The sequence below is a fragment of the Ambystoma mexicanum genome, chromosome 3p, assembly GCF_040938575.1.
Source record: "Ambystoma mexicanum isolate Mex_15411 chromosome 3p, UKY_AmexF1_1, whole genome shotgun sequence".
In the NCBI taxonomy this organism is placed as follows: domain Eukaryota; kingdom Metazoa; phylum Chordata; class Amphibia; order Caudata; family Ambystomatidae; genus Ambystoma; species Ambystoma mexicanum.
In genome coordinates, this window is record NC_090925.1 from 304,430,927 (window position 1) to 305,007,642 (window position 576,716).

Sequence of the window (576,716 nt, forward strand, 5' to 3'; positions counted from 1 at the left end):
TGAGTACTGAAGTACATATCCTCGAGTGAAACTGGAATCTTAGAGCTTGGTTCTGGGACTTGTTACGATCATGGGATTGGAAACTCTTTGCAGTCACAATGATATTTCTTGGTGTTCTATTGTTTTGTTGTTGTTGTGTACAATGTCTCCCGGCCATATGTTCGATATTAGGAGGATGTTGTGCACAAACAATAGGTACACTAGGACCTAAGGTACATACGCCCAAGGAAACTGCTCATGTTTTAGTAATGAAGGATATCTCTATCAAAGAACGCACGGCGATCGATATTTCTGGAGAATGTTAATCGGGATGTACGGACATTGAGGCATGGGTTTTGAATAAAGCGAATGTTTGAGTAATGCTCTTGGCTTAGGACAAAAGGAGGGTTTGTTAAACTCTATTCATATAATACCACCTTGTTATGAATATTGGCCTAAACCCATTCACGTTGCACAGAAAACCGCGTTTGAAATGCCACGATTTCTGATCAAACTACACCGCCATTTTAAGAACTATCCGCCATTTTGATTTTAGTTCTTGCTTGTGTCCTAAAATGGTGGACTGTGTTTTCAACTACAGCCAAGCTGAACGACTTATGAGTTTTGTCAACATTATTGCTGATCAAGAGTACACTATTTGTTCTATGCAAAAAACCATGTGACTCATCTGAACTGCAATCCAAGTGTTGTCTGCGCTCACAAGCCTCATCCTCATCTAAACAACAGAACAATGTAGAGCAAACTCAAACTGTGGGCTTTGGTTGTAATATATTGTGTTCTCTCTTGAAACTATGCTTACTATGAGCCGGAGACCCAATACTGCCATTGAATCTTCATGGACAAGCAAACGTGTTAAATCTGTTGAATAACATTGTAATGATTTGTCATGTGAACCTGGCACAGACCCTATCATGTAAATTATTAGTTTGGAGAGGAGCTGGACAATGATTGGAAAACTGTATAAAATAGCTCACATTAAGATGTCCAGCACTCTCATCCCTCACTGTGTCTGCTGGTACACACTGTGAGGTGTTGGGAGCCAGATAGTTATCTGTTTTGCTTTGAATTCTGTACAGAAATAAAGATATTCATATCTTTCGACCCGTGATTGACGTATTTCATTTTGTGGTACTAAGCCTCGATATTTCTTTGGTCTTTCAATATACTACAGCAGTTGCCTCTGTAATATATAACTGAATACTGTGCTTCCACGTGTCCGAAGTGTGGAATATGTTTTCTGTGACCTGGTTCTCCAATCTGCAGATTAGTGGAACAGAGAATAGGTGGAGAGGAAACTGATTTTTGATAAGCCTGTGAGATGTGCAGTGTTAGGCAAGTGTCCGGTGTTTGAAAGCTAGCAATGTGCATGTTCCAATACTTCATAAATAAATACGTTGTGCTGTGCACATATAACATTGTGCTGCATATGTCCTTGGTTCAAAAAGGAAAATTGAAGACCTGAAGCAGTGAAGTGCATGTGCCAGAGCTGATTTTCGATTACTTGCAGCAGCCGATCCTCACACAGGAAAGCGGACAATGTACACAGGTTAACAAGTGAGTAAAGTTGATTAACATAATGGCATATTTGTTGCAATCCTCTTTTGTCCGATCCTCTGTGCACTGATGTATTTGGTTGGAAGTATTACTGTTTTCATTTCCCTCGCTGCCCACACCACCTTCTCATGGGAACTGTTTGTGCTCGCTTTATTCAAACCTTACCATCAAACTTTGCACTCAAGTGCCTGTCAGTGTTTTTTGAAAGTCACTGCAAACCCGCTACTGGTGTAATAAAAATGATGTACCCAGGTCTACCTTCAGCCACTCGATTTATAAGCACTGTGCATGTCCTTCACTGAAGTTCTGTTAAAAACACGCATTGGCACAGCCAACAAATTTCAGCTTGTTTATCAATATCAGGCATTCACCAAGCAGTGCTATTATATGTCCGTAATGCCTAGGTACTCTCACCACCTTGCAGCTGCTAGAATCCAGTTAAGACCACTATGACAGATCCTGGCAAATGCCTTTCCCATACCTATACAAAAGCCAAAACTGTTGGCATTGTCAATGCCCAATTAAATGGGTTGGGGATGCATGTTGCCTGGCACCTTGCTTTCTTTGAGAAACTATGTTTATAGTAATTCCCCATGATTTCATTTCCTGTGGTCACCCTACACACATTACATTGGTCCCACTCCCACACTTGCAGAATTTAGCTCCACAAGTCCTTGGAATAGCCCTGTGTCGAGAGCGAGACACAGAAAATATTTCTGGCAAGCCACTCCCACATAGAACTAAAACACACACACACACACACACACACTGACACAGTGATGATATATGTGATTTAATACATACTGCTATCTTAATTTTGTGAAAAGTCGAGTTCTTTGACTAAAAAACAATAAATAAATAAAAAAAGAAAACTTCCAAGGCGTCCCCTGTCCCCCCCAGATTTCATGGGTCTGCTTCACAACTTTGCGAGAGCGCGCATTCCGGCATTCTGAAAACTGTGTCACTGGAACAACGGAAACACTGTCATAACTCATTTTTTCTGGTGTTTCCGTCACCGAAATTGCCAGTGGCACCATTACTGGCATGCATACTATGGAAACACCAGCAACGTACACACCAAAACTCGCGCCTTGAAACACTTGTGTATAGGCGCGTTACAAATGCCATATCATATCATATCACCATGACCAGAAACAACGTCATCGCAGGAACTGGAAGCTCGCCCTTTGACATCTTAAAAAACAAAATCCATATAAAATCACCCACTTCCTGTTGCCATTCGGTCACTGTAACATCAGCATCATGTCTGCAGCATCGAAGTCACATGTCCCAGTTGTCCGCCAGAGAAAACCACACTTCATAGAGCAGGAATTGTCAATGCTAGCTGACATAATTATGGCCAATGCTGGGGGGCTATTCACAACAGACCACAGGCGGTCAAGCCAACTACGAAAGACTGCAATATGGGAGGAGTTGGCTGTGTGACCCGTCCCCTGCACCTCAAAAGATTGCCACAAGTGGTGGGACAAAATCCACCTGAGAGTCTGTAACCTGCTCTCGGCCCACAGGAGGTAAAGCATGGCAATTGGAGGTGGGTGGGCTCCCCAATCAAGTTGATGGCCTGGGACGAGACATGCAGCACTATGCTGCATCTCGAAGTCATTGAGGGAGTTGGGGAGGTGGAGGCCGGTGCAGGGACACATGCAGATGGCGGTGAGTACAAAATGCAATACCCGAACAATGACTGTGGGCATGCAAATGTATGGTACAACACACAGACACTTGTCCAACTGCAGAACACCAGATGACATCCAACCCATACAGTGGCCAATGCACCTTGCTTCTTGGGCTAGGGAAGACAAACACCCCCCCTTCTATACACATATGCCAACATGAGTATGCGTCCACTATGCCCCACTACCAGTGTCATGCCAGTGTCACTGCCCACCTGCAGACTCCCATCCTGTGCTGCCTCTCCATCCCCTCCCAAACATGATTGCCTGACTGCCAATCATGCAACATGGCCTGCCGACGATCTCTGCCTCAACACCAGCAAGACACAGAAGCCCCTCAAATTGATGGCTGTGTCCTGACACCCACCCACTCCTTGGTCACCCTCCATGGACCCCCTCCCCACACTCCCCTGAGAGGCCACAAACCTTGTTGACACCTTTCACCCATCCGTATACCATAAAGCAGTTATTGCTAACTGGTGCCTCCTTTAGAGCACTCCTAAGGGGTAAATACCCCACTTATATTGAAAGTGTAAATACATTCAAAAAGATAGACTAATAAGTCGAGTGTATAGTCAGTGATGGTGCTTGGGTGATTAGTTAAATGCAATCGATACATATGATCAATTATATGTGTGCTTTGGAACCATATGATCAATTATATGTGTGCTTTGGAACCAGAAAGGTAGACAAGAAACATACACAAGAGTCTGTATTTCAAAGAGAAAATCTATTTACATAAGTTAAAGAAGCATGATGCCCTTCAAATCCAAAAATTGAAATTAAGCATACAAAAATGAATTATGTTACATCACAATAAATGGTTCTGTTCAAAATAAAATGAAGAAACAGTAATGTTGTATTCACATGTACATTTCTAATTCATAAGAAAATTGTTGATACATGGATAAAGTCACATAAGGTTGTATCCCCTAATACACTCAGATGATGGTAACCAGAGTTTGCTGACATGTTTCGGATAATAACAAAATCCTTCTTCAGGGCTTGAGCGTACTCAACTTCCTAGGCTTGATACAACTTGTTTCAGCAATATGTCTACAAGGTAATGTGAAATAATGTACATCAGTATGTTTCTCAACGGTAAGTACTGAACAGTAGATATCGTTAAATGTAATGTTAAATATGGCACTGACCTCTTTGCCATTTCCTAGTGACTCCAGGTCATTCACTGGACCTGTAAAGTACCAAAAATGACTCAATTAAAGATATAACTCCTCTTAAATCCCCGAGGATAGAATATAAGTGTATTCAGATTACATATATAGAGAAGAACTTAGTCAATCAAACAGCACTTACCCGACTGATAGTCAGAGAGTAGAGAATAAGGTCTGCAAGGATGTGGATAGACAGTGCCCTAACCACTCGTCCACCTCACTCCCCCACCTGTGCATCCCTCAGGGCACCATTCAAACCCCATGGCCCCACAACAACTTCCTTGCACCTCTGGCCCACTCGATTAACACCACTGTGCCCCACTACCAATGCCATGCCAGTGTCACTGCCCACCTACAGACTCCCATCCTTTGCTGCCTCTCCACCCCCTCCCAAACATGATTGCCTGACTGCCAATCATGAAACATGGCCTGCTGACGATCCCTGCCTCAACACCAGCAAGACACAGAAGACCCTCACATTGATGGCTGTGTTCTGACACCCACCTACTCCTTGGCCACCCTCCATGGACCCCCTCCCGACACCCCCCTGAGAGGCCACAAACCTTGTTGCACCTTTCACCTATCCCACACCTCGCATCCCCACATCACAAACCATGGCAAGAGGCTCGACACACAGCACCAATACCCCATAGGCACCCTCTTCTACCTCACCGACCGCAGGAGTCCAATGTCTCCAGAGCTCTGGTTCGCACTGGGCATGACAACAGCAACACCCCTCCCACATAGTACCTCTTACCTCCCTTTGCCCTCTAATACAAATCCAGAAAAATTCCATGTGAATCAACCTAGGCCCGAGCCCCGGGACCACTAACCCATCCCTGGAATCCTTCCACTGGCTCCCTCGGACCGCAAGGAACAATACAAAGACCCCCTGCCTCATATACAAGTCCATCCGAGGCCCATTCCCCCATGTGACACACTGATGCCAGCCCGTCCATGACCAGTCACACAAGCATCTCTCAGAGGCACTTGGTAATGGCCACCCTTCCCTGGACACACTGAAATCAGAGTCAGCTTATTCTTTGCACTGTACTGAACTCCCCCCCTTTCACTCCTTGCACCTGCCCCTGTGGCTCCCACCCCAAGCATCACACCCCCTCCCATTACGGTATACTAACCCCCCTCCCATGCCCTGCACTTGTACACTGTATGAACTGCATGTAGCAAGGTCATCAGATGGCACAGAGGTCACTAATTGCATGCCCATTTTACACCCACAGGCAGGTCATCTGAAAGTGATGGCCTGCCCAATAACCATACTGACAGCCACATGGAGGAGGAGAGTGATGCCACGCCACACTACTGCCAAGCCAACAACAGTACCGGTGATGCAAACCCACAGGCCCGGTGAGTCTGCCGCCTACCCCTGCAGCTACTCCTGGTGCCCCTACAGAGGCTCAGCCTGCTGCCCCTGCAGCCTCTCCTGCTGCCCCTACAGAGGCTCTGACTGCTGGCCCTGCAGCTACTCTTGCTGCCCCTACAGAGGCACCACCAGGACATCAATTCCCCCCCACGGCCCGACCTGTACCTGGGAGGTCCATGGATGGTGATGCTGGCCAGGAGGGCGGGCACACGACCGAGGGGACATCAGAGCACACCCCCTACCATCTCCCTTATTTATGGAAGCAGATTAGAACTGTAGATGTTCAGGCAGGGATGGGTGATACATGGGATGCCTTACTATGAGCAGATGGGGAAAGGAATGCTGGTGAAAAACCGCCACAGATGATATTGATGTTGCCAGACAGAATAGTGACTAAATTTAAAACTCTGGTTCCTGAAAAAAGAATTATATGGGATAAGCTCATGGCTTTCATGCAAGGGAATTTTAACAGATTTGAGTAAGTATTTTTGGATTTTAGTGGTCCAGATTTAAGTACAGAGCCAGGAAAGAGGCTATTTGTTGATAAATTTGTGTGTGGAATGTTGCCTGTAATCCAATCACAGCTCATGACTTCTGAGAGTGCGTGGCAAGCGAAATCACAATCTGAAGTGTTACACATGGCGCAGTATTATGAAAATAGGGTTAATACAGAGAAGGAGAAGGTGCAATTATTTATTATTGCAGCAGATAGCTAGAGGAGCCAGAGGTGGGAATACACAGTTCAGAGGCCAAGATACACCACATGGTGGCGCACAACTGGGCCCCGTACACATAAACCAGTGTGCATTTTGTAGACAGGAGGGTCATTGGCGAGCACAATGCCTGATCCTACAGCAGAGATCAAATAGTACATATGGTGCCATGGGTAGGTGATCCAGAGGCCGACCTGGGGTAGGGGGTCCTGGTAGAAATCAGTTTGCACAGAACCAACAGACAACATCACAAGAAATAGGCAACAGAGTGTTAGTAGTGGGAATATTTTTGATAATCCTTCAAATGTCTATTTTTCTGAGGATTTTGCATCTGATGATATACTATTCCGTTAGGACAGGATCAAAAAGGGCCCTATGTTGAAATGAAGAAGGGGAATAGGGAGAATCTCTTTTTGATTGATACAGGAGCACAAAAGTGTTCTATTGACCATTCACGGGTTACAGATATTCCACTGTCAGGGCAGAACAACATTTCTGTAGGGTTCTCTGGTACGCCAGTGGTTAGTCCAGTCTCTCGGCCGGTACCAATTTCACTGGGACCATTCACTGATTCTTGTCCATTTCTATTGATGATAAATTGTGGTGAAAACTTGTTGCGATTCAATTTATTAAAGAAATGGAATGCTGTGATTTACTGTTCTCCAGATGGATTGTACTTAACGATTTAGCCCCAACAAACTTCCGTTCCACAATTTTTGTCTATGCCTTTACCAACTGAATTGAATAAGGTTACATCATGTTTATGGGCAGTTAATGACAATGATCTTAGAATTTTACAGGTTGAGCTAGTTAAAATTGTGTTTAAACCAGGTGTAAAATTGCCACGTATTCCGCAGTATAATATTTCGGTCTAACTTGAACAGGCTTTGAAAAGTATTATCTCTGATTTTGTACACCGAGGTGTAATTGAAGAAATTGTCAGGATTGTGTCTAATAGCCGGATTTTACCAGTCTATAAGAAAGGGGACAATGCGATTCCTTTTCATTTTATTATTGATTTGCGTGCAATTAATAAGGTGGTTACTCCACAGTTTCTGATTGTACCTGATGTCACCACAATTCTGACTATCATTCACACTCCACATTTTATTGTTGTGGATTTGAAAAATGCTTTCTTTAGTATTCCTGTGTATGTTGATAGCAGATATTTCTTCACGTTCACCCTAGGTTGACGCTCTTTCACATTTACTCGTGTGACGCAAGGGTACACTGAGAGTCCTAGCATCTACAGTAGAGCATTGAAAGAGCAGCTTGATACACTCAAGTTGCTTCCACATGCATGTTGTTTCAATATGTTGATGATCTACTTATAGCTGCTGATTCTGCAGATGCCTGCAAAGAGGGCACTGTTTTGCTGCTAATTAATTTAGCAGAACATGGGCATAAGGCTTCATTGAAGAAGTTTCAGTATTGTCGACAGGAGGGAAGAAGACTGACACCTAAGCGGATAGAAAGCATCGCTGATATGTTTGTTCCAAATACACAGAAAGAGGTCAGAGCTTTAATAGGCATGGCCTCATATTGTAGACAGTGGATACCGACTTTTTCGTTGTTGATAAAACCTATGTTGGCACTGACAAAGAAGGACATTTCTTTGCCTTTATCATGGAACATGGATTGCCAGAACGCTTTTGATTTGCTTAAGGCTGCGCAGTGTTCAGCACCAGTTTTGGGCACACCAAATTACGGAAAAAGGCTTTGTTTTGTATGTGCATCAACGTGCGGCTATTTTTCCTCCATGTTAGACCCTGTTGCATGTGCTTTGCGAGCTGTAGCTGTTGCTGCTGCATCCGTGAAACAAAGTAAGGGTATGGTTTTAGGTCACTCTTTAACTGTGATGGTACCCCACTCTGTAGACGTTCTATTAAAAAGAACGCAGACGCAACATCTCACATCAGCTCGACTAACAAGGTACGAGCTGATTCTATTTGCTCCCCATACTCAAATTAAGAGATTTTGTTCGTTGAATCCGGCTGAACTACTGCCTTCTCCACAAGAGAAGGATTGCAGTGACAAAATGTCACATGATTGCCTCTTTATTACAGAAAAAGAAACAAAGGGCAGAATTGATTTAATTGATACACCTTTAAGGAATCACAAGGGGAGCTATTCTATGATGGCTCCTGTTTTAAACTGGCAGATGGTACATCTACCGCTGCTTATGCAATCATCACATTAAGCACTGTTGTGGAGAGTAAACAAATTCTGCATAATTCTACGCAGGCTGCAGAGATTTTTGTATTAACCTGAACTTGTGAAATTTCTGAAGGACTTAGTGTAAATATATATACAGATAGCCAATATGCATTTGGGGTGGTTCATAATTTTGGCCGACTATGGGCTGAGAGAGGATTCTTGACCACACATGGAACAAAAATTCAACATGGCACTCTGATAGTCTGGTTGCTATCAACACTTGCGCTTCCTACACAACTAGCAATAATGAAGTGCGCCGCACACCAGAAGGTGACGGACGATGTAGGAAAAGAAAATGCTTTTGCTGACAGAATAGCCAAACAGACTGCTACTGATTTGCCCTAAAAAATGTATATGTTCGATTCAGCAAGATGGGTTACTGATACTTTTATGATGGACGAAGGGGTTAGCAGTGTAAAATAAATTCAGGCTGAAGCTACTCCAGAAGAAATAAAACAGTGGGCTGAGGGTCCAACAGGTCTAGATGCGTATGATTGTTAGGTGGATAATGAGAAGCAAAGATGGATGCTACCCAATGCCTATGTCACTGCTATGGTCACCATGGCTCATGGCCCAACACACATATGTGCTAAAAAGATTTGTCTTGAATTGAGATGGAATGTTGCCAAAACTAGCCAAAACTATAAATATGTCTTAGTTGTGATTTGGCAAATGGGTTGAGGCTTTCCCACTAAAAGACGCCACAGCAATCTGAAATGGCCTGATGCTTTTCCAATAGCCTTACTATCAATGAGGATGACGGCACAGTCAACGACAGGGCTCTCTCCCTATGATATTGTCATGGGGAGACCAGCCAATGTATGGAATGCACAGAGGCCCAAACGGTTGAAAGATATTGAGTATCCGCTTTTGTCTGATTATTGTGACCAGTTGGCTCAAAACTTGTGTTTGATTAACCAACAGGTACGAGCAGCCCTTCCTGTAAAATACGAGGGTCCAGGTCATTGACTCCGACTTGGTCAGTGGGTCTTGGTGAAAAATGTCCAGAGGGGCACCTGCCTTGCACCTCGTAGGAAGGGACCCCATCAGATCCTTTTGGCTACAGAAGCTGCAGTACGAGTGACCGGAAATAAACACTGGATCCACGTGACACATGTGAAGAGGATTCCTTTTCCTCTGCCCTGTGACGAAGGAGAGGAGAAGGGAATTGATGATCCTTACGCTCATTACAAGCCTGCTTTGAGCCACATCAAGGATGCCACGAAAATTCTTACTGAGCCTGTGAGGCCTGGGGAGATTGTTGTTTCTTCTTTGAAAGTCCTTCCTGAGCACGTGGGGCCTAGGGAGATTGCTTCTTTTTCAATTTCTTCTTCACCATTGATTGATCTTGTTTCTGCTTCCTCATCTTCTCAGGAAACAACAACGCTTTGTTCCCTGATCATTCTGTACCTGGAGTTTTAAGGTACAATCTGTGACCACAGAACAGGATTTAGATTTAGGGCCTGCTGACATTACATTAATGTAAATAGAATAGGAAAAGGCAGCTAGGATTCTGTACTCACAAGAAACCCACAACAAACCAATGTTGAGCCAGTTTCTTGTCATTTCTCTGCTGCATATGATAAGAGGCAGGGACCGGCAATGTTACCTTCAATCAAGATAGGCCATGTGGTCAAGTGCCACCCACGGATGAACTAAAAGAGCCTAACAGTGAGGCTTCTTAACGGACACTGAGAAACTATGTCTGTGTTTGGGGCCACTCGTTCGAAAAAGGATACTGATCGATTTGCTGATAATGAGTCCGCCCATCTAGGGCCATGGTCCCCTACGGCCAAATGGATACTGATCACAATAACAGCTTGTATTGTAATTACATTGACACTCATATTTTGATATCTGGACAGTGTACATCTGCTTGATATTTTATTGTGTAAGACACATAGGCCGGGAAAAATTATTAATGCCTTTGTAATGCACGGCATCACCATAAAGGAATTAGTGGTGATCAATGTTTTTGAAGATAATGATTCAGGATACTCTGAGGATAATATGTGGTTTTCGGATCATGCTAATGTTTGAGTAATGCTCTTGGCTAACGCCAAAAGGAGGTTTTGTAAAAGTATATTTTGACCATATTTTGACCACCTGATAGTAAACATTGGTCTAAGCACATTCACATCGCGCTATAAATTGCATTGAATGGACATGAAACAGGCTGACTGCGCCGCCATTTTGAGTTATCTGCCATTTTGATTGCCTCTTGCTTACTTTCCCATGTTTTGAATTGTGTTTTTGGCTCCAGCAGAGAAAAATGAACTTTGTACTGTTTCCATGATGTCAACGTAATAAGAATGTTGAAGCTGCTAAAGTGGATTGTTTGTCCTACACTAAGAAACCTTGGAGTTAAACAAAAGCCATACTAATCAGTAATTTAGATACCATCTGTGCCAACAGTGCCTTCTCCGTTCAAACAGCAAAGTAAAATAACAAATAGTTGAACATGCTTTTCTGCAGAAATCTTTGTTTTCGTTCCTTGAAACTAAGTTGACTTTAAACTGGAGAACACATGATAGACACATATAAGCGGGCAAAATAAGGAATGTTACCTTTGTGTCTTATATTTGGAAAACATGTGAAATGTTTGAAGGAAAACAACAAACTATTCAAAGATGTTTAAGCATGATTCAGTTATGTGGATAGGCCATGAACCCTAGGTAAATGTATGACACAAAGAGGGGCTGGACGATGTGTCCGGGATTCTGGAAAATCTGTATAAATGTATGTCTGTTTGAAATGTCCAGCACTCTCTCATCTCACAGTGTCCGCTTGCACACAATGCGGGATGTTGAGAGTCACTCAGCTGCCTGTTAATAAGTGTACATGGTACCTTTCGACTCGTGACTGACGTATTTCTATTATGTGGTATTAAGCCTTGATATTTTTTATCTTTCAAGTGGATACACAAAAGGACAAAGTATTATCTTGGCTGGATAACAATGTTGGACCCTGGATTATCAGGCATTTAGTCCTATATCCCCAAAGGAAGTGGATATATTAATGAAACTGTGTAAACAGTCAGGCGCTCACTTAGATGTATGTCCTTCTAAAATGCTGATATTGATGTCAGAAACCATAAGCCCTGCTTTGACATGTATGATAGATGCTTCTCTTTCATCAAGTCAGTTGGTTGCCAGTGAGCTAAATAAAGCAGTGATTACACCATTAATGAAAAAATCAAACTCAGACTCACTCGAGGAACCTGGTCAATTTAGACTGATTTCTCTTCTTTCGTTTTTGGCAAAGACATGGGCATGAGTCGTGACTGAACAACTTCAACCCTTCCTTCCTGTTCTTTTACATGAAAATCAGGAAGGTGTTCAGCCAAGAATGGGCACTGAAATGCAATAACCAACTTTATGGCGTATTTGAGATTGACAGAGGATAAGGACGACATTGGTGCAGTGATTGTGTTAGATCTGTCACTTTTGGATCATCCTAAAAAGCAACTTAAGGGTTTGCAGTGAGGACAGAAAGCAGATGTCAAGTCGCTGTTGGTCCTCTCTTCTCGAGATCATATCTCAGCAGCCGTAACATCTCTTCACTGGCCGACTTTAGAGAACCTAATTAAATACAAATCCCTTTGTATCATTGTTAAACTTCTAACTGTGAAACCACCATTGTTTTGTGCCAAAAAGATTGGTGGCTATAACCCTATGCATTCGCTATGCGCTTGCGAAACCAACCAGCTTCTCTTGGAGCCAGAGCCTTACAGCTGTGGAACACATTACCCACAAAACACAGAGCTTCCCTGGATCTGCTATCCTTTAGGAACGCATTGAAAACTGGGCTATTGTCCTTTCATTTCTACAGTTGGCATGTATTTTTTTTTTTCTTGCACATTTGGGACACTTTTCAGTGGCTAAATATAAGTATGTTTATTTTTTGCACCTTACAAATAAAAATAAATAAGACATAGACATAGACTCAATAGATTAGATTTTACAATCCTATACAGGACCCAGGCAGATCATTGGTGATCACAAAAGGACAGAGAATGCAGTTTTGTGGGGTGCAGTGAAAGAAGTCTCCACCCAATACCTGAGGTGCAGCAATACCTGAAGTGCAGCAAAATGAAATCTCACATTTGAAGATTGTGGTGGAATAAACGTGCGCAGGGATTGCAGAGTAGAAAACATGATGTAAATAAATGTGTGATGTGTGTCCCATTAAATGCTCGCATAGCCATGTTACCCTTTGTTCTTTTCTTATTATCCCCCCACTCTTTCCAAGTGCTGAAATAAACGTTTCAGTTTGTTAAATTATCACACCTGCTCTCAATCTGCATACACTAAAGGTGGAGAGCCAAACTGTGTTTTAATAACATATTTCCAAACTTTCAAACGTTTGTCGCGCCTTGAAACACTTGTGTATAGGCGCGTTACAAATGCCATAACATATCATATCATACCTAGAAGGGTTGCCACAATGTCGCGCAGAGATTGAGTGTCAGAAGTTCCTGTAGAAACTGAATACCAGATTATGCAGAGAGGAGAATGTCTGCCATCATTTTATGAGAGTCACTTCCAAAAAGGTTCCACGTAGATTGAGGTCCTGAGTGCTTTACAAAGAGACAGAGCGTTCCAATATCTTCTATAGACAGCACGCAGCACTCTCCTGCCACAAACAGTGACTGTTGAAATTTCCAGAGGGTGTGTCTGAGTGACCAAGAGAAAGCAAGCACTTGAGTACATGCAAGGAGTGATTCCTTCCATTTTCCCACAGGGATCGAGGAGCCGAGCACCATGCAGACAGAATGAATGTTCCACAGAGAGTGTGTGCTACAATGTACCATAGGCCTGGATGTAGTTCTCCAGATCAGTGCTTGCTAATTCTCAGCGTGTCAACCATAACTGCTGGACCCATATGCAGGCACACTTACATTTGTTGTGTTGGGATGTGGGTGTCATGTCCTGCAGATCACTTCCCTCCCCATGAAATATTACACCATAACATTTGGTCAAGTGTTGGCAATAAAAGGCCGTAGGTTTTTATTGTTACAGATATGGTTATGGAAACATAAACAATAATTGCACATCATAATAATATAGTACTTTTGGGCACTGGGTCCTGAGGTTATCCCCTCTGGCCCGTGCCGCCACACACAGGCAGGTTATCGGCTGCCTGTGTTCCCCCAAAACATAGGTTATTTGCAGCCTCTGGTAGCTAAGGTACTGGAGATTTCTCTATAAAATTGTTCCATGCCATGCCCCGATAGATGGGTGCCGTCCTTAGGAAACAGATCAGGGTCGCCCAGTGTTATGGCTGGGTATTTTCTAAAACCCAACCCCCTGGCTATGCAGAATTTATCAAGCCCTCTGTTCAACTTTCTCCTGGAGTTGTCTACTGATTTATAACAGGTGTCCCCCTGCCATATTTTTCTATGCAGGATTGCTGAGAAATAAATGTCTGTGTCCCTCCAATTGTGGGAAATGCCTAAAAGTGAGGTGCATATTTCTTCATATAACATTTTTCTCCCCATGCTTACCAGATAATTTCCCCCTAAATGGATTATCAAAAATTCTGGCAGGTCTCTGTATGCGACTAGGTCGGCTAGCTTGTCATGAATGTCTGTCCAGTGGAGGCCTCTGGAGCCCCACCATGATGCAATCGTGTTCCTGAAAGCTGGGCTGTCTTAAGTTTCTTCGGCCCAACGCCCTGTCGTGAATACAAAAGAGTGCCCGACTATCCAGGCTGATCTTACGGGTGCGTCCCGCTCAGCTGTTTTTTCTGGAGAGAAAAATGGGGGGGTGGGCTTAAAGAAAACTATATTAATTCTGGTCAGATATATCTCTTATAACAATCCGACTTCCACTCCCCTATTTTCTTTACTTGGTGGGCGCCTAGACCTCCTTGCCATGCTCAGTGTTGCTGCCCCAGTTAAATGAGTGGGTGCCAAACTCCTTTGGATTCCACCCTGCTTTGCTGATTGCTTTCATCAGCACCCCTTTGAATTGGTAGTGATTTAATGCTGAGGTATTTCTGTGGATTAGGAATCTCCCTCCCACTTTGGGCCGTTGTGTGCAATAGAGGTTGGTGATGCACACGGGGCAGTTTGGTGCATCGACAATTCAGCAAATGTTAATGACCCTTTTTGCTCCTGTTTTTGATTGCTGAATTTCGTTGTTGACGCTGTCGATTGTTTCCATCATGCCTAAGCCATTGTTGGCTTTAGTGCTGTAAGCTATGAGCTCTCCCACTCAAAAGTTCCCAAAGTATGCAAAAAACGCTGTTTTAAATAATAATGCTTCATATGGGTGTGAGCATATTCTATCTAATAGGCTTGTTATTTTTACTAGTTTATCAAAATCTAGTGGGCGGCGGGTATCTACTTGAGGTCCCTCCATCTTACCCCAGCCCTTCATTGCATATGAAATTAATGTGCTTTCTGTGGGGTCTGAGTCACCCCGTAATTTTGAAAAATAAGTTATTGCTACCAGATGTCTTTTTTCCCAATCTTTTTTAAAACCCTGATCGTGAGCCCATTTTAAAAAGATTTCTATATCTTTTAGTGTTATTAACTCCACATGGTTTAAACCTGTTGTTCTAAAAACGGTTTGCAAGCACTTACTGTACTGGCTGTAGTGCTGCTTGCCAATGCTTTCTCCGCCATCTCTACTAGCAATGCTGTGGGAGGGTTTACGTTTTCTGTGGGTAGTATGCTGCCGAAACCCGTTTTTGAGGTGCCTGGTTGTTGATGTGCATCCCAGCCTTGGCCTTCGAGCGCAATTTTCTCTAGCTTCCCATTATCGCCCAGCAGTCCGCTGGGATTGATGTCATCTTTTCCTGGGCATGTTGCGCCAGCTCCTGAAATCTTGTCCACTGAAAGCGAGATAAAGCATCTGCAATGTTATCTGCTCCAGCGATGTGTTTCGCTTTGACAAAAATGTTTTCATGCAATTTGACCGTTGTGATGGCTCGTAGTACTCTGAGCACCAAATGGCATTTGGTAGTTCTTTTGTTTATAACTCCTACCACTGCCATGTTCTCACACCATACCATGAGTTCTGTGTTAGCTAGCTGCCTGCCCCATATGCGTATGGTTAGCCAGATGGGAAATATTTCTAACAGGGTGATGTTTTTTGTCCATCCTGCTGTGTGCCATGACCTGGGCCATTGTCCAGCCACCCATTCTGTGTGTAGCATGGCCCCAACAACTTTGCTCCCTGCTGCATATGTAAAGAGGACCCTTTTTGCCCTTGTGTTCAATGGCGTGTGCCAAAGTGTAGTCCCGTTGAACTTTGGGAAGAAATTCCCCCATACCTTCAGATCTACCATTACTTCTATGCCTAGCCTGATGTGCAGGTGGGGTTTGTTGCATGTTTTGGTTTTAAACTCTAGGCTCCTGGAAAATACTTTTCCTTGTGGAATGATCCTAGCCGCAAAATTGAAGCTGCCTGCCAGTGATTTAATTCCATCACTGTGCCCTTGATTTTTGTGCTTAGCTCTTGGATTTTTTCTAAAAGTTCTGTTACTTTTGTTTTTTGGGATTCTGCATACGCCGTCTGTTGTGTCTATCTCTATCCCTAAAAAGATAATGTTTGTGTTGGCTTGGTCATCTTCTCAGCTGCCAGTGGGATGCCCCATTGTGCAGCCATCCTTTCCAATTGGGCCCATCACCATAAAATTGTCCGGGTAATGCACTACTCTGGACCCCTGGTACTTGCTTCTGAAATGCCGATTGGAGAAAAGAGCTGAGTTGTTCAAATAGGGTGCAGGATACTGCGCACACAATGGGGAGGCATCTGTCCACATAACATTTCTTTTATCCAAAGTAAAGCCTAGCCATTGCTGCAAACTTGGGTGGACTGGTAGTACCCTGAAAGCAGATTCAATGTCCAGTTTTACCAAAAGGGCTTTTCTGACACAGTCCTGTATTAATCTTAACGTCTCCTGGAAATGTGTGTAGTGACCGCAGATTCAGTGTACTGGATGCCTTCATTGAGGGAGTGGGCCCTGGGATATGACAAGTGGTTTATTAGCCTCATTTTACCGGGTTTAGGTACCAGACTTAGTGGTGACACTAGATAGTTTGGAAATGGCATTTTTTCCCAAACGGCCTCCTATCCTGCTGAGCTGTAATTCTTTTTCTATTTTTTCTCTCACCGCCTTTGGGTTGTCCCTTGCTGAGACCAAATTATTTGGGATTTTCTTTGACCCTTCTCCTTTAAAAGGAATAATGAAACCTTCCTCGAAACCCTGCTTGATTGCTGAGCTGACTTCCTTGTCGGGATAACTAATGAATGCTTCACAAAACATTTTTGGATTGATAGGGGTTCTGCCTGGTTTCAACAACAGCAAACCTATTTCTTTACTGATCTTCCTTTTTGGGTATTTTGGAGGGTAATTTGTTGCAGTTGCTTGCCGGGTGTTCCCCATTGCAGTTGGAGCAGTTGTGCTTATACCAGCACTCCTTCCCCCATGTGCACTGATTTTTTCCATAATTCCTGCATGTAATCGTGGATTTTGTGGTGTTGTGGACTTTGCTCTGCCTGCTGGTATTTGACCTAGCCACCCATGGCTGATTTTTACGAAAGGGCTGCTCTCCCTTCCTATGTTTTTCATATTCTGCACTTCTATTTTCCCCTTGTGGGTTTTTATTTGTCTCACCGTTTGCCTGAGCAACCTCCTCCTCTGATGGAGGCTCCCCGTTCATTAGATATAAATCGTTCTGAACTTCATCCCATTCTATGGCTGGTCTTTCTGACATATTCCTTCTGAATCTTATGTCGTATACTAGCCAACCTTTCCCCTTGTGAGCGTATTTTACCTCTTTACCTTTACCGTATTTTATCCGCATATGCCCATAGCTTTATCCCATCCCCTGGGAATTTTTCCTGGAAAATTGTTGCTAAAATGGCAAAAGATTTTAACCACTTGTCCCAGTTCTGTTCTACGTGTGCGTTCCTGCGTATGGCCTTTTCCTCAATCTTTTTGGGATCCCTGAAAGCATCCCTCCCCTTGCGTTGTGCCTCGATGTGTGAGAATATTTCAATGAATTATTTACAACTTATGGCTTCTTTTATTGATATATCGATGTTCCATGCAAGGGATTTTTTGTACCTGTTAAGTATTTCGGTTTGAAAAGATCTCAGTTTTAGTTGGGCACTACTGAATATCATAATATCTGTAGTGATGCTAGTGTTTGTGTCTATTGGCTCTGTGTTGTTTAATGTGGGCATCGCCCATGCTTTCAGAGGCCCTACTGGTTCTGGCCGTGTTAGTGCAGCCACTGGTGTTGGTGGTAGTATGGGTGTAGCACTGGTGTTGGTGGCACTATGGGGGTCACAGTATCCATAGTTATTGTGGGTTCCAAAGGTATGCTCTGACTTGTTGCCCCTTCTGTCTCTTTGGGGGCCTGTTGCTTGTCCCTAATTTCCAGCATCATCTGTTGCATCTCTTTCCTATTCTCACATAATTTTGACAATATTCTGTTTTTGTTACCTTTGCAAGGGCATTCTGATGCCTTGCTTTTATTTGCTGGGGTGGGGGCTATCTTCATCCCCTTCTGGTAGTGGCAACCCCACCTTTGGTAGGCCGTATAAATGCTCTCTGACCCAGTCCCACCTATAATGCTCAGCTGCCTCAATTGCAGCTTGCAGATTTAGTTTTTTGTGGCACGTTTTTGGGCTCTTGCGGCTTTCTTTTGGGCGCCATGCTTCTTCCTGTTTAGAATATAAATAAAAACTTTGTTACCTATTATCGGTAAACCTTGTGGTGTGTACCGTTATAGGGTACTTTAAAACATGATGGTGTTTAACAATTGCATGTCCCTCATGGCAGGTGATCGTGCACAAATTAAAACTCTTTGTTGTCACCCGTATTAGGTAACTGCTGTGTTGTTTCCCTGACAGTATACTGCTATGGGCAGGGTGTCTTTAAACAGGCTTGATTAAAACGTCCACTGTTTATTGTGTGGTGCATTCACAAATCGTGTGCCTGGCTTAAAACGATTGTGTATAACAACTGCTCATTAGCCTGTAATTATTTATATAGCGCTTCATGTCCTGGAGTAGATGTCTAAGCGTTTTAGTAGGCACAATCGTTATTACCCTAGAAATGCATTAATTACTGCTTGATCGTAGATTTGTGCCCTCATTTTTTCTGTATTGCCACTCTGTGGAGTGTAACTGCAATCGTGTTCAAAACAAACAGAAGCTGTGACCTGGGTAAACAAAAACCCCCTTTGTACTGTCCTGCTGGCCTGTTGCAGAGGTTTATTTATTTTTGGGTAAATCGAAAAATGCTTAACGGTCCGTTATAAAACCCCCCCGTTTTGTAGTTGAGATTGTTTTCTCTCCCCGCTTCCTTAATGTGGTATCGCTGGTAGCCCCTGGGTCCTTGTTGTGCATCTGTGGGGGCTGTGGGGCCAGCCCCCAGGCCGGCATGCAGCTGACTGTCTGAGACCATGGGGGGGGGGACATTTCTTTATTGTTCCCCTGCCAGGCTGACCTTGCTTCCCCTGGGTGCTCAGCACCCATTTGTCATTGTGGAAGGGTCAGGTGTTCTTTCACACCTCACCCTTCCTGCACTGTGTAGCGCTGAAACTGCGTGTCTCTCTGTGCGTTGGGGGAGAGGGGAGGTGGGCCTTGGGGAGGGCTGCTGCCCCTCTCCTGGGCCTGCTTCCATGGGGCAGCAGTTACCTGGCCTCGCTTGTGGCATCCCAGCAGCGTTGCCCAGCATGTGTAATTCAGCGTGAGTAACTGGATATCCTAGAAAATGTGGCCTTGAATGAAGTATAGATTGTGTCAGAATGCCCTCCAGCGTGATGGCCTGCATCTAGTATAGAGGAAGTGTGCTTCAATGTTCCTACAGAGTCAGGAACTAAGTGTACTCACAATGGTGGGTCATTGAATGGCCTACATAGTGACAACCTGAATCTACTATTTATGCTAATTGCCCACTTCACCTAAAGAGCAATGGCCTGAATGCAGTGTAAATGGGGATTCATTGAATATCCTGTAATTGCAGGCCTGGGAATATCATGATTACCCCCATGTTCTGAGGCATAGAGGGTCGGCAACAGTCCACCAGACCGAGCCTAAGGTTACCACTCCCGTTTGCCCCTGAAGAAGGAATGATCGCAATTCACAATACTTTTTTTGACAAAGGTTGGCATGGGAAATAGAAAAAAGCAGCAAGTCCTTTTACTATTCCTATGACAGCAGTGAAGACGGCAAGGGAACGTGGTAACTGGAAGAGGCCTGAGGCAGCAGGTAAGCCACGTGGGGTGAGTAGGGTGTGTGGGATGCTGTGAGGGGAGGTGGTAGTGGGCCAAGAAACACTGAGATTAATATGAATGGGCACGACCCCGGTGTGGCGCTCGTGTGGCTGGGAGAATGTGGGAAGTCACTGGCAGGTTCTGTCTGCAGTCCCAGAGACCTGATTGGCCAAGCACAATTCCCTGGCTGCAAATGTACTGTAGAGAGTGAGTGTCAGAATGCCCTTCAGTGTGGAGGCCTGCATGCACTGTAGGAAGTGAGTTCCAGATGGCCTTCAGCGTGAATGCCTGAAAGCACTGTAGAAGGTGAGTTTCAGAATGGCCTTCAGCGTGATGGCCTGAATGCACTTAAGAAGGTGAGTCCCTAAATGGCCTTCAGTGTGATGTCCTGAATGCACTGTAGAAGATGAGTCCCTGAATGGCCTTCAGTGTGATGACTTAAATGCACTGTAGAAGGTGAGTTCCAGAATGGCCTTCTGCGTGAATGCCTGAAAGCACTGTTGCAAGTGAGTTCAAGAATGGCCTTCAGCGTGATGGCCTGAATGCACTGTAGAATATGAGTCCCTGAATGGCCTTCAGTGTGATGGCCTGAATGCACTATAGAAGGTGAGTTCCAGAATGGCCTTCAGCCTGATGGCCTGAATGCACTGTCGAAGGTGAGTACCAGAATGGCCTTCAGTGTGATGGCCTGAATGCACTGTAGAAGGTGAGTCCCAGAATGGCGGTCAGCATGATGGGCTGAATGTACTATAGAGGGCAAGTGCCTGAAAGTCTGCCAGAGCCATGGACTCGCAGCCCTAACAAGGCTGAGTGCCCCAATGCCCCAACATTTCCTGAATGCACTATCGAGGCTTTCTGCATGAATGTCGTAGAGAGTCAGGCCTTAATATCTTATAGCGGGGCTGCCCGATCTATTATATGGGTTGAGTGCCAGAATGTTGTCGAGTCGTCTATAGAGGGTGAGTGGCAGAATGTCCTACAGTGCAAGGCCCTGAATGCGCTATGGAGTCTGAGGTCCCCAATGTCCTAGAGTGTGACACCCTGAATGTACTATACAGGGTGAGTGTCTCAATGCCCTACTGATCCATGACCTGAAAGTATTATAGAGGGTGAGTGCCTTAATGTAGCCCAATGCCCCTTTCCGTAGAGGGTGATTGCCTATACTTCCTACAGTGGGCCTAATCTAACCACCCTTCGTCACTAACCATGTTGGCCACAAAGTAATCTTGCAAAAGGAATTTACCATGTATTGCATGTTCCGTGTTCCTTGCAGTGAGCATATATTTGGGTGCCTCTTTATATCTGCCCCCTTCTGATACGCTACTTAGATACCAGTCGTAGACCAGAGAAAAAAAGTGTTTCTGGATATCTCGTGTCACTAATGCTAACCACATCCATTCATGAATCACAAACGGCACAGGCGGCGCAGTTACACAATGCCCACATCCACACTCACAACACCTTCAATCCGACTTTTGGCTCATGAAGGTGCGAGGCTGCACTGTCTGCAATGGACAGTTACCCTCTCATGCTCTCTGCTGCACAGTATGCCAGTCATGTGGTGTGCCCATACCACAGAAGAGAAATGTCCTCAAGGGCACCCAGGAACATGATGATGCCATTGTATCTCCCTAGTTTGACAGCCTTGCAGGCAGAGTGACCAGGTAACATGCCATTGATAAAGTCTATGGCTCAATATCAATACCCAGAAGATAAGAATGATTAGACTCCATGTCCTGATGCCTTGTAAACATTAAACCGAACTCACCTACAGTCTCTCCTGTCCTCCACTTTCCTCCAAAAACACACTGATGGCTGATCATTTCTCCCACTGCCCTAATGAAAAGCACCCTTAAGAAAAACCCAAATTCCCATCTCTCCTATGCGATTCCAACGCTTTTGAAACACGTGAAATGCCAACCATAACCCTCTAGCAAGTTTCTTGGAAGATGGAAGTGGCAGCACTACGGGCAACCAGTACTTGATGTTGTGATGTCATTAGCTCACCCATGTCACGTGGGAAGGGACACGGGCGGTGGGAAGGGGAGGGACAGGGACTACTTATGGAACGTCAGTTCCTGTTATGTGAAGAGCATTAAAAGACGTGTTTCACAACGCACCCGGTCTCTGTCTCCTTTCATGATCCAGTGATGTTGAGGGCCTGCATGACTGAGTGTCTGTGAATTCACCTCAGACACCACAGATGTCAATGTTGGATTTGGTGTTACAGCCCCACAAAAGGCAGGTTTTGATACCGTTTATTGAAATAACTGAGAATATGATACACCGATGGATCAATGCATTTGATTTCAAAGATCCATAGACTTAATCATGTAGCATAGAGTAAAATGATTGGAAAAGAAATTACCATTAGCGAAGCAAAAATAAAACCGCATTTTGAGCTTAAACTCATTTGGGTGAAAGAATGGTCAGCATGGAATGCAGGTCTGCAGACACTGCTAGATGCCAGCAATACCACGACTGCAATACCACGATGCCAGGAATACCACGACTGCAATACCACAATGCCCAGAATACCATGACTGCAATACCATGATGCCAGGAATACAACCACTGAAATACCAGGATACCAGGAATGCCATGACTACAATACCACGATGCCAGGAATACCACAACTGCAATACCACGATGCCAGGAATACCATGACTGCTTTCAGTAAAACAGTCCAGATTTATAGCCGATAGCTGCATTTTTAGAAAACAAACCATAATCACAGTTAAGTGTTGAATATAAGATGCCCTCGAAGTTAGACACAGGCAGTCTTAAAGTGGGTCCAGTATTTTTGTTTTAAACTACTAATGTTCTTTTAGAAACATGTTGAAGTGAAAGATTTAAAAGCACACACTTGAAAAGTAGGGCATGATTTGATTTTCCCTCACATAGAATCTAAAAGTGTGCTTTACAGCCTTTTTGTAGTGTTGGAAAGTAGTTTTTTCAGTGCAGATGCTAACATGTATTGGCTGGTATGGAATGTGACACTACAAAATATGTTCGCAAGGTTACGCTGGAGCAGTCCCGCACTTTGACCTCAGTATGCCTCAAGCTCTATAATGGCTTCCAGACTGGCAAACAATGTGGCAAATACAAAATGAATTGCCCATGTTTGTTTGAGTGATGCATGCCCACTGTTATCTCAATGTGCTGAGTTTAGACACCCAAGATCTCGCCGTTAGAGGTCCGGAACAATAGTGTCCAACAACAGTTGGTGGGAGGTGCTATTGGAGGTTTGTCTTCTGGCTTTGATGCTGTACAGGCGGCTTACCGGCAATCTCGGTTTACCGTTTCCTCCACCCAATATCCTGCTATTACAGGCGGCAGAGTAACGGTAAATTCCCATTCCCTTGGAGCCCCGTAGGACTCCATGTGATGGGTATCGGTGGAGTACTGGCACTGTTTTTAAAGGTGCTGGTGCTTCAGTGAATTATCTGCCACTAGGGGCCTAAACTACAAGCAGGTCAGGCCTGCCGGTAGTTCAATGCCCCTACCATCAGACTCAGAGTCTACGCTCTGTAAAAGGTGCCGGTACATATTGTTACAGGCACCTTATTTTCAGACCAACATACTTCTTATGACGCCGATAGAGTTGATATTGACCTTTTATAATGTGCTTTTTTATTTCTTTTCTTTAAATGTTTTCCCAGAATTAGCCCTAACAAGCTGAATGAGCATGCCTGAACCACCCCGGGATGTTTGAGGCAGTTCTCCCCCCGAATTTCATAAAGATTGTATGACAATCCATATAATTTACACTCCACGGATGCTAGATCACTAACAGTACACAGTAGTATCTGGCAGCACATTTTCCTGCAGTTTTTTGTTATATTTTTAATATGCTCATTCATGCAAAGATGGCACTAGCCAGGTTCTTATGTCTTCCTCCTTTATTTTACCTCAGGCTAACTGCCAACCATCACTCTGGCCCGCCCCTTCCTCCCTCCACCCTTCAGTCCTGCCCTCACCTTGTCCAGTTGTACTTTCTTAAAGGGGCTGCGTCTTCTCAGACACAACACCCCCCCTTACTTATCATAGGAGTTCACATTTTACATCTGTTCAATAAGACATGCAGGTTTGCGGATGATTCTCTGAGGGTCACCCGTTGCACTATGAGTTTTCCATTGGGTGGTCGTGGCGGAGGATCCTCAGGCGGCGTGACACTGTGCCTCATTACGAGTTGCCCGATAAATCCGGGTTCATTACCGGCAAGCCGGTATGAGCGGGTCTGTGCTCCTATGAACCCGCTAATAGCAGGTGATTACGAGTGCGCAAGCACGCACGTTCCACCATGCTGGTAGTGGCAAAACCGCCATGCCGCTAAAGGGCCTCCAACTCCCCTATACCGGCATCGCAGGACCCACCCATAGCGGTACCGCCTCATACCAACCCCTAAATACCGGCACGGTAATACCGTCACAGTGTTACCGTGTTCGCAAAAAACGGACCCGGAAATTACGTCATCGCGCAGGAACGGGAAATGGGCCGGCGGCCATCTTTAAAAACACAATCCATTGCCATCCTCCATAACCACCACTTCACTCGTGTTGTTGTGTGCCACAACAGAAGCAGGATGTCAAAGGCTACCAAGAAGTCCTCCCAAAGGAAGAGAAAGCAGCGTTTTTCAGACGCAGAACTCACCATGCTTGCCAACACCCTTGCACAGCATGCAGATACGATCAGGAGCAATGACCTCAAGCATGCGGCCCAAACCAAAAAAAAGAGGTCTGGCAGGAGGTCGCACAGAGGGTGTCGGCAGTGGGGAGGACCCCAAGGAGTGTGCGTGACTGCCGGAAGCGGTGGGACGACCTCCGCCTCCGGGTGAGGAAGATCCTGGCGGAGAACAGGAGGACCACAATGGCGACAGGCGGGGGCCCACACTCCCCTGTGAAGTTGACGGCATGGGAGGAGACCGCAAGTTCCTTCATCGACCCAGAATCAATTGAGGGAATTGAAGACCAGGAGGTTGGTGCTGCAACTACCACAGAGGAAGGTGAGTGAACCATCACATCCATGTAGACTAAACCATGATGTGGCACAAGTGATGTGGAAGTGAGACTAGGCAAGGTAATGCATGTCCCAAGGCTACATCAACATATCCATTGAAGAATGAGTGCCACACCCTGCACCACACGCATGCTGAGTGCCAATCCCAATCCCAACAGAGGTGCAACTGGACCCAACCATGCCCATGGAACTCACCACACAGACACCAAACCAATGCCATGCCACCAGCCATGCATTGATTGCCCACATGCCCCCTCAGAACACCAAATGCCACACCCCAGAAATGAAATGATGCCTGAATGTATGAACATATCACACCACAATACATCATAGCTGCCATTTGACAACATCACTGATGACCTGCATCTCTTTTATCCCCCAGGCACCGATGAGGAAGATGGAATGCAAGACAGGGGTGCAAGTACATCCACTGCACGCAAAGGGACCAGTGCCACCGCCACCCCCCAGCCCAAGAAAATGCCTACAGCAACAGCCAGTGTGCCACGCAAGGCAGTAACCCCGCAGGGGACACCTGCAGCCACAGAACAGCAGCAGGCACCCACAAGAGTGGGAGCCGTTTCCATTGATACTCTGCCAGCCACCACGGACGTTGTATCTACAGAGGTGGATAATGAGGCAGAGATCATGTCCGGCACACCCACCCCAAGCCCCATCACCAGCCCCCCCTATAGAGCCTGAGGACATGTACGATCCGTGCCTCCATGACTCCCACCACCCTGCCAGCCAACACCCTGCCAGCCACCACCCTGCCAGTAACCACCCTGCCAGCCACCACCCTGGCCACCGGTACTCCTGCAGCCGACAACTCTTTCGAGGCTCGCCTGGCAAGGGTTGAGGCCCGACAAGAGTCCATGCTGGAACTCATGCGGCAACAGGTGAACACTGGGAATGAGGCCATGAGGGCCATTGCCACGGCCATTGCAGCCAATACTGCTGCTGTAGAGGCATCGACGTGTGCCTTCAGGGAGTGTATGGGGTCACTCACACAGGCCCTTCTTGCAAATCTCCCACAAATGCAGCGCCCACACCTTGGGCAAGCCATGGGACTGACCATTAACACCTCCACTGCAACAACCCCTTCCACCTCGGCCCAATCGAGCCCTGTGCAGTTAACGAGGAGCAGTGCACGGCGCTTGACCATGGCACCCGCAGACCCAAAAATTGCCAAGAAATAACAGGACAGGCAATGACATTTAGAAAAAGTACTTTGGTGAAGGGACCACTGTTTGTTGGACATATGTGGACATTTGGGATCTGTGGGGTGGGTGAGGGCGTTTACTGGGGTATTTTCTGAGGTTTGTGGTGTGGGTGAGGGAGTTTACTGGGGTATTTTCTGGGGTTTGTGGGGTGGGTGAGGGAGTTTACTGGGGGTTGTGAGGGGATTATGTTCACCATATCACGTCTGCTGAAAATACACCGAAAAATACACCGTTGTGTGCAAGCAAATCATTGGCTGGACATCGTTCTTTTTGTACATGTACATTTATTGTGTGATGGTGTACAGTGGGGCAATTCGAACAAAAAAACTGTGCATGTCCAGATTCAGTGTGTCTCGGGCACATTACTTACATTGTCCATGCATTTCAAAGGTATTAATCAATTAGTGCTTGGTGTACAGCATGGCCATCCCGTGCATCATGAACTGGCAGGGGGGCTCCTTCGCCTCCGTCACCATCCCCTTCATCCTCACCCAACCCATGCATGTCAATGTCAGGTGGCAGTGGTACATTCCTTCGGATGCACATGTTGTGCAGCATGACACAGGCCATGGTGATCTTTGCCACCTTCTCGGGCCTATATAGAAGTGCCCCACCAGACCTGCTTAGGCAGCGGAACCACGCCTTCAGCAGGCCAAATGTCTGCTCAATCACAACACGGGTACGAGTGTGCACACGATTGTATGCCTCTTCATGGCTGTTCTGCGGGTTCCGCACAGGGGTAAGTAGCCACGGCCTCAAGGGATATCCCCCATCACCTGCAAGCAGATACAAATAGGTGTGTGTCACACAGAACTGCCACCTTCAAGGAGCACAGTCATGGCAGCAGCTACTTGGTGTGGGCATGCACATGTCCCTGTACGTGTACAAAATAGTCACCTAGATGCAATGTATACTGTAATGAGATGTGGTACACTGGATGGGGTTCAATAGATGATGCTGGGTGTAATCATGCATGCACTGGCAGATGTGCCTTGGTAGTGCACAAATGTTTGGCCTCCAAATCATGCTGTATATTCTTCAATATGTATGGTCACACTCGCCGCATTGCCACAGTTGCCATCCTATTCATTCATGCATTGCTTGCAATAACGATGGTGCCCTGGTTGTGCTTCTTACTTGTTGTCATCCATCTGCAATATTTGTGATAAGTGGCCCAGTGATGTGTTGTGTTCTGTTTTTCTGGTTTAGGGGAGGAGTGTTCAGCTCTGCATGCATTCTCCACTCACTGGCTAGTGCAACCCAGGTGCAATATTTCCCCCCCTTTCCCACCCAGGTGCTGTAGCCCCCCACCCTTCTGCATCCGCACACATCAGTACCCCACAGCATGGACATGGCCCTGTTGTGCAACTCACCGAGCAGCCAGGCACGTGGTCCAGCATGTCGCTCCATGTGACGGGGTAGCGTTGAGTTGCGCAGTACCATGGCATCATGTGTGTATCCAGGAAATCGGGCTCAGCAATGGGTGATGATCTTGCTGGAGTCACATACCATTTGCACATTGATGGAGTGGTATTGCTTGCGATTGCGGTACACCGCCTCTATGGCATGGGGGACTACCAATTCCACATGGGTGCTGTCGATGGCACCAACACAATTGGGCATGCCTGCCAGTGCATGGAAGCCTACTTTGGTTTTGGCTATCTCCTGGGCAGTCCATGGTAGGGATATATGGGTGCTTGCATGCTTCAGGAGGGCATCCAGCACTTGGTTCAGCATGCCTGAGAATAGTGGTTGTGAAATGCCATGCAGCTGTCCCACTGTGTGTTGGTAGGTGCCTGTGGCCAGGAAGTGTAGCACAGACACCACCTTTAGTAGTGGGGGGATGGCAGTGCGTATTTCTATTTGGCTGGCAATGCCGTTCTGTATCATGTCCACTATGGTGGTGATGGTGTCACGGTCCAACTGGTACAGGGCGTGGATCTGCTCAGGGGTTAGGTTGAATGGGCTGGGTCTGGTGCGAGGGATTGGTGGCTGCCTACGAGGCACAGCTGCCTGCGCTGGTGGTAATTGCTGGGCCTGTTTCACCCTCCTTCTCCTCCTGCGTCTCCTCTGTGCTGCCTGTTCTTGATGCTGTAGTTGTTGTTGTTGTTGCTGTTGTTGCTGTAGTTGTAGCAGTATAGGCATGTCCTCCAGCGCCTTGATTGCAACTGCTAGTGGTAGCATTTTGGTGTAGGAAGGGGTGTGGTGTGTAGGTGTGCTCCTTTTGTACTGGGCCACTCTGAATTGCATACACCTCTGGGGGGGGGGGGTTGTGGTGTGTGGGTGTGCTCAGTTTATACTCCATTGGCTCCACTTGTGGGATTGTGTGCACCTGTGGCAGCTGCCTTGTATCCTGCTTGCTGTTTGCGGGTGGCCCGCGATGCCTGTATGGCCGGCATCTTGCAGCCCGTGATTACCGGCTTCACAATGCCGTGGGCCAGTATTTGCATGTATGTGTGAGTTGGAATTACCCCCTATTACCGGCATGCTGGTATTTGCTCCCTGAAGGGGTGCATGTACGCGCCTATGCCGCTATTAGCGGCACCGTTGTTTAGTATGCCGCTAATACCGGGTTTCCAGGTTGGAATGCTACGGAACGGTAAACGATGCCGGTATTACCATACCGGCATTGTTTTTCCCTTACCGGCATACCTCGTAATGAGGCCCACTGTGTTCTTCTTCCTCGACATGTGTTTCTTCTTCCGGGTCCTCTTGAAACATCTTGCGAAAGAATGAGGCGTTCCTGGTTATTACTTCATCGTCACCCAGAGCCATAATCATTGGTCCTTTGACCTCTGTGACCACTAGTGGTTCTGGCTTGTATCTGGGGTCCATCTTCCTGCATTGTTTCTGTTGAACCAGTACAGTCTCACCCACTGGTATTTGGTGTTCTTCAGCTTTCCTCTTGCGATCTGTCCATTGTTTGGCTTTCCTTCTTTTCTCGCCTTCCCTTTCTCTAATCTCTTCATCTTCAAATGGGTGTAATCTTCCATCTGTGGAAGTCGGGTTCTCGGTTTGTATTGTATCATCATTTCAATTGGAGTGTTTCCAGTCACTTCATGCAGTGTATTCCGGTAACTTCTCAACATTTGGGAGATGGCTTGTGTCATTGGCATGAGATGTGTGGCTGCCTTCAGGCGTGTTCATTTTATTGTGGCCATGAAACGCTCCACCATGCCTTAAAGGTGTAATCTTTTGGTGATGGAAACCCAAATGTGCTGCAAACTTCTTGAACTCTTGTCCTTGGAAAGGTGGGCCATTATCTGTTTTGACGATGTTAGGGACACTCCATTCACTGAATAATACATCTATCACCATCACCACATGATGGAACGCTGTGGACATGACATGTTTGATTATTGGAAACCGGGAATATTCATCTATGGTTGCAAGCAGCTGACCACCTTCTTCAAGTGGCCCATAAAAGTCCATTGCCACTCTTTGCTTGTTCCATCAAGCATTGGGACTATTTGGAGTAGGCATGGGGGCGTGTTTGATGCAATCACTTTACAGGCCACACAGTGTTTCAATTGAATCCTCCACTATTGTGTCCATGTGTGGAAACCACACCTGGTTGCTTAGAATTAGTTTTTTATTTGTGATTCCCCTATGTCCTTCATGCGCTATTATGACAAGGGCTTTCCTCAGGCTCTTTGGCACCACCAGACGATTTCCGCTTAGCGGTATCCCGTGACCTGTCGTGGCCAGTTCACTTTGTATCCTTGCTAATCTCTGTAAGTCTCTCCTGTCTACCTCCCCATTTTCAAAGTGTTCCATGGCCAGGTGTCACCACCTATTGGCGTTGGTGAGTTGGATGGCTGCTTGAATGGTGGGGTCAGCTTTGCTCCTTTCAGCAAATAGTTCCCTTGTTATGGCCGGGGGAAAAGCATTTAGAGAGAGATATGTGATGTATGCTTCTGCCTCCAGATGCATCGCACTCTCAGGTGTCCCATCAGGGTGTCGTGAGAGATAGTCTGCAGGGTTAGCCTCTCCCCCCGGTTTGTGAACTATGGTGTAATTGTATTCTTGTAGGCGGACACCCCACCACTCTATGTGAGGAGGCATCTTAATTCTGGGAGTTTCAAAGAGGGACAGGAGAGCTTGGTGATCCGTAATGAGTACAAATGTTCTTCCAATGACAAAGTGGTAAAATTTCCCACATGCCCAGACCGCCGCAAGACTTTCCAGTTCAGCCTGTGAATATGCTTGCTCAACAACAGTAAGAGCTCTCCTGGCATACACTACAATGTGCCTGTCGCACTTCCCTTATGGATCCATTTGAGTCAGGATGGCTCCCAGCCCTACTGGACTGGCCTCCACTGTGACTTCAGTGTCCCAGTTGGGGTTAAAATACACGAGTTGGTGATCACTGGCCAGATCGCTCTTGATCGCATAAAAGGCTGTTTGACAGGTTGTATCCCACATGAACACAGAATCTTTTTTGAGCAGTTGTCTGAGTGGGCTAGTTAGCGTCACATAGTTTGGCAGCTAACGGAATGACCGCAGTTCTATGACATCTTGCGGGGCCTTTAGATTGACAATGGCATTGACCTTTTCAGGATCCCCTCTTATCCTTTTGTTGGAAAATTTGTGTCCACAGAAACACAAACTGTGCCTGTTGATAGCACATGTTGGTCCATTGAGTGTGAGACCACTGTTTTGTAGAATGGTGCAGACTTGCCATATTGCTTCATCATGTTGTTTTTGTGTGATGCCAAATATCAAGATGTCATCGCTGTAGTTAAAAGCATTTGTGACTGGTGCAGTGAGCCGTCTTATTGTCTCCTGAAATATTTCAGCAGCGGAGGATATGCCGAAATTAAGGCATTTATAATGAAGCAGGCCCTCATGCGTATTGAAGGTGGTGATGGGCCTGGATGTGGGATCAATCACTAGTTGATGATATCCTTGGTTCAAATCCAACTTTGAGAATCAGGTGGCTTGATTGAGTCTAACTATCATATCCTCAATGTTGGGTGCAGGGTGTCTTTCCCTCTGAATCGCCGTGTTAGGGATCCACATATCTACGCAGAGGCAAAGGTGTCCATCTGATTTGGGCACTACCACGAGAGGGGATACCCACGGAGTGGGTCCGTCAACTCATTTGATGATGTCATTTTCAAGCAATAGTTGTAGCTCATGGTACACTCTGTCTTGTAGATGAAACCCTATTCGCCTAGTATGTTGTGGCACAGGACGTACTGTGGGATCAATATGCAGCTGTATGACTGTATCCTTTAGCATGCCGACACCTTGGAACAGCTTTGGAAATGCATCTTTCAGTTCATCACTGTCTAATTCCTTTTGTGATAGGGCCTGCAGAATGTGAGTTTGCCTAGGAAGTCCTTGGTCTTCATTACGAGTACGGCAGTAGGGGGTTAACCGTACCGGTAAAGATGCCGGTGCCATTAACCCCCTACCGCCACATTCATAGGTCCCTTAGCGGGTGCCACTAAGGTCGGCTGCTTTTACCAGCCGCCCTTAGCGGCACCCGCTAAGGAACCGGGGAGCTAATAACGGGCCCGCTATTTGCGGGCCCGTTATTAGCTCCTTCCCCATTCCCATTGAGCCTTATGGGGGCTTGAATGGGAATGGGGAATGGTTTTCAGAATGGGGACTTACCGGGTCATCCAAGGTGGAATGACCCGTTAAGTCCCCATTCTGACTACCCGGACATGGGTTTGGAGGCAGCCATGGCGTTAATAGCGCCATGGCTGCCTCCAAACTCGCAATGGCCCCCCTTGTATTGTTTCAGATTGATCGTAATGAATATCAATGAGTTGTAGCACAGTGGCAGTTTACTGCTGAGAAGGCAACTTCCTGCTGCTGGACTGTTTATGACATGCATTGTGACCGCAATGCGTTTTCCTCTGTGGACCAAATCACAACAGAATTGTCCTTTGGATTGCAAGGACCGAGTTGCGCCCCCCTGGAAGATCCATTCTTGTGAAGGATGCAGGGGATATGTGCTTGCTATTGCACCATAGGTCTTCTCATTCATTAAATTTACAGTAGCTCCTGTGTCTATCAGGAATGGGGTATGCTGTCCTCCAATGTGCACTGTCACCCTTGGAGCAGCGCTGTCATCAGAAGTGTCATGAATGAGTCTGGAATACTCTCGACTGTATCTATCATATTCATAGTATTGTTCTGTATTTGAGTATTCATCTTCAACCAGAGGGTTCTCATTAGGGTCTTTCATGGGTATGTCTCTCTTTTGTCCTTGATCCTCTCCTAGATATGACTGTATATTGAGATCACATTCTGGTAATTCCGATGGTCCACCAGTTGTGTCAATATGCATGTTTTCTATTGATCTGATGAATCCTGGCTGTGTCTGGTACATTGTTGTATTCCTGTTGAGGTTGCATCTTGTACCATCTCTCTCTTGATATGGCCTTGCATTAGAAGGTCTAGGTATGTCATATCTTCTATTGACTAACAACTGCGGATTGGATTGGTATGCAGGTAGTAATGGAGCCTTTTCTCTGCACATGATCTGAAAATGGTTCTCTTGACCACACCGCATGCACATTTGACCAAGAGCTGGGCATTGGCCCTTATGCGGCAATTCAAACCCACTTCGATAACACTGTCTCGTAGGAGGGTTTCTGCGATTGCTTCTCCTCCTGGGGGCAACCAGACGTGGACTCCCTGCTCACTGTGCTCAGAGAGACAAAGCTTCACCTCACTGATGAGGCCCAACAAGGCTGAAACACGTGTATGGGGTTGCTTTTGGTACTCTTGTTCAGAGAAGAATTGCCATAGCATTTCGGTGCTGGACTGCCCATCTGGGCCGGACAAAGACTGATATGCAAATGGATATTTCCCATCTGTGAATGGTACAGTGAGCAAAAAGCATGTGCTGCAAACTCTCATTTCAGAACAGGTTATCATGCTGTCGGGGGGAAATTCTCCTGGGGTCGGCTGGGCCGTCCGCGGACCTCCGGGCAGGGAGGCCCCAACTCCTCCCGTATATCCCAAAAGAGATAGAGTATGAGACACACGCAAGAAGCAAGGTGATTCTGCTGTTTATTAAACAAAACGGCAGGGATGGGTCAAGGATCGTACGCGTCCGTCCTGACACTCTCTTCAACATCGTGGGGCTCGCAGGCCCTTTTTACCTTAGCATGACGCGCTACTTGCGTCGCCTGAGAAAGTTAGCAAAAAACCTATCGCCACTCTGGATTGGGTCCCCGAGTGGTAGGGTTAGTATAGCATACGTATAGAGAACGTTGTTATTGGTTAAGGGTCAGTCAGGTGGTATACTTGGGTTGTCCCTTCAGTTTGATACATAAAAATTGTTACATGAAGACCCCTGAGGATTGGTCAATGTTAATGGCGTCAGTGATAAGGGCCCCATGTTCTGATTGGTTCACCCGTGAGCCCCCCCAGTCTGGGACCATCGCTGTTCCCAGCTCGCGGTGCACCTGTCATTTGCAACAATGTATCACTATGGGTATGTGCAGACAATGTGAGGATTTATTCATAAGCAGGAAGGCCGACTACTCCCACCGCCGCAGATGTCCATTGAGTCGCTTAATTGTATCTGCCTGTGTCTTGAGACGGGGGATCCAGGCGCCTTCTTCCTCCTGGGCTTGGCACCCTATCAGGTTCGGCTTGGTCACGTGAGGTGGGACCGTGGTTGAGGCAGAATTCTGCACAATTAATATTGCATTTCTCACTGTGTGCCTGGCTTATCTTGCAGGTGTGACCTTGGCGTCGGCTTGCGGTACGAGAGTTTGCAACGTTGTGCCCTTGACTGTCTGCTTTCGCTGGGCTCCTTCTGCAGGGTCAGCAACCGAACTCTTGCTCATTCAACGTTCATGGAGGCTTTTGCTTGCGGCCTACTTGGGCCTGGCGCATAGGTGGAACCGTTTGATACAGAGCGCTTTAGGTTATGGTATCATATTGCTCTATCCCCAGTATCGTGTCTTCGTTATATTTCTCATTATGGTACATGGGTTTAGAAGAAGCGTGAGCAAGCCTTTTTAGATGAGTTCATTATGCGTCTTGCGTTTCTGCATTTTGAAAAGCCTATGTGGAAAATAATAAAGATGCACATCCGTGGGTGTGTCCGTCGCCTATGTCTTAGCACTGAGTATGTTCTTCGTGTGGATTGGTGTGGGAGTGTCCGGTGTGTATGTTTGCACGAGTGTGCTGACCGTTGGCTAGGTCGTCATGGCATCTCTAACGATGTGTTGATTTGGTGCTGGATGATTCAGTCGAGTCCATCCATGCCGCAGGTGTCGGCATGTGCAGGGCAGGCTGGTGGGCAGGTGGGTGGGCACGCGAGTGGGCACATCCGTATGTTCTTGTACCAGGGTACTTGGTCGTCTGGGAGATGGGCAAACTCCTCTCGTGGCGGGTGTCTGGGCCGTGATCCTCTAGGCCAGGGTTGAGAGGGGATTGGTGGGAGCCTTTTGTTCACTTTTCCCACTTTAGTCCCCCCTCTGGTCGACTTGTCGACCACAAACATATCCTTTTCCTTATCTCCTCTCACTCTCCATATTTTAGTTACTCCTCCCAAATGTCCATAGTGGTTAACATGGTCTTCAAATGACCAGTACATATATACACAGGTTCCTCCAGGTGTGCAGTATACCCATTTCCCTATGTAGCTCCTTGGGTTTCTTGGGTTTTCGAGCTCCACAGATGGTGGGTCCAGGTGGTTAGTGATGATCTGGTTGCGCAACCTCTCTCTCTCTTTTATTATTGTGCCTGTGTGTTGGCCGTCATCTGCTGGCATCAAGGGGTGCATACCGACCATTTCGATCATCTCGTCTGTGGTGCGTGCCTTCCGGGCCTTCCAAAATCTTATTATGATAAGTGCAGCTCCAGCCAAAATAATGCATCCAACTATGATCTTCAGTCCATCTGACAGCCAAGATGGCATCCATGACCATAGCGTCGAAAACCAGCTCTCATCCTTTTTTACACCTTTACTTTCATCCATCATTTTGGAGTGCATCTGGGCCAATTGTGATACTGCTTCTGTCAGTGTACCATTGTCAGCATCGTTAGCAGGAATGAATGTGCAGCATGATTGTCCTATCTTTGCGCAAACTCCTCCTTCCATTGCTGTGAGGAGGTCCAGTACATATCTGTTCTGTAGTGCTACCATCCTCACTGCTCGCAATTCCTCTTTTATTGCGTTGAATCCATTTACTGTAGAGTTAATTGTCATAATTAGTTCCCATCTAGTTATCTGGAGCCATTTTGTGTTTGCGTAGGCCTGTAGTTCAGGATGTATTATTGAGGAGAAGAACATTGCTGCTCTGCTGAATAGTCTGTGTTCTGGCGGAATTGAAGTGAGTGCTGTTTCCGACCTTCCCCACAGGTAATTTCCTGTCAGAGGTTCTCCTTGTCTTTTCTTTCTATTCAGGACAGTTTTGTTGCCGTTGTTTCGGTTCTCTGGCCCCTTCTGAAGCTGTGCAGATCTCTTCTTCCTCTTGTTTCCTTCATCCATTTTGGGGAAGTTTGCCACATTCACATGTTTCTGGGGCACCACTAGTGATGGTACATTAACGCGTACTATTGTGCATACACCATTCCACAGAGGGGGCAGTGTGTGGTATGCCTTGTCTACACAGGCCCAGTAATGGTCCATTACTACTGCTGTTCCTGCTCCCCCCTCAGGTAGCTCTGTCAGGCTTGCACAGTTGGTGTTGTATCCTACGTCCACTTCTCCTTTGTGTTGGTAGCATACCTTAGGTGCAGTCATCGGCAGTATTGTTATTGGGTCTTCATCCTTCTCTATCCACGTTAGCATGGGTACGTACTTGACCCAAGTCATCCAACATCTGTTGTTGTGTTCAGCAATAGTTGTAGTATCTTCTCTCATTACCATGTTGCTACCAACCACTCCTGTGTCCCATTTGTCACCCAGGTACACCTTCCCTGTTATTATTATCAGTGGTCTTTCCCAACATCCTTGTTTACCAGGAACTTCAGTGGCGTACCAATCACATGGTAGGTACTGTAGTGTAACTTTCTTTGTTTCTCCTTTTTCAGGGCCACTTGTTATGTATCTGAATGCTTCAGCATGTAAACTGGCCTTGTGGTAACTCAAATAACTCTTAAGGAAGTTATTTTCGTACGGGTATGTGTCTCGTGATTTCCATACCAGGTGCACCGTGTTCCCTTGAAATCTCCCTTTCGTTTGGAACAGTGCCAGGTATATTATACACCGTGCTGATTTTTCATCTATTTCCGTGGCAACGAAAGTTCGGGAAGCACTCATGGCGTATGGGATCAATGAGCAGACGTAGCAGCTGTCTTCTGTTGTCTGTTTACCTATTTGAGTCATGTGTTGGTACCACATGTTGTTTGAGACGTGTGCTGAATTTTGTATGTAGTTGTCAATATCTTTATTGTTTGAGTATGTGCTGCGTTTAACTCTATTTCCCTTGTGTGGAATTTTGCTAGTACTACCTGACGTAACACCTGTTGCAGCTGGGGGTGGGGGTATATTAGGTTTCGGTACAGCAAAAATATTGATAGCATAACTGTTCCACCATACAGAGGCAGCCACAAACCCAGTGATCATCAAAATCCCTATCATCTCTATTACAGAGGCTAGTCTCACCGGAATTTTACTCTTACCTTGCTGCAGTCCGGCAGCTAATTCTTGCAACGTTAAAGTTGCCCGCCTGAAAATTCTCAATATGCTTGTTATTAGTGTTAGTTGTTGTTTTCAAGCTCTCCCTATCAAGTAGTCGTTCAGTGCCCAGGCGAAGAGCTGTTCCCACGCCAATCTAAGCGATCTATCTCTTAGGACAGGCAAGTATGGGTGGAGGTGGGGCATTGATTGTTCTATGGCCAAGAGAAGTGCTGTGTAGTAGACACGTACCCTCCTCCTTTTCAGGTACTTTGGCCTTTTTATGTAATAGACAAATTGGTGCGATAATTCTTCAGGGTAGTTATTGTCTGAGGGTATCATCTACTCCTGGGCAGTGAACTTTGTTAGTTATCTGTTTTCTTAGCAGTACAATAATACACCGTACCTGCATGTGCGAGAGAAAAAAGAGAGAACATTCAAGTGTTTACATGTGTATGTGCAAAACAATGTCCTTCATTTGGGTTATTACTGCAGTGGGTAGGGGGTCAATGGGCAGAGGGTTTGGGGCTCAACTGGTAGAGGTTTCTTTACTCTTTGATTGTGTGACCATGGGGTGGGCGGTATGGTAATTACCCCTCTCTATTTCAGTAGTTGTCTCTGGGGAATCAGGGGGGTGGCAGGGTATGGGGACACTTTGGCCGTTAGTTTCAGTAGAAGTCCCTTCCTCCGTTGACGACGCTGTTGCTGTTCTTCCAATGGCCCTGTCGGTGACGCTAGGGCGGGTCTGGAGTTTGCAGATCTTTACGTCGTGTAGGTGATTCCAGGCACGTTTGTCCTGTAGCTTTACTGCTCTCGTTGATACTTCCTCTACCAGGTGGGGGCCAGTGAAGCGTGGGCTGTTCCACTTTCTGTTGAAATTGCGGGGTAGTACGTGGTCACCTTTGGCAATTTTGCACAGTTTTCCCTTTTCCAATTCTTCATCCGCGTCTTCTTGTTGATCACTCTTAGACCCGCCCTGCGTGCGCTCGAGCTGTTGAGACACAAACACTACACTAGTAATCAAAGAAGACATATATTGGTACATTTCATCACCAAGGACAGTTGCAGTACTCTCATGGTCGGTGAATGCTCTTGATGTTGGCGTCAGAGGAAGGCGCATTTGGCGTCCGGTCACCACCTCGTGAGGGGTGAGGTGGTGGTCGGAGCCTGGTCTATTCCTTAGCTCAAATAGGGCTAGTGGAAGGCAATACAGCCAACTCTTCTTTGTTGTTTGCTGTATTTTTGCAATTGCCTCTTTTAATAGACCATTCAGGCGTTCGCATATACCGTTGGCCTGCGGGTGATATGCACATGCAAATTTATGCTTGATGTTCAGTAAGGATGTGATATGCTGGAACATTTCATTGGCGAAATGCGGCCCATTGTCTGACCGCAGTATTTCGCACACTCCCCACCTGGGGAAGACCTCCCTCACTAGGAATTTAGCTACTCGGAATGCATCTGGGTGTGAGCAGGGCCCTGCCTCAATCCACCTCGAGAATGGGCACACAACTACAATCATATACCTATTTCCTTGACATACGTTGATCATATCAACATAGTCAATATGGATGTGTCGGAAGGGTCCCTCTGGCCGGGGTATAGTACCTTTTATCACCTTCAGCGTGTGACCGGCCGTGAACTACTGACATGTGAGACAATTGCTGATAAAATTTGACACATGGGAATTTAACTCGGGGCAGAACCAATCTTCCCTAATTCGTGCTGCGATGACTTCCTTGCCTGTGTGGGCTGGGTGGTGTAGTTGGCTCAGGGCGGTGTTCAATTATGCCAGTGGCATTACCATCTTTCCAGTGCTACCCTGGCACCATAGTGCGTCATTTGGCGACATTGTACATCCTCTTTTTACCCATATTTCTTTTTCTGCCATTGGTGCAGCCGCTTGTAGCTCCATTATCTGTGTGGCTGGGAGATGGGTGTACCCTTCTCTTATTAACATCTCCTTAGCTATTCCCCTCCCTCTCCCTCTCTCTGACTCTGGGGGGTTCCATATCTCGCCAAAATATGCAGCATACTTCGCGTGTGCGTCTGCTGCTGCATTCCCTTTTGAAATATCGTCTTCTCCATTAGTGTGTGCGGTGCATTTGACCAAGGCTAATTCTTGGGGGTCATTTATTACTTCAATTAATTCAGCCAATAAGAGGGCATGTTGCACTGGGGTGCCGTCAGCTCTCCTAAACCCTCTTCTCCTCCACTTGGACAACCCTGAGTGGACAGTAGATGTGACATATGCACTGTCGGAATATATGGTCACTCGTTTGTCAAAGCTTTCCTTCAACGCCAAGATCAGTGTAACTAATTCCGCTGCTTGGGCAGAGTAATGCTGTGGTAATTGTACGCATTTCATCGCCACACACACCGGTACCTCCGTCATTTTTACCACTGCTGCCCCAGTTCTCCTAATCCCGTCACTTTGGTCAATTGTTGATGACCCATCAATGAACAAGAGCTCACCTCCGTCTAGTGCATTCTCTTCAACCCTTCGAGTGCATGAATACATTTCAGTAGTCTTTGTACAATCGCGTGCATAGTCTCCTTCCTCAATTGCATCTGCTATAAACCTTGCAGGGTTGACCGTGCTGCATCTAACAATTGATAGTTCAGCTCTAGATAATATTATCTCATAACCTGACGCCCTCTGCGTTGTTAGTGTGGACTTAGGCTTGTTCAATATTGCAAATAGTGCATGTTTCACAAATAGTGTGGTTCGGCACCCCATGGTGATTGCTGATGCTTTCTCTACCGCAAAGGCAGCTGCGGCGAGACCTTGTTCGCAAGGGAAATGACCTAGCATCACAGGATCCAAGTGGCCGCTGTAAAACGCTACTGGTTTGTAGCCCATGCTTGTTTTTTGAGCCAACACTGCTTTCATTACTGTTGAGTCGCAATGTGAAAATATAAAAAATTGTCGTTCATAATCTGGGGTGGCCAGTACCGGAGCGGTTGATATTGCATCTTTCAGTTCATCAAAAGCCTCTTTCATTTCCATTGTCCACCCCAACTTTTTCTCCCCTTTGTTAGCTTCTTTTAACCCCTCAAGTAGGGGTCCTATGTATGAGCTGTAATCAAATACCCATGCTCTGCAGTAGTTGCACAGGCCCAGGAACTGCTGTAATTCTCTCACTGTTTGTGGCAATGGCGTTTTTGAAATGGCCTGTGCTCTTTGTGGTGCAATCTGTCTTCCATATTGGGATATGAGCTGTCCAATGTAAAGTACTTGTTCCTGACAGTATTGTAACTTTTCCTTGTCTACCTTGTAACCTTTTTCAGCCAATATTGTCAGCATCTTTAATGAGTTCTCTCTGCATCTTTTTTCGTTTGTTCTGCAAATTATTATGTCGTCAACATACTGTAACACTGTGCTTTCTACTTCAATGTTACCCAAATCCATCTGTATTACTCTGTTGAATATTGAGGGTGACTCGCAGTACCCTTGTGGCAATCTGGTGTGTTTCCACTTTGTGTTTCTGTAAGTGAAGCTTGTCAGATCTTGTGAGTCTGGGTGCAGTGGTATTGAGAAAAAGGCATTTTTAAGGTCGATCACTGTAAACCGTGATGCTTCTGCTGGAATGCCGCACAATATTGTGGCCGGGTTTGCTGCTATGGGGTATTCTGCTTCCACTATGTTGTTCAAAGGTCTGAGGTCCTGTATGAAGCGCCAAGATCCACCTTTAGCCTTGCGCACTGTATATACAGCTGTGTTGCATGGAGATTCTGATGGGACCAATATGCCATTATTTATAAGGGCCGTTATTGTTTCATATATGCCCTCATCTGCCTCTTTTGATAGTGGGTACTGTTTCACTCTGGGGAGTATTGCACCCTTTTTCAATTTTATTCTTACTCCCCCTATGCTTTTTATGCACCCCACGTCATAGGGGCTAGTAGTCCATAATGATGTGGGTACTTCTGCCATATCCTCCTCAAAAAAGGGAACTGGGGTGGACGTGGGTGCCTCAAGTGCCATTGCAATTTTCTGTGCCACTTGTTTGTACGCCACCCTTAGCCATATTTCCACACTCATCATAAATACCATTTCACCTTCTTCCTTTTCTCCTGAGAAGAGCTCCTCATCTGACACCTGGGTGAGTCTACATCCCTCTGCTAGTGCTATCACTGCCCTCCATGCTCTTCCTTCTCTGTCTTGGGCATGCACTGCAATGTAATCAGCGGTTGCTATAATGCTCTCTATGTCCACTGAAATCACCTCTCCTTCTGGTTCGTTGGCTGGTGTTTCTGGTCTAAACAAGTAGGCTGCCTGCCTCCTCCAGATCTTTCCCTCTATCCCTGGCATCCATGCAAATGCCATGTCCGTCCCGTACTGGAACAGTTCACCATCTACTGGCTCAGCCCTAATCACTGTCTGTCCACAGTATGCCTGCATAATCTGTCGTGCAGTGAGCATGTTAATTCCTGGAGTGGAGCAAATTATGCCGTCCTCCGTAAAGGAGATCGTCATATTCAACCTGCTCATTATGTCTCTCCCCATTATATTTACTGGTGAGGCCCTAGAATATAAAAGTGGGACTGACATGTCATAATCCCCTATTGATAAGGGAATGTTATCAGTAAAGGGAACCAACCCCCTAGCCCCAGAGAATCCTTGGGTGTTCATGGCTTCACCTGACATCTTAAATTTACCTTCCCTTATGCAAGACCGGGTCGCCCCGGTGTCAACAAGGAATGATAATTTTTTGTCACCTATCGTTACCTCTATGCGTGGTTCCTCCGCACTATTAGGTGTTACCGACAGGATGGGACACACCAAGGTCGTCTGTGGGCTGTCCTATTGGGGGTATAATGATTGACCACTTCCCGTGTAAGGGTTGTGTCCCAGGACTGTCACCCTACCCAGTTGTGTTTGCTGTAGTTGGGTATTGGTTGAGGTTATGTTATGGTCTTGGACTTGTGCGGGTGGCTGTACTTGCTGTGCTTGGGGTTGTTGTGTAATCGCTACCTGTTGTTGAGGCGGTGGATATGTCCGTGGCTGTTGTTGTGTTACTAGTTGTTGCTGTCCATTTCCCTGTTGCAATGTCTGTTGTTGCTGGAGGCCCTGCTGTTCCTGTGTGAGCTCTTGTTGTCCCTGTTCACTCCACAACGGTGTGCCTGGTCTCACTCTACACGTACGTGACATGTGTCCTACCAATCCACAAATCCAACACACCAGTGGTTCCCTGTTCTGCCATGGAAAGCTTCCTGTGTTGTCCTGGTATACTGGGTGCCCCGTGGGGTAGGAATTTCTAAGTCCCCCCACATGTTGTTGTGTGTTATATCCGTATCCTCTCCCTCTCATTATTCCTCCCCTTCCCCGTTTGTAATTATAATACCCAGCTCCTGGCGTTGAGTATCCTCCTCCCATGTTAGTCGTGTATGGTTGGAGTGGCGGCATCTGTTGTGTTACAGTCTGCGATGATTGTATTTGGGAGGGGTCTTGTGCAGCCACTACTTGTGTGGGGCTTTGAGTTATTGTGGCAGGTGTAGTTATTAGTGTGCCTTCCATCGTGTATTTAATGAGTTTCTTCTGTTCTAGTTTAGCCTCTTCCGTTTTCCTATCCTCTTCCTTTTTTTTCATTTTTTCTTGCCATGTCCTGCAATGATGTACTATAGTCAGTTGTATTTCTGGCCATGCTTTTGCTTCCATCCCCACTACTTTCTTCAGTTGTTTCTGGACTGCTTCTGGGAGCCCCTGTACTAGTATATGATAGAATATTGCTGGTGTTTTGTCCCATTGTTCTCTAGTTTCCATACGCCACTTCTCTTGAATTTCCTGGATATAATCAACAGGATCTTCGTTCTCACGCATCTTGCGCGAGGTAATTGCTCCTATGTCTGATGTGTCTGGATACTGTACCCTCAGTGCCTGCCATAATGCATGTCTGCAGTTTGCGAATGGTGCCCCATCGTGAGATGTGTTTGTTATTGTGACCCCGGGGAAGCCCGCTCTCTTCCAGATGTCATCCGCAGCATCCCCTAATATTGATATTAGAAGGCCCTTTACATCTCCCACTGCCAATTTCTGTCCTGCGGTGTGTTTTTCCACTTCATATATCCATTTACCCGCACCTCCACTTAATGATGGGAGTCTGCACTTTATATTTTCCTTGTCTGCATGCTTCCAAGGGACGTATTGTGGTCTAACCCCTCCCCTCTCTAGAAGAGGCATTAAGTTGTGTCCCGTTTTACCCCCTGGGTTCCACAAAATCGAGTCCTCACACCCCTCCTCTTCTTCCGTCTCTTCTACATCGTCAGTTTCGTCCATATTTCTCCTGGTCTTGACTCTTTCTCCTCCACCACTTCCCCTTCTTTCATCATTTCCTTTATTTATTGTGGGCGTGTGTATTCGTTCTCCCTGCCAGCGTCCAGGGAGGTCTCTAAGCCTTCCTGCATAGGGTGTCAGTTCGTTTGTGAAGGGCGCAAGTTTATATGGGCATGTTGCGCGTAATGAGCGTGAGGTGGTGGAGCATGTAGGACGGGACGGTGACGGCGTGGCTTCACGTGTCTGCCTTTCCGCTATTCCTTGCTCTTCCTCCTCACTTCTCTGCAGTTCTTCCTTTCTCCTGCAGATCCATGGTGAGTCTCTATTTGTCCGGGTGGTGTATAGTTTATCTAGGCTTTCCCTTTCACTATTTCTTCCTTCCTTCTCCATTCCTTCTTCTTCCTCACTACAAAAGTCATTCATAAATGGCAACCCCCAAACTGTCTTTTTCCCCCCAATTGTTACTGTTCTTAAGTCTATTAGGTCCGTTCCTCCCTTTTCTTCTTTACTAATCGCTCCCCTTTGTGCCGATGTTGTTGCTACTTCTGTACCTCTATATACATGCCTCCTTACTTCACTCTCCCCCTCCTATCTTCTCTTTCCCCTTTATTTCTCTCCGCTGTTTCTCTACCAATTTCCTCTCTTTTCTTTTTTAATTCTTCCATTACTTCACAACTCATTTTTTCCAATATTTTTTCATCTTCTTACTTCCTTTCCCATCTCTCCCTCTCCCTTTCTAATATACTCTCTATCATCCTCCCTTCTTCATATTTCCTTGTCGTTTCTGACAGTAATCTCTTCTTCCATATTGCCATTTCTTTTTCTTTCTCCTCTTCCTCTTTTTTCCTGTCGCGCAGTGCTGCTCTTGATACCCTTTCTGCTGCTGCCTTTAACCTTTCGGCTTCTCTCCTTTGCTCCTCAGTTCCTTCCCTCATTTTTTCCAACTCATTCTTACCTTCTTTCCTTTCCCATGCTCTCTCTCTTTCCCCCCTCTCGAGCTGCTTGATCAGTGCATTCTGCTCATCCCTCAATTCTGCTAATCGTTCCTCCAAAGTATCTTCCTTTTGTCTTAACAGCTCTTCCCCCTTTCCTTTCCCCTCTTCCCCTTCCATTTCACTCTCCCTGGTATTATCCTCTTCCATTTTCCTTACCACCTCCTTCTCTTCTCCTGTTAATGAACCTCGTAATTTTAATAGTATCTGCGCAGCTACCCACTCATCATTTGCTACGTCCGTAGTCTGCTCTTCTTCAGTCCTCCCCTCCCCTGATAGCATCTTCCTATGGGCTGATCCCGTTGTACTAGTTCGCTCCCCTCCCGTGTGGCCTCCTGTAGCTGTATATGGAGGCGGGCTGTATGCCGGGTTCGAGTACCCCTCAGCCGCCGTTAATTGTTCTCTTGCTATTTCTCCTAGTTCTCTTAAAGGATACAACCCCCCTCCCTCTGTTTTCACTACCTTCGCTAGAGGTATATCGTCGCTCTGTTCCTTTTTTATTTCATTTTCGGTTGAGTTGTCACTCTTTTCTCCTCCCTCTTGTCCTTTCCCCGTGTTCTGTGTGCCTTCACTCTCCTTTTCCCCATTCTCTCCCTCCTCCTTAATCTCCTTATCTCCCGTTTTTTCCCCTACAATGAACATTCCGTTTGGTCCTGGTCGGGACCCTTTGAACATCCTCCATAAGTTGAACACCTCCACGTGGTGCGTCAACTTCTTCCCCTTGTATGTATTGTGCAGATGGTTTAATAGTGAGTGTTGGGTATATGGATCGAAGCTACCATTAGGCGGGCATGGTGTCGTCATTTTGTTGTCCGTCCCCTGTGTCCATTCTATGCTGAACTTGATCAATTTCTCCCTATGGGGTGATAGTGTTTTACATATGTGTTGCAGCGGGGTAGTGAGGGTGTTCCCCCATCCCCCCGATCCTGTCCCGTATGACATAGTAGCGCTCCACTTGTTACCCTTCCCCTATTTGGTAGCGGTTATCTTACTAGCAGTTTACAATATACAGCCTTATATCTTTACCTGGCCCCGTAAGTTTGGGGACTTGCGATAGTCCGCTAAGGAAAAATTACTAAAATATAGTATTTACATTTGTATTTTCTTTTCTTTTGTTTCTTCCTTTATACAACACCCTTACGGCCCCCTGCGGCCGAGGCGCACGTAGCCCCCTGCGGCTGCGTACCCCTTGTTACGTTCTTATACTGCCGTCCTATTTTCACTTGCTCCTCCTCCCTCTTCTACACCTGCCGTGGCCAGCGTTCTCCGTGCGCAGCCACGTCCCCCTTTTCGCCTTCCCCCGATCAACTCATTACCGTGTACCTCCGTTTCCACGCCCTTAACACAGCTCTCCTCCCCGCCACTCAAAAATAAAGATGCCTGGTTCTCGAGATGTCTTATGTAAGCCCTGCTGGTGACGTCACCGATCTCTTCGAACTACTGGTAAGTTCTTCATATATTCTTTAAGTCCAAAATACACTTGCAATAAACCCCCGTTAACCCCACAGCTGTCTTCCTGTCACTCCTGGAACAAGGTAATCAATAATATAACCGGACTGCGCACGCTGCGTCACCTCGCGTGTGATACGCCCCTCGACAGGAGGGCTTAACCAGCCAATTATCTTCCGTATTGGGCAACTAGCTAGCTACCGCCTACAGGGAAACGTCATCTATCTATCGAGTTTCCTGCTCGATCAATAGGGATCCTCATCTACTCATTGATCAATAATTGCCAAATCGTAGGAAACCACGCACACACACACACCCTTACACATGGTCGCGACCTAGGCCAATCAGTGTCTATGAGCGGCCGCACGTGATGTTTTCGTGCTCCGCCCCCTTCTCTCCCGTAATGTAGCGGACTGCTCTCGCACTCGTCCAGCTACCATTCATTTTATTGCCAACACTAAATTATCAAACCTTCGCCGCGCACCTGTGTAATACCTCCCGTATTCAATTCCTCCCCCTCCCTCACAATTTCACATTGCTTGTTGTGTGTGGCATACTCACCAAGTTCTCTTGATGCGGGGCCGCTCGACTGCGTGCACCCCTCCAAGCGGCTCGCCACCTCCCCTCGTCTGGACTACGTCTGGACACTCGCCAACCGCGGGCGGGATACTTCTCAACCGGCTCCCGAGGGCCAATATCCGGATTGCGCTGTCCGGTCTTCTCGCAGTTCCGCGATGGTCCTGTAGTCCTCAAAAGGGGGCAGCGGCAGAGGGGGCCGTGCCGCCGGGCCTCCTCGCAACGGGAGTACTTGGAAAAATAAAAATAAAAGCGGACCTTAAACAGATCTCAGCAGTGCCTCCAACTTGTCGGGGGGAAATTCTCCCGGGGTCGGCTGGGCCGTCCGCGGACCTCCGGGCAGGGAGGCCCCAACTCCTCCCGTATATCCCAAAAGAGATAGAGTATGAGACACACGCAAGAAGCAAGGTGATTCTGCTGTTTATTAAACAAAACGGCAGGGATGGGTCAAGGATCGTACGCGTCCGTCCTGACACTCTCTTCAACATCGTGGGGCTCGCAGGCCCTTTTTACCTTAGCATGACGCGCTACTTGCGTCGCCTGAGAAAGTTAGCAAAAAACCTATCTCCACTCTGGATTGGTTCCCCGAGTGGTAGGGTTAGTATAGCATACGTATAGAGAACGTTGTTATTGGTTAAGGGTCAGTCAGGTGGTATACGTGGGTTGTCCCTTCAGTTTGATACATAAAAATTGTTACATGAAGACCCCTGAGGATTGGTCAATGTTAATGGCGTCAGTGATAAGGGCCCCATGTTCTGATTGGTTCACCCGCGAGCCCCCCCAGTCTGGGACCATCGCTGTTCCCAGCTCGCGGTGCACCTGTCATTTGCAACAATGTTTCACTATGGGTATGTGCAGACAATGTGAGGATTTATTCATAAGCAGGAAGGCCGACTACTCCCACCGCCGCAGATGTCCATTGAGTCGCTTAATTGTATCTGCCTGTGTCTTGAGACGGGGGATCCAGGCGCCTTCTTCCTCCTGGGCTTGGCACCCTATCAGGTTCGGCTTGGTCACGTGAGGTGGGACCGTGGTTGAGGCAGAATTCTGCACAATTAATATTGCATTTCTCACTGTGTGCCTGGCTTATCTTGCAGGTGTGACCTTGGCGTCGGCTTGCGGTACGAGAGTTTGCAACGTTGTGCCCTTGACTGTCTGCTTTCGCTGGGCTCCTTCTGCAGGGTCAGCAACCGAACTCTTGCTCATTCAACGTTCATGGAGGCTTTTGCTTGCGGCCTACTTGGGCCTGGTGCATAGGTGGAACCGTTTGATACAGAGCGCTTTAGGTTATGGTATCATATTTCTCTATCCCCAGTATCGTGTCTTTGTTATATTTCTCATTATGGTACATGGGTTTAGAAGAAGCGTGAGCAAGCCTTTTTAGATGAGTTCATTATGCGTCTTGCGTTTCTGCATTTTGAAAAGCCTATGTGGAAAATAATAAAGATGCACGTCCGTGGGTGTGTCCGTCGCCTATGTCATAGCACTGAGTATGTTCTTCGTGTGGATTGGTGTGGGAGTGTCCGGTGTGTATGTTTGCACGAGTGTGCTGACCGTTGGCTAGGTCGTCATGGCATCTCTAACGATGTGTTGATTTGGTGCTGGATGGTTCAGTCGAGTCCATCCATGCCGCAGGTGTCGGCATGTGCAGGGCAGGCTGGTGGGCAGGCGGGTGGGCACGCGAGTGGGCACATCCGTATGTTCTTGTACCAGGGTACTTGGTCGTCTGGGAGATGGGCAAACTCCTCTTGTGGCGGGTGTCTGGGCCGTGATCCTCTAGGCCAGGGTTGAGAGGGGATTGGTGGGAGCCTTTTGTTCACTTTTCCCACTTCAATGCCATGTTCTTTCTGGAGAGGAGCGCCTGCTACCTTTTATGAAATATTTGAAAGGAACTTGGGGTTGGTCACCCTGAGTTACCTGGGGGCAACCAGACGTGGACACCCTGCTCACTGTGCTCAGAGAGACAAAGCTTCACCTCACTGATGAGGCCCAACAAGGCTGAAACACGTGTATGGGGTTGCTTTTGGTACTCTTGCTTAGAGAGGAATTGCCATACCATTTCGGTGCTGGACTGCCCATGTGGGCGGGACAAAGACTGATATGCAAATGGATATTTCCCATCTGTGAAAGGTACAGTGAGCAAAAAGCGTGTGCTGCAAACTCTCATCTCAGAACAGGTTATCATGCCATGTTCTTTCTGGAGAGGAGCGCCTGCTACCTTTTTTGAAATGCTTCTCCATGTGTCTTGACGGGTTGGCATGCTTGTGTACCATGACTGCCCTTGTATGTTTGGTCACACAATGGCTATTGTGTCTAACTTCTTTTGATTTTCAATATTAGTTGCCTGTGTATCAACCCTTTCATATATCCTTGCTAACTTCAGGACTTCTTTCAGAGGGAGAGATTTTTTTAGGAGGTGTTTCGAAATAGCGACAAAATGCACCCATCAATCACTCTTAATCTAATTGATACCTCATCATTAAAACTTGCAAATTCACAGTATTTAATCTTCCTTTGTAATCATAAAACAAATTGGGCAATAGTTTCATGGGGTGCCTGTGTTCATTGGTTAAATATATAACGCTCGTAGTTCCGATTGGGAAGGACTACCAGTCGTTCATTGATGGCAGTGGTCACGAGTTGATACATTGTTCTTTCTTGAGTTGGAGGTGTTTCGAAATAGCAACAAAATGCACCCAACAATCACTCTTAATCTAATTGATACCTGATCATTAAAAGTTGCAAATTCACAGTATTTAATCTTCTTTGTAAGCGTAAAACAAATTGGGCAATAGTTTCATGGGGTGCCTGCGTACATTGGTTAAATATATAACGCTCGTAGTTCTGATTGGGAAGGACTACCAGTCGTTCATTGATGGCAGTGGTTACGAGTTGATACATTGTTCTTTCTTGAGTTGGAGGTGTTTCGAAATAGCAACAAAATGCACCCATCAATCACTCTTAATCTAATTGATACCTCATCATTAAAAGTTGCAAATTCACAGTATTTAATCTTCTTTGTAAGCGTAAAACAAATTGGGCAATAGTTTCATGGGGTGCCTGCGTGCATTGGTTAAATATATAACGCTCGTAGTTCCGATTGGGAAGGACTACCAGTCGTTCATTGATGGCAGTGGTTACGAGTTGATACATTGTTCTTTCTTGAGTTGGAGGTGTTTCGAAATAGCAACAAAATGCACCCATCAATCACTCTTAATCTAATTGATACCTCATCATTGAAAGTTGCAAATTCACAGTATTTAATCTTCTTTGTAAGCATAAAACAAATTGGGCAATAGTTTCATGGGGTGCCTGCGTGCATTGGTTAAATATATAACGCTCGTAGTTCCGATTGGGAAGGACTACCAGTCGTTCATTGATGGCAGTGGTTACGAGTTGATACATTGTTCTTTCTTGAGTTGGAGGTGTTTCGAAATAGCAACAAAATGCACCCATCAATCACTCTTAATCTAATTGATACCTCATCATTGAAAGTTGCAAATTCACAGTATTTAATCTTCTTTGTAAGCATAAAACAAATTGGGCAATAGTTTCATGGGGTGCCTGCGTGCATTGGTTAAATATATAACGCTCGTAGTTCCGATTGGGAAGGACTACCAGTCGTTCATTGATGGCAGTGGTTATGAGTTGATACATTGTTCTTTCTTGAGTTGGAATGGTTTTAATGACACTTTTCATCTCTTTCCCCACTATATCTGTGAATATGTCGCGCTTGTTTGGTGCATCTTGGTTCCCTACTGCTCTCAATAATTCTTCAAATTCTTCCATCCATTATTGCCATCTCTGCCCTTGATCCTCTTGTGGTTCAAGAATAAATGGGTTTGGGTGGCGTAGATAATTAACTGGGTTGGTAGGACCTGCCCCCGCCACATTTTGAACTGGCATAGCATCTCCTCCTACGCCACCAAGAGACATGGTTGCTTGTCCCTGTGTTATAAAGAGTTCACCCTTCTTTTCTGCATTTATTTTTTTTAGATGTATGTGTGTCCCACTGTCAGTTCATACGTGAACCAAGCCCTGTTGTTTCAAGATTGATGCTTCACTAACTTTCACTTTCTTTCTCTGCCAGGTGTGTAGACGGTGTGCATCCACCCGTCTTACATGTGCAGTATTCACCAGGTTTATGCACTTTTATGTCTCCTTCACCTGGCTGTGCACGTTTATTTTGCACGTGCTGTGATGACAGGTAAGCGTTATGGTATTACAGTATGATCCTCGCTTTCAAGTGGGAAGCTGAAGTTTTCTTACTATGCACAGCATGTCATTGAAGGGATATACAGTACGAGTATGATTAGTATCATTCCACGTTTCCAAGTGGGAATACAGTCCTCGTTTTCAAGTGAGAATAAATTCCTCTTTTTGAAGTGGGAATTAATTCCTCGTTTTCAAGTGAGAATAAATTGCTCTTTTTGAAGTGGAAATTCATTCCTCGTTTTCAAGTGCGCTTGTGTAGTTTCCTTAATACGCGCTGCATTTCATTAGTGAGGCTTGTGCAGCGCTTCTTACCACGTAAGTGAGGCTGTTCCTCTCCCTTGGGTGGCAGCACTTGCACTCCCCGTTACGTTACCTCACTTTACAGCCATCTTCTTCAGATGATTCATCAGCTGGTGGCTTCTTCCCACGGCTTCCTCCTCCTCACTCTTGTTTGTGCTCTCTCACCGGCAGCAGTCCTCCTCACCACTTTCCCGATTCTTCACGAGAACCTCCTCCGCGGGTCGCTCCCTCTTTTCCTGTCATTTGCAGCTCTCCCTCTCCACTTCTATTTGCATCGGCCGCCTCCTCGAGCTGCGCCTTCTCTGACCCTCTCCGCGGGTCACTAATTCTCTCGTGACCACCTCCACAGGCCAAAACTTTCCCGTCACCCCGAGCAGTTGTGTGCTACTCGTGGGCCGGTCAATTTTTCTCCTTTGGCTGTGTCTTCTCTTCCACAGGACCTCAGGTGTGGACCATTTCCCCGTCGCCAGATGTTATATTTTGAATATGCTCATTCATGAAAAGATGACATAAGGTGGGTTCGTATGTCTGCCTCCTTTATTTTACCTCAGGCTAACTGCCAACCGTCCCTCTGGCCCCGCCCCTTCCTCCCTCCAGCCTTCAGTCCCACCATCGCCTTGTCCAGTTCTACAGGGCCGCATCTTCTCAGCCACAACACTTTTGCCCAAAGAAAACCATGAGGCTTGCTCCAAATGCGCTGAGCAAGAAGTAGGAAGTTCCACATCTCCCCTTTCTTCCTCCTTACTGGCTGCAGCCTCCAAGTGGCACAATGTGCAGAAACAGGGGGCAGGGAGGGACTTTGGGCAAAAGTGAAATGATGAACAAGCAAGGATTCGGTAAGGAAGATAGTTGAAGACATGCCAGCAGGTCAGGAAATTAAGGAAATTAAGAAAACAAAGAGTAAGTGAAAGGGAGAGAGGTGTCATGTGATATGACAGAAGGGCTTTTTCAGAAAATTAATGATAATAGCTTACTTGAAAGAGACAACAATTTGCAGTCGACAGCGGGAGGTTCAAGAGGCTCTAAATGAGAGAACAGTACATGATAAATTAGGCAGAGTGATAAAGGGGTCGGGAGAATATTGAATGGTTGTGTGACTCTATATAGAGTCAAAAGGATGTCTGAGTGATAAGCAGGAAAGAGGAAAACAGGGGCCGTGGGAGAATTAGAGGTCACTGAGAGAGCAGTGGGGATAAAGGCAGAAGTAAAATGGTCAATTATAAAAATGAAATAATTATCAATGTTAAAAAAAGTCACAGTAAAATATTTGAATGATCAAGTGGAAGGCAGAGCTCAGATGGCCAAAAATAGTGGATATGCTTTTGAAATAAAGATATTTGGCGTACTACAAAATTCCATCATAGTAGAAGAGTAAGGTTTAGAGGGTCTCTCCATCAGTGGAGGAGTGAGTCTTTTCTCATCCACCTTCGGCTTTACACAGCAGGCAGTATAATAATACGTTCACTGCTCTGCAGGAGCACAGGGATGCGTAGTGGTTCCTAAACTCCTATTCAGCCTCACACCGCTACTGCACCACAATATCCCCGTTATAAAGGTGGAACAGACCCAGCCTGATGGGTGTAGCTCTCAAGCATCTTGTGGTAATGTGTGCCGAGGGCAGGCCAGACTCCGCAGGAGAGATGTGAGTTAGCATGGAAAGATCAAAACACATTTGTACTTGTACTGCGTTACCAAAATAAAAGAATGTCCAATCAAAGTTCTCACCAAATGGAGGCTTAAATAAAAATAAACATACATAAACATGACTAAACACACTAATAACCCACACCTGCAAAGGAAGACTATGCAGGGGTGTGCAGTGTATGAGTATGCAGAATCATTTGGAGAAAAGCAGCCCCCTGCGGCTGATGGTAGATTTGGAAAGGCAATAGTCTCTACAGCAATGTTCAGGTTCAAAGTGTTATGTTCTTTAGAAAGGTATGGAGTGGACTTCTAAGTGTTACTACTAGGGCACTAGGAACCAAGCAAGGTAACCACTACAGATACCTTTCACTCTTGTTATTTGTGCACAGCAATGTTGATGTGGGAGTCAGAGGTGGTGATTTGGTGTCAGGTTAGTGGTAAGCCCGCACCTCCAAGACACTAACCACTTCTAAGGTATTTTTGTTTAACTTTCATCTTTATATATTTTATTTTCACCAATAAAGTTTGCAATACAATCAGAAATAAACAGGCTACATAAAAGTACAAACATGGTCACACGATTGAGTCCAAAAGAGAAGAAAAAGAAGAAAAAACCCATCTGATAATGCATAACACAACATAAATAAGAAGAAAAGGTAGAACAAGAAAGGAAATTGAAAAGAGACCAGAAAAGGATAAGAGAAAGAAACAGAAGAAAATCTAACTGAAAAGTTTATGGACATATGGGGGATCTTTCTCAATGTGTATGGTTAACGTCTCATGGTGACTCAATATGCTGGTGTGTTTTGTCCAAATTCACTATTACCCTGAAATGTATTCTGATTTGCTCTAATGCTAGCCAAGACCATGCCATGTTATGTGGGGATGTGTTTTGTGATTATTTATAATTTGTACTTCTAAGGTAATTTCATAGCCAGACACGCTTTGTCATTAGTTGGATTTAAAACGTTATCCTTCTATAAGTTTCCCCTGGGGGGCACAACAGCAACTTACCTTGACCCCCATTGTCTATTCCTAGATAGTGACCAGCAGTGCCTAATTTTCCAGACCCAAACCAAGCAGGATGGCTCCTCCAGCCGGCCCTTAAGAGCCTACGGGTGCCTCTACCTTATACAGAGTCACAGGAAGCCTCTCCGACTCTAACTTCATTGCTAATTCATCAACACACAGAAGGGAGCTTCATTAGAGGTCAGTGGACATCAGGCCACCACGAGGCCGCTTGTCTGACCGTTCCCCTCCTTTTGTGTCGTCACTTGCTACAGAACGCACCATAAATAATTAACTGCCCACCTTTCCCATTTGCAGGGACACCCAATCCAGTCCATAAGAAGGCATCAGAAGTATATTTTCCTGCCGAAACGTCTCCATAACGGACCAGTACTAATGGCATCTGGTGCGGCACTCCATCCACAACTAAACACTAATGACATCGACTAAAGCATTGGTCCACCAAACATACAGTTTGATTAGACTCAGGCCGTATGGAAATAGGATAGACGTAGAGGCTCAAAACAAACTGAGTAGCTTTTCAGTATCTTTTATCATTTGTTTGTTAATGAAATGCGATGATGAACTTTTTCTATGTATGTATTGTTAATACACATGTGGTCCACTTTTGCACCCTTTATGTATGAGAATTATATTGTGTTTTTCTGAAAAAAAAGTACTTTAAAAAAACAAAAATTTAGGGAGCAATGAGGAATGACAAATATTAGGCTCTGACCGCTCGCGCCATTAAAAAAAATATATTATAAATGCTACGGGCAATGAGAAATTCCCTACTCAATTATGTGTAATAAATTGTTTTTGCAAACGAATTGGAAGTGACACAAACTATGAACACCACGTAAGGGTGATCAAAATTATAGAGAATCAAAATAGTCTCAGAAACTAACTAGTAGGACACCTCTTGTTATAATAGTATTTCTTTGCGCTAAGTCCTGGCACTATAGGGTTCCCTCATGTTAAATATAGTTTGTGAACGAGTCGACTCTGCACAACACATGCCACAGAACTTGGCACAAAGACGCTTGGGACAGGCAGATGATGTCCAGGTCATCATGGCTCACAAGCGGATCGAAGCAATAAAGAGAGCGCAGAGCTATTTATATCTTCCTAGGTTGCTGTTAGAATCAGACCAGGGTCTACAAGGATAAGGCGGGTACTATATATACCCTTCCCAAATGGGAAAGCTGCCAGACACCACTTTCAGGGTCTTCCACTTCCAACAAGTAAAGTCCTGTTAACCAGGGTTCGAGCAGACAGACATTGTCCAAACAACAGGAGATGAAAATTGTCCTATTGGATAGGTGAGGGGAGGGTCTTGCTCCATACTCAGTGTCATTATCATCACCTCAATGGCACAGGACTTTGGGCAGATTACACTCCAATACGATTTCATATAATTCTGATGTCAAAAGATGGTTCAATTAAGGAGGCAAGGGTTTATCCTCTTTTATAGTCAATCTGACATAGAGCTTTGATCCATTCCAAGCCTTTTGTAAGGTTCCTATCTTGACTGCTGTGGTAAGACTCATTGCATGGTGATGCCAACCCCAAAGTGCGTTGTCTGCAGGAAGTGGGCAGGAGGCACATGCATTCTGGTTAGCATTTGACATCTGAAGATGGTAAAAGCAATCTCTTGGCTGCAAAGTCTCTCAGGGATAAGATAACTCCTCGCTCTGCTCTGTCTGCCTAACATGTAAAAGATTCCAGCAATGACCACCCTGACATAACCACTCCATTGTCCTGGGAGAGCTTACCTTTGAAGTACTGGCTCTCAGCTTAATCGCTTGGGGTATATCCTGTCCTCTTGGGAAGGTGATAAGCCTTACTAGAGAGAACAATGGGACTTCAAAGACTGATATTTCACATTTCACTGAAACGTAGCCTCAGACAGGGGTTCACGGTACCCAAAACCTCCAGCAGCTGAACCAGTCAATAGAAACCAGGCTGATGAAATAAAGACATGATAAGAGTTTTGTCCAGCATACTTGTATATTCCCATAGGCCACAATATCAACCGAAATATGCCTTACATGTATTTATCAATGAAGCTACCACCCGGCCTGGGGGATGTACGCTTTTGTATGAAAACTGCTTTACTACTTTCAAAGGTATTCCCATGTTTATTCCCACACAAGGCCAATATGAATTCTTATAATATCTTTGCTTTTATAGATGCCAGTAAGAAATCCTTTGAAATGTACCTTTCTGAGGTAGCCATGAATGTGGTCTCTAATTGGTAGATTGCTATCTCCTTAGTGGCAGATTTGGAAATCAAAATTAGGTTTACACGGTTTTGTGAACGAATCGACTGGAGCTCCTTGGAACCTGTCCCCCAGGTGCTGCTAAGTAGGGAATTCGTTTTGGCAGACTGTTTGCCAGCAACATGTATATTACTCGTTTCCAAACATGCCAGTGGCTGATTTGTCAGTATATAAGAGTCCAACAAAAACAACACATGTGTACTATTCTTTTTGTCATGGACCATTTATGAAAGCGAGGTCTGTTAAGCAGATCTCACTTACTGCGATTTCCTTATCAGCATCATTGTGTATGAACAATCAAACAAGCTCAGCCTAGTACACTCTCACAGGTGGCATTCTGTCACAGGCAGCATGCAGAAAGGACTGGAGGGAGGGGGCTATGGTGGAGTGGCTTTAAGGGGGAGGGAGGAGTGAAGTTGGTCTAGTTATGATCTACCAGTATCCTTAAATGGAGTAAATGCATGGTGTGGATTAATGTCTCCGTGCAGAATAGGAGAGATCGTGTTCGAAGAAAAAGTGGATACTGGAGTTTCATTATTGTTTGGCTCTCATGACTCATCCGTAGAAGGGGCAGCAGGAAGAAAAGAAGACTAGGTAAAGTGATAGGGAATTGTGTCAAATAAGCCATCATAAGTATGTAACTGACAGAAGTCACTGAGTGCAATACATGGTAGAAGATAAGTTGACAGTGGAACAAGACTTATTGGAAGGTGGATCAGAGAATGGGACCAGATGAAATGAACCCAAATTAAGAAGAAAGGGGAAGTGTACATGAAAAGTAGAATGATGGAAGTCAAAGTCAAATAGGAGAAGAAAATGGCATAGTTAAGGGAAGAAGAGAGGTAATACGGCAGTCAAGCGCTTCAGAAAACTGTGCAAGAATACCATGTGGGCATTGGATAGTTAAGAATGCAATCAGGTGATGATAAGAAAATGAGACACATTGATATTTAAAATAGTACTCTTTGGCAAAAATCGGGGAAGCAGTCATGAGCGTCCAGGATGATTGGTTAGGGCCCCGCCTTAGCTCGTCCTGGGCAGGAGGGGGGAAATTAGTATTTATTTTATGTATTTCAAAGACATGGGGCCTCATTACGAGACTCGCGGTAAAAACACTCATTACCGGCATGGTGTTATTAGCACGTCCGTGTACGATCGACACCGCAAATAGCGGCTGATTACGAGAGCACGCGCGAATGCCCATGCCGGTAATGGCTGCACCACCATGCCGCTAAAGATCCCCCAACCCCATGATAGCGGCATCATGGAACCCGCTGACACCGCCTCCGCCCAGAGCAACCCCTTAATAACGGACCCGGTAATACCATCATGTACATACCAGGTTTGTAAGACTGGACCAGGAAGTAACGTCATCGCGCCGGAACGGGAAATGCACCGGCGGCCATCTTAAAAAACACAATCCATTGCAATCCTTCGAACACAGCACTGATACTGAGTGGAGAGAAGGCAGAATCAGGAAAGAAGGTTGAAGGCCACTAGGAAGTACACCCGCCGCCTGCGCAAGAAGAGTTTCTCGGACGAGGAGCTCAATATGTTAGCGGACCCGCTGGTGGCCCATGCTGATGAGGTCTTTGCTAATGACCTAAAGTGCGCAGCCCAACTGCGCAAAAAAGAAATATGGGAGGAGGTGGCGAGGAAGGTAGCTGCGGTTGGCACCACCACCCGCACCATGAAGTATGTGAAAAAGAGGTGGGACGATCTACGTCTCTGCGTACGGAACATCCTTTCTGATAACTGCAGGGAGGCCATGGCAACAGGCTGCAGCGACCACTCTCCCACCAAACTGTCAAGATGGGAGGAGACATGTAGCACCACAATCAATATGGAGTTGATTGATGGATTCAGAGACATGGAGGCGGGTGCGGCGTCATCGGCAGATGGAGGTGAGTGTCCCCACAAACCACAGAGAACCAAAGCATGACGTAGCACAACAGATGTGAAAGTGAACTAAGTCAATGCATGGCCCATCATACACACATATACAGATCCATGTCCAGATGGTGGGCCAAACCCTGGCACAATGATATACATGCTGCGTGCCAATTCCATTACCAACAGACACCCAACACACAGGAAAAAACCACATGTCACACATCACGCAAACCTCAATACAATGGTATTCCACATAGTACACATCAGTCCAGAAAGGAGAGTCCACGACGTATGCCAATATGGCCCTCCCATTGCAAGTACCCTGTGCGTCACACCTACAAGAATGCAATGCATGAAACATGACATACTGAACAACACCAATGTATGCATCTTGCACGTACCACCATCACTGATGCCTTGCATCTCTTGTTCCACCACAGGCACAGATGCAAACAGTGAAGGCCAGGAGCCTACCGCACAGGCCATGACATCCTCCAAACGATTCAAGGCCAGCTGAAAAGGCACAGAACCATCCACCTCCAGGGCTACACCAATGCCCACACTGCCACAAAGGTCAGTACCAGCAGTACAGGGCAGGCCACTGGAGAAGGAAATTCCAAGTGAGACACCACCCGACGACACTGCCACAGTAGAGTCATCCACTGTTGTAGAGGCAGAAGGTGATGGCACACAGTCTGCTGCCACCAATGCTATTGGGGATTTAGCTGCCTCGGCCACCCACAGCGATGTGGAGGGCCACGTGGAAGAACATTTTGACATGGACGACAACCTCCATGTGGTATGTCCTCATACCCCTGTAGTCTGAGACCCCCGGCAGGCCCATAGAGCCATGGTTTGCTCAGAAGTACTTTAAGACAAGATAGCTGCACCCTTGAAATGGATGGGGTGCAGATGTATTACTCCAACACCAATCAATAAGGACAACTCAATGGTTTGGCAAAGGGAGTTTGTTTAATGACAAGTGCAAAAAACGTGGAGTCATGGAAATCAGCAGTGATGCAATCGTCCTTCTCGCTTCAACTCCAATGACTTTCATACAAGTTGCAACATTTATGCTCAAAACTCATCATAATTGATGTTTAACACTCAAAAGTTAACATGCAATTCTATTGGTTAGGAAAAGGTACCTTTAATATAGGTACTATATCTGTGTATGGTAACGGGGTGAGGGGATTGGGTAAACACCGTCCGATGGCCATCTAACCCCCATTTTCAGAAATGACTACTGAAAATGTCACTAAAAGTACAACATCTCATTGGTTCTACTAACTATAGGACCGTAGATTATTTGGTCTGTTGTGATTGGGTTGGTACCAACCCCATGCATATTCTTCCAATTCGCTTAGCAGCACGCAGAATGGTCGGCCAAGTGCGGGGTGCCACTTAGTTTCCCGGCCTTTCTCCAATTATGGTTAAAATCAATCATCGCTTCAGCAACTATGCGTCAATTATTTCACTGTGGTTGGCCTCGAAACTGCATCTTCTGTCTGGAAAAGTTCTGATATCTCTGCCTGGCTGGATGCCAAGCGTAGGTGTGAACCCGTGCTTCTTCTCGCTCGGCTGGTCACGTGCTTCCCACACCGTGAATTTGTTTAGTTTCTCTCAATTTGTGCATTTGATTCTTATTTAGCTTGCCACCTGCCTACGCCTCCTTATCTTGACCTTTCGGAGGCAGGATATTCTGTTCTTAAGTTTCAATTATATGTAGCTACTGTTTGCCTCGTCTATTGGTATGACCTTGGCTTCCCTGGCACGAGTTGCTACTGCTGAGTTTTGATTCAGCCGTCTCTTCCTCGTTTTGTTAAATTTGAATCTCTGCTCATTCGGCCTTTACTAACCTGGGTTGATTCTGCTTTGTTTGCAAAGTGGAATATTCTTATGCTAAAGTACTTTGTGTGAGGTAGATTTATGTATAATGATGCTTGCCACACTATTCTTCTACTTAGCATAGCAAGCTGCACTGTTTTCTTAGCTTTCTTGGAATCCATGCATATGTACAGGTGTAAACTGATCGACTGTGTTCATTTTGCTTACAGCTTAACTCTCTTACATTTTGGACCATATTCCTTTGTCTAAGCCCGCAATAGCCTTACTCATGGCGTTTCGTCCCTTTGTGTCTTTCTCGGGTCATCATTTCTTCTATCTGTGAGTCTGCCCGGGTTCCTCGTGACATCACCATTCGTCTTCCATTAAGACCTTTTTGGTTTCTTCCGGGACTGTACTTAGGCACTCTTCATTTTGTCTCATTTTCTAGTAGGGTTTTCTTAATGGATACCGTGCTGTGCATGGTTTTGTGGGTATTAGTACTTCAATAGGTATTGCTCTTCTGATAGGTACTGGGCAGAGCCCTACTGCAGGTCTCTTTTGGTTTATTTGCTCATCATATGTCACATATTTTGATGTGAACGTTCCTGGTACTTCAAAATGGGGGACTGGAGTGCAAACTTTATTTAGGACCTCCTCTACACTCCCCCCTCTGGGCGATTCATCGACCACTTTCACCTCCGTCTTTGGATTCATCTTACTCGATTCTTCTGTATTTATCTTCACTCCATCGCCTGGGTTCATTCCTTCTTCATCTTCTGGGTCTATACATGATGGTTTCAAGAAGTGTCTTTTTGGAGTCCATATGTTTATTACTCCTTTCAGGCTTCCTACTGTCCTTACATGTTCATCTTTATTCCATGTCACTAGTTGACATTGTCCATTTGGGCTACAGTAAATCCATCTTCCCACATACTTTATGTGCTTCCTAAGATAGAGAAACTGTGTTCCTTCTGGTGTTTGAATGCTGGCCTTCATAAAGTCTCTTATTTCTTCATCAGTCAGGTTTTTGGGCTTCCATCCTGGCTTGACATATATCATGATCTTCATCCTCATGGCTTTTTTCGCAGTCTTTTGGCATTGAGAAATTATTATCTTGATAACACAAAATCCTAGTAAAAGCATAACTAGCAGGGCTCCCAGGAACTTGAATATGTCTGCCATCCATTGTGGGACCCACAAGAATAGTGATCCAAACCAGCTGTCATCATCAACTTCATCAGTTTCATCGATCATCTGGTTCTGCAGGTTTGTCAGCTTACCCATGGCTTCCATTAAGGTTCCATTCTCCTCATCGTGAGAAGGTATAAATGTGCAACATGATTCTCCAATTTTTGCACAAACTCCTCCATCCATAGCTGTGATCATGTCAAGGACATATCTGTTCTGGAGAGTCATCAGTCAGATGTCTCTTAACTCTTCCTTGATTGCATTGAATCCTGTTATGGTCGTATTGATGGTCTGCAGTAACTCCTAACTAGTTATCTGCAACCATTTAGTATTCACTCCAACTTGGATTCTTGCATGAAGATCGTCGTGAACACTGATGAGGTGAGGCTGACCAGTCTGTGTTCATATGGGATTGCATGAAACACTTCTTCTGATTTAGAAGAGAAGTAATTCTGTCTCTTCATTTAAGTTATCAGTTCCACAGATCTCTTCTTCCTCAGCTGAGCATCTGCTTTCGGGAAACTGTCAATATTCAGGTCACTTTTCAGGATCATCAATGCTGGAACGTGGATGTTCACTATTGTTCATATACCTCCCCAGTCTCTTGGTAGTCTGATGCATGCTTTTGATCTGCCTGCCCAATAATGATCCATAATTACTGCAGTTCCGTGAACCATTCCTGGAGCATCAAAAACTTGTCCACAGTTCTGATTCTCTCCCATCTTTCTTGTGCTGTTATTTCTGAAGCAGAACTTTGGGCTCTCCAGCGGCACTATCTGTAAGGGTCCCCCTCTGTCTTCGACCCATGTCAGTAGTTTTGCAAGTCTTGGCCATAATGGCTTGCATCCATTCTGCACGATGTCAACAGTTTCTTTGTAGAGTCCAGTGATTACACAGGCTCTGCAAATCACCACTCCTTTCTCCCATCCATCTGGTGGAAGCACTGTTCCCCAAATCTGCATTTGGGCTCTGTTCTTCCACTTTCGAGCCTCCTGTGGAGTTATTCCTTGGACATATAGTCTCTGGTTCACTTCCGATTTTATTTCTGCTCCTTTAACTCCAGGCTTCTCGTACCTGATCACATGATTCCTAGTATGAGCTCTGTTTCTCGTCTTAATGTCTTTAACATAATCATCTTCATCGGTATAGGCTGTTTCAGTTGCCCATATTAGGGAATCGTAACTTCCCATAAATTGGCCTCTAGTTTTGCACATGGCTACGTGTGAAAGACAGTGTGCTGTCTGGACCTAAATTTCTACAGCTACGAAGATCTTGGATTTCCCCATGCTGTATGGTAGGAGGGCACAAACAAAGCATTCCCCTTCTGAACTTCATCTTCCAACTTCCTTCATGTGCTGGTACCAAATGTTGTTTCCCAGATGTGCTGTGCTATCCAGGTAGTCGTTTTGTTCATTGTCATCTTCATGCATGCTTCTCTTGATTCTTAGTGTTTTCTTGTAGTTGGCTATGACTACAACCCTGAATGCATCTGTATGGCTTTTTCTTTCTGGAGAATTCTCAGGTATCTCTGTCCATGGTGCAGGCTTCCTCATCTGCGCCATTTGAGTTGACAAGAGTTTGGCAGCTCTTTCCCTCTCCTCATACATCTTTCTCGTGCTGATTACAAATGCCCATACCAACCAGCCTGACATTGGTCCGGTACATGGCTGCATTGTAGAACTTGTTCTGGTCACTTGTGTTGGAACATATATGCTTGGCAATACAGTCTCTGCAGTTTTATTCTTCAGTTCCTCTTGTCTTTGCCTTGCTTTGGCTATGAACGGCCAAAATGAGTCTACTATCAGTTGTGTTCGTGCAGAGAGCTTCTCTGAGTTGGCTCTTGTTTTCTTAAGAGTTTTGGATGTGGCTGCTTCTGTTGGCTTTCTTCCCAACTCTCCTTGTCTTTCCACAACCTCTTCTGTGGAGTTTCTTATGGCAGACAGTCTCTTCTTTACTTTTTTGGCTTGTGGTTCTGTAGTCATTGACACTAGGCCTGTTCCATGTGCATTCAGTGTTTGCATGCGTGTGGTTGTCAGTAACCTTTCTTCATTCATTCCTTGCCGACCATGTCTCTGTCTTTTCTGTTTCTTTGTTACCACAAGTGTGTGTGTGTCATTGCTAATCACATCCATTTCGAGTTCATTCATTCCACCATCAGATCTTCTAGGGACTGGAATAAATATGTAAGGTCGGGGTGCCTTTGTTGGTTTCTGGCGTGCATCATTAGGTGGGTGCACTGGAATTGGAACGCTTTGTGCACCAAAAAAAAAATGCAGTTCTTATCATTAATGACAGTAAAACAATGATGAATATGATACATAAATACATTATGCCCCTGTATGTCAGGCAGCAGCATTTGCTTCCAGAGAAACGTGGATGTCTCTCCTCCTGCGGGAGGACCAGATTGCTGCTCTGCATCCCCATCTCGATCATTCGCCAAATGTCAATTTGTATTGTACTCCTTGAAACAATAGTGTCTTTCTGGTTCTATGTTTAAGAGTGTCAGGTGCTCCACAAATGCCCCCCCTCTTGCAGGGGATGTATTGGCTGTCATTTTAGGATACAGTTCCTTTGCTAAACTATGGAAAAAATTAAATCAAATAACACTTTGGCAGGTCCCTTTACTGTGCATGTTGAAAGTAGGTCAACTCCCAGTCCACGCTTTGGATTTGCTTCAGTCCTGAAGACATGTTGTGTCATGGTCAGTGTGAAGAACAAAGGCTAAATAATAACAATAGTAAAATCCTTGACACTGCTTCCTCGATCTGTCCCTGGACAGAAAGCATTTAGAATCTCCTCAGATAGTTCTATTGGTGGTTATAGAGTTCTACTTGTAGTATGATTCCATGCAAGAGCATGCCTATCTGTGCAACATAAGCTGGATCTCTGATGAATGTGAGGACGTCAACATCGGTCGTTCTCCCCACTAGCTCTGGAAAGTCAGTGACTAGGCGAAAGAGGACGTTGTGGACCAACCTGCTGTCTTCTGGTGACAGGGACATCCGTTCTGTCTTGCTGAGTTTCAGGATTGTATGCTTTCTCCTTAATGTAAACAATGGGGGTCATTACGACCCAAGCGTTAACCATGGCGCTGTTAGCGCCATGGTTGACACCGGTATTTTAACGATTGCGCCATGGTGGATGGCTGAATTACCGCCCCATTCCAAGTCTGGCGGGGCGGTAATTCCCCATTCACCATTGGCCCTTCCCCATTCCCATTTTTGCCCCCATAGGGCTCAATGGGAATGGGGAAGGCGGTAATTACGGTACCGCAACTTGCGGTACCGTAATTACCTCCAAGGTCCCTTTGCGGGTCCAATCCTAAGGTAGGGACCCGCAAAGGGACCTCGTAATTAGGCGGTAAGGGGTTAAGGGTGCCGCAGTCTTTTACGGCGCCGTTAACCCCTTACCGCCTGGGTCGTAATGAGGTCCAATGTCTGCACATTCCGTTTGCGTGAAGTGCAACTAAGATCACAATTTTATTTAGGAGTTGGCTTAAGTGTTCTGTATTTGCTTAATCTCGAAGAAACATGAGTGTGTCTGTTGTTCTTCCGAGAAGATTTAGACAGTCTTCGATTATGCGAAAGAAGAATGTGTTGATCAGCTCATTTATTTCCGTCTGTGTTTGAGACATTTGGTTCTTTCTCACTGTAAGAGGAATTGTTCGGCAATAACGGTAAGCAATCTCTTTATTATCTTTTCGTTTTCAGGATCTTGAAGAAAGTCATTGAAAGTCAGAGCCTTCCCACCAATGAAGGGTATGATCTTAGCACTAGATTGAAATAAGTTATCACGTCTTTTGTGATGTCACTACTGTGGGACACCATAAGTGACTCCGAATAGGGTCTCAGTGTGGAATGAGTCAGGATACTGTATTTGCTTCCAATGTAAGTGTCCTCGGTCAAAATGTGGCATATTCTTTTCTCATCAAGGCTTAAGTGTGCCTCAGTCCAAATTTCAAAGTCCAACAGATTATGTTGTGGCCTATACGTGCAATTTTCTTCTTCACCCTGCAACTAAGATGCACAGAGTGTCCGTTTTTGTGTCCTTATCCCCTTTTCTGCTTAGAGGAAGTGTCCAATTTAAGCCACAATTTGCAAATGTTCTTTGTCTTTGTCTGGCTGGTCATGCATCCTGCTCCCTCGTCAAGGATCTCATCTGCACATGCTGTGGTTCGTCCCCGTCGCTCGTCGACTCCTCTCATTGGATTACAGACAGGGGGCCTTCTCCGATGTAGGGTTTGATATCGCCCAGAAAAATCCAAGCTCTCCTGCCTTGTAGTTTCACTGTGGATGCAGTGCAGTCTTCCACTGTGAAGGGACCATTAAATCTTGGCTCGTTCCACTTTTTCCTTGTATGGTTCCTTACAAGGTCGGTGTCTCCAGGGAAGATGGTTGGTATACAAAGTCCTGAGCTGCGTCTGTAGTAGTATCTCCTTCTGTGTTCCGTGCTGCCCTGCACCGCTTTTGTCATCGCTGCAGCGGGTCTGAAATTACAGTAAGGCAAGATTTCATGCAGTTCAGGTAGTTTTGCATTTCAGACCCTAAAATTTCTCCTGTTGATTAGGCCTCACATATAGCTCTATCTTGGTGTGTCAGGGGGTTTCGCATTCTTCTTCCTGTGGTTCGTGTGGCGTAAGATGATGGTCAGAACCGGGTTGGTTCCTAGGTGCATATAGTGCCAAAGGAAGGCAGTGCAACCATCCCTTTCTTAGAGTCAGCTTCAGCTTGGCTATCCTTTCCTTTAACAAGCCAATGAGCTTCTCACAAAAAAATCTGTTACCTTGAGGATGATATGCCGACGAGAACTTTATACCAAGCAGCAAGCTAATCTATTTGAATATCTTGTTTACAAAGTGGGCTCCGTTATCTGATCTCATGACTTCACACACCCCCCACCTGGGGAACAACTCTCTCACTAAAAATGTGGCCGCACAGGTAGAGTGTGGGTGTGTACAGGGACCTGCCTCAATCCATCTAGAGAATGGACACACCACAACAATGAAGTACTGTACCCGTTACATACTTGAATCATGTCGACGTAATCGAAATGCAAGTGCTGAAAAGGCCCATTTGGCCTTGGGATGACTCCTCTCATTACTTTTAATGTGTGCCCAGCTGTGAATTGTTGGCATATTATACAATTTACTATAAAACATGAAACGTGCTCTGCTAAATTCGGTATGAAGCAGTCTTCTGCTAGTGTTGCTCCTACATTTTTTTTTGTCATGTGCGCTGGATAATGTAACTGCTCCAGGGCTATTATTAATAGGGCTACAGCCATTACTGGTTTACCAATGCTGTCTTGTCACCACAAGCTGTCAGAGGGGTTTAAAGAACACCCTTGTCGTTTCCAAATATTCTTTTCTTCCTGTGGTGCCTCCCCTTGAAGTTCCATTTGCTGTGTTTGCCCCAAATTACTGTAACTTTCAGGTGTAATCCGTGCAACCATCATTCGCTCATTGGCATGGATAACTTCAACTTCCATGATCATCTCCTTTTTGAATGCCATATGCTTGGCTTCCACGGCATCTGTGTCTGCTGCGTGATTTCTGCGTGATATCAAATCTGTCCACTTTGTGTGGGCAGTGCATTTCACGACCACTATGCTCACTGGGAGCTGTAGTGCCTTACTCAGCCTGTCCAATAAGGCTGCGTGCTGCACTGAGATGCCGTCTGCTCGGAGGTAGCCCCTCCTCTTCCAGCATGCTAAGCATGTGTGCCCTTTGACGTCACATAGGCAGAGTCACTGTACACCGTTACTTCTGGTCTGCAGAATTCTCAATAGCAAGTATCAAAGCCAATAATTCTGCAGCCTGTGCTGAATAATGAGATCATATTCGCGAACTAACAAGTACTCAAAATTCTCCATTAGCTGTGTGCTTCATCACAGCAACACCTGTATTTCTCTGTCCGTATTTTTTGATTGATTCTCGAAGAACTGTCAATAAAGACGCATTCTCCTTCTGCCAAGACATTTTTCTTTACCCTGGGAATTTCATCATAGAATTCCTCATAATTTGCACAGTCATGTATTGGCTCTCCTTCAGTGACTGGCTCCGCTATAAACGTAGCTGGGTTCACTAGCTTACATCGGACTACCTGAATCGATGGATTTGATATGATCACTTCATAAGCAGAAGCTCTCTGAGATGTCAATGTGCCCTTTGGTTTCTCTAGAATGGCAAATAGTGAGTGCTCGATGTACAACGTCATGGAGCATCCCATCACAATGGTTGTAGCCTTCTCTATGGCAAATGCTGCGGCAGCTAAACCTGGTTCACACGGGAAATGTCCTCTCATAAATGGGTCAAAATTTCCACTATAGTATGCCAGGGGCTTGTAAACCAATGTGGTTCTCTGTGTGAGCACTGCCGTCATACCGCTGGCATTTGTGCGTGAAAACAGGTAAAATTCCTCTGCATAATTGGGAATCCCTAGAACTGGTGCTGTGCAAATGGCTTGTTTGAGTTCAGAAAATCCTTTCTCCATGGTCTCAGGCCATTCAATCTTTTTTTTTGTCACTTGGGCCTCCTTTAGGGCCTGAAGTAAAGGCTTAATGTAAGAGCTATAGTTGAAGACCCATGCTCTGACATGGTTGCATAGGCCTAAAAAGCTTTGACCCATGCTCTGACATAGTTGCATAGGCCTAAAAAGCTTTGCATCTGTTTTATCGTATGTGGCTTAGGCGCGTTCAGCATGGCTTCAGCCCTTTCTCGGGTCACTCCCTTTCCCTCATGTGAGATCAGCTGGCCTATGTACAGCACTTCCTGTTGACAATATTGTAGCTTCTCCTTGTCAACCTTATATCATTTCTCAGCCAGTATAGTCAGTAGCTGAACAGAATCGTGCCTGCATTGCTCTTCTGTTGTGCTGCAAATTAAGATGTCATCCACAAATTGCAGGACAACACTTTTTATATGGAGACTCGCAATACCCCTGGGGTAGACTTGTGCTTTTCAGATGTATCTGTCTGAATGTGAATGACGTCAGATCTTGTGAGTCACGGTGCAACAGGATTGAGAAAAATGCATTTTCAAGACAATCACTGAGAAATATTTTGCTTCAACGGATATATTACATAGAATTGTAGCCGGGTTAGGGATTAAAGGGAACCCAGCCTCAACAATATCATTTATTGGCCTCAGATCTTGGATTAAACGGCAAGACCTTCCCTTTGATTTTTTGATTGGATAAACCGTGATATTGCATGACGACTCTGTCGTCACTAAGATGCCCTGCTCCATCATTGCAGAAATTGTCTTAAAAATCCCCTCATCTGTCTCTCTGGACGTGGAATATTGTCGGGCTTTTGGTAGAATTGCTCCTGGTTTTAGTTTAATTTTCACTCCTCCAACCCCTTTCAAGAGGCCTACGTCATAGGGGCCTGTGGTCCATACTGAGACAGGCACATGTGCCATGTCATCATCAAAATATTCAGAACAGTTTTGTGCAAACATCATTCTCTGAGGCACTTCTCTTTTGATCATTTTCACCCAAAAGGTGAGACTCACTTCCACCATTGTCTCTCCCATATCTACTTGCTCTTCAAACAGGTCGTCATCGGTGACGTCAGTCAATCGATATCCGTCTTCAATGGCGATTACTGCGCACCATTGTCTGCCCTCATCATCATAACCATCAATCAAGGCCATTCTCCCTCGTACAGCAGCTGTGTGTATCATCAAGGGAAATATTTGTCCCTTTTCCTTGTGCATCGGTATTCTTGGTCTAAATAAGAACTCATCTGGGGTTTTCATGATTCTGTCTGCAAGGCCTGGCAGTCCTGCCATTAGCACACGCATACCATTTGCAAATATTTCTGGCTCTAATGGTACAGCCCTCATGGCTGTGTGTCCCGCGTATGCTCTGATTATTTCGCATAAATTTGAATAGTGCATGCCTGGAGTAGAGCATACTATTACGTCCCCCATGTTTAACTTTGTCATTAAATCTCGACCCAAAATATTTACTGGGGTCTGACGTGAATATCGTAAAGGCACATTCATTTCACATTCACCTATGGAGACTGAAAGTGCATTTGTGAAGGGAACACGACTTGTAGCTCCTGTGAAACTCTGAGTATTTGTGGCCTCGCTGGACAAGGAAAACGTGCCTTTACGTATGCATGAGGGTGTTGCACCTATGTCAACTAGGAAGGAATATTCTTTATCCCCTATACCGACATCCACCCTAGGATCGCTGTGAGGGTCTGGTGTCACTGATAGGATGATAGGATAGAACACATCAGGGTTCCAAGTGAGCTGTCCTAGTCCATATACAAATTTGGCCCACTGTGTGCTGGTGGATTTCCCCCATTCCCATTGTTACTTCCCATTCCAGGGTTCGTGGTCTGCCCTGTGTTCATCGTCTGTGATAGTTGCATCAGTGTCTGTTGGGATTGTCCTTGTGGATAATTTCCCATGTTCTGAGGTTGCAGGACTTGTTGTGCTCCTGGCACTTGTTGTTGCACCATGTGATTTTGTGCAACACCCTGCTATAAAGCTGCAAGTGGATTCGCCATGCCTGCTCCTGTCCCTGGGCCTTTCTGCATCATGCCTTGGTTTTGCATGTGCACGCTAAGTGCCCTGTCATTCCACACAACCAACATATTGGCAGTGGTTGGATCATATGCCCATTTGACATATCTTGATTGCCATTTTACATATTCTGGAAACCTCTTTGGTTATTCTGAAAGCCTCCCTGATTGCTCTGCCATCCTCTTCCTCTGAATCCTCTTCCCCTAGGATAAAACCCAGTACTGCCCTGATTAGTCTGCTGGAGATTATTGACCTGCTGCATGCTCAATTCACTGCGCAAGTTATCATGGCTCCTTCAAGCGCATACTTTGATAGTTTATTCTGCACCAATTTCGCTTCCTCACCCTTTCATGCAGCTTCCTTTTTGTGATTCTTTTCTGGTAGCAGTCTGCAATAGTGTGTGATGGTCAACTGTATTTCTGCCCAAGGTTTAGCCTCAATTCCTACCAATTTCTTGAGCTGTTTCTGTACCGGCTCTGGCAGCTCTTGGCACAATATATGGTAGAACACAGGTATAGATTTCGTCCAAGATTCATGAGTCTCGATCACCCATGTGTCTTGAAAATTCTGTATATAAATGAACGGGTCCTCAGTCTCCTTCATTTTTTGTGTCATTATAGCTCCCATATCGGAAGTGTCTGGGTAAAGCACTCATAGCGCTTTCCATACTGCAGCTCTGCAGTTGTTAAATGGAGCTCCATCATGTGCAGTACTAATTGTGGTCACACCCGAGTAACCTGCCTGTGTCCACACATCATCTGCTCTCTCACCAAGTATGGTAATTAGAAGACCTTTGATGTCCCCTATAGGTAGCGTGTTCCCTCCTGTTATTTTTTCTAACTCATGTATCCATTTTCCGGCTCCCGATGTCAGCATTGGAAGCTTGTTTTTCAAATGTTCTCGATCCATGTGTGGCCATAGAATATATGTAGTCTAACTCCCCTCGAGTTAACGGAAATTGGGATGTATAGCACTCTTTCTCTTCCCTCATGGTTCTTCTATCTATGGCAGGGGTAATATTCCTGCATCATCGTCTGCCTGGTAGGGAACTAAGTCTTTCCACGTAGGGCGGTGAAGACACCCCCTCTGACCGTGAGATACTTCGACATGTCGGTCTGACTGCGTGGCTAACTCTGATGCTCTTGGTGCAGACTCACTAGTGTCTGACCATCTTACTCCCTTTTCCCTTGGGAGTCTTCTTTGGCTCTGTCTCTCTTCCTCATTGTCCTCGCTCTCTTCCCTCTCTGTATCGGACATTGTCTGTTCCCAATTCGTGCAACTTCTTGTATCTTCATTGTTCCTACTTATTTCTAATCTATCCAGGGATAGTTCCTTATTCCCATTACTTTGGGAGACATCCTCCGTGTCGTAAAGCTGTGTGCTCTCCAGGCGCTCGTCTTCCCCGTCCCCTTGGGGTGTTTGTTCCAGCCCCATTTCATCATATATTTTATCGATCATTTCTCTGATGCTTCTGGTGTTGAAGTCATCTTCCATATTTGCCCTAGACGTGCCTGGTACTGAATTGTGTGCAGGAAATAATTCTTCTATGTCTTTCCAATCTACTACTGGAGCAGGTTTTATAACTTCTCTCCCCAGATATTCAAGATCGCGTGCTCTCTGTCTTTGCTTACGTTCTACATCATCATCAAATTCTTTGCACTTCCTCGCCTCTTCTCTAACCCTATCTTCTTCCCTTTTCTTTTCATTCCTATGTTCATCTGCCCTTTGGATTTCCTCATCCCATTGTCTCTTTATTCTTTTTTCTCGTATTCTTTTATCTTCCTCTGACCTTAGCTGCTTCTGACGGTCGTGATCATTAGCTGCTCTTTGCAATCAAGCTGTCTTTCTTGCTTTTCGCGATATAGCTGTTCTTGCCTTTGTCTGACTTTCTTTCTTATTCTTTTGTCTCCTAACTCCTTCTCTTTCCCCTTTCTCTGTACATCATCTAACCTCTCCTTTCCTTTTGTGTCATCAATGCCTTTGCAATCAAGTTTAAATCAAATTTGCCCTCCCATCCATTTGTTTTTTGCAAATGCTATCTCATTAGTTCTATCTTTGTTTCCCTTCCATCTTTTCCCTTCTCTCTCTTTGTCGAGAGATGCACTTGTCTGTGCTTGATCCCTTCTTTCGTCATCGCGTCTTTCCTTGTCCTTTGGGACTGTGGAGGTAATATCTTTATCCTTATCTTTCCCTTGATTTTCATCACTACTTTGCATAGGTGACTCATATGCAGGGTTGCAATACCCTATAGCTGCTTTAAGTTCTCGCAGCGGGTATAATCCCTCATCTTTACTTTCTTCAACTATTGGTTTGTATGGGCCTGGGGGCGCATACATTAAGTATCCAATCTACTGGTGGCTCCTCCCCCTTCTCTTGTTCATACATTTTCCAAAGTTCTAAAATAGCTACGCGTTTGTCTAACATTTTGCCCGTGTAGGTGGCGTGCAAATATGTTGTCATATGTTACAAGACAGCTTTAGATAAGGACCCACCTTGTGGCCATGGCATAAACATTTTGTGGATGGTTCCTTTAACCCACTCTTTACTATATTTCTTCCGTTTGGGTGGGTGTTTCGGCAACTGTTTGCATAAGTGTGTTAATGGAGTTGTTTCCATGCTTAAATCTGTTCCCTTTTCCCCTTATATAACACTTGTCAACACTTTCACGTGACTTAAACAGTTCCAACAATATGAGCGAGCACCAAACACTGCAAGCTCCAATCCTGATTTTTCACAAAATGTTATACCTTCTATTTTACTCAAAAAACATCAATTTGTATGCGATATTATCTCGGCTATTCAATCGCGTAAAATTTAAATCAGTTTTCTCAAGAAGAATTTTTCGATGTATGATGTCACAGCAAAAAACATGTAAGACAGAAGCTTAACAGACTAGACGAACACCAGCTGGTCACAGGTATCTCTGCTTCTAATCATTACTCCTTCATGGAGTTTAAACGTACCCCTTTCACGGCATCTTTAATCGCTGTGGTAGTCTATTTGTTCCCCTTTCTTTGGGACTATGGGTACACGTTTCTTCTAGCCGCTTGTATTAAAAGCATAGGAATAAAGCGAATCCTCTCACTTCTCGGGTGTCTTCCCCGGTAACCTCTCTCTTCTCAGGTGTCCTCCCCAGTAACCTTTATTTACTTAATTATTCTCGAGTCATTATTCCCTTATATATATACATTCTTCTCTACTTCTAACTATATTTTGTTTTCCCACCTCTCTCCATTACCTTTTCCCTTTACTTGTTCTAAAGCATGCACTTTTGCCAAAACACTCAATCTTTTTTACTCACCATTCTCATATTTCCTCTCTGGACCCTTGGGATCACCGCCTTTGTTACCACCTTCTTCGGTTTTTCACCCGCTCAGCTGCCCGTAGGAATGGGAAGGGATAATGTGGGGAACAAGGGTCCCTTCAGACAGTGGTGTACAGTGCTTTCTTACACTACCACTGTCTACGGGGAGCTTCACGGTCTACTCGGCCGAATGGCAAAGGACTTGTGATATTGCAGAAGACCTAGAGTTACTTTATGTCGACGGTCAATGGGTGTCTTATTCTAATCAATAATTGATAATTCATAACCATCAATCTCTACTACCAAGTGTACTCTGAGATCCCCCGGCCAGCCATAGAGCCGAGGTTTGCTCAGAAGTACTTTAAAACGAGAGAGTTGCACCCTTGAGCTGGGTGCAGAGTTATTACTCCAACAGCAGTCAATAAGGACAACTCAATGGTTTGGCAAAGTGAGTCCGTTTAATGACAAGTGCAAAAAACAGGGAGTCATGGAAATCAGCAGTGATGCAATCGTCCTTCTCGCTTCAACTCCAACAAACGTCATACAAGTTGCAACATTTATACTCAAAAGTCATCATAATTGACGTTTAACACTCAAAATTTAACATGCAATTCTATTGGTTAGGAAAAGGTAACTTTAATATAGTTACTATATCTGTATATGGTAACGGAGTGAGGGGATTGGGTAAACACTGTCAGGTGGGCATCTAAGCCCCACCTTCAAAATGACTACTGAAAACGTCACTAAAAGTACAACGTCTCATGGTTCTACTAACTATAGGACCCTAGATTATTTGGTCCATTGTGTGTGAGTTGGCACCAACCCCATGAATATTTTTCCACTTTGCTTAGCAGCACACAAAATGGTCAGCCAGGTGCAGGGTGCCCCTTAGTTACCCAGTCTTTCTCCAATTATGGTTACAATCAATCATCGCTTCAGCAACTATGTGTCAATTATTTCACTGTGGTTGGCCTCGAAACTGCATCTTCTTTCTGGAAAAGTTCTGATATCTCTGCCTGGACGGATGGCAAGCGTAGGTGTGAACCCGTGCTTCTTCTCGCTTGGCTGGTCACGTGCTTCCCACACCGTGAATTTGTCTAGTTTCTCTCAATTTGTGTATTTGATTCTTATTTAGCTTGCCACCTGCCTACGCGTCCTTATCTTGACCTTTCGGAGACAGAATATTCTGTTCTTAAGTTTCAATTATATGTAGCTACTGTTCACCTCTTCTATTGGTATGACCTTGGCTTCCCTGGCACGAGTTGCTTCTGCTGAGTTTCGATTCAGCCATCTCTTCCTCGTTTTGTTAAATCTGAATCTCTGCTCATTGTCTTTAGTAACCTGGGTTGATTCTGCTTAGTTTGCAAAGTGGAATATACTTATACTAAAGTACTTTGTTTGAGTTAGATTTATGTACAATGGCGCTTGCCACACTATTCTTCTACTTAGTATAGCAAGCCACACTGTTTTCTTAGCTTTCTTGTGGTTCCAAGCATATGTACAGGTGTAAACTGATCAACTGTGTTAATTTTGCTTACAGCTTAACTCTCTTACTTTTTGGACCTTATTCCTTAGTCTAAGTCCGCAATAGCCTTACTCGTGGCGTTTTTGTCTCTTTGTGTCTTTCTCGGGTCATCATCTCTTCTATCTGTGAGTCTATCTGGATTCCTTGTGACGTCACCATTCGTCTTCCATTAAGACCTTTTTGGTTTCTTCCGGGACTGTACTAAGGCACTCTTCATTTCGTCTCATTTGCTGGTAGGTTTTTCTTATTGGATAACTTGCGGTCGATGATTTTCTGGATATTGGTACTTCAATAGGTATTGCTCTTCTGATAGGTACTAGGCAGAGCCCTACTGCGGCTCTCTGCTGGTTTATTTGCTCATCATAAGTCACATATTTTGGTGTGAATGTTCCTGGTACTTCAAAATGGCCGACTGGAGAGCAGGCTTTATTTGGGACTTCCTCTACATCCCGAGCATCCAGCCCACCCCCCTGCACTCAAAACATGGGCACACCAGTCAGCCCCATGCAAGAACATGCTGGAGTCCTGGGGAGTCCACATCTTTCGTCCCCATCAGAAGGCAGACCAGCATTAGCCCTCCCTGCCACTGCACCGTCCTCCTCCACAGCCACCACTAACATGGGGGGCCGCTTGATGAGGGTTGAGGCCTGCCAGGATAGCATGATCCAGCTGGTCCAGCAGTATGTGCCAGAGGGGGAACTGACCCGCCGTGAGATACGTGAAGCAAATGCAACTAGCATCACAGCCATGAACACTAACACCATGGTCATCCGTGACAGTTTAGCTGCAGTAACCCAGGTCCTTGGCAGGATTGTTGAACAATTGCAGCATCAATGACCTCCACCGATGGTTGCACAGGCATCCCCCTCCACCCCATCCACCACACCTGCCAGCTTGGCTCCCACAGCCCTGTGTGCCTGGCCAGGCGCAGCACACGCCACATGGACATACTGCCCCTAAACCCAAAGAGAGGCCGCAACTAGCAGGGCCACCCTGAATGTGCTAACTGCATCCTGGGGAAAACCATGATTGGCACATCATGTGTGGGATGGCAATGGGTGATGGGGGAGGTGGTGTTGGGGGTGTTGGGGAGAGATGGGGGTGGTCTTGGGGGTATTGGGAGGAGGGGGATTGGGGAGGGTGTGTGTGAGGTGGAGGGTTCAAGCACAATAATGTTAAATATCCAATACACCCGTTGTGCTCAAAATCATATCATGGCTGGACATTGTTCATTTTGTGTTTATTCAATCCATGACAGCACAAAGTGCCCAACTCCCCACACACCCTGTGTCCATATGCACACGATCCCAGTGCCCAGTGTAGTACTAACACAGAACCATCAGCATCCCAGTGGTTCAGAAGAAATCGTCAATCAGTGATTGGCGCACAGCACGGCCATCTTGTGCATCGCGAAATGGGAGGGGTGCTGCATCTCCTCCATCATCATCATCATCCTCACCCGGTGCATGCAGGTCAATGTCAGGGGGCAGTGGTACGTTTCACCAGATGCACATGCTGTGCAGCATGGCACAGACCATGGTGATCTTTCCCACCTTCTGAGGCCGGTAAAGGAGTGCTCCACCAGACCTGCTGAGGCAGCGGAACCGTGCCTTCAACAGGCCAAAGGTCTGCTCGATCAAAACACTGGTACGGGTATGAACCCGATTGTACTCCTCTTCGTGCCTGTTCTGTGTTTCCCGTACAGGGATAAGTAGCCACAGCTTCAAGGGATAGCCACCATCACCTGCATGGGAGCACAATGAGGTATGTGTGAGTCAATATCTGACCTGACATCTTTAGAAATCGCTGCCATGGCTGCAGCTATTTGGTGTTGACATGCACATGTCCCTGGATGTATGCACACAGGTTAATTTGACACAGTGTGTGCTGTACTATGGTCTGCAGGTTTGGATTGCGTTGTCCAGATGAAGCAGGGTGTTCACTTGCATGCTGATGCAGATGAACTGTGGATGCGGAACAATGTTTTTGCATCCATATTGGTGATGTATAGTACTCTGTATGTATTCCCACTAGAGGCATTGCAACACGTGTAATAATGTTTTGTCATCCATTGCTTGATATTCTCATGGTGGTGTGCTGTATGACTGTGGTAGTGGGCCAGTGACAATCCGTCTATACTGTTGGTGGAATTTCTGTGTCACCACTCAAGGTTGCATGTCCTGTGTTGTGCTGTGCTGAAGTCATGTCCGTTATGTGGAATGTTCTAACACACTTGGCTCTGCCCCGCAACATCACTGTGTGCTGCTTTCATCAAAAACAATAGAATGGGCGCCAAAAAGCCCTATGTACTAAAAAATCTCTGAGAAGTGCGCAGAGAAACCTGAAAAATAGGCCACCAAATCCATTTTTGCCTATGTCAGTGGTAAAACAGGAGACCACACTGCCAAAACCCATCATTGGGCTGCCCACACAGTGAAATGAAACTACTTGAAAAGGCAGTGCTACATTCCAAGGAAAACCCAGAAGTGCTTTAAAATCCATTTTTCCTTGGCTGTTGAAAGTGCAAAATCATGTTTCCCAAACAGCAGAGAAGATCCAACATCCTTGTGGGGTGTTCACCATCACCTTATTTAAGGAATCCCCATAAGCACAATGTCAGGAGAAGCCCCTTTCATCATAAAAAATCCACATTCAAAAGGTGCTTGTCTTGGAGAAATATGTCAGATATGTGTGCAGTACAAATTGTGGAAAAGAAGAGACTTGCCATCCAAAGCCACATAGGTTGTTACAATTCAATTTCTATGTTTTAAAAAGACTGGAATGAAGAGACCTGTGTGTATTATTGTTGAAAATGTTAAATTTATTTTAGAAAAGACCATTTTAAACAGTGTTTTAAAAGTGAACTAATGTCAGCCACACTGGACTTCAAAGACATTCCACAGCTTCTCCCAAACAAAGGAATCTTCCTCCTGCTCTCTGCTCGGGAATTGGCATTGAGTTGTTAATGGAGGTAGGAGGAGATTTTGACCTGTTGCTCTGAGTGGAGACAAAAGACTCCCTTGACTGAAAGGAAATGTAAATTTGGGTGTCAACAGAAACCAACTGCCAAAGCAAGAGAGGCCTGAGAGTGCTCTGGCCCAGCCAAACCTTGGAGGTGGGGCTAGACAGATATGTGTATCTTAAGCTCCAAGGAAATATCTTTTTGGAAAAAGACTCATAGAAAACTGTGTAAAACTTGGAAAAATCTGTATTTTATAGGTTGTTAATATGAAAATTCTGCTCACAGTTTGAAACTACTCTGAACCCTGTGCGATATTCAGAGACCGGACTACAAAAATGTTGATGTTGTAACAATGGTGATAATGCTAGGAATATGAACATTTACAGGATTATGCCCAGATGTCATGCGCATGTGTGTAGAAAAATGTGTACAGATCTGACATTGGGTAATCAACCGAAAGCACGAAAAACTGTCAATTTTGAACCAAAGCTCTCAAGAAGATGGGACTCAGACAGATACATGCTCTATTAAATCTGTGATGTGAATATGTATTATTAGCAAGTTGGTGATATTGTAAATATGCTTTATATGAAAAATAGATTTTCTGGGTAGAAACAAAGGGGATGTTTTTCCTTGGATTTTAAATTGTAGCATTACTATGACACTAGATTTCCTTCTCAAATCAGGAGAGGGGAAATACTTTTCTGTCCAATCGGATTCCTAAAGGGTGGGCTTAGCATAATCAGCCTACACACCCCTTTGGGAAATGCATAAATAGGGACAGTTGAGGACTTAGAGAGACACAGACAATTCACCCATCAACTGATTTACTGGCGAAGCTCTCTGCAGAAGGAATCCAGATTCAAGACTCCAGAACTTTGAAAAGCAGAGAAGGCCCAATTCCAACGCTGAACCTTTCTCAGCTTGGCTTTCAACATCTTGCAACCTGATTTTAACCCCAGCCTTCCAAGGGGAACCCCACAAATTGAACAGCCTGGCTGTGCTGTTTCTGCTTCTTGCCAAGAACTCTTGCCAGAACCCAGAGATCCAAACCAGTAGAGCAGAGCTGTAACCAGATAGCTATAACTCCAGAACCAACCCGTCAGATCCAGTTTGGATGCCGTGCAGAAACCAGAGTGCCGTGCTGAGTGCAGAACCGGGTGCCTGAATCCTGTCCGGTGGGCTAGCAGAATCCCAGTCCAGAACCCTTTGACCAGATCCTGACGGGCCTATTCCAAACCCATAGTTGTGAGTATCTAGCATAGAATTGTCCATAGCCAATCTCTTAGCTTTAAGTAATCCAATCCAAAACCATTCTAGCATATCCATAACTGCATTGTAGAATCTCTTTTGTTTTTTTTAATCTTTCCCTCACCCATATAGTCCTTTGATAATTGTAGTGATAATATCACCTTTGCGCTAATATTTTTGCTGAAGAAAGGCATGTGTCTTGGTGGGCAAAAGTCAGAGCAGAGGCGCCGCTGTTCTGGTGGCTGTTCCCTTGGATATCTTGCATCTTCATAGCCTCCCTTAGTGTTTGTAATTCAAAAGTGCCTTTGTCATTTGAAAATCTTGACTCTTTTTGAGAAAAATCAACCTTTACTAAAACCTTCATAACTTCTGAACCTAAAGAAACAAAATGTAAGTGTCAAGTTGAAGCTAGCATCCTCAGCTTTCAAACAAACCTAAAACTGCATTCCAACTCCTTATAGTTTTTCTGTAATCGTGTTTCTCGCACGCTGAAAAGTTTGCCACGATTCTGCATTTGGCTCAATTTCATCACATGTAAAATAGCTAATCTTTGCATCCAACTTCAGAATTCAGTTTCCAATCCGCTAGTTATTCAATCATCATTGCTAGTGTTTACCTGAACCTATCCAAAGCGGCTGCCACTAGTTTTGAATCCAATTTATAGAAGTAAATCCATTTTCAGTGTTTTTCCCATTCATTACAAGCCACAATCAAAAGCATTTGACCTGTTTTGAAATCATTCCTGTTTCTCTCTGCTTGCTGGGGGAAATTGGGATTGAAACTGCATTTGTTGAGTGTGTATATTCCTGAAACCTGTTTTTTCTCCTTCCATCTCTATATTGCATATTAGGGGGGATTGAGGAGCATAAGGGGGGAAGAGTGATCACATTGCATTTGATTGAACACACAAAAGTATCATTTATGTGCTGCATTAATTTCCTATCATTGCATTTGACTGAACCCACACAAAGTTTTATTCTATGCTACATTATTATTCTCTTCCATACTCCTACTGATTAAAGAGATTATTGATTGTGACATCACCCATTGGTGATCATTGTATAAATATTGATAGTGTGATATCTAGATATTGTTCAAATTCATAAAACTGTGACATATATCTTGTTCAAATTCATAAAATAAATCTTTTAACTTTGCAAAACAACCGACTTCTTGGTTCAGTGAGACCGGGGGGGATTCAAAGAGAGGGGCATGATATAAGGGTACATCATTCAGAAATAAAAGAACTTAGAGACACAAATATATAATTAAGGGTTCCAGCTGTGCATCACACGCTAGGCATTGACTTAGGTGGATTGCCGGGTTGAAATCACTTACAGTTATGCATACTCACTGCATGTTGCTGGATTGTGTCGCAGAGGGTATGCTAATAAGATGTGCAGTCGACGCGTTGAGGGATGTGGCCTGCTTGTACGTCTGGCATATTGTCATTGTTATGCAGCATTGGTCTTATGTATGGCATTGATGTGTCCTGTTCAGGTTGGGATGTTCAGTGCCACAGTGTTTAGCTGTATGTGCATTGTCCACTCAACACCCAATCTCACCCAGGTGGCGTATGCATTCCCCCCAATATCACCCAGGTGGAGTATGCATCCCCCCCAATCTCACCGAGATGGTGTATGCACCCCCCCAATCTCACTCATGTGGAGTATGCATCCCCCATCTCACCCAGGTGGAGTATGCATCCCCCAATCTCACCCAGGTGGAGTATGCATCCCCCCCACTGCACTGCCATGGGCCTGTCAGCCAACTTATCGAGCAGCCAGGCATGTCGTCCAGCATGTCGCTCCATGTAACGGGGTAGCGAGGAGTTACGCAGCACCATGGCATCATGTGTGGATCCGGGATATTCGGCACAGCAATGTGTGATCTGCACATTGATGGAGTGGTATTGCTTACAATTGCGGTACACCACCTCAATGACATGAGGGACCACCAATTCTACATGGGTGCAGTCGAGGGCACCGATGCAATTGGGCATGCCTGCCAGTTCATGGAAGGCAACTTTAGTGTCAGCGAGCTCCTGGCCAGTCCATGATAGGGATATGTGGATGCCTGCATGCTTCAGGAGGGCATCCAGCACTTGGGTCAACATGCGTGAAAAGAGCCGTTGTGATATGCCATGCAGCTGGCCCACTGTGTGCTGGTAGGTGCCTGTGGCCAGGAAGTGGAGCACAGACACTACCTTCAGTAGTGGAGGGAGGGCAGTGCGGATTTCTATCAGGCTGACAATGTCATTGTGTATCATGTCCACTATGGTGGTGGTGGTGTCCCGATCCAACCGGTACAGGGTGTGGAGCTGCACAGGGGTAAGGTTGAATGGACTGGCTCTGAAGCGAGGGATTGGTGGCTGCCTACGTGGTACCACTGGCTGCACTGGTGGGACTTGCTGGGCCTCTCTCACCCTCCTTCTTCTCCTGCGTCTCCTCTGTGCTGCCTGTTGTTGTTGTAGTTGTTGCTGTTGCTGGTGTGGCAGTACAGTCATGTCCTCCAGCCAAAGGATTGCAACAGCAAGTGGGATCATTTTGGTGTAGGAAAGGGTGTAGTGTGTGGGTGTGCTCTTTTTTGTGCTGGGACAGGCTCCATTGCCTCCACCTGTGGTGATTCTGTGTACCTGTGGCAGTTGGGTTCAAAGCAGGTTGCTATTTACGGGTGATCCGCGATGTCTGTAGTACCGCCATCGTCCAGGCCCTATTTACTGCCTTCAGGATGCCGGTAGGTGCATGCCCACATTACTTGTGATGTCCTCTTGTTAGCGGCATCGCCGTATTGCCACCACGAAGGGCTCGTGGACGCGCACCTGCCGGTAAAAAGGGGCACAGTACAGGTGGTGGCGGTAATGCCGGGTTTTACGGTTCATAATGGCCCGGACCGGTACTCGATGCCGGTATTACCATTCCGCCTTCCTTTTTTGATTATCTGCGTGCTCGTAATGAGGCCCATGGTGTTTCGACAACAAACATGTACATACACACATTCAGCAGAGATTTCCGCAGAACAGCTCTCAAGTGCCGTACAGTAAATTGTTTGGAAATCGATAATGTTCATTTGAACATGGGGGCAGATCGTAAGAGGAAATGGGGCATTAGAGTGGGCAGGGGACAGAGAGGAGTGTGCACAAGGGGTATTCATTGCATATACTTCATGGGTGGTGGTGAGAGCTCAGGGGAGATAATGTGCTGCGATAGTGCAGGAGCCCATGGAGAGAGAGGAGATGGAGCTTCAAGCTAGACTCGAATACATGATTTCTGCTGTTTTTATTTTATGTTTACTTCTGGGGTACAGCACGCCAGTGGTGGAGAAAAAGAAGGAGAAGGAGTGGAATTGAGAGGATGCGCAGGTGGTAGAATAGCAGTAAGACTGAGAAGTGTGCTAGAGTGGTGGGGGAGAGCTGGTGGATAGCCAGAGAGAGAGGTAGTCAAAAAATCTATTGCACTACCTGAAATTAAACGCCATCCTAGGAAAAAGACAATCAGGCTTCTGCAAAGGCCATGGCACATAAACCACCCTCTTAGACTTGAAGAACCAAATCCCCAAGATAATAGACAAGGGCAAACTAGCCCTCCTGCTTCTCCTAGATCTCTCCTCTGCATTTGATCTTGTCGATAACAACATCTTGACCTTCCATCTATCCAACACAGCCCACTTCTCAAAACCACCACTTCATGGATAACCTCTTTCCTAGAGGGCAGAGCCATGAAAGTCTACTCCGATCAGGCTAAAGCAGCTCCCACCACCATCCACTGTGGATTGCCCGAGGGATCTTGTACTGCACCTAGCCTATACAACCTATTTACGAAACCACTCTTTGACAAACTGGATTCGTTCGGCATAGCATACCCAAACTATGCCGACGACACGCAAGTACTCCTCCCTCTCACTGGCTCATACGACCAAGACACAACAGCCCTCCTTGAAATCTACACTACCATCCAAACATGAATGGCAGCCAATGGGCTCTGCTTAAATGGGAAAAAAACGAGATCATCCTCCTAGACCCCAAGGAAATACTGTCCAAACTTGACCAAAAATATGATAACTTCATCATCGACAACACCACCATATCGGTCTCCACCTCTGTTAAGACTCTTGGAGTCTACTTAGACTCGACCCTCTCGATGACTCGACAGGTCAGAGCCATTGCCTCTGCCCACACCACCAAACAGATAAATGCCATTAAACCTTTCTAACCACCCAAAACTGCCTTTCCATCGCCCGTGCCACAGTAGGAGAAAAATTAGATTACTGTAATACTCTCCTTGCAGGCACCTCGGCTAAAAATCTTAACAGGCTCCAAATTGTACAAAACAATGCACTCCGCGCAGCCCTCAGCATCCTCAAAAGAGACCACATCACACAGGCTAGGCAAGCTGCCCACTTGCTCCCAGTCAAGGAAAGGGTCAATTTCAAGACCCTCACCCTAACGCACAAATACATAAATCTCTCTACCCCATCCTACTTAGCAGACACCATTACTAAAGACACTTCGACAAGCCCCAAAATAAGTCACGATGCCAACCAGCTCCGCGTTCCCCCTATCTAAAGAGCTAACGCTGGAGGTATAGGTTTTCCTCACATAGCACCCAAACTATGGAATGCTCTACCCAACACACTGAGATGTGAATCCTCCCTATCCACCTTTTGCAAAACCCTCAAAACCACTCTATTCAACTAGCTCAATATACTTCCCGACCCACTCCCTCCCTTCCCCATCCACCCACCACTCTCCGTCTCAGGAGTGTCTCTACCCACTCGACTACTCAGTATCTCATGTATCTCAGTTGTCTGCACCCAATGTAGCAAAAAAGGGGGGGACAGGTCGACTACCTCTTTCTTTAGTCTCTGAGACTCAACAGATCAGAAAAAGCCAATCTGATTCGATCAAAGATTGTTACAACCACTATTCATACAGCATATTTGTTTATTTTAATACAAATTTAACCATAGCAAAACTAAAAAGAGGCCTCCAATCAAAGGTCCTATATATTCATCGTAAAAAGACTTGTTTAAACCTGTGCAAAACCACTTACTTTCTTCAAAGTGACAATACAGTGTACCATATAGTGAAATAATCACAAAAAACATAAAACATAAAACAAGGGAAAAACAGTCTCAAAATACTGTTAGTTTATATAATTGGTTTTCAAGTTAAAGGAAGGATCTGGCATCCAGGGGCGTGGTCATTCCTGCATGAATGAGTGCAACAATTTATTCAAAGAGAAGACTATATTTACTTAAATATTTATGGTTCATAGTGATAATGTAAAAAAAAAATGTCGACTTACAAAAATGTCGAAAAAAAATGTCGAAAACAATAATGTCGAAATCCTATACATATAATGAAAAGAGTCAATTTTTAGAAAAAAAAATGTCGAAAAAAAATGTCATTTAGCACTATCAATAAATACATAAACAAGAAGAGTCCCCCCAACCCCCTTCACCCAACACCCCCCTGCCACCCCCTCCACCACCCTCTCACCCCTCATACTCAACACATTTTAATTATATATATATATATTTTTTTTTTTTATTTATTCAATAAATAAATAAACAAGAAGAGTATCATTTACTAGGGGGGGTTCCCCCCCAACCCACCTCACCCAACACCCCCCTGCCACCCCCCCACCCCCCACCACCCTCTCACCCCTCATACTCAACACATTTTAATTATATATGTATGTATTTATTTATTCAATAAATAAATAAACAAGGAAAATATAATTTACTAGGGGGGGTCCCCCCTAACCCCCCTCAACAAACACCCCCCTGCCACCCCCCCCCACCACCCTCTCACCCCTCATACTCAACACATTTTAATTCTATATTTATTTATTCAATAAATAAATAAACAAGGAAAATATAATTTACTAGGGGGGGTGCCCCCAACCCCCCTCACCAAACACCCCCCTGCCACCCCCCACTACCCTCTCACCCCTCATATTCAACACATTTTAATTATTTATTTATTTTTTTCTAAAAATTCGAAAAAATGTAGAAAAAAATTCGACATTATTGCTTTTCTACATAATTTTTTTCAACATTCTTTTTCGACATTTTGACTGTCGACATTATTGGATTCGACATTATCACTGACCACCAATATTTATATACAGTCTCTCTGTTCTACTAGACAAGATTGTTTGAGAGATGTAAATAGAGTTGTAAATTCACAAAAACACCTCTGTAGCGCTTAATTTGGATTGAGAAGGAGAAAAAACAGTTATTAACAGTTTCCTCGGTTATAGTCGACATATGTTTCGGCCATGTTGACACATACAGTTCACCCTCACAGTGCTGTTGGTCTTATTAGTTAAAGCCTTCTTCAGTACAAACATCTTTGATTTTGTCGTGTAGTTTGTACTTCCCCAGTGTTCAAACTTCCTTATTACACATTCTAAAAAAATAAGAATTTAAAAAACTTGTTTTAAAACATATTAGAGTGTTCTTTGGTGGTTCTATGCTTCAAAATAGTGGAAGAGGAATCTCTTTGTATTCCACTTCAATTACTGACCTGTATCTTTCTCAGACTTCTTTGAGACTAGTAGAACAATTCGAAAAATGTCTTAGTGCCGTCTGGCTGCTTATGGGTGTTCAGTGCCAAATGGTCACCATACCTACAGGTATATATACTTCAGTTAGTATTGGTCATATTCGGTTGAGATATATTGCTTATTTCTGTTCAACAAAGGTTCACCATCATTATATATCATATAGGTACCTTCCAGGTGTGTGCAGAACAGCTTGATGTTATATTGTTGCCGTCCTGTAGTTGATGGTAAATATCTTGCACGGTCTTTGCCGCTTTTTCACACTGCACTTAATTTGCAGGTGTCACCCGCCGTCTGTAACAGAGCAGAACAGAGAATAAAAGTCAGCTATTACGCTACTAATTTCTTGTGGCATGTTTTTATAATATGCCCATGCAGTAGTCACTATGTTCTTACTTCAGTCATCTATGACTAAGACATTTGAAGAAAATGTGTCCAATTATGTCTTTTTGCTAAAAATGCACGTAGAGGAAGTTTATTGTAGTAAAAGGTAGTAAGAAATTGACCTTTTATGGGACAAACCAATACATTAGGGGAACGATGAGGGAACAGCGTTAGGATTGGAGCAGCACCAGGTTGTGTGAAGGAGAGCACATGGCGATGGGTCTGGAGACACCACAGGAAGAGGAGATGTCATTTTGAGAAATAGAGTCAGAATACATAGGAATGCAATATAACACGCGGTGGGTCCACCCAGATGGGTGTGTTTAGTGACGGCAGGCCCTGTTTGTTTCTCCAGGTCTGAACAGCAGCCAGCATTAGCTAATGAAGCTTTGTGTGTGACGCTTCTTTGCCAATGTAGGCTCCACAAACACAGATGGGTGGGGGCAAGCGGAAATGTAGACAGGCCTTGGGGCACATTACAGAAACTTTGCGCCAATGCAAGGGCAAAGTTGCACGGTATTAGCACTAGGGCAAAGTTTGCCCTATTTTTAAAAACACTGGCACACACTAGAAAACTACTGCAGCATGACAAGGGCAGTTTGGCATATTAAAGGCACCAGGGCAAAAATTGCCCTAATGCAAAAAAGATGCATTTCTACTGCATTTTTGCACCAGGGCAAAGTTTGCCCTAGTGCCAATACGGAATGGTATTAGCACTAGGGCAAACTTTGCGCTGATGCAAAAATGCATAAAAAATGTATCTTTTTTGCACTAGGGCAAATTTTGCCCTGATGATTTTAATATATTAAACTGCACTTGTCATGGTGCAATAGTTTTCTAATGTGTCCCAGTGTATTTAAAAATAGGGCAAACTTTGCCCTAGTGCTAATACCGTGCAATTTTGCATTTGCACTCGTGCTAAGTTTCTGTAATCTGGCCCCTGGTGTTGTTACTAGCCAGAGACTGGTAGCAGCCGTGGCAGTTTCACACAGAGGAAGGAAGGCATGAAGAGCAAAGCGGTGCGTCATCGTTAAAGGAGTGGCGCCCGAGCCTCTCACTCCTTCTTGAAGTTCCACTGTGTGTTAGCAGTGCCTCACTGCTTCACCTGGTCATAGTGCACATGCACTAATGTGGGGGTGGGGGTTGAGGTCAAGCAAGCATCCTGGGCCCTTCTGCATTGTTGGTCCGCTGTACGCATAATGTTTCTCCTACTTTACCTACTTTGAAAAGCACCTCTGCCATTAGAATGCAGCTGTACAACACCATACCATTCGGCCTAGCTGCACACATACTAGCTTTCTCTCAAATTACCTCTCTACACCCACCCAATTGCCTGCCCAACATGGGTGACTAGCAGGGACCTGGCCACTCCTACCTACCTTCATAATGGCTAAAATGCAGACAGGCATTCTATAAGTCTGACACATTTCCCATACCTGGACTTGGGTCCCCCTAGGGTGATCAACCTACAGGGAGGTGAGGCCATACCAGTGGTCAAAGGTGCTATACAAACACTCGTTACATTATGTAACACTGTTAAATAGCCAGTAAGACAATCCTCACCCAAGCAAGAATGCCTACAATTTAATGGGACTTTATTGTGAACATTATATAAAAACGAATTATTTTGCTGATCCAACAAGGCCATTCTGAAAAGGTTCGACCTTGAGCACTACAAGCCACTGCCAGCTCAATCCCCATCCATAAACCTTTCTTGGACACCCCTTGCAGCCATCTCCTACTCGTAGGCCAAGGTCTGCACCAAGGTCATTCTAGGTGACTCCCTTGGGTGACACTGGCAAGTGGACACCAGAGGGTTCCTGAAAAAATGCAAACTCTTACCCAAATGAAAGTGGGTGGGGAGGTAGGTCATGCATCAAAATATTCCTCGGCCTGAGGTGACACAAAACCATGCATGTCACATATGTTATGGGTTAACTACACACAAAGCAATGTCACAATGATGTGCTCTGTTTGCACAGCACTGCACACCAACCTGGCAACACCGTTCCCCCGGTGTGTGATGTACTAATCATGCACCAGGCAAAGTAGCTGTGCAAAAGAGCTACTTCTTGAACAGTGTTAAAAATGCCTTTGAATGAGGGCCTCGTGATCCACAGAGAACAATCCAGGGCGGGAGACCTAGAAAGGATGTCAGGCACCTGCGCGGTTGCATTCTGAGTGCTGACTTGGGTGGCAATGCCTAAAAGTCACATTCTGAAGAGGAATTTAAGGTTACGGACAGGTGCCATTCATAAATGCCACCTGTAACCCCAAGCCAAGTCTCTGTTCCATGCAGCGTGGGAGTTATCCCTCATCGACTGCTTCCAATGACACTTGTCCAAAGGTGATCCAGGAGTAATTTAGAGAACACCTGCTGCACCTATGCTCATGATTAGCTAAGGTTAGGTAATGCTGAGCATCACAGAGAGCCTGTATAGCTTGTATGATCTCTCCTATTGGACTCTCCCTCCCAAGAGTGGAGAGCTGGCATAGGACAGCAATGCAACACATACTGGCCCAGCCAACATCAGAAGACGCACACTTGCCAATCTTATAGACTTTGGTTTGTAGAATACTGACATGTAAGTAGCCCTAACATCCACCGGTGTTAATATCAGATCCCACTGCTTTCACTGCAAATACAAACTTAACTCACATCTCGTTTCATTTGCACTCCAAGGTCGGGAATGGTTAAAATCTGAGACAACCGACAGACTTATTCATGACCCCGAAAAGCACACAGGATGCACGAAGAGAGGCCCAGAAAGGTTCAGAAATATAAACAATGTGTTAGGGGAATTTCTTGTCATCGGCAGAGCCGTACCCGGCATCCGTGGACCTCCAGCTCTCGGACGGCCCTAACTACTTCCGCGTCCCAAAGAAGTAGAGGGTCCACACAAGTGCAATTAGTTACTTGTGTTTATTACAAGAAACAAGCAGGGACACATTTTTGAAACATAGGTTCCAGGCAACTTCTCATCCTAGTTGGGCTGGCAGGCCTGTTTTCTACCTGTGTGACGTAACAATTTGCGTCACTTGAGAAAGTTCGTCCCCAAACCTATTGCTACTCCTAGTTGGTTCCCCGACTGGTAGGTTCGGTATAGGACCATATGGAGAAATGTGTTATTGGTGGATTAGAGCTCAAGTGATATTCTTGGTTCATTCCCAAAATTTGCTACACCAAAAGTGATAAATAAAGAAGGTTAGTGATTGGTTATGCGGTATTGTCATCAGTGGTTAGCGCCCCCATGTCCTGATTGGTCCATCAGCGAGCCCCAAGCCTGGGACTATCTTTTTTCCCAGCCCGCGATGTACCTGGTGCTGGCAACAATGTATGACTATGTGTCAGTGAGAAACAATGGACAGGTTCTGCTGATGCTGTGAGAGTGCTCCTTTCCCAGCACTGCCTGTGTATGGGTTGTTACAACTTTGTTGCAAGTATGGTCCCAGACGTGGGACACCAGTGCTCATTCAGTCTCCGGGGATTGGCACTGTGTCAGTTCGGCCAGGTCATGTGTTGAGAGACCGTTACTGAGGCAGAATTACGATGGTTTGATTTGTATTTTGCTTAGGATAGTCATGACAGTGGCAGGTGTTACCGTGGCTTGGCGAGTGCGGAATGTGGATTGCAACATTGCGACCTTGGCTGAGGTGGCTCCGACCAGGGGTTGTTCTGTGCTCTCAGTATCTTGTAGCTCCGAGGTCTCTGTGGGCCATCTCTGGCCTGTTGGTTCTGTTTTGAGGCCTACTTCAGCCTGGGTTGTGCACCCAAACTAGCGTCCGAAGGGTAAAAGTGGGGAGAGGGTGGTACTTAGTGTGCTCCCTTGTGCTTCCACCTGTCCATAGGGTCCTGTCCGTGGGGTTAGTAGCATGAAGCATCTGCAAGCATATACACAAACTCTTCCGGCGTCTTGCGTTTTTGCGATGCAATTGCTGGCCTATGTGGAAATTAATAAAGATGCATGTGTGTGTGTGTGTACAGTCCGCTAACTGATATCACTGGACATGTTCATCTTGTAGATTGGTGTGTGAGTGTTTGAGGTGCAAGGGACTGTATGTTTTCTATCTGGTGTGGCTATGTCATCATGTCATCTCTAACGATGGCAGCTTTAGCTTGCGTGGCGGTTAGTCGAGCTGGCCCATGTAATCGTTTCCAGCTCCGTCTTAGTTCCCATCGTGTATCTTGGGGGGGGGTGCTGCCTGGTTTTGCAGGTGGAGCCTGGTCGCGATGTGCGTTGGTATCCGGGGCAGTGGACTGAGGTGCAGCCTCGCATGGCCAGTGTTTTTTTAGCCGTGACGTCATCTTACAAAGATGAGGCATGGCCTGAGGGAAGGGACACTCCCATTTCTCCTCTTCAGTCCCCCCTCTGGTCGACCTGTCTACCACAAAATTATCTATTCTCTTGTTGTCTCGTTAGGTGCCACAATTTCGTTATGCTTGCCAGATGGCCATAGTGGTTAACATGATCTTCAAATGACCAATACATATACACACATCCCCCACCGGGTTTACAGTACACCCATTTCCCAACATAGATCTTCGGATTCCGTGGATTTTCTAGTTTTATTGATGGCTGGTACAAGTCTGCTTCCATCAGCTATTGGTGCAGTCTTTCTTGTTTTTTCATGATCATGTCTGTGTGTAATTCGTCATCTGCAGGCATGAGGACATGCATTCCGATCATTTCTTCCGCTATCTGTTTTGATCTTGCCATACATACTCTAATTCCCAACAGTGATGCCAGTCCCAGCATTATACACCCTGCTAACAGTTTAAGGCAGTGTACTAGCCATGATGGCATCCATGACCAGAGGTACGAGAACTAGCTTCCATCCTTTTTGGTTGCTTTAGCTTCTTCCTCCATCTGCGCATGCATCTTCGCCAGTTGTGATACCGCTTCTGATAGTGTCCCATTATCTTCATCATTCAGGGGGAAGACAGTGCATCAAGAACTTTCAATCTTTGTGCAAACTCCTCATTCCATTGCAGTGAGGAGGTCCAGTACATATCTGTTCTATAAGGACACCATTCATATAGCTCTAAGATCTTTTATGGTGTTGAATCCATTCACCGTGGAGTTTATTGTCATCATCAGCTCCCATCTTGTTATCTGCAGCCATTTCGCATTCGCATATGCTTGTATCCCTGGATGTAGTATCGATGAGAAGAACATCCCCTCTCTTGAACAGTCTGTTAGGGGCTGGTATTTTGCTGAGGGCAGCTTCTGATGTGCCCCAGAGGTAGTTTCCGGTGAGTGAGTCTCCTTCTCTTTTCACTCTTGTCAGTGCCTTGTATGTGGTGGTGTCAGCTTGGGGGTGGGGGGGAATTTGTCCCAGGGACCTTCTCTTTCTTCTGTTTCCTTTGTCCATTTTGAGGAAGTTGTCCAGTTTGATGTGTTTCTGTGGTACTACCAGTGAAGGTACGTTGACATGTTCCATGGTACACACTCCTCTCCAATTTTGTGGGCTGTGATATGCTTTTGGCCCGCAGGCCCAATGGTGGTCCATTAGTACTGCTGTCCCTGCACCCCCCTCTGTCTCTCCCTCATGTTGGTAGCATAGCGTGGGGGATGACAGGGGAATTATTGTTAATGGTTCCTCTTCTTTATCCAACCAAGTAAGTAGGCTTCCGCTTTTTGCCCATTCCTTGTAGAACTTGTCATGTTCTTCTTGCACTTTCACCACTGCAGCTTTCGCCAACGTCAGTATCTTGCTCCCTACCACTCCATCCACCCATCCATCCTTCGTGTACACCTTGCCAAAAATCAGTTTCAGCGGTCTTTCCCAACATCCAGGTTCTCCTCCTATCTCTCTTGCGCTCCATTGGCATGGCAGATAGTTCAGAGTCACTTTCTTCTCTCCCCCTTGCCCGGTCCGTCTGTGGCAACAAATGTTCGGGAGGCACTCATGGCATAAGGAATCAATGAACAAACGTAGCAGTTGTCCTTCATTGTATCTTTGCCAATTGTATGCATGTGTTTATACCACATGTTGTTTGAAACATGCAGACAAAAAAGAGGAGTGAGGCGCACACTCTAGTTCCCAACTTTGTGCATCTTCTGCAGTTCAGTTGCTCTTCTCCTCCAAGCGCTTTCATGCCTCTTGCAATCTTCAGGGAGGCAGTCTAGGAGGAAGGAAAGACAGCATTATGGCTCTCCGAAGTGGGGCATTGGTCACCCCGGTGCTGCGCCTCTGGAGTCCAGGACTCCCAAATCAATAGTTAGAAAAAAGAGGGGATGAGGAGCGTACTCTAGTTCCCAGCTTTGTGTACCTTCTGCAGTTCATGTGCTGTTTCTGTGAGATATGTGTCGACACCGTTTCTGTTTACATCAGTAGAAACACTACGTCTACCACTTCTTACCTTTTGGTCTGAGCTGTCTGTACCACCCGACACAGTGCTCCTGGTAGCTTGGACAGGGGAAATATTAGTATTGGGAGTTGCAGATACATGCAAAGCACAGTAGTAGGTCTGCCAGACAACGGCAGTTATCTGTCCAGTGGTCAAGATTGCCCATAACATTTTAATTACAATGACAATTTTTATGACCACTGGCATGCTGCCCTTACCTATGCTGCCGTCCGGCAGCTGTTGAGTATGGATGACAAAGGTGCCCGCCTGAAATTGTCTAAAATTTTGAGTTATTACTGTTAGTATTTGTCAGTTTATTTAAGCCCTGTGTATCAGGTAGTCGGTCAATGCCCATGCAAAACGTTCCTCCCATGCCCTCCTCACTGGCCTGTTTCACAGAGCAGGTAGGGCCTCGTGAAGGTGTGGGTCTGACTGTACTATAAACTGAACAAAGGCATTATAAAAAATGTATGGCGGTCTAGGTCTGGAATGGGTTGGTCTTTCTAGCTTGTATATGAACTGGTGTGACAGCGCTTCTGGGTGGTCGATGGGAGGTAACCTTTAAGCCTGGGCAGTGATTAGCATGCTTTTATCATTTATTCACATATAATATCACAATGTGCAAAACCTGCATGGGCGAGACAAGAAGAGAAGAGAACATGCATGTGTTACATAGTGTGGTGTGTATTGCTGACAACCCTGTAAACATGTTTTGTTTATTAATGATTTTCTGTCACTTATTTTGTTGCACACTGTGTTATTTCAAGAGCAGCTTCATATCAAAAGTCAATCAGTTGTGCAGTGGGAACAGTTTGTGTCTGTGATCTCCTGAGCATGGGGTGTGCTACGAGCTGTGACTCGCTTGTGTCCTTAGGGGTAACTAATGCTTGTGAAGTGATGTTTTCGTTGTCTGTCATCACAGTTGCTGATGCATTGGCCCTGTTGCAGCAGTGGTGGGGCGAGGTCGGTGCTTTGTAGGGCTTGATGTCGTGGATATGGTGCCAAACATCTTTACCTACTAGTTTAACAGCCCAGGGTGCCACTCTTTCAATTACATGTGGCCCAGTAAACCGGGGGGTATTCCATCTGTGGTTAAAACTTCTCAATAACACACTATCCCCCTCTTTTACCGTACACCGTCCGGGTTGATCCTCGCTGTCAGTGGTTTCTTGTTGATTGTTCTCTGACCCGCCCTTTGTCCGTTGGATCTGTTGAGAAATAAAGGAAGCACTAGTAACCAGGGAAGTAGCATATTCAAATATTTCTCTTCCGAATACATCATTAGCTCCTTCACAGTCGTACATGGCCCTTTAATGGGAGGTGCATTTGGCGCCCGGTCACCACCTTGTGGGGTGTGAGATGGTGGTCCGATCTGGGCTTGTTTTGCAGCTCGAACAATGGTAGAGGAAGGCAGTAGAGCCAATTCTTTTTAGTAGCCTGTTGTGTTTTTGCTATGGATTCATTTAGGAGGCCATTGAGGAGTTTGCAGATGCCATTTGGGTGATATGCACAGGCAAACGTATGTTTTATCCCTAGCAATGCAGTGATGTGCTGGAAAAGTTCATTTGCAAAGTGGGGGCCGTTGTCTGATCTTAGACCCTCGCAAACCCCCCACCTCGGGAACACCTCCCTCAACATGAATTTTGCTGCCTGAAGTGTGTCAGCATGGGAGCATGTGCCTGCCTCAATCCACCTTGAGAAGGGGCACATTACCACAATCATGTATCGTTAGCCTTGGCATACATTGATCATATCGACGTAGTTGATATGGAGGTGCAGGAAGGGTCCGTCAGGCCATGGTATTGTACCTTTGATCAATTCTAACGTGTGACCGGATGTAATTGTTGGCAAGTGAGACAATTGCTAAGGAAGTTTGCTACGTGCGCATTTAATTGGGGGCAGAACCCTGACTCTTTTATTCATGCTGCAATGACTTCCTTTCCGGTATGAGTAGGGTGGTGCAGTTGGACTAAGGCTGTGTTTAGCAGGGCCAGGGGCATAACAACTTTTCCTGTGTTATTTTATCTCCATAGTGCATCTGTTGGGGACATTGTGCATCCTCTTTTCATCCACAATTCTTTCTCTGCCATTGTTGCTGCTTCCTATATTTCCATAAGCTGTGTTTCTGGGAGGTGGGTGTAGCCTTCTTTCATTATCATCTGTCTTGCCCTCCCCCTCTCTTTTTGTTTTTCTTGGAGGTTCCACATCTCCCCAAAATATGCAGCATGCTTGGCATGAGAGTCTGCTGCCTCATTATCTCTAGATATTGGATCCTCACCATTTGTATGTGCCTGACATTTCACCAGTGCTAGTTCATGTGGGTATGTTGTAACTTTTATTAGTACACCCAGTAGGAGAGCATGTTGCACCGGAGGGCCATCTGCTCTCCTAAATCCCCTTCGTAGCCATATTATTAACCCTGAGTGTACTGTTGACGTGACATAGGCACTATCTGAATAGATTGTTACTCTCTTGCCTTTGCTTTCTTCCAGTGCCAATATCAGGGCCACTAGTTCTGCTGCTTGCGCTGAGTATTGTGGGGGTTATTTAACGCATCTCAATGGCTCGCTTGTCCAGTCCTCCCTCAATCACACTACAGCTTCTCCCATTCTTCTTATGCCATCACTCTGATCAATAGTTGATGACGTGTCAATGTACAGAACATCACCCCCCTCTAGGGTTTCTTCCTCTACCTTACGAGTGGATGAGTAGTACTCAATGGCATGTGTACAATCGCGAGCGTGTTGCCCCTCTTTTACTTCTTCTGCTATGAAATGTGTTGGGTTAACATTGTTGCATCTCACTATTTTCAGTTGATAGTATGATCTCATATCCTGTCGCTCTCTGGGTAGTGAGTGTACTTTTTGGCTTATGCAGAATTGCAAAAAGGGCATGCTCCAGTGTTGCTGAGCATCCAATAGTTATGGATGATGATTTTTCTGCAGCGAATGCTGCAGCAGCCAGGTGTTGTTCACACAGGAAGTGTCCCATCTGTACAGGGTCTAGGTACCTGCTGTAAAATGCAAGAGCTTTGTGTCCCAGGCGTGTCTTTTGTGTAAGCACAACTTTCATTACTGCACTATCGCAGTGCAAAAAGATGTAGAATTCTCATTTATAATTGGGGGTGCCCAGGACTGGTGCAGTTGATATGGCTTTTTTAATTCATTAAATGCCTTGGTCATTTTTCTTGTCCAGCCCAACTTTCTCCCCCCTCTGTGCTTCTTTGAGAGCTGTTATTAGGGGTCCTAGGTATGTGCTGTAGTCGAACACCTATGCTCTGCATTAATTGCACAGGCTGAGGAACTGCTGTAATTCTTGCACCGATTGTGGCTGTGGTGTGTTCATTATCGTTTCTGCTCTTTGTGGTGCTATGTTCCTCCCTTTTTGAGATATTATCTGACCTATGTACAGAACCTGTTCCTGGCAGTATTGTAGTTTTGCTTTGTCAACCTTGTATCCTTTCTCGGCCAGCGTTGTGAGCATCTTCACAGAGTCCTTCTTGCATCCCTCTTCGGTAGTGCTGCAGATGAGAATGTCATCTACATACTGCAATATTGTGCTCTCTAGCTCCACATTCCCTAGGTCCATCTGCATTACCCTGTTAAAAATGGATGGTGATTCGCTGTATCCGTGGGGTAACCTAGTATGTTTCCATTTTGTGTTGCGGTATGTGAAACATGTCAGATCTTGTGATTCCGGGTGCAGGGGTATTGAAAAGAAGGCATTCTTGAGGTCAATCACAGTGAATCGTGAGGACTCTGCTGGTATCCCGCATAATATCGTGGCCAGGTTAGCTGCCACGAGGTATTGTGCCTCTAAAATGTTGTTGAGAGGTCTCAAATTTTGTATGAAATGCCAATACCCTCTGTTTGCCTTGCGTACAGGGTACACTGCAGTATTACATGGTGACTCTGATGGTACCAAGATACCCCTTTCTATTAAGGCACTTATAGTCTCATAAATCCCTTCATCAGCTTCCTTTGACAGTGGGTATTGTCTAACTCTGGGTAGTATTGCTGTCTTTTTTAATTTTATCTTCACACCTCCAATGCTTTGTATGCACCCTACATCATAGGGACTAGTCCATAGTGAGTCTGGTACAGTAGCAACATCTTCCTCGCAAATATTGTGTGGTGCAGGGAGGGGTGTCTCCAGTGCCGTTGCCATTTTCTGTGTTACCTTTTTGTATGTTAATTTTAACCAGACGTGGATGCTCATTTCAAACACCATCTCGCCATCTTCTCTCTCTTCTGAGAACAGTTCCTCATCTTATACCTACATCGACCTACACCCCTCTGCCAGTGCTATCACTGCTCTCCATGCCTTTCCCTCCCCATCCATAGCATGTACGGCTATCCAGTCCTGCCTTGCCACTATCCCTTCGATATCCACTGATATTATGCTCATGATGTCACGTCTGAGTATGTTTATTGGTGCTTGTTTTGAGTATAACAATAGCAGAGATAAATTGTGATCTCCGACAGATAAGGAGATGTTATCAGTAAATGGAACCACTCCCCAAACCCAGAAAATCCTTGAGTGTGCATGGCATCGCCTGACAATTTAAAATTGACTTCCCTTATGCATGATCTAGTGGCCCCTGTGTCTACTAGGAAGGAGAATGTCTTGTCACCTATTGCCACCTTAATGCGTGGTTCCTCCGCAGGCTTAGGTGATACCGACAGGATGGGACACAACAAGGTACTCTGTGGGCCGTCCTATTGGGGGTATAATGATTGTCCGTTACCCATATAGGGGTTATGTCCCAGGATCGTCACTCCTCCCATTTGGGTAATTGGTGCTGTTGTGTCCATGGGTTGTTGTGAAATGTCTTGTAGTTGTGTTAGTTGCTACACTGTCTGGATATGTTGTTGTTGTGCCATCACCATTTTCTGCTGTGCCTGTTGTTAGGCAGGTTGGTGTTGTTGCACCTGTTGTGCATTAGGCATTGCCTGTATGTGCTGTTGTGGCTGTGGCATGTTATATTGCTGTCCCATTCACATGCCATACCATACCTGGCAAGTCTGTTGGGCGTCATGCTGGTAGTATCCACTTGGCCCCCCTTGGTAGCCCTGTTGTCCTTGTTCACCCCACCCTAGTTGTACCAGCCTTGACCTGCTTGTGTCTGATATGTGTCCTACCAGCCCACATGTCCAGCATGTGGGCGGCTCCCGTGCCCACCATGGAAATGCATCTTTACCGTCCCTGTATCCCTGTGGCCCTTGTTGGGGGTAACCTCGGAACCCTCCTCCCGGGTGGTGTGCCAGTGGCCGAAATCCTCTAGCTCTGTTTGACCCTCCTCTCCCTCTATAGTTGTTTGTGTAGCCATTGTCCATAGTCATGTAATCTCCTCCCATGTGTTGTGTATATTGTTGCTCTGCTGTATATGGGGGCCGTTATGATAGTTGTTGGGACATGGGCTGTGTTGGTTGTTGCGAAATGGCTGTGTGCACCTGTGGGGTGGGGCTTGTTATGAGTGCTCCTTCTAGGGCGTATTTTGATAGATTCTTCTGAACTAGTTCTGCCTCATCTGCCTTCCTGTCTTCCTATTTCTGTTTCATCTTTTCTTTCCATAGTCTACAATGGTGTACTATAGTCAGTTGTATCTCTGACCACACCTTCGCTTCCATCCCCACCAATTTTTTTAATTGTCGATAAACAGGTTCTGGAAGTCCCCGTACCAATATATGATAAAAAAAATAGCTAAGGTTTTGTCCCACGGCTCCTGCGTTTCCAGGCGCCACTTCTCCTGAATTTCTTGGATGTAATTAACCGGATCCTCATTGTCTTGCATCTTGCGTGACGTAATTGACATAATCTGACATGTCGGGGTATTGTACCCTTAAGGCCTGCCATACTGTGTGTCTACAGTTGCAAAGGGCGACCCGTCATGCGATATGTTGTTAATAGCCACGCCAGGGAATCCCGCCCTCTTCCAGATGTCATCTGCCGCATCACCCAAAATTGAAATCAAGAGCCCCTTTATGTCACCCACTGCTAGCCTGTGCCCTGCGGTCAATTTTTCCATTTCACATATCCATTTCCCCACCTCTCCACTCAGGGAGTGCAGTCTGCACTTGATGTTCTTTCTGTCGGCATGCTTCCAAGGTACATTTTGTGGCCTTGTCCCTCCCCCTTCCAATAAGGGCATCTGTGTGTATTCTGCTATCTCCTCCGGTGTGTGTTTAGGCTACACAGCTAAGTATGTGTTCTGTGTCATCCTCCATATTGGACAACCTGTCGGGGAGGTCTATGCTGTTGTGTGCATAAGACATGTCTCCTGTTCCTCTATGCCCCCCGCGTTGGCATGAATGTCCCTTGTTGTGCACTATTGTTGACCCCTTCCTTCTGCACCATCGGAGATCTCTGAGTCTGTTGACATATGGAGTATGTGTGGCCGACAATGTTATTGTCTGCAGTGCATCTTCCCTCTGCGCGTCTGTACTCCGCTGTCTTGTCACTTTCCCGTCATGTGTTCTGCATTCCCATGACTTCCCTGTGCTTGTACGTGTGATGTAGAGTTTGCTGAGGCCCTCTCCGTTTACATCGCCTGGTCGCCTGCACATTTCTTCCTCATCCTCATCACTGCAGAACCCTCCTGAGAATGTAAGCTTTGTGTGCGGCTGTGAGCCTTGTATTGTTACTGTTTCCAAATCTATGGCCCACATTCCGAGTTTGGAGGTAGCCATGGCGCTCTTTGCGGCATGGCTGCCTCCAAACCCGGGTCCGTGTCCGGTCTGGGTGAATGAGGACTTACCGGGACATTCCAACCTGTGTGGAGCCGGTAAGTCCCCATTCACCCGACCATTCCACATTCCCTTTTGAGCCCCCATAGGGTTCAATGGGAATGGGGAATGTGCTAATTACGGGCCTGCTAATAGCACACTGGTCCCTTAGCAGGACCCGTAAAGAACGTGTGGTCTGACCACACGTCTTTGCGGTTCCCGCTAAGGGACCTCGGAATTGGGCGGTAAGGGATTACCGGCACCGGTCTCCTTACCGGTGCCCGGTATCCCTTACCGCCCAACTCAGAATGAGAGCCTATGTCTGCGAACGTACCCGTGTCTTCTGTATCTGTCCCTACCCTGTTTGCTGCCACTAATTTAGTAATGCAGGTACACACCGTACTGCCATGTCCCTTCTTCCTTTCGTGCCCGTTCACCTGGCTGCTCGTCCTGTCGTTCCGCAAATGCCTTGACCCTTCTTAGCTCCCTCATTATTGCATCACTCACTTCGCTTAGGGCCTTCGAATCCTGATCCCTCATACTCTGGTCTCCACTACCCCTTGCTAGTATGATGTCTATTATTTGGCCCACTTTGTACTTACGTGCGCTCTCTGATATGATCTTTTTCTTCCATATTGCCATTTCTCTGTCAGCCGCCTCCCTCTCTTCCTCCCTTCTCCTATTCTCCCGCTGTTCCATGCACGCTGCCCGTTCTGTGATGCCCCGTACAAGTGCCTCCTCCCACTCTCTGTCTTCCTTCTCCTTTTGTTCCAGTTCTATGCTCTTTCCTCTTTCCCGCTCTAGTTGCACCTGTCTCTCTTTAGCTCAAGCTGTTTAATGAGTATATTTCTTCTTTCCTTTATTTCTGCTTTTTTTGCTTCCAATCTCACTTCCTCCTCCTTCGTTGAGTTCCCTTCCTCTCTGTTGTTCACCTCTTTCTCCCTTTATGCTTGTTTTGCGTCCAATCTTTCTATTGCCTTGGTTGCCTCCTCCTCCTTTCCCATGGTTGTTCCCTGTAGCTTTAATAGTACCTGTGCTGCTTTCCATTCTTCTGTCCCTACCCCTGCAAACTCAAGCTGTGTTTTTGTTATGCTGCCATAATCCACCTATGTCCCTTCCATACGTACCGTGCCCTCGTTAGGCGACGTGTTCCCATAATGCTCTCCCGGGGCATACGGTGGTGGGTTGTACGTAGTGTTTGAATATCCCTCCGGCGCTGTCAACTCTCGGGGCTCGGCTGCTTCCTTTAATTCTCTCATTGGGTACAATCACTCGTCCTACTCCTCCTCACTCTCCTCAGCATTGTCTGGGACACCGCTGGAAGGGGCATGAGGCGGAGCGCACCACTCTCCTTCACCATCCTTTACTTCTCGTACACTCATCATCCCTGGGCCATATCCCTGAAACATTTTCCAAAGTTGGAAAATTTCGAAATGGTTTGTCAACTTCTTCCCCTTGTACGTGTTGTGTAAGTACGCTAGCAATGAATGTTGAGTTTCCTTGCAAAAACTACCAATGGGCGGCCAAGCAATTCTTATTCTTTCATCTGTACCTTTAGTCCACTCTACACTATACTTTACTATCCTATCTCTGTAGGTGGGCAGAGTTATACAAATGGATTGGAGTGGTGTTGTCAATGTGTGACACCCATGCTGGGTCCCCTCCCCATAGCACGTCATTTTCAATACGTATCACCTTTACCTGGCCCCTAATTGGGGACTTCTGACTGTCCACTGTCAGCGGGAAGGAACAAATTTGCGTTAAAATCCTGTTAATTTCTTCAGTGTCTATCTTTCTGTTGTCAGGTTCTGCTGTCCTCTGACACACCTCTCTGAGCTTCTAGGGTCCCCTTTGGCTTGTGGCATGTGTGGTCCACTGCAACCCCATGCCTGGTGTGGCGTGCTCCTGGGCCAAGCCACCCTTTCCAGGTAGCCGCTGCTCGGCACTCCCGTGTTACTGTTCGAACCTCTCCTCTGTTTTGCTCCCTCACAGCCTGCACTGCATAGTCTTGTACCATCCGGCCCACACGGGTTGCACCACCACACGGCACACTCCCCCTGGAGGATGTGCCGGCATTCTCTGTGCGCGGCCGCCAGCTCACTTGCACCCCGTCACAGCCGTTGGCCGTGGCTCCACTCTTAAAAAAACGCTATGTCCTATGCAATACTTTATGGGTGACGTCACCAGTTAACCACAAAAAAGTACTTACAAACAGGTTATGCACAATAATTTCCCTGTAATACAATCCCACAATCCCCACAGCTGTCTTCCCACTACACCTGGAGTGAAGTATACGTAATCAATCACTTTTCTTAATATAGTTGACTCAGCACCCGTGCATCACCTCGCTTGTGATACTTTCCCTCACTGAGGGAACTTAACCAGTCATCTATCTTCCGCAATCTGAGAGAGACTCTAACTACCTCCTGCGGGACTCCATCATCTATTCAGTGAGCTAAAACACTCAATTAATAGGAAATCCTCCCCTACTCATCTAACTACAACGCCGACTGATAGGAAAACCAGATCCCCATACATGTGTTCACTATCCAGACCAATCAGCGCGGCACTCTGTCCAACACATGGGAACTTGTTACCCCACCCAATATGCTCATCAACACAGAAGAGACTACCTTCGCACTTTTCCCTACTCCAACTCACGTTCTGATCACCACCAATACACCAAATTTTGTGACAATGTAAAACCACCCACCACCCTATTTACAATTCCTCCCCCCACCCGTACAACACAATATTGCTTGTTGTGTGGTCCATACTCACATTAGGCTCACGTCTGCCGGTGCCGCTCGGCTGCAGACAGCCCTCCCAATCGGCTCACCACTTCCCATTTTCTGGACCACGTCTGGACACTGGCCAACCGCGGGTGGGATAATTTTTGAAATCGGCTTCCGATTATCTATCTCCGGCTGTGCTGTCCGTTTGTATCGGAGTTCTGCGATGGTCCTGCAGTCCTCCAAGGGGGAAACATCGGAAGGGGCGTGTTGCCGGGCCACCTTATCACAGAGGATCTCGCTAGGGCCTCCAACGTGTTAGGGGAATTTCTGGTGGTCGGCAGAGCCGTACCCAGTGTAGGCAGACCTTCAACTCTCAGAAGGCCCCAGCTCCTTCCGCATCCAAAAGAAGTAGAGGGTTCACACAAGAGCAATGAGTTACTGCTGTTTATTAGAAGAAACAAGCAGGGACAAATTTATGGAGCATAGGTTCCAGGCAACTTCTCATCCGAGTCGTGCTCGCAGGCCCGTATTCTACCTTTGTGATGTAACAATTTGCATCACCTGAGAAAGTTCGTCCCCAAATTTATCACCATTCCTGGTTGGTTCCCCGAGTGGTAGGTTTGGTATAGGACCATATGGAGAAAGGTGTTATTGGTGGATCAGAGGTCAGGTGGTACGCTTGGTTCATCCCCAAAAATTGCTACACCGAAAGTAATACATAAAGAAGGTTAGTGATTGGTTATGTGGTATTCTCGTCAGTGGTTAGCCCCCAGTCCTGATTGGTGGTCCATCAGCGAGCCCCCAAGCCTGGGACCATCTTTGTTCCCAGTCCGCGATGTATCTGGTGCTAGCAACAATGTATGACTATGTGTCAGTGAGAAACAATGTTCAGGTTCTGCTAATGCCGTGAGAGTGCTCTTTTCTAGCGCTGCCTGTGTATGGGTTGTTACAACTCTGTTACAAGCATGGTCCCAGACGTGGGACACTAGTGCTCCATCAGTCTCCTAGGATTGGCACTATGTCAGTTCGGCCAGGTCACGTATTGAGAGACCATTGCTGAGGCAGAATTTCAACGGTTTGATTTGTATTTTGCTTAGGATAGTCATGGCGGTGGCGGGTGTTACCTTGGCTTGGCGAGTGCGGAATGTGGATTGCAACATTGCGACCTTGGCTGAAGTGGCTGCGGCTAGGGGTTGTTCTGTGCTCACAGCATCTTGTAGCTCCGAGGTCTCTGTGGGCCATCTCTGGCCTGTCGGTTCTGTTTTGAGGCCTACTTCGGCTTGGGTTGTGCACCCAACCTAGCGTCCGAAGGGCAAAAGGGGCCAGGGGGTGTGGTACTTAGTGTGGTCCCTTGTGCTTCCGCCTGTCCATAGGGTCCTGTCCACAGGGTTAGTGGCATGAAGAGTCTGCAAGCATATACACTAACTCTTCCGGCGTCTTTCGTTTCTGAGATCCGATTGCTGGCCTATGTGGAAAATAATAAAGATGCACGTGGGTGTGTGTGTGCAGTCCGCTAACTGATAGCACTGGACATGTTCTTCGTGTAGATTGGTGTGTGAGTGATTGAGGTGCGATGGCCCGTATGTTTTCTGTCTGATGTGGCTATGTCTTCATGTCATCTCTAACGATGGCAGCTTTAGCTTGCGCAGCGATTAGTCGAGCTGGTCCATATAATTGTTTCCAGCTCCGTCTTGGTTCCCGTCGCGTATCTTGGGTGGGATGCGGCCCTGTTTCGCAGGTGGAGCCTGGTCGCGGTGTGCGTCGGCGTTCGGGGCAGTGGGCAGAGGTGCAGCCTCGCGTGGCCGGTGGTTCTTTAGCCGTGATGTCATCTTCCAAATAGGAGGCATGGCCTGAGGGAAGGGACAGTCCCATTTCTCCTCTTCAAATGGAGGCCAGCATAGTGAAGTAATGTCATGACTTGTGACCCAGGAAAGTGGGCAATAGCTGAACTATTGGTCTAGAAAAGGGCAGAAGTGGCAGGAATGGTGACCTTTGAGAGTGTGTCAGTGAACCAATAATAGAAACTGGGATCCTTGATAGTACAAACAGTGGAAGAACTGCTGACCAATGACAGTGCAGCAATGGCAGTACTAGTTCAAAGAAAGCATTCAGAGAAAGCACAACAACAGCAGGGCCTGGGACTCATCTAACACAGCAATGACCATATATGTCCTTTCTTATTTGCTTTAATGAGTAAGCAGGAACATTCACTAATATTCATTGATCAGTAGTGCCCTGGGCATCGCAAAACATCCCGCACTCAGACATTACAAATTCACAAAGAAACTGTGTGTCGTGGAATGGATTGAGGAGGTGTCAAGCTCGCCAAAATGGAACAAGGCACATGGTCAGCAACAGAAAAGGAAGCATTCTTCAATACTGTAACAAAGTGACTTCCTTAGGCTGCAGGTAAGTTCCATTAAGCTTTAATACATCTTTTTATGGTAACATCAGGTTAGCTTAGCATGGAACAGTTACAAGGAATAGACCCTGGCTACCATCCCAAGGAAGGGCTCTCCAAATAGCTGGTTTTAGAACCCTCACCGCAAACATTCTCTCATTCACACCATAACATTCCCCTTTACATCACATGCTTCTGCATACACTTGCAAGCATATCATAATACATCTCCCTTTCTTCCTGAATCACAACATGCACACAAAGTGCATCATAAAACAAAACATGCACACAGGACATCACAGCACATCTCCCTTTCTTCCAGAATCACAACATACACACAAAGCACATCACACATTCTCAGGCTAAACATGCTACCAACACACATACGCATACGCAGTGTGCCTTATTTAGAGAGAGGGGCAACTCTGAAAGGATAACTATGGGAGGCACCACTCACCTTCTTAAATGCTGAATCCGGAATGTGGAAGGCAGCCCCTCTCTACACGTGCTAGCATTTCATGCAAGCACTCTTATCTCATGGTGCAATGCAATGACACCCCTATCAACCCAAGATGGTGAGAAATTGCACACCCACTCACTTTTGTACGGATTCACTCCCACTTATACTGCGGGAGGCATGACCCCCTGTTAGGGAGAATTGTCCAGAATGGCCAATTTCCCTTACCTACTGAGTTCCTCAGCAGCTTTGCTGGATTTCTAGGATTTATTCTTTTCACCTGGCAAGAGTGTGAGCCTTTTTCCCCACTCTTCCATGTGTTTTACTGTGTGTGTTTAACATTTTCTTGTGTTCATAGACTGTGGAGCCTCATCTACTCCACAGGCATCCTCTTTTTAATGTGTGTTACACAGCACCTTCAGTGCAGTGACACAGGGTTGTCTTTTAGACTTCCCAACTCTGACTCCATTTTCTGGGACTGACTACTGTCTCCCAGAACATGTTAAGTTGCCATTGACTTTATTAGTCTCTTTAGAAATCCACAGACCCAGTACAAACTATCTTACATAGAGTAATGGAAATGGTTAATACTTATCCCTTTTTGTCTGTTTCTCTTGGAGCATTGTTTCGCTCCCTTTTCATTGAGACTTGGCTGGTGGCAGTGGTAACTACCCTATTTTTCCTACTGCGGTTATTTTAGATAACCTTGATATTGATTTAGGCTAGCCTCGAACTTAAACCCCCTAGACCATATACATTTTAATGCGGTTCCGGCTGGGTTTATTCACCATTTCTTTTTGAAAATGTCTTTCTCGTGTTTTAATCTGAGCGCCAAACCAGGTTAGGTTCCTTTGTTCACCGTCCTTTCATGGGCTTCTACACAGAAACCCTCCTTAGGTGCCGCTATGTCTGGGGGGACAGGATGTGAGGGAGGGGTTTAGGAATCCCTGCACAGGGTCTCCTTGGAGAACCGTGTCACACCCTGATCTGATTGGTTGCGGTGACTGTCCCGGCAGGACAGCCACCCTGCTGTGTGATTGACAGCCAGGCTGTGTGAATGGGAGAAAACTGCATAAAAAGCAGGTCTCTTGGGCTGGAAACCCTGAGTCGCCACTGGAACGAAAGAAGCAAAGAGGAGCTGAGAGAAGAGGACCCCTACAATGACTGAACCGCCCAGTGAAGCCCTGCTGCAGGTCAGAATCTTCATACTCCAACAACAGGGAAGATCTTCAAGGAATCTTGTCCCCTTGAGCTGGCGGGACCAACCAGTTCACCCAAACTCCAAGCCACGTCTCCCTCCTCTGGTCGAATTTGCTGTGCAGAGCCACACTGACCCAGATAGCCAGGAGGAATGGACCCTGCTTGCGAGTTAAGGAACGCACCTTTTATTTGTTGCTTTGCTCTGCTGCTGGTTTCTTCCCTGGGCAGTGCAGGACCCTCCAGTCGCCCTACTTTGTGTCAGTTCGACAGTCGCTTCAGGAACCGTGAGCCTGCAGGACCTGCAAGGAACGTCCAGCTCAGCTACAGCTGCTTCTCCATTTTAAGGTACTGTTCGAATCCAGTTGTTCATTTCGTCCAGCCGCGGTGAAGGTGTGTGGAACCTTTCACCAATCCGGGGGCTTGTCCTTCTCTACTCTTTAAACTAACTTTTCTGCCGGCCAACCCCGTCCAGAACTCTTGGCAAAGACTTAACCGCAAACTACCCTGAACTGTGTGATCTTGAGAAAAAGACTTTTGTCCTATTGACTGGCCCTAAGCATTTTTGATTTTATTCCATCACTGTAGTTCCTCTTTCTAGATTGCCCTACTTACTTACCTGTTGGTGCTGCTCAATTTTTGTCTAACTCTGTCTTTCAATCCCTTTTAAATTATTGGTATCCCATTTTGCTCATACTTCATTTGTTGAGCTTAATATGTCCAGAATATATTGGGAGTGGTGTGGTAGAGTGTGATTGTTCAAATGCTTTACTTCAGTGAAATGTTTAACAACTGATTTGTAAATAAATGTATATTCTTTACTCAGAAACCTTGTGTCAGTGTTTGTCTGAATCATAGCAATTGCTGTCCTTTGTGTAACTATTGATACTGCTCACTTTACTCTTGAGATAAGTCTGACTGCTCAGCCATCGCTTCCACTTTACTGTGTAATACAGGCTTGTACCAACGGTGAATTATTACTGTCACTTGGAGTCTTAATTGTGTGTGATGTTCCCAGAGGGTACTGCATATAATTCTGCCTAACACTAGTGTACAGCGATGAGGATCAAGTATAGTAATTACACTTAGATTGCTGCTATTACCTTGGATCAACTAACCACAAGGCTAAACATCACTAAAAAGCTATATTAATCATGTCTGATATGGAAAGCTACAGTCAAGAGACCCTCCTTAGTTACACTGTGGATTACTTGAAAAATCTGTGTAGAGAAAGGAATCTCTACGTTAAAGGCAAAAAGTCTGAATTGATTGAAAGGTTGTTAGAGAAAAAAAAGTCTGGAGTGTGGGTCTGAAATACCTGACCCCTCAGTAAATGTGGAAAATGATGAGGATGATAATGTGTCTATTATGGATGAGTTAGACAAGGCAGAGGTGTCTCATAATGTAGGCCTCACTGTTCCCTTACCTGCTCAGCAACCGCAACCTTTGTCCACTGGGACCCCACCAAGTCCTACACTCAGTCCTGAATTCATTGCTCTAGAAAGGATGAGACTTGAATTGGAATTTAAACATTTAAATGCTCAAACTGAACAAAAGCATCAAGAACCTAAGCTCAGAGAAATGGAGTTGAATTGTGAACTAGAAATGAAAAAGTTATCTCTTGAGAATGCTTCTCTCCCAGAGTCTTCTAGGTCTTCCAGTCCCAAGAGACCCCATATGCCTAAAGAAATTGTGGGTATGTATGAGGTTACGCTTGATATTTTGTATTGGTTGGCAATGTTTGAATATAACCATGGGATTCAAGGTCTTACAGGGAATCAGTTGCTTCCCTGGCTCTTCTCTAGATGTTGTGATGCAGTTGTGGGAGGGGAATATGATGGATTGTGGGAGTGTGAAGCTAGCTTTAATTGCTAGATTTGGGAAGACCCCTTCCCAGTACCTTAAGAGGTTTAGGACCCTCAAAAGCATGATGGTACCTCTTGGTCTACCTGGGTATGTGACTGTTTGAAAAACTTAGATGGTTGGGCTAAGGGTTACAGAGTAATCTTGTTATGTTGGAGTCATTTTATGATGCCTGCTCTCCTGAGCTCAGAGAGCACATGGCTTATTCTAAGGAGATAGATCCAAAGATGTTAGCTAAGGCTGCTGACTTGTGGATTGCCCAAAGGGCTACTCACAATGATTCTGGCGCAACTCAGAAGAAGGATGAGGGAAAGCAGCCAAAAAAAGATAGCAAGGAGAATTTTAATACCTCCCATCCAAAAGAGGGCCACAAACAACAACATAAGGGTAAACCACCAGCGAAACCGAATCAGGCTAGTATACCATCTGGACCCAAACCAGAGGGAGGTCAGAAGAAACCTCCATTCATAAAGACATTTGGGAAATAGTATGTTTGTGGGTTAACTGACCATGTGAAAGGGATACCAGATGTAAGGGTAAACCTTCAGAGGTCCACAATGTCTCCTTAGCCTTCACCCCAGAGGAAGAAGTACCTATGGCAAGTGGAAACTTTCACCTACTGGCTGATGAACCCATGAGAATCTCAGCTATTGTTTCTTTGGTGTCCCTGGGCTTGTGGGAACAACAGAATTTAGATGTCTATAATTCCATCCCAGATAATACTAAAGAGTATTATAAAGATAGTGTTTGTGTGAATGGCCAGGAGACTCCTGCCATTAGAGACACTGGAGCCAGCATTACTGTGGTGGATGAATCATTTTTCAAGGTGGAGGATGTTGCTAAGGCAACCAAATGCCTCATCAAGTTATCTGGAGGCCCTGTGCAAATGCTTCCCCAGTTACCATCTCTCATCCACTGTAATGATATGACTGTCAACATACCTGTTAGCGTGCAGAGTGAAGTGCCTGGGAGATTCCTGTTGGGTAATGACCTGAAAACTCTCGGAGTTGTGTCAAGTAGCCCTAGGCCTCCCACTAAGAGGAGACAGGAGCTCACTAGGCCTACAAGGGAGAGGACCTTAAGAGGCTCTCCAGAAGAGTTGATAGAAGAAACTATCACTCCCACTCCACAGGAGTTGCTCACTGTTATGTCTGTAACGAAAGAGCCAAAGGGGAAACCCGACCTCAAGGAAAAAGTCAGACAGCACCCCTGTGCTACCAAGAAGGACATCCCTAAAATTGTCCAAGGGCACACCTGTGACCCCTCCACCTGCAGAGGCAGAGTGTGAGGTACAACCATGTGTGGTTAAGCCAGTTTCTGAAGAGTCAGATCTGGAAGAAGACACTCTTTTGGTTGGAGATCTTAACCCTGTTGACCCTCCTCAGCTGCAGTCTTTACTGGCAGAAGGTGGACCCAACAGGGCAGTCCTCAGCAGAGGACAAAGAGAGTTTCCTACTCTTGAGGGTCTTCGGCAACAGGCTGCTAACCAACTTGATGGGCAGGAAGTTGAAAAGCATAGGTTAAGCCGGGAAGATGGCCTCTTCTACAGTGAACCGACTGAGTCAATCCTTGGGGACTGCAAAATAATTGTAGTGCCCCTTGCCAACAGACTCCAGTTCCTAAAGTTGGCCCATGAGATACCTTTGGCTGGTCGTTTGATCTTCAAAAAGACCAAGGAAAGGTGTTCCTTATTCTTCTACTGGCTTAAAATGGGTTCAGAAGTTGACAAATTCTGTAGGATCTGTCACACTTGCCAAACCTCTGCCAAGAGTGGAGCCAAGAATGTGGCACCCCTGGTGCCTCTCCTAGTGGTGGGAGTTCCTTTTGAGAGGGTGGGCATCGTCATTGTTGGTCCCCTTGACCCTCCGACATCTTCAGGGAACAGGTTTATCCTGGTTGTAGTAGACCATGCTACAAGATACCCAGAAGCAATACCTACAAGGACTGTTACAGCTCAGGCTGTGGCTAAGGCTCTACTTGGTATTTTTACCAGAGTAGGGTTTCCTAAGAAAGTGATATCTGACAGGAAATCCAATTTTATGTCCCACTACATGCAAGCCATGTGGAAAAACTGTGGTGTCACTTACAAGTTCTCTACAGCCTACCATCCACAGACAAACGGACTGGTAGAGATGTTTAATTGTACTATGAAGAGCATAATAGGTGCTTTGGAGGAACCCCTTAAAAGAACGTGGGACCTTCTACTGCCATGTCTTCTCTTTGCTTATAGAGAAGTCCCTCAGGAGGGAGTTGGATACAGTCCCTTTGGACTTCTCTAAGGCCATCCAGTCAGAGGTCCATTGGCCCTGATTAAGGAGGGGTTGGAGAGTGCTCCTTCCCCCAAGCCAGACAGAGTGACTGACTATGTGATAGGTCTCCGAAGGAGAATGCCACATATGATGGCAGAACCTAGTGATAACTTAAAAGCAGGTCAGGCTCTCGTCAAACATTGGCATGACCAGAAGGCCAGCATGCTTGAGTTTACTCAAGACCAGTTTGTATTAGTTATGATGCCAACAAGGCAGAGGACCTTGCAGGACAAATGGATAGGACCCTTCAAGGTTGTGGGAAAACTTGGAGAGGTGAACCATCTGGTGGACCTGGGCAGACCTCAGGAGGCTCCCAGAGTCTTTCACACCAACTGTTTGAATGCATATGTCTCGAGACCAGAAGTGGGAGCTTTGCTTCTAGCTTTAACTCAAGAGAAAGAGGAGAGTGAACCTCTACCTGACCTCCTCAGGGGCCAAGCTTTAGATGAGAAAATAGAAGGAGTCAATCTCTCTTCTCAACTGACTTCTGAACAACAGGAGGAGAGCAAAGTTCTGTTAAATCAGTTTTTCTCCCTGTTTTCACTATCACCAGGCCTGGCCCCTTGGGGCCAGCATGATAGTCTCACTGGTGACTGTCTACCTGTGAAAATCAGAGGTTACAGAATGTCAGAACATGTGAGATCCCACATAAAAGGAGAGGTCAACAAGATGCTTGATCTTGGGGTTATACAGCCCTCTACCAGTCCATGTTGTAGTCCAGTTGTTCTAGTATCAAAGGCAGGATCCAAGGAGTTGAGATTCAGTGTGGACTATAGAGCTCTAAATGCAGTCACAAAAACTGATGTCCATCCTTTGCCCCAGAGAGGTGAACTGGTGGATAGACTTGATTCAGCCAAGTACCTCAGTACATTTGATCTGTCCTCAGGCTATTGGCAAATATCCCTGTCAGACCATGCCAAGGAGAAAACTGCATTTTCAACCCCAGCAGGCCTCTACCAGTTTAAGGTTATGTCTTTTGGATTAAAGAATGCACCTTCTACATTCCAATGGATGGTCAATCAAGTTCTGAATGGGACTGAGGACCTCTGCATGGCATACTTGGATGACATTGCAGTGTTCAGCCCTACATGGAAAGAACATATTGACCACTAAGGATATGTTTTGCAGGCTCTTGAGCAGGCCCATCTGACCATAAAGGCCAGCAAATGCCAAATTTGTCAGAGCAAAGTGGTCTATTCAGCAAAGAAAAAAGCCACACTGCTGTGGCTGTGGTTGTGCCCATGGGCTAACGTACCAGTGAGAGGGCAAAGGAAACTAATATTAACACAAGGTACTGGTACGTGTGTAGGTTGGCCTACAGGAAGGTGTAAATGAATTAAAGTCCTACCACTGGTCCAAACCTTTGTGCCCCATTTGGGGTAATTACATTTACATATAATTGGTAACCATCATAATGCAAAACATCAAGGAAAGTCATACAAGTTTATATAAATTAGAGACAAGACTTTATGTGCAAAGTTCCATGCAAAAAGTGAAATCAACGCCCTAAACCATGAGGGCAGATACAATCAATAAAACATTTTTAGTTATATACATATAAAATTCCTTCTAAACATATATTGAAAAATCAGAATGCAGAAATGCTAAACAGAAATTATGAATTATAGTTAAAAAAGGAAAGGAGGAAAATGGAAAAATCAATGAAGCATAATGAGAAATAAAGAAAGTATTTCTCACAATGTAGTAACATAAACACAGGAAAAAGGTAACAAATACTTTTTTCAATATTGTATGGTCATGTTAAGTACCAATGAAACCCCAATGTGAATATTTGTTAATACAACAATGGGGTGGTGTCTGCCAACACATGAGGGGGAAAAGAAAACAATGCTAATGTTAAGAAATAAACAAATCAATAGACAGTGATCTCAGGAAACCAACTGAGTTACTGAACAAAGGTTTTTGTAAATCCTGGCTAACTGAAGAATCAACGAAGCATGTGTTACTATAGATGAGAGGTCCAATGTTGATCAGATATTATTCTGAGGGACCTCCAATCCCCTCTAGACAATGTTGCGTTTCGGCGGTACCAGCTCTGCCTTCATCAGGGCAGTGATAGCAAGACCTGTGGGGAACAACAGAGGGAAGGAGGCAGAAATGTTTTAGTAAAAGGAAAGAACTGAATTCGAAGGAAAAAAGGAAAAAAGGAACATAGGTTGAAAATGATGGAGAGAATGATCTGTATGGAACAAAATTATGTAGAAGAGATGCTGGAATCAAAAAACTGCAAAGTGCATGATCCTAGTCATGTTTGCAATTCACATCATGCCAAAGTCTAAATCTCTAACGTATTGGGATCACCTGGTAACATGCTAGTGCGACCCCCCCTGGAGAACAAAAGGACCTGGCCAGAAACCCCTTCTGAGAACAAAAAAGCAAGGGACTTGGAACACACCAAACGGATCCCGCCCCCCCGCGGGGTGAGGGTGAAAGGGCGGAAAGAGAGTGAAATTGAACCCAATTCGGGCATAAGTGGATAGTCAAAGCAAGAAAATGCCAGGAAGATCGTGAAGATGACTTACCAAAGTTGATGGTTACAAAAATGGAAAAACCATGGCATGTAATAAACAGTTCATGCATCCAAAGAGTGCACGTAGTGCCTCTATGGAGAACTGGGAAAAATTCCAGTTTCCCAAAAAGAACCTTGCAGTCAGTTGCGTCAGGCCGTGTTCCCAGTATCTGTGAATCTAGAGAAAAAAAGAATTGTGGGGTGTAAGCATATGTGTAAGCTTGGCCCATATATGGAAAAATAGATGAAAAAGTGGTCTACCTTGGTCATGAGGTAGGAGGAGGTGAAATAAGGCCATTGCATAGCAAAGTACAAGCTCTACAAAACTGGGCCACCCCTACTACTCAAACCCAAGTGAGAGCTTTCCTAGGTCTCACTGGGTACTACAGGAATTTCATAGAGAACTATGGGACAATAGCTCCTCCCTTGAATGTGATATCCTCTCCAAAATTCCTTAAAAAGGATAGATGGAATGAGGAGTGCACTCAAGCCTTTGAAAACCTGAAGAAAGACCTTTGTCAAGTCCAGTCCTAAGAGCTCCTGATTATCAGCAACCCTTCATTTTGCAGACAGATGCATCCAATACAGGTGTAGGTGCAGTCCTTAGTCAACTGGATGAGAAAGGTAGGGAGCACCCCATTTGCTTCATCAGTAGGAAACTGAAGGAACCAGAAACAAGGTGGGCAACCATAGAGCGTGAATGTTTTTCCATTGTGTGGTCTCTGAAGCAGTTTAGACCATACTTGTATGGATCTACTTTTGTGATTCAGACAGACGACCAACCCTTGAGATGTTTAATGCAAATGAAAGGGGAAAACCCCAAACTTCTGAGATGGTCAATCTGCCTGCAAGGGTTTGATTTCACCATTGAGCACAGCGCAGGATGTCACCACCAAAATGTTGATGGTCTCTCTAGGATGTTTTTAACCGAATAGAAGTAGAGATTCATCCAGGAGCGGATTAAATCCTCCTGTCCCATAGTCTGTAGGTGGGGGGGGGGGGGCGAGTGTTAGGGAGAATTCTCCAGAATGGCTAATTTCCCTTACCTACTGAGTCCATCAGCAGCTTTGCTGGATTTCTAGGATTTATTTTTTTCACCTGGCAAGAGTGTGAGCCTTTTTCCCCACACTTGCATGTGTTTTACAGTGTGTGGTTAAAATTTTCTTGTGTTCATAGACTGTGGAGCCTAACCTACTCCACAGGCATCATCTTTTTATTGTGTTTTACACAGAACCTTCAGTGCCTGAAAGTCTGAAAGACACAGGGTTGTCTTTTAGACTTCCCAACTCTGACTCCATTTTCTGGGACTGACTACTGTCTCCCAGAACATGTAAAGTTGCCATTGACTTTATTAGTCTCTTTCAAATCCACAGACCCAGTGCAAACTATCTTACATAGAGTACTGGAAAGGGTTAATACTTATACCTTTTTGTCTGTTTCTCTTGGAGCATTGTTTCGCTCCCTTATCATTAAGAATTGGCTGGTGGCAGTGGTAACTACCCTATTTTTCCTACCGCGGTTATCTTAGATAATCTTGTTATTGTTTTAGGCTATCTTGGTAGCCTCGAACTTAAACCCGCTAGACCATATATGTTTATATGCGGTTCCGGCTGGGTTTATTCGTCATTTCTTTTTAAAAATGTATTTCTTGTGTTTTACTCTGTGCGCCAAACCAAGTTTGGTTCCTTTGTTCGCAGGCCTCTACACAGAAGCCCTCCTTAGGCACATGTATGTCTGGGGGGACAGGATGTGAGGGAGGGGTGTAGTAGGACTCCCTGCACAGGGTCTCTTTGGAGACCCATGTCACACTCTGATCTGATTGGTTGTGGTTGTGGTGACTGTCCCGGCGGAACAGCCACCCTGCTGTGTGATTGACAGCCAAGCTGTGTGAATGGGGGAAAACTGCATAAAAAGAAGGTCTCTGGGGCTGGAATGGCAGAGTCATCACTGGAATGCAAGAACCGAAGAGGAGCTGACAGAAGAGGACCCCTACAACAACTGAACCGCCCGGTGAAGCCCTGCTGCAGGTCCAAATCTTCATACTCCAACGACAGGGAAGATCTTCAAGGAATCTTCTCCCCTTGTGCTGGTGGGACCAAACAGTTCACTCAAACTCCAAGCCAGACCTCCCTCCTCTGGTTGAATTTGCTGTGCAGAGCCACAGTGACCCAGATAGCCAGGAGCAACGGACCCTGCTTGCGTTTTAAGCAACACACCTTTTATTTGTTGCTCTGCTGTGCTGCTGGTTTCTTCCCTGGGCAGTGCAGGACCCTCCAGTCTTCCTACTTTGTGTCAGTCCGACAGTTACTTCAGGAACCGTGAGCCTGCACGACCTGCCAGGAACACCCGCCTCGGCTACAGCTGCTTCTCCATATTAAGGTACTGTTTGAATCTGGTTGTTTGTTTGTCCAGCCGCAGTGAAGGTGTGTGAAACCTTTCGCCAATCCGAGAGCTTGTCCTTCTCTACTCTTTAAACTAACTTTTCTGCCAACCAACCCCATCCGGAACTCTTGGCAAAGACTTAACTGTGAACTACCCTGAACTGTGTGATCTTGAGCAAAAGACTTTTGTCCTATTGGCTTTGGCCCTTAGCCTTTTTGATTTGATTCCATCACTGTAGATCCTCTTTCTAGATTGCCCTGCTTCCTTACCTGTTGGTTGTTGCTCAATTTTTGTCTAACTTTGTCTTTCCCTCCCATTTAAATTATTGGAGTGCCATTTTGTGCATACTTCATTTGTTGAGCTTAACTTGTCCAGAATCTATTGGGAGTGGTGTGGTGTATTAAGAGTGTGATTTTTCAACTGCTTTACTTTAGTGAAATTTTTTACAACTGATGTGTAAATAAATGTATATTGTTTTATCCAGAAACCTTGAGTCAGTGTTTGTTTGAATCATAGTAATTGCTGTCCTTTGTGTAACTATGGATACTGCTCACTTTACTCTTGAGATAAGTCTGGCTGCTCAGCCATCACTACCACCTTACTGTGTAATACAGGCTTGTACCTACAGGCTTGTACCAAAGGTTAATTTGTATTGTCACTTGTAGTCTTAATTGTGTGTGGTGTTCACAAAGGGTACTGCATATAATTCTGCCTAACACCCCCCTATCGGCCCTGGTGGGAAACTCACAGTTCCCATCCACACATATTGCGGAAGGCATGACCCTCCTATCTTCAACTTCACATACACACACACAGCAGGAGGCATGAGCCTGATATCTACAACTTCACTCTGGTTCACCATGTCAGTACTAGACCCATTAAAGTTTGTGGATACTACTCAGCTCTACACAACCTGACATAAAAATGTACATCGCACCTCTAAGAATCCACTAAGAATCCATTTTACTGTGTATTTTACTCAAATGACTGTGTTTTATATATAATCCAAAATGTGCACACAGAAAACATACAAAAAGCAAAGCACAGCAATTGCAGTCCGGGGGCACAGAAAATCTCGACAGTGAAAGGCAATGGAACCCAAGAAGCTTCATTAAGGCGACTCAGTAATGCACAGCAGCAGGGGTGTTGGTTGGTTTGGGGCTTTTGCTAATATTTTTACTTTCCAACGGCTTCTGTACTTCATAGATGAGCATTGCTTGTTCAATGACCCAGTCTAGTGATCTTTTCTCATGAAAGTCCCTCACTAGCTGGGTCATAATGTATTTAGGGAGAGGATGAAAGAAGGTGTTCACAAATGTCTTACTGTCAGTGTGCACCCTTCTACTGATCTGCGCAAATGCGCGTTTCATTTCCTGAACAAATTCTTGTGGGGCCTGGTCTTCCCCACATTGTAAGTTGTAGGCTGCCTTGTGGGCCTCTTGAGGGTTGTTATGAATAGAAAAAAAGTTTCAGGATGGCCGCCCTATAGGTGGACCATCTGGAATGGTTCTGATCCTCCAGCCCTGCAAATAAGGTGGAGTACTCAGGGGAAAATGTCCACTTTCCGCACTGAATACAGCTTTGGCTGTCCTTCAGGTAGAAAGTCTCCATCATCTTCTCAAATAATTCAAGGTGCTCCCAAACCAAATATTTGGCATTTTTGTGGTAGGGCATGATGACGCACCTAATAGCTTTTATTTGCTTCAGGGGATCCTTGAGTAAAGCCCTCATAACTTCGTTAGCCTTTTTAGTTCTGTTCACCCTGGTCCACTCATCCTCTGACTCAGAGGCACTGCTACCAGAGGAGGCTGTCTGATCTTCTAGACTCTCCTGGATTCTGTGAGCTTGGGAATGGCTGGCAGAATGTGGGGGCCTAGTCTCTTGGGAGCTGTGGCGGTCAGAATTGTCTTCTGACTCTTCCTTGCTCCCAGGATTGGTTGAGTACCCCCCCCCCCCCACACTGTCCTGGCAGGGAAGATGTTTTTAGTATGCTCTTAGTGGGCCTAATCTCATGGAATTCCTCACCAAATGTTACTGCATGATCTCTTGGTAAGTTATATTCCTGAGGATCCAGTTCTCTGATTCTCCCCTCACTGGAGTATCTCTGATCAGAGAATATGGCCCTAGCACTTGGGAACCTGTACATAGATGCCCGGCCATCCATTTCTGGGAGGTGCTGACCTATCAGCCCCATATTTCCCATTTGGTTGAAGTCTACCATCCCCGTGGCCCTTGTTTCATGTGAGCCAGTGGACATGGGGTTGGCAGAGTCCATGGAACTGAAGTGATTAAAGTCTCTGGCGAGAACAGGGTTCCTGAGGTTATGCTCAGGGGTTTCTCTCTCCCATCTGACCTCATCTCTCTCAGCCGCTACTCCCTGATGGCATGCAAGAATCTGACCCTTTTGTTCTTCTATTAATGCCTTACTGGTCTCTATTAGTTGTTCCTGCATGGCTATCTGTCTATGGAGCCTGTCATTCTTTTCACAGAGAGCCTCATTGTCTCTCTGTGCTTCCTGTCTGAATTGGGAGTATTGGGCCAATTTTTGCTGCAGGAGACTCACCTCCTGAGTTTGGTCCTTACTGGCCTGGTCATTCTTTGCCAGAGCATCTTCCACCCTCCTGGTATGCTCTAACAGCTTTTCATAGTCCATTTTGAGTTCACCCAGTCCCTGAAGGGCCGGGTGATTTTCTTCTAACTTGGTTTTTAAATGGCTGACTTCCTGTCCTAAGACGTCCCTTTCCTGAGTTAGAGTGCCCCTTTGTGCAGCCAGGTCATCCCTCTGTTTTTTGAATGCACAAAATTTCTGGCGCTCTTCATCAAACTCTGTTTGTGAGTCTAGGTCTTTGATAATCAATTTATTATTTTCCTCTTTTAAGGATTCTAGGTGGTTTTGAAGGGTGACTATCTGCTCTGCACAGACTCTATTATAGTTCAATTGCTGCTCCAGATTTAGTTGGCTCTGTTTTAAGGAGTCCAACCTTTCTTGACACTCTTTTTGCAGTGTCTGTATCTGGGCATCTTGCTCTACATTCTTTTGCAATAAGAGTTTCAGTTCTTCTTGCAGCTAGGCGGTATACTGCCTAGCCTCTGTTTCAACTTCTTGGCCTTTGCTCTGCAGAGTCCAGATTAGTCTGGATTTTCTCTAGGGATTGTACTTGCCTCCTTGCCAGATCTAGGTTTTCGCCATATTTTTCCTGTATTACTCCAATGTCGAGGTACAGGTAAGCAGCTATTTTGGCAATTTTACATTCCTCTTCTTTTACTTTTGGGGCCATATACAGTTCACTAAGTGCCTGGTGTAATGGACCCTGGTCCTGCCATGTATCTAATTCTGTCATTTTTGCGGATCATCAAATCGATCAGAACAGATGAACCTAACTTACTACTGTTCACCATGGATGTTAGCAGTTTATATACATCAATTCCACACAACCAAGGCATCAAAGCTTTAGAATGTTTTTTACTTTAAAAACATAAAACTTTTGCCATAGAACTCATCAATCTCATTTTGTACAATAACTATTTCCGCTTCAACAACCAATACTATCTTCAGAAATCAGGGACTTCTATGGGCTCGTCTATAGCCCCTTCATATGCAAATATTTTCATGTACAAATTTGAACGGACATTCGTTTTGGACAATCCTATTTGGAAGGATAAAATCAAGAGTTGGTTACGATATATCAACGATATATTCCGTATTTGGATCGGTACAGAATCAGAACTCATACTCTTTTGGAAATATCTCAACCAATGTGACAACAGGATTCAATTCACTATCGAAATTGGAAAACCATCAATAAACTTCCTAGACATGACAATCGAAATCACCAATCAGGGATTCAACACAAGGATTTACAAAAAACCCACAGATGTGAACAGCTCGCTGCACTTCCACAGTTTTCACCCCAAACATCTTAAGAACAATGTACCTTATAGTCAATTGGTTAGACTTAAAAGAATAACCTCTGATGCTGAAAAACTGCAGGACGAATACGCCTCCCTCAAAAACAGATTTATGGACAGGGGCTTTCCAGAAGAGTTATTAGACAAAGCAATTCGAAGAACAGATGTACAAAGCCGAGAAGAACTTTTGACTCAAAAGACCAAACAAGTCAAAACAAATCTAATACACACCCTGAGATATTCCAGCCAAAGCATTCAAATGAAGCGGATAATTCATAAAAATTGGGATCTAATCAAAACAGATCCTCAATTGAATTTCCTTTTTCCAGACCCACCAATACTAGCATTTAAAAGAGGCAGCAACTTTAGAGACTAACTTATCAAAGCGGAGACACAAAAAAAACCCACTCAAACATTCTTAAGAAAACCTAAACAAGGAACCTTCCCATGTCTCAACTGCCAATGACGTTATAAATAGTAAACAAATGCCGTAAATAATCAAGTTCCAGCGTGATGGCGTCTGCTACCACGTCTTGTTCCAAACATTGTTTGAAAACGCTTTTCAAGTAAGTTTTTATGGGCATACGCTCATTTAGCCATGTATCTAACTTAGAGCACTTTATTACAATGATACTCTGCTCGATTTCTTCACAGTTACGAGGTGTTCTCCCCGAGATATTACAATTAACGTTGGTCTGTCTGCAACCAATCTACTTCTACTTCCTGATTGGCACCTCTATGTACTCCTACAAGGTTAGCTTCTCTTATGCATGCTTATATTTTCTTTAGAAAATAATATATATCCAATTCATTTGATATATACATATGCTCATTTAAAACAACCATAAGCTTCCTTCGAATTCACTATCCTTGTAATAGACAACTACATGTTAAGCATTTTTACGCATTCCTGTATTTTTGCTCAGAAAAGTACTAAAACCTTGTTAGCTCCTAATTATTGTATACACATTTATACTACTCATAAACCACCCTATGCTATTTTTTAATTTATGATCCTTGTTATAGGCAACCATGTGTAATTGCTGAACCCGTATTCCTTAACCAAACTCCCTGGATGTTATCGTCCTTCTTGAGACAAGACCTCCAGAGGACCCCTTTTTATACTTCACACAAGGTTAGCAAGCCTAATTTTGTTCATTTGTGATTCTTAAAATGCTGGATTTTTTTTGAAAAATGCAGAAAATGGCATTTATAAAACTGCAACCATAACTATTATGCCATATCAATACTTTGTTATTCCCTGGAATTGTTGTTATGAAACTGTATGATGATGAGTTCACAAAAATAAGGATTTTTGCCACAGCCGTCATCAAAAGTTTATGCTCTGAAATTTGAACTGATTGTCCGTTGCTAACTAATTCGCACTTATATAATTCTGTTAAAATTGATATTATTTCTTTGTTTTAATAGAAACTATGAAAATTCTCGATGTATGTACCCCTGATGAAGAGAGAAATCTCGAAACGCGCTGGGTGATCACATTATGGATTAAAATCAAGTTCTTGTGTTAAAAACTTGTTACTGTTTTTCATTTATATCTAGCTTTGACTGAAATTTGTTGGTCAATTTGACTCACGGTAGATTAAGACTATATAAATGTACCTAAAATATATGAAGCTCATTGGGTGACTCTATAGGACAGTCTTACAACACATTGCCTTATAAGAGTACATCGCACTGCCAAATTATTTTTCTGTATATACAGATTATAGATAGTGTGCAGGGGACGGGAGTTCCCCATTTTGGGAACATCCACCCTCTTTTTTGTTCTAGTACCAACCCAGATACCAAGGTTGAGATTATCTCCCCTGCACCTCAAATCTCCTCAATCTAATAACCAAAGACACCTAGATTACCTTAAATCTTGATATAACAAATATTTCGAATTGAGGTGTGCATATTGTTGAACACTTGGTTCTATGTATCTAATTCTGTGGCAGTGACTTGTTTGATTTCCTGCAGCCAGACATTGTCATCCTGTATTACCCATTCAACCCTGAGAAACAATTTGTGCAGTAGGTGTTCTTTTGCAATATTGATTTCCACTGGGGTCGCCATCCCGGAAATATTAATTTCCTTCTGACTTATCTCAGGGTTACTTTACTTTTGGAAAACAGGCCCAATTCCTTTGAGTATTTCTTTTGAATGGTGTTTTTACAGTGTAGCACAGTATGGTAGCACAACAAGGTGTATGTACCCCGTCCGTTAGCACGCTGGTTAGACTGTCACACACCCAAGTCAATGCCTAGCATGTAATGCACAACTGAAATCCTTATTTATTTTTGTCTAAAAGTTTTTTTATTCTGAACGATATACCACTCATATCACCCCCTTCGCCTGGAACCCCCCCGGTCACACTGAACCAGGAATCAGGCTGGTTTGCAAAGGTAAATACTTGTTTATGTATTTAAAATGTAATCACAATATGTTTTAATAGGTACACACCAATCACCAATGGGGTGAGGTAACACTGAATAATCTCTTTAATACACAATGAGTAAGTATTGAGCAAAACAATTTAGTACAGAAAATAATACTTTTGTGTGGGTGCAGATCAGATGGCACTGTGGTTATAGGTTGTCCCTGCACACCCCTCAACCCGCAATAGGTAATGTAAAGAGCTAGGAGGAGAGAACAGGTTTTCAGGAATGGCAGAATTCAAACAGAATATCAATCCCACTGTCCCCTTTTCAAACACAAGAGAAAACAGAATTGACAGTCAAGCTGTCAGAATGGCTTTTAAAGTTATCTTTAGAATGGATTGGGCAAAAACACCAAATGTGATTACAATTGCTGAAATTGTGATACATTTGTTTGGAAGCCACTTGGGATAATTGCACACAAACACAAGCAATGATTTAATCCCAAAAAAACATTTGCAACCTTAAAATTCAAGTCGGAAGCAATTAAAAGCTGTTTTACATGTGTAAGAATTTCCCAAAACGAAAATCGCGGAAATCTTTTCACTGCGTGATAATGGGAGAACTGTATGGAATGCAGTTGCAGGTGTGATTGAAAGCTGTGGATGTTAGCTACAAGCAGAAGCTGTACTTTTGTTTCTAGCTCAAAAATGGAGGGAGTTATATGTGTTTTAGTAGAGGTCATTTTTTCGAGATAGGAGTGAGAAGGGAAAACAGGAATGTACTTTGAAAATGACAAATGGGTTTTCTTAAACTAGAGGATGACTATGAACAAAACGAATACCACACAGGAACACAGTCACTTGATCAGGGTGACTGCCTGCTAAGGAAAATCACCTTATTCAGTTGAGAAAAGATCAGCACAGAGATAGTTTTACAATATTGGTTATGGAGGACGCATAGGGTGGGTTGGAAAAGAGGGTTCAGACAATGCAAAGTACTCTTAACAATACAAACTATGCAAAGTACAGATGCTAGTGACACAAATCTTCCTATATATACTCACTAAATATGTCAATTCTGGTCAGGGGATGGGATCTGGATTAGGAAAGGCGGCTGGGCACATTGGACAGGCAACGTCAGCAAGGTGCTCTGGTCACAGAACGGCACAGGACTGGACTGGATCTGCAATGCACACTGGTCAAAGCACGGCACAGGACTAGATTGGATCGGTCCTTCTTGGTTTTGAGGATATTGATTTTCAGCAGGCAAGCAGTAACAGCACAGCCCGGCTGTATGATGAAGCTTCCTCTTTGTTTGTGGGGTTCTTGTTCTGGAATTTGAGCCCTATCTGAGAATGGTTCAGCTATGCAGTGGGCCTTTTTTTTCTTTGCCAAGTTTCTGGAGTCTGGAGCAAGGAAGATGGAGAGTTCAGCAGCAGGGTGCTCCACCAGCATACTGATAGTGAGTGAATCTGTCTGTCTTTTTTTGTGTGGTGTGATGTGTCTATTTATGCTATGAACAGGCATCATAAAGGGGGTGTGTGGGCTGGTTTAGCCTAAGCTTGCCCCTTTTGACAGGTGATTGTGTCAGAGTCTACTCTCTGCCTTGATAGGAGGAGACAAACAGAGTGTCACCTTTATAGTGTGATTTTATGAGGCTGAGAATCTCCCATCGCCCCTGGAACACAAAATCTACTTTTGGCACACTACCTATTTACTCATGTGCAACCACTATAACAATCACATATACTGATTACCTATTTTACATAGCAGATACTCCTCAAAACCCCGTAGCTGTGGGATCTTGTCTCCGCTTTCACAAAATGTTGCCCTTTTCATCAGGAAGTCAATGTCCAATTTTTAGACACATTTCTACAAGTGTGCGTGTTTAATATAGGCATAAGTGTATGAAGTTTCATAATTCTAGCGGAAATACATTTTGCGTAAAATCACATTTCTTGCCGTCTCTTTCCAGAACATATCATACGATTTTGCCACCTCTTGAAATATGCAGCCAAAATTTAGATTCAGAAATATGTTACTTTTATATTTTTCACAATTTTAACTGGCAAGTTATAAGTCTTCAAAAAAGATGTTCTTTGTTAACTGTCATGAGCTTGGGTCATGCCCCTAGATTAGCCTCTAAGAATTTGTGGACCATGGCTTATCATGCTTGGTCCGTAACACGGAAAGAACCATGTTAAGGCTACGGGGGGAAAGACACTTCCTCATCACCTAAGATGGCGGCTTAAGGGGTTCTATGGAAAGTAACCGTCATGGTCTAGTGCTTCACACTCACAGCATATATAAGCCCCTCCTCTCACCTGCTCCGCGCTTCGCGTCGTCTGCTTTGCAGTGTACGCTTACCGCGGCTCCAGTTCTCGTCACAGTTTTCCTCAGCCCACTCTTATGATATCCTGTCATGGTTCCATAGTTTTTTCCCTCTGTAGTTAGTGTACATTTCCCGTCACTTCCACAGTATTTCCCAGGTGTCTGATTTTAGGCAGCATTCTCGCAAGTTGCCTTCACGGTTACCTCAATACAATTGCCGCGCTCATTCCTGTCAGCGGAACATTTGCAATTTCCCTCAGCAGTTTGAAGCCTGTTGCTTCGTCAAGCGGCAGTTACCGCAAGTATTGGCTGTTTATGTTGTTGCACCCTTGTTTTTAGCGTGCCTTTTCAGTCAGCGGAGTTTCATGGTTTTTGTAACAACAGTAATACGTTGTTCCCCTGTCAGTCAGCCTTTCCACACATGCTAGGTAGTATTACAAGTCGGTGACAAGGTTGTGAGTCGTCAATTCTGCTTCCAGTCAGTAAAACTACTAGAGTCATGTTATTGGTTGGGGAAAGTCTTCTTCACGAGTTAGCATACACCACACGTTTAATGTGAAAAAGAATTATACTTTATCTCTGCAGTTAACCTTTTTTTTTGGCCAATTGTTCACACGCATATTGAGTTGCTCCTCATAGTTGGGTTGGATGAGACTTGGTGTTCATGCACGACAATATAATGGAACAGCTTATCAATAGTATCTAACTCGTTATCTATTCCTATCACCCCATTCTTTTCATGTCACGCACACCTGCCATCCTTCCTTCCCACAGAAAACCGCATTTCATTTCCCTTCTTCAGAACAAGCGCCCCTGCGTAGAAGCAGGATGGAGAGCTCCCAAAAAACAAACTACAGGTAACGCCTTCCGAAGGGTATGAGAGATAATTCCTGAACGGGTGCATTAGACTAGTATACTAAGGATCACTGAATGTTTCTTGTAGATCACCAGACTGCATAAATTAACTACGCACACAAAGAATAGCACCAAACAGATTTTCCAGAGAAGTGCTCCTGCAGAGTTTCTGAGGTAAGCGTTACAGAACGCGAAGCCGTGCTGAAATTACACTCTGTCTGAGCATTCATGGAAAATACAGAAATGGATCAGTTAACTCAACTTCTGGGGGAATTACGAGCTGAAGTCCACGCAGCTCGGTCAGAAACCAATGCCCTGAGAAGAGAGCTGGTGGTGAACAAGGATCGAACAGAAGAATTGGCTCGTCAGCTGTTACAGACTCAAGCAGGTCAGGTACCGCTACCATTAAATAATTCCCAGGCTTCTGCATCTACGGTGCCCCAGGCTCCAGTCCAAGTGGTCATTCCTGGAAATGTTCCGTTAGCTCCTCCTGAGCGCTTCACCGGAGATCCAAAGAAATTTGCTGTGTTCTTAAATCAATGCAGACTACATTTTTTGTGCAGACCGGGTGTGTTCCCCACAGACCAATCAAAGGTGGCCTTCGTGTTATCTTATTTGGGCGGCTATGCGGCCGACTGGTCCATACCCCTGGTGAATAGGGATGATCCGGTGTTGCAAAACTTCCAGGATTTTCAGAAAGAATTGGAAAGACTTTTTGCTCGACACACTCAAGGGCATGCATTGGATGGTGAGTTGTTGTCATTGAAGCAAGGCAATCAAGAATTGCTGGCCTATGTGGCCACATTTAATAGGTTAGTGGCAGAAACCAATTGGCCTACAGAAAAAAGAACGACTTTATTTTATCGAGGTCTGCGCAGTGAATTAAAGGACATTTTGGCACAAGTGGTGAACCCTCCGGAGGATGTCAATGACTTCATTGATCTGACTATTCAGTTAGACCACAGGCTACAAGATCGTAGAACTGATCGCGCTGGCCTAGACAGTCGAGCGTATGTGGTTCGCCCTAGAGAATCAATTGCAAGATCAGGCCCAGAAACTCACTCCGAACCCATGCAATTGGGGGGAATTCGAGGCCCAATTTCCCAAACGGAGAGAGAGAGAAGACGTCAACAGAAGTTATGTCTATATTGTGGTAAGGCGGGTCACTTTTTAAAGGACTGCCCAGTAAAACCGGCACGAAAACCTTTGGGAGGTGTGGGGCAAGATCAGAAGGACCAGAATTCGGAAAACTCCAGTGCCCGGCAAGTTTAGAGGTCAGCTTGTCGAGCGTGAATAAGGTTTCAATGACCTCCCACTTTGTGTTTCCAATCATCCTATTCAGTCCTGAGTTTCCCACAATCAGACATGAGTTGACTGCATATATTGACTGTGGATCTGTGGGCAATTATATGGATCTTCACCTGGCTAGCAAATTGGGATTTCTCTTAACGGATAAGTTAAAGGCAGAAAATGTATCCGGGGTCGACGGCACTCCCTTAGTGTCAGGTCCGGTTACACAATGCATTAACAATCTTATTATGCTCTGCCAGGAGGAACACAGAGAGAGGATCTCTTTTGACCTGATTCGAGCTCCCCAGTTCCAGATTATCTTGGGAATGCCGTGGTTAGAAAAGCATGACCCATTGATCAATTGGCGAACACGAACCTTGACCTTTGCTCTTGACTGCCAAAACTCTTGCAATTCCATGGAAAGTTCAGTGAAGATGATGCCACAGGAGGGATCCACAGAAATTACCTTTGGTCTTATAGGCTCCTTGCCCCCTGAAGACCGGAAATTTCAAGATGTATTCCAAGAGGAAAAACAAGCCGAAGTATTGCCCCCTCACAGACCTTACGACTGTCAAATTGATTTAATTCCAGGATCCCAGCTTCCGTGCAGTCGAATTTATGCTTTGACAGAAAAGGAAAATGTCCATTTGAAAACCTATTTGGATCAATATCTGGCTAATGGATTTATCAGACCATCTAAGTCCCCGGCAGCATCGCCCCCATTTTTTGTCCCCAAAAAAGAAGGAGAATTGAGAACGTGTATAGACTACCGAGCTCTAAATCAAATCACTGTAAAGAATCGCTACCCTCTTCCACTCATTTCTACATTGTTGGACCAAGTAAAACAGGCGCAAATCTTCACCAAGCTAGACCTCCGAGGGGCATATCATCTAATTCGCATAAAGGAGGGAGATGAGTGGAAAACTGCTTTTCGAACCAGATACGGGCTTTTTGAATACATGGTGATGCCTTTCGGGCTGTGCAACGCTCCAGCAGCCTTTCAATCCTTTATGAATGACATTTTCAGAGATATGTTGGATATTTTTGTGGTGGTTTATGTGGACGACATTCTAATTTTTTCTGATGAACCTCTTGAACATGTCAAGCATGTGACTGCTGTTCTCCAACGACTCAAGGAGAACTCTCTATATGTTAAACTGGAAAAATGTCACTTCCACGTTCCAGAAGTTGAGTTCTTGGGGTTCATTTTGTCGGCGCTAGGAGTCAAGATGGACAACCGAAAAGTTGATGCAATTCTCACCTGGCCTGCACCCACGTCAGTTAAAGGAATTCAAAGTTTTCTAGGGTTTGCAAATTTTTATCGACGGTTTGTGTCCGATTTCTCACGATTGGTTCATCCCATTACGTCCTTACTCAAGAAGAACAAAAAATTTGATTGGACTACAGAGGCAGATGAGGCCTTTAAAAAATTAAAGGAAAGATTTACCGCAGCCCCTGTCCTCCAGCATCCACGGCCGGACCTTCCGTTTGTGGTGGAAACAGACGCTTTAAATGTGGCCATGGGAGCAGTGTTATCACAGCGAAATCCGGACTCCCACGAATTGCATCCTGTGGCCTTTTGGTCTAAAAAATTCTCCTCTACAGAGCTCAACTATACAATTACTGATAAGGAATTGTTGGCCATCAAGTGTGCCCTTAAGGAATGGAGACATCACCTACTTGGGGCAAGACATACCGTTACCATTTTTACGGATCACCGCAACCTGCAGTATCTCCGTTTGGCTAAGGCACAATCCTCCCGTCAACTACGTTGGGCCCTCTTTTTTGCCGAATACGACTTCGTCATCACATTCAGGCCGGGGGTACGAAATGGAAAGGCGGATGCCCTATCTCGTATTGGAAAAGGTGAAGAAGCTTATGTGCCTCCCACTCCTGTGGAAATTATTCCTGGGGAAAAGGTGCTTGGAGTTGTGGGTACAACAGATTCGTCTTGGGAGAAACTGAGAGAGGAAATCAAAATCAGCATGAACACTGACGAACTGCAGAAATGGGAGGCAAAGGGTGAAAATTTCAGTGTTCTGGATGGTTTGCCATTCTATCGGAATCGCCTGTATTTGCCCACGCACAGGCTGCAAGTTCAAGTAATTTCCGATTATCATGGAGCATTGCTGGAGGGTCATCCTGGAATTGCCAAAACCCTGGAGAAAGTGAAAAGATCTTATTGGTGGCCCACATGGCGAAAAGATGTAGTTCAATTCTTGAACACTTGCGGAAATTGTGCTCAAAACAAGAATCAAAAGAGTAAACCTGCTGGTCTTCTTCAACCGCTGAGTGTGCCACCTGCTCCCTGGCATACTATCTCTATGGACTTCATCACAGATCTACCCATGTGCGAGGGGTATGATACCATTTTGGTGGTGGTAGACCTTTTTTCAAAAATGGCGCATTTTGTAGCCTTGAAAGGGTTACCTACAGCATCGGCTCTGGCTAAAACCTTCTTGGAGAATGTAGTAAGACTCCATGGTTTTCCGTCAATAGTAGTGTCTGATCGAGGAAGCCAGTTTGTTTCTAAATTCTGGAAAAAATGCTGCGAACTGGCCAAGGTGGAGATTCGCTTGTCCACCAGTCATCATCCCCAAACGGACGGACAAACCGAGAGAACTAATCAAACCTTGGAACAATACCTCCGATGTATGTTGCATCAGACTGAAGACACCTGGTTTAATATCTTGTGGGTAGCTGAATACGCTTACAACAACTCTGTGCACGCCTCTACAGGTTTAAGTCCATTTTTTACCTTACATGGCCGGCACCCTCGGACATCTGCCTATGATCCTCCTGAATCCTTAGAAATGCCAGCTGTGAAAACTCTGCATGAAAAAATTGCCACCGCACTGGTCAAGGCATGAGAGCATTTGTTAGTTGCCAAAGAGGCCCAGAAGAAATTTGCAGATCTCAAAAGAAAAGACCCTCCCGATTACAAGGTTGGAGATTTAGTGTGGTTGTCTACCAAAAACTTAACATTGAATGGGTCACGAAAATTCCTTCCAAGATTTCTGGGACCATTTGCAATCGAAAAAGTGATTAATCCTGTGGCCTTGAAGTTGACCCTTCCCAAAAACTTGAAAATCCATCCAGTGTTTCATGTTTCCCTATTGAAGCCAGTCAGCCCGAATACCAGAATTCATGAAGTTCCAGCCGCAATGGAAGTTGAGACTGACCAGCCAGAGTATGAAGTCAAGGCTATTCTGGATTCCAAGGTGGTGCGCAAGAAGTTGTTCTATTTGGTGGACTGGAAGGGGTATGGTCCTCAGGATAGAACATGGGAACCCCAAGAGAATATACATGCGCCTAGATTGTTGAGAGCCTTTCATAGAAATAACCCGTGCAAGCCCACCAAGGGGAATGCTGGCTTAGGATGGGTTTTGGGGGGGAGTACTGTCATGAGCTTGGGTCATGCCCCTAGATTAGCCTCTAAGAATTCGTGGACCATGGCTTATCATGCTTGGTCCGTAACACGGAAAGAACCATGTTTAGGCTACGGGGGGAAAGACACTTCCTCATCACCTAAGATGGCGGCTTAAGGGGTTCTATGGAAAGTAACCGTCATGGTCTAGTGCTTCACACTCACAGCATATATAAGCCCCTCCTCTCACCTGCTCCGCGCTTCGCCGTGTCTGCTTTGCAGTGTACGCTTACCGCGGCTCCAGTTCTCGTCACAGTTTTCCTCAGCCCACTCTTATGATATCCTGTCATGGTTCCATAGTTTTTTCCCTCTGTAGTTAGTGTATATTTCCCGTCACTTCCACAGTATTTCCCAGGTGTCTGATTTTAGGCAGCATTCTCGCAAGTTGCCTTCAGGGTTACCTCAATACAATTGCCGCGCTCATTCCTGTCAGCGGAACATTTGCAATTTCCCTCAGCAGTTTGAAGCCTGTTGCTTCGTCAAGCGGCAGTTACCGCAAGTATTGGCTGTTTATGTTGTTGCGCCCTTGTTTTTAGCGTGCCTTTTCAGTCAGCGGAGTTTCATGGTTTTTGTAACAACAGTAATACGTTGTTCCCCTGTCAGTCAGCCTTTCCACACATGCTAGGTAGTATTACAAGTCGGTGACAAGGTTGTGAGTCGTCAATTCTGCTTCCAGTCAGTAAAACTACTAGAGTCATGTTATTGGTTGGGGAAAGTCTTCTTCACGAGTTAGCATACACCACACGTTTAATGTGAAAAAGAATTATACTTTATCTCTGCAGTTAACCTTTTTTTTGGCCAATTGTTCACACGCATATTGAGTTGCTCCTCATAGTTGGGTTGGATGAGACTAGGTGTTCATGCACGACAATATAATGGAACAGCTTATCAATAGTATCTAACTCCTTATCTATTCCTATCACCCCATTCTTTTCATGTCACGCACACCTGCCATCCTTCCTTCCCTCAGAAAACCGCATTTCATTTCCCTTCTTCAGAACATGCGCCCCTGCGTAGAAGCAGGATGGAGAGCTCCCAAAAAACAAACTACAGGTAACGCCTTCCGAAGGCTATGAGAGATAATTCCTGAACGGGTGCATTAGACTAGTATACTAAGGATTACTGAATGTTTCTTGTAGATCACCAGACTGCATAGATTAACTACGCACACAAAGAATAGCACCAAACAGATTTTCCAGAGAAGTGCTCCCGCAGAGTTTCTGAGGTAAGCGTTACATTAATGTTCAGCCACAGACGGTTGTTTGAGTCCGCCTCTTCTTGTCTCCCTGCAGTCCAGGATCAGTCTCCTCCCTGTTTGCTCCTGGCAGAGGCCATTTACGACTGTCTTCACGCCTTGCATTCCCTTAGTTGCAACTGGTCATTGTTCCTCATGCCTCTGTACACCAGGTTCTTTCCTACCCCTAATTAACGCTTCTGTGTGATTTCCTGCTGGGGGGAGAGACCTTCCTTCTGTGAGAAAACCTGTTATTCCAGTTTGGTAGCTTCAACCAGGTCTAAGTTTAATTGTTAACTCTGTTGAATTTTTCTTAGCTTAGAACAAACTACTTGTATCAAATCACAGCTAAAATACTTATTCAAGATTTTAAACCATGGGATCAAACTTATTACAACATGGGTTATTATCAGTAACAGGCCTCTTAGATTGCAAACATTTGATTTCAGTTTATACATTTCAAAGTCTAATCAGGCAGGCTCCTGACAGCTGTCATTCAGGCGGCCCAGGGTACTGCACCCAGAGATTTTTGACAGATCCACAGACAGGCCACTTTTGCTGTGGAAATTTCTTTATGCTCTCAGCTTTTCAGGACTTTGTAAGTTCACAATGATTTCTTAAACAAACTGAATTGTAGCACCCAGCAAGAATTTTGGATGTTTGCGGGTGTTCTGTACCAGCATTCTGCAGTTTCAGCAACAAAGAAAAAGGGATTTAAACAAGATTATGGGTTTCACTTAGCAAAGCACTGCTTTTTCCTTCTGTACTCCATTTTAAATTGTTGTGGAGCCCAGTGACATATTTCAGTAGTGAGAGCTCTGTTCCACCACTGACAACATGCATGCCGGATTGGCAGCCATCTTTTTGTGCATTGAAAATTGCAATTGTCAGAGGTTTTGGCGTGCACAAGCATTTTGTGGCCATTTCGCTATTTCTGGCACCATCATAACACAGTGATGCAGCAAAGCAGAGCAAACGTGGCTCAAAACATTCCACACAATAACACATTTACAAATGGTGGAGGAATTCCCACGAACAGTGCCTGCACAATAGGTCAAAGGTGGTGAGCGAGTTTATGTTTTTACGAGTTTCAGAGTTTATGGGGGTGTAAAAAAGTGGGACATATACCAGGGACAAAACAAAACAAACACAAAAATGCTATTTAAATATACAAAATTACATTATTGTCACCTGAGGCAATGGTTGGGTCAGGTAGGGAGCAGGGGGGAGAGGGCAGTGGGAGCTCCCTCTTTAGCATGTAAGTGAAGTTTATTTTGAAGAGATCCAGAATTGGGCTGGCTTTGATTGTTATGGGAAGTGGGTTCTGATGCAGCGGGGCTAGAATGGAGAAAGAGCAGAAGCGAAAAAATTCACAAGGAGCATCAGGGATGTCATTTGGGGGTCGCCAGGGGTCTTACCTGAAACCCCTGAGGTCTCCCTTGATACCCCTAAATTTATTTTAGAAAAAACACGATTTTTTCTTTTTTTTTCTCCTGGGCTGTGGCCAGTGCCATGTGGCTCTTTCTTTCTCGGGTGGCTGGCTTTCTTGTTCAGGCTTCTTTAAAAAAAAACAGGGGGGTCCACAAATGTAGCACTATGAGCAGTGACCCTAAGTAAGAAAGAATAGGAATAATGTGTCTTTCTGGAATTATACACTAATTCAAGGTTTATTTCAGGCACACTTCAGGGGATGAGTCACTGATGTAGTTTGTTCTTAAACACCTCAAATTCACAATGCAGACAAAAACTCCAAAAAGCATTTAGGGTAGAATAAGCATCCATTTTGGAGTATCTATTTTGCTTTTCACAAGTTGCAGTTATAGAATGTTTTTTTCTGCCGTTTCTTTTACGATTATCACAAGACATTTCATCTCGGTGTCCTCAGTCACTTGACACAATCTTTGTGCCTAATGCTTGTATACAGTGTATACATTTTTTACCATAGCACATAAAGTGGCCCTTGATTTCATTGTGCCACAATTAATGCTTTGTTGTAATGTGTCTATCTTTCCTATCTCCATTGCATTCTGTTCAGGACGTATGTTTGCATGTGGGAGGTAACGATTGCTCGGAGTACGGGAATGATGTGTGAGTGCACTGCTTTTCCTGCGCTACTCTAAATTCTTTAATACACAGTTATGAACCCTCCCAATGAGAGGTATTTTGCCAACCTCTGAAGCCTGAAAAGTAGATCCTCGCAGGCTTGACATTTGGCCAACTTTGCACCAGACCTGCAGATGAACTGGCCTTTTGTTAAATCTCGGTTACCATTTTAATGGTATGCATTAGAGAGTGTCATTTGCTTTCTGAATTGCTCATTTTACTATAGCGGGTAAGATAGCTCTAGCCAGTAAGATACCTCAGGGGGTTGAGCGCCAGCTGCTGTTATGTGTTTGTGATCTGCAGGGTGCTGGTTTGAATCCTAGCAAAGTCAACTCAGCCCATCATTCTTCTTAGGTTGCTAAATGAGTACCAACAAAGTTTGGGTGATATTGTATGCATATTTGTTCTATATAAAGCACTAAGCGTAAGTGCTATATAATAACACATCATTATCATTTGGTCTTGGACATCTGCTTGCATTCATATTAATTTGGTAATATGGGCCTATACACACTGATAGTAACGACCCATATGGTGATCCATTTCTGCATGAAATGTATATCACCTTACAGTGATGTTGTAACCATATTTTCTGTAGTGTACTTAGGAACAATGCTATGTGATGCCACTTCCTGTTTTGTCAAGGAGTGGAAGGTGGTGTTCTATCACTTTCCGTGATGTCACTTTGGGGTGGAGTCAAATTACATCACTTCCTGTGATGTCATCGGAGGTCAAGGGCCGTGTGATGTCACCTCCGCTACCGCTGGCATTTTGGTGCAATGACGTTCCTGGGGAGGGTATGGGACAGTTAGGTTGACTGCAGGAGAGGATCGAAGTGTACGATATTGTGAGTAAACTGAGATACAATCAGACAAGTACTGAGCAGCAATACCATTGATGGCTTTATAAACTAGGAGAATGAACTTTAGAATAGAGCAGTTGTGCATGTAGTGTGTGCCGGTAGCAAAGTGAATGACTTTTTCTAGAGGGAGGAAGGAGCAGAGAGGATGTCCATGGAGTAGGCTTGAGCAGTAGTCAAGTTTGCTGAACGCAAGCGTGGATATTATGGTTTTTGAGGAGGGGTTAGTTAGAAAAGGACACATCGTCCCATTGTTGAGGAGGTTAATATGAGCAGCAGATGCGGTCATAATGATACATTTTTGCAGTCGTAGGTCACTATCAAATAGACCTCAAGATCGCCAGTATTGGATAAGGGAGTAAGAAGGTCAGGCAAGAAGGAGATAGGAGGGGGAAGGCTGGACATGGCATTGGAAGTTGGGAGAAAGATTGCTTCTGTTTCCTGAGGCAGCAGAGATCCATCAGTGGTTAATTGCATGAGACAGTTCGTAATCCATTCCGAGATGGATAGGGTGAAGGAGGGAAAGGAGAAACATATTTGAGTGTCATCAGCAAAAGGTGATAGTGAAAGCCAAATAATTCTTCCTAGTGCTGAGGTATAGAGGTTTCAAAACAGAGGTCCAAGGGTTTATCCTTCGGGGATGTCGACAGAGGGAGGGATGGGGTCAGATTTATGTGAGTTCCAAAAGATTTAACGGATTGACCTTCCAGGTAGAAGGTGATCCATGCAAGAGCAGATTTGCAAAACCCAATGTCCAGGAGAGTGAGGAGGGGAGAGGAGCAGTCAACAGTGTCAAACATGGAAAAAGGGCTCAAAACAATGAGTATAGAATAAAGTATGAAGTGGTGAGCATTAGAGAAAAAGTTGGAGACATGCAGGAGTGCAGTATTGGTGGAGTGTTTACTATGGAAGCCCGATTGATGTGGATCTTCAAGGACACTATATTTAAGGGCCTTAGTGATCTGGTCAAAGACCACCTGCTCAAGGACTTTTGAATATTGGGGAAGGAGAAGAAATGGGCAGTGGTTTTCTAGGATGTTTGGGTCAGCAGAATGTTTCTTCAATGGGGGTAAGACAGTTGGAGATTTGAAGGAGGCAGGGAAGAGTCCAGTGGAGACAGAAATATAAAGGGCCAATAGCAGCACAAGATGGGTTTGCACTGAGAAGGATGGGTGTTAGGTAGCAGAGAAGTAGTTGAGAGTAAAAGAGGTGGGGGGAGGTGGTGGGCAGTAGATGGATTGGGGAGGGGCGAGAAGAGGGCTGTGCGAGTGTAAAACATTTTAGAGATTTCAAAGGAAAAGTAGCGATCAAAGTCATTAGAAAAGCAGGAGGTGATGAATATTAGATTGGAATGTATGAGGGTGGAGAGAAAAAGAAAGTTTGCAGGGGTGATTACAATTTTGAAGTAGTAGGATTTGGCAGAGTCCATCCAGTACAGAAGTCATGGCAGCCAGGGAACTTGTCTTGGATAGGAGTAGGGTTAGTGTCCTTAATTTGCACCAGGGTCATCTTTGATGGCACATATTCGTTTTCAGGGTCTGAATTTTAAAGGTGATCCATGGATGAGACCAGGGATGTGAAGGTGTTGTCAGGCTCCAAGCTTCCAGGCGCAGAAGTGGTAGTAACCAACCACCCCATTGTTGGCTTGGCACATGCAAGACTAGGCTTACACAGGCCTCCGCAATCCCAGTAGGGAAGCAGGGTTAGGGACACGATGGTTGGATAGGTACGGGTGATGAGGGTAACCAGAATGAGGGATAGGAAATGGTAGTGGATGGGTAGGGGAGATAGGGTAAGCTTAGCAACTGTACAACATGGTCATGCACCCACATGCATACAATCCCGCAACACACATATAACACAGTTTAATCAGTAAGGCACTTAGCTCTGGTTCTGAGTGCTGGACTCCTGCCTGCGCACACTCTGGTCCAGTATCTGGAGCAGTTCTAATGCTGCAAAGAGAGCTTGTATTAGTGATTGCACGATATGCGCGCGTGGCTCACAACAGTACATGCATCTGTTCATGCAGCTATGATTAGTAACCCGCCCATGGTAGGGTTCATGCAAAACGGGGGTCTGAGGCCATCTATTTGCACACATGCAAGGTTCTAACATTAGCCACATGTGGCTTTCTACATGCGGGTCTCCATTAGGCTGCACATGGCTGTTTACAAACAGCAATTAGGGCTCAGCCACATGTGGCTAAACGTATGCAGTTTCTAGATTGGCCGCACGTGGCTACAGGCATTCAGTTCATTAAGAGTTATGGGCGTGTGTTTACAAGCATGCGGTTTCTAAGATTGGCAGCACGTGACTACAGGCATGCGGTTCATTAAGAGTTAACCGCGCATGCTTAGGCGTTCAATGCAGCACAATGTGTTAGCCACCCTTGGCTTTAATGCATCTGGGTCACCCAGGAATAATCCTGTATGTGGGACAATGATTGCAGCATTCTGTGACAGTCTAATGGGTTGCCGCTGTGTGCCTCATGCTGGGAGAGGGTTCGCTGCTGGCATTAAGTTGCGTGCCACACTTAGCTTTAGAGAGAGTAGGGGGACGTTTCTGTCTGGGCTGTGCCCCCTGTGCTTGCTCCCCAGGTGCTCCGCTTTCCCTCCTCAGTGTCAGCACTACTTATCTTTAGTATATGAGGGGCCAGATCGAGCATTCCTTGGGATGTAGCCCCTCGCGCTGGTCCCTGTGGCTGGAGATCCTTCATATACAACTACTCTGGTCGAGTTCTTAAACACAAGCTCTGTGCTTTTGCTTTCCCGCATGTGTCAGTCCCAGCGTGGCTTGGAATCTGTATTTCCTGCCCCAGAGGTATAGACAGTGGGACGACCCTATTTTTTATGGGGGAGAACCTTCCTGGGTCGAGAACATGCAAGGAAAAGAGAACTATGAAAGGTAATTACCCCGGTTCTCACACTCAAATTTTGCTGGAAGAGTGTATAGCCTTTGAACTTGCAAAATCACAGTGAATATACTAAGATAAGCACAATATTTAGAAAAATTCCCCAAAATCCAAGATCTAGAAAAATATAATTTTATTTAAACATCTGAAAAGCTGGAGCTTAAAAAGATATCTATAACGGATATCTATAAAGCAAAACAAGTCCAAAAAACATATAAAAAAACATAAACACACAAATACCACACAGACAAATGAATGTAGTACGATTTCAAAAACAAATGAAGTGGGGTTAGTACGTGTTGATCGTGCAGCACTAATTGCAGCAGCAAACCATAGGGTAAGGGCAAAGATAGTACAGTTTGTCAAGACTCTGTCAACAGAATAGGCTTATCAATGTGTTTAGCCAATGTGATAGCCGACATATGTTTCGCTGTTATGCAAAGGATCAGACACTATCACTTGTGTCAGTCTTTAGCTGGTATAGCCGTCTTCAGGACATTAGAAATTATGGTTTCAGAAACATTAGTATCCTTTACTTTCATCAAGGTTTTGCATCAGAGAATTTTTGAAAATCAGGCTACAAATGAAATGTTTTTTAAATCATAATCACTAAACTTTAAAAACATAGTGTAAGACAAGCAGCTTAATTGGATTATAACATCATATAGACAATGTTCAAAGGATGTACACCAACCTGAAAATATTTTTCGAAAAAATCGAGGTGGACCACCTTTGTAGTAATCAAGGAAAATGAACGCGGTTTCAGGAGTCTTAACCCAAACGTTTTTGGGAGCATATAAATCACTCAGATGGTTTAGCTACAGAAAATGTGCATTGGTTATTCTAAAGATGCTTGAATTATTTTAACAAATAAAGTAAGAAACAAAGAGTTTTGAATATACTCAAAGATGTTTCTCTAATGTGTCTTATTTGAAATTTTTGGTGAGTGTATCGTAGACTCAACTGAAAAAATCTGGCTTAGGTGGATACGATGTAATACTTCGTTTAATATCAGAGGCATCCATGCAAACATGGAGCCTATCGCGGCACTGTGTTGCATCGACACATTGGTCAAAATAGAGAGAGGTAGCATCAACAAATAAGCCTAAAGGTGGTGGCAAACAAATAATAGTGTTGACTAAGTCTGTTGAATGTATTCCCTGAAGTAGGGCAAACAATGATACAAGTCTGTTTAAGTTGATAACAGATAGCAACTAGTATCGGACTTTGCTGTAAAGTAAAAGTCACGTACTGGTGGTGTTGAGGACACTTTATGTGGCAAGCGGAACCTGGGGCTATGGTAGGAGGGCGTGTAATTGCGCGCTCTCGAAATGTCAATCGCTGTTGGATTTGTTTCACTTGTGTAACACTTGCATTCTATATAATGACTCATCGAAATAATGTGTGCTGAGTCAGAACGAAAGGGAGCCAAAAAAATAAAAGAGAAAGACAAAGATTAACTCTCTCTTGAGCCAAATCTAGAACATAGATTCACAATTGGTTGACTGTTAACATGAGGAAAGCCATCTGATCACGCATCTTGTTGTTTGCCTTACCTTTTATTGGGCGAAAGGATTAGTCTTTCCAGCGGCGGTATGGAAACCGTTCCGAAAAAACGCAGCCGCGTTTAGCCAGACTGAATTTGAACGTCTGAATCAGAGGCTTGGAAACAGCGTAGATATTAAGTTGGGGGCCAGATGTGAACAGTTGATCTTGTAGAAGCGGCGGACATCCTGTATGTGCCGCCATGTTGGGTGTAGAAATTGTCCAGCTGCTTAATGCTAATTGCACTATGGATGCTGATATTTTTAGTCAGTCCATGTTTTACAATCCTCAGTAAGCAGATTATAAATGGTCTATAAAGAGCATATGGTCCCAAGGGATACAAAAAAAAACGGTTGTTTGCAAAAAGATTTGCTTGTATTGGTAAAAAATTATATATCTTTGTAAAAAGGGAGAGACCAATAGCTAATCATGCTGAGGCAGTCGTACACCTGTTATTAGAAGAAAAGGGCCCATTCAATTGCTGAATTTAAACCTTCCTTCACAGTTTTAAGATTAAAAATCAATATTTGTTTGCATTTCCTCAAGAGTTGATCTCTTTCACCTCCTCTCTGTGGCCGTGGTATGGTTTGAATAATAAACCAAAACAGATCAGAAGGTAGATGTTGTTTGAGAACAATGTGGGCAACAAGAGGCTTGTTGTCGACATTGTTCTTAATACAGTATCTGTGTTCACAGATTCTCTGTTTGATGGAACATTTAGTTTAGAAAAGGTTTTGAATTTCCATAATCGAGATCTATCATTTTAATGTTCTTGGTTAATGCACAAACTGAACATGTCCCGCATTTGTAGTGGCCTTCTACTGGTGGGAGGCCCCAAAATGTACTTTGGTTGGTTGATTTTTCTGATTTTTTAGGAGGGTCTGAAACAGTTTATCTCGTAGATTTGACTGCCTTTCAAATGCAAATCTAGGGGTGCAGTTTTGAATTCTGGTGTCCTAACCATATGCCAGTTTTTAAAAAATGATTTTTCTTAGATTGTTACTGATAGGAGTGAAAGTGGAGATACATGTGATTTTATTTTGATTTGTTTTTTTGGCCAGATTTAATGCTACAGTTCTGTCAGTGTGTTTAGCTCTTCTGTAGGCTCTCTGTGTTATTTTAGTGGGATAACCTCTATCGTGGAGGTGCAATTTTAAAATCTTCCGATGAAATTCATACTCGGGCAGCTCTATGCAATTGCATCTGATCCTCAGGAATTGTCCTATCGGTAGATTTTCTTTTAGACTCAAAGGGTGGAAGCTTACACACTGAGGTGTCCATTTGATCCTTTTTTTAATTTTCAGATCAATAAAAGGAATCTTTTCAACATTATAGGCACTTGTAAACTGTATATGTTGGTTTTGGCTATTAAGCCATTCAACAAATAACATTAGTTCAGTTACAGATCCTTTCCAGGTTTAAAAATGGCATAAAAGTAACAATGCCAACTTTTGATGTTGTTTTTATAGGGGTTATTTGGATGGTAAATGGTAAATGGAATCCCTTTCAAGATGATCCATGAAGAGGTTGGCCAAATCTGGTGCAAATGTAGCGCTCATGCTGGTACCATGTCTTTGATTACAAAATTGCCCATCATATAGGAAAACGTTCTCTCTTAACGCAATACTCATGCACTCTAGGTGGAAAGCCTTGGCTACTAGATGTAAGATAGTAGTGCGTTGGTTTAAGTACTCTTCAATGACTTTGATACAATCAAGCTGTGGGATGCTTGTGTATAAGGAAGTAACGTCGAGGGTGACTAGGAGGTCATCACTCTCGATGTGAAGATTGGCCAGGATATGGATCATGCTGGTGGTGTCTTTAATATATGACTGCATATTTAAGACAAAGGGATGTAAGAACCAATTGACATAGATTGAGAGGGGCTCTAGCATCAAATTAATCGCAGAGACTATTGGTCTCCCAGGAGGGAGAGTAGGGTATTTATGTATTTTTAGGAGGAGGTAGAACGCAGGGATAATCAGATTTTTTGCATTAAGGAAACGTCATTCGTCTTTGCTAATCCAGCCTTCTAAATTAGCATGGTACATTAGGCTGGTGGTTTCCTCTATCAATCGTGTACTAGGGTCCTGATCCAACATACCATAAAAAAGTTGTATCTTCTAGTTGTTTTTTGACTTTGGTGTTGTACGCCAGATGACTATCCCACCACCCTTATCTGCTGGTTTAATCACCAATTTGTTGTTGTTTTGCAATGTACAAAGAGCCTCTTTCTCAGTTTTGGATAGATTATCTGTCTGATGGTTTTTGGTTTTTAACAGTGATTCGCTTTTGTTGATGATTCTGTTTTTCGAAAGCTAAAATTGCTGGACTGACCATATAGTTGGTAGGAATAAATGTTGAGGGAGGTTTACGACCCGTTATATTATCTGTATTCACTTCAGTGTTCGAATTTCTGAAGAAATATTTAAGTCGTAAGATCCTAAAAAATGTTTGCAGTTCTAGAGCTGTTTGAAAAGAATTGGCTTTAGTGGTAGGGACAAAACTCAGGCCTCTATTCAAAATATCTTTTTCAGAGTTTGATAGTATGTAGCTGGTTAAATTGAAGACTGGAACTACCAGCTTTGAGGAGGGCCCTGACATTTTTGGGTTTGCATCCGCGGGGGACCTTGCGGTCGATTGCGTCCTCCTTTGCCCCATCCTTCAAATAACGGTTGATTTTGAGGACCCTGACCTCGTGAGGAACTTGCTGTATTGCTTGTGTCAGGGTCACTACTAGTACTACTATTACTGGTGTTCGAGAAGGAAACAAAACATTTTTTGAGGTAATCTGTGTTTTTGGAACAGCTTTGATGTAGCTTATTTTGATCATCATAGTATGTTTTAATTAGATCTGGATAGGTGTTGGTCTCTTTGTATAAATGTATATCTTTTTTAAGTTTCCAAATCTTCTTATCCAAAGTATATTTTTTAAACTTGATGAGTTCTTCTTGTATTTTTTCCAGTTTAGTTTTAATGTCTTTGATGATGTTGTCAGTGTTCCTGCCCCAAAGGCTGCTGGGAAACATAGTTTACAGTGCTTTTCTTCTGCAATTAGGGCAAAGAAGCCTTTTATAAGCCAAAATGTTTTCTTGGCTTTTGTTTTGTCTGGTTTTTTGGCTTTTTTTTATCTGGGGCCTTTGTGGTTGTCCCTTGAACCCACCCCCACACCCAACCCACACATGGAAGGACATGTCTTTGGGTTTTCGGGGTGGTTGTTGTGGAATGCTTAAATCAATCTTGGGGCATGGACGTTATGCGCTGGTTCCCAGGACCGGTCTCCTGGACTGTAACCTACCCAGCCCAGTCTAAGAGATACTAAAGTCCATCTTTACTTTGTTGGGAATTTAAGATGGCCTGTACTTCATACTCAGGATGACCTTCAACCAATATAGGTGGCGGCTCAACATTGTGGATAGAGGCTCGAGCTGGCTTCAACAATGATACATGAAAGGTGGGATGATTTTTTATTTGGCTGGGCTGGACTAACCTTACAGCCACTGGGTTTATTACATCTGTTATGGTGAACAGGCCCAAATAGCTTGGCTGCATTTTACGGGGTCATTGCATTCTAATATTCTGGGTGGATAACCAAACCTGATCTCTGTGTTTGTACTATGGATGGTCTCACCACTTCTTATCTGCGTATTGCTTTTGCAAGGTTTAGATTAGTTTGAATGTCTGTCCAAATTTGTTGCATGTGAGCATCACTCCCTCTACTACTTGCTCAACCTCTGCCCCTTCTGCAGCCACCTCTCCTCCCTCCTTCTCTGCCTTTCCCTGTTCACTGCAGTCGAGGTTTCTAGACAAGTCCGATCTATGAAAGTCTCGTCAAAACAGGTTTACCCCTGTTCTTCCAAAACCATCAAGGACCACATTGACTCCCTGGCTCCTGACCTGGCTGACTTCTGAAACCACTCCTTCACCACTGGAGTCTTCCCATCCCCCCTGAAGAACTCCCTTGTGCACCCTCTTCTTAGGAAACCCTCTGCCGATCCCTCCTGCCCGGCTAACTATCGCCCACTCTCCTGGGCAAGCTCTGTGAACAACTGGCCATCTCCCAGCTTAATCTCCACACTGAATCTGTAGGTTGTCTTCATGACCTTCAGTCTGGCTTCAGAGCTGCCAGAAGCACAGAAACTGTTGAAAATCCGTGAAGACCTGCTCTCCAACCTTGACTCTAACACCCCCTGTGTCCTCATCTTGCTTGATCTCTCTTCTGCCTTTGACACTGTCAACCATGCCATCCTGCTCACTCGTCTCTGTGATAACCTGGTTATCACCGGTCAGGCCCTGGCATGGCTGACTTCCTTCCTCTCTGACCGACCCTCCCATGTCCAACTTGGGTCATTCCTCTCTGCTATCTTTTTCTCTACCTATGGTGTCCCCCATGGGTCTAACCGCTCTCCTGGCTGTTCAACCAATACCTGCCTCTCCTTGCCCACTGCATTGCTGCTCTCTGCCCCAACTTTCAGTGCTATGCGGATGACACTCAGCTCATTTTCAGGCTACCTTCGACCACCTCTTCATTGTCCCTCATCTCTGACTGTCTGTCTGCTATCCAAGAATGGTGTGCCGCCAATGACCTCTGCCTTAATGCCAGTAAGACTGAGATTCTCCTCATCGGCACACCCACTCCCTCCGTTCCTGCAGCTCTCTGGCTGGCCTTTCTTGGCCCTCTTCCTGCTCCCACCTGCAAAGCTAAAGCCCTATCGGTCATCTTCGACTCCACACTCTCTTTCTCTCCTCACATCTCTGACGTCTCTAAGAAGTCACAATACCAGCTGCATCTCTTCAGAGGCATTCTTCCTTTCCTTTCCTTCCCCCAGAAGCTCACTGTCTCTAGAGTTCTGGTTCTCTCTAGGCTGGACTACTGCAACAACCTCTTTCTAAATCAGCCTGCTTCCATCCTCCGCCCTCTGCAACTCATCCAGAACAGGACTGCAAGACTTGTCCTTGGCATCAAACCCAGGGATCATATCTCTCCAGGAATAAAATCTCTGCACTGGCTCCCAGTGGCTGCGAGGATTAAGTACAAAACCCTCTGCATTGTCCACATTCTGGGGCTTGGGGCCTCAATACCTGCAACTCTTTCTTCCTAAATACCTTCCTTCCCGAGCTCTTCGCTCATCCGCCTCCAACTCCCTCAGGGTCAGTCGCTTTTCCAATCAACGAGTTATTGGTAGATCTCTGTCTTCAGCTGGTTCCTCTCAATGGAACAGCCTCCCTGCCTCCCTGAAACTTGAGGAGAACCATCTCTGGTTCCGGAAGCACCTCAAAACCTTTCTCTTTGCTTCTGCCTTTTCTCCTCCTCTCCCCTGCTGACCTCCTGGCTGAATTGCACTCGTTACCTGGCCACCTGCTGACCTCTGGCCCAGGTCCCCTCCCCTGCCAGTCGCACACCTGCACTGCCTTCCTGGCAACCCCTGCACTTGGGGTATTTTTTTGTAACCATACAGTCCCATGACCAGCACTTGACTCCTGATGCCTGCACTTACCCACTTACCTTACTTTACTTATTGTTTTTTATTCAATCATCCCATGTACTGCACTGTCCCCCCCACTCCCCTGCACCTTTCCCCTTACCCCTTCCCATGCACTTGCACAATCTGAATGACACCTGACCTAGTAGGATCGTTGTCTGTCTTCTCTCTTTTCCCCCTCCCTTGCCTCATCATTCCTTGAAATATTTGTGTATAGGTGCATCATACATGCCATTTCATATCATATCATATCATACTGTCCTACCAATGTGGGTAAGTCTGTTTGAGGGGTGGCTGGCGTTGTGGGCAAAACCTGTGGATGGAACCCATGCAATCCAAAAACAGAGTATGTTTTGTAGAGCTATGCACAGTGTTATTATAAGCTATCTCTGCTAACCAGATATACTGGACCCACGACATCTCCGCATTAGTCGTGTAGTACCATAAATATTGCTCAAGCACTTGGTTAACTTTTTCAGTTTGCCCATCAGTTTCTGGATGGTATCCAGATGACAGACTAACTTCCACACCAATCAATTTGCAGAATGCTTGCCAATACTGGAATGTCAATTGTGGCCCTCTGTCACAGATAACACGTGTTGGTAGACCGTGTAGCTGTACCACATTATGTAAGAACAGCTCTGCCACTTCTCCTGACGTGGGGACTCCAACACACGGAACGAAGTGGCTCATTTTATTGAGTGAATCGGCAATGACCAATATCGAGGTGTACGTTTGCATCAGTGGTAGATCGACAATCAAATACATAGTGACTGTATGCCATGGGGCTGGTGGTGTGGGCAGTGGCAGAAGTAGCCCTGCAGGCTTTTAATGACTGGCCTTTTGCCTACCACAGGTGTCACAACCAGCCACGCACATTCTCACATCCCAGAGCAAAGTGGGCCACCAGAAATGTGGAGGCACATGTTTCTGAGTTTTAGAGATGCCCGGGTGCCCAGCTAGTGAGGCATCATGGCACCATTGCATGACCTTCATTCTTAATGCAACTGTGGGCAGGTACAGGGCATTGGCATAATACGGGACAACAAATAATAGCGCCCATCGCAGCTGACGAGGACTGAGTGTTTTTGTAGTTTTAATAAACTGTAAATTCTGGTGATCGATCATGACCGTGACCTTGTGATGAGCTCGTGGGAGATAGAGCCTCCATTCATCAAATACAGATTTCACCGCTAGCAATCAATGATCCACTACAGTGTAGTTAGCTTCTGCTGGTAGCAGTATGCGGGAATGATAGGCCACTGGGTGTAATTAGGCATTCTTAGGATATTGCTGAGAGAAACACACTCTTAACGAGTAACTTGATGCATCTGTCTCAACCATGAAGGGCTGGGCTAGGCATGGGTCTCTGAGCACTGGCGCTGAAGGAAACGCCAACTTCAGTTGCTCGAAACCACAATCTGCAGAATCGTCCCACACCAACGCTCATCCTTTTCTGAGTAAAATAGTTATTGGGGTTACCAATTTAGAAAAATTCTTAATGATGCGTCTGTAAAAGTTAGCAAACCCTAAAACGTTCTGTACCTCCTTAACTGAAGTGGTGGGTGCCGGCCACACCAAGACCACTTGCACTTCCTCTCGTCCATCTGTACCCCAGAGGGAGTCAAAAAGTACCCGAGAAACTCCACTGTGGTACGGTGAAACTCGCATTTCTCTATCTTAGCAAACAGGTTATGTTCTTTGAGACGTTGGAGCACCGCCTTTACGTGTTTTACGTGCTCTTGCATGTTGCAGGAATATATTAGTATATCATCAATAAACACGGCAAACATGTATAGGTATTCGTGGAAAAATTAATTGAGGAAATGTTGGAAGACCACGGTGCATTGCAAAGGCCAAATGGCATAACCTGGTACTCGTAGAGCCCGAATCCAGTTCAAAATGCCATTTTCCACTTAACTCTGGCCTGCACTCGTACCAGGTGGTACGCAACCCTGAGGTCTAGCTTGGTGTAAATAGCTGTGTGACATACCTGATCCAACAGAACCAGGATCAAGGGCAATGGGTATCAGTTCTTTACTGTGATGTGGTTAATACTGCAGTAGTCAATGCAAGTTCTCAAGTCACCAGTCTTCTTAGGCAAAAAGAAGAGTGGTGACAAGACGGGAGAGTTGGAATGCCTGGTGAACCCACTACGTAAGTTCGCCTTACTAAGGGCATAGATATGACTACAAGCTAGTACTGCTCCCGGCTCCAAATCAATGCGGCAATAGAATGACCAATGAGGTGGTAATGTTTCTGCACCTTGTTTACAGAATACATCCCTGTACTCTAGATACTCCGACGGCAAATCACCCAGTTCGGGTGTTTCCACCAACATAATGGATAGCTCGGGAAATACCCTTTGGACTGTACACAAGGAGTGTTTTGTATGTACACAATGCTTTAAACAATACAGTGAGGACAAAGTAACCATGCCCTCAGACCAGATCACTTGAGGGTATGTTTGCAAAATCAGGGAAAACCCAAAATAATGCCAAACTATAGCACTGCTATGAGGTCAAACTGTACCTCCTGGTGATGGTTTTCTGGGCAACGTAGAGTCAGAACTTGGGTACTCTGGTTTATGAGCCCAGAACATAGGGACTTGCCATCAACCGCCCCACAGCTTCTGGGGACTTTTTTGAGCACAAGAGTACACCCAACTTGGCAGCATATGCGATGGTCATGAAGTTTCCTGTGGCTCCGGAATCTAGGGGCAAGGTAACCCGGACTTCTTGACCTATTAAGTGATCCCGACAATGTGATATGTGGGGCATAATTGACAAAACCTATAACTTCCTGGCTCGACTGTTCGACCCCTACAACTGCCGAGCTCGGGGGGCGCGGCCTGAGCCCATGGAGTAGAAAGGTGTTTGAATGGAGCTCCCCTCATGATCCTGTAGCAGATCCTCTAAACTACCCATATATGGTGATATACCTTAAGCCAAACAAACCTGCTGATATGTGAAGCGATTCCCCAGCCCTGCGAAGCAACAGCGATCAAAATCAGATCCAAATGACTGTGGAAACTGCTTTTGTGAAAATACCTTGGAGGGCCCAGGATGGCTGCTAATTCCGTGGTGAGGTGGGAGAGGGGCTGAGACTCACAGAGAGCTCTCACATCTGAAGCAGCGGGAGACAAGCATTGCCGCTCCTGCTTTGGAGATCGCTAACTGTACTGCAGAGGAGTGAGTAACACAGACTCACACTGACGCTGTTGGGGCAGCACGCCAGGTCGGAGACTGGTGCCAACTGTGGGACCCTTGTCCGAGTGAAGTGGGATACCCTGAGCCCTGTGGCGGACCAGGAGAGGTAGGTACTGCACCCAGAGAGGCCTGATTGGAGCAGAGTGGGCAGCTTCTACTGCTGAGTGGACGATGGTGCTGGGTGCAAGCCAGACTAAGGCAAGGCAAGAAGCAAACAGCACAACTGATGACCCCTGAGAAAGGAGTGCTTTCCGAACTGGCAAGGCAAACATCCAGCTGGAACCACGCACACCGTGGGATCTGGGGCGCTGTTACTTCGGCGGTGGTGCCTGGGCAGAACGAGCCGTGTATGGATGATTACAATGAATAAGGGGATGAGAGCCGCATATGGGAATACAGATCAGTGAGCCAGCGTTTAATGCTGCAAATCGAATCCCTCGCAAGGTTCCCAAGACTGTAATAGAAGTCGACGAGGCGACACGGATACATAATGTTGCCTCATTTTTATACTTAAGGTTTAGATACTGTGGTGCAAGCCACTCCTGGGCCGGTAATACGTTCCACTCTGGACACATGAAGGGCAGAATCTAAAATGGATTCACCAAGGCAAACCTTACAGAACTTGAGAGAGGAGCACATGAGCACATAGAATAATAAGGTCACACACCCAGCATGGGGTACGAGACTATCAATACAGTGTATACTGAGGCACAAAGAAGAGGTTTTGGCACTGAGCAAGAAGGCCTTATCGTGCACACAACTGGCTTAACACAGCCCCACTTCCAGAAGGGAAAGGCACACAATAACAGCGCTGTTGGGTCCACTACAAAATCAGGGCACGCTGGTGCAACACATGCACGCTGTAAAACCAAAAGCAGCAGCACCACTAATAGGCAGATCTCTGGTAACAAGGCAAATCTGACAGGGGTGCTTATGACACTGCGGCAGGCGTTCTCCATGTGTGGCCCGCAATATGGGAGACACCCTTGCAAGCTGGTACATGAAACCACAGCTGAAGGCAAAACCGAATAGCCAAGAAGAAGCGAACAGCAATACTGGCAGGACATTCTTCATTTCAACCTACACTGCAAGACTTACAGGAGGGGGACCACTGAACCTTTACTTGGCATGGACTACCCACTAACCACGTGGTGGAGGAAGCCTCACAAAGACCAAAAGTAGCACAGTGCTCAACCACCTATGAGCTACCCCGGGTCTCTGGCCAGGGTGGACCCTGATGAGTGACACTGCATACCCTCAGGCTAAAACTGAAGGTGCCTCTGCCTTCAACGGAACTAGAGCTGTGCCAAACTACAAAACAACCCGCCCACGGACACATAGGGCCTGGTTGAGAGCTGCCAAGACTGGGACCTATCTCCCGCACATCAAGAAGTGTGATCACGCATTGACAAGAAGAATCAGCAACAGACTACATACAGTAGCCTACTCTGATACGAACAGACAGGGGCATGTCCCCATCCAAAGGGAAAGGGAAGGCTACAATCATGGACTCCTTTGCTGTGGTCAAATCTCGCAAACCTGCGCACAGCAATGCTGGAGCACGGAGCGGCAGGACCCCCCCAGAAGATGGCAACAAAGAAGGCCAAGTGCTGGAGGCTATAGCGGCAATGCCATCCTTTATAGACACAAATATCGGCGAGGTAAAGACTGATATGCAGCTAATGCAGCAAGACATTCACAATCTGGTGGAAAGAGTGGCAACCACAGAGACTGGACTGAAAGAAATGACATAGAAGATTTTAAATTAAGAGTGCAAGAACTTGAAAGGAGAACAGCAACACTAGAAGCAAGATTAGAGGATGCAGAAGGCCAGGCCTGGCACACTAATGTGCGCTTGCTTGGAGATCCTGAGGGGATGGAAGGCCTGAACCCTACAGAATTCATGGAAACCCTATTACTTCAAGAGATTGGGGCCGGCCAGCTTTCACAGGGATTTGTGGTTGAGAGGGCTCATAGAACCCTACAAAAAATGCCACCGCCAGGATTGCATCCTCGCCCAATAATAGCAAAGATCCTGAACTTCTGGGACAGAGAAATTATATTGAAATTCTCAAGAGAAGGCGGGGAGATTAGCCGAGACCATTCCAAAATCGCTATATATAACTGCAGTCCAAAGTGCGAGAAATGCTTTTGTACCAATTAAAGCCAGGCTTACACAGTTAAACCTCAAATACCTGTTAATGTACCCATCCCGGCTGAAGGTGATATATAAGGGAAGGGCTGTCTTCTTGGGAACTCCAGCAGCAGCCAACATGTAGCTCGAGCACAACAACTTGGCTGGTGGAGAGGAAGCTGTTACATGAGCTGCACTCAGTCCAGAGGAGATGACGGAGGCTGGGACGCATGTCAGATCTCCTAACACTTATGGTCTGGGGTTAACTGGAAAATGCCTAATGTTTATTGTAGACATGTTAAGTAACTAAAATTGACGGGCGGTCCGTTGGACTGCCGGACAAGGGCTTATTCGTCTAACCCATGAGGCGATTAGTGTCGGCCTGTTGCCGATGCGACACAACTCGCACACAAAGACCCGGACGGGCCATAGCAGTGCGGAAACACCCAAACGCTGTGTGAACACAGTGGCAGCTGGGTGTAGTTGTTTCCTTATGTTTGTTGTTTGGAATTTTATATGTACTTCCATGAAGTGACAGAAGTGTGGGAATGGTCATTTATGAGAGTGATGAGCGAAAGATGTCTCAGCTTGCTGAGATGGGGTAGAATGACAGTTGTGTGTTACTGGGGAAGACAGCAAATGGATAAGGGGAAGCATGGGGAAGCAACACTACAGGAATTTGGCTACAAACAATAAGGTACTAATATGGAACATCAGGGGGATGGGCTCATACTTGCGCAGAAACTGGGTCAAATCCTTTCTGAACCGGAAAAAAAGTGTTGATTGCGTTACTGCAAGAGACACATCTCATGAAGGACACCATGACCAAGGTGATAGAATATTGGCGGGGGTACAAGGATACGGATCCACATGTTCCAAATATGCCTGAGGCGTCTTTACCTGGATAAATGCTTCTGTACCCTTCCGGTTGCTGGGGATGGAGGCAGATTCGGAGGGCAGGTACCTGGTATTCAGAGCATGCATTGAACAAACGGACATATGCATAGCAAGCTCCTACCTCCCCAATCATGGGATCCCATCACATCTTAACACATTGTATGCTAAAATAACTCCATACGGGAATGTTTCTTAATTTGGGGCGGGGGGGTAATTGTGTTAAGGATCTAGATATTGATTATGTATTTATAAGCAAATCCCATCTGACACAAATAGAATTGGCCCAATATCTTGGAAGGTCGATATCTGACCACTCACCGCTCCTTTTAGATTGGAAGATGCAGGGACCTAGACCCCTCATTCAACAATGGTGCATGCCTCCAGATGTGCCTACAGACCAGGCATTCAGAGAAGATCTTAAAAACAAATTAGATGAATACATTTAAAGGAATGTAGGTAGTGCCAAGACCTGGAACACAGTGTGGGAAACATTGAAGGTAGTGGTGAGGGGGGAGGTTATGGCTAGCACAAGTGGTATTAGAAAAACATTGAGGGCATACCTGGAGCAGTGGGAGAAGGAGATCCAACAAATGGAGGATAGCACCCATGGAACCAGAGAAGAGGAATTGATATTAGCAGAAACTAGGCACAGCTGCCAAGATACCTGGGGGAGATTGTCAAAATTTGATTACGTTGCAAAAACCATCAAAGCGCATGCGGAGAGAGATAGACCGGGCAGACGATTGTCGTGGGTGCGCAGGAGGGAGCACCAGAGATATTTAACAATGGCACTCAAGGATGCCACATGTACAATTCATAGAACACAACAGGCAATTAATGAAGCCTTCATGGAATTCTATTCTCGTCTGTACAGCCATGACGTTTTGGCTCCACAGGAGGATATATTGGAAATAACTGCTGAGGATGTGAGTGAGGCGATTAAATCACTGGCCACCAGTAAGACTCCTGGTAATGACAGACTACCCCCGGAGTTCTATAAGACATATGCACAGACCCTGACCCCAGTCTTACTCGAGGTGTTTAAGGAAGCATATGATAAGGGGGTACTACCGGAAAGCGTGAGGGAAACATTAGTGATCCAATCGTCAAACAAGGAAAAGCAACTGACGAGAGAGACTCGTACCGCCCACTGGCAATGCTCAACTACGATGTTAAGATATTAACTATCATACTGGCAAAGCGACTGTCGAGGGTTGTCAGAGACATAGTGCACAAGGACCAAAATGGTTTTGTACCAGGTCGCAGCACGACCGAAAACTTGCAGAGATTACAGCATTTTATGGCACAAACAGCAGACTCACAGGCACATTATGCAATAATCACATTAGACGCAATAAAGGCATTTGATTCGATATACCGGGAATGGCTACTTGCAGTGCTCAAGGAATTTGGGTTTGGAGAATACTTTATTAGGTGGATAAAGATACTATACACTGCACCAATGGCGAGGGTTAAGTTAGGAAGGGTAGTGTCACTGTGTTGGGATATCCAACGGGGAACGAGACAAGGATGCCCGCTATCACCCATCCTATATGTGCTGGGACTGGAACCAATAGCAGTTTACTTTAGGAAGCAGTTTGTTGAGGCGGGAATTTGGGTCGGAGAAACTAGCCACTTGATTTCCTTATATGCGGATGACATACTACTGTAATTGAAAGACACGCATCTCAATGTGCCGGTAATACTAAACGTATTGGATAACTACTCAAAAGTGTCAGGAATCTGCTTCAGTAGAGAGAAATCTTGCATATTCCCGCTAGTAGGACTGAGGGGAAAGGGTGTGGAAGACCTACCGAGGGTGGGACTAAAGTGGCAACTAGAATTGTTTAAATACCTGGTAGTGAACATTCGACACACGCCAGAGTTGATGCATGAAAGCAATACCGCAGCTTTGGTGAAAGGTGTGTGGAAATCCATGAAGTTCTGGACCAAACTGCCACTGTCAATAATGGGCAGGGCGGCCATCACCAAGATGATTATATTGCTGTGTTTTCCATATTACTTTCACAATTTGTACTGTTATATCAAAGCCTCAATCTTTCAACTACTAGAAGTGCTACTGCGGGAGTTCATGTGGGGCACCACACGTCACATACTATCACTGACTACACTGACTCTTCCTTACAGGGAGGGAGGGATGCAGTTACCGGACTTGGAGAAATATTATCTATCAGCACACCTCAGCTTTGTGACTAGATGGCTCTCAGATGAACCCACATCGGAGACTGCACTACTACGGCAACTAGTGGCTCCAGTACAGTTAAAAGAAGCATTGTGGGTGCCACTAGACTGCTTGGTGAGTGCCCCTATGATAGTTATATTGGAAAGGCAAGTATAGAATAGAGCCAAGGCGCTAATGCAGCTCAGGCAACCCTACTCGCCTGAGACCCCAATTGTTGCTGATGTTTGTAAAATTGACACAGATTTAGCAGTGGTAAGGCACTGGGAAAGGTGTGGTAGCTACACTTGGGGAGATGTGTATGAGGATGGTGGGTTCAGAGTGTTAGAATCACTGTGGAAAAAAGAGAGGTTGCCTCGGGGGCAGTTCCTATGGTACCAAAAGATTGGACAGGTGGCTAAAAAGAGATGGGAGAAATGGCCGGAAGAACCGGAAGCGAACCCCTTGCTGACCCTAATGTACAGTCTGAGTGACGACTGGAGACCAGTGTCTAGAATATGCAGTCATTTGGCAGATAGACCCAACCCCAAGAGCATGACCTTGAAAGCTTAATGGGAGACTGATCTGGGTGGAGATATAACCGGGAAGAAATGGGAGAGAGCTCTGATGTACCCTCATGAAGTGTCCAAAAACACTAGATTTCGATGGATTCAACTTAACATTTTGTACCGTACATATATGGCACCTCTCAGGCTGGCCCAATTTAATAGCACCGCTCATCCACTATGTCCCTGGTGCAGGGCAGAAACAGCAGGGATAATGCACATGTTCTGGGAATGCGGACAGGTGCAACAGCTCTGGGGTCGAATAGAACAGGCCTGCAGAAGAGCCGGGATAATGCGATACAAGTACACACCGAAGGAATGTTTACTAGGCATCTACCCCAGAATGAGCAAAATTAAACATGTGGTAAAATTAATGGATATGGTGTTAATACTGGCGAAAAGATCTATTGCCATGGCATGGAAGTCTGCTGGTGGCCCACACTACGTGGGATGGCACAAAGAGTTTGAACAGTGCGCTGAGGCAGAGTCCACGATATGGGGGGAGGGTGTCTCCAGGTCCGATGACAGCACGAGTGTGGCTTATGAAGCCTGGAAAACTTTAATATGGGATATGTTCCACCCGTCTGATGACAAGCCCCCCTTGAACGCACACATGAGCCACATGAGGAATTTATCAGGCACTGTGGAAACAATAGATGAACTGTGCTCCCCTGGAAGCTACCGCCAACCTGGAAATGGAGATTGTTGTCCATCATACCCCAAGTAACTGAGACAGGTGGGACACTGAATGTGACCCACTGTCCACATGTGAAGTCTGTTCTTTGGTTGTTGATGTGTTGTTCAGTTATTGCAAACAGTTAAGGCTAACATGACAAACAGAGACAATGTGGTTGTAACACAGTATCTGTTATATAAATGCAATACATGCATAGCCCTTCTTTTCACTGATGCTCTTTTTCCTCTTTGGTGAGCGGGCCATGGGTCGAACCAATCTGCATACGCTCTTCCCCAACTGCTCTTTTAGTTAGTCGTGTAGTCCAAGACTGATAGAGTCTGGCAATTGGACGTGAATCTCCTTGCTTTTTGTCCCCCCGCCTTTCTGCCTGCCGATGATCAAGACGCAATGCAAGGTTGATCATTGCAAGACAATCAGGAGGCTATGGGTCTACCTGTGCTATTAGATCTTTTAGCTCGTCCCACAAACCTTGGTAAAAGAAGGATATTCTTTTTTCTCTCGGCCACTCGGCCTCTAATTGGTTGAACTCAGTGACATACATTATGAGTTCCTTGCTACCCTGTCGTAGGGTTCATAGCTCCCTGTCCTTGCACATAGCAGCAGCTCTACATTTGAAGATTTTCCCAAACACCCCCAGGACTTCATCCAATTCATACAGTATCTCTTTGCACTAGGGTGTTTGCCCAAGCAGCCGCATCCCTGCTCAGGTAAGAAATAAGGAAAGCTGTTCTAGCTTGGGTAGGCCAAAATGCTGCAGGCTTGGTGAGGAAGTGAAGGCGACACTGGGGCAAGGATGCCTGACATTTCTGGGGATCCCCCATGTACCTTTCAGGTGGGGCTAAAGGGACTACGGTCTCTGGTGTTACCTGTACCTGGTCCGGGACGGTAGTGGAAGAAGCTCATCCATGGTGGTCTGCGCAGTTAAGCTGAGCACCTGAGTTACCAATGTGGCATAGTCCTGCCTAGTGGCAGCAAGCTTGGCCTGCAGGTCCTGTAGGACCTTAGTAAGATGATCCATAACCAGGCCAGGTCGTGCCACTGGGCTGCCTGATATATGTGGGCTTGTGCTTCTGTCAGGCTCCACGCTTCCATGTGCAGGAGTGGTAGAACCAACCACCCCCGACTGCAAGACTAGGCTTACACAGGCCTCTGTGACCCCAGTAGTGGAAGAGGGTAGGGACATGTTGGTTGGATAGGTACGGGTGATGAGGGTAACTGGAATGAGGGTCAGGAAAAGGTAGTGGATGGGCAGGGGGACATACGGTAAGCTTAGCAACTGTACAACATGGTCATACACCCACATGCATACAATCCCCCAACACACATAAAACAGAGTTTAATCAGTAAGGCACTTAGCTCTGGTTGTGAGTGCTGGCCTCCTGCCTGTGCACTCTCTGGTCCGGTATCTGGAGCAGTTCAAATGCTGCAACGAGAGCTTGCATTAGTGATTGCACAATATGCCGCATGTGGCTCACAACAGTACATGCAGCTATGACTGGTAACCCACCCATGGTAGGGTTCATACAAAGCGGGGGTCTGAGGCCATCTATTTGCACATGTGCAAGGTTCTAACATTAGCTGCACATGGCTTTATACATGCAGGTCTCCTTCAGGCTGCATGTGGCTGTTTACAAGCAGCAATCAGGGCACAGTCGCACATGGCTAAATGCATGCGGTTTCTAGATTGGCCGCATGTGGCTGAAGGCATGTGGTTCATTAAGAGTTAACAGCACATGCATTTGAGCATGCCGGTTGTGTTGAGTTAGGTGTTCAATGCAGAGTGATGTGTTGGCCACCCGCAGCTTTAATGCATCCGGGTCACCAAGGACTAATCCTGCATGCGGGACAATGCTCACGACATTCTGTGACAGTCTAGTGGGTTGCTGTGCGCCTCATGCAGGGAGAGGTGTCGCTGCTGGCATTAAGTTGTGTGCCACACTTAACTTTAGAGAGAACTGGGGGGCATTTCTGTTTGGGCTGTGCCCCCTGCACTTGCACCCCAGGTGCTCCGCTTTCCCCGTCAGTGTCAACGCTGCTAATCTTTAGAATTTGAGGGGCCAGAAAGAGGATTCCTTGGGGCGTGGCCCCTCGCGCTGATCCCTGTGGCTGGAGCTCCTTCAGATGCGACTGCTCTAGTCAAGTTCTTAAGCACAAGCTCTGTGCTTTTGGTTTTGAGCATGTGCCACTCCCAGCATGGCTCGAAATCTGTAGTTCCTGGCCCAGAGGCTGCTCGGAAACGCAGTTTGCAGTGCCTTCCTCTGGCAATGAGGGCAAAAAAACCTTTTATAAGGATGGAAGGTTTTTCTTGGCTTTTGTTTTGTCTGCTTTCTTGGCTTCTCTTGTCTGGGGCCTTTGTGGTTGTCCCTTGAACCCACCCCACACCCAACCCACACACACTCACACTCAGTGCCCTGACAGGTGTGAATTTGCGAGCAAGATATTTTTGGTCAAATGGAGTCAGAAATGCATAGTGAAAATCAGAAAGCATGGTTAGTGGAAGTGGCATGAATACAGGTAAGAGACAGGAGAGAGGGTTTCATATTATCAAGGTAATGGTCAAGAGAGTCATGCTTGAATTTCTTCATAGTCATTGAAGAGGTGAGATGAGGAGTAGCAGGTGGAGGGACCACTGTGTCAAAGTGAACAATGGAGTGATCAGATGTGGAAGTATCAATGGAGATGCCATAGGAGGAGAGCAAATTAGAGCAAAAGACCTGGTCAAGAAAGTTTTAACTAGAGTGGGCAGGCTGGTCATGAAGGGAGTATCCGAGTGGTTTGAAAGGAGGGAGTTAGGTTCAAGACACAACATCAGACAGAATGAGGTGCGTTGAAGCTACTATAATATTTAAATTGATAAAAGATGATAAAATACTTGGACCAAATATCCCAAAACAAAAACAGAGATGTAATAAGGTCAAGAGGTAAGGTGCCTTGGAATCCTGCCTTGCTAAAAAGCCTCTGCCCATAGAGATCAAGAATAAAGTCTCGTTCGCACAGCAAGAAGAGGTAGTTGAAGGGGATTGCTGTAACGAGATATGGGACGAGGGGGACTGGGATGAAACTATGAGCACAAAAATAGGTGACCTGGAAAGATTGGCCCATGACAATAAAGGAAGAAGAGAAAAGTCCCTGAAGGATATAATCATACACGCAAAAATGAATACATATATTATTAAGATCCTAGATAAGTATGCTACTACATGTAGCGCATTCTTAAATAGGAAACTCACATTGGAACTAATCCATCAAATGTCCAACCTAAAAGTTATAACAACTAAAGATATTATTTGAGTGGAGAGTTCGCGATTGGCACAAGAAGCGAATTGGGCAATTATACATTTGGTTTCTCCTCTTGTTGTGGAACTCATATTGTCATATGGGAAGGGATTTGTAGATATGGGATGTGAGTTTATGAAAGTCTTTCCACAGGTAAAGGACAGGGACTGGAAGAAGAATAAGAACATTAATAAAAACATGGTTGGTGATGAGATATCAAACATTGATATTTTGTTTCAGTGTATCTCGAGTCCGCCTCTTAGAGAACAGTGGTGGGGAAGTTGATTGACAGGATGTCGACAACAAAGATCAAATAAATATCCTGTCATGGAAAACAGGTGGGTACCACTCATTTTTGACCAACCAAATTGGTTTAGGTCATATACTTAGCGTAAACATTATCGCATTGTAGGAAACCTGTTTGATGAAAGACATCACTTTGGATGGGTATTGATGGGTATTGTATCATCCAAAAAAAAGCTATAAGAAACCAGAGCGGTAGACCATATGGGGGACTGGCCTTTGGTGCAAAAAATTACCTAAAGTAAATGGCCCAAGAGCTTCTGTAAAGCTCCCCCTATATTTTGACTGGGTTATTGGGAGTGAAGAAAGCGGGAAAAGAGCAGAAGCTACTCATAATGAATATGTATAACCCACCCAACAATGCAGCCACTTTGGAAGTTATTGCGGGGCTTGAAAAAATATTAGAGCAATGGACTGAGGATAAACCAGATGCTCCTTCTTTTAATAATAGGATATCGACATTTTCAATGATTAAAAAAAAATACCTAACTGGCTGACCAATTTTACCTGGTCCATGAATGAATTGGGCATTAAGATCAATCATTGTGTTGATGAGACTAGCATAAATTAATGAAGATTGGCCAGCCTTCATTGACAGCAATGGCCTATTGCAGCTATACAGTAATGAGAGTGCTCTAATCAGTATACATGGAGTAACAACATCTTGGATTGATTACATTGTGTTTCCCATCTCAATTTTCTATGTAGTAGGCGAATTGTTGATAATACCTACAACACTTAGTGACCATGTGATAAAACAAGCTAGTCTGACCTTTTCCTGAGATATGAAGGGGCAGCTAAAGTTAATAGCTCAGGTAACAGGATATATTGGACGGTAAATAAAATGAATTAATTAGGACCAAATTCTACATAACCGAATAACAGCCGCTAAATTTGATTTAATCTCCAAAATGGCAAAACAATACATACACAAAACTGAAAGAGAGCTGGGCAAAACTTCCCTTATAGGGATAATACATGATAGAATAATAGCTAATGAAAAAAGGTGCCATTATAAAGAGCTAAAATGCCTGAAAAGAGATCATTGTCATAATGTCACATAGTTCTAGAAAATGAGCAACCTTAAAACAAAATATGGAAACTCTGTTAAGAGACACAAAGATTCCATATTTGCAAAAAATGGTTTGTGGTGTTTAATACGTTAAGAAACATTGACTACCGTCAATTCTGGAACCTGTACAAAAAGCATGCACTCACTATCTCTCTGGCAGTGGAAAAGAGATTAATTGTATCCCGGAGCACTCTTGGAAAACTTACATTGAGCAACTTTACTAAGAAGTAGAGATTGTCCCTGAGCAGATGGACTATTACACCATCAATAATAAACCCTAGTATCGGAAGACGAGGACTTAAAAGGAATAATTAAGAAATTAAAACCCCCGAGAGCACTGGGCCCTGATGGGATCCCGAATATATTATATGAGCACGATCCAGCTTGGTGACCTGGAATTTTGGGAAACATCTTTACCACTATAACAGAAACGGGTATCATATCCACCAGCTAAAAAGCTTCTTTATTAATACAGATATTTAAAAAGGGAGCCAGGGACAACCCAGCAAAATATAGATTATTGGCAATGACTGATGTGTGCTTCGAGATATTCTCAAAACTACTGCTGGCCGAGATAAATGTGTCGATACAAGGAAATAATCTACTATCAATCCAGCAGTCAGGACTCAGAAAAGGGATAGGTGCCACTACAAACCCTTGAGCTCTGTCCTATTTAATACGGGATACATGGAGAAAAAGAGGGCACACTATATATATGCTTTATCGATTTTAATGGTGCATTCAATACTTTCATCCACAATTTAGAGGTGGATATGTTTTCCAGGATATTTCATTCAAACAGGATATTTGATATCAAGCAAGATACTGGCTGATTCACTATTATCAACGTTGTTTTTTTTAAAGAGTGGGGCACTGCTTAATGGGTCAGGTGCAGAGCCTACATTTACCGATGCAAAGCCAAAGGTTGTCATTGTCATAGCTGGAATGATTTCCTGATACTTAATCAGAATATTTGGACATGGGCATATTTGAGTGGAGAAGGCTTTCAGGCTTTTCACTCTTTGAGCAGCATGTTTTAAGAAAATAAACCAAATGTGGAGAAGGAGGAGGTTGAAAGCAGGCCTAAAAAATGACCCCTGAGTGAGAAATCTTGAAAGATGCTATAACACTGGATGGTTCTTAATTTGCTGCTTAAGAATACATAGTATCATCGTCCATCTTTTGGTATGGGGGAATGTTGTTTTTGACCTGTTTGCATTTGGTTGTCTTCTTGTAGATTATGTAGTTCTTGCCAAAATTGTTGCTTGCCTCATAGATGCTGTCTTTTAAGTTCTTGCTCTACCTGCACTAAATTGCTTTCTCATTGCGTTTGAGGTAGGGTGGCCTCCCCAGTTTGTCTTTCTTAGTCTTGATCTTTCCCAGAGAACTTAGGTTTTCCATCCCACCTCTTTAAAATGGGGAATTTGCAGGTTAGCTATTTGTTGGCTGCTTTTAAGAGTTGCTTGTATCTCTTGAGGCCCGAAAGAGTGAGTAGGTTTAGGTTATAGGTGATGTCAAGGAGATGGTTTGCTGTGCATGAGAAGGCTGAGGGCAAGGGTGGTGAAGGTCACCTCTGAGGTCTTATCTCTGACCTTCCTAAGTGATCTACATGTTGTAGCTACTGATCAGTGCAAACATTTTCAGAAGAATTAATTCTACAGCTTTGATGTGCACTGAGAAAATCAATTCCAGGTATGACCCACCGTAAGAGGAGGCCTGTCCGACTGAGTGGGATTCATCGTTGAGCATGAGATAAAATAAGATCAAAATAAGTAACGTACTGTTTTCCAAATAGGGATTCAGTAGTGGAGAATAGGTGGGACAAATGTGGATACATTTTCTTCAAAGAATGTGAGAGTGAGGAAAACTAAATAAGTGCTTGGGCTATTCATCTGGATCTGTGCCAGTACCTCTCAGGATCATCCCCCTTGAGTAAAGATCAACCAGAGTGTGTTATCAGAATAGGTGGCAAAGTTCGTAATACCAAGTCACTCATGGTTCCTGGGGGCCTGGGTTCAGCTCATTTATTTACAGGGACTTTGTTTCCAGATAGCATTGTTAAATAACAGACTATTCCAACTCAGTAAAATACAAGTTTTTGGCACTGACTCGCTCTCCTTGACCATGGAACCACAGTTGCTGCTGTCAGGCTTCTTCTTCCCCATTTGTCATGGGCCCATTTTAAGCCATCCGCATCATAGCTTTCCATCAAGGGCAGTCTCTCATGCTTCCAATTACTAGCATGGGGCTTCTACCACTTTCCCCATTTTGATTTCTTCTAGCAGGAGCCTCCCACAAGCTCAACTCCTCCTAAGGCTTTCAAGCCCGGGCTAACAGGTTCAGGTAAACTCCACAGTGAGTCTTTGTTTAAGCAGTAGTTGGCTCTGGACTTCTAGTTAAATGTTCCCAAGGCTTGCCAATCCCACTGGATCCGGAGTTTGGCTCCCGGTAAACTGATGTATCCCAGATTTTTTATTGGAGGGCGAGAGTTATTTAGTGTTGTTGGTGATCGTGCCAATTTCAGAGGATCCGGATTATGGGTCCTGGTTAGCTTCTCATGTCTGGCCCACTTTCATTCTTGGTCTCAGTCAGGCTTTTTTGGCCCCAGGACTTTTAGGCATGTAACTATATCTTCTCTGTCAGCAGGGTCTCTCTACAGCCTAGGCACCACTAGCAACACTTTCTGACTTGGTTCCCCCTCTAGCTGTTGGCCCTTTTGGGTGGGCCAATGCTAGGAGTCTTCTCCAGACCGTATGGTTCACCACCTCCTCTTGCCCATCTCTGACTGATGGCATTCTCTCATCTTTCCTCCTCTAAATCTTCTCAAACCTCCTGCTTTCCTTCCACCTTTCTCATTCTGTTCTCTCCCTTCTCTGGCACCTTCCTTCCTTAGCATTTCTTCTCTCTTCTCCCTCCAGGTTATTTTCCATCTCCCCCTGGTTTGTTTTCTCCATCTTTCCACCATCCTCCTGATCGTTCCCTCCTAAAACAACTTTCTCTCGCTTCTCTCTACTCTTTCCTCCAAATTTCTTATCTCCTTCCTCTGCTCTGCACTCTTTGAAATTATACAAATTCACATACCTGATGCAAAGCCCACCTGCCTTTATAACCTGAGCCACAGACAAATGAAATGATGATGGGGCAACAGCTTATTGGGCACGTTTGGGAATTAGTCCACTGTGTATGGCCCCACCCCACCCCTGATGCAGCAGATAGATCATTACTGTCTGACACAGTGGAGGAGGCAGCAGAGATAGAGACCTGGGCTAGTCAGTCTCCTCCAGCTTTTCAAGTGTTCCCTCTGTTATTCTTCCCTGATCTACATTAAATAGGATCTATACACCTTCCTCCTCTGCCAAGGAGATGCTGATAGAAACTGAAGGTGAACTCTCCTTTGTCAGTCTCTGTGCATGTTCACTGTCATGATGCATGACTGTGAGGTGGATAATTCCCGTATTGACCATGTGCAATTCCAGCCTTCCTGTGCACACAGCCAGTGCTTCTTCAGGAGTGAAAAGAGCATGAGCACCTTGCCTCTTGCTTGTTAGAGTGAAGACATGGTACTCCAAACGTGTCCAACTGTGTGTCAACCACCTGACTGAATTTTTGCTGCTCTCTCCCAGGTAAAGCAGGGTTCATGACTATCCCTCAAGTTGCTATCATAAATTCCCAGGTCACCTCTCACATCCTCCAAGGTGTCACTCAATGCCACGTGTCCCACCACTCACGCATAGAGTCGGACACTGACTGTTAACCGGTCTGCTTGAATCTCTGATGCTCCCTCCCAGGTCAATTAGGTGAGCGTGAATCATCCACAAGCTGACACAGGCATTTCTGGCTCCTCCTAATCCTCCTTTCATGTGTCACGCAATGGTATGCATCTCACTCAATTGCACTAAGAGACAACCACTGACTGGTGTGTAGCCTGCCTCCACAAATCACCAGGGAGGGCATGTGTGCTGTTCACCCACTGCAATTCAGTAAACGTGTTGCTCAGTAATGAAGACCACCCTTAAATCTCACTCTCTGACTGGGTCTCAGTCATTCATTACCTCACAATATCCTTCTCCCTACAACTTCGCAAAATAGCTCTAACAACAACCTCCTGCCTCTCTGTAAGCTGCTTGAGACTGAATGGGAGATCCAGCCATGAGTCTGCCATTAAACCATGTGGGCAAACTTCAGATGAACTTTTCAAAAACAGTACATCCTTTTTTCGTCCTTGATGAATCACCCACATTTTGGATGATTCAGGCTTCTTGAGGGAAATTTTGTTCAAGCCTAATAATCATGACCCCAACACTTGTAGATAAACCATTCCACACTTGGAGAAATAAGCTGGTTCAATCTACTTCCCAAGTTGTCTATTTCCTAGCATTATAGAGTAAAGGTGGGTCATCACACAGCTAGACATCCATGAGCTCAAGTTGTCATCCTTCATTCAGGCTTTATTGGAACGTCCACAGACTGCCGAGAACACTCGGTCATAACTGAGTTTGATGTTCATCTAATACACTGAAGAACAAATGTCAAACAACCTTTCTGTTTATCTGGTCAGCAGATCAAGTGTGAGCAGTTAATGAATGTAATCCCCTGCAGCTATATCTGGGGACCTTTGTCTAACACTACCCACTGTCATGATCATCATCATTTGACAATTATGCAGTGTCTATTGGGAATGCTCATTCATCTCATGGGTCAGGTACACTTGATTTATGATAAGTGCAGGCCTCAAGTCAAGGATACAGGCGGTTACGTCCTGTGATTTCACTACCTGGTGCCTATGTTAAAGCATCCCCCACTTTATTTCAGGACTGGTGAAATGCCCTCTTCTGAACCTTCAACACAACGAGAAAATAAATTTAATCCATCAAACAGAGAAGATTTGTTTTGTCATGATATGATTTCTGCTAAATGCTATAATTTCTCTTTAATGAAACAGTTAATTAAAATATCTGTTTTCATTTATTTTTTATTTTTTATTTGTATAGTGCACAAAGAACCCACAGGCATCGTCGTGTTGTTACAGAGGTAAGTAGGCTCCTTAGTTACAGTGGTACATACAGAGAGTATTGAAGATATAACAATTGTAGGTGAATTGGTTCCAGAAGTACAACAATTAGTTGGAGAGGTGTGTGACATGGCTCATTAGGTGTACACAGATCAATTGGTAGTACACAGGCATGATGCACAGAGCGTGGATGGAGGCAGAGGTTAGTTAAACAACCAGCTTTTGAGTGCTTTGCGGAATGCAGGGTGTGAAGGTTAATTTCTAAGGGTGAGTGGCAGGGAGTTCCATTGTCTGGCAGCAATGAAAGGGAAGCTAGCACCACCTGGTTTGGCTCGTTTGACTCTAGGGATTTTGAGTCAGGGGGAGTATTGTGTTCTTGTGTGTCTGGAAGAGCCTGTTCTCACTACTTTCGAGGAAACGTGGGGGGGCTGTGTGAGTGATGCACTTGTGAGTGATGGAGTTCTTTGATGGGGAGCCAATGGGTTTTGGGTCTGGCGGCAGCTATGGGTTCTCTTTTGGGAATGTTGAGAGCAGCTCAAAGTGTGTTGTTTTGTATTATTTGGAATTGCATTCAGGTTTTTTGATGTAGTGCCAGAAAAGACAACGTTGCAGTAATCCAGTCTTGAGCCTATTATGGCTCTGACGATGGAGAGGAAGTTCTCAGTGGATGAAAATGGTTTGGTTGCGTTAATCAATTCGGTGTAGTAGGCAGCTGAGGAAGCAATGGCGCTGACTGCATGTGATATGGAGAGGGTGGCATCAAGGTGGACTCCTAAGGTTTATACCTATGGGGAGACAGGGATCTGTATGTTGTCGATTGTGAAAGCAGTGTATTGGTTGGTAAGTTTACTCAGGGTTTCCTGAGAAACTACTAGGAAGATTCCAGTCTTATCACTATTGAGGCAGAGACAGTTGGCTGATATCCACGCCTGAATAGTGGAGTAGGCTGTATTGAGGGCCTTGGGGTCAGTTTCATAGTTACCAGAGAGTGGGAGTACAACTTGGGTGCCATCAGCATAGTTAGTGCAAGCTATGCCAATGGAGTCTAGGATGTCAGACAGAGGCTTAGTGAAAATGTTGTAGAGAGTGGTAGGGATACATGATCCCTGAGGGACTCCTCAGTGGATGGTGGCAGGAGCTACACAGGCATGATCTTAGCACACTTTCATGGCTCTTGCTTGCAGGAATGAGCTGATCCAGGCTGTGCCATTGGGTGACAAGTCTGCAGAGGAAGTGAGGTGATGACATAGAAAGTTGTTGTCCACTAGCTCAAATGTGTCTTATAAGTCCAAGAGGAGGAGTAGGGTAGGCTTGCCTGCAACCTTTATATCATCAGGTTGGTTTTTCAGGTCAAGCAGGGCTAATTCTGTGCCATGACCGGGGAGAAAGCCAGATTCCCATGGGCCCAGGATCTGGTTTGTTTTGAGGAAGGGTTGGACCTAAGTGTAGGCTGCTTTGTCGAGGATTTTCAAAAGGAAATGGACTGTAGTTATGGGTCTGTATTTGTTGGGAGAGGCCAGGTCCAGTCACAGCTTTTTTAGAAGTGGTTGTACCAAGGTTTCCTTAAGGCTAGGAGGGACCAGTCCTGAGGCAAAGGAGGTGTTGATAAATGATATTAGAAATGGGGCGAATGTGGTAGCACAGTCTTTAAAGATCGTGGTTGGACAGTCATCCCCTTTGCAGTTTGATGGTTTGAGGTGTTTCAGGATGGTGAAAACTTCGATTTATGTGACATCATTGAAGGTGAAGAAGGGAAAGCCCTGGACAGGGGGGTGAGCTGTGGGTGTGGCTGAGGACAGTGTGTTCTGGTTGGTTAGGATTCTGCTCTGCAGAAGGTCAAGTTTGTTGAGCATGGCAGTTTGGATGTTAGAACATGCAATTCATTTTTAGAAATGACCTGCGTGGAAGGAGCTGGTGATTCTAGTTCTCTGAAGATGGAGAAAATCTCCTTCGTTCCAGACTTTGCATTGGTAATCCTAGTGTAGAAGGAGGCAGATTTGGCTGAGATGATTGCCTTTTTGTATTGGGTCGCTGTCTTGTTGAATTCAAGTTTTGTGGATTCAAGTGGGTTCATTTGCCAAGTGGAGAGGGCGGTGCATTTCCTGGAGTGGCGTTCCAGTAGCTCTGGGGTGAACCAGGCGTTTGCATGTCTGACAGTTTTGGCTTTCCTTGCTGAAAGTGGAGCTATGGCATTGACTGCATTCTTTAGTGCAGAGTTGTATAGATCAGCTAGAATGGTGGGGTTGTTGGAGAAAGGAAGTCTGAAATCAGGAGTTTCTAAATAGGGCAGTAGCCTATCTTTGGTTTGTTTCCTTGAACTGCGAGCTGGGCGGGCGGTATTGACGTGGTGAGAGGTTTTTGCTTCGTAGGCATGGGGATGGAAAAGTGGATGATGTGGTGGTCTGTCCAGCGGCATGGGGCATTTGAACAGATGGATGGGGAGCAATTGTGGTTGGCTATCCAATCCAAGATGCAGCCTTCTGAGAGGACAGGGTTGGTGATCGATTGACTGAACCCCATGGTGTCTAGAGCTTTGGCGAGTGATTTGGCTTGTGAATCCTCAGGGTCATTGAATCCGAGGTTCAGGTCTCCTAGTAGAATTGACTTACAGGAGATCTTTAGGTTGTCAGATAGTAAATGTATGAGATTCTCATGAAAGTCAGCCATGGGGGCGGTAGTCAGTGTGTATTCTGATGGTGCAGTTGGGGGAGGTGATAATTTTGAGGGACAAAACATCACTGTTACCTTGAAAGGAGTTGGTGACCTGTTTTAGGAGAAGGGATTCCTTGGCAATGAAGGCAACTCAATTGTTGTTGGTGTATAGGTGGTTCTGACGGTAGATGTTGTAGCCTTGGGGTAGGGCTAAGGATAAGGCGGGGGCCATAGGCTTCATGTAGCCACGTTTCTGAGATGGCTAAGTGGTCCAGGTTGTGTGCAGTGAGCAGGCCACAGATTTCCAGAGTGTGTGCTGGGAGCAGCCGGCAGTAATGAGGGCACAGTGGAATGAGGCAAGTGGTTTAGGGGTATGCATGGGGAGGCTTCTAATTACACCAGAGGTGGTGGTGGTGGCAAGGGGGCTGACTGAGTGAGCTGAACTTAACTTGGATCCAGCTTGGGTGGATGTATTGATGCTAGGCTTCGGCATAACAGGTAACAGGTTAGTGCTGGCCTTAGTGTGCAGAGGATGTATGAGAGTAACATGCATGAGAGATGGGGCTGAAATTGGATTCACCAGGTTAGGAGTCAGATCATAATTAGTGAGCATGAGGTCAGCAGAGGGTATATCTGAATTGGTGTGTACAGTTACATTTGTGTATGGAAGGCAAGCATGATAGGCAGTCGGATACACTAGTGATCTAGTGAAGTGACCAGAGGAGGTGGTGGTTTGAAGAGTGGAAGTGAGGAGGCTTGTGCCTTTTTTGGGTGGTCTGGCTATAGCAGGTGCAGCACAGGGTAGTTGACTAGAGATGACAGTGAATGTTAATGTGGGGCTGCCTGGGTTCATAAGTGTGGTGTAATCTTTCCTTGGTGTAGGCAGGGAGACAATTCTTTTTATGCAAGAGGGGCGGTGAGTGGGTAATGTGCAGGCACACAACATTGTTAGTTTGCGGTTGCACAGTGTCTCTGTAGGGAGGGGGAATACATAGATGGCTGTGTGGGTAGCTAAGGGTGTGATGGTGGGGTGGAGGGTGAGTTGGCAAGTGCAGAGGTATCAAGCTTTAAGGGTTTTGAGGGCACTAAGGTGCAGGGTGTTTTGTACAAGGCTGGCTGTGTGGGCGAGAGGATGAGTGGGTATAAAGGATGAGCATTGTTTTTTGGGATGGTGTGGGAGGGTTGTTGTGGATCCTGAGACGTAGGGTTAATCAAGTGTGTAGGATGGGGAGTGGGTAGGAGGGCAGGGAGCAGATCAGTGATGGAGGTTGCATTGTTAGCCTGGGAGGAGGGTAGGAACCAAGTAGATGGGGGGTAGCAGGGTCTAGATTGGAATGCAGTATGACATACAGATTATTAATCTTGGACGGCAGGCAGGAACCGTGCATCTTGGCAGGCTCCTTATCTCTGAGGGCTGCAGCGGTGAACAGCGTGGAGCAGCAGAGAGCTGTTGTGCTCGTCGCTACACCTCCTACGGGACCGGATAACCAACTGGTGTATTCGTGAGTTTGGGTTGGGCGCATACATGTAGGGGCTAAGGCTATATGGGCTCAGGTGTGAGGACAAGGGTATGTCAGAGGGCCTGAGATTGTGTGTTTGAGTAAGTCTAGAGTTGTGTTATAGTTTGGATGTGATGGTGGATGCGGTCTGTGAGGGCAAATCAAGATAAATTGGGATGAGCACAGCTAGACTCGATTTAAAAACACACACCTAGAATATATTTAACAACACACAGCTAGAATCAAGTTAAAGCACAGCTAGAATCAATTTAAAAACACACATCTAGAAACAATTTAAAAACACACACCTAGAGTCAAGTTAAAGCACAGCTAGAAGTAATTTAAAAACACACACCTAGAATATATTTAACAACACAAAGATAGAATCAAGCTAAAGCACAGCTAGAATCAATTTGAAAACACACAGCTAGAATTAATTTAAAAACACACACCTAGAAGCAATGTATTTAAAACACAGTTAGAATCAAATTAAGAACACACGGCTAGAATCAATTTAAAAACACACACCTAGAATCAATTTAAAACACAGATAGAATCAAATGAAAAACATACAGCTAGAATCAAGTTAAAAACACACACCTAGAATCAAATTAAAGCCCCCCTAGAATCTAGTTAAAGCACACACAGAATCAAGTTAAAACACAGTTAGAATCAAATTAAACCACACCTTGAATCAAGTTAAAAAACAAGCCTAGAATCAAATTAAGGCACACCTGGAATTAACTAGCACGTCCACCAGCCCATCAAAAAAGTCTGACAAAAGATCAGTTTATGTGCTCTGGACTATAGATATTTGTATATCCATGAATTGCAGTATCAACATGACATGGGGTATGTCAGAGGGCCTGGGATCGTGTGTTTGAGTAAGTCTAGAGTTGTGTTTGAGGTTGAGTGTGCAGGTGGATGCGGTTTGTGAGGGCAAATCAAGATAACATGGGATGAGCACAGCTAGAATCAATTTAAAACACACAGAACTAGAATCAATTTAAAACACACAGCTAGAATCAAGTTTAAGCACAGCTAGAATCAAATTTGAAACACACACCTAGAAGCAATTTCAAACACAGAATCAAATTAAAAACAAACAGCTAGAATTAAGTTAAAAACGCACACCTAGGATCAATTTAAAACACGGCTAGAATCAAATGAAAGCACAGCTAGAATCAATTTAAAAACACACACCTACAATACAATTAAAGCACACATAGAATCAAGATAAAGCACAACTAGAATCAAGATAAAGCACACCTAGAATCAAGTTAAAACACGAAATGAAAATTAAAAACACACAACTAGAATCAAGTTAAAAACACACACCCAGAATCAAGATAAAGCACACCTAGAATCAAGATAAAGCACACCTAGAATCAAGTTAAAACACGAAATGAAAATTAAAAACACACAACTAGAATCAAGTTAAAAACACACACCTAGAATCAAGATAAAGCACACCTAGAATCAAGATAAAGCACACCTAGAATCAAGTTAAAACACGAAATGAAAATTAAAAACACACAACTAGAATCAAGTTAAAAACACACACCTAGAATCAAGATAAAGCACACCTAGAATCAAGATAAAGCACACCTAGAATCAAGTTAAAACACGAAATGAAAATTAAAAACACACAACTAGAATCAAGTTAAAAACACACACCTAGAATCAAGATAAAGCACACCTAGAATCAAGATAAAGCACACCTAGAATCAAGTTAAAACACGAAATGAAAATTAAAAACACACAACTAGAATCAAGTTAAAAACACACACCTAGAATCAAGATAAAGCACACCTAGAATCAAGATAAAGCACACCTAGAATCAAGTTAAAACACGAAATGAAAATTAAAAACACACAACTAGAATCAAGTTAAAAACACACACCTAGAATCAAGATAAAGCACACCTAGAATCAAGATAAAGCACACCTAGAATCAAGTTAAAACACGAAATGAAAATTAAAAACACACAACTAGAATCAAGTTAAAAACACACACCTATAATCAAATTAAAGCACACCTCGAATTAACTAGCACGTCCACCAGCCAATCAAAAACGTCTGACAAAGATCAGTATATGTGCTCTGGACTATAGATATGTGCATATCCATGAATTGCAGTATCAACATGACATATATTGCTCTTCACATTGAGTTGAATACAAAAATATATTCAGGATCAGGCAAAGATAGTAAGGACATGTTATCAAAAGCACAGGGGAAAACATGAAACAATGAGGGGAACAGAGTCAAGACTTGATATGGCCTCGTAGAGCTGGAGATGCAGAAGGCAAGACTCGGATAGTTGCCCTCTAACATTAAGCTCATCTAAAAGATCGTAAATAAACAATAAACAGAAATGGCAAAAGGGCTGTTCTAGAGTTAGACCTGGCGTTAAGGCCTTACAACCATTGCATTATAAAGGGGCCACCACACCTTGGGAGTGGACACCTGCGACCCTGTCAAATGAAGCTGTATTGCTTCATAAAGTACCTGCCTTTATTCGTTCTGCCATGCAGAGGCCAATGTGCCTGTCCCGTGGCAATCTGCAGCTGCCCCCTGCCCCACCCTTCATTGCTTCATGTAGTATGTTGTCAAAGCATGAAGCTAGAAGGTGAGACTGATTGCATATGGCAGGAAGGATCATTCTTCAAAAACTAAAAGTGTGCACTTGCTTGCCACAGACAGACCTCCTTAAAAGGTGATAACTTAATACGAACATGCTGTACCTTGGTCTGAGACAATGGATATATTTGGACATTGATAGCCCTCAATGCAGGTTTCATTTTAGGCAACCTCAATGATAAAACCAGTGAAATCACCTCCATGCAAACACAGCATGCTTAGAGGAGTTTCCTAGCTGCAAGCAAAAGCGTGGGGCAGGTGGAGGGGAAACATAACTTGAAATGGGGCGCCATGAGCTCCCACGCATCATCAGTGGGCCCTGACTGGAGTAACAGTGCACAGATAGTCAACTGTCCATTTGAGGTCAGATCCACGGTCATCTCCCTACAGTGGTGAGTGAATTACATCCAGGCAGAGGCTCACCCCCCATTTACGTTAGAAGCGCGCAGTGCAATTTCATGAGCTCTGCCGGGGTTCCATTTTGAAAGTTAGTGCACAGCTCTTAGTGCGCGAGCACAGCGGGTGAGTTAATGGAATGGAACAGAGGGAGGTGTTAGAATGGACGGAGACATTCACGAGATTACTGCCTCCTTCCGATCCCATTATGGTACGAATGTTCCTGCCTGTGCCTCCTGTGCCAACAGGTAACCAATTTTGAGACCGCTGCGCCGAGAGTAAGTGGCAGTCGCCCCCTCGAAATACGGTCCCCCCCGCCCCCACACACACATATTGTGGTTTACATCATCCATCATTCCACTAAAAGCATCTTCGCTGTAAACAACAGGAGCTTCAAACGTCTCCCCTGGGAGAGAATGTGCATCCATGCTGACAGTAGAGAGAGAAGGAGGGGGTGAGAAAGGTCACGAGGGGGCAGAGAAAGGGACTGTCTGAACCTGAGTGAGGGGAGGTGATGGGGAGATGAGAGCAGGAAGCAGAAGAGGAAGAACTAGTGAGAAGTGGAGTGGTAGAGAACATGAGGGCGAGAAGAGGAAGGTTGTGCACAAGGGCATGTATATGTATTATCTTTATTTGGTATATGGGCATTTTTCAAAAAATAATCAATTTTTAAAAATGTTATAGTATAGTTTATATTCTTTCGAAAGTGCATTTCAGTCGCTCCATTTTTTCTCCTTGTGTTGCCACCTATTTTAGGATTTTTGAGGAATGTGTGTGTATGAAGCCACCCTGTGAGTAAAAATAGGCAATAATGAAATGTATTTTATGACATTCTTTCACACACTTTTTCTTGTTTTTCTTTCTGTAAATATGTGATGATGACTATTTTAACTTTCGATGTGTTTAGCTGTATCTGATTGTAAACATTTCGTATGTAAACCATATACAAAAAAAAGAGGGTGCCAGGAGACAGACAGATGAGGAGAATGGAAGGTGGCAAAAGGAAACAAGAATGTGAAAGTAGGTAGAAGAAGGAGGTCAGAGGAATAGAATGATGTGTGTGATGAGCAGAGGAGTAAGAGAAGCGTCTGTAGGGGAGGAGAACATGACAAGGGGAGGTGAGAGGACAACAGGATGAGGGGAAAAGAGATAATAAGAGGATGAGGGGAAACAATGAGAAGCAAGTGGGTCGGTGGTAGTATCCTAGTGTGAGGTGATCAATATGTGGCGAGTAGAAATGTTTAGCCCCTTGTTTACTCACCCTAATGGTGTAACCGGCTCCATTGTGTAAACCTTTGTTTGAGTGGTGTGTAACGGTTTATTGAGAAACCACCCTTAACACAGGGAGTTCCTTCCCTCCCCACTCAAGGTGTGACACAACAAACTGTGTAATGGATTACTTTGTTCAGCCCTAAATGGAGTGTTGTGCGATTTTGATTTTCCTGCAGCCTTTAAAAAAAGCTATCAGTAGGGTTTCAAGATTGGGAAAAATACATATGGAAATTATGAATTCACCCACACCTTTGGTTTAAAATAAACAAAGGTTGATTTAGCAGTTTGTTTTTCAGACCCTCTCCTACTTTGGCCTATGTTAGAGAAGTCCAACAGAAAAATGGGAATGATTTGGGGAATTGTGGATTTCAGATCTCCCTTCAGTGAAAGGCCTGTGTTGGGGAAGCTGGATGGTAAAACGTGGACTAATTTAAGAAAAAGACACCCCTCTTCACCAACGAAGTTAGGGTCAACAGGACAAAAATAATTATACAATTAAATGATAGGCTATAGTTTTCAGCACACTCTGGGAAGTGAGATTTGTTCATTTTGAATTTTCACAAAATCACCCCATAGTGTTCCACTAAATGGGGAATTAGTTACATTAATCTTTTTAGCTAAATAGGCTAAGGATCTACACAGTGTCCCCCCCACCTCCTATAAAGGGAAAGGATTTAGGGCAAGCAGACGCCCCAACCTTTTGGTTTCCCAGGGCTCAGTTCTACTTACATAGAAAGTCTCTGTTTAATGTTCAGGACAGCCAGCTGCATGTCCGGACCGATAAGGGAGGGGTCTGGTCACTCCACTCACAAGGATAGCCTCCCGGTCTCCACCATCTCCACCATTGGACCCAGTCTGTGTGTAGGCCTTCCTAGCAATAGACAGATCCACCCAGATGCACTTTCATCAATCTCCTCTGGTCTTTCTTTGCAGCTGTCAGATTGTAAGTTGCAGCAGCACTCTTTTGATGATACATTTCAGCAGCGCTGTCCCTCCTTCCTAGTGCATTCCCCTGTTTATAGCAGGGATGACACCACCAATTTTACAATCTTGGGGTAGTAACCTGCCAGAGTTATCTCTCCTCCCAAATCCAGCCTATCTCAACAGATTGCTTAAAGAGTCTGGATCAGAGATATGGAAGCCCCATTTATTCTCCTGTCAAATCTTTGGCAAAAACTAGTTATGTAGCAAAACTTCATAGTTTTACTAGCAAATGCTGCAACATACATATTTTACTATTCAGTTAATCATGGGGACTTAAATAAGACAGCAGCTAAGTCCTCACCTTTTTGCATGGCTGTGTGGCAATTTTCAGTTGTTTTCAAAGAAAGAATAACAGTTATGAACATGTAATTGTCTACCCATATTCATAATTTTACCCTTCACCAGTTCACCAACTCTTACATTCGGGACATTTTCAGATCAGCTAGGAACCCAGTTTATTTTGCCATTACAGTTCCCTGAATTGCAGGTGGATGAATTCTATATCTCCAAAATCTCCTGGAAATTTCCTAACAATTGGTACAAAAATAAGTTGTATAGTCCTTTTAAATTAATTGTAAATCTGTATGTTCAGAAAATGGGAGATCTGCTTCATCCAGCCATCTGTTTCCCTGGGCCAGCCTGTGACCACAGTTTTTATGAGTCTCTTTGAAGTTGGTTGTATGCTCTTTGAAGTTGTAGCCCCCATTTTCACACATTTTGATCATGCTCCAGCCAAGTGGAACTGTCCTGCTAGCACTGCCTTCTGAGACAGCAAGTCTGGGGAACACTTGGGGGCCGATTCATGGAACAAACGTGCGCCGAAAATCTTGGCGCAAGCAGGCGCAAGCGCAAAAAAACAGGCGCACGCGCACGCGTGCGATTCATGGAAGTCCCTGCGCGTGTTTACCTCGGGATGTGCGCCAAACTCGCGCATGGCGCACAAGTCACTGCAACATCCCGAAAGGCGTGCGCGACACGTACAGTGAAAGCGCACAACCTCGGCGCATACACCAGAAAGTGGGCGGAACACGGGGCGTAACGCGCGGAATGGGGAACAACGCGCGAAAATAAGGGCGTAACTGGGGATGTACTGCAGGGAAGCAGACGGAACGCCCACACGCACTCGAACCACACATATTCATGGAATCGAATAGGGCAAAGCCACGCACAGCCAAAGACACGCACAAGCCGCAACACGTCCGCCACACGAAGGCAGGCAGTAGCGTCCCTGCGCATTACAAAAGTGGCAACATACAGCAATTGGCCCTGTGCGAGCGGGGCACGTGTATATCGGGGGTGCGCGGGAAGTTACACACGCGATTGAGCGGGGCACGTGTATATCGGGGGTGCGCAGGAAGTTACACACGCGATTGAGCGGGGTACGTGTATTTCGGGGGTGCGCAGGAAGTTACACACGCCATTGAGCAGGGTACGTGTATTTCGGGGGTGCGCGGGAAGTTACACATGCGATTGATCGGGCTACGTGTATTTCAGGGGTTCGCGTGAACTTTTTCACGAGATCGGGCCTGGGGGAGCGGGCTACATGTATTTCAGGGGTTTGCGTGAACTTTTTCACGAGATCGGGCCTGGGGGAGTGGGGTACCACTCACCGTCTGCCTTGCGTGTAGAAGAACGTGTAGCCAACACCCGCTGTGAAGTAATAGCGTGTGAACCCCAAAGGATGGAAAACACACGCACCGCACGAAAAGCACGTACAGAGCAGTGTAAAGGCACGCGGGATCTCCAAGCCCTGCCAGGGCAACGCCCGTGCGCTTAACGTCACAGACGCGCTTACGCTGTAAGGGCCTTTGGTCCAATGAAATCGCGTAAGTGTGCTGACGCGCTTACGCGCTAAGGGCCTTTCCTCGAATTTCACGCTGACGTGCAGGATTTTCACGTGCCAAATCACTCCGTATCAAGCTGGCCACGCGAAAACACATGGAAGACCTCGCTCCTGCCCAGAAGGCCGAATTACTGCCCCCCAGTGCCCCGAGCAGCCTCCCACGTGCCATCTGCTGCTGCCTGCCTGCCTGCCTGCCGCCACCGTGCCCTGCCATTTGGTGCCTGCACATCAGCCATCTGCAGGGGTCCAGTTGCTGTGTCCAGCCCTGCTGGAACAGAAGACTCCCGACTCGGATAACATCGCTCCACAGCCCAGCCCCAGGACCCAGTTGCCCACCCACTCCTGCCCCTGGGGTTGCCATGTCGGGCACATCAACATCTGGCACCAGTGGCAACCCCCGGCCAGAGGGGCAGAGGGGCACCAGCTTCACTGCCACCGAAGTTGGTGTCCTGGTGGAGCAAGTCCTGGGGCAGTATGATGCCCTCTTCGGATCGTCCCGCGCCAACAAGGAAGGACGGGAGAGGATCTGGGCCGACTGTGTGGTTGCCATCAACGCGGAGGGTGTGGCAACCCGCACCATCCAGAAGGTCAAGAAGCGCTGGGAGGACTTGAGGTCCAGGACCCTCATAAAGGCCCGGCGCCTCGTGGAGGGGGGCCGGGGTCGCATGAGTTCCATCCAGATGAGGGTCCTGGAACGCGTACACCCAGTGCTCCACGCCCAGGTCCTTGAGAGGGAGACCCGTCTGGAGTTGAGTGGTAAGTGGCCAAGCATTGCTGAGTGAGACAGGGCATGTTGCAGTGTGCTGGTTGTCTGATACTTGCCTGTATGTGTGACATAGGCCATGTATGCATGTATGTGTGCAGGGACATCATGGCAATGCATGTGCGACCAGTAATGTGTGAACCGCACGGTTGTTGAATGTGTTTAAATGCGACATGGGGAGCCCTATGCAGATTGTACACATGAGAGCATGGCAGTCTCTGTTCCTGGACATGGGTGGGGGTGAGGGATGGGTGCTGATGCCAGGTACATATATGGTATCCATGTCTGCGTGTCTGTGACTTGTGAATGCCGTGGATGCATGACACATGTGTGTGACAATGTACAGATTCACTGATGCAGCCTAGTCATCCTTGTATCCACTGTGATTGGGGTGTACGGGGCCAGATGGATGTGACTGAGGTGAAGTGTGTGCATGTGATAGGCATGACCCATGATGCATGTGAGTTCCATTACATTGTATGTTTCGAGAGTCCATTGGACATGTATGGAAATGTCCATGGTATGCACCATGACTGTCACTGTGTGTGTTTTGCCTGGACTGACACATGTGTTGTGGAGGGACATGATGGAAGTGTACTTTGACAGTGGCACTCATCTGCTATTGCTTCCTGTCTAGGGGACCATTGTACAGTACCCTGGTCCTTGTTCTATGTCTCCCTCTATGCAGCGGCTAGTGAAGAAGAGGGCAGAGACGGCGCTGTGGAGCAAGGCGTCGGGGATGCCCCACGGCTGCAGCGGAAGGGGTGGGTGAGTCCCCACAGGGGCCTGCTACGGCGGAAGACGGTGAGGAGCCATCCAGGTTGGTGGTTTCCACAGAGGAGGAGGAGGACGCCACTGAGGCACACATTGCGCCTAGTGGGGGCATCCCTGCTGGTGCAAGTGGTGCAGTCCAGGGGCAGGGGCAGGAGGCAGCACAGGTCACCGTGGAGGGGCCTGTGCATGTCGCTGTCCCTGACCCTGTGGGTGCACCACCATGCACCAGCAGGGATGCCCCGTCCCAGGCCCGTCCGCAGGTAGAGGGGATGTCCATGTCATCTGACTCCCCTCCACCTGCGGACAAGGGGACCCCTGGCCGTATGGAGAAGGTCCTGATTGGGGTCGCGATGCGCATGGCTGTGATTCGTGATGCCGTGCGTGCTTCCCAGGAGGAGCATGCACGTCATCACGAAGAACACTGTGCCGACGTGGCAAAATTGGGATCGTCCATGTTCGGGGGTTTCCTGCATGTGTCGGCCAAACTGGCGGCCCTCTCCTCCTCTGTGGAGACTATACGCCAGTCGTTCTCCTTGCCGTCTTCTGGCCCAGATGCCACCAGGGCCCCCTGTGGACCTGCCCTGACCAATGCAGCCAGCTCGGTGGGGATCCCATCCCTGCCACAGTCGGGAGTCAGAGGTCCAGCAGGGGTGGACACCACAGCAACTGTACCCCAGCAGATGGAGGATGTGCCGGCATCATCAGGCAGGGCACGTGCACGACGGCGTCGGTGGATTCCATCAACCTGGATGCCGTCGTGCTGGCAGAGGCAGTGGCGTCGGAGGCGGCAGCGGAGTCAACGTGGGAGGCATCATGGCTCGGAGCCATCAACATCGGAGGGGCAGGCATCGGCCGGAGGGCAGGAGGACCCAGGACGGGAAGTGTCTTCCGTGTGGCAGCAGTTGGGCCGGCAGATAGGTGCGGAGCGGCGGCGGGCAGAAGAGGCGCGGCTCACAATGGTCAGGGCGGAGAACTCCATGCGGAGGGCCCTGAGGCGGGCCGAGTGCCTCGAGGCAATCTGCAGGGGGTTGGAGGAGGAGATGGCGTCGTCCCTGCGGACCCTCGGGGACATGGAACAGGACCGCCTCCGGGACATCGAACAGGAGTTCGATGATGCCCTGGCCCCGAACACCACAGAGTGAGCTGCTGGACTTGGCCGCCGCCTTTGTACATAGTTATATAGTTAGTGTTAGGTTTCCTTTATTCTTTTTTTTTATTTGGTTGCGATTGGACAATGCGCCACATTTTTGTATGTAGTTCAGTTATTAGTTAGTTGTCATAGTTAGGTTTCATTTGGTTGGGCTCATGGACCCTGGATTATCTTGTAAATAGTTCTTCAATGGATTTTTTTTTTTTGTTGGATTTTTTTCATCGCCATGAAGCAATGGTTTTTGTTTATCATTTACACTTGGATTACTTTTCTGACTGTGACTTTGGACACCATTTATTTTGATTGTGCTGTGTGTTTTTGATTTTTTTCATGGACATTCATCTTCTTTTGGTTGTTTTGCTTTGTGGTTTTTCTCATTTCATTTCCATTCAAGTTGATTTTAAATACATTTTTATTTTCATCCTTCAATGTGTCGTAACATCTCATTGCTTTCATGCATGTCATGTTGGGTGTTTTAACATTCACTTGCAGCCATTGTGTGTGACAGACATGTGTTCATTTGCATTATTTACATTGGGTGTGTAACATGTAATTGCCTTTGATATGTGGGTGGATGTGATAGTTGGTTGGGCCTTTTGTCAGGGGAGGATGGCCATTACGGACATGATCGGGGATTGGTGGGACCCAGGTGCAGGGGGGCATGGATGGGACATGGGTGAGGGCCTGGTGGAGGGTGCCCCATGACTGCTGGGGGGTGGGGGTGGTGGGAGACATGTATGGGGGCCTGCTGGCAGGTGCCCCACAGTGCTGGGGGGTGGGGGTGGTGGGGAACATGAGTTGGACATGGGTGGGGGCCTGCTGGCAGGTGCCCCACAGTGCTGGGGGGTGGGGGTGGTGGGGAACATGAGTTGGACATGGGTGGGGGCCTGCTGGCAGGTGCCCCACAGTGCTGGGGGGTGGGAGTGGTGGGGAACATGAGTTGGACATGGATGGGGGCCTGCTGGCAGGTGCCCCATGACTGCTGGGGGGTGGGGGGGTGGTCGACATTGGTGGGGGCCTGCTGGCAGGTGCCCCACAGTGCTGGGGGGTGGGGGGTGGGGAACATGAGTTGGACATGGGTGGGGGCCTGCTGGCAGGTGCCCCACAGTGCTGGGGGGTGGGGGGTGGGGAACATGAGTTGGACATGGGTGGGGGCCTGCTGGCAGGTGCCCCACAGTGCTGGGGGGTGGGGGTGGTGGGGAACATGAGTTGGACATGGGTGGGGGCCTGCTGGCAGGTGCCCCAGAGTGCTGGGGGGTGGGGGTGGTGGGGAACATGAGTTGGACATGGGTGGGGGCCTGCTGGCAGGTGCCCCATGACTGCTGGGGGTGGTGGGGTGGGAGACATGGGTGGGGGCCTGCTGGCAGGTGCCCCACAGTGCTGGGGGGTGGGGGTGGTGGGAGACATGAGTTGGACATGGGTGGGGGCCTGCTGGCAGGTGTCCCACAGTGCTGGGGGGTGGGGGAGGTGGGATACATGGGTGGGGGCCTGGTGGAGGGTGCCCCTGCACTGCTGGGGGGTGGTGGGAGACATGGGTGGAGGGTTCCCCTGGTGGCTGGCGGTGCAGGGGGACATGCGTTGGTGGGCAGTAGTGCAAGTTGACATGTGGGTTGGCTGGGGGGCATGGCCATGGTGGATGGGGTGCCTGCAGGACATGTGCAGTGTAGGCCCCTGTGGTGTGAGCCACCTGCAGGGGCCGTGGAGGGTGTAGAGGGAACACCTGGGAGGACCCACACGTGCAATTCACGTGTGGTGCTCCCCGCGCACCCCTGTAATACACGTACCCTGATGGAATCGCGTGTGGAACTTCCCACGCACCCCTGAAATACGCGTACCCTGCTCGCACGGGCCCAATCGCATGTGGAAATTCCCGCGTACCCCTGAAATACACGTACCCTGATGGAATCGCATGTGGAACTTCCTGTGCACCCCTGAAATACGCGTACCATGCTCGCACGGGCCCAATCGCGTCTGGAAATTCTCGCGCACCCCTGAAATACACTGGTACCCTGATGGAATCGCGTGTGGAACTTCCCGCGCACCCCTGGAATACACGTAACCTGCTGATGTTGCGTGTGAAACTTCCCCAGCACCCCGAAATACACGTACCATGATGAAATCGCGTGTGGAAATTGCCGCGCACCCCTGAAATACACGTACCCTGCTGCAATCGCATGTAGAACTTCCCGCGCACCCCTGAGATACGCGTACCGTGCTCGCACGGGCCCAATCACGTTGTGGAACTTCCCGCGCACCCCTGAAATACACGTACCCTGCGGAAATCGCGTGTGGAACTTCCCGCGCACCCCTGAAATACGCGTACCCTGCTCGCACGGGGCCAATCGCGTGAGGTACTTCCCGCGCACCCCAGTGATACACGTAGCCCGCTTGCCGTGCTGGTACAGGGTTAGCGCAGCCCTTTGCGCTGGATTGGGTATATTGATGGCTTTTCCCTGCGCGAGAGGCGTTCTTGGGGGCGTAACTGGCGCTGCTGCAGGGTTGCTGCGCCCCTGTGCGCCCCGGCTGGTTTTGGTGGCTGGAATCCATGAATACGCTGTGCGCGGAAATGGATTTTAGCGCTCCGGCTGGCGCAGGGATTCGCACGCGCACACTGTGCGCCAGCCGCGTGCGCCACTTGTGGGCTGAATTCTATGAATTACCCCCTTGGTGTTCCACACCTTTAGAAGGACACACTTTATTGCAGTCGTAATTGGATGAGGGATGTAACATCCAGAATTGCGGTAGAGGTGATTTATTTGTGAAGTTTGCCCACCCACAAGCCAAAAGTGTTTGCCTTGGGATGGCAGGAACTTTATTTTATGGAAACAAACTGGGCTTTTCTTTTCAAATGCTAGCATGGGTACACTTATCACCTTTAAACTGCAAACCCCCATGCAAATCCATTTTTGTGTCAGTGTTTTAAAATCCTGTGTTTCATGTGAAAGGGACCTTCGATTCTTTCTCTTCTTTTATGGATTAAAATGCTGTGTTTTCTTTGGTAGTGGTAGATAGGCCTTTTCCACATGGCTCTTCAATTGTATTTGAAAAACACACGGGCAAAGCTGTGTTTAGGTCAGTGTTTAAATTCCTGTTTTTCAGGTGAAAGGGAGCTTCAGTTTGCGGCGTTTGAATGCACCCACATGCCCCTCCCTCTGTTATTCCATAACATTTTTGGTGGCGAAGTGCAGGGCAGACAAGGGTTTCACCATGTGCAATTTCCTTCATTAGTGAGTGGGCACTCCAGCCTCCTCTTCCCTCTTTGGGTTGGAGGGTGTGGCATGGCACCCCCTTTCTTCCTTCTTTCCGGGGTCCCTGGGGTTCTCACTGGACTCCCCTCTTTCCTTCAGGCTGGGAATTAAGGAGGTTAGTTCTCTAATAATAGAAAGTAAAGAGATCAGTATTTTTTAGACACCTACTTTCCTGGAGGATTTACATAGTATTGACAACAACAACAGCATACAAGTATAAAAAGAAATGTACACCATTGCACAAAACACATTTTATTTATATGTTCACCGTGAGCTCCAAGTAAATTTGTTCCTGATATATATATATATTTTTTTCAACGGTAGTGGCCATGTAGTAATGTTTCCATAGGAAGAGCACTTTTTGGGCGGCTTATAACTTCGCTCTCCCTGGACGAATCCTCACCAAACTTTTCAAAAAATGTATTTGGGTCACTCTGTATTACTTAGCAAAGTTTGTTGAGGATTCGTCCAGGGGTTATAGGGGGGGTCTCAAAACTTTTTTTTTTCCCATAGACTGAATGGGAAAAAAAATGTGCTCGCGTCTACAGCCCAAATCGCTGGACGGATTTTCACCAAATTTGGACCAGGAGCAGCGACTTGGCCCCGAAAGCGTGCTTTTGCAAATTTGGTGAAAATCCGTCCAGTAGTTTTTAAAAAAATGACCAAAAAGGTAGATAAAAAAAAATTAGTGATATCTGTGTCTGCTTTGTGGAGACTCTTCCCTGTTCGGTCTGCGGACACTGTCCTGATTGATCCATTGATTTGCGTGTTGTCCGCAGACATGCGATGTGTTCGCTGATTGGACGGTGTGGAGCGTGAAGCGCATCAGATTTTCGGTAGCTCCCGCCATCTTGGATTCACGGATGTCCGCGGACAGCGCGGTGAAACTTTGTTCAAAATGTTTATTTAGTAGAGTGTGTTGGTGTGTAGGAGTGTTTGGGGAGGGTGGGAGTGTATGAGATAGGATGAAATGTGTGTTTTTGTATGTGTTAGATGTTCTTTTTGTGTTCGATTTGTCTGCGGACATCACAGTGTTCTGAAATGTTCTAAATAAACTGAATGGGGGGTGTTCTGAGGACTCAATATGTGTCCGTTTTGTTCGCAAGCAAGCTGAAACTGTTCTAAGAACACTGGCAGTGTCCTGAAATGTTCGCAAATACACAAAATGGAGGTATTCTGAAGACGTTGTCGAACACTCGCTGTGTCCTGAAATGTTTGCAAATATGAATGGGGGGTTGTGGCTGGCAAGTTGAATGTGTTCTAAGAACACTCACGGTGTCCTGAAATGTTCGCAAATACACAAAATGGGGGTGTTCTGAAGACGTTGTCGAACACTCGCTGTGTCCTGAAATGTTCGCAAATATGAATGGGGGGTTATGGCTGGCAAGTTGAGTGTGTTCTAAGAACACTTGCGGTGTCCTGAAATGTTCGCAAATAAACAAGATGGTGGTGTTCTGAAGACGCTTCTAAGAACACTCACGGTGTCCTGAAATGTTCACAAATACACAAAATGGAGGTGTACTGAAGACGTTGTCGAACACTCGCTGTGTCCTGAAATGTTCGCAAATATGAATGGGGGGTTGTGGCTGGCAAGTTGAATGTGTTTTAAGAACACTCAAGGTGTCCTGAAATGCTCGCAAATAAACAAAACGGGGGTGTTCTGAAGACGTTTCTAAGAACACTTGCGGTGTCCGGGGAATGTTCGTAGGGGGTGTCCTGAGGACGCTGTCCATATTGTTCTCTGTCAAGTTGAATGTGTTCTAAGAACACTTGCGGTGTCCTGAAATGTTCGCAAATACACAAAATGGGGGTGTACTGAAGACGTTGTCGAACACTCGCTGTGTCCTGAAATGTTCGCAAATATGAATGGGGGTTGTGGCTGGCAAGTTGAATGTGTTCTAAGAACACTTGCGGTGTCCTGAAATGCTCACAAATAAACAAAATGGGAGTGTTCTGAAGATGTTTCTAAGAACACATGCGGTGTCCGGGGAATGTTTGTAGGGGGTGTCCTGAGGACGCTGTCCGTATTGTTCTCTTGTCAAGTTGAATGTGTTCTAAGAACACTCGTGGTGTCCTGAAATGTTCGCAAATAAACAAGATGGTGGTGTTCTGAAGACGCTTCTAAGAACACTCGCGGTGTCCTTAAATGTTTGCAAATAAACAAAATGGGGGTGTCCTGAGGACGCTGTCCGTATTGTTCTCTGTCAAGTTGAATGTGTTCTAAGAACACTCGCGGTGTCCTGAAATGTTCGCAAATAAACAAGATGGTGGTGTTCTGAAGACGCTTCTAAGAACACTCACGGTGTCCTGAAATGTTCACAAATAAACAAAATGGGGGTGTCCTGATGACACTGTCCGTATTGCTCTCTGTCAAGTTGAATGTGTTCTAAGAACACTCGCGATGTCCTGAAATGTTCGCAAATAAACAAAATGGGGGTGTTCTCAAGACGTTTCTAAGAACACTTGCGGTGTCCTGGAATGTTGGTAGGGGGTGTCCTGAAGGCATAGTCCATATTGTTTGCTGGCAAGTTGAATGTGTTCTAAGAACACTCGCAGTGTCCTGAAATGTTCAAAAATAAACAAAATGGGGGTGCCCTGAGGACACTGTCTGTATTGTTCTCTGTCAAGTTGAATGTGTTCTAAGAACTATCGCGTTGTTCTGAAATGTTCGAAGGGGGTGTCCATAAGATGCTGTTCGTATTGTTCAATGGCAAGTTGAATGTGTTCTTAGAAAACTCGCAGTGTCCTGAAATGTTCGCAAATAAACAAAATGGGTGTGTTCTGAGGACACTGTCAGTATTGTTCGTTGTCAAGTTGAAAGTGTTCTAAGAACTATTGCGTTGTTCTGAAATGTTCGTAGGGGGTGTCCTGAAAACGCTGTCCATATTGTTTGCTGGCAAGTTGATAGTGTTCTAAGAACACTCATAATGTCCGCGGATATTAAAAGTTTCCATAGACCATAGTTGAAATGTTTGACTCTATGGATGTGATATGCTGCGGTGGTTGTGGCCAGGGCATAGAGTCTTGGCCAAGACTCTATGCCCTGGCCACAACTACCGCAGCATATCACATTCATATTTGCTTATAACTTTGGGTGAAAAACAAATGTATAAGGAACAAAGGTATTAGATACTATGGATGTGACATGCTGCGATGGTTCTCTTTATTATTGTATACTTAGTGTTTGGTCTAGTAACCGGAGTACATGTATTTCTTGTTAATTTCTGTGATAAAAGAAAATAGCATGTTAATGTTAGTATTAGTATTTTGTAATGACTTATTACATTGTATAATCAACATACTTTTTTTTTGAACCCTCATATTTAGTAGATTACAAATCAGAGTACTGTGCAATTTGCTCAGTTTCTGTATTTGTTGCTAAAATCGTTGGGTCTGTGGGAGAAAATAAAATCCATGTTGGATTAAAAAAAAAAAAATTCTGTTATGCTACAGTTTATTTGTTTGTTTGTTTTCAGTGTTCACTTGTTGTTTCTGGATAATGCTTTATACTTTGCATTTTTTTGGAGCAGTAACATTATTTATTTGTTTGTATAGTATAAAATTTTGGAGCAGTTAGATACCAATTGGCGTATTCTAACGGTCTATTTTTTTGATATATTTTAGTGGTATTGATTTATCTATTTGGATATTGTTAAATTTTGGGACAGTTAGATAACAATTGGCATATTCTAACTGTGTATTGTTTGGTCTGGTCTAATTTAGTGGTATTCATTTATCTGATTAGTTGTTGTAGAATCTTTGAGCAGTTAGATAGCTTTTGGAGTATTCTAACAGTTTATATTTTTTTAACACAAGTTTACTTAGGGTTTAAATACAGTTTAGTTATCAAATTTTGGTTTTAAGAACATCAAATAAGCGTTTGTAAGATTTGCTGGTAATCTCTGCTTTAGAGTAATGGTACTATCATTATATTCAAACCATCCACATTTCTTTTTTATATATGCAGTGTAGTGCCCTGAATTGTTTGTGGCTCCTGCGTGGTAGATTATACCTATTGTTGTGAAGGTTTTCTTACCAAGTGATATTTGACCATGCGTGAATCCAATCAGCTTGCAGCTGTTTTTTGGTACCATCTGCATTGTAACGTAGAAGCATTAGTATTATGTATTTACTATGTGTTTGTACTGCTAACGTGGAGAGATTATCTGAATTGCAGGTAGAGCATAATCTACCATGATTTGCATTTTGTACAAGTCGCTGAAATGGAATGGATTCACAATTTGGTATTGATATATATATGAAGCATTCATTGGGGATTTCTTCTTGTGTCACATTGTTGCAGAGAGTGCATGTATGTTTCCACATGTATGAAATCTGAAAGATTTCATTTATAGGTATGTTTTTGTTTTCCAGTACTTGTAGTAAGTACATTAGAAATTCTTGTGGATCTTCCTGTGAGTTTATAGTGAATTTCACCATTCCAGCACAGTAGTCCAATAGTTGTCTTATTCCATAAACTCTATACGTGTTGTCAGAATTGTTTGCTGCATTTCTGTGAAGTACTAACATTTGCAAACACAATGGGTCTGTACTGTGTGAGTAAATGTTGTCAACAATTGGTGGTAATTGAAATAGAATATTCATTGCTACATTTGCGTAGCAACTTACACCAACTATATTTGAGAATTTAAATGATCCAGGTAGTTCTGTATCTAATTGCTTTTTTTGGAGTTTGTCTTCCTCCTTTAAAGAAGTACCTGGTTTACTTTCCCTACCTGATTCTTTTTTGCTTGTGGTACTTGATGAAGTATTAGTTTCTTTTACTCTCTTTGGAGGATTTGCAGTGACATCCTGTTGCATTTCTGTTTGATTTATTTTTCTTTTATGACGTTTTACTTTTTGTGGAACAGAATATGTGTGTATGTGTGAGCGAAGTCTATTGTATTCTAAAATGCAAGGAATATCAGCGTTTATTTTACTTGCATCAAAGTTGATTAGAAATAGACCGTCAAGTGTACGTAAGAGTGATAGTGCTACGTAGCTCATGCCTTCTTTAAAGACTGTGTTACCAATATCTATCATTGCTTTGTCTAGGGTAAGAACTTGTGATTTATGAATCGTGACTGCGTATGCAAGAGTTAGAGAAAATTGTTCTCTGCGTACATACATATCTTTGAAGAGAAGGAATCTAGCTGTTGAGCGTCCTATCCTTTTTACTTCTGAAAGTTTGTCAGAGAGTGTATTGACAAACTGAATTTTGTTGTCGCGTGGGTATGTTTGAAAGCCAACAACTGTACCCAGTGCTCCATTAACTAGTCCTTGGTCCACGTCAAGGTTACGTTTAAGCATTACTCTGCAATTTAAGGATAATTTTAATATCTTTTCTAAGCCTGCTGTGTTTGAGATTGATTTTTCTAAACTATTTAGTCTTGTTGTGGCTTGGTCACACATGGGTAGTGTCATACCATGTACATCTAGTTTGTCTATGGCGCTAATTTCCATGATTGGTTGCATTTCTTTACTTAGCATGATTTCATCGAATTTGAAACAGCTTGCAAGAGTTGGCATTAAGGCCATACAATGGACATTTTTGTGGGCTAATTGTTCCATAACATCTGTAGCACATGCATTATCGCCATAATGTGCCGGGTTTTCAATATTGCTTCTGCTTCTTTAGAAAGTATACCAACTCTGATACTTAAAATGTTGGCATAAGTGAGATCTGCAGATTGCCGCATGTTTTTCTGTTAATTCTCTGTATTGGAAATGTTGCCAAAGGTTGACATTTCCAATGCTGCCAACAGTTTTACGGCAGAGTTTGTGTCCTAATGTTTTAAAAATAGGCTCACCTTTTACTGGTGTTAATTGAAGCAGATCTCCAAAAACAATAATGTGTTTTCCTGCAAAGAGCTCTTCATAGTCTGTTTTGAGGACATCTTGTAATCTGAGGTGAATCAAAGCTAACATCAGGTTGGAGACCATGCTCACTTCATCTATTAGTAGCATTTTCATTTGTTTCAATACTCTCCGTAGTTCCATTGCAGCTTCTGCAGAAAGTTTGTAATAGTCTAATTTGTTCTGGTGTTCTACTAGTAATAGTAGTAATCGGTGTAATGTAACACCACCTATGTTGTAGGCAGCTAAACCTGTGGGGGCAGTGACAACAGCTGACAGTTTGTTGTTTGTCAGTTGTTGAAGGAACTTACTAATGATTTTGATTAGGAATGTTTTGCCAGAACCAGCTTCACCACTGACGTACAGTAGTATAGGTTTATAATTATGGCAGGAACATTCTTTATTTTCATGTTTTACACCATGTGCAATTTGTTGTGTTACTTCTTGAAAAATGCTACCTTGCTCATTGTTTAGTTTTGATTGTAGTATAGTTAAGTCTTCTTTATCTTCATACTGACACATGGTGTTTTCTACTTCTATCATAGCTAATTCTGCCTCATTTATTATTAGTGGTTCTCCCAGTGGTTCTTGGCTTCCTGTTACAGATGGTTGACCAATGTCAGGAGTGTCTTTATCTAGTTGGGCTTGGAGTTCTTCTTTGTGTTGCTGTTCATTGTGCAACATTGTTTTGTACTGTGTAAAGTTTACATCAGTTATAGTTCTTTCATTTGCTTTGAAAGCATCCTCATATGAGTCATAGTTATCTAGTATTTGTTGTTCTTTTCTCCATGGTTTGAAGAGTTGTAGCAGGGACAGTAATATACTTCTTTATGTTGATGAGTCTTTAATGACAATTTGATATGATTAATTACATTTGGTTAAGTGAGTTTAACTAAGCTGCCTTCACAGTTTGTCACTCTATATTTACCGTTTTTTTCATCAGGTTTCATATTATTTTTGTATGTATAGTTTTGGGCTATGTGGTATAGACACATGTTTTCCAAAGTATTACTTCTGTTTGGGTAGTATGTGTCCAATAAATTGTTTTTTAAAATGTCTTGGCTGTTGGGATCACGTTTGGCTATTGTTTCTATATCTTCATATGATTTTAGAACTCTTTTTCTAGATTTAGCTGAACCAAGACTTAGCCATACTATATTTTCAGATTTACCATACAATGCAGTACCAGTTAAACGATCAGCTGCTTCATATGATCCACATTCTCTATGGGTGAGCATTTTTATGCCCAAGCTGTATAATTTATGAGACACTGTTTTATCTGATGACAGGTCATTCCAGAGGTCTTGGAGCTCTGTCTTTTCTGCTTTAGTTAAGTATGCTGTGACATATCGTGGAACTGCAGTAGAATTGTCTGCAATGTACTGCACATCTATGTTTGCATTCCATAAGTGGGCAATGATTGCCTTATAATCATTGATATATTTTTCTTCTTCTTTTCTTTTTATGTAATATGTATTTTTAGGTGACTTACCTTTAACACTATGTCTAACTGAAGACATGAGGTTGTTCACTTGACCTGTATTTGTAACTGGTCTAGGGAAACCACATCGGCATTTGGTGTAGTATTTCCCTTTGTTTTTGTATTGTTTTTGAATTTGCGGTGACATTATTTTCCACATTTGTTTCTTTGAAATTGTAAAATTTGTGCATGAAGATCACTATTTGTGGCTTCTGATGGAATTTCACAAGTGACATAAACTGTAAAATAGTGGCATCACTGTCTTGACCAAATTTAGCAGCATCTTTAATCCATAAAAGCATGTGGATATGTGGTGCTCCTCTGGCTTGGTATTCTTTTCCCCAAAAGAAGTGTTGCACTTCTCAAAGGGAAGGAACAGTTTTATGACAAATAAAATGTAGCATAGCAATGAAGCGATGGTGAACATATCTTGAAACATTAACAGGATCCAAAGAACAAAGTTCTCCAGGTGTTAGTATATCTATGTTTGTTTTGTTTTTATTTGATATGCGTAGGAAATCATGTAAATCTTCCCATGCATATTCTACACAACTTAATGTAACAAACCAAGTGGGTGGGCCAAGGTTTCTGATCATATAACGTACATCTCCATGACGTCGAAACCAGTACTCTTTAGTACCACGCATATTTGCCAATAGATTTGTAATATTTGATTGTAAAACCTCATCCTTTTGTTGCACTTTTTCTAATAATTGTGTAGCTGTCATATTTTGAAAGTGTGATCCTGATTTTAATATGTGTGCAACTCCGTAACATAAAGTTGCTAGTTCACTTTCAAAGAGTAGGTGGAATATGTATTATACATTTTGTCTAAATCTGGGATCTTCAGAATACATCCGTAATGAGCGGTATTCTGAAGCTGATATTTGAATAGGTCTATCATCATACCTTCCTCCTTTACCAGTAGGAAAGAGTAGAGGAAAAGCATGTGCTTCTATACTTTTTTACCATATGCTGATTGGCGATCCTTTTGTTTGACGCATTTGGTACGTTTCCAGTACATCTTCTATGGTGTCATTAGAGTGCAAAGGATGAATTGTATAATGGTCTAAAGTATTTGATATTGTAGTAGGATCTAGTAGCTCAAATTGACCAGCTTCTTGTGTTTCTTGAATTATTTCAATTGTATCTTTCAAGTTTTCTTCAATATTAATTTCTTTGTAATATTCATTATTCTCTTTAAGATATTGGAAGGCTTGTCTAACTTTATGTAAATCTACCAACTGTTGCCATATTTCTTTGTCCTTTGTAGGTACTCCATTTACTAAGATAATTAAAGATTGCTGCATTGGACTTTGCACTCCTAGAGTATGCTCATTTTCTTTTAGATCTAATGGTAAATAAACTACTTTTCCACAAATGCCTTTTACCCATTCAGAGGGAGGTAATTTTGCTGTTTTTGGTTGAAGGCGTATTATTGCTTGAAATGGGTGTACTGTTTGAATTATGATGCTCTCATATAAATTAAGTTGTTGTAGGGGTTTTGGCACAGGGTATAATTCCAAATTATTTGTGATAGCACGCGAAGGAGTTTGGTTGTTGTCAAGTTTTGTAGTGCAGTAACTGCAAAGTATTAAAGGGTCAGTTATTTCGTATTTGTTTTCTGCTACAAGGTAGAGAGCTAATTCAAACCATTTAGAATTGTCATTGTCTTCTATTTTGTATGATAGGTCTACAGTTTTTGTGTTACTTTTATAAAAAGATCTACGGCAACATACACATACATGGTTTGGTACTTCAGCTGATGTACTTTTAAATTTAGTATTTCTTTTTTGTATGTTTTTAGCAAAAGGTTGCCATTTGTAGAATTGTTGCTTAATTGGTTTAAAGCTATTTTATTCAGTAAATGGCTTTCACTTCTAAAATATTTTTTCTGGATATAGTCAATTTCTTCAAGTAGGTCTTTTGCTGTGCCATGTAGAAGGATGTTATTTAAATTTGCTAGTGCTAAAGCAGGACTTTTAGCATAGTACAGTTTATAGACTACATTTCTTATAGTTGAATGATGTGTTGATATCCTTTTGATATCATGGAAAATTGTTTTACATGTAGGTCCTGTAATGCAGGCCAATGAATGTCCTTGTAGTCCAGTGTACTTGCGCACTGGACAGGTATCCATATTTTGCAGTAATTTAATTTTGATTTTGTCTTTGCTTTTTACATATTTATTGAGGAATTGGTGTAAAGATTTGAAACATCGTTTGGGAATGTTACACATTGACGTGCATGGCCATTTGTACACTAGACGTTCTGATTCAGTTGAATGGAGGGGTAATTCTAAGTTTTCAGGGCATATTTTTGTAAGGAGTACTTCTTGTTCCATTATGGTATTATTCACTTTTTCATAACCTCGACCACTGCTATGTATGGCAATTGTATTTGTTTGCTTTTGCTTTTGTTTGTACGCTTCATCATTAAAATATGGCTCTGTGCTCGTAGTGTGATTCCATTCACCTCCTCAGGTTCTTTCTGTTGACATTTTGCTTATTGAGAAGTCTTTTTTGTAATTTAGTTATTAGTTTTGTTAGTGGTTTCATTTTGTTTAACAGTAAAATAAATAACTTTCTTTTGAGAAGAATCGCACTGTCCGTCAACGCTTCTAAGATTAATTTCCTACGATAGGTTTTAAGCATTGAACCTGATTTCTCTCCTGTTTTTATAAGATTTTGAAGGACTTTGTGACGGTACATTTTGGCTAAAATACTTTTCTTGGTATGCTTACTTTGCACTATATTAAAATTTAAAGAAGTAGTTTTATCTGTAATGATAGCTGATTTTCTGTAGATTGATTTTTGGTTTGTTTTACATTTTGATAGAGGAGGCAAAGTTTTTGTACTTGAAACTTCTTGTGTTTCACTAAATGACTGTATTAGCTGTTTTGATTGAACTTTTTTTTACAAATTCTGCTAGATATTGGATGCTTATGTTGGACACTTTTATTTTCATTTGCTCTACTTCTGCGTTGCTTTCTACGGACTTGACTTTTGGTAGGCATTCTGTAGGATCTGTTGAAAAAAATAAAGAAGGTATGGGTTGGGGTGTTCTGCAATGTATGTGTGCTCTGTGCATTAGTGTTTGAGTAAGATGATAAAGATGTATGTAATGGTGTGTGATTGTGCATTGGGAACTACAACTAGTAGGGATAGGTATTCTTGAATTTATGTGTTACTAAACTGGGGTTCAGATGACAAAAAAAAGTATGCTAGTGGTGTGGAAAATTAGAAATCGTAAATCTAATATATACAATTAAAACAGTTGTTTGTTCTATAATATGAAAATTGTAGCAGTTCAGTTGGGTAATTTGTGTGTCCAAAAATAGGAATTTGTGGGCCATTCTGGCTGTAAATCGCTGTTTAAGACACAGAGATTTTTGGACAAAATGGTACACAATCTCTATTTTAAGGCAAAAAAATAGCCTGTATTAACTTTACAGTATGTTTGAGTAATAATACAAATATTATGGTGATATTCTACTTACTTTTTTTCTTAAATTAACAGGTAACTTCGAATTCGGCTGCTTCTTTTCAGGAGACTGGTCTTCACTGCAATTGTAAAAGATTCAAATTAGTAATTTTGTTTGTATATAGCGCTGTTTATAATTTAGATATTGATGTTTTTTAATTGAAATCCTCAGCGCCTTCTTCAAAACCATTAAACTCATTTATTTACATAAGATACATTGCATCAGTTCAGTACATATGATATGTTCTTATTGAACAAATTGTATTGAATGACTAACTGTAGCAAAAAGAAATATCTTTACTATGTCTTGTGAAATGTATAATATGCCAGTGAATACCACTATTTCTGTAACTAAGCTGTTCTAGGTAATAGCGCCTCAATGTCATGTCTAAATTAAAGTAATTAAGTAAATAAATAAATAAAAACAAAAAAATATGAAATTGCATAAGTATTTTTTTTAAAGATTTTAACATAGATTGTGCTTGCATGCAATTTTGTTTGAATATATGTAGTTACATATTTCATTTAAAAAATGTTAGTTTAACATGATTTGAGTCTGTGTGTATAAAGAAAGTAAATAGTATAAAGGTTTATAAGTGATAGTTGATTTTAGGAAATTGAAAAAAATACAGTAAATTCATTTTACAGATTACACAAGCTAAAAGTCTGTTTGAAAATGTGTTCATCTACTGTACAGATAACATGCATACCTGAAGTTTGTGTTCATGCATATGGATATGCATGGAGCTGCAATTAGAAATCTTGGAGACTTGTGCAGTATTTCTGGTAGATGATGCTTGCCAATGATATGACACTTGTACTCAGAGAGATTCACAGTACATTTGCAGTGCTGATCTATGATGATGCAGTTAGATGTAGAGGTCTTGAATGTGATTGGTGCATAGTCATGTGACTTCTTAGCTACATCCAATGAGGGAATGGCAGAGAAATTGAAGTGGAAATGGTAGAAGGGCTGTTCATGTTACGATATGTCCGCAGACATGGCGGTAGTTCGCGGACATCAGGAGTTACATCCGGGGATTTTTGGGTTCAGAAGTCATGCAAATGAGAATGAGTACTGAAAGGGATTGGTCAGGAAAGTTTAGTGGGTGTGTTGTTCCAGAAGAGAGTTTCTCATATACTGTTTTTGCTGAGAGAACAACAGATAGCTATGTCTGTGTGTTTTAGGAAAATGATTGTATGGATTTTGGGAGATTCATGGATATATTGTTTGAAGGTGCATGCAGAAAGCTGTGGAGTAGCTTTAGATCTTGGATTCCCACATGTGGAAGAACACTGGCATGGAGTACTTGGAATGAAGTGGTTGGACTTGCTACCTCTCTGTGCTACTTTGGAGACAGAGCAACATCCAGACATAATTGTAATTCATTGTGGAGGGAACAGTTTAGGACATGTGACTGGAATTATTTTGCAATTTGCCATGAAAGAAGGACTTGGGAAGGTTATGGACATGTTTCCTAATTCTCAAGTGATATTTTCACGAATTGCGCAGAGACAAATGTGGCTTTGTTCTTCATTTGGTCCACAAATGGAAAAAGCAAGGTGTAATGTTAATAAAGCTGTTTGTGCCTTTCTAAAAGATTTTGGCATGTCTTCTTTTCACAATGAAAATATTCTGTTTCGTAGTACAAACATTTTTCGCAGAGATGGAGTCCATCTTACTTATGGTGGCAATCAGATTTTTCTAAGAAAGTACAAAATGCATTGCGACCTTTTTTGGAATTACAACATCCATTTTGAAGTAGGTGTTAAGCATTTATAATTTTTGACTTACAAACACCTCCCAAAGGCTCTTTTCAGAGCCACCACTCCCTCCCAGAGAAAATTGCAATGTTTGTGATAGGGTAGCAACCCAATTTTTTAAATATTCGTGAACTGTCCGCGGACTTCTAAAAAATACAAAGCTCCCTGCTTCATTTATTTTCACTTCTATTTTTTAACTGTGAAAGGCGGCTCTGAAAAGAGCCTTATTTTTTTTTGATTTTTGTTATTTTGTATTTTTTTTGTATTTTTATACATGACACACTAGGAGAGGGGGGAAAGGAAGGTAAAGGGGGGGACACCAACCACAGGGATAAGAAAGGACGAGCTGAGAGAGGAAGATGTAGAGTGGGTTTTATTTGGGTAGTGAGCAGATCTTCTCGTGCTCTGAGACGATAGTCTCAAAAGCACTACGAAGTCGCTCCCCCCTGCAGAGTACTGTGTCACAGTACATACATACAACTGTGACCCTCGAAAGGTAAGGGTCATCAGCATTCTGTATGGCCTGTGAGGCAGCTTGAGGAAGACGCTGTCCCACAGAGGTGGCCCTTGTGGTGACAGGATCAGAAACAGAGGATGAAGTAGAGGAAATCAACCTGTTACGTTCTTAGCAGGGTCAACCCTGCGGATAGCCCCAGAGTGAAATGACCTCAGGTGTCGCTTCATAGTAATGGTCCCAAAGCTGTACTTTCGTACTTTACGCTACTGAGTATCATTTTGCACTCATTGCAGGTAACACGGTTCGCACGAGCCTTAGGACCATTCCCATGAATGGTAAATAACCGCCACACCCAAGACTCACGCCTAGTGCGGGTAGTAGGGATTTCCTCTACCTCATTCTCATCATCCTCTTCTTCCTCCTCTGCATCCTCACTCCTGTTCCCCTCTTCAGGCCCTTGGGGAGGTGGTGGTGGTGGAGGGGGTGGGGGTGGTGCTGAAGCAGGTGCAGCACCAGGTGGCAGTAGTTCAGCCATGGATGCCATCTCGATGATGGTGTAATCTGCAGGCGGCAGCAAAAATTGCTGTGTTCTGAAAAATAGCCAGAAACACAATGAGAATAAGCTCTAGGGCATGGTCTTTTATTGGGGTGCTTGTGCGCGGTCCGCAGACATGCGCGCTGTCCGCGGACAGATCGAACACAAAAAAAAGTTCAAAAAGTTTCAAAAGGTATGTAGAAACTCAGGATTACTATGTGGGACTTGTGCCATGGTGAGATTTTATTGAAAAATATTATAGACTAATTGAAAATGTACTTTTAAATTGTTCAGGGACACGAAAAGTGTCCGCATTCAGAACACGCGATCAGCGTGGGCGTGGTCATATGATCCGTTCACGAACAAGTCCGCGAAGGAAGCGCATGTCCGCAGGACACCAACTGCACAGAGATTGGTTAGCGCATGCTCGTTGATGTTCTACGGACACTGTTCGGGTCCTGAAGTAATTAAAAATGTGTCACATGTGAAACGAACATTTCAGGACACTGTGTGTGTTCTTAGAACAGTTTAAACTTGCTAGCGAATAGTAAGGACAGATATAGTGTTCTTCAGGACACGTCCAATTTCGTTTATGTACGAACATTTCAGGACACCAATTGTGTTCTTAGAACAGTTTCAACTTGCTAGCGAACAGTACGGACAGGAATAGTGTTCTTTAAGACACCTCCATTTTCGTTTAATTACGAACAATTCAGGACACCGCATGTGTTCTTACAACAGTTTGAACTTGCTAGCGAACACTACAAACAGGTATAGTGTTCTTCAGGACACCTCCATTTTCGTTTACGTACAAACATTTCAGGACACCAATTGTGTTCTTAGAACAGTTTAAACTTGATAGCGAACACTACGGACAGATATAGTGTTCTTTAGGACACTTTAATTTATTTTTTTTTACGAACATTTCAGGACACTGCGTGTGTTCTTAGAATAGTTTTATCTTGCTAGCGAACACTACGAACAGGTGTAGTGTTCTTCAGGACACCTCCATTTTCGTTTATTTACGAACATTTCAGAACACCTGCACTGTCCGCGGACACCTACATTGTTTTAAAAAAAAAAAACTAAACTATTTACAACACAATAAAAAAATTAAACTTTATTTAACATATATTAATAATTTATGACTGAGAAGGTGAGGCAGAAACAGAAACAAAAACAGGAGAATTAGGGGTTTCAACATGATTGTTATTAGGTGAAGAAGAGATGGAAGTCTCATCAAAACGTTTTGGGTTATGGAGAGGGTTTGGGGATAATTGACTGGGATATGGTGAGGAGGGACAAGTACATGTGGGGCAATGGTACGAGGTTTTTGGTTCAAAATGATCTTCCACAAAAGATTTCAATTTATTAAAATTAGTCAAAAATAAATCCATTTTTTCTTCTATACTGTGAAAAGTGTTATCCATAACAGGTTTTTCTGAAGTATTTTCTATTTTGGTATGCTCTGTACAAAAAAAAATACATGTATGTTAAATGTATATAAAATAATAATAATTAAATGGTTTATATTATAAAGTGTTTGCCATTAGTTTCACTATCTTGTGACAATTCTTCATGTGGGAAATGCTTCTCTAGCCATTCCAGAGTACTAGACATTTCTGTGAGAAAAAAAAAAGATAATATATTTTTTTTTATCTAATACAGAAAGTTTATAAATATATGAATAAAATTAAGTACACTTACTATTTCAGGTAAGATATGCCCTATGTACTCAGTGGGTCTGCTCTTGTTCTCAGTTCTGTCGTGTTTGTGAGGTAATTATGTTGGAAGCCAATTTATCTTCTTGTGGTATATTCCATTTTAGAACATAGTGCATTTAAATGAATGGTTAGTGTGTTTTATATATGGGTTACATTTCTTATGTATTAGTACATATAATGTGTTTGTGTGCTCCTTTTTGAATTAATTTGTTAAATGTTCCTATGTTATGATATAACAATCAAACATACCCCCCAGAATTTTTAGCTAGTGGTACTGTTCTTCGAACATGTCCGCGAACATTAAATGAGTTTGCGGACATCAAGTACAGTAGAAGAGATTCAGTCAGTTCCATATGACATGTATATAAAGTCAAAGTCATTATTGTTAAGTTGCACTACTAAAAACCTATGAAATTCAGTGAAAAAACTTTGTTAAAGGGATGTTATGGTACCAAGTAAAACCAAAAAACCGTTGAAATTCGCCAGTTATGGTAAGCTAAGCAACCATAACTCGTGCCACCACCGTGCACTGCTAAGCCTAACACCCAGGACATCAAATATGACATCACAAATGTCATTGATGACATCACTGATGACATCACATGTCTGACTCACCCTTTTTTCCTTTCCTGACATATCTAGGCCACATGATTTTCTTCTGTAACAGTCAGGAACTAAAAATCGTAAATGTACTATATTTGTAGACTTATCCTTCAAGTATGTTCTTACAATAATTCCCTTATGGTCCAGTCATATCATATGAAACATATACATAGGGGAAGACACAACCTTGAAAGACAGCAATCCTTTTTGTGCATTAAAATTATCAGTAGATTTATCAGCACTTTCTGTTAGTTTTGATGTTTTTTTATTACTGTACTTTCCCTGTATATACTCATATTTTTATATGTTGTCCAGACACATCATGTGATATATATAGATAGGGTACGTAACAGCTTTGAAACAGAGCAATCATTTCTCTGCATAAAGGTAATCAGTTAGGTTATGAACACTTTCTGCTACTATTGCTGGGTTTTTTTCTTACTTCAATTCCCTTGTATATATTCATATTTGTATGTGGTGTTGTCTCTTTGTTATTTGTCTATAAAAATGCAATTATGTAGTAAGTGGGTTTTATTGCCTACTTATCACAAGTTTTACTGTACGCAAAACTGTAATATGAAAACAGTTATCATTTCACTATTCAACATGGCAAGCTTATGAATATTGCACCTCCATCGTGTATGCTGCACACAATGCCTATGTTTCTACATGAGTACCTTAGTATACTGGATGGAACTTCATAATAGAATGCTATTTATATCAATGCATTGCTTAATACACTGATTTGCACTTGATATTTATTCCAATAATCTTTGACACTTTTTTTATTAACATTACACTAAGAATCCCTTGTACAGACTTTTCATGAAAGATAAATGCACATGTGATGTCATCAGTGATGTCATCAATTACATTTGTGATGTCATCTTTGATGTCCTGGGTGTTATGCTTAGCAGTGCACGGTGGTGGCGCGAGTTATGGTTGCTTAGCTTACCATAACTGGCGAATTTCAAGGGTTTTTTGGTTTTACTTGGAACCATAACATCCCTTTAACAAAGTTTTTTCTCTGAATATATATATATATATATATATATATATATATATATATATATATATATATATCTCACTACAAAAAACTTTGTTGAGGGGACATTTTTGGTTAAGTTGCCCTACCAAAAACTTATGTACTTCATTAAAAAAAAAAATTCTGCCTCCCCATTATAGTTCAATTAAAACCGAAAAACCCCTGAAATTCGCCAGTTATAGTAAACTAATCCCCCATACCTGCCATCACCACTGTGCACAGCTAACACTGACACCTAGAACATGAAAGATGGCATCACAAATGTTATTGATGACATCACTGACGACATCACATGTTTGCCACCTCTGTTTTTGTTCCCTGCCACATATATGTATGTACATTCAGTAAAAAAAATGTATCAGAGGGATGTTATACTTCACAGTGAAACCAAAAAACTCTGCACATTCCCCCATTATGGTAAGCTCAGCAACCATAACTTGCAGCATCTACGTGAATTGCTAAGACTAACACCAGGACATTAAATATGACATCACAAATGTCATTGATAACATTGTGTGTTTGGAATGTTTTTGTATAGTAGTTGTAGTTATAGAGTTTTGTGGAAAACCATTTTTTAAAAAAGTCTTAAAATGTCCGCGCCTGTTCAACCTATCCGCAAGGAATGGAATGTGAGTGTTGTAAAGGCAGTACACCTGTCCTTGCTAATGTCAAGCAAGATGGAGTTGATGTTCAAGTTGTGGGCACATAAACATAAAGGGGCGTTCTAAGGACATTATACCTGGCCGTGCCGCTTAGAAACGAGATGAAACATGTTCGTAGAACACACCAGGTGTCCGGGATGGTTGTAAATGAGCAAAATGGGAGTGTGTTATGGACAGTATACCTGTCCGTATGGTCCGCAGCCAAAATTGTGGTGTTCGTAGAACAGGCGCGGTGGCCGGCAAGTTCGTAGTCAAACAAAATGGAGTTGTCCTAAGGGCACTGGACCTTTGCGAACAGTGAGCATATCATGTATGCACATGCACAGTACAACTGTAAGTATAGCGAACAGCGCGCCTGTCCCTAACTGTCCGTCTCACTTGTGTCGCACTTTGAATTACTTTGAGAACCCGAACACTGTCCGCAGGACACTTGCGCACATGCACAAGTTTGTTACTCTGCATTTGCTGTCCAGCGGACTCCCATTACTGTCACGGATGTGTTCAGGACGTCATCATGTGACCGCACCCACGCTGAGCGTGTGGACTAATTTGCGCAGTTTGTGTGCTTCCGCAGCAGTACAAAAGAACGTGTAGACACAAGGCAAAATGTTGTAGAGTGTAAAAATATAATTTCACATATCCCAGACAATAGCTTACCTGAGGACTTGTTGTGTAAAAGTTTGGTACCGCTTTGGAGGGATGAAGATGGTCACGAGGCACAACCCTACACCCCTATAAATATACACAAACCCTGAGCGCATCTTCATTGTCCTTCTAGCTGTAGCAGATTGAGGTGTATGGCATTTACTGCTGTAGTGACCAATAGGAAATTAATCGGCATGGCTTCCTTGGCTGCTGTTGCTTCATTAGCCTCTGCACCACCCCCAAACCCGCCACCACCACCACCTCCCACAGGGCCTGCACAGAGATATACGGGTGAGGATGTAGAGAGCGAGGAAGAAGAGGAGGAAGAGAATGAAGTGGAGGAACTCCGCACTAGGAGCACTCACCGGGAGCCGTGGGTGTGGCAGTTGTTTTCCGTTTATGGGAACGTAAGAAAAGCACATGCAAACCTGGTGAGGTGTAACCAGTGCGAGGTGGTGCTGAGTCGCGGGAGACCTGGTGCGTACAGCTTTGGTACGTCAACCATGAAGCAACACCTCACTTCGTTCCACACTGCGGACATTCACAAGGTGGTGCCATGTGAAGAGTGTAGTCGATTGAGTTCCTCCACGACATCCTCCGAGTCCGATCCTCCCACCACAAGAGACACTCCTGTGGGGGAGCGCCTCCCTCCAGCTGCCTCACAAGCCATTCGCAATACTGTTGGCCCTTACCTTTCAAAGGTGACAATAGTGTGTATGTATTGTGACATAGTACTCTGCAGGGGGGAGAGTTTTCAAAGTGCTTTTGAGGCTACGGTCACAGAGTACCAGAAGATCTGCTCCTTGCCTAAGTGAAGCTCACCCTATATCTTTCTCTGTCCACTTGCCCTTTCTTATCCCCATGGCTGGTGTCCCTTTCTTACCCTCCTTTGGCCTCCTCTCCTAGTGTGTCGTGTGCTGAGAACCAATAAACATGAAAACAACAAAAATTGCAGAAAAGGCTCTTTTCAGAGCCGCCTTTCTCAGTTTAACAATAAAACTATGAAGTTATGGTTGTAGACCCCTGGCGAAGTTGTGGAAAAATTCACAGACAGTCGTAGGAAAAAAAAAAGGAGGGTGCAAGAGGAGCAAGCACAACGAAGTGTACGCTGAGAGTAAGTGCTGGCTCTGAAAAGAGCCTTTCAGTGGTGTGTTGTGTGGGTCAAAAACTGTGGATTGGAGAAAAGGGAGGTTGCAATGCATTTTGTACATTGCGAAGAAAAATCTGATTGCCATCATATGCGAGATGGACTCCATCTCTGCGGAAAATGAAAGGGCTGCGAAACTGAATGTTTTCATTGTGGAATGAGGACATGCCAACATCTCTTAAAAAGGCACAAACAGCCTTATTCACATTGCTTCTCGCTTTCTCCATGTGTGGACCAAAAGTAGAAGAACGCAGCCATATTTGTCTTTGTGCAATACAGGAAAAAGTATTTGACAATGTGGCAACATGTCCATGAGCTTCACAAGTCCTTCCTTCATGGCAAATTGCAAAGAAATTCCAGAGACATGGCCTAAACTGTTTCCTCCGCAATGAATGATAAGTATATCTGGAGGATGCTCTGTCAGTAAATTAACACAGAGAGGTACCAAGTCCAGCCACCTCATGCCACGCACGCCATGCCAGTGCACTTCCACATGAGGAAATCCGAGATCTGCAGATAAACTGCAACTTTCTGCATGCACCTTCAACCAATGTATCCATGAGTCTCCCAAAATCCAAATAATCTGCTTGCGAGCATGCAAAGCCATGGCTGTGTGGTCTCCTGTCAGGGAGAAGACGATCTTGCTAAATCTCGCCATTCAGAACACACCCACTCAACTTTATGGACCAATCCCCAGGTATTCTCATTTTCATTTGCATGCGTCTCCACCCCAGAATTCCCATTGGTGATATGCGCTGGCTGCAAACTACCGCCATGTCCACGGACATGTATAGGATCAGAGCGTGACAACGGTACATTAAAGTATTATTCCCCTTTTTCCCCTTTAAGGTGGGCTCTGAAAAGAGCCGTTTTGTTTTTTTTGTTTTTTGGGCAGATACCTTACAGACATCTGTTAATTTGTTTATTTTTTTGTATTTTTTGTCCTTACTTTACTCTTACAACCATTACAAAACATTCTCTAAAGCAAGCCTTACGTTCCAAAAGTACATCGCATTTCCCAAAGAAGATAGAGCAACACCATCTGCTTCAAAATAATCCGTATTACTTGGAACAATGTTTTCGTGGTTGCAAAAAAACATACCAGTGCGTAACATAAACGCACGCATGCCGCGATTAATGATACACCTCCCAATACTTTGATCTGGGCAGAAAAAATAATTGTTGTTCCATTGTACTCTAGGGAGTAAACCAGAAAAAATTACTTTCACAGTTGGAAAGATGTTCATGAGTGCTTTAACCAACTGTCCCAAATCTGCCATCAAAGTATGTGCAGTCACGTAGCCCAAATGGCAAGCACCGTAGTGCAACATTACCACATGAGGAGAGGTCATCGTACATATGTGTCTGCAAACTTGCAGAATTCCCGCAACATTGGCATCAGTCTCAGCGTTCCACACCACCTCCACTCCTCTCACATCGAAATGGTGTGCCACATGCCTACTCTCTGCATAATGTTGTAAGCCATGGAGAAAAATCTGCGCACCAAAACCCTGACCCTCTCCACCTCTGCCATCTTCAGTGTATGCACCGTCTTTCGACACAAAAGAGTAATATGAACATCTGATTGGCTGATGCCTACAGTTCCCTTTCTATGCAGGATTTGCTGTAGAAACCCATATCTGACATGCCCTACCCACGGACAAGCGTTGCCTACGTGCGGCACACAACTCTTACCCATACCTTTCACTCTTTATACAGCGGTATCAAATCCAGTGCCTCATTGGATTTCCCTAAGCAGTCACAAAACTATCCACTAAACACATTGGAAATCGTTAAATGTAACTCCGTCATCAACATTGCGCACTTCAAAATTACTGACGATAATTCTGAATTGAAGTTGCATATCATTGCAAAGCACCTACTTCAGAAGCTACTGTGCAAGTGTTGCAAATTTCTACGTACAGCTCCATGCATGAGTATAGAGTACAGGTATGTATATTTCAATCAGAGAACATGTGCAAACTTTATGATTTAATTTAAAACAAATGAATGCTACTGAATGTGCATATGCAATACATACCAACGCTCCCCCTTTTAAGTGCAAGATGTCCGATTTATCATTCACAAACCGCACAATTTCTTACTGTCTTCCGCATAACCTATACAAACGTTGCAAGGATGCCTATTTATGGCAAAACACGATTTTGTATTAGAAAATGTCAGCGTTTTATACTGTGTATGGCCCACAGTAATGCTACTTGCAATGTAAAGGTATGCCAAAAGTAAGCGCTCCCGATTGCTGTGGTAACATCTCCCTCTGAGGGTCTCCCGATTTTTCGGCATCGTGCTTTTTGCAAGTAGAACATTTTTTTCCTATCTACTACTATGCCCTATTGATTGTGAAGGACATGCAAGTAACATATTCCAAATACCATGAAAAGCCTGCACAGAGTGAAGTGAAATGCGCACATGCACTGGGTTCAAATATAAAAGGAGAATGCTCCGACGAACGATGAACAATGAATGTGTGCAGTATCAGCACTGCTATCAACACACAAAGTAATTAATTTTGTTTTCATGAATCGCAGTGAAGACTACTCTCCTAAGAATCAACAGCATCTACACTGCAGACGACATATCCAAAGAAACCTGGTTATTTTGCATATTGTAACTACTCCTCAAAGAGGCTGCATGGTTTATTTGTTTAATTTGGGCACCAAAGCAAACATTGATTTCTGAACCATTCTACCTACAAATATCCATTTATTGAACAAAGAATAACAGGCAGAATGGCTCACAAATCCCTGTGTGTTTGGAACTCAAATAACGTACATAATCCTTAGAAGATTAGATTCAGAAAAGTAGTTGCTGTTGCAAGTTTATGGCATTTCTTTTATTAATTATGCTTCTCGTCACCACTAGCCCACTTTGTACTCTCATCTGAAGCACATTGTACTAGTATACAAACAGTAAAATCGACTTCCCAAATCATTGCAAGAGTCCAATGCACATTCACATACCATAACAAAGAGCTTTCCGGGGGGGCGTGGCCTGGAGCTCATGGTAGACAGAGGCTGAGGCGCCGAGCTCCGGCCGAGACGCCGCATCTTGATCCTTTTTCACCGTAAGCTGGCATACCTCCGGGGCCACATCGGACCACGGTGGTGCGGAAACCGATCCTCATCAAGAAGCAGTGCCTCCGATAAGAAATCGAGATGCAGAACGTCCACAATCCCGCCCGTTCTGCCCTACCTCTCCGTCCCCGCCGGCACCTAAGATGGCGGCCGTTCCATGACGCCGCTCCAACTCGAGACCAGGCAGTCAGCTATTCCCGCCGCAGCGCCCGCAGGAGGAGAGAGGCTCCAAGACACGCACTGAAGACCGCTGCACTTTACCGCCCCTTACAACACGAAACGCACCTAGCATCGGACGACCGGACACAGCTCTTTCCCCGAGTCCGACCGCAGAAGCCCGAAAACGCGAGACGTGAGGGGGAAACCGCGAGGAGACATAGCACCGGCTCCCTGCCATCAATGAGACCACTACGTTGCCGAGTCCCGTGGAGAGCGGAGCCAAAGTCACTGAGGTGAGGAGACCTGGGGGGCAGGCCACCAGACTAAGGGGGCTATTCGAATCACCAGCCATAATCAGGGCCATAAGCAAGAACTGAGGCACAAATCTCACCAGACAGGCCCAGCGCTAAAGCGCCAAGACTTTAACATGTCCTCCAGGAGCAAGCCGAAACCCTCCACAAGGGACACGTACGTCACCACCAAGTCAAAAAACTCAGCCACCCCACACCTCCACACTCCAGAACCCGCACAATCAAAGGGTGCTGATTCTGCCGAAAATCAAACCCAAGTACTAGAAGCCATAGCATCGCTGCGCACAATCATCGATTCCAGAATAGACAAATTCAGATCAGACATTGAACTGATGCGCCAGGATGCTAGAAATTTAACAGAAGGGGTGACAAACTCTGAATCGCCCATAAAAGAGATGACGGAAGAAACAGTCGAACTGAAATCCAAAGTCGCAGACCTTGAAAGGCAGGTCGCCATCCTCGAAGCCAGAGCCGAGGAAGCCGAGGGACGTGCCAGACGGGGCAACATCAGGATACTGCGAGTGCCAGAAGGCGACGAAGGCCCGAACCCAACAGCTTACGTAGAGGCCTTCCTACAACAAGAAGTAGGCGCAGGAAAACTCACACAAGGCTTTGCAGTTGAAAGGGCACACAGGTCCCTCCAGAAGAAACCCCCCCCAGGATCCCACCCTCGCCCGATAATCTAAAATACTTAATTTCCAAGACCGAGAAACCAGGGAAGAGGGCCCCATTGAACGTGGCTACGCTAAAATCTCTGTCTACCGAGACTATACCCCAAAGGTGCAAAGGGAGAGAAACTCATTCGTACCTATCAAGGCCAGACTCCGGCAACTGAACCTAAAATATATGTTACTCTATCCATCGAGACTAAAGGTCATCCACAAGGGCAGTGCGATCTTCCTAGAGTCCCCAGCAGCCGCCAATATGTGGATGGAAGACAACAATCTAGCAACACCTATCCCAAAAGCAAATGAGGAAATCCACTTATCTACGCACTTGACACATAAGCGCATACCGCATCACTACCCTACGAAAACCAAGGAGGTAACCTACACCACTATTTATCAAATAGATGCGGCCCTCGCTTGGCCTCACACCAGGCACAGGACCTAGCCCCCACGAACAGACCAGGACAGGCCAGTTGCCTGCCCGACCCCGCTCGAGCCTGATACCCGGATGGGACCTGATGGCGCGAGAGAGCGCCTGAGAACCGGGAGAAAAACGCAGTCGCTGGGCGCACCAGTTCCAGTTTTGTTAAATGTTATTCTAGTTACACAGTCTTCACACTAGCGCAACCAACAAGGCAGAGGGCAAGACCACCGCAGATCACAAGCAAAACCAGAACTAAGAACCGAGATCTGGGAACCACCGAGGACGATCAACAACCGATCAGAACCACAGGAAAGGGCAGACACACGGAATCCAACACTCCATCCCAATGGCGACACAATTGAAAGTGATAACTTGGAATGTACGTGGTATGGGATCATACTTGAGAAGGAATAGGATCCAATCCTATCTCTGCAGAAAGAAGGTATCCATTGCACTACTCCAAGAGACCCACCTGTCGAAGGAGTCCTCGTCCAAGTTAGCTGAGCAGTGGGGAGCCACCGCGAATTGAGCACCCTACTCTAGCTATGCTCGAGGAGTTTTCACGTGGGTGAACCCGAACGTGCCATTCTGCATACTGGGCTCGGAAGCATACCCTGAAGGCAGGTATCTAATAATATGGGGAACCATTGAACATACAGCGGTCTGTATAGTGAACTCCTACTTTCCACAACACGGAATTCCCTCACACCTTAAAATTCTCTGTGCCAAAATGACGCATCACAGGGAAGGCACTTTCATATGGGCTGGCGACTTTAACTGCTACAGAAACGGAAACATGGATAGATCCACACACCCCCAGCAACCGAGAAACGCCGCCACTCAAGCACTCAATGATGCGCTGGATCACCTCAACTTGGTTGACATTTGGAGTGAACAACACCCCAACGAAAGAAGCTACTCATATTACTCAGCCCCTCACAAGATTAACACAAGGATCGATTATCTGTTCATCAACAGAGAACAAACCTCAATGGTAGACGCAACAACATACCTAGGCAGATCGATCTCCGATCATTCACCATTAATTATGGAATGGAAATTAAGGGGACCCAGACCACCGATCCCGACATGGAAAATGCCCACCGCAGCCCTCACGGATCAAGAATTCAGGGAAGCCCTCGGCAACAAACTTGAGGACTACATAGACAATGATAAAGGTTCCGTATCAACCTGGAGCATGCTTTGGGAGGCGATGAAGGTAGTGGTAAGAGGAGAGGTGATAGCGGGCGGTGGAGGCATCCGGAAACACCTGACGGCAGCCCTAGAAGAACGAGAAGCTGAAATAACACGCCTCGAGGCATGCACTCTCGCCACCCCGGAAATGGAAAAGACCTTACAAGAAATTTGCGAAGAATGTCGCACAACCTGGGACAGGCTAGCCAAATTTGACTTTGTAACAAACAGCGCCAAAACCCACAAAGAAGCCAATAAACCAGTCAGAATACTAGTCTGGTTATGCAAACTAGAACAACCAAGACACACTCCTACAGAGATCATAACTGAGAACGGGACAACATGCAGGACCCAACAAGATATCAACAACACCTTTGCAGAGTTCTACTGTAAACTATACTCCCACAACTGACCACCCTGGAAGAGATTGAGCTACCAAGACTATCCGAGATTCCGAGAGGCACTAGGCAAGGATGCCCGCTATCACCGATGCTAAACATTTTAGGCTTGGAACCAATTGGCATCTATTTTAGACAACAGTTCTTCGACGCAGGCATTAAACTGGGCAACTGACACTCCATAATATCCCTATACGCCGATGATATAATCTTGTATCTGAAAGACCCACCAATAAATGCACAAGTCATACTAGACATCCTCGACAACTACGCACTTTACTCAGGAATCAAGTTTAGCAGATCGAAATCCTGTGCATTCCCGCTGGCAAGACTCAGAGGCCTAGCAAAAACTGATTTACCAGTAGTGGGGATAAAATGGCAACCTGAAGCATTCTGATACCTGGGAATAAACATCCATCACACCCCAGAACTCACACACGACCACAACACCGAAAAGGCGCTGAAAGGACTCCGCAACTCTATGAAATTCTGGTCAAAACTGCCACTTGCAATGATGGGTCGGGCGGCCATTACAAAAATGATAATTCTCCCCCGCTTCCTATACTTCTTCATTAACATTTGTTACTATATCCGCCCCACCTTCTTCAAGACACTTGCAATATTAATCTGGGACTTCCTATGGGGCCCTTCCAGACACAAACTACCCCTCTCATTCCTCACGCCATGACACAAAGAAGGCGGAATACAACTCCACGACTTTCAGATGTACTACTTAGCTGCACAGCTCAGCCACGTGACAAGGTGGCTTCAAGACGAACAAAACAATGAATCTGCGCTGCTAAGGCAAATAGCCTCCAATCTCTTCCCCAAGGAAGTACTCTGGAACCCACTCAAGCAGACACAGAATGCCCCCATGATTGCGTAATTAGGCAAACAGATCTGGACCAGAAAACGCTCCATCCTACAATTGTGCCATCCATATTCACCCAATATTCAAGCAGATGCATGCAAACCCACGACGGATCTGAAGGTAGCAAGAAGCTGGGAGAGTGCCGGGATCTTTGTATGGGGGGACATGTTCGAAGAGGACAAATTCAGAGAGTTTGAATCGATGCAGGAGGTTGAAGGACTCTCCAGCGGCCAATTTCTATGGTATCACCGACTCAAACAGATCGTCAGAAGCAAATGGGACAGCTGGCCCGAGGAACCCACTCCGGACCCGTTATTACAGGAGATGTACGAGCTAGCGGATGGATGGAAACTGGTAACCCGGCTCTACAGCCGATTGATGGACAAACCTAACCCCAAAGGCATAGCACTCAAGGAGAGATGGGACATGGACCTGGGCATCACACTTACTGACAAAGAATGGGAAAGAATTTTATTGTACCCAAAAGAGGTTTCCCGCAACGCCAGGTTCAGGCAGATACAACTGAATACCCTATAGAGGACGTACATGACCCCACAGCGAGTGGCTAAATTCAACAAGAAAGTCTCACCGAATTGCCCCTGGTGCGGCAGCGACACAGCCGACATGATCCACATGTTTTGGACCTGCAATAGGGTAAAGACACTCTGGTCCAGAGTTAGGCAGACCTGCACAACTGCTGGCATAACCAGATATGAGTGGGACCCGAAGGTCTGCTTATTAGGAGCTCACCCCAAAATAAGCAAATACAGACACGTAGTCAAACTGATGGACCTATCTTGCATCCTTGCGAAAAGAACTATAGCTATGGCCTGGAAGTCCCCAGGGGGCCCGAGATATGAACATTGGATTAAGGAACTGGAAAGGTGGTCCGAGGCAGAGACCAGAGCATGGCAGGAAGGGGCCAACTATGGAACAGACGAAGCAAACAACACCCTTGAATCATGGAAGGCCCTCCGAAGAGATGTGCCCTTTACTGCAGACCACAAACCCCCCTGAAGGGAACCCCAGAAACAACATAATGCCAGGAAGAGGTTCACCTAAACTTCCAAAGACGCCCGACTTGCCCCAACCTCGGCACCCGAACTCACGAATTCACCTACCTCTGCCCTTGTATAGACACTGAAGATACCACAACTCCTAATGAAGACTGTTTTGTTTGTTTGTTTAACACCTCATTTTTTGTTAAATGTTAACTATATTTAAATGCTAATAAAATATGTTTAAAAAAAAATAAAAATAAAGAGCTTCCCCATCAGACACACACAGCACACATACATTATACAACAGACCAAAGTATGCCTTCTTTTTTTCAACAGACACTAAAGAATGCCTACAAAAAGCAACCAGAAAGGAACGCAGAAGTAGAGCAAATAAAAATAAAAGTACCCAATCTAAGCATCCATCTGTTGCAGAGTTTGTAGAGAATGTTGGAAGAAACCAGCTAATGCAGTCGGTTAGCAAAACAAAAGAAGCTTCAACTACCAAAACTTTACGTCCTCCATCAAAATTTGTCACAAAACACAAAAATGTTGGCAAAGAATCGGCTACCAGTACAGCTAACAATCCTCCAACTAATCCTGATAGTGTAACAAGAACCCATAGTAAAAAAAGTATTTTATCAAAAATGTTTTGTCACAGAGTCCTTTAGAATCTACTAAGAAGAGGACCGAAATCATCCTCACCCCTTAAAACCTACCGTAGAAAGTTAATCCTACAAGCTCTCGTGGACAGTGCAATCCTTCTGAAAAGGAAGTTGTCTATATTAGTGTTAAATAGGATGAAAGCACTAACAAAACTAAGTACCAAACTACAAGGGAAACTCAGCAATAAACGGAATGTGAACAAAAATAATGTTTTAAATGTTGGTGGTGGTGAATGGAGTCACACAACAACCACAGAACCATATTTTAATGAAGAAGCCTACAAACAAAATCAAACAAACACAATTGCCATCCATAGAAGTGGAAGAGGGTACGAGAAAATCAATACTACCATCATGGAACAAGAAACACTGCTTACAAAAGTATCCTCTGTGAACTCAGAATTACCTCTCGATTCAGCAGAACTACACCGTCCAGTATACAAATGGCCGTGCACATCAATGTGTGCCATTCCAAACAAAGCTTTCAAATCTTTACGTTAGTTCCTCAATCAGTATGTAAAAGGTAAAGACAAAAGTAAAATGAAAATTCTGCAAAATATGGATATTTGTCCAGTGCGCAAATACACAGAATAACAAGGACATTCATTAGCCTGCATTTCTGGGACTGTTTGCAAAAGCACCTTCCATGATATCAAAAGGATATCAATACATCATTCAAGTGTAAGAAATCTAGTGTACAAAATATACTATGCATAAATTCCAGCTTCAGAATTAGGCAATTTAAATAACACTTTTCTGCATGGTACACCCAAACACTTAAAAGAAGAAATTGACTTGAGAGAAAGTATTTTGGAAGTGAAAGCCACTTACAAAATGAAATAGTTTTAGAACATAGTAGCAACAATTCTGCACATAGCAACCTTCTATTACACACATGCAGAAAAGAAATAGTAACATTTAAAAGGTCATCGGCTGAAGTGCCAAACCATGTATGCGTGTGTTGCCGCAGAATGTTTTACAAAAGGAACACAAAAAATGTAGACATAGCAAACAGAATAGAAGACAATGAACACTCTAAATGGTTTGAATTATCTCTCTACCTTTTAGCAGAAAACAAATATGAACTAACTGAACGCCTAACATGTTGCAGTTGCTGTACTACAAAATTAGACAACAACCACACTCCTTCACGTGCTATTACAAAAAATCCTGCAACAACTCAATTTGTATGACAGCATAATAATTCAAACAGTTCACCCATTGCAAGCAATTACACGCCTTCATCCAAAAACAGCAAAATTACCTTCCTCTGTATTGGTGAAAGGCATTTGTGGCAAAGTAGTTTATTTGCCATTAGATCTAACGGAAAATGGACACACTCTAGGAGTGCAACGGTCAAAAGAGCATTCTTTAATAGTCTTGGTAAATGGTGTACCAACAAAGGACAAAAAAAATTGGCAACAACTGGTGGACTTACATAAAGTTAGACAAGCATTGAAATATCTAAAAGACAATAACGAGTACAACAAGGAAATAAATATTGATGAAAGCTTAAGGGAAACAACTGAAATAATCCAAGAGCCATCAGAAACTGGACAATTCGAACTTCTGCATCCTGCTACAGTATTCACTCTTTTGGACCATTACACAATTCATCCTTTGCGCGACAAATCACCAATGAGTATATGGGAAAAAAGTATAGAAACACAGGCTTTTCCACTGTTATTTCCTACTGGCAAAGGTGAAAGATACGATGATAGACCCACTCAGATTAGGGCATCAGAATACCACTCTTTACGAATGTATTCGCAAGATCCCAGATTTAGACAAAATGTGGAATACATATTCCACCTACTCTATGAAAGTGAATTAGCAACACTATGTTACAGAGTTGCCCACATTTAGAAATCTGGAACCCACTTTCAAAATATGTCAGATACGCAGTTAATACAAAAAGTACAGGAAAAAGATGAGGTTTTACAATCAAGTATAACAAATTTGTTTGCAAACATGCGTGGTACAAAGGAATACTGGTTCCGACGGCACAGAGATGTGTGTTGTATGATCAGAAACCTTGGACCACCGACTTGGTTTGTTACGCTAAGTTGTGCAGAATATGCATGGGAAGATTTACATGAGTTCCTACGCATAGCGAACAGCAACAAAAACAACATAGATATATTAACACCTGGGTAACTTTGCTCTCTAGATCCAGTTAATGTGTCAGGATATTTCCATCATCGTTTCATTGCCATGCTACACTTTATTTGCAATAAAACTGTTCCTCCCCTTGGAGAAGTACAACACTTCTTTTGGAGAAAAGAATATCAAGCGAAAGGAGCACCACATATTCACATGCTGTTATGGATCAAAGGTACACCAAAATTTGGTCACGACAGTGATAGCAGTGTTTTGCAGTTTATCCAAAAATATGTCACTTGTGAAATCCCTTCACAACAGACACATAGTGAGCTGCATGGGCAGATTTAACAATTAGAAAAAAGATACAAATGTGGCAAATATTGTCGCCGTAAATACAAAAACAAAGGTAAATACTACACCAAATGCCGCTTTGGTTTCCCTAGACCAGTTACAGAAACAGGTGAAGTAAGCAACTTCATGTCTTCAGTTCAACATAGTGTTAAAGGTAAATCACCTAAGAACACGTATTACATATAAAGAAGGGAGAATCAAAATATATCAATGATTACAATGCAATCATTGCCCTCTTATGGAATGCAAACATAGATGTGCAGTACATTGCAGATAATTCAACTGCTGTTGCACGATATGTTACAGCCTACTTAACAAAAGCAGAAAAAAGAGAGCTTCAAGACCTCTGGGATGACATAGTATCAGACAAAACATTATCAGAGAAATTGTACAGCCTAGGCATAAAATGCTCTCTCATAGAGAATGTGGTGCCTATGAAGCAGCAGATCGTTTAACTGGTACTGCTCTGTATGGTAAATCAGACAAAATAGTATGGCTAAATCTTGGTCCTCCAAAATCTAGAAAAAGAGTGCTGAAATCATATGAGGACATAGAAACAATTTCCAGAAATGATCCCAACAGCCAAGATATTCTAAAAAACAATTTACTGGACACATACTATCCGAACAGGAGTAGCACTTTGGAGAGCATGTGTCTATAACACATAGCACAAAACTTTGCATACAAAAATAATGTAAAACCCGATGAAAGCAAACATAGATATAGAGTGACCGATTATGAAGGGAGCTTAGTGAAACTTACCAAACAAAGCTTAATTAATCATGTAAAATTGTCATTAAAAACTCCTCAACAGAAATAACTATATTACATGTCTGTTACAACTTTTCAAACCATGGAGAAAAGAGGAAGAAATACTAGAAAACTATGACTGCTATGAAGATGCTTTCAAAGCAAATGAAAGCGCTATCACCGATGTGAACTTTACGCAGTACAAAACAATGTTACACAATGAGCAGCAACAGGAAGATGACCTTCAGGACCAAACTAGATAAGGACTCTTCTGACAGTAGTCAACCTTCTGTAACAGGAAGTCAAGAACCACTAGGACAACCACTAATAGCAAATGAGGCTGAAGTAACTATGGCAGAAGCAGAAAACATCATGTATCAGTATCAAGCCGGTCAAGTGGCAGAGCGAGTAGAGCGCTAGATTTGACATCCATGCAGAGCCTGCTAATGCAGGTTCGAATCCCGGTGGGGCCAAACTCAGCCTTTCATCCTTCCGAGGTCGATAAATGAGCACCACACACCGTGGGTAATAATAAGCAGCACTCAGATACCTGAGGGTTCGTAGCGCTATATAAGTGCCAAATTATTATTATTATCAAGAAGATACAGAAGACTCAAATGTATAACAAGCAAAACTTAACAAAGATCAGCGCACCATTTTTGAAGACATAACAAAACAAATTGTACATGGTGTACAACACGAAAATAAAGAATGTACCTGCCAAAATTACAAACCTATACTGCTGTATGTGAGTGGTGAAGCTGGATCAGGGAACACATTCTTAATCAAAATCATCAGCAAGTTCCTTCAACAATTGACAAACACAAACTGTCAGCTGTTGTAACGGCCCCCACAGGTTTAGCTGCCTACAACATAGGCGGTGTCACTTTACACCGATTACTACTGCTTCCAGTAGAGCATCAAAATAAATTAGACTATTACAAACTTTCTGCAGCAGCTGCAATGGAATTACGCAGAGTATTAAAACAAATGAAAATGCTACTAATAGATGAAGTGAGCATGGTCTCCAACCTAATGTTGGCTTTGATTCACTTCAGATTGCAAGAAGTACTTAAATGTAACATCGAAGAACTCTTTGCATGGAAACACATTATCATTTTCGGAGATCTTCTACAATTAACACCAGTGAAAGGTGAACCTATTTTTAAAACCTTAGGCCACAAACTCTGCTGGAGAACTGTTCATAGCATAGGCAATGTCAACCTTTGGCAACATTTCCAATACAGAGAATTAAGTGAGAACATGCATCAATCTGCAGATCTCACTTATGCCAACATTTTAACAAGTATTAGAGTTGGTGTACTATCACAAGAAGCACTAGTTGTATTGAAAAACCGGCACATTCATGCACTTTATGGCGATAATGCATGTGCAACTGATGTTATGGAACAAACAGGGCACAAAAATGTCAATTGTATGGCCTTAATGCCAACTATTGCAAGCTGTTTCAAATTCAATGAAACAATGTTAAATAAAGAAATGCAACCAATAGTGGAAATTAGCGCCACAGATAAACTAGACGTACATGGTATGACACTACCCATGTGTGAACAAGCGCAACAAGACTAAATAGTTTAGAAAATTCAATCTCCAACACAACTGGGTTGGAAAAAATATTAAAATTTTCCTTAAATTGTAGAGTAATTCTTAAACATAACCTTGACGTTGAGCAAGGGCTACTTAATGGAGCACTAGGTGCAGTTGTTGGCTTTCAATCATACCCACGTGACAGCAACATTCAGTTTGTCAATATTCGATTTGATAAAGTTTCAGAAGTGAAAAGGATAGGGTGCTCAATTGCTCGATTCCTTCTCTTCAAAGACATGTATGTACGTAGAGAGCAATTTTCTCTAACTCTTGCATATGCAGTTAGCATTCATAAATCCCAAGGTCTTACCCTAGACAAAGCATTGATAGATATAGGAAACACAGTCTTTTCAGGAAGGCATGAGCTATGTAGCATTGTCATGCTTACGTACACTTGATGTTCTATTGCCAATGAACTTTGATACAAGTAAAGTGAAAGCTGATATTCCTTGCATTCTAGAATACAATAGACTGTGTTCACTGTACACCCCTCATCTGAAACAATATGCTGTTCCAGATAAAGTTAAACGTGGTAAAAGAAAAGTAAATGAAACAGAAATGCAACAGAATCCAACAGCAGATTCCTCAAAGAAAAGAAAAGAAGCTAAAGTTTCAGCAATTACCACAAACAAAGAAGAACCTATTAGGGAATGTAAACCAGGGCCGTCGGCAAAGAAGGAACAGAAATTCTGAAAAATGCACTCAGATACAGAACTAGCTGGTCCATTCAAATTTGCAAATGAAAGTGGGGTAAGTTGCTATGCAAATGTAGCAATGAATATTCTATTTCAATTGCCACCAATTGTTAACAATATTTACTTGTACAGTACAGAACAATTGTGTTTGCAAATGTTAGTGCTTCATAGAAATGCAACAAGCAATCCTGACAACACATACAGTGTTCATGGAATACGGCAAGAATTGGACGACTGTGCTGGAATGGTGAGATTCACTCAGAACTCACAAGCAGATCCACAAGAATTTCTAATGTACTTACTATTAGTATTGGAAAACAAAAGCATACCTGCAAATTAAATCTTCCAGATTTCGTACATGTGGAAACATACATGCACTCTCTGTAGCAATGTGATACAAGAAGAAATCCCAAATGAGCTATTGTGTATGTTTCCATACCAAATTGTGAGAGCATTCCATTTCAGCAACTTGTACAGAATGCAAACCATGGCAGATTATGTACTATTTGCAATTCAGACAATCGCTCCACCTTACTGATACAATCACATAGTGCATATATAATACTTATGCTTCTACGTTATAATGCAGATGGTACCAAAAACAACTGCAAACTGACTGGATTCACACACGGTCAAGTGTCACTTGGAAAGAAAACCTTTACAACAATAGGTATAATCTACCATGCAGGAACTACAACCAATGCAGGTCACTACACTGCATAAATTAAAAATAAATGTGGATGATTTGAATGTAATGATAACACCATTACTCTAAAGCAAAGATTGCCAGCTAATCTTACAAATGCGTATTTAATCTTTTTAAAGCCATAATTTAACAAATAATCTGTACTTCAAGATTGCCAAGAAATTATGCAAAAGACAGCAAACAGTTTGAATACGCCAATAGGTATCTAACTGCCCAAGAGGATATAACAATGACACAAATAAATGGATATCACAGATTTGTAGGAACAAATGCCCAGTTAGAATACGCCTTCAGGTATGAAACAGTTGTTAAAAATCGTCAGGAAGGCAACAAACATATCATTAATCAGAAAGATGAAGGAAACACTCAAAGGAAACAAGGATGTAGTTAGTACCATAGGAAAAGAAGGTTTTTTTTAATCCGACAAGGATTTTTTTCCCCAGATCCAAGGATAAGAAAAGCAAACACAGAAACTGAGCACAATGCACAGTAAACTAAATATGAGGTTAAAAAAAAAAGGTAAACTGTCCATTATGCAATGTAGTAAGTTTTCATAAAATGCAAAGACTAACATACCTTTTTTTATCACAGAAATTAAAAAAGGGATACTTCCCCCAAGTACGAAAAGCACATGCGAATGTACACGTCCAATCTATGGTAGTAGTATGCTGCAGTGGCTGGAGGCTGGCCCTTGCATCTTCAGTGTCTAACCTACAACCCACGCCTTACGACCAAAGTACAAAGAGTATACTTCCTAGCGACAACCATTGCTGCATATCCAAACCATGTTCCTTGTAAATTAGCTACTTGATATGACTTGAGTCTTGGGTACATGGCCTTTGGGCATGCAGTCAAGACTCTGGGTCCTGGCCAGAAACACCACAGCATATCGGAACCATTGTGCCTTGTTATTTCACTATATACAAAGTTGGTTTTGGGAGCATGGCCTTTGGCCATGCTCCCATAATGCTACGCCCTCCCCACAATCATCTTAATGATGTTGCATAGTTCAAGTGCACCAATAGCTGTGACATGTTCTGGCCAGAGGCTTCACTCCTTGCTGTATGTCCATAGATATTACATGGGATGGGTGTGCAGTGCCTTGCACGTCCAGTACTTACAACTTTGTTGTTGGGTGCATGGCATTCGGCCATGCATCCAAGACTGCACACACTCCCCAAAACTTAGCAATCGATACACAATAGTACGGGTGTATCCATGGGTGTGACATTCTGCGGTGGTTGTGGCCAGGGCCTACAGTCTTGGAAGTAAGGCCTTCGGCCTTCGGCTGTAGCATGTCACACCCATGGTGATGTTCTAATGAATATATTAATACCCATAGGAAAAACTATTGCAATTATGGCATGTTGTCAATTGCAATGTTTGCTACCACTACGCGTCTCCTTACAACAGTAAAAAGTTTCTTGTGCACTGCATGGACTGAAATGCTACCGTTATTACACCACTCAATTTTTGTGCGTACAAGCTGGCCATAGAAAATACATTGTGAAGGCCGACCCCCAGAACAAATGCATTGATCACCCATGTCTTACTGTCTGAACCTGTCCGAACGCTCTGTGACCAGCAAAAGAGTTTTGCATCTGGGATTCAGCCCTGTTATTATTTTTTGAACTGTGTTGGGATTCAACCCTGTTATTGCTTACATCAGGATTAAATGACTTGGAACCAGAGTGTGCGCCTGACCTTCTTTTTCTACTTAATGTTACAGGAGACCCGGGCTCCAGAGGCAGCAGCACCGGGGCTATTATGTCCCCACTTTGGAGAGCCATATTCATGGTTTTCCCCCCTCCCCCAATTGTGGGTAAGATTTGTGTTTGGAGGGGAGTTGGTTCCTGGTCTCCTGAATGAAACACTTGTGCCATCACTACAATAACCAGAATCCTTTGAGACTGAAATTGAAAAAAGTAATTAGCAACACCTGAAAAGGAACACAGCTAACACAGCCTCCCTGATGAGAGTTTGAGACTTGAAAGTACTTGGAGGAGTAGAACTAACTATTGTGTTTTGGAACTGTAGCAGTTGGGATTTAACCCTGGTAATTTTCTAACATTGTTGGGACTATTTGCATCTGGGATTCAGCACTGTTATTATTTTTTGAACTGTGTTGGGATTCAACCCTGTTATTACTTACATCAGGATTAATTGACTTGGAACCAGAGTGCACGCCTAACCTTCTTCTTTTTCTACTTAACGTATATATATATATATACGTTAAGTAGAAAAAGAATATATATATATATATATATATATATATATATATATATATATATATATATGTATATATATATAGTACAGGGAGAGTGGAAGGCACTCCAGGAAGCAGTTTTGCTGGCAGGAATTGCGGCAAAACACTGAGGCAACAAACCATTGAGTCAGCCAAAAACTTTTACTTTAATTAAGCATATGTCCAGGACAAAAGAGAAAATGACACGAAAAACGACGTGTTTCGCGGTAACAAACCGATTGTTCACATTTGATATATGATATATATATATATATTCGTCTTAGTTTCTATACGATTTCTCATCCTTCCTTTTCATTCTTCAGAGGGTTCCTCTGATCAAGTTTCATTTGGCTAATGAACCAGTCATAAAGCGTGCTTGGACCACGTCTTTCAACTGATGTACCCATTTTTCTTCTGTCTGTTCTCCTTTTAGGAATGTGGATCTTGTAGGCAACAGGTGATATTTTATCTACAATTTCAAAGGCACCACGCCAAGATGGGAGGACAATCCACTCCTTGGCCCGATTCCTTTGAATATTGTACAGGTAAACCTTGTCCCCTAACTCATATTCTTTCTTGGTGGTCTTAGGTTATAATAGGTCTTTATTCGTTCAGCTGACATTTCTAAATTGGGCTGACAATAAACAAAAGCATGCTGGAGGAGCGTTCTTAAATTGTCAATCTACTCATGAGTAGTGGACACATTTATCAGTGTCTGTTTCTGAGTCCTATAGAGCAGATGCTACGGAAACACCATGTTTCATTCGGTCATGAGCTCAAATGGAGACACCTTTGTTGCAGAAAATGGAAAATGGAAAAGCAGTAATTGGATGTCCCAACTGGGTCCAGAGTCTGCCACAAACGTCTTTAAGATACTCACAATTGTTTTGTTGTATCTCTCTACCCCTGCTTGAGGCCAGGTGGTAGGCAATGTGGAGTTTTCTTTTTACCCCTACAATCTTTCTCATTTTCAACATCACCTCACTGGTAAAATGGCTTCCTTTGAAGAGAAGATGTGGTTGATCATTAGTGCAGAAGCTGTCTCTGCCTTACAAATCAGGGCTGGAAGTATTTGTACCCACTTTGTGAACAAGCATGCTGCAGACAACATGTACTTGTTTCCTCTAGATGAGCGAATCACTGGCACAATGAAATTGACTTGCAAATATGACCAAGGCAGTGTCATTCCCATTTTCTGTAGGGGAGCTCTATGTGTGTGAGTGTACTGGGATGGAATTGAGGACACATACGACACCCCTTTAGGTAAGTGCAGAGGTCCTGGCCCATGTGCAAGATTTTTAAAGTCATGTGAAACCCTCTATAACCATCAGTGGCCATACCATTTGTGTTCAACATCAGGCTTCAGAATGACATAGGTACTACCCACTGGTCACTGACAGATAGGGCTCTACATACAAACAAACTGTCTTGTATCCGGAACATCTTGGAAAATTACATCAACACCTGGAGATCCTCTTTACAGGTATTATCCAATTCTTTTAAAGGAAAGCTCACAGGGTCTTCAATGTGTCAATAACATTCCCCAATGATTGGCGTGACTTTCTGAGCAGATATCAAATCTGATTTAGGGGTATCTTTGCTCCACTTGGCAGTCAAGAGTTTGCTGTTTGCACAAGTTTGTGTACTGGTGACAGTGGCAATTTGGATCTCCCCCAGCAGGGATTCTGTTTCTATAAAATACCCCAGCAGAGCTCCAGTTTTAGCCAGCTTGTCAGCCAGGTCATTCCCAGAATGATCTGGCCCCTCTATCTTGGAATTACCTCTTATCTTCTTTCAAATAGATGGTAATCTCATTGGAGATCAGCAGATCGTCAGTTTGGCATGTTTTAGGGGTGTGTTGTTGGCACAGAGCATGCCTCAATTCTTCAGTTCATCAGGTGCTCCACAAACCCATTACTGACATAATCACAGTCTGCAATTATGACCAGTTAATTGAGTTAGTGGTGCACTGCTTTGAGGATAACTTGATGAACGGCCATCAACTCTGCAACCTGACTACTTTGGGATCCTATTTTATAACCAGCAGGGGGTTCCGGGGTATCATTCACCCAGATATTCCCAATACCAGCCACCAGTTCTTTTTCCCTGTTGTTATCAACATAGTAGGAGCACCCATCAACATAATCTGTGGGTTTCCCCTGACAAGTGTCTTCTTCATAGACCTTGTGTGGGGAAGTTAAGTACACCTCCATGCTGTTGTTGGTCATTATTGGGACAGATTTCTTTAGTGCAATCATGCAAGTCTTGCACTAGGGGACTCTTCTTGTTTTGGCCATATCTGACCTCCATAGAAACGCCTTGCATGGACAGAATCCAGGAAGTAATTCTGGAATTCCTAACGTTCCCCACCCAGATTCTGTCACTTTATAGATATTGCAAGCGTTGATGAGGAGTCTGGACAATGATGTGCTGCCCTGGATGAATGGGTGATCATTTTTCAACTGCCATATTGTTGCCAGGATTTCCTTCTTGCAGTCATTGAATTGTTCCTCCACAAGACTTTGTTGACCTTGTTGTGCTTTTGATACAACACCACTGTTTAGCAAGTTTGTGAGAACCCTGTCTCCAACAACACCTCCTTGTCCTTTATGTGGTAAGCCAAAAATGAAGCCTTGGAAAGGCTTATTTTCGGTTGTTTAACTGCCTCGCATTGTTCTGGACCACACTCTCACTTGACTCTAGCCTTTAATAAATGGACCAAGGGTCGGGTGACCCCTGCATAGTCTTCAATGAACTTCCGACTATAGTTAGTGCATCCAAGAAAATTTCTTAATTCTCACAGAGCAGTAGGGTCTTTAAATTTCAATAAGGTTTCCACTTTCTTTGCCTGGGGATTAAGACCCTGAGGCATGATCTTGTACCCTAAGAAGTTCACTCAGATCTTAAACCAGTGAGCCTTCTGAAAGGACAGTTTTGTTCCAGCCTTCTGCAAATGGGATAGAACATAGCCTGCTATATTTTCCTCCACAGTTGAGCTCTTGATCAAAACATTAACCACATAGGCCACGTATCCCCTTTCACCCAAATTGGGCATTGCCTTATGTAGGAAGATGTAGAACTCATTGTCAGAGTTGTTGTACACAAAGGGTTTAGGGTCCATATGTACTGCTGCCTCCTGAAGGCAAAGACAAGCTTAAATGCTTGTACTGGTTTTCCCTAATCACAGGCACTGTCCCGTAACCATTGGTCAGGTCAATGGCAGTGTACACCTTTGACCCTTGGATCTCAGCCAGTCCCTGATCAATGTAGGGAAGGGGCCATCTTGACATGTGGATACGTTTGTTTAACTCCCTCAGGTCTGCACATAGTCTCCATTGCCCGTTTGGTTTGAGTATCCCCAGTACCGGGTTGTTGAAGGTACTGTGGATCGGACAAATTATCCCACGGGATTCTAAGTTCTTAATACTCTATGTAAGTGATTTCATGGAACCGAGAGGTAACAAGTATTGTTTCACAATTACTGGAGACATCCGGGATCTGTGGGAAAGATGGTTGAATGAAGAGATGTGTGTCCACAGTCGTATGAGTCCACTGAAAAGATATCTTGGAATTCCAGGAAGACCTGTTTTAGCTTTTGTCTTGGCCCCTCAGTTTCACAGCCATCAGGATAATTGATCCTTTCCTCGACCATCTGCTTGAAACTTGGAAAGACCTTGGACTTGGCAATTTCAGCAGTATCCTCCAGTTGGGTAGAGAGATCTCTTTTGATAGTGTTGACCTGGACATGGGATTCAAGCTACTAGTCTGAGCTGAAGTCCCTTGGACGTGCATTTATAATGGATGGGATTACACCGGAATAATTCTGAGTCCAAATATCCGGACAAACTCAAGAAGATGGCAAGTTACTGTTTATTAACAATTATCGAAAACAGGGAGGCAACAATGAACATCAACGGACAGACGCTCAGTCTCTCAAGGATTTCCACAGAAAATACACTTCATATACTCCATTATGCATGAGAGTGGTGTTATACTATGTGGCAATAGTGAAAAACCTCTTAAGGGTCGGGAATTCGTTAAGGGAAACATCTAGATCTACAACAAAACATCTAGATATACAACCATTTAGGAGCTAGGATTGTTAAGTGTCAAGTGTCCTTGACTCTTAACACTACCTCCTCCCTCCTAATGCCACAGGTCACCTGTTCAACACTGTAATGGTAGGAAGAGTATACCATTCTTAAATTCTCAGAATTACAGAATTCTTTGAAATCGCTTGAGGGATCGATTTGGAGGAAAATATAAAAATTGCAAAATAATATCCCAATGGTCGCAATTCAATTTGATTTGAACTTGGCCTATTGACCCTGAAAGTGAGGTCTCAATGGTGAATGCTGGCTTTATTTAGCAGTTTATTACATCCCATAAGTGAAACCCTCTATGAAGAATTAGGCAAATTGATCCTTACTCTGGGACATTCACTAAGGAGTCAATATCTGATCTCGCTTCGGGACTCCTGTGACCAGATTCTGCATGATTTGGCTACAGATAGGGAGACACTTGTAATTAATCCAACGAAAGTTAAAAAAAAACTACTGTATGAAAGGGATTGGATTAACATGATAGAGAAATTCCATAGTTATCCCTCTTTCTCTGACCTAAAACATGAACATAAAAAGTGGGGGTCGATCTCCTTTGTCATGACACAGTTCCCTAATCGATATTACCGCTCTATCCTTCTCAGATTAAGATGGAATATTTTGCTAAGAAGAGAGGTATTGAGGAGAAGGAAGATGGTGGATGACACAAATGTCCTCTGTAGATTTTGTCATAAAATAGGGGTAATAGAAACCACTAAACATCTCCTGCTTTCATGCCCTGAGCTTAAGGCGAAAAGAATAATATATGTGGACAGATTTGCTGAATGGGGTATTTTAGGTGAAGATGAATACATTTGGTCTAGATGTATATCAATTGAGAATAATGTGGAGGGACTGGCAGTGGCTGGCTTCATCAAATCTGTGGACCTTTATACTGATTCCGCTCCGGTTATGGGGAAACTTGGAAATTGCTGCTACTAAAGAGATTACATCAGGCACATTCCTATTTTGTGATGGAGTTCAGGGGAATTCATCAGGTGCCTATAACCCGGATATATGTATTATCTTTAGTTGGTATATGGGCATTAAATAATAGTCAATTTTTAAAAATGTGATAGTATAGTTTATATTCTGTCTAAAGTGCATTTCAGTCCCTCCATTTTTCCTCCTTGTGTTGCCACCTATTTTAGGATATTTGAGGAATTTGAGTGTATGAAGGCACCCTGTGAGTAAAAATAGGCAATAATGAAATGTATTTTATGACATTTTTCTCACACCTTTTCTCTTTTTTCTTTCTGTAAATATGTGATGATGACTGTATTTTAACTTTTGATGTATTTAGTTGTATCTGATTGTAAACATGTGTAAGCAAACCATATACAAATAAAAAAAGAGGGTGCCAGGAGACAGTGAGATGAGGAGAAAGGGAGGTGGCAAGAGGAAAAAAGAATGGGAAAGTAGGTAGAAGAAGGAGGTCAGAGGAATAGAATGTGTGTGATGAGCAGAGGAGTAAGGGAAGCATCCATAGGGGAGGAGAACATGACAAGGGGAGGTGAGAGGACAACAGGATGAAGGGAAGAGAGATAATAAGTGGATGAGGGGAAACAATGAGAAGGAAGTGGGATGGTGGTAGTATCCTAGCATGAGGTGATCAATATGTGAGGAGTAGAAATGTTTAGACCCGTGTTTACTCATCCTAATGGTGTAACCAGCTCCATTGTGTAAACCTTTGTTTGAGTGGTGTGTAACGGTTTATTGAGAAACCACCCTTAACACAGGGAGTTCCTTCCCTCCCCACTCAAGGTATGACACAACAAACTGTCTGATGGATTATTTTGTTCAGCCCTAAGTGGATTGTTGTGCAATTTTGATTTTCCTGTAGCCTTTAAAAAAAGCTGTCAGTAGGGTTTGAAGATTTGCAGAAATATATATGGCAATTATGAATTCACCCACACCTTTGGTTTAAAAGAAACACAGGTTGATTTAGCAGTTTGTTTTTTCAGACCCCCTCCTACTTTGGCCTGTGTTAGAGAAGTCAGACAGAAAAATGGGAATGATTTGGGGAATTATGGATTTCAGATCCCCTTTCAGAGAAAGGCTTGTGTTGGGGAAACTGGATGGTAACACGTGAACTGATTTAAGAACAAAGACACCCCTCTTCCGTAAAGAAGTGAGGGTAAACAGGAGAAAAAGAACTATACAATTAAATTATAGGCTATAGTTCTCAGCACACCCTGGGAAGTGAAATGTGTTCATTTTGAATTTTCACAAAATCACCCCGTAGTGTTCCACTAAATGGGGAATTAGTTACATTAATCTTTTTAGCTAAATAGGCTAACGATCTACACAGTGTTCTCCCCCCAACCCCTACTTTAAAGGGAAAGGATTTAGGGCAGTTCTACTTACATAGAAGGCCTCTGTTTAAAGTTCAGGACAGCCAGCTGCATGTCCGGACCCTCTGGAAATATAAGGGAGGGGTCTGGTCACTCCACTCACAAGGATGGCCTCCCGGTCTCCACCATAGAACCAAGTCTGCATGTAGGTCCTCCTAGCAATAGACGGCTCCACCCAGATGCAATCTCAGCAATCTCCTCTGGTCTTTCCTTGCAGCTGTCAGATTGTACGTTGCAGCAGCACTCTTTTGATGATACATTTCAGCAGCTCTGTCCCTCCTTCCGAGTGCATTCCCCTTTCTATAGCAGAGATGACACCACCAATTTTACAGTCTTGGGGTAGTAACCTGCCAGAGTTCTCTCTCCTCCCAAATCCATACTATCGCAACAGATTGCTTAAAGAGTCTGGATCAGAGATATGGCAGACCCATTTATTCTCCTGTTAAATCTTTGGCAAAAACTAGTTATGTAGCAAAACTTCATAGTTTTACTAGCAACTGGTGCAACATATATATTTTACTATTCATTTAATCATGGGTACTTAAATAAGACAACAGCCAAGTCCTCACCTTTTTGAATAGCCCTGTGGCAATTTTCCTTTGTTTTCACAGAAAGAATAACAGTTATGAGCATGTAATTGTCGACCCATATTCATAATTTTACCCTTCACCAGTTCACCAACTCTTACATTCGGGACATTTTCAGATCAGCTAGGAACCCAGTTTATTTGGCCGTTACAGTTGCCTAAGTCACAGGTGGATGAATTCTATATCTCCAAAATCTCCTGGAAATTTCCTAACAATTGGTACAAAAATAAGTTGTATAGTCCTTTTAAATTAATTGTAAATCTCTATGTTCAGCAAATGGGAGATCTGCTTCATCCAGCCATCTCTTTCCCAGGATCAGCCTGTGACCACAGTTTTTATGAGTCTCTTTGAAGTTGGTTGTTTGCTCTTTGAAGTTGTAGCCCCCATTTTCACACATTTTGGTCCTGCTCCAGCCAATGGGAACTGTCGTGCTACAACTGCTTTCAGAGCCAGCAAGTCTGGGGAACACTTGGTGTTCGACACCTTTAGCAGGACACACTTTATTACAGTCGAATTTAGATGAGGGTTCTAAAATCCGGACTTGCAGTGGAGGTGATTTTTTTGTGAAGTTTGCCCACCCACAAGCCAAAAGCGTTTGCCTTGGGCTGGCAGGAACTTTATTTTATGGAAACAATCTGGGCTTTTCTTTTCAAATGTTAGCATGGGTACATGTATCACCTTTAAACTGAAACCCTCATGCAAAGCCATTTTTGTGTCAGTGTTTAAAAATCCTGTGTCTCATGTGAAAAGGACCTTGCATTCCTTCTTCTTCTTTTATGGATTAAAATGCTGTGTTTCCTTTGCTAGTGATAGATGGGTCTTTTCCACTGGCTCTTCAATTGTATTTGAAAAACACACAGGCAAAGCTGTGTTTAGGTCAGTGTTTAAATTCCTGTTTTTCATGTGATAGGGAGCTTCAGTTTGGGGCCTTTCAATGCACCCTACATGCCCCTCACCCTGTTATTCCATGACTCTTTGATGTGGAAGAGCAGGGCAGACCAGGGTTTCACCACATGCAATTTCCTTCATTAGGGAGTGGGGAAGAGCAGGGCAGAGAACGATTTCACCATGTGCAATTTCCTTCATTAGTGAGTGGGCACTCCAGCCTCCGCTTCCCTCTTTGGGTTGGAGGGTGTGGCGCAGCACCCCAATTCTTCCTTCTTTCCGGGTTCACTGGGGTTCTCACTGGACTCCCCTCTTGCCTTCAGGCTGGAAATTAAGGAGGTTAGTTCTCTAATAATAGAAAGTTAAAGAGATTCAGTACTTGTTAGACACCTATTTTCCTGGAGGTGTTACATAGTATTGACAACAACAACAGAATACAAGTATAAAAAGAAATGTACACCATTGCACAAAACAATGTGTTTTTGTATGTTCACCGTGAGAACCAAGTCAATAAGTTCCCGTTTTATATAACAAACAAGACGAACATTTGAAGAGCATCCTAGGTCCAAATGTTAACATCACATTTAGATGCTCAACTTCATTGAAGGATAAACTTGTATCCAGTTATATGAGTCCGAAAACCCCACAAAGTACCTCGAGCAGGTTAAATGCCAACCTAAGAGGCTTCCAAAACTGTACAAAATGCAAAGCCTGTAAATTTGCCAGAAACATCAAAAACTACCTACATCCAGTTTTACAAAAAAATGTGCCTATAAAATCCAGGATCACATGTGAAACAGAATATGTTGTGTATGTGCTTACATGCTCATGTGACCAATGGTATGTGGGGAGTACAATCGGCAAATTGAAACTTCGAATATTGCAACACATAAGAGCTATCAAAAACGTCGACCCCACATACCCTATGGCTTTGCATTTCCAAGAGAAGCATGGAGGCAGATTGGAAGGCTTTGAATATTTCGGCATACACACAGTTCCTAAAACAGCCAGAGGTGGTAATCGAGAACTCTCCCTCAGACAATCTGAAACGAAATACATCTTAGACCTCGAAACTAAGAAACCTAAAGGCCATAACCTAGATAAAGAATTGTACACCTTTCTAGACACATAATAATAACAATTTTTTCAAAAAGGATCGCAAATTTTGGGTAGCCTTGCTCTTCAACAAGAATCTAAGAATGATAATTATTACAGTATGACTAATTCTTCCTCTTCCTTTCTTTCCTTTCCTCTTCCTTCTGCTTTTCTCTATATATAGATACGTTTTGTTTAACAAATATAAGTTTACATGTGGTTGTCACTGAGAGATGTTTTTTCACTAGCATTAAGGACAAAAGGTCTATTAACCTAAGAAACTGTTTCATACCACATAAAAGCTTTGAATGAATTTCAGACCTACCTTTCTCTATTTCTATTTACTTTTTGCTATCTCAATTTTAACATCTTTTTATACCTTTTTTCTTTTTCTTGTTCCTTAATGGGTAAACACAGAATAGCTAACAGTCGATATTTCTGTCTTGTTCCTCTAAGATATGTTTTTAGTATTGTGTTCTTAAAGTTAAAATGCCATTTTAATTAGCGAGCATGAATTATGACAGAAATGTAAAGCACAAATCACTTTATTGATCTTTGTATTGGGAGGCTTACTTTTGAAGTTGCTAAAGCACATTGCACTTTACTTATAAAGTGTTGATTTAGTGGACTGTTAAAAGGCACTGGCACTTTATTAACAGCAGCTAAAATATTGCGTATTTGCACAGTTACTCATTACGTTGCACTAGCACCTTAGCAGATGCACTAAGCATTCTATCTCAACACTTGAGTATACTCATACAGTGGACTGTTAAAGGGCACTGGCACTTTATTAACAGCAGCTAAAATATTGCGTATTTGCACAGTTACTCATTACGTTTGCACTAGCACCTTAGCAGATGCACTAAGCATTTTATCTTAACACCTTAGTATATTTATACAAAAACCAAAAATCCTAATTAAAAATTAGAGATTTACATATAATAGAGGTCAGAAACTTTATTGATCTTTATATTGGGAGGTTTACTTTTGTACTTGCTAAAGCACATTGCACTTTACCCACAATAGGTTGGTTCAGTGGACTGTTAAAAGACATTGCCACTCTATTAATAGCTGCTAACCTTTGCGTAATCCTAATCAGAGATTCATATACACCAAAGGTCAACAATTGGTTAAATTGAAAACGGACATAAATTGAAAATGAGCATTTACTATAAATTACTACATAAATGCGGGACATTCGCAAATGTATTAGCATGGAAATTTTGTTTTTACAGTAATCTTGGTAAAACAGTTAAGTCTTAGATGCCACATTAGTTCGCCGTATATAAAAATAAGTAATTGCAGTCCGAGCAATGTACATACTCTTTTCACTCTCTCTTAACTTTTTTTCCACTCTATGTTCAAAATGTAATGAATGGTAGAGGTAAATGCATTTTCAAATATGGCCGCCGTTTTTGACTGGGAGATCGTGTGTTATGTATTACTACTGTCTATCCTGAAACCATAGTGTGACTGTTAGACTTATAGTCCATTTTCTGTGTTCCTTACCCCTAACGTGAACAAGCGGTTTGTTGCCGCGAAACGCGTCGTTGTTTTCGTGTTTTTTTCTCTCTCTGGACATTATTATTATTAAAGCTATTTTGTGCCTGCAAACATCGTGACTTCCTGACTCTGGGTTTGGAAAGGACTCTTCAAATCCAAACCTTTTCCCGGAGTGCCATCCACTTTTCCTGCATCTTGGTACGGGGATTTTTTTTCTGATATATATATATATATATAACCTTATTAATATATATATATATTACACAGCCACGGTAGTGGCTGTGTAGTTATGGTTACGTTGCTGTTTCCATAGGAAGAGCACTTTTTGGGTGGCCTATAACTCCGCTCCCCCTGGCCGAATTCTCTCCAAACTTTGCAAATAAAGTATATGGGCCACTCTGGTTCGTTTTACAAAGTTTGGTGATGTTTGGTCCAGGGAGGGAAAAGTTATAGGGGGTCCTAAAACGTCTTTTTTTCCCATAGACTGAATGGGGGAAAAACTTTGTGCACGCCTACAGGCCAAACCGCTGGACGGATTTTCAGCAAATTTGCGACAGGGGCAGGGGCTTGGTCCCGAAAGCATGCTTTTGTAAATTTGGTAACAATCCGTCCAGTAGTTTCCTTTAAAACGACCAAAAAGTAGGTCTAAAAAAATGAGTGATATCTATGTCCGCTCCGCGGTCACACTTCCCTGTACGCTCCGCGGACAAGAAATCGATTGGCTAATCCGTAGCGCCATGTCCGCAGACATGTGGCACTTTCACAGATTCGTTGTGGAACAGCGTGAAGTGCGTCAGATTTCTTCGCTGCCCCAGCCATCTTTTGTTCATGTTTTGGTGTACACGGACATCGCCGGTAACACATACAAAACAAGACACCACTGCACTTGTTATAATTATGAAATACAGTTTCCGAAGGTGAGCTTTAATTAGGTTGGGATGGAATGTTGAAGCGGAAACTCAAAAAGTGGTATTTTCTTGCCACCAAATTCATATGGTAAAGTGGAAGTTTGTGCTCAATGTACGGCAACCAATGCCTGTGTCTGTGTTACAATGTTTTCAGATTAATATTGAAGTTGGACTGGTGTCCTACTTTTTTAAATCTGAGGCTGCCACATGGAGTGTTTGATGGCAACAGTGGTTCTGGAGGAGTCTGGGATTAGCGGTTCTCATGATTGGATGCTCATATGTTGTTACATAGTGAGAATGTATTTGCCTTCTGAGTGAAGGTCAGTTGATTTGGTTTTTTGGTTGCGAGCTCAGTAGGCCCACGCATCCAAGTCAATCCATAAGGGGCAATTGTTTTTTGATCTTGAGCGCAAGGGAAACTTCAAAAGCTGTGCAAGGAATGAAAGCTTCGAAAAAAATACCATTTGATAAGGTTATGTTTTATAAACGTTTGTAAGGAACATGACATATTATTTCACAAAGATTCTTTGGTGCGAACACATTGCTGTCTGACTTGGCCAAAAACAATGGAGGCTGTCAACATCATGTAAGTTTAATTTTGACGACTCTACACCGACCCACGTTTTAATTTTATATTACCAAAACACTAATTGTGACAATGTAACTGAAGTATTATCTTTTTGCACAGTTGTCTTTTTCCTCCAATAACAGAGAGTGCAGATTGTCCGCGTTTGCAGGCTATGACTAGACTCATCCTTGTTGACCGTTATTTCTTCTTCTTTGAATTGTTCTGCTTGCCCACATAGCTTTGTGTATCAGTTTGCACGTTCTTTTGGTCTTGTGTTAAATCAAGACATGTAATTTTTTCTTGCTTGTCCATTCCCTTTGGCTTCATAACTGATTTACCATCTCACTGTGCAGTTGCCCTTTTATTAAACCTTACAGCGAGTGCTGATTATCGGCGTTTGTAGGCTGTCACTATATGTATCCATGGTAAACGCTAATATTTCCTTGAAATGTCATGTTTGTCCACTTCGATTTGTGTACTACTTTCCACAATCTTTGTGTCTTTTTTGGAATTTTTTCCTAAAGGTTGGGTAATGACACAGATTTTCTCTTACGTTTTCCACCTAGCTACATCTTGCCGTACTGTGCGTGCCATGGTTTCCAGATGCCGAGTGACGGCTTCTTTCAATGTCAGATGCAACTGCTGGTGACCAGCTGCCTGTCCATTACAGTGTTGTGGGATGACCGGCAAGGCCCCCTTTGTCCCTATGCTGACCTCGCCATTAGGAGTAACATAACATCATTTATGGTGTTGTATGGCAAAGGTCATGGCACCGTCTTGGAAATACCTGTGCAAAAAAAGCGGGTGCTCTAACAGACGCGCATAGTTTTTGTATGGGAAAATAACTAAGTGTGTCTCACCATGAACATTTTCAATGACGCCCTTAGAAAAATTGTTACAATTTAATAGAAAATGGGGTTAGTCCGATGGTCTCTGACAGGTGTTTGTTAAATAAAACTACTTTACAAATTCTAAAATGTTAACGTTTTCTATCCAGTGTATCATTTCAAAATGTAAGGTAGCACATTGTACGTCGCTGTATGTTTATTTACAGGTTCTGCGTCACGGCACATACTTTTGCTTTTAGGAGGCTGTCATGCAAAGTGAAGAGGGGCAATGTATTGAACAACCCTGTTCCCTTTCTATGGTGGCCATCTTGAAAAAGGATTTTGTTTTGTAATCGCTGTATGTTTATGTACAGGTTCTGCATCTCGGAACGTACTTTTGATTTTTTCTGGCTGCCATGGAAAGCGAAGAGGGGCTATGTATGGAACAACTGCCTTCCCTTTCGATGGTGGCCATCTGGAAAAAGGATTTTGTTATGTACATTTGTGATGTCATCTTTCATGTCCTGGGTGTTAGTGTTAGCAGTGCACAGTGGTGCGGCCAGTTATGGTTGCTTAGCCTACCATAACTGGCAAATTTCAGGGGTTTTTCGGTTTTACTTGGATCCATAATGTCACGTTTATAAAGTTTTTTTTGTGAATTTCACAGGTTTCTAGTAGCGCAATTTAACCATAACGTCCCCTTATATATTCACTATATATATATAATTATTCGTCTTAGTTTCCATTCGATTTCTCATCCTTCCTTTTCATTCTTCAGAGGGTTCCTCTGCTCAAGTTTCATTTGGCTAATGAATCAGTCATAAAGCGTGTCTGGGATGACAGTCTTTCAACTGATGTAGACCCATTTTTCTTTTGTCTGTTCTCCTTTTAGGAATGCGGATCTTGTAGGCAACAGTTGATATTTTATCTACAATTTCAAAGGCACCACGCCAAGATGGGAGGAATTTCCGCTCCTTGGCCCAATTATTGTACAGGTAAACTTTGTCCCCTAAATCATATTCTTTCTTGGTGGTGTTTGGGTTATAATAGGTCTTCATTCCTTCAGCTGACTATTCTAAATTGGGCTGACATAAAACAAAAGCATGCTGGAGGTGCGTTCTTAAATTGTCAATCTACTCATCAGTAGTGGACACATTTATCAGTGTCTGTTCCTGAGTCCTATAGAGCAGATGCTACGGAAACACCATTTTTCATTCGGTCATGAGCTCAAATGGAGACACTTTTGTTGCAGAAAATGGTGTAGACCTAATAGCCATCAGGGCAAGCAGTAATTGGATGTCCCAGCTGCGTACAGAGTCTGCCACAAGCGTCTTTAAGATACTCACAATTGTTTTGTTGTATTTATCTACCCCTGCTTAAGGCCGGGTGGTAGGCAATGTGCAGTTTTCTTTTTACCCCTACAATCTTTTTCATCTTCAACATCACCTCACTGGTAAAATGGCTTCCTTGGTCTGACTCAATCCTTGGCGGGAGGCCAAAATGAGAGAAGATGTGGTTGAACATTAGTGCAGCAGCTGTCTCCGCCTTACAATTCAGGGCTGGAAGAATTTCTACCCACTTTGTGAACAAGTATGCTGCAGACAACATCTACTTGTTTCCTCTAGAGGAGCGAATCACTGGCACAATGACATTGACTTGCAAATATGACCAAAGCAGTGTCATTCCCATTTTTTGTAGGGGAGCTCTATGTATGTGAGTGTACTAGGATGGAATTGAGCACACACAAGACACCCCTTTAGGTAAGTGCAGAGGTCCTGACATATGTGCAAGATGTTTAATGTCATGTGAAACCCTATATAACCATCAGTGGCCATGCCATGTGTTTGGTTCAACTTCAGGCTTCAGAATGACGTAGATACTACTCACTGGTCACAGCCCGATAGGGCTCTACATACAAACAAACCATCTTGTATCTAGAACATCTTGGAAAATTTCATCAACACCTGGAGATCCTCTTTACCAGTATTATACGACTCTTTAAAAGGAAAGCTCACAGGGTTTTCAGGGTCTTCAATTTGTCGGTAACATATCCCAATGCTTGGGTTGTCTTTCTGAGCAGTGATCAAATCTGCTTTAGGGGTATCTTTACTCCACTGGGAAGTCAAGAGTTTGCTGTTTGCACAAGTTTGAGGACTGGTGACAGTGGCAATTTGGATCTCCCCCACCAGGGATTATGTTTCTATAAAATACCCCTGCAGAGCTCCAGTTTTAGCCAGCTGTTCAGCCAGGTCATTCCCAGTCTTATGTGTCCCCTCTATATTGGAATTACCTCTTATCCTCTTCCAAATAGATGGTATTCTCATTGGAGGTCAGCAGGTTGTCAGTTTGGCGTGTTTTAGGGGTGGGTTTTGGCACACAGCATGCCTCAGTTCTTCAGTTCATCAGGTGCTCCACAAACCCATTCCTGACATAATCACAGTCTGCGATTATGACCAGCTAATAGAGTTAGTGGTGCACTGCATTGAGGATAGCTTGATGACCGGCCATCAACTCTGCAACCTGACTACTTTGGGATCCTATTTTATAACCAGCAGAGGGTTCCGGGGTATCATTCATCCAGACATTCCCAATGCCAGCCATCAGTTATTTTTCCCTGTTCTTATCAACATAGTAGGAGCACCCATCAACATAATCTGTGGGTATCCCCTGACAAGTGTGTTCTTCATAGACCTTGTGTGGGGAAGTTAAGTACACCTCCATGCTGTTGTTGGTTATTAGACTTTCATCCTTGGGACAGTTTTCTTTAGTGCAATCATGGAAGTCTGCCAACTTTTGCACTAGTGGACTCTTCTTGTTTTGGCCATTTCTGACCTCCATAGAAAAGCCTTGCCTGGACAGAATCCAGGCAGTAATTCTGGAATTCCAAACCTTCCCCACCCAGATTCTGTCACTTTGTAGATATTGCAAGAGTTGATGAGTCTGGACAATGATGTGCTCCCCTGGATGAATGGGTGATCATTTTTCAACTGCCATATAGTTGCCAAGAGTTCCTTCTTGTAGTCATTGAATTGTTCCTTCACAGCGGACAAGTCTTTCTCGCGTACGCAAGACTTTGTTGACCTTGTCGTGCTTTTGATAGAACACCGCTCTTTAGCAAGTATGTGAGAACCCTGTCTCCAAGAACACCTCCTTGTCCTTTATGGGGTAAGCCAAAAAAAGAAGCCTTAGAAAGGCTTCTTTTCGGTTGTTTAATTGTCTCGGATTGTTCTGGACCGCACTCCCACTTAACTCCAGCCCTTAAAAAATGGACCAATGGTCGGGTGACCTCTGCACAGTCTTCAATGAACTTCTGACTATAGTTAGTGCGTCAAAGAAGGCTTCTTAATTCTTACAGAGTAATAGGGTCTTTTAATTTCAATAAGGTTTCCACCTTCTTTGCCTGGGGATTAAGTCCCTGAGATCTTAAACCAGTGAGCCTTCTGAAAGGAGAGTTTTGTTCCAGCCTTCTGCAAATGGGATAGAACATAGCCTGCTATATTTTCCTCCACAGTTGAGCGCTTGATCAAAACATCATCCACATAGGCCACGTATCCCCTTTCACCCAAATTGGGCATTGCCTTATGTAGGAAGATGTAGAACTCATTGTCAGAGTTTATGTATACAAAGGGGGTTAGGGACCACATGTACTGCTGTCCCCTGAAGGCAAAGACAAGCTTACATGCTTGTACTGGTCTTCCCTACTCACAGGTATGGTCCCGTAACCATTGGTCAGGTCAATGGCAGTGTACATCTTTGACCCATGGATCTCGGCCAGTCCCTGATCAATGTTGGGAAGGGGCCATTGTGACATGTGGATACGTTTGTTTAACTCCCTCAGGTCTGCACATAGTCTCCATTGCCCTTTTGGTTTGAGTATCCCCAGTATTGGTTGTTGAAGGTACTGTGGATCAGACGAATTATCCCACGGGATTCTAAATTCTTAATAATCTCTTTGAATGATTCCATGGAACTGAGAGGTAACCGGTATTGTTTCACAAATGCTGGAGCCATCCAGGGCCTGTGGGATTGGTGGTTGAATGAAGAGATGTGTGTCCACAGTCGTATGAGTCCACTGAAAAGATATCTTGGAATTCCATGAAGACCTGTTTTAGCTTTTGTCTTGGCCCCTCAGTCTCACAGCCATCAGGATAATTGATCCTTTCCTCGACCACCTGTTTGAAACATGGAAAGACCTTGGGCTTGGCAATTTCAGCAATATCCGCCAGTTGTGTAGAGAGATCTCTTTTGATAGTGTTGACCTGGACATGGGATTCAAGGTAATGGTCTGAGCTGAAGACCCTTGGACGTGCATTTATAATGGATGGATTACACCAGAATAATTCTGGGTCCAAATATCCGGACAAACTCAAGAAGATGGCAAGTTACTGTTTTATTAACAATTTTCTAAAACAGGGAGGCAACAATGAACATCAAGGGAAGGACTTTCAGTCTCTCAAGTATTTCCACAGAAAATACACTTCATATACTCCATTATGCAACAGAGTGGTCTCATACTATGTGGCAATAGTGAAAATCCTATTAACGTTTGGGATTGGTTAAGGAAAACATCTAGATATACAACCATATAGGAGCTAGGATTGTTATTGGCTGCCCTTTATCAGGTTGACAACGTATGCCTACCTATTGTAAGATGTAATTTGAGAAAAATAGTTACACTGTGTTTCATTGGTCTTTTAAACTAGTACTAATAGAATTGGTTGGCACACTTGTGCCATGTCTGGAACATTCATTTCACTTAGTAGCACATAAACCCAGACCCAGGTGCAGGGAGATAGGACAAGAAGCTGCCTCACCACCCAATTAGCCCAACATCTCTCCTCAGCCATGCCTTCTGCCATGAAATTTTCTTTGTAATTGGCATTGCAGAGTATTCTCATCATGGGAATGCACAGGAGTGAGGGTACTCACTATTGTGTCTGGAAGTACAAGTTCAAACTCTATTTCCATCCTTGGCTCAGATCACAAGAAAACACGACTTGGTCCATTTTACAGCTTTTTACTTCCTTTATATTAATTAAAACTTGGTATCCTTTGTGTTATTTCTTGCACCTTAACATGAGAGGATTCATCCTCTGCACACATGTTCTTCTTCGGAGTAGATAGCTGCACTCGATTCCTAGGATCTTGACTTCTGGCCAGACAGCCTCGCTCAACAGTTTCAGCAACTTTATTTTTCTACCCCGACACAGCTTTTCATTCCCGTTTCATGGTTTCCGGCTTATTTATTTCATGATATCAATGTCCAGTTTCTATACAATGGTGGTTTTGCCTGCATTATATTCACTTCTAATAACTAGCCTATATGATGACTTGATCTAGCTTGCCTTTCAGCCTCTGTACATTCATTGAACTTCTGTTTTCTGCAGCACTTTGTTAATGTGTAATCGACTTTCCACTTTGCTAATGTATTCAATTCTTTACTTCGTCATTTGTCCTCTACGATCCGTGCACTATCTTTATTCATTCACTCGGGATGTCATGCAGACTTTCTTAAGACATCATCAGTTCATTTTCTGAGCTCTTCCTCATATTCCTTCAGGGAGTTCCACCTGTAGGTTATCATCAACTCGAGGGTACATTCAATAGGGTTGTCTCAATGGATATCTTCTTCCAAATGCTTGCTGTGAAATTGGCAAGACAGATGATCTCACGTCTCCAATCTAAATGAGGTAGGGGGCGGGATCACCTGAGAATGTATACATCTGCTCCTCTACAGATCCTTGACTCTTAACACTACCTCCTCCCTCATAATGTCACAGGTCACCTCTTCAACACTGTAATTGTAGGAAGATTACACCATGAAATTCCCCCCATGCCGAGTAAACATCTTTTCTGCAGGAATATCATTGCTGAGGTTGAAACAGTTGTTTGGGATTGGCCCCATGATTTCATTACCTTAATCAATAGAATAATGGTGGGCATCAACCGCCATTCCAATAAAGGTGTCTGCGCCCAAAGTGATATTTCAAGAGTCAATGTTATCCAAGAATATTTGCATGGTGTCATGGTCTAGGTCTACTAGAGGAGTCACATTTAAATACAAACCTAGTTGTTGGAGATGGGAATTTAAATTTATATAGGTTTCCTCATGTTTGAGGTTCTGTTCTCGCTTAATTTTGATGGGGAGGGTAAATTGTTGCACCTTCTCGCACTTGAACTTCAACCACATAAGGCAGAATTTGAGCCGGCTGCAATGCTTTTTCAGTGCTGTCAAAGCCAATGGGGGTTATCCCCAGATCTGGACCAGGCTTTATTATTAATTAGGTGCAAATTGATTGCAAATCGTTTGAGAATGTCACTTCCCAGATGAAAGGTGGAAGGGACCTCTCTCACAATGCAACAATTATGTTCTATGCTTTTGTTCCCAATGGACATATTTAACATACACCTAGAACAGGCAGGAGATGTTTGGAATTTTGAGTTTTCAGAACTACTTTCCATTTGTCATTCAATTTAAATATGGGAATGATCTGATCTTTTGGGATTTTCCTGAATATTTCTTTGCTGATGAAACTCCTTGCATTATTCAGACATACTCTGGCGAGCACCTTCTCCTCCCCCTCATTTATCTGCGGAAAAACAACTGCTTGCCCTTTTTCTGTATGTCATTCAGACTTTGAGTGGATACTTCCTTGTCTGGTTTCACTTGATTCAATGTTTCTTATGATTTTGGACTGGTGTACAAATGTAGGGTGTTCACTTCCAGTGTGGATTGCCACTTACAACTGGGAGGAAGGTTGATTTTCAAGAATGGAGAAGGGTTACCCATCACCACTTTGTTCTCCTACAGAGATGACAGTGATGGCTGGGACTTGGTTATTCTTGAAATGGAACTCTACATTCTCAGAGCCTTGATCAATTATGTGCGAGGTACCATTCATACTTACATAGTTGGTACTCATTTTGAATTTTATAGGGCTCTTAGTCTGAGTCCAGAGGGCCTTGTTTACACAGTCAATTGGAGTGATAACCTCCTCAAAAGATTGTTCCCTAGTAAACAAGGTGTGCCCTCTAGTGTCACAACTATCACCAGATATGTCAGCCAATGCCTTCCACTTTTTATTTCCAGATCTGCAGTCGCTTCGACAGAAATATAGTACCTGTAAAAATGTTGGGGTTGTCCAGGAAGTGGGGTGAGTGGAATTTAGTGGCCCTCCCCCGTCCTGAGTTTAGTTGGTCAAAGGACTTTTTGGAAGGAGGGCAGCTTGGGATCCAGTATGCACCAGAGATGATAATTCACACTGACCCAGGACCTTGAAGAGTGCACACAATTGGCCTTCTTTCTCCTTCAAGGTGCAAAGAAAGTGTGAGTTATTTGACAGCCTGTTGGTCATTTTCTTAATATTGAACTACAACATTGTGTGATTCTGGACAATTTTCCGTGTCATAGTTTGGGAATCAGCCTTTCCCCGGCTCCTTGGCTGTCCCTCGTTACCTGGTAACAGTTTCTAGAACATGTTTAGAGAAAGGACACCCCCTCGGTTTCAATTGTGTCTGGGTCACATGTTTGGGGTTGAATATTTTCTGGTTCTGAGTCCATAGTTACTTACTCTGTCACACTCGTGGTCTTTTAGGATCCATTTTTGTTTTGGAGGGATCTCCTTGTTTTTGAAAGAGAAGGTCTGCTTATCTGAATCTTCCAGGGATTCTTCTCTTTCAAAGGGGATAATCTGGAGTTCCTCCACAAAGTGGGTTCTTCTTTGGCCTCTCCTGCTTACCCTTTGCTCTTTGGGCTCTAACATTTTGGGGGTAGAAGAGACTTCTTCAGGCTGAGAAGTTTTTAGGGGTTCTGTTTGGGTGAGAAAGGAAGCTTCCTCTAGGGCTTGTCATCTCCCGTTTACTTGGGCCTACTCCTCAGGAACATGTGGTTTGTCGGAGGTTTCCTCCTCTAATTTCCCTCTGGGGCATCAGACCTGAGTGTTGGGGAATTTTGGGAAGGAACGTTAGGGTGAGAGTTGAACTGAGCCCTCAGGATGCACCCCAGATCATCGGTCAGTTGCTGGACCTGTCTCTCCAATTGCGAGACCTTGGGCCTCATCACGAGTTTGGCGGTAACCCTTAAATGCGGCAGTAGCGCTATTACCGCTGCATTTAAGGGTCTGCCAAATCATGGGTTTGGCAGATTTCCCCCCAGCTCTGAGTTGGGGGGAAATCCGCCGAAATTTCACGCTATTACCGCCTGCGGGAAATCCGCCGGTGGTAAGAGCGTGAAAATTCCCCATTGAGCCCAATGGGGAATGAGGAATTCCCGAATGGGCTCAGTGGGGAATGGGCAATACCCGTTCCGCCAAACCCGTGATCCCGCGCTATTAGCGCTGGGGGGTTTGGCGGTAGGGTTATTAACGCTGGCGCTAATAGCGCCGGCGTTACCGCCCAACTCGTGATGAGGCCCCTTGTCTGGGTGGTAGGGAAGTCTCAAGTCATACCTCTCCTGCTCCTGAAAAGGGTAACTGTCCTGGGAGTAGCTTGGGTACAGGGAATTTTCCCCATAATTTTCCATCCTGAATCTCCCTTCTCTCAGCTTCAAGGATATATTTTCCTGGAACCAAGGAGAGAGAGGAGGATTATTTTGGATGTTCTGATTCGGGGGATATCTGGGGAAAAATTTCAGATTGGGAGGGGGAGTGATACTTCTCTCCTGAGGGATGTTTGGAAGGGAAGTTTCCCAGGGCAGTAATTACCTGATTGGTTACCCCCTGAGCCGGGGGAGTGTATACATACCGCAGGTTTGGTTTAGTCTCCTTGTAACTAGAGCATATGTGGTTTTGAGCCCCTGCCTGACTATGATTCAGTTAGGCAAGGTGGGGGGGTCCCTTCGGCCTACCATTTTGCTTGTTGACAGAAGAGTTTCTTTTAGTCCCATCCGTCTCCTGATCCAATGGAGGGGTACATTTTACCTCCACCACCTTTGTAGCGGGAGGGGTGTTAGATGGTTTGTGGGGTTTTTACAGTATTTTTACTCTCAACAGGCTTTTGGACCTCATAGATTCTGATGGCCTGTTCAATCACCCAATCCAGGGTAACATGCTTGTGATAATTAAGCACCAAATGAGTCATTATGTATTTGGGGAGCGCCTTGAAATATGTAGTTATAAACTCCCTACTATTGGTGTTCACCCGCTGGAAGTTTGAGAAAATGCCTGCTTCAACTCCTGTACAAACTCCCTATGCGCTTGATCTTCCCCACACTGCAAGTTATATGCAGCCTTCCAAGCCTCTTGTGGGTTCCTATGTGTTGATATTTTTTTTCAAAATGTCCACCTTATAGGTGGACCATTTATATTGATCCTGGTCCTCCAGTCCCGCAAAGAAACTGGAGTACTCAGGTGAGAAAGTCCATTTTGCAAATGCTATACAATTCACATCATTCATGATCTGGGATGATGCCATCATCTGCTCATAAATTGCCAGGTGTTGTCATACCGAATACTTGCCATTCTTATGGTATGGGGCCAGGAAGCTCTTTATGGCCTTGGTTTTCCTTTTTGGGTCTTTCACAAATCCCTTGCTCTGTTTCCCTGTCTTTTTCTTATTCTGCAAAATGTTAGAGTCCATTCACCTTCTGACTCAGAACTGCTGTGACACTCCTTTCCCTGACTTCTAGGCGCTTCCTATCTCTATGATTCTGGGAATATCTCCCGGAACAACAGGTTCTGGACTCCTCTTGCCTGGACCAAAGTGAATTCTCAGGGTCACTCTCCCTGGAGTTCCTTTTAGGCCCAGGATAGAACCAGTTTCCTCACCCTTCCTACCAGGGAGTCTTGGGAATTCCCCCCTACCCTGAATATAAAGAGGTTTTTAGGATACCCTTCTTAGTCTGAGGATCTTGCTTTTCTCCTTCAGCAAAGCAGACTAGGTGGTCTCTTTGTATTCATATCTTCAGACAATCTAACTCCCTGACCTTCTCCTCATAAGAGTTTTCATGGTTTTATTATTATTCCTTCCATCCCAGGACACACTGGTCTGAGCGTTTCCCTTCTGTGTGGTATAGATGAATATTCATCCTTATCAGATAAGGACTGGCCTTTTGGATCAGTCGGGCTAAACCTGGGTAAATCCAACTGCCTCATGTTCCCCTGTTCTTTGTCCAAAGCATATATGAGGCCAGTTCCCATTTGTAGCTGGAAGGTTGTAAATGATGGACTTAAGGCCCCTGATTGGATGAAAACCTTACCTTGATCAGTGGGCCTTGTCCCATATCCTGATTGGTCAGAGTGCCTCAAAGCCTGTATGTCATTCTCAATTTTGTTTGTGAGACTCTCACCCCTGCTTCTCTCCGTCCTTATTTCCTGCTGGTATACAGAGAGCTGGCTTTTTAATTCTGACACTCTCATCACGTGTTTGGCGGTAACCCTTAAATCCGGCGGTAGCGCTATTCCAGCCGGATTTAAGGGTCCGCCAAGGGTCCGACAGCTCTGAGCTGGGGGGAAATCTGCCGAAAATTCGCGCTCATACCGCCGGCGGGAAATCCGCCGGCGGTATGAGCGTGAAATGTCCCCATTGAGCCTAATGGGGAATGGGGCATTCCCGAATGGGCTCAATGGGCAATTCCAAATCTGCCAAACCCGTGATCCGGCGCTAATAGCGCTGGTGGGTTTGGCGGTAGGGCAGGTAGCGCCAGTGCTATTAGCGCCGGCGTTACCACCCAACTCTTGATGAGGCCCTAAATCTTGATTAAGATCATGCACTCTGCTCGGAGCTACCAACCAATCTTGTTCATTATCCCTCTCTGAGCCCTGTATGCTGCGTGCATATTCAAGGTGGTTTTCCTTCAGGAGACTAATCTCTTTCTCTTGCTCATCCCTACAGTTAACTGCCTCTGATAGTTCAGCTTCTGTGTGTCTCACATGCCTTTCTAGCTCCTTTCTTTCTTCTCTAATTCCTGAGACCCTTTTTTCCTTTTCTACCTCCATTTCCATTTGATTTACCCTCTGTAATAGGACATTGTTATCCTGATTCAAGAGGTCTTTTTCCTGAATCAGCTGTGTCCTCTGTTGTTTCAGAGTACTTATACCTTGGTGCATTTCATCAAACTCCTTTTGTGAGTCAATTTCTTCAATGATGAACTGACTATCTTCCCTTTCTAATGTCTCGATTTGTTGCTTGAGGGCCACAATGTCACCTAGCAAACCTCTATTATGACCAATTTGGTCTTTCAATTGGCCATGAAGGTGGCTTACGATATCTGCGCTCTCAGTGCATGCATTATGCAGTGCAGTGAACTCTATCACTCTCAATGCGCTGGCTTGTTTTGTTTTCAGCTCACATTTGAGTTGTTGAACAGGATCCTGGGCCTATAACAGATCCTTCACTCACCGTATTGCCAATGCTCTTCCACTAACAGAAAATGAAAAAATAACTGAGCAGTTAGCTGAGCTATTTATATCTGTTCTTCACAAGCATACTGGGTAATGTAAAAGCCCTCTAGTGCTTTGTGCAATATTCCACCTTCAAGCCAAATAACATTGCTTGCTGAGGTAACCTCCCGCAGCCTCACCCTCAACCCATTCTCATTTAAGAAATAATTCAGCTGGCAGATGCTCCCAGGCTTCAGCAACAAGTACAGTTTTGATTTTCACAATGGCTTTTTGCACCTTATTAAAACATTCTTTATGCAGTAGCAAAATCACCCCGTTCTGCTTGATTTCCTCACACAAATCAATTCTTACACAATCTTAATTTTTCACCTATACCCCTCCATGGAACTCAGGAGTCAAATCTTTGCAGAAAACACAAATGGCTTTCCCTCCACCTTAATGCAAATGCATCAAAATTAACAGTCTGTCACAATGCATTTTGTCATGAGTCGGAAATAGCTAGCTAAATCCTCGCCACGAGCCCTCACTTTGTAACAGTTTATTGAGAAGCCACCCTCAACACAGGGAGTTACTTTCCTCCACTTTCAAGGTGTGATGCAACACACTGTTTAAATGATTATTTTACTTAGCCCTACTTCAGACACATATCATACCCTTGGATCCTTCCCCCCCTGAGTTAACAATAAGCCAAGAACCAGGCCAGTGTACAGGAAATATATATATATATATGTATTTATTTAAATTAAAAGTAATACAAATTTGCACGAAAATGTCAAACACCACTTCATCCGTGGCACACACAATACACTTCTCTCAGCATAAATAAATCACCAAAGTGAGTTGAAAAGAACACAAATCACAATTCTTTACTTTCTACAATTTCACTTCAAGAAATAATTATCCTTAGCAATAACCAAAACATGTTATAAATATAGTGTTGTGTGATTTTGATTTTCCTGTGGGCTTAAAAGAAAGCTATAAGTAGCGTTTCAAGATTGGTACAAGTACATATGGCAATTATGACTTCACTGACAATTTGGTTTACAATAAACAATAAACACAAACTGATTTAGCGGTTGTTTTTCAAACCCCCCCGCCCCTACTTTGGCCTGTGTTGGGGAAGTTAGACAGAAAACTGGGAATGATTTGGGGAATTTTGGATTTCACTGAAAGGCCTGGGTTGGGAAAGCTGGATGGTAAAAATTTGACTTATTTAAGAAAAAAGACACCCCTCCTCCTTAAAGAAGTTGGTGTCAACAGGACAAAGGGGATTACCCAATTTAATGTTAGCCTATAGTTCTCAGCGTACACTGGAAAGTGAGCTTTGTTAATTTCAAATTTTAACAAAATCAACCTGTAGTGTTCAACCAAATGGGAAATTAATTAAATTGATCTTTTTAGCAAAATAGGCTAGGATCAGCACAGTTTCTCCCCCCCGCCCCACCCCACTATAAAGTGAAACGATTTAGGGCAAGCAGAATACCCCACCTTTTTCTTTCCCAGGGCTCAGGTCTACTTACATAGAAATCCTCTGTCTAAAGTTCAGGACAGCCAGCTGCATGTCAGGACCCTCTGGAAAGATAGGGCAGGGGTCTGATCACTCCACTCTCAAGGATGGCCTCCCGCTCTCCACCATAGGACCCAGCCAGTGTTTAGGCCTTCCTACAAATAGACAGCCCCACCCAGATGCACTCTCAGCAGTCTCCGCTGGTGTTTCAGTGCAGCAGTCAGTTTGTAAGTTGCAGCAGTCTTCTATTGATGGTAAATGCCAGCAGCTATGTCCCTTCCTCTTGGTGTAGTCCCCCTTATATAACAGCAATAACACCACCAATTTTACAATCTTAGGTAAGTAACCTGGCAGAGTTCTAGCAACTAGGATTGCAGTTACCCTTCACTTTCCTCCCAAATATAGTTCAAAACAATGGATTGGTTAAAGAGTCTGCATCAGATATATGGCAGCCCCATTTGCAATCCCCATTTGTTTTCCTGTTAAATTCTTCGCAAAAGCTAGTTATGTAACAAAACTTCATTATTTTACTAGCAACTGCCATAACATATATATGCTCCTTTCCAGTTACCCACAGGGAATTAAATAGTAGAACAGTCAATTCTGCACCATTTTGCATGGCTGTGTAGCAATTTTCCATTGTTTTCACAGAATGCATAATAGGTAGGAACATGTAATTTTCTACCCATATTCCTAAATTAACCCTTTACTAGTTTGCCAAATCTTACATTCGGGGCCTTTTCAGATCAGCCAGGAACCCAGTTTAACTGGCAATTACAGTTCCCTAAGTCGCAGGTGGATGAATTTTATTTCTCCAAAATCACCTGGAAATTACCTAAAACATTGGTACATACATTAAGAACATCCACATTATGGTTGTGTGGAAAAAGACCTAAGTTATAATAGTCTTTTAAATTAATTGTAAATCTGTATGTTCGGCAAATGAGAGATCTGATTTATCCAGCCAGCTGTCTCCATGGGCCAGCCTGTGACCAGAGTTTGTATGAGTCTCTTTAAAGTAGGTTGTTTGCTCTTTGAAGTTGCAGCCCCATTGTCACACATTGTGGTCATGTTCCAGCCAAGGGGAATTGTCCAGCTATCACTTCCTTCAGAGTCAGAAAGTCTGGGGAACACTGGGTTTTTCCACACCTTTAGCAGGACACACTTTATTGCAGTTGTAATTAGACAGGGATGTAACATCCAGACTTGCAGTGGGGGATTTATTTGTGAAGTGTCCCCACCCACAACCCAAAAGGGTTTGCCTTCGGCTGACTAGAACGTTTTCATGGAAACAAAGTGGGCTTTTCTTTTGAAATGTTAGTATGGGTACAGTTTAACATTTAAACTGCAAACACCCACACAAAGCCGTTTTTGTGTCAGTGTTTAAAAATCCTGTTTTTCATTTGAAAGGGACTTTTGATTCCTTCTTATTTTGCAGATTAAAATGCTGCATTTCCTTTGGTAGTGACATTTAGGCCTTTTCCACATGGCTCTTCAATTTTACTTGAAAAACACACATGCAAAGCCGTTTTTGGGTCAGTGTTTAAAATCCTGCGTTTTTTGTGCGTGAAAGGGACCTTCTGTTTGGGGCCTTTGAATGAACCCCAAAGGTGTGTGGTGTAGGATGGGCACTGTGGTTAAGGTGATGATGGCAGCACACAGGAGAGCCTGAAGTGAATCTGAAGATGGAGGCAAGCAGAAATAGTCAGGATATTAACTTCTGACACCTATAACAGTAAAACCAGTAAGTATTGTATTGTATTGTATTCTATTGTATTGTACAGATACTTGATAAAGCGCGAACAAGACCGGTAAAGGTACCAAGGCGCTAGTGGGAGAACTTGTAGTGGAAACCGGATATGTGAGGCACAGCCCCCATGTAGTGAGCACCGTGTGTATTTTGGTACCTTGTGGAGTTGTGCAGATGCAACACCTGATGGAAAGCCCTCTACAGAAATGAATGCCTGCACATGGAGGCGGCCGAGCAAACTCTAGAAAACAGTCAGTGTGCAATATACACTATGAAATGGCAGAATAAATAGCCGTATACAAGGGATTCAGTGTTACCTCTCTGGGCACTCCTCTATATTCTAAAACAAGCAGACACTATAACTTCGAATCCCCTGTTTTTCGAGATTGGATGTTGTGCTGTGTACCTCTGTATGTATATATTTTGTTTGTTTATTTATTGTGCACGCCGGACCCAGAGGTATCAGGGCGCAAGTGAAAAGAGAGCTTACAGCTTAGTTACAGATGTTACAGAACAAGGTAAAAACAGTTTCCTCGACTTTACATTGTGGACAACATTTTATAATTAATAGAATTTACATATTGGCAGATCTATACATAGCAAAGGACCGAAAACCTTACCCAAATAAATAGGCCAATGTGAGTGCAATCATTGATCACGCAGATTTGATCATAAATATTATCATAAATACCTCGCCCCGTTTACAAACATACACTTCTGTTTTCCTGCGATTTAAAGGTTCCAATGAGCTCTAGTCCACTCTACACAAACGTCGAGTTCTGCTCTCTCTCTCTTGTTTCCTTTTTTTGCGACCAAGAAATCAAACGTCTCACATTACCAGGCAATCAGTGTTTAACAATATGACATGTGAACAACCTCAGCAAAAAACAAATGAACTAGCTGCAGCCTGATGTGGTTGAAACAAAAAATGGGGTCCCAAATAAAAATCTCCAGCTTTCATTATTATAAACGATGGCTGCCTGGTGCTGGTTCGGCCCATCCCTTTACTGTACAGGCTGGGTGCATGACATGAAGGCATGCTGTGAACACCTGTGATAGACAGTGGAGCACTGATAAGGACGGGGCCTCAGGCTCCCATTAAGGAAGTCCTCTTTCTTTCTTTACTCCCTGCAGGCCTCAGGAGCTGCATGGAGTTACAGTGGGCCTTTTGTGTTTTTCATTCCTCCTACAATGAAACACGGAGTCAAAGACTGAAAAATCAAAGCTTATTCGGGGCAAGGAGAGAAGAAGGTGACTGGCCATAGAGGAGTAGAGCAGCTGAACAGGAATAACTGCCACCAAACATTAGACCCTGAAAGTTATACTAGAGAAGCCCATGCAAGGAGTGCGTGACCCAAAAAGGTAAGTATGCAAAACACAATAGACTGATGTTCCACAGAGCCATAATGTGAATGCAAGGCGTAAAAGCTATGCGTAAAGCTTTTACTCATGTTTTGTATGTCATGTCCCATTTCCATTCATTTGTATCGCGGCGAGGAGCGGTGGAACGGAAACTTGCGTTTCCACCACTCCCTTCCTCTCCGTCATAGAAATGCTCCAGCATTTGTGCCGGCATGGATTTTCATGTCGGGGCTAATGCTGGCATTCCCTATGTGGTTTCCCTATAAAACAGGCGGACCCCATAGAGATCCATTGTACAGGCTCCCTGCCATGGCAGGGATCATGTCATGTACAATTAAACCCTCTAGACATGATCGCATGTCGATGAGGGCTTAATTTCAATTGAGTAAACAGTGATTCCAAATTATATTAAACCCCCCCCCAAATATTTCAGGATTGATTTGATTGTAATTGTGAGTTCCAAGCAGCGCTCATAATTAAAAGTGAATGCTGGCTGACATGCAAGCATGTGAGGAAGCATTTATTCACTGCACGGTGAAGTGGACAACAGCAGGGCAAAAGGCAGAGTACACATGTATATGCTGCCTTTTGCCCTGCACTTGTGCACCCCGCTGTACAAATGTGGTTACACATTTACGGAACATGAGCTCCAACATATCTTCCCTCATAGAGGAGAAATAAAGGAACTTTGGAAACAGGGAAGGAAAACAAAGGAGGAAAAACTAGCATAGCATAGAAGCTGTCTAGAGCTGCCATAATGCAGGTTATCAATGTAGGTTTGGTAACACCTGTAGGAAGATGCACTTGGGATTAAAGGCAGAGTATGCACGTTGACCATCCTCTTCAGAGATGTCATGCTGTGTTGGTTCCCTCCTGACAAGGTCCATCTGTAGTCCTCTGGCCTCGTTGTCACTGGCAAATGCAGGCCTCAGGCACACAAATGCTCGCCCCTTATTCCACTCGATTGGCTTATTGATTTGTTATTTATTATGCGCCTATACACAAGTGTTTCAAGGCACAATCAAGCAAGGCAGGGGGAATCAGGAAGACAAGAAAAACAATCTTACTAGGCCTATTATCATATAGATTGTGCAAGTGGGCAACAAGAAGTGCAGGGTAGAGGGTAAGGGGGAAATACACCCAGAGCAGCTGGACTCTGAGTTAAGTGCAAGGAAGGCTGGGGCTACAGGGAGCAACACAGCCAGGTAGTGAAAGTAAGCCAGGCGGCAGTGCAAGGTGGGCCAGGCGGGGGATTTATTTGTGAAGTGTCCCCACCCACAACCCAAAAGGGTTTGCCTTCGGCTGACTAGAACGTTTTCATGGAAACAAAGTGGGCTTTTCTTTTGAAATGTTAGTATGGGTACAGTTTCACATTTAAACTGCAAACACCCACACAAAGCCGTTTTTGTGTCAGTGTTTAAAAATCCTGTTTTTCATTTGAAAGGGACTTTTGATTCCTTCTTCTTTTGCAGATTAAAATGCTGCATTTCCTTTGGTAGTGACATTTAGGCCTTTTCCACATGGCTCTTCAATTTTACTTGAAAAACACACATGCAAAGCCGTTTTTGGGTCAGTGTTTAAAATCCTGCGTTTTTTGTGTGTGAAAGGGACCTTCTGTTTGGGGCCTTTGAATGAACCCCAAAGGTGTGTGGTGTAGGATGGGCACTGTGGTTAAGGTGATGATGGCAGCACACAGGAGAGCCTGAAGTGAATCTGAAGATGGAGGCAAGCAGAAATAGTCAGGATATTAACTTCTGACACCTATAACAGTAAAACCAGTAAGTATTGTATTGTATTGTATTCTATTGTATTGTACAGATACTTGATAAAGCGCGAACAAGACCGGTAAAGGTACCAAGGCGCTAGTGGGAGAACTTGTAGTGGAAACCGGATATGTGAGGCACAGCCCCCATGTAGTGAGCACCGTGTGTATTTTGGTACCTTGTGGAGTTGTGCAGATGCAACACCTGATGGAAAGCCCTCTACAGAAATGAATGCCTGCACATGGAGGCGGCCGAGCAAACTCTAGAAAACAGTCAGTGTGCAATATACACTATGAAATGGCAGAATAAATAGCCGTATACAAGGGATTCAGTGTTACCTCTCTGGGCACTCCTCTATATTCTAAAACAAGCAGACACTATAACTTCGAATCCCCTGTTTTTCGAGATTGGATGTTGTGCTGTGTACCTCTGTATGTATATATTTTGTTTGTTTATTTATTGTGCACGCCGGACCCAGAGGTATCAGGGCGCAAGTGAAAAGAGAGCTTACAGCTTAGTTACAGATGTTACAGAACAAGGTAAAAACAGTTTCCTCGACTTTACATTGTGGACAACATTTTATAATTAATAGAATTTACATATTGGCAGATCTATACATAGCAAAGGACCGAAAACCTTACCCAAATAAATAGGCCAATGTGAGTGCAATCATTGATCACGCAGATTTGATCATAAATATTATCATAAATACCTCGCCCCGTTTACAAACATACACTTCTGTTTTCCTGCGATTTAAAGGTTCCAATGAGCTCTAGTCCACTCTACACAAACGTCGAGTTCTGCTCTCTCTCTCTTGTTTCCTTTTTTTGCGACCAAGAAATCAAACGTCTCACATTACCAGGCAATCAGTGTTTAACAATATGACATGTGAACAACCTCAGCAAAAAACAAATGAACTAGCTGCAGCCTGATGTGGTTGAAACAAAAAATGGGGTCCCAAATAAAAATCTCCAGCTTTCATTATTATAAACGATGGCTGCCTGGTGCTGGTTCGGCCCATCCCTTTACTGTACAGGCTGGGTGCATGACATGAAGGCATGCTGTGAACACCTGTGATAGACAGTGGAGCACTGATAAGGACGGGGCCTCAGGCTCCCATTAAGGAAGTCCTCTTTCTTTCTTTACTCCCTGCAGGCCTCAGGAGCTGCATGGAGTTACAGTGGGCCTTTTGTGTTTTTCATTCCTCCTACAATGAAACACGGAGTCAAAGACTGAAAAATCAAAGCTTATTCAGGGCAAGGAGAGAAGAAGGTGACTGGCCATAGAGGAGTAGAGCAGCTGAACAGGAATTACTGCCACCAAACATTAGACCCTGAAAGTTATACTAGAGAAGCCCATGCAAGGAGTGCGTGACCCAAAAAGGTAAGTATGCAAAACACAATAGACTGATGTTCCACAGAGCCATAATGTGAATGCAAGGCGTAAAAGCTATGCGTAAAGCTTTTACTCATGTTTTGTATGTCATGTCCCATTTCCATTCATTTGTATCCCGGCGAGGAGCGGTGGAACGGAAACTTGCGTTTCCACCACTCCCTTCCTCTCCGTCATACAAATACTCCAGCATTTGTGCCGGCATGGATTTTCATGTCGGGGCTAATGCTGGCGTCCCCTATGTGGTTCCCCTATAAAACAGGCGGACCCCATAGAGATCCATTGTACAGGCTCCCTGCCATGGCAGGGATCATGTCATGTACAATTAAACCCTCTAGACATGATCGCATGTCGATGGGGGCTTAATTTCAATTGAGTAAACAGTGATTCCAAATTATATTAAACCCTCCCCAAATATTTCAGGATTGATTTGATTGTAATTGTGAGTTCCAAGCAGCGCTCATAATTAAAAGTGAATGCTGGCTGACATGCAAGCATGTGAGGAAGCATTTATTCACTGCACGGTGAAGTGGACAACAGCAGGGCAAAAGGCAGAGTACACATGTATATGCTGCCTTTTGCCCTGCACTTGTGCACCCCGGTGTACAAATGTGGTTACACATTTACGGAACATGAGCTCCAACATATCTTCCCTCATAGAGGAGAAATAAAGGAACTTTGGAAACAGGGAAGGAAAACAAAGGAGGAAAAACTAGCATAGCATAGAAGCTGTCTAGAGCTGCCATAATGCAGGTTATCAATGTAGGTTTGGTAACACCTGTAGGAAGGTGCACTTGGGATTAAAGGCAGAGTACGCACGTTGACCATCCTCTTCAGAGATGTCATGCTGTGTTGGTTCCCTCCTGACAAGGTCCATCTGTAGTCCTCTGGCCTCGTTGTCACTGGCAAATGCAGGCCTCAGGCACACAAATGCTCGCCCCTTATTCCACTCGATTGGCTTATTGATTTGTTATTTATTATGCGCCTATACACAAGTGTTTCAAGGCACAATCAAGCAAGGGAGGGGGAATCAGGAAGACAAGAAAAACAATCTTACTAGGCCTATTATCATATAGATTGTGCAAGTGGGCAACAAGAAGTGCAGGGGGAAGTACACCCAGAGCAGCGGGACTCTGAGTTAAGTGCAAGGAAGGCTGGGGCTTGTAGGGTATTTTGTGGAGATTTGGGGCCTGACGGTATTTTCTTACCGCCGAAATATAACTTAGCAACAATCACTCCTTGTATTCAGATTGGGCCATGTACAACAATAATACAGTGAACATGCATTATTTCAGCACCCAGGCATGCATATTTGCTATGCGTGGGTGGTAGGCGCGGTTGGTGGTATTTTGGTGAGCATAATTCCCTTGTTTTATTTGTGGCCCCAATGTCCAAAATCCCTTATCTTTGCTTAGATTTTTCGTGTAATCCCTAGAGAGACCTCAGACCTACATTTTAGGAAAACCACATTTTTCAGTGATAGTGTGCCACCATGGGCGATCTCACTGACTTATTTACGACAGAGAGCTATATATGGTAATCTTGTGGTAATTTCCACTACCTTATATACGGTAGGGAGCTATGTTCTGAGAGTCTGTCTTCCCGTTGGCTCATGTACCTCCAACGAGCTATGCTACAATCACTCACAACTGTTCATACTGAATCTGACATGCACACATCTGTCTTAAAATGACCATTGCACTGTTTAAAAATCTCCCCCACTTCATCGGCATTGTAATGGTAAATATTAAATACACCACCCGTCTGTTTTCAAATATTTTTCTGTATTATAAAAGTTGCATTTAAACACGATCTCACTCTTTACAGAAATAAATAAAATGGTACAGTAAAAGCATTGTCTATGACACACTGCAAAGAGAGTGGCGGAGAACAGAACTCAAATTGCAACATTAGCATTTGATTAAGGCATGCACAGGAATCCTACACTGACTGCATATTACCGTACACACTCAGCTCCCACACTTCTCATTACCTTATCTTTTTAGTTGTTCTCTTTGGCTGTTCTCTTTGTGAATGTGGCTCCCTTGGATTAACTAGAAAAAGAGGAAATGGAGTCAAAAGGCTACCCTGACCCAAGACGGGAAAGGAGGTCACAACATTTGCAGCGAAGCTAGGTAATGGCTAGCTTATTAAGACAAACACCATTAAAGACGGCGAGAGTATCAAGAAAAAACAAGTTTATTTAACACTAACACGATAAACATATTTTCAGAAAACGAGACATATTTTCAAAAAGGGTGCTATTGCATTCAGGAAGTGCAACCGTGAGCACATAAAATTCTGCTATTTCGTGGGTTAGTAGGCAGAGTGAAAACTTAGTACATGTATTGCTTGGAATCACAATACGATCGTTTTGTCGACACAAAGACTGGTGTTTCTGGTTCGGTGTATTCATTGGTGTTGTTGCAGTGGCTGTACCAGGTGGAGCCGCGCTGCTTGGATGTACCGAACGGTCTTCAGGACTTATACGTTGTGGTTGGAGTCATGATGGTGAAGTGTGTCCATCGTGGTCGGATAATTATACGTCTGGGTTGAGGTCCAAATTAATTGGCAGGCATCTGTGAAAACGATCGTTTTCCGGAGGAGCACAGCTCATTACCCACAGAACAACTGGACCGAGCGCAGGAGGCAACACAGCTCCACAGTCGACTATCACCAGCTCCTGACATCTGACGTTACCGCAGATGCCTGCTAATTAATTTGGACCTCAACCCAGACGTATAATTATCCGACCACGATGGACACACTTCACCATCATGACTCCAACCACAACGTATAAGTCCTGAAGACCGTTCGGTACATCCAAGCAGCGCGGCTCCACCTGGTACAGCCACTGCAACAACACCAATGAATACACCGAACCAGAAACACCAGTCTTTGTGTCGACAAAACAATCGTATTGTGATTCCAAGCAATACATGTAGTAAGTTTTCACTCTGCCTACTAACCCACGAAATAGCAGAATTTTATGTGCTCACGGTTGCACATCCTGAATGCAATAGCACCCTTTTTGAAAATATGTCTCGTTTTCTGAAAATATGTTTATCGTGTTAGTGTTAAATAAACTTGTTTTTTCTTGATACTCTCGCCGTCTTTAATGGTGTTTGTCTTAATAAGCTAGCCATTACCTAGCTTCGCTGCAAATGTTGTGACCTCCTTTCCCGTCTTGGGTCAGGGTAGCCTTTTGACTCCATTTCCTCTTTTTCTAGTATACCCACCCTCAGGAGTCAGGCCCCCTTCACAAAAAAGAGGGTTCCGCCCAATTTTTCTCTCATCCCTTGGATTAACTCCAGCAAAAAGGAACGCTTGCCTTCTCAAACCGGGTTCATTGCCTGGAATTCTCAGCTTTTGCAGATAGGAATGCCTCAGCCAGTGGAAAGGTCCTTCTTTCAGCTCTCCCCAATCTCGACTGCACAATCTTTACTGTAGCAGGACTCAGGGATCTGCATTCCGTCAGGAGTCCCACAGCCAGGTCCTCTCCCCAGTAGTGCAGAAAAATGTCTGCCTGTCTTTTTCCCCGATACTGCCCACTAAAACTTTCATCTCAGCCCTCTGTATGACGTGTCCCAATGAAATCCATCATCTCTCATCCTCCTACTCTCAACAATAGCTTCGCTTATACATTTGCAATTGTTGCAAATCTGACTTCCTTCTTCCTGCAGTTACTGTGCACAAAAACACGGAGAAGCAGACAAAGAAAAGAAGAAAAAAATCTGCACACACATTTAAATGGTTTTCAGAGTATGCCTAATTCTGCAGTGGAGAACACATTTCATTAGTGGGTTATGTTAAATAAGGTTTTATTAGTCAGGTTAATGGTTAATAGGTTAGCTGTTAATTTTCAAATGTGTCTCTCGCACCATAGGCATTTCAGGTGAAAAATAGTGTGCATTTTTAAATGAGCACGTGTGCTTTTAACTGTAAAAATAGATTTGCATCTTATATGTTAAAATCGTTTTTGACTGAATAGCCTGTCTTTCCTTGTTAATCTGGTAACCCATATAGCAATGCACCGCACCCTTGTGGTGATGCTGCAAAAAAAATGTGCTACTTGTGCAGTAGTGCTGTACTCTGTGCTGTTTGCTACCTGTGTAGTAGTGCTGTACTCTGTGCTGTTTGCTACCTGTGCAGTAGTGCTGTACTCTGTACTGTAACACGCCAAATATCCTTACAGGCTCCAGGGAGCAACACAGCCAGGTAGTGAAAGTAAGCCAGGCGGCAGTGCAAGGTGGGCCAGGCGGCCAGTGCAATGGGACTGGCCAGGGGGGGGCTGGTTGAGGATCAAGGGTACGTTAGCAGGAGAGAGGGAGTGAGAAAGCAGAGGAGAAAAGGCACGTCTTGAGGAGCTTCCATGACTTAAGGAGATCCGGCTCAAGGTGGAGAGAGTAAGGCAGGCCATTCCAAAGGGAGGCATCTGCTGTAGAGAGAGATGTTGCCTAACACCCCCCCATTCTATGCTTAGAGAAATGACTGGCCCACGGATAAAATGAAGGTATTAAGGAAGAGATAGTTGAAGATAGTGAGGGCCACAGTCCCAGAAAGACTTGTTGATGATGCAGAGGATATTGTGCTTGATTCTTGCAGCCACAGGTAGCCAATGGTCCAATTTCAGGGCCGGAGAGATGGAGCCCCCAGGCTTTAGGCCAAGGATAAGTCTTGTGGTCCTGTTCTGAATCAGTTGAAGAGGGCGAAGAGTAGCAGTTGTCCAGCCTAGAAAGAACCAGAGCTCTGGAGACAGTGAGCTTCTGGGGAAAGGCGAGAAAAGGGAGAATACCTCTGAGGAGGTGCCGATGGAAATGGGCCTTCACTGCAAGGTCTGTGATATGGGAGAGTGGAGTCAAAGATGACCCCCAAGGTTTTTTGAGGCCCCAGGTGGGAGGCCAGAGAGACGGAGGAAAAGCAGGAGCAGGGGTCCCAATGAGAAGGATCTCAGTCTTACTGGCATTAAGGTAGAGATCGTTAAAGGTGCACCATGCCTAAATAGTGCATAAACAGATAGGAATGTGCGAGGAGGAGGAGGCTGAGGGCAGCGTGAAAGAGAGCTGTGTGTCATCCACATAAAACTGAAAGTTAGAGGAAAAGGTAGAGATCAGGAGGGACAAAGGGGCCAGATAGACATTGAAGAGCCAGGCTGAGAGGATAGAGCCGTGGGGGACACCACATGTGGATAGAGAGGTGGTGCAGAGAAGGGATGCAAGCTGAACCTGGGAGGGTCGGTCCAAGAGAAAGGAGGTCAGCCACACCAGGGCCTGATCCATGATGCCACTATTGCAGAGACGATCAATCAGGATGGCGTGGTTGACCATGTCGAATACAGAAGAAAGGTCAAGAAGAATGAGGACACGGGGGGGGCTGTAGTCAAGATTAGATAGCAGGTCTTCACGGGTATTCAGGAGAGCAGTTTCCGTGCCTCTGGCTGCTCTGAAGCCACACTGATTGTCATGGAGGCAACCAACTGAGTGAGTGTGGAGGGCTAGCTGCAAGATTTCCAACTTCTCCTTAAATTTGCTCAAGAAAGGGGTGATGGAGATCGGGCAATAATTTTTTCTGGAATGGAGGGATTGGCAGAAGGCTTTTTTATTAGAGGGTGCACAAAGGAGTGCTTGAGAAGAGAGAGGAAGGAACCAGTGGTGACGGCTGAAGCAAGAGAGACAATGTTGTCATTAATGGTTCTGAAGGAGCAGGGGGTCACATGTTTGGATCAGACTTTTATAGACCGGACTTGTCTCGAAACATCATCAGGTGTTACAGTAGAGAGGGAGGAGAAAAGGAGGGGAGGGAGAGCTGCTAAGGAGGCCTGAAAGAGGAAGTTAGGGAGAGAGGAAAAGAAGAGGGGAGTGCAGACAGGATGTCCTGGGTTTTAGTGGTGCAATGAGAACCCAGAGCTTCTAAAAGCTTCTCATTTATCAAGTTTGAATGAATTACTACTGTGCCACCCAACCCAGCGAACTAGAAAATCTGTGGTGCCCATTGGTCAGCCTACTTGGTATCTTGACAGAAACCCATTCTTCGTCAATAACACGTTTACCTTTGCTACTCCATTTGGTGTCAATATAGATGTTGATGGATTGTTCTTTCTCTTCAACCCTAACTCTCTTCTGCTACTCTTTATCACTGTTCCAGTGAAAGGACTGTCCCCAGGACACATTTCAGTGCAGGTAACCTGCACCAGTGCAGGACCTCCAAGGGTTTGGTCGCTTTTGTGTGTGTGTGGAAGAGGAAGGAAGGAAGGAAGGAAGGAAGGAAGGAAGGAAGGAAGGAAGGAAGGAAGGAAGGAAGGAAGGAAAGAAGGAAGGAAGGAAGGAAGGAGAAAGGAAGGAAGGAAGGAAGGAAGGAAGGAAGGAAGGAAGGAAGGAAGGAAGGAAGGAAGGAAGGAAGGAAGGAAGGAAGGAAGGAAGGAAGGAAGGAAGGAAGGAAGGAAGGAAGGAAGGAAGGAAGGAAGGAAGGAAGGAAGGAAGGAAGGAAGGAAGGAAGGAAGGAAGGAAGGAAGGAAGGAAGGAAGGAAGGAAGGAAGGAAGGAAGGAAGGAAGGAAGGAAGGAAGGAAGGAAGGAAGGAAGGAAGGAAGGAAGGAAGGAACCTCGTCATTAAAGATCCATTTGTTTAGTACATATATTAGGACCATATTTTCCAGATTACAATTAAATCTATCAACTCTGCCTCACTATTGCTCATGCCAGGAACATTTTTGACATGGAAATGGAACTGTGTCAATTCCACCACCAGTCTCAGAAATCTGAATGACAGCTCCCTCCCACTGCCAGGTCAAAGCACCTTCACCAAGAGTTTGTAATCATGATGCATGAGCTATGATGCATGAATGCCTTGCTTCACAGCTTCATTTTTACAGCTGCCAGTCTGCAAAGTGCATACCCGAAAATACAGGTCACAAAAGCTGATGAAACAAAGCATGACGTGCTATGCCCCGGGCTTCCAGGTACATGCCCTGCTGAGCGCTGAAGGAACTGGGAAATCGGCAGCTGGAGGCCAGAGCTCTGAGGAGGTAAGTGGGTGAGGGGGCGGGAGTGGGAGGATATGGATGGAGGATGCTGAATAATTGGCAGGGATTCAGGGGAGCGCCCCGACAAGGAAGGGGAGAGAGCTGCACACAAAAGGTGTGACATAGAACCGGTTTTACATGTTCCAAAGCCCACGTGCACACCAGAGCTTCCCTTTCAATTATAGATTAGTTTCACTCACTCAAGTTAAGGTCCTTGAGGCATAAGTCACCAATGTCAGCCTGCTTGCTATTCACTAACTCCAACCCACAGGCATGTGTATCCATACTGAACGTTCATGCTTTGCCCATTACAAGGCCATTCAGGGACAGGAGTCTGTAATATGCTACTTGATTTCTCAAAAACACTGCTATTTTCATCAGACTTTACACACTTTGCATACAATGCAGCTAAGTACAGGAAAGAGCTCAATTTTTTGATATCACCAGGGCTGGGTGCTCCTGCTATGGCCTCAACCAGATTGGCTTTTGGCCTAGTACCTGCCCTGGATATAGTGTACCTTATGCATTATACTTTGTGGACATCCACCTTATGCTTAAGTCTCACTGTCATTCAACAGTTTAAATGCAAGTCCAAGGCTGAATCAGCATATCTGCTTGACAACTAACTGCACCACATATGGCGTTAAAGAGATTGAACATGAGAGTCTGTAAAACTGAGGCTGCACTAGCTATAACAAAAAAAAAGACTATTAAGCCTGCAAAGACTGTCTGGCATAATGAATGCTTCTAGGTACATCGATGAATCATGTGGACATACCACTAGTCGTGTCCAATGAACTGAAGACACTGGCCTTCCCTAGCAAGGTCAGAAGTGCCTGCAAATTGCGTAGGGGGTGACAATCGACCACAGTATACTTATTAACTCTTCACAAATCTGTGCATATCTTCAGCTTACCATCACCTTTCTGTGCTAATATCATAGGAGACACCAGCTTGCACTTTCTGTTGGCACAATCACTTCACGGCTGACCATGACACAGTGCAAATCTGAGTGCTCTTCCATGATAATCAGCACTCCGTGATCCTTACTTCCTGAGGGGATTGCAACCCTTTTTAAGACAATTTTGTATCCAAATCCTACATGGACTCCTATCCCTTCCTTATACATTTGCGGTATCTGGCGGTATCTGGCTTTCATGTGAGGCCTGGAATCCTCCCTCACACTCAGCACCTATACATCCCCTCTGCGGTGTAGTTTCAATTCAAGTTGACCCTGGTGGATCCACTCTAAAATGAGAGCTCATTTAATAGCTGCATATACTTTGGCCACTGTATTACAATTCCTGAAACCAGGGCACATAACACACAATCTCAATCTTGCCACTGCTACACCCCCGGCAGCAATGTCAGGTTAACACATGCTGCATTTGCCAAACCCTTCCTTAAAATCCTCCAACCCTTGTATAATATATTTAGAAGAATATTGCCAGACCCTTAAAAGATACAAGGCACCAGTATTTGTCATGCCCATAACCACGCCTTGGCTCTCATACTATCAACACATAGTAATCTGTCATAGATGTGCATTATGCCACATCAACACACAGCAAATGTATTCTACCACGGTTATGAACATGGCACACCATTGAAAAATGACCACGTCTTTTAGGAATTGAACACACTTTGTCCATGGAAGATATCCTTGCTATGTTTTCCAGATGATTGGAGCTCACACATCTAAAACAACCCCAATGAGCATAAAGAGTCCTTGTAGCCACTCTCTGATGTGTTTATGCTACCTTATGAAACATAATTTCTCAAGGCTATCTCTACTGCTGCATATGTCAGGATATGTTCCTGTCCATAGTTGCTCCATTATGTTCCTATTGCAGGCATAGATGGCCGTCTGATCCCTCAGAACTGGCTCTGGCGTTATGTGTTCAAAGTCTCACATAGAAGGCAATAGCCATCAACCCGTTCATGTGGCTGCTGTTTCCTCAAATAAATTGTGAATCTGTCCATCACAATTTTAACCTTGTGTGCAAATCTTTCCTCTTTTCTATGTGTTTGAACAACATAAGTATAATTTCCCTCATTGTTACCCACATGACACGTACAGCCTCCACCCCAAACATTTCTTTAGCATCGATAATTTGCTGGACTAAAAAAAAACAGCATCCTGGATGTCAGGGTGGGCTTTAAATAGCTCTTCCTTGAAGTCCCACTTCAATCTGGGCACCTGCATTTGCCAATAAAGATGGGGAGTGGTATCACAGTCACTGTGGAAACTTGCTTTTGACTCACTTCTTTACCCTCCCAATCCTCCAGGGTGTATTACAGAGGTGCACACCATTGAAATGAACGACGGTGTCTTCTCAGGGTGCAGGAGGGGTGCAGCCATGAATTAAAATTACTGATGGAAAGAAGAGGCTGGCTTCACCTCACTAAGGAGGCCCAATAAGGCCGAAACATGTGCCTGGGGTTACTGATGGTACTCTTGTTCAGGGGAGAATGTCCTAGCATTTCAGTGTTGGACTGCTCTTGTGGGTGGGACAAAGACTGATATGCAAATAGATATGTCTATAGAACAAGGTATTTGACCCATGTTCATTCTCAGTAGAGGGTCTCCCACACTTCTGTTCAGAAAAAAAGCGGATGATTCAAGCATTTCAGAGCAAGGCACACTGACAATGCCACTTGAGCCAGCATTACCAGTTAAAAGGTAAAATAATGGAGACATGTTTAAAATGCTACAGCAAAACCCCTGAGGGTAGAAGTATGTGGTCTGAAAAAAATATAAAGTCAGAGTACCCCAACACTTGGATATCAAATTGCATTTCCTCATTCTAAATAGCAAGTGCACTATGGAAGAAGTTAAGCTTTCCTCCTACACTGTAAATCTTGAAAAAACACAGTAGCAGCAGAAAAGCACACAAAGTACCCAGCGCTGGCCCACTCACCTCCCACCTCACTTTCCTTACCCGTGCAGCATAGCAGCAACCCGCAGCTGTGATTCAGATGAAGATGTCAATTTACCAGAATGCACATACCTCCCCCACCACTATCCTTACTAAAACCTTCATCATTTCTACAAATGAACTGCTCAACTTCCAAATAAAACACACAGGTACCCCGAGCACAGCACAAACTGGAAATCACACAGCATATGGCAAGTTCCTCTGTAATATCAATCAACCTAACACACTAAGTCTCCTGCACTATGCCACTGACACACAGCACAATCCCATATTGCCCCAAACACTAAAGCAGCAACTAACTGTACCATCTAGAAGCAAACCAAACACACAGTGACCATTTATTTCTGAACTAAAACTACCAGCAGCACCACACAAAAGTCTATTCAATAGCCCTCTGCCTCCCACTGATGAACCCTTTCCATACCTCCTTCCTTTTCAGATCCCACTGAGCACATGGAGATCATGAAAATGGAAGCAGTGTACATTATAAATCTCAATAACATACCAGAAGAGATGTCGTTGGAACTCCACCACTTGACACATTAGAATGGACATTCTTTGTAAGGCACTGTGCTCCTCAAACACCATGTCTGATTGGAGGGCAACGCTTACGTGAATCCAGAAGAACCTGCAGGCTTGTACATTGATAGCTGAAATGATGAATAAGCTGCCGAAGTTTTGTCAGAGGAGGGTAAAGACTTTGGGAGGAGTGCTGGACATCTCAAAATGGATGACTTGAAGACCTTGCTTTTTGGAATGTGTGTTCTCTGTGTAATACATCTCATTCTGTTCAAGATATCTTCATTTCTTATGTATTACTGAGACCTGGCTTTCCCAATCTAATACAAATATTCCTGGGCTATTTTCTACTTTAAGTACATCTTTTTTACATACTCCTCATCCCATACTCCTCCTCCTTTCTCCATCATTCTTCTTTTATTCCTGCTCCTTCGTCTCTTACTTATTTTTCTACATTTGAGTATTCTTATATCACCTTTGTGAAACCTCACTCTCTGACGTTTTTGCTTGTCTATCACACTCGTGGTCCAATTAGTACCTTGTGTGATGATCTTGATTCATTGTTATCAGCAATCTTACCGTCTTCTGCACCACTTATTCTCTTGGGGTACTTTAATCCTTTAATCTTCATCTCTGTTCTGTTCATACTTCAATTTATTTTCTCTCTTTTCTTGATTCTTCTCATCTTTCTCCTGTTTCTACCACTCTTTCTCATGTTTCTAGCTCTTCCCTTGATCTTATTTTTTCTTCGCCACTACCTACTTTATCTGAATCTACTCGTCCGGTCTATTTATCTGACCACCTCCTTCTATTTTTCTCTATTCTTCCTTCTCCTTTTTCCTCACTTATCTCATCTGAATCTTCCTCTTGTCCGACTTACACTTGGCGAGATCTTTGTGCTTTCAATACCCCCTTGTTTTTTCCATCTGTATTTATTGTCTTCATTCTCACCAATCATTTGCAGTTCTTCCTGCAGATCAAGCTGCTTCCTTAGTTTCTTCTCTCTTTTTTGCTCGATTCTTTGTATCCTGTTTCTTCTTTTCTACCTTTTCGTAAGCTATCAAAACCTTGGCTTGTGCCACAGCTTCATACAATGTGGCGGTATCTTCGTTGTTTGGAGTGTCGTTGATGTGAATTCCATTCTGATTCTGACTTTCTTCTCTTTCTTCTCTTTCTTACTTTCACTTATTTTATGATGAAGCTCTTCACTTCGCAAAGCGTTCATTCTATTCTGATCTTCTTTACTCTCAATTGCCTCATTCTATGTGCCTTTATCAGAGGGCCTCATCACGACTTTGGCGGTAACCCTTAAAATCGGCGGTAACGCTATTAGCGCCGATTTTAAGGGTCCGTCGGATCATGAGTCCAAATACCGCCGGCGCCATTACAGCCGGCGCGAGTAGTGCCAGTAACCATTCGTGCAAAAACATCAGCAATCACGAGTCCGGCGTAGGCGCAATTAGCGCCAGAAAAGCGGCGGATAATCCGCCGAAAATACCTCTAGGAAATAACTGAAGGTAACAGAACACAAGCCGCAGCAATAAGGGCACAGGTGAAACCAATGCAATTCAGAGGCCTACAATGGACCCACCCATGCACAACACACCCTCCCCAACACCATAACACCAGCAGGAGCAAGGAGGAGACAGCAATAAGGGCCCAGGTGAAACCAATGCAATTCAGAGGCCTACAATGGACCCACCCATGCACAACACACCCTCCCCAACACCATAACACCAGCAGGAGCAAGGAGGAGACAGCAATAAGGGCCCAGGTGAAACCAATGCAATTCAGAGGCCAACAAAGAACCCACCGATGCACAACACACCCTCCCAACACCATAACACCAGCAGTAGCAGGGAGGAGACAGCAATAAGGGCCCAGGTGAAACCAATGCAATTCCGAGGCCTACAAAGGACCCACCCATGCACAACACACCCTCCCCAACACCAAGCTGCCATTTGGAGCCGGGAGCCTTCATGTTGACTTCTACCTGCTGCGCCTGGAGCTGCAGAGGCCAGCCAACCAGGCCAGGACCCTGGGAGTGCAGGGGGTAGTGGGGATGAGGAGAAGGAGGAGGAGAGCAGCACCAGCAAGCCGGCTAGCCATCCCCAGGGTCAGGCCAACACCCTGGGCCCTGACTGATGGCCAGTTGGTGACAGAATATCGGCTGGACAGGGCAACCATCACCCAGTTGCTGGACACAATCCAGGGTGACATTGGCAGCCGCATAGCCACCCACCAGCACGGCAGTACCTCCCCTAGTGAAGCTCATGTCTGTGCTTCAATTCCTTGGTACTGGCAGCTACCAACATACCGTTGCCATGATGCATTCAATGGCCCAGTCCACATTCAGTGCCATGCGGGGACAGGTGCTTGATGCACTGTTGAATCATGTGAACGAGCACATAGCATTGCCAGCCACACAGGCACAGGTGCACCAGCTGAAGGGTCAATTCTATGCCATTGCCCAAGTTCCGAATGTAATAGCAGCCCTGGACTGCACACATGTGGCACTCGTACCACCCCAGGCACATGAGGCAGCCGACAGAAACCGGAAACAGTACCATTCCGTCAACGTGCAGATGACATGTGGTCCTGACCTCACCTTCAGCCACTGCTGTGCCCGCTACCCAGGATCCACCCACGACTCCATGGTCCTGCGCAACAGTACCCTTCCGGCGTACATGGAAAGGCACCGCAGCCAAAACACATGGCTATTGGGTGAGTACAAATGTATACCATAATGCATGTCAATCCACATCTGATGGTGCCTATCACGGAATCCATTATTCCCAATAGGTAGCACCATTACTGCAGCATTCACATTCAAGCACCTTGCACGATAAACCTTGGACATGTCCAACACAGCAAAAAACACCCATGCAGGATGTGAGACATGTGGCGGCACAGTAACATATGCAAGGCCCAGCACAATAAAGCATCCTGTGTGAGTAGAACCATGGCTCCCAACACTGACACAGTACAGAAATCCCACCCTGGCCACCCGACAGTAATGACATTCTAAACCATAAGCTGGCACATCCACAAATGCACCACACATAAGTAGGCTAAGTAATGGCAATGTACATCCCACGAACATTGTCCCCAGAATGGCCAAGCACATGCATGGAGAACATTACAGAATAGTGACAACCAGCAAAAGCAACTGCAGCCAAATGTATTTGCAACGACTAATGAAGCAGCCACTTCTGTCATGCAGAAGTAGATGGAAGGGCCCCCTTAACCAGCGACAAGTGAATGAGTACTGTTACATCCAGAAACATAGGGGTACCAAGTTGAGAGTACCTCATTGATTCAATCGTGCCCGTAGAACAGCACACTCCACAATGTTCTAGATCAAATGACAAATATGGCAAAATCACACTGATGACAGAGCTCTGTACACCCACGGGATTTACTTTGTCCCCATACCGGCTTTCTCTCCCCTGCAGGTGATTCTGGATATCCCCAGTACACGTGGCTCATGACCCTTGTGCGTCATCCACACACGGCGGTGGAGCGGGCATACAACCTTGCCCATGCTCGTACACGGATCTGCGTGGAGAGGGCATTTGGACTGCTGAAGGCACACTTCTGGTGCCTCGACCGCACAGGAGGGGCAATGATGTATGCACCAGAAAAAGTTAGCAAAATTGTACTGACATGTGCCATGCTGCATAACTCTGCTGTCGCTGAAATGTGCCACTGCCCCTGATGCTCATGTGCTGCCACCTGAGGATGGGAGTGAGGGTGATGAAGTGCCAGAAGGTGTTGCACATGCACAAAGGTTTGGGCTGAGGGAGGGGAGGTTGGCCAGACAGGGTTTGATTGATGGATTTTTTTAGAAATGGGTAATGGGTAAATTGGAAATATGTCACGTCAACATTAAATTGTATTTGTAACAATCACTACTGTCCATGCATTGTGATATTTCAAACGTGATTTATTTTCAGTCCAACAAACCCCCCACCCCCCCAGTTAACACTCAGCACACAATCCCCCTTCCCCCCAGTGAACACCGAGCACACAATCCCTTCTCCCCCCAGTGAACACCCAGCACACAATCCCCCCTCCCCCAGTGAACACCCAGCACACAATCCCACCTCCCCCCAGTGAACACCCAGCACACAACCCCCCCCAGTGAACACCCAGCACACAATCCTCCCTCCCCCCAGTGAACACCCAGCACACAATCCTACCTCTCCCCAGTGAACTACCCTCAACTGTGCAGATAGGCACATGCGTCATATCAGGGCACCAACAACGATGCCATGCAACACTAGGATGGTCGTGGGCGCTTTCCTTTTCCGGGCCCCTCTGGTGTGCGTGCCCTCAGGTGGCGCATAGACTGGCGTCTAGGAGATGGCTCAAGGGAACCCTCTGTGGGTGTGGTGGATGTCAAAGGGACTGAAGCGGCGGCCAGCATGTGCTGTCGAAGAGGTTGTTTCCCTCCCTTGTTTGCTCAGCAAGTGCTGAGACTGCCTTGGTCAACTCCCTCACTCGTTGTCCGAACACTCTCAGGGCAGCAGTACATTGTTCGACGAATCTGTGTGTGCACGCATTGTCAACCGCTATGTATTTGCATCCATGCCGTATAGATGCACTGACGGCCTTGATGTGACAACTCTGCACCTTGGCCGTTGATTCAACCCTGGCCTGTTTGGCCTCAATAATGTCGAGTTGGCCCATCACTGCTGCCCCTGTGATGAAGGGCACCCCTGGTGTGTCATGTGCTGGCCTGCGACTTGTGCGCTGTCGGGTGGGGGGATGCATGGGGACATGGCACTGGCTTGGATTGGGCTGCCAGGCTCTGAGTGCCGGTCTACTGGGCTGCCATATGATGGCGTATCGTCGTCCGGCTATGGTGTGCGGACACGACGCACAGGCAGATGTGGGCTTTGTGCAAGCTGTGTGCATGGCCTTGGGCTCCCCTGGGTGTGACCATCCCTTCGGCTTCACTTCTTCTGGGAGAGTGCTGTCCTCCTGCCTGATGAGCACGTGGAGTTGTTCCTCCCAAGTCGGGCTCTGATCCACTGCTCAGTCCCTCAGCATCGGGGCTGTGACTGGTGGCTTCCCTGCGGCCATGTGCGTGCTGCTGCTGTCTGGTTGGGCTGCGTTGGGGTGTAGTGGGGGTTGGCCTGGTTCATTTCCCTTCCGTGTGGCCTCTTTGTGGGGTGGTGGTGCTGGTGGAGGGGCGCTGCAGTGTGCGCTTTGATGGTGTGGCCTCCTCCCCATCATCTTCATCCCGTTGGGATCGATGTGTTCCTGTGGGGTACATAATAGGGTGTGGTTTGAGTTCAATGCTACATATATTTGTGTGATGCAGTTCATGCCAACAAGTGGAAATGAAGACAGTATCACTCACGCATTCTCCTTGCATTCTGTTCTGTCGCCATGGGGTGCTTGTTGTGAGTGGGTATGGAGGTAGACTGCATGGGAATGTCAGAGTGACAAGATTGCATGGGGGTGTATTCATGCACACTTCAACTCTACGTAGCTGTCCTATGGCTATGGATATCTATCCCCTGCCCCTGTCATTCATGCACTGCACATGCAGGGTCGTCTAGGCAGCACTACGGTTGAATGGATGTAGGTCTCACTTATGGGTGAATGCAGTTCCTCACACACATTTCCTCCCATTCATTCACTTGGGTTCTGCATGTGTGGTTCTTTCAGGTGCATGCATTTGGGGGTGGGACTCACCTGCAGTCGGATCGATGCCAGTGCCTGCCTCCGCTCCACCAATGCCCTCGATGGTGCCAACATCTATCAGGGCACTTATTTTCTCCTCCCATGGTGTGAGTTCGGGTGGGGGTGGTGGTGGCCCTCCTCCAGTGCCCCTGCTTGCACTCCTGTGCTGTGACAGGATGCCACGGACTGGCATGCAGAGGTCGTTCAGGCGCTTGCGGCAATCCTCCCCATCCCGGGGCACGCGGCCCACAGCAGTGACCCTCTGGCTGACGTTGCACCAGATTTGTGCTCTGCGCTGGCCACTTGTTTTGCGCTGCTTCAGATCCTCATGGTGTGTCTCGGCCTCCTCCACCAGTACAGCTAGCTCCTGGTCACGGAATTTGGGCTTTCTCACCCTTTCCAGGTCAGTCTTGCTCTAGTGCGCTCATGAGACATGTTTTGGGGTTGGATTGCGTGGATGGCTTCGAGGGGCTGTGATATCCGACAGATTGTGATTTCCAAGATGGCCACCGCTTTGTTTCCCGTTCCGGCGGAGATGCGTTTCCCGCACGCTAAAAGCGCATGCTGATAGCGTGCGCTCATAGCGCGCACTATGAGCGCACGATATGGCAGTATCGCACGGTGCGCCGGATTTAAAGGTTTGCGCTATTTGCGGTTACGCCATGGACCGGGGCGCGTGCACGATAAGTCGTGATTTGGCGGATTGTCCGCCGGGGACCTTGGCGTGAGAGCTATTTACGTCTGGAGGGAAAACCGCCGCATTACCGCCAAAGTCGTGATCAGGTCTTGTCAACTCTCTCCACTTCCCAAGATCTAACTCTTAATTCTTCTCTTTCTTCTTTTAACTTTGCTTCTTATTTTTCTACAAACGTATGCACTATCTGCGCTGCTATTGTTCCTTCTTCCTCCTCCCCCTTCTTCGTTTGTTCTTCTTCTTCTTCTCATTCTTCTGTTTTGAAATCTTTCATTCCAATCTCTATATCTGATGCTACACTTTTGCATGTGTGTGCACACCATGGTGATGCTCCATCTGATTCAATTCCTTCTTCTCTTATACCCATGGCCTATCCTTCTCAATAGGTCTAAATTCTATCTTATCTTACTTCATTTTTAATATTTCTCTTCTTTCTTCTACCTTTCCTTCATCCTTCAGTCATGCTTCTATTCTTCTTTAAACCATTCTATCCTTTTTAATTGTAGACCTATTTCTCTTCTTCCTCATCTTTCTAAGCTCCTACCGCATCTTTTGACTCCCAAGTCTCTTCTTTTATTTGTGACAACTATATTCTTCCTTGTTTTCAATCTGGTTTCCGTATGATCCACTCCCCTGAAACTGCTCTTCTCTCAGGTTGTGATTCCCTTTTTGTCAGCACGCTACTATAAACATTCTTCTCTTTTAGTTTAACTTGATTTATCTGCTGCTTTTGACACTGTGGATAATGTTTACTTTTGTCATTCCATCGTCTTTTGGGTTCTCCGGCTCTATTCTATCCTGATTTTGTTCTTTTGTAACTCTACTGATTAAGTTTCTTGGGCTGGGAAATCTTCTGACACTGATCCTCTTCTACATAGTGTTCCTTGAGGCTCTGTTCCGGGACCTTTTCTTATTTTTCTTTATAATTCTGCACTTGCTTCTATAAAGTATTCATTTGGAATGTCTCATAATTTTTATGCTGATGAAACTAAAAAGCTTTTTTTCTTTCTTTCTCTTCTTTCACTCCTTCCATCGACGACACTTTGACATGTTGTCTTCTTGCTATTAAATCCTGGACGGCTGAATATATTCTTGTCTTTAATTCTGCTAAGACAGAATTTCTCTTTTGTCCTGCTGCTGAACTTTCTTTTACTCTACTTTTACACTCTTGTTGGTTTAATCTCTTTAACCTTTGTAAGGCTATGCCTTTTTTTTTACCTTCGGAGCAGCAAAGCCCTTAATTTCATCTCTTATTTTCTCCCATTTGTTTTACTGTTCTTGTATTCTTTTTTTTACTTCCTGTTTCATGCGTGGCTCCTCCCATGTCTATTTTCAACTCCTCTGTTTGTCTATTATTTTCTCTTTCACCTCATGATTCTATTTCTTCATCCCTTGTTTCGCTTGAGGGTTGTCTTTTCACTCTCGTCTTAAGTTTAATTTTCTCTGTATGTTTTTTAAATCTCTTCATGGTCTTCCTCCTTCCTATATTTCATCTCTGGTATCTTTTTTATCTCCCACCACAATCTCTTCATTTGCAATCTATTTTTCTTTCAACTTTTCCTCGTTCTCCTTATGCTCAGTCTAACGTCTGTTCTTTTTCTTTACTTGCTCCCTTAAAGAGGAAAATCCTTCCTCTTTCTCTTCTTTCTTTGCCTTCTTACTCAATGTTTCATTCTGCTCTCAACAATCATCTACTTCACTCTTGATTCTATAAAATTGTACTGATTTTAACTGGACTGTGAAGTGATAACTGTACAGCGCTTTGGCGTAAAAATTACCCCCTTCAACAGGCTTTTTTCCAAATTCAATACAATTTAAATCCTAAAGGATTGGGTCTACCTTGGGATTCTCTTACCAAGATAAAACAACTTGGGTATGGATCCCAGACACAGAGAACACCTAGTATGCTCTGCTGCCTGGTTTGCCAATACAGATTCATTACACAATTTGGGTGCAGGTCCGAAACTCACAAAAAAACACCTGGTACACTTTGTATACAGTGATATTTACAAATTCAGAATAATAGATTACATTTTTGGGTAAACGTATATATGGGGGGGTTAAGGGATTAAAAAGGGAGGGTGGGAGGTTGGGATGGCATAATAACACCATAGTAAAAGGGGTTTGGGTGTAAACTGCCAAATAGAAAAACTAAAACAAATTTGATATGTTTTCATTGTTTTTAATTCACTAAAAATGTTTTCATTATTTTTGGATTTGTTATTATCAAATGTAACCGGTATACTCTCCTGACAGGTTCTTTTGTACAACTCCTTATGGGTGGAATCTGTTACTGTTACACATCGCGGCAAGTGGTCTTTATGGGCACGGACCCGCTTGTGCGATGTCCTGATTCCTAACATTTCTAAGATGGAAGCTGGTGAATTTTCCCGACCTGCTGGCAGCGGTCTAGTGGTTGCACGCTCCCTTGACGTGCGGACGACCGATCACGTGATCCTTTATCCGGAAACGAAGCGACCAGTGCTTCGCGTCGCTTCTGCCTTTGACGCTCCGTGAGTTCGCTTCTGAAACCTTTCTCTTCATGCTCTCATTTCTCTCTGTTGATTGCGGCTCCTACTTACCCTGTGTTACTTTCTCTTGTCAGATCCTCCTCTCAGCCTTTGCTGGTTTCCTTCTCCACCGGCTTCGCAAATCCATCTTATTTGTCTCCCATTCCGGTCAGATCTCCATCTGAGTAAGTTCCCTTTCTCTAGGATTCCCTTGAATATTCTACCAGGTCCTCATCTTCTGTTATCCTTCCAGACTCTCCCGACTCGCCCGGAGCTGTCCTTTTCAGCCAGGTTCCAGATCCGAATTTTCCTCCAGTCCTTTTTGGGTGAGAGTGTTCCCATTGATATTTCTTTCCTTTCCCTTCTATGCACCCTCCTCTAACCTGCTCCCTATTTCTTCACTTCTCATTCTTGCAGACACGGTGTCTTGTGTGATTCCCGGGGGTTCCTGTCAGAGACGTCCAACCTTCCATCATAAAACCTGATCTACACGAGCTGGGATTTCGTCCAGGGTTTTCTTCCCATTGAGGGTTTCCCTGGGAGTCCTGCCCGCTCTCCTGGGTTACATTACCCTGGGCTGAGTGGCCAGGGCTGTCACTGGGAAATCTTCACAGCTGCTTCAACCCTCCCAGTTGGAGTCATCGATTGCCAAGGTGAGCTGTTTGTGAGCTATTACCTGATTTAATTCTACAACAGCTTGCTCAGATTTACACAGTTTCCTAATAGTATTAACAGTAAGCGACGCCCGAAAGAATATTGGCAATCGTAATTCCAAATGGAACAGCAAATGCAGCAGCTAATGACGGCCATGCAGGCCATGTCATTAGAGGTACAGTCCTTGAAACAGGATAATGCTCAACTACGACATCACGTAGCTAGAGATTTTTCAGACTCTTCCCCGTCGTCCTTACATTCCATTATTTACGACGGTGATCCCTACAGACTAAAATAATTCCTTGACAGTTGTACCGTCCAATTTACATTCAAACCTCGCTTCTTCCCTACCGATAAAGATAAGGTAGGCTATATTATTTCCCACCTTTCTGGGCCTGCGTTAGCTTGGGCGACTCCTTTAGTAACCTCCAACAATGTTATTCTCGATTCTTACACCGCCTTCACTAACAGCCTAAAAACCATGTTTGGAAGAAAGGAGATTTCGGTTGCCACACAAGAGAGACTTCTCGATTTAAAACAAGGAAACAAGGAATTACTTTGGTATATAACTCAGTTTAAACAACTATCCTCTGAACTAGGCTGGCCAGATGAAGGTCTCCTCACTCTTTTTCGGAGAGGTCTCACAGATGAACTAAAAGACGAGGGGCCTCATTACAACTCAGGCGTTAAGGGTTAACGCCACCGTTAACCCTTAACGCCTGATTCTGATTTTAACACCTGCTTTTAGCAGGCGTTAAAATCCATGGCGCTAACCTGCCATGGTGCTAATTACGCCGCCGTAATTTACGGCGGCGTAATTAGCGCCTTCCCCACTCCCATTATGCCCTATGGGGCAAAAATGGGAATGGGGAAGGGAAAATGGGAAATGGGGATTTACCGCCCCACTCACCTTGGAATGGGGCGGTAAATCCGCCATCCACCATGGTGTAAACGGAGTTTACACCATGGTGGTAAAGTTGGTGCACTTAGCACCAAGGTTGTAATGAGGCCCGAGGTCTCTAAAGTCCCTCGTCCCGCTAATCTAGCTGATATGATCACTTTAACCATGCAGATTGATTACCGAATGCATGAAAGGACATGCGAAAAGAAAAAGGGGAAAGGAACACGACCACAGTGGGATCATTCCTCAACCCCTCAGAAACCTCTGTCTCCTACCGAAGAACCCATGCAAGTTGGGACCATTAGAGGACCGATTTCAGCTACTGAAAGGGATAGGAGAAGATCTTTGAAACTATGTATGTACTGTGGGTCCTCTACTCATGTTTTGAAAGACTGTCACTTAGTTCCTCCTCGTCGCTCTCCGATTCCCAAGTCGGGAAACTTCAAAGCCTTACCGTGGGGGGAAGACCGGTAAGTGCCCAGCACCATTCTTCCCCGTATCAGACCAGTATGTCACTTGACAACTCTCTCAGCAACCAGGTCATGGTTGTAGTTTCTCTTTCCATCCTGCTACCAGAAAATGTCATCCCAGGTATTCCGGCCTTAATAGACTGTGGAGTGGCTGGTAACTTTGTGGATGTGGAGTGGGCAAAATTACACGGTATCTCTCAGGTACCAAAGACTTTGGTTACTCCTATTCAGGGAGTAGACGGTACACCTCTGAGTTCGGGCCCCATTAAAGAGCAAACCATTCCACTCACTTGTAAAATATCTAGCCATAAAGAAACCCTGGTTTTTGATGTAATCAGAACTGCCCATTATCCAATTACCCTAGGACTTCCTTGGCTGAGATTACATAACCCATTCATAAACTGGGCTGCTGGAACCCTTTTTCTACGGTCAGAATATTGTGTCCATCATTGTCTTTCTCAAGAATCAGTGGGGATCCGTATACCTTCAGATGAGACACTCAAACCAACTGTATCTTCCATCAGTCAACTTGAGATTCCTGACTGTCATGAGCCTTACCGATCAGTGTTTGAAAACCCTGAATTTCCTAATCTCCCTCCTTATCGAACAGATGACTGTCACATAGACCTGCTTCCCGATCAGCCCATTCCCTTTGGCCGCATGTATGTTCTTTCGCAAAAAGAAAAATCGGCATTAAAAGAATACCTTCAAACCCATTTACGGAATGGTCTCATTTCTGAGTCGGTGTCTCCTGCAGGAGCATCATTATTCTTTATCCCCAAAAAGGACTCTGATGAGCTCCGTCCCTGTATTGATTATCGGGGTCTCAACAAGATAACCACTACTGACAAATATCCCATGCCTCTCATCACGGACATTGTGGAAGCGGTTCGAGAGGCGTCTTGTTGGACCTTCGTGGTGGATACCATCTTATTCGTATTGCACCCGGAGACGAATGGAAGACTGCATTTCGGACTCCTTTTGGACATTATGAATATCACGTTATGCCATTCGGCTTAGTTAATGCTCCTGCGATATTTCAGAGATTCATGGACCATCTATTTGCCGACATATTATTCCGGTTCGTCATCATCTATCTCGACGATATCCTTGTTTACTCCAACAACCAAGAGGAACATATTCATCATGTTAACACCGTACTAGAACGCCTGCAATCCAACCATCTCTACTGCAAAGCATCCAAATGTGAATTCCATCAGAGACAAGTTACCTACCTAGGATTTGTCCTATCCTCCCGGGGCATTTCCATGGACCCTAAGAAGATATCCGCAGTTGTGGATTGGCCTATTCCAACAGGAATAAAGGACATACAGAGGTTTTTGGGGTTCGCAAATTTTTATTGTAAATTTATTCCTTCCTTCTCAGAAATCATACTCCCCTTGACTCGACTTCTTAAGAAAGGGGTATCATTTGTTTGGAATGAATCAGCTCAGAAAGCATTCGATATTTTGAAGGAAATGTTTACTTCCTCAACAATTTTGATCAACCCTGACCAATCCAAACAATTCATTGTCGAGACAGACGCTTCTCAGAATGCATTAGGAGCTGTGTTGTTACAGTCATCAGAACAAGGTGAAGAAAGACCGGTGGCATACTTATCCAAGACCTTTAATTCTGCTGAGATAAATTATTCAGTACTTGAAAAGGAACTGATGGCTATCAAACGCGCCTTCGAGGAATGGAGACATTTGCTTTTGGGCTCACCCTTTCCTGTCTTGGTGCGTACTGATCACCAAAATCTCAAGGTTCTCCAAAATGCTTATACCACTAACAGCAGACAAGCACGTTGGGCTTACTTCTTTTTACCTTTTCGGATAGAATGTATATACTGGCCTGGCAAACAGAATTTAAGAGCAGATGCTTTATCCCGTAAGGATCCTCCAAATTCCTTGTTTTGCCCAGAAAAGATGTTCCCAAATGCTCGGTTTATTGCTGTACTCACTGATTGCCTGCAAGAGGTACGAACAGCCACCGCTCGTAATAAGAACTTTTGTGAAGACCTGGCATCTACTTATCTTCTCTCCAAGGAAACAGAATACTACTTTCATGGTACTCAAGTTTTTATTCCCGTTCCTTCTTTACAACTGGAGGTGTTAAAAATCTGCCATGACTCACGAGCTGCAGGACATAGGGGAGTACTTCCTACATTGGAACTCATCCAACGACATTTCTGGTGGCCTTCCATGAGATATGATATCCGGGACTATGTAGCCGCCTGTAAGATCTGTGCTATTGCTAAGTCATCTCGCTCACCACCATTAGGGTTATTAGCAAGAATGCCCATACCAGACCGTCCTTGGCAAATCATTTCCACTGATTTCATATCTGACCTACCGCCATCAGCGAATATGACTACTATCATGGTAACGATCGATTACTTCACCAAGTTAGCACACTTTACCCCTCTGCGAAGAGTACCAAATGCTCCTTCCATGGCCAACATTTTTCTCTCTGAGGTATTTTCTCGCCATGGTCTACCAGACATAATTGTGTCGGACAGAGGTCCCCAGTACACCTCTCTCTTTTGGCAACAGGCCTGTCGCATTCTGGGTATTAAACGTGCCCTCTCTTCTGGATATCATCCTCAGACGAACGGCCAAACTGAGCGATTGAACCAAACCCTCGAGGGATATTTAAGGTGCTTTATTTCAGCGGCCCAAGACAATTGGGTGGAACTGCTCCCACTAGCAGAATGTGCGTACAACAATTCTTTACATTCTGCTCTCCAGTCCACTCCCTTCTTTTGTATCTATGGTTATCACCCTTCCTTTGCTCCGAGTGTGTCTCCCTCCGATTCTGGCTGTCCGGGTGTGGATTCTCTGATTGCGGACATCCATGAGGGACAGAGACTGGCTAAGCAGTCCTTGCAGAAAGCTCAGGATCGAGCAAAGAAGTATGCTGATCATCATCGTCGAGACTTTAAGGAACTGACCATCGGGGATTCGGTCTGGTTGGCTTCCAGATTTCTTCCTCGTCATTTGGTCCCATCTAAGCTATCTCCCAGATACTTTGGTCCCTTTCTAGTTCTCTCCAAGATTGGGGCAGCCGCTGTCCGACTTGCCTTACCTGCTTCCTGGTCTCGGATTCACCCGGTTTTCCACCTGTCTCAGATTAAGCCAGTGGTGCGGGATCGTTTTTCTCGCAATAGTGGTTCTCTTCCTCCTCCGATTCTCACTGGCAGTGGTCCTGAATTTGAGGTAGCTGCTATTTGTGACTCACGATTCCATCGTGGTCGATTGCAGTTTCTGATTGACTGGAAGGGTTATTCTCTTGCTGAAAGAACTTGGGAGCCAGCTTCTGGGGTTCATGCACCCCGTCTCGTGAGGTGTTTTTTCCTGCTTCATCCGGGTAAACCAGGGGCGCCCTCCCGGAGGAGAGGGCATACTGTTACACATCGCGGCAAGTGGTCTTTATGGGCACGGACCCGCTTGTGCGGTGTCCTGATTCCTAACATTTCTAAGATGGAAGCTGGTGAATTTCCCCGACCTGCTGGCAGCGGTCTAGTGGTTGCACGCTCCCTTGACGTGCGGACGACCGATCACATGATCCTATATCCGGAAACGAAGCGACCAGTGCTTCGCGTCGCTTCTGCCTTTGACCCTCCGTGAGTTCGCTTCTGAAACCTTTCTCTTCATGCTCTCATTTCTCTCTGTTGATTGCGGCTCCTACTTACCCTGTGTTACTTTCTCTTGTCAGATCCTCCTCTCAGCCTTTGCTGGTTTCCTTCTCCACCGGCTTCGCGAATCCATCTTATTTGTCTCCCATTCCGGTCAGATCTCCATCTGAGTAAGTTCGCATTCTCTAGGATTCCCTTGAATATTCTACCAGGTCCTCATCTTCTGTTATCCTTCCAGACTCTCCCGACTCGCCCGGAGCTGTCCTTTTCAGCCAGGTTCCAGATCCGAATTTTCCCCCAGTCCTTTTTGGGTGAGAGTGTTCCCATTGATATTTCTTTCCTTTCCCTTCTATGCACCCTCCTCTAACCTGCTCCCTATTTCTTCACTTCTCATTCTTGCAGACACGGTGTCTTGTGTGATTCCCGGGGGTTCCTGTCAGAGACGTCCAACCTTCCATCATAAAACCTGATCTACACGAGCTGGGATTTCGTCCAGGGTTTTCTTCCCATTGAGGGTTTCCCTGGGAGTCCTGCCCGCTCTCCTGGGTTACATTACCCTGGGCTGAGTGGCCAGGGCTGTCACTGGGAAATCTTCACAGCTGCTTCAACCCTCCCAGTTGGAGTCATCGATTGCCAAGGTGAGCTGTTTGTGAGCTATTACCTGATTTAATTCTACAACAGCTTGCTCAGATTTACACAGTTTCCTAATAGTATTAACAGTTATGCTCATCTGGTATCCACGGGGCGCCACACGATACTGGACGGAGGTCTAAGCACTATCCCGGACTCCTCTCTGCTTGGTTATGTGCCAGACGTTGGGTAGTGCTTATAACAGGAGAATGGAGGGTTAAGATACTGGTTCTGTGATCGGTGGACTCCCACCTCCCTCTGGTCCAAATCCCTGCCCTTGGGGTTATTGCTCACCTTAGTTTTTTGTGCGTTGAACTCTCCGTCCTGCGTCTCTGTGCAGGGGCGCGTGGTTGGTGCGGGTGTTCCGTGGAGGTATTTGCTTCACTGGTCCGTGTGCCCTTATGTCGGGTCCAGACTGGCTGTGACTCCGACTCTGCTTGCTGTCTTCCAGGTGAGTTCTAATGTCTTTTCTGTCTTTATTCTGTCTCTTTCTTTCCCTCCGTTTTCTCTGTCTTCTCGGCGTCTTGCTCCACTACGCTGTTCCCTAACAATGTCTCTTTTTGTTTTCACAGGGATGGTTGCGAACTCAGAGTTGCTGCGCTGATGGAGAAGACCCTGATTAGTTATTGATGCGCAGAGCGCTGTGCTGTTTATTGGTGTTAATTACTAACCTGTGTTCTCTTCTCTTTATACCGGTTGCAGTGATGTTCCTGGGTGATGAGCGATCGAAGCGCTGCTTGCCCAGGTAAGTGTTTTGTTAATGCTGACCTTGTTCCTTCTCCCTTGCAGGTTGCGGTAAAACCCAGAGATGGGTGGGGTAAGAGAAGCACAGGGTGCTGCCAGGACTCGCTGCTTGCCCAGGTGAGAATTGTTATTAATGCTGTCCTTGTTTCTTTACCTTTGCAGGTTGCGGCGAACTCCGGAGAAGGGCGAGGTAAGCGAAGAACAGGATGGATTCAAGACTGGTTACTTCACAGGTAAGTGTTCTTGCTCGCTAATGCTGTTCTTGTTTTTCCAGGTTATTGATGGAATCTGGATATAGAGCTTCAGGATCGGGCCGCCGGAGAAGCAGATGAGCAGGAGCTGGACACGGTGAGCATTATGCTGCAGGAGTGCAGAATAATGCAAAGCTCGTTCTGCTGTTTGGGTGTGGTTTAAATAGCCCAGGTAAAGAGTAGTTCCAGGCCAAGTAGTTCCAGGCCCAGCCACACCCAAAACACTAGGCAGCATGGCTTGGTTCTAAAGAACTGAGCTGTGTAATAGTCCTGCAGGTTGGATTAAGGTCCAAAAGTGGTATGGCTTTATTCCTAATAATGAGCCTGGCGCCAAAGGCACCAGGACCGACTCCATGTATGTTTCTGATGGAGTTTTAAGGGCCTTGGGGCCAGTGTGAAGGGATTTAGCCCCACATCTGCCAGGGGGCTGTTATACCTGAGGAGGTCAGGGGCATGGATCGTGACAGCACTCCCCCCTAAGGCCCTTCTCAAGATATTTCCTCCGTTCGGCCCTGGTTTGGTCGGATGGTTCCAATGAAATTGTCTTACCAGGCGTGGAGCATGGACGTGCTCGCTAGGCTCTCATGTCCTGTCCTGAGGGCCGTATCCCTTCTAGTCCACTAAGTAATATAACTTGGACCTGGTGAGTTTATAATCTAGGATGTCCATGACTCCAGATTTGGGTTCTCCGTTAACCAGTACCGGATTTGGTGGTGTTTTTACCCGAGTTCCAGGCTGAACAGGTTTCAAGAGTGACATGTGGAAAACGGGATGGATCTGCATATTTGGTGGTAAAGCTAGTTTTACTGCCACAGGATTTATAATAGCCTTGATGGTATAGGGCCCTAGATATGTTCGAGTTCCTCTTATGGGCATGTGCCGAGACGCCAACCAGACTTCATCTCCGACTTGGTAGTCTGGGTCTTTTCTTCAGTGTTGATCAGAGAATCCTTTCTGTCTTTCTTTGTCTTGGATCAAGTGTTCTGCTGACTTTTTGAAGGCTTGAGTGATGGTCTTATGTAAAGTCTTCACAGCGGGCATTTCCAAGGCCATGGGGGTATCTAATTCGGAAGTACGTGGGTGCCTTCCATATACGGTATAGAATGGACTCTGTCCGGTACTGGTGTGTAGCGAGTTGTAGGCATATTCAGATACCCACAGCACATCCTTCCAGCTGTCTTCCACTTGATGTAACATATAGCGAACGAACTGAAAGCATTATTGAATACCATACAGAATTAAACCAACATGAAAGTATGATTATACAAGTATTTCTAAATGACGCAGAGAGATAAAGTAAACAAAGAGAAAGTGTTGAATGGAACAAAAGCAACATGGTGCAAGTGGCAAATACCACACAGCAAGTTGAATGAAACACAAGTGTTGGCAAAGTAAGTAAAATCCCAAGAAGAGTGTGAACAGCAACCAAAAAGGGGTTATTGGTTGCATGACCTGTGATGGGTGGACCGTGTGGTCCATCAACTGCGCCTAGATTGAGGGCCCTGCATGGAAGGCAAATGAAAAGAGGAATCAAGAGTGTAACATGCACCGTAGGTATTGCTCTAGTGTCTGATTTGTCCGCTCTGCTTGGCCATCAGTTTGGGGATGGTGACTAGTGGACAGACGACTATCGATTTGGGAAATTGCACAACTCTTCCTCCAGAGGTTAGACACAAACTGACTCCCTCGGTCAGAAATAAGGATGGAGGGGAAACCATGTAATCGTACGATTTGCTCTAAAAACACTTTTGCCAGACTGGGTGCATTTGGTAGACCCTTAAGTGGAATGAAATGGGCCATTTTAGAGAATAGGTCAACAACCACTAGAATAGTCTTGAACCCTTGACGGGGAGGCAGATCTGTGATGTAATCGAGGGAGAGTGTGTGCCAAGGTGCAGGTGAAATTTCCAGGGGTTGAAGAAGGCCCGCAGGTCTTTGTTTCTGGGATTTATTCTGTGCACAAATGCCACATGACAAAATGAACTGCTTGATGTCCTTTCGCCAGGTCAACCACCAATAATTTTCTTTCACCTTGGCAAGGGTCTTGGCAATTCCTGGATGTCCTTCGATCAAGGGGTTGTGATAACCAGAAATTACTTGTTATTACAGTGCCTTATTCGGTAGATTTAAAGGCCCTCTGAAATACAGGAGTTCGTTCTTTGTTGGGTAGTGTTCACCTTGAGTTGTCCAGTCTTGTAGAGACTAGGTGTTCATTAGGAGCCGAATTTCCTTCTGGAGTTCGTCCAGAGATAATGTTGTTGTAAGTCCTAGTAGTTTGCCACCTAGAATAATGGCCACTGGGTCTGGGGTTGAATATGCGGTCTCATCAATACTCATGCGGGATAGGGCATTGGCTTTTCCGTTCTGGACTCCAGGTCGGTACATGATTATGTAATCATATTCTGCGAAGAATAAAGCCCATCCGAGTTTACTGGATGATTGAGCCTTTGCCGTCTTGAGGTATTGTAGGTTGCGATGGTCGGTGATTACTCTGATGGTATGTCTGGTGCCTAGGAGGTAATGCCGCCAAGCCTTAAAGGCTGCCTTGATCGCTAGGAGTTCCTTGTCTGTTATTGCATAGTTAAGTTCAGGTGTAGTACATTTTCGCAACCAAAAGGCCACGGGAAGTAACTGGCCTGTTTCGGGATCCCTTCGGGAAAGAACAGCCCCAATTGCCATGCTGGAGGCATCTGTTTCCACTACATATGGGAGATCTGGGTGGAGGTGTCGTAGCACCGGGGCTGAGGTAAATCTTTTCTTGAGTTCCTGGAAGGCCTGCTCCACCTCTTCTGTCCATTGGAACAGTTTGTTGTTTTTTCGTAATAAAGAAGTGATCGGGTGCAAAATCTGGGAGAAACCCAGTATGAATTGGCGATAAAAGTTCACAAAGCCGAGCATACTTTGGGCACCTTTCACTGAAGACGGTGATGGCCAGCTAAGGATAGCCTCTACTTTGTGCATATCCATCCGAAAGCCTCTGGGAGGGAGGACAAAACCAAGGAACTCGACTTCGGTGATGTGGAAGGAGCATTTTTCAAGTTTGGTGTATAGCTGGTGCTGTCGGAGTTTTGCAAGGATGGAGCAGACGTGCTTGACATGGTCCTGTTGGGAAGAGGGCGAAGACCCCGGTTAGTTATTGATGCGTGGAGCGCTGCGCTGTTTATTGGTGTTAATTGCTAGCCTGTGTTCTCTTCTCTTTGTACAGGTTGCGGTGATGTTCCGGGGTGATGAGCGTTCGAAGCGCTGCTTGCCCAGGTAAGTTCTTTGTTAATGCTGACCTTGTTCCTTCTCCCTTGCAGGTTGCAGTGAAACCCGGAGATGGGCGTGGTAAGAGAAGCGCACGGTGCTGCCAGGACTCGCTGCTTGCCCAGGTGAGAATTGCTATTAATGCTGTCCTTGTTTCTTTACCTTTGCAGGTTGCGGCGAACTCCGGAGAGGGTCGAGGTAAGTAAAGCGTAGGATGGATTTGAGACCAGTTACTTCAAAGGTAAGTGTCTTGCTCACTAATGCTGTTCTTGTTCTTCCAGGTTATTGATGGAATCCGGATCTAGGGCTTCAGGATCGGGCCGCCAGAGAAGCAGATGAGCAGGAGCTGGACACGGTAAGCGTTATGCTGCAGGAGTGCAGAATAACGCAAAGCATGTTCTGCTGTTTGGGTGTGGTTTAAATAGCCCAGGTAAGCCCTGGCCAAGTAGTTCCAGGCCCAACCACACCCAAAACACTAGACCGCATGGCTTGGTTCTAAAGGACTGAGCTGTCTAATAGGCCTCCATGTTGGATTAAGGTCCAAAACTTTTATTACTTTATTCCTGTTAATGAGCCTGGCGCCAAAGGCGCCGGGACAGATCCATGTATGTTTCTGATGGAGTTTTAAGGCTCTTGGGGCCAGTGTGAAGGGCTTTAGCCCCACTTCTGCCAGGGGGCTGTTATACCTGAGGGGGTCAGGGGCATGGATTGTGACTGAATCCCAGATCCGCAGTTTGCCTGGTATACTCTCCTGCCAGGACTTTTTGTTGAAATCTCACTTTCTCATTCAATGGAAGGGGCATGGATCTTCCCCAAGCTACTTCAAAGCAAAGTACTGTGACTATGAAGATGAAAATGATTCCAATGAGTTTTGCTCTCTCCTTCTACTCTCGGCATTCAGTTCATTTGTTAAGGGTCTCTTTGCCTCAATTTTGGCATCCCTGTCTTCCCTCTGGGTTCACCGGCAATATATTGTCATGATGCCTACCTCCAAGGAGCCAGGTCCGACCCAGCAACCCCAGAGGCAGGCATCATTTCCCCCAGGGAAGTGCCAGTGGGCCCAAGCTGGGGCCCTTTGGACACAGTCCTAGCGCCTTAGGCGCCAGGCTCATGTTGGCCCCCTGTCCTGGCGCCTTAGGTGCCAGGCTCATAAAGCTAGACATGTGTTCAAGTGTTTTAAGGTGCACTTACCTGATGCAGACCATGCTGCTACATCCAGGCCTTCTTGAGGCCTGAATGGAACTACTTTACCTGTGGAACTACTTTCCCCTGGCTGTTGTCGGGGAAGGATACATACCTGATCGTTGGAAGGATACCTGGAACTTCTTCCAAAGCTATTTAAACCATGCCCTATCAGCAACTCACGCTTCGCGTTGTTCTGCTCCTCGCAGCTGGACGCTCACCGTGTCAGCTCCTGCATCTGGACTTCAGCCACGCCTGTCAGCATCCTGGGTCACCTGCTAAGAGAGAATTGGAGAGAAAGAAGACCTTACCTGCTAAAGCTGCATCACGGAGACTTCACACCGACGATCCTGAAAGGGAAGACTTCATTTTAAAAGCATTTCGCTTCGATCGCTGCAGCGCTGCATTTCACTCACCTTTCCTGGGCACCTCCATCTTCAGCAGCGATCGTCCGGATCCGCAGCCACTTCCCAGAGCCTAGAGAGAAAAAGACAAGAACACAAGGTGAGAGAAGGAAGGGAATAGGAAAAGCTCAGTTTCCTTCTAAGACTTACCTGTTGGGTCATTCCCATTTCATTTCGGGTCCTGCCGCTTCCTGGCATTCCGGACCCCGGCCCCTATGGGGAAAAAAGACAAAGACATTGAATGAGCGAATGCAAAGACATTACCCGAACGCTCATCCAGAACTTACCTGTCATTTCCTGGAACTGCACGTTTCACTTCGGGTCGGCGCCATATCTCCGGCATTCCGAACCCCGGCCCCTAAGGGGAAAAAGACATAAACGTTAGCGCTTGCTGCAATAAGACAATGAACATTATTATTAAGCTTGAACTTTTGAACTTGCTACAGAACTCTTACAGCGCCTTACCTGAATAGTCAAGCTTATTTGAACTCCCATCAAACCTCAATCCAGTGAAGTAACTGGGTTTCAATGCGCCCCTGCATCAGAAGCAGGATGGAGAACTCATCCTTCCAGACCCTAAGGTGAGACTTCACGGGGAATCAAGGAAGGGTATCGTGGAGGGTTGGAAGGGAGTGGGAGGCTTGAGCATTATTCCGTCAGTAGGTAATACTCCCTTTTCACGCACAGGGGAATATTCCTGAGAGCCAGTGAGTCCATCTTCAGAGTCCTGCGCTTCACCATAGAAGAAGCATCAGCACCTGCGCCTCCGTGGGAATCAGGTGAGCGTGACATATATACATTCTTTTACTCCACTTGTACGTATTCGGGTACTTGCCTCAGTATTTTCTTGACTCAAGCGGCTTTCCCCAGTCAACAGCACAGGGCATTCTTTCAACTTGCATCAGAACGAAGCATTTCCTGGCTTCCACCTCCTGCCACGACTTCCTTCTTCACCAGCTGGCGATTCTGCTGTCAACAAGCACGACTTCTCTACACGGCCGGTCTGGAGCTCGCCTCTGCACTTCTCTTCTCGCCGGCAATGGTCTGTGGCCATGGATGTTAGTCCCTTCTGCTTCCTGATCTGCCGGACCAGCAAGGAGTGTTTGGGGCAGCACACTCTCTCGCCGCCTCCACCAGCCTGCCTTCACGGTTCGCTCCTGGATTGGGACGCCATCACTTACGCACCGCAGCTTACGTCTCCCCTCGGTTTTCAAGTCGATGTTTAGATATGGAAGCTCTTGCCATATTTCAGTGGCTGCTGGATTAAATACTTACCTCCTGGCGGGGAAATGTCTTGGACCAATCACCTTCTTCACAACACTAGACAACGCATTATGGTTCACACTCTTTCTCATGGCATTCCTCTTCCTCGCCTCAACACATGCTGGTTTACTAGATGTAAAATGTTCACTTGTTTTGTCAGCAGCTTTTGATGGTTGTTGAATTGGGTTCTCACAATATGCGATTAAGGCTTTGGGAATAGAGAGGCTATCCATAAAAGGAAAGCGGGATACCATGTCTCAGCTGATGATGCCTGTCCATCCCTCTGAGGGTCGCCTCCCCTCATGTGATTCTCCCTTGCATAGACACCCCCAGGGTCAGGATCAGGTAGCGGCTGCATCCCCTGGTCACACGAGGAGAGGCTACAACCAGGAAAGGAGTGGTGACGTCATTAGATTCATCACACAAGGTAATCCCTTAAGTAAGATACAACTGAAGTAACTGTCCCAATAGTCCTGTGAGGATCCCACAGATAGTGACCATCCCACTCCCCAACATTCCACATATTATATCACTCAAGCTGACATCAGACTCACACCACATATCCTTCTTCTTTATCAACACAAACAAGCAAGGACTCCCCCTTATCTCTTACCTTAGCAGCAGCCATTCTCAATTCGCCAAACATTCACTACGCAGAGTGAATCTACACTGGCAATCAGGACCATCCACCACACCTCAACAAATGCATACAGATCTTATACAACTTGAATAAACCCCTCAGACACTCTTATCAACACACATTCTGGCCTGAGAGTTTGCATAGTGCCCAACACAATCAACACTCCTTTTTGCGTGAATGCCTTTAACACTCAACCTGTGCAACACACACTGTTGCTGGACTACCAATAACTCCATCCAGCCCCAGCTTCTACAGTATCTTTAACTGCTTCTCAACATCATATTGTGCAAACATCACATTGATTTAGTCCACACTGCAAAACTCCCTATAGCCATTATACCTGTATCGCCTAACACACTAATCACTCCTTGTTTGTGAGACACCACTAACATGCTAACCATACCCTATCTCACAGTTAGGAATAACATATGAAACTTTCATACTGTAAACATCATATAATTTCTTCTGCAAAAATCATGTCAACTTATTTCCAGTTGCAGCACACACTGTTGACAGAACATTAATAACACCAATTTTGCAAAAACACCACTCAACACCACTAGCTGCTGGGATCTCCCATCTATGTTTTCTTTGTACATACTGGGATAAAAACTAATGGCATTCTCTTCCTGCAACTATATTCAACGGGCAGCAGAAATGTGGTTGGGGGGTGTCTACTTGAACACAGCTGCCAATTACTTATGCATAATCTTCTCTCGATTACTCAGAGGTGTTGCTTCAGATGTAAGCAAGGCACTTACCTTATAGTAATCCGTCATGAAGTAGCCTCTACTTCATGAAGTGCACCTTGATTAGCAGAGTAATCCCACTCCTTTTACCGGCTGGCTTCGCCCCCATTTGTGGAACTGGATCTGTGCTCTCACAGTGCTCTCTTACCACATCCCTGTAAACCTTTGGCTGATTAGACCTCCCCAAACCTGACCACCCTGGGTGGTGGGACTTGCCTGGTGGCAGTGGGTCCTGAAGCCGGATGATCCCCCACCACAGATACCTTGGAACAATTTCCAGGCAAATCAGGACCACATTGTCACCAGATTGTAGTGTACAGGTACTCATGAAGCAGTCTGGAGTCTCAGGTAAGTCCAAGCTATGCCCATTAATAAGGTATAACTTGTAGGTAATCACATATCACATGCAGTATCCAGTGATACCCACAACCCAGGCAACTGTCCCAACAGTTGTGATTGGTTCAACTCCCACACATTGCACATATGACACCACTCACTATGACATCATATCCACAGGCATACATGTACACATGAGGGAAGGGAGGAAACCAGATACTGCAGCAGAGTTACATTGTGATGTGGGCAAATAATGTAATGGCTTTATGTGGAAAGTTAGGAATGTGGGAGGAATGAAAACACGAGAACAGGATGAGAGAGTGGGGAGGAAAAAACACATGAGGGGTGATAGTTAGGGAGATACCTGGTGGGCGAAGGAAAGTGTGTTCCAGTGATCAATTCCTACTGTAAAATACAAAAAAAGACACCCTCTTGGCTTTACCCACACAGATTGGAATGGTCCACTTGGCTGGGAGCTAATCAGTGATAACTAAAGTATGAAGAACGTCAAACAACACCTTTCATTTTGTATTGAATGAAAAGCTACATGGAGCTCAAGAACAAGCCCCAAATAGCATCCTAGCTATGTCAAAAGGACCTAAACATGACAAGAGTAACAATTTAACAATGTGAGTTCCAATAGAAAGATCAATAGCAGAAAGGCAAACCCATAAGATAGAGACTAGTGAAACAGTCACCAGACTTGGCTTGGACAGGGTGGTTTCCTTGATAATCATTCTGGAGTTCAATGATGGATGATTCAGAATCAGTCCCCACATCCCCCCAGTCTTCATTTGGATCTCGTGGGACCCATTTTTCTTTGGGAGGAGTCCCCCCTTCCCTGAAGGAGAAGATCTTTATTTCTCCTACCCACCCTCTGTTCCTTGGGTGGCAGGTTTTTGGGGGCAGGAGATTTTGGTTCCGGTTCCTGGGTGTCCAGGGACTTTTCACAGGTGAGGAAGGAAGCTTCCTCCAGGGCTCTACGTCACGACCCGTGACGCAGAACCCCACTAGCATGGTCACATGCCAGGTAGGGTTAGGGTTCGGGGGTTCATTTGGGGCCCCAAGGGCCTTGCATTGTCACCGTAGTACTACTTTTCATATGGAGGCCTGCATCCAACATGCAGGCACCCACACAGTCTAGTCCCTAAGAACCAGACTGTGCGGTGCAGTGTTTTAGGGTGTGGTAGCCCGGACTACTTTACCTGGACTACTTTACAGGGTAGGCTATATAAACCACACCCAAGCTAAAGAACGTGCTTCGCGTTATTCTGCAGCCAGCAGCGTAATGCTCACCCTGTTCAGAGACCAGCACCCAGTGTTCCTGGAATCGCGGACCTACAGAGGAGACAAAAGAACATTATTAGCTGTTCCAGCTTATCTGCAGTCTTCCATCCTTCGATCGCAGCTGCTCGCGGTCTTCCATCCCGCTGGCAGCATCTTCAGGACATCGCGCTCGCACCGGAACGAAGCACCTCGGGAGGAGAGAAAAAGGGACAACGTTAAACAGGTTACTCACGGCAAGCTCAGCAGTAATCAAAATCTCCTCACCTGGCTGGTCATATCTTGGCCGGTTCCGCTCTGGAAATCACCGCACGCCCAGAAAGACCATCGTAACCTGAAAAGGAATGAAAAATACAGCTTAGCCCAAAAAGACATTAGCGCGCCGCACTTCGCGCTGAACCTACCTTTCTTCATACGCTCCACGTCCATAAATCCCGGCAGGAGCCAAACCCAAGCAGCGCACCCAGTGAACCTCCACATACCTAAGGGGGAAACAATCAGGGAAAGACATTAATAGCCCGCAAAAAAGCAAAGGCCCTCAAAGACTACTATAATCGAACTTACCTCTTTAAAGACACTTGAATGGGTTGGCATCAGTGAAGTTAACTCGGTTGCTTCAACCCGCAGAAACTATGCTCCCCTTCGCAGAAAGCAGGATTGAGAGCACGCCAGACATAATAACAAGGTGAGGAGGGGGGCCTTCAGGTCGATTCCAAAGGGCTGGTCGGAGGAAACGAAATCTGAACCTAAGCCCAGTCCTCCTGTGTTTTCAGGCCCACCTGCCATAGAAGACATCATACCGAATTGAGTACATCTGGGGGAGATCCGGCAACCAGGGCATACAGGCGTCCCTGTGGATATCAGATGAGCGTAACAGAACGCGAAGCCTCATAACAACATCCACCTGGGCGCCATGGAGACCTCAGAAATGGACCAACTTGCCCAGTTATTGGGGCAATTACGTGCCAAGTGCATTCGGCTAGGCAAGAGACTAATGCCCTGCGAAGGGATCTTGTTGTCACCAAGGATCGCACTGAAGAACTCAGTAGGCAACTATTGCAATCACAGGCCAGGCAAGCCCCATTACCAGAAACAACTACACTGGCACAGGCAACCACGTCGTCTACCGCTTCAGTGCAAATACATTTACCCGGAACAATACCCTTAGCATCGCCAGAAAGGTTTTCACAAGATCCAAGAAAATATGCAGCATTCCTGAATCAATGTTGCCTTCATTTCCTCTGCAGACCGGCTGCATTCCCTAACGATCAAGCACGTGTATCATTTATTTGATCATATCTAAGTGGTAGTGCAGCAGACTGGTCAGTGCCACTTGTGAGCTATGATGATCTGTTACTATGTGACCTTGGGGGCTTCCAAAGGGAAATGGAAAAACTCTTTGCCCGACACACCCATGAACAAGCTGTAGACAATGAACTCTTGTCACTCCGGCAGGGGAATCAGGACTTGCTAACATACAAAGAAATCTTCAATAGGTTGGTGGCCAAAACCAGGTGGCCTGAAGACAAGAGAACCACATTATTTCACCGAGGCCTTCGAGGGGAATTAAAGGACGTCTTGGCTCAGGTAGTTGATCCACCTAGAGACTGTGGTGAATTCATCAATCTGGTGGTGCAATTAGATCATAGATTACAAGATCGGAAAGCAGATCAGTCCAAATCCGACACACGGGCCGTGTATCTATGAACCAAAGATGCTACTCCGCGCACATCAGAGAATACCACAGAGCCAATGCAAATTGGAGGCATACGACCACCATTAACAAAAGCCGAAAGAGACAAGAGAAGGCAACAGCAGTTATGTTTGTACTGGGGACAATCGGGGCACTTCCTAAAAGACTGTCCAATAAAACCTCCCAAGCGAATTGTAGGAGCTACAGAAAAGGATGAGAGTAAGGAGTCGGAAAACTGCCTAGCTCGTCAAAAGTAGAGGTCAGTTTGTCGAGTGAGAAGAATGAGCAACCAACCTCACATTTTGCAATACCAGTAATCCTAATCAATCACCAAGAACCTTCAAGGATGCATTTTGTTGAATCTTACATAGACAGCGGGGCAGTTGGGAATTATATTGACCAAGATCTCGCCGCATGGATGGGACTTCCCTTAAGTTTTAAGCCAAACACAGAAAACGTGACCACTGTAGAAGGGACTGAAATTGCTTCTGGACCAGTAACCCGATGTACGGCAGGAATAACCCTGCTGTGCCAGGATGGACACCGGGAATCAATTTCCTTCGATCTCATCAAGGAACCTCAGTTTCAGCTAATTTTAGGGGTGCCATGGTTAGTTGCTCTTAACCCTCGGATAGATTGGCGTGCAAGAAAACTGACTTTTCCTCATGATTGCACATCCACATGCTATCTCCAAGAAAACAAGTCCGGTTTCAAGATTTCTATGAGTCCAAGAGTTGGTATAGATACACTTGGCGCAACCAGTACTCTCCCTGAAGAATATCTAGATTTCCAGGATGTGTTCCAGAAGGAACAAGCTAATACGCTACCACTGCACAGGTCCTACGACTGTCAGATTGACCTCATTTATTTTAAAATGTTTTTATTGGCATTTGGCATTCGCTGTTATATTTCCAACCAGTACAATCGTGGTTTATGTCTATGCATGAATTACAAATCTCTTATGTCTTACAAGGCATGGGTGTTATTAAACAACAAACAAAACAAACAAAGAGAGAACGAGAAAGAAAGAAAACAGAACAAGTAACTGTGACTGTCCTTTGAACTCTGTGTGGTTATAGTCCTCATTTCAGTAGATGAACCCCAGTCTCCACTCCATTGGGCTCTGGCCGGTGCCCATGGCACATAGGGGGGGAAGTGGGTGTAGAATGGATGCTACTGTGCGTGGGTTAGGCCGTTTTGCCGGTTGTGGAGGGTTGATTCAGGGAGGTTTATAGCTCGTCGAGAAGATCATGTCTCTCAGAAGGGTCTTCCAGGCCTCCAGTGTGGTGCTCAGGTCTTCGCCACCCCGATTGTTCCCTTCCTCCCATGCTCTGGTTTCTGCTGCCGTCCATCTTTCCATCTCCCTGATCCAAGGTTCGTACCTGGGGCCTGCTGAGGATTTCCAGGCCATTGCGACCGTTCTCTTTATAAGCACACATGCTATGTCCATCAGCTTCACCAAGTGTTTGATTTTGCCCAGTCTCGGGTAGGTGCCTAGGAGGCACTCTTTCGGAGTCCATTCATATACGTCAAGGCCAGCTTTCCTGCAGGTCTGTTCGGCTGCGAACCATAGTTTCTGAGAGTTAGGGCAAGTCCAAAACATGTGGATCATGTCAGCATGGTCAGAGGAGCACCATGGGCATGCCGGGTTGACTCTGTCATTGAAGGTAGATACTCTATGTGGGGACATGTAGGTCCTATAGAGGACATTGAGTTGTATTAGCCTGAATCTTGCGTTCCTAGATATCTCCTTCGGGTATGCTAGGGCTCTCGACCATTCTCCCTCCGTAATTTCGGTCCCTAAGTCGGATTCCCATCTCTCTTTCAAACGTGTGCTTCTTGGGTTAGGCCTATCGTTTATTTGGGCGTATAGCCTTGATGTTGGTTTCCAACCATCGCTTACTCCGTACATCTCCTGGATCAGGGCGTGTGTTTCAGGCTCCTCGGGCCATACATCCCATTTCTCCTTGGCGATAAATTTCACCTTTTGGTACCATAAGTAGTGGCTCAGGGTGATCCCCTCGTTCTCTTGCAGTGATTCGAAGTCCCTGAATTGCCCTTCCTCAAACATATCTCCCCACGTGTAGATGCCGAAGTTTTCCCATCTCCTCATTGTTGGTAGGTCGCCGGGGACTTTACACATGTCTGCTAGGATGGGGGTTTCGGGTGAGTACGAGTGTTGCAGCCCCAGCATAGAGTTAACCTTTTTCCACACCTGTCGACCCACCTGTACTATCATGGGCGGGTCGGGAGGCCCCATTTTGTTGTTCCATATCAGTTCTTTAGGGTGTAGGGGTGAGGTTAGTTGGCAGAGGAGGTTTGTCTCAGCTGAGGGCTCGTCGCTCAGCCATTTGGCGACATGTGTTAGTTGGGCCGCTAGGTAGTATCTTCTGAAGTCCGGTAGTTGGATACCGCCTGCGGAGTAGGGAAGTGTGAGGATGTTCAGTGCAAGCCTGTGCCTGGATCGACCCCAAAGAAAATCTTTGATCAGGGATTCCAGTTTCCTGAAGAAGGATGGGGGAATGTAAAATGTTATATTGGTGAAGTAATAGAGGAATCTGGGCAATATTATCATCTTGGATATTGCGGCTCTGCCCATCACCGAAAGCGGAAGTTTCGACCAAAATTTGGCGGATCTCCGTACCCCCGATAATGCGGCTTCAGTGTTGCTTTCGTGAGTGGAGATTGGTGTGTGCTTGATGGTGATGCCCAGGTAGCGGAAGGACTCTGTTTGCCACTGGATTCCAATCTCGGGGAGTTCTTCTGTGCTCCTTCCCCTGAGGCCAGCCAGAGGGAAGGCGGATGATTTCTGCCGGCTGAACTTTATGCCTGAGTATTTCGAGAAGTTATCTAAGATATCTAGAGCTATCGGGGCATTCATCTGTGGGTCACGAAGATATAAAAGAACATCGTCGGCGTACAGGGAGATGATGTTGTCTGCACCGGCGATGCTTATGCCCGCGTCGAATAGCTGTTTCCTGAAATAAATTGCTACTGGTTCCAGACCTAGGATATATAGCATTGGTGAGAGCGGGCATCCCTGTCTGGTCCCCCTTTGGATAGCCCAGGCCCCTGACACCATGCCCCCTGTTTTGACTCTTGCCATCGGGTTATTATAGAGTACTTTGACCCATCGGATAAAGTGTTCGCCCATTTCAAACTCTCTCAAGGTTTCGATTAGCCACTCCCAGAAGATCGAGTCAAAAGCCTTAATGGCATCAAGCGAGAGTACCGCTAGGTCTTCTTTGCTTTCCTCTGTTTGTGCCATTATGTGCTGGAGCCTTCTTAGGTTGGCTGTAGTGTTGCGTCCAGGGACAAAGCCGCATTGGTCTACGTGAACCAGGGAACCTATCACCTTTGAGAGCCTCTTGGCCAGTATGGTCGTAAGTATTTTGCTATCGTAGTTTAGAAGTGCGAGTGGGCGATATGAGTCACATTTTTCGGGTGGTTTGCCAGGTTTGAGCATTGGCACTATGAGGGTTTCTCTCATGGTGCCTGGTAGTGTGCCCGTCTCAAATGCCTCCGCATAGACTTCATGCAGTATGGGGGACAGGATCTCTTTGTATGCCTTGTAAAACTCGGGGGTAAGGCCGTCGGTTCCAGGGGTCTTGCATGTGGAGAGGGATCTAATCGCTTCAGTAATGTCTTCGATAGTAATGTCCTCTCCTAGCATTTTTCTTTGCTCCTGGTTCAGTTTTGGTAGGCCGACTTCTTCCAGGGTGTCTCTTATGTCTGCTTCGGGAATTTGGTCACTGTGGGCATACAGTTCTGCATAGAAGTCGGTGAAGACCTCATTTATTGCTTGCTGTGTTCTGTGGACTGTGCCATTATCGTCCCTGATCGCTGTAAGGGCCCGCTTCGGATGTTCCTTCCGGCACAGCCAAGCTAGTATCTTGCCTGGTTTATCTGCCTCTTTGTGAGCTCTCATGGTGCGAGTGGAGAAGTCAAATTTCGAGAGCCTTTCCCATGCGGTTCTGCATTCCTCCCTGATCTCCCTCAGCTTGCTCTCTGTCTCAATTGTGGGAGGGGAATTGTTTTCAAGGTGCATGATCTTTTCCTCCTTGGCTTCTAATTCCTTTCTTAGTTGCTTCCTGATTCCACCCGCCTCAGCTATTACCTCTCCTCTTGTCACCACCTTCAATGCTTCCCAGAGAGTACTCCATTTTTCGACTGATCCCTTATTGATTTCCACATACTCTTCTAGTTTCTCGGCCAGGTGCTCCCTGAATGCGGGGTCAGTTAGTGTCTCCACTGGCATACGCCACGTTGGGATAGGAGGTAGGGGGGGCGCAGGCGGAGTTGTATTATTAGAGGGGAGTGATCCGAAATTGATCTGCCCAGGTACTCCGCAGACTCGACCCGAGGGGTCAGCTCGTCATTTATAAAGAGGTAGTCTATCCTGGTGTGCAGGTTGTGAGGGGCCGAGTAGAATGAATAGGATCTATCCGTGGGGTGAAGGTCCCGCCAGGTGTCAACCAAGTGCAAGTCCTCGATTGTTCCGTGGAGGGCCCGAGCAGGGAGGTAATTGTGCGATTGTGGGGTGGTGGATCTGTCCATTTCCGCATTCATGACGCAATTGAAATCGCCTCCCCACAGCAGAGTGTGGTCCCTGTGAAGCATGACTTTGGCGCACAGCCCCTTGAGGTAGGAAGGTATGCCATGTTGGGGGAAGTATGAGTTCATTATGCATATTCGATTGCCCTCCAGCATGCCCCATACCAGCAGGTATCTGCCTTCCTTATCCGACTCTACCCCCAGCTGTTGGAATGGTGTGTCCGGGCTCACCCATGTGTATACTCCTCTTGCATACTTCGAGTAGGATGAACCATTACCTTGTCCCCCCCAGTAATTTGTTAGCTTATCTGCAGAGTCGGCAGTGAGGTGCGTTTCTTGTAAGAGGGCAACTGATACCTTCTTCCTCTTCAGGTAAGAATGTATTCGATTTCTCCGGAGATAGGACCCCATCCCCCTTACGTTCCATGTGATTACCCTAAGTTTTGGCGCCATTGCTTGATTGCATTAATTGTCGGGGAGAGGTATATGTCCTCTCTGGGGCTTGTTCGCTTGTTATTGTGAGCCATGGTTGGTTCTGGTCTCGTGGAGTGGTTAACTCTGTTGGTTAGTTTTGGGTTCGATTCCATTTGGTCAAAGGTCCTCAGAGTCAAGGCAGTTAAAACAGTACTAACTTGTGTGGAACAATTATAACTGGTGCACCCAGCGACTGACACAACGGTGGAGTGCTCGGGTGCTCTCGCGCCGCCTGTCCCAATCCGGGTGTCTGGCGCGAGTAGGTGAGTGCTGGCAACTGGCCTGCACTGATCTTTCGTGGGGTCGTGGTCTGTGTTCATGTGTGGTAGATCGGGTGAGCCCCGCAGTCATTTAGCTTCTCACATTATAGTTTTGCTTCCAAGGTTGGGGTCTCCTGATCTCTCAGGTGTTTGTGGGAGGGTGCAAGCACCTGTGTCGGGGCGTATTGCCCTCATCCTTGGGCACCCCCATTGTGTTTCCCATGCGGGGATTCGACAGGAACCTCGGCCAGGTTATTATGTTCCATCCACATGTTGGCCGCGGCTGGTGTCTCGAGAAATATTGCTTTTCCTTTATAGATTACCTTCAACCTGGAGGGATAGAGCAGCATGTATTTTAGGTTTAGTTTCCTCAGCCTGGCCTTGATTGGGACGAAGGAGTTCCTCGCTCTTTGTACCGACTGAGTATAATCGGGGTATATCGTGATTCTTGAGTTGCCTCGCTCTATCTCTCCTCCCTCCCTCGAGAACTTCAGGATCACCTCCCGGTCTCGGAAGTTAAGGACCTTCGCTATGATGGGGCGAGGGTAGGAGCCTGGGGGGGGTTTCTTCTGGAGCGATCTGTGAGCTCTCTCTATGGCGAAGCCCTGTGAGAGATTTGCCACCCCGATCTCTTGTTGGATTAGGGATTCAACGAAGGCCGTCGGATCAGCAGTCTCCGTCCCCTCCGGTACGCCCAGTATCCTAATGTTACTGCGTCTAGCGCGGCCCTCCGCTTCCTCGGACCTCGCCTCCAGCAGGGCTACCTTATGTTGAAGGTCTGCGAGTTCTGTTTTCATGGCTGCCGATTCAGTTGCCATATCCTCCTGAGAGGACTCCACAATGGTGACGCGTTCCGTTAGGTTGCGGGCATCTTGCCTTATCAGTTGGATGTCGGCTTTTACTTCACCGATCTTCGTGTCTATAAATGATTTTAGGGCCTCAATCGCCCCCAGCAGCTGATTGTGTCTGGTGTCCGGGCTATCCCGTGTTGCTGGGTCGTCCGATGTGGTCTGGGTGGTGGGGTTAGATTTCGCCGTGACAAAATGATCTAGGGTGGCATTTTTGGCTTTGTTTCTTGCTGTGGCCATTGTGGATTGTCTCGGGCCTGGTTGAGGAAGGCGGACTCTCTCGTTTTTTTTCCCGGGTTGATTTTGGTGCGTAGTGGTGCAGGGATATTAGGCTTTACTTGATCCGGGGTCTGGGTGCCCAACGGGTGTGGTCGCCCTGCTTTAGTGGGACAGGAGACAGTGGGGCCCGGGTCGTTCAGGGCTGCAACGTTGCTCGCATTGTGGGTCCGGTCCCTTGGTGTGGTAAGGTTGGTTGGGGGGGATGCAGGAGCCTGGAGTTCAGTGGGAGCTCCGCGGTGTGGGCTCTCAGTATTGCTCGGGGTGAGCCGGCGGGGTCCCGCAACCCGTTGAGTAGGTGGTCGGGCCTAGCTAGGTATGACCCAACCCGGACACTGTGGCGAGGTCTGATCCCAAGGAGGGAAAGGTCTCACCTGTGAGCGTTATAGTCCGGGTAGATCTGGAGACAGCCGTCGGCCCAGGTCGAGGCATGCAGGTCTGCGCAGGCCGGGGGGCTCCGCTCGCCGGGAAGTTGAAATTCGGGGTCGCGGTAGATGGTCCTGAGGATCCGGTGGTCTTGCCCCAGTCGCACTTCAGCTACGTCGTTGCGGGCACCAGCACCGGGCGCCCAGTCTTGGCCCCCAGCCAGCGTATCGATAGGGCCCAGCAGCACTCCGCACCTCTGGGCGGTGGGGGGTAATGGGAGAGGCGTCTGGGGGGCCGGGATCAGGTCGCTTCGGGGTGCGCGCTCCTCATCCGCTCAAGTCGCCACGGCCGCCATCTTGGGAGTCCCTCATGGAGTGCAGGGGGTGCCAGACCGGAGCGTCCCAGCGGGCCCCGGAGCTCCGATTTTTGTTGGGTCAAATCGTCGGGTGTAGTCAATCGCCTGATGTACGGCTACACCGAAGGCTGGGTGCTGCAGGCAGCCCACACCACCCAAATCGAGGAGTGATTGCGCGGCTCGCTGTTCCCGCGCGCCTCCCTCAGGGGATAGGGGGGGCCGGGCCGAAGCGTCGGGAATGCTCCCTGTTCCCCGATTTCCGTCGGGAGAAGTCGTAGGTTGCAGCTAATCGCCTGATGTACAGCTGCTCCAAAGGATGGACTGTATTGCTGGATTTTTGGTGCCCAAATCAGGATCGGACTGCGCGGCTCGGCCGGAGCTCAAGGGAACCGCGTCCTCACACCCTGAGCATCAGGCCACGCCCCCCCAGATTGACCTCATACCTGGTGCACAGATCCCTTGCGGTAGAATTTACGCGCTCACTGAATCAGAAAACCAGCATCTAAAGTCCTATCTGGACCAGTACTTGGCAAATGGGTTCATTCGCCCATCAAAATCTCCGGCAGCCAGTCCACTGTTCTTCGTACCATAAAAGGAAGGGGACTCAAGAACCTGTATTGACTATCGCGCCCTGAACCAGATCACCGTGAAAAACCGTTACCCACTGTCCCTTATTCCCGAGATGCTAGATCAAGTCAAAGATACCCAGATTTATACGAAGTTAGACCTCCGAGGAGCGTACCACCTGGTCCGAGTCAAAAAGGGAGATGAATGGAAAACGGCCTTTCGTACTAAATATGGGTTGTTTGAGTACCAGGTAATGCCTTTCGGGCTGTGCAATGCCCCGGCGGTGTTCCAATATTTTATGAACGACGTCCTAAGGGAGCTGATCGATGTTTGCGCCCTGGTCTACATAGATGACATCCTAGTGTATTCAACCTCAGAACAAGACCACGTTAAGCATGTCCGTGCTGTCCTTGCTAAACTGCGCCAACATCGACTATACGCAAAACTTGAAAAATGTTCTTTCCATGTAACCGAAGTTGAATTTCTTGGTTTTGTTCTTACTCCGAAGGACATTCGGAAGGATGCACACATTCAGGATGCCATTCTAAAATGGCCCTCCCCGACCTCAGTAAAAGGGATCCAGAGTATGCTGGGTTTTGCAAATTTCTACCGTCGATTCATCCTAGACTTTTCTCAGATTGTGCATCCAATAACGTTACTTCTACGAAAAAACAATAAAAAACTCATATGGACAGAAGATGCTGAAAAGGCCTTCCAAAATCTAAATGAAAAATTCACCTCAGCCCCGATCCTACGACATCCTTCTCCAGATTTACCTTACATCGTGGAAACAGATGCTTCCATTATGGCGATGGGGGCGGTTCTTTCTCAAAAAGAGCCTAAAACTTGCCAATTGCAACCTGTGGCCTTCTGGTCATGAAAATGTACACCTCCCGAACTCAATTATGCCATTACCGATAAGGAACTGCTTGCTATAAAATCTGCCTTCAAGGCATGGCGGCATTATCTCTTAGGGGCCAGGCACACTGTCACTGTAATTACGGACCATCGGAACTTACAATATTTCAAAACAGCAAAGGCGCAATCCTCATGCCAATTATGATGGACCCTTTTCTTTGCCGAATATGACTATATAATCACTTATTGGCCAGGTGTAAGAAATGGGAAAAGCTGACGCAATATCTTGCATTGGCATCGTTAAAAACGAATATGCAACTCCAGATTCAGTGTCCATTATACCCGAGGACAAGCTTTAAGCCTCAACGCAGCTTTAACACAAACTGAACTTAGAAATACGATCCAACAGGAAATAACCCCAAGTGAGTTACTGGAATGGCATACCAAAGGAAAACAATACGTTGTCAAAAATCAACTGCCATATTTTGGCGAACGCCTGTACGTGCCTAAGACCGAGCTACAACAACAAATCATTTCAGAATATCATGACTCTTTGATGGAAGGTCATCCCGGAATCGCCAAAACCTTAGCCAAAGTAAAATGCAATTATCGGTGGCCCACTTGGCATCAAGACTTCATCCGATACGTTCAGTCATGTGGAGTGTGTGCACAAAACAAGTCATTGAAGCAAAGACCAGCTGGCCTCCTGCTACCATTAGAAATACCTCCGGCACCATGGCACACACTCTCTCTCGATTTCATTACTGATTTACCTCCCAGCCAAGAGTTCAATACCATTTTAGTTGTAGTGGACCTATTTTCTAAAATGGCACACTTTATCCCTTTCAAAGGACTTCCAGATGCTTCCCAGCTAGCAAAGGTGTTTTTAGAAAACATAATCAAACTGCATGGGGCGTGGCCTGCACGCATGGAGTGAAGTCAGCAACCCGCCGTGCTCCTGCCCATGATCCTACAACGGCCGATATAACGGCGTCTGAACTAAAAGATCCGAGACACAAATCAACGTGCTCGCAGGAGAACCCTTTTGCCACACTTGACCGTGTCGCTGGAAAAAATCGGCACCAGCAACGCAGTAAACGGAGCATCGAAAAGGCACCCCGGTGGCACCCAAGATGGCGGCTCCCAGCACGGAGGCTGACGGAGTGCCGCGACAGTGAGACGGACTAGAGTGCCGGCGAGCTGGCTAGATGTGGCTGTTGTCTCGGGCCCCTCTGCGAGCAGCCGAAACGAAGCACGACTAACACCGGCACGAGCGTTGTGACCTCGGTGCATACACGACGTACCGAACGCGAGAGGAGATCCCAGTTGGCTGATAAGCACAGGAGGTGGCGGGGAATCCCAGCGGTGCACTGAAGCAGGGACGGAGCGGACCGCTCGGTGCCCACCCCTACCGGCACCCGTTAAGAGGATCGCCGAGCCGTCTGGTCGAGAGACCGCGAGTGCTATCAACGGATAACTCCTCGCAACACGGTCCCATCGGTTGGAGGCCGAAGGTGAACCGCACCGGTTGTCGTAACCGGTAGAAGGTACCATAAAGCACCCACAATACGGAGGATTCACAGAAGGTAATTCTATACCTGAAATTTGGCGGGCTGAGTAATACGCCAGGCGAGCCTCTGGACTAGGCGGCTGGGGTCGGACGCAGCATCATCATCCGGGAACCCACAACAGTCTGTTACACTGCTCCCTACTAACCCAAATACCGCCCCACAGTGCCACAGATCTCACCAGGGCAAAGTACAGACTGAACCGCCGGAGGCATCTAACGGTTGGGGAGAAGTGAATAATCACACGTGTGCCCAAGAGGTAGGGCTCCCACCCCGCCTGCCGAAAACTAGAGGCCAAACACAGCTCATGAAGCCCGGCGGGTTAGATATTGGATCCGCACTGGACCTGAAACCATAATCCGCCCGAACAAGGGCCACCCGAAACAAACCTCTGGTCACAAGATAAAGCTTATAGCGTGGAATACAAGTCTGGCTCCCCCAAACCGGGCCATGTCGCCTCCGAAGAACAGATCAAAAACTGTGACGATGGACGCCTTCACAACGACTTTGCAAAGGCAGCAACCAACGCAGGAGATCACTCCCCCGACAGAGACACCCACTCCGGTGGCGGACCCCCGAGACACTCAAATCCTGCAGGCTATTGCGGCCCTACGAACTTCCATGGAAGATAAGATAGGAGAAATCAGGTCAGACATACAGCTAATGAGGCAAGATGCCCGCAACCTGACGGAAAGGGTGACCAAAACTGAAGCCTCCCTACAAGAAACCAGTGAGGACACATGTGAACTGAAGGCGAAAGTCCAAGAACTGGAATCAATAGTGGCTAGACTGGAATCTCGCTCCGAGGACGCGGAGGGACGGGCCCGCCGCAATAATGTTCGAATTCTCGGGATTCCGGAAGACATGGAGGGCCTGAACCCCACTGAGTTCATCGAATCGCTGCTACTTCAGGAAATTGGAGCAGGCAATCTCACCCAGGGATTCTCTGTGGAGCGGGCCCACAGGTCTCTCCAGAAAAGGCCGCCACCTGGTTCACACCCACGCCCAATAATAGCTAAAATCTTAAACTTCCGAGATAGAGAGGTAATATTGCGGTTCTCAAGAGAAGGCGGAGAGATCAGAAGGAACGATTCTCTAATAGTCATATACCCTGATTACACCCCCACGGTGCAACGAGCGCGGAACTCCTTCGTACCGATAAAAGCTAAATTACGGGAACTCAATCTGAAATATATGCTGCTGTACCCAGCCAGACTCAAAATACTGTACAAAGGGAAGGCAATCTTCCTTGAAACTCCGGCGGCTGCAAATATGTGGCTTGAACACAACAACCTCGCCGATGACACGGAAAAACTCGAAAAAGGAAACAAGCGATAAAGGAACGATTGGAACTGCCTGAGAAAAGGATCACGACACTAAGCAATCACGACATTGTCTGTGGAGCCTGAATTAACGCTGCAACGAACAGAAGTCTTAATTGGGCAGGAGCACGAGGGCCCAAGTGCAGGAGCACCAGCGACCCGCCCCACCCAATACAGTGTTGGCCGAATGCCTACACACCACCCGTACCGAAAGGCCTGGAGAGGCCCCGGAGGCTCGGGAGCCCCCGAGCGTTGTGAGTTTGAAACAACTGCTGGGGGCAGTTATTTGTTGTTCCCTTTGGTTAACACATCCTTTGAGATGAAAGTTGAGAAAGTTGGTAAGTCTCCGAACGTCAAAATGAGGATAAGGGATGAGAGGGTGGAAATAGAGGTCTTGATGGGTTTGAACCTACAACTAGGGGAACTTCGTGGGGACTCAGCCAAGTTAACAGATGACCCCTATGAGTGGTGGATTGACCCCGGACCCCTTCTGAAACCATTATGGCTGGTCAATTCAGGATAATGACATGGAATGTGCGGGGCCTGGGCACCTATCTCCGCAGAAATAGGATTAAATCCTACCTGCATAGGAAAAAAGTGGATATAGCTCTGCTACAAGAGACGCACTGCACTGCCGAGTCAGAGGCGAAGATCAGGGAACATTGGGTGGGACAGGGCTTTGGGGCCTCCTACTCCAGATTTGCAAGAGGGGTTTACACCTGGATCAACCCCCAGGTACCGTTCCGACTCACCAAGATGGAAAAAGACCCAGAAGGCAGATATGTGGTAATATGGGGGACCTTTGAGCAGATGGAAATATGTATTGTGAATTCGTACTTCCCCAATCACAATATCCCTACGCACTTGAGGGAGCTGAGTACCAAAATGCTACAATATAGGAATGGCTTCTTTATATGGGGGGGTGATTTCAATTGTGTCCACAACCCAACGCTGGATAGGTCCTGGCCTCCAACAAAGGGGCCCTCCACTGCCACCACGTCCCTGAAAGCTATGACTGATGAACTAGATCTGGCAGATGTTTGGCGGGAAATACACCCAGAGGAAAGAGGTTATTCGTACTTCTCGTCTCCACATGCCCTTCATACTAGATTAGATTATTTCTTTGTGGGTAGAGAGCACTTACCTCAGATAGGGGATGCGCAATATCTGGGAAGGACCATCTCAGACCATTCTCCACTCCTAATGGAATGGAATCACATTGGCCCAAAACCTCCCATCCCCATGTGGAGAATGCCGGTGGAAGCCCTGAAAGATCTGGCATTTAAAGAAGAGCTACATGAGTCCATAGACAATTTCATATCAGAAAATACTGGGAGCGTAGACCACGTCAGTACTCTATGGGATGCCCTAAAAGTAGTAACGCGAGGAGAAGTCATTGCCAAGGCGGGTGGCATCAGGAAACTATTGCGCAGCGAATTAAGCAGGAAGGAACAAGAAATAGTGAATCTGGAAGCTGCCCCCATAGACACCCCGAAGAGGGAAGAAGAACTTAGTACGCTTAGAGAGAATTGCGCTGAAGCATGGAGCAGATTAGCTAAATTTGACTTTGTCGCTAGAACAAACAAAGCACATGCAGAAGCAGACAAACCTGGCCGGTTACTAGCTTGGCTCTGCAAGAAAGAACACCCCAGACACATAACCACCACACTGCGGGATGAATTTGATGAAACTCACAACACTCAACAGGGTGTTAATGATACTTTTACGAGTTTCTACATGCAATTATATTCTCACACTGATCGAGTCCCCCAAGACCAAATACTAGATACTCTTGATGAGATCGGCCTGCCTAAACTAACTCCCACACAATCTGAGACCTTAGACATGGACATCACACCCGAGGACATAACTGAGGCAATTAGATCCCTGGCTACATGTAAAGCCCCGGGCAGCGATGGGCTGCCCCCGGAATTTTACAAGGCATATGAACCCTCCTTAACACCGCTATTACATGAAGTCTTCTTGGAATCTTATGAAAGGGGGACCCTACCGGACAGCATGAGGGAAACTCTGGTCGTCCCAATGCTCAAGCCTAATAAACCCGCAGATAGGTGCGACTCTTACCGCCCCCTTGCTATGCTTAATTATGACGTTAAAATACTTACATCAATTCTAGCTAAGAGGCTATCCAGAGTAATTGGAGACATAATACATACGGACCAGAACGGCTTTGTGCCTGGTCGTAACACGACCATGAATCTGCGCAGGCTCCAGCACATAATAGCTCAAACCGACACAAGCCAGGAATGCTATGCACTACTGTCCTTAGACGCCATTAAGGCATTCGATTCTATTTATTGGGAGTGGCTGGTGGCAGTACTGGAAGGATTCGGCTTTGGCCAGGGGTTCATTAGGTGGATTAAGATCCTGTATAATAAACCGAGAGCACGACTAAAATCTGGGAGATATGTATCAGAGGCCTGGGACATCTGTAGGGGAACTAGGCAGGGCTGCCCTCTCTCACCCATGCTTTATATCTTAGGTCTGGAGCCCATAGCTATTTACTTTAGAAAGCAGTTTTTTGACGCAGGCATAAGGATAGGCGGGGTAGACCACATTGTTTCTTTATATGCCGATGATGTGCTTATATATGTCAACAACCCTCTTCTTAATGTGCCAACAATGCTGGAAGTCCTAGATAATTATGCGAAGGTCTCGGGCATACAATTCAGCAAAACCAAGTCCTGCTTGTTTCCGCTAGCGGGACTAAAGGGTCGGCCTGCTGAAGAACTACCTTCGGTAGGCATAAATTGGCAAACCACTTCATTCCGTTACCTCGGGATCCAGATAATGCACACCCCAGAGCTAATGCATGAATGTAACACGAGGGCTGCACTCCCGGGACTACGTAAATCCATGGGTTTCTGGGCTAAGCTACCTCTATCAATGATGGGTAGGGCCTCTATAGTTAAAATGATTGTTCTTCCTAGATTCTTATACGGGTTCCAAAATGTGCACTTCTACATCACTAAACCCTTCTTTCTATTACTTGATGCAATAATCCGGGACTTTTTATGGGGAAGTGGTAGACACCGGGTAGCCCTATCCACATTGGTTCTACCATACAAGCAAGGGGGAATTCAACTACCGAATCTAGAGAAATATTACCTTGCTGCCCAGCTGGGCTTTGTAACTAAATGGCTAGCAGACGAGATCACGTCTGAAACTCCCCTGCTACAGGACATGATATCTCCGGTAAGACTGAAAGAACTGATTTGGGCCCCCCAAAACCTGCTACGCAAAGCACCCTTTTTGGTGACCCTGGGTAGGAAAATTTGGCATAGAACCGAGTCGGTCATGCAACTAAAGCAGCCATACTCCCCGGAAATGCCATTAATCTCGGGGCAGGACAAGGCCGATACCGATCTGCATAATATCAGACTTTGGGAAAGGAAAGGGGTATACACTTGGGGAGATCTATACGCTGAGGGAACCTTCCGGGAATTCCCCATGTTGCAAGCAGAAGATGGTATCCCCTCTGGCCAATACCTTTGGTACCAGAAGATTCGAAAAATAGCACGAATAAAATGGGCAACCTGGCCAGAGGAACCGGAAATGGACCCCTTCATAACACTACTATACAATCTCGGAGAAGGCGGGAGGGTGGTGTCCCAAATATACGGTCACCTAATCGACACTCCTAACCCCCGGAGTGCAGTACTTAGGTCTAAGTGGGAAACGGACATGGGACTGGAGATGTCAGATAAGGAATGGGATAGGGCACTGGCGTTCCCTAGGGAGGTCTCTAGAAACCACAGATTTCGACTGATCCAGATAAATGTATTATACCGCACCTACCTAACCCCAAGCAAATTGGCTATATTCAGCAATTCTACACAACCGAACTGCACCTGGTGCGGGTCGGATAATGCAAACCTGATCCATATGCTCTGGAACTGCACCAAAACTCAGACCCTCTGGTCAAAAATAAAGCACACGTGTGAAAAGGCGGGTCTGACCAGGTACACATGGACTCCGCAAGAATGCCTATTGGGAACCTACCCCAGACTAGCCAAATTCAAGCACTCAGTTAAACTAATGGACTTAGTGTGCATATTGGCAAAAAGAACTATGGCCATGTCATGGAAAAAGCCCACAGGTCCGATCTTCACGGTATGGCATAAAGAACTTGAGAAATGGGCGAACGCCGAAACAAGGGCCTGGGAGGAGAGTGTAGCCAGATCTTCCGAAGACTCGAGCATGGCACTAACTGCATGGAAAGACACCATGGTAAAACTGTTCCACTCTCCAGACGACAAACCTCCTTGAATAACTCGCCAGGGCGAATAGCAGATCCATGCGGCCAACTAAGTTGCTTGGAACTAAATCACCACGGCCCAAGAAGGCTCCTGAACTGGTTTTGCCCCCCCCCCATAACCCAAACATCCACCCTGTCGGAGACCAGCAGAACATTGTTCAAGACGACTAAGGAGACGGTTAAAGTTAATTTGTTGTTTGTAGTTACTGTTTAAGATGCTGCTGTACTATGTGGAAATTTGCTCATTGGATATTGACAAATGCACCCGCTGATGGTGTTGTTTTGTAACCCGAACTAAATGCCAATAAACAAATTTCAAAATAAAAATAAATAATCAAACTGCATGGATTCCCTTCAGTCCTGGTCTCTGATCGAGGGAGCCAATTTGTATCAAACTTCTGGAAAAAGTGCTGCGCTATAGCTCACATCGGCATACGGCTATCCACCAGCCATCACCCCAAACGGATGGTCAAACAGAGAGGACTAACCAGACTCTCGAACAATACCTGCAATGCATGCTGCATCAAGTTGAGGGAACCTGGAGAGATCTATTATGGATAGCCGAATGTGCTTGTAACAATTCTGTACATTCCAGTACTGGACAAACACCCTTTTTCACCCTCTACGGCAGACATCCACATACTTCCGAACTTGACAGCCCTCCCATCCTCGAAATGCCGGCTGTAAAGACACTTCATGCAAACATCACTCAGGCCTTTAAAAGGGCAACAGAACAATGAATCCAAGCCAAAAGTAAGCAAAAAAGGTTTGCAGACCAACATCGAAAAAAGGCTCCTGACTATCAGATAGGAGACAAAGTTTGGCTAGCAACAAAGTACATACCACTAAAGGGAACCCAAACGTTTCATCCTCGCTATTTGGGGCCATATTCTGTTCAAGCCACGATCAGCCCGGCAGCAGTTAAACTAACATTGCCAGCTAACATGCAAATTCATCCAGTGTTCCACGTCTCACTGCTAAAACCAGTACAACCCGGTACACGAGTTAAACCACCACCTGAACCCATCATGATCGATGGAGAACCCGAATACGAAGTGAAAGAAATCCTAGACTCCAAATATACCAGATCCAAACTATAATATCTAGTTGATTGGAAGGGTTATGGCCCTCAAGACAGATCATGGGAACCTAGTGAGAACATTTATGCACCACGTCTAATTAGAACATTTCATCTAAACTTTCCAGACAAGCCTGGACCAGGCAGGAGAATCACCTTAGAAGGGGCCTTGGGGGGGGAGTGCTGTCACGACCAGTGACTCAGAACCCCACTGGCATGGTCACATGCCAGGTAGAGTTAGGGCTCGGGGTTCATTTGGGGCCCAAAGGGCCTTGCATTGTCACCGGAGACTCTCCTGGAGTCAGTCCTGGCGCCTTTCGTGCCAGGCTCATATTTGGAATGGGACTTGAAGAAACTACTTTTCATATGGAGGCCTGCAGCCAACATAGAGGCATCCACACAGTCTAGTCCCTATGTGCAGTGTTTTAGGGTGTGGTAGCCCGGACTACTTTACCTGAACTACTTTACAGGGTAGGCTATATAAACCACACCCAAGTTAAAGAACGTGTTTCACATTATTCTGCAGCCAGCAGCGTAATGCTCACCCCGTTCAAAGACCAGCACCCAGCGTTCCTGGAATCGCGGACCTGCCGAGGAGACAAAAGAACATTATTAGCAGTTCCAGCTTACCTGCAGTCTTCCATCCTTCGATCCCAGCTGCTCGCGGTCTTCCATCCCGCTGGCAGCATCTTCAGGACATTGTGCTCATACCAGAATGAAGCACCTGGGGAGGAGAGAAAAAGGGACAACGTTAAACAGGTTACTCACGGCAAGCTCAGCAGTAATCAAAATCTCCTCACCTGGCTGAGCATATCTTGCCCGGTTCTGCTCTGGAAATCACTGCATGCCCAGAAAGACGTTCGTAACCTGAAAAGGAAGAAAGGATACAGGTTAGCCCAAAAAGACAGTAGCGTGCCACACTTTGCGCTAAACGTACCTATCTTCATACGCTCCGCGTCCATAAATCCCGGCAGGAGTCAAACCCAAGCAGCGCACCCAGCGAACCTCTGCATACCTAAGGGAGAAACAATCAGGAAAAGACATTAATAGCCTGCAAGAAAGCAAAGGCCCTCAAAGACTACTTTAATCGAACTTACCTCTTTAAAGACACTTGAATGGGTTGGCATCAGTGAAGTTAACTCAGTTGCTTCAACCCGCAGAAACTACGGGCCCCTACGCAGAAAGCAGGACGGAGAGCACGCCAGACATCATAACAAGGTGAGGAGGGGAGGCCTTCAGGTCGAGTCCAAGGGGCTGGTGGGAGGAAACGAAATCTGAACCTAAGCCCAGTCCTCCTGTGTTTTCAGGCCCTCCTGCAATAGAAGACATCATCCCGAAATTGAGTATATCTGGGGGAAATCTGGCAACCAGGGCATACGGGCATGCCCTGGATATCAGGTGAGCTTAACACTCTACACCTCCCTTTCCCCCATGCCTCCTCCTCTAGAACAGGTGAGTTGTCGGGGTGCTCCCCCGTCATTGTTCTGGAGTATCAGACCCTTGGTTGGTGGGGTTCTGAGCAGCCATGTTTATATGAGGGTTCTGTTGAGCCCTAAACATGCGACCCAGGTCCTGGGATAGGTTCTGGACCTGGCGCTCCAGTTTTGACACCCATTCCAGGGGTCTCTGGTCAACCCTAGGTGAGACAGGGGAAGGGTAACTATCCCTTCTCCCATAGTATCCTGGGTATTGAGAATTTTGGTAACCCTTCACCCTTTGCCTCTCCTCTGCCGGATTGGGCTGCCTGGGCTCCTGAAAGCGGGGAAAGAAAGGAGGGTTGTCCTGCAGGTTGGGGTTTTGTGGGTACCGGGGAAATAAACGCAACCGAGCATTTGGGGGATTACTGCCCTCCTGGGGGAAGTTAGGAGGGAAGTTTCCTGGGACCTACTTTGTTGTATCCCCCCCTGGGCTGGGGGAGTCCATACATACCCCAGGATTGGTCTTTTACCCTTGTATCAGGGGCTGATGTAATCAGGGGAGTTAGGGGTCCCATTGGTGTGATTACCTCCCTGACTACCACCTGTCTAGGATTGGCCCAAGGGCCTTTTGGGTCTTTGATTGGGTTGATTTGGTACAGGTATATTTTTAGGCCCCCCCATCTCCAGATCTAAAACAGGGCCAACCTTCACCTATGCCGCCTTAGCAGCAGCGGGTTCTTGGCTGGTTTGGAGTTTTTGTTTGGATTTTTGTTATCTGCAGGATTTTGGACCTCATAAATGCGGATCACCTGCTCTATGACCCAGTCCAGCAATCTTTTCTCATAAAAGTCCCTCACCAGCTGGGTCATTATATATTTTGGGAGGTGGACATCTGAAATGGTTCTGGTCCTCCAGTCCAGCAAAGAAACTGGAGTATTCAGGGGAGAAGGTCCATTTTACATATTCTATGCAATTCTGGCTGTCCTTCATATCAAAAGTATCCATCATTTGCTCATATAGTTCTAAGTGTTCCCAAACAGAATACTTCACATTTTTATGATATGGAGTTATGACACTCCTAATGGCCTTAATCTGCCTAATGGGATCTTTGGTCATAGCTCTCTTAAGTTTATTTTCCTTCTTTGTTTTAGTCACCCAAATCCACTTGCCCTCAGCCTCAGAGGCGCTGCTACTTGAGGTCCCCTCTTGATCCTCTAGGCACTCCCTGATTCCGCGAGCTTGAAAAGGGCTTGCAGAATGTTGGGGCCTAGTTTCCCTACTCCTGTGGTTCTCAGAAGAGTCTTCTGACTCTTACTCCCAGGGTTGATGGAGTATCACCCCCACTGCCCTAACTGGGTAGGGGTCTTCAGGATGCTCTTTTTGGGCCTTATTTCCTTTAGTCCCCCATCAAATTAAACCAACTGGTCCCTTGGAAGGTGTTATTTCAGTGGATCTGATTCCCTGACCCTCCCCTCATAGGAGTCTTCCTTGTCAGACATATCAGCCCTAATATTTGGGTATTTGTACAGCGACGCCTATCCATCAATTTCTGGGGGGTGCTGAACTATCAGTCCCATTTTACCAAACCTTTTGAATTCTGCCAGCCCCATGTGAGCCAGTAGACATGAAGTTGGCAGTGTTCATGGTATTGAATGGGTTTGAGTCCCTGAGTACAGAGGTCCTTATGCTATGATCAGGGGGTGCCCTGTCCCTCTCTACCTGTTAATGGTACCTCCAGTTAGGATTTAGTCTAGCACCCTCTTTCTCCAACCTTGCTAGCTTTTCTTTTTCAGCCCCTATTTCTTGGTAATAAGCAAAGATCTGAGCCTTTTGTTCATCTATCAAGGTCTTACTGGTCTCAATGATCCCCTCTTGCGCTGCCACTTGCTGGTGGAGCCCATTATTCTTTTCACAGAGAGCCTCATTGTCTCTCTGTGCTTGCTGTATGGTCTGGGAATACTGGGAGAATGTCTGCTGCAGGAAACTCACCTCCTGAGTATTAGCATCTTTGGCCTGGTGTTCTTTTCCAGAGCACCATTTACCCCTCTTGTAAAACCTGATATTATGGATAAGCCTGGTTTGTTATCATTATGGAATCATTACCCATTATTAGAGAATCATTACCCATTTAGGGATTAGTTATCCATCATACATTCTGATTAGTACTGATTAGCAGTGACATGAAATAATGACAATATTAGACTATCCACATTATTCTGCCACTTTTTATGCTTTTGTCATTTATTATAGAATGAGACCTTTTATATTTGAAGTACCTTGTACAGACACATGTTATATTTGTAGACATTTGTAGAGATATGTTGTTATGCATTATGTATGCATGTAGAGAGACAAGCATTGAGTATGCACTTAGAATATGCATTCGGGCATTATAGATAGCGCTTGGTTTGAGTGAGTGAATGTGCTAAGCACTATAGAAAATGCATTTAGCTGGCATTGTGAAGCCATTCCAATGAGACACACAGAAGCACTGCAGAGTGCGGGAAGTTGTTATGAGTTACAGTGTACAGGAATGCGTCAACAGTTTGGTTGATAAGAGGTTGCTTTTGCCTTAGTAGAGACACAGAGAAGGAGGCTTTATCAGCCTGGGCTGGTGCTTCGCAGACAGAGAAAAGGTGGGGGTAGGTAGCGCCATGGAGAGGGGGAGCTTTGCACAGAGAGACAGGCAGTGGGAGAGAGGAATTTGAATGGAGAAATATGAGAAGATGGACCGCAGACAGACAGAAGATAGATATGGTATAGATATGTAGAAAATGTTACGTTGACCAGAACACGCAGTGATTGAAAAGTGCAAGACATGCATCACAGACATTTAGGCACTGCTCATATTTAGAAATGCTGACAGATAGAAAGAGAGGCATTTTGGCTTAGAGAACGAGTGTAATCATGAATATGTAAACGTCATTGAACAGTATAATGAGAGGTGATACTCTGAGATTTGAGGTAGTTGCTGCTCTCTGATGGTCTGCTCTATGGGATGTAGTTGGAGATGTAGGTCTGAGATTGAGGGAGCTGACACTGAGATGGAAGAGAGATGTTTGGCGGTAGCATAGGAGAGACATTTGGATGACTTAGAGAGAGAGGAATCATTGGGGAAGCATTCTGAGCAGAGCTGATGGGATCTGGCAGGGATCTGGCAGAGAGAGGCCTGGCCCTGACTGACTGGCTGGTTGCAGAGTTAGAAGGAGAGGAGAGACAGAGCAAAACAAGAAAAGAAGGGGAGTATTGCTGAATAAGACATGTGCATGGGGAAATAGAACAGACTATCACACAGAGCTTTGGCTGACATGTTAGGTGGGGTAATCAGACTGGGTTTGTCTTAGAGATAGAGTGTGAAGTATGGTGTGGAATGGAGAAGAATGGTGTGGCTATTAGATCGCTTGCATTAGAAGCCTGTAAGGCTTACGGTCATTGCATTGCTGGTAGATTTGCACCAAAAGCATAAGGGGTGCAAATTCAAGATTTGCATTATAGTAGTGTTTGCATCATGCATTGCTATGTGTGAATAAAAGTGTTTCTATTGTTGAATCAATTCATGTGTTTTCTGTCTGTCGTATGTTAATGTGTCCATTGGTGTAAGATAGGAGTAATATAGGAGTAACACAGTGCACAAAGGCCCTGAGATACAAGAGCAGGGGGGGCATAGTGATCCACACTTCCATAGGAGATTGTCTAAGACTGATACATGGTCGCCCACTAGGGGCTATGCCATAGGTAGATTTGTTGCACTTTCTCACAGTCTGGCATGCCCCAGAAGCTTCCCATACTCTATTTTTAGTTCATTGAGCTCCTGGAGGGCTAACTCTCTTCCCTCTAACTCAGTTTTTAATTTGCCTATTTCCTGGCCTAGGTCGTCTTTCTCTTGATTTAGGGTGCCCCTCTGTTCAGCCAGGTCATCCCTTTGTTTTTTGTTGGCCTTGGATTTCAGCGCTCTTCATCAAATTCTGTTTGAGAGCTGAGATCTCTCAAGATTAACTTATGATTTTCCTCTTTCAATTTCTTTATCTGATCTTGTAGATTAACTATCTGCTCTGTGTAGACCCTATTATATTTCATCTGTTGATTTAACTTCTGGTGACTTTCTTGCAAAGAGTAAACCTTTTCCCTAAACTCCTCTTTCAATGCCTTGTCTTGGGTCTCTTGATCTTCATTATTCTGCTGTTGGCACGCTAAATCCTCTTTTAATTTTATGATGTAGTTTACAGATTCTACCTCCAACTCTTGGCTCTTTTGTAAAGTTTGTTCCGCTAAACTTAAATCCATCTTGATTTTATTTAACAGTTCAGATTGATTCTGTGCTAACATTACATTTTCCTCCTGCCTTTCCTGCATCACTCCCGTGTGGAGATACAGGTTCGCCGTGATTCTGGAAATTTTTCTTTGCTCCTCTTAAATTTTTGGAGTCATATATAGTTCTCTCAGAGCTTGGTTTAATAGGCCACCGTCCTGCCATGTATCCAGATCCATGGCAATGACCTGTTGGGTTATGTCTTATAGACAGACTTTCTCATCCTGCTCTGGCCACTCACCTTTGACAAATAGCTTGTGCAGAAGGTGCTCCCTAGCCATATTGATCTCTACTGGAACAGCCATTTTCTAAATGTTCTTTCTTTATTAATTATTTCGTGTTGATTTAATTTTACTTTTATAGACAGGCCTGGTGATTAGAGTATTTGTTTTGGGAGGCGCTTGTACAGTGTAACACAGTATTCCCACAACACAACGTATTACTACCTTCAAGGTTAGTCTGCTGTGTTAAACTGTCACGGGTGGTAAGCAAACTCAATCCCCGGACTCGAGCCCCCAAATTTGTTAAGGATTTCAATCAGGCGATCCTCGGCCCAGTATGCAGCACGCAATTGAAATGCTTATGTTTTATTGTTAGATTCAATATTGAGATGGTACACCACGCATATCACACCCCCTTTTCAAATACCCCGGGTCACAATGGACCATGAACCAGGCTGATTGATAAAATGTAATATTTATTTATTTATTTGAAAATTCAAAAGAAATCATACAATTTTTTTATATGGGGCAACAATCACCAATGGGGTGATAAGAACAATAGGAATGTAAGCAATGCACTTAGTTTAAACTTCTATTGACACAACTACAAAACACCAGCTAATAGGAGCATTTTTTTTTGATTGTAGGTAAAATAGCACTTGAGTTAGAATTTCCCCCTGCAATGTTCCCTCAACCCACAAATAATCAATTCTAAGTGGATAAAAAGAAGCAGCAGGTAATCAGGAATGACACATGGAAAACAATATTAAAATCTAACTTTCCCTCCCCAAACAAGAGAGAAAAACAGATTTTAACCCTGGCAATGCCAAAAATGACACTCGGAAATGGATGAATAAATGAATGAATGTGTATAAAACTCTTGAAAAAAACAATTTATAATCAAAATGGCACGTTGAAAATTTAGCAAACGTTTGCAATTCCTGCCTGAATTTACCAAAACGGTTTTTAATAAAAATGGGTGAAATATTTTAAATGCAAAATGTTTTTGTGTTGGGCGTAGCTATGGTTCATAGGTACAATATGGAAGTGACATGAGGTCTCTAGCTGGTAAATTGAGCGAGTTATTGAAGATCTAGTGAGGTGCATTTTTGAGAAAATGAAGGCGCAAAAAAAGGAAAAGAAATCAGTTTTGACAAGAACAGTTTTACTCTACACTTGAGCATTCAGGCTAGACTACCAGATTGAGACACAGTAAACTGCAGGGTTGACTCGCGAGTTCACCCCTAGCACCTCCGGGCCCGCCATGGCGGAACCAGTCCAATCACTCGGAAGAGGACTAAGGACTAAGGGCTTGGATTTCACAAGACAAAATAATTAAAGAAGTTGGCGCTAGCACAAGAAATCAAAGGCAGGGTTTCGAGAATGATTTTCGACAATATTATGAGTTATCAGGATAAGGATAGGGTGACTTAGAGAGTGGAACTAAGGACAAGGCAAGGCAAGGTATACTATGATTTTCTATGGTTCCTATTGATACTCACAGTACACTTTTTAGTTTGGATTTTGGACAGTCAGTGTTCTTGTCACCACATGGATCTGGCCTTACAAAGGATAGCCGGACAAAATTGGCAGGACAGGAACAGCTGGGCAGGGACTGGATACCAAAGTATAGTTCTTCTGGACTGGCAATTCTGGTTACTGGATACTATAGCTCATCAGGGTAGCAAGATGGCAGCAGCATGCAGTGAGTGGCAGCAAGCCAAGCTGGATTAGGATGCCAAAAGTACCACAGTTTCTCCTGGTTACTGGGAGATTACTGGGTTTTAATAGTGTTGGGTAGGCCTTGCTGGAGCAGAATCAGTAATGTGTGGGTTTTGAATGGACCCTGAAATAGGATCAGCAATAATTGGCCTTGTAGTTGGAGTCTGGAGTCTGAAAGATGAAACAATAACAGGAATGCAGCGCAGGAAATCAGGAAGAGTGTGTGTGTTTATAATGAAAAATGACATTATCCAGTTAGAGGCAGGGCAGGGTTAACTATGCCTGCCCCTAAACTACTTGGATTGGGCAGGGGAGCTAGTCTCCGACTCGCTCTCAGTTGGTTGGACTTCCAAGGGAATGATGTCAGATTTATGAGGTGAGGTTTACAATGTATAAATACTCGCACATTTACTTTACTTAAAATCTGATTTTGCCAAAAACATACATTTCTTTACTTGTAATCTCTTGGCAAATTATACACACAGGTTACATATTATGTGCATCACATTTCAGTCCAATCCTCAGGTCTGTGCAACCTTGTTTCTCCTTTCTGATACATTTTACACATTAAAGATTTGGCCTAAAATTCTACAATTTTATACACAAATGTGAATTGTCATATTTCATAACTTCTGTTTCCCATGCAGCAATGAGTTCTATCAAGTTTTAAAAGACAGCCCCCAAAATTAGATTTGAAACTGTGAAATTTTAAATTTCTGCTAATTCTTGCTAAAGAAATAAAAGTATTTAAAGTTTCTTTATAACATAGTCTCTGGCACCAAAAGGCAATCTATGTGTTACTAGATCCCGTTTTTTTTTCTTCCTCCAACTGCAAGCAGCTGTCATTTCCTTCCAGGCAAGATAGGTTTCCAGTCTTAATTGAAGGTTTTATTGCCCCTTCACATTTGACAGGTGAGTGTCCCAGGACTGCTATTGTCCAAGCCTGGAGCACAGACACATGTCTGATGAGCTTGTGAACTTTCATTGTCCTATCCCATACAATGTTTTTCAAGCTGTCACTTCACACCCAAGTGTCCTGGATTCCTTGTGTATCTCCCTTCCTTTGAGGAGTTTCATGGCTGGCAACTGGAATAACAGGTTTTTCTGAGATCTTGCAACTCCATAGTATGTGTTTTAAACTGTTTAATTTCTTACTTTGGGCCTTGAATTAAACAATCCTATAACAGAAGATATCCTATGTGTGTATTATTAACACTAACATATTTCCTTTACATTGCTATGTAAACAGGCTTTCATTAACAATTTAGTTTTAAACTGGCCATTTTATTCTCTTCAGTCATCACAGCCCATTTATCCACATGTGTTAAAAACTGCTAGCATTTCTTTCTTTAATTTGGTTTCCAGCTCCTCATATTGCCACTGTCTTTGCAGCTCTAGTCATTTTCCTTGCAGCAGGACTCTTATCAAAAGTATAGATACATTTATTCTTGACCTGGCTCAGAGAGTAAAAAGTCTCTTTGTACTGCTGTGCCTGGATACATTTTGGCAAGAAATAAACGCGTGTTCCAATGCGGGTGAAAAGAAAGTTGCTTGTTGATTTCTTTCACATCTACTTTGACAGGACTTGTCATTCACGAATTATGCCAGGTTTTTCTGAAGCACAATAACTTATCCTGGGACTGGCAGGGCCGTTAACATCACAGTGGTTTCAGAATGCACAGATGGGGATCCAAGATGGCGGCCGTGCCGGGCAGACGTGTGTGAGCGGAGCTCCGTCCCCCGGCTCGGGCCACAACAGCAAAGAAATACAAATAAGCAGTCCTTTGTTCCTCCGGAGCATGTCTCCAATGAAGAGATAATTGTGGGAGGTGAAAACCGAGGTGGAGGACCCAGCGCTATGAAAACAGGAAAGAAGGGGACCTGCAAACCGCCGGAGCGTAAGAGTGGCCACGAGGCCCATATCAAGCAGACCCCGCAGGCAGAGAGAACCTGAGAAGACCGAACAAAAAAGGTGCCACAAGAACCAAGGTCCGAGAGCCAGCTGGCGGGAAAGCCAGCATCAGAGACATTCAGCAAACATGGAGTACAGAAGCTAACGCCAGGATAACAGGCAAGTCCCTGAAACAGGACGGGCAGAAAAAGCAGGCGGCTAGAAGAACATAATGAAAGTCCCTGGAGCCCCAGACGGAACATCCAGCAGTGCATCGTGTAATCTGCAATTAGAGACCCGCAGCAAGGGGAGTAGGTGGATTACTAACCTCTGGGACAGCGGAACTGCAGGGCGAGGAGGAGGAGGAGTTCCCTGACGAACGAGTGGAGAGACCAGCGGTGCAGACCGGGCAGTGACTGCAGTATCCACTGCACACACATGGGGCACCAGAGGGGAGAGCAGCAACAGGACTCAGGACCGGCATTGCAGGGGGGAGGAGCCCGAACAAAGGAATGGACAGTAAGCTCCAGGGACTGTTGGGAAACCGGATAGTCCAGCCACAGGACAAATAACCCCCCCAACCCCTGTGAAAAAATATGAAGGGACCCAGGGCCTAGGGAATAGGCAACAAAAGAAGACCCTTCTATTAAGGGGACACAGTCAATAGCACGGGGCACAGTACGGGTCAGCGGCAGCAGAGCAGGCTCCTACTGGGTGAAAGAGTGCAGTAGGGCACCTGCACCCCATACCCCACAAGCATAAACAGCTAAGGCAACCCCATAGTCCACAGAGCAAGGAGGACCAAAACGCACGCCACCGGGGTAACAACCAATGGAAGAGGGGCGACAGCCATAGATCCGAATTAAGCAAAGCTAAGAACAAGATAAAGTTGTCGGGTGGGGCCAAGTAATACCAGCCAAGCAGATACCTAGCGGCGGATTCCGAGATGCCTCCAGGGACACCATGGGGGAATTGACAAGAAGTAAGAAAAAAGGGAGGTACACACATGTCAAAATCAAGGAACCGTCAAGCGCAACAGTCCCACAACAGCAAGGCGAAACAAGATCAGGACCTGGTCCAACTCTGGGGAGCAGACAAAGGAATGACTCTAAAAGCAAATACACAAAAGGACAAGGAAAAGATCACACCAGAACAGACAGGAGGCGCAGAAATGGCCATGAAAGATGACATGAAAACCCCTGGTTTAAAGAATTTCAGGAACAATTTAAATCCTCCCTGCATGCACATTTTGTAAACATGAAAGGGGAAATTAAACAAGCAGTCCAGGAATTGAAAACGGACATAGGAAACCTGGAAGAGTGAATGGACAAATTAGAGAGAACGGTCCAGAACATAGATGAGGAAACATTGCAATATGCGGAAGCACAAGAACGACTGGCTAGACTGGCCCAAGAACTAGAAACCCAATATGAAGACTTAGAAAACCGATCCCGAAGGTCAATGATTAGAATAAAAAACAAGGCTGAATCGGTCGAGGATAAAGACCTCCGCACGGCAATACAACAGGTGTTTCAAGACATACCCACAGACGGCACAGGAGAGGAAATTCAGATAAACAGAATACACAGAGTTAGCCCCCGCAGACCGGGAGAACCAGGGGCCCGCCCAAGAGATGTCCTGGTAGCAATGGCACAATACACACAAAAAGAACACATTTTGAGGAAAGCCAGGACCATAGACCACATAAGAATGAACGGCAAAGAAATTCTGCTCTTCCAGGATCTAGCGCAATCCATTCTCAGGAAATGTAGAGAGATGGCTCCGATAACAAAATGCCTGACAGAGAAACAGGTACACTACAAATGAACCTTCCAATTTGGCCTTCTATTTACGTGGGAGGTGAAGCAACATCGAATCACCACATGCGAGGAGGGACTCAGGATACTGGACATGCAAGAGCAAGAGAAAGATCCAACAGAGGACAGAGAAGCACACCGAGGACAACGGGCTCCAAGGGGATGGCAGAGAATAAACGATCCAGATACCAAACCCGGAACCCAGAACACAAATAACAGCATCTCAAAGAACAGAGGAAACATGCCTCCACAAAAGGGAAAGAGACCTTGCATACGAAGATGGGAAAATGAAAAGGACCAAAGGCCGCATGAGGATGCGGCAGGGCCACAGGACAACCTTAGAATCCACAAAACATACTAGTGGGGTTTAGGACTCCCCACGAAAGAGTTAAACCTGAGTTATTATAGGACATGGAGTGAAGGCACCATGCCCGAGCAACCATAGGGCCCATTGCCCTCCTCAGGGAAAAAGTTGGGGGGGAATCAGAAGGGGAAAATGGGGGGAAGTTGGGGGATTGTTACAAGAGGGGAAAGGGGTAAACACCGGCATTCACGGACACAGCAGCAAAACACCCCAAAAGAGACATGGGAAATTAGAGACTCAAGGGGAAGATGGGGCTGAAAATACAAACATACAATATCAGAGGGGTGAATTCCACGGTAAAAAGGAAGCAAACTGAACACTTTTTAGACAAAGAGAAGTATGATATAATAATGCTCAAAGAGACACATATAGAGGAGAAGAGAAAAGGACAAACCCGCTTAAAAGGCTACAACCAAATACTACAAGCTAATGACGAAGAGAAGAAAAAAGGGGGTCATGATAGCATTTGCAAGCCCACTCAACGTACGCATATGAGAAACGATCGCATACGATAAACAAGGACGGTACCTATTTGCGAAAGTACAAATCGAAAATCGCCCACAGACAATTGCAACGATATATGCCCCAAACATGGGCCAGGACGGTTTCATAAAAGACACCCTGAGCAAATTAGAAAATTGTGCAGAAGGGGAAATAATATTGGCAGGAGACTTCAACCTAGCGTGGAACCCCAGCGAAGACCGCTCAAACCCCAAGCTCTCGCAACAAGGGACCCCGACACAATCGCTAAAACACGCGATGAAAAAGATGGCCCTGGAAGATGTATGGCAGAGAATCAGAGGCACAACCCCGGGATATACATACCACTCAGATGTGCACGGCACAAGCTCGAGAATCGATTATATCAGGGCCATGGTGAGATTACTAGCGGAGATCCTGAACATAGAAAAAAGGCCCCATATCTTTATCAGACCATGCCCCTCTGTCGATATCACTTCCCAAGATCCGCAAACGATCATGTCTATGGCGTTGGACATTGCCAAGAGAAATTATACAAGACCCGGTACTGAGAGAAACAATCAGAGAGAAAATAACAGAATACTTTGAACAATAAAATACACCGGAAGTGTTGAAAATCACAATATGGGAAGCTGTCAAAGCGGTGATGCAGGGACAAATAATCACGCTTAAAGCACAGAAAGACAAGCAATCCAGAAAATGGGAAAGCAAATTAGAAAACAAATTCGAGGAGATAAGAGAAGAGATGGTTGGTAACCGTTCACTGAAATTGAAGAGAGGCTACCGACACGTCCAGAGTCAGCTAGAAGCAATCAGAACCAAAAGAGCAGAAAGTCAACTCCTGCACTTGAAACATTGGTATGCGATAAAATCAAATAAAGCGGACAAATTGCTAGCAAGACAATTAAAAGGGAAACAACAAAACCAAACAGTAAAAGCACTGAAAGACAAAGACAGACAAACGAAAACACAATCAAAAGATATAAAAGAAATATTTAGAGACTACTACCAGAAACTATACACATCGGGCAAACCGAAAGAGGAGGAACAGGCAGCCTACCTGAGAGGGATAACTCTACCAACCATCACATCAGATGAAAAAACATCACTTGACGAACCAATAGCAACAGCGGAGGTAACAAGAACAATCAGAGATCTACCCAAAAATAAAGCCCCAGGACCGGATGGCTATACGGCCGTATTCTATAAAACCTATGCAGGATCCCTATCCCCCAGCCTAACTGACCTCTTCAACACCTTTAAAGATACGGCCAACATTGCTTCGTCGATGAATGGAGCTAAAATACTGGTCTTCCACAAGAAAGGAAAGGATCCAGAGAACCCAAGCTCATATCGCCCCATAGCACTAATAAATATAGATGCCAAACTGTACACAGAAATCCTAGCTAACAGACTTTTACCGCTGCTCCCCAAACTGATACATCAAGACCAATCAGGATTCATCCCCAATAGTAAAACTCACGACAATATCAGACGAATCGCACATCTGATAGAGAATGTGGGGATTACCAATACCCCTGCAGCAATCCTAGCGGTAGATGCGGAAAAGGCATTCAATCGAGTTCAGTGGTCCATGCTCTTTTTAGTATTGGGGAAAATGGGCATGGGCAGTTCCTATATAAATATGATACGGGCCAACTATAATTCACCCTCAGCCAGGATCGTGGTAAATGGAGAACTCTCAGACACGATCAGAATAGGGAGAGTCACTAAACAGGGCTGCCCATTATCCCCCCTCCTATACGCAATCATCCTCGAACCACTATTGGCAAGAATCAGAGCAGCATCCAACATTAAGGGCATTGAAATGGGGGGATGACACATAAAACAGCGGCATATGCAGACTACATGATGATGACCCTGACCGAAGTGTTAAAATCATTACCTCTCCTCATACAAGAAATAGATAAATATGGATCTATATCAGGCCTGAAGATAAATAGGCAAAAGTTATTAGTAATGGTCCTAGCCGGAGACAAACAAGAAATACACAGGAGAGCGGAAGAACTACACCTACTAACTGCGGAAGAAGGGGTAAGATATCTCGGTGTCACGTTAACCAACACGATAAAAGACCTCTGTGCAGGTAACTACACAAAATTTATAGAGCAAGTGAAAAGGGACCTGGAAAGATGGAACCCACTCTCAATAGCATGGTGAGGGAGAATAACGGTCATAAAAATGACAATATTGCCCAGACTGCTGTACTACTTCGAAGCCCTCCCCATTTGTAAACCTCCCTCATTCTTCAAGACACTCACCAAAAAAGTAACCAAATATATCTGGCAGAACAAAACTCTGAGACTCTCTGACCTAGCACTCAAAAGTCATAAGGAGGAATGGCACTCCCTCATTTTCAGAAGTATTATGAGGCAGCCCAGCTGTGGGTTTTGAAGGAATGGATCCCGAACAAATCAGAAAAATATGGGAGGCACAGAACTGAGTAGTGGCAAGAGCAAGTATGTGCCACCTACTCTGGATCAGACCCGAGCACAGGCATCAGAATGTCCGAATAAGCGAGATCATGAGCGCAACCTTGGGAATATGGGACATAGCAACCAAGAAAGAAACGCTGACAATAGACCCAGGCTCCTTTATGCCAATACTCGAGGACCCGGAATTTCAGCTGGGCACGGAGAAATGAGCATTTCAGAAATGGGTGGAAGCAGACTGCACGGAATTGGGAGACATGTATGATGGCCAACAGATCAGAATTTACATAGAATGCTGGGATCTACTTGGCTTCACGGAAAAGGACAGATTTAAATATGAACAACTCCATCACTGGCTATCCACCCTGAGAATAACACAAGCGACTACAAGAACCCTGACTCTATTCAAGACATATATCATGACACAGTCAAGGCGAAAAAGAAATTGTTTCCACCATGTACAAATTCATAAACGCCCAGACAGAGGAAACAAAATGGCATTACATGAAGAAATGGGAAACGGCATTAGGGAAAGAAATCACGAGGGAACAATGGACCTACGTCTGGCAAATAATCCCCAAATGGACACGGGGGATCCAAACAAGAGAAGCACTATACCTCAGAAAGACTCCACAGAATGTTCAACATATCACAAGATAAATGCTGGAGGGGTTGTGAGGCAGTGGGCAACTGGAGACACATATGGTGGGGCTGCCCGGAAATGCAAAACTTCTGGACAGAGGTAAAGTCCCAAATGCAAGAAATGTTTAAAGGTGCAAAAGGCCTAGGAGAAGAGGTGTGGATGTGTGGCATATGGGATCCCTGAGATATGTCAATGACATAAACACAAAAGAGAAACTTCATGGGATTCCACACAGCAGCCTGGCTAGCAATAGCCCAAAAATGGAAACAGAAGGCACCCCCATCCAATCTGCAGTGGCTACAGAGAATATGGGCATTTGTGGCGATGAAGAGAATCGCATACAACATACAAGGAGCCCACCAAAATGTCATATCCGACTGGGGAGAGGCGATAGTATATCTACAAAGTGACTATATGTCACAGTGGTGCCCACAGAGAATCCGCATTCTGTACATGTTTACAGGATGTGACAGAGATACTAAGAGTGAAACTTTGAGAATATGGAAGGATAGAATAGCCGGTGTGGGGGGAAGGTTGAAACAGGACTTTGTTGAAAGTCCCGATGTTCATGTTTAAAGAAATGCAAAACATTTTTTTTTAAAAAAGAATGCACAGATGGAAATAGCATAACAACGCATTTTGAAAGGGTGACAAAAGGTTTCATTTTGAAGGTGAATTTTTGGCTTTTGCAGCAATGCAGTGCTGTCGGTTCACTTGATTCCATATATTTGTCTCAGAACACAATGGCATACTTTTTCAGTGTGTCTCTTTGTTCCATCTTGCCTGAAGTGTACTAGGCCGGATGGTGCAGCCATCTTTTGTTGCTGCCAAACCACAGTTTTGAACTTCTGGTGTGCACAGGAGCCAGCGCAGCCAGGTTGCTGTTTCTTGCACAACTGCATCTTAGTGATGTGAGGCAATGCTGTTGAGTGGGTCAATATATCCCACACATCCCCCCCGACTTCTCCTGGGCTTCCAAGTCGAGGGGGAGTCTGTCAAGTGGGATTTCTCCATGGGCTTCCAACAGGATCAGGCAGGTATGTGTCCCTCTTCCATCAGAGAACGGCGCGTCCTGCTCCTCTTTTTGTCTCTGGTCGGAACGTGGAACGACACTCCCTGCTTTCTCTGGGATCTTCCTTTGATGGTGTGAAGTGACACTCCCGGATCTCCTTTGGTTTCTCCCTTCCAGGCTGCCAGGGTGGTCCTCCTTGGTTCTTAGATAGGCGCAAACAGTATGAATCTATGACAGAGAACACAAACCGGTTACAACAATTTCCCACTAACTGCCCACCAATTGGGTTGACAGCAGTGGGATACATAGGCATTTAATAATAACAATTGATAATGAAGAAAATACTCCCTGTGGCATAATCATATCTATAAATCCTATTGGCTCCCATCTGGTTCTTCTTTTCCTCATTCTCATGTTTCCGATTTCTCATCTGTTTGATTCTCTCTGTGCTCCTCAATTTGTAGCAAAGTGTGCCTAGGGTGACAGCTCTTTAGTTGATTAATATGGACCCATTTCTCTTCTGTCAATTCACCTTTGGGGATGCAGAGTCTGTAGGTGACAGGTGAGATTTTGTCGACAATTTCAAAAGGTCCTCGCCAGCTAGGCAAAAATGTGCGCTCTTTGGTCTGGTTCCTTTGAAAATTGTACAGGTGGACCCTGTCTCCTACTTGGTATTCTTGCACAACTGCAGCTTAGTGATGTGAGGCAATGCTGTTGTTTGGGTCAATATATCCCACAACTCTTTACACTTCACTGATGAGGGAGCACATCGCACCCTGGCGGCCAGCACTAAGCCAGGATCCCCAACCAGATCAATCATCGTCCATATTCTAATAGATAGGGATCCTGATCTGCTGTTGAAATGCTGCAGAGAAACAGTGAAACTGGGTTATGAATCCAGCAGAGACCACTTGTACCAGGATTTCTCCTTTGTAGCTCAGAATGAGCGGAGGTCCTTTGTGAGTGTGAAGAGACTGTTTCAGAAGTATTGCATCATCTATTCCATGCTGTTTCCAGTGAACCTTCGTTTTTAGTTTAAGGACAAGGTGTTTTTCTTCACAGTGCCAGAGGAGGCCACCAAGTTCATAGAGAGCAATATCTTGATTCCAGTTGAACGAGGGGGCATGGCTGGATTGGTCACATGAACTACTGCTAGACTAGACTCTGGAGTGGGCAACTAAATGTTCATTTTAGATATTACTGCACTGCCTCATAAGGGACCTAATTAGTGTTGGTGTAAGTAGGGGCTCTGTCAGTGACCCCTGTTTGCAAGTTCCCACACAACCAATATAAAGCTGTTCAAAGTTTGTGGTCTACACTACAAAAGTTGGGGATGCAGTGAAGGTGGGAGGTGGTCCAAAGAAGGGGTTAAATGTTAAAAAAAAAACTTGACACAAAGTACTGAACATGATTGTTACTGGTCATTACAGAGATGCATTGCCTATACAGTTGATATCAAGGGGGACAAGCTGAGATGGTTGACAGCGAACCTGTGAATCCGTTAGAGGTTAAACTGGTTATGTTGGAATGTGAGGGGGCTGAATAACCCCATAAAATCGAGGATGGATCTTTCGTATGTTGACCAACATGGTGCTAAAATTCTGCTGCTGCAGGAAACACATGCTAGCAAGGTGCTGCATGAGATATTTGCCAGCAAGTTGTGACACTAAAGATTGTACACTGATTCCACATCCCACTCGAGGGGGGTGGTCACTTTAATATACAAGATATTGCATTTTCAATGTATATCTTCCAGATGATCTCTTGGGGAGGTGTGTTATTCTGCATGGGGTGATCAATGGGTCCCTGCTCCCGATTATAAATATATGTGGCCCCAATATAGATGATGCAGGCATTTATCGACAGGTAATCCAGATGCCTGATGGCATACCTGATGTGCCGGTGATATGGAGTGCTGGATGTGTGCCTGGATTGTACTGGTATGGACAGTCATTACCTGCCGAGCACTGCACAGAGATACTAGAGATACTAGATAGTATGGCAGACAGGGGCTGGGTGGATGTCTGGAGATGGTTGCATCAGACCAGAAGAGAGGATATGTTCTTCTCTTCGGTCCATAATGGGTTATGTACTGTGGCGTGATTGGGCAGGTGAGGAGCAGGACTCAAGTCGAGGGTACACGCGGGGGGACGGAGTCCACCCACTTTTTTCAGAGGGTGAACTCAGTCCGCCACAGCTAAAATGGAGAACATTGAATGTCCTCTTTGAATTTATGCATTAAAGTTGACCATGGGGTTTGAATCACAGTCGTCAGGTTAAAAGACTGGACACTTCACCACTGCACTATATAAGCTGATGAAAAATAGTGAACAGCTAAAGATAAATTGTCCCATTGCGGTACTGCATGTCCCAGGGAAAACATTTGTATTGGCTCTTGGACTTTAAAACATGCACACCTTTTACCGTTTTCAAAAACACCATTAGAAGAAAATATCCTCTCTTGGATTTATGTGCGTGCTGTTTTTATGATAGGCAATTTATGATGCCATTCGTCCTGTTCAATTTTTATGGTTATGCAAAGCCAATGGCATGAAATGTGCATATTTCACATTGATGTGCTAATTTCTGGTGACGCCACATCCCACTGTATTTGCTGATGTGTCCCCCCACTTGAATTTTTAGGACTTGACCCCTGGTGAGGAGATGCATCATTACCAATGCAACACCCTCAAATCATTCACCGCTGCTTTAGGGGATTGACTTGGGGAAGTGGGCCCAGGGCAAACCCCCCGGTGGCTCAAGCCGCTTGCAGTATTGGACATCGCAAATGGAGCAGACACACGGGACCACATAGACATCTTCAACACAAACATTGGGCTGGTTCCCACTGTTGGTTCCCTGTTGCAGACATTTAAGGTGTACATCCAGGGTGTGGCCATGAGAAGCGAGTTTCTGATACTTCATAATAAAGGCAGGGATCTAGCAAAGTCTGAGGGGAAGCTTAGAAAATTAGAACTGGTGCACAGTATAACACAGGGCGCTATTAAGATGCTAGAGATTAGAGAGGAACTGGAATGGCTTCACGAGTTTGTGGACAGTGAAACTAGATCGTTTTTGGTACCAGCGATGGCATGGAGGTACGGTGAAGCTGATGGGCCATGTAAGCCCCAATGTGAGGCTAATCAGGAGTCAGACGGCGTGGTAGGGGTTGTAGCGGCACACAATAATTCAGGTGAGCTATGTAACAATCATGAAGATATACATGCTGCCTTCCAAAGCTTCTATGAAGTGTTATATGATGAGAGCCCAGGAAAATCCAGAATTCCTTAGCTCGCTACGGACATCGGAGCTATCGTTGGAAGTAGCAGCTAGGTTAGATGAGCCATTTATAATGGAAGAGATGCAATTGGCACTAGAAATGCTCTCTAATTGCAAGGCCGCAGGCACTAACAGACTTTGTACAGAATTTGATAAGAAGTACAATCAGTTATTACGGCCATATATGTTGAAATTGTGCAAGTTTTCCATGGAGACAGGCCTTCTACCAGCAGCCCTGAGATAAGCATTGATTACGCTCTTACTGAAACCTGGTAAACTCCCGGAAGAGCATGGCCCTCATTACGACCCTGGCGGAGAACCATGGTGCAATTTGCACCATGGTCCATGGCGCTAAGCTGCCAACTCCGCCATGGTGGTTGGTGGACTTACCGCCCCATTCCGACCTTGGTGGGGCGGTAAGTCCCCAATCCCCATTTACCCTTCCCCATTCCCATTTTTGCCCCATAGGGTATAATGGGAGTGGGGAAGGCGTTAATTACGCCACCGTAAATTACGGTGGCGTAATTAACAACAAGTCCCGTAGCGCCATGGATTTTTCCGCCTGCAAAAAGCAGGCGTAAAAATCACCATGGCGCTACGGGAACTCGTACTCAGGCGGAAAGGGGCGCCATGGTTTACGCCGGCGTAAACCCCTTTCCGCCAGGGTCGTAATGAGGGCCCATGGGTTTTATCATCCGCTGTCACTGATGAAAGTAGATAGGAAAATATTTGCAGGAGTACTTGCTACACGCCTGCAGCCTGTAATGACATACCTGATACACCTGGACCAGTCCTGGTTCATTCCCGGACGATCCACAGCATTGAACCTAACTGTCTCTTCAACATTACAGCTCAGATCAGCCCAGAGCTGTCCGCAGTTGCAGTCACACTAGATGCTGAGAAAGCATTCGATTCTGTGTCATGGCGATTTTTATTTGATATATTGGAACACTATGGGGCCGATTCATGGAACAAACGTGCGCCGAAAATCCCTGCGCAAGCAGGCGCAAGGGAGCGCAAGCGTGAGAAATGCAGCGCACGCGCACGCGTGCGATTCAAGGAAGACGCTGTGCGTGTTTCCCGCTGTCCGTGCGCCCAATCCAGCCATGGCGCACGCAGGCATACACGGCGTGCGCTACGCACACAGCAAAAGCGCACATAGCGCGGCGCACACAACCAAAGTGGGCGGAACAGTGGGCGTAACACGCGGAATGGGGAACAACGCGTGAAAAAGAAGGCGTAACTGGGGAAGTACTGCAGGGAACTACACGGAACGCCAACACGCACGCGAACTACCCGTATTCATGGATCCGAATACGGGAAACCCGCGCACGGCAAAAGACGCACACAGGCGTCAACGCGTCCGCCACACGAAGGCAGGCGGAAGCGTCCCCACGCACAGTAAAAAAGTGCGCGCAAACAACAAACACGTATATACAGCTACGATGAATGCCCCATTTGTCGCAGCACTGATCGTGGGACACCACAGGAGGAGGAGAATAGCCAGGGCACGCATTTTCGCACCACGGACAAGCCTTTTTGGGATGCCTGACGACCAGGTCTATGGCAGGTATAGGTTTCGACCCCACATCATCCTAGACCTGGTCAGGCCACTGGGTCATTTCAGTGGACTACTGCCATAGTGGGGGGGGTCTCACAGGCCACGCAGTCACGCTGCCTACACCAGGTACTGGCAATCATGACAGCGCGCCCCTCAGTCCGCAGGCACATATACATGCCCAGAACACCCGCAGAAAGGCAGGCCGTTGTCCTGGATTTTTTCAGGGTGGCACACTTCCCCAAAGTGCTCGGTGCCATAGATTGCACCCATGTGGCCCTACGTCCAGCTAGGACCACTGAGCACATCTACCGAAACCGCAAGCACTGGCATTCCATCAATGTACAGGTGGTATGCGATGCAAAGGGAATCATCACCTCTGTCTATGCAAACTACCCTGGCTCCACCCATGACAGTTTCATATACAGAATGTCCGCCCTGAGCCGGGCCCTGGAAGCTGGGCAGTATGGCGACACATGGCTCCTAGGTGAGTACAAATGCCCTTGCACATGCATGCAAGTCACACACAGACAAATACCCAAACCCTAACAATATCAACTATTATCACCTCCCCAGGGGACAGTGCCTACCCTCTGAGCAACCACATGATGACGCCAATCCGGAACCCCACCACATCACCCCAGGTAAGATACAACGCCGCCCATATTGCAACCAGGGCCATAGTGGAGCGCACATTCGGAGTGCTCAAGTCACGTTTCCGCTCCCTTGACTGCTCTGGCGGGCAACTACTCTATGCACCACCAGTAGTGTGCAGGATCATTGTGGCAACAATTGTCCTGCACAATGTTGCAACACAGCAGGGCGTACCGGTGGACATGGTGGTGCCCCCACATCCCCAACCACAGGCACAGGCGCTGCCCATGGGAGGGGACAGGCACGTGGCGAGGAAGCCCGGACCCAGCTTGTGGCCACATTTTTCACCTAAACTCCAACCCCTGCGGAGTGCACACAGGCCTGGCACATACCAGGTGACAATCGATGATGACAAAGAGACAGTCAACTGTCACAACCCTACCACCCTGAGATAGTTGCCATGGAAGTGCCACATCGTCTGCATCCCTAGCTACTTAAACACAAGCTATCCTGTGTGACCAAAAGGCACACATATGACATATGACATGATGTGGCCTATACACAAGTATTACAAGGTTCTATGAGGCAGGGAGGGGGGAACAAGGGAAGACAGACAATGGTACAACTAGGCCAGGTGTCATTCAGATTGTGCAAGTGCAGGGGTGGGGGAAGGGAAAAGTGCAAGGGGAAGGGAGGGGGGGGGAGTGCAGTGCAGGGGAAGTAGACCAAAAAACAAATACACAGGTCAGCTGGTGGCAACTGCAAAGGTAAGTGCAGACAAGTGCTGGGAAGGGGGGGCTGTAGGGATAGAAAGACAGTACCGCAGTGCAGGGGTTGCCAGGGAGCCAGTGCAAGTGGAGAGTGGCTGGGCCAGGGACCGAGGTCGGTGAGAGTGGCCCAGTTGCAGATCCAGTGCAGTTCCAGTGAAGAATTCCGCAAGGGAGAGGCAGAGAGAAAGCAGAAGTAAAGAGGAAGGTCTTGAGGTGCTTCCCGAACCGGAGATGGTTCCCCTCAAGTTCAAGTGAGGCAGGAAGGCTGTTCCAGAGGGAGGGCCCTGCCGCGGAGAGAGATCTACCCCCAGCTAGTTGTCCTGAGAAGCGGATGACCCTGACATGCAAGGTGTGCATCACACACACCTGCACAACAGGCCATGGCCATCACTGTTATGTCACTCAAACCCTCCCAAACCACAACATGACATGGCAAGCAATACCCATACACCAACACAGCAACAATAAGGTACACATTGCCATGTCCAAAATGTACAGTGGCATCAGACAATGATGCCTGACATGGAATTAGATGAAATGACAGACCAACAACCTCCCACCCAAAATAAGTCATTTCCAAATGCATTACAAGAGTTGTAGACGTAACATAACAATGAATGCCTGTCTACATGCACATTGTGCATTGCAAAATCAACACTGCAGCTTCTGTGTGCTGTGTCCTACTCCTGTAACACACTGCTCAGCGCACAGCACAGTGAACAGCCATTGGGCCTCATTAGGACCCAGGCGGATTTCGCGGTGCTAAATGCACCGCGAAGCACGGCGGAAAGCCGTCGATAGCGCCATGGGGGTTGGCGGATTTACCGCCCCATTCCGACCTCGGCGGAGCGGTAAATCCCCAATCCCCATTCTGCCCTTCCCCATTCCCATTCTTGCCCCATAGGGTATAATGGGAGTGGGGAAGGAGTTAATTACGCCACCGTAAAATACGGTGGCGTAATTAACAACGAGGTCCCGTAGCGCCATGGTTTTCTCCGCCTGGTAAAACCAGGCGGAGAAAACCTCCATGGCGCTAAGGGAACTCGTAGTACGGCGGACGGGTCCGCCGCGATTAGCGCTGGCGGAAACCCACTCCGCCTGGGTCCTAATGAGGCCCATTGTGTGTGATGCACACCCTGAGCATCACATCTTAGCAACAGACCACATCAAAAAGCAAATTAGGCATGTACAGGATCCATAATTGGTCACGAAACATATGCTGCAGGGACACAGTGGCCACCAGAAGGCAAACAGTGTACATGTGGATCCAAGGCATAAAAACGAACCCGAACACCCTCCAGTAGATGACTTGACGTAGCAGTACCTCACAAAGGCCAAGTACTACCACAATGATGCAACAACCAAGGTAGCACAGTAAAACAATGTCACAACAGGATGTGAACCATGTGTGGTACATAACATAGGATGATGCATCATGAACGGATGTGTATTGTCACAGGTCCCGTGTACAGGCGCGGGAGTGTCACGAAACAACCACCCCCACCGTGTCCCGGGTGCCTGCAAGGTCAAACTCACACAGGCCCCTGAGACCCTGGTGGGGAAGGAGGTTCAGGGATATGCAGTCGGGACAGGTGTTGGCACACTGGATAACTGGAATGAGTGGCAGGAGAGGGGAGGAAGAATGACACATGAAAGTAGGGAATGCAGGAAAATGTACTACCTGCATGAACACATACACAATCAAAACAAACTTGGACATCATTGTCATGGCCTTCTGTAGTCCAGGCTTAGGAGTGGTACGAACCAACCACCCCCTCTAGAGTTTTGGCGCCTGCAAGTTCGGGGCTTACACAGGCATCCGCAACCCCAGCGGGGAAAGAGGGTTAGGGAACGTTGCTTGGATAGGTACGGGAAGCAGGAACACCGGGTAGAGGGAACAGGGTTCAAAATTGCATAGGATTCCGGGTGATTAGGGGGAAAAAAACATACCAAATTGAATCACACATACATCCATGCATTAGTGCACCCCCCAGCAAGCCTATGCAGAGCAGTTTGAAAGAAAAACAACAAGACACTTAGCTCTGGTTTTGAGTGCTGGCCTCCTGCCTGCGCACTCTCAGGTCCGGTTACAGGAGCACTGCAATGCTGCAAAGAGAGCCACAATCAACAACCTGTACGTGCCAATTACACAAAAACACACCACCAAACATGCCCCATAGCAACAAACTACTCTACAAACAGACAATCTGGTGTAGATGCTTCGTACCCATATATAACATTACCCCTGTGACGGGTCATACACAGTCAATGCAGTAAGTCATCCGCCAGTGGGTGCGTGGCAAATGGAACACCAATGTGTCACAATTCACACAACATGCAATGTTCCCTGGGTAAGCAGACAGACCCATATAGCAAGCCATGACTTCAGAGCAAGTTGCGTACCACCATGACCGAAACAAAGTTTGCAGTGCATTTATCATAAAGTACATGGAAATGAAATGCACTGCACCCGAGTATGTCGCTTGCTGTATGTCCCTGTGAGCTGCACATTTCCATGTCTCGGAAGGCTACATGGTTGATACAAGTGCCTCAATGGACCTTGGTGTACCGGAGGGCATGTGCCACTGCCCTTGCAGGTGTCCCAGACAACCTTACAATCAACAGCCATCAGTCCACCAACACATCTGAGCTGCATTGTGTGCTTCAACACCAATATTCGTCCAAGCTCACCCTCAGTGCTGTGACTAAGCCTGCATGTGCAACTCGCCTGGTGCAAGCTTTGCTGTGTTGTGGCCCCCCTGAGCTGCTCACCTTGCCTGGAGTTCCTTGGAACACGTCAGCAGTTCTAGGATGTAGGTCTGCAATCCCTGTGCCTCTGCTTGTGCACACATTTGCATGTGGGCACCAACAAACGTGTCCAGAATTCTGTCATCCAATGGGCCATGTCTCCTGGCTAAGGTGCTCTGGAGGCTCATATCCCTGCAGAAAGGGCATGAAACACATGATTAATGCTTCAAAGTCATCTGTGTGTGTCTCGTCAGGCATCTCATTACTTGACCATGTCAGAGAGTCACAGCATAAATCACACCATCAGTCCGTCTTTCACATCCAAAGTGTGTAACACTATCTACAGCATGAATTGCAACAAGCACGTGTACAGTAAAGATAAGAAACATACTACACAATGCATAGCAATGAATGTACACATTAATCATGAAACACCCCATCTAGCAAAAGCTGAACAGTGGACAATAACACCAAAATCATCCCCACTAGGGGTGTAAACACAAGTTACACAGCACCAGACATGCCACAGATATGACAGTCCAAGGCCCTTGTGTAAAAGTCTGCGACACCGAACCATCCTTGCGAGCCCATGGATAAGGGAGGCAGGAGTGGCATATGTGAGTCAAGGACCCCAAGCAGCAAACACATACACAAGACAAGCCTGAAGGGCCCAGCTGGAACAGACAGTGGATGCCTTTAAAAGCCACAAAGCACCGCACTGTCACATGAAAGCACAATAGACGGGCAATTTTAAACTATAGTAACTATTAACTAATTACACTAACTATGGAAAACCTACATTACCTAATTAAACTAACTATCAAACAGAAACTTAACTAACTAAACTAAAAGAAAAATCAAAAATGGCTACATACGACCCGGGGGGCAGGGGAGGCACCCAGGAGGGGGGAGGTACAGGGTGCTGCTCAACATCCACATGCGATGATGCTGAGCCAAAAAAAAAACCTCCATGGGCTCAACGCCTGCACAGCCCGACCTATGTGGGAGATAGATGGTCGTCTGAGTCTGGCTCATCCTGGAAAGGAGGACGTGGCACAGTAGCCTGGCCACGCCTAGTCGCAGCTTGCCCCTCGTCGGCAGCAAGTCTGCTGGATGGGTGAGCCTGGTTCTGTGTGGCGATGTGACGTAGGTCTGCATGCAGAACCTCACGTGATACACGTGCTTCCTCTTGCAAGGTAGCACGTGTAACACGGAGTTCCTCCTGCAAGGCCTGGCTGGACAAACGCTGCACCTCCCGGCAAGCCTGTAGCTCAGCCGAGATGGTACGCTCAAGCTGTGCAAACCTCTACTCTGACTGCTGCCTCTGGGACATCATAAGGACACCCAGAGTGGATCTGAGGGAAGCATACTCCTCCCTCAGGGCATCCATGTGCGCCTCTGCGTGAGCAGCAATTGCTTGACGCAGAGACGACATTTCAGCCTGGCGTGCCCTGTCTGAGGCCGCCATGCCCAGCCTGAGCGAGCGGGCCGTGGACCGTGCCGCCTGCTGCTGGAGAAGCACCTGCCTAGCAGGGGGGAGCACAGATCGGGCCACACGCTCCATGCTCTCAGCGATGTTCTCCATTGCTGCCCCCTGCCGTTCTGAATTGGCAGTCATGTCTTGCTCCTACTCAGTATACTGCGGTTGCACGCGGCGACCGCGTTGCTGGGCTTGAACCCTGCGGGACCCAAGGACCGGGGGTCCTCGCTGTGATGGCACCGCCCACGGCTGCACGACTACATGCCCCCGTCGATGTGATGTCCCAGGCACATCAGTGACTGGTGTGGAGGGTGACCCTGCGTCCTGATCCGCCACGGGCAGAGGAACCAAGACTGTCTGATCCCTCAGTGCAGGTGTCGCAGACAGAGGAGTGTCCACATCAGAATCACTCACCCCTGACACATGGACTTGATGCTTATCCAACTCAACATGGACGTCAGAGTCGTCATCAAGGCTGGACTCATAGGCAGCCAGAGACAAGATGGACTTTAGCACTTGGGGGTTTTCGTGGCCTACCACCCCACGACCCCCACTAGTGCCGGGTTGATGTAGCGGTACCAACCCTGTGTCTGGCATGACAACACCATCCTCTGCCTCCATTCCGTCATCACCTGAAAAATAGAGAGAAAAAAGGTCACTACACATGTCAGAAGCACACAACACACACACACACACCGACAGCAAAAGCATCAGGCAGACATGTGACACACAACATATAACCTGCCATGCATGCTGGGTCAACTTTGAATTGCTTCTGTGATCAGACCTGTTGAAAGGTGGCAGTTTCCATGGAAGTGGGTCTATGCAGTGCAGAAAATGTGTACGCCATTCACTACCTACATGTAATGTACAAGGACTCCATGGTGTGTGCCAGGAAATGTGAAGGCAGTGCAATGTCAAATTCAGACATCACGTGCATTGTGCATTCAATGTGTACCATATCTAGAAGCCAAGCACCCCTCCACCCCAGTACCAAAGCAGGGATGCCTAGCATGGTATCAAAAGGCTGACCATACACCTGTGTATTGACAGGCAGTGTTGACTGGCATCAACAGCTGAATGTGATTCAAGTGACAACACTGCAAATGATGCAGGGACAGTAAGCAGGACACATGATGAAAACTCTGGATTCCGCCCATGTGTGAAGAAGACACAACAACAGTTGGACAGAGTCATTGGCCATTGAACAGGCTGAGGCCTGTGAGCCACACAGACTGTCAGGCCCTAAACATGTGTGCAACGCAGGACTGAGCCACCGTTGACATGGGAAGGCTGATGAGATGGCAGGCAATGTATGTAACCAAGGACTTGTATTACAGTGATCATCCAGTCAAGGACACATAGGGGCATGCGTGCAATGCACATGGAGCATGAATGGGCACTCATGTCCCTGCGGGAGATCGGACCTATGCACAGTACACGTGAGATAACCTGCATCAAGTACTAAGGCTGTACTACACGGCATATGTTTGGCAGATTGTACGCTGGAAGTTAACATCTACACAGGACGCATGAACAAGAAAGTACACATTGGCAAGATTGAAGAACACCAGTGCAAAGGTGGAACTGAGGTGCAGAGTGGCGGAGGAGGGGCAAGGGAGCATGCCTACATGGAGTCCCCGCATGCAGGCAGAGGAGACATGCATAACGGAAGCATTGCAATACTTACACATCAGAACCATGTACACGTCACATGTAGCGGAAATCATGCACAACACATCCCACAAGTGAAACACACACGTCCTCAACAAACACGCATCAACACTCACTGGACTGTGCATCAAAGTCCAGCATCTCTCCCACTCCTTCGACCAATTCAGGTGGTATGAACTCCGCCACGAGTGCCTCATGTGGAGTGTGCACTTCCTCCTCTGGTGCAGGCCCACCGCCAGTCACCAGAGTCAAGTTGTAATTAGAGGCACGCTTAACCTTAGTGCTGCGTTTGATGTCATTCCAACGCTTTTTGCACTCTTGCGCCGTGTGCACCTCATGGCCGAATGAACTGACATGTTCCGCAACATACTTCCAGTGGGTGTCACGTTGGGCAGCCGTAGTCTGACTATTGGCACCCACTAGCATGTCACGGCTGTGGCCCCGCACGTAGTCCACGAGGAAGTCCAGTTCCTGCTTACAGAAAGGCTTCTTCCTCGACGTGCAGGAGGTCATGGCTGTGTGTGGGGTCCCAGCCTGTGCTGCAGGTGCAACCCTCCTCCTCTTGGACTGTGGCGCAGACCCTGGCTGGCTAATGCCGCCCTGACCAGTATGGCCAGTGGGTTCGGTGGATTGAGCCAAGGGAGTGGCAGGTGGAGGGATGACCAAAGGCCTGACTTGTGTCAGTGGAAGCTGGGTGCCCACTAATGGACCCTGCGCAGCAATACCAGCTGTGGCAGGGTCATTGACCGCAACGGTCCTGGTTGGCAGACTCACAACCGGGGTGCTGTTGGGTGCATCTACCCCTGCACTTGCCAACACCTGGCTGTTCGGGGCAGCAGATGACATGACTGCCCCAGGGACACGTGTCTTGGTCTGACCAGCCCAGCCTGCCCCTATGGTTTCCCCCCTGGCCTGTTGGAGATCTACCAAGGGCCCTTCAAGTGCCAATGCAGACTGCGCTGGCAGACCCCGAGCCTGGGTGGCGGTGTCCACAGCTGCACCTGCAGCTACCACTACCCTTCGGCCCATGGCAGTCGATGGAACGGACTGCCGGGTCACACGGGCGCCAGTGCAGATGTAGAAGCTGCATCCCCCAGAACCACAGGGGGTGGTGGCATGACTGCACCGACACATGGCACAACATTGTGCTCAAGTGGCGCACCCCTGCCTCTTCCCCCTCTGTGGCCGCCCTGGACACCCTGGAGTCCCCCCACTCCCTGGTCACCACGGCCACGTCCCCGACCACACCCGCCACGAGGAGGACACCCAGCTGAGGCGCCCCTCACCTTTGGTGTCCTCCCAACCATGGCACAGATGTAGTAGTGCCGGCACAGATGGAGTGGTGCCAATGGGAGGTGTACACCACAATTGACCTGGGCAATTGGGGTGAAGGGGTGGGAAGCAAGATGTTAACAGCCCCCCTGCACCTGCAAGGCTGTATGTGACCCCGGTGATGTAGTGACGGGTCACGCAATGCTCAGGCACCCCAAAATTGCAGTAAAACCGTGCACGCAAACCTGCAGCCTACATAGTGGATTCAACCTTCCGCAGTACGCGGTGGCACCCAGTAACACGAATAACGTGTACGCGTGGGACACGCAGGCTACTATGACATCGAAAATTGGTGCGATACGCAGGGGCACCCGCAGTGGGAAAAAGAGCATGTGCGACTCACCGTCTGACTAGCGCGATGCAGAAAAACACGCGTAGCCAATACCCCCGCCAAAAGAAGAGATACGTCCTTGATAGCTGTGAAGTTGTGATGGCGCGCGAAACAACAGGAAGCAGCAACACACGTCGGTCTCCACGAAAGGCACGTACAGCAAACTGCTGGGCCCGCTCACCTTTAACCCGTGCTGAGGGAAACGCACGCGCGCATCACGTCACTTACGCGCATGGGCCCTTTCCTCGTATTACACGCGGACGTGCAGCTTTCCACACGTGCTGAAATGCCCATGCATGCCTGTGCGCGTCACGACACAGGGGCGCTTGCGCTTGAGGGGCCTTCTGTCCAATGAAATTGCGTATGCGTGCAGACGCGCTTACGCGCTAAGGGCCTTTCCTCGAATTACACGCTGACATGCCGAATTTTCACGTGCCAAATCACCCCGTATCAAGCTGGCCACGCATAAGCACATGGAAGACCATGCTCCTGCCCAGAAGGCCTCACTACTGCCCCCCAGAGCCCTGAGCACGCTCCCACCTGCCATCTGCTGCTGCCTGACTGCCTGCTGCCCACGTGCCCTGCCATTTGCTGCCTGCACATCAGCCAGGGGTGCTGTTGCTGTGACCACCCCTGCTGGAACCGAAGACTCCCGACTGGGATTCCATCGCTCCACAGCCCAGCCCCAGGACCCAGTTGCCCACCCACTCCTGCCTCTGGGGTTGTCATGTCGGGCACTGCAACATCTGGCACCACTGACAACCCCGGGCCAGAGAGGCAGAGGGGCACCAGCTTCAGTGCCACCGAAGTTGGTGTCCTGGTGGAGCAGGTCCTGGGGCAGTATGATGCCCTCTTCGGAAGTTACCGCGCCGACAAGGAAGGACGGACTCGGATCTGGACTGACATCGTGACTGCCATCAACGCGGAGGGGGTGGCAGTCCGCGACTTCCAACATGTCAAGAAGCGCTGGGAGGACTTCAGGTCCAGGACCCTGAACAAGGCCCGGCGCCTCTTGAAGGCAGCGGATGCCAAGGGGCGCCGGGGCCACTTGTCAGAAGAGCAGAGGAGGGTCCTGGAACGCATATCCCCAGCGCTCCACGTCCAGGTCCTTGAGAGGCAGACCCGTCTGGAGTCGAGCGGTAAGTGTACATGCATCCTGATTGTGAGCTGTGCATGTGGTGATGTTTCAGTAGTGTGCAGGTTGCACATCTGTTTGTATGGGGTCGAGTATGGGTGGGGGTGTACAGGGCTGTGGGGATAACACATGCGAGGGCTGTAATGTGTGAGACATGGATGGTGCTTGTGTGTGTGTAGGCTTGCATGCCAAATGCAGTTGTGTGGGCACACATGTTTGGATGAATGTGTATGTAAGTAGACATGTCCGTGATGTCACGCATGTATGTTATTTTCAGCTGCATGTATCAGCACTGTGTACATGTGCATTTGTGTGTATTTGACAAGGGTGCAACAGTGATGCAACATGGATGCATGTGACAGCGGGATGTGGAAGCCTGATTGGCAGATGTGACATGGATGCCCATCTGAACACTGCGACACTTGGCAGAGGTGTACACATGCATGCAAGTGTGGTGGTGTGTGTACATGTGTGGTGCACTTCCTGTGTTGCATGTGATGTCTGGCTCAGCTTTGCCTGCTCATGCTGTTGTATGTGTATGGATGGTGCTGGCAGTTGCGATATGTCTGTGGTATGGCTCATGTGTGCGAGTTGATATGACGTATGTTGGGGATTGTGATGGCATGTCTGAGGTTTGCCAATGCCACTCATGTACAACTTTCATGTGTGTATGTGTCCATTGTACAGTGCCCTGATGCCTGTGTTCTATTTCTCCCTGTCTGCAGCGTCAACTGATGAAGAGGGCGGAGAAGGTGCTGTGGAGCACAGCGGCGGGGATCCCACCACCAGCCGGAGACGCAAGGCCCGGCTCCCCTCCTATGTTGTCATCTCGTCGGGGAGTGAGGAGTCCGGTGCCGCGTCCCAGGCCGCAGCTGCCAGGGGGAGGTCCAAGAGGCGGAGGTTGGAGTTGGACTCCTCGGCAGCAGAAGGGGCAGCTGGGACCCCACAGGGCCCAACGGGGGAAGATGGCACGGAGTCATCCAGGTTGGTGGGGGGTTTGGTGGAGGAGGAGGCCGTGCAAGCAACAGAGACGGGGTCTGGAGTTGGGGATTCCACTGGTGCTAGTGGTGCAGTGCAGGACCAGGGACAGGAGGCAGCACAGGCCGTTGCGGAGGTGCCTGTGTGCAATCCTGTCCCTGATCCTGTCCCTGCATCATCTTGCACCAGCAGGGATGCCTACGTCCAGACCCGTTTTCAGGCAGGGGATGAGCAAACCACAACTGGCCTTCCTCTGCCTGTGGACGTGGCTATCTGGGTCCGGGTTGAGCCTGTCCTGACTGGTGTGGCGTTGCGTCAACGGGCCATGCGAGGTGACCTGCAGTCTTTTCATGAGGAGACTGCACGTCATCTCGAATGGCTTGTTGACCACGTCAGCCTGCTGGGACAGGTCACCCAGGCCGGATTCCTCCGTTTGATGGGGCTTGCTACGACCCCCTCCTCAACTGAACCCCCTACGCGCCAGTCGTCCTCCGTGCCATCTTCCCACCCATCAGTCACCTGGGTGCCTTGTGGAGCTGCCTCTGACGGTGCGGCCAGGCTGGTGGAGGAGGCATCCCTGCCACAGTCGGGAGTCGGACGTGCAGCAGGGGTGGCCAAATCAACGACTGCACCCCAGCCAGCGGAGGATGTGCAGGCAGCAGGAGGCAGTGCACGGGCAGAGGCACAGCAGCAGCAGCAACGTGGTGGGAGCCATGAAGGCTCGGGGCCTTCAACATCAGAGGGGCAGGCATCGGCCGGAGGGCAGGGGGACCCAGGACAGAGAGTGTCTTTCGTGTGGCAGCGGTTGGGCCATGCCATAGATGTGGAGCGGCAGCGGGCAGAAGAGGCACGGCTCACAATGGTCAGGGCGGAGAACTCCATGCGGAGGGCCCTGAGGCGGGCCGAGTGACTCGAGGCAATCCGCAGGGGGTTGGAGGTGGACACGTCGACGGCCCTGCGGACCCTCTGGGACATGGAGGAGGACCGCCTCCGGGACATTGAGCAGGAGTTTGATGATGCCCTGGCCCGGGACATCCAAAAGTGAGCTGTCAGACTAGCCCTCTGCCCTTGTACATAGTTATGTAGGTAGTGTTAGGTTTCCTTTTTTTTTTATTTATTTTGGACCTTTTGGACATTGGCCACATTTTTTATATAGTTCATTTTATTAGTTAGCGTTGTTAGATAGGTTTCATTTCTTTTGTTGGGATAATGGACCCTGGCTTGTTCGTCTGTACATAGTTCACTGTTGGATTTTATTTTTCTTTCACAATTTACCCATGGAGCAATGGCTTTCTATTATTATTTCCCATTGGATTTTCTTTTGTGGACAGTGACTTTGGACACCATTACTTTGGATTATGATTTTTGGTTTTGCTTTTTTTCACGGACATGCTTCTTTTCATTTTTGTAAATTCACATTTCTGTTTCTTTATTATTGAATCTATTTATGTTTCCTTTAATACATATTTTTTTTTCGAACTTCAATGTGTAGTATCATCTCATTGGTTTCATGCATATCATGATATGGGTTTTGAGATTCACTGACACCCATTGGGTGTATGTGAGGGACATTTGTTTGTTTCGAAACTTGCAATTGGTGTTCTGTCATGTAATTGCCATTTCTGAGTGGGTGGATGCAATACTCGTGTGGTTGTTTTGCATTTGGAGGCTGACCATAGGGACCAGGGATCTAGATTGTGATGACATGTTGGCTGGGGAACATGAGTTGGGGCCTGCTGGCAGGTGCCCCACAGTGCTGGGGGGTGGGGGTGGTGGGGACATGAGTTGGACATGGGTGGGAGCCTGCTGCCAGGTGCCCCACAGTGCTGGGGGGGTGGGGGTGGTGGGGAACATGAGTTGGACATGGGTGGGGGCCTGCTGGAATGTGCCCCACAGTGCTGGGGGGTGAGGGTGGTGGGGACATGAGTTGGACATGGGTGGGGCCTGCTGGCAGGTGCCCCACAGTGCTGGTGGGTGGGGTTGGTGGGGAACATGAGTTGGACATGGGTGGGGGCCTGCTGGCAGGTGCCGCACAGTGCTGGGGGGTGGGGGTGGTAGGGACATGAGTTGGACATGGGTGGGGGCCTGCTGGCAGGTGCCCCACAGTGCTGGTGGGTGGGGGTGGTGGGGAACATGAGTTGGACAAGGGTGGGGGCCTGCTGGCAGGTGCCCCACAGTGCTGGGGGGTGGGGGTGGTGGGGACATGAGTTGGACATGGGTGGGGGCCTGCTGGCAGGTGCCCCACAGTGCTGGGGGGTGGGGGTGGTGGGAGACATGGGTGGGGGCCTGGTGGAGGCTGCCCCTGCACGGCTGGGGGGTGGGGGTGGTGGGAGACATGGGTGGGTGCCTGGTGGAGGCAGCCCTTGCACTGCTGTGGGGTGGGGGTGATGGGAGACATGGGTGGGGGCCTGGTGGAGGCTGCCCCTGCACTGCTGGGGGGTGGGGGTGGTGGGAGACATGGGTGGGGGCCTGGTGGAGGGTGCCCCTGCACTGCTGGGGGGTGGGGGTGGTGGGGACATGAGTTGGACATGGGTGGGGGCCTGCTGGCAGGTGCCCCACAGTGCTGGGGGGTGGGGGTGGTGGGGAACAGGAGATGGACATGGGTGGGGGCCTGCTGGCAGGTGCCCCCACAGTGCTGGGGGGTGGGGGTGGTGGGGAACATGAGTTGGACATGGGTGGGGGCCTGCTGGCAGGTGCCCCACAGTGCTGGGGGGTGCGTGTGGCGGGGAACATGAGTTGGACATGGGTGGGGGCCTGCTGGCAGATGCCCCACAGTGCTGGGGGGTGGGGGTGGTGAGGAACATGAGTTGGACATGGGTGGGGGCCTGCTGGCAGGTGCCCCACAGTGCTGGGGGGTGGGGGTGGTGGGAGACATGGGTGGGGGCCTGGTGGAGGCTGCCCCTGCACTGCTGGGGGTGGGGGTGGTGGGAGACATGGGTGGGGGCCTGGTGGAGGGTGGCCCTGCACTGCTGGGGGGTGGGGGTGGTGGGAGACATGGGTGGGGGCCTGGTGAAGGGTGCCCCTCCACTGCTGGGGGGTGGGGGTGTTGGGGACATGAGTTGGACATGGGTGGGGGCCTGCCGGCAGGTGCCCCACAGTGCTGGGGGCTGGGGGTGGTGGGGAACATGAGTTGGACATGGGTGGGGGCCTGCTGGCAGGTGCCCCGCAGTGCTGGGGGTTGGGGGTGGTGGGGAACATGAGTTGGACATGGGTGGGGGTCTGCTGGCAGGTGCCCCACAGTGCTGGGGTGGGGGTGGTGGGGACATGAGTTGGACATGGGTGGGGGCCTGCTGGCAGGTGCCCCACAGTGCTGGGGGGTGGGGGTGGTGGGGCACATGAGTTGGACATGGGTGGGGGCCTGCTGGCAGGTGCCCCACAGTGCTGGGGGGTGGGTGTGGTGGGAGACATGGGTGGGGGCCTGGTGGAGGCTGCCCCTGCACTGCTGGGGGGTGGGGGTGGTGGGAGACATGGGTGGGGGCCTGGTGGAGGCTGCCCCTGCACTGCTGGGGGGTGGGGGTGGTGGGAGACATGGGTGGGGGCCTGGTGGAGGGTGCCCCTGCACTGCTGCGGGGTGGGGGTGGTGGGAGACATGGGTGGGGGCCTGGTGGAGGCTGCCCCTGCACTGCTGGGGGGTGGGGGTGGTAGGAGACATGGGTGGGGGCCTGGTGGAGGCTGCCCCTGCACTGCTGGGGGTTGGGGGTGGTGGGAGACATGGGTGGGGGCCTGGTGGAGGCTGCCCCTGCACTGCTGGGGGGTGGGGGTGGTGGGAGACATGGGTGGGGGCCTGGTGGAAGGTGCCCCTGCACTGCTGAGTTGGTGGGCAGTTGTGCAAGTTGACATGTGGGTTGGCTGGGGGGCATGGCCATGGTTAATGGGGTGCCTGCAGGACATTTGCAGGGTAGGCGCCTGTGGTGTGAGCCACCTGCAGGGGCCGTGGAGGGTGTAGAGGGAACACCTGAGAGGACCCACACGTGCAATTCATGTGTGGTGCTCCCGCGCACCCCTGTAATACACTTACCCTGATGGAATCGTGTGTGATACTTTCCGCGCACCCCTGACATGCACGTAGCCTGCTGACTTCGCTTGTGTGACTTCCCACGCACCCCTGGAATACACGTACCCTGCTGATATCGGGTGTGAAACTTTCCCCGCACCCTGAAATACACGTAGCCAGGACATTCGCGTGTGGAACTTCCCGCGCACCCCTGATATACACGTACCCTGCTGATTTCACGTGTGAAAATTCCCGCGCACCCCTGATGTACATGTACCCTGATGGAACCGCGTGTGGAAGTTCAAGCGCACCCCTGTAATACACGTACCCTGATGGAATCGCATGTGATACTTTCCGCGCACCCCTGACATGCACGTACCCTGCTGACTTTGCGTGTGTGACTTCCCATGCACCCCTGGAATACACGTACCCTGCTGATATCGCGTGTGAAACTTTCCGCGCACCCCGAAATACACGTAGCCAGGACATTCGCGTGTGGAACTTCCCGCGCACCCCTGATATACACGTACCCTGCTGATTTCGCGTGTGTGACTTCCCACGCACCCCTGGAATACACGTACCCTGCTGATATCGCGTGTGTGACTTCCCACGCACCCCTGGAATACATGTACCCTGCTGATATCGCGTGTGAAACTTTCCGCGCACACCGAAATACACGTAGCCAGGACATTCGTGTGTGGAACTTCCCGCGCACCCCTGATATACACGTACCCTGCTGATTTCACGTGTGAAAATTCCCGCGCACCCCTGATGTACACGTACCCTGATGGAATCGCGTGTGGAAGTTCAGGCGCACCCCTGGAATACATGTACTCTGCTGAAATCGCGTGTGGAACTTCCCGCGCACCCCGAAATACACGTAGCCTGGACATTCGCGTGTGGAAATTCCCGCGCACCCCTGGAATACACGTACCCTGCTGATATCGCGTGTGAAACTTCCCGCGCACCCCGAAATACACGTAGCCTGGACATTCGCGTGTGGAAATTCCCGCGCACCCCTGGAATACACGTACCCTGCTGAATTCACGTGTGAAAATTCCCACGCACCCCGAAATACACGTAGCCTGGACATTCGTGTGTGGAACTTCACGCGCACACCTGTAATACACGTACCCTGCTGAAATTGCGTGTGGAACTTCCCACGCACCCCTGAAATACACGTACCCTGATGGAATCGCGTGTGAAACTTCCCGCGCATCCCTGAAATGCACGTACCCAGCTGAAATGACGTGAGGTACTTCCCGCGGACCCCAGTGATACACGTAGCCCGCTTGCCGTGCTGGTACAGGGTTAGCGCAGCCCTTTGCGCTGGATTGGGGATTTTGATGGCTTTTCCCTGCGCGAGAGGCGTTCTTGGGGGCGTAACTGGCGCTGCTGCAGGGTCGCTGCGCCACGGCTGGTTTTGGTAGCTGGAATCCATGAATACGCTGTGCGCGGAAATTGGTTTTGGCGCACGCGGCTGGCGCAAGGATTTGCATGCGCACACTGTGCGCCAGCCGCGTGCGCCACTTGTGTGCTGAATTCTATGAATTACCCCCTATAAGTTTGGCCATACCTAATGTCATGTTTTAGGCTGCTATAAACCCAGCCGGTGGCCAGAGTCAAGGTTGGGCAGTGTCATTTGCAGTTGTTTCCATATGATAGGGTTACTAGAAGGAGTGCCCCTATCCCCCTCCACTTTGCCCTAGGTATGGAGCCACTGGGTGATTTATTGTGTGTCAAATATAAGCTGGGGGGCAGGCTGGGGCCCTTTGGAAATAGTCTCCTTATACACGAATGATGTGATGCTCTTCTTGAGTGACGCGGCTGGGTTAGGCTGCTGCATCTGGGGGATCTTTTACAGGATGGGGAACTTCTTACATTGCAAGAAAACCAGGGGCAGCTTGGATCTGGGGTTGCCACAGTATTTCAGTACCTGCAGGCGAGGCCGGCACTGCGAGATTAGTGGCCAGTGTTTCCTCATGAACCTGAGATTCAGGAATGTGGTGATTTCTTGTACTCATACCTCCCATGCTGCTTCTTCATATCCACCTCCTACAATCTGATACAATCTGATCCACTCCTGTCACCACAAGAGACACTCCTGTGGGAGAGCGCATCCCTCCAGCTGCCTTCCAGGCCATTCATGATGCTGTTTACCCTTACCTTTCGAGGGTCACAATATTGTGCATGTACTGCAACGCAGTACTCTGCAGGGGGGACAACCTTCGGAGTGCTTTCGAGACTGCGGTCAAGGAGCATGAGAAGGTCTGCTACCTACCACAATAAGACCCACCCAACATCTTCTTCTCTCCATATGCCCTTTCTTATCCCTGTGGTTGGTTTCCCTTCCTTACGTCCTTTCCCCTCCTTTCATTGTGTGTCATATTTAAAAAAACAAAAAAAATAAGACAACAAAAAGCAAAAAAAGGCTCTTTTTAGAGCTGTCTTTCGCAGTTTAAAAATAGAAGTGACAAATAAATAGTGCAGGGCCCTGTGCATTTTTTAGAAGTCCGAGGACAGTCCACGGACATTTACTTTTTTTAGGGGTGCTGCCCTATCAGAACCATTGCACTTTTCTATGGGAGGAAGTGGTGGCTCTGAAAAGAGCCTTTTTGTAGTGTTTTATTGTGTTTCAAAAACTTTAAATGGTCAACACCTACTGCAAAAGGGATTGCTGTAATTCCAAAAAAGTATTTTGTATATTTCGCAGAAAAATCTGATTGCCGGCATAAGTAAGATGTACTCCATCTGTGCGAAAAATGTGTGTACTACAAAACATGACATACCAACATCTCTCAAAAAGGCACAAACAGCCTTGTTAACATAGCGCCTTGCTTTCTCCATTTGTGAACCAAATGAAAAAGAACACAGCCACATTTGTCTCTGCGCAATATGGGGAAAAAATTACTCTGGAGTTTGGATGCATGTCTATGACTTTCCCAAGTCCTTCTTTCATTGCAAATTGCAAAGAGATTCCAGAAACATGTCCTAAACTGTGCCCTTCACAATGAATAATAATAATGTCTTGATGACGCTGTGTCACCAAAGTAGCACTGAGAGGTACCAAATCCAGCCACTTCATTCCACGCACTCCATGCCAGTGCACTTCCACATGAGAGAATCCAAGATGTGCAGCCACTCCACAGCGATCTGCATGCACCTCGAACCAATTTATCCACAAATCTCCCAAACTCCAAACAATCTGTTTTCTGAAACACACAGCCACAGCTACCTGCTCTTCTCTCAGGAAAAAGACCTACTGACAAACTCTCTCCTTACACAACACACCCAGTAATCCTTATTAACCAATCCCTTGCTCTGCTCAGTCTCATTTGCATGCCTCTCAACCCCAAAATCCCTGTATGTAATATGCACTGTCCGCGGACAACCACGGTGTCCGCGGACAAATCAAAAATCTAAACATGAGGAATGAAGATTTAAAATAGTGCGCCCAATTTCCCCTTTGAGGTTGGTTCTGAAAAGTTTTTTTTTTTTCATTTTTTTGCAGATGTTTGAGAAACACCTTTTATTTTGTATTATTGTTTTTTTTTCTTAGTTTCCTCCAGAAATCTACACATTAGCTTCTCCAAAGCAACCCTTATATTCCAGCACAGCATGGCATGTCCCATAAAAGATAAAGACACACCATCTTCTTTAAAATAAACAACATCACCAGAATCAATGTTCTCATTATTACAAAAGAACACACCAGCTCTAAGCATGAAAGCAAACATGCCTCGGTTGATTGCACACCTAGCAATATTTTGCTGACGACAAAAAACAAAACTATTGTCCCATATTGCCCTAGGTACTAAACCAGAAAAAATAACATTGGCATTTGAAAGTATTTTCATTACTGCCTGAACCAAGTGTTCCAAATCTGCCAACAGAGTAGGGGCATTGACATACCCCAAATGCAAAGCACCACAGTGCAAAACAACTACATGTGGACTGTTCACCCTGCCCATATCTCCACACACTTATACAATTCCCTGCACATAGAAACTAGGCACAGTGCTCCACACCACCTCCACTCCTTTAACATCAAAATTGTTTGCCACATTCCTGCATTTAGCATACTGCTCCAAACCATGCACAAACATATCTCCAACCACCAACACCCTGACTTTCTCTACCTCTGCCATCTTCACTACACACAGCATCTTTCAACACAAACCACAACCTCAACATCTGATTAGCTGATCCCTACAGTTCCCTTTCCATGCTGGATTTGCAGCCGCGGTGTCCACCGAACGCGGAGCACTGGGGCAGCCCTTCTACCATTTCCACTTCAATCTCTGCACCATTTCCTCATTGGCTTCAGATAAGCAGTCACACAATCATCCACCAATCACATCCAATAACTCTACATCTAACTCTATCATCACAGATCAGTATTTTAGATGTACTTATGATCACTCGCAGTACAATTGGGCTCTGACTGCAAAGGACCTACAGCAACAACTACTATAAAACCCAAGATTTCTACTTGCAGATTCATGCACATCCACATGCATGAACACAGACTACAGGTATGAATATTTACTACACAGTACATGTGCAGCTCTTCTAGGAATACATATAAACAGAGTAACTGCCACTTACCCTGTATAAAACTGTAAAATGAACTTACTGTAATTTCTCCCATCTACCATGATTAAGTGTCAATTGCAAACCTGTCTGCTCTCCAAAATGTTGTTTAGACACACAACTATCTAAAAAATGTTGTTTCATATTAAAAGATGGGAGAAATAACAGTATAATTATGAAAAAGGTTGTCCAGTGTGTTATAAAATTACACGCAGCCAGGATGAGTACATGCATCTTCATTCAAGCACACACACAGACAATATCATTAGAAAGGCTCCCAGCTGAAACACCACTGCCTCTATTTGAAATCCTTCTGCTTTATTTCCCACACCTTCACAAATGCATGCATTGTATGCTTTTCTGTACAATCTCTGCCATTTACCCTGTAAAAATAGCAACAAATGCACATGATTATTTCTTATCTATTAACATCCAATAACATAACATTAAAAAAACAAGTGTGCTCTATACGTTTACTATTATACTCATTTGTAAAACATATTCAACTAACAGATTCTAAATAAAATATACAAGATGCACATAGGCAAAGGGAAGTGCATTTGCATACTATGCTCAGTTATAAGAAAACACTACTACAAAAACAAAAAAACAATGTCTACATTAACAAAAGTGCTATAAACACAAATATTCACTATCTTCTTTCTTTTACAATTGCAGTGAAGACCGCTCTCCTGCAAAGCAGCATCATCTGAAGTACGAACAACAACTTAGAAGAAACCTACTCTTTCCATGCAAAAAAGTAAGTACAATACTAACATAATATTCCAACTGTTACTCAAACACACTAACATTTTAGTATTGTAGAACAAACAAGTGTATTAACCCTTTACCATTAGATGTAGCATTAGTGCTTCCCCTTACCAGCTGTATACTTTATATTGTCATCTGAAGCCCAGTATAGTAACACACAAATACAAGAATAGCGTCCCCAACTTGATGTAGCCTCCCATTGTACAATCACACACCCCCACAATCATCCATACTCAGACACTCATGCACAAAGCATGCATACACTGCACAACAGCCCAACCCACACTTTCTTTTTTTCCCCAACGGAACCCCAAGAATGCCTAACAAAATCAACTCTGTAGTAAGCAATGCAGAAGTAGAGCAAATCAAAATAAAAGTGTCCAAAATAAGCATCCATCTCTAGCAGATTTTGTACAAAAAGTTCAAACAAAACCGCTAATACAGTCATTAAGCGAAACAAAACAAGCTTCCAGTAGAGAAACTTTGCCTCCTCTATCAAAATGTAAAACGAAACAGAAAGTGATTAACAAGACTTCAGCTACCACTACTGCTAACACTGCACCTATAAATCTTGATGTATTGGCAAATAACCATACCAAAAATCATCCACAACCCTTAAAACCTATCATAGAAAATGAATCCTAGAAGCTTTCATAGACAGGTCAATCCTTCTCAAAAGGAAGTTATTTATTTTATTTTTAAACAGAATGAAACCACTAACAAAACTAACTACTAAACTGCAAAAAAGACTTCTCAATAAATGGAATATCAACAAAAATAGCTTCTTAAACATCTGTGGAGGTGAATGGAGTCACACCACAAGCACAGAACCATATTTTAATGAAGAAGCATATAAACAAAAGCAAACAAACCCAATTGCTATAAATAGCAGTGGACGAGGATATGAAAAACTTAATAACACCATTATGGAACAGGAAACTCAGCTCACAAAAATATCCCCATAAAACTCAGTATCACCTCTCCATTCTACAGAAACAAAACATCCAGTCTACAAATGGCTGTGCACATCAATGTGCAACATTGCCAGAAAATCTTTCAAATCTTTACGCCAGTTCCTCAATCAGTATGTAAAAAGCACAGACAAATTTAAAAGGAAACTACTACAAATTATGGATGCCTGTCCAGTGTGCAAATACACAGGACTACAAGGACATTCATTGACCTACATTTCAGGACCTATTTGCAAAAGCACCTTCCATCATATCAGAACGATATCAACACATCATTCAACTATAAGAAATCTGGTCCATAAACTCTACTATGCTAAATGTCTTGCTTTAGCACTAGCCAATTTAAATAACAATCTTCTACATGGTACAGCCAAACAACTACTTGAAGAAATAGAGCATAGCCAGAGAAAATATTTTGGAAGTGAAAGCCACTTACAAAATGCAATAGCTTTACAACAAACTAGCAACTACTGTACAAATAGGAACCTTCTATTAAACACATACAAAAAATAAATACTAAAGTTTAAAAGTACCTCCTCTGAAGTACCAAACTATGTGCGTGTGTGTTGCCACAGGACTTTTTTATAAAAGTAGCACAAAACCTGTAGACATAACATATAAAATAGAAGACAATGAAGATTCCAAATGGTTCCAATTAGTTATCTACCTTATATCAGAAAACAAATACGAAATTACTGACCACTTAATACTTTGCAATTACTGTACTGCAAAACTGGACAACAACCAACCACCTTCACGTGCTATCACAAATAACTTGGAATTATTCCCACTACCAAAACCCCTGCAACAACGAAATTTATATGAGAGCATCATAATTCATACAGTGCACCAATTTAAAGCAATAATACGCCTTCAACCAAAAACAGCAAAATTACCTCCCTCTGAATTAGTGAAAGGCATTCGTGGCAAAGTAGTTTATTTGCCATTAGATCTCAAAGAAAATATACACACTCTAGGGGTGCAACAGCCAATAGGTCAATCTTTAATTATCTTAGTAAATGGCGTACCTACAAAAGACAAAAAATGTGGCAACAACTCGTGGACTTACATAAAGTTAGACAAGCCCTGCAATGTCTAAAAGACAACAATGAATACTACAAAGAAATTAATATTGAAGAAAACCTGAGAAAAACCATTGAAATAATTCAAGAGTCACAAGAAACTGGTCAATTTCAACTTCTAAATCCTGCTACAGAATCCAAAATTTTAGGCCATTATACAATTCATCCTTTACACTCTAAAGACACTATAGATGATGCACTGGAAACGTATCAAATGCGACTACCCAAAGGATCTCCAATCAGCATATGGGAAACAAGTATAGAAGCACAGGCCTTTCCTCTTCTCTTTCCTATTGGAAAAGGAGGAAGGTACGATGATAGACCCACACAGATAACAGCATCAGAATATCCCTCTATACGAATGTATTCTGACGACCCCAGATTCAGACAAAACGTGGAATACATATTCCACCTTCTCTTTGAAAGTGAACTAGCAACTCTATGCTACGGAGTTGCACACACATAAAAATCAGGTACCCATTTTCAAAATATGTCAGCTATGCAATTATTACAAAAAGTGCAACAAAAACATGAGGTTTTACAGTTAAGTATTACAAATCTTTTAGCAAACATGCGTGGTACAAAAGAATATTGGTTCTGACGTCACAGAGATGTACGCTGTATGATAAGAAACCTTGGCCCACCCACTTGGTTTGCTACATTAAGTTGTGCAGAATATGCATGGGAAGATTTACACAATTTCCTACGCATATCAAACAAAAACAAAACAAACATAGATATAAAAACACCAGGAGAACTCTGCTCTAAATGTATCAAGATATTTCCATCATCGCTTCATTGCTATGCTACACTATATTTGTAATAAGACTGTTCTCCTCTCGGAGAAGTACAACACGTCTTTTGGAGAAAAGAATACCAAGCCAGTGGAGCACCACACATCCACATGCTATTATGGATTAAAGATGCTCCTAAATTTGGTCAAGACAGTGATGCAACTGTTTTGCAATTCATTCAAAAATATGTCACTTGTGAAATCCCTTCACAAACAACACATAGTGACCTCCATGCACAAATCTTAAAATTTCAAAGACACAAATATGGGAAATATTGTTGTCGCAAATAAAAAAAGGAAATACTACACCAAATGCCACTTTAGTTTGCCTAGACCAGTTTCAGCAACAGCTCAAGTAAACAACGTCATGTCTTCAGTTAGACATAGTGTCAAAGGTAAATCACCTAAGAACACATATTACATAAAAAGAACAGAATAATCAAAATACATCAATGATTACAATGCAGCTTTGTGAAACTTACCAAACGGAGCTTCATTAATCATATCAAATTGTCATTAAAAACTCTGCAACATAAAGAATGGTATTACATGTCCCTGCTACAACTTTTAAAACCATGGAGAAAAGAAGAAGAGTTACTGGATACATATGACTCCTATGAAAACGCTTTCAAAGCAAATGGAAGCACTATAACAGACGCAAACTTTACACAGTACCAAATAATGTTGCACAATGAACAGCAACACGGAGAAGAACTCCAGGCCGAACTAGAAGTGGACACTCCCGACAGTAGTCAACCTTCTGTAACAGGAAGCCAAGAACCACTTTGACAGCCACTAACAGCAAAAGAGGCAGAATTAGCCATGACAGAAGTAGAAAACACCATGCGGCCTCATTACGAGTCTGCGGACCCGGACTTAATGCCACCGGTAATACCATACCGGCATCGTTTCAGTGACCGTGCAATTACAACCGACGGATCCGTAAAAACCACCACCACAAACCGCCGCCGCGGAGTTAAGGGATCCGTAGAATGCGACGGCGGCGAAACCACCCAGTTACTGGCAACCCGAAACGCCATGGGCATCACGAGTACCACAGACATGGAAACACCGCCACAAAAATGGCGGAAAAACCATGGCCACGGAGGCGGTATCGACGCCACCGCGAACATGATGTTAGACAGTACCAGGTGAGGTGAATCAGGCCACAGGTGCCCCAAATGAGGCCAGCCGGACCCAGCAGGTCACTGGGAGGCTACAAAAGGGCCACACCCACACCCGGGCCAACTCCAAACACAAAAATGCAGGCAGCAGCAGCAGCATTGGGACTGGGACTATTGATCCTAAAGGCAGCAGTGCACATGGTGGCAGCAATGGTGCAGAGGAGGATGAGGCCGATGCGGAGGAGGCGCAGGCGTCAGTTAGCAAACCCTACACCCATGCCAAACCTAATTGCGCAGCTGGCATGACCCCGCAGGCAGCCTGAAATACCCCACATCAGGGCCTCACCCTGGAACCTGAACCCAGGACAGATCCACACATTATACCGGCTGGACCGTCCAACAACCATGTACATCACCGCCATGATTGAGGACGACATCAGCAGCCACATTGCCACCTCGACTGCAATCCCCCCCTCCTGAAGGTGGTGTCAGTACTGCATTTCCTAGGCACTATAACTTATCAGCACACAGTTGGTGAGCTGCATGGGCTCTCACAACCCTGTTTTTTAAAAATATTGGGACAGGTACTGGACGCTCTGCTGCACCATGTGTCGGAACACATCGCCCTACCCCGTACACTTGCAGAGGTAATTGCAACCAAGTTGGCATTCCATGCCATTGCAGCCATGCCAAATTGCATAGGTGCATTAGACTGCACCCACATAGAGCTGACAGTACCACGTGCAATGGAGATAGTGTACCACAATAGTAAACAGTACCACTCACTGAATGTACAGATGGTATGTGATGCCGGACTGCTGATTACACATTGCTGCACACGTTTTCCGGGGTCAACACATGACTCAATGGTCCTGCGGAATTCCACATTGCCACGCTACATGGAACGCTACGCTGGACAAAGCACATGGCTATTGGGTGAGTACAATGACCTGTGTAAGTGGGCTGCTACAACTGCACATGCATCACCCCCTGGCCTATGTAATGGACGGTCAGCATAGCCCAAACATCACATATCTACACATGACAGGTTGCCACAGTACACACCCTGCCTAAGGAGACATATGACCAAAGCTACCAACAGGCCATACAAGTTGATCCACTCAATCCAGCCACCCAAACTTAGGACCACTTCCCCCTAAAGCACATGACGGCTGCACATGAGACATCCTGCAACAGCCAAATCATCACAGGCCATGGAATGACTCCCCCATGTCTGCTTGTCATTGCACAGTGCCTTACTTACCAACCACTATCGTGTATAAGGTCCACTTCATATGCACAGCAAGTAATAGCGCAATGTCCAAATGCCACCATCCATAACAACTACTCATGGATGGCAATCACCCGCCCTTCCGACCACAGCTAGGCCCATATGGATGAATGTATGATGACATAATATTGCATTGCATCAGATCGTGAGATGAACTACAAACACTGACATGTCCAACACATTTACATCCCTTGTAGGTGATGCTGGATATGCACTCACGCCATGGCTGATGACACCTGTACGGAGACCAAGGAACAGGCATGAGGAGGCGTACAACAGGGCACACGTCCGCACACGTGGCATGATTCTGAGGACATTTGGCCTACTGAAGGCCAGGTTCCGCTGCTTGAGCAGATCTGCAGGATCACTGCTCTACAACCCAGTGAAGACGGGTAAAAGTGTGCTTGTGTGTGCCATGCTGCACAAACTGTGCTTGCGCAGGAACATTCCGCTGTCTCCAGACGTAGAAATGAAGATGGGGATGAAGATGGGGATGGCCATGGAGATGGGGATGGGGTAGCAGCACAACCTCCCAGTGGTGCGCAAGATGGCCAACAAGCACGGGATGCACTCATTCGCATTTACTTTTGAGAGACTGCACATTGACAGCAAAGCATGGACATGACGATGCCAGTGAATAAATGATTTTTGTCTGCTAATGAAATGACAGATGTCCACTCATTGTGGTAGTTTTCAAAGGTGTGGTATTATTAATTAAACAGGGAAGAAAGTGCATTGGGTAGGGAAGCTGTACAGAACTGCGAGACTTGTCCTTGGCCTCAAGCCCAGGGACCGTATCTCTCCAGGACTGAAATCTCTTCACTGGCTCCCAGTGGCTGCGAGGATCAAGTTCAAAACCCTCTGCATTGTCCACAAGGCCTTCTGGGGCCTGGGACCAAAATACCTCCAACTCTCTCTTCCTAAATATCTTCCTTCACGAGCCCTTCGCTCATCCGTCTCCAACTCCCTCATGGTCAGCCGCTTCTCGAAGCAACGAGCTGGGGGTAGATCTCTCTCCGCAGCAGGGGCCTCCCTCTGGAACAGCCTTCCTGCCTCCCTGAAACTTGAGGAGAACCATCTCCGGTTCCGGAAGCACCTCAAAACCTTCCTCTTCGCTTCTGCCTTCTCTCTCCCTCTCCCCTGCTAATCCTGCTTAACTCCCCACTGAACTCAGCTCAAACCTGCATCTGGGCCACTCTCAGCAACCTCGGTCCAGGGCCCAGCCACTCTCCACCTGCACTGCCTCCCCGGCTCCCCCTGCACTGTGGGACTGTCACTGTATCCCTACAGCCCCTTTCCCAGCACTTGCTCTGCACTTACCTCGCACTTGCCACCAGCTGGCCCTTTCTATTTATTATTTATTATTATTTTATTTTTTTTACGCTACTTACCTTGTACTGCACTTCCCCCCCACCTCCTCCCCCCTGCACTTCCTCCTTTTCCCCTTACCTCTGCACTTGCGCGATCTGAATGACACCTGGCCTAGTAGGATCGTTTGTCTGTTTTCCCCCTGTTTCCCTCCCTCCCTGCCTCGTCGCGCCTTGAAACACTTGTGTATAGGCGCGTTACAAATACCATATCAAAATATCAAATACCCATGCCCACCCACCACCCAAACGTTCCCACCCCCAACCAGGCCCCTAACAACTAACCACCTAATGGGCAACCCCCACCACCCAAACGTTCCCAACCCTCCAACACCCATGGTGTCCCCAAATGTCATGTTGACTGGCATCCCCACATGCCACTATTTGTGGGGGTGCTTGTGCGCAGGTGTGTCCTTGCTGGCGGATCCAGTCAACCGACTTGAACGCCTCCGTGGGCTGCCAGTGGCAGAGCTGGATGGGGTGGTGCTGGCTGAGGTGACTGTCGGTGTAACTATGGGCAAGCATCCTTGAAACGCCTGCTGGGCTACCAACATTGACTCAGCAATGCTGGACTGCACACTGTTCCCTTCCCTGACATGGCGTGCCAGGGTGAGAATTGTGGCTGCAAATTGGTCAATCGACCTGGTGAGCCGACGCACCGACGTGGCATTGCTCTCCCGCTGCAGCCTGGCCTCCTCCCACTGCAGCCTGGCCTCCTCCCGCTGCAGCCTGGCCTCCTCCCGCTGTTGCATGGCCTCCTCACGCTGCAGCCTGGCCTCCTCCAGTTGTCTTTCCACCAGCTGCATCAGGGTGGCCTGTTGTTGCTCGATGTGCTGCAATCGTGTACAGAGCCCGGCCATGGATGGAGTTGGGGAGTGCATGGGGCTGTGCAGTTCTGGGGGGCGAACTGTAGGCCATGGATGGGTGACAGGCCATCCATGTTGTCCCCCTCACCCTGTTGTACTGCTTCGGTCTGCATGGCCGGGGCACTCTCATCACTTGATGCAGCCTCCTCAGCTGTGCAGATGGGTTGCAAATCATCATCCGGGGCCAGGGTTGGTGGCTGCATGAGGCTGGTGTCGTCTGCTGGTGTGCCTGCTGCAGCCGGTGTGCCTGATGTTGCCGGTGTGCCTGGCTCTGCCAGTGCCTGTGTGCCAGAGCAGCTTGCATCATCCTCCTGGACATGAGTGCTGCGTTGTGAGCCTGCAGGTGGCCGCTGCGTAGCCTCTTGTCCATCGTCGCTGTAACTTGTCACGACTGTGGGGATTCAGAGAGCATGCGGTTAGTTGTGTGGTGTTACGTAATGTGTCCATCACACGTATCAAACATTACAATCAATGTCCACTTGCAATTCAACACTTTTGACTATTGATACACACAGGTGTGTGTCTCTGCTTCCAGTCAGGCACACACTGTGTGAATTTCGAGGGGTCATGCTTTAGGGATGTGATACTCGTCGTTTGGCCAGTCAGTGGGTCCATTGGGTCACTCCTGCCCTGTTTGGGGGGGGCATTGGGAGTGGGTCCATTGGGTCACTCCTGCCCTGTTTGGGGGAGCATTGGGAGTGGGTCCATTGGGTCACTCCTGCCCTGTTGGGGGGGCATTGGGAGTGGGTCCATTGGGTCACTCCTGCCCTGTTTGGGGGGGCATTGGGAGTGGGTCCATTGGGTCACTCCTGCCCTGATTGGGTGGTGGCATTGGGAGTGTGTCCATTCGGTCACTCCTGCCCTGTTTGGGGGGGGCATTGGGAGTAGGTGCATTGGGTCACTCCTGCCCTGTTTGGGGGGCATTGGGAGTGGGTCCATTGTGTCACTCCTGCCCTGTTTGGGGGGGGGCATTGGGAGTGGGTCCATTGGGTCACTCCTGCCCTGTTTGGGGGGCATTGGGAGTGGGTCCATTGGGTCATTCCTGCCCTGTTTGGGGGGGGCATTGGGAGTGGATCCATTGGGTCACTCCTGCCCTGTTTTGGGGGGGGGTATTGGGAGTGGGTCCATTGGGTCACTCCCAATCACACGTATGGCTTTGTACTCTGTACACTTACCAGCATCTGCAGGTGGGCTCACTCCTGCCTCTGCCTCTCCTATGCCGTGGATGCCTTCGAGGTGCATGACACTGCTGCAGTGCTCCTCCCACGATTGCAGCTTCAGAGGGATGCAGGGCCTCCACCAGTACCAGTGCTGTGTTGGCGGTGTGCTGTGATGAGGTTGCGCACCCGGAGCCTGAGGTCATCCCACCTCTTGTGGCACTCCACTGAGCGTGTGGTCACGCCAACTGCTGTGCACTTGCATGCTGCCTCTGCCCACACCTCCTTGCGGCGTTGCTGAGTAGCGCGCTGCTGATTTGCACTAAGGAGCATTTCAGCATGCTCAACAATGTGCTCCACCAGTACTGTGAGCTCAGTCTCACTGAAGCGCTGCTTTCTCTGTCTGCGTGCTGGTATCCTGGATGCCATGATGGTGTTGGATGGTTTGTCAGTCTCAGGGAGGTGATCTGACCTGTGGTGTCTGAGGATGGCAGTGGATTGTGCTTTATATAATGGCCGCCTCTCTGTTTCTGTTTTTTTCCCTGCGGTCATGGTATTTCCGCTTCCGGTGTTTCCGTGTCGGCGTGGGCGGACACGGTTCTAGCACCATTTTCTGTGGCGCTAAATCCACGCAGGTAGGTGTTTACGTGATGGCGGTGACTCCGTTTCCGCCTCGGTGTGTTGCGCGCGACCCACGTGCCGTAATCGGCCCTTCTTTCCGCAACCTTGCAGTCGCGGAAGCGGAGTCACCAGCGACACGGAATCACCGCATTCAGGCAAAGTGGACTCGTAATGAGGCCCCATGTGTCAGTATGAACAAGCTACAGAAGACTTTGCTGTACTGAAATCACAACTGAACAATGAGCAGCATAGCATTTTCTAAGAAATAACAAAACAAATTGATCATGTGTGCAACATGAAAATAAAAACTGTAACTTCCAAGACTACAAACCTGTACTGCTATACGTGAGTGGTCAAGTTGGTTCAGGCAAAACATTCTTAATCAAAATCATCAGTAAGTTCCTCCAACAATCGACAAACTGTCAGCTGTTGTAACTTAGCTACCTACAACATAGGCAGTGTCACTTTAGACCAATTATTACTCCTTCCATTAGAACACAAAAACAAATCAGACTATTACAAACTTTCCACAGAAGCTGCAATGGAACTACGCAGAGTTTTCAAACAAATGAATATGCTGCTCATAGATGGGGTGAGCATGGTCTCCAACCTAATGTTGGCTTTGATTCACCTCAGATTACAAGAGGTCCTCAAAACAGACTACGAAGAGCTCTTTGGAGGAAAACACATTATAGTTTTCGGAGATCTTCAATTGACACCAGTAAAAGGTGAACCTATTTTTAAAACCTTAGGGCACAACCTGTGCCGTAAAACTTTTGGCAACATTTCCAATACAGAGAATTAGCAGAAAACATGCGCCAGTCTGCAGACCTCACATATGCCAACATTTTTAAAAGTATTAGAGTTGGTGTACTATGTCAAGAAGCACAATCAATATATTAAAACCAGGCACATCCATGCACTCTATGGCCATAACTCATGTGCTACTGATGTCATGGAACAATTAGCATACACAAATGTCAATTGTATGTCCTTGATGCCAACTCTTGCAAGCTGTTCAAAATTCAATGAAACAATGTTGAAAAAAGAAATGCAACCAATAATTGAAATTTGCTCCACAGATAAACTGGACGTACATGGTTTGACACTACTCATGTGTCAACAAGCCACAACAAGACTAAATACCTTAGAAATCTCTATCTCCAACACAGCTGGGTTGGAGAAAATATTAAAATTATCTTTGAACTGTAGAGGAATGCTTAAACGTAACCTTGACGTGGAGCAAGGACTAGTTAATGGAGCACTTGGTACAGTTGTTGGCTTTTAAACATACCCACATGACAACAACATTCAATTTGTCAATATTCTCTTTGAGAAACTATCAGAAGTTAAAAGGATAGGACGCTCAACAGCCCGCTTCCTTCTTTTCAAAGACATGTATGTACGCAGAGAACAATTTTCACTAACTCTAGCATACGCAGTTACCATCCACAAATCACAGGTTCTTACCCTAGATAAAGCATTGATAGATATTGGTAGCACAGTCTGTAAAGAAGGCATAAGCTATGTAGCACTATCAGACTTACGTACACTTGACAGGCTATTTCTAACCAACTTTGATGCAAGTAAAGTAAATGCTGATATTCCTTGCATTCTAGAATACAATAGACTGCGTTCACACTACACCCCATCTGAAAACCTATCCTGTTCTGCAAAAATCAAAACGTTGTAAAAGAAAACTACTTCAAACTGAAACAATACACAATCTCACTGAAATTCCTCCAAAGAAAAAAAAAGAAACTAATACTTCATCAAGTACCACAACCAAAGAAGAATCTACTGGTCAAAGTAACTCAACTACTGTTTCAAAGAGGGCAAAGAGTGCAGTCAGGAAAGGCCACTAAGAGATCCAGCGCTGGTGCCTGAATTCAAGGTTGTAACAACCGGCAGCGTTCAACTGTTAGGTTGTGGGTGCCTTGTCCAAGTCCCCACAGAGAAAGTAATTAAGTGAAGTTAACACAGTGAAACTGCACCAAGTTACAAAAAATACATCAGATACAATTGTAGTGTATTTTAATTGGGTTCCAAACAGCCTGACACGTGTTTCGAGCAAAGCTCTTCCTCTGAGGCTGTACAATTATAATTTATTACAATTGTATAATACATTAGAAATTACATCAACAATCACAAGGTGACGTCCAGACCAAGTGGTCAAAAGGGGTAATGCCAATTATGTAATACATAGTGCATGTACACAACAAAAGAATTAATGCATGTTGGCATAATAATTAATTGAGAACATTCATTTCGGAGAATGTAATTAAGCAATTACCATATCAGTAGTGGCATCAAAGTAGTCCCAGGGTCAGGAAAAACAAAATAACAAAAAACAACAGCAATAATTAATATAGTAAAGCTGATAAACAACCGTGTACAGAAATACGGTAATGGCTCAATTAGCCTATGATGAATGGTAAATATAATTAAGAAGAATAGATAAATCGCCATAATTATCAGGAAATCCTTGTCCATATGAGTACTCTGCGCAAATAGATAGTCATAAACAAAATACATAATGGGTATATACCAGTCGAAAATGAGGAGCCAATTGCAGATATGCACTCTCCAATTCCTTGAAATATGGAGAATTGTAAAGTTACTACCGAATTCCAGGGCATAAACAAAACAAAATAATATGTAGCTATATATTGCATATACTATATTAGCGTCTGGAAAGAACTAAAATTATTTAAGAAAGTTTACCTGAATTACAGATGCGATTGCAAATGCTCAATATAATTAACTGCATCAATTCTCAGAAATTCCGCCATAATTGAGAAAAATGGGAGTCAGCCAATATAGATGAAATCCGCAAAATTAAACCAATCCATCACAACAATTGGGCGCGTGAAATAGGAAAAAAGAGATCACAAAACAAGCCTCAATTAGACAAAGTACCAATTAACCAAAGTAACACTCATAGCGTGTAGGCAGGCACTGTGTAAAAATGTTCAAACAGCTTGCTTACCAGCCTCCGGCAAACAGATGATTCTAGGGAGAGCACAAGTGTGTTGTCCCATAGTTTATAAGCAACACTGAAGCGTGAACCGTGCGAGACGCTACAGTCTCCTAACGGCCGCCATCTTGAATGAGGAAGTCATCGTGAAGCCGCCAAAGGGCATTTATACAATAATTGTATACATCAAAGCGAACCAGCTATATTCACCATATTGATGATATGTATCTCAGCCCGCTATTAGGCGTTACTGAATAACAAGACAAATGACGCTTTAAGTGTAGAAATATTATGCATGTAACCAATTGATTGCCATTAATAAATACAGCTACAGCAAATGTTTACATAAATGAATCCAATTCTGGGTAATTAATTTACGAAAAGAAAATACTGTAGGGCGCAAAATAAAATAGAATAACTGGCCATGGTTGTTTATCCGCCCACAACAGTTATGCAAATAATATCATGAGTCCCTTCAAGTACAGGGGAATGTTCACCGCCCAGGTCACGGGAGAATAGTGTCACTCCATCCAAAAATCCTTGGCAGTTCAAATTATAGCAATACAGCAAGTAAGCGAAAAAATTGGCGGACATGGCATCATTTAAACTGCTTGTATTATGTGTACTAATGGAACAACAGTGATAATTATGATGAATTTGTAATGCGTGAACTATCAAAAAATATACCAAACACTAAAGTCCACAAATCGATTCATAAAAATACATGAAATTCATGATCCGAGTTTAAACTTTGGGTGACCAGTTTATGTTTACATATAAGTCTTGCTTCTAATTGCCTAAGACTAAGTTCCATATTGCCACCTCTCTTGGATGGAAATATCTGAGCTACTCCAATAAAGCGGATGCCCTTAGTATTATCAAGTTGGTGACACGTCTGCCAGTGCAATGCTAATGGATATTTAGAATCTTGTTTAGGCAGTGTTGAAAAATGTTCTCGAATTCGAATCTTGAGGGTCCTAATTGTACTGCCTATGTAAAAAAAAACACAAGTACAGATGATACAGTACACTACAAATTTAGTATTGCAGTTAATGAATGAATTAATGACATGTTTTCCCGTTATACCAAAATCAACCGATTCTGACTCAAATGTATGCGAACAGATGTTACAACTCCCACACTTGTGAAAGCCCCCTCCCCTGAGCTAGCCATGTATCGCCACAGGGTGATGGGGACATGAAGGATGGACAGAGAATGTTTTTCAATGTCGGTGCTCTACTGAAAGCTATTGAAGGATTGGGGTCAAGCCATTTTGCCAAGTCATGATCAAGATGTAATAGGTGCCAATGGCGTTTGAGGATAGCATAGACACTATTACTGTCCCTATTATACCGTGTAATAAGTCTGATTTTACTTTGTCGCTCATTAGCAAAGGCTGATCTAGTCTTTGATTTAAGTAAATCTGCTCTCTTCATACTAGACACATCACGTTCAACTTTAGTCAATAATCTGGACTTATAACCTCGTGTTGCAAATTGGCCATGTATAAAGGCCTTTTCCGCCACGAAATCAGCATCAAGCGAGCAGTTCCTTTTTGCTCTAATGTACTCGCCTTTCGGGATGTTATTAATCACAGAACTTTTGTGAGAGCTGGACGAATGTACCACGGCATTTACAGAGGTAGGTTTACGGTAAGTTTTTGTTATGAAACCATTAGCACACACAGAGATATTTAGATAAAGAAAATCAATAGAGCAAGTGCTAGATTGGTATGTGAATTGTAATCCCCAGTTATTTTCATTAAGAAAGGTAACAAATTGACGTACACCAACTTCATTGCCAGTCCAGAGCATGATAACATCATCAATATATCTTTTCCAGAGGTATATTGATGATGAAAAGGCAGTATTTGAAAACACATATTGTTGCTCAAATTGGTGCATGAATATATTGGCTACTGAGGGAGCAAAGCTAGCCCCCATTGTGATCCCGATAAGTTGTTTGTAGTATGTGTTGTTAAACAAAAAAACATTGTTTTGCAAAGTACTTTTTCAAAAGAAGCAACACACACGCCGAACAAATGACTTCGACACACAACTGTCAGGTCCATTCACATTTTCAAATACAACTAGTGTAAATTTCTACGCAAATGTAGCAATAAATATTCTCTTTCAATTGCCACCAATTATTGACAACATTTACTTACAGAGTACAGACCAATTGTGTTTGCAAATGTTAGTCCTTCATAGAAATGCAACCAACAATCCTGACAAAATTAAAGTGTTCATGGAATAAGACAAGAATTGGACTACTGTGATGGAATGGTCAAATTCACTATAAACTCACTAGAAGATCCACAAGAATTTCTAATGTACTTACTACAAGTACTGGAAAATAAAAACATACCTATAAATGAAATCCTCCAGATTTCATACTTGTGGAAACATACATGCACTCTCTGCAGCCATGTGGCACAGGAACAAGTCCCTAATGAACACTTTGTGTATGTATCCATACCTAACTGTGAATCCATTCCATTTCACCAACTTGTACAGAATGCAAACCATAGCAAATTATGTACTACCTGCAATTCCTATAATCCCTCCACCTTACAAATACAGACACATAGTAAATACGTAATAGTAATGCTTTTTCGTTACAATGCAGATTGCACCAAAAACAACTGTAAACTGACTGGATTAATACATGGTCAAGTATCACTTGGTAAGAAAACCTTCACAACAATAGGTATAATCTACCACCGAGGAGTTACAACCAATGCAGGTCACTACACTGCATATATAAAAAAGAATTGTGGATGGTTCGAATGCAATGATAGTACCATTACTCTAAAGCAGAGATTACCAGCAAATCTTGTAAATGCTTACTTAATATTCTTAAAACCAAAATTTAATATGTAATCTGTGTATGAACATAAGCAAAACTTCAACTTCAAAACTATGCACAATTAGAATACGCCAACATGTATCTAACTGCCCCAAGATTCTGCAACAAGCAAACTGATGAATAAATACCACTAAAATGTAACAAGAAATAAACAGTTAGAATATGCCAACAGGTATCTAACTGCCCCAAGATTCAGCAACATTCAAACAGATAAATAAATAGCACTAAAATCAAACAAGAAATATACAGTTCGAACAGCCAACAGGTATCTAACTGCCCCAAAAAATCTGCAAGAACCAAACAGATAGATGAATAGCATAAAGGTAGAAATAAACAATTAGAATATGCCAACAGGCATCTAATTGCCCCTCATTAACCCACGTGTCAAGTAAAGACGTAACGCAGTACGCTGTGGCACCCAGCAACACAAAACATTGCATACGTGAAGGACATGTAGGGTAGTATGACCTTGAAAATGGGGGTGGGGGTACACGAGACACGGGGGCACCCACAGTATGCAACATGCATACGCGACTCATCATCAGCCTCAAAAAGAAAAATCTTAATGCACGTGCATGTGCGCGGAGGCAAGTCCCCCACCAAAAGAAAAAGCTTGCAATCTCGCTGTAGGGTAGAGATCGTGTGGAAAGGCAGGAATTGCAGAAGTACACATGTCCATCCGCTATCACTGGCACAAGCGTGTGATGATCTCCTTTGCACTGATTTGACTGTATGCTAATGCCCACGCCCAGCATCCAGCACGTGTCACGTAACTTACGCGCATAGGCCCTTTCTCTAAATCTATGCTAACGTGCTGGTTTCGCACATCCAGAGTCATTCTGTTTCCGGCTGGCCACAAGAATAACACGGAAGACCCACGCTCCTGCCTACCAGCCAATTTACCTGTCTCTAAGTGCCCCATGCTGCCTCCTACAAGCCATCTGCTTTTGCCTGCCCACTCTGTATGCCTGCTGCCCATGTGCCCTGCAATTTGGTGCCTGCTGTACAGCCATTGCCAGTGCTCCTGTCGTTGGACCTGTGACCATATCTGCTGATCCAGAAGACTCCCGACGTGCCATACCGGCCCTCCAAAGCCCAGGCCCAGGACCACCTTCCCCACCCACACCTGCCTCGGGGGCTGCCATGTCTGACCCAACACCATCTGAGGCAAGTGGCAACCCCCCGGCAGCGAGGCAGAGGACTGTCAGCTTCTCAGCCAGGGAAGTTGACATCCTGGTGGAGCAAGTACTGGGGCATTATAATGCCCTCTTCTACGGACCATCGCAAGTCGGCAAGGAAGGACGGAGGAAGATCTGGGCGGACATCGTGGGTGCCATCAATGCATAGGGGTGGGCACCCCGCGACTACATCCATGTGCACAAGCACTGGGAGGACTTCAAGGCCAGGACACACAACAAGGCCCAGCGCTTCCTCAAGGCTGGTGAGAACCAAGGGAGGCACCGGGGTTGGTTGACCACCGACAACTATCGGGCTTTGGAGCGGTTCTACCCAGCGCTGCACGCCCAGGTCATGGATTTGGAGCTCTGTCTGGAGTTGACTGGTAAGTGTCCATGTGTTCTTGTCCACCATGGTGCATGTGCATGTTGATGTATGGTTGGAGTGTGCGCCTTGGCCTTATGTTTGGCATGCTTCTTGTAAAGATGTCTGTGTACATGTCCCAGACAGTGCTGCATGTGAGTCCATTCAAAGATGTGTGACAGCAATGGTTTTTGGGTTGCAATGCGTGATGCCTGCAAGCATTTAACGACCTGCACATGTTTGCATACATGTGTCTGTACTGGGGCATGTGAGAGGTGTGACACATCTGGGCTTTCGGCAACATCATGGACATGCATGGTGTACATGTGCATGTGTCAGAGAAGTGAGTGTGTGACTGGCCAACACTCATGGATGTATGACACATGAGCATTTCAAGGTGTGATTGACTCATGCTGCCAAGTTGTTCTCAAGTGCACTCTGATGTGATAGCTCCATGGCCATGTCAGGTGATGTGTGTGAATGAGATATGTATGTCCCATGATGAATGTGAAGTGGATCCACAATTTTGATGTGCTGACAGTGCCTTGTACATGGATGTGAATGTCTGTTGCGCATGACATACATGATTGTGCATGTGTGTGAATCGTACTTCCCGGTGTGTAGTGGATGGTGATGATGGTTGTGACCTTTGACCGTACCACTAATGTACATTTGTAATGTGCCAAACAAACATATGTTCAGTCCCCTGATGTTTGTGTTCTTTGTTTCCCTATCCACAGCGACAATGGAAGAAGAGGGCGAAGAAGGCGCTGTGGAGCAAGGCAGCAGGGATGCCTCCACCAGGCACAGATGCAAGGCCCGTTGTCCTCCCATTTACTGTAATCTTCTGGGAGCAAAGAGGCTGGTGCTGCGTCGGAGTCAACGGCCGCAGCTGCTGAGGGTAGGTCCAAGACGGCGAAGGTGGTGGAGGACTCCTCAGCAGTGGAAGGGACAGGTGAGCTAGCACAGGGACAAGGCACTGTGGAAGACGGTGGGGAGGCATCCACGTTGGTGGGGGAGGAGGAGGCCACATCAGCCCAGTCAAATGGGGCCCGGCAGGGATGATGATGTAAGTGTGACTGGTGCAGTCCAGACCGTGGAGGTGTCTGTGCTTATTCCTGCCCCTGGGACTGTGACTACATCAGTATACACCTGTGGGAATGCCTCAGGCCGGACACATCCGCAGGTGGCAGATGTTTCCACCCCAACGGAAACACCAATACCTGCGGATGCCGCCATTTGAGAAAGGGTGGAACCTGTGCTAGCCGGTATCATGAGGCATACATGCACCATTTGTAATGAGGTGCAGGTTTCCAATCGGGGGCTTGCACGTCATCACGATGAGGTCTGTCGTCTCTTGAACTGGCTAGCACATTTCTTGGTCTCGCTACTTATGTGCCCCCTCCTCGTATTCCTCCTCTATGCACCAGTCGTCTTCTCTGCCATCTTCAAGCCCAGGTACCACCAAGGCCCACTGTGTACCTCTCTCAACCCCGGCAGCCAGTCTGGTGGAGATCCCATCCCTGCCAGAGTCAGAAGTCGAAGTTGAATCAGCAGATGTGGTCACCACACTGATCCAGCTGGCGACAGGAGCTGTGGCAATGGGGGAAGAGCAGGCACCAAGGAGCAGGGCAAGTGCACGACAGCCCCAGGGGTTGTCATCATCCCAGAGGCTGTCCTTAAAGTGCAGGCACAGGGCAATTTGGCAGCAGCAGGCTCAGAGTAGGAGGCTACAAGACTTGGGGCTTTCAACAGCAGAGGAGCAGGTATCGGCCATCCGGCAGGAGGTAAACGTGGACCTTACAACAAGGATTTCTTCCGTGTTGGAGTTTTTGGCCCAGCGGATCGGGGCAGAGCGGCAGCGGGCACAGGAGGCAATACCCACCATGGCCAGGGCGGAGATTTCACTGCATTGGGCAGAGAGGCGGGTTCTTGAGGAGACTTGCAGGGAGTTTGAGAGGAGCATGTTGGAGTCCCTGCTGCCCTCGAGAGGGAAGCAGAGGCCTGTCTAGGGGAAGTGGACGCAGTGTTCTATGATGCCCTGGTGGAGACTATGAGGGAGCATGGTGAGGAGAAGGACTAGCCTGCTGCCTTTGTATATAGTTATTTAGGAGTAGGATTCATTTGTTTTTCCCTTTTTTGGAGTTTTTGGACTATGCTCCACTTTTTGTATATAGGTGGCTTTTGAGAAGTCATTTGATGGAGTGTTTTTATAAGGTTTTTTCAACACATTTGGGACAAAGGACCTATACTCATTGTACATTGTACAGTCAATGAGCAGATGATTGAGAATCAAAAGCGGCCTCTGCGATCCTTTGGTGATTGGAAGCATACGAACGTACGAGGTACGGCTTGATTCCTGCTGGAGTGCAGTCTGCGACGCTGCATGCTGGTGTGGGCGTTTGTGAGGTCCTTTCCTCGAACCAGTGTAGCAGATCACTGTGCTCATTGTGCCGGCTGCGGGACGTGCGGCACCGCCGAGGAATACACCCAGGGTGTTAGGAGACCCGCTAAACTGGAGCCCTCTACTACTGACCAGGAGCCCTCTACTAGTGGGCACCAGCGGTGGCAGATGGCAGATACACGGGTGCCGACATGTGCAGCGGTACCCTGTCACCCTGAGCTCCTGAAGCAGGGAGCTGGGTGGCCAGGAGTGATGGGTAAGATAGTTGTGTTTGCCCTGCATCCTGAGTCCTGCGCTCTGTCTGACAGTGTCAGAATTGAAACAATATTATGCCTCCTATCGCAGCAATTGTATGTGTATTGGCCTACGCCAAGTTGTCTAAACATCATATGCGAACAAACTCTGCAGCAAGGTTTTGACCTTAGAGAAAGTAATGTAAGTCGCCATCTTGGATTAAGCCGCCATTTTGGGTTCTCTTGTAATGTGGAAGTCACCCTGAACATCAAAATGGAGGCCGAATGACATTCTGAGTAAGATTCTGGCCGTTGTGACCTCCGTACACACGAATAATTAATATGCCTGCAGGCCACTTGTCGGGGTCGCGAACTGAGACCTTGTCCTATTATTGACCTATGTGTAAATGTACAACTATATCAGCGAAACTAATCAAAATGCATATATTATAGGATTTACCTGGCTAGGAACCCATAGGCCCGATCCCTAGAATGGTTAACCCGCGAGGGGGTTGGCCAAGGGCTGAATAAAGAGTTTGGAAAGCCCAAGTATTCCAATGTACGGTCTCTCTTACTAATGAATCGAACCTTCATTGAAGTTCGTTATGTTACTCTGAGAGCCGAATACCTATCCGTTTGTCAATTGACTTTGGTAACTGTTGTAGCTTTTAAATAAAGCACTTGTATGTTCTTTGTAACCTGTGTTGGTGTGTTTCTTTTTGGGCTTCCCAGCCTCATATTATTTTTATGTTTTCACAGTTGGCGCCCGAATAGGGACCCTCAAGATTGATGCCGGATCATTGAAGGTTGACGCAGACTATCGAACTGGGATCGGACGGTGTGATACTGCGGGTGCGACCGAACGAGACGCGATACCTCGGCAGCGCTGCACGATCCGATCCTTGGACGATAGTCGTGTGGTCTGACACGGCATCTTGACGAGGGTCCATTTTTGAGGCAGGCAGATTTGTCGAAACCACCAAACACAAGGTAAAATTTGTTAGGTAAGTTCTTTGTTAAACCGTACGGTCCTCATTAGGTTTGGTCAGGTGCAGTCGTGACCCGGCTCTTAATTTAACCCTGACAATTTGAATTTGGCGTATTGTATCTGAAGACACAATTACTGGCCAGGTAACACCATTTTTTTGTGAAATGCCTGGGAAATTGTCTAGCTGCTTTAGGGCTCTGTTCCGCAGCGATCGACAATCTTTGGAATTTAGCCACCCGGCACCACAGGAGGGGTCGCCGGCATGTACTATGTACTGTAAATATGGCATTGGAAGTATAGTATTTAATGATATTTGGCACAGACAAACCAGACATGCCTCCGAATTTCAGTGGCCAATCAATGGTAGTTTCGAGATCCCCCGTATTGAATACCTAGAATCGGTCTTGCTAAAAACGAAGGCCAGACCTGCAGCATTTGATGTTTTGCACAATTGGAAAAAAGAAGCGTTGCAGCAGCTTAAAAGTAGGGATAAACATGCACGCCGTCATAAAACAAATGCCGAAAAGGCATTGTTATATGATAAGGAAAAACATTCGGAGTCAGTCAAAAATATGGATAGGGCTTTCTCACTAGGTATGCAGAAAATGTATCCCTCTAAAGATTTCCATGTTTCTGAAGAATTTATTGAAAAATTGTTAAACAAACGCAGGCCTGGTGCCTCTGCGCCACCTCCGTATGATCCTCTCCCGGGTGCTCTGCCCATTCCTGCTGTTGTTCCTGCTGTTATTTCTGTTCCCCCTGTACAACCTATTGTTCCTATTCCTCTAGTTTTTGTTCCTCCACCTATTCCGCCACCCCTTCCTCTTGCGCCGATAGATGCACCCTCATTGAATTTGCCCACACCTCCGCTCCCGAGTGGTTCTGTATTGACTGAAGTTGATCAAGGTGCGGGGTGAAAGATTGTCACTCGTAATACTGTTTCTGCAGACAAGAAACAGGAATTATTTGCATGGGCTAAGCACTGTATGGAGAAAGGTGATCAAGTTAACATTTTTTCCACATTATCAAATATGGACAATTTTCCCGAGAAAAATGTTTTTATCGAAGGTTTGGGGACTCATTTATGTGTGATGTGGGGTAGATTACGAAATTCGGATCTCCCCCAAGGGGTGAGGGATCTAAATGCTTTAGCACCTTCGAGCGACACAGAGGAGAATGTACATGGTCATGTTGAGAGATTGTTTGAGTATAGGAGGGACTTTGAGAAATCACGAGATGAGGATGATGAAGACGACAGTATGTATGTGCAGAAACGGTTCCTTCCGTGTCGTAGATCGGCACCTGAGGAAGTACAAATTTGTACCAAAGATGCGATTCGATGGGTCTCGGATTCATCAATACCGCCAGATGAAGTATATGACACGTATAGTCAGTGTACAGTAGAAATGCAGAGGAAGGTGATTCAGGTAATGGTACAGTACCTGCAGGAAGAATGTGTAAGGAAGAAGGTTAGTTGTCCTATAGAGTTATTGGGAATTTGTAAAAGGGCTTTTTCGCCCGACACTTCTTCGACTGCCCTAGCGCTCGACCTGGCTCTGTTGCTTAGTAAGCGGTCGGAATTGCCTATATCTCAGTTGCCTATGAGAGAGGTTCCTCCGACATTTGTCCCAAAGGTTGAGATTCCCGCTAACGCTGGGACTGGTGCACCCGCTGTGGATATCCCTGCACATTATGTATCACAATTTGTTCACGTCCCGTTTTCACGATAGGAAGTGAACACTATTAGACAATCAATTCCCGATATCAGGAAAAACCCGACAGGATTCTACAAAGAGATAGAGTCTGTTTTGCAGTCCTCTGTGTTCACTTTAAGTGACATTGACTTGCTATTCCCTGTACTCCTGCCCGTAGATTTATGGAAGCAGGTTCGAACAATAGACGATGTGACAGGATTAGGAGATACGTGGGCTAACATAACTAGGTTTGATGGGGAAAGACCAGCTGGTGAGAAACCACCTCAGGTAATACTTACTTTGCCTGATAGAATTGTCGCAAAATTGAAAACCATAATTCCTGAGAAAAGAATTATTTGGGACAATCTTACGGCCTGTGTTCAAGGAAAAACTGAAGGTGCCACCGAGTTCTTTAATAGATTCGAACAGGTATTCTCTGATTTCAGTGGACAGGACTTGGGCACAGAGTCTGGGAAAAGGTTGTTTGTGGACAAATTTGTACGTGGGTTGTTGCCCGACATCCAGTCACAGATTATGTCCTCTGAGAGCGCTTGGCAGGCGAAATCCCAATCTGAAGTTTTGCACATGGCTCAGTATTATGAGAACCGCATGAATAATGAAAAAGAGAAAATAGAGATGAGGAAAGGAGAATGGAAGACAAAAGTATTGTTACAACAAATTGTTAGAAATCCCAGAGGAGGTACGTCACAGATCAGAGGTCAGTATGTCCCAAAAGGAAACGCTCCTTTGGGTCCTGTGAATGTTAATCAATGTGCCTATTGCAGCCAGGAAGGTCATTGGCGAGCACAGTGCCCTGTCCTTCTACAAAGGTCAAACAATGTGTTTGGGAGTATGGGTAGACGACCTAGAGGTCGCCCTGGAGCAGGGGGCCCTGATAGACGTCAGTTTTCACAAGATCCTCAGCAACCTTTTTCACGAGAAAATCAGACTTCAAGTGTGGACGCAAGAAACATATTTGTTCACCCTTCTGCTGCCTACCTTTCTGAAGAGCTTCCTTCCGATAACATTTTGTTTCGTTAGGACTGCCCGAAGCAGGGTTTGGAAACGTCACCTATTCCCGTTAATCAAAAAGGTCCCTACGTTGATTTGTTAGTGGGGAATAGAAAACATCAGTTTTTGATAGACACTGGAGCACAGAAGTGCTCCATTGATCATTCCCGGGTTCCAAACATTCCACTGTCAGGGCAAACAAATGTTTCTGTAGGGTTTTCTGGTATACCAATTGTTTGTCCGGTTTCTTCGCCGGTGTCTGTTTCTTTGGGTCCCTTTACGGACCATTGTCCCTTCCTTCTGACTTCGAACTGTGGAGAGAATTTGCTGGGGTTAAATCTGTTGAAGAAATTGAATGCAGTAATTCATTGTTCCTCTGATGGAGTACGACTGACGGTTTCACCACAGCAACTTCCCAATTCTCAGTTTTTGACTCGACCATTGCCTCCTGAGTTTAGTGTTGTTCCAGAATGTTTATGGGCGGTTGACAACAATGATGTCGGGGTGCTACAGATTGAGCCTGTTAAAATAGTTTTGAAGCATGGAGTTAAACTACCACGCATTCCGCAATATAAAATATCAGTTGAGGGCGAGCGTGCTTTCAAGTGCATTGTCTCTGATTTTGTGCATCGAGGGGTGATTGAAGAGATTGCAGGTAGTTTATGTAAATGCCCAATTTTGCCTGTATACAAGAAAGGCGACAATGCAATCCCATACCGTTTTATAATTGATCTTCGTGCTATTAACAAAGTTGTCGCCCCACAATTTCCAATTGTGCCTGATGTAACAACGATACTAACAATGATCCCTGCTACAGCTACGCACTTTAGTGTTGTGGATTTAAAGAATGCTTTCTTTAGCATTCCTATACACAAGGAGAGTACATATTTGTTCGCGTTCACCTTGGGAGGACGTTCATTTAGATTTACTCGGGCACCTCAAGGGTATACTGAAAGTCCAAGCATTTATAGTAGAGCTTTGAAAGAGCAGCTCGACACCCTTGAATTGCCACCTACTTGTACACTACTTCAGTATGTCGATGATTTGCTTTTGGCTGCAGATTCTGAAAGTGCTTGTAAAGAGGGCACTGTATTGTTACTTATTCATCTGGCCGAAAACAGTCATAAAGCTTCGCTCAAGAAATTTCAATATTGTTGTCAGGAGGTCGCCTATTTAGGCTACCTCCTGTCAAAGGAGGAGAGAAGATTGACACCTGAAAGAATAAAACTCATTTCTGGCATGTCTGTTCCAAGTACACAGAAGGAAGTCAGGGCCTTAATAGGTATGGCTTCTTACTGTAGGTTGTGGATCCCGAACTTTTCACTAGTGATAAAACCGATGTTGGCTTTGACGAAGAAGGGCATTTCTCTGCCGCTGCCATGGAAATCGGAACAACAACGATCATTTGAGCTTCTCGAAACCGCGTTATGCTCTGCACCGGTTCTGGGTACTCCAAATTATGACAAGGCCTTTGTGTTATTTGTGCATGAATGTGATGGATGTGCTTTGGCTGTGTTAACACAGGAACACGGAGGGAAGAATAGGACGTGCGGCTACTACTCCTCCGCCCTTGATCCTGTCGCATGCGCTTTGCCAAGATGTTTGCGAGCTGTCGCTGCTGCTGCCGCGTCTGTAAAACAGAGTGAAGGAATGGTCCTAGGCCATGATTTAATTTTGATGGTACCTCATTCTGTAGATGTCTTATTGAATAAAACCCAAAGGCAACACCTCACTTCTGCACAGTTGACAAGGTATGAATTAATTCTGTTTGCCCCTCACATTCAAATTAAAAGGTGTTGTGTTCTTAATCCGGCTGAACTTCTACCTTTCCCGCAAAATACTGTTTGCGGTGATGAAGAATTACATGACTGCCTGTATACCACTGAACAGGAAACGAAGGGCAGGATAGATCTTATAGATACTCCTTTAGGTAATGCAGAAGGGGAGCTGTTTTGTGATGGCTCCTGCTTCAAACTCCCAGATGGTACATCTACAGCTGCCTATCCAGTTACTACGCTGAGTGCGGTTGTTGAAACTAAGAGAATTCCGCATAACTGCGCGCAGGCCGCAGAGATTATAGCGTTGACCCGAGCTTGTGAACTCTCCGAAGGGCATACAGTAAACATATATGCTGATAGCCGGTACGCCTTTGGGGTGGCTCACAACTTTGGGAAGCTCTGGTCGGAAAGAGGGTTCCTAACCTCACATGGGACCAAGATCCAGCATGGGCCCCTGATAGTGCAATTGCTCTCGGCACTCTCACTCCCTAGGCAGTTAGCGATCATGAAATGTGCAGCACATCGTAAGGTCATAGATGATGTGGGAAAAGGGAACGCTTTTGCTGACCAGATAGCCAGGCAAACGGCTACAGACCTTAGCGCAGACATGTATGCTCTAAGGGAAACAAAAGATGCCTATGTAATGGATGAGGATATCGGGTCTGTGCGAGATATTCAAACTGATGCCACAATAGAAGAGTCTAAAAGGTGGGCCGAAGGAATGGGGAAACTGGATGATGATGGGTGTTGGGTGGATACATCTGAAGGAAAATGGTTGCTCCCTGATTCATATGTGCTGGCAATGGTTACAATGGCACACGGTCCTACGCATGTGTGTGCTCAGCAGATCACGAAAATGTTAGAACAAGTATGGGCGAATGATAAAATTTCGAAGATTGCACAGCGCCATGTTCAGAATTGTATGATTTGCTTACAGCACAATGTGGGGAAGGGGACAGTAACTCCAAGGGGAAGCTTTGGGCCCCCTTCTGTTCCCTTCGAGGTCATCCACTTTGATTCTATTGAGATGGAACTGTGTAACAATCTAAAATATGTTCTTGTGATTATTTGTGCTTTTAGTAAATGAGTCGAGGCTTTCCCCGTTAAAGATGCTACTGCCATGACCACTACAGTACCTGCAGGAAGAATGTGTAAGGAAGAAGGTTAGTTGTCCTATAGAGTTATTGGGAATTTGTAAAAGGGCTTTTTCGCCCGACACTTCTTCGACTGCCCTAGCGCTCGACCTGGCTCTGTTGCTTAGTAAGCGGTCGGAATTGCCTATATCTCAGTTGCCTATGAGAGAGGTTCCTCCGACATTTGTCCCAAAGGTTGAGATTCCCGCTAACGCTGGGACTGGTGCACCCGCTGTGGATATCCCTGCACATTATGTATCACAATTTGTTCACGTCCCGTTTTCACGATAGGAAGTGAACACTATTAGACAATCAATTCCTGATATCAGGAAAAACCCGACAGGATTCTACAAAGAGATAGAGTCTGTTTTGCAGTCCTCTGTGTTCACTTTAAGTGACATTGACTTGCTATTCCCTGTACTCCTGCCCGTAGATTTATGGAAGCAGGTTCGAACAATAGACGATGTGACAGGATTAGGAGATACGTGGGCTAACATGACTAGGTTTGATGGGGAAAGACCAGCTGGTGAGAAACCACCTCAGGTAATACTTACTTTGCCTGATAGAATTGTCGCAAAATTGAAAACCATAATTCCTGAGAAAAGAATTATTTGGGACAATCTTACGGCCTGTGTTCAAGGAAAAACTGAAGGTGCCACCGAGTTCTTTAATAGATTCGAACAGGTATTCTCTGATTTCAGTGGACAGGACTTGGGCACAGAGTCTGGGAAAAGGTTGTTTGTGGACAAATTTGTACGTGGGTTGTTGCCCGACATCCAGTCACAGATTATGTCCTCTGAGAGCGCTTGGCAGGCGAAATCCCAATCTGAAGTTTTGCACATGGCTCAGTATTATGAGAACCGCCTGAATAATGAAAAAGAGAAAATAGAGAAGAGGAAAGGAGAATGGAAGACAAAAGTATTGTTACAACAAATTGTTAGAAATCCCAGAGGAGGTACGTCACAGATCAGAGGTCAGTATGTCCCAAAAGGAAACGCTCCTTTGGGTCCTGTGAATGTTAATCAATGTGCCTATTGCAGCCAGGAAGGTCATTGGCGAGCACAGTGCCCCGTCCTTCTACAAAGGTCAAACAATGTGTTTGGGAGTATGGGTAGACGACCTAGAGGTCGCCCTGGAGCAGGGGGCCCTAATAGAGGTCAGTTTTCACAAGATCCTCAGCAACCTTTTTCACGAGAAAATCAGACTTCAAGTGTGGACGCAAGAAACATATTTGTTCACCCTTCTGCTGCCTACCTTTCTGAAGAGCTTCCGTCCGATAACATTTTGTTTCGTTAGGACTGCCCGAAGCAGGGTTTGGAAACGTCACCTATTCCCGTTAATCAAAAAGGTCCCTACGTTGATTTGTTAGTGGGGAATAGGAAACATCAGTTTTTGATAGACACTGGAGCACAGAAGTGCTCCATTGATCATTCCCGGGTTCCAAACATTCCACTGTCAGGGCAAACAAATGTTTCTGTAGGGTTTTCTGGTATACCAATTGTTTGTCCGGTTTCTTCGCCGGTGTCTGTTTCTTTGGGTCCCTTTACGGACCATTGTCCCTTCCTTCTGACTTCGAACTGTGGAGAGAATTTGCTGGGGTTAAATCTGTTGAAGAAATTGAATGCAGTAATTCATTGTTCCTCTGATGGAGTACGACTGACGGTTTCACCACAGCAACTTCCCAATTCTCAGTTTTTGACTCGACCATTGCCTCCTGAGTTTAGTGTTGTTCCAGAATGTTTATGGGCGGTTGACAACAATGATGTCGGGGTGCTACAGATTGAGCCTGTTAAAATAGTTTTGAAGCATGGAGTTAAACTACCACGCATTCCGCAATATAAAATATCAGTTGAGGGCGAGCGTGCTTTGAAGTGCATTGTCTCTGATTTTGTGCATCGAGGGGTGATTGAAGAGATTGCAGGTAGTTTATGTAACAGCCCAATTTTGCCTGTATACAAGAAAGGCGACAATGCAATCCCATACCGTTTTATAATTGATCTTCGTGCTATTAACAAAGTTGTCGCCCCACAATTTCCAATTGTGCCTGATGTAACAACGATACTAACAATGATCCCTGCTACAGCTACGCACTTTAGTGTTGTGGATTTAAAGAATGCTTTCTTTAGCATTCCTATACACAAGGAGAGTACATATTTGTTCGCGTTCACCTTGGGAGGACGTTCATTTACATTTACTCGGGCACCTCAAGGGTATACTGAAAGTCCAAGCATTTATAGTAGAGCTTTGAAAGAGCAGCTCGACACCCTTGAATTGCCACCTACTTGTACACTACTTCAGTATGTCGATGATTTGCTTTTGGCTGCAGATTCTGAAAGTGCTTGTAAAGAGGGCACTGTATTGTTACTTATTCATCTGGCCGAAAACGGTCATAAAGCTTTGCTCAAGAAATTTCAATATTGTTGTCAGGAGGTCGCCTATTTAGGCTACCTCCTGTCAAAGGAGGAGAGAAGATTGACACCTGAAAGAATAAAACTCATTTCTGGCATGTCTGTTCCAAGTACACAGAAGGAAGTCAGGGCCTTAATAGGTATGGCTTCTTGCTGTAGGTTGTGGATCCCGAACTTTTCACTAGTGATAAAACCGATGTTGGCTTTGACGAAGAAGGGCATTTCTCTGCCGCTGCCATGGAAATCGGAACAACAACGATCATTTGAGCTTCTCAAAACCGCGTTATGCTCTGCACCGGTTCTGGGTACTCCAAATTATGACAAGGCCTTTGTGTTATTTGTGCATGAATGTGATGGATGTGCTTTGGCTGTGTTAACACAGGAACACGGAGGGAAGAATAGGCCGTGCGGCTACTACTCCTCCGCCCTTGATCCTGTCGCATGCGCTTTGCCAAGATGTTTGCGAGCTGTCGCTACTGCTGCCGCGTCTGTAAAACAGAGTGAAGGAATGGTCCTAGGCCATGATTTAATTTTGATGGTACCTCATTCTGTAGATGTCTTATTGAATAAAACCCAAAGGCAACACCTCACTTCTGCACGGTTGACAAGGTGTGAATTAATTCTGTTTGCCCCTCACATTCAAATTAAAAGGTGTTGTGTTCTTAATCCGGCTGAACTTCTACCTTTCCCGCAAAATACTGTTTGCGGTGATGAAGAATTACATGACTGCCTGTATACCACTGAACAGGAAACGAAGGGCAGGATAGATCTTATAGATACTCCTTTAGGTAATGCAGAAGGGGAGCTGTTTTGTGATGGCTCCTGCTTCAAACTCCCAGATGGTACATCTACAGCTGCCTATCCAGTTACTACGCTGAGTGCGGTTGTTGAAACTAAGAGAATTCCGCATAACTCCGCGCAGGCCGCAGAGATTATAGCGTTGACCCGAGCTTGTGAACTCTCCGAAGGGCATACAGTAAACATATATGCTGATAGCCGGTACGCCTTTGGGGTGGCTCACAACTTTGGGAAGCTCTGGTCGGAAAGAGGGTTCCTAACCTCACATGGGACCAAGATCCAGCATGGTCCCCTGATAGTGCAATTGCTCTCGGCAATCTCACTCCCTAGGCAGTTAGCGATCATGAAATGTGCAGCACATCGTAAGGTCATAGATGATGTGGGAAAAGGGAACGCTTTTGCTGACCAGATAGCCAGGCAAACGGCTACAGACCTTAGCGCAGACATGTATGCTCTAAGGGAAACAAAAGATGCCTATGTAATGGATGAGGATATCGGGTCTGTGCGAGATATTCAAACTGATGCCACAATAGAAGAGTCTAAAAGGTGGGCCGAAGGAATGGGGAAACTGGATGATGATGGGTGTTGGGTGGATACATCTGAAGGAAAATGGTTGCTCCCTGATTCATATGTGCTGGCAATGGTTACAATGGCACACGGTCCTACGCATGTGTGTGCTCAGCAGATCACGAAAATGTTAGAACAAGTATGGGTGAATGATAAAATTTCGAAGATTGCACAGCGCCATGTTCAGAATTGTATGATTTGCTTACAGCACAATGTGGGGAAGGGGACAGTAACTCCAAGGGGAAGCTTTGGGCCCCCTTCTGTTCCCTTCGAGGTCATCCACTTTGATTCTATTGAGATGGAACTGTGTAACAATCTAAAATATGTTCTTGTGATTATTTGTGCTTTTAGTAAATGAGTCGAGGCTTTCCCCGTTAAAGATGCTACTGCCATGACCACTACAGTACCTGCAGGAAGAATGTGTAAGGAAGAAGGTTAGTTGTCCTATAGAGTTATTGGGAATTTGTAAAAGGGCTTTTTCGCCCGACACTTCTTCGACTGCCCTAGCGCTCGACCTGGCTCTGTTGCTTAGTAAGCGGTCGGAATTGCCTATATCTCAGTTGCCTATGAGAGAGGTTCCTCCGACATTTGTCCCAAAGGTTGAGATTCCCGCTAACGCTGGGACTGGTGCACCCGCTGTGGATATCCCTGCACATTATGTATCACAATTTGTTCACGTCCCGTTTTCACGATAGGAAGTGAACACTATTAGACAATCAATTCCTGATATCAGGAAAAACCCGACAGGATTCTACAAAGAGATAGAGTCTGTTTTGCAGTCCTCTGTGTTCACTTTAAGTGACATTGACTTGCTATTCCCTGTACTCCTGCCCGTAGATTTATGGAAGCAGGTTCGAACAATAGACGATGTGACAGGATTAGGAGATACGTGGGCTAACATGACTAGGTTTGATGGGGAAAGACCAGCTGGTGAGAAACCACCTCAGGTAATACTTACTTTGCCTGATAGAATTGTCGCAAAATTGAAAACCATAATTCCTGAGAAAAGAATTATTTGGGACAATCTTACGGCCTGTGTTCAAGGAAAAACTGAAGGTGCCACCGAGTTCTTTAATAGATTCGAACAGGTATTCTCTGATTTCAGTGGACAGGACTTGGGCACAGAGTCTGGGAAAAGGTTGTTTGTGGACAAATTTGTACGTGGGTTGTTGCCCGACATCCAGTCACAGATTATGTCCTCTGAGAGCGCTTGGCAGGCGAAATCCCAATCTGAAGTTTTGCACATGGCTCAGTATTATGAGAACCGCCTGAATAATGAAAAAGAGAAAATAGAGAAGAGGAAAGGAGAATGGAAGACAAAAGTATTGTTACAACAAATTGTTAGAAATCCCAGAGGAGGTACGTCACAGATCAGAGGTCAGTATGTCCCAAAAGGAAACGCTCCTTTGGGTCCTGTGAATGTTAATCAATGTGCCTATTGCAGCCAGGAAGGTCATTGGCGAGCACAGTGCCCCGTCCTTCTACAAAGTTCAAACAATGTGTTTGGGAGTATGGGTAGACGACCTAGAGGTCGCCCTGGAGCAGGGGGCCCTAATAGAGGTCAGTTTTCACAAGATCCTCAGCAACCTTTTTCACGAGAAAATCAGACTTTAAGTGTGGACGCAAGAAACATATTTGTTCACCCTTCTGCTGCCTACCTTTCTGAAGAGCTTCCGTCCGATAACATTTTGTTTCGTTAGGACTGCCCGAAGCAGGGTTTGGAAACGTCACCTATTCCCGTTAATCAAAAAGGTCCCTACGTTGATTTGTTAGTGGGGAATAGGAAACATCAGTTTTTGATAGACACTGGAGCACAGAAGTGCTCCATTGATCATTCCCGGGTTCCAAACATTCCACTGTCAGGGCAAACAAATGTTTCTGTAGGGTTTTCTGGTATACCAATTGTTTGTCCGGTTTCTTCGCCGGTGTCTGTTTCTTTGGGTCCCTTTACGGACCATTGTCCCTTCCTTCTGACTTCGAACTGTGGAGAGAATTTGCTGGGGTTAAATCTGTTGAAGAAATTGAATGCAGTAATTCATTGTTCCTCTGATGGAGTACGACTGACGGTTTCACCACAGCAACTTCCCAATTCTCAGTTTTTGACTCGACCATTGCCTCCTGAGTTTAGTGTTGTTCCAGAATGTTTATGGGCGGTTGACAACAATGATGTCGGGGTGCTACAGATTGAGCCTGTTAAAATAGTTTTGAAGCATGGAGTTAAACTACCACGCATTCCGCAATATAAAATATCAGTTGAGGGCGAGCGTGCTTTGAAGTGCATTGTCTCTGATTTTGTGCATCGAGGGGTGATTGAAGAGATTGCAGGTAGTTTATGTAACAGCCCAATTTTGCCTGTATACAAGAAAGGCGACAATGCAATCCCATACCGTTTTATAATTGATCTTCGTGCTATTAACAAAGTTGTCGCCCCACAATTTCCAATTGTGCCTGATGTAACAACGATACTAACAATGATCCCTGCTACAGCTACGCACTTTAGTGTTGTGGATTTAAAGAATGCTTTCTTTAGCATTCCTATACACAAGGAGAGTACATATTTGTTCGCGTTCACCTTGGGAGGACGTTCATTTACATTTACTCGGGCACCTCAAGGGTATACTGAAAGTCCAAGCATTTATAGTAGAGCTTTGAAAGAGCAGCTCGACACCCTTGAATTGCCACCTACTTGTACACTACTTCAGTATGTCGATGATTTGCTTTTGGCTGCAGATTCTGAAAGTGCTTGTAAAGAGGGCACTGTATTGTTACTTATTCATCTGGCCGAAAACGGTCATAAAGCTTCGCTCAAGAAATTTCAATATTGTTGTCAGGAGGTCGCCTATTTAGGCTACCTCCTGTCAAAGGAGGAGAGAAGATTGACACCTGAAAGAATAAAACTCATTTCTGGCATGTCTGTTCCAAGTACACAGAAGGAAGTCAGGGCCTTAATAGGTATGGCTTCTTGCTGTAGGTTGTGGATCCCGAACTTTTCACTAGTGATAAAACCGATGTTGGCTTTGACGAAGAAGGGCATTTCTCTGCCGCTGCCATGGAAATCGGAACAACAACGATCATTTGAGCTTCTCAAAACCGCGTTATGCTCTGCACCGGTTCTGGGTACTCCAAATTATGACAAGGCCTTTGTGTTATTTGTGCATGAATGTGATGGATGTGCTTTGGCTGTGTTAACACAGGAACACGGAGGGAAGAATAGGCCGTGCGGCTACTACTCCTCCGCCCTTGATCCTGTCGCATGCGCTTTGCCAAGATGTTTGCGAGCTGTCGCTACTGCTGCCGCGTCTGTAAAACAGAGTGAAGGAATGGTCCTAGGCCATGATTTAATTTTGATGGTACCTCATTCTGTAGATGTCTTATTGAATAAAACCCAAAGGCAACACCTCACTTCTGCACGGTTGACAAGGTGTGAATTAATTCTGTTTGCCCCTCACATTCAAATTAAAAGGTGTTGTGTTCTTAATCCGGCTGAACTTCTACCTTTCCCGCAAAATACTGTTTGCGGTGATGAAGAATTACATGACTGCCTGTATACCACTGAACAGGAAACGAAGGGCAGGATAGATCTTATAGATACTCCTTTAGGTAATGCAGAAGGGGAGCTGTTTTGTGATGGCTCCTGCTTCAAACTCCCAGATGGTACATCTACAGCTGCCTATCCAGTTACTACGCTGAGTGCGGTTGTTGAAACTAAGAGAATTCCGCATAACTCCGCGCAGGCCGCAGAGATTATAGCGTTGACCCGAGCTTGTGAACTCTCCGAAGGGCATACAGTAAACATATATGCTGATAGCCGGTACGCCTTTGGGGTGGCTCACAACTTTGGGAAGCTCTGGTCGGAAAGAGGGTTCCTAACCTCACATGGGACCAAGATCCAGCATGGTCCCCTGATAGTGCAATTGCTCTCGGCAATCTCACTCCCTAGGCAGTTAGCGATCATGAAATGTGCAGCACATCGTAAGGTCATAGATGATGTGGGAAAAGGGAACGCTTTTGCTGACCAGATAGCCAGGCAAACGGCTACAGACCTTAGCGCAGACATGTATGCTCTAAGGGAAACAAAAGATGCCTATGTAATGGATGAGGATATCGGGTCTGTGCGAGATATTCAAACTGATGCCACAATAGAAGAGTCTAAAAGGTGGGCCGAAGGAATGGGGAAACTGGATGATGATGGGTGTTGGGTGGATACATCTGAAGGAAAATGGTTGCTCCCTGATTCATATGTGCTGGCAATGGTTACAATGGCACACGGTCCTACGCATGTGTGTGCTCAGCAGATCACGAAAATGTTAGAACAAGTATGGGTGAATGATAAAATTTCGAAGATTGCACAGCGCCATGTTCAGAATTGTATGATTTGCTTACAGCACAATGTGGGGAAGGGGACAGTAACTCCAAGGGGAAGCTTTGGGCCCCCTTCTGTTCCCTTCGAGGTCATCCACTTTGATTCTATTGAGATGGAACTGTGTAACAATCTAAAATATGTTCTTGTGATTATTTGTGCTTTTAGTAAATGAGTCGAGGCTTTCCCCGTTAAAGATGCTACTGCCATGACCACTGCAAAGACTATGGTAAAATAATTCTTTCCACGATTTGGGCTTCCAATGGTAATTTGGTCGGACAATGGTCCCCATTTTGTTTCAGCAGTAATTTTGCAGATATGCACAGCGTTACACATTGAAAAACGATTTCACTCGGCTAGACATCCTCAAAGTGCTGGGTTGGTAGAGAGACATAACAGCATTCTAAAGAATAAGCTTGCAAAAACATGTGCCGACACCAAACTGAAATGGCCAGATGCCTTACCTATTGTATTGTTAGCCATGCGTACCACACCTCAAACTAAGAATGGGCTCTCCCCATTTGAGGTAGTGATGGGGAGACCTGCTAACATTTGGGGCCTTCCGAAGACCAGAACCTTAAGGGAGGTAGAAATTGTATTGCATGTAGACTACTGTAACCAGTTGACTAAAAATCTGTATCTCATTTATCATCAGGTCCAATCAGCGTTACCTGTACTGTTTACGGGCCCAGGACACGATATTCAGCCTGGAAGTTGGGTCCTAGTGAAGGCCTACGAAAGGTCTTCCTGTATCGCTCCTCGCTGGAGGGGACCCTACCAGGTGCTGTTGGTCACCCAGACAGCAGTGCGGGTGGCTGGGAAAAAACATTGGATCCACGCGACGCATGTCAAGAAACTTCCTCACCCGACGCCACACATTACAGAAGAAGCAGAACCCCTCGCTGATGCTACAATCTCTGATCCTGGAGTAGCAAACAGCACTGTGAGTGCGTCAGAGAATTTCCCTCAGCCCGTGGAGCTTGGGGAACAATCCATTTCGTCTCTGCACTCTTTGAAAAAGTCATTTCCGGAAAACATTGTTTCAAGTTCTGCGACTTCCGTCGCCTCCGATACGTCGCTTCCCTCAGGAAGTGACGTTACCTTGTTTCCGGATCAAACAGTTTTGGGTACCACCAGGTACGACCTTCGATGAAGAAAATAGAACTACCGCACAGATTTTTCCTTGCATTTGGAGAGAAGAAGTGATTGAAAATTTTCTCTTGTAAAAGAAAGTTCCTTTCGTACAAAAGGAAAAAAAAAGGGATTCTGCTGGCTAGGGTTGGGAAGGACTAAGAAGTCGCGCGACCGTAGTGTCGCCAGCAACGAACATTGGGGTCGTCGATTGAGAAACTATGATGCCTCCCACCTCCACCGCTGCTCCCCGCACTGGACTTATAAATAAGGGGGTGACCAACTCGGACAACAAACAATGTGCCTGGGCCCCGAAAACGTATTGCTGTGTTGTGTTAATAATAATTGGAATTTGTGTAATTACCGCTGTAGGACTTTGGTACTTCGAAGATATTTACCCCCTAAAACCTCTACTGTCAATTGAGATTGTACCTACTGCCTTGACTCCCTCTGTACACCTTCACACCTTGTCACCTAGAGACTCCCAGCATAGACGAAAGTATCATAATAACACTTTAATGATAGTAATGAATGCAACGCATGCCATTTTTAATAAGAGTAATTGCTGGATTTGCACTATTTACCGCAACATGGGAACAAGGGGCTAGGATGGTATATTCACCCTTTACCTTTAACAACTGCTTGCTATGCCTCTCTTAGAGCACTATTCTTTGGCCGTTGGAATGATAGCGTCTCAGGGAACTTTGATGGAACTAATTTAAATGATTTTGAGAAACGTGAATTGACTCCCCTGGGATGCTCGCTTTTTGCAAATAGAAGTAGACCAAATGACGCTTCTATTAGGCCATCTGATAAACTATCTCTTCCTTTCCAAACTCTAATTTCCTTTAAAATGGCTCCGATAGGCAATAAGGACGCTGTGCCCCCTTCCGACTCTATTAATCATAGCCCCGATTCAGTCCCCTTTTGTGTACAAAGAAATGGCACTCGGCCAATGGGAGATTTTGAAGGTTGCGTAAACATTGTAAATTTGACTGGGGAGAACAGGCCTCTGTATGTAGGGGGGCCTGTTTATTTCGTTTGTGGTAGTTCAGCATGTCCCTGGTTGCCCAAAGATTGGCAGGGAACCTGTTATTTAGGAATCCTGTTACCTGGGGTATTTATAGATAGTACATTGGAAGTTTCTAAGGCTCGCCCACGGCGGGACGAGGATGGAGATACCCCTGGGCAAGTATTGGGAGATATAGCGAAATCAGTTGTGCCATTTTGGGGACAGATAGCAAACTCTGAAAATATTAGGGGACTAGCAAGAGTACTGGAGAGAACCATCAACCGGACCACGGATATACTCTACAATATGACACTAGAACAAAAGGCAATAAGATTGGTAGCACTCCAAAATTGGATGGCATTAGATGTCATTCTGGCAGAACGTGGTGGAGTATGCAAATTAGTGGGGTCCGCTTGCTGTGTTTTCGAACCAGATTCCTCACCGACAATTTTCAAAGCAATACAGAACTTGCACATCCTTAGTTCTGAGGTGCATGTTCCGGTGGGAGATTGGAATATTAGCGCCTGGTTCTGGGATTCTCTACGATCCTGGGGTTGGAAGGTGCTTTCTGTTATCCTGGTTATTTTGGGAATCCTGCTATTCCTTTGTTGCTGTTTCCAATGTCTACCTAGTATAGGTGCAATGTTAGGGGGATGTTGTGCTCAGGCAGTGAGCACAATAGGGCACAAAATGTACGCCCCAGATACAGCATCTAAAGAGTTTGTGTTACAAGAGGTTCTGATGAACAACCTAATGGCTATAGACATTACAGATAATGATTCAGGATGTAAGGACGACAATGCATGGAGTTATTTACAAAAGTATTAGAAATGATATTAGCAGTTGGCATAGGCCAAAAGGAGGGTTTGTCGGAATTGAAACAATATTATGCCTCCTATTGCAGCAATTGTATGTGTATTGGCCTACGCCAAGTTGTCTAAACATCATATGCAAACAAACTCTGCGGCAAGGTTTTGACCTTAGAGAAAGTAATGTAAGTCGCCATCTTGGATTAAGCCGCCATTTTAGGTTCTCTTGTAATGTGGAAGTCACCCTGAACATCAAAATGGAGGCCGAATGACATTCTGAGTAAGATTCTGGCCATTGTGACCTCCATACACACGAATAATTAATATGCCTGCAGGCCACTTGTCGGGTCGCGAACTGAGACCTTGTCCTATTATTGACCTATGTGTAAATGTACAACTATATCAGCAAAACTAATCAAAATGCATATATTATAGGATTGACCTGGCTAGGAACCCATAGGTCCGATCCCTAGAATGGTTAACCCGCGAGGGGGTTGGCCAAGGGCTGAATAAAGAGTATAAAAAGCCCAAGTATTCCAATGTACAGTCTCTCTTACTAATGCATCGAACCTTCGTTGAAGTTCGTTATGTTACTCTGAGAGCCGAATAGCTATCCGTTTGTCAATTGACTTTGGTAACTGTTGTAGCTTTTAAATAAAGCACTTGTATGTTCTTTGTAACCTGTGTTGGTGTGTTTCTTTTTGGCCTTCCCGGCCTCATATTATTTTTATGTTTTCACAACAGGCGACTGCAAGTCTATTGTGTTGGGCTTGGGGTGTCTGCTGCTCTATGGGCACAAGCACCGCATTACTGGCGCTCACTAACTACGACCAGTGGGAGGCGTTGACAAAATCTGGGTGGCACTGAAGCCTAGAGCCCACTAGTGCACTTATATCTGCTGAGGTGGGAAGTCTATACCTACAACATACAGAGAGATTGGGCACACTGTAGCTTTTTTATGTGGTCACCAGGAGGCCATTGTCTCATCTCTTGGTATTGAGGGGAAATTATACAGAAGCTGTAGTGTGACCTCCTATAAAGGGCCCATTTCGGATACCTGTGGAGATGGAATTCCCCCATAGGGAATTACCCCATAGTAAGGTAGGGCCTCGAGGGGGCTCAGAGTCATACACGCGACCCAGCCAGCAGCATCAGCAGTCCAAAATCACCCTTGTAGCTCCATATCATCACTATCTGCCCGACGCTCCTCATATAAAAATCAGAAGCTCACTCTCCTGCCTGCTTGCGTACAGTACCTCGGAATTCACCCACTCCAAACCGAAAGTCAAACCGAACTTATCCCCAGACTATGGGCCTCATTACGACCTTGGCGGTAGCCATGCCGCTATTGGCATGGCTACTGCCAAGTTATAAGCTTAGTGGGTAGGCCGATGAGGAGGCTGTAGAGTTTACTTGTTTAGAAAGAGACAAAGTGGAGTCGAGATAGACCCCTAAGGTTTTGGCATTGTTGGAAACCTTAATGACATTTCCATCTATATTGAAGGAGTTGTATTGGGGGTTAAGTTTGTTGAGGCGTTGTCTGGATCCAATGAGTAGAATCTCTGTTTTGTCATCGTTAAGACACAAGCCATGCTTGGCCATCCAGTCTTGTATTTTGCTTTAGATTTCATTGAGGCGTGAAGAGTCGGTCTCGTATGTGCCAGAGAGAGTGATGAGGATATGAGTATCGTCAGCGTAGTTGGTGTAAGGTACATTCATGTCATCTAGAAGGTCGAATAACATCTTGGTAAAGGTGTTATAGAGAGTAGGGGAGACACAGGAGCCTTGGAGAACTCTGCACGTTATGAGCGAGGTGTCTGCTGATGCATTGTCTGAAAATACCCTCATGGAACTTTCAGAAAGGAAAGATTGGATCCATTTGGCTGCGTTCGGGGAGAAGGAAGCCAATGAAATTAGGTGCGAGGTTAAGATGCTGTAGTCAACTAAGTCTAAGGCCATGGAGAGGTCCAGGAGTAGGAGTAGGGACAGGTGGCCTTTGTCTTTTGCCTCATCCATTTGGATCTTCAGATCAAGCAGGGCAATCTCAGTGCCATGTCTTGGTCTGAAGCCCGACTGAGCATCCCCAAATTCAGACTCCAAAAGTCAGGAGGAACTGGCTTCCATTTTCTAGAAGCAAAAACATGGAACTCCCTGCCCCCGGCGCTCAGAGACGAACCTTCCTTCCTAGCATTCTGATTCAAAGTGAAATCCTGGCTACTCTTTCTGACAACCAATCCCTATCTTACAACCACTATGCCTACTTATCGCTGTAAATTTGTAAATGTTATACCACTGAACCTATTGTTTTGTGCGACATGTAAACCTTAGCGCTCATCTGATTCTTACTATTTATTGTATACCGCCTTTTTCACTACTGTACCTCTTTATGTACCTACTCATGTATAACATGTCTGTAACTTTTCTGTAACACTCCTTCTAAGCCAAGCGCCTAGCTACCTCACGGTTCAGCACGCTATACAAGCAAATAAATCACATCAAATCAAATCAAACATGAGGAGACTGTGGGCCATGTGCCTTTGATCCTGTTGGGGGGAGCAAAAACCCCAGAGGTACCAAGAGGTACTGAGCGACTGCGACAACTCCTAGGGTAGAGTGTCCTATAGGGCGACTGTGGGATCCTTGATTTAGTCCTCTAATCCTAAGAGGGGCACCATTTGGGTGGGATAAATGCCTTCCGGGAAAAGACCCGCACAACCCAAGTACAACCTAAGAAGAACACAGTGAATGGCGAAAGCCAGGAACTCACCAAGCAAGGAAGTTGAGATGGAGAAACCCAAAAAGAAAGTCAAGAACACTATTCCAGCGGATCAAGGTGTGATCACTGAGTTATTTCCACAAAATCCGCCCCCGGAAATAAACTCTACCACAATCGAGGAAATAATTGCCTCAGGTGCATGTGATATTGGCCCATTGAGCCCTTCGAACTATGATGATATCGACAATAACTCATTATTGGAACTATGTTTGAACATCCAAAGAAATATGACCCCTCAACCAGGTGTAATGCCAGTTAACAAAAATTAAATACAAGAAAATCGGCAGACAAATATACCTTATGGGACACCCACACTTGTGAAGGGAATGGGTAGACTGTCAGTCTCACCAGATCTGGTTATGTCCTTTATGGAAGAAGTTCCAGACGAGGAAATGGACGGCATTGGCTGTCCCTACCCAGGGGTAGCCGAGATTGCAGAGATTCAGTCATCAGTAGCATCCTTGCAATTTGCCCTCAAAAATGTATTATAGATGTCTGGGAGGATATTGGCCAATACTAACGCTCTAAGACTGGACAAGAACAGACGGGAGAAAGCCTGTGAAACAGCTGAATCCAATCTCTCAGAAGCTATACAGTTTGCTGAAGAGATTGAAAAGACTGAAGAACAGCAAAATCAGGAGGCTGATCTAAACCAGGAGAGTGTTGAATCATTCTTCTCACTTAAGCAGCGAAGAATGGCTAGGAGGGCCGAAAATAATAAAAGATCTAATGATATGGTCTCACCTAGGTCCAATGCTGGACCCTAAGGGTTGCCTTCTAAGAAAGCTAAGAAGAGAGCAGCAATAGCTAAGAAAAAGAAGACAACTGGAGAGGGTCACCTGACTAGTTGACTGATACCTGACCAAGCGAAGATGAACGAACTGGAAAAAGAGGCAGACATCTTAGAGGAGGACAAAGTGCGTGAAGAAGGCGCGATAATTGAGGATGAGTCGCCCTGCCTACAGTTCCAGCAACTAAAAAAGTGTCATCGACCGAAGTCAAAGGAATGACTGAAGGAAACCACATCTGCTTGATAAAGAATCTATATATGAGTGGGGAACAGAAATGGCTATCACGCTCAGAATTTCTAACTAGATTGAACTGTGTGCCACAATTGCGGGTCCCCAAATCTGATGATTTTCAATTTGTGGAACCTCTGAAATGCTCTCCAGGTTTTAGCGCTTCATTGTAAGTTTGTGTCAACAGCACAATTGATAAGAAACTATAAGGACAAATTGAAAGCAGTAGATGTGGAGGTGGACGCTGATCTGAACGAAATAGATCTAAGCTGCGTGGTCAGAGAGGTAGAAACTCCTGTGGATGTCACAGATTGTCCAAGTTTGCCAAAAGGGAAGAAGGTGGAACTATTGGATTTTCAACAAGTACTAAAATGGTTGGTGGATTCGCTACCTGAGGTACTCTTAAAACAATCAGATCTCACAATTTTGACATGGAACTGCCGTGGTTTTGCACATCTCCTATCAGCAGAGGGTTCAACTAAATTGCTAGATGAGCATAGTTGCATTTGCCTCCAAGAAACATGGGCATTGGACCCTCTGATACTAGGCAGATATGTTATTTATCAAACTGCAGCAAAGAAAGGTGAAAAAGGTAGACCATATGGAGGCCTAATTACGGGGGTGGTTAATACACTTGGTGTGAGGCAAATTGGGTCCCAACTAGTAAATAATATGATTGCTGTAGAAGTGACCTATGAAAATAGGGGGGCAAAGGAAACATTTATCCTAGTGAGTCTATACAACCCCTGGAGCAATAATAAGAGAAAAACTGCAGGAGGCTCTTCATGACCTATTGGCAACATGGGTAGTAAAATCTGGGAATACTGGGGTAATAGTTGTTGGTGATTTCAACAGTCATATGGCCAGGAGTGGGGGAAAGTCTCATAATCCTAAACTGAGAGCGAAAAGTTCTATGCAACACACTAAAAAGGATCCGGAAGGACAAGGGTGGGAACATCTATTTGAGTCCTGGGACATAGAAATGATCAATGGCAGAACTACTAGTGATCACCCAGGTCACCATACATGGTCAAATGGAAACTCCTGCAGTACTCTGGACTATATACTTGTCTGTCTCAGGATGTACTCAAAGGTTGAAGATATGTGAATGAGTGGAGTGATCATGCTGCCTTGGTATGTGAACTTAACATTGCTTATAGGGATATTCCTATGAGTAACATGGGTAATATAAAGGTAAACAAAGCAGGCACAAGGATCAGTTGGTCGGACAAAAACAAAACACAGGCCCTGGAAGTGCTGGCTATAGACATAACTAATCACCTTCTGAATTTTATGGAGATGATGATTAATTCCATTGAGGACTGGATCTATACAATTCCTGGCAAGCATGCTGCGGTTCCCATAAGGACTGGGGACAAAAAACATCCTTTCAATAAGGTGATTAGAGATGCCAAAAGAGACCTTAGAGCAGAGCTCCGACATGCCAAGAAACAGGCTCTCATCCTAAATACATATCATACTAACTAGAGGAGTTTTAAAAATAGATACAGAGCTACGATTAAAGCCAAAAGAAAGGCAGACAAGATCCAGTCCTGGCAAAGACTGGTGAAGACAATCTGCGAAGGAAAGACCCGTAATATCTTGTCACCTCTGGGTGAAGCACGGGGTGCTGCGAAAGGTCCATTAGCTAACTCTATTGTGGCTTCAGTAAGGATAACATTTTTGGAAAATCGGAATGCTCTGGTAGATAAGGAGGAATCCAGATCACTGGGCAGTCCCCCATTAATCCCACCCATTAATACATCATATGAAGAGGTGGTGAATAAGATTAAGGAGCTGAAATCCTCCCGGGCACCTGGCCTGAATGGACTGGCCAATATTGTCCTGAAATCCCACCCTGAATTTTGGGCTACCCTATTAGTCATCCTATTTAATAAGATCTTAAAAGAAGGGAAAATACCACGATCCTGGCAAACGGCGGTCCTTATTCCCATCTTCAAAAAGGGGAATCATTCAGACCCTAGTAATTACAGGCTGTTAGACTCTACAGGGAAAATATTTGCCTCACTATTATTAAATGAACTACAGCTCTGGGTGGAGCAATCAAGTATCTTACGCAAATTCCAAAGTGGGTTCCGACAGGGATACTCTACGGCTCATAAAATCATGGTAATGGACTTATTATGGACCAGAGCAAGGACAGGGGGGCAGCCTCCCTTATTTGCCCTATATATAGATTTTTTGGCAGCATTTGATTCTATTCCTAGAGGTTGTCTGTGGCAGAAACTAAAATGAATGGGCTACCCTGAGGGCCTTATATACTATCTCAGACTGTTACATGAGGATACTTCAGTAAAATTAAAATTAGATCAGGAAGGCCATACTACAAGAAATGTATTCCAAAATAGGGGAGTCAAACAAGGTTGTGTTACGGCACCTTTAATATACAACCTGTATGTCCATGATATCCCTGCGCCCATAAGTGCCGCAATAAACTGTCCCCCTAAAATAGGTGAATCCCGTTGCCCCATATTAGCCTATGCGAACAACCTGGTAATTTTGGATCATACCATCAGTGGGTTACGAAGGTCATCTGCAGCCCTCTGGGAATGCGTGGAGGAAAATGGCCTTAAGATTTATCTGGCAAAAACGAAGGTCATGAGTTATACCAAGAGGAATACTTCCCGTGTAAAGCTTAGGGTAGGCATAGATGATATTGCTTACACTACACAATACCGATACCTGGGAATTGAGTTTGAGATCACCAGTGACGATATAACATGCAAACAGACACATGCTATTAGAGCAGCACAACTGACTGCCCTGTTCCATAAATTTGCCATCAGTCAGGGGGGTTTTACTACATGGGGTACACGTCAACTGTACATGCAATTCCTGTCCCCGATGATAACTTATGGTTTAGAAGCTCTCCTTGACATAGATCTGCAATGGTTACAGGTGATAGAAGGGAAATCTGGCAAACCATCTTGGGTCTACCGCCTGGTATACTTATGGAGATAATACGTGTGGAACTTGGACTGATTTCCTTAAAAGCTGTAGTATTGAAGAAGCGTGCTACATTATATCTGAAAATGATTAGTAGCACAAGGAATGGTCTATTAATAGCAGCCCACCAGGAGATGTCAAAGGAACACTCTCTGTGTATAGCTAAGAAACAGATGACCAAATTATTTGCCGATATTGGTTGGCAAACGACAGTGGGAAGCGACCCAGATTAGGCACAGAGGGCATTGGGAAAAAGTATAGAGCTCTGGGACTGGCTGGAAAACTATGATCACCTCCTAGAGCTAAAAAGAGACCAGTTTGTGCAGCATAGATTGTATAACTTGAAAAAATCCCAAAGATATCTGAACCTGTGCCCAGCAGTAAGACTCAGACATTTCATACTATTTCTTAGATTGGAGCAACTACCTTCATCAATGGTTACTGGGAGAAGGGACAAGATTGCAAAGGAACTACAGCTATGTCGCCTATGTAAAGAACAAGATCAGTTGGAGACAGCTAAACACTTGCTGACAGAATGCCATGAAATGACAATGTAATTAACCTCCTCTTGGGTAAACATGTACATAGTTACGAATACATTAAGTAGGATCTATTCTGGCTCCACTGTATTAACTCTAATAGTATGAGTTTACTGATGGCATTGTATAACATCTGATTGAAGGTTGAAATAAGCCTGGGTATAACGATATAAGGAGCTGATGAAGACAATGGAGGTCATTATGACCTTGGCAGTAGGGGGTTAATGGGGCCTTTAGAGCTGCCGGCCCCGTTAACCCCCTACCGCCACATTACGAGGTTTGTTTGCGGGACCCGGTAAGGATGCAAATAGGGGTATGGCTACCTCCAAGGTCGTAATGACCTCCAATAAATTCAACCAAAGCTGTTGGTATTAAAGTGAACAATATATGCGACCTGGGAATATTGTCATATATGGTAAACGATATGTCATTGTAAGCTGCTAATGTTCCTTTGATTAAAGGACTTGATGTGCACTCCGTGTTGCATACCACGGGTGGATAAAAGAAGATAGGTGTTAGTCCAATGTTTTTCCTTGGTAGGCTCCATAGCTCTGATTGAGAAAATACTGAACTGCCTAAATGTAAGTTATTAGTATCATTGTTTGGCCATGAAACTTTGTTTTTTTATTGTAGATTTGGATTTAAATATGTTCTTGTACACTAAAAATGTTCCTTTTATAAATGTTTGTGTAAAATTTCAATGTAAACTAAATCACAATAAACATTATTATTGTTAATTGTACATAGTTGGATTTGTTTTTTGTTCTGTTTGTGTTACCCAATGACGTAATGGATTTGTTTTTATTTGTGATGTTCGTTTGGATATTCATTTAGGACATGGACCGCATTTTCGATTTTGCCCTTTTTTTATGCGAACACAGATTTTTCTTTTTGAGAACATTACTATGTTTTCGACATTGAGGATTCATTACTCTGTTATGTGTTCATTATGATGACCTATGTTGTTCATGTGTGTGCACACGTGCCGGCATATGTCATGTTTGACATTCATTTGCATGGGGCATGGTCTGGTGTGAATAACCAGAGAATGACCAGTGTATGTGTGTTTGGGTGTGGTTCGGTTGTGCACCATGTGTTGGGATTTCATTTCACATGTGCAGCATGAATGTGTATTGGGCCTCTGTGTATTTGTGAGGGTGGTAGGTTGGGTGAGTTATGTGAGTGTGATATGTTTGTTATTTTGTCACCGAATTCGGTTGACGCAGTGGTGCTTTGAGCTTCACCAGCATGTGAAATCAGTTGTGTGTTTAGGGGGTTATTGATTTAGGTGATGTGTGTTCATTGATGCTCATGCCATGACACGCCATTGCAATGTCTGTTTTCGTGACACATAGCTAGGGTGCTTTGTGCTCTGCCACAATGTATTTGTACATGTGGATTATTGACATTATTTTGTCACATCGCATGCTGATCCTCACTTTGACATACACTTTTGTGATGTGAATGTTGGGATATGGTTGTAGTATGCAATTGCGTGTGATCAGATGGGACACAGAAGCGTGTGTGCCACATGTGTGTTTTTTTGTTATTTGCTGAATATTTGCTGAAGAGGAGGTTAGGGTGGGGTCACTGCACAGCAAGCAGTTTCATGCACACACCATCATTGGAGTGGACCTGTGTCACTATGTCTATGTCAACATACATCATGCGGGTGGTCTGCCTGCAGGTTGCCGTCACAGGTGATGGGGGGACCATGAGGCGGGGCCTTCCTGCAGGTTGCCATCACAGGTGATGGGGGTCCATGAGGCGGGGCCTGCCTGTAGGTTGCCATCACAGGTGATGGGTGGGGGGACCATGAGGTGGGGCCTGTCTGAAGGTTGCCATCACAGGTGATGGGGGGACATGAGGTGGGGCATGCCTGCAGGTTGCCGTCACAGGTGATGGGGGACCATGTGGTGTGGGCTGCCTGCGGGATGTGGTCACGGCTGATTGGGGGATTCCATGTTGTGTGGGCTGATGGGGGGTCCCATGTGGTGTGGGCTGCCTGAAGGGTGGGGTCATGGCTGATGGGGGATCCCATATGGTGTTGGCTGCCTGCGGGGAGGGGTCATGGGTCATAAGGGGTCCCATGTGGTGAGGGCAGCCTGCAGGGTGTGGTCACGGGTGATGGGGGCTGGGGTGTGGCTGTCCCGTGAACCGGGGTCAGCTTCGAGTGGATTTTTGTATGTACGTGTGGGACTTCCCACAAAATTTGGCTGGGGTGCAGATGGAGTAATCGTGTGAGAAGTCAGCCCATGCCCCGGATGCACCCCAGCCAAATCGCATGGAAAGTCGGCACATACCCTGGACGCACCCAAGCCAATTTGTGTGGAAACTTGGAATGTACCCCGGACGCACCCCAGCCAAATAACGTGGAAACTCAGTGTGTACCCCGGACGCACCCCAACCAAATCACGTGGAAACCCAGTGTGTACCCCAGACACACCACAGCCAAATCACATGGAAACTCAGTGCATACCCCAGATGCACCCCCAGCCAAATCGCATGGAAAATCTGCGCATACCCCAGATGCCCCCCAGCCAAATCATGTGGAAACTCAGTGCATACTCCGGACGCACCCCAGCCAAATCACATGGAAACTCAGCATGTACCCCTGACGCAATCCAGCCAAATCACATGGGTACTCATCGCGTACCCTGTCCGCACAGAGTTTTTGCACAATTTAGTTGGGGGGGCTGTATGCTGGACCAGGGATGGCACAGGGTCTTGCACTGTGTTAGGCATTTTGCTGGCTTTTTACTGCATGCAGGGGCTTGTTAGGGGCATTACTGGCGCTTCTTGATGTTCCTTGCACCACGGCTAGTGATGACTAGGGTAATCGATGTATACGCGTGCTGCGCAATTGTTTCTTCGTCTCAGCATGTGGCGACTGCACCTTTTCAGCGCTGGATTCCATGAATTGGGCCCAAAATGTCAAATGCATTTTCCACCTCCTATTCGAAAGTGAAATAGCAATTATTTGTTTGGATTTGCAGACACATTAACAACAGGCTCTCATTTTTCAAACATGTCTGCTACCCAACTGCTTCAAAAGAAGAAAGAAAAAGATGAAGATTTGCAGTCAAGTATCACAAACCTCTTGGTAAACATGCATGGTACAAAAGGATAGTGGTTCCAAAGTCACACTGTTGTATGTTGTATGCCCACCCACATGGTTTTTTAATTTAAGTTTTGCAGAGTATGCATGGTATGACTTGCATGACTTCTTATGGACTATAAACCAAAATAAAGATGAAACAGATATAAAAACACCAGGATAACTCTGTTTTCTTGACCCTGTAAATGTATCAAGGTACTTTCACCATTGCTTCATTGCCATGCTGCACTTCATCTGCAATAAAACTGCCCCTGTGCTCGGAGAAGTGCAACACTTCTTTATCAATCCAGAGGAGCACCACACATCCACATGCTTTTGTGGATAAAAGATGCTCCCAAATTTGGCCATGACAGTGATGACACTGTGTTACAGTTAATTGAAAAATATATTACCTGCGACATCCCTTCAGAAACCACACACAGTGACCTACGTACACAAATTGTATGCTTCCAAAAACATAAGTGTGGCAAATACTGACGACGTAGATATAAAAACAAATGTAAATACTATACCAACTATTGCTTTGTCTTCCCTAGACCAGTCTGCGCAAAAGGAGAAGTAAATAGCTTGATGTTTTCTGTTAGACACAGTGTAGTCCCGAAAGAGAGTACTAATATCCTACCAAGAGATAGAAACAGTATCCACAAATGATCCCAACAACCAAGACATTTTAAATACACAATTTAATTGACACATACTACCCAAACAGAAGTACTTCCTTGGAAAACATGTGCCTGTACCACCTAGCCCAAAAGTATTCCTAAAAAAACAATGTCACACCAAATGAGATAACTGGCAAATATTGAGCCTCAACTTTTGAATGAGGCCTGGGAAATCTTATGCCTAATTAATCATATCAAGTTATTATTTAAATCTCTGCAACATAGATAACTTTATTACATGGCCCTACTGCAACTTTTTAAACCTTGGAGAAAAGAAGAAGAGTTATTAGGTGGCCATGAATCATTTGAAGCTGCATTCAAAGCAAATGAAAGCACAATGGCAAATGGCAATTTCAAACAATACAAACAAATGTTGGACAATGAATACCAACAAGAGGAAGAAATTGAAGCTCTACTAGATAAAGAAACTCCTGAGGGCAGTCAACCTTCTCTTACAGGAAGCCAAGAACCACTTGGTGAACTACTCATTCTAAATGATGCAGAAATAGCCATGACTGAGGCAGAAAATACCATGTATCAATCTAAACAATCTGAAGAAGACTTGTCAGTGCTCAAATCACTCACCATTTATCTAGAATTCACTGGAGAAATTGAACATGGTTTTAAGCATGACACTAAAACCCGTAGCTGTACACATTATAACCCTCTGCTCCTGTATGTAAGTGGTGAAGCTGGTTCTGGTAAATTGTTCATAATTAAAATAATCAGCAAATTTCTACAAAACATTTAAAAAAATCATCTGTTGTAACAGCCCCCTCAGATTTAGCTGCCTGCGACATAGGATTTGCATTCTGCAGAAGCTGGTGAAATGGAATGGATTCACAATGTGTTATGGCTTCATATACAAATCCTTCATAGGGGTGTGCCCTTGTGAATCCTGGTTGCAGAGAGTGCATGTATGGTTCCACATGTATGTGATCTGGAAGAATGTGTTTATAGGGTTGTTTTTGGTGTCCAGTACTTGTAGTAAGTACATTAGGAATTCTTGTGGATCCTCCTGTGTGTTTATGGTAAAAGTTACCATTCATGTACAATAGTCCAATTCTTCCCTCATACCTGAGACACAGTAAGTGCTGTCAGGATTCTTTGTGGCATTTCTATGAAGGACAAGCATTTCCAAGCACAACTGGTAAATGTTGTGAACAATTTGTTTGGGCAAAAGTAACATTTGGTTGAAAGTTTGTTGGGGAAGTTTTTCTATAAGGGTTTCTTTTGCCATAATGGTGTCTCCTATCATTTAATTCCTTCGGCCATTATTGCCTATGGCAATTGTTTTGTTGTCCTTGTTTGTACGCATCTTAATTGAAATATGGTTCTGTGCTGCTTGTTTGAATCCATTCAACTTCACAGAACTTTGAAAAGCTATCTATATTGACATGTTTAGAAGTACATTTTGAAATGTATTGATTAATGCAGTTAGTTTCATGCTGGTTAATATTAATATAAACGTTCTCTTTAGTAGCAATGCACTGTCAATTAGACCTCTGAGGGTTTGTTTTCTGCTATGGTTTTTAAGGGTAGCTTGTGACTTTTAAACTGTCTTTATACAATTGTAATAAACTCTACGGTGGAAAAATGTTTGTAAAATACATTTTTGAATTGCTTTACTGTGGCTATATTAACATTGGTAGATATAGTGTTAAGTTCATTAGTAGGTCTGCTTTTGTTTGTACATCTTTTGTTACTTTTAGACTTTGTAAGGATTGAAAATATATCTATGTATCATGCATGTGCAGCATGAATGTGCATATTACATGCAAACTGTACACAGAGCCTATGAGGTTTACAGTTTGTATATTGCACAATTAACAGTTCATATGTTACACAATTAACATTAAAACAAACTCACATTACAGGCATGTCTCAGTTCACTTTGATGTCAGTTTAAAGGTCAGGGAATACATGTACACTTTTTCTATAAACTGTAAATAGAGCGTGTTTTTTTTACATTTCATACATAACACAATAAACATCTAAAGACTCACATGAAATATATCTAAAAACTGACATAAAATGCAAGTGACGGCTGCCCTTGATGTCAGTTTTAAAGTGATGGAAAAAATGTGCACTTTTAATGGAATACAGTGCATGAACAGAATGGAGGTACATTTTAAATTGAAATCCTAAATGTACATTTGTGGTATTAATATTGTCTATATAAACACTATTAGTGTGCTCCTACGGCATGTGCACCTAATAAGCACATGCTTACTACACATAACATGCTGACAAAGGAAAAGTGCTCACACATGCACCCAGGACACATGCACATATGACACATGCAACTATGGCACGTGCACATATAACACATAGTCCTCTGACACATGCTCCCATGATACATGCAGCTGTGACAAACGCTCCTACAACACTCATGCTTATGACACATACCAAAGACTCCTAGAACATGTGCTCTTACAACATGCACTGCTATATAATGCACTCCAACAACATGCACTCCTATAATACAAGTTCCAATGACAATCACACCTACTACACACATGCCTACTACATATAACATGTGGCTGTACATGCTCTTATGACACATGTTCTAACCACACACACTCTTACAATGCACAATTTCCACACATTCTTACAACATGCATTGCTGCAACATGCACTCCAACATGTGCTCCTGTAACACATGCAGCTCCTACACATGCTCCTACTCCCGCACGCATGATCCTACAACATGCTCTCATACGATATGCACTCCTACAACACATGGTGCTACAACACACATTATTACAACACATACTCCTACCACACAGGTGCCAACACCATGTGCTGTAATCAAGTTGAGAGGGGCCTCTACGGGTCCCTTATGTCTATGGAAACAAGGCGAGTCACCACACATGATAGATACGCCAGACACGAGGTTGTATTCCCAAAGTTAGGGCTTATTGCAAAGCAAAAAGTCTCAGTTGCCAACTCGGTCTCACGCCCCGCGACGTGTATCTCTAGACCTCGAGGGACGCAAGAGAGTGAATTACGTACATCAGTTACATATATACAAAATGCATATCAAACAATCTGCTGTGACATGTTTAACACCCCCCTTTATTGGGTTTCTTTGAACTCGGTGTGATGATGGACACTTTCGACAATTATGACACCTTCAAATATCTATTCTAGTAACAATATGCAATTTGTAAGTGCGAAGGCATCTTTCAGTTGTTGAACAGAACACAGTGCTTCTTTTCTTGGAAGCGAGTTACATACGGGGGGAAGAGTCGCATTCCAGACCTTGCTATCTATGAGGTGCTATTTGTGTCCTGGGAGCCGACACGCTCTAACAGGGCTCTAACAGGGCTCAGTAAAGGGGGGCCGTAAGAAGAGCATGATTCAAGCCTTTAGCTACTTTATTCTAAACATATTCTACCATATGACGAGACTGGCTGGCAGCTGCCAAATGATTAAATGCCCTGCAGCTCTTCTTCAAGGCTACATTCGGGAGGGAGCCGGGCATTCTTCCTGGCGCTGCCTACGTTGTGTTTCAACAAACTCTTGTTATCCTCGCGGCCCTCCGGCCTTGTCCTTTTACGTGCAGACAACAATGTTTTACAGTCGAGCAGTGTAAGCAGAAAATGTACCGCGAAGCAATAAGAACAGAAAGCAATGAGCAATGGTTAGAAAACAAAATGCCGATTCTTGTTACATCAAAATGGCCGTTCATTGGCAAACTCGGAAACCTATATGTCTGTCATATCGTGCATGAGACGGTTGGCCCATGGCCATCAAAATACGTTTTCCGTTACATATGAGAGGTATCCATTGTTCTAGACTGACAAACCCTCCTTTGGTCGTATGCCAAACGTCTCATTCATTTATTGTATCCTCCCCTAATGACGATAAGTCTGAAGTACTTGGGGGGGGGTGCTGTTGAGCAGCCAGCAAGATGGCCGCATAGCTTTAACGCTCCGTGGCCCGAGCGCTGCATATCCGCCTCAATCAGCGCTTTCCCGGACACACTGAGGCCGAGACCCCTCGCATCCTGCTGCCCATTGCCCCCGCTTCAACCTGCCCTGTGTTGGGGAGAATCCAGACTTCGAGAGGGCCGCCTGCCGGCTGAGGCCTCCGGGCCGTGCGGCTCCTTGGCGGCCTGTCCCCGCCATCCCCCTGCGGCGCATTGCTGTGCGGAGACGACTGGCTGCCCGCCCTCTGGGGTTGCTGCCGGAGCGGGCGGCCGCCTCGGGCGCGGAGACACTTCCTCACTGGCCCCTCGCCCCGGACGTCGTGGCCAGCACCGCTGGGGGTCACGGCCATCCGCCCCCCACGCTTCCCCTGGGGACGAGGCTACACCCTGCTGGTTCCCTCTTGCCGGCCCGCTCCGCCTCATGCGCTTCTTCTCTGCGCTGACGGGAGACATCACGCTGGAACTCGGTGGGGGCTGCCTGAGCGGCCCCCACACTGATATCAGCCCGGCGCCCTTCCCGGGCCACCTCTCGTGCTGCAGCGACGGAGCCGGCCCCTTGACAGAGGGCAGCACTCCTGCGGCGGGGACTGCTGGAGCGGCCCCCGCACCGATTCCGCCCAGCACTCCTCCTTCTACGTGGCGGCCCCTGGTCGAGAGGCATCACTCAGGAGAGCGGCGGGGGCTGCCGGAGCACCCCCCCGCATGGACAGCAGCTGCTACGGACATCTGCCCTGCACTTCTCCCTGGCGCTGCGGTGACGGCGCCGCCCCCTGACGGGAGACATCATGCTGGAACTCGGCGGGGGCTGCCGGAGCGGCCCCCGCACTGATATCAGCCCGGCACCTTCCCTCGCGGCTCTGCTGCTGACTCCACGGGTCCCATGAGATGGCCGTGACGGGCGGCCGTGCTGGGGCCTCCTGGCTCCGGGATCCTGCTGGTGCCTTGAGCCCCGCTCTGGCCTGGATCCCCTGCTGCTGATTGGAGACCTGCTATTATTCTAACTGCTACACATACTTCGCTTCGCGGAGTCCCGAGGTGAGGAGGTTGGGGGAGCTGGGTGCCACACAATCAGCCTATCTTGTCTGCCGTGTCCTCGGGCTGTCCCTGCTCCACTCTACACAGGATAGCGAACCCCCGAACCACTCACCCGGTGCTGGTGCCACCGTGGTCATCTACTATTCTCCTCTCCCTAGCCAGCGCACCTTCTTGCTACACCCCGTAAGCATCATGCACCCCTGACAGCGCTGCCCTCCAACACTGGCCATCTCTGCCTAGACCCTCTTGGCACAGAGGTGGGCGCCACAAGATACTGTCCCCCCCGAACTGCACTGCCCCTGGGACTCCTTGCTTGCCCCTCGGAGCGGGCTTACCGCCCTATAACACGCCTGTTGGTGGGGTTTCTACCACCTTCCCACTGGGCGGATGCCGCCCCACCGTTGATTTGGACCTAGTTCCTCCATAAACGACCTGGTTCCTGCTTCTGTGTTTCAACGATACACCCTCTACTGTTCTTAAAGCCCCCCCCAAAATGTCCGGCAAAGCACGTGGGGCCAACAAGGCTGGAGCAATGGACAAGTTTGCCAAATCGCTTGCCAAGCAAGACCAGGCTGGGGCTGCCCTTATTCAAGACGACCCGGATTTATCCCCATGCTCTCCTCAGTCAATCATGGAATCCATGGCCAAAAACTTTGCGTCATTTCATGAAAAATTAGATGACATAAATGCAAATGTTGCCTCACTACGCACCAAATTGGATCAGCATGGCACTAGGCTGGTGGAGGCCGAGACCAGAATTGGGGCCACTGAGGACGAGGTACACACGCTCCAGGATACGGTCTCTGAATTGGTGCGAGACATGAAGCAGATCAGGGCGAAGTGCGATGATTTGGAGTCCAGATCTCGTAGGAATAATATCCGCATAGTGGGGGTTCCTGAGACAGCCCTCAAAGGCAAAATGGAGCTGGCAGTCGAGACCCTTCTTAGAGACCTCCTAGGTGAACCTCAACTCTCTTCTTTTTTCACTATTGAGCGCGCCCATCGGTCACTGGCCCACGCCCCAAGCCGGGCGATTTTCCCAGACCAATTATAGCTAAGGTTCTCAGCTTCAGAGATAGAGACCACATCCTACGGCTTGCCCGGGAGAAGGGGGAACTTAGACTTGAGTCCTAAACTATCCGCATCTTTCCTGACTTCTCTGTCAACGTCCAAATGGAGCGCAGACAATTCAATGGCGTAAAAAAAATGCTCCGGGAGAGGAAGGGGGAATATGCCATGTTGTTCCCCGCAAGGCTGAAGCTCACCCATCGTAACAAACTGTACTTTTTCACTGTCCCTGAGGAAGCGGTGAAGTTCATCGAGTCACATATTCCTGTCCCAGGCCCTGAAGGAGACCCCGTGGATGAGGGTTGAGCCGACTTGCCTTGCACGCGCTCCTTGAATTATTGTGTTACTAATACCACACCTGTCATTTGCATCTTCCCTATAATCCCATGTATTCTTCCCCTTATGCTCTCTCTTATTGTTGTAACTCATTGAAATTTCATGAATCATAACATGGGTCACGGCTGTATGGTTGACGGTATATTGCACTTGTACTGGGATCCTCTATTCCTATAGCCCATGCTAACTGTGCCCTACTGTGTTGTCTCCTCTAAAGTTTAACTACGCCGCCGCTGTATGGTATTTGGTGTATTTCACCGTTATACAATCTTAATCGGGCTCACGGCAGCAGCAACCTCGCTGCAGTTGCAACTCCGAGTTTGGCTTGTTTAGTTCATTGGTTGCTCCCATGTTTGTTTTGGGGGCTGGCCCAGCCCCGTTGGGCTTGGCACAATGGACGTGAGACTTTGGGTGGGTTTTTGAGCACTGCTATGTTGGGGGTGGCAGTGAGGGAGGGGGGTGGGGTTGTTGGGGAATGGTTTAACAATAAAAATGGTCAGACACTGGTAGCAGTTTGACAAAATATGACGCACATTACTGGGATCCCCCCTAAATTACTACTGAATGGCTATTAGGCTGATGTCTTGGAATGTCAGAAGGCTCAGCAACTTTACGAAGGCACGCAGGATCACGGCCTACGCCCAGAGGCACGGGGTCAAAATACTTCTCTTACAGGAAACTCACACCCTCGCACAACTATCGGCTTCTCTTGCCCCCGTCATGGGGCCCCAGCAGATATTATACTGTGTTCTCATCACAATCCAGAGGGGTCCTCACTTTGATTCACAAATCCTTGCAGTTCTCCCTTCGCACCAGCCATATAGACGCCCAGGGTAGATATGTGATCCTTCACTGTTTCCTCGCTAATACAGAATGCCTCCTGGTCAACACATATGCCCCATGCATAGATGTACCTGAATTTTTCGAACACATCCTTGACATTCTACTTGGCTATGTTGGGGTCCCCATCATCTGGGGGGGGGACATGAATCTCATCCTCGACTATGACTTGGACAGATCCGGTGTTGCACCTAGAACACTCAGTCAGACGCACTACACGATATAGTCTTCAAAGCTGACATCCTTGCAGATATCACCTTGTTTTTCGATAACAACCAACGCCACGATACAACGGATGGGGTGAGGTGGGAGGCCTTTAAGGTTTTCATCAGGGGCATGTGTATCTCCAGGGAGGCTGGGGTCCTGAAGGACATTAGAAACTCTCTGCGCCGCTCTGAGTCCAGACTCCGAGAGCTAGAGTGCGAATATGCGGCCACCCCCTCTCCGCCCAAGCTAGCTCAGATCAGAAAGGAACTAGACACATTCGAGTCCTTCGCCCACAGCGAAATAAGATATCTCGCCCGTCCCATTGCAGCCCGTAAATATGGTGAAGGAGAGAGGCCTGGCCGTACTCTTGCCCGCCTCGCTCGGGCCCAGGGAGGCAGGGCTCGAGTTGATAGCGTCATCGATAGTGGTGGAGAGAGACATTGGTCCAACCAGCCCATTTTTGAGACCTTTGCAGACTTCTATACAACCCTTTATGCCCAGCAACCAGAGCACAGCCCGTGAGATCTTGATGACCTCCTGGACCACATCCCAATGTCCCTTATATCTTTAGCCACCAAAGAACAACTTGATGTTCCCTTCACCCTTGAGGAGATTACCGCTGTCATTTCGGCCCTGCCTAAGGGTAAAGCCCCTGGTCCAGATGGCCTGACCGCCGAGTTCTATCAGGAACATGTTGCTCTTCTTGCCCCGCGCCTGCACGAGGTCTGGGAGGAGTCGCTGCGTCTTACTACCCTCCCCTGTTCCTTGCGCGAGGCCATTATTACGGTGCTTCCCAAACCGGGTAAACCTCTAGATGAGTGTGGCTCTTATAGACCCCTCTCCCTCATAAATACTGATACCAAAATTTTCGCCAAAATCATAGCAAATAGGTTCCTCCCCATCATGAAATATTTGATCTACCCAGACCAGAGCGGTTTTGTCCCTGCCCGTTCCACTGCCTTAAACATTCGACGTTTTTTTAACGTAATCTCTAGAATCGACCCCCGAGCCAATGAGGTGGCCGTGACGCTGGACGCTCAAAAAGCGTTCAACATGGTCTTGTGGCAATACTTATGGGCGGTACTGGAGAAGATGGGGATTGGCCCTTATATGATGTCCTGCATTAAATTGTTATACACTAACCCTGTAGCCAGAGTCCTAGTCAACTCTAACCTGTCGGCCCCCTTCTCCCTACATAGGGGGACGCGACAGGGCTGCCCATTCTCTCCATTGTTATTCGCGATGGCCATCGAGCCCATGGCTGACAGTGTACGTAACAACCACATACGCAGGGGGATTCGGTTGCGGGATTCTCCCGAAATCATTTCACTTTACGCCGATGACGTGCTGTTATATATTAGAGACCCTTCAATTCACCTCGACCCGATCATACGTGAAATTATCAAGATTGGCACATTCTCAGGCTTCACTATTAATTACTCTAAATCAGAGATATTACCCCTCACCCTTGCAACCCCCCAACCTGCATGCAAGTTCCCTCTCAAATGGGCACCTGAAGGCATCAAATACCTAGGGGTCCAAGTGGCCCTCTCTAGACCCTCTTTATTGTCTGAGAACTATGGGGCTGCCGCACATTATGCTCACACCAAGATGGAAAGATGGCGAAACCTCCCCCTTTCACTCTCGGGAAGAATGTCTCTAATAAAAATGATAATAGTCCCAAAACTCTTGTACATATTCGCTAACGTTCCACTTTGGCCCGGAAAACAATACTTTGTGGACCTGCATGCGGGGTGCGCCCGCTTCCTCTGGCACTCAGGAGCCGTGCGCAGAAAGTGGCAGCATATGACCCTGCCTTACGAGAAAGGCGGCTTCAGTGCACCTGATCTCGTCCAGTATTGGATAGCCGCCCAGGCTCAATACGCTACGTACTGGTACCAGCACCAGGAACCCCCCCCCCGCATGTTAAACTCGAAATCCTGGCCGCCGAGGAGGTGAATGTCATGTCATTGATCCTCTTCCACTCGTATCGATCGCAGGCCCCTGCGGACCCGGTGGCCTCCACTATAAGGGCTTGGCGGCAGATTCTGGCGCCTGTCTCCGGCTCACCCCTGTATTACAAATGGCTTCCCCTCTGGTCCTTCCCTGGCCTCACCCCCACACATGATAAGCTTCTCATGCGTCACTGGTCAGACCTGGGATACAGATCATTCTCCGACCTGTTCCCTGATGGGAAATTCATCACCCCAGACACATGGAAGCCTGGGCACTCCAGGTCCCCACTGGAGCTGCTGCAATACTTCCGTATTAGGGCGGCAATCCAAGACATGTGGCCTTCACACCCGGACGAACCCCCCGAGTCCTCCGAGGTCAGCTATATAGCCAATTCCGCTGGTGGTAGGGGCATCATATCCTCCTTGTATAAAATGTTGATGGCACGCGTGGCCGAACCCGCCCGCTCGGTTCGGGATGCCTGGAGCCGGGATCTGGGATTAGACATTACTGATGCTATGTGGTCCAAAATGTGGATTCATACTCACAAGGTTTCTCTCAACTCCTGAGCTAGATGTATTCAATACAAACTCCTCAATCGCCTATACTACACTCCCTTCGCGATTGAGAAATTTGCCCTGGATCAATCCCACCCCTGTCCAAGATGTAGATCCACTGAAGCGGACCACGCACACATGTTCTGGTTTTGTGGGGCACTGGCCCCGTTCTGGAATGCGGTGCTTGGAAACCTCTCCGAGGTAGTGGGGTTCTGTGTGCGCCCGGAACCTCTGTCTCTTCTGTTTGGGTTGTGGGAGTGGCCGGAAGCGAAACGGGAAGCCAGGTTTCTGAATGTGGCGGCTATTGTGGCTAAGAAATGCATTCTGCAATGTTGGAAGCGCAGATCCCCCCTTCCCTAGAAATGTGGCTGAAGGCCCTCACCTGGACACAATCCTGTGAAGAGGACTATGTTAACTTGCTGCCTAGCAATGCTCGCCCTAAAAACATATGGACTGAGTTCTGTAGCTACTTGAACCGCAAGGTGGACCTTGTGCTATTGTCATCCCCTCCCTCTCCTGATCAGGGGGCGGACCGCTCTACTTGATACATGCCGATATTGTAACGGACTGTTGTTAGACTGCATGTGACCTTCTGTAGAATCTCCGTTTTGTCATTCACGCTTCAATATGTATTGTGTATCATGCGTGCAAATTGTGCTATGCCGGTTGCTACTTCTCGCCAATAAAGAAAAGTTAAAAAAAAAAAAAGTCTGAAGCACTTATGTCAGAATTTTGCATGTTATTGTAAGCATCATCATCTTCATTAATATCTATAGCCATCAATTCTTTTACTGTTTTCATCTCATTTGTGTCTTGGTCTTGTTCTTTTTGTCATCATATGCACACATCCCTTCGTACATCCCTCAGTTACCTCAGCGCAAACTATTGGTAGGCAGTGTATGCAACAACAGCACGTTATGAATATTCGAAACACCACTACTAATATCGAAATCAACTTCCATCCCCAAGAACGCAGTATTCCCCAAAACCAGGACTCTATTCCCCAGCCTCCTTCTCCAGTGGGGAGGTTGGAACTTAGGACATGCATTTTTTTTATTGCTTCAAAGATTGTAGGGGAATAGTCATCTACAAATACACAACACGCTGATCCCACTATGTTGCAAATTCCCCCATGATCAAGCAGGATCACATCGAGAGCCATTCTATTTTGCAGCGTCATTAACCTGATTCCTTTTTCTTCCAACGTCATGTTAAATAATATATCTGTCGTTGTGTTTATGGTATTTGTTAGTATTCTGGACAGCTGCCTTATATTATAGGAGTTCACTATCTGGGAGAAGAATGGAATGAATAATTTTGCTATGTCGGTCGCTATCAAAACACCATCGCTACTTCTTTTGACTCTAGATCTGGATAGTCTGGCCATGTCTGCTGTTTCTAAGAGGAACACTCCTCGGAACAGTAGACCTAGGTAACATGTACCTCCCCAGTTTCTGGGCAACCAAGGATATGCTTTCTCTCTGCATATCAAATAAACTGGATCTCCCACATATACTGGTTCTATTTCCCATTTCAATATCACTGTATTCATGCACCCAGTAAATGTTCCGACTGAAAAGGAGCCTTTCTTTTTTAGACAAAAAGGGACAGTTCTTGGGTTATAATTCACCGGGTAAGAAGGGAGAACTGCATCTTTGTCCCCGTCTGTTCTTACACGAAACGTCATCACAGATGTTTTAACTGGCGGGGACCATCTATCTTGTCTATTTTGTCGGGTTATCTTTCGCGTACTTTTCCTCGTAGGCTCTGGGGTCATTACTTGTGCTTTATGGAATATAGAACAACCCAGAGGCCTCATTATTATTTCCTCAAACTCATTCATGTTGGTTCTGTCTAATTGACCCGTACTACTCTTGTGTATAGGCGAGTTATAAATACCATATCATATCATATCATACTCTCATTCCATTTCCCATAGAACATTGCACTTAAAGATTCACTACATGCAGAACTTAATGGTAATGGCTGTACATACCAACCTATTCCCTTCCCAGCATGCTGTGGTAAATGGGCACATACCCAACAATTTATTTTCTTCAGAATTGCATGTGTCACATTCATAATTAATAAAAACGTGTTGTTACCAAACCCTTCCCTGTGTCTTTCTTCCATTGGGGACAGGGTATAAGTAATCACCTGAAGCGGGCTTTCAGTAGTGGATATATTAACTATTGGTAAAAACATTCCCAATGGGTGTATCGATTCCACATACCATAATACTAGGGCTATCGTTATTGGTGCTACCACGCTCATAAAGCACATAATTATTGTCAGTGCCAGCATACAATTCTTTTTACCATGCGTTTTTCTTAAGCTTACAGTCTCCACAATTAGACTCATTGTCAGCAGTGGTGAACGAGGAGACTGGAACCGGTCTCGACATGTTTCTCATCGTCCTTCTTCTCCCTTATTACAGTTTGTTGTGGATATCTCTCTTCGTTGCACTTGCTCTGATGTCAATAAGTTCAACGGAAATTGTCACAGTTCAGTTCTGCCAGTCCTTTATAGCCTGGATTTGCTTATTTATTTTTAGGCAAGATCACTTGTCCTTTCTCATACTGCTCAGAGGACTTTTGATCAGTTATCTTATTGCCTTAGTACCATGTGCGCCTAGCTTGTCCACTCTAGTTCAGGACACATGTACTTTTTATGATCGCACCGAGGAGCCGCGAGTCTTGAATTGTCCGACTTGCACAATTCTCAGGCTTCTCTCCTCTACACCTCTAGTTCCTTCTCTGTCCATGAGCAGAACCAGAGGTTGACATAACCACCAAAGAACTGTGGATCACTTTGTCTTTCAAGGCTGCAAATTGTATCGCCTTACTCCTGGTATTGTGTGATCCGTGAACAGTGCCGGTGCACTTCCAGATTCAGGCTCAAAGTCAGCCTGTGGCGCTACTGCAGGTGCTGGTATGTGCCGTGCCAGTGATGCAGATTTGGTCTTTGGCGTGCTGGCAAGTGCTGGTGGGCGCCAAAGGGGTCCACGTTTAGTTTCTGCTGGTATTTGTAAGGCAGATTTCATGTCGGTCCAACAGTGATGTTGATTCTGCTGGGCAACGTTGGGGCGCTCTTTGCCCTTACCCCTTTTTGGCAATCGTCTTAGGCTTTGTTTCGAGTTTTACTTCTCGCTTGGGCAGATTTGGTGGCGGCTTACTGGCAACAGTTTCTTCCGTTTCTGGGACCGCTGTCTCTTTCCGGTCGTCTGGGTCAGGCAAGTCTTTCAGTGAAGTTGGAATCTTTTTGGCATGGGTGGCATGGATCCACGACTTCCGTCCGTCCACCCGTATCGCCCTCTGCGTTGCCAAGAGTACTTGAGAGAGGCCACACCACCTGGGTGCTAACGATGACTTTCTTTCAAAATTTTTAAGCAGCACCCAGTCTCCTGGCTCCAGAGTGTGACCCGGACCGGTGTATCTCACTGGTAATGCCTCCTGCACCTGCTGATGAATCAAACGCAATTTCTGCATTAAAAGGCCACAATAAGTACTAAGCACAGGATGTTCTACCTCTCTAAGTCGTTTTGGCTGAGGTGCGCACCAAACATTTGCCGGCCTCCCCATTGCGATTTTATATGGGGAGAGCCCAGTTTTAGCCTGTACAGACGTACGCATGCATAATAGCACTTTTGGAAATGCATCCACCCAACTCAACTTGCTTCCTGCACATATTTTGTTGATTTTTGACTTGAGAATCCCATTGTGCCTCTCCAAAAGACCAGCCGAACTCGGATGTCTTGAACTATGGAATCTCTTATCAATCTGAAGACCTGCACATATCTGTAACACCATGGCACCCACAAAATGCGGGCCATTATCTGACCATAAGACAGGGGGCAAGCCAAAACGGGAAAAATATTCTTTAAGCATTACTTTTGCCGTGCTCATTGCTGCGCAGTCTTTTAAGGGATATGCCTCCACCCAATTACTGAATGCACAGATCACCACTAAGACATATTTCAAATTTTGGCATCTCTCCATCTCTATGAAATCAATATGGATCACCTCAAAAGGCATAGAGGGCGGGCCAAAACTGCCTATTGGAGTCACTGTTCCCTTTCCTACATTGTTTTGTAAACACGTGATACAGTTCTGCACCAACCTCTCTGCATTCTTCTTTATGTTTACATTCTGCCATACTGTAGATAGGTGCTGTATTATCTTTTTCGCACAGATGTAAGTAGGGCTGTGGGCCATTGTGACCATTGCAGTCACATATGAATTTGGCAACATCCAGTTTCTGGTTTCTTTGTCCACCCAACAACCCTCCAGAACAAACTCAGCAGAGCCCTCTGCCCACCCTTGTATTTCATCGGCCGTAGCTTCGGCCTGCATTTCTTTGACAGTGGCAGCTCCATTTTCTATCATACAGGGTACTTCCTCAGTCTGAACCGTCATCATTTTGGTATTTAAATCAGTGGCAGTTTGTTTCGCAATTCTGTCTGCAAACGCGTTTCCCTCTCCTACTTTGCATGTTACCTTTTTGTGTGCCTCGCATTTCACTATTGTTAGGCGCTTTGGAAACGTGAGTGCAGACAGCAATCGTACAATCAAAGGGCCATGTTCAATTCTGGCACCATGTGATGTCAAAAACCTTCTCTCAGCCCAGAGTCGACCAAAGTTATGAACCACCCCAAAAGCATACTGACTATCAGTATATATATTCACATTAAAATTTTCAGAAATCTCGCAGGCTCTGGTCAATGCTATTATCTCTACGGCTTGTGCCGAGTTGTAGGGGATTCTTTTGCTTTCTACAACACTCTCTAGGGTAGTGATAACATGCGCGGCAGTTGTCGCACCGTCAGGTAATTTAAAACATGAGCCGTCACAAAATAACTCTCCATCTGGCTCTTTCTGTGGGGTATCACTTAAATCAACTCTCCCCTTGGTTTCTTCCTCAGTGACCATTAAGCAATCATGGGGGGGGGGTTGATTCATTCTCCCCAATTTCTTTTATGGGTAGTGGCATTAATTCTGCAGGATTCAAAGCGCTCCACCTCATAATTTGGATATGGGGCGCGAACAAGATATTCTCATATCTTGTCAATCTAGCAGAGGTGAGGTGTTAGGTCTGTGTTCAATTTAATAGAACGTCTTTGGCATGTGGCACCATCATAATTAAAGTATGCCCCAATACCATCCCTTCCGTTTGTTTCACTGGCGCAGCAGCCGCCGCGACAGATCTCAAACATCATGGTAGTGCGCGCGCTACAAGGTCCAGTGCAGAAGAAAAATAGCTGCATGGTCTATTTCTTCCACCTTGTTCCTGTGTCAAAACCATCAATGCACATCCTTCACTTTCACACACAGTCTAAAAACCTTCTCATAATTCGGCGTGCCCAAAACTGGAGCAGAACATAATGCAGTTTTCAATTGATCAAATGCTTTCTGACATTCCTCATCCCACTCTAAAGGCATAAGTGCATCCTTTCTAGTCAAATTCACCATCGGTTTCACAATTAACGCAAAATTACCAATCCATTGTCGGCAATATGAAGCCATGCTTATTATGGCTCTGACTCCTTTCTGTGTCTTTGGAATAGGCATACAAGAAATACTTTCTATGCCTTCTGGCGTTAGCCTGCTCCCTTCTTTCGAAAGTAGGTAGCCCAAATAGGCCACCTCCTTTCAATTATATTGAAATGTCTTCAAACTAGCTTTATGGCCATGTGCCGCTAGGTGTGACAGTAGTAATACAGTGCTTTCTTTACAAATCTCCTCTGTGTCAGCAGCTAATAATAGATTGTTTATGTATTGCAAGAGTACGCAACCCACTGGTAAGTCTAGCATGTCTAGCTGCTCTTTCAATGCTCTACTGTAAATACTCGGACTTTCCGTGTAACCTTGCGGAATCCGCGTGAATGTAAATGATCGCACTCCTAATTTGAACGCGAACAAATATCTGCTGTCCTTGTCCACCGGAATGCTAAAGAACGCATTTTTTAGATCAATTACACTAAAGTATTCGGCTGAAACAGGTAACATTGTCAATATTGTAGTGACATCTGGCACTAAAGGAAATTGTGGATCTACTACTTTGTTTAGCGCGCGCAAATCAATTATAAAACGGTATGGTACTTCATTGCCTCCTTTTTTATAAACTGGAAGAATCGGCTGTTGCATGTACTGCCTGTAATTTCTTTAATTACCCCTAATTTCACCAAATCTGTAACGATACTCTTCAATCCTTTCTCACCTTCAGCCGAAATTCTGTATTGGGGAATTCGCGGTAGGGTAGCACCCTCTTTCAAAATGATATTTACTGGCTCTATTTTCAAGCATCCTACATCGTTGTCATGCATTGCCCATATACAGGTTGGCACTTTACTTAGTTCTCCTGGTAAAGTTTCAGACATGAATTCTGACACTGGGGCATCTTGTGGCCAAATCGTTAGGAACACCCCGTCTGCCGTGCAGTGTATGACGGAACCTAATTTTTTCAACAAATTTAATCCCAACAAGTTCTCCCGACAATTTTCTGTTAAAAAGAAAGGACAATATTCAGTGAATGGTCCTATAGTAACTGGGACTGGTTGGGACACTGGGTTTATGACTGGTGTACGTGCGAACCCTACGGAAACATTCTTGTGCCCTGACAGTGGTTTATCTGGAACCAAGTGATGGTCTATTGAAAACTTTTGCGCTCCTGTATCTACAAGAAAGCGGTGCTACTCATTCCCGACTCTCATTTCTACGTAGGGTCCTCTCTGATTCACGGGAATAGACACTGGTTCCGACCCTTGTCCTGGGCTGTCCTATTGGGGAAATAACACATCATCCGATGTGTAATCATTACTGTTACTGTAATATGTGTTTGGCTGTGTATCGAAAACGTTCCCACTCTTCCCTTTATTTCCCCCACTCTGGTTTCCATACTGTTGGTTTTGCTGTCCCTGACTCTGGTTAGGGGCACTTTTGTTTTAGGCTTGGTTTTGATTACCTCCATTGTTGTGGTGCTGCTGCATACTACTCCTATTTGGTCCATTCGCTCCTTGGTGTCCTCTATGCTGTCACCCATTTCTATTCTGCAGATGCGGACATTGAGCTCATCAGTGTCCTTCCTCCTTACAATACGCACACTGATTTGGTCTCACTGTTCCCCCATGCATATTCCAATTACTCCTTATTTGTGCATTCCCTCTCCCTCTATTGTGTCCTACTACTTGCTGCAGTAGTACCTGCGTTTTCAGTAGGCATGCTTTCAAGTCTGCCCCATCTGTTTTAACAACGATAATTCGTCCACCATTTCCTTCTGCCCCGGTGAAGGTAACTGCTGCCGTTCATTATGTGACCCCTGCATTCACTTCTGATGTCTCCCGATATCCCTACTCCTGTACCCAGGTGTAGTAAACATTTCGGCATAATCATTATCTAATTCATCTTTAAGTTCAAAAAGTCCATATACATGTTCTCTCACTTCTTCATCCCTCTCCCTACAGCGTGCTAATGCATTCAAATCTAACAATCGCTGTGGTGGTAATTTCCCAATTAACTGTTTCCATTTCTCCACCAAATATTCACCCATGCATTCCAACACTACCTGTCTTTCGTTGCTTCTTCGGAAGTCATACATCGAAGCCAATGCTGCCGTCCCATCATACCCGTCTATATACATCTCTGCCTGTTGCTGCAATTCCACCTTCCTTTCTTTGCTGATCGCACTGCGAGTTATCCTCGTGCATTCACGTTGTTCAGTCCCGCCTCTTGCCCCCGTGGTTTCAACTTAAACCCCGGGAGGAACGGACGGTACCGGGTCTGTGTCCAAGGCGGGAGGTGCGGATGGGACAATGGGAACAGGGAGTGTCTGTTGTGGGCCTGGTTGGCTAATAGGAAGTGTTACATGCATTGTCTGTGGCTGTGGGAGGGCTTGAGCTACTGGAGGGAGAGTTTGGGCTACGGGCGGGGTTTGGGCACTAGTTACTTACGTGTTTGGTCTCACTTCTGATCTTGGGCCTTGTTTTGTATGGGTCAATATGTTTTCTATCAATTCATCTGCTATGTGTAATTCACGTTGTGGGTATATTTTTTCTATATTCAACTGGTCGCGTCTACCTGACCTCCTTAGACTCTCAGTCCACTCCTCCTCTTCTTTCTCTTCCGCTACTTCACCTTTCGATTTATGCCTGCGCGCATGCTTCTCTCTACTTCTAAATCGGAGCATTGCTTCCCTTCTCCAGTCTTTAACAATGTCAAATGCTGCAGGACGTGCTTTCTTTCTTATCAACACCCTTTCCAAGTTATCTATTCTCGCTATCTCAAAACTACCATTAATCGGCCACTGATGGTCTTGTTGCTTTCTGGTTTGCCTATGCCAAGTCTCACAGAATATCATCGCACCCACTCCATACTTCACATACATCTTATACGCCGGCGTTCCCCCAGGTGGTGCAATTTGGCCATCTTCCAAAGATTGTCTACCACAGCGGAAAAACCCTGCTAGGGTGGACAATACCCCAGGCATGTTTCAACCTTCCCCTTGGTTAATCAACCTTACCTAGGGCATTTGATTTTGCAAAGTCAACTCTCAACCAATATCAGGATTACTTTGAATCGGGGAATGACTCACCTGATAAATCAATTTGTCCTTTCGGACACAAGTCGTCTGTATACTGATGCACCCAATGACGTTGTGTCTGCGTTTCTTGGCTTCCGCTTTGTCTCGGGACCCTCGCCTCCTTGTTCTCTAGCCAGGCATGTCGATCAGGGATCAGATGTGTGCAGATCTGCAAAGGAGTCTCTCATCACTTCTACAGGGCGCCCCGAACACCTCTTGATCCCGGCTTGATCGTCCCGTCCTCGCCGTTCTCCGCCTTACTCAATTACAACGTATGCGATGGAACAAGTGGGGGAGGGTCCCTATTCGGGCGCCATCTTGAAAGGGGCCCCTAATGGTCCCTTACGTCTATGGAAACAAGGCGAGTCACAACACACGATAGATACGCCAGACACGAGGTTGTATTCCCAAAGCTAGGGTTTATTGCAAAGCAAAAAGTCTCAGTTGGCCAACTCCATCTCACGCCCGCGACGTGTATCTCTAGACCTCGAGGGACGCAAGAGAGTGAATTACATACATCAGTTACATATATACAAAATGCATATCAAACTATCCGCTATGGCATGTTTAACACCTCCCTTTATTGGGTGTCTTTGAACTCGGTGTGATGATAGACACTTTCGACAATTATGACACCTTCAAATATCTATTCTAGTAACAATATGCAATTTGTAAGTGCGGAGGCATCTTTCAGTTGTTGAACTGAACAAGTGCTTCTGTTGTTGGAAGCGAGTTACATACGGGGTAATAGTCGCATTCCAGACCTTGCTATCTATGAGGTGCTATTCATGTCCTGGGAGCCGACACGCTCTAACAGGGCTCAGTAAAGGGAGGCCATAAGAAGAGCATAATTCAAGCCTTCAGCTGCTTTATTCTAAACATATTCTACCATATGACGAGACTGGCTGGCAGCTGCGAAATGATTAAATGCCCTGCAGCTCTGCTTCAAGGCTACATTCGGGAGGGATCCGGGCATTCTTCCTGGTGCTGCCTACGTTGTGTTTCAACAAACTCTTGTTATCCTCGCGGCCCTGCGGCCTTGTCCTTTTATGTGCAGACAACAATGTTTTATTGTCTAGCAGTGTAAGCAGAAAATGTACTACGAAGCAATAAGAACAGAAAGCAATGAGCAATGGTTAGAAAACAAAATGGCGATTCTTGTTACATCAAAATGGCCGTTCATTGGCAAACTCGTAAACCTATATGTCTGTCATATCGTGCATGAGACGGTTGGCCCACGGCCATCAAAATACGTTTGCCGTTATATATGAGAGGTATCCATTTTTCTAGACTGACAAAGTATGCAGAGCATATGGGTTGTCCAGAATGCACATTACAAAATTGACATCACCTGAAAACGCACACCAAAGGCAAGTCTTACAACTGTACACAGAGAATATGAGTTTTTTATTTTTTTATTTTTTATTGGCTAAACATTGTCCAACCTTAACTATATTACAGCATATAAAATTACAATACAATTTACAAACAACAATTAAAAAGTATATCAAAATACCCCATACAAATTTAAAAGCCGTAAAATACAATGTTTATACCACATTAAAAAAGAAAAATAAAGAATTTAAGGAGAAAACAATTCACCTCATGCAAAATAAATACAATTATTATCAACATTCATTCTCGTCCTAAAACAGTATTTTCTATATATTCAAATCCACATTCTTTTGAACCCTGTCACTGAAACCCAGGGAGTTTACCAAACCCAGACAGCTAAGCAAGTGAAACTTGTATGCTACTCAAGCAGCTTTCCAAAATGATTTATGATCATCTGTCCACTTTTTCTCCAAAAATTTGGCAAAGAAAGCCAAGCTTTTAGATCTTAAATTTTCACTGTGCATAATCAAGTGCTCCAACATTTCAATTATCCCATCGGCTCCACAAATATGACTGGCAAGATCAGGGTCAATTGTCTTGTGTCTCCTAATGACCTCACAAGGTCTACATTGATTCCAACTGAATCTTGTGAAACTCTGTCTAAATCTAGGACAAGGAAACAACCTCCAATGTAGAATGAGAGAACCGCAAGTATTAGTGTTCACGTAATAGATGTTGCATACTCTTCTGACTGTGAAACCTGTCTGTTGTAAAACACCAATCAAATTGAAAAAAATGTTGTCTTTACCCTAATTGGTCCACTCCCCAATTCTTCCCTGGAGAGACCAATATATTTAAGACTAAACTACAAGAAACTCCAAAATCATTCATTATTCTTTCCCGTATCACTGATGAAATGTGATTCAGTTCTGAATACATCGAGTTTGGGCACGGCGCCAGCAGCTTATAAAATGAAACAATACCGTCCACCTGGCTGAAGATGTAATATTACTACTAAGGCCAATATCAAATAAAATTGCTGCCTCTGGCATGGAATTGGAGATTTCCAAGACCTTACTCCATATTCTCCTTTCCATTATTTCTAAAATTTGAAAGACGTGTGCTGGGTAAATTTCAATCCCGTAGGTAAATTTTGGAAGGACAGTGCTGACATAATACTTAATAAGTGGAATCAGGGAATACTTACAAAATCATTTTTTAGTATAAATCATGTGGGAAATCAATGGATCACTGAAATGGATTAGATAGCTTATTGTTCTCACGTTGTTCGGGGCACCAGACTTATAAAAACTCAGCGACTTTCTCCAAGGGTACGCCACCAGTCACCCAGTTTCTTCTAACTGTAATTCTTTTTGCAGGCCAATACATCTGTTTTACTAAATTGATATTTTTTTCAAAAATTCAAATTTGCATAGCCTTCAAAAGCAGTCTGCAGGCTTTGCAGTCCTGCTGCCGTACAGGCCAACATCAGAAAGTCATCTGCACAAGCCAGCAAATTTGTCCTTAAATTACCTATTTTAGGTGGAATACACGCAGCATTCTCAGTTTCTGATACATACTTATTAAATAGACCGGTGGATAAAATGCACCTCTGTCTTAACATATTCTCAACAGGAATCTTATGTGACATAATATGAGTATTAGTTAACCTAACCTGCACTACGGTTAAGTTATGTAACCATATAATGAGCTTCAAAACCCCCACTTGGGATACCCCAGTTATACAGCTTCACCATAGAACTTTTCTACACACTACATCAAATGCGGAACTGAGATCAATTGTTGCTAGACGGAATGGATTTGTAGCATCCACCATTACCAAGTGTTACGCTCACCTGGTGTCTGCGGAGGCAATGGGGCATGGTTGCAGCCCTCCCAGGGGGTGAGGTCGCTCGGGTCTGACTTTCCCTATGTGCTTATGTGGTGACTGGTGGTAATAGTTGATGCTGCTTGGGACTGCTCCTGAGTGGAGAATAAGGGGGGTGAGTATGCCAGCTTGTGCGTCCGATCCCCTTCCAGACCCCTTCTCCCAAACCGTGGTACCCATGGGATGCGCTGTCCCTGGAAAGCTCACCTGTTGATTAGTTTTGGCGAGCACTCCGTCCTGCTTCTTCTGGCAGGGGTGCTTGTATGATCTGGACTGAATTCCTTCACTGGTCCCTTGCATGTGGTAGTCCAGTCCTGCTGCGACTAAGCCACTATACTTCAGGTAAGTGTTCCTGTTTGCCTTTGTCTTTCCTTGTCTTTTTTTGTTGTATTGTAAAGTTTGTTATCTTGTATTGATGTCTGTTCCACTTTTGATGTTTACTCTTTCGCTTTCTTCCCTTGCGAGTGATGTTGCTGGCCCAGCAGAAGCTGCGGAGCTCGAGGCGGCAGCCGGAGGGAATGAGGAACAAAGCTGCAGCGGTACAGTAGCTGGTAAATTGTTTACTAGGGGGCGCGCGGGGTTCAAATGCGGCACAGCCCTAGGACGGATGTTCTAACCTTGTCTTTCTTCTTCTTCACATGGTCCGAGTTCGTGGATGCGGAGTGCGGTGATGAGGCGTTGGGATCAAGATCACTGGATATCAGGAGATGAGTCTGCAGATGAAGTGATGAAGCACCAGTTTCCTGTCGGTGAGTATGCAGGAGAATACCTGGTTTCAAAGGTAAGTAAACTGATCCAAGCAGCAGTGAGCGTCACGTTGCATGCAAGTGCACAGTAATGCGAAGCACCGGCCTTAAGGATGGAGCAGCTTATATAGCTGAGCTTTTGAAGCCACGCCCACCAGGTTCAGTCTGCCTGCCACACCCTGCCACACCCGATGAGTCGGCACATGAAGACCAGGCCTAGGGAGCCACATCCAATGAGTCAGCACTTGAGGATGTGCTCTGGAATAAAGGCTTTCAGCTCCTGGAAAGTTCTTGTAAAATAAAAGGACTCCTCCACTGAAATAAAGTAGAGCACTCCTGCACTGAAATAAGGTGTCCCTATTCACATCTCTATATGAGCCTGGCGCAGGTGCCAGAACTGAGTCCAGCCAGGGCCCCTGTGTTTATGGGTCCCAAAGGGACATAAGTGAGTCAAGTGACCCATTGCCCCCATCACTAGATGGTGTGGTTTTTATGTTCTGGGACCTGTGGCCATGACACCAAGGTTACAACACTTTTGTATGAAGCCATTGAGGGTAACCGTTTGATATTTCCTAAACCCAGATTGCAGTTTGCTCAGATGGGCAACCTTCACCGCCTTCACCGCCAAAGACATTAGGTGTTTAAGAGGACCGTATGAGTTTAACATTTCAAACATTACACAATGCACATCTAAAAACGCAAATTAAAGGCAATTGACAGCTGACTTTGATGGGATAACATGCTAATACATGGGCTCCTACAACAAACATTCAGATAATACATGTTCCGATGACCAGCACACCTACTACAAACACACCTACTACACATTACATGTGGATGTAAGACACATACTCTTCCACACACACTGTTATGATGGGTTTTACAGTTTATGCATTACACAATGAACATCTAACAACTCACATTTGTATTTTGTATTTATTTTAATGTGCCTCAGACAGAATAACTGCATCTAGGTGCAGATCTTACTCTTATGATATGATATATGATATGGCATTTGTAACGCACCTATAAACAAGTAACTCATCAGTGCCTGTATAAGTAACACTCATAGCCAGGGGGAGAGGAAAATGGGACAGGAAGACTTTGTAAACAAATATGTCTTTAAAGCTTTCCAAAATACAACAGTTGAGGTGATTATTTGGATACCCAATTGCAGGGAATGCATTATCTGGGTCGATATGATGAGAGACGTATATCACCCCTATGGATGAATCTGGTAGGTTGAACCACTAGTATGTGTTTATCAGTCGATCTTAACAGGCACTTGGGTTTATAGTAGATCAACCTGCTGGACAGACAGCTTGGGGCTAGTTATTTAGGTACTTAAATACCAAACTGAGGATTTTTGAAACGATGCTATGAAAATCAACCAGACGGCTGCATTGTGTGCCCTCTGGAGTTGATTAATTTGTTTTTCTCAGGAATACCAGCACGAGTGCCATTCCCATTATCCAGCTGAGAATTGACTACTGCTCCTACAACAACTGCATGGTCCTTCTGGTGGACAAAACGGAGAGCATGCCGTAGCTGATGTAGAGAGTGAAACACTGATTGAACCACACTAAAGGAAAGCCACAGCTGACATTGATGTCAGTTTTAAAGTAATTAAATAAATATACACCTTTCATGTGAAACTGTACACTTTTCATACAGAAATGTACGATTTAGGAAGCATGCATTTTATGAGCAGAAATGTCAGTTTTAAAGTAATGGAATAAATGTGCACTTTCAGTATGAAAATGTACACTTTTCATAAGAAAATGTACACTTCAGGAGGCATACAATTCATAAGCAGAATGGAACCCTACAAGTACATTTGTGATATTAACATTGTGTATATTAACAGTAATAACATGTTCGTATGACATGCACACCTAATGCACGCACATTTACAACACATAACATGTACACATATCACAAGTGCTCTCACATGCACCTAAGACACATGCACCTACAACACATGCACCAAAGACATGTGCACCTATGACACATGTGCCTACAACACATGCTCTTACTACAAATGCTCCTATGACACATGCTCCTATAGCACATATTCCTACACATAAGGTCCTACCACACACACTCTTAGGACATACACTTACCAAACACTATTATGATCCACACACTCTTATGAAACACACTCTAATTGGCATGATTTCAAACAACATGTGCATGCGCTCTACAACACACACTCCTATAGTACATGTTCCAATGACAAGCACTCCTACTACACACACGTCTACTGCACATAACATGTGGATGGACAATGGGTGCTCTTATGACACGTGTTGCTACCACATACACTCTTATGGTGCATGCTTACCATACAGCCTTACAACACACACTCCCACAACACACGCTCCTACAACACATGCTCCTATGACATGTGCAGCTACTACACAGGCTCCTATAACACACACTCTAAGGACACACACCACAGACTCTTATGATACAAACTCTGACACTCACTCCTACAGCACATGCTCCTACAGCACGTGCTGCTATAACATGCACACTTACAACACACACTCCTATAATACATTATGACACATGTTCCAACCATACACACCCTTATGGTGCACACTTACCACACACTTTTATGACACACTCCTACAACAGGTGTCTACAACACATGCTCCTACAACATGCTTTCCTACAGCTGTTTTCCATTTGTTTGGGATTTCTTGAATCTTTGGGGTCCAAGTACATATTGTTTCACTGATGTAGGTCTCTTTGTCAGATGTACGGTTTGCTGAGGTGATTAATGTAATCCTGAGCATAACCACACAGTGATCTGCTCCTGAGGCTGAGGATTTTATAGTTAATCATCTGCTATATCCTGGTAATAACTATCTGGTTGTCAGTGTGTTGGCTCATAGTGAACATTGGGAAGAAAAGTACGATCTCACTGGCCGTGGCAAGTTATTTTTCACAGAGCAGCATACGTTGTGGCATTGATTCAGTGCTATTATTTATATTTGTGCCAAACTAGGAGAGTTTTCCTGTAAAACATGGTCTGCAGAGGTACTTAAAGGCAACCCCTGATATACTGATCAATGAATGCACAGCGAATGGCTGACAAAGAATGCAAACATTATTTGTTCACTACAAAAATGTAACCAATTTGAAAAAATACAAAGAATGGAATTACAAAAATGGTGGGCAAGTGAATCATTTAGGAACTATTGTGACGTGTCACATGTTGTATGTGGATTAAAGATGACATTGATTCCTTGCTACTATGCTTTAAATCCTCAACAATGGATGGAATGCAGAGAATGCAAGACAGACTAGAAAACTATTATAAATATTAGTGTTGTCAGCATTCAAATTCCAAAAGGAATATGCAGAACAGACAGCTTCTGTGAAATTGTCAGTATTCGCACATTTGCATCAGAACAAGAAATACCTTTACTTCAGAATATTGAGACCAATCTATAATAATATCAGGAAGAAATTAAAGAAAATAAATGCAAACAACATACATTTTTGTATGGGGCATTCAAAATTATGAAAATGGAAGGCTGTATAGTTTGGCTAACAAATTTCTAAAACGCAGTGAAGACAAGAAAACTGGATAAGGAACAGAAGCTAATTTTATTATTAAAATCGTAAAGGCAATCTTCAGCCGATGTGGCTTCCTCGGACAATGAAGAAATACCAGGGACTTTTCTTAATAATCCTTTCTATATAAAGTAGAGGTTTTAAGATTCACTAACTGTGGGAATCAACATGCACTAGAATAAAATAACTTTTACAAAATTCCATGTGAAGGCAAGCGATGTGAAGAGGTTTGAGATGGGGAAAATCCAAAAAAGGGAACAAACACATTTACAAGAACAAACGGTGAAAAGGGATGTCAACATGAGTGAAAACCAAACAAGGGGAAACATCAATACAAGAAATTAGCATGAATATATCTTTTTTTCTTTATTTTTTTATTGTATATTTGGTTAAGTAATCCAACTTTTACACACACATAACACATTAGCATACAGCATAAAATCTTCCATAATAAATAACATATCACCAGAATTTCATCTACCCATTTAGAATCACAATAAAAGACATTGGGCCTCATTACAAGTATGGCGGTAAGGCACAACGGCGTTGTTATCGCTACCGGCACAGTTGCTACTGTATCGCCATACTACGAGTTGTGTTTGCGGGTCTCGCTCTACCCGCCAAGAGGCAGTGCGGCACCCATGAGCACAACTCATGGATGCACCAGCACTGTTATGAACGGTGCCAGTGAATCCAAGCTCCCCATTTCCATTCAGCCATATGGGGCCGAATGGGGATGGGGAGTCCCTTATTACTGGCACCCACAAATGGGCAATTACCAGGTCTGCCGACCTCAGCATGACCCATTAATTGCCCAATCGTGGGTGCAGGTAAAATCACAGGTCCGGCAGCAGCCCTGCCTTTATTACAGGCACAGCTACTGCCAAACCCGTAATGAGGCCCATTGCATTAGAACATAAAAATGAGCACTCAGGTTAAACCTTACACGTCATACTTTCAAATTCCATCGATATATGATGAGCTGCTTGCTTTATGCAAATGAACACAATGTACAGGATATGCTTTTGATAGGTCAATTTGGTCAGAGAGAAAACATTCCTATAGTATCATTGGATAATTTATCTCATTTGTGCAACAAGTCCACATTAGCATATCTGGCATTCGCAATTTTCTCTGAAGCAAAAATCTGATGTGCCTATTTTAGACTTGGCTGGACACAACTATGACAGTGCTCAACTCCTGCCAAGAACATTTTCCATTCATTGATATCTGGGCCTTTATCTGTTTGCTGAGGTTCTGCCAAGTTAGTTTAGCGCTTAACATCTTGGAGAGTATACATGCTCTATCTTATGGTTGCCAAAATAATACAGCTGGTCGCTCAGAATAGTTTGTATGACACAAGTTGTACCCTCTTCCATAAGAACATAGATAATTGTATCTAAACTTCTATTACTGGCCTGGCTTTTATCACAATAGTCTTTGCCAATTTCCATTTTAACCTAACAAACCTCATTATCTCATTGCAAGATGCTCACAAAGACTGTCATCAAATGCATCCGCCTCTCTTGCTTGCCTGAAAGCTTGTGGCATGAGTTATAGTCCTCCACAGCTGGTTTAGGACTAGAAACCATTTTGCATTTGAGTATGCTTTCTAAAATATATTTTTGTCTGACGCTGTGTTTTTATTCAGGGAGCTCATATTCTTTGTTTATTTAGGAATCTCTCATTTTGTATCCTTGATTTATAAAATATCTGTATACACTTATGGTATGTGTGTGATATTTCAAACATCCTTTATTTCTGGGCCATCCCAATCCAAATATTCCAAATATGCCCAGTGCCATGTGCACTTTTTTACTTTTAATGAAGGCAATCTAATCCTGCTTTCTTCAATGATGGAACTATTTGATCTGCCTAACATGTTATCTATGTTCAATTGAGGGGGGATGGATCGATACACCCTATAGATTTTTGAAATTGTTTGCAGGCTTCTCGATTCTGAGAATAAGGGGTGTTTGAAATGAATGTTGAAAACAAGGAAAGGGGGGTTTAACAATGGAGAAGAGCAGGGGTACACCTTTAAACTGAGAGTGCCACCACAGGGAGCCACACATGCTCACCTTATAGCATGTGAAGGGAGGGAGAGAAAGAGTCCCCCAGACGTGCATGAATTACTTCGCCTGGTGAGTGGACTGGAAAAATTTGCACTGCTGGGATTAGGAAGAAATCTGCAAGAAACGAATAGGGGTAAACCAACAATGAATGTTGTGTAATCATCTAAATGGGGAGCCCTCTAGGCATACTTAGCAGCATGCAGCTGCAAGAACTTAATGGTGTCTGAACAGAAAAATTGCCTACCTTGCAGGGAAATGACTTGTATAGGCGAGAGAAGAACAGTTTCGCTCCTGTGAGGAATGAGGTGGGAACACTGTGAATGCAAAAAAAGGGAATAATGTTATCCGTTGAGGCAGCAGGAACCATCCGAATTGACACAGGAAAGTTTGAATGCCAATGGACTTCACTGCCCATGTTGGCAAACTCTATTACTGAAAGAGAGCCCATATCTAAATATGTCTAACGAACAGCGTCATGCCGGGGGGTGTACCTTAGATTCAGCGACCTAGTTCAAAATCTATCTGTGGCTGAAAAGGCGTCTTACCTTGCAGCTCTGAACAGAGTGCTCCTGACATTGAATGTAGACGTCTTCCACCCTCCATCTTTGTTCCGGAATAGGCAGAGACATGCAGGGCGGAACTCAGGCCTTGTCACGTCCTGTAGCATGTGGCAGCGTGCGTTCTGACACACAAGGTGAGGTCTGCAGGCTCAGTCCATGAGAGGCACGCCCAGTAGCCATATAGAGATATGTATGAAACAGTGGAAAAAATAGAAGTATGGGGGACCTTTGGAGGGGAGCTGGGTAATGAACGGAGGGGGAAAGAGAGGGCTGGGTGGAGCCCTGATATATAAAAAAGAAATAAAGTGAGATCTCGTGGCAAGTTCCGAAGTTGGGTGGAGGGAATGCTCGGTTCAGAGTCATTCCCTAGCGTATAGACGGCCGAGCTGTCAGATAGGGGAAATGACCCATGGAGACTTAAGGGTAGCAAGGCGATGTCAGTACTGCCAATGGACAGCCCAAAGGAAAATTGGAAGGATAAGATGTAATGAGCACCATCGAATGTGGGAGCAATAATCCGAGATGCGCACATGAACTGCTTGCTTAGTCTGCCCAACATAACTGAGGCCCCATGGAAACTCAATGCAGTATATCGCCCTGTCGTTTTGCAGTCGGAGAAACCATGTATTTCCCATTGCTCTTTGTGACCTAGGGTCTGGTACAAGCTAAATGATCCAGTCCCAGTTAAATACCCCAGGAAATCAATGACTGGCTCATGCAAAGGTACAAGCAAATTAACCTATGGACCAATTAAATATCCCAGGTCACAGTTAAATGACCCAGGCACCACATCAATTTCCAAGGTGCCAGCTAAATGACACAAGAAACAGCTGGGTGACCAATGCACCACATAAGTAACACAGATATCCGATAAATGATTCAGGTACCAGCAATATGAGAGAGGAAGTAGTTCATGTACACATAGAGCCCAGCTGACATGACCCAGGTACACATTTAATGACCCAGCTAGAGCTAAGTAACCACTTACCAGATAAATAACTGAGGAACTGAAGAAATGACCCAGGCCTAGGTGTAAGCTAAAAGATCCAGGCCCATTTAATAGACCCCGGAAACAGACAGCTGAATGAGCAATGCTCGCATTCAAAAGAAATTACCCAAAGGGCAACTAAGTATCTATCGCATGACACAGTTAAATGACACATGCACCAATTAAATAATTCAGGAATCTACTAAATGATCTATGACCAGACGCAAGCTAAATGACTCAGAGGCCAGATTAAGCTGGGCATTGCAAAATCGTATGCTATGTTATGCTATGCTTTTTACTGTGCCCAAGGCATACTGTACCAAGGCTAAGATCATAAAAAGTGGCACACACATACTATTTATCTTTTCTCAGGACCCAGTTACATGACTCTGGACCAGGAACACCCTGAAAAACGGACACCCCCAAATAATTCAGGCGTCCTTGAAATGACCCAGGCACTAGCTAAAGTACTCATGCGCTAGCTAAATAAGTGTGGCTCAGGTCCAACAACCCAGGCATTAATTAAGTTACACAGGCCAAATAAATGACAGTGGCAGAGTATAAAATACAAGATTAAAGCAATAATTAAATGTGCCCTTCCAAGACCCTGGTTAAATGATCAAGTGCTAGCATAATCACCAGCCTTCGGTATCATTTATGGACAGCAGGCATAGAAGAAGCTACTACTCCAAAGCCAATCTTTGCTACCTGTGGGCACTTGGATATTAGCAGCTACAGGCAAATAAAGGGACAGAAATGTTTGTACATTGCATCCCTTCTGACGGATTTTCACTAGTCGTTCTCTCCTGCCGCTGCCCTTTCATCCTGAGTTCCTATTTCACCAGTACTCTTCCTCCCCGCTCATTAAAATAGACATATATAGCAGTGCACCAGTGTCTTTGATTTGTAAAGTAAATTGGCACCACAGTAGTGAAAATGGATTTCAGCTTGCAAGGAGGGCGGTAATAGACTTCTGATGAGCACACACTATGGAAAGAATGCAGGAAGACACATGGAGACAAGGGTCCTAATTATGACTTTGCTGGTAGCCCGCAGGTAATTCTGGCAGGGTACCAACACACTGGCCCTACCATCTCCGCCACTCGATATCTCTGTATTACGAGAGGAGGATATGGCAGTATGTTCCCATCCCATAAAAATCCATGGGATGGGATTGCCGGAATCACCAACACCGGTACTACCAGTGGCGATGATTCTGGTATTTTTTTGCCGGTAGGGGCCTGAACTACTGGCATGTCAGGCATGCCGGTAGACCACTGCCCCACTGGCAAACTTGTACTTCCCCAGTCTGGAGAAAATGCCAGTGCCAGAATTACCATCATTTTTCCCTGCATTTTTCCGGACCAGGGAAGTCGTAATGACCCCCAAGTCCCTGAGAGCTCATGTTCCTGAAGTTCATAATTTAACACAGGGAGCTGTTACGTGTTGACATAGTTATAGGCGGTTCCGCACTACACATTTTTTTGTGATTTGCATAATGGAGTGTACGACGCCTTTTGTCCTTTACTTTTCACTCCTCCATGCAAAGTGAGCAAACACTGCCTGGCATGATTGCATGACACACAGCGTTTTCTTTAGATTAATGGCGGCGCTCGCTCATAATTAAACCATGCCCAACAGCCTCTCATGCATGTGCATGCAGTTGTGCTGCAGTCAGATTAGCCCCATGGTGCGGACATGGACACATCTGCTAGGAATGTGCCCAGATTCCTATGTCTACAGCCACTCCATGCAGACAATCACAGGAATCCATTGAAACGGTCCCTGGCCAAGAGGGCAAGATGCAGTTGGCATAGACTCAAAAGGATCCTCTGTGCTCATAGAAATAGGAACATTAGAAGTATTAACCAATTTATTCCATATGGTTGCACATAAACTGCATTTGTTTCTCATGTTTCAGTCTGTGAAGGCAAGTAACATTGTTGTAGACCGCAGTTTAACAAGAAACCCTGTGGCCCATTTGTTGATGTAACAAATATTAGAAGGACAGTATTGAAACTTGTTTCAGTACTTAAAGTTCAAGTCTGCAAAGGAGGTACAAGATGAGATATGAAGAGTGTTTCCCTCACCCTGGCAACGAGCCTCGTCTCGTCCTCTATGGGGGGGCCATGTCAGGACAGTAAGTCAGAAATGTTTATCTATGGTCACCCTCCCACCCTATGCTGAGACTGACAGCAAACACAAGGCCACTTGTGATTGCAGGGTTTTGACTTGATAATGGAAGAGACTGTCTGTTCAGCAATGTACTGTTATGTCCAAGAAGCAAATAACAGACACAGAGAGCTTTCCCAAAACGTCAGCAGGGCTGAACGAGTGAGATAAATCTCTAGGTGTTAGACAGAAAGCCCACATTTTACCACATGTGGTAGCCTCAATACTCTTTGCTGCCTTTTTGGGGTTTTGGGATTTGTTTTTCTCCCAGCCAGTCTTAATCCAAAGCCTGAAACAGAGTGTGACTCTGTTGTTATGTTCTCTGCCTTAAGAGTCATTATGGCAACACAGTCAGGGGTATCCCAAAGGTGCCCCAAGCATCCCAGAGAAGATACTCCTTCTCTGTTAGGCATGTGACTAGGTCAATGGTGGCCTTTTCACCTGTTTAAAATGGTTCCACATGGTGGAAATCATTTTAAGTGTATGTATCCTTTTTGACATTATCCTCCGTTTCACCAAAATGGAGGTTGTCTGTGTTTGCCTTGACTTTCCCTTGTTCCGGTTTGTGTTTGTAAGAGGATGAGTTAATATTGGGCCACTGTATGCCCATATCTGAGGACTGGCGCCTATTATAGGCATTAAACCAGTTCTGACTGTCATCTGCATAGGTCTGACTGGCATAGTGTGGATGTATTCCTTTGTCTGAGTGACCCTTCCAGAATGCGTAGGTGTGCTTGACGGGATGGTCTGCCATCGGCTGTCCAGTCTTCTTTTTGAATAAACCTTGGTGTGTGATTGAGTTATGTGTTCACTCACCGCCACTCACTGCCTCCCAAGGAGGACGAAAGCAGACCCCTTACCCACCTTGTCTACTGCTGGAATATTGTACCAACATTGCTGGAAGGCTTGCCCTCGAGGAAGGACCAAAGCTATGCTCCAGCATTATTTGATGCTCCGAAGAAGACAATGGTGAAGCTCTTCTGATAAACAGAAAGGACCCCTTATGGCATTCCATTTCCCTGATCCAGTCGAGGGAACTAGATCACAGTTCTTGCTCGAAGGCCTCAAGCCTGAAGTGGGAGACCCTTCGCTGCCAGGATTCTTCAGTCCCTCTGTATCAAACCAACTAGCACATTTTATTCAAATGGAATCAGGCTCCCTCTTCCCCAACTAGGATGCTGCAAGGGACTGGGCTACCTCTATTCCTGCAATTGCATCGACAAAATCGCCTTCCAGTCGCTCTATAGTGGCTGGCCCGTCACCAGTGTGACTTTATCCCTTTTCCCTCGAGGTCTCTCAAAGCTGACCCATCCTCAGAACCTGAATCCTGTGCCCAATTACAGCATGGGAGCCCTGTATCGGGGACTACCACTGACTGCAGGTGAATCACCTTCCTGCTTCTCTGCCTCCCACCCTTCCTTGGAAATCACCAAATCTTCAATAATCATCCTTTCCAAGCATCTTCGGGTCATCACCGCGCGGCTTGATGCTGGAACCTATGGTGGTCAGCAAACAATGTGACCAGCAGCCACATCTGGAAAATAGCCAACCGCCTGCTGCAGTACTGATTTTTCGGTCCCAGGATATTGCTCTCCTGAATTTCCAGTGCTGATGGTGAGTCTTTTCTTGATCTAATTCTGAAACCACTGGTCTTCTTTCTAATCATCAGGGGTCTTCTGTGGGTCTCAATCAACTGGCACTTAATGAACTGCATAAGGTAATGCTTTCCTGTCAAAGACTGTCCAAAATCCGTTCTACTGGTCTCTCTAAAATGTCACTGTTCCTGCAATGTCTTTTCTAGTAAGGGCTCGGGCTGAACACTAAATAACTATTTCTGAAACTGTTTCAACTCATCTGATACAGCTTGTGTTTTACAAAGTGCACTTACTTGTAAGTGTAGTGATTTTTCACTTTGCCTTTTCTTATATAAAGTTTATATTTGTATTTAAAACAATTGTGAATGGGCATGCTCTCATTAGATACACATTAAAAGTGTGTATGGTACCTTTCAACCACCCTACTCTACCTCCTTGGAGTTAAGCCAGGGCTGCTCTGTCATATATATGACATGGAGAGCTTGGTGAGCTAGAGGGAATCACCAGCAGTACTTACATCAAGAAGATACACCTGAATAAGATGGACATAGAGATTAAAGAATATCTTCCTAACAATGATTCTGACATGTTCCCAATTCTATTGATTTTTCAGAGACAGTCATATGATGTACAGTGCGATTTTCTTTTAGGCGAGGTATTTAGTAATGCAATTATCATAATGACAGCATTTATGAAGCACACTCCATGGAAAATGGTAACCAACTTGATTGGGTAATCACCAAAAATTTGGAGACAAGTGACTTCCAAACCAAATCATGCATTTGGTCACACCATTCCATCGTCCTTTTCTCATTGACACTAAATACGCCTATGAGAAATAACAAAGAGAATGTACCGATTAAAATCAAAAATCATGACTACAAAAACATTGAGCCAGCACATTTGGAGCAATGTATACTCAATACATCAAAGGATTCAAATGATGAGGATCCGTGCGACAAATTGATTGAAAGCTTCTTACATCATGCCAATTTAATGGTGGAACAAACAGCCCATCTAAAATCTAAGTCAGTCAGACCAAACTGCAATCATCAGAAATGGTTCAATAACACCGTACTTGCCTTAGAAAAAGAAAAGAGGAGGACAGATGGAGGAAAATTCACTCCCAAGAAAATAAGGACAGTTGGAAAGAGAGCGAGAAAACATACAAAAAAAGCATATGTGACACCAAAAGAAATGTTTATAATGAACAAATACACAAAGCCTGAAATTCTACGAGCAAATAGTTCGAAATATTAAAATCAATAGAAAAGCCCAAAGCATTAGGCCCATCCTTCTCGCCTTCCAAGGAGGATTGTGATAATGTAAATTCAGCCTTTACTTCCAAAGTCAACAGAGCCAGGACTCTGCTTTGGAAGGCTCAAAAACAGCTATAAGATCAAATAGATCACACATTAGGAGCCTCGATCACCTGTCAACAGGAGACTTTCCAATTTTAAAATGTCACCACAGAAGAAATACTGAGAACCTTAAGTTGAATGAGACCTACCACATGTGCTGAAAATGCCACCCACCCAAAACTTATCTTGGAAAACGCCAAAGTCTTTGCCCCCCTTTCAACCCTTCCGTGATGGACATGTCCCAGAAGGTATTAAATCAGTCACAGTCACACCACTAGCTAAGAAACTGGACCTAGATCAAAGAGACCCTGGCAATCTAAGATCGATAACAAATTGCAATATCCTGCTTAAACTACTTGACAGGATAGCCACAGCCCACCTTCAAACATACGTGGAATCCAACAATGTACTGCATGGATTTCGTACAGCCCATAGTACTGAGACCGTAAAGCTGGACCTGCAGTCACAAATGCTAAGAATTGTGGAAAAGGGGTACACTGGTCTCCTCATTCTGTTCGACCTTAGCACGGCATTCAAACTTTTGACCACAATGAACTTAAACTTGCTCTAGTGAAAGTCTCTAATTTTTCCCCAGAAGCAATTAGCTGGATGGCCTCCTTCTTGTCGGTCATAAAAATCCAAGGTTCAGTGGGGCAACAATTTCTCATTTGAGGAGACCACCAGCTGTGGCATGCCTCAAGGGGCTAACCTGTCCCCACAGCTCTTTAATCTGTATATAAGATTCTTATGCCTGGTCCTTGACAAATTGGGTGCCTTTTTTACCAACTACGCCAACGACACTCAGCTGGTGGTGGAATTGATTGGGGACTACGAACAAGATAGCACAAGCGTGGAGGGAGTCTACAAATCCATCGAGAACTGGATGAACAACAACTGGCTCTGTTTAAACGCAAATAAGACAGAGCTTATGGCCTTTGGCTCTAAGCATGCCAGGGCCAAATTGAACAGTTCATATGAATCCTTTCTCATGAACGACACCCAAATTAAGGTGGTAGACAAAGTTAAAACATTAGGGATGTACATGGATTCAACCTCAAGCACAGAAGCCCACGTTCTGCAATTAAACAAAAACTGCTCATACCATCTTTGGCTCCTCATAAACAGTCTGCCCCTACCTTACTGAAGTCAATTTCTCAAAAATAGCCAGAGCTACCATCCTATCAAGGTTGGATTATGGCAGCGCCCTTATGCTGGGAGCAAATAGGGGTCATATTTCCAAACAGCAAACCATCAAAAATAATGCAGTCAGGATCATAAAAAGGAAATGCAAAAAGGAACACATCAATGATGATAGAAGGAATCTACACTGGTTAGCTGTCGAGGAAAGAATTACATTTAATTCCTTGATGCTGACACATAGATGCATCCATGTGAAGCCCCCATCCTACCTTAAAAGCAAACTGGTCAAGTATGTACCATGACGTGCTCTTAGGTCTGACTCAGAAGGTCAAATCGAAATAGCCAGATTTAAGAAAGCTAACAGACTCAGAAAAGAATTTCACATCAAAGCAGCCGTGATGTGGAATAATCTACCCATCTCATTAAGGCTAGAACAGAAATACACACGTTTTTGGAGAAAACTCAAGACACACCTCTTTAAATAATAAGCCGGTACCTAGGAGACTTATACCCCTAAATGACTCTACTGAGCGCCTTGTCCTGTGCTTTTGAGTGTTACGGCCTATCATCTCCATGTCAGCGCCCTGATGCACGTGAGCTGTCGGTGCTATATAAATAAACAAATAAATAAAAAATAAAATAAACTAAGGTGTATCTTCATGCTTGATAAAAGGTGTAATTATTACCTGCCACAATGGTGCTCCTTTGATTATGCTGCAAAGGATGAAAACCGGAGGGAGCCCAAACTTTGAAGCCTTTGAATCCTGTTGTGCCTGAGGTGAGGGAACATTTTTCTTGGCTGGCGATCCCATTCAATCCATTATCTGTGCCTTTTGTTGTGTCTACTTAGCGTTACACCACAGCATCTGCTTCCCTATTTCCCACCGCTGCCTGCTTCCTGCATCCCTTTCCTCTGCCTCCCGCTCCACCTTCCTGAGCCTCTGATTGGCCCTGGAGGCCCAATTCTGACTATCCAAACAGGGCAGCCCCTCTGCCCATGCAGCGCCGGGCTGAAGGACAGCTCCCCAGAAGCAGCTCATGATGGTGTCTACCGGTGTCAGCCAGGGAAGCATGAAGCCTGCAGCAGTCAACCTGCTGAGACTGATAAGGTAGGCCCGGTGCAGACCGGGGGGCAGCAATCAGTGCACCCCAACCAACTGAACCACCCCCCAATTACCCTCTTTTCTCTTTTTTGATCACCCACTAGCATCTCAGTGAACTGTATTGCTTAGCCATCACCCCTTCTCCAGGAAAGTCGCATTCTTGCATTGGTGTTGTGTTAAGACAAGGCCTTGTTCCCCTCCTTTTGGGAAAGTCACATTATTATTTTTTTTGCATTGCTGTGGTGCCAAGACTAGGCCTTGTTCCCATCCTTTTAGGAAAGTCGAATCTGTTTTTGATTTTTTATTTTATTGCATTGCTGTTGTATAAAGACTAAGCCTTTTTTCCCTCCTTTTAGGAAAGTCGAATCTGGGTGTTTTGCTTTGCTGTTGTGTCAAGACTAAGCCTTTTTTCCCTCCTTCCTCCTTTTAGGAAAGTAGAATCTGGGTGTTTTTGCTTTGCTGTTGTGTCAAGCCTAGGCCTTTTTTCCCTCCTTTAGGAAAGTCGAAACTGGGTGTTTTGCTGTGTGCTATCCCCCCCATGTCTTCCGTCCACAATACTCCTTTGTTCCCCCTTGGTGTGTTGCCTGCCTGCTGACTCCTGTGTTCTTCCTTCTGTGTGAACCCTCCCCCCGGTGCTTCCTTTTCTACATGGCTGTGGGCTGTGATGCTTTCCTCCCTCACATGCCCCTCCTGCCTCCTCGATCCCTTTATGGTGCTTTCAATCTCTCCGATTTTCTCAAACTGCTACTCTATCTCCTATCCTATCCCTCTCACAAAGTCTGGAAGGAAAATTTTCAAGAGGGATATACCAGTCTCCAACCCCTGCCTTGCTATTGGTGATACCCACATCAGCGCTTCCTCCAGACAGACTCTCACCGACATTCTCTTTGTCGTTCCCTCTCCAGACCTATGGACCCATCATATGGTCTCTGTTCCCTCTCCTCCTCTCCCATTAATGGTGGTACCCAGTGTAAGGTCCTCTTGGCCTCTTTCCATTCCTCCAAAACCATCATCAATGTCTATCTAAATTGTACCATCACGGTCCAGGGCTTTCAGTCTAATCTCTTCCTTTTCGATTGGCATTTGCCATGACTTATCAATTTTCTCCCTTCTGCTACTCCCTCTAACACTTCTCTGGCTCCTCTGCCTCCTCCTTCCTCCGTCGCCTCTCTGGCACCCTCCTCCTCCTCCTTCTCACTGGCTCCTATGCCACTTCCGACTACTGCCTCGGCCCACTCTCGGCCCCTCAAATGCTTCCGCTGGATGTACCACACTCTGGTAGCCCACCCCGGAAGTGTTTCAAAACTGGCAAACTGCTCCACTTCGCTTCTCTAAACTCTTGTCTGCTGTTAAACACTCCTTGACATTGCCACCTTCTTGAAGACCTTGACCTGGATGTCCTCACTCTCACTGAGCCATGGTTCATGGCGAGCTCTGTCACAAGTTTTGACACTCTCCTCCCTGAGGGCTACAAGATCCTCTCAGAGTCCAGAACCAGCTGGCCCTGAGGTGGAGTGGCCCTGATCTTTCCGGAGTGGGTTGCTGCTTCATACATTCCTATGCAGGGCTACTCCTCCTTTGAATGCCTGGTCTGCAGGCTCTCTATCTCGCCTAGCCTCTCTTTGACTGTGGACACCATCTACAGACCACCTGGCCAGGCCACCCTCTTCCTCTCAGAATGTGCAGACCTCTCCTCTTCTCCTCCTCGCAGACCTCAACATCCACATGGATGTCTCTAATCCCTCCTCTGGGCTCTTCTGGAACCTTTGCGACTCTCTCACTTTCCATCCTACCCTCTGGTGCGACACATTCTGCCGGACACACCTTGGATGTTCTCATCTTGTTAGACATCACTCCCTTTCACCACTCCTCTCTCTTGGACTGACCTCTGTCTGTTCTCCTCCCACCTGAAACGTCTTGTCCTCCAGACAAAGCCTACCCCAGCACTGCCATCGTCATTCTCTGTCATTCGGCCCATGAAGCGAGTGTCAGTGGAAGCCTTTTCCTCTACTTTCTCTGCCCCTTCCACTCCTGTGGCTAACTCACACACTGACACAGCTCTCTCTAACTTGCATCCTTCTATCTCCAACAGTCTGGACATATTTGCCCTGGTCATGATTATTCGCCTGAAGCCTCCCTCCAAGTGAAACTCTTGGTAGGAGTTTGACCTCACCACCCTTAAATGCAAGTGCAGGGTGGCTGAGAGGAAGTGGAGGGCTATGGGCGCATCCTCTGACAAACTGCCCTGCCGCCTGCTCCAAAGGCAATACAGACTGTCCATCCTCTCCAAGAAGAGGGTCCATATCAGGCCTGCATCTGTGCGACATATAACAACACGGCCAAACTCTTTAAAATCTGCAAGGAGCTGGCCAATCCTACTGCAGTCTCCACCTCTCCTGATCCCTCCCAGGCTCTCTGCACAGTGCTGCCTTCTCATTTCACCACAAAACCTCAGGGGATCCTGTCCTCATTTTCCTCTTTCTCTTCCTCTACCTCTATCAGGCCACCTCTGGCCATCTCTCCCTCTCCTGTTCCTTTTCCCTCCTTTTCTCTGACAACACCTGACAATGTTTCTAGGCAAGTCTGATCTATGAAAGTGTCATCTAAACAGGTACTTCCCTGATCATCCAGAACTATAAAGGACCACATTTTCACCCTTGCTACAGTCTTGCCCGATTTCTGCAATTACTCTTTCACCACTGGATCTTTCCCCTCTCTCCTCAAGCACTCTCTTGTGACCCCCTCATTAAAAAGCCTTCTGCCGATCCTACCAGTCCGGCAAACTATCGCCCAATTTCTATCACTACTTTCCTGGGCAAACACTTAGAAAAGCTGGCCAACTCCCAGCTTACTCTCCACACTGAATCTAGTGGCTGTCTGCATGACCATCAGTCTGGGTTCAGAGCAGCCAGAGGCACGTAAATGGTTCTCCTGAACACCTGTGAAGATCTACTCTCTTGATTCCTGCTCTCCCTCTGTCCTCATCCTCCTTGAACTCTCCTCTTCTTTCGACACAGTCAATCACGCCACCCTGATCAATCGCCTCAATGAGAACCTAGGCATCACAGATCAGGCCCTGGCACGGATGACCTTCTTCTTCCAGGACCGACCCACCCAGGTCCAACTCGGGTCCTTCCTCTCCAATATCTATTTCTCTACCTGTGGTGTCCCCCAGGGATCTAACCTCTCTCCCTGGCTGTTCAACCAGTATCTGGCACTCCTTGCCCACTGCATCGCCGCTCTCTGCCCCAACTTTCAGTGCTATGTGGATGGTACTCAGCTCATTTTCAGGCTACCCTCTGCCTCTTCCGCTCCTTCCCTCATCTCGGTCTGTCTGCTATCCAGGAGTGGTGTGCCGCCAATGACCTCTGCCTTAATGCCAGTAAGACTGAGAGTTTACTCATTGGCACACCCACTCCCTCATTCCCTGCAGCTCTTTGGCTGGCCTCTCTTGGCCCTCTTCCTGCTCCCACCTGCAATGCTAAAAACCTCAGGGTAATCTTTGACTCCACAATCTCCTTCTCTCCTCACATCTCTGATGTCTCTAAGAAGTCACACTACCAGCTGCACCTCCTCAGAGGTATTCTTCCTTTCCTCTCCTTCCCCCAGAAGCTCACCGTCTCCAGAGCCCTGGTTCTCTCTAAGCTGGACTATTGCAACAGCCTCTATCTAAATCTGCCTGTCTCTGTCTCTACACTCCGCCCTCTGCAACTTATCCAGAACAGGACTGCGAGACTTGTCCTTGGCCTGAAGCCCAGGGGTCGTATCTCTCCAGGACTGAAATCTCTGCACTGGCTCCCACTGGCTGCAAGGATTAAGTTCAAAACCCTCTGCATTGTCCCCAAGGCCTTCTGGGGCCTGGGGGCCGCAATACCTTCAACTCTCTCTTCCCAAATATCTTCCTTCCCTAGCTCTTCACTCATCCGCCTCCAACTCCCACAGGGTCCGTCGCTTTGTAAGATCAAAGAAATGTCGAGGCTGAGTACCACAAATGAAATACACCAAACACGGGCTATAAAGATTCACGGATCTTTAATTACTGTACAGTTCACAAATAAACAGATAGCTATCTGGTTCTCAACACCCCACAATGTGTACCAGCCCGACAGAGAAAGGTGAGAGAGCGATGGACGTCTAAACATTTGTGCTTTTATACAATTTCGAATAATATTGTCCAGCCTCTCTTCATGTTAATAATTTGTGGTCTAGAGTTCGTGCCTAGTTCAATTACAGTTTATACATTAATATGCAAAGGATTACACAGGTTTGGATTTCCATGAAGGCACAATGGTGGTGTATGTTCTCGGATCCTGCGGTAAGCCTTGTTCTACATTTCTGCACAATGCAGTTCGGCATGAGTATACACTCGAGGTGTGTTCTTCATTGTCCCAACGTTTATACAAGGATGAGTCTTATGTGCGCAGGCAATACTTAGATGACAGTTCATATTTAGCGCAAGGTCTCTTTACCTAATCTAAACAGTCGGCTCTCGGACAGCCTAAACATTAACAGGACTCAAAGGTCAGGAGGCTTGGTTGCAAGCTGAAAACACAGTCCACCATTTTAGAACAGAGAATCGTACAAACGAAATCAAAATGGCGGATGAATCTTAAAATGGCAGCAAGTCGATCCAAAATCAGAACTTTGCAACACGGTTTTCTGTGTAAAGCGATTGGGCTTAGGCCAATATAAATCAAAAGGAGGCACTATACATTTATGGTTTCACAGCTTCTCCAAGCAACGAGTTGGTGGTAGATCTCTCTCCTCGGCAGGGACCTCCCTCTGGAACAGCCTTCCTGCCTCCCTGAAACTGGAGGAGAACCATCTCTGTTTCCAGAAGCACCTCAAAACCTTCCTCTTAGCTTATGCTTTCTCTCTCCCTCTCCCCTGTTGAATTCCTGGCTGAAACTGCATTGGCTACCTGGCCATCCTTTGTGACCTTGGGCCTAGGCCCCGCCATTTGCACACCTGCACTGCCTCCCTGGCAACCCCCGCAATTGGGGACTGTATTCTGTATCCCTACAGTCCGCCACCAGCACTTATGTCTGCTCTTACCTTGCACTTGCCAGCATACGGCCGTTTATTTATCTTATTTATTCTACTATCCCATGTACTGCACTTTCCCCTCTCCCATGTATTGCACTTTCCCCTCTCCCTTCCCCCTCGCACTTTTCCCTTTCCCCCCTCCCATGCACTTGCATGATCTGAATGACACCTGGCCTAATAAGATCGTTGTCTGTCTTCCCTCTGTTCCCCCTCCATTGTCTCGTTGCGTCTCGAAACACTTGTGTATAGGCGCGATATAAATGCCATATCATATCACATCAAACATGGCGCTTGATCAAAGAATTGTCAACAGTTATTGCTCCTGTCGAACTGCTGAAGCATGCCCTCAGGACACATGGTAAAACATCCTGTGATGCCCTCTGGTCAAAGTTCATATGATGTCACTTCCGTTAGATTTCATTACTAGGTAGAGGGGGGTCAAAGGTGGTGTGATATCACCTTCACTTCTCTTGGGATCTCAGCTGAATGTCCCAGGAACCAGTTAAAGAACACAGGCACCCGCTAAACTGACAGCTTTGCTTTGTTATCGATAATACAGAAGTGCAAGTGGGCAAATAAAACATTGAAAGTAGTTTGTGATTGATTCTCATCCCAGCAACTTAACCACTCAGTGGGCCTCTTGCCCCTGTGACTCAGTGGATGTTATGGCCTGAGATAAGTGTGCGGTAGCTACACAGTGAACAATGAGATGCCTGCCTACTTTCAATCTCCCCTCGGGGGCCATTAGCTATCCAGTAGCGGATTCGTAATGGCGGCTTGCAAATGGCCGAGAGCAGATTCGATGGTGGGGTGCTGCAGGCATCGATGTCAGCAGCCTGAGTGGCTGGTTGAAGTATTTTTCTCGCTATTGATTCCCTTGAGCAGCTCACCAAAACCCCCCCGCCCCCCCTTCCCCTCCCCAGCGTGAGATCAGCGCCCCTTCGCCTCCAGCGCTGCCGGCCTTTCAGATACATTAATAGGGATTGGCTCAGAAAGCAACACTTCTTTGCGACATCGATCCCAAACCACGAGAGGACCCCTCAAGGGCAGCTCAGCCCCAACATCTGAATCAGGAGGCAGGAGAGCTCGCAAAGCCCCCTCCTACCTCTGCCATCAAAACCTCGCTTCTCGCCTGCCCCTGCGTCTCCCGCAGTGCTTCTGTAAGAATATCTACGCGATTAGAAGAATGTTTTAAAGATTTTTATGATGCACGCATTATGAACAACACATTTTTGTCAATTGGTTTACGCAGCGGTGAACTGGCTAGAGGGCAACATTAGAACCCCCCCAAGATGGGGGTGGTTAACAACCTTTGAATATTTCGAACTTTATAAAGTATTGAAGAAAAAAAATATATATATATATATACTTGCACCTTATAGGACACATCCGCTGAGCCAATTAGAACACAACCAACACATTGTACTGACCATACGGGGGCGCCACAACCAAAGTCATTACAGCATATAGACAGTCACCCATTTATTTTGGGGGCAGGTATTGAGATTCGTGTCGCTATTGATACATGGAGGGTCCATGGTGCTACTTTTAGTTGTGTTGCACTATGCTACAACTAAATACATGTGAATTTCATTGCACTCCAACAACCAATACACTCACTTCATCCGTCGTGCTTCAAGCATGTTGCACTTGATTCATGCACACAATTGGTGGACTGACATTAAATATAAACTTGACAAGCCATCCATATTGTGTATGGTGGACCATGCTCTCACCTTTGTCAAAACGGTGTGATTCTAATACACCTTTGTACTGTGCACTATGCACTTTACTTTCACGGCATTTGATCAGCATGGGAATCAAGTGCAATGCGGTATCAGCAAGCCTACATGTCAGAGGATTTACGCACTTTGAACTATGCACTTTATCTGCTGTAAAAAGTGAGAATACCAAAAAGTATGTATTATGAATTACAGAAAAATGGTTTTGACAAGAAGTCCAATACTAATATGTATTTGAATTATACACCCCATGCACTTTATTTGTGAGCATGATGCTACATGAAGGACTGTAATGTTCTGACATGTAAACGGAATGGGTCTCCAATGTAATGTGTAATCACAATGCCCATATGACAGATGCACTATGCACTTTTATCTTTGCACTTTATCTGCTTATTAGAGCGAGAATACCTAAAAGTATTGTCACCATGTACTACGCGCTTCAAATGCTCGCAAGGTGGTCTACAGTATGCAAGGGGCTCTTTTTGAATCAAAATGCAGTATGAACGCAGCCTGTTTTACTAATGACAGAAACATGTAGAATACCACACCTTTTGCATGTCTGCCCAAAGTGCAAGTATAGCAAACAGTTTTGTTACTAGGCGCCATGCACTTTGGATGTTCGAAAGCAGGTGTGTACCAGATCCCAATATAATGTATTCACGTATCATCATGATGCAGTATTAATGGAGCAGCAACCATTAACTACTGTAAAACGTCTAACATTCTAAACCCTGTTGTTGGACGGTGCCAAAACTATTAAGCATTATGTATTTCGCAATTATGCATGTTTCCATATATTTGGCTAAATGCACACTGGTGCAGGGCATAGAGCGCTACTGCATCAGTTTATTCTCAAGACATTCGAACTGTGCATTCCAAGCCAAAATGGCCACACTGCTTTGGCAAAAGTGAAGTCAGAAGTCACCTTGTTTATTTTTTATCATGTGGGAGTGTTTTTAAATCACGAATTGGGAATGTTTCAATTACTGTGATGAAGCCACACGACAGTGGCGAAACGCATCAGTCTGCCATACTCTGCTGCCATGGACTTTAATGGGAGCAGAAACACTTGTTTTTTTAAAAGCGGAACTTTTGTCTTTGAAAATTAAATTTTGATATATTGTATCAAACCTACGCTTTGTTTCTTGGCCTTTCAACCTTTAATCACAGGAGTGCTACTCGCCGCAACAGTGTTTGTTCGCCGTTTAACTTCTGATATATATATATACTGACAAAAAACATTGTTAAAGAGACATTATGGCTAAGTTGCACTACTAAAATACCTATGATATTCATTGGAAAAACGTTCCTACAGAGACGTTATGGTTACAGGTAAAACTGAAAAACCCCAGAAATTCGCCAAATATGGTAAGATACGGTATTATAACTCGCACTACCACTGTGCACTGCAAGTACTAACACCCATGACCTCAAAGATGACATCACTAATGTCATTAATGACATTACTCACTGTAGCTTCACTATATATGTGCCTCTGATGTATATGCATTGTGGATCTTCCTATGTATTGTTTGTACTAGCAGAAGTGTGTAGTAAGTCTTGAATTGTTAGCTCGTTATTACATGTTTAACATTACACAATCACACCTAACATCTTGTTACCAACATTATAAACACAACGCCTTATAGGGGCTTTTCATTAAAATTAATTTCACATGTAATGTCATTAGTGATGCGTACCTTACAATAACTGGCAAATTTCAGGGGTGTTTCTGTTTTACCTGTAGCCATAACGTCTCTGTAGTAATGTTTTTCCAATGAATTTCATAGGTTTTTTAGAAGTGCAACTTAACCATAACGTCCCTTAAAAAATGTTTTTTGGTAGGTAATTTCATAGGTTTTTAGTAGGGCACTTCAACCTTAACATTGCTTTAGGCTAGTTGTTTCAATACAGGGGAAATGTTTGTAGTAGTGCAACTTAGCCATAATGTCCCTTTAAAAAAGTTCTTTTATTGAATTTCATAGGTTTTTAGTAGTGCAAATTAACCATAGTGTCCGTTTAGCAAAGTTTTTTCAGTGATAATGATAGGTGTTTAGTAGGGCACTGTGAGCAGAACGTTCTTGTAGCATAGTTTTTTTAGTAAAGGAGATACGGTTTTAGTAGGGCAACTTAACCATAACGTCCCTTTAACAATGTTTTTTGTTAGTGAAGTTCATCGGTTTTTAGCAGGGCACTGTAATGGAAACGTTGCTTCAGCATAGTGTTTGCTTTAAAAGTGATGTTTGTCACCTTCACCATAACGTTCCTTTAGCAATATTTGTTGTTACTTATTTAGATATGTGTTTAGTAGGACATTGTAACCAGAACGTTGCTTTAGCATACTGTTCTCTGTAAAGGTAATATGGATTTGGTACCGCAATTAAACCATAACGTCCCATTAAAAACGTTTTGTCACTCATAGCTTGGCTGGCCTCCTCACAAACCTTTGGAAAGTCCAGATTGCCCTGTGTATCTATCCATTTGCGCTACCCTTTTCCTTGCCTAATAGTGTTTGTATCTTGCAAAAGAAAGGTGTGCATGTTAAGTGTTGGTGACACTGAGAGTGGTGTTTTTTTGTGTTAACATAGCATGGTGAATGTGTGCCAGACCTTAATAGCCAAGATAGCTGCAGGTAAGTAATGTGGAGGTTTCCTATGCATGCTGCATGTGGCCGCCGTATGTGCAATCACAATGCAGGTATCCATAGGACTGCAGTACTATCCACGTGGTTGCATGTTGTAAAGCTATTTTAAGTACTTGTGGGAGCGTACGACTATCCATTTCAGAACTATGTCCATGCTTAGGGCCTCTTCTGAGTGCTGGTAAGAGCTCCTCTGTCGCCAGCCCTTTGGATTGATATGGTAGGCTACCGAATTTCAACTACTGGTCACGACTACGTGGGTTGCTCTGCACACTTACCAATGTGTCACTGAACCACGCCGGCCTGTATGAGGCCCACTGGAAAACAAGGAACAGCAACCTCGAGTTTACATAGAGCGTGCTAAATGTCACAATAGTTTGATGAATATGCTGCTGGCCTTTTCATGACCCGTAAAACAGATACACTGTCTCTGCACTGAGCATTATGCCGGAAAGTGTGAAGGGTTCCCCTGCGGGTTGTAGAGTTGGAGATAACATTTAACTGCAGCTGTGACGTTTTGTTGTGAGTCTGTTAAATGCCCAATCTGGTGCGGCTTCATCACTAACATAGTAGTGCATGTTAAGAAAAGTAAGCAAACAACAAAATCTTCGGAGAGTAAATAATAGCGCTGGTGGTTAGAAGAGTACTATAGCCACATTGGTGGCGCTTAATAAATATCTTCATCCTGCACGTACTGAAGCTGTGTTTTTCTTTGCTGTAAGCATTGTTGTATTTGACAATTCATTAATCTCTGTGCATGCTAGTCCTACGGCTAATGGCGTACCATGAACTATCTATACCACATGTGACGAGAACAGCCATGCAAGCATAGGGGATGAGTTGGCAGGGTACTACCCTGCCAAACATGCAGTAGGGAAATTTCATGTACAGAATTCTCCACACGGACTGCGGCCGACAACAGGTGCACTCCTCTATGGCACTGCTGCATTAAAAGACCCTTGTACACCATATGCTCAGCTAATGATCCTTGCCTGCCAAAGGGCATTGTAGTGCGCATGTACTGCAACCCAATACTCTACAGAGGGAAGCTACTTTAAAGTGCTTGGGTAAGAGTCCGTCCAGGAGCATGACAATGAGTGGAGCCTATTTGAGTGAGGGCCAACCAACATTACCCTCTCTGTGCATGTCCCCTACGATATCCCTGTAGGTGGGGGCCCTTCTGTACCGACCCTTTCCTTTCGGTCCCTCGGTGGCGTGTGTTAGAAGACCAAAAGGAATAGTAATGAACTGGAAAAGGAGAAAGGTAAGTAAAGAAACCTCCTTTCAGAGTACAACAACGTGAGTGGCAACCAAGGGAAGCAGGGCGCCGACCATCGTATACCCTCCACAGATTGTGTGCTAAATAGAATGAACCGTGGTACTGTGGAAAACACTGCAGTCGAAACGGGAAGAAATTTGTGGCAGTTGAAAGAGATGGTTTTACATGTTGCAGTGCGTTTTCAAGAGTGCACGTGCACAACACCTACCACAAACATTACTCCTATACTCCCTAAAAGGGCAGCAAAGCAATTTCTGTAGGCCGTGCAGAAAACGGAAATGCAGTAATTATAAGAGGAACGCTATTTGTGGGCAAAACTCTTTGTGCTGTGAACCGTCAGATTCCCATTTGTGAAGTACGACATTGGCACAAGTTGTAAAAAGGCACAAATACACTTCTTCACTATGTGCTGCGCTTTCTCCATTTTCGGAACAAATGAAAATTAACACGCTGACATGGCTGTCTGCGTACTGGGATAAAAATTGATGCATGAGATCGGAAACAGACGCATACCCTGGCCAAGTGCCTCCTTTAGCGCAAACAGCACTGAAAATTATGTTACATGTTGTACAATTTTCCCTCCACAATAAACAACAATAATAGCATTGTGATCGTGCGTCACGAAAGTCTCACACAGAAAAACCAAAATCAATCACTTCATTGTAAGTACTTCATACGCATACAAATCCACATGATACAATCCACAATCAGCTCCCATTGGACTCTGTCTTCCATTCACTGTGAAGTAATTTATATACAACTCCTCCACAAAGCATTCGCTGTGGTTCGTGCAACACACAGCCATAAGCACATCCTCTGCATTTTGTTCCACAAATATACTGTGTACGACAGTCGGTACGTGCACTCCACTTTCAGAAACCTTATTGACCAATCCTGTGTCCTCCATAGGCCCAAATGTATGGCAGCCATGTGCAAATGGGGCGTATGTCACATGTGCAACCCTGCAACTGTGGTGATGTCCACAGACTTTTCCTAGTGTGTGCGTGCGGAAGTCGGGGAATAAATGTCAACTAGGATAGGTTGATGTCATTTGTAGTGGTGGCTCTCAAAAGAGCCATTTTGTATTTTTTTAAGGTACTTCCATAGAAAAATGTTATTATGGGGTTTTTATAAGTGTTTTTGTTTGTTGTACTTCACCTCACATTCTTACAATAGCGTCTTCACTGCAGCCTGTAGGTTGGAAAACAAAATGTCATTGCCACTGGGAAACAATGAAATGCCATTTTCATTGAGAATGTGCACATATCGATAACCAATGTTTTCATTCTCACAGGAGTACATCCCAGCAGCACGCAAGAAGTTACACATGCTTCTGTTGATAAGACGCCTTCCGACCTCTGGCTGCCGACAACATTCATTGGAATAGTTGTATAATGGACTTGGTGGTATACATGAGAAAAGCACCTTTGCAGTGGGAAAAATGCACATCACTGCTTTCATCATCTTTTTTAGTTGACGGTACATACTTGAACAAGCTATGGAACCCAAAAGCAGCGCTCCATAGTGCAGGACCACATCATGTACAGTTGCGAAAGTGGCCGCTCATCGACATTCTGCAAGCAAATTGGAACCAAAGTACAGACAGCCGCACCGCACCACAAAACTTCCTCCAAATTGAAATTGCCATTAAAGCCTCTTTCCATGGCAGTAATGAAACAAATATGGCTGCCCTTCCCTGTGACGCACACTCTGACCACCTCATTGGACAATTTGCACAGTCGCATTTCCATTGGCCAGCATGCTGCGAAACGCAGATTTTGGCACATGTGCTCTTCATGTAACACTAGCATGTCTGTACAACAGTCCTCTGCGTACACACCACACCTAGAAATGTTGTTGTGCAATCCCTCAGCCTGCACAGTCCCATTTCCATGGCCACCAGCCTGAAAATCCCTGGATGAGGCTTTCGTGCTGCATGCGTGCGTGGGGGAAGAAATGTCAACCAGGGTAAGGGCTTTCCTTTGTAGGGGTGGCTCTGAAAGGAGCTGCTGTAGTTTTTTAATTTTTTTTCTGTTTTTTTTCTTGTTATTATCTGCTTCCACACAAAAAGCGCGTTTTCGGTTTCATACAGTTGTGTGTTTCTTTTCATCATCAGAATCTGACAGGAGCCTTTTGAGTGCATCTTGGAGATGAGCGAACAAAAAAGCATTACCAATGGACGACAACGAAATGCCATTTCATTGGAATAAGTCCGCATTTGCAGAACTAATTATGCCATTGTTACAAAAAAACATGTCACGAGCCGACATAAAATCAGACATGCTTCTGTTATTCAGACACATTCTAACTTCTAGCTGGGTACAACAGCCAACATGAGTGATCCATAATGTTGTTGGCGTACAAAACCACCTGGGCAGTGGGAAAAGTCCTCTTCACTGCATTCATCAGCCTCTTCAGTAGACGGAGCAAACGTAAACAAGACAAGTAACCTAATAGCAACCCACCACAGTGGATGACGACAACAAGCACAGTAGCGGAAAGTGGTCAGTTGCCTCCAAAGTGCATGCATATCGGCTAAACGGAGGTCATCGAGAGCGCACCACAATGCGTTCACTGCTTCCAAATGGAAATTGCCATTAAAGTTTCTTACCTGGGCATACTTGTGCAGATCTATCACGAAGGCATCACCCAAAGTGAATACAATGCATTTCTCCATGTCATCCAGCCTCACTGCGCAGAGTAATGAATACCAGTATTATCGCCCTTTCCTGTCACCTTCACCCTCAGTTCCTGATTGGATAATCCCCACAGTGCCATTTCCATTGGTCAGCAAGGTGCGAAGGTCAAATTGTGGCATGTGCCCATCCCAAAGTATTGTGAGGGCCGCACCCCACTCCTTCTTCTCTTTCCACTATCCTCTTCCCACTACGCCCTTATTGGGTATTGTTAAGTAGTCACACACGCATTGACCAATTCCATCCAAGAAGTCAGCTTCTAACACTGTCAGTTCTCCACAACACCTCATATGTACCATTACAAAATCAGCCTGCAAGTGTGCTGTGATTGGAAAGCATGTCCAGTGGATATTTCACTCAAACATTGCACAATGTGTGCATGCACATTCATCCACATGAGCACCCATCACCCCAAAAGAAAGGTAAGAACATAGTTTTGGCAATATGTTTACAACTCTGTTATAGGTGCCTCTGCGTACGATATCTGCCTCTAAGCGCCCATTATGTATTTGAAAAGCATACTTGTTTTCCTACCATGAAGTGGCAATTTAACGGTATTTGCTTGCAACATTTTCATTTACCCATATCATACAGTGTGTTAGCGAAACAGGAACTGTTTTCTTTCCTTCCAACAATGCTACAAAATGTGTTTCCCACTAACCCACCTCCTACATAAATCGTAAGAAGCTGGCATCTTACCAACCTAAAGTCAGTTCCCAAATGGTCAGTGTGTGCACAGCTGTGGTTCTTTGTACACTGCACTATTGCCACAGCCTCTTTTTAAATCTGCCAGCTTCCCCTCTCCACCCTCAGCAACTCATCCATAAGAGGAATGCACAGCTTGTCCTTGGCCTGAACGCCACGGATCATATCTCTGCTGGACTAAAATGTCTGGAATAGCTCCCAGTTGGTGCAAAGAATAAAATAAAATCCCTGTGCATTATGCAGAAGGCCTTCTGGTCTCTGGGACCTCAATACCTTGCACTCTCACTTCCTAAATGTCTGCTTGCTCCAGCTCTTCTCTCATCCGCCTCCAACTCCCTCAAGGTCAGTTGCTTTTGCACGCAACCAGTTGGTGGTAGATGTCTTTCTTCTGCTATGGCCTCCCTCTGGAACATGCTCTCTACCTCCCTGGAACTTGAGGAGAACCATCTAAGGGTCTGAAAGCACCTTAAAACCTTTCCATGTGCTTCTTCTTTCTCTCCTCTTCTCCCTTGCTCACTTCCAGCCTAAAAATGATTGTGCATTGGTTTCTTACCCACCCTATCATCTGTGCCCCATGTCACCTCCCTCCCAAAAGTTCCACCCCTGCACTGGCTTTCTGCCAACCCTTGCATTTGTGGTCTGTTCTCTGCAACCTTAACGATCCACCCATCACGTGATGTCTACCCTTATCCTTCACTTCACTTATCCTTCCACTTGCCAGCACCGGCCGTAGTTGCACAGATTGCTATTTTTTGTTGTTCCCATGTACTCCAGTTTGCCCTCCCCCTTCCCATTCACTTGCACACTCTCAGTGTCACCTGGCCTAGTGGGATCAATGTCTCTGTGTGGCCTCTGTTCCGCCTCCCTTTCCTCGTCGTGCCTTCATACACTTGTTTTATAGGCGCTGTACAAATGCCACAGAAAACCATCTCACATCATATCATAAGATACACACAATGCATTCATAACAACAGGATGCCTGCCATGTAGACTGCAAAAATGCTCTTTGCACTGTAATGCATGTACTACAAATGTCGGAAAAGTTATCCCACAAAAGCAGGACGGAATTTATGTTAGCAATGTTAAGCAAGTGCGTAAAGTGCATGCATACAAACAGGACGTCTGCCCCTTACCTTGCACACTTACACCATAGCCTCCTACATTTCTCTGTACAAACATACCTTCTGCCACAGTGCTTGTGTAGACACCACAACCAGCAACCATATTGTGCAATGGCTTAGCCTCCATAGTGACAATGCCATAGCTGCCATCCTAAAAAGAGCCTGATATGGCACGTCTAATCCACAAAGTACAGCGGAATCCACAGAATTATCATGCTAGGAGGTGAAGGGGTGGGTGGGGGTTTGGTGGGAATGTGAAACAGGGTAGGGGAGGGATTGTGTCTTTTGTACTGTCTCTAAAAACACTTATTTATTTTGTTTTTTTCTTTTGTCGTGTTTTTGTTATGTACGTGCATACATTTTTTTGTGTTCTCTCTTTTGCTGACTGTCGCTTTGTTTCCCCTCCTAACATTTGTCTCCACTGAAGATGAACGCTTCTTTTACATTTCTACAGGATTCTCTGCAGCACTTCATGCAGAGTGGCAAACAAAATGCCATTGCCAATGGAGGTCATTTCCTTGGAACCACTGGAAATCTTGCTGGTTATTAATGCTTTCATAGTCAGTGCACAACATCCCAGCACTGCACATAAAGTCACATATGCTTCTGTTTATCAAACATCTCCCGACCTCTGGCTGTGGACAAATTACACTGGCATGGTCCCATGCTCCTCTTGGTGTTATCGATGAGAAAATCACCTTGGCAGTGGGAAACATATGCATCACTGCTGTCATCAACTTCTTTAGGTGCGCAAGTACACATGAGCACTACATGTACTCCAAATGTAGTCCTCCAAAATGTATGACCACCGCATCAACAGTACTGAAAGAGGCCGCACATGTGCAATGGAAATCCATGCACCCGAAACACCACTCATGCTCTGTGCCCCGAAAAGCCTGCACTCGTTCCAACTGAAAGTCAGTATCAAAGCCTCTTTCCACGGCATACCTGTTTATATTGCGCACAAAGGTATCTCCCACTATCAGAACTCAGCGTTTATCCATCTCTGCCAACCTCCCTGCATCGAAATGTGGTAAATATTTCAATGCCCCTTCCTGTGAACCACACCCTCCACGCCTCATTGGAGAATATCCACAGTTCAATTTGTGAAGGCTCCATGCTCAGAAGGGCAGGATGTAGCACGTGCGCTTTCTCACCAACAGCACGTGTCATGCCCCAGTAAAGCAGACACAATACTTCCTGGCTTTGCACTGCCATTTTTCCAACACTCCCTCATTGGCTGCTGTGAAATTTTTGAAACACGTATGCACCAATCACATACTCAACATCTACATTGCACCCTATCATTTCTGTACACCACTCCATATTTATTGTTAAACACTCTCAGTGCACGGTGCCTTTGCTTCCAAAACCCCTCCACCAGAAACTTCTGCTAAAGGATGTAATATTTCAGCATCCACAAAGATCCTGACGTGCAAACAGCACACCTTTGGCCATGCACACAACAGTCCACCCTTGCCCACACCCAGCACAACACTATGGATCTGTGCATACGCATATGTGGGCAGCTACCATTATGCACAAACGTAACATACGTCGGTAGTGGCACATCCCCCCAACTCCCCCACACCATAAAAAACCTATTCATGATAACTGTTTGCAATTTGCCGAATCCACAAACATACCACGGCCTCCACCACCCCACCCACAGCCATTCACAAAGTTTTGTGTCACTGCCAACCTAACAACATTTTCACAACATTGAGCCTACTTCAACAAATCTGCACACAGCATAGTTACCAAGCACTTAGAAGCTGCACTTCAACCATACACTCTTCCATACTGACAGTATGCAAACACTGTACCCAGTGCCCACACTACATGACTTTTCACTGAACCATCTCCAACCACACATGAAAACCTTTACCGTACTTCAACCATTCCCTCTTCCATACTGACAATATGCAAACAGTGCATCCTGTGCCCACACTGCATGACTTTTCACTGCACCAGCTCAAACCACACATCAAAACCTTTACCATGTTGTAACAGTAACCTCACCTGCGAAACCAAACATACACGCATGGCAGCTCACTTCTGCTGCTCTATGGCATCTGAAATGTGTGCCACAACCATTCGTTACATGTCAGCACCCTCTAACGGATGCAAAGTCAAAAATGCATTACTGCCATGGGTGTCTTCAGGTCCTAGGCTCTTGAGTGCATGGCCTACGGCCTTTGGCCATGCACCCAATAGTCTAGGCCTTGAAAACACCCACTGCAATGTAATGCCACCCTGCATTTCTTCATGTAACCAACTACAACAATCTGCATAAACACCACTGCTACCAGCACTCCTATCCAACCTGCACACCGCCATGGAGCTATGCAGCAACAAATTGCAACAGTTACCATAATGTAGACAGAAAACACTCTCTCCTGAACCCATGTGCACTTCCATTCACAAAGTATTGTATTACTGCCAACCTGTTCGCAAACAATGGCCCTACTCCAACCAATCTGCACACAATCCTTCCACAGACCCTTAGCTACTTCATTCACCCATACATGCCACCATGTTCCCAAACTACTGAATTCCATCTGCAGAGCACAGCCATCCACCCTCCCACCCAACCTATGTCATGTGTAATTCACTCCCCTTCTAAAATTCACCTGCCACCACTCACCATGAAAAGAAGTCACTGCAAACAGGTCACAGCAGAAGCTATCGGACCATTACGACAGCTGCCTCCAATCACCACACAAAGTACTTGCCTGTCTTGGTACCCACGGATTGACGCAGTACGCAGGAATACTGCAGGCACTCCTCCATCTTCTTCCACCTATGTACATATGTCGCATGAACCACTTTTCACTCCCCCACCCGTTCCCTCCCTTCTTGCCGCCAACACATGGCATACGGTACATTTTCCAGGCCCTTCCGTCACCGCACTGTCCTCCGATATACTATGGCAGCGTTTCCCATAAAATGTTGACGCACAGCACGCCGTACCGCAAGCCAATCACACTTCTGTCCGCGGAGAGAAGAGGTAAATGGGTCCTCGGAGCAGAACCAGATATCACAATTTTTTGAGAGGTGCATTTCTGCACTTTCCAACAAAAGTACTAGTCGAATTTCCACCAAACACACAAAAGCACACTTTCTGACCAAAGCCCCCGCTCCTGCTACAAATTTGGTGAAAATCTATCCAGCTGTTCGGCCTGTAGCCATGCGCAAAGTTATTCCCCATTCAGTCTGTGGAAAATAAAAATGTGGGTCCCCAATTTAAATTCCCCCCCCCTCCCCTTTGCACGAAAACTTGGCAAAAAAATTCAGAGCCGGCCATATACTTTTTTTGCAAAGTTTGGTGAGGATTCCTCCAGGGGGATCCAAGTTCTAATCTGCCGAAAAAGTGATCTTCCTATGAGTTTAGCAAATTAACCATAACTACACTGCCGCTACTGCGGGCTGTGTAATTCTTATATTCATTCCTAAAAATACCTTATTTGTTTAATATATATATGCATTATAAGATTTAAAGGGAGGCGGGGGCTATCCTGGTAGACAATTTGCAGAATCAGGGGTGAAAGCAGAAGCTGGGCTTGAGGGTGAGGATGTCTGTGTTGTGGGCAAGCCACATCCCCAATTCACAATGGTAAGACTTTATATATAACAACATAATGTACCAAAATACCTGGAAATCGACTTGCAAACAGAAACCGGGTGCTCATCTACTCACATTTTTGGTAGCCATTTCTCATAGGGCTCAATATAAAAATTAACGGCCTTTGTTTAAATGTATTAATGTATTCATTGGTGGAATTTGCATATGTCTACAATGAGCATTGATTGAAAATGTACTTGTTGGGTGCACACTTTTATATGTGTTTTCAATTTGTTTTGTGAGAAATTAACTACTAATACTGTGCTTAGAGAAATCATGTGGTTCGTGTTTGGAAAATGTTGCCATCATTTTGACGAGTAAGTGGCTGGATTGGAAAGGGTTAGAGAATTAAAGAGTGAGATACAGAGAAAAAACTGGGCTGAATTTCTTTCACAGATTAAGAGAATTATAATGTAGCAAACAAGTGCAGCCACCTATTGGTGAGATTGCTGCTTTAATTCATTCAAATCATATCTGTTCAAATAATGAAGATCAGTGAACTCCAAAACGTATTGATGGATTTGATCATGTGTTGCATTTGGCCATAGAGCCAACAAACTTATTTAAGCGAGTATCAGGCGTTTCTACACAGGGAAAGCAAAGAAAGAGATTTTGCTTTACATGTTACTAACTTCAGGTGTGATGAGAAATCAAAATTAATTGAAAATAATTATGTGAAATCATAAAAAGGTGTACACTTCTCTCAGTGCATGCCACAAGGTTCTAACAAGCTTAGCAGACAATTGCTAGGTGGTATAACCCCCTCCCCCCACAGGGTTTCGAGATGGAACCTTCAGATGGCTCACTCTCTGTAGCCAAGAGAGTGCTGAAACACGCTCCATTTACAACACACATTAGGAGTCTTCACTTGGACATGGACCTTGCACTTCATCTTGGATTTGAACCCAAGATCACATTAAAAAGAAAATCACACAGTCTCTGTACCATACTATGCTTAAGCTTTCTCAAAGCAGTATTACAAACCCCTTCACAAGGCCCATTACTCTACCTGGGTTCTAGAAATGTAAATATGTATTATGTAATGTTTCCAAAATGACCACAAATTAAACACATCGATATGGCACTTCCAAAACTTGCACTATCCAATAATGTACCTGTCAGGCCACTATTCGAACAGCACATGGGTTCATCCCTCTGTCTCATACTCTACACCTATTGCAACACAGCTTACATCTTACAATACAGAGGTTAGAGCAGAAAATACATTTTCTTTATACAATTTCACTTAACGTTAAAGATGTATACATTTTTTTGGAAACAATGCAGGGAATTCTGAGCTCCAAACACATTGGGCCTCATTACAACCTCGGCGGTAGCCATGCCACTATTGGCCGCCAAAATCGTGTCCGGGTCCTCAGAATGAGGAATTACCGGGCCATTCCGAGTTCGGAAGGCCCGGTAATTCCTCCCTCCAAGGACCCAGACCCGGTCCTTCCCCATTTCCATTTCAGCCCCCATAGGGCTGAATGGGAATGAGAGAAGGAGCAAACAACGGGCCATTACGAGTTGGCCCGTTGTTTGCTCCCTCTTCCCCTCGCGGGACCCGGTAAGCATGCCTGGTTTGACCAGGCGTTGCTTCCTGGGTCCCGCGAGGGGACCTTGTAATGAGGTGGTAAGGGGTAAATGGCGCCGGCACCTTTTACGGCGCCGTTTAACCCGTACCGCCAGGGTCGTAATAAGGCCCCTTGTCTTCTAAATCTTGCACACCTTGCTACATGTTCTGAGGTATTCATATGTATGTTTTTACATGTTCAAACACGCCTTTTCAATTAAGGTATCAACACGCAAAGAAAAGCCTCTTTCCTTTTTTTATTTATCTTACATAACTGTGTACTACTTGACTTACATGTGTACAGAGCAGTAACGATTGGTTAAATAAGTGTGACGTGTGTGTCAGCTGTATGGCACCTTGGCCCAATGAAGTGCATGATCAAATACACCAATATATTTTGGATTACTAAAATGTTGATCTTTTGTTTGCCCAACAGTTGTCATTTGTTGGTATCATTCCTTGGCCATAGCAATAAAAAGCTGAATACATTGTATAGAAATTCATAAGAGCAAAGTGTTGTGAAGCAACAGAGCACTTAACATTAATCCAGGGAAGAACATGGTGGAGGAAGCAGAAAAGCAGGAAATTGGGGCATAACAACAGGGGATGGTGGGCAATTTGACAGCAAAGGATCTACAAGACACCAGGTGAGGAAAGAGTGGGAAGCAGATCAACCTGTCTCGGGGGGGTGGGGAGTTGAGGGCGTGTGGACTTAGGTGTTAGGACTTAGGTGTTAAGGGGGATCAATTTATTCCTTGGAGAGGAGGGTCTTCATCTATTTCCTGTACTCTAAAAGAGAGGGGTCAAGTCTGATGTTCATGGAGAGGAGGGTCCCGAGTCTTGGGGCATAGACTGAGTAGGCCTGTCTTCTGGTTGTTTCCTTTCTGCACTAGCGGAGTTCAAGTCTGCACAGGTCCTTAGTTCTGGTGGATAGTAGGCCTCCTGACAAGCTGAGTTTCTCAGTGAGGTAGCCCTGGAACTTCAGGGTGACAGCCTTGTAGAAGATGGAGCAGGATTTGAAGATGATACAGGGCTTGCAGCAGGAGCCAGGGCAATATATTGAGGGTTGGGGCGATGTGGCTTTGATGAGTTGAGCTTCAGCATGGAGGACATGTCTCAGGGGTACCAGCAAGTCGCTGGAAAGTCTTCTAAAAGCGCATTGCCACCATCAAGTTGGGAGAGTACCAAGGCTTGGAGAGCAGATCTGAAGTTGTTTTCTGGGATGAAGGACATCATTTTGTGCAGGAGAGCAAATTGGTACCTGGACGTTTGTGTCTTCCTTGCTATGTGCTGTTTGAAGGAGAGATGTCTGTTGATGTGCAAATCAAGGGACTTGGTGCAGGTATCCTGGTGGGGTGTGAAGACCTTGCAGTTTATAGTAGAGAGCCTTGTCTGGATGTCAGGGTGTTTTGTGCTGTTGGTCAGCAGAAGGAATTCAGTTTTGGAGGGGTTGAGTTTCAGGTAAGAACTGGACATCTGTGACTGGATCAATGTAGAACAAGCATTCAGCCTCCGGATGTATTCGATGTGGGATATCTCCAGGTAGAATTGCGTATTTATGGATGTGGATGTTGTGTGGCTCAAGGAGGGTTCTGAGCAGTTCCATGTAAAGATTGATGAACACAGGGGAGAGGACAGATTTTTGCAGGACTCTGCAGGTAATGGGTACAGGTGGTGATTTGGAGGAATGCATTTCTACAGACTGGTAGTGATTAGCAAGGTAGGACCTGAACCAACAGAGAACAATCTTGCAGATCCCCATGCAGTGATTTAGATTGTCGGTGGGTGTCTAGTAGTTAACTGCGTTGAATAAGGCAGTCAAGTCAAGGAGAACAAGGAGGCAAAGACGGCTATTATCAAGGATCCTAAGGGCATTGTCGATCACCTTGATGGTAGCCATTTGTGTGCTGCATCTGGGCCTATGATTGGTCGGACTGAAAGAAGTTGTTGGCTCAGATGTGTTGGAGGATTTTATGAGGGAACTGCTTTCTCAAGAATCCTACCTAAGAAGGGAAGATTAGTGATGGGGCAGTAGTTGCTGAGGTGGTCAAGGTACTGTGTTGGTTTCTTGAAAAGTGTGAGGATTTGTCTGATCTTGAAGGTTGAGGGGAAGGTACCTTGAGTTATGGAGCTGTTGATGATTGTCAGGTAAGGGAGAAGTGCTTCAGTTGGGACGGTTTTGAGTATGGATGCAGAAAGGACGATCCGCGTTCAATGTTGTCTTGAGTAATGCTAGTGTGGTAGTAAGGTCTTTCATAGTGAGTGTCTTGAAAGTTGTCCAAGTAGTTATAATTTTGGGAGCTGGGATGTTCAGTTTGCTGTCAGTTGTGGCTTTGGTGTCTATGTGTTGGCAGATCATGCTGATCTTGTTGATAAAGAAGGAGTTGATGGTGTTGTGTGGTACGGGTGGGTCAGGCAGTGGGTTGATTCAGTGCTTGATGGCTTTGAAAAGGGCTTTGATTTCATTGTGGGCCTTGGATATGGTGTTTGGTAGTAGTTGGCCTTGGCAGTGGTTATCAGTCATCTGCGTGTAGCACAGAGTTCCTTGAACTGGGCGTGGTGAGATGAGCTGCAGGATTTTCTCCAACTCTTTTCTTTTATTCTGATGATTTGTTTTTTGAAGTTATAATAGTGGCAAGGGAACTATTATCAGTCTTCCCATTTACATGCAAGAAGAACCGGGCCCTGAAAATCCCCTGCCACAAGAACGGAAGACTCAGCCATAGGATAGACGTCACTGTCTTTATTAACAAATCAATGACACGGATAGATGCATGAACAATGCAATATTCTCCAAGCACTCTCAATCTCCAGACACCCGTTGTCCTGTTTTGTTAACGTCTGACATCACAAAAATTAGTTTACGTCCCAAAACCTAACAGCGTAAGCAATTGATTAGTGGGGTAAACTACGTATTTATTCTATAATGGGTTAGTGCGATCGTTGGGTAACATCATCAAGGCCTATAATTATTCATGATGGCTCTAGAAAGATGCAAGAGCTATGATGAAAAATATGTCACAGATCTATTGGAAAAAGCTTCTATTTCGGGATGTTCGTCAGTAGCGAGTACTAACATCACTAATTGGGATTAACTAACCCAACTGAAAAAAGTACTTATACGAATGGAGCTACATGGCTCAATAATGTTAGAATATCTAAGTAAGGGTACACTCCCCAGGGATTAGTGGTTCGTAATGAACCTAGACAGTATGCGGGCATTGTGGTAAACCTGTCATCATACTGTCCCACTGAATCCAAATCAAGTGTTTTGGAAAGCGGGATGGCCTTTGTACCCACCAACATCCATGATCCGTTTTCGTTTCACCACGAGTTCTTCCACATTATGTGAAAGATCCATCTGTTTACATTTTTCAAGACAAAGAATTTGAGCCTGAGAGCTCAGATACTAGCCTCCACAACAAATCCTCATTTTGTGTAACGGTTCAAGCTCAAAGCGCAGAGGCACAAGTGTTCCAAAGCAGAGTCCTACACGATTTGGATATCGTAGAGAAAAAATTCAAGGGAAAGAGCACCTTTTTAAATATGAGTAAGAAAGAGAATGAAGCAATGAGGGATTTACTATACAATAGCAAAATAGTCATCCGCAAAGCAGACAAGGGCGGAGCAATTGTCCTTCAAGACAGAGATGCATATATATGAGAGTGCAATAGACAGCTCTTGTATTTAAATTGTTCCGAACCCATGGAAACAGAACCGACCCAAAGACTTCAAGACATCATCAGCGAGAAAATCGCCATTGCTAAACACAAATCCATCTTGAATCCACCAAGGAGACCTATTGTCTGAGGCGTGAACTTGGTACTCCAACAGCTGTCCAGGTTTGCAGATTTATTTTGCAACCAACGGTACTCCAAATGGCGTTGTATGTACAGGACACCACACACATTATTAAAGAATCAGAAGGGGTATTTTATGGCCCAGTAGTAGATATTCTTCTTGGGCTTGATGTTGTGGTCCGTTATACTGGCATTCCTCAGAGAGTGTCCCTTAAGATGCTAGAAGAAAAGGTACTTCAAGATCACACAGTCAGAACCACCCCAATATCGTTTATTATGTGGTGCGCGGAAATGAGCCTGATGGAAAGTTATTTCCATTTCAATGGCGATTTCTATAAACAAATCCATGGGACTCCAATGGGGGCCACCCTGGAACCCAGTATAGCTAATCTCTATATGGAGGCTTTTGAACGCAGTAAGATTATGAATATACACAATCCATAGGCAAAGAACACCTGAGCTTGGAGGCGGGACATCAACGTCATTTTTATCATTTGGAATGGGATGACAACAGACTTACAGGATTTTTGTCTGGGGCTTAATGACCAGGATAGGTTTTTGAAATTTACTTCGATTCACAGTATAGAAGCACTGAACTTTTTGGACATCACGATTTCAGTTGACTCTCTGTCCAAAACCCTCTTTGTGAAGCCATTCAATAAGCCCACAGATGGAAACGTGGTGCTAAACTACACAAGTGTCCATTCAAAACACGTGAGAGATAATCTCCTGTTGGGACAATTTCTCTGTTTGGAAAGGAACAGCACGAAAAAGCAGATTTCACACGAGAGGCTCACATATTGAAAGAAAGGCTGTGCCAGAGAGCTTAACCATACAAGTTCACTGTCACATCTTTGAAAACAACCATAGAGAGGACCTATTGGAATATAAGTATCGGTCATTGGACAAAGAAAAGGACAAGAAACTTGTGTTTGTGAACATTTTTAGCCGTACCTCCAATGCAATAAAAAAATTATCTCCAAAAATGTGAACATTTTGAAGAAAAGCTTGCAGCCCGTACCTAGACCTGTGATAGCATTTAGGAGAAGTAAAAACCTATAAAATTATCTTACCCGGAATAATGTCAGTGCTAAGCCATTGAAACAGAGGACGTTGCCACAACAATGGGGTAATGCCGGAAGTTATTGGGCATTACCCGTGTGGACAGTGTACGTATTGTCAACATACATTCAGAAGAACAGAGATAGTTATTGGTCTACAATCACCATGGAAACAAAAACAACACACAAATTGTAATTTTTCCCTGGTGGTATACATTATTTGGTCCCCTTGCAAAAATATTTATATTGGCAAAACTGATAGAAAAGTCAAATTAAGAATAGGCGAACACAAAGCTGCCTAAAAAATCGGACACAGAATGCGCCAATGGTCCATCATTTATAAAATGATACCAAGTATGGACTCAAATAGAAATAAAATCACCCTGTTGAAAAAATAACAACAGCTGATAATTTTGACCAAGAGCATGCAGAAAGGTTTAAATGATAAAATTGATTGGCTCATTTAATTTGGAATAGTTGAACTCAACATAGCACGAAATGGGTATGTGTGTAAACCGTCTTTTTTGACACACGTTGATTTTTGACCGCATGTTGTAAAGCAAACGTCCATTCGCCAATACCATTAGAGGTTGTGAAAGAGAATCTGATTGGTTCCACGCATGCCCTTTTCTGACATCCAATCGGCTAAGAGTATGCCCCACGTGATACTGCATTTAAGAACAGCTGTGCAGTTACGCATTTGTAGTATCAGAAGATCTGGAAGCACACGCGTACCGGGTGATTTAATTAGGTTAACTGACTTGAGAGCGGGGCTTGCTGTGCTAAGTGTAAACAAATTCAGTGTTTTTCATCTTCCGTTTATGCTTGTATGCCGTAGTCCATTTGCAGTCAGCTGGGTACCTATAACCCTGCGCTGTGGATACGTTATAACAACCCAGCTTCCTGACATCCATTTGAACGCTAGAAACTACGCAAGCCAAATCCGGTGGCAGATTCTATGACAAGACAGGAGGCTCATATTATGCATAACAATCTTTACTCTGAAACCACAGCAGCAAAGAAAAAAACTTTTACAAACAAAAAGTTGTAAAGAACAGAACTAAATAGAGTTCAATGTCAATGTAAGGGAGCTCCCCAATCCATCATGGAGGACAGGTCATGCCCTGCAGGAGACCAATGAGCAGGGACACTTCCTTATATAAGTCCATTACTCCAAACCCAACTCCTCTTTCTTTGCTGCTGACACCACAGCTAAGTTCACTCCTTTCAGTTTGTGTCTTGCATGTTGTCAGTAGAAATAAACCTTAATTGGTTACATTATGGAAGTTTAATTGTGTACTTGTAGTATTTCTTGGTGTACATTTAATATATATTGGTCCTTTATATTATAAAGTACTGTTTATTTAACTTTCCAACGCTCGAGCTGGTTTGCCTCTGGGCGTTATGCTTAAGCGTGCACTGTTTTCTTTTATCCCATGCGCGCCGGTCTGAATGGAAGCTTTCCTTCAGACCCGGCGCACACGGGTCTCTTTTATATATAATTTATGGTCTGACAGAAGCTGCTAATGATTCGTGCCGACGCGCGAAAGCATTATTCTTCTTGGTGGTCTAATTTCTGTTTATTTTAGGTGGAGACGCATGTCTGAATGAAGCTGATAAGCTTCAAGGCCAGCGCACGCGAGCCTTAGCCTCCGTGTTTGTTGCAATAGCTTATTCGGGGCCTACAGTGCTGGCGACCCGAGTACAAAGCCCTTTTGTGGGCTGCAGTGTTCTTTTGGAAAGCACAACCTCCACCTCCAGTGGCTCAGCGGCTAAGTGCTTGGTGTGGGATTGCTGGGGATATGGGTTCTAATACAATGGCCCTCATTACGACCCTGGCGGTAAGGGGTTTACGCCAGCGTTAGCTGCGCCGACCCCTTACCGCCAACTACGAGTTCCCAGAGCGCCATGGTCACTTTTCCGCCCGCTTTTTGCGGGCGTAAAAATCCATGGCGCTATGGGACCTCAGTGTTAATTACGCCACCGTAGTGTACGGTGGCGTAATTAACACCTTCCCCACTCCCATTGAGCCCTATGGGGCCGAAATGGGAATGGGGAAGGGTAAATGGGTCAATGGGGACTTACCGCCCCGCCGACCTCGGAATGGGGCGGTAAGTCCGCCATCCGCCATGGCGTAAAGGGACTTTGCGCCATGGCGGAAAAGTCCGCCGATGGCGGAAAAAATCCGCCAGGGTCGTAATGAGGGCCAATGTCTGAAAGATCATGGGTATTTAGAAAAAAAATGTATATTAGTTAAATTTACGTCTCTTTTTTCCTTTAAATTGCACCTGGAACTGCCAGGTGCTGCAGGAGCGCTCGGTCTGCTATGTTTCCTATGTTTCCTTTCTTTTCTTTTATTTTGAAGCCAGTCTCTGTAGCACAGTCAGTAGGGGTTGTCAGTGGTACCTGCAAAGTTCGAGGTTCGAACCAATCCTCCAACTTCAAAATTCTGAACAGGTTGGGGAAAAATAATTACAATTTTAATAATTGCAATTTTAATTACCATACTATCAAAACCCGGATGGGGTTTCTAAAATGAAAACCGGGTCGTCTGGTCACCTTAGTTATGCGAGACAACTTGAGACAGCCCAGTCCACATTTTTCACTTTAACAAGATTATATAACATTTTATTACATTTTAAATAAGAATATTTTGTAATATATATGTTTGGAACCCACCCGCTCCAGTGCCTGACGTGCTGCTAGTCTGCAGCCTTGTTTAAGGGCGGCATATGGCATAAAGGATTACCTTCACTGTGAGTGTGCCATAGACCTGCTCGGTGCAGGCTTTGCCTGTGTTCTTCTGCGAGGTAAACCCCTCATGTACTGCTGGTTCCACACCCTGCTCGGGTGAGCAGTTTGAGGTGCACTTGCTCAGTGTATTCCTCCTTAAAGGTCGGCAGCTTTGTTTAGGTGCTGCATATGGCATTGGTGATTACTTTCACTGTATGTGAGCCATAAACCTGCTCGGTTGCAGGTTTTGCCTGTGTTCTTCTGTGAGGTAAATCCCTCGTGTACTGCTGGTTCCACAACCTGCTCAGGTGAGCAGTTTGAGGTGCACTTGCTCAGTGTATTCCTCCCTTGCGTTCGGCAGCTTTGTTTAGGTGCTGCATATGGCATTGGTGATTCTTTCACAGTATGAGTGCCATAACCTGCTTGGGGACAGATTTTGCCTGTGTTCTTCTGCGAGGTAAACCCCTCGTGTACTGCTGGTTCCACACCCTGCTCGGGTGAGCAGTTTGAGGTGCTCTTGCTCAGTGTATTCCTCCCTTAAAGTCGGAAGCTTTGTTTTGTTTAGGGCTGCTTGTGGCAGCTGTCATTATCTTCCCTGTAGGTGTGCTGTCGCCTGCTCGGTGGCAGGTTTTGTCTGTGTTCTTCTGCGAGGTGAACCCTTCGTATACTGCTGGTTCCACACCCTGCTAGGGTGAGCGGTTGAAGTGCACTTGCTCAGTGTACTCTTTTGCTAAACAATATATTTAAGTGATGCCTGGAACACATTTGCGTTTTCAGGATTGTCAGTAGCCCGGATGGCTCAGTAGGTATCAGCTTCTATAAGGGCCAGAGTTTGAACCCCTGTGAGGGCCCTACCCCTCTTCCTTGGATATTTTATATTATTTTATATTATTTCATTTATTTATTAAGTACTTTAAAGAAAAGAGTGTGTGGAGGTAGTTGTAAACAAACCCATGTGTGGGGTTGTACCTTCCTCTCTAGCCATCACTCTGGTGTTAACCTTCGTCTTTTAGTTAAAATTCTGTCACCCTTTACCTTAGTTAGTTTCAGGACACCTCAGTCCTTTCCCTAGGTTTTGCTTTCCCCAATAACAATTGTTCCACCCAATACCCCTGCTGATTAAGCTGCAGAATTTTCTCTCGACATGAGGAAGAAAAAATGATGTATTATGCCCCTATTGAGGTCTGCAGGGCTTGATGCTCTCTTTAGTGGTGGCGTGTTTCCCTTACTATTTGTCCCATTATGACATTCATTATACTATTTAGACTATTGGTGGAGACAAGGTCAGCTCAGGGGTATCGGTTCAGTTTTGTTTCAAGGCAAGTTGGGCAACCATGTTCTAATTGGATGGAGTGTTTGGAAACACTTGTTGGTATCAGAGGGACGAGTTGCAAAATAATAACTTTCTGGCGCCTGCCCCATGGTTTCCCTCCCAAGGCTTGGCCTGTTTTCAGCTATCCGTCTAGCAGTGTGTTACAATTTGGGAGGGTCTAAATCAGTCTTTCATCCTGCTGAGAGCGATAAGTGAACTCCTCACACCACACACCGTTGGTAGTAGTGATGAGCAACACTCGGATACCTGAGGGTTTGTAGCACTATATAAGTGCTATTTTGCTATGTGTAATGTGCTTAATTATTTCCTTACCCTGATCCCCATAGTGGCCAGTAAGCCTCACATGTATACAGAGACTCAGACCTCAGTGTTTAAGGGGACTGTGGTCCCAGTATTCTTTCACAACCTTTCATTTACGGGGCATGATAATTATCCCAAAGTCTTTTTCCCCCTTATTCCCCTTCCCGCCATCCTTGAGGGAGATTGCATCATAATATTACACCTCTTGGAGTAACACCTGATGCTTCCATTCTTCCTTTTACAGGAGTTCTGGCTCATGACCAGTGCAGACTCGCACTGAGCATTTCCCTCCCGTCAGTTTACTTTCCTTTGCGCTACTTCCTGGTATTTCACTAAATTAAGCGGAGCCCCCTTCCACTTTCAGGGAGTTGGTTAGAAGTGTAAGAGTGTATTTGTTTTAAGGGTGTAAATCGCGGCTTTAGTGTGGTCCCCAGAGTAGCCTTCTTCTGGGTTGCAAGGTTGTTCCTTAGATAAGTGGGGGAGGTTTTCTCCTCCTTTGGGAAGGCACAATATCCCTTGGTGGGATAGAGGGGTCTGGGAGTGCTACTCTTCTTCCATCCAATTTATTACGGCCCTCTATCACAAGGTGTTCCAATGTTTCTACGTTATCTAACTCAGAAGGTGTCTGTCAGGGCGATCTCCCGAGGGCTGGGATATATATTTAGTTATTGACTTGTTTCTCCTAGTTACCTGTATGACAGGGTAACCTTTTGGGTTTTCACAGGAGATTGGTTTTGCAATAAGGTGCCAGCACAGGGTGCTGGGGTTTTCAAGGTTCATCAGATTGGCTAAGGTAGAGGTTATTCTTCTTCTGGTGAGCAACTTCATTTTAACTGTTTAGTGATCAGTTCTTTGCAGTTTAGAGTCTTTGCTAAGACTATGGAATTTAGTGGTTCTCCTTCGGTTAGTTTATGATATTCTAGGAGATTTATCAACCATGGAGGAGGGAACAAGGTCCAAGCACCTGGCACATCTACAAGAGGGTTCAGATATCACTATAATGGTAGCGATTGGATGTAAGATACATGTTTTCTCCTTGCCAAGTTCGTTCTCTAAGGGTCAGGTTTTGGTAAATATCTTCCTTTTGTCATGATAGCAGAGTCCTTTTTCAAGAGCTCAGGAGGTCTGAAGGTCTCCGTCTTGGCTGTTTGGCAGGTTTAATTTTTCAGGTGGGGCCCCTCTCTTCCATTCTGCTTCTGCCTCCAGAAGACATACCTTTCTTAGTATACACATATGTCTGGGGACAATTGTGTGTTAAATCCATTGCTTTTCAGCTCCGCTCACGATAGGTTGTCCTGTTACAGATTAATAAAATGACCTTTTACTCCCATTTTACCTTTTATGAAGATTTGTCTCTCCCACTTGGTTCCCCAGTATAGTTAGTTGACATGTCCTGTTTCTAATATGATATCTTCCTTTAACGCATGGGATGGAACCTACAAAGCTTTCACCCCTAGGGGGTATTTTTCTTTATCTCCAGGAGAGCTAAGTGTTTATCTTCTTTTGTTTGCGATCTAGGTTCCCAAGGATGGTATGAATTTAAGTGTTTTAAATGTTTGATTGGACAACAGAGGAGTTTATTACTCCGATGGGTTTTTTCCTAACCTATTAGTATAGGAAAACTTTGTTCAGTGTTTTCTCCCCCTCTTTTAACCAGTTGGTTTTGGTGGCCTGTAAGGAACGCTGAAATTGGCACATTTTCCAGTTGTTTTTCTTGTAGTGGATTTGGCTATGCCTTATAAAACAGTTATACTTGGGCAATACTCTTGCGGTCAGCTGATTGATCAAATGAAAACATTTTAAACAATTTCTTCTCCTATTATTTTTATTATATTGTCACTATTGTATTGATCATGTTGTACTAATGGGATGCGAGGGCTTCCAACTTGCATAATATGAGCCTCCTGTCTTGTCATAGAATGGCTAATCCCCACACTAACATGAGATGGGGGGTTAGATTCTATTAAAGACAAGGAGACAAGTATTTTCCAACCCACCCACCCTTGATATGATATGATATGGCAGTTATGACACGCATATAAACAGGTGTTTCAAGAGAGAACATTTTTTGGTTTGTTGTTCTTCCCATCCACCCACCCTTATTGCTTGTTGTTCTTACAGCTACGAGTTGAGGTTCTGATCAGGAGTGTGGCTCACAGTTACAAGATGTGGAGTGTGTGGTACGAGAGCTTCGCTGGATTTGTCTTCATCGTTTGTCATCTGATCTGTGCAGTGGATGTCTGGTTGAAGACAGCTACAGAAAGAGGAGTTGGATTTGGAGTAATGGACTTATATAAGGAAGGTTCCCTGCTCATTGGTCTCCTGCAGGGCATGACCTGTCCTCCATGACGGATTGGGGAGCTCCCTTACTTTGACATTGAACTCTATTTAGTTCTGTTCTTTACAACTTTTTGTTTGTAAAAGTTTTTTTCTTTGCTGCTGTGGTTTCAGAGTAAAGATTGTTATGCATAATACTCGCCTCCTTGTCTTAAATAGAATCTAAACCCCTATCTCACATTAGTGTGGGGGATTAGCCATTATCTTGGAACCCAGGAAGGGCTTCTGTTCTTAAGCACCATTTAGCACGATGCAGGTAATTAGCGAGAGGAGCAGTATGCAGCCAGATATATATGGAGCTCTGTTAGGAGCCATAGGATTTGAGTTGTGGAGTGTAATATCTAGAGATTGATGTGTTACAACTACATTTCATACAGGTTAAAATTCAATTTTGAGACCGATCTATGTGCCTAGAGTGTTTTTGTTACTCCTCCTCCTTCCGATTGACTGCCGACACGGATTTCCGATCGGGATTGTTTGATTGCTAACGTCCATAAGGGTAAGCATGCGTGTGTTTTCATGCACATGTAGAGCATGCCTGATTAGACTTGGTGAGATGAATTGGAGTTGTTAAACCCATTAAGAGGGACAGACAGATTGGTAGAATATTGTTTCTTTTCTGTTCCTTAGGGCATTTTCTGATCCAGAGCAGCAAGCTTCATAAGCTTGTGTCGTATATAATGGCCTATACATTGCACAGTGTTGTCATATACATCCCAGATTGGAGATCTACGTGAAATAGATTTGTAAACCAAGCCCTAACCGCTATGAAAGTCTTTAAGAATGGTTTGAATGATGCAGTTAGCCATATCGAACGCTATATTGGGTGGGCCAGGTGAGCTCTACTGTTTTTATCATAGACATTGCATTAACTCTACTGTGGAGCATATAATATGTTCAATGTTACTTTGTGGGATGCCTGAGGCGGGCGCACTATTTCGGGCCGATGCAGAAGTCAGCCCACAAGGACATGGTGAAACGAGCACCCCCAATGCTTCGAGGAGGGAGCAAGACTCTCAAAATGAAATTAATTCCATCTCGGCAAGTACACCAGTGATGCCTCGCTCTGTGCGGCCTCTGGCTCCACAATGACAAGGCAAGAAAAAGGCTTTGCCGTTAGCCAGAAAAATCTCAAATGACTTGCAAATCATTGAAAAGAATAGACTAGCATCTCCCAGAGCTAGGGGCATTCAAACAGACCCATATTTCAGCGCTCCCCAAAACTTGATAAAGACTTCCGCAATAACACAACCCATTTCAGGACTACACGGTGCTGCACTACCATTGTGCAATACACTTACCTACTCTGACGAGCAAAATCCACAAATCCCAAATGGGGTAGCTTCCCTGCAACACCGTGATCTAGAGGAAACTCAAAGAAACCACAATTTACAGAGCAAAAAGCAACTCTGGAGCCAGACCGCCTCACCCATCAAAGAAAAAAAGCGCCAATACAAGTGGAAAGGCAATCAAAAAATGGGCAAAAAAAGAATGACTGTGGACAAACGCTTACCACAACCAAACATCCCCGGGTCAAACCAATTAAAAAGATGTGGAAACCAGACTCTGGCAAACCGTCAGCTTTCAGCCATGTGACTGACTTGTTCAACTCCTTCACCTCCTTGTCTTCCGGCAGACAAGAAGAACTCACAGATGCAGAAATACTGGAAGCAATAATGGTTTGTCAACCCTCCGCAAAAAGCAAGAAAAGTGGATACCGCCTTTGGGTCTCCACCTCAAGTCAACGCAGTGCACAAGGAGTCTCAGGAGCTCCAAGAGATCCAGCCCCTGTCACAAGAAACAGGAAAGGTAGATAACGAGCCAGTACTACCCCCAAAATCCGAGGGGTGCCCGTCGGCCTTTACACCAGAACCTACGTCATCCGCAATGTCTCCTATACAACCTCTGCAAGACCAAGAGGAGGACCCACTGAACGTAATAGTGCCACCCCAGTGGGACCCACAAAGCAGGAAGCGAGCAGCAGCAGCGGCTCCCCCGGTGCACGAAAACCCAGATGTTTCACTCTTAGAATCCAGACAAACAGCGCCCACAACACATCCCCAAGTTCCCAAAAAGGACATAGATAAGGAAATCACACCCCCACAGACATCATTCACAAACACACAGGACTCAAGGATCAGCCTCAAAAATCACTGGTCCTCAAGAGCAATGCATCTGGCCGGGGACCCTAGAGAAACACTGAATAGAAAGCTAAGCATAGACCGAGATCGGCGAACTTCAATAGACTTCCTTATCATATCTTCAGCTCGAAAATCACTGACCTACGTAAACCACACAAATACGCCATCTTCCAAAAAAGACACCTACCCTCCAGGAACATCAAATGAGTCACCCACAAAAAAAGGCAGACATTGTATCCATCATGTCAGCGGTAACAATCGCCTTTGGGTCTCCACCTCAAGTCAACGCAGTGCACAAGGAGTCTCAGGAGCTCCAAGAGATCCAGCCCCCGTCACAAGAAACAGGAAAGGTAGATAACGAGCCAGTACAACCCCTAAAATCCGAGGGGTGCCCGTCGGCCTTTACACCAGAACCTACGTCATCCGCAATGTCTCCTATACAACCTCTGCAAGACCAAGAGGAGGACCCACTGAACGTAATAGTGCCACCCCAGTGGGACCCACAAAGCAGGAAGCGAGCAGCAGCAGCGGCTCCCCCGGTGCACGAAAACCCAGATGTTTCACTCTTAGAATCCAGACAAACAGCGCCCACAACACATCCCCAAGTTCCCAAAAAGGACATAGATAAGGAAATCACACCCCCACAGACATCATTCACAAACACACAGGACTCAAGGATCAGCCTCAAAAATCACTGGTCCTCAAGAGCAATGCATCTGGCCGGGGACCCTAGAGAAACACTGAATAGAAAGCTAAGCATAGACCGAGATCGGCGAACTTCAATAGACTTCCTTATCATATCTTCAGCTCGAAAATCACTGACCTACGTAAACCACACAAATACGCCATCTTCCAAAAAAGACACCTACCCTCCAGGAACATCAAATGAGTCACCCACAAAAAAAGGCAGACATTGTATCCATCATGTCAGCGGTAACAATCGCCCTGGCTCCGTTCACAAAGTTATATGAATCTATAAATGAAAATCTGAAAGACCACACAACTATTCAAGCAATGATCCATACAAAATGAATCTACCTGGATGGGTACATCACCGCACTAGGCGAACGTTCAAAGAAGTCAACCACAAACTTGAATCCACAACCCAGATATACATCACAACGAGAACAGGGGACTGATACTGACCTTGATAAACTCAGAAATCGGACTACTACCCCACTGAAAGCATCACCTGCATCACTGGCACGGACCCAATCTCTGAGACCACTGCTGAAACTTGCAGGCCCGAGACGAGGGATGTTATTCTCATCGTCGACAACTGCCTTCCCAAAACTCTGCAAAATCGACTAAAGACAGACGGCAAAGAACAAGCTTATTCATTATTTTCATCAATAAAAGAAAACCAAGTGGAAAACATTGACTCAGTTCCCGACGTGCTACCGACTTCAAGCCCAAAAATAAACTCATCAAAGTCAAAGGGTAGACTTACTTCACAACCAGGCACGAGTCTCGTCCTACAGATTTCCAAACCCAATTGTACCCAAAACTCACCCAAATCAACAGAGGATTTTCTAGCCGACGAACAGTCAATGAACATAAGCCAACTCACTGAGGACGACCCGGTAAGCCCTTTAACGAGTCGGAACCAGGAGGGACCCAAAGTCCAAAATACAACTACGACTGAAGAAACCCAATGTCGCACCAACAAAAAAGGAGACACAGAGGATTCATCTCCCCTATTCTGCACCTTGGAAGAGCGAAGTAACAAACGACATACCGATCCCAACAAGAAACCATTTAACCACCTCAGGAAATCCTTCTCATCTAGGACAAACTTGCCCTCTCCAACTCGCAAACCTCCCCAGTCCAGAAAGCCCAACGACCTCACCCAGAGGAGCAGGAAACACAGTGAAGACACTACATCGACAAACATCAAGCAGCCGAGACAGAACAAAAAGTTTTCCTCAGAAAACTCCAAATTCCAATCTACCCTCTACAAATCCAGAACAGAGACTTATCACAAGTCGACAAGGTCCAAGGACAAGCCAACATGGGCACTAACTCTATTTGGCCTTATTCCCGCCCTCAAATAGATGAAATCAGACGATCTGAAGATCGCGGATCCAAGTAACACTCACAGAAGAGCTAAGACCTACCTGTACATTCTATCAAGAAGGGTGAAAACTTTAGTAAGGCAAGAGTCCGATGAACTCCTGAAATTGGGCTATATGTTGATGGAACAAACAACTACGGCACACGCACCACAATTGGTGGTTCACCAGAACAACCGCCACATATCTCCATGCACAAACGCTCACCATAATGAGTGTCGGAGGAACTATCGACTGGGGGGAAAAAGCCATTGTCAAGCGAAGTAAAGACATCCTTCGACCTAAAGAGAAAAGAGAATATACAACCCACTCAACATCTTATACGGAAGCAAAAACCGAACAAAAACCAAACTTAACCGGGAGCGAAAGACAAACAAAACACTATGAACGTGCCGAACATAATTCAAAACCCGACACATGCCACGCGAATAAAACAGAATCTCCCTAAATTCCTGAAACCCAAAGCTCCCACAGCAAGAAAACGGAGACCAAAAGGACACCAGAAAATTCAAGACCAAAAGACCAACTGCAACAGGGCATATGGTCCTGGCTGCCGAAGGCCCGAACCATAAACCTCTAAGAAATAGCAATTCACAGGTCGGCACCCAGATGAAAATGACGACTGGTCAGCCGACCAAAGCCCAAGCCACTTAAAACTTTGCTCATGGAATACACAAGGCCATCTTCACCTAATAGTTCCAGGCGACGCAGATTTAGCCTTCTGTGATGTCATTTGCCTGCAAGAAACTTGGCTACTAGACAAACCACTCCTGGATGGGTACGACATTGCTCTGGCACCCGCAAATGATTAGGCCTCCTTAAGGCGTGCCGCAATGGAAAAGGTATCAGGATAAAATAAATTCTCCAGACAAATTTATCATTGCTGACAGTCCTCCTAAACTGGCAAAGGATGAAAACAGCTCTTAACACACTCATAGCAATCCTCAACACCTATTGGAACCCAGCGGCCATAGAGGCAAAAACTTACATTGACATGATGGAAAAAGCAATTGACAACATCCAGACCACCCATCAGGTGTCTTTTCTCATAATCTGTGGCGACCTGAACGCAACATGCCAAAATATCCCCAACAAAAATGGAAGGATCACCAAATCCACAGCGGCCGCACAGAGAGGCCAATATTGGTCCAAGATAATGGCCTCAAGACACATGCTAAACCTCGATTATATCTTTGCCAACAAAGACCAGCTCCCAACCTGGATGCAGGGAGACCTGCGAGGCACCATAGACTTCATCTATGTATCCCGTCCATTCTTGGAGATGATAATGTCCTTCGAGGTTCGAAACACGGCGGAAAGTGACCATAACCAGTTAATAACAACCTGGTCAAATCATTCCGAAAAACCAAAAAATTGGTGCCTTGGGATGGAACCGAACAACCAGGGAAACAACGCCTAAAACTAACTGCAGCCTCTGTCAGATAATTGGCCAGAAGATACACCACTAGCGGAAGTGTTGAACAAAAACTTAAACCTGACTACGTGTCGCTTCTAGTCCCTTACATTACCAAAGGAAAGGCAAACTCTACAATTTGCACTCCCCACAACCATGCATATGACAAGCAGTTAGCAGGAAAAAGGCAAGAATTCCGAAAAATTAAGAGACTGGCCAAGTCCATGCCATCCGAACAGGCAGAAACTAAGGTACTGGCAGCTACAAAAACCTACCGAAACTGGGTTAAAAACCAGTTTCCAACTATACCAGAGAGACTCTGAAAACATCTTGAAAGCTATTTACGGCAACAAAGCCAGAGATTTCTGGTCACTTTTAAGATCAACAACATCCACAAGAAAAAACTCGATCCCGAACTGCATTGGTGAATTGAAATGGATTGACCACTTCGTGTCACTCTTTAAACCTCCTCCGCAGCAGAAAACCCAACCCAGGGCCACTACCATTTCGACATGGCTATCCCTCAACGACCAAGAATAAAATCTTTGACTAACTGAAAAAACTCAAAACTCCCAAGCAGCAGGGCCCGACGGTATAACCAATATGGATCTCAAAGACAACCCCATGGTGTGGGCAACCCTCCTAAGAAAAATCTTCATGAGATGCGCACAACAGAAATCCATTCCACAATCTTGGACCAAGGCTAAAAGAAAGGGAACACCAGCGAACCCACACATTTTCATCCAATAGCACTTCTCGACTGTGTTGGGAAAGTCTTCGGAGGTCTACTACTGAAAAGATTCCAATTTTGGCCAAAAACTTCACCATGCAATTACATCATTCAAACAGGTTTAAAAAATATGCAGGTACAACAGCTAACATTCTAACAATCAATACATTAAAAAGCAGAGCACTAGAGGGAAAACCAAGAATATTTGTGGCCTTCATAGATTTATCACAAGCATTCAACCTAGTGGATAGATCCTGACTCTGGTCGAAACTAGTGCGGTGGAACTGCCCAAACGAGATCCTCTCCCCCATAAAGGCTTTACATACAGATACTACACTCCGAGTGAGACTAACCCAACAAGGGAACCTCTGTGCAGAAATTGCCACCGAAAGAGTGGTTAAACAAGGATGCCCACTCGCTCCAGCACTGTGCCCAGCCTATATGGCTGATTATGGGGAAACTGAAGACCTCTCGAGAACATTTCCACCAAAACTGGCCAGCGTAAAAGTCAGCCGACTCCTGTATGCGGATGCCCTCATACTTTTTGACCAGACCCCAATTGGTAACCAGAGACAGCTAAACAATCTGCTGCACTACACGACAGAAAACAACCTGAAAATCAACAAAGAAGAAACAAAAATAATGATTTTGGAGAACGCACCAAAAAAAACGGCAAACCTAAGATGGTACCTGGAAGAATGCGAGATAGAAAAAAAAAAGAGTTCAAATACCTTGTCTTAACCATCAACAGCTCAAAACAAGAAACTTCAATGCAGGAAACTCTCAAATGTAAAATAAAAAAGTTGGCAGTCCAAGGAAAGGCAATAGACCTGAAACTCGGCTGCTTCTCCACAATTCCAGTAATTCAATTTTACAAGATGAAAGTTGTCCCTTCAATCACACATGGTGACAAGGCTATGCCCTTAATACCAAAAAGAAGTCTGGACAAGGCTAGAAGCACACTTCTGGAGGAGAGTTCTGTCCTTGCCCAAATCAACATCGATGCCTGTGCTCCAGCGAGAACTCAGTCTTTTGTCCCTTCTGGGAATAATAAACACCAACTCACTACTCCTCTATCAAAAATGCATTACTCAAAGCAGCCAAGAAATCTATGCACTGATAGGCAAAGAAATGAAAGAGGAAACGATTAAAATGCTATATACCTGGATAAATGACAATAAGTCCCTACTGAAATCTGTCCCCTGTTCTGAAGAAGACATCATTACAAATCCTGTCATGGTGATCCAAAAGTTGAAAAACCTAGATTGGTCGACAACCCAAGATGCAGCGGCTGCAAATAAAATCATTTCCCACCTACTGCAAACGTCTTGCAAGCTCAACGAGCTACAAGGATATATAACAAAATTCCCAAGTAGACCAGCCCAAAACTACCTGCCAGATTGAATCTACTTGAAACAAATGAAATTCAGAAAATACGAGGTATCTCTACGACCAGCGAATGCCGTTTATGCGGCTCTGAGACGATTCGTCACTTGCTCCTGTTTTGCCGAAAAGATCAGGTGATCAGATCTTCTTACCTTAAACAATTCCCCACCGACAGCCACCAGTTGGAAGAAGAACAATGGTGGCACAGAATGATTGGCGGAGACAGAGCAACTTGGCAAATTGCACTAGTAAAGATCCTCGAATAGACCATGAAAATTATATCTTGACTTCAAAACTCTTTACAAGAAAATGTTTGATCCTACACACCTTGTTTTTGTAAAAATCCAATTGGATTAAACACAAATAAATTTAAAAAATGAAGAAAAAAAATTATGAATTTAGCCATATCAGACGCTACATTGGGTGGGCCAGGTCAGCTCTACTGTTCTTAGCATAGACATTGCATTAACTCTAATGTGGAGCATGTATTAGGTTCAGTGTTACTTTGTCGCCACAAAATACTATGAGTGACCGGTAGTTAATGTAATTATAACACACTATCACAGCTCAATTGAAGGGATGTTAGGAACATTGACATTATGTTCATACATGACGTGCGGTTAATGGATACCATTGTCTACTCTATTACAGGGGCTGGTCCCATATGCTGGCTATGATGAGATGACAATGCTGTGAAATGAAGCAGCATCACAGCAACATTTGTTTTTGATTAGCAACGTACCTAAAAACCGTGAATTAGACTTGGTTGTTGTTATTGTGTGTTTTTTTATACAACAGTGCAAATCTGTTTTAGTCAGTCCTTGTGTCCTTGACAAGGCTGTGTACAGTCTCTGTGTCTGTGCTGGAAGCCTGGCCAGCATGATTCAACAGAATAAGCATGTCTGCCTTTCTCTGTGTGCTTGGGTTCATCCTGCTTTTCCCATTCACTCCAATGTGTATGGCTTTCATCTTTATTCAGAATGGCCTCCCATATTAGTTTCAGTTAAACATCAGCAAACAGCTCATATGTATTCTCATGTGTCCTGTGGTTTCTGTGTAGCAAAAAGGTTTACATGTGTCAGTCATCTAGTTATGTGAATAGTAAGCATTCGTGTCTCTCAACGATAAAGCAAAATGTCTGTGTTACTTTGTGCAGGGATGTCTATGTACTTCATGTTTTACGTATATATGTCATGATGTTGCTGTGATATCATCAGCATTCTTCGAGGTTGTTCAATTGATGATAGCTTTATCTCTTCGATAATTGTCATCCGGGTATGGTCTGAACAGTTGTCTGAGTGAGTAGCACTTCTTGCATATGCGATTCATCAGTGATGAAGACAAAGGGCCTAGAAGATATATACATCTCTCATTCCTCTGTCTCTAGGCTGAGAGTGGGATGGGTGTAACGAGGACCATGTTTGAGTCCCCCTCTTCATTGTTGAGTTCTTGGGTGTAGCAGGGTGACTGTGTCCATTGAGGAGAGTGGGAAGTGGCAGGGAAGGATTTCAAAAGAGCCAATGGCAGAGACATCCAGTTAGGTGCATGTCCATGATGCCTTATGAATGATGTTGAGGCCTCTGCCAAGCTTGTTTGGACGGTCTTGTTGTCGAATTCTGTACCAATTGTGGATGAAGACATCTAGGATGAGGGTGGAAGTGGATGTCATTCTTGTCTCAGTAAAGAAGATCGCACCCAAATCATGTGTGTTGATGATGTCAACAAATTCTGCTGCATTGTTGAATGCTGACCAGACATCGGCAAGCATCAGCTTTTGTCTAGTGGTGGATGATGGAGAGATGGTCAGGTCTATGGCAACACTGGTGTGGTTGCTGCAAACCGGTGCTGGTGAGAGTCATACTTGCCGATGAGTGGTGTTGGAATACATGTAGCAAGATTTTCAGTCCTGCATGGCCCCTTTATTTAAAGGGCCATACACTTCGAAATACGACCTTGTAGATAAAGGGCTAATACAAGACTGAACTCCTTCCATACTTTCTTCCTGTAGCCAATGGAGTTGAACATGGGAGAACTCCTTGCCTTGTTTCTTCTTTTTTCTATGTATAAGCTATGTCCATCTCCGTGTGTGATTTTCTTTGCTGCTCATTTATCAAGTGACCCCATTCGATGAAAATGTCTATGAGAATTCAAAAGCTAATTGAACTATGATCTCTGCATGATATATTTAGTAAGTCCAATAAAAGGTATCAAAACTTGGATTTTGTTTGATTTTGAAAACTTGACAAACACAGCGCCAAACGCTTTCTCTGTACATGTAGCAACAAAGATGGCACTCGAGAGATGCACTACACCTGTTTGTGTGGCAAGCAGTGGCACAGCAACACTTGGTTCATTATTCGGTTTGAGTTCAAAGTTAAAGAAACAAATGTGTTATTCTATAACTGTTATCATAGGATTTATATTATAGTTATGACAGTTAATCAAATATATGATGCCATTTGTTTTCAGGCAAGTACTGTGCAAAGGGATATTGCAATTGAAAGTGATTTTCTATCATTCATGGAATGAAATAATAAGATCCCCTCAGGGAAAATGTGCTCATGTGGAGGCTTGTCCATGACTATAGTGAATACAATGTGCTGGAAGATAATAATTGATTAAATGTTGGCTTAGGTTGCCCAAGGCTTTCACTGTACCGCACAATATAACAGATTGCTCTGACTGCTCGAATATGAAAAACACTGCAGCGCTTCCTCCACTTTTAGATGTCTTTACTTTCTACACACTTAACAACGCCTGCCTTATCCACTCTTGCTCCCCCCGTATTAGTTTTTTCTTTGTTACACTCTTTCCTTCCCTCTGTTTCCCCTCCTTGCTCCTTTTCCTCCTCTGTCACCTATCATATATATCTGCTTTTTTAATGTATTTTCACTATCTCTGTATGTAATCCCTTTCATCACTCTTTTTCATTTCAAAACATGTCTCCTTTCCTCGTATATGTCTCGTATATGTCATCCATTCATACTATCCACACTTTATTGCAGTAGCACTCTAACGCTTCTCATATGCCTCTTATTCCTACTGGTCTCTAATCTCTAGTGTATGCTGCCCTAGCCCCATCTCCAGTTCCCTCCTTGCATTCTCTTACATGAACATTCTCTGCTCAGTTCCCCACTCCTCCTTACCTCCCCTACAATTTATCTTACAATCGTATTCCATCATGACCTGTACTCTTTCCAGGTATCTGCCTTTATCTGCCCTCATCCTGTTATACTCTCTTCATCCCCTTGTTTCTTTCCGCTTACACCTCCTTAACCTCTGAGTTTTAACCTCAGGTGTAATGTCAATGATTTCAAAACTTAGGTTGACATTTGTTTACAAAGATTCCTTGTCATCAGAATTCTGGTCAAACCAAGGTTGTGTTTTTAAACCATTGTGGTAGGGTTTACATGTGTACAATGCCCAGAGTTGCATTTTCTTCATGTTGGAGGCATAGATGAGATATCTCAGACATGTCTCTGAATAGGGGATAGAATCAGTGGGAATTCTACCCGTGCCAGTGCCAGAAATACATATGGTAAATTCTGAATTGAAATGACTTGAGAACTTCATTGTTTATTCTGTAATTCTGGGACTCTGCTGAGAATTAGCCTGCAGCCAGTGAGTAGACACCTATGCTCTAGGTATGCTCTAATTCATAACAGCAAAACACTTCCTAATTCTGAACAATTTACATTAAGGGTTTGGCGTCCAATAGTAGTTCTTTTTTTGCCTTTCTGCAAAGGCATTTTGAGGATCTTGAACCACAATTAGTGGAGGCCCTCTCAGTTAAATTAGTCAAGAGACTGACATCAGTGAGTGGTGTTGAAAGACCCATTAGATCTTAGGGATTGCAAGGTCATCATTAAAACACACACCCACAGGCTGTCTGAGAACAAGTAGATCAGGCTTTAAATGAATGGCTTGTTGAACTGAAGTTAGTAGAAAAAAGTAAAGTTGAATCATTGAAAATTGCAATAAAATACAAGTGTGTAGAAAGGGAACATGCATTTGGCGCATTCATCAGCTTTCTTTGTATTGGTTTGTGTATTCTTTACCAGTTAAATACATATCATGTTCAAGCCCAGGCAGACTACCTACGGAATAACAGTGCATTGTACCTGTTTGTTTACATTTACTTTAACAACTTTTTCATTTGAATTCTAGGACATTCTTAGATGTTCAAACTTAATGGAAGTGATATGTTTTACATTGCCCTAAATTTCTATTGAATTACAATTTTAGGGACAAATTAAAGTGGGGCAGCCTCAATTTGTCCTACAAAGGTTCTGCAGCCTGATAATAACCTGTTCCCCAAATATTCTGGTCCCATCAACAATTTCAGCTAGTGTTTGTGCAGAATTTGACTTGACTACTAAAGCATGAGAAATACATGTCATTGAGGGAGCAGAATTGCGTTTGCTTGTGTTGCCTATTTTAATAGACTAATAGTTTACCTTTTGGTGTCAGTTTGTAACCACAATAGTAGGAAACTAATTTAGCTTAGAAGTGTGAGAAGATATCTCACAACTGAGACAAAATTGCAAGACAGAATATTTTTTGAGTCAACGTTGCGAAAATAGATGCCACAGTGTTAAGAATGGGGGGAATGACGGAGCCAAAGTAGGACTGTAAGAAGTATAAGCATGTGAGAACTGTCTCAAAAGTGATCCTCAGACTCCCGCAAATCTCCTAATGAAATTTGGGTGGGTTCACATCTTCCCACAGATTTTTCGTACAGGCAGAATCTGCACAAATCTACTTTGAGAGCCATCAGTCTTCACAGAAGTTCAGGAGATGCTCGGGCAGTTTCATGATCATTTGTGGGGAATAAACATACACAGAATAATGTAAAAACTTGGGGAGATTAGCAAGAGCAAATGGAGTCGTGTGCATCTGTGAATTGTATCAAAGTAGGACAACACATTCACCTCTGCAGTAAGATATCTCAGAAGATAAATGCACCTACTGCAGAGATCTATGTGTAACCTGCGGGTACCAGGTTTGAGGAAAACTCTCCCTTCCATTCTCCTGAAGTTGATCAAATTAGTAAAGTTGAAGTGGTAATTGTAAGATTGCAAATCTCGCCAGTAGTCAGTCACATGTCAGGGGTGCCTGTATCTGCTTTTCATCATTCAAACAAAGTTTCAACCTCTAACAAGTTGAGTGTTAATGAGGTTTACAATATTTGCAATTCATGGGACATTCATAACAGACATGGACCACTGAAAGCCTATAGGGCTGGGGAAGAGGCAGGCATGCATTAAAGGTGCATTAAGATGCATCATGCCGAGTTTGTTTCCATCAGGTCTACTGAAGTTACTTATTTAATAATAGGGAGAGTTAATGGGTGGAAGTCAATAGTCTCAGATAGATTAATAGGACAGAGGAAGAGTCAGTGGGCCTCATTCCGAGATTGGAGGCAGTCATGGCGCTATTAGCGCCATGACTGCCTCCAATAACGGTACCGAGTCCGCCCTGGTTCAATGGGGACTTACTGGTCTATACCTACCTTTGTGGGACCGGTAAGTCCCCATTGAAAATGGCAATCCCCATTTCCATTTGAGCCCCCATAGGGCTCAATGGGAATGGGGAGGGTGCAAATAACAGCCCGGTCCCCTAACGGGAACCATGAGATATGTTTGGTCTGACCAAACGTACCTTACGGGTCCCGTTGGGGGACCTCGGAATAGGGTGCAAAGGGATTACCAGCACTGGTGTCCTTACCGGTGCCCGGTATCCCTTTGCGCCAAGGTCGGAATGAAGCCTAGTGGCAAGTGAAGCATTAATGAATTGGACTCTGACTTTCCTTAAAGCAATACCATTTAGTCTGGTAGGATTGCAATGTTATGAGCTATGTAATTTGGAAAAAGACACACAACATACATCTACATTAACAGGCCTACGACTGCAGGGAGTTCCATAAATTCGTCCTACAATAATTTGCATGCGACGACTGGCCAGCACATAATTTGTGCTACAGCACATCCCCTTAAAAAGACACAAACCACATTTGTGTATCAGGCAACTTGCACATTTCGAAAATTAATGCAAATAACAAAATCATTGTCTGCACATATTTTTTTGGATTACTTTTTGGGAATTTGACAGGGTTTTTTCTAGAAAAGTAATAATTTGTGTCCGCAGCAAAGAGTTTTTATGTTAAGGAAACAGCCAGGTGCAAGGCATTAGTCATTCAGACACTTTTCTTTCTTCCAACATCTCTAGCAGGAAAGGTTACTATCTGAAGACCTATTCAATTATTGTTATACTTTGTTTTCTTTGAACATGTGTTGGCGGGAAACTGTCTGGTATCTTCAACCCAATGCTTACAGCAACATTGTATCAGCCTGAATTATCATAGGTTTAACATGAATCTGTCACCCGAATCTCTTAAATGTTCAGGCGAACCCGAATCTCCCAAATACAGTGAAAATACTGTGATTTGGGTTTTGGCAAAATGTATTCGCCTGGGCTTCAAGAGTGTTCTCCTTCTGAACCTTTTTTTTGTAAAATGTCAGTTTTCTACATGTCTAAGATCATTCTACCTCTAAATAGCCTTGAGTGTAACAATGAATGGATAAGTAAATCATCCTTATGAACCTTTGAACATGCCAATTTCTAAACATGGAAATTAATTTCAGTTTGATTTTATTGACACATTTGATCTTGATATAAATCAGGTATTTCATTGATAAGAAATTAACTGAGGAAGGTTTGTGTTTGGTTAATTTTAGGTACCTCTTTACAGAAATACTCAGCACATGAATTACAAAATGCATCTGGAACTAAGGTTAATGAAGTGATGAAAACTGATTGAACTGAGGTGCAAATATCCTAGGAATACTTGGGGCCTCATTACAAGGTGGGCGGTAAGGGATTACCGGCACCGGTAAGGGCACCGGTGCCGGTAATCCTTTACCGCCCTACTATGAGTTCCCTTTGCGGGTCCACCCTTAATGCCTGGTTTTTCCAGGCTTTAAAGATGGGACCTGCAAAGGGACTATGGAGCTAATAACAGTACCGCAATTTGCGGTACCGTTATTAGCGCCTTCCCCATTCCCATTGAGCCCTATGAGGCTCAATGGGAATGGGGAATGGCCCTGGTGAATGGGGAATTACCGGTCCCGCCAACCTTGGAATGGACCGGTAATTGCTCCATTCACCAGGGCGGAGTCGGAACGAGTTTGGAGGCAGCCATGGCATGGCTACCTCCAACCTCGTAATGAGGCCCATGGAGTTTACTGGTGCACTTGGTCGTAGACATGCAAATTATTTACCAACACATATATGTTGACGGATACTGACCAGGATGCCTTCAAGCAACACATTTAAGAAACATTGAAGAAGGGATTGCAGGACTCTAAATCTGCAGCAGAACCTTCACTCTGTTTATTTATTTTATAAAAGTTTAAAGATTTTTGATTTACACCTTTGATTAGATTATACAGGGTTGATTCACATTACCTTCTGTTGATTGGAAATTAATTACAGCATATCATGTGATGTATTCCAAATAAGGAAGGGCATAATTGAGCAGTAGATTTTAAAACGAATGCAGGACATATATTATGATTAAGGTTTCTGGTTTTCAGTGTATATATTTTGTCAATATCAGTGTTTTTTTTTTGTTCTTATGTTCTGACATCGGCAGGTATTTTTCGCCAGAAAGACTCATACTTTTTTTTATATTTGGGGGTTCCCCCCAAAACCCCACTTTGCTATTATCTATTCCCTATTCCCCACACCCCTCCACTGCTTATATCCCCTTACCCACCCATATTTTTTGATACTTTTTCGGCAGAACATGTTTGCCAGGTATTCTTTCATGGAGTTGTTTGCCAATGTACCGTTTTTCCAGTGTTTAAAAAGAAAAGTATCCAGGGAATGTTCTTTGTAACACAGGCCCTCACACATCAAATGACGTGCAGGGTGAAATCACAGACAATTATGTTACAGGAAGTGACTTGAGGCCTTGATACTTGATAGTATCATTGAAAGCAACATTACAAGAAATTGTCATGAGTAAACCAAAAAGCAAACACAATTTGTGATGTGCAACATATGTTATGATATGTGTTACGCTCACTTTGTTTCTGCGGTGGTGCTGGTCCGTCAGGAGGGCTACTTTTGCTCAGGGGTCTAGAAATCCCTGCTGCGGATGGTTCCCATAGCAGAGGAAGATATACCTGCAATGAGAGGGTCCCCGATAGGTTCATGCCACTGTTGTAGCCTTGGACCCGCCTCCCTTATACCCTTGTACGTGATTTCTGTTGCCCGGGATTCTTCTTACCTTCTTTATAGTATTGTCGAGCTCTCCATCCTGCTTAACTCAGCAGGGGTGCTGTATATCCAGTTACTTCACTGGGTCTTTTTGCGGTGTAAGGTGCCCAGACCAGCTGTGACTCCTCTCAGGTATTCATTTTCGTTCTTATAAGTCTTTCTTGTATTGTCTTTTTCTTGCTCTTTGAAGACTTCCACGTTCCTTTCACGTGTTGTGATTTATGAGTTTTTTCTCTGCCAGTCTTTATCTTGCTAATGTGTTACTCCTTTTCCTTTGACAGTTGTTGCTGCGGTACCAACTCGTGTGAAGCACTTGATAGGATCGAGGCTTCAATATGCGGTAAGTATGGCTTTTTGTTACGAGCGTTAGTGAGTAAATTTCATGTCCACTAACCTTGTTCTTTTTGTCTTTCAGGCGCCAGATGCAGAGCCATGTTCTGGACCGGACCGCAGGTGTGGGAAGATGCGGTGCGCCTTCCAAGTGTGAACTGGCTCAGGTAAGCATGTGCAAAGATGGAGTGGTCGCTTCAGCGGGCGTTGCTGACTAAGGTAAGCTGGTCTGGTTAGTAAAGATGTTGTGGTCATTGCAGCGGGCGTTGCTGACAAAGGTAAGCTGATCCGGGTAAGTGAAGAGGTAGCGGTCATTGCAGCGGTCGTTGCTGACAAAGGTAAGCTGGTCCAGGTAGTGAAGATGTAGCGGTTGTTGTAGCAGATGTGCCTTGGATGCTGAGCATCGGTGAGCGTGTGCTGATGCTTGGAAGCAGAACAATGCGAAGCATGGATTGCTGGAAGGGCGTGGCTTATATAGACGGCCCCGCCCAAGGATACAGCCACACCCTGAACACTGGAGCGCATGTAGGGGTTTCATCCTGATCTCTACCTGCCATGTTGAATCATCAAGAGTGTTGTACTGAAGCACCTGAGCATTTCCTATGAGTACAATTTGGATAGAATCAGTGCTAAGGACTTCTATATTTCACGATAAGTCTCAGTGAGATAAAATGATTTGCTTAAGATCAAACACTTCAGTTAAGTGGTGATGCATGGATTTGAGCCCAGTATCAAACATAGAAGTTTGGCCACATATATCTTCTGGATTTTAGTTGGTAGAAGATGTGTTTTTGTCTTTCAAGAATAATCTGTACTCAAATCATAATAAAGCACTCTGAAAAACCTGTACATCCGTAGAAATATTTTAAGCAAAGAGAATAATTGTAGCTTTGCTTTCCTCGTCTCGTCTTGAACAGAAACCCCTGGATGTATCAGAATGCAAAGCAGCGTTGCAGCAACATATATTGATGAGGTCACCTGTTTTACATATAGTTTTACACATGCATTCAAGTGGAGACTAGGCTGGCAGGGTCGCAATGTGCTCAAGTAGAAAGTGCCTTAAAAGTTTAACAATACTGTGCAACAATGTGCTTTGAACCTGATTCCTTAAGCACCCACCTCCCTCTCACTTGTTGCTTGCCTTATCTCAACATGTGTGCAGGAACTGAAGCAAAGAGCCTGGCTGACCGAATGCAGATATTTGTAAAAGAAAAAAAAGGGTTTGTCAGTGGTAGGGTCTGTCCAGAGGAAGTGTGTCAAATTTCACAGCAATTTTTATGTGTGTGGCCAAGTAAGTGTGTCGTTGCACAAATGGCTAAAAGTTGGCTACAACTTCTCAAAACAGCGTGTGTCTACTTATAAAAAGGGATTTAACAGAGAATTTCCAGTGCATGTATCTGTTTTATTTTTATACTACATATATTTTATTAGGCAGAAAGACAGCTTGGGGGCACACTTGTCACACTTGTCTCCCGACGCCGCACGTGGAGGGCAGGAGCCCCCACCTTCCAGCAGCACGATCGCTGCTCCCATCGGATCCGCCGTGCAATCCCAACCGCACCTCGACGACACCTTTGTCAGCACCACGATTGCTACATCATGCCAGCAGTACCGCTACCCTGCGCCTGCCTCAAGAAAGGCTAACGCTCTCAGAAGCCCTGACGCCGGCGGTGAGTGTTTGCCATTACGACACACGAGGCTAAGCCAGCTGATCCAAAATGGCTGCCCGTTTTGTTTATATCGTTGCCTAGCAACGTTGCTCCTCAGTACGGCCCGTGATTGGCCCGCCTGCCCTACTTCTGCATCTTGTCTTCGCCGGATGGCGAGAGCCGGCCCGCCCTCATCAGGGCCTGCCTAATTAGGCCAGCGCTGCTTCCCAGCGCACTTGTCTCCCGACGCCGCGCATGGAGGGCAGGAGCCCCCACCTTCCAGCAGCCCGATCGCTGCTCCCATCGGATCCGCCGTGCAATCCCAACCGCACCTCGACGACACCTTTGTGAGCAGCACGATTGCTACATCATGCCAGCAGTACCGCTACCCTGCGCCTGCCTCAAGAAAGGCTAACGCTCTCAGAAGCCCTGACGGCGGCGGTGAGTGTTTGCCATTATGACACACGAGGCTCAGCCAGCTGATCCAAAATGGCTGCCCGTTTTGTTTATATCGTTGCCTAGCAACATTGCTCCTCAGTACGGCCCGTGATTGGCCCGCCTGCCCTACTTCCGCATCTTGTCTTCGCCGGATGGGGAGAGACGGCCCGCCCTCATCAAGGCCCGCCGAAATAAGGCCGGCGCCTGTTTGCAGCCTGTTTCTGCCGAAGCTGCCATCTGCCAGTCCCCCTGGCCCAGCACATCCTCATTTTAAAGGTAATTCGCCCGCTCCCCGTAACATAGCGATAACATCACAGTTGCCCACGAAAAATTAACTATTATCCTACCGTCGCATTGGCAACGCAGAGACTATAATACCACTATCTACTGATCTCGTGTCACAAGCAGACTTGCATCATCTGTACTAACGTTATTAGTCTGACGGTACGGCCTTCCCCTTGCCTCGATCTATGCATGCACCAGACACTCCCGTACTGCATACCCCAATGTGCCCAGTTTCTGTATGACCTCTTCCTGCTCTTGGTCTTACCATCACTGTACAATTGCATTTAATGTATGCATGTCTTTAGCAAACGCTTGCCTACACGCGCTATGTTACATGTACTCTGCGGCCTCAAACCCTCTTGCACTGAGCCTTACCTCACAAATGAAGTTCTTCTAATTTCCATGATGACAACCCTCGCCCTCTGAAGGGAACTAGCCACCCTACTAGCACTGCCTTACCCCTGTTCTTTGCAGCCAGCCTAGTATTTGATTGTTGTACTGATTGCTTGATTGTCTGCTGCACTATAGCCAATATTTGATTGCTGCAGCTAGCAGAATATTCTGCTGCCTTTAACCTAATATTTGTCTGCTGTTTTTAGCCCAGTCTCTGATTGCTGCATTTAGCCCAATAGTTGATCATCGCATTTAGCACAATATTTGACTGCTGTATTTAGCCTAATATTTGACTGCTGTTTTTAGCCCAGTGTTTGATTGCTGCATTCAGCCAATAATTGATCATCACATTTAGCCTAATATTTGACTGTTGTATTGAGCCTAATATTTGATTGCTGTTTTTAGCCCAGTGTTTGATTGCTGCATTTAGCCCAATAGTTGATCATCACATTTAGCCCAATATTTGACTGCTATATTTAGCCTAAAATGTGATTGTTGTTTTTAGCCCTGTGTATCATTGCTGCATTCAGCCCAATAATTGATCATCACATTTAGCCTAATATTTGACTGCTGTATTTAGCCTAATATTTGATTTCTCTTTTTAGCCCAGCGTTTGATTGCTGCATTTAGCCCAATAGTTGATCATCGCATTTAGCCCAATATTTGACTGCTGGATTTAGCCTTAAACCTGATTGACATACCTAGCTTTACTGATTGCCGTATCTAGCCCCTTAGTTCTTCGCTGGATCTAGTCCAGTACTTGATTGCTGTATCTAGCCTAATATCTGCTGCAGCAGCCTAGTGCTTAATTGCTGCAGCTAGCCAATACTTGATCTTACCACTCAATGTCGTCTCAGCCTAGTCTGCCTAGTATCTAATTGTTGCATCCAGTCCATCTGCCCCACATATAGCCTTCCCCGCCATTACTAATACCAATGCAGGGAACAACAGGCACTAGCATAACTAGGAATAACATGATGTACTCTTACATGCCTAACCTAGCCTTCCGAGTGTCACTCTCTAATCTGATAATTATACTAATTTACTATTGCCTACACCACTATGCCAACCCTCCAGCCTCTCGAAGACCTAGGAGTCCACATTCAGTCAATACCCACAACCCCTTGCAACGTAGCACAGAGGAACCACAGACTCCGAGCTCGACTTTAAAATATTCATACCCATTAATAAATACAACATTAATCTGGATCACCTTCGCCCGAAACTAACTCTACCATTAGAAACTACCGGCCTCCCCAGCCGTAAACCTTACCCTAAAAGAAACAAGCCTACTGCCAAACTGCCGCCTATAATACCACCAGAACCTGACCTAAAAGCTGCTTTAATTAACGCAAGATCGTTAGTCGCTCATGCTACAGACTTAGCGGACGTTATCCGGGAAATTGACCTAGACTTCATCGCCATCACGGATTCGTGGCTCCACGATGCAGCAGGTCCTGCACTTACCCTAGCAGTCCCTGACAACTATACGATCCTCAGAGCCGACAGACCAGATGCACGTGGTGGAGGAATAGCGATTATCGCCAAAACTAATCTATCCATGAGAATCACCTCCATACCCAATCTTAAATCTTGTGAGTTTCTCTCTATCAAACTACCTACCGCCAACTCGCAAACATTAAATATCCATCTCCTCTACAGACCCCCAGGCCCTATCAGCTCTTTCAACGAAGATATCACGACTGTGATCTCTGAGAAACTAAAACACGCCTCACAAACTTTAGTGCTAGGAGATTTCAACCTAGGTTACAATGGTATCAATGATCACCAGGCCATTGCCGTAGCCAACACCTTGGCAGAACTAGGTTTCACGCAGAAGGTGAATACTCCCACTCATGCTAAAGGGAGAACTCTCGATTGGATCGCCAGTCACAATTGTAACCCCTCCATAATCGTCATTGTCCCCCAAATATGGACAGACCACCACCTAATCTCCTTCACGATCAACACTAAAAGACCCATAGCTCCAACACTCCCCCCAGCTGTACCTACTTTAACTAGAAACAAGAAAAATATCACAGCCGATAACATCCTACCCCATATCCTACCTAAACTTAACTCTCTAACAGAGCATACCAATCCTGACCTTCTAGTGGAGGAATTCAATAACGCCATAACCATCGCTCTCGACAGCATTGCCCCGCTTAAACTTAGGAATAGTAAACCAAGAAAGCACCTAAACGCCTGGTTTACTCCCCACCTAAAAAAACTAAGACTACAAAAAAGAAAATGCCAAACTAAATGGAATCTGCATCCTACCGTTGAAAACAAATCCAATCTAACAAACATCTCTAAGCAATATAAAAAGGACATCATCTTGGCCAAACAAGTAACATATAACAATAGGATTACCTAAGCCAATTCCAGTATGAAGGAGCTCTTCTCTATCCTAAAAGAACTGGAAACGCCTGTCGCTGTACAGGATGACTCTATCAAAGATACAACCTGGTGCACAGACATACAGCTGGCTCTCACCACTAAAGTATCCAACCTCCAAACTAAAGTTGCCCTAAAGAAAGCATCATTACCAGCCAAAACCCTTACCTCTGGGGACAAAATCCTTACCTCTGGGGACAAAATCCCCACACCCAAACCTAATGAATGTACTCAATTCAGCTTCTCTAAGGTCTCAGTAATAGAAGTAGAGAAAACCATTCTGGCTCTCAAACCATCTAATTGCAAAGGAGATCAATGCCCAGCACAATTGATCAAGGACGCTGCTAGAGATCTAGCTCCCTTTATCACTAAACTCATCAATGCCTCCTTTACCACAGGCACCATTCCACGTAACCTTAAGGAATCCTGGGTCCTCCCCCTATTGAAAAAACAAACACTGGACCCTAACATTCCTACAAACTACAGGCCCATCACCACGGTGCCCTTCTTACTAAAAATACTAGACAAGGTAGCTTACACCCAAATCCAGAATTTCCTTGAGGTGAACCAGCTCCTTGGCGTCCGCCAATCCGGCTTCCGACCACTACATGGGACAGAGACCGCCCTCATTGATTTGAAAGCCCAAATAGGTTCACTCAGAGACAAGGGCAAAGTAGCTCTCCTCCTCCTTCTCGACCTCTCAGCTGCCTTTTACCTGGTGGACCATAAAGTCCTATGCAACCATCCGGACTCGGCGGCCCACTTCTCAGAGGAGGCCATAGTCTGGATACAATCATTCCTCAGTGACAGGACCATGAGGGTGTTCTCCCCCTCAGCGGCAGCAGACCCGATACCCATCACCTGCGGAGTGCCCCAGGGATCCTGCGTCTCGCCAACACTCTACAACATCTTCACCAAGCCACTCTTTGACGATCTTGACAATCTGGGTATCACCTACACTAACTATGCGGATGATACCCAGATTCTCCTACCACTTACCGGGGATTATGGGGAAGATCTGGCTTTGGTGAACAGAGTCTATAGCATCGTTCAAGCATGGATGGCCAACCACCGCCTCTGCTTCAACGATGACAAAACGGAGCTGATCATCCTGGGCACTGCAGCTCGTATCGCCAAACTCAACTGTAACTACTCTGCATTTGTCATCAATAGGAACACAATTAAGGTCGCTAAAGAAGTAAAAACTCTAGGTTTTTACCTTGACTCGACTCTCTCCTTTACCAAACAGGTGAATTCACTGGCCTCATCCACGGCCTATACATGCAAATTAATACGAGCCGGTAAACAATTCCTGTCAGAAGACAGCTGTCTTATCCAAGCTAGGGCCCTCATCTTATCAAAATGAGACTATTGCAATTCCATTTTGATAGGGACCTCCAAACAAATAATTAACAGAATACAAGTGCTCCAAAACAATGCACTTAGAACGGCCCTATGCATCCCAAAAAGAGCACATATTTCTGAAATAAGACGCAAACACAAATGGCTCTCCATCCAAGAAAAAATCAACCTTAAAATTGCATCCCTCACCCACAAATGCCTAAACAACAAAGCCCCCCTTTACCTTATAGAACGATTTACCCGAAAAAACATGACCAGACTCAGTAGAATAGCCAGCCCTAACTCCCTTTTAGTGCCCAGATTTAAACTAACCACTATAGGAGGTTCCAGCTTCCCGGTCAAGGCAGCTCTACTGTGGAACTCCCTACCCCAGGCACTTAGATCTGACCTAACATTCAATAAATTCAGAACAAACAATATAAAATGGCTTACCGAAAATGCCACTTAACTGGCACTCTCCCACCCATCACTACATGCATTTCACTTGTTATAGACTGACCTTTTACTATGCAAATGTTAACCATAAATTGAATGCGTGGCTGTATATTTAGTTTTCCTGCTTATCTGTTTTTCTGTTTTCTGTCATATGCTGTAACCGCAACCTTTTTGCATCCAAGCTGTAAACTTCCTTGTCTTATGCGCCCTGCTACTCGAGGGTCCGGTGCGCACAACAAATAAATAAACAAACAAACAAACAAACATGCATGCTGCAAATTCTATGTTATATCCTTGCTTAGTTGGAAACAAGTATTTGCCCTTAGATGGGGGCTATTTTGAGGAATTGTGTCAAATGTGTTTTTTTGGGGGGGTGCGTGAACAATGTAATATACATGTTTTGCACCTCTTAATCAAATCCTACATTCGAGCGAAGTGGAAAAAGAGTTGGAGGGCAGAGCCAGAGACACTGAAAAATCCATGTTAAACCATTTTTGTAAATACAAATATTTGTCAGTGGTCAAAGGCTATTTTGAGTAATCTTGGCCAATTTGTGAACATGAATCTCAACCACAAAATGTGCACACATGTATCTAAAAATATTTAAAACTGCCGAATATATTTCTTTTTGCAAAGAAAACAATGGAGCATCCAATGTGCTGCTTTTTTTTAACAAGGTCGGGGAACAGGAGAGAAAGTAGTGGGATAAAGCATACAGGCATAATGAGGGAAGTAGTGTCTTCTCATGTTGTATGTCAAGCCCCCTCTCCAAACACCTCTTTGCCTATCCAAACTACCTCCCAACCTTGCTCACACTAAGGCACCCGTGGGAGGAGAAAGTTGTTTTAGGTTTAAACCGAGGAGGCGTGTTTTCTCACGCTGGTGTTTTTCTGGGGTTTATCAGATTTGACTGAAAATAAAGAAAAGGCATTTGGCAAAGTATAGTGATCTTCATGCCTTCCAAAGAGTCGTGGATGATATTTTATGTGAGGCCCTGTTTCTTTGTCATAATTTAGTTTGACGCTATCCTCATATTATTTTAGGGCATGGCAGAACACCACCAACGTAATATAAACACAATTACATATGGATGGCTGGTGACTAGGCATGCACCTAACCCCATCTCATCTCCAATTTAGCAAGGGTTCCAGTTTTGATGGGAGGAAGCATTACCTGATGAAACGAGAAAGGGGACGCCTGGAGTGACAGATGTAGCAGTCATTCTTTTCTCACGTTCCAATTCCCAGGCTCTCTGAGTGTGTATATGTGGCTCATTGTTGCAAAAACTTCAAGTATACTACCATTTTGTCATGGAACTATTTATCAAATGTGAAGGTCTGTGGTGATTCGTGTGTTCTTGCAATGCTCTTTGATCCTGTGCAAAGCCACCAGGAATCTACAATATTACCTTTTGTCCTGTCCCCGATTCATTGGGGTATTTCGAAAGAGTACAATAGAAAATAATGTATGTGGTAATTAAGGGTTTTGATAATGCGCTGTGCTCATTAAGACAAGTGTAATGGTATAATAACTGCAATAAATACTGGACAGGATCATCACAAATTAAAATTTCAATTATTAACAAGAGCCAGTGTGCTACCTTAGCACAATTAAATAATTAACTTTTTTTTAACAGTTTCTTTTACCAAGAATCACACTATTCTGTCTCTCAAAATGCCCCTACACCTTGCAAAGGGCCAAGCTCAGATTAAAACCAACGCTTTATTTCTGCTGTGAGCATCAAGGCAATGTTTAATTTGGTATGCTCCCCGCAGATTAGTTTGGACTGCTACTGAACTTGTACATTTGTTGCATTAAGCACAAACACAATGAATTCACAGAAAATAATAAACAACAAACACCATTTTTTTTACCATGCAGCCTAGTGCTTTGGACCCTTAAAGGCCTTTCAGAATCCCAGGAACCAACACAAAGTGTATCCACACACCCCTCAACTGCACCCATATAACAATCACTATAAGTGTGTTGGAGACATTCGTGTTGGACAGGCACAATGACAACGTGGGTCTTAGAATAGCAGACAGGTCCACACCTCAAGAGAAGACTCTGTCATAGCTGCTCTCATTTTACTGCTCACCATAAGGAAACAACACTTACCCCCTCCCCACCTTACCCCCACTCCTTTATGATATGTGTGTTTTTGTTTCCCCTCTGGTTGTGCAGCAGTCACAAGGGCTGGTGTGGCTTGAACAAAAGAAGACCAATCAATGGAGGAAGGGAGATGGAGCAGACACCAGGCAGAGGGTCTGCAGAAAGCACCCATATCCCACATGGAACACTGATAAGATGGGCTGCTTTGTATTTCAGCTTCATGTGACTCTCTGCCTTCATGTCAATCCGAATATCAGGGTGAAAGGAATGTGCTCTGGCACACTTTTTATGCAGTTCAATGTGGAACATGATAACAACTTAACTTGCAGTTAAAGTTATGCTAGCATTGCCTGCCAAAATTATAACATTACAAACTGGCGAACATCGTATGTCCGACCCCACCCTCCTTGCGCTACTCTAATGTAGTCCAACGTTTGTGTTGGCAGTCCCTGTCAAATTGTAGTAATACGTTTATTTTGGCAGTCTATTCCAGATTTTTAATCTGGTCACTCTGTATTTACAGTTTAGGGTCGCCCTCTCTTCCCCACCTTCCTAAAGTCACAAATGTTCATTGCATTGGATATGACACCACAAACGATTAGACCGGCAAAATGCACACATGCTTCTCCTAATTTCAACATTTTAGAATTTTCCAGCACATTGACTACGCTCAACGAGGGTGGTCCAACCTAAAAAGCGCATTGAGGGCACACAAGTGGGGAAAGAGAGCTATATAAATAACCAAATACAATACAATAAAGCACAGCTAGTAGGTTCTATGGACATACATATGCCCAGTCCTGTGCTCAGCCCCTCTTCCCCTTGGATCCCAGAATACTTCCAGGGAGGAAGGAAGGTCAGTGACACTCTTGCACCGAAGCAAAGAAAGAGGGAGAGATTAGGTGAGGTAGTAAGAGTGGGATAGAGGGAGTCATAGAGACAGAGAGAGAGAGAGAGAGAGAGAGAGAGAGAGAGAGAGACAGAGAGAGAGAGAGAGAGAGAGACAGAGAGAGACAGACAACAGAAAAATGGAAGAATTGATGATTTGATAGGAGTAGCAAGAAGGAGAGAGAAAGATTGAGATAGAGGGGGCAGAGGTAGGGACAGAAAGAGAAAAACACTGGGGAGAGATGGAGAAACGCAGATGGAGGGAGATAGAGGGATCCAGAATTTTTGAGAGAAGTGGAGAAGGAGAAAAAGGGAAATAGAGTAAGATGGCGTGCGTGGGGGAGGAGATGATAGAAGATTGAGACAGGTGCAAAGGGTGAGATATCTGGAGATATAAAGGGGGAGAGTGAGAAAGCGATAAAGAGAGACACATATGAAGAGTTTGAGAGTGACACACAGATGGAAATGGAAAGATATAGGGTGGAGAGAGATGAAGGGAGGAAAAGATGAATATAGAGGTAGAGTGGGAAGGACAGAGAAGGAGTGAGAGTCAGCGGATGAGAGAGAGAGCGAGAGAGAGAAAAAGACAAAGAAGGAATGAGAGAGATTTATAGGGCAGGAAGGAGGGAGAGTGATAGAGGGAGGGGATAAAGTGTGAGAGAGAAGAGAACGCTCATTTGAGAATGTAAACCTCACCCAGAGAGACAGAAACACAGAAAAAACGAGTGTGGAGAGAGAGAGCACGAGAGAGAGAGAAAGAGTGCTAGATCAGTGTATGATACTTCTGGTGCAGCCTGTGTTAAAGAAAAGCTGGGATGTCTAGGTATAGACTAAAGCACCAGAGTGTGAAATCCGAATGCTTGCCGATTGTTGTAGGATGTGCTTTTGCTCCTGCAGTTTAAATACAAGCAGTAATTGATTGGACTGCACTAATTATTGAGAAAGACGGACAGAGTTCTCTGGGATTTGTTGTTTTTATACGAAGCATTTTGGTCTAATATTCAAGTGTTTTATTACTGCTGACTCTATTGATGAGAATATATGCAAAGGTTGGCGAGCAAAGGAGAAAGAAGGCTTTGAGACATGAAAGGAACCTTTGGTGCAGGCTGTACACGCTGTGTGAACGTTTTGCAAAAACCCTCATTACAGTTTTGCTGGTATCCTGCTGGTAATTTCAGTGGGATACCGGCAAAACTGCCTTGCTGTTTCTGCTGCCTGATTTCCCGTTATTACTGCAATGCTACGGGCGCAGAGATGACATTAAGTTCCCATTGCAAGGAGTCCCCTAAGACTCCATGCGATGGGATTGCTGGAATTACCGGCCCTGGCACTTCCGGTACTGGTGATTATGGCATTTATTTGCAGGTAGGAGCCTGAATTACTGGCAGGTCAGGCCTGCCAGTATTTCACTGACCACACTGTCAAACTTGTATTTCCCCAGGCAGGAAAAAATGCTGATGCCGCATTTACTGGCATTTTGTACCAGCCTTTGTTCTGTGCAGGTGAACTCCCAATGAGCTCTTAAATGTATTGAACACAGAAATGGCAGGAGCGTTATCTCTGGCAGTAGGGTGTATTGGTTCCACAAACGGGCAAACAGGATGCCGTGTCAGTAGGGTCTATGACAGTGGAAAACCTGTGGGGACCTGAAATACTATAGAAGCCACTTCGATCAACATGGCAATTACATAAAATTACTTCCAGCTAAGGGGAACTGTGATCACGTGGTGGTGCATTACCTCAGTGAAATAAATCCCTACTGAGTGTCCCTCTCCCTTCTTTGGCCTCTTTGATTCCTGCCCTTCCTGGTCCCACTCGATTTATTTTCCAACCTAACTACCCACGTGGTGTATCTACAGGGACTCATTAATAAGGAGTGTCATGATTTTAGGATAGGCCATTCACAATGTACCCTGATTGGAATGGCTTAGCATGCCTCCCCCCTATACTCCCCCATATTCCCAGAGCAAGATGTTGAGTAACACATTGTGGGTAATAATGACTTAAATACTAGTTTCAAAAAGGGGTTAATAAGTAGAGTTGGTTATGAAGAGCTTACGGAACTGGTTTCCCGGTGATAGAATTGCTATATAAAACACATGATTTCTTATCATGAAATGTCTGTTGCATGTCCAACAGAAATCTTTTTTCATTAGTCAAGAACTCAATAGAAAAAGAAAAATGACTTTTAATGTCATTTAGTTTTCCACAGTTTATGGTCCGCAGGGCTATTTTTGTGTTACATTTGTTGTTTAGCCGCTGATTGCTGTATATTGTGCCTGTTTTTCGAATGAAGGACGAGAGAGGTCTAGGAACAAAATTAAGATTGCCCAAAACGGTCCCAAAAAAAGGATGCAGGAAGATTACTTGCTATCAGGAGCACTCTCACATGCGGTAAACAAGGGGTTTGAAACCTGTGGTGCTCCAGAAGCTTTGCTGGATGGCTCCTATGATCACTCACCATTGACTGTTCTGGCTATGGCTGATGTGAGTTGTTCTCCAAACCCTCTGGAGAGCCAAAGCTTGCAGACCCCTTTTGTAATGTGTATCCAATCATGGATTTGTGTCATAGATCCAATTTTGATCAATGATGATAATAACAGCTCGTATCCACCATTTTCTAATTAAAAGTAAATCTATGCATCTTTATATGTTTCCAACGTAGGTGTGTTCCTGAGGTTAATATGTTAGGTGGAAAACAATTAACAAACCCTAAATTGCGCTTATACCATTAAAAGATCATGATGTGTTTAATTGTAAGTTCAATTTATTCCTTTATTGGTTAGAAATTATATGCTTGAATCAAGAAAGCCAAAATAAGATAAAGTTTTGTTCACTGATAAGCCTTTTGGGTTCCAATCAAGTTAAAGTGCCTGGACCTCGACACGTGTTTCCCCGCCTTAGTGGCAGGTGGGTCTTCAGGAGGTGCAGTGAAGTATATTAGTATCCCTGTCTTCATCACATAATAAGTGGGTTCAATCCTCATTTATTTATGTGTTAATTCCTTTCTCAATAGCAATTCTCAATAAAGAAATTCTTTGCACGAACAGATGTGCTGAAACATCCAACTGCTCGCAGTGTACCATCAGATCTATCAGTGGAACACGTCAAACGGACAGTGAATTTACTAAATATACTGGAACCAGATGACCAATATACTCTGGAATATTTTGTGTCAGAACAAGAAATTAATCTGGGACTCTCAGCTTCAACTTCTCTCAAACCAAAGTCCACATTTCAACCAATGCTTGCACCTGACAATGTGATAGACACATTCTTTAAAGTTACCCAGATGGATCTAAGAAGATCTTATTTATTTATTTACAAGGCGCAAAACACAAAATTCATCACAATCTAACTCTGCCTCAAACTATGGCACTAAAGGAATTACAGGATAACTCTTATATCATAGTCAGAGTTGCTGACAAAGGTGGAAACATTGTGCTATTAAATACTGAGGACTACATAAAGATGGCAATGAAACACCTCGAGAACAGAACATTTTGTGAAACATTAACCACCAACCCACTCCCCAACTTCAAGATGACTGGAAACTAATCAGCCAAAATTATCGAGACAAAGATCTGCTCACAGAGGAAGAATATCAATATATGAGCACACCCTTTCCTATAATTTCTACAGTGTATTCTGTGGCAAAAATTCATAAAACATTCACAGATCTACCCTCAACTCGACCTATCACTAACAGCATTGGATCTTTCACAGAACACATATCAAAATATGTAGACCAACAATTCCAACAACTAGCAGCTTCATTATCTTCAAACATCAGAGGCACCAAACACATCATTCAACAGTTAGAAACCCTACCTTGGGAACCCAACTAGTGGTTCATCACAATGGATGTTTCGGCTCTATATACAAGCATACGGACTACTTTCTGAAGACTAGATCCATTTCTTACTATGACCAGAACAACATGATCCTTGAGATGTTACATGTCATTCTGAATAACAAAATACTTATTTTCAATAAACAACTGTATAAACAGATCAAAGTACCGCCATGGGTGCCAGGTTCGCTACACTGTATGCTAATTTATACATGGGGCATTACGAACTTGAGCACGCATGGCAGCACCCCTCATTCACCAAATATAACAATGGTATTTTTTGGGCACGATATATTGATGACATTATTATGATTTGGAACAGCAGCAAACCACAACTACAAAACTATTTCACCTATCTAAATGAAAATACCTACAATTTGAAACTAACAACTCAATGCAGTCAAACATCAATTAACTTTCTGGATATCAACCTTAATATACATGACAATATGATCTATACCACCTTGTACATCAAGCCCACTGCAGTCAACAGTACCCTCCATGCGACCAGTAACCACCCTACACACGTCATCAACAATATTCCATTCGGCGAAATGCTAGGAATCAAATGTAACTGTACCACACAAGAAGATTTAGAAAAACATGTATTTCAAATGAAGCACAACTTGAAAAAAGAGGATACAGTCAGACTCTTATTCACGAAAGTTATAATAAAATGCACGGCAGAACTAGAGATCAACTCTTACAAGACAAAAGACCCCAACCAGCAAGAGCAAATGAACCAAAAATAAGATTCATCACCACCTGAAGCACAAACAGTCATATCATTAAAAAATAAAATATAGAAAAATTGGGACATTTTGAAAGTGGACCAAGATCTGCATACAATCCTGGATGATCAGCTGACCATAACCGTTCGCAAAGCAAAAAGTCTCAAAGACAAACTCCGTCTGTCACCTTTCCAACACAAAAAGTAAAGGTTAACAACACCAGAATCAATGTGGCTGAAAGCACCACTGCAAGGCATCTACACATGTGGCCAATGGCAGGTATGCAAATGCTCAGACAATGCCAAGAAAACAATCCAGAGGCCAAATGGGACAAACATAGACATCAAGCAACTAATCAATTGCAATAGCACTCATGTAATCTATGGTATCAAATGTGCATGCAATTTAATATACATTGGTAGCACAATCAGAAAAAGAGGATCGGAGAACACATCAGAGCCATCATCAACCAAGATATAAGATCACCATTAGGAGTTCACGTTCAAAAAAACCATACCCAAGAACAACTTAGTGCATTAAGATTTTTTGGAATTGAAAGAATGTGTCCACCACCAGAGGAGGCAACTTGCAACACATTCTGTGCAAACAGGAGGCCAAATGGATTTGTAATATGGACATATCCCACTCTGGCCTGAATTCAGATCAGGAACTATATAATTTCCAATAACAGAACTCTTTACTTGTATATTCATCAGTCACAATGTTATTTTTATATATCTGACTGTTTTAGCCTCTTATAGCCATTGATTTGTGTGCAATGTTACCATTCACAATGCATACCTCTTACCTCTATTGAGTTTCAGCTTCTGATCCTGTTTAAATATTAAGCACAACACCAAATGTCACCTAATAGCCTATCTCACCAAGACACGCTAAGGGTTTTGGGGCCAATCTTCATTACACACTGATTTTCATATTAATCTAGCAAGCGTACTTAACCGTACATAATAGGAGCTACAACATTAAGGAAAATCATCCCGTTTCAAAATGGCACTTGTACACTAATGCGTGATGTCACCGCGTACGCATACGCGATGACATCATCGCGTTACATAAATAACGGCCATTTTAGATCGTGAGCAATGTCAACCGCACCATTCGTGATGCTTGCAGATCTACATTTCCAACCCTTACAGGTAAGCGCACCAAGGGGGCACAAATGACAAAATTAGATTAGGCTTCTTTTTCTTTTTGACCGTGCAATATCTATAAGGATTTATAGCTAATCATTATTTTAAAACATGGTCCCTTTTTTCTCAAATGTTCCATCAGTCTAATTGCTGCATTCTGGGCCTTCTGGAGTCTAGATATCTGTTTAGCTGGAATTCCTGCCATAAGACTATTACAATAATCCAGATGAGTGTTCGTTATCGACCCCACAACCACTGCATGATCTTCTAAGGGCAGAAAGGGAAGAACATTCCTAAGCATCCGCAAGGAATAATATACTGACTTCACCTTAGCCCCCACCTGGGCTTCACTGCCAAGGTTCTCCTGCCAAACACAGCCCATTATTTTAATTTTTATGACAGACTGAAATTTCTGAGACTATGAGGGGAGAATGATTGCTTCTCATCCATGATTCTCCCCTTAGGGCAAAAAGAACAATCTCGGTCTTTGCTGCATTCAGTTGAAGCTGGTCACGTGCCATCCAATTGTCAATATCTACCATAAACTGATTAATTCTCATAAATACGTCTTCGATGCTCTTCATCTCAATATGGATTTGAGTATCATAAGCATATGACTGGAAACTCAAACCATGCCTCCTCAGTATATTTAAGACTGGACACATGTACAAGTTAAATATCATCAGGGATAGTCATGATCTCTGAGAGACACCATAGCCGAGGACCACCGCCTCAGAGATGAAGCCCCCAAAGAACACTCAATGGAATCTGTCCATCAGGAAGGATCTAAACCAAGTTGCAGCTTATTCTGAAGCTTTTCCCACTCCTCCAAGACACTCCAACATAATCTGATGATCCACTGTGCCGAAAGCCGCTGATCGGTCCAGCATCAACAATAACGTAGATCCACCAGCAGCCGCGACCTCCAACAGATCATCATGTACTGCCAGCAGCGTTGTCTCCGTCCCATGTTTGGGTCGGAAACCAGACTGGAATTCATCCAGTAGCCCCTCTTTGTCTAAGAATGCTTGACATTGAGAAGACACCATCTTCTCCAAAATGTTAGCTGGCCTGATCAAGTCGGCAACTGCTCGGTAGTTCTTCAACACAGCTGGGTCCAGATTAGATTTTTTCAACAGGCGTTTCACCATTACCTTTTTAGTGCATCTAGAACCCAACCCTCAGACAAGGACTTGTTCACAAACAGGGTCACAAATGGTGTGATGATAGCAGCCAACCACCGAGGCAAATGCCAAGCCATGTGTTGGCTTGAGTTGGAAAATAAGGGAATGTATCAGTTTCTCAGTCACATGCTGGAATCCAAAATGTTCCTTCTGTACCCCCTTCCCCAGCATTTAATCCTCCTTGTTATAGTCTAGCGCCTCCTCCTGACCTCTCACACTATCAATACTCTTCTGTATCGCTATGATCTTCTCCTCAAAGAAGGTATTGGAGTTGTCAGCTTGTTCCTGCTAAAGAGCAAGAGAAGCCGCAATGCAGGCTGGACTACTAAATGTAGGCACTACTACAAATACTGACCTTTCCTGATTCCCCGCCTGCTCAATCTCCCCATGGAGAACATCCCTTTTTGCCTCAAATGAAGCTACTTTATAAGATTTTAGTACCATCCTCGCCCTGTCCGCATTGGTGCCCAGCTTGGTAGTCGTCCAAAGCTTGTTAGTTGGATGCACTTGTTTACGAAGCAGGGCCAGTGAGGGCCCACAAAAAGACTTCTTAGTCCTCTTTATTTTCAGGGGCGCATATTTGGAACATATTTATTCCAATGTCGCAGTACCAGTCTTAAAGAATTCCTCAAAAGGAAGTGTAATATCGATATTTCCCAGTCTGTCCTGCACCTCCACCCTTGGAAGTTTGGCCAAATCACTTGCTTTGCAAGTCCAAAATGGTATACTAACCGCGATGTCTCCTGTCCGTGTCTCTTCCATAGACAGACCAAACAATTGGGCACAGCGGTCAGACCACAGCATGGGAAGCGTCTCGTAGAACAAGACAGACTTCCCGCTGGATGCTACTAGGTCCTAACAATGACCTTTAACATGCAAAGTCACAGTGGGCAATATGAATAGGCCATGATTTCCCAAGAGCTCAGCTAATTCTACAGAGTCCGGATGTGCACTGCTGTCCAACTAACGTCAGGTGCATGTCTAGCTTCTTCATAAAAATGTCCTGCCGGTCCGGGTGGTCTGTAACCCAGAATCACTTACACTGACCGCGAGGGGAAAGGTGATATGGTGAATTGTCCCCTCTGGGAATCATCAGGCCAGTCCAACTCCTCCAAATGTGAAACAAGTAGGGAAGATCTATAAACTATTGCAATACCTCCCCCTCTCTTATCCACACGATTGCTAAGCTGTATACAGAATTTATCAGGGACTAATTTATGGAATATTTTCTGTGACCCATCCGTAAACAAGTTTCTGTTAGAAATAACTGATCAAAATCAAACTCATTAATACATTCCCCCAGCTCTACCACATGGGCCACAGCTGAACGTGCGTTGAGCAGAGCAGCATTAAACACTGTAGGCTCCCCCCTCAATATACCCATCTGCCCTTAAAGTCCCCTATTTTCCCTTACAGATTTCCAACACACAGGTCTTAGCCAGGGGCCCCAGGAAGAAACTGCCCCTCCCATTTTCAAGTTCCTTTAATGTTTGGGCAGAATACGTGTGCCCCCCTAACCAGCATATCTTACCTTATTACAACAACCCAGGCTCTCTGCAAGCAGACAGTGTCCTGCCGACTGCTGCCCTCAGGCCGCAAAGCACTCACGCGGGTTAGTTAAAGCCTGCAGCGGCCTGAAATTACGCGTTACGGGTACGTAATAGGAAAGTGGGTCTGGAAGATGAAGTCCCACAGCTCACAGAACGCACAGGTTTTAGTGTCCCATTAGCTCCCTGCCCAGCAAACAGTGTGTATTTTAGAACGATGATCACACGCTGCCTAGCAGCTTCCAATAAAATGATTTTCACAAGTATTACCAAATAATAAAAGTGTGTTCCTATGCTCTACAATCAATTTTTTAAATTCAGTTCTAAAAAACATTGAAATAATTATCAGGAGCAATATCTGATAGCACACTAAATGCAGCGTACCAACTTTTTTAGAGACAAAATAACAAAGATACTGTGTCCACTATACCCTCATAATGTGACCAATGGCCAGTGCTCATGGCTTGCAGCCATTGCTAGTTTCCACAATCCATGGGGAATGGGCTTTGGCCAATGCCGCATTCCTCAATAGGCAATTCAGAGCAGACATTTGTCCTTGCTGAGGGCCAGGCCCACTGCCCAGGCAGCAAAGTTATATCACTATTTTTTGTACTTACTTTTTAACACTTTCAAAAAAGTAAAACACAGGATACATTTTCAAAAGCATGCTTTCGCATCCTTGCTGATGCTCCTTGCCAAGTTTGCTGCAAAAATGGAATATGTTTTCCCATTCAAACCTAGGGCTTTGGCATGCAGCATGCCCCAATAGGCAAATCACAGTACTCATTTGTCCTTGCTCAGGGCCAGGCCCATTGCCCAGGCACCAAAGTTATATCACACTTTTTTGTACTTACATTTTGACACTTTAGAAAAAATAAAACACAGGACAGATTTGCAAAACCATGCTTTGAGGTCCTTGCTGAAGCTCTTCACAAATGTTTGCTGCAATCCTCTCCAGCACTTCAGACTGTAGCCACAAGCAGAATGTTATTTCCCATTCAAACCTATCCCAATTTCGAAAAACTTTACCACATAGCCGGTCCTTGGTGGCCATGTCCACTTTAACCCCATTGCTGGTCCCTCGTGGTAATGGCCAGTAGCCAGATTGTTCCGGTCATGGCCTTTGGCCATGACCTGAACAATTTGGACACTGACCATGGCCACAGGCTATATATACTTCAGTCACCAAAGGTATATCACTATTCCTACATTATGACATTTTTCAAAAAACAAAAGATGGACACATTTGCAAAACCATGCTTTCAGGTTCTTGCCAATGCTCCTTGCACGAGATTGCTACAAATCCGTCCATGTTTTAAAATGTACGTACATTTAATAGTCATATAACTTAACCCCCACTTGACAAAATCCATTCAGACTTTGCACAAACAATCAAGGTTTCGTCTATAATCTTTCTGCAAACCTTTGTGCACATTCGTCAAACAGCAACAAAGACAACAGCGTTATAAATGTAGTGCCATTTGACAAATCTGCACAAATGTTTGCAGAAAGATTATAGACCCAACCTTGAAAGTGAATGGATTTTGGCAAATGGGGGCTAAGCTATATGACTATTACAGTCATGTACATTTTGACACTTTTCAAAAAAATAAAACATGGGTGAATTTGCTGCAAACTCATGCAAGGTGCATTGGCAAGCACCTGAAAGCATGGTTTTGCAAATGTGTCCCTGTTTTATTTTTTGAAAAGTGTCATAATGTAGGTACAAAAAGTAGTGATATACCTTTAGTGACTGAGCTATAGCCTGTGGCCATAGGCAGTGGCCAGATTGTGAGGTTATGGCCATGACCCGGACACTGGCCATGACCACAAGGGACCAGCAATGGGGTTAAAGTGGGGATGGCCACCAGTGACTGGCTTTGTGGTACCATTTTTTTAAATCGGGTTCAGATTTGAATGGGAAAAAAATCTGCTCATGATTACAGGTTGAAGTGCTGGATGGGATTGCAGCAAATATGCACGAGGATCAGCAAGAACTTTAAAGAATGGTTTTGCAAATATATCCTGTGTTTTATTTTTTTGACAGTGTGAAAAAATATAAGTACACAACAAAGTGATATAACATTGGTGTGAGCTTATGGCCCTTCGGAAAGTGCATATGGAATTGATGGGATGACACCAGAGTAATTCCAAATAACAGAACCAACTCAGGAAGATGGCAAAGTACTGTTTTATTAACAATTATTTAAAACAGGAAGGTTACAACAAACATCAACTGACGTATGCTCACTCTCTCAATGATCTCCACACAAAATATGTTTTTTATAAACAAAATGCGTCAGAGTGACATCATGCTACGTGGCAATAGTGAAAAACCTACCAAGGGTCGGGATTGGTTAAGCGAGACATCTAAGTAGGCATTTCCATATTAGCTAGGATCGTTATTGGTTATCTGTTATCAGGTGGACAACTTATGCCTACGTCTAAAAATGTGTAATTTCAGAAACATTTAGATACCCAGTTTCTCATTGGTCTTCAAACTATAAGACCTTCCTTATATGTACTGATATAATTGGTTGGCATGCTTGTGCCTTGTCTGGAACATTCAGTTAATTTAGCAACACGCAAACCCAGACCCAGGTGCAAGGATATAGTACATGAAACTACCTCACCACCCAATTAGCCCAGCAGCTCTCATCATCCATGCCTTCTGCCATGACATTTTCTCTGTTCTTGGCCTTGCAGAGTATACTTGTCTTGAGAATGCCCAGGAGTTCTATCATGTCTGGAACTCCAAGTGCAAGCTTGATTTCCATCCTTGGCTCACGTAACAGAAGACCACGATTTGGTCAATTTTACAGCTTTTAAATGCTCTGAATGAATTAAAGATTGACATTTTTGTTTTCTTTTTTGCACCTTAACGTGAGAAGATTCATCCTACGCATACTTCATGCACCTATTATTCTTGCTTTGACACAGATGTTCATTCCCGCTTCATGAGTTCTGGTTTACTTAATTCATGATACCAATGTCCAGTTTATGTACAATGGCGGCTTTGTCTGCATTCAATTCCATACTAATAGCTGGCTTCTATGATGACTTAATCTGCCTTGCATTCAGCGTCTGCACATTTATTGAACGGTTGTTCTCTGCAGCACTTTGTGCACGTGTAATCTTCTTCTTTCATACTTGAGAGTTCACTTGATCCTTACTTCACCATTAGCCCTCTAGGATCCATACATCATTTTCAGCAAGTGTCTCAAGACGTCGTGCATACTTTTTTATGATGTCACTAGCTCTTCTTCTTTGCTCCTTTTCATTTTCCATCAGGGACTTCCTCCCACAGGTTATTGTCACTTCGGGGGTACATTCGATAAGGTTCTCTTAATGGGTATTTTCTTCCAAACACTTGCTGCGGTATTGGCACAACAGCTGGTGTCAAACACGGCACGGTCTTATGTCTCCAATATAGGGTAGGTGAGGGGGCGGAATATCCTGCAGAGGTCAACAGCTGCTCCTCTACATGTATCTGGGCAATGGGCCTGGCCATCAGCAAGGATAAATGTGTACTATAATTTGCTTATTGGGGCATGCGGCTTGGCTGAAACAGTAGGTTTGAATGGGAAAAAATATTCTGCTTGCGGTTACAGCTTGCAGTGGTGAACTAGATTACAACAAACTTGCGCGACAAGCATCAGCAAAGTACCTGAAAGCATGTTTATGGAAATATGTTTTGTGTTTTATTTTTTCTGTAAGAAGGAAAGTATAAAAACTAGTGATATAAATGTTGTGTCTGGGCAGGGGCCTGGCCGTCAGCTAACACAAATATGTACTCTGATTTGTTCATTGGGGAATGCGGCATGGCCGAAGCCCATGCCTCATGGATTTGGAGACTGGCCATGACTGCAAGCTATGAACACTTGCCACTGGTCACATTATTAGGGTATAGTGGACAGTGAGCTAGGATGCAGGGTAGGTGCAGTGAATAATATGGGTGGTTTGGTTTGGCTGCGGCCATGGTGGAGTCTCATGCTTTAGGCAATTGAACAATGATTTGCATCCCCAGCATGCGGTGCTGATAACGACAGACATAAGTATGTGTTGCAACAAATATGTTTCTTAAAGGAGATGTATAGTTCTTTGATATATATGGAAATAGGAATTATTCATAATTTATATACAGTGATGTAAGATCATGAAACATTTCCACTCATAAAAACCTATTAAATTGACAGAAAAACTGTGTTAAAAGGGATGTAACGGTTAAGCTGCATCCGACCATTGGGACTCTTCTGCTGCAGCCAGTGGTGTACCACCTTGGCATCCCTGGGCACTTTCCTCCTGGGTTCCCATGAGCACTTGCCTATCCATACTGCCCCTTCTATATATGCACTTCTCTCACTGCACAATGTATGTGTGCATTTATACGAGCACTGTGTACAATTTGTTTGTATAATTAAGGGAAATACAGATCCAAAAGATGTGTAGAAGATTGTTAAGTGTCATTTGATGTGTGGAAGCTTAGTATGGTTATAGGGTTATATGTACAGTTATTTGGAAGTTATTGGTGCATGGATGTGTGACTGTTTGAAAGCAGGCATTAAGGGAGTGTTACAACATCAAAAATGGTAGAAGGGCTGCACTGTGCGATGGTGTGCATGTGCCATCCGGGTCTTTTAATGATCCATGGCCTGGAAAGGGGACTGTGGAGACAGCAGATAGCCATAAAGGTTGATCGATTATGGTCCTTATTGTATGGCGGATTTCTGGCATTGAGCATTCTGTGTTAACCTGTTCCCTCCAGCCTCGTTTGGCAAATAGCTTTTTTTTCTTCTTTTTCTTCTTTTTTTTACTTTAGCGCTCCCAGCGCTGTTGCTTTCTGCCTTCTCCCACCCCTCCCCTGCCCCCGTTCTGTGTTAACCTGTTCCCTCCCACCTCCCTCCTCCCCTGAATGGTGGCTGCAGCATGGGGCTCGAGGTTACCTTCCTGCAGTGTTCCACACTCGCCATTTCTGGTGTTGAGCAGGAGAGGGAAGCTAGATCTCACACCCTCCTGGGCCTCATTTGTCAAATATCTTTTTTGCTTTTTTAAAACTTTATCGCTCCTAGTGCTGTTGCTTTCTGCCTTCTTCCTCCCCTCCCCTGCCCCCGTTCTGTGTTAACCTGTTCCCTCCCACCTCCCTCCTCCCCTGAATGGTGGCTGCAGCATAGGGCTCGAGGTTACCTTCCTGCAGTGTTCCACAATCGCCATTTCTGGTGTTGAGCAGGTGAGGGAAGCTAGATCTCACACCCTCCTGGTACTCGTTTGTCAAATATTTTTTTGCATTTTTAAAACTTTAGCGGTCCCAGTGGTGTTGCTTTCTGCCTTCACCCTCCCCTCCCCTCTCCTGCTTCTATTCTGTGTTAATCTGTTCCCTCCCGCCTCCCTCCTCCCCTGATTGGTGGCTGCGCCATAGTGCTCGAGGCTACCTTCAGGCAGTGTTCCACACTTGCCATTTCTGGTGTTGAGCAGGTGAGGGAAGCTCATTCTCAAACCCTCCTGGACTTCGTTTGGCAAACTGCTTTTTTGCTTTTTTAAAACCTTAGCGCTCCCAGCGCTTTTGCTTTGTGCCTTCTCCCTCCTCTCCCCTCCTTCCATTCTGTGTTAACCTGTTCCCTCCGAACTCCCCCCTCCTCTGATTGGTGGCTGCACCATAGGGATCGAGCCTACTTTCCTGCTGTGTTCCACACTCACCATTTTTGGTGTTGAGCAGGCGAGGGAAGCTCATTCTCAGACCCTCCTGGGCCTCATTTGGCAAATTGCTTTTTTGCTTTTTTAAAACTTTAGCGCTCCCAGTGCTGTTGCTTTCTGCCTTCTATCTCCCCTCCATTGCCCTCCCCTGCTTCCATTCTGTGTTAACCTGTTCCCTACCGCCTCCCTCCTCTCTCCTCCCCTGATTGGTGGCTTATTGGTCATCACTGACTTGCGTAGGGCAGCCCTCTGCCCAGCAGCCCCTGCGGCTAAGGGCCCCAAGGCAAAGGGTGGCTTCCACAGAGGTGGCATCATATTGTGTCTGCAAGTGTCAGCAGGGGAAGCCAGTTGCCAGCCGTCAACCAGCAGTGCCTAATTAAGGTAGGAGTGGCACTGGTTAGGTATAGAATCTCACTTTACCCTGCAAGCCTGTCAATATAGCAGATTCTCAAATGTGGGTGTGTTTTCTCCTGTTTTTAAAATTGCATTGTGAAAGTATTGCCGTTTTGTGGCTTTGCCCCCAGCAAAGCACTCATCTAACGAACCTTTCTACCACTATCTCCGCATCTGTTGTCTTGTCCAATTGTTAACTTGTCGCATCTCTCTCTGTCTTGTCTGCTTGCTCCCTGCCCTGTGTCCTTCCCTAGTGTTCTCTTCTACCCCTCCCACTCCCTTCCTCTTCTCTCCCTACCTTCTCTATGGTGCTCTCTGTCTGTTCTATCTTTTCTAACTGCTTCTCTATCGACGATCCTGCTCTCCTCACTAAATCTGGTAGGAAGAAGTTTAAAAAGGACATACTGGTCTCCAATCCAGGCCTCCCTATCGCTGACACCTATACTAGTGCCTCCTTCAGGCAAACCTTCAACAAAATCCTCTTTGTAGTTCCCTAGCCAGCAACCTTCTTCATATTGCCACTCTCAACTCTCGCTCAGCTGTCAAACACTCCTCTGACATCTGCTTCCTTCTGGAGGAACTTGATCATGATGTCCTCAGTCTCACAGAGACATGGTTCACAGCCAGCTCTGTCACGAGCTTTGACACTCTTCTCCCTCATGACTACAAGATCCTCTCCGCACCCAGATCCAACCGCTCCAAGGGGGTATAGCCCTGATCTTCCCTGAGTGGATCCCTACCTCTGTCATTCCTTTGCAGGCCTACTCATCTTTTGAATGCCTTGTCTGCAGGCTCTCTCTCTCTCCTAGCGATTCCCTTACTGTGGATACCATCTATCGGCCTCCTGGTCAGATCTCCTCCTTCCTCTCTTAGTGGGTAGACCTCTCATCTTCGCTCCTGGTCTCAACTACTCAACTCCTCCTTCTTGGAGGCTTCAACATCCACCTCAATGCTTCCTGTCATCCCACTAGACTCTTTTGTGACCTCTGTGACTCTCTCTCACTCTCTATTCTGCACTCTGACCCGATTCACTCTGCAGGGCACACTCTGGATGTTCTGATCTCTTCAGACCTTCCCCTTTCGATCCCTTTCACCACTCCTCTCTCCTGGAGTGATCACATTCTCCTTTCCTCCCATCTCACCGTCTCTACCCTTAAGGCCAAGCCAACTCCAGAACTTCCACCTACCTTCTCGGTTATCCGACCCATGAAGTGTGTGCCAGTTAAGGCTTTTGCCACCACTTTCTCACCCCACCTTCCCCCTTGGCTGACTCACACCCTGTGACAGCCCTTTCCATGCTCCACTTTGCTATATCTGATACTCTCGATGTTCTTTCCCCTGTCATGAGGATCCGCTTGAAGCCCAAAGCCAAGTGCAACTCTTGGTATGACTCAGACCTCGTCACCCTAAAACGCAAGTGCAGGGTGGCTGAGAGGAAATGGCTGCTCTCCGTCCGCACCAAGAAGAGAGCCCACATCCAAGTCTGCGTCTTTGCGGCATCTAACGGCTGAACTCTTTAAAATCTGCAAGGAGCTGGCGAATCCTGCTGAAGTGAGAAGGGTCGGTATCTATACATTACACTAACACCCATAAAACATAATATGTAATTTTCCAGTATCAGCACACTGACAGATACATCAGCCACAACTTTAGCTTTCTCAGAAGAGGAAGCAACTAGAATTTTAGGATTAATTAAGGATACAAGCAAAGTAACATCTCTAGACAACAACCCAGAATGATTGATTCAAAAATTAGAACGTTTAATTAGGCGTGAGATTTCAAAAAAGCTGCATGCAACCACACTTGCACAGTTCTATAGAGCTAAACGTATCCGGTGAGGCCTGAGAATTTACCTCAAGCCAACACTTTGCAAAGAAAACAAAGAATTTGTCAATAGATGGGAATACATCCTTAACAACTGTTCATTGGACTTGATCTTGCTCACCATAGAGGAATTGTCAAAATCAGTCCTAACCTTACAGCAGGAAATGGAAGAGGTCCCAGTACAATTGTCGAAACTCAAAACAGAAACAGAACTAAAACAAATCTTGGAGGATACAAACAACAAATTAAAATCGTACAAACAGGACATAGAACAACGGAAGATCAGAACGTTTCATTTTCGATTACGCCAGGGACATAGTTTACTCCTGGCAGGAGTTCTACGCAAATAACAGACTGACACCAAGGAGACCACAGAGACCCCAGACCACAACTGATAGTAACACCGATAGCAGCGAAATACTTATTGGGGAAGTTGACGATATATTGTTGCCCTCAGCAGCATCAACCTCTTCCAATATCCCAGTCACAGACCAGCTTGAAGATACCAGAAGCAGACCAACGCCTGAAATCCAACCACGTCCTTTTTAATGAAACGGAAAACAAGATGAGGAAAGAAGAAAACTGCGCAAGAAAAAGAAATAGAAAAACATCTGGTGATCAACATCTCATCGAAACCACTTACTTCGGCACAAATTGAAACACTCAATCTGGGAATTTCCTTTATTCCGACGAGTTCCACCTCCTTCCTTGAAGAAGAAGTTAATTTGTTTAAATTAATACGGAAAATGGAACTAAAGTTATTCTTCCACAATATTGAAGAGAACATCCAAACAAAAGATACACCAAGATACCTGGAAATGAAGAACAAGAGCATTTTTCACCCTTAGGTGAATCACCCTCTCATTAACCTGTTCAAGCAAAGAACCACGAAGGACTTGAAACACCTTAAATATGTTCCCTCAAAAAAATGCAACATCAGGAAACACCAATTGAAACTGATAAAACAATTAGCTGAAGACAACACCTTGACGCTCAAGCAGGCTGACAAAGGTGGAGCACTTGTCTTGATGGACAGCTCACTCTATGATAAAGGATGCTTGAATCTTCTGGAAGATGTTCGTACCTATAAACCACTAGACAATGACCCAGTGTTCGGAATCATGTCTATTATCCAAACAACTGTGGACAAAGCTGAGACTATGAGCTGGATCTCTGAGAAAACAGCAGAATACCTTATTCAGAAACATCCCGTTACTCCGGTATTCTATGGACTCCCAAAAATCCATAAGAAACTCAACGATCCACCATTTCGTACAATAGTCACAGGGACAGACAGTATTTTTCAACCGCTTGCTATCTACCTAGGCACTGCTCTCAAACCATTAGTACAATCTATCAGTACATATTTTAAAGATACTACTCACTTCTTAAGAATTCTACAATCACTACAGTTTGCTGAAGAAAATGTACTAATCTTTACAATGGATGTCAACAGCTTATATACTTCCATCCCTCACTCTGTAGGCATTGAAGCAATGGAGTGGTTTCTGTTGACACATAGAGAAGTGAATATCCAAAAAGTCTTTGCCTTATAATTACTACACCTCATACATTACAATAACTATTTCAGGAACAATGGACAATATTATCTTCAAATCTCAGGCACATCAATGGGGCCCACAGTGGCCCCATCCTATGCCAATATTTTCATGTGCCACTTTGAAAAAATACATGTACTGGACAACCCGACATGGAAGAACAAAATACAAACCTGGCTAAGATATATCGATGACATTTTTGGAATTTGGAGAGGCACAGAAATAGAACTACTGGAGTTTTGGAACTACTTGAATACCCGTAACCCGAGAATTGGATTCACGATTGAAATTGGTAAACCCTCGGCGAACTTCCTCGATGTCACGGTGGAATATACCGGCACACACATGAAAACACATTTTCTTTTAAAACCCACTCATGTGAATAGTTGTCTACATCATGCAAGCCATCACCAAAAACCCTTAAAAGACAACCGACCATACAGTTAGTTGCTACGACTTAAAAGAATTACCTCCGAGACAGATACACTACAGGAGGAATACAATACCATGAAGAGAGTGTTCCTAGACAGAGGATTTCCTCCCTAGACTATTGATAAAGCAATCACACAAACTGAAAACCAGGACAGAAACGTACTACTACAAGGTCACCAGAAGAGAGAAGACAAAAACCTGATACAAATTAAAAGAATCATACACAAGAACTGGAATTTTATTAAATCAGATGATACCTTATCACATTTATTTCCGGAACCACCTATGATGGCTTACAAGCGAAGGAAGAATTTCAGAGATCAATTAATACGAGCAGAAAGAAGTAAACCAACATCTAGAGGACCCTAAGCAAACCAAAAATTGGCACTTTTGCCTGCCTACATTGTCAGCATTGCAAAAACTTGATCAAAGGCGATCATATCCGTCATCCACACACAGGCAAGAAAGTCATGCTGAAAAATTTCGCAACCTGCGACACGAAGAATGTCATCTATGCCATACGTTGCCCTTGCGGTAAATACTATGTCCGTAAAAAAAGGGCCAAAGACAGGTGGACGGAACATAAATCATGAATCAGGGCACAGAACATCAAATCACCGGTCTTCAGACATTTCCGTGATATGAGACATAATGTCTCCCAAATGCGACTAGTAATCTTGGAAGTCCTACATCCATTCAGTAGGGGAGGGAACTTTCCTAAATTAATGGCTCAGAGAGAACTATTCTGGATTAATAAACTCGATGCAATGACCCCTCTAGGCCTAAATGAAGACTATTACTTGGGACCATTTTTATAGCCCCATTGTTACACACAACGATGATAACAAGAGCCTTTCCTTTTTTTTTGGATTCTGTAAATTAGCATCTCAGGTATAATTGTGTGTGAATACCTATAATAACCATCCAAAGATGCTGATAGTAGACTGTACACCCAACCATTTTGGGGTAGACAATTATGGAAAATGACTATTTTTATTGTACATACATTCATTATTTTTTACGCACCATTCTGGCTTCACTGTATGTTGGTTCTTTTTCAATTATAACAGTGCCTATACTCAATATATGACTGAATTACCGTATTCACAGACACATCTAGACCTATACTGTATGTGCACAACAGGGCACTCCAGCTATTAATGTATAGACTGATTCAGCATCTGTGCTCTCCAGTAGCAACATGACACTAATTGGCATTAAGCAGAATTAGTATCCCCCACACTCTGTTTTTTTACTTTGCATTATTACATGCCTGACAACTTGTTCACCTTTATTACATTATCTCAGGAGATGCAGATCTTCCGCTCTTGCCATTAGTTATTATAATTACATTGCCCATGCATACTTCATATAGACAGGTAACAAGACTTTCTTGTATAATTCCTACTTTTCAGCACGCAACATTACTAAACCATCAGTCAGCATACCATATGCCTGACGTCAGGTCTACCTGGACAACATCCGCTCGTGACATGCAATTACATAACTCAGGCTTAATCCACATTTACACATGACACGACTTTGTCTTTCTAAAAAGAACATTTTTTTTTTCTCTACAGTGCAATATTTTCTGACCTTCCAGTCAGCATATTTTATTCCTTCTAATGTATTTACATTGCACATCCTTACTTACAAGTGCGGTCTTAGCTAAATTTCATCTGTGGTTCTCGTTGAGCCCACATTGATTTGACAAAATGGTCATTAGAGATATGATGACATACGCGCAAGCGCGAGTGACGTCATTGTTATGTACGTCGCTCAAGCATGTGCAATACACATCAAGCTGGCGCTCTCAGCCACCCGTTTTGCGCTGTACCATTATTTAAACTCCAATAGCCCAATTTATATAGTCCAAATATCATGAATAACCTATTTCTAACTTGCGCGAATGACGTCACTTTACCCAATTAGCATATATAAACAATCCCGGGGGAGATGTGGACAGAAATCTGCTCCTGACCGCATCTCCGCCGAGGATTACCACAGCTGTACCCACTCAGTAAGTCTTGCTTTATGGGCTGCTTTTGTGCCCATTTATACAGCATGATCATGGTATTGATGCTCTCATTCTCCCCTAGGAGAACGGAGCAAGCTTTGTCCTTATTGAACACGATGAAATTACCAGACCACATCATGTTTCCTCAACTTTAAAAGAATTCGGCTTTGGCGAGAGCTTTGTAAAGTGGGTCGAGGTACTGTATAACACACCGACAGTGAGAGTGAAGACTGGCAAGATATTGTCCGAAGCCTGGCCGATACAGCGGGGCACGCGGCAAGGATGCCCGCTATCCCCAATGTTATACGTACTGGGCCTGGAGCCAGTGGCTGCTTATTTCAGGACACAACACTTCGACGCGGGCATTGGGCTGGGCAGCGATTACGCCATAATATCCATGTATGCAGACGACGTCCTCCTATATCTGAACAATCCCCAGCTCAATGCACAAGTCGCATTGGACATCCTCGACAACTATGCTCGATACTCTGGAATAACATTCAGCAAACTAAAGTCGTGTGCGTTTCCACTGGCCAGACTCAGGGGTCTAGATGCGCCCGACCTCCCAGATGTCAGGATACAATGGCAACCAGAGCAGTTCAAATACCTGGGAATTGAGGTGCGCCATACCCCAGCGCTCACGCACGATCATAACACCGAAAAAGCAGTAAGAGCCCTCCATAAATCTATGAACTTCTGGTCGAAGTTACCACTGGCAGTTATGGGTAGAGCGGCAATAGTCAAGATGATAGTTCTCCCCCGTCTCTTATACCACTTCACGAACGTATGCTTCTACATCAGACCTCCTTTCTTCAAAAAATTGGGCTCTTTGATCAAGGACTTTATATGGGGGTCGTCTAGACACAAGATCTCCCTACCCACACTCACGCTTCCATACAAAGAAGGTGGGATACAACTACCCGATTTGCAAAGCTATTACCTAGCCACGCAGCTTAGCCACACAACGAAATGGCTCTCCGACGACCTCTCAGCAGAAGTAGGGCTCCTGCGACATTCGACTCCCAAACTGTTCCCTAAAGAAATGCTTTGGAACCCGACGAAACAAACTTCTGGAGTCCCCATGATTGTCAACCTGGGCAGGCAGGTATGGGCTAGAATTGGCTTCCTTCGACAACTGCAACACCCCTATAATCCCAATACTCCCATCCTGGTGGATGTGTGCAAAACTCAGGCGGACTTGGCGACAGCCAGGAGGTGGGAGAGAGCTGGAATCTATACATGGTAGGAGATCTGTTTGAAGACGGCATGTTCAGAGAGCTCGAATCGCTACAGGCCAACGAAGGCATCTCGAACACCCAGTTCCTGTGGTACCACCGCCTCAAGCGGACAGCAAAGGCACAGTGGCCTGACTGGCCAGAAGAACCCCCGCCGGACCCCCTCCTCCAGGAGATGTACGATCTAGCAGATGGTTGGAAAACGGTCTCCCGCTTGTACACCAAACTAAATGATAGACCCAACCCGAAAAGCGCGTCCCTGAGACAGAAATGGGAATCCGAACTAGGGACCGCGCTAACCGACAGTGAATGGGAGCGAATACTACTATACCCCAAGGAGGTGTCGAGGAACATTAGATTTAAACAGGTTCAATTGAACGTACTGTACAGGACATACATGACCCCACTCAGAGTTGCAACTTTCAACAAACATGCATCGCCGAACTGCCCCTGGTGCGAAAATGACAAAGCGGACATGGTCCATATGTTTTGGACTTGCACCAAAGCAGCAAATTTCTGGTCCATGGTGGAACGTACCTGCACCGCAGCGGGACTCACGAGATATGAGTGGAACCCTAAGGAATGCCTGTTGGGAGCTCATCCCAGGCCTAGCAAACACAAACACCTGGTCAAACTGATGGACCTAGCCTGCATCCTTGCAAAACGTTCCATTGCAATGGCATGGAAATCCCCAAGGGGCCCAAGGCACGGACGTTGGCTTATGGACCTGGAAAAGTGGACGGAGGCAGAAACTAGGGCCTGGCAGGATGGAACCCGCTCAAACGATGATGACTCCAACAACACCCTAGACTCATGGAAGGCCCTGGTGCGTGACATCCAATTTGCCTCCGACCACAAACCCCCCTGAGCTTTCACCCTCACTAGAGACTTGCTTGTGACTTACCCCAAGAATGGTCAACCTGATGAACAAGCCCCCGTGAACTTGGGTGTGCCGCACACCAGCCCCTCGCCCGCCGCCACAATTACGAACAATATATTCACCTATGAAGACTGTGGTAGTTAGTTAGTTAATTTGTTTTAGTTTGTTTGTTGTGTTACCGTTTGATGGTTGTGTTGTATTCATATAAATGCCAATAAAATACTTTAAAAACAAAATCATGTTTCCTCAACTTTAAAACCTAGGGGCCTTCATCCTGCCCTTACTTCTTAAAACTTTTATTCTACCTGTTATGAAGAATGGTGAGTTTGACCATTTTTTAACTTTTTCACCTTGGTAATGGATAGATACTTGCCTTATACAGATACAGTAGTTGACTTTCACCAAATTGATCTTTTTCACATGTGGTAATAACTGTGTTGAATTGAATTGAAGTCTGCCACTGTTGAAAATACGCATTTTTTTGGTTAAAAATGATTTTTCTTAGCAAAATGAGGTCTCTAGTGACACTTGTGTCAGAATGCCCATCTTAACAAGTTTTGTGATCACATTAAAGCTTTTGTTTGAAATTTTGCTATCTCAATCTACAAGTGATGACATTAGTAAATGTTTGATTAATTTTTGTTTCTATAGATCTTTGTGAAATTTATGTTGGAAACTATGCCTCTGATGAAGAGTATATGAATCTCGAAACGCGTTGGGCCAACTGGAAAACATTAATAAAAAGGAGAAGACCTTCTTTTTTTCTCTAATCAAAAGGAGTCACTGTGAATGTCTAGGTTACATATTTCATTAATTATGTACTAATAATTCCTGTTGAATATCCCTAAGGCTCATAGCCTTCTAGAAAGTGTGCAGGGGACTCAGCTTTCCATAATTTGGATTTCTTTGTTCTCTAGTATACTCCAGCCTAGATACCAAGGCTGAGTCTTTCTCCCTGCACCTCGAATTTTGATAAAATATTCTATCTATGCATATTACTTACGTTTCACTGTATTACAACCTAAAAAATTGGTGTGCAAGTGTATTTTTGTGTTTTTTCAATCCAGCTGCAGTCTCTACTTCTCCTGTCCCCTTCCAGGCCCTCTGCATGGCCCTGGCTTCTCATTTCATCTCCAAAAATCAGGACATCCTGTCCTCTCTCTCTTCCTCTCCCCCTCCTCCCTCTATTCCCTGCTCTTCCTCTGGCCCTTCTTCAGCCACCTCGCCTCCCTCCTTCTCTGCCTTTTCCCGGTTCTCCTCAGATGAGGTTTCTAGACAAGTCCGATCTATGAAAGTCTCATCAAAACAGGTTTACCCATGTTCCTCCAAAACCATTAAGGACCACATTGACAACCTGGCTCCTGCTCTGGCTGATTTCTGCAACGACTCCTTCGCCACTGGAGTCTTCGCCTCCCCCCTGAAGCATTCCCTTGTGCACCCTGTTCTTAAGAAACTCTCTGCCGACCCTTCCTGCCTGGCTAACTATCGTCCTATCTCCATCACTCCTTTCCTAGGCAAACTCCTGGAAAAGCTGGCCATCTCCCAGCTCAATCTTCACTCTAAATCTTAAGAAACTCTCTGCCGACCCTTCCTGCCTGACTAACTATCGTCCTATGTCCATCACTCCTTTCCTAGGCAAACTCCTGGAAAAGCTTGCCATCTCCCAGCTCAATCTTCACTCTAAATCTGTTGGTTGTCTCCATGACCATCAGTCTGGCTTCAGAGCTGCCAGAAGCATGGAAACTGCCAACAGTAAGATAAATAAAACAATAAATAATAAATTAATAATGTGCATACAGCTGGTGGAAACTGCAAGGTTAAGTGCAGACATCAGGTGTCAAGTGCTAGTAGGGACTGTAGGGATACAGAAACAGTCCCGACTGCAATGGATGCCAGGGGGGCAGTGCAGGTATGCATCTGGCGGGGAGGCGCAGGTGGACAGGGGAAGATGTTGTGCGTGTGTAACATCTAAGACAAGGGGCAGTGTTTCTCATGCTCCTGCTCCCCCCTGCAGAGTGGTGTGTTGCAGTATATACAGAGTATGGTTTCAAGAAGGTTAGGTGTTTAGTGTCGGGACAGCCGGTCCCCTGCGCACCTTCTATTGATGGTTGTAGTTTCGCCTGCAGCCTGGCACATGGTTTGTCTGGGAAACAACTCCAGGGTTCCCGAGTGATATGGTACTTGGTGGGTTGACAAAACCTTGGGCGCTGGCAGGGTCCAATATTTACAAGTTGTGCTAATTGTTACAAGCTAGTGATAGTCCAGTCTTGAGTTGTTTTTGCATGGTGTTTCATTCGTGTTCAAATATAGCATGACCAATGTCGCATCTTTAACATAAAATGCAACTCCGAATGTGCTTGTAAACCACCACAATATTCACATATCACCACGTGTGCTGGCACTCATGCATTACTGTTCTACCTGCCATGTGAATAATTTGCTTTCATCCATACAAACCTGTGATTAACTATGATGGACCGAATTATCTGTTATAAACAACATTTTGTGATTCCTGACGATGCCACTGCGCTGTATCCCTTCCCTCACATATATCACACCACTCCTCTCACCCATTACAGCCTTGATAAAGACTATGGTCGAAACGCGCATCAGCTTTTTGTTTAACCACTCCTGGCACAAGATGCCACATTGGTCATGCTATATTTCAACACAAATAAAACACCATGCAAAAACAACTCAAGACTGGACTATCACTAGCTTGTAACAATTAGCACAACTTGCAAATATTGGACCCTCAATCCTGCCAGCGCCCATATCAAACAAGGTTTTGTCACCCCACCAAGTATATACAGAGTACAGTTGTCTTCCAAAGACATGGATCAACAGCCTCTTTTATCGCTTGCAACGTAGCTGCTGGGATTTTGTGTGCCACAGAAGTAAGGCTGCGTGGTTACAGTATTGATTGAGGAAGATGAGGTAGAGGAAGACAGCCTACTAATTCCTAAGAAAGGAACAGCCTTTCCAAGAGCATTGCGGTGGTTGAACTTAGTGTGGTGGCACATCGGTGTGGTCCTGTAGGAGTACTGCCCTGGTAGTCTGCGACTGAGTTGCACTCAGTGCATTTCACTTTGTTAGCTTTAGCCGTTGGTACAGTCCCACCAGTGGTAAAGAACTGCCACACCCATGGTTCTCTCTGGGTGCTAGAGGTATGATATGATATGATTGTTTATTTATATAGCGCCTATACACAATGTGTTTCAAAGCACTTCAAGGCAAGGGAGGAACAAGGGAAAATACAACCAGATTCTTACAGGCCATGAACAGTAAGGATGTGAAATTAACTATCGTACTCGGCCTGATGACATTTCAGATAGTGCAAGAGCTAAGACATAGATAAGGAAGGGAGGGGAGAGTGGGAAGGAAATGGAAACAGACAGGCGACTACGTACTAGGCCTGACAACATTTCTGGCAGAGCCAGAGAAAAACAAAAGATGAGGGAGAGGGGTGCAGAAAGGGAGGGGAGGAACAAAAAAAGCGACTATCATACTAGGCCTGACGACATTTCAGATAGTGCTGGAAGGGTGGTGGGGAGGAAAAAAAACAGTAATGGTAGGCACCTCCTCTACCTCATCTTCTTGGTTCTCTTCATTTTCTTTTGATGTACTGCGCTTCTTTCGTTGTATAGGTCCTCCAGCTGGTGGGGGTGGTGGTGGCTCTTGGTGAGGAGGGATGGCAATAGCTGATGCCATTTTTAAGATAAATAGCAGTTTTGCTAATATTCTTCCAAGTATGTGCTGTGTGCTAGATTGTTAATGGATAATGAGTAAGAATTAGTATTGGAGCTGTGCAAGGGTAAATATTGAGCTTCAAAGTTCCTAGATGAGCTGAAAAATGCTGTTCCAAACTGTTCGCGAAGCACGGACCTGTTCGTACGGACCTGTTCGCGAGCATGTGGTCACATGGCACTGTCCGTAAAGTCTGTGATGACGTCAGACGTTTACGAACGTCGACGAAAACAAAATAGTGGAAAAAGTTGCAAAAAGTGTTTAGAAGTGTTAAAAATGATGCTAGAGGTGTGAAATGGCAGAGTTGTGAGGTGAAACTTTGTACACTGGACACCATTGTTGCTATGATATGATGATATGATATGATATGATATGAAATGATATGATATGGCATTTGCAACATGTCTATACACAAGTGTTTCAAGGCGCAAACTATTGTGGTAATTGTGATATTAGTAAGTAGTAGCAAATTAAGGGTGCACTGATAAAAACTTATGAAATTCAGTGAACAAACCTTGTTAAAAGGAAATGATGGTTAAGTTGCACTAATTTAAACCTATGAAATTCAGTGAAAGAACTTTGTTATAGGGACGTTATGGTTCAAATAAAACCGGAAATCCCCGGAAATTCACCAGTTATGGTAAGCTAAGCAACCATATCTTGTACCACCACTGTGCACTGCTAAGAGTAACACAAAAGACATGAAAGATGACATCACAAATGTCATTGATGATGTTTTCTTAGGAAGTAGGGGTGTAGGAAGGTAGTGGTATGGGGCTGGATGCTTAGGAGGGGATGTGAAATTGGGTGGTGGGACCTAGGGGAATACAAATGTCAAAATCACTGAATACATAACACTGGCTCAGCTTGGTGCTCATTTCATTTGTGACAACAATTACCCTAATAGGAAAATGTTTATAACAATGAACCATACATACTCATTCTGAAAGTGTAAGGAGTTAGATGTCAGTATAACATGGCTGTGACATCTGTCACTCCATTGAGGCCCTCCTGGGCTGCCATTTTTCCAGAACATGTAAGAAGAGCATGAGCTGGGTCTCAGTTTGAATAGCGGGGTAGGCACATTGTTGTTAATATGTAAAATGTCCCAGGTAAATCCGGAGGATACAGAGTCACTCCAAACCAGACTCAATGATGGAGTAGACATAGAGTATGGCAAAACCCATCTTTATTCACATTGATACAAAGCTAAGACAGCATATAAGCATTACAATCTCATCGCTCTCGACATACCTATCAAAAATAATTGCTTATGTTTTGTGAACTTGTCATCAATGATGTCATGAAATAATCTCAGTTCACAAAATCTACGGGGAACAGAGATAGGTTAGTGGGTCGGTGTCATGATCACCTCCAGGGTTCCTAGCCTAGATTCAGGAGTTCAGCCCAGGGGGATTCATTGTACAGATCAGCAGGTGGGTGTTAGCTCAGCACACATGGCATGCACACCATCCACAGCATTAATTCACCATAGACTTTGATAGGGATCAAGTAGCATACCCATACCCCTAAATTGGCCGCCCTGTGGGTCATGGGGTTTTGGCAGTGATCTAGACATTGGACCTTGAGGACTACATAAGCTCCGCCTCTGCAGTAACGCATGCTTCGCGTTACGTCCGCTGACAGCTTGTAATGCTACCGGCGCTTCTGCTCACAGAACCTTCGAAATCAAAGATAAAGAAATATTAACAATTCTACAACTTCAAAGAATTATCTATAGACCACAGACAGGATTTACCTGATCAATGTTCTCTGCCGCCGCAGTTTTTTTCCAGTCGAAGAATTTTTCCATCACAGTTCCACTTCAGTCTTCAGCCTCAGTTTGCAGCCGCAGAAACGTTCCGCAGTATTCTTTCATTTTCCGAAACCTGCAAGTAAAAGGTACAATAGTTAAAACAACGAACTTTACAGAATTATTAGTTAAGATGAATCATACGCGCATACTTACCTGAAGCTTCCTAGAGTTATACCTCACAGTTGAGAACTGTGCTTCGCAGTAAGAGATATACTTTTTTTTTGACAATGCGCGCATACTTACCTCAGTCAAAATGCCTTGTCAGGTTACCGAAGATCTTACCATTTGTTGTTCACTTAACCGATAGTGAACGCTTCAACTTACCTCAGGAAGGGGTTTCCTGTTCTTTCCCTTGAAACTCTAAACTCTTCTGTCAAGGCCTTTTTTCTTCTGAGAATCTACAAAAGAAAAGAAGAATTAAAAGCTCAATAAGAGAGATCTCTCCAACTTAGAAAGAATATTAATTCCACAGAGGCATCAGTGTTTTACTTTTTAGTTCTGTCAAGAGACTCAATTACATATTAAGACACTTGCTTTCAGTGGTTTCCAGAGTCAACAGCATTTTGTCTTCAGAACCTCATCATCAACGCGCCCCTGTGTGATAACAGGATGGAGAGCTCCATAAACTCAACATAACGGTGAGGAGTGTGGGTTTTAGAATTAAGGGGAGTTATTATTAAAAGAGGAAGACAGATTTAGAGTTATAGTAGTTCTCACATTTCCTCAGTCACAGCACCCCTTTTCTTGTTATTTCTTTTTGCATGATAGGGAGAAAAGCAACAGTTTATCAGTTCTTCAGGCATTGGGATCATTACGCTCCTGGGGAGTCCAGGTAAGCGTTACAGTTGGACTACTTATAGATTCTATGCAGGAGAAACATTTTCATTGGGTTACAGATATGTGATGGCTGCACCTGGAACCCCTATATTGATAAATGTTAAACTATACCATCTTCATGACAAGGGGTTTTGTTGGCATTTTACTTGTTGGGCGGTATATCTCTAAGGATTCTCACAGGTTGGCACATTGCTTGCCAACCTAAGACACTAGGATGGTCATCAGGATATGAGCCAGGCACAGAGTAGGGAGAGAACATTCTTCTTCCATTTAAAAGTGGCCATCCTTCATTCTCAAGCCATGAGACTGGGCAATCCCTTTGTACTTGGCCTTATGTGGTGTCTCGTGTCTACGTGCGCGTTTAGCGAGTACGGCAGATGTTCTACCTGTGTTTGCTTCTAATGGCCAGTGTTCTAAAATTCTGGGCCACATGCGATGGGACCATGTTTGGAATAGATGTACCTTTTATTTATTGAGATTTCAGCTAATACTAATGTGTGTGTCGTGTTCTCTATTATCACTCAGGACACTCTTGAGTTACTCTTCATGGAGTCTTATTGTTGTACTGCACCTGTGAGAAACCAAAAGGTGTCTCACCCGCTAGTCCTCAAGAACTTGTAAACCAGGTGGCACGGACCTGGCCATCGCTTTTGGATCCAGTTCCTGGGGGTGGACCAGTGCAGGAGGATGGTGAGAAGCGGTGTTCCCCCCTTTTTTGTACATCCAACCCCTACTATTGTTTAGGATCTGATGTCCCAACTACTCCCCACCTTTCAACACAAACACTAAGCCATGGAAGAGGACGACTGAGAGTAACAAGAGTAACTCTTATGCATCGTACTGGACATGTCCAGCTAATTGGGTCAGGCAAAGTCAGGCACTTGACTTCAACTGCATACACCTGATTCCAATTAGCTCTCCTCACACAGATAAAAGGTGCAACCTAAAGATAAACTCTGAGCAAGGTGGAACACGAGTATGAGCAGAATTTCAGGGGCGAAGTCAAACCTACTGGAGCAGAGCGACGGACCAATGGATGAGAGCGGAAGGCCAAAAACCCCAAGAGCTCCCTACAGGGGATTGTTGCCTCCACATGACCACGAAAGACATGTGGAGAAGACCAGATCCCAATATCGAATACTGCATTGTGTTTCAAGAATGCCAGCGACCAAACCAGGTGAATAGCAGAATTGGGGAGGCAAGGCCAAATCTGTGGTACTAACCTTGACTCCTGAATTGGAAATCAAAAAGCAATAAAGAATTGCACGCAGCCGGTGAGTTGGCAAGCGACCTGAGAGACCGGTGTGTGCTAAGAGAGATTGAGATTTGCCACAATATATCGCAAGTGAAGGCTACAAGTGTGTGGCTGGGATGCGAGGAGAGGAAGACCAGTGAGTGAACTTTAAGATAAAGAAAGCTGTAGAATCAGTGATACTGAGTAACAGAGTGGTCCAGCAAAAAGGCATAGCTCACTCGAAAGTCTCTGTGGAAGGTACATTGTTTCAGGGGATTAAAGTGAATGAACTATAAAATCAAAAGTGAACAAAGTTAAACCCGAGCCAGAGTGTGTCATCCTGCCTAAAGAGTCTGCCTTATTCCATGCTGTCTAAACACGGGGCAGAGAGCTGATTTAGCAATATTTTTTCTTTGTCGAACAATGATTTTCCTTTTATATTTATAGATCTTCTTTACACATCTTTTTGTACAAGAGATATTGCAAGCATTAGGTTTTATTAGCATAGGCCATTTTGATTTCACTGACACTACCAAGACTATTTTCCATATTATTTGATGGTTGAGATGAATCCCATTTTAGTTATAGGGCAAAGTAGAAATGTGTTCTAAACCCCACAAAATTAATACAGGTTTTACAATTTGTATCTTTTGTGTCAGTGTCATACATGTGATACCATGCCTCCTCTACATATGGTTTCAGAGTGGGATCTAACACAATTGATAAAAATTGAGAACCCATTCTATTAATGGTCATCCCACTGGAAGGGGAAAACAGAATTATTGAAGTCCTTGTTTCTGACTGAATATCCACCATTATAGAGATCTTATTCTCCCAATTTCAAATCCCAGTTAGTCAACAGGATCTGTTTTTCAAAACCCAGGTGCTATTAGACACCCTGCCGATAGCACATTATCAAATAATGACCAAATAATCTTAATAATAAGACCCTCCCATATATATGTTAGTCCTAGAGCCTTGAACCCACCTATTCCCGAGCCTTTTATCTCATTACCAAACCCTCTTCATCCAAATCCAGCTCGGAAGGGTCAGACGACAGTGAAACACTCTCTGAAGAGGTTGAAACACTTTTTTCTCCAAGTCAGAAAATCGCACAGAGGGAACACTTACCCCTCCTGAAAATATGTCCGATATTGATGCAGTCGTAGCTCAACTGGCAGCACATCAGATTCAGGCTGAGGCTCGCTTTCGAGAAAACATTACAAAGGTGGTCGAGTTACAAGCACTACCCCTATTACCTCAAGGGATATTACAACCCTACCAGGAAAGAGAAGACCTAGGTTATGTCTTTTGGAATTTCAAGAGATTAGCTGAACAACTGGGATGGGGATGAAACTTAAAGAAATGTTTCTTGGGACCCCTATTAAAAGGTGAGCTACAAACCACCTATCAGTTACATAATCTGGTGTTGGGAGCTACCTTTGTATCCATCAAAGAAGGACTCCTTAAATGAGTAGACCAGACCAGTAATTTGTATTGACAAAAACTAAGATCCATCAAACTAAACTCTGGTGAGACCCTCCTGGAAGCAGGAGAACGAATTAAGAACACTGTCTCCCTTTGGATCGGTAATAAAACTCAGCCAAAGTGGTCCAGCAGTAGTCTGAAAGGGAAGCCCATATATCCAAACGTCTTTGACATCTGAAAAGTTGTCTGAGCCCGACTGAGGGAAACCCAAAGGGTAAAAAGCTTGGGGAAGGGAGCCCGCCAAGTGTTGCTGGACTGTGCAAGGTCTGAGACCGGCAGAGGGGAACCAACGTTGAACTGTGAAAGGTCTGAGCCCGGCAAAGGGGGGGCCAACATTAAACTTTTGCTTTTCTTGAAGAGGTGTTGAGCCTGACAGAGGGGGACTGGTGTGAACATTTTGTTTGGTTATTTGGAGAAGGCTGGAACAAGAGCCTTTAACGTGGAAGGCCAGACGGGCCTCGTTCCACAATCTGAACTGTTTCAGTGTCAAAGCCCAAGCCAGAGTGTTTCATCCTGCCTATAGAGACTGCCTTATTCCATGTTGTATAAACGTGTGGAGGAGAGCTGATTCAGCCAAATGTTTTCTTTTTGTGGAACACTGTTTTTCTTTTATATACATAACTCCTTTACGCACGTTTTTGTACAAGAGATAGGGCCGAAATCAGGTTTTATTAGCATATGATATTTTGATTTGACAGACACGACTAAGACTGTTTTCCTTATTATTTGATGGTCGAGACAACTCCCATCCTAGTTATGGGACAAAGTAGGAGTTTTTCCCACGAAGTTAAAAAAGGTTAATAAATTCTATCTTTTGGGTCAGTGTCATACTTGTGATACCATGCATATCCTACACACCTGAACATCAAAGGTTGTTTGTGCTCTTCTAAAATATAATTCATCTGGAAGTAAACTGCTTGCGTCTTGAGAACTGATATCTCGTGCCTTCGTTTAGCTGTTCCAAACCTCCCTTTTTTCACTTTAACTTTGGCACTAATTATCAGCTACTGTCTGAGCTCTGCACCGATATGTATTCATGTGGATTCAGCCTTTCAGTTTTCCTGAGGCTTTGAAGCCTGTGCTCATTCAGAGATGGGCTGTGGTTTCCATTTTTAAGAAGATGGCGGCTTTACTACACTCTTGTTTCTATGTTAGCAAGCTATATCTGTATATCGTTTATGTTGTATTCACCTTATACATTGGTCATGTTAGTGTTCATCATGTCTGTGGATATTATGTTAAATTTCTTCATGTCTAGATGCATATATTATCTATTGTTCATGTTCTTCATGTGGAATTCATATTTGCTTTGTATCTAGTGTATGCTTTTCTACTGTTACAACGTTAGATTGAATCCATTTGCCATCTTCAGTTCACATTGTTCCCAAACCTTGCTGTACCTGAAGGGGGATAAGAGCGGGATGGTAGTCTCGCTGAGTAACGTCTCTCACCTTTGTGGTATTGGTGTGGAGGAGGGGCAGGAGCTATGGATGACATAGTCATCTGACTCCAACACTTCCCCTCTGGTCGAGTCCTCTACCAGTACCATTTTCAACTCTCTCCCAAATAGAGCGCTCTGGGTACCCATACTTTACTCATCCCCCTCAAGCTACCTCCATGTTTCACATGTTCGTCTGGACTCCAAGTCATATAACAGCATTCCCCCTCAGAGTCACAATATACCCAGTGCTCTGTCTAATTGTGGGGGGTCCAGAGGATTGGATAATTTAGACCCAGGAGGTACTATAGGTACATATTTGGGTATGATATGATATGATATTTTATTTATATTGCGCTCATACACAAGTGTTTCAGAGCGCAACCAAGCAAAGGGAGGGGAACAAGGGAGAACAAAAACAACAATCTTACTAGTGCCAGTGACATTAAGAACGTACAAGTGCATGGAAAAGGGAAAAGGGGGAAAGTGCATGGAAGGGGAGAAGTGGAAAGGGTGGAAAAGAGGAGAGAGCAGAATAAATAATAACTGCAATAAATAAATAAATACAGGCAGTGAAAAGTGGCAGTGCAGCCAGCGAGTGGCTAGTGCATGATTAGTCAGATAGGGTATATCTGATAAGCACAGAAGAAAAATGGGGGACTGTATGGGTACAGATACAGATCCTAGAGCAAGGGGCAGCCAAGAGAGAAAAAAAGATCAGCAGAGGAGAAGAGGGGCAAAGGCAGAAGCAAAGAGGAAGGTCTTGAGGTGCTTCCGGAACCAGAGATGGTTCTCCTCATGTTTTAAGGTGGCCGGGAGGCTGTTCCAAATGGAGGCCCCAGCCGAAGACAGAGATCTGCCCCCAGCTCGTTTCTTTGGAAAATGACTGACCCTAAGGGAGTTAGAAGTAGAGGAGCGAAGGGCTCGAGCGGGGAGGCTCGAGGCAGGAGGTATTTACGGAGGGATAGTTGAAGGTATTTTGGACCCAGGCCCCAGAAAGCCTTGTGGACAATGCAGAGGGTTTTAAATGTAATCCTTGCAGCCACTGGGAGCCATTGAAGGTATTTAAGAGCTGGAAAGAAACGATTCCAGGGCTTGAGGCCAAGGACAAGTCTTGCATTCCTGTTCTGGATTATTTGTAAAGAGCAGAAAGTGGAGGCAGGTAGATTTGGAAAGAGGCTGTTACAGTAGTCCAACCTAGAGAGAACCAGAGCTTGGGAGACACTGAGCTTCTGAGGGAAGGAGAGGAAAGGCAGAGTACCTCTAAAAAGTTGCAGTAGGAAGTTAGGAAGTTACTTTTTAGAGATGTCAGAGATGTGCGCGGAGAAGGAAAGTGTGGAGTCAAAGATGACCCTTAGATTCTTAGCCTCGCAGGTAGGGGTAGGAGCAGGGCCAATGGAGGCCGGCCAGAGACTGAGGGGAAAAGATGGTGAATGTGTACCAATGAGGAGGATCTCATTCTTGTTGGCATTTAGACAAAGATCGATGGCGGCACACCAATTTTGAATGGCGATTAGGCAATCGGAGATGAGAGAAGGAGAGTAGGTCTCTGAGGGAAGCCTGAATATGAGTTGGTTGTCATCAGCATAGCACTGGATGTTTGAGCAGAAAATGGAAAGGCAGTAGGGGAGAGTTTCCAGGTATTGGTTGAAAAGCCAGGGCGAGAGGTTAGAGCCCTGGGGAACACCACAGATAGAGAGGGAGATAGAGGAAAGGAAGGACCCAAGTTGAACCTGGGGGGGTCGATCAGAAAAGAAAGAGGTCAGCCAGGCCAGGGCCTGATTGGTAATACCCAGGTTGTCACGGAGACGATTGAGCAGGATGGTATTTTTAACTGTGTCGAAAGCAGAGGAGAGTTTTAGGGTCAAGGTTGGAGAGCAGGTCTTTACAGATGTTCAGTAGAGCAGTTTCCGTGCTTCTGGCTGCTCTGAAACCAGATTGGTGGTCATGGAGCGAGCCAACAGAGTCGGAATGAAGATTAAGCTGAGAGATTGACATCTTTTCTGAGAGCTTCCCCAAAAAGGAAGTAATGTAAATTGGGCGATAGTTAGGCGGACAAGACGGTTCATCTGTAGGTTTCTTGAGGAGAGGATGCACAAGGGAGTGCTTCAGAGGGGAGGGGAAAGATCCAGAGGCAAAGGAACAGCTACAGAAATCGGCAAGTGCTGGAGTGAGGGTATCTATGTGATCCTTAATGGTTTTAGAGGAACAGGGATGGACCTATTCTGATGACGCTTTCATAGATCAGACTTGTCTAGCAACCTCATCCGGGGAGAAAAGAGGAAAGGAGGAGAAAGAGGGAGGGGGTGACAGAGGGAGGGTCAGCAAGCCGGGAAGGAGAGGGGAGAGGAGTGGGGGCAAAGGAGCGGGTGGGCAAGATGTCCTGGGATTTGGAATTAAAGTGAGAGGCAAGGGCATTGCAGAGAGCCATGGAGGTGAGAGGAGGGGTGGAGACTGCAGCAGGGTTGGCCAGCTGCTTGCAGATTTTAAAGAGTTTGGCTGAGTTGTTGGATGCCGCAGAGACACAGGCTTGAATGTGGCCTCTCTTCTTGGAGCGGACAGCCAGATGGTATTGCCTTTGGAGCAGGCGGCAAGCCAGTTTGTCAGAGGATGAGAAGGAGGCCCTCCATTTCCTCTCAGTTGCCCTACACCTACGTTGAAGTGTAGCTAGGTCAGAGTCATGCCAGGAATTACATTTGGCTACGTACTTCAAATGGATCCTCATGACAGGGGCAAGAACATCAAGAGTAGCAGAAATAATGGAGTAGAGCAGGGACAGGACTGTGTCAGGGTGTGAGTCAGCCTGAGGGGAAAGACGGGGGAGAAGGTGGCAGTGATAGCCTCGATTGACACACACTTCATGGGGCAGATGTCCGAGAAGGTGGGTGGCAATCTTGGGATAGGCTTGGCTTGGGGGGAGGAGATGGAAATATGAGAGGAGTGGAGGAAGTGATCATTCCAGGAGAGAGGAGTGGTGAGGGGAGTCGAGAGGGTGAGGCCAGAGGAGATCAAGACATCAAGTATGTGACCGGCAGAGTGAGTGGGGCTGGAGGGGAGGATAGAGAGGGAGAATGAATCACAGAGATCGTGAAAGAGCGAAGATGAGGAACAGGGAGAATCAAGATGGATGTTGAGGTCACCAAGGAGGAGAAGATGAGTGGTTGAGTCCAGAAGGGAGGATTAGAGGTCTGCCCACTCAGAGAGAAAAGAGGTAATTTGACCAGGGAACAGTTAGAGAGTAGCAACAGTGAGGGAGTGGCTAGGAGAGAGAGAGAACCTGCAGACAAGGCATTCGAAAGAAGAGTATATCTGAGTGGGGATGATATAGGCAGGAATCCACTTAGGTAAGATCAGGGCTACACCCCTTTCCAGGCCGGTTGGATCTGGGGGCGGTGAGGATTTGGTAGTTGTCAGGGAAGAGAGTGTCAAAACTCGTGACAGAACTGGACCTGAGCCAAGTCTCCAAGTATCATCCAAATGGATCCATTTTACCATCCAATTGTGTACACTATCCACATTTATCAATATTTTCATTCCTATGTCTTTTTGGCAGTCTCCTTTGGCCTAGGAAAGAGAAATCTAATAGTACTAGTACCAGCATTGCTGCTAGTATTTTTAAGTCGTTAACCAACCAGGTTGGTATCCAGGAGACCAGGTGGTTAAACCAGTCATCATCGAGAATGTCTTCCACCTCGTCCACCATTTTTGTGTGCACTTCTTTCAAAGTGGCTATTGCCTCTGTGAGTGTCTCATTTTCTTCATCATGGGCCAGTGTGTACATGCAGTAAGGCAGTCCAATGTATGTGCACACACAACCTTCCATGGCCATGTTTAGGTCAAGGACATACCTGATTTGGAGAGTCATGAGCCTGACTGCTCTCAGCTATTCCCTTATGGCATTAAAGCCCTTCACATTTTCATTTATTGTCTGCAGTAATTCCCACCGAGTTACTTCCAACTATTTGGCTTTCGTGGATGCTTGCAACCTGGGAGTAATGAAGGATACAAGAACATGTATTTTCTACTGAAGTATGTATGCTTGCATGGTATGGCTTCATGTGCATTTGCTACTTTCGCTGAGGATTAATTATCCCTCTTTATACGTTTGAGGGTGAGGACCTCTTATTTCTTATGTGTGTATTCCTTCAGGGTAAATCACCAATCTGCACCGCACTTTGGGGCACTACTAGAGAAGGTGCACATATTACCACTAACGAGCTAATGCCTCCCCACTTCGGAGGAAGCTGCATGTAGACTCTGGAACCAGAAGCCCAATGGTGGACCATTAATACCACCATGCCTACCTTCAGTTGAAGAACGTAGAAAATGTTTTTGCATCCTGTGTTTTCCCCTATCTTTATTGTGCCTGTATTTCTTATGCAGAGAGACGCATTTCTCAAGGGGTGTATGTTTGGTGGCCCTGCATCATCTTCTACCCATTCTAGAATTTTTGTGTATTTTGGCCATGCTGTAAGGCAATCTTTGTTCACTTATTGCACAAGCAAACATGGTTGATCTAAAAACACCTGTGCTTTACAGCTGATCAGTCCTTCGCCCCAGACCTTTGTAACTGCCCTTTCTCACAACATCCAGTGATTTTTTCATCGTCGTTTATCAGTCCATTTCAAATATTGGTGGCCTTTCTCTCTGGTCAGATAATATATAACATATTACATTGTGTTAGGTTTTGGAATCACTTATCACTGACGCTTCTTTTATGAAATCATCCTCACGTAGAGGATCTTATTTTGTTAGCCAGTGCATGGAGGCACTTCTGCCCTGAAATTGCCCTCTGGTCATACATGCTGCAAGGTGTGTCACTCAATGTGCTATATGTGCATATAATTCAGTGGCTATGAATGTTCTGGAGGAACAAATGGCATAGGGTATGAGGGAACACACAAAACAGCTCTCCTCAGAAGTCTCTCTCCCCACTTGGCTTATATGCCGATACCACATATTGCTCGAGATATGAGCAATACCATCAGACTTTTTTCCATAAAGCATAGAACATCAATTATACTTCTTGTTGCCCTCCTCCCTGGAGTGATATGCTTCAGATATATTTCAGTTCTTTTTTTTCAGTTGGCATTACTGCATATATTGCACTAGTGTTAACATCATGGAGAACATGAAAGGCTGGTCCTGCCTGGCTGTATGAGCTACAGTGTTGCACTGTGAACCAGTAAATAAAGTACAGACATCATGATTGTTGGGGTATCTACCTTTTGCAGATACCTATGTGTATACAATAATCCAGGATCTAAAAGAAATGTCTCACCTTGTTCAATGGGCGCATCATCTTGTTCAATGGACGCATCTTTCTGTCAGGGAAAATATGTATTTTGTTTCTTAAGAAAGAACAAATATTTACAACAAAAACATGGCTAACAGTGAGAGGAAGTTTCTTTCTAGAACAATAAACGTCCTTATAAATAAAACCACTGTCAGGCGGATGTTCTAGGCTCCTAGAAATTGATAAGTGTCACAAAAAAGGATAGGACCATGACTAATAGGATGTATACAGGGAACATGTTATCTCGCTTTTACTTTAAAAGGGTCAGACATTGTCAAAACAACACATATTGTTCTGGTGATTGATTGGCTCTTGTCATCGATCTTGTCTGAGGTCTTCTTGTGGCAAAATAGCTTGACATCACGGATGTGGATCCAGGCTCTCTTGCCTTCAAGGTTGACAATAGATAATTTGTTAAGGATTTCAATCATGTGGCACACACCTTGATCTCGGCATAGTATGCGGCGCACAACTGAAATACTTATCTTTTTATATGTATAAATTCATTATTGAGATGATTCACCACTCATATCACGCCCCCTTTTCAAATACCTCAGGTCACAATGGACCATGAACCAGGCTGGTTGGTAAAATACTTTATTTATTTATTTATTTATTTATTTATTTTAAAATTCAAAAGAAATCATACACTTTTAATATGTGGCAGCAAATACCAATGGGTTAATAATTACAACGAGATTGTGAGCACTGCACTGGGTTTAACCTTCTAGTGGAACATATACACAGCACAGCGGAATAGGAGCACTTTTTGCTTTAGGAAACATAGCACCCAAGTTAGAATTTCCCCCTGCAATGTTCCCTCAACCCAAAAATAAACTCAATTCTGAATGGATAAACAGAAGCAGCAGGTAATCAGGAATAAGAAACAGGAAGCGGAATTCAAATCTGACCTTCCCTCCCCAAATAAGAGAGAAAAAACGATTTTAAAACCCTTGCAATGTTATGAAATGACAAATAAATAATTAATGTGTGTTAAAAACCTTGAAGAAAATATAATTCCTCACTAAAGCAACAATGCAAAGACACTAACAATCACAAAGAATTAATTACCAAAGCGTATAGTCCGAAAATGAGTGGAAAGTTTAAAACAGATTGCAGCAAAATGACACGTTGGAAACTTCGCAATTTTGCAATTCCCACCAGAAATTACACAAATGGTTTTTAATAAATCATTTTTGCTTGAGGTATAGCGATATATCACAGGAACAATATGGAAGTGAAATTAAGTCTCTAGCTGGTAAATTGGATAAGTTATGCAAGATGTAAAAAGATGCGCTTTGAGTAAAATGGAGCTGTAAAATAGGAAAGGAAATCAGTTCTGACAAGAACAGTTTTACTTTACACTAGAGTATTTAGGATAGGCCACCAAAAATGGACTCAGTAAGCTCCAGGGTTGATTCGCAAGTTCAACCCTATCACCCCAGCGTCCAACCCTGGTGGAAACCAGTCCGATGATTCAAAATAGGACTAATGTCTTAGGATTGCACAAGACAAAATTACTAATGAGATGATGCTAGCACTAGAAATCAAGAGCAGTGTTGCAAGAATGACTCTGACAGTTTTAATACAATAGCAAGGTAAGGATAGGATGGCTTTGAGGGTAGGATAAGGACAAATGCAAGATATGCTATGGGCGTCTATGGGCTGGCTATTATACTCACAGTCCTCTTTTTAGTTTTGGGATTTTTGGACCGTCAACGGTACTGGTCACTACACAGCAGTATGCCTGGCAAACAGCTGGGCAGTTGTGGTCAGCGGTCGTATCAGGATGCTTCCCAAAAACACCACAGCTTTCCCTTTTTTAATGGGAGATTAGTGGGTTTTCTGAATTTAGGCCTTGCTGGAGCAGGATCAGCAATGTTTGGGTTTTGCAGTGGACCCTGGAGTATGGTCAGCAATGTTTTGGCCTTGTAGTTGGGATCTGGAATCTGGATGGATAGAACAGGAATGCAGCACAGGAATGTCAGGAAGAGTGTATGTCTAGAGTTTTGTCAGGGACTCTTATTTATAATGCATAGTGATATCATCAAAGTATATGGCTGGTGCAGGCTTAACTAAACACACCTCTAACAAAAGGATTGGACATGGGTGATAGTCTCTGCCTCGCTCTCAGCTGGTTGGATTTCAGGAAAATGATGTCAGATTTATGAGGTGAGTTTTACAATGTCCAATAACCTCCCACAGTTACTTTAGCTAAAATCCGACATGGGTGTGGATTATCATAAGGGGTGTATGTACAAAAATTCTCATTTGCAAAATCGATGCTTTTCTTGGAATCCGCAATCCTTTGCCATTTCTGTCCCCAAGGTGTCAGTGAATTCTTCCATGTTTTAAAAGAAAGCCCAAAGCATCACTTTTACACTGTGAAAATTCTACATTTTTACAAAGTCTTGTTGCAGAGATAAAAGTCTTTAAAGTTTACTTATGAAATAGTCTTTGGAAACAAATAGCAGTCCTTTGTCACTGGATCATTTTTTGTTTCTTCCTTCACCTGCTACCAACTGCCATTTCCTTCAAAGCAAGGTGGGTGATTCTCAGCTTAATTGAAGGTTGTATTGCCCCTTCACACTTCAAACATCCTTGCCCTGGGAGTCCATTGTCAGTGGGTTAGCCTAGACTAGATTATTTCCAACCTAGTAATTATCAATTAGCTGTTTGTATCTGCTCAGAGTTTATGGTGTGGCTCCCTTCCTTAGGGGGAAGCTTTTAGCTCTGCCATCTGGAATAACTTGTTTTTGAGAGCTTGCAAATTCAGCCCATGTGTTTTAAAATCTTTATTTTCTTATTTTGGGTCCTGAATTAAAACAAATATGTGGAATAAAATAGCCCCTGTGTGTATTATCACCAACAACATAACCCCTTCACATTGCAAGGAAACGGCAGGCTTTCCTTCACGAGTTTACTTTTTAAATGGGCATGTTTCTCCTTTAATTTGTTGAAAACTGCTAGCATTTCCTTTCAAATTCAATTTTGCCATCTGACTTCCCAATATTGCCTTGCAGCCATGATCATTTTTTTCTAGGCCGTAGTTTATTTGAAGCACAGATGCATTGAAACTGACATGGCTCAGATAGCTAGAGTCTCTTTTGTACTACTGAGCTTTGATACATTTGTAAAGAAATGAACATGTTTTCCTGTGCGAGTTGAAGTAAAGTTCCTTGTTGATTTCTCTCAGAGTTGGTTTGACAGGGACTGTCATTCAGAAATCATGCCTGGTTTTGCTGAGGCACAATGAAATATTCTGGGCATGGCATGGCCTTTTTAATCACAGTAGTTTAAGAAAGAACAGATAGAATTAGTGTCAAAGCAGCATTTTTAAAGGGTGAAAAATGTGGCTTTTCAGCAAAGAAGTGCTGCCTTTTGACTTTATTCCATTCATATGTTTCAGAACACACTGACACACTCCTTCAGTGTGTCCCCTTGTTCCATCCTGCCTGATGTGTGCTTGGCAGGATGGTGCAGCCCTTTTTGTTGCTGCAAAAATGCAGTTTTGAGGTCCTGGTGTGCACAGGAGCCAGCGCAGCCATTTGTTCTTTTCTGCAGACAGGCAGCTTGGTGATGTGGTGAAATACTGTTGAGTGGGTCAATATATCCCACATCCCCCCCCCCAACTTCTTCTGAGCTTCCAAGTCGAGGGAGAGTCAGGCAAGTGGGATTCCCCAATGTGTCAATGTGACAAAGCAGGATCGGTCAGGTATGAGTCCTTCTTCCATCAGAGAGTGGTGTGTCACGCTCCTCTCGCTGCCTCTGGTTGGAACGTGGAACGACACCCCCAGTTTTCTCTTGGATCTTCCTTTATGCTGTTGGGCGACAAACCCAAATTTCCATGGGTTTCTTCTTTCCAGGTCCCCTAGGAGGTCCTCCTTCGTAGTAAAGGTGCAACCAGTACAAATATATGAAAGAGAACACAAATCAGTTACTACCATTTCCCACTAACTGCCCTCCAATCGGGTGGACAGCAGTGGGATACCAGGCATTCAATGACGACAATTGACAATGAAGAAAAATACTCCCTGTTACATAATTACACTGAAAACTCTATCTATACCCTTCTGGTTGTTCTTTTTCTTATTTTGATGTTTCAGATGTCTTCTCTATTTGATTCTCTCTGGGCTCCTCAATTTGTTGCAAATTGTGCCTAGAGTGACAACTTTTTAGCTGATTAATATGGACCCATTTCTCGTCTGTCAATTTGCCTTTGGGGATGCAGATCCTGTAGGTGACAGATGAAATTTTATCTACAATTTCAAAAGGTCCTCACCAGCTGGGTAAAAACTTACGCACTTTGGTCTGGTTCCTTTGGAAATTGGCATTCCTTTTTGGTCGTTTTTAGATCATACTGAGTCTTCATGCCCTCTGCAGATCTTTCTAGATTCCGCTGAGCGAACGCAAAAGCATGTTGAAGGTGTTTGCTTAGATTCGCAACATACCCATGAGTTTTGGAGACGTTGATCATTGTCTGCTCTTGTGTTCTATAGAGCAGATGCTGAGGTAGCACCATCCTTCGTCCAGTCATCAGCTCAAATGGAGACATCTTTGTTGCAGAAGAAGGTGTAGATCTGATGGCCATCAGGACAAGCGGTAATCTGATGTCCCAACTTGGCCCAGAGTCTGCAACAAACCTTTTTAGAATGCTCACAATGGTTTTATTGTACCTCACAACTCCACCACTAGAGGACAGCGGTATGCAATGTGAAGTTTCCTTTTTACCCCAAGTATCTCCCACATCTTTGTAATCACTTCGTTGATGAAGTGATTACCTCATTCTGACACAATCCTTTGGGTTAGGCCAAAACGCGAGAAGATGTAGTTGATCATCAGGGCAGCTGCTGTTTCTGCCTTGCAATTTTGGGCCGGGAGACATTCCACCAATTTGGTAAATAAGCATGTTACGGTTAGCATGTACTTGTTCCCCCTTGAGGAGCGACTCACAGGCCCGATGAAATCTACTTGTAAATCTGACCAAGGCAGTGTCATCCCCTCTTCTGGAGGGGAGCTCGGTGTGTGAGTGATGTTGGCTGAAATTGTGCACACACAAGACACCCATTCAAGTATTGGTCGAGGTCCTGCCCCATGTGTGGCCAGTATTTAACCTCTCGCAAGATTTCCAAAGTAGTGTGAAAACCCTGATGACTGACTGTGGCCGCGTCATCAGAGTGACTTAGCATCAGGCTTCGAAATGAGGAAGGGACGACCCACTGGTCACAGCCAGATATGGATCTCCTTACCAACAAACCGTCTTGGATTCAGAACATTTTTGGACATTTCATCAACACTCTGAGGTCCTCTTTCCCAATGCAATCGGTATCCGTCAGGGGAAAATTCTCAGGGTCCTCAATGTGTTGATAAAAATTTACCAATAATCGGATCCCCTTTTTGTGCTGTGATTAAATCAGCATCTGGGGTCTCCTTACACCATTGGGCAGTTGAGAGTTCATTGTGAACATTTGTCTGGGACCTAGTGATAGCAGTGACCTGGATTTACCCCAACAGGGACTCAATCTCAAGGAGATCTCCCTGGATGGCTCCGGTTTTGGCCAGCTGATCAGCTAGGTCATTTCCAGTATTGTCTAGTCCCTCTATTCTGGTTTGACCCTTGATCGTCTTCCAATAGATCGTCATCCCACTAGAGGTGACCAGATCATCAATATTTTGGATAAGCTTGCCATGTTTAAGCAGTTTGTTGTTTGCACATTGCATGCCTCTGGTTTTCCAATTTGCCAGGTGCTCCACGACCCGTTCTGGACATAATCTGAGTCGGTGATTATGACCAGTTCGTGGAGTTGGTGTCGGACGGCAGTGAGGATGGCTTGATGAACCGCCATCAACTCTGCCACCTGACTGAGGGTTGTGGGGCATCATTTACCCAGGCATTCCCAATGCCGGCCACCAGTTCTTTTTCCCCATTGTTTTCATCTTGGTAGGAGCATCCGTCCACATAACTGTGGGCATTCCCTTGCACTTGTCTTCTACATAGACTTTTTTGCAGGGAATTCAGCTACGTCTCCATGTTGTCCTGGTTTTTAGACTTTCATCCTCAAGACAGTTTTCTCTGGCACAATCATGCAAGTCAGCCAGAGCTTGCACGAGGGGACTCTCCTTGTTTTGGCCATATCTGACCCCCAATGGAAAGCCTTGCATTGACAGAATCCAGGAATTAATTCTGGAATTACTCCCATTCCCTGCCCAGATACTGTCACTTTGGAGATATTGCAAAGGCTGGTAGGGCGTCTCCACTATGATGTGTTCCCCCTGGATGAACAGGTGGTAATTTTTCAATGCCCACACCGTTGCCAGGAGTGCCTTCTCACAATCCTTGAATTTTTCCTCCTCCGAGGATAGAGTCTTGCTTGTATAGGATATGACTTTTTTGACCTTGTCATGCTTGTGCAATAATAATGCTGTCAAGCATGTATTCGAGAACCCTGTCTCCAGGAAGAAATCCTTGTTTTGACAGGGTACGCTAGACAAGTCGCTTGTGAGAGGCTTCTTTTGAGTTGCTTTACTGCCTCGGCTTGTTCTGGACCCCACTCCCACTTGACCCCCCATTGAACAGATGGATCAGGGGTCTTGTCATCTCTGCATAAACCTCAATGAACTTCCTACTGTAATAAGTCAGTCCAAGGAGCCTTCTTAGCTCCCGCAGATTTGTGGGTCTTTCAGTTTTAGGAATGCTTCCACTTTTTTCTCGTGGGGACAGAGACCCTCGGGAGCTATCTCATGCCCCAAGAAGTTGACACGGGTTCTGTACCACAGAACCTTTTGAAAGGACAGTTTTGCTCCAGCAATCCTCAACTGTGTCAGACCATAACGGATTTCCGCTATATGCTCCTCAACAGTTGAGCTTTTTATCAAGACATCATCCAAGTTACATCTTTCACCCGTCGGGCATGGCCTTATGTAAGAAGATGTTGAATTTGTTGCCGGAGTTGATCTATCCGAAGGGAGTTTTTGTCCACGTGTATTGATGCCCCCGAAGGTAAAGGCCAGCTAGTATTGGTCCTCCCTACTGACAGGCACGGTCCAGTACCCATTGGTCAGGTCAATGGCAGTGTATACCTTTGACCCCTGGATCTGGGCCAGCCCCTGGTCAATGTAGGGGAGAGGCCATTGGGACACATGGACCCATTTATTCAGCTCCCTCAGGTCAGCACAGAGTCTCCACTGGCCGTTGGGTTTTAAAATCCCCAGAACCAGATTATTAAAGGTGCTGTGGACTGGACGAATTATCCCATGGAACTCAAGGTTTTTGATTTTTTCCGTCAGGGACTCCATGGATGTGAGAGGCAAGCGGTATTGCTTCACAAACACTGGAGTCATTCCAGGGTCCGTGGGAATTGTGGTTGTATGGATTTCGGTGTGCCCACAGTCATACGAGTCCACCGCGAAGAGATCTTGAAAATCTAAGAAAACCTGTTTCAACTTTTGCTTTTGCTCCAGAGTCTCACAGGCATCAGCTAGGTTGACTCGCTCTTCAACCATTTGCCTGAAGCCTGGAAAGACATCCGGTTTTGCTATCTCAGCAGCTTCTTCCAGCTGGGTTTAGAGGTCCCTGGTAAGAGTATTGACCTGGACAGAGGGTTTCAGGTAGGCTAGGCTGTCATTGTGGACCTGGAAGATCACCTCATCCTGCCTGATGTCACAGGTCAACTCTTCCTCACTATGAGGGCGAGAAGAGTACACCAGGAAATTCCCCCTTGCCGGGTGAAGATCCTGTTTGGTGGTAAGTCATTGTCAATATCAATGTCAAAGCAGTCATTGGGGATTGGTCCTATCAGTTCATTACCTAGATTCATGAAAAAATGTGGGTCATCAACCGCCATTCCAATAATGGTGCCTACGCCTAGAGAGACGCTCCTAAGGTTGCTGTTATCCATCAATATTGGAATGGTATTGTGTTCTACATTGACTAATGGTGTTAGGTTTAACCCCAACCCCTGCTGTTGGAGATGGGCATTGAGGTGTACATATGCATCAGGATTTTGCAGTTTCTGTCCTCTTTTAATTTTTAATTCAAGTGGGAATAGTTGGGTCAGTCCTGGGAAGGTGACCTCTTCTACAATTTGAACTTCAACTGCAAACGGCAACAATTGGGCTGACCGAAATGCTTGTTCTGAATCATCAAAGTGCATGGGATTACCCCCTAGTCGGGACCAGGCTTTGTAATTTATCAGGTCGAAATTAATGGCAAAACGATTGAGAATGTCACTGCCTAAATAGTATGCAGCAGAGACATCTCGTACGACCCAACAATTATGTACTATGCTTTTCTTTCCTATAGAAATTTTGAGCATACACCTACGAGGCAGGAGATGTTTGGAATTGGGAGTTTCCAGGCCCATTACCCACTTATCGATCAATTTAAATGTGGGAATGTCTAGATCTTTTGGGAGCTTTCGGAATATGGCTTCGCTGATGAAGTTCTTACTGTTGTTCACGCACACTCGGGAGAGAGCAGATTCCTTCCCCTCATTTAAATGAATAGGGATGAATAACTGTTCTCTTATTTTCTGAATGTCAGCTAAACTTTGAGCTGGTTTCACATCATTTTTGACTATGGAAATGGGATTTTCAGATTGTGAATTGGTATAGAATTTCTAAGTATTTCCTTCCAGTGTGGAATGCCACTTAAAACTGGAAGGAAGGTTGATTTTCAGAAATGGAGAGGAGTTCCCATCACCAGTTTGTTGTCCTACAGCAATTACTGTAAAGTCAGGTATTTGATTGTTCTGGAAGTGAAACTCAATATGATAAGGTTTCTGTTCAACCATGTGGCATGTGCCATTTAAACTAACATGGATGACACTCTGTTTCAATTTGATTGGCCTGTTAGTCTGAGTCCAGAGGACCTTATTCACACAGTCTAGTAGGTGTGAAAACCTGTGCAGGATGGCATTCCCTAGTAGACAGGGTATGCCCTCTGGAGTCACGACTATGACAGGGTGTTTCACCTTATGTCGCCAAATTTCTATTTCCAAATCTGCAGTCCCCTCGACAGGAATTTCGTTCCCATCGAAGTTCTGGAATTGTCCAGGAAGAGGGATGAGAGGGATCTGGTATCCCTCCTCCATCCTGAATTTGGCTGATCAAAGGCCTTTTTTGACAGAAGAGTAGATTGGGATCCAGTAAACACCAGCATAGAAAATGTACATTGCCCTTGCACATGGACCGGTGCATAAAATCTACCCTCCTTCTCCTAAAGTGGGCAAAGATAATGTGCATTTTGGGCAAGTTCGGTGGTCAATTTCCTTATTTTTGACTCTGACACAGGGGTAGTTTGGGCATAATTCTGTGTGGGAGTTTGGGGATCTGAAAGAACATTTTTGCATTTGGATATTTGGGAAGTTTCGGGCTCCCCTTTTTCTGATTCTGGGCTGCCCACCCCCCCTTTTGGAGGCAGTCAACAGAATTGGTTTGTGAGGTTTGGGATCCCTCTTTTACTATTGGGTTTCCTGGATGCTCATTCTGGGGTTTAAGGATGGGTGATTCTGACTTAGTCCCCACATCCACCCAGTTTTCATTTAAATCCCTTGGGACCCATTTTTCTTTGGGAAGAGTCCCCCCGTCCCTGAAGGAGAAGATTGTTTTCCCAGAATCCTCTAACGATTCTTCCCCTTCTAATTGGAGGACACTAACTTCCTCCACAAAATGTGTCTTTTTGAGTTCATTTCTCCTACCCACCCTTTGTTCCTCGGGTTGCAGATTTTCGGGGACCGGAGATTTTAGTTCCGGTTCCTGGGTGTCCAGGGGCTTTTCACGAGTCAGGAAGGAAGCTTCCTCTAGGGCTTTACACCCCCTTTACTCCCATACCTCCTCCTCTGGAACTGTGAGTTGTCAGGGTTCTTGCCCCGTCATTGTTCTGGGGTACCAGACCCTTGGTTTGTGGGGTTCTGAGCGCCATGTTCATCTGAGGATTCTGTTGAGCCCTCGACATGCGACCCAGATCCTGGGTAAGGTTTTGGGCCTGGCGCTCCAGTTGGGACACCCGTTCCGGCTGGTATGGGGGTCTCTGGTCAACCCTAGGTGGATCACAGGAAGGGTAACTATCCCTTCTCCCGTAGTACCATGGATATTGTGAATTTTGGTAACTCTCCACCCTGGGCCTCCCCTCTTCCGGATTAGGTTGTCTGGGTTCCTGAAATCGGAGAATGAAAGGAGGGTTGTCCTACAGGTAGGGGTTTTGTGAGTTTCGGGGGAAGAAACTTAACCCAGCATTTGGGGAATTACTGCCCTCCCGGGGGGAGTTAGGAGGGAAGTTTCCCGGGGCGGTACTTACCTGATGGGATCCCACTTGTGCTGGGGGAGTCCATACATACCCAAGATTGGTCGTGTCCCCTTGTATCGGGGGATGATATAATCAGGGGAGTTAGGGGTCCCATTAGTGGGATTACCTCCCTGACTGCCACCTATTTGTGATTGGCCTGAAGGCCTTCTGGTTCTTTGATTTTGCTGATTTTGTGCAGGTATATTTTTAGGCTCCCCCATCTCTATGTCTAAAATGGGGGAAACCTTCACCTCTGCCACCTTAGCAGCCGGAGGTATGTTGGCTGGTTTGTGGTTTTTGGCCAGATTTTTATTTTCTGCAGGTTTTTGGAGCTCATAAATGCGGATCGCCTGCTTTATGACCCAGTCCAGAGATCTTTTGTCATTGAAATCCCTCACAAGCTAGGTCATGATATACTTGGGGAGTGCCTGAACGAAGTTAGTTATGAACTCCCTGCTATCTGTGTGCACCCTTCTTGTGGTTTGTGCAAAGGCGCGTTTTAGCTCCTGCACAAATTCTTGTGGGGCCTGATCTTCCCCACACTGCAGATTGTAGTCCGCTTTGCAAGCCTCTTGGCAGTTTCTATGCGTGGAAAAGTGTTTCAAGATGGCCGCCCTGTAAGTGGACCTCCAGTCCGGCAAAGAAGCTGGAGTACCCAAGGGAGAAGGTCCATTTTACATACTCTATGCAGTTATGGTTGTCTTTCATAGGAAAAGTGTACATCATCTGCTCATAGAGTTCCAAGTGTTCCCAAACAGAATATTTTGCATTTTTATGTTATGGGGTTATGAAACTTTCGGGGTCTTTTGTCATAACTCTCTTGAGTTTGTTTCCCTTCTTTGGCTTGGTCACCCGAGTCCACTCGCCCTCAGACTCAGAGACGCTACTACTGGAGGTCCCCTCATGATCATCTAGGCCAGTGGTCTACAAACTTTTTTGGCCTGGGCCCCACTGAGCAAAACTTGGGCAGGCCGGGCCCCCCCAAATGTGCCAGATGAACTTTTGCGTGCCGTCACTGCACCCTACTCCCAGTACAGACCCTGGCCTCTCCCCACCCTGCTCCTGCCACTATCCCAGTGCTCCCGCCCATCCTGCTCCCACCACAGTGCCATAACACGATCACACATGCACCCATACACATATTTAAATAAAAAATAAATCACCATAAGCGTACCTTCTACAGCGGCCTGTGCATGGTTGCTAAAATGCCCCGCTCCAGCTTGCTCTGCCCTTATGTGCGAAGAGGCGCAGGAGCACCCTCTCGCACATACATACATGCAGTGCCCCAGCCAACATTTCCAATGAGCTATGCAAGGCTGGCGAAGCAAAAGGCCCCCAGCGTTGCATGGCTCAGTGATCATGTGCGGCTGGGGAACTGAACTGTCTGAGGCAAACAGTGTTTCCCTTTGACAGTTCAGCCAGCCCAGGAGCACTCCCTCGGCTGGAAAAAGCAGCTAAGGGAGTGCTCAGTGTTTCACTGGGCTGGCTCCTCGGCTCCTCCATAATGGGTGAGGGGGCCAGTGGGTGGACGCCCCCTCACCCATTATGGATGAGCCGCCATACTTGGACTGGCCTATAGGGCAATAGGGCGATGACCGTACCAAAAATCCAAAATGCTAGTGTAGGCCAGTCAAAATGGGCCACTATTTTGGCCAATGTGGGCCAGTTTGAGGAGTTACTTCACTATGCAGCTAGTAGTTTTGACCATTATTGATGACTAAACATTCTTTAAATATCACAATTTGTTTACATTTGAACAAAAAACACCCCCCTGGGTACTATTCAAACAGTCAGTGAATAAAGGACTGAATATCCATTTGCAACTGCTGGCCACTTTTTCCATTGGTGCCTAAGGCCGTTTTATGGTCCAGTCTGACCAAGTGACCTGCCCGTGCCCATTTCCTACAATCTAAAAAGAAAAGTAAAAAAAAGATTATTATTTTATACATTTTTTTTACACATTTCATTCTGGGCTCTGGCTGCTCCCCTTGGATGCGGCCGCGCCTCCCTGGCAGAGCGCGCCCCACAGTTTGAAGACCTCTGATCTAGGCACTCCCTGATTCTGTGAGCTTGAGAGGTGCTCGCAGAATGGAGGGGCCTAGTTTCTCTATCCCTGTGGTGCTCAGGAGAGTAGTCTTCTGACTCTTCCCTGCTCCCAGGGTTGGCAGAGTATCCCCCCCGCTGCCCTATTGGGTAGAAGTCTCCAGGATGCTCTTTTTGGGCCTCATTTCATTTGCTTTTTCATCAAATTGAACCAACTGGTCCTTTGGAAAGTAGTGTTTCTGTGGATCTAATGCCCTGACTCTCCCCTCATAAGAGCCTTCCTTGTCAGAGACATCAGCCTTAATGTTTGAATATCTATACAGGGACACCCGTCCATCAATTTCTGGGGGGGCGCTGATCTGTCAGTTCCATCATTCTAAACCTATTGAATTCTACCGGCCTCATGGTCTCTGGCTCATGTGAACCGGTAGACATGAAGTCGGCAATGTTCACGGTATCAAATGGGTTTGTGTCCATTAGTACAGCGGTCTTTATGCTATGACCAGGGGTTACCCTGTCCCGCTCTAACTGTTCAGGGACCCTCCAGTTAGGATTAACTCTAGCACCCTCTTTTTCCAACCTTTCTAGTTTCTCCTTCTCAACCCCTTCTTCTTGTTAATAAGCAAAGATCTTAGCCTTTTGCTCAGCTATCAAGGCCTTACTGGCCTCTATGACCCGCTCTTGCACTGCCACTTGTTTGTGGAGCCCATCATTCTTTTCAAAGAGGGCCTCATTGTCTCTCTGCGCTTCCCATATGGTTTGGGAATAATGAGACAATTTCTGTTGCAGGAGACTCACCGCCTGAGTTTTTGAATCTTTGGTCTGGGTGTTCTCTTCCAGAGCACTTTCTACCCACCTGGCATGCTTCAGTAGATTCCCATACTCTGTTTTGAGTTCATTTAGTTACTGGAGGGCTAACTGATTTCCTTGTATCTCTATTTTTAATGTGCTTACTTCCTGGCCTAGGGCGTCTCTCTCCTGACTTAGGGAGCTTCTTTTTTCAGCCAGGTCATCCCTTTGTTTCCTGATGATATTGAATTTCTGGCGCTCTTCATCAAATTCTGTTTGAGAGTGGAGGTCTCTCAAAATTAACCTATTATTTTCCTCTTTCAATTTCTCTATCTGGTCTTTTAGGGTAACTTTCTGCTCTGTTCAGAGCCTGTTATAGGTAAATTGTTGAGTCAGCTTCTGTTGTTAATAAAAACGGGTGAAATACACTGATTTGTTTTTTTGGTTGGTATAGAGGTATATCACAGGAACAATATGGAGTGACATTAGGTCTCTAGCTGGTAAATTGGGTAAGTTATGCAGGATATAAAAAGGTGTGCTTTGAGTAAAATGGAGCTGTGAAATAGCAACTGAACTCAGTTCTGACAAGAACAGTTTTAATTTACACTAGAGTATTCAGGCTAGGCCACCAAAGATGGACACAGTAAGCTTCAGGGTTCATTCGCGAATTCAACCCTATCACCTAATCGCCCAACCCTGGCAGAAACCAGTCCAAACACTTGAAATAAGACTAATGGCTTACGATTACATGAGACAAAATTACTAAAGAGATGGTGCTAGCACTAGAAATCAAGGGCAGGGTTGCAAGAATGAGTCTCATAGTTTTAACATGTTAGGAGGGTAAGTATAGGATGGCTAAGAGAGTGGATAAGGACAAATGCAAGATATGCTATGGGCGTCTATGGGGTGGTGATTATACTCACAGTCCACTTTTTAGTTTTGGGATTTTTGGACTGTCAATGGTTCTGGTCACTACACAGCAGCATGCCTGGCAAACAGCTGGGCAGTTCTGTCACCGGATGGCACTTCTGGACTGGCATTTCTGGTCATTGGATACTAGAGGTCAGCTGGACAGCAGGACGGCAAGATGGCATTCAGTTAGTGGTATCAGGATGCTTCCCAAAAACACCACAGCTTTTCCCTTTTTAATGGGAGATTAGTGGGTTTTCAGAATTGAGGCCTTGCTGGAGCCTGATCTGCAATGCTTGGGTTTTGCAGTGGGCCCTGGAGTACGGTCAGCAATGCTTTGGTCTTGTAGTTGGGATCTGGAATCTGGATGGATGGAACAGGAACACAGCGCAGGAACGTCAGGAAGATTGTGTGTCTAGTGTCTTGTCAGGGTCTCTTATTTATAATGCATAGTGACATCATCAAAGTATACGGCTGGGGCTTGCTTAGTTAAACAAGCCTCTAACAATTGGATTGGACAAGGGTGATAGTTTCTGCTTCGCTCTCAGCTGGTTGGATTTCAGGAAAATGATGTCAGATTCATGAGGTGAGTTTTACAATGTCCAATAACCTCCCACAGTTACTTTAACTAAAATCTGATTTTGCCACAAACATGCATTTATACAATTGCAATCTCTTAGCAAATTATATACACAGGTTACATATTTTGTGCAGCGCATAGCAGTCCAATCCTCCAGTCTGTGAGACCTTGGGCCTCATTACACGGTAGGTGCCGGTAATCCCTTAGCGCCCTACTACGAGGTCCCTCAGCGGGTCCCGTACTTAACGTCTGGTCTGACCAGGCGACCCGCTGAGGAACTTCAGAGCTAATAACGGTACCGCAAATTGCGGCACCGTTTTTAGCTCCTTCCCCATTCCCATTGAGTCCTATGGGGGCTCAAATGGGAATGGGGAATGGTTCCCGGAATGGGGACTTACCGGTCCCGCAAAGGTCAGAATAGACCGGTAAGTCCCTATTCCAGGAACCCGGACCTGGAAGGCAGTAAGGGGGTAGCCATGGCACTGATAGTGCCATGGCTACTGCCTACCATGTAATGAGGCCCCTTGTTTCACCCTTCTACAAGTTTTTTCCGCTTGTCAATGGGATTTATATTAATCAAAATTCTATAACTTTATACATGGGTGTGGATTACCATAAGGGGTGTATGTACAAAAATGTGCATTTGCAAGATGGATGTTTTTCTAGTAATCTGCAATCCTTTGCCATTGCTGTCCCCAAGGTGTGAATGAATTCTACCATGTCTTAAAATAAATCCCCAAAAAATCACTTTTACATTGCAAAAATTCTACATTTTTACAGAATCTTGCTGCAGAGATAAAAGTCTTTAAAGTTTACTTATGAAATAGTCTTTGGAAACAAATGGCAGTCCTTTGTCACTGGATATTTTATTTTTCTTCCTTCACCTGCTACCAACTGTCATTTCGTTCAAAGCAAGTTGGGGGTTTCTCAGCTTAATTGAAGGTTTTATTGCCCCTTCACACTTCAAACTTTCTTGCCCTGGGAGTCATTGTCAGTGGGTTAGCCTAGACTAGATTCTTTCCAACCTAGTAATTATCAATGAGGTGTTAGTATCTGCTGAGCGTTTATGGTGTGGCTCCCTTCCTTAGGGGGAAGCTTTTAGCTCTGCCATCTGGAATAACTTGTTTTTGAAAGCTTGCAAATTCAGCCCATGTGTTTTAAAATCTTTATTTTCTTATTTTGGGTCCTGAATTAAAACAAATCTGTTGAATTAAATAGCCCATGTGTGTATTATCACCAACAACACATCCCCTTCACATTGCTAGGTAATGACAGGCTTTACTTCACCAGTTTACTTTTTAAATGGGCATTTTCTCCTTTATTTTTCCAAAGCCAATTTTTGCACGTGTTGAAAACTGCTAGCATTTCCTTTCAAATTCGATTTTGCCATCTGACTTCCCAATATTGCCTTGCAGCCATAGTCATTTTCTTCTATGCCGTAGTTTATTTGAAGCACAGATGCATTGAAACAGACATGGCTCGGATAGCTGGAGTCTCTTTTGAACTACTGAGCTTTGATATATTTGTAAAGAAATGAACGCGTTTTCCCCTGCGTTTGACAGGGCCTGTCATTCAGAAATCATGCCTGGTTTTGCTGAGGCACAATGAAATATCCTGGGCCTGTTAGTCTTAGCATTGCACGGTGGTGGCGCGAGTTATGGTTGCTTAGCTACCATAACTGGCGAATTTCAAGGGTTTTTCGGTTTTACTTGGAACCATAACGTCCCTTTGATAAAGTTTTTTCACTGAATTTCATAGGTTTTTAGTAGCGCAACTTAACCATTACGTCCCTTTAACAAAGATTTTTCACTGAATTTCATAGGTTTTTAGTAGCGCAACTTAACCATAACGTCCCTTTAACAAAGTTTTTCATTGAATTTCATAGGTTTTTATTAGTGCAACTTAACCATAACGTCCCTGTAACAACGTTTTTTTACTGAATTTCATAGTGTTTTAGTAGCACAACTTAACAATAATAACTTTGACTTTACGTACATATAATATGGAACATGCTGAACCCTTTCTACTGAATTTGACGGTCCGCAGACATGTTGGACAACAGTACCACCACCTAAAAACTCTGGGGGGGTATGTGTAATAGTTATATCATAACATAGGAACATTTAACAAATTCACAAAACAGCACACATACAAAGTATATGTAGTAATACTTAAAAAATGTAACCCATATATGTAACACACTAACCATTCATTTAAATACAATATGTTTTAAAATGGAATATACCAAAAGAAGATAAAGTGGCTTCCACCATAATTACCTCACAGACGCTCCACAACCAACAGCAAGACCAGACGTATAGACCACTGATTACATATCTCACCAGACATAGTAAGTGCACTTCTTTTTACTCATTTATTTATAAACTTTCTATATTAGAAAAACAAACATTTACTTTTTTGTTTTCTCACAGAAATGTGTAGTACTCTCGACTGGCTAGAGGAGCATTTCCCACGAGAGGAAATGTTTGAAGATAGTCCACCGTATGGTACACACTTTACTATATAAACCAATTAATAAATATTATTTTGTATACATTTTTTTATTACAGACCATACAAAAATTCCAAGCATCTCACAACAACAATCAGAGGATATCACTCTACAACAGATTAATCAAATAATCGACAACCTTATGCTAAATGTTATGGATTTGAAAAACTTTGTGGAAAATCATGTGAAACCACCAACAGCACACCATTGCCCAACCTGCAATTGTCCCCCTTCACCCCATTCCACTCAGTTAACCCCAAACCCTGTCTATGGACCAAAGCGTTTCGATGAGCTTTCCTTCCCTTCTTCACCTGATCCCAGTTATCTAGAAATCCCTAATTCTCCTGTTTTTGTTTCCGTTTCTGCCCTACCTTTCCAGTCATAATTGTATATATATATGAAATAAAGTTACTTTTCTTATATTCTGTTGTAATTACTTTCAGTTCTTTGTGATGAAACCAATTTAGGTGTCCACGGACAGCGCGGTTGTTTGGAAATGTTCATAAAGAAACAAAAATGTAACTGTCCTGAGGACACTACATCTGTCCGTAATGTTCTCATGCAAGTTGAAAATGTTCTAAGAACACTCGGAGTGTCCTGAAATGTTCGTAAATAAACGAAAATGGAGGTGTCCGTAAGAACACTTTGCCTGTTTGTAGTGTTTGCTAGCAAGCAGAAACTGTTCTAAGAACACTCGTGGTGTCCTGAATTGTTTGTAAATAAACGAAAATGGAGGTGTGCTTGAAACGCTATGTCTGTCCGTATTGTTAGCAAATAAATTAAACTGTGCTAAGAACAAACAGCTGTCCGTAACTGTTCGTTTTACATGTGACGCACTTTTAATTAGTTCGGGACCCGAACACTGTCCGTAGAACATCAACACGCATGTGCAAAACAATGTCCGTACATTGGGTGTCCTTTGGACGGCCGCTACCTTAGCGAACATGCTCACAAAACAATCATGTGACCGCGCCCACGCTAATCTCGTGCTCTAAATGCGGAAACTGTTCGTGTCCCCGAACTGTTTAAAAGTACATTTCCAAGTAATCCACAATATTTCTCATTAAAAAATCACCATACCACAAATCCCACATACTAATCCTAACTTTCCACATAGTTTTTGTGACTTTTTGAACCTTTTTTGATGTTCGATCTGTCTTGCGGACGGCGCGCATGTCCGCGACCTGCGCACAAGCACCCCTATATAAGACCACGCCCTAGAGCGCATTCTCATTGTGTTTCTGACTATTCCACAGAGCACACTGCATTTTGCTGCATACTTTGCAGATTTTGAGATTTCCATCTCCAAGCCTATGACATCCATGGCTCGACTATTACCACATGGTGCTACATCTGCCTCAGCACCACCCCCACCCCCTCCACCACCACTATTTCCCCAAGGGCCTAAAGAGGGGAACAGGAGTGAGGATACAGAGGAGGAAGAAGAGGATGACGAGAATGAGGTAGAGTAAATCCCTACTAGCCACCCGCGGCGTGATTCTTGGGTGTGGCGGTTATTTACCATTTATGGGAATGGTCCTAAGGCTTGTGCGAACCGTGTCACCTGCAACAAGTGCAAAATGGTACTCAGTCGCGGGAGGCATGGTTCATATAGCTTTGGGACTACGACCATGAAGCGACACCTGAACTCATTCCACACTGGGGCCATTCGCAAGGTTGTACCTTGCGAAGAGCGCAGTAGGTTGATTGCCTCTACTACATCCTCCGTTTCTGATCCTGTCACCACAAGGAACACCTCTGTGGGACAGCGTCTTCCTCAAGCTGCCTCACAGGCCATACAGAATTCTGATAACCCTTACCTTTCGAGGGTCACAGTTGTATGTATGTACTGTGACACAGTACTCTGTATGGGGGAGTGCCTTCGGAGTGCTTTTGAGACTATCGACTCAGAGCACGAGAAGACCTGCTCACTACCCAAATAAAACCCACTCTACATCTTCCTCTCTCAGCTCGCCCTTTCTTATCCCTGTGGTTGGTGTCCCCCCTTTACCCTCCTTTCCCCTCCTCTCCTAGTGTGTCGTGTGTAAAAAACCAAATAAATACAAAATAACAAAAATAAAAAAAAAATAAGGCTCTTTTCAGAGCCGCCTTTCACAGTTAAAAAATAGAAGTAACGATAAAGAATGCAGGGCCCTTTCTATTTCTTGAAAGTCTGCGGACAGTTCGAGAAAATAAAAAAAAATTGGGGTGCTGCCCTATTGTAACCATTGCTTTTTTCTCTGGGAGGAAGTGGTGGCTCTGAAAAGAGCCTTTGGGAGGTGTTTGTATGTCAAAAAGTATGAATACTTAACACCTACTTCAAAATAGATGCTGCATTTCTAAAAAAGGTTGCAATGCATTTTGTACATTTCTCAGAAATATCTGATTGCCAGAATAAGTAAGATGGACACCATCTCTGCGAAAAATGTATGTACTACGAAACATAATATTTTCATTGTGAAAAGAGAACATGCCAAAATCTCAAAGGAAAGCACAAACAGCCTTATTGACATTACGCCTTGCTTTCTCCATTTGTGGACAACATGAGAAAGAACGAAGCCACATTTGTCTCTGCGCGATCCGTGAAAAAATTACTTTGGAGTTTGGAAACATATCCATGATCTTCCGAAGTCCTTCTTTCATTGCAAATTGCAAAGAAATTCCAGACACATGTCCTAAACTGTTCCCTCCACAATGAATTACAATTATGTCTGGATGTTCCTCTATCTTCAAAGTTGCACAGAGAGGTAGCAAGTCCAGCCACTTCATTCCACTTACTCCATGCCAGTGCACTTCCACATGTGGGAATCCAAGATCTATAGATACTCCACAGCTTTCTGCATGCACCTTCAACCAATGTATCCACGAGTCTCCCAAAATCCACACAATCTGTTTTTTTGAAACACTCAGCCATAGCTATCTGTTCTTCTCTCACCAAAAAGAATATCAGAGAAAACATCTCCTAGCACAACACACTCACTAAACTTTACTGACCAATCCCTTGCTACATTCAATCTCATTTGCATGCCTCCCCACCCCAAATTCCCTGGATGTAATACGCGGTGTCCTGGAACTACCGCCACTCTCTGTGCCATTCCCTCATTGGATGTAGCTAAGAAATCACATGACCATCCACCAATCAAATCCACGACCTCTATATGTAACTGCATCATCATAGATCAGCACTGCAAATGTACGGTTAATCTCTCGGACTACAAGTCTCATACCATTGGCAAGCACGATCTACGAGAAATACTAGACAAATCCCTAAGATTTCTACTTGCAGCTTCGTCCATATCCATATGCATGAACGCAAACTACAGGTATGCATATTTTCTATACAGTACATGAACACATTTTCTAACTGACTTTTACCTTGTATAAGCTGTAAAATGAATCTACAATCATGTTTTCATTATCCTAAAATGAACTGTGACTTACAAACCTTTATACCGTTTAATTTCTTCGTGCACACACACACACACGCAAATAATGTTAAACTAATCTTTTTCAAATAAAATATATAGACTACATATAATCAAACAAAATGACATGCGCACTCTATGATCAAATCTCAAAGAATAATATTTGTACAAACACATATTTGGTTTTACTTTTTTTAGTTTATATAATTACTTACATTTATATAGGACAATCAGGCTATGACATGGACTCACTATTACGTGGAAAAGCAGGCTATGACATGGACTCACTATTACGTGGAAAAGCTTAGTTGCAGGAATAGTGGTATACCGTGGTACATTATGAATTTAACAAGCCATAGTGAAGATATTTTCTTTCCTACAGTTAGTCATAAAATAGTTTTGATGGTTTTAAGGAAGGCGCTGAGCATTTCAATTTAAAAAATCTATGTCTAAATTAAAAAGAATGCTATATACAAACCAAATTACAAACTAAGAAGCAAACTGCTCATTTTAGAAAAAAAGTAAGTAGAATGTTACCATCATATTTGAATTATTACTCACACTGTAAGCTTAATTCATGCTATTTCTGTGCCTAAAAATAGAGATTCTGCACCATTCTAACCAAAAATCCCCCCGTCTTAAACAGTGATTTACTGGCAGAATGGCCCACAAATTCCTATTTTTCGACACACAAATTACCCAACTCAGCCGCTAGAATTTGGATGTTGTAGAAAAAACAACTGTTTTAATTGTATAGCTTTAGATATACTATTTATACTTCTCCACACCACTAGCTTACTTTTTTCTGTCATCTGAACCCCAGTTTAGTAACACATTAATTCAAGAATAGCCATCCCTACTAGTTGTACTTCCCAATGCACAATCACACCCCATTACATACATCTTTATCACCTTACTCAAACACTCATGCACATACCACAAATGCATTGCAGAACAACCCAACCCATACCTTCTGTATTTTTTTCAACAGACCCTAAAGAATGCCTACCAAAAAGCAACTCCGTAGAAAGGGACCCAGAAGTAGAGCAAATGAAAAGAAAAGTCTCCAACATAAACCATCTATAGCAGAATTTGTAAAGAAAAGTTGAAACACAACAGCTAATATAGTCATGTAGTGAAACAGAAGAAGTTTCTAATACAAAAATTTCCCTCCTCTATCAAAAAGTAAAACAACCCAAAAAATAATTAACAGAAAATCAACTATCACTACAAATTAAACTTCTTCTATAAATCTTGATATAGTACAAAGTAAGCATACCAAGAAAAGTATTTTAGCCAAAATGTTCCGTCACAAAGTCCTTCAAAATCTTATGAAAACAGGAGAGAAACCAGGTTCAATACTTCAAACCTATCGTAGGAAAGTAATCTTAGAAGCGTTGATAGACAGTGCACTTCTTCTCAAAAAAAGTTATTTATTTTAGTGTTAAACAAAATGAAACCACTAACAAAACTAATAACTAAATTACAAAAAAGACTTCTCAATAAACGAAATGTCAACAGAAATAACTTCTTAAATATCTGTGGAGGTGAATGGAGTCACACTACAACCACAGAACCATACTTCAATGAAGAAGCCTACAAACAAAAGCAAACAAATACAATTGCCATACCTAGCAGTGGTCGAGGTTATGAAAAAGTTAATAATACCATAATGGAACAAGAAGAACTCCTTACAAAAATATGCCCTGAAAATGTAGATTTACCCCTTCATTCAACTGACTCAGAACATCTAGTGTACAAATGGCCATGCACGTCAATGTGTAACATTCCCAAAAAAATGTTCAAGTCTTTACGCCAATTCCTCAATCAATATGTGAAATGCAAAGACAAAACCAAAATTAAACTACTGCAAAATATGGATGCTTGTCCAATACGCAAGTACACAAGACTACAAGGACATTCCTTGGCCTGCATTACAGGACCTACTTGAAAAACACCCTTCCATGATATCAAAAGTATATCAACACATCATGCAAGTATAAGAAATCTAGTTTATAAACTGTACTATGCTAAAAGTCCTGCTTTAGTACTAGCCAATTTAAATAACATTCTTCTACATGGTACAGCAAAAGACCTCCTAGAAGAAATCGACCATATCAAGACAAAATATTTTGGAAGTGAAACCCACTTACAAGATGAATTAGCTGTCAACCAACTTCGTAACAATTCTGTACATGGCAACCTTTCACTACAGACATACAAAAAAAAAATACTAAAATTTGAAAGTACTTCAGCTGAAGTACCAAACCACGTGTGTGTATGTTGCCGCAGAACTTTATATAAAAGTAGCACAACAACTATAGACCTATCATACAAAATAGAAGACAATGAAGATTCTAAATGGTTTGAATTAGCTCTCTACCTTATAGCAGAAAACAAATACGAAATAACTGACCCCATAATACTTTGCAGTTACTGCACTACAAAATTTGACAACAACCAAACTCCTTCACGTGCTATCACGAATAACTTGGAATTGTATCCACTACCAAAACCCTTCAACATCTTAATTTATATGAGAGCATCATAATTCAAACAGTGCACCCATTTCAAGCAATAATACGCCTTCAACCAAAAACTGCAAAATTACCTCCCTCTGAATTAGTGAAAGGTATTCGGTGAAAAGTAGTGTATTTACCATTAGATCTAAAAGAAAATGTGCACACTCTCGGAGTGCAACGTCCAATGCAGCAATCTTTAATTATATTGGTAAATGGAGTACCCACAAAAGACAAAAAAATTTGGCAACAACTGGTAGATTTACATAAAGTTAGAGAAGCCCTGCAATATCTTAAAGAGAACAATGAATATTACAAAGAAGTTAATATTGATGAAAACTTGCAAGATACAAGTGAAATAATTGAACAGACACAAGAAGCTGGTCAATTTGAGCTCCTAGATCCTGCTACAATATCAAACACTTTAGACCATTATACAATTCATCCATTGCACTCTAATGACACCATAGAAGATGCACTGGAAATGTACCAAATGCGTCAAACAAAAGGATCACCAATCAGCATATGGGAATAAAGTATAGAAGCACATGCTTTTCCTCTACTCTTTCCTACTGGCAAAGGAGGAAGATACGATGATAGACCTATTCAAATATCAGCATCAGAATATCGCTCAATACGAATGTAGTCTGAAGATCCCAGATTTCGACAAAATGTGGAATACATATTCCACCTACTCTTTGAAAGTGATCTAGAAACTTTATGTTACGGAGTTGCACACATATTAAAATCAGGATCACACTTTCAAAATATGACAGCTACACAATTATTACAAAAAGTTCAACAAAAAGATGAGGTTTTTCAAGCAAATCTTAAAAAATCTATTAGCAAATATGCGTGGTACTAAAGAGTACTGGTTTCAACGTCATGGAGATGTACGTTGTATGATCAGAAACGTTGGCCCACCCACTTGGTTTGTTACATTAAGTTGCGCAGAATATGCATGGGAAGATTTACATGCTTTCCTATGCATATCAAACGAAAACAAAACAAACATAGATATACTAACACCTGGAGAACTTTGTTCACAGGATCCTGTTAATGTTTGACGATATTTTATTTGTAACAAAACTGTTCCTCCCCTTGGAGAAGTGCAACACTTCTTTTGGAGAAAAGAATACCAAGCCAGAGGAGCACCACATATCCACATGCTTTTATGGATTAAAGATGCTCCTAAATTTGGTCAAGACAGTGATGCCACTGTTTTACAGTTTATTGAAAAATATGTCACTTGTGAAATTCCATCAGAATCCACAAATAGTGATCTTCATGCAAAAATTTTACAATTCCAAAGACACAAATGTGGCAAATATTGTCGTCGCAAATACAAAAACAAAGGGAAATACTACACCAAATGCCGATTTGGTTTCCCGAGACCAGTCACAAATACAGGTCAAGTGAACAACCTCATGTCTTCAGTTAGACATAGTGTCAAAGGTAAGTCACCTAAAAATACATATTGCATAAAAAGAAAAGAAGAAGAAAAATATATCAATGATTACAATGCAATCATTGCCTACTTATGGAATGCAAACATAGACGTGCAGTACATTGCAGACAATTCTACTGCAGTTGCACGATATGTCACAGCATAGTTAACCAAATCAGAAAAGACAGAGCTCCAAGACCTCTGGAATGACCTGTCATCAGATAAAACAGTGTCTGAGAAATTATACAGCTTGGGCATAAAAACGCTGTCCCATAGAGAATGTGGATCCTGTGAAGCAGCTGATCGATTAACTGGTACTGCATTGTATGGTAAATCTGCAAATATCGTATGGCTAAGTCATGGTCCAGCTAAATCTAGAAAAAGAGTTCTAAAATCATACGAAGATATAGAAACAATAGCCAAACATGATCCCAACGCCAAGACATTTTAAAAAACAATTTATTGGACACATACTACCCAAACAGAAGTACCGCTTTGGAAACCATGAGTCTATACCACATAGCCCAAAACTACACATACAAAAATAATATAAAACCTGATGAACAAAATCGTAAATACAAAGTGACAAACTGTGAAGGCAGCTTAGTAAAACTCACCAAACCAAATTTAATTAATCATATCAAATTGTCATTAAAGACTCCTCAACATAAAGAAGTATATTACATGTCCCTGCTACAACTCTTTAAACCATGGAGAAAAGAAGAAGAAATACTAGATAACTATGACTCATATGAAGACGCTTTCAAAGCAAATGAAAGCAGTATAACTGATGTAAACTTTGCACAGTACAAAACAATGTTGCACAATGAACAGCAACACGAAGAAGAACTCCAGGCCCAACTAGATAACGACACTCCTGACAGTAGTCAACCATCTGTCACAGGAAGCCAAGAACCACTGGGAGACCCACTAATAACAAATGAGGCAGAATTACCTGTGATAGAAGTACAAAACACCATGTGTCAGTATGAAGATAAAGAAGACTTAACTATACTACAATCAAAGCTAAACAATGAGCAACGTAGCATTTTTCAAGAAGTAACAAAAGAAATTGCACATGGTGTACAACATGAAAACAAAGAATGCACCTGTCAAAATTACAAACCTATACTATTGTATGTCAGTGGTGAAGCTGGTTCTGGCAAAACATTCCTAATCAAAATCATCAGTAAGTTCCTTCAACAATTCACAAACAACAAACTGTCAGCTATTGCCACTGCCCCCACAGGTTTAGCTGCCTACAACATAGGTGGTGTCACTTTACACCGATTACTACTCCTGCCAGTAGAACACCAAAACAAATTAGATTATTACAAACTTTCTGCAGAATCTGCAATGGAACTACACAGAGTATTAAAACAAATGAAAATGCTACTAGTAGATGAAGTGAGCATGGTGTCCAACCTAATGTTGGCTTTGATTCACCTCATATTACAGGAAGTACTCAAAACAAACTATGAAGAGCTTTTTGCAGGAAAACACATTGGGGGTAATTTATAGAATTTAGCGCACAAGTGGCGCACGCGGCTGGCGCACAGTGTGCGCGTGCGAATCCCTGCGCCAGCCGCGTGCGCTAAAATCCATTTCCGCGCACAGCGTATTCATGGATTCGAGCTACCAAAACCAGCCGTGGCGTACAGTGGCACAGCAACCCTGCAGCAGCGCCAGTTACGCCCCCAAGAACGCCTCTCGCGCAGGGAAAGGCCATAAAATCCCCAATCCAGCGCAAAAAGGGCTGCGCTAACCCTGTACCAGCACGTCAAGCGGGCTACGTGTATCACTGGGGTGCGCGGGAAGTACCTCACGTCATTTCAGCTGGGTACGTGTATTTCAGGGGTGCGCTGGAAGTTCCACACGCGATTCCATCAGGGTACGTGTACATCAGGAGTGCGCGGGAAGTTTCACATGCGAATTCAGCAGGGTACGTGTATATCAGGGGTGCGCGGGAAGTTCCACACGCGATTCCATCAGGGTACGTGTATTTCAGGTGTGCGCGGGAAGTTCCACACGCGATTGGCCCAGTGCGAGCAGGGTATGTGTATTACTGGGTTGCGCAGGAAGTTTCACATGCGATATCAGCAGGGTACGTGTATTTCAGGGGTGAGCGGGAAGTTTCACACGCGATTCCATCAGAGTACGTGTATTTCAGGGGTGCGCGGGAAGTTCCACACGCGATATCAGCAGGGTATGTGTATTTCAGGGGTGCATGTCTCCCAGCACCCCCACCCCCCAGCAGTGCAGGGCACCCTCCACCAAGCCCCCACACATGTCTCCCTGCACCCCCACCCACCACCAGTCAGGGACACCCTCCACCAGGCCCCCACTCCTGTCTCCCTGTACCCCCACCCCCCAGCAGTCAGGGTACCCTCCACCAGGCCCCCACACATGTTTCCCTGCACCCACACCCCCCACCAGTCAGGGGCACCCTCAACCAGGCCCCCACTCCTGTCTCCCTGCACCCCCACCCCCCCACCAGTCAGGGGCACCCTCCACCATGCCCCCACACATGGCTTCCTGCACCCCCATCCCCCAACAGTCAGGGGCACCCTCCACCAGGCCCCCACTCCTGTCTGCCAGCACCCCCACCCCCCACCAGTCAGGGGCACCCTCCACCAGGCCCCCACTCCTGTCTCCCTGCACCCCCACCCCCCACCAGTCAGGGTCACCTTCCACCAGGCCCCCACTCCTGTCTCCCTGCACCCCCACCCCCCACCAGTCAGGGGCACCCTCCACCAGGCCCCCACACATGTCTCCCAGCACCCCCACCCCCCAGCAGTGCAAGGCACCCTCCACCAGGCCCCCACACATGTCTCCCAGCACCCCCACCCCCCAGCACTGTGGTGCACCTGCCAGCAGGCCCCAACTCATGTTCCCCTGCACCCCCACCCCCCAGCACTGTGGGGCACCTGCCAGCAGGCCCCCACTCATGTCCAACTCATGTTCCCCTGCACCCCCACCCCCCAGCACTGTGGGGCACCTGCCAGCAGGCCCCCACTCATGTTCAACTCATGTTCCCCTGCACCCCCACCCCCCAGCACTGTGGGGCACCTGCCAGCAGGCCCCCACTCATTTCCAACTCATGTTCCCCTGCACCCCCACCCCCCAGCACTGTGGGGCACCTGCCAGCAGGCCCCCACTCATGTCCAACTCATGTTCCCCTGCACCCCCACCCCCCAGCACTGTGGGGCACCTGCCAGCAGGCCCCCACTCATGTCCAACTCATGTTCCCCTGCACTCCCACCCCCCAGCACTGTGGGGCACCTGCCAGCAGGCCCCCACTCATGTCCAACTCATGTTCCCCTGCACCCCCACCCCCCAGCACTGTGGGGCACCCTCCACCAGGCCCCAACTCATGTCTCCCAGCACCCCCACCCCCCAGCAGTGCAGGGCACCCTCCAGCAGGCCCCCACACATGTCTCCCAGCACCCCCACCCCCCAGCACTGTGGTGCACCTGCAAGCAGGCCCCAACTCATGTTCCCCTGCACCCCCACCCCCCAGCACTGTGGGGCACCTGCCAGCAGGCCCCCACTCATGTCCAACTCATGTTCCCCTGCACCCCCACCCCCCAGCACTGTGGGGCACCTGCCAGCAGGCCCCCACTCATGTCCAACTCATGTTCCCCTGCACCCCCACCCCCCCGCACTGTGAGGCACCGCCAGCAGGCCCCCACTTATTTCCAACTCATGTTCCCCTGCACCCCCACCCCCCAGCAGTGCAGGGCACCCTCCACCAGGCCCCCACACATGTCTCCCAGCACCCCCACACCACCGCACTGTGGTGCACCTGCCAGCAGGCCCCAACTCATGTTCCCCTGCACCCCCACCCCCCAGCACCGTGGGGCACCTGCCAGCAGGCCCCCACTCATGTCCAACTCATGTTCCCCTGCACCCCCACCCCCCAGCACTGTGGGGCACCTGCCAGCAGGCCCCCACTCATGTCCAACTCATGTTCCCCTGCACCCCCACCCCCCAGCACTGTGGGGCACCTGCCAGCAGGACCCCACTCATTTCCAACTCATGTTCCCCTGCACCCCCACCCCCCAGCACTGTGGGGCACCTGCCAGCAGGCCCCCACTCATGTCCAACTCGTGTTCCCCTGCACCCCCACCCCCCAGCACTGTGGGGCACCTGCCAGCAGGCCCCCACTCATGTCCAACTCATGTTCCCCTGCACCCCCACCCCCCAGCACTGTGGGGCACCCTCCACCAGGCCCCAACTGATGTTCCCCAGCCAACATGTCATCACAATCTAGATCCCTGGTCCCTATGGTCAGCCTCCAAATGCAAAACACCCACCCGAGTATTGCATCCACCCACTTAGAAATGGCAATAACATGATAGAACACCAATTGTAAGTTTGGAAACGAACACATGTCCCTCACATACACCCAATGGGTGTCAGAGAATCTCAAAACCCATATTATGATATGCATGAAACCAATGAGATGATACTACACATTGAAGTTTGATCAAAAAATGTGTATTAAAGGAAACATGAATTGAATCAAAAATAAACAAACAGAAATGGGAATGTAAAAAAAGTAAAAAGAAGCATGTCCGTGAAAAAAAGCAAAACCAAAAATCATAATCCAAAGGAATGGTGCACAAAGTCACAGTCCACAAAAGAAAATCCAATGGGAAATAATAATTGAAAGCCATTGCTCCATGGGTAAATTGTAAAATGAGAAGAAAATCCAACAGTGAAGTATGTACAGATGAACAAGCCAGGGTCCATGATCCCAACAAAAGAAACGAAACCTATCTAACAACACTACCTAATAAAAAAAAACTATATACAAAAATGTGGCCCATTGTCCAAAAGGTCCAAAGAAAATGCAAAAACAAAGGAAACCTAACACTAACTACATAACTATTTACAAGGGCAGCGGGCTAGTCCAAAGGCTCACTGGATGTTGTCATGGGCCAGGGCATCATCGAACTCCTGTTCAATGGCTTGGAGGCGGGCATGTTCCCTGGCCCCGAGGTCTCGCAGGGATAAAGCAGTGTCCATCTCCAACTCCCTGCGAAGACCCTCGAGGCACTCAGCCCGCCTCAGCGCCCTCCGCATGGAGTTCTCCGCCCTGACCATTGTGAGCCGTTCCTCCTATGCACGCTGACGCTCCGCACCTATCTGCTGGCCCAACCGCTCCCACACAGAAGCCACTCCCATTCCAGGGTTCTCCTGCCCTCCGGCCGATGCCTGCACCCCTGATGTTGATGGCCCCGAGCCATGATGCCTCCCACGTCGAGCCTGCCGCTGCCTCTGACGCAACTGCCTGTGCCAGCACGACGGCATCCAGGCTGATGGAATCCACCGACGCCGTCGTGCACGTGCCCTGCCCGATGATGCCGTCACATCCTCCATCTGCTGGGGTCCAGTTGCTGGTGTGTCCACCCCTGCTGGACCTCCGACTACCGACTGTGGCAGGGATGGGATCCCCACCGAGCCGGCTGCATTGGTCGGGGCAGGTCCACAGGGGGCCCTGGTGGCATCTGGGCCGGAAGACGGCATGGAGAACGACTGGTGCATAGTCTCCACAGAGGTGGAGAGGGTCACCAGATTGGCCGACACATGTAGGAAACCCCCGACCATGGCCGATCCCAACTGGGCCACGTCTGCACGGTGCTCTCCGTGATGACGTGCATGCTCCTCCCAGGAGGCACTCACCTCATCACGAATTGCACCTGTGCGCAATGCAACACCAATCAGGACCTTCTCCATACGGCCAGGGGTCCCCTAGTCCGCAGGTGGAGGGGAGTCAGATGACATGGACATCCCCCCTACCTGCGGACGGGCCTGGGATGGGGCATCCCTGCTGGTGCATGGTGGTGCAGTCACAGTGTCAGAGACAATGACATGCACAGGCCCCTCCACGGCGACCTGTGCTGCCTCCTGCCCCTGCCCCTGGACTGCAACACTTGCACCAGCAGGGATGCCCCCACCAGGCCCCATGTGCGCCTAATTAGCGGCCTCCTCCTCCTCTGTGGAAACCACCAACCTGGATGGCTCCACCCGTATTCTGCCGTTGCAAGCCCCTGTGGGGGCTCACCCACCCCTTCCGCTGCAGCCGTGGGGGCATCCCCGCCACTTTGCTCCACAGAGCCGTCTCCGCCCTCTTCTTCACATGGCGCTGTGTAGAGGGAGACATAGAACACAAGCATCAGGGTACTGTACAATGGTCCCCTAGACAGGAAGCAATAGCAGATGAGTGGCACTGTCAAAGATCACTTCCATCATGTCCCTCCGCAACACATGGGTCAGTGCAGGTAAAACACATGCGGTAACAGGCATGGCACATGCTATGGACATTAGCATACATGTCCAAGGGATTCTTGAAGCATACAATGTTGTTTTGGAACTCACATGCATCATGGGCCATGCCTATCACATGCACTCACTTCACCCTAGTTTCATCCATCTGGCCTCGTACACCACAGACACAGTGGATACAAGGATGACTAGGCTGCATCAGTGAACCTGAACATTGCGACAGACATGTGTCATGCATCCCTGGCATTCACAAGTCACAGACACGCAGGTCAGACACACAGACGTGGACAGCATACATGTACATGGCATCAGCACCCATCCCTCACCCCCACCCATGTCCAGGAACAGAGACTGGCATGCTTTCATGTGGCCATTCCGCATAGTGCAACCCATGTTGCATTTGAACACATGCACCAACCGTGTGGTTCACACATTACTGGTCTCACATGCATGACGTCCCTGCACACACACATGCATACATGGCCTATGTCACACATACAGGCAAGTATCAGACAACCAGCTCACTGTAACATGCCCTGTCTTACACAGCAATGCTTGGCCACTTACCGCTCAACTCCAGACGGGTCTGCCTCTCAAGGATCTGGGCGTGGAGCGCTGGGCCTACGCATTCCAGGACCCTCATCTGGATGGTACTCATGCGGCCCCGGACCCCCTCCACGAGGCGCCGGGCCTTCAAGAGGGTCCTGGACCTGCAGTCATCCCAGCGCTTCTTGACATGTTGGTAGTCGCGGACTGCCACCCCCTCCGCGTTGATGGCAGTCACGATGTCTGTCCAGATCCGAGTCCGTCCTTCCTTGTTGGCACGCTTACTTCCGAAGAGGGCATCATACTGCCCCAGGACTTGCTCCACCAGGACACCAACTTTGGTGGCAGTGAAGCTGGTGCCCCTCTGCCTCTGTGGCCGGGGTTGCCAGTGGTGCCAGATGTTGCAGTGCCCGACATGGCAACCCCAGAGGCAGGAGTGGGTGGGCAACTGGGTCCTGGGGCTGGGCTGTGAAGCGATGGTATCCCAGTCGGGAGTCTTCGGTTCCAGCAGGGGTGGACACAGCAAATGGACTCCTGCAGATGGCTGATATGCAGGCACCAAATGGCAGGGCACGGTGGCAGCAGGCAGGCAGGCAGCAGCAGATGGCTCGTGGGAGGCTGCTCGGGGATCTGGGGGGCAGTAATTCTGCCTTTTGGGCAGGAACATGGTCTTCCGTGTGCTTACGCGTGGCCAGCTTGATACGGAGTGATTTGGCACGTGAAAATCTTGCACGTCTGCGTGTAAATCGAGGAAAGGCCTTAGCGCGTAAGCGCGACAGCACGCATATGCGATTTCATTGGACCAAAGGCCCTTAGTGCGTAAGCGTGTCTGTGACGTTTCGCGCACGGGCGTTTCCCTGGCAGGGCTTGTAGATCCCACGTGCCTTTACATTGCTCTGTACATGCTTTCGTGGGGTGCGGTGCATGTGTTTTCCAGCCGTTGAGGTTCACACGCTATTACTTCACAGCGGGTGTTGGCTATGCGTTCTTCTACACGCAAGGCAGATGGTGAGTGGTAGCCCGCTCCCCCAGGCCCGATCGCGTGAAAAACTTCACGCGAACCCCCGTAATACACGTAGCCTGCTCCCCCAGGCCCGGTTGCGTGATAAACTTCACGCGAACCCCCGTAATACACATAGCCCGCTCCCCCAGGCCCGATCGTGTGGAAAACTTCACGCAAACCCCTGTAATACACGTAGCCCTCTCCCCCAGGCCCGATCGCGTGGAAAACTCCACGCGAACCCCTGTAATACACATAGCCCGCTCCCCCAGGCCCGATCGCGTGGAAAACTTCACGCGAACCCCTGTAATACACGTAGCCCGCTCCCCCAGGCCCGATCGCGTGAAAAACTTCACGCAAACCCCCGTAATACACGTAGCCCGCTCCCCCAGGCCCGATCGCGTGAACAACTTCACGCGAACCCCCGTAATACACGTAGCCCGCTCCCCCAGGCCCGATCGTGTGAAAAACTTCACGCAAACCCCCGTAATACATGTAGCCCGCTCCCCCAGGCCCGATCGCGTGAGAAACTTCATGCGAACCCCAGGCACAATAGCAGTATGGGACATTCATCATTGCTGTATATTGGCACTTTTGTAATGCGCAGGGACACTACCGCCTGCCTTCTTGTGGCAGACGTGTTTAGGCCTGTGCGTGTCTTTGGCCGTGCACAGCTTTTCCCTATTCGATTCCATGGATACGCGTGGTTCGCGTGCGTGTGGGCGTTCCGTCTGCTTCCCAGCAGTACATCCCAGTTACGCCCTTATTTTCGCGCGTTGTTCCCCATTCCGCGCGTTACGCCCCGTGTTCCGCCCCCTTTTTGGTGTGTGCGCCGAGGTTGTGCACGTCGCACACGCCGTTCGGGATGTTTCAGTGACGTGTGCGCCATGCACGGGTTTGGCGCACATCCCGAGGTAAACACGCGCAGGGACTTCCATGCGTCTGTTTTTTCGCGCTTGCGCCTGCTTGCGCATAGATTTTCGGCACACGTTTGTTCCATGAATCGGCCCCATTATTGTTTTCGGAGATCTTCTTCAATTGACACCTGTAAAAGGTGAGCCTATTTTTAAAACATTAGGACACAAACTCTGTCGTAAAACTGTTGGCAGCATTGGAAATGTCAACCTTTGGCAACATTTCCAGTACAGAGAATTAACACAAACCATGTGCCAATCTGCAGATCTCACTTATGCCAACATCTTAAAAAGTATCAGAGTTGGTATGCTTTCTAGAGAAGCAGAAGCAATATTGAAAACCCGGCACATTCATGCACTTTATGGTGATAATACATGTGCTACAGATGTTATGGAACAATTAGCCCACAACAATGTCAATTGTATGGCCTTAATGCCAACTCTTGCAAGCTGTTTCAAATTCAATGAAATCATGTTAAGTAAAGAAATGCAACCAATAATGGAAATTAGCGCCACAGACAAACTAGATGTACATGGAATGAAACTACCCATGTGTGACCAAGCCACAGCAAGACTAAACAGTTTAGAAAAATCAATCTCAAACACAGCAGGCTTGGAAAAAATATTAAAATTATCCTTAAACTGCAGAGTAATGCTGAAACGTAACCTTGACGTAGACCAAGGACTAGTTAATGGAGCACTGGGTACAGTTGTTGGCTTTCAAACATACCCACGTGACAACAAAATTCAGTTTGTCAATATTCTCTTTGACAAACTTTCAGAAGTTAAAAGAATAGGACGCTCAACAGCTCGATTCCTTCTCTTCAAAGACATGTATGTACGCAGAGAACAAACTCTTGCATAAGCAGTCACCATTCATAAATCACAAGGTCTTACCTTAGACAAAGCAATGATAGACATTGGTAACACAGTATTTAAAGAAGGCATGAGCTACGTAGCACTATCATGCTTACGTACACTTGACAGTCTATTTCTAATCAACTTTGATGCAAGTAAAATAAATGCTGATATTCCTTGCATTTTAGAATACAATAGACTTTGTTCACTATACAACCCCCATCTACAAACATATCCTGTTCCACAAAAAGGAAAATGTTTTAAAAGAAAACTAAATCAAACAGAAATGCAACAGGATGTCATTGCAAATCCTCCAAAAAGAGTAAAAGAAACTAAAACTTCATCAAGTACCGCCATCACAAAAGAATCAATTAGGGAAAGTAAACCAGGTACTTCTTCAAAGAAGGAAGACAAACTCCAAAAAAAGCAGTCAGATACAGAACTACATGGTCCATTTAAACTCTCAAATATAGTTGGTGTAAATTGCTACGCAAATGTAGCAATGAATATTCTATTTCAATTACCACCAATTGTTGAGAACATTTACTTACACAGTGCAGACCCATTGTGTTTGCAAATGTTAGCACTTCACAGAAATGCAGCAAACAATCCTGACAACATGTATAGTGTTTTTGGGATAAGACAACAATTGGACTACTGTGCTGGAAAGGTGAAATTCACTATACACTCAGAGGAAGATCCACAAGAATTTCTAATGTACTTACTACAAGTACTGGAAAACAAAAACATACCTATAAATGAAATCTTGCAGATTTCATACATGTGGAAACATACATGCACTCTCTGCAACAATGTGACACAAGAACAAATCCCCAATAAGCGCTTTGTGTATGTATCAATACCGAATTGTGAATCCGTTCCATTTCAGCAACTTGTACAAAATGCAAACCATGGTAGATTATGTTACACTGCAATTCAGATAATCGCTCCACGTTAGTAATACAAACATATAGTAAATAAGTAATACTAATGCTTCTACGTTACAATGCAGATGGTACCAAAAACAACTGCAAACTGACTGGCTTCACACATGGTCAAATATCACTTGGTAGGAAAACCTTCAAAACAATAGGTATCATCTACCACGCAGGAGCCACAACCAACTCAGGACACGACACTGCATATTTAAAAAAGAAATGTGGATGGTTTGAATGTAATGATAGTACCGTTACTCTAAAGCAGAGATTACCAGCAAATCTTACAAACGCTTATTTAATGCTCTTAAAACCAACATTTGATAACTAAACTGTACTTAAACCTTAAGTACACTTGTAGTAAAAAAATATAAACTGTCACAATATTCCAAAAGCTATCTAACTGCCCAAAGATGCTACAACAACTAAACAGATAAATTAGGACTACTCAAATAAATCAATAAATAGACAGTTAGAATACGCCAATTGGTATCTAACTGTCCCAAAGTTTAGAAATATTCAAACAGATAAATCAATACCACGAAATTATATTTAAAAAAAAGAGTTAGAATATGCCTACTGGTATGTAACTGCTCCAAAACTGTACAATAGCCAAACAAATACCAAATATTTTACTGCTCCCAAAAACTGCAACAATCCAATGTATTACCCAGAAACAACAAGTAAACACTGAAAACAAACAAACAAACTGTAGCATAACAGAAAAAGGTTTTTTTTAATCCAACATGGATTTTTTTTCTCCCACAGACCCAATGAGTTTAGCAACAAACACAGAAACTGAGCAAAGTGCACAGTACTCTCATTTGTCATCGACTAAATATGAGGGTAAAAAAAAATGAAAAAATGTTGATTGTACAATGTAATAACTCTTTATAAAATATTAATACTAACATGCTATTTTCTTTTATCACAGAAATGAACAAGAAAAACATGGACTCCCGTTACTAAACCAAATAGTAAGTATAACATCAAAAATACAACCATCGCAGCATATCACACCCATACTGGCTTATAACATTGTTCCTTTTAAATTTGTTTTTGACCCAAAGTTATAAGCCACTCTGAGTGTGATATGCTGCGGTGCTTCTGGCCAGGGCATACACTCTTGGGTTCATGGCATATGACTGTGATATGCTGCAGAGCTTCTGGCCAGGGCATAGACTCTTGGGTGCATGGCATATGACTATGTCACACCCATAGATTCAAGCATTGCAACCATTTTAATGTCCGCGGACACAAGGAAGGTCCTAGAACACATTCAACTTGCCAGAGGACAATAGGGACAGCGTCCTCAGGACACCCCCATTTTCTTTGTGTACGAACATTTCAGGACACCGCAACTGTTCTTACAACACTTTTAGCTTGCCAACGAACAATACAGACTACGTCTCCAGGACACCCCCTGCGAACATTCCAACACCCCACGAGTGTTGTTAGCCACTATGAGTGTGATATGCTGCTATACTTGTGGCCAGGGCATAGACTCTTGGGTGCATGACATATGACTGTGATATGCTACGATACTTCAAGCCAGGGCATAGACTCTTGGGTGCATGGCATATGACTGTGATATGCAGCGGTGGTTGTGGCCAGGCCATAGAGTGTTGGGTACATGGCCAAATGGCCATGCATCCAACATTCTATACCCTGGCCACAACCACTGCAGCATATCACACCCATAGATTAAAGCATTGCAACCATTTTAATGTCCTCGGACACAAGGAAGGTCCTAGAACACATTCAACTTGCCAGAGGACAATACGGAAAGCGTCCTCAAGACACCCCCATTTTCTTTGTGTACGAACATTTCAGGACACCGCAAGTGTTCTTAGAACACTTTCAACTTCACACCGAATCTATTCTGTTTATTTACGAACATTCCAGAACAGCCGTGTTGTCCGCAGACAAATCGAACACAACAAAAGCATCTAGCACATTAAAAAAATACAACATTGAACCTATCTCATACTCCCCATCACCCTCCCCAAACACTCTTACACACCAACACACGCCACTAAATACAATTTTTAATTCAAGTTTCACCACGCTGTCCGCAGTCGTCGGCGAATACAAGATGGCGGGCGTGACAGAAAATTTGATGCGCATCACGCACCACACCACCCAATCAGCAAACACGTTGCATGTCTGCGGACATGACGCAAGCCCATGGGCCAATCGGGGTGCTGTCCGCGGAGCGAACAGGGAAGTCCATCCGCGAAGCGAACACAGATATCACTAATTTTTTTTCCTTACATTTTGGTCATTTTTAAAAAACTACTGGATGGATTTACACCAAATTTGCAAAAGCACGGTTTCTGGACCAAGCCGCCGCTCCTGCCGCAAATTTGGTGTAAATCCGTCCAGCGGTTCAGGCTGTAGCTGTGTGCAAGGTTTTTTCCCATTATGTCTATAGGAAAAAACAAACGTTTTGGGACCCCCCCTATAACTTTGCCCCCCCTGGACCAAACCTCTCCAAAGTTTGCAAAAACATTCAGAGTGGGCCATATACTTTTTTGCAAAGTTTGGTGAGGATTCGTCCAGAGGGAGCAAAGTTATAAGCCACCCAAAAAGTGCTCTTCCTATGCAAACACCAACTTAACCATAACTACATGGATGCTACCGCGTCCATGTAATATATATATATATATATATATATATATATATATATATATATATATAAAGAATGCATGTACATTTATTACGAAGAGAGAAGCCTAGTGCTCTATGTACTTTCAAATGCTGGGGTACGCGATTGTGCAGAAGGGTGAAGACAGGGTCTCTTGTAGGGGCTGCCACAGCTCAGGAAAGTGGGTAAGGCAATGAAGAACACATTCCCACTATTCATGGAGGGTCTCCCCAAAAGGGCAGAACAGGTTCCAGGAGTTGGGAATGCGGCAGTAGCACAGGCTCCCTGTGGAAAGGTGAGTGGCCCTCAGGAAACATTTGTGCATAAAGGTGGGTGGAAATGCTAGGGGCCACCTCTAAGGGTTGCAAGTAATTACCAACCCACAGCACACTCCAGACCAATCTTCGCCAGTCGAGTCCACTTCGGTTTCAGGTTCAAATGCGACAGTTGTGCAGCGCTGCAGCTTTCAGTGACAAAGTTACAGCAATGATTCCCTGGCGGGACAGTGGCGATTTCTCCACTCCTGCTGGATGGATCTGGCCAGTTTCCGTGTAGCAGGCTTCAGGGCATGGAGAGACACAGCAGCAGGGCACCTGCACAGTATATCACCATGGCTGCGTAACACAGTAACCGAGTGTACTCTGGTTTAAATGCTCTCTCTTTATTCCAGACCTGGGAATGCCAAGTGTATGAACTTCAGTGTGAGCGTGCCGTAAACACAGAGCTTGTGATGTACGAAGTTTCAAGTGTCTTCTCAAAATGGCACCGCTTTCATAGCAAAGGTCCTGTGGTCAGGCCACTGGTTGGCCCAGGGACACTTCTGAAGAGGCTACTTGCAGTTTTAGATGAAGGTACTGTGAATAGTTGGTTCCACTATTCAAATGGGTCAAAGCACCTTTGCAGACCTTTCGATTCGATCAGATGCAGAGGGGTCCAGTGGGACAACAGTGGGCTCCGGGTGCCAAACCTTCCAGCTGGTCACCAGCGGTTCCTCGACTCAGCTTATCAGTTTCAGGATTCTTGGATCCTATCCTAGGTTTAGTGACAACTCAAGAGAATTGAGCTGGCGTGGGTGTCTGGACCTTTTCCTATGCAGAATCTCCTTTGTGCCAAAACGAAGAGGACCCAATGGGAGATCTGCTCACATACAGGCAAACCAGACGTGGACCAATCACAGACCAAGGTGGTCCGAGTCATTCACAGCACACCAGAATCTGTGGCACCCAGGATGTGTATTGGAACTAGACAGTCCAGCCCACATCCTGGAGGCACACACACAAGGCATGCAGAAGTTTGAGAAAGCTTGGCATTTCAGGGGAGAATGCATGCCGAAATAAGGACTGACCCGGGTTGGCTCAACCTGGGGAAGGCAAAGGGGCAAGTAGGCCAAAGGACAGGACAAAGAACCTCGTCTCATGGCCATTTTGGAGCTAGGCCACCTTCCTGTACCAATCACGGTAAAAGTGGTTTGCATGGCAAGAAAGGGTTAAAATATGTGAAAAGATAAGCTGTCACCTGCCCTGTCCAAGGCACATCTGCACTTCTCCTAAAAAATCCTTGCAGGGAGTCTAGGGCCTTTGAAAACGAAAGAAAGACCCAAGCGCACTGTACTGTAAGGTACATTGTGCACTTGTAACATGTTGCAGAAAAGTTGCAATATTAGAAAGGACTAAGGGAAAGAAAGTCTCCCAGTAGTGTCTGTCTTTAAGGGCATGCCAGTTTCCCCATAACAAAGTGAGCAAAAGCCCAGTGAAGTGCAGCTGAAGGATGTGCTTCACTGACAAAGTCAGACTATGGTGTTTAAACAGAAGCAAAATGTTGGGGGGTACACAACTGGAGGGAGAATTACACATAAATGGGAATCTTTCCCAACAGACGTCACGTAGGCAGAGTCGGACTACACCATTGCCGCCACATCCTCATGTGTATCAGATGCCAAAATCAAAGCTACCACCTCTGCTGCAAATTCTTTAACATGAGGTACATCATCATAGTAGTCAGTGTAGGTAGTACAATCATGAGCATACTCTCCCTCCTGTACTATTTCTGCTGCTATACACGCTGACTGGGTTCACCACTTGACACCTGACAATTTTAATTGATGGATGTGATATAATAAATTCATAGCTGGAGGCTCGCTGTGTCATCAATGTACTTTTAGGCTTTTCAAGGATGGCGAAAAGAGCATTTTCAACAAACACTGTGACTCAATATCTTATAGTTATGCTGGCCGATTACTCAATTGCAAGCGCTGCTGCAGTCAATGCTTGCTCACAGAGGTAATGGCCTCTCATTACAGGATCCATAATCCCACTATAGAATGCTAATAGCTTGTATCCCATCAAACTTTTCTGTCCAATGGCAGACATCATCACTATTTCATTTGAATGAGAAAACAGAAAACACGTTGTCTTTGTACTCAGAATTCACTAACATTGGAGCTGTGCTAATTGCTAGTTTCAACTCATCAAAGGCATCTATCATCTCGCCTGTCCAGGCTATGTCATTTCTGCCCTTTTGTGCTTCTTTTAGTCCTTTCACAAGTGGCCTCACATATGTGCTGCAGTGAAAAACCCATGCTCTACAATAATTGCAAAGGCCCAGAAATTGCTGTCATTTGTTCACTGACCTGGGTGTTTTCATAATTGCTTCCGCTCTTTCAGGTGTCACTTTCCTCCCTTATTTTTCTATTAGCTAGATTGTGCGTACAACCCCTTTCTGACAATATTGTAGTTTACCTATGTCAACTTTGTACCCTTTTTCTGCCAGTACTATCAACAATTTCACTGAGTCTTTTCTGCAATCTTCATCGATGGTGCTGCAGACTAAGATGTTATCCACATATACGATGACTGCACTGCCAAGTTGTACATTCACTATATCTATCTGAAGCACCCTGTTAAAGACTGAGAGGGATTTTTAGTACCCCTGGGTTAAACGGGAATGTTGCAATCTAATTTCGCAAAAAGTGAACATGGTAAAATATTGTGACTCTTCATGTAAGAGAATTGAAAAGAAGGCCTTCTTTAAATAAATCACTGTAAAATATTTAGCTATAGATGGGATGTTACATAATATTATGGCTGGATTTGGCACTAATGGAAATTTAGCCTCAACAGTATTATTCAGGGGGTGTAGATCCTAGATAAATCTCCATAACCCCCCTGTTGCCTTCTTAATAGGGTACACCACTGTGTTGCATGACGATTCTACAGGCACTAATGTTACCTGCCGCGCTAGGGTGGCTATGGTTTCATAGATATCCTTTTCAGCTTCTTTTGACATGGGATACTGTTTTACTTGTGGTTCCCTTCTTCAATTTAATTTTGTCTGCTCCCACTCCTTTTAATATACTAACTTTATATGGACTGCTGGTCCATAATGAGCTTGGTACGTGTGCTAAATCTTCTTGGAGAAAGGATGGTACATTTCTCACTAATGACATCCTCTGGGGAATCTCCCTTTCCTCAACTTGCATCTGATATGTGAGACTGATGCTCAATTTGTTGTCTGAGTCCTCATCTGTAAAATATTCTTCATCTGTCAGGTCACCTGTGTGCTGAGTCAAGCACTATTATTGTGGGCCAATTCACCCCTTCATGATGTTCTCATGTAAAATCACTCTGTCCTCCCTTAGTATTGCTACTTCAAGCTCAATTGAAATCATCTGCCGATCATCGACGTCCATGGGTACTTCTGGTTTGATCAAGAACTCTGCTGGGAACCTCATATGTTGTATCATATTCGCGGAAGCCATGCCAATAGAAAATGTACTACAAAAAGGAATACTTCTGTGTATAATGGCAACCCTCTGAGTGCTTTCTGACCATAAAATGCTGTTATGAATTCGAGTGCATTTACAGAATGGATACCTGGGGTAGAACATATTATTCCCATGTTTCGTTTACTCATCAGGTCTCGCCCCAATATGTTAACTGGTGTCTTGTGGAAATATGACGGTTCCTAGTGATTGCATCAAATGTCAAAGCATCGAATGCCTCAGCATCTAAAAAAAGCCCCCCAAACTCTGTTTTTTTTACCCCTTAAAACCCATTATGTGTTTGTTTGTTTATTTATTTTTAATGCGCACCAAACCCGGAGGTAGGAGGGCGCAGCAGTAAGAAGATGCAAGGCCTACAAGTTACACATTTTTACATGTTACACAATAATGCACAGCAATACAAATTCATTTACAATTGACGTTGATATTACGATAATATTACAGGGAAGTGTAGCAGTGCTACTATGCAAATTCAAGCTATACAGGAAATATACAAACTATACAAGAAATATACAATTGAAGCTTTGACTACTAGTCTAAAACAGCGTTGCTGCTAGGTGTGGAGGAGGTGTCTAGGGATCATTTGCATCGATGTAGTTAATGTAGTTCTTTCTAAGGGGTAGGTAAGGTTGGCCTACTCTTAACTTATAAGGCAAGGCGTTCCACAGTTTAGCAGCCTTCACAGGAAAGCTGTTACCTCCAATCTTAGTTAGTCTGAATCTTGGTACTACAAGCCAGTTTGTGTTTGCCGTTCTTGTTGGTCTGGTGGAGGTTCTTCTAGTTAATTTATCCATGAGGTAGGTAGGGGAAGCATTATTAAGAGCTTTGTGCATCAAGGAGATATTTTTTAACTGTATTGTATTGTCAGTGGAGAGCCATTTATGTTGGCGTTTGATGGAAGAGATATGTACTCTTTTATTTATGCCAAGCGCGGCTCTTAGGGCATGGTTTTGTAGGGTTTGTAACCCCTGGATGGTAGCTTTGCTAGCACCACTGTAAAGGGCATTACAGTAATCGAGTCTGGATAGAATTAGAGCTCTAGCCAGGATCAAGCAGCTGTCGTTAGAGAGGAAGGGCTTGCCCGCTCTTATTAACTTGCAAGTGTAGGCAGTGGTCGAGGCCAGAGATTTCACCTGTTTGTCAAAGGACATGGTTGAATCTAGGTAAAAGCCAAGGGTTTTTACTTCCTTAGATACCTTGATGATGTTACCGTCGATATTGAATGAAGTATATTCTTGTCCTAGTTTATAAATGTTAGAATGCGTGCCCAAAATTATCAACTCTGTCTTATCATCATTCATGCATAAACCATGTATAGCTATCCATGCCTGAATGATGAGATATACCCTATTCACCAACTCCAGATCCCTACTATGATCCCCAGAAAGCGGGAGGAGAATCTGTGTATCATCTGCATAGTTAGTGTAGGTGATACCCAGAAGGTCCAAATCATCGAACAAGGGTTTGGTGAACATGTTATATAGAGTGGGGGAGACACAAGAGCCCTGAGGGACACCGCAGAGGATAGGTGTGGGATCCGCTGCTGCCGAAGGGGAGAACGCTCTCATGGTTATCTCACTCAGGAAGGATTCAATCCATCTGATGGCCTCAGAAGAGAAGTGAGCTGCTGAGTCCAGATGATTACAGAGGACTTTATGGTCCACAAGATCAAATGCAGCTGAGAGATCAAGCAAGAGGAGAAATGGTGTCTTCCCCTTGTCTCTCAGTTTGTCAATTTGGGTTTTTAAATCAATTAAGGCAGTTTCCGTCCCATGTAGTGGACGGAAGCCAGATTGTCTAGCTCCTAGGAGCTTGTATAGTTCCAGGTGCCTTTGAATCTGGGTATAAGCTACTTTATCCAGTATTTTAAGTACAAATGGTACCGTAGTAATAGGGCGGTAATTAGTGGGGATGAGACAATCCAATGTCTGCTTTTTGAGGAGTGGAAACACTCAGGATTGTTTTAGATTGGCAGGAATAATACCAGAAGAGAAGGAGTCATTGATCAATTTGGAGATAAAAGCTGATAGGCCTCTGACGGCATCCTTTATTATCTGTGCTGGGCAGATATCACCGTTACAGTTTGAAGGTTTGAGAGATAGGATGATTTTTTCTGCCTCTAAGGTAGACATTTTAGAGAAGTAGAATTTATTGGTTTGGCTAGTGGGTGTATCACTAGATGGTGAGATTTTGGATAGGTGCTGTGGGTTTAGAGTATTTATTTTGTTGTATTTTGTTTTGGAGTGTATCTATTTTGTTTGCTAGTGCATGTTGGATGTCCGTACACCAGGTCTTGTCTTTAGTGCATATATCAGGTGTGACAATTGGTGTCACCAATTCCTTCAGTATGGAGAAGAGTTCTTTCATGCTTCAATTAGAATTGGCAATGCGTTCATTGTAGGAATTCCGTTTGGCTAGGCAAACTTCACTTTTATATTGCAGGGAGATGGAGGTTAGGTTAACTTTTTTCTCATTAGAAGGACATTGTCTCCAGGTGGTAGCACATTTTCTTTTCATGAGGTGTAGGTTCTTTAGTTCTGGCGTAAACCATTTGTTTAGGTGGGCTTTGGGTTTACTTGTTCTAAGTTTAAGTGGGGCTATTTTATCCATTGTAGTAAGCATGATTTTATTGTATTTATGGACCAATGTACTAGGGTCAAAGTTGTCTGGCAGTGCATTTAGGGTAGGGAGGATAGCAGGGACCACTTTGTCCGCTATAATGTTCTTTTTATTTCTAGTTAAACATGGTGGCGCCATTCGAGGGGCCACAGAAGTGTGTCCAGTAGTTGCTACGTTAAAAGAAACAAGTGAATGGTCTGTCCAAGATTGAGGCAGGATGAAGGAAATGGCCACTGTGCAGTTGTGATTGGCTGCCCAGTCTAATATTCTTCCCTTCTTATGGGTAGGATTGTTGACTTTTTGAATCAATCCTAGTGTGTTGATGGTGTTGGCTATGTCCGTGGCATACTTGTCCACTGGATCTTTATAAGCTAGATTGAAATCACCTAGAAGCAGTAGTTGGGAGGTTGTTTTCACGTTATTGGATAAAATATTGTAAAAGTCCTCCTCAAAAGTCCCAAGAGGACCAGGAAGTCTATATATCAGATGAATAGTGAGTGTTTTGGATTTGTTTATTGGGAGTTTAGCAGTGAGGATTTCACACGATTGCAAGGTATGAGAGGGGATTAGTCTTAGAGATAGGCTTATTCTCGATATAATGGTGATTCCACCTCCTCGGGTGCCATCTCGGTCTTGCCTGGATATTGTGTAACCGTCAGGGATAGCTAACGTGAGCGACGGTACTGCGGCATTATGTAACTAAGTCTCTGTTATCGTGAGGAAGTCCAAATTGCCTTCTATAATTAGGTCGGCGATGTCTAGAGCATGGGCAACAAGCGATCTCACATTGAGGAGTGTTCCTTTTACAGGAGTGAACCTCCGTAGCAGCTTTAACCTGACCAAGGATGGATCTATTAGTGACCTTAGGCTTGGACCTATGTCTTAAGGATTGGAAGGCGTTTGGGGTAGGAGCTGGTAGGGAGGAAGGCCTCTTAGTGTGGTTAGGTTTCATTCTCTGTAGGCAGTTTGTTTTCAAGTTGGTGGGTGGAAGTAATCTAGTAAGTGGCTCATGCAATTTAGAGAGCCTGGCCCTGAGTTTGGAGTTTCTGTTGGTTGTAGTGCAAGGGAGAGAGGCATATACACTTAAAGTAAAAACTTTACCTTTGAAAAAAAATGCATTTTTTTTGATGCATTTTTTTCTATGCTTTTGGCATTCAATACTTTGTATTCGATGCAATGACTGAATACCAATATAACAATGGCATATACATGTAATGTCCTGCTATGGTGATAGATAATTTGTCGGTGAAAGGAACCATAGTTGTTGCCGCAGAAATCCCTCGCGTGTCGACGGAAAGGCCTGACATTGGGAACTTTCCCTCTTTAACACAAGATTGAGTCACCACGGTGGTATAGTTTAAGTGGGAAGGTGTGATCGAAATCAAAATCATCCAATGCCAACAATAACACAGCCAGAGGGGCACGATGGCGAGCCAACCATCCTAAGATCACTGCTCCTCCCTCCCCCTCCTCCCACCCACCTACTATCATCATACCCGCTCCCCCAACTAACGGCTCACCTTGCCTTCCAAGCAGACCCAGTCCCGCTACCATCCACCCCCCACTCCCCTAATCAACTCCCACCATCATCCCCCTCCGACCCCACTCCTTCCCCTCCCTAAAAATTGCATGCCTCGCCCTGGCAAGAACAGTAGCCGCCTCCTTTTCCCACTTCAACCCCCCCACCCTCTCTCACACACCAACCACAACAAAAACACAGAAGAGAAAATGTACTTGGTCTCCCTCAATCTCTCAGTACTCATCGCCACTCCTGTCTCGACCCACCTCTTCATCCTCCCAATCTCGATCATCACCACCCTCCCCCTGCCTCACCCTACCTGAAACCCCTCTCCCTCGAATTCTCAGCTACCAAAACTGAAAATCCTAACCCCCCTCACCCAACCTTCAAATCCTCCGACCCAAATCCAATAAACCTGTCACACCAGTCCAACCCGTCCTCTCCCAAACCCACAAACTCAACTGCCTGCCTACTCTTCCCATCAACCTCCAACCACCCCCCCCTCGCCCACCATTTTTCACTCTATCCCCTCCCACCCCCACCTTTGCAACTCTCTCACCATCCTCCGGTTCCGAAGTAAATTGCATCCTTTTTAATGCCCAATCTGTAGCAAAAAATAGACACAGCATCTTTGACCTCCTCACCTCTGACAAGCTGGACCGGTCTCTATCACAGAAACCTGGTTTTCTGACGACTTCGCCCCTATCGCCAATGAAGCCTTCCTCCCAGACTACTCACTCATCCCACTGAACCGTCCCTCTAGAACAGGAGGAATAGCAATTGCCTTCAAGTCTCACTTCCACACCTCAATCATTGACAACCAGCCATCCATTCCTTCCTGTGAATCTCTCCTTGTAAAACTATCCCTCCCCCCTTCATTCTCCCACAGCTTCCTAATCATCTACAGACCCCCTGGCTACGATAGACAGTTCTCAAACAACCTCTGCGACTCTATTGCCACCCTCCAACTTAACCATCCCACCCTCACCCTTCTAGGAGACTTCAACATATGGCTTGACATCCCCACCAACCCTATGACCCACTCTCTGGTTGATGGCCCTGACGCGATTAACCTCCATACCCACATAAACGGGCCGACTCACTATAAAGGACACACCCTTGATGCCATCTTCAGCTCCCACAACCTGATACATCTTAACCCTTCCTAACCTATCATCTGGTCCGATCACTTCATTGTTTCTTTCACCATTCGCTCACCCAACCCGCCCCTCTTACCCGAACCAGAACCTCTGAATCTACGCAAATGTTGGAAGAAACTAAAAATTCTTCCTGACCTAGCCGATGCACTCCTTCAAGCTCCTCCCCCTACCTGCCTACCCAACGAATTCCTAACCTCCGACGCCTTTGACTCATGGCTTAACACCTCACTAATCCCGCTCACCCCCTCTTACAAACCATCAGCTCGCCATGGCCTTTTCCTAGATGGTTCACACCAGAACTGAAGAGCACTAAACAGCTATATAAATCCCTAGAATGCAAATGGCGGAAAGACAAAACAGCCCTGAGCAGATCCACCTTGGCCCGGCACCATCACCACTACAAGGCCAAAATCCAGAAAGCTAAAAAAGCCCATTACAACTCGTAATCCTAAACTGTAAAAACCCCAGCAAAGAACTTCACAAAATCATTACCGAATTCACCAGACCATCATGTACCACCCCCCTCCTCACCCCCTCACAATCACTCTGCGACTCACTATCTCTACACTTTGACACCACAGCTCTCAAAAGAACAAACTATCTAACCAACAAACTAGCTCTCTTACACCCACCAGGCAACCCACCCACCCTTCCTGCCATCCCACCGCCTGTGACTGCAACCCACCCGACCTTCGACTCCTTCATTCCAATATCAACTGACCAATTTCTCAAACTTCTCTCTGCCCGCAAACCATCCGGCTCCCCACTTGACCCCTGTCCAGCCACAACCCTCAAAGAAATTTTCGCATCTACCTGCGCAGGAGAACACGCAAGAACCATCATAAACGACTCCCTCTCCTCTGGAATTTTTCTCGACACGTTCAAAACTGTTCATGTCAAGCCTCTTCTAAAAAAACTGTCCCTCAACCCTCTCGAGCCCAAAATCTACCGCCCAATCTCAAACACCAGATTCCTTGCCAAACTCATTGACTAAACCGCCTACTCCCAACTAAACGCCTTTGTCGAAGCCAACAATCTCCTAGAGAACCTCTCCATCTGGTTTCAGAGCCCATCACGGAACCGAAACCACCCTAACCTCAATCTTGGATGACCTAAAAAACATTGCTGATTCTGCGGGATGCACTGCACTAATCCTTCTTGACCTATCCGCCGCCTTCGACACAAACAACCACTTAATCCTCCTTGAGTGCTTCCGCTCCCTGGGAATCCATGGAAACGCTCTCAAATGGATAGCATCCTTCCTCAACAATAGGAACCAAATAACCCTTCTCTCCACCTATGCTTCCCACACCCGAGCAGTCAACACTGGGGTTCGGCAAGGAGCATGTCTATCAGCCCTCCTGTTTAACCTGTCCACCCTCCCACGAATAATCCACTTGCACAATATCCTGTGCTACAACTACGCCAATGACTCACAACTACTCCTAAAACTCCTGAATTCAAAACCCAACTGCCAACCCGACCTCGCCTCCTGCCTCCTCGACATAGATGACTGGATGACCACAAACCACCTCTTGCTAAACCCCTCCAAAACTGAAATCATGTTATGCGGCAACACTGAACTTCTTCCGCACCCGCTACCGTGGCCATCTGCCATGGGCAATTCCCAGTCACCCTCAAATTCAATAAAAAACCTTGGATGCACCCTAGACTCTGACCTAAACCTCTCGCTCCAAGTCAACAACGTCTCCAAGTCCTGCCACTACCACCTTAAAACCCTTAGGCACATGTTTCCATACCTCTCCTTTCCCAACAGACTCTCCGCGGTCCAATCAATTGTTATGTCTAGACAGGACTATGCTAACCTCCTCTACCTCGGAGTCCACGCGTACCAACTGACAAAACTACAAAGAGCACAAACGCAGCTGCCAAACTGCTACTAGCATTTGGCCCAAGAGATCATATCTCCCCAGCACTCAAAACTCTGCACTGGCTTCCGGTTGCCTGAAGGGTGACCTTCAAACCCTTATGCACCTCTCACCGAGCAATGCATAAAACAGGACCTCAATATCTTCAAGACAAACTAAAACCCTACCATCCTCCACGCAATCTGAAGTCAAGCTCTGCCGGCCTACTAGTCATACCAAAAACCAAATCAGTCAGGCTAGGTGGATCATCATTCTCAGCCCTGGCCCCCACTCTGTGGAACGCACTTCCACCCAACATCCGACGCACTGAGGAGCACATGTCTTTCCGCAAATTACTGAAAACATGGCTCTTCCCCTAAAAATCGATTCTTAACTCAAACTCCATATCAGCAATCAATGACCTTAGCCCAAAGCCGCTTTATCATAAATAACAATCCAGCAGCATGATGCGAGCGAGAAATTGAATACTAATAACTGCTAATGTAAATTAAAATGGATAAACTGAATAGAACGAGTGAAGTGGATGAAAGTAGGAAATGGATTATAGGAATTAACTGGATGAAAGCAGTGAAGGGGATGAAATTAAGGAAATGGATGAAATAAATGAAATGGATGAGAGGAACGAAATGAACAAGTGGAATAAAGTGGACGAGAAGATAGAAAGGAGGAGTACATGACACGGATGGAGTGTGCAGAATAGATAGAGTGCATGGAACGGATAGATGACATGAAATGACAAAGTGCGTGGAATGAAAGGAACTAATGGTATAGATGAATCAAGTGCTTGACATGGATGGAGGGTATGACATGGATGGAGGGCATGACATGGATGGAGTGCATGTGATGGACGGGGTGCATGGGACGGATGGGGTGCTTGGGATGGCTGGGGTGCATGGGAAGGATGGGGTGCATGGGGCGCATGGGACAGAGTGTGCAACGGATGGAGCATATGCAACGGATGACGTGGGTGGAACGGATGACGTGGGTGGAACGGATGAGGTGGGTGGAGTGGATGAAGAGTGTGAAGCGGATGAAGAGTGTGGAGCGGATGAAGAGTGTGGAGCGGATGCCGTGTGCGGAAAGGATGAAGTGGGTGGAACAGACAAAGTGCATGGATCGGACGAAGTGCATGGAACCAATTGAGCCGAATGAGTGCACAGAACTGAGGGAGTACATGTGACGGATGTAATGCAGGGAACTGATAGAGTGCATGGAATGTACATTGTGCAAGAATGGCTGAAGTACATGGAACGGTTGGAGTTCATGGAATGGTCCACGTGCATGGAACGGTTGCCACACCTGCTGCACACATATCCGGTGTACACACGCACCTTATGACTCTCTCTCTCTACTGATTTGAACTACGATTCCCGAGGGCGTTCAACCTACCAGCGCCTTGAGATCATACCAATGGTACATAAGGCGTTATATAAATGCAAAGTAACATAACATAACATAACATATATACCAAGAAGGAAAATGTTGTGTCACCTATGATCACTCCAACCCTTTGTTCCTCTTGTGGGTCTGGTTTAATCGATAGGATAGATTAACGTTGTTTTGTGGGCTGTCCTATTGTGGATATATTTTCAGTCCTGTACCTGTGAAAGGATTCACTCCCACTACTGTTATAACGCCTATTCTAGTTGTAGGTGTCTGTGGCAATACAATATGTCTGCCACCCACAGTGCCACCATGTTCTGTTGTGCTGGTGCCTGAGGTTGCATTGACTGTTGCATTTGCTGTATTTGTGGCAATGGTGTCTGATGCTGTGTGTGATCTTGGGCATACTATTCTGGTAGTTCAGCACTACATGGTGTGGGATATGCTGACCCCCCTCTTGGCTTTGCTGGTTGGAAATTCGGTTGCATTCCTCCCCTATTTCAGCATACATGTGAAATGTGTTCCATTTTCCCACATGTACAACACTGTTGTGGAGGTTGTCCGAATCGTGGTTGCCCTCCATTAAACCCTCCTCATTTTGGAGCTTGGAATCCAAACCCTCTACCTCTGGGAGCACACCCTAATCCTCAAGGATAATTCTATACTCTCCTCTTCCTGTAAAATTTTTGCTCATCCCTGGCTGTGCTTGTTGCACTCTTTTTGCATTATACCCATCCCCCCCACTTGACAACACTGCTCCTTTAACTGTCTATTTCGAACCAACTTTGCTTCCTCGATCTTCAGCTTTCTTTCTGTCCTTCTCTTTTTTTAATTGACTATGGTGAACAATAGTCAATTGTATTTCTGTCCATGGTTTTGCTTCCATTCCCAAAAACTTTCTCAGCTGACATTGCACTTTTTCAGGAAGTCTGTGGCATAAAATTACAGTTCAAAATAGTTATGTGTTTGTCCCACAATCACTTATCTCTGAAGTCCATTTCTCTTGAATGTCATGTATATATGCAGCCAGATCTTCATATGATCCGATTTTATGGGTCATAATTGCGCTAATATCTAATGGCTAAGGATACTGTACCCTAAGCGCTCTCCATCCATCAGCTAGGCAATTATTAAAGGGTGTTCCATCATGTTTGGTATTTTCCGCAGTCACCCCAGGATACCCTGCTCACCTCCAAATGCTGTCTGATTGCACTCCCTAAATGGTGGCAAACAGGCTTCCATGCCACCTACGGCTAACTTTATCCCAGCCGTCATCCTTTCCAAATCATAAATCCAGGTGCCTGCTCCTGATGTGTGTGATGGTAGCTTACAAATTAAATTATTTGCATCTGTGTGTGGGCATGGGATATTTTGTGGTAGTCCTCCCCTTTTTCTAACAAGGGGAATTGTGTTAGCCCGGTACTACGTCCTAAAACAGCTGCACCCGTTGTCTTTGTCACCACATCTGCCATGCTAACTCTATTGCATCCTGGTAGATTTATTGGTCTATTCACATAGGGTGTTTGTCCTTCTAAGCTACTTGAGTGTACCTCCTCCTCACCCTCCTCACACTCATCATCTTCAAACATTATATCCTCACTGTCTTCTTCCTCTTCATCCTCTCTGTC